Genomic DNA, 576,716 nt, shown 5'->3' with positions numbered 1-576,716 from the left:
TCCCAGATCTCACTCCCAGCCCACCCCAGCCCTGATTCCTACCGTCGCCTATGAGAGCCACCTGCAAGGAGGTAGTGATTGAAGACTCCAGGCCCTGCCTTTGACCCTGAGAGTCCCTTACGTTCATGGCCTCGAGAACTCCAGGCTGTGCGTGGTAAACCATCACTCCAAGATTTTCCTATTAGGACTGCGGAGGAGGAAGCATTAAAACTTCACCAAACAACTTAGCCAGATGATTACTTTATTCTGTTCCTTCCTTGGGCAAAGTTACTCTTTGTCTTCCTCAGAATTAGAGAACTGTATTTGCTTCATTTGGTCAGGTGTCTGGAGAAGTTACATGACTGCTCCTGAGGGTGAGTGAGAGGACCCCGTCTCCTCAGGGATCGAGCGGCAAGCTCAATGCCCCCCTCTGCCTTGCGTGACAGGATGCTCTGTGCATGCCTGATGGAATCCAGGACACCGTCCCACGCCCTCCTCTTGTAAAATATGTATTTCCAACTTGATGTATCTTTCAGCTTAAGCCTTCATCAAAGCTGTAGCCAGCATCCAGAACTCCCCCAGAGGGCCTCACTCGAACACTTCTCTCTCCCACAGAGAAAGGAACCCGCTCTCACCCCACAGCACATGCTCAACTGGCGGAGTGAATTTTTATCACATTAAAAGAAGAAAAAAAAAAACCCACTAACCATCGTTCTCCAGAAACTCTTGCAAAAAGGTCAGCTTTAATGCAAGGCTTATCAAAAGCATTTCAAGGAATCCAGGGTTTGGTTAACTTGTTCCAAAACTTTAGTTTCTTTAGGTGTTTTTTTTTTTTTTTTTGAAGTTCCCAATCCCCTTCAAATTCCAAATATTTACAGTTCCCCCAAGAGCAGGCTGTCACCCTTTGCCGCACAGTAGCCCTGAGGCGTCATTCTTGCCTGTCAGGATTCTAGAAGGAGATGAAAGAATGATAAATAGAAGCCACTGTGGGTGAGTTTGTCTAAAGGATGGGAGGTGCCTTTTGGGCTGTGGGAGAGCGATCGGTGGGCCAAGGAGCCCGGAGCCTCCAGAAAGAGGCTATCCCGCTCCCAGCTCCCCGCCGCCGCTGGGCCCTCAGCCTGCGTCCCCCCCACACCCCCAAACCAGCTCAATGGAGGGAAGACTTGCATTTCCCAGTTAGACCTCATCGTGTTCACTAATCAACAACAGCAAAACATGACGAGACGACGTGCACACGGCATGTGTAAAAACGACATAAAACTACCCGACAAATGAGAAACGTGTAAGAAAACCCAGAGCCACCAGATGAGCCACGAGCTTCACGGGCTCGCCCTGGGTCCAGCAACTTCTGAACAGATCACCCTTGAGGGACCTCTCGGGGGGCGTTGGTCAGTGTCATCTCATCAAGCTGTGCATCGGGCGCCACGCACGGGACAGGCCTCCGGCGTAAGCGAGGGAGCACGGCATGATAACACTGCGCCCTCGGCTGAGAACACCCAACGCGTTTCCTGCGGCTGCCCGTGATGCGCTCATTCTCTCAAAATAAAAATTGCAATTTAAAAACAAATTACCGAATTCCAAGATTTTAAAGAGCCGTGTGTCCTCGCAAATAGAGTGAACATTCAGAGCGGAAATTCCCCAGGAAGATAAGGGCTCACCAAGGTCTCCCATCAGCTGTAGGGCTACATCTTCGGGGGCTCAATGACCCAAATCGAGAAGAGCATTTTAGCTGTGGCTCCTTTACTGGGCAGGTCTTTTGATGTGGGGTAACTAGAAGGACTCCCCCTCAGCACCCCAGTACAACACTATACTTCCTCTGTATCTCTATGTGTACCCATGAACACACGTGTCCACATATACCTACTTACACCCATATACACATACATACATACATATACACACACACGTATCCTCTATCCAGCTCTTTACTAAAATTAATCCATCTAATTCACCCCTGGATTTCTTTTAGCTTGAAATCCCAGGATCCTGTGTTGCATTAGTCAGTATCTGGCTGAACCCGGAGGAGACAGACCCCAGGACAGGACTATGCTTTTAGAAATGGGACGTTCTGGAGCATAGGGTGCTGCTAAGGGAGGGAGCTCCAGTGGGGGACCCGCGGCAGCGACAGGACTATCAGACAGGTGGAGGACTCGGACGGGAGCTTCAGAGGAAGCAAAGTCAAAGTTGGCCACGTTTTATCCAGAGCCAGCCCTATACCTGCAAAACCGGATTTAATGGCAAACCATCTAAAAATATGCTTATTGAAAAGAGTCCACAGACCCTCGCCTCTGAAGAAATGACTGCAGGACACCAGGGGGTCAGTATTTGAGCTTTCATTGTAATGCCTAGAAAAATCTCCATTTACACAGTCCGTTTTCTCCTACCCTGGCGTTAAGCTTTTGACTTCTTTGTTAAATCTGGCCAGAAAAGGGGCGTGAGGTTAATGGGCTGGGGAACCCAGGGCTCCGTGATACAGGAACCGCACATTCCTTATCACTTGAGCTTCTACGCAGTATCAGACTGAGTAAATACAGTCACATCCCACTCGTGGGCAATCCTAGTATATATAGCAAATGCCTCAGTGGGAGCCAGGAAAGCAGAAGAGGGCCTCATGATGGCGTGGAAATTAGAGGCATCAGAAAACAATGTCTGGGGTTCACAGAAAGGGACAAATGGACAGACGGACAGACAGAGCACTGTGCAACCGTTTTTATTAACCTGCAAAGCAGGCAGCCCACCTTTTGTACCGTATATTGGAGGGAACCAAAGACTTCTAAAGAAATCAATGAATAAAACTTGCATGCTTCAAGATTTTGCTTTGAACAAGTGCACTGAGCCATGATGAGTAATGCAAGCCTGGTTTGCGGGGAAGGTAGGAAGGAGAGACTCAACACAGAAAAGAAGGGCCAGACACAGGGACATTGCAAAGAGGGGGTGTGCCCTGGAGGGCTGGGACAGGGTCTCAGCTCTTGGCTGTGAGGCCAAAATGTTATCAGCTGACCTCTAATTACAAGGAAGAGGAAATCAATGTCAACACCCAGAACTGTTTATATTCCTGTCTGAATGAGCTATCATCTTGTCTCACTGAGTCCAAGCTTTCTCGACCATCTCTGAGTGAGGAAACCTCTAGCTTTCTGGTTTACCTCTGTGTGTGCTGCATGTGACATCTGCATGTACTACACTTTATTCAAGGGAACGTCCTTGGCCTGTTATTAAGACTATTTAAGGCTAAACTGGACAGTTACAGCAAACTTGGAGTTGGGGCTTTCTAACTCACAGAAATTAGAAATGACAGAGAATTCATTTACCCAAACACAAATGCTAACATCGGCAAGAAGGGGCAGGTAATAACTATAGAAGGAAAGAAAAAAAGATAAACTCTCCAGGGCCAACCCAAGTGCCACAGAGCACAACAGACTTCACCCTCATCACAGAGCCGTCGCGACACACATTTGATGGCCGAAGTCAGCCCAAAGAAAGCACAGTTGGAATCTGTATGTTTGATTTAAAATGCTGAAAATTAAGCAAAGGGAGTTTTAAAATATTTTGTCCAAAGGGATTAAAGAAAAACAGGAATTTGATTATCTCCAGCAAGTTGTCAAGGGATGTGGACGGTTGAAGTCTCTACTGGGTTGAATAGATAAATTCTTGTCCACCCAGAATCAGGAAATACGACCTTACTTTGAAATAGTGTATTTGGTATTTGGTGAGTGGTAAGTGAAATGTACTTGGCTTTGAACTAGTCACTGAAGTTGGACAATGGGTACAGAGGCAGTGCCATACGATTCTGATTTTTTGGTAAAGTATTTTTAGTGTAAAAAGGGCATCTAAACTCTTAGTGACTTCTATAAACAGTAAAATAATCACAATTAATTTCTCTTCTATTTTTGCATTTTGCTGCCTGTTTTTCCTGGGGGGAAAAGTGCCTCCTTGGAAGAGATTATTTTATTATCTTTCATTCTGCTCTGCCCAGGACGAATATGCTGGGGTAACACTGGTCACAGTTCTGTAGAATGTGCTACCTAGGAGGAATTTAACCTAAGTTAGGAAACGGTCAGGACTTGACTTGCCTTTTTCTATTTGTAACACGATTTGGCAGAGGTCCTACACCTTAACACAGTTTAATGTTTAAGGGCACTCGATTCAGCCAATGCTAAGAAAACCATTGCACCAATTAGTAGCTGGGCCTGTCTTCTGCACAACCCTGCAGTGCATTCCATTCCATCCAAGGGGCAGAGCAGAGATGAATGGGAACTGTGTGTAAGAGGGAGGGGCTCCCTTCCTGTGCAGATGCTCTGTGATTCACAGCAGTCTGGTCATTCATCTCTGGGTCAAGCACAAATCCCATGGGGACAGGGAGGAATGGGGTGGGGAAGCCCAAGAAACAGCCACTCTTTACTTCCCTGGACAGGGTAATGGATCTACTCAGGTTTCCCATCCCACCCCTGGGGAAGACAAGAAAGTAAGAAACCTGTTGGATGTTTCCGGTCATCTCAGCCGCGAGTCCTACCTGCCTGTGAACGGAGACTGTCATGAGACGTTCATGCGCTCATTTAACAGGTATTTATTGAACACAACTATGTGTCAGGCGCTCTTTCAGGCCAGTTCAGGTACGTCGGTGAAAAAATATACTAAGACGCCTGCCCTCGTGGGTCTTACAGGAATGCAGACAATGCAGATAATCAACTATAAACATAATCAAGAAGTAAATGCTCTAGAAAAAGAAATAGAGCAGGTTGTGACTGAGGGTCTGGGGACATGACAGTTTTGCTTTTTTAAATTAATTTAATTTTTTTCAGTGTTCCTGCCGTTTTAAATTGGAGGTCAGAGGGGGGCTCCCTAAGAAAGCAACATTTAAGCAGAGTTGAGGTAGAAGAGGAGGTTGGATTGCAGCTAGTTGGAGAGACAGTGTTTCAGGCGAAGGGAAGGGGAGGGGAGGGGAGGGGAGGGGAGAGGAAGGAGGGGAAAGAAGAGCTAATTCCAATATTCTGCGGCAGGAGCACACTCCAGTTAAAGGAATGTCAAGATAGCATGGGGAGGGACGCCCGGGTGGCTCAGTTGGTTAAGTGGCTGCCTTCGGCTCAGGTCATGATCCCAGCGTCCTGGGATCGAGTCCCACATCGGGCTCCTTGCTGGGCAGGGAACCTGCTTCTCCCTCTGCCTCTGCCTGCCTCTCTGTCTGCCTGTGCTCGCTCTCTCTCTCTCTCCCTCTGTCCCTGACAAATAAATAAATAAAAATCTTTAAAAAAAAAAAAAAAAAGATAGCATGGGGAGCACGGTGAACAGGGGCTCGAGTAGCAGGAGAGGAGATCAATAGTAGGTGATGTCTGGCCTTGTAGAAACTTCCAGGTCACTGCGTGCACTTGGCCTTTCCTCTGAATGAAAGAGGAACCACTGGAGAGATCGGGCAGAAGAGTGTCAAGGTCTGAGAGCTTTTCTGGGCTTGTTCTGGCTGCTGTGTGTATTCTAGACCATTGAGGTGAGAAGATAAGCGGAGGATATTCTCCAGTGGCTGGAGAGAGTCACAGCAGTGGGGTGGTGAGAAGGGATCAGATTCGGCGTAGAACTGAAGTGACCTGTCTGAGATCACACAACGACCTGGCGGCAGAGAAAGGTGAGAACCCGTCTTTCACACATCGTGATCGAGCTCCTGCTTTTACTGCACGACTCCCCCCCCCCCTTCTCCCGGAGTCCTACCGCGCTCTACAAATGCAGGTTTTTGCTCGGGGCTGTTGATTGTCTCGGAACTATCAGTGCATTTTAGCACACATCTTGCTGTCTCCTGGGAAATGGTTTGGGGCAAGAAGGCAGTATGTCAGCTCTCTGCTCTCTGCTAGCTACTCATCTGGTGATTTCTAGATGACTGTTACAAAACTTCTGGGGCATTCTCTTCTTTGCAAAGGAATGCCTAGTAACAGGATACCAGTACGCCAACTGGAAGCACCCCATGGGGATTCCGTATGGAGACATTCTGCCATGCGGAAGATAAACATCTGCTCCTGCCCCACGGCTGCCCAAGGAAGACGCAGAGGAGCCACCACTGTAATTACAACCATGATGCCTCCCTCATACCCAGAAGGTTTCCGAGGACTTGGTGACTCTGATCTACTGCTTGGCAACATTTGCACTGAGTCAGTTCTCTTCCGATTTCCAATCCTGTCTATCTGGCCAGGAAGAATTCTCAAAGCAGATACTCTGTTTCATCTTGGCTTTTAGACTCTAAAAGGCAGACCTCAATTTAGATCTCTGACCTAAGGATTGACGCCAAGGGACCCAAAGAGTTACAAAGCCTGAACTAAACCAGACTTCAGTCTTGCCACAACCTCCTAAACGGAGCCTTTCAGCAAGACCACTAGAATGTTAGCGCCAGAAAGGGATGTTTGATTCACTGATGTGTCTCCAGCTCCTAGGACCATCCTTGACACACTGGGACTGGCAAATATTGATTGCATATAGATGGGTAAACGTCAGATTTACTCTTTGGAAATCTTTATCTCCCAGTCCTTCAGATTTCTTTTTCTTGTCCATTCTTATTTCTTGTCCTTTCTCCTTCCCCTCCTTCTCCTCCTCCTTCATCTCCTGTCTCATTTTTATATGTATACTTGAGAACTCCTCCCTCACCTCACCCCTGCCCATTTGTCATTTTCCTCCTACCATTCTAGTCATTCATTAAAAAATTGGCCCATCTGGGGGGGCGCCTGGTTGGCTCAGTTGGTTGGGCAACTGCCTTCGGCTCGGGTCGTGATCCTGGAGTCCTGGGATCGAGTCCCACATCGGACTCCCTGCTCGGCAGGGAGTCTGCTTCTCCCACTGATTTCTCTCTTCTCATGCTCTCGCTTGCTCTCTCTCTCTCTCTCTCAAATAAATAAATAAAATCATTAAAAAAAAAAAATTGGCCCATCTGAAAGACAACTTAAACCACAAGCCACGGGGCACCTAGGTGGCTCAGTCGTTAAGCGTCTGCCTTCGGCTCAGGTCATGATCCCGGGGTTCTGGGATCGAGCCCCGCATCGGGCTCCCGGCTTGGTGGGAGGCCTGCTTCTCCCTCTCTCACTCCCCCTGCTTGTGTTCCCTCTCTCGCTGTGTCTCTCTGTCAAATAAATAAATATTTAAAAAAAAAAAAAAACACAAGCCACAATCAGGAATGACCCCTGGAAGCTTCCCAACAAAGTCTTGAAGCATTTAGGAGGAGACACCAGAACCCAAACGATTCCAAATGTGCCCTTTTCATTTCCAGCTCCATATAAATTTGAGATTGACTGGAACATATGGTCACATGTATTTGTGATACCAGTGGTTTTTGTCAACACATGACAATGAAAAGTCTTTTCAGACAGAGCAAAGGTCTTTCCCTTTGCAGCAATCCTTCTCTCACCAAGTTGTTTCTAATGTCCCTAGCCCCACTGAAAACTCTAGATGGTGTTTCCTAACTCAAGTCAAGTGATCTATATTGACGTGATACACATTTGCCAAAATATGCTTAAGTGACAACCTAGTAGGTTGTCAAAGTCTAGGATAGCATGCAGATCTCCGACCTCTCAGGGATTAAGGGTCCAAATATTTCGCTGAATGGCTTCATGAGTCATCCTCACACTGAAACAACGTCTCTTTCCAGCTTCTCCAGTTCTGTCAGTGGTACTGCACTCTTGTGGAGACAAGCTCCAAACCAGGAAGAAGGGTGGCGGGGGTTCCTCCACATTGTAACTCAGGAATACCAGAAAGGTGTCTTCCCTTTTCCTTGACCTCTCCAAGCAGATTCCTCCTCGTTCGCTGACAACTGAAATTTCATAATTTATTGTCTTGACTTAAATCCAGGAGAAGGGAAAAGATGTGAATTTCTTTTCGAGAGCTGTGTGAAAGCTATGATCTTATTCATTCTCCTTATCTATCTTATGCCTCAGACCCTTTTACATACGAGGGAACTGTAGCACAGAGACGCTGAGTGATTTTTTTCAGGGTCACAAAGCAGGTAAATGGAAGAGATTATTGCTGAACCCAAGTTGGGCTGACACCAGAATCTGATTTATCTAGTATCCTAGGCTAATATCTAAGTGAGCCTAGCACTGTATTAAATATTTGTCTTATTAGATATATATTATCAGAGTCAGTAAGTTTATCAAGGTACAACCTGATAAAGGTCCCCCCCATGCTTCTGTACCAAAAAAACCCCTCACCCCAGTGCCAGTGGTCCTCAGTCAGTGACTTCCTTGCCCCTAGGGAAGGATAACCCTACACTGACTCCCAGAACTCCCCACTGGCATTAAGCTCCAGGTGTCCACAAAGAGATGTGCTCTATAATACACCTTGTATTGGCTGCCATTCTGTTCCTTTCTCAGTTCCCAATCTACCCATAGATTTTTCTTGATATCCTTTCCAAAATAAACTCCTTGCACTTGAATACTTTTCTCAGGGTTCTAAGGGTCTGCCTCTTTGGAACCCAAACTAAGGCAGTTGGTACCTGTCCTAAATAGAGATTTTTCAGGGGAAGAATGACCAGGCTTTGAGATCATCAAACATTGGCAGGAATAGAAGAACCTGTCAGCTCTCATTTGCTCCCAAATAGTCTTAATTAAATCAGCCATTTATTCCTTATCTCATGAGCTACAGCCAGGGAGATAAAGTCATGTATGTGTCCATGAACATGTATCCTTCCAGTTCTAGGGAAGAGGGATCAAGCAGGGACAAAACGCCCTGTCCTTATGGAGGTTATAGTCTAGGGGTTGCAAGGAGATTTTTAAAAAGAACCAACTAGATCCCCTGGAATTAAATAATACATATCTCAAGTATTTTTCAATGTATAGGCTCCCTCTTCTCCTACCACTTGCTTTGTTCTTTAAAATTTGTCTGTTGGAGGAGCTTTTGTCCTCCCAAATTACCTATAGCCTGGATTTTGCTGCTTAGGTCCTTGTAGTGGCAATTAATACCTCACTGTATTTTCTGAAAATTGGTGATTCCATCTAGAAGCACGATCAGAATCAGGTTCAAGTTTTGGGCAACCTGATTTCATAGAATTGTTACTTCCATCAGGAGGCATACAGTATCAGCTTGACTCTCTCTGTGTGATATCAGAAGCTATTGATAATCATTACCAAGAGTCATTATTAGCTGGGATACTTCCACGAAGTAAAATTATTCCATCAGCTATGTGGTTACTCTTAAGTAACCATGTTCATGTAAGGACAGCAAAATACACAATTTTTTTTTTCTTTGTCAGTTCTCAAAATAAGACGGTTCTTTAACAGCTTCCAACATGGCCCACGAAATTTGTTTCTTTTGAGTGTCACTGTGAATTTATGGATCCACTGGGAACCCTTCGGATTGGCTCCAAGGTCATTCTGGCATGATGCTAGCAGTATTTGGTTATTCCCTGGTTTCTGGTACAAAAATGTTCTGAACTCATCTTTACATTTCTTGTCTTCAGACATGGAATCAGCAAATTCTGCCTTTTAATTCCATTCTTAGCAGGAAATATACATTTAAAAACATTCTGTCTGCTGAGTAAATAAACCCTAGTTCAACTCCAACAAGTAATACTAGGTGTTGACCCATCACTTCCCAGGACGTAAGTTCCTGAACGCAGCCAGGTGGACTTCCTGGGTGCTCTGGTTAGGAGAGCTTTCTCCCTCCTGACTAAACGAACAAGGCAGCTGACCTCAGTTTTGGATTCTCTCTTCCCTCTGCCAAGTTCAGTAACTGAGTAACGAACAACCGGTTTTTAACTTTGGTATTCCATCCATCTAACTTTTCTTAGTCATGTGCAAGGACAGCACAGGTGACACACTTCTGAGCATCTCGGTCACCTCCTGGCCATTTATGGCAGTGTCCAACTCCCTCCTAGAGCCCTGCACCAGGCACTAGAGAGCAAAGAGGTGAACAGTAAGGAGCTCCTGTCTAGCCAGGGGACAGAGTGCGTCCTCTAAAGAGTCACAAGGTGGACAGTATGTACTAGAAATGCTAGAGGATTCTGGAGGACTATGGGAGGACCCTGATGACTATGGAGGAGGTAGTAAGGCAGCTGAAGGTTTCTGTGGTAGAGATGATGCTCTGTCTACTGTGTGCATTTCCTGGGCACCCAGGAAGGCACCCATTTCCTTACTTCCTCTGGCCACTGGAACGTATGTGTGCATGTTTCAGGTTTGGCTTTCGAGAGGGAAAATAATGACCCCCTCAAAAACGTATCTTTGTGTCCTTATCTTGTTGGTCTCCCTCCCTTCATACTCTGCCCCCTCAGAGCCCCTCCAGCCAGGCCTGTGCCTCTGGGCAGCATGCTTCTGAAGTGGGTGTCTGCAGTCACGGTTCACAAGCAGACAGACATACCTGTGACTTAGAGTTGAGTAGAATGTTCCTTGTCTCGGACACCTGACAATTCTTTCAGCCATAGAGAATTTTGGGGTTACAATGAGACACTTAGAACATTTTATCTTCTCCCATATCATATTACCAAAGATTCACCTACTAATCCTGTGAGTGTAACTTCTCAGAGAGGAAGAGAGAGTTCTGGGTAGGGATATAAACTGCTTAACCATATCCTCATCCTAGAACATGACGCAGCCTTCACAAACCTTACCTCCAGGGTGACTGTCATGGGTCACTAAGGAGCAAGGGCATGTCCAGGATCCATCCACTGACTGTATTCCCACTGGTGGCTGTGATAATTTCCTTTGAAAAATAACATTTATCATTTACTCTCGTTAGGGGGGAAAATGTTACTGCTGAAAACACTTAAAATAGATTAATAAAATATAGAAAATTAAAATCACCTATAATGCAGTAATCTGAAAATACAGTCTGGGTGTATACTTCTGGTCATTGTGACACCTCAAGGTATGTGTGCGTAGTGTTTGCTTTGTCCTCTCCAATGAGATCCTATCACACATGCTGCTCCGTAACTTGCTTTCTTCCCCAACGATATCGAGTGGTCGACCATCTGCGGATGCTGTTAACTATTTCTTTAGGGCCAGACCACTGCATCCGGAGAACAGGTGGTTTCACCAGGGAGGACGGCCACGCTGGGGTGGGCGCCCAGGGTCACGGGGAGATCTGCAGATCTGCCAAACCCAACGCAGAGGAGGGATGGAGGCGGCCTGGGGGCAGCGCTTGGCAGACGATCCCCCTCCTGGGAGCGGGAACCCCAGAAGCACCACCGGAGTCGTCCAGGAGGCCCCGCAACCCGCTCGCCGCGCGCAGCCCCCCTCCTCCCCGGCAGGGACTACTCGCTGGGCTCTGGAAAGCGGAGTTTCTCCACTTTTCTTCCATGGGGCTTCCGAGGCCGGTGGGGCTGAGGGGTGGGCGAGCCGGTGGGGGCGGAGGGGGAGCAGCCTAAGCCAAAGGGGTCCTTTCTCTTTCCGGACCGTGCCGCCTCCTGGAAAGAAAAGGTCGACTTAATACCGCTTCACCTCCTAGGTGGGCTTTGCACAGTCCTTCGAAGACTTTTTTGCGTTGTGCTTCGGGCGCGCAGCGGCGGGGGCGCGGCGGGGGGAGCTTGCTGCCGTGGGCGGCCGGTTGCGGCACCATCTTTCGGACGAAGGCGGGCGGGGGCAGCGGGAATGCGCGCCTCGCGGCCGCGGAGGCCACTGACGACCACACCTGGGCCGTGCGCGCGTGCGCGTGCGCGGGGGGGGCGCGTACGCGGCGGGCGGCAGGCGGGAGCGACTGCACCCGCGGCCCTGGGCTGCCCGCCACCTGCAGGGCGTGCGCCGCGCGGGTCCGCGAAGCGCGCGGAAACCTGCCTCCGTCGCAGCTGGGTTCCGATTTTAGAGCAGAACGGCTCATTGTCCCGAAGTCACCCAGCCTGTCTGACCACTTTGGAAGTTTCTTTCTGCTCTGCGGAACTCGGAGTCGGTCGTCCCACGGGTCACGGGATTATTAATGCATGAGCTTTACCCAGCAAAACCCCTCTGGGAAGGGGCAATCCTGGTTTAATTTTCTATGAGGCGGGGGAGGCAACGCTTGAAAAGAAGGGCTCTGCTCAGCCAGCGCGCTCCAGCTTTAACAGTAAACACTTTACTGTTTGAGAGAGGAGGAGGGATTATTAACCTGAAATTAAAATTTTGTAGTAAGAAGTTGTAAGCAAATGTGCATCGACCAAGACTGTCCTCGGACCAAACTTTCTTCCGGGTCCTCTGAGCGCTCTAGTCGGCTAGGCCTGCCCTTGGGCTTCTCAATGACCTTGAAGAATCCTGTTTGAGCAAGAAAGCTACTAAATCAGCTTAGGGGCACCCTCGGCCCTGGTATCTGATCCCCCAAGAATTCTGTGGAGTTGGTCTAGCTAGAATCCCCCCTCACCCTTACTTCTTGGCTATTTTCCCTGTATGTCCCCTTTGCCCTTGTTAGAGTCCAACCTCCTGGGGTCCAACCTCTCTCCCCTACAAAACCCCATTCCAGGAGCCTCTCTTGAATAAAGGCTGCCTTGCTGTCTTTATTTAACAAGTGTTCTCAATAACTTTTCCGCAGTTTCTGTTGGTGTGTGTGTGCATGTGTGGGTGTGTGTGGTGAGAGATCCCTCTTGTAATGATTACCTGTTTTTAAACAATTAGTATAAAATGCATTTATTAGACAACTTCATCTTCTGCTTCAGGCTCATGTGCTAATTTCCCAAGGTAATCATTTAGAACATCTATAGCGCTGATTTTAGGTGCTCCCAGGAATGTATGTCCCGTATCAGCATCAGTCTGAAGTTATCTCATTCATTTTATCCGTGCTGCTGAAGATTCCTTGTAAAACTGTATTTTTCAAAGCAGAAGCTTCAAATAGGTGAACACAGGCACGAATGTCCCTCTGTTCAGAGGAAGGCAGATTGGAGGGTGCTGGGTCTCCTTTAGAGAAGATGGAATCTGCTACCAGAAAGCCGTAAAGCTGTCACAGCGACCTGACATTCCTGTCCTCCAGCGGTTCATTTACAAGATTTTTACATAGGAATGGGGGAAAGGGGAGGACAAACCAAAACAAAACCAAACCTCTTGAAAAACATTAGAGATTAGTGAAGAGATGTGATGTAATGGAGGGTCTCCTTAGGATGCTGATTAAACTATAAAAAAACTTCTTGTCAATCAGGGGAAATTGTATACGTATTGTGTATTAGACAATCATAGGGAAATTTTGGTAATTTTTTAGATGTCATAAGGCACTGCAGTTGTTGTTTTTTTTTTTTTAAAGTCCTTTTATTTCTGGGTGAAATTATCAAAGAGAATTGAATGTACATAGCCAAGTACTGATAGGGACTAAAGCTCAGTACAAACATGGGAGTGTGTTATAATCTCTATTTTCTATATCTCTATTTTCTATATCTCTATTTTCATGGGTGTTTGGAAATTTTCATGATAAAAAAGATGAAATAAAGGGATGGCAATCAGGAGTGAAGAAAATATTGTAAATGTCCTCTGAGCACCTGGGGGTCAGGATCTCCTCCCATCAACATGAGCTATCACAGAGCTCCTCCCATCTTGTATTTAAATAATTCCATATTTCATCTTGAAGACAGAGCTGCTTTCTTCCAGTTAAATTTGGAATTTGAGATTCAGTCCTTTGCTGAGACGGTGGTTGTTGGCGATCACCCAAGATCAAACATTTTTCAAACGATACAGTCCTGCAATCTGTTGAGCATCTAAAAGCTGAAAAGAAGACAAGCTTCATCCCGGAAGTCCTGGAATTTCAACAGAAAAAGCCCTGCTCTCCAGGAGCAGGGGTGAGTTTCGTTCCTCTCCCCTCCAGTTCTCTTATCACCGAATGTGAACCTCCCAGGTAGGAAAACAAAGGCAAGCTGCCTCAACAGTTGACAGGGCTATGCTAAAAGCATTTGGCCCGCTGGGTGCTGGAAGGAGGGGATGCATTTCCATACAGGAGAAGCACAATCGTCTTATTACTGAATGAAAATAGCTCTGATATTGCTCTTAGAGCAGCCCAGGCCTCACTGCTGCTTCCTCACCTCCGCCCTATGCTCACCTCCACTGTGGTTCCTTTCTCCCTTGTACATTTAGTATTTCTTTAATCGTGGACATTTTCAGACATAGCCAAAAATAGGATGAAATGCGCCCCCCCCCCACTGCCGGGCACCCTTTTACCCACCTTTAACAATTACCAACAGTTTTCAAATCTTATTTCATCCATCTCTCTCTGACGTAGTTTGGCTCCCTCCCAACCCCAACCAGGAACATTTTAAAACAAATCCCAGACACCCATCAGCTCACCAGTCTTACGCTCACTTCCGCATTTATCACCTTGTAGTGGAGTTTGTTTCTGAGGCATTTCCCCCTGTTGGTCTGCAGGGATGGGGTGTCCCTGATGGCTTTAGCAACCAGTACAGAAACTGGCCCATGGTGGGTGGTTCGGGAAACACTTGGAATTCAATGTGTGATAAGGGCAGCAGCTTTACTGGCATAGACATGAGAACATAGGGCTTAGGACGCCTGGGTGGCTCAGTTGTTAAGCGCCTGCCCTAGGCTCAGCTCATGATCCTAGGGTCCTGGGATCCAGCCCAGAGACAGAACCCTGCTCAGCGGAGGAGCCTGCTTCTCCCTCTCCTGCTCCCCCCGCTTGTGCTGTCAAATAAAACAAAAAACCCAAACCCAAAAAACCCAACATAGGTCTTAACTCACAGAATGCACAATGCCGGTCATCAAAACCATGCTCAGCCAAAGATTCAATATTTAAGTCCAAGCGCCTGCAGTGTTAGAACAGTGGCTGTGCGGAGTGCCTTGACTTGAAGCCCAGCTCTGCCCTGACTTCCGGCGTCGCTGGGTTGAGACTTCCGGTTGAGACACTGTATGTTCCGGGACCCGCTGCAGTTCTTCCTGTCCCATAATGTTCTTCCTGTTTCCCCACCCGGAGGCAGAGTTTATGTTCCCTCTTGAATCCAGGTGGGCTTGCGGCCACAGTGGAAGTACTGTTAAGTGGTAGCCCAGGAGAGGTCTCAAAAGGCAGTGTGGTTTCCGCCCTGCTGCTTGGGACCGTCATGCCGGAGCCCCCAGGCCCCTGGAAGGGTCCTGAAACTTGCAGCTAGCAGCTAGCCCACTCCGACTTCAGCTCCTGGTTCCATTCCCACCTATTCTAACTGCGGTTATGGTCAGACCACAATCGCCCAGGCCAGAGCTTGGGACAGCCAAGCCGCTCCCGAATCCCTCACCCCCTATAACCAGGAAAAGATAATGATTGCTGTTTTAAACTGTTAACTATTGGGGTGATCTGTTCAGCAGTAAGAGAAAAACGAGACCACTGGCTCTCTGTGCCTCAGTTTACATATCTTTAAAATGTTTCCTACACATTGGGCTATCGGGGGTATTGAAGAGGTAAGAACATCACTGGCACATGATAGCATTGAATGAATGCTGGCAATCGTCATCTGGGAAACACAGAGTTTAGAAATCTTGTCCAAGCTAATAAAGATATTTGCAAGATCACATTTGCCACGCATGCAGATACCTTTCGCATATGGGTGGTTATTACATAAATGAAAAATCTACTTCGAGGTTACTAGGAGTTCTTTCAATAATTGGAGAGAAAACAGAATTTTTAAAAATGCTTTGACTTTGCTCCTATTTCCCTGTCTGGTAAAACATGCTTCAAAAAGCAAACACAGGCATGAGATTGAGTAGAAGAGAAAGTTTCTCACAAATACAATCTTTGAAGAAACCTGGAATATAACTAAACTGTGCATTTATTTTTCATGAAAACATGGGATTTTTATACTCACTGTTTAACAGGGCTCCAATGTGTCCTGAAGAATGGCACTGTTTGCTAAAATAAAAGGAAGATATTTTTGGAGTTCACTAAAGGATGGCATAAATAACCCTTGTTAAAAATGTTTCAAAACAAATCCATATGCATTAAAAAAAAAAGGCATCTGAAATGCCAGGATAATAAAATAAAATGTTTTCTTATATATCTTAATGAGCAGGACCAATGATTTTTAACTTAGCATCCATTCATAACACTTCAGTGAAAGGATTTATGGCATGAGGAAAAGGGGAGGGGATAGGAGATAGTGAGGATCTCTATCTGGTGTCACGTAATCATTTAACAAGCCCTCATCACTGATGCTGCACATCATTGCTTCTTGAAAATTATAGTCATTGCTATTTACTTACTGTACCATTAAGTAATACAACTCATCTCTAAGTATTTTCTGGAACATGTTGCTGGGACATGAGTCCTCCACATTAGGAGGGGGAGCCTAACTTTTCAACTGAAAAGCAGTCCCTCACTCATTACAGTCCCAACATGGGAATCACAACTAAGAATTCTTTTTTTTTTTTAAGATTTTATTTATTTATTTGACAGACAGAGATCACAAGTAGGCAGAGAGGCAGGCAGAGAGAGAGAGAGAGGAGGAAGCAGGTTCCCCACTGAGCAGAGAGCCCGATGTGGGGCTCGATCCCAGGACCCTGAGATCATGACCTGAGCCGAAGGCAGAGGCTTTAACCCACTGAGCCACCCAAGCGCCCCACAACTCAGAATTCTTAACAGCTATTATCAGGGACAGTATCGAATGGAAGACATTTTATATTCTGGGTGGAGGTACAATATGGACCATGAAAGGACTGAATTAAAACAGAAGTAAAGAATCCCTCCAAGTAACACGGAAAACATTTTTTTAAAAATCTGCTCTAGGAGTCACGCTCCATAACACTTTTTAAGAATTCAAGGGTAAGGAACTTAAGACTTTAATGAGGAAAATGGAGTTGAAATTGCAGATTTAACTTTAGGACCATAAAATACAAACTTAGACAAATTAAGAACTTTTTCTCCCCAGACATTATCACCATCTTCCTTGCACAATTTGACATTTGAAGAGCTCATCTCTGATTGTCAAGTGCTTGCCTTATGATACAGGAGGTCAAACTTCAGTGTATCCCTCCCAAAATTTATAATGCTGTATTTAAAAATGTATCCCTCGGGGTGCCTGGGTGGCTCAGTGGGTTAAAGCCTCTGCCTTCAGCTCAGGTCATGGTCCCGGGGTCCTGGGATCGAGCCCCACATCGGGCTGCTTGGTGGGGAGCTGCTTCCTCCTCTCTCTCCGCCTGCCTCTCTACCTACTTGTGATCTCTGTCTGTCAAATAAATAAATTTTAAAAAATCCTAAAAAAAAAAAATGTATCCCTCAGTGGTATGTAAGACTGGTAGAGAACCATATTGAGAACCAGACGGCACACAGTAAAAAACAGGAGGTAAGAGACTTTCACGTGGACGATGATGGCATCTGACGGCCCAGAGGCAGGAAGGGAAAGGCCATGAGTTGCCCCCCCACTACCCCTCCCAACCGGTAACCTGAGTTCATCAACAGCTCTGGCAATACATGACAGTTTTGACTTTTTGGACCCAGGGAAGAGGATGATCTCACGTATTTTCGAATTAAAATTTTCAATTAAAAAACAAGAAAACAGCATATATTCGCAGAATTCATGATATGGGAGAAGTCCCGGCTGAGAAAGGGTCACCCTCTTGCCAACTGTGAGGATGATGGAAGGAAAGCACGGAGCTGTTTATCTGGTGTATTTGCAGAAGCAGAGAGCTGCACAGACCACCCGGATGCCAATGCTCACAATTTTAAGGTGTATGCCGGTGATTCATTTGTTCTAACACATACTCCATGTCTGACGATGGCTGTGTGAACATGTGAGACCTTTATTACATAAGCCCCACGTCAGACTGTCTTCACATTCAAAGAACCGGTGATTTTTCAAGCTGCAGATTATATCCCATTAGTGGGTCATGAAGTCCAATTGGTAGGTTACACCAGGATATTTTGTAATGAAACAGAAGAGGATATAAAATATACGTGTATATAGAATATGAGTTCTTCCTTATATTTTTTGTTTTAGACATTTACACACATACGTCCACATGTATGTGCTCATGTATGTACTCAACTACATAAACACTGACACATTCTGATAACACAGACCCTCAAGTAGATGTAGGCACACCCTTTTCAGCCTTCCCATTTAAAAAAAATACTAATAATACAGATGTCACTGGTTGAGTACTCCTGTGGGTCAGCCACTGTTGCCAAGCTCTTCTTATGCACTATTACCATCCTCCTAAGGCTAGGAGATGGGTGTTACCATCACCTACATCTTATAGGCAAGAACACAGAGACACACAGTGCTCCGCACATCATGAGTAAGTGGCAGAGCTGGGATCTGACCCTGGACAATCTGACTTTGAAGACAAGCTCCTGCAGCCTCTGCCCAAAAGGCCAAGAAAGAAGGGAACTCACGTCCTCCTGAGACAGCCCATCCCACTGTCCGAGTCTCCCTGAAGGTTAGCAGAGCCAGTCCTAGAACACAGATCTCTCGATTCCGAATCCCAAGCTCTCCCTAGACCTCATGCAACAGTATTCTTAGTGAAAGCTGCCTCGTGAAGCTGAAATCAAACAAGCTCAAGATAAATGAAAGACACATACAAGCGCCCTTGAAAGAGAACATATTTATTTACATCACTATTTCCTTTTACAACTCCTACACATTTAAATAATAAAATTTTCCAGGAAATCCGGTAACCTTTAAATTAAGATATTTTAACGGAAGAAAATGATCATAATATGATTTTTATTTACATGAATTTCCAACAGTTTTAAATAGTTCCTTTTGAAATAGCACAATATCACTGAAAGCTCTCATTTCGAACTTGCATCTTTTCCCAAAACTTGTAGTTTAAGGAATGAAGCTTACAGTCACCTCCTTGTAGCTTGGATTCTTAGAGACGAAAACCTGTTAAGACACTTACGAACACAAACCTGCTTCGTAAATGATCCATGTTTTGGCTGCGAGCTGAACCTCTTTCACAAGTTTTGACACTAAGCAGAGTTGTTTGTTTTTGTTTTTGGGTTTTTTAAAGACACTTTACATTGCTTTGATTAAAAACTTTCTGGAAGTTTTCTGGATTAGTCACATAACCACTTAGAGGTGGGATGTATGGATTCTGAGAATTCAATTCAGTGTACAAGGATGGGCTGATCTTGGGTTCAGCCAACTCTGAAAGCGCCGCAGGGGGCTTCGAAGCATCCCTGGGTGGGGCGGGGGGAGCAGACTAGGTGTGCACTTTCCTCACCGCGGCGAGTCCCATCTGGGGGGCTCCCATTTCTCTGATATTGCACATGACAATCACTTTCTTCAAGAACCTACTGTTCATAGAACGACTTCCAGCAATAACAATGGTCTGATATCCTTCCGTGTCACACTGAGAGATTTCAAATATTTATTAGTGAAACTATAAGAGAAGATAGATTTTCCTAATATTTTAAGCATGAGTTCCTCTGAAGAGTTGGTATAACATCCATTAAAAAATAGAAAAGATTAACTTTTACCATGATCAAAGCTACAGTTAACAATGAAAAACTTCTATAGCTCCGTCCACCTTCTCTGTAAGAACAGCCAAGGGCCAGACTTGAACTTCATGCGGCGGCAATGGAGGTATCATCCACGAGCCGACCCTGTGGCTTTAAAGAGGGGAAACGAGATGGGTTTACAAGGCAGTAACAACAAACGCTCTAGTAATTGAGATTTCCAAATTCTTGGAACTGTTTCACAAAAACGGAATAAATCTGCACGAGTATCAAAACCACATTTGTTTTCTCCGTCTTTCATCCCACCTTCTCGCTTCACTTGAACCTGGGGAGGGCAAGCTGCGGGGCCGAGGTGCTGCCCACCTTCCCTCTGCCACCAGACACCGACATCGCCAGCCAACCGCGTACCTCCACCGCCTTCTGCCTTGGTCACTAATTCTGTCCACCCTGTGTCCTCACAGCTACTGATCTCGCATTGGGAACGTGGGAGTGGGAACCCAACTGCCTTCCTGCTTCAGGGACAGTTTCAGTTTCTCTCTTGCTTGGGGCCCTCCTGCATCCCAAGCTCAAAGAAGGCCACAGACCTGGGCTGACAGGCAAGTTCCTTGGGGATCTAAGGTCTCCCAACCTCCTGTTTCTAAGGAAAAGCAATTCACAATGAACTAGAGTATCTAATGATGAACACTACAAGGACAGAAGCAGCAGATAACAAAAATCTAGCTTTCCCTAAGGTCACTGGAACAAACTTAAAACGTCACATCAGAAGAGTAAAGGCTAAGAACGAATAAGAGGTACTGTGACCATATTGAGGGTAAACCTTCTGACAGATTAGCGATGCCTCAGGGAGTCATCAAGGAAATGAAAAAATGAAACTCTTGCAAACACTCTTACTCAGCAGAGGTACATGAGCAGAATTCTGTGGGAAGAGCATGAGATGGTATTCGGGACATGAAACAGAACTGTGTTATACCAGCACCACCGAAAGCCACTGACAAGGCCTGACGCAGAATGGTTCAGGGCAGGGGGCTCCCTGAGGCAGGGAAGGGAGCACTTTGTTGTCGTGTGTTTAATGCATGCATGTGCGTGTGCACATATATGTGTGTGTGTATGCACGCATATGTGTGTAAGTTAGGCCTCTGACATTCAAGGCAGGAACGGAATGAATTAAAGAAGAGGTGGCTGGTCTTTTGTATTTCACATAACTTTTAGTACTGATAGAGGATGTTCAGTTTTAGAAACGGAATAATGGGGGCACCTGGGTGGCTCAGTCGGTTAAGCAGCTGCTTTCTGCTCAGGTCATGATCTCAGGGTCCTTGGATCCAGCCCGGCATGGGCTCGCTGCTCAGTGCGGAGTCTGCTTTTCCCTCTCCCTCTGCCCCTCTCTCTGCTTGTGCTCTCTCTCAAATAAATAAAATGAAATCTTAAAAAAAAAAAAAAGGAAATGGAATAATGGCTCAATCTGGTTATATCCTTACGAAACACAGCTTTATGAACAGGGACAGAAGATTAGATCATGAATTAGAAAATTTGGAATCTTCGTTTCAAAGGAAGAAAAATATTAATCCAGCCTTGAAGTAGGGCAGCGCGATCCAAGAGAACTTTCTGTGATGATAGGAAAACTCTGGTCCGCGCTGTCCATCATGGGAGCCACCTGTCACACTGATTTACTGGGCACTTCAAGTGCGGCTAGGACAACTAATTGTTAAATTAAATTTTAATTAAATTTAATTTACATCTCGGTAGGGCCCATCATACTAGAATAGTGCAGCTCTAGAGTTCAGTGAGGGTGTGAAGGGATGGACAACTTGAGTCAGTAGGACTGTTCACTAGGAGGGAAGACAGTAAGCCTCAATCACTGTCCTCAGCATGTCAGGCGAAACTACTGCCCCTCAGATTTCCCCACCAAGAGAGCCGCCGGCTCTGAGGATCCCAGCCTACCTTTTCGGCAGCAGTCAAGTTATTAGAAGGCAGTACTTGTATTTAGAAAAAAGAGCACGGCAGTTAGAAAAAGGAGGGCCAGTTATGCTAAGACTTACAAATGTTTATTTTTCTGGAACCTTATCTGGAACCTTTATCAGGTACCCCATTCCAGATTATGTAAAGAAGAGACAGTTCCTTCAAACTGGAATGAGACAGACACCAAAGAGGCAAGTGTGAGCCATGTGACACGTCATTCCGAAAGCGAGTATGGAGTTAAAAGAGAAGGTGGCACACCGGTCGTCTGCACACAGGACGTCTCTACACCCATGTGTGCTCGAGGCACTGAGGAACCCGCAGCTCCCGGGAGGGGAGCCCTACTTTCCAGTGGTGAGAATGGCCTCGGCGGAGGTGAGCGCGCTGCTGGGTGAGCCACCTGCGCTGCCCGGGCCACCCTCTCCCACACCGACTCCCACCATTCCACACATCCCTGTACCTCAGGAACCTGAAAATGGTTCCCGTGTGAAACAGCAGAACATTCAAGCTGCGCAGTTTCCGACGCGGGATCCTTTGCAGAGAAGGCCCCAGGCGGTATCGCACAGAGGAGGAGGAACGTTCAAGATCACATTTAGGAAGTCAATCCATTTTGATGGAAAACTAGTTCCCAACTAACTACAGGATAAAACCATCCTTTACTAAGCGGAAGGGAAAACCCGTCTCAGCATCCTGCGAGGGTAAATCGTTATCCACCCAAGGGAATAAAAAACTTTGGAATTCGAGTCTGTGAAACAGCAGCAACTGTACGGAAACGACCAGCGATACCGCCAAACTGACGTCATGGCAACCAAAGCTTTCAGTCTCCAAATGCCGTCTGGGGAACCTTACGAGAAAGAGACACCTGATCTGCCTGCAAGCTGGGAGGCGTCAAGAGCAGACCACGCCTCGGCCTTACCTTTACAAAAATACTGGTAGGTATGAAACGCCTGAGCAGCTGATTGGTGAAGTGAGGAAACCTCAGCAGGTTGACGTGGAGAGACGGCAGCTGCTGGTACCCGGCCATCAGAGGGTAGAAATTATATAACATTTCCTGTTCGGTGCCAGGGAGGATCCGTAATCGAATCTACAGCATAACAAGTTGTAGAGAAAGACAATCAAATACACACGCTTACAGCGTCTCCGCACCGTCACCCCTTCCTTGGTGATGAGTGACCGGACATGCAAATCTTCCTGGGGAAAATGTCCTCTCTTGCCTATTCCATTTTCCAGACAGATTCAGAAATACAGGGCTGAATTAGGAGGACAGGAAGACTACACAGGTAACAGAAGCATTACAAAAATCGTGCGTGATTTCTCGGTTTCGACACCGAGATCTAAACGGCAACTTGTACCAGCTTAAAAGGGGGATTGTGAAAAAAAAAAGGGGGGGGAATCATGAGATGAATCCATGTTTTGTGTGTCTGAGACCAGGAAGATTTTTACAGTTACAACATGTTATGAGACAACTGCAAGAAAAGTATCTTTGTATACATTACATCAACATAAGACAAACTAGTGGTTTCTGGTGTTTTCTTTTAGGGGAACTTTGTGGTGAGGTAAATGATGTCAGGGGGAAAAAGATGGTTGGTATCGTATGTTTTTATAAATCAATATGTGAAGAAGATCAGGACACTCTAGGAAAGCTTACTTATCTGCATATGAGTACATACAGTATTGTACATGTGTCAAAGATAATATATGTGTGGGTGCCTGGGTGGCTCAGTGGGTTAAGCTGCTGCCTTCGGCTCAGGTCATGGGCTCTCTCACATTGGGCTCTCTGCTCTGCGGGGAGCCTGCTTCCCTCTCTCTCTCTCTGCCTGCCTCTCTGCCTGCTTGTGAACTCTGTCTGTCAAATAAATAAATAAAATCTTTAAAAAAAAAAGATAATATATGTGTGTACCAATATATAAAAGCTAGTGTGTGTTTTTGTTATCAACTTAAGTTCGCTAATGGACTCACAGCATACTTCATGTATAATGCTATCTTACATTTAACAACAAACACAGCACTCAGAATATGCACAGCACAGAGGACAGTCAGGGTAGACCCTACTGAGTATCAGTACGTGTTTGTTCCTCTAATTATGGTCTGGTTGATAAAAAGTATTTACTGACTATTGAGAGAGGTCTGTTAGCCACTTTGACAGAAGACAGTATTCTCCCTGAAATATGGTTTTGCTTGAAAGTGTATGTTCCATTAAAAAATGTGATTAAAAAAAAAATGTGATGAACTTTTCCACCTCTGATTTGAATGAGTGAATCAAAACACCCGAATGATTTACTTTTGTATGTAAATATAAAATTGTGTTTAAATGTGCCAAAGGTAAGTAAATTCTGTTTAAGATTAAAATCTCTAAAAAGTTTCAAAGATACTTCAGAAGAGAAACAGGCTGTTTTTTTTTTCCCCTAAGTAGGCTCCACGCCCAACGTGGGGCTTGAACTCATGACCCCAAGATCTAGAGTTGCACACTCTATCCACTGAGCCATCCAGGAACCCCCCTCCCAAGACAATCAGGCTTTTAATATGGTTAGTAAGGCCTCTAGGCCTCCAATTAAAAGACGCAAACACACACATACACACACTCAGTAGTAATAAAAGGGAAATCTAAAATTTTCAGGAATGCTGTTATTATCTAAGGACTTGTAAATTCTTGTTTTATAAAAACAACTTACATGTATGAGCTCAATGTGCAAAGGGTTACCCACTTAATCCACCTCTATACGGGTTGTACTTAATCTTTAAAAGGGAATAAAACTTTCCTATCTAAATAACAGGGACCACAATCAGCCTGATCAGTTCATTTGTAAAAGCTACATGTACAGCTCTCCATTTCCTGGCCACCCTTCCCTATCTACATAAGCAGCCCAATGAGATAGGACTGTACCTGTTTAAGACCTGAGAACATGAAGGCATCACTGGGTTCCACAGAAATTTCTACATCTTGAACTAAGTTAGTCTTATTCTGTAGGTGATATTTGACAGGTAAGGATTCTCTGACACGCCCAAACGATGGCAGATCTGCAGAGAAAGAGGATACATTTCTTTTTGTAAAAAAAAAAAAAAAAAAAAAGTTCACCGTTTATGAGTTCTTTTTGTAAAGGAATTTCACTCTGTATACATGGGGTTATTTAAATTAGTGATAACACTGCACTCTTGCTAAATAAGGAAATTCTTTGACTGGACAACAGCCCATGGGACTATGATAAAACAGGCTCAAAAGAATCAAGTCGCCTTCTAAAGTTGATTGACCTAGAAAGGGTCATGGCTATCAGGAGGTGAATTATATTTTGGGAATAATTTTTCAAGTCTATAAAACAATCCCCTAAATATCCATCACGGTTCAAGAAGGAATGATAGGCATCACGTGCCTCCTGATGGGAGCAAACACCATTAGCTATGAAGTATTCTTGCTGAACACTTGAACCTGAATCTGAGACTATAGATCTCACCACCAGCTCGCAGGGACACTTACAAATGATTCAATGCAATCAGCAAAGTCCAGACTGTGGGGAGCTCTATAGGAGACGGGCTCCACTTCTTTAAGAAATGAACAGCAGGGAAGAGGGGCGGGCTGTGGTGGTGAAGGAGGTGAGGGGAGTGGAGAGGGGGGTCTTCCCGCCCATAGATTTCAAAAGTACAAGACATCCATCAGCTGCAATGCAAGGCTTTAAGACAATCTAAAGAAGCTTCCGAGTCAACCAGGGAAATCTGTGACACTGGAATTTGGTAATATTAAGAAATTATTGCTAATTTTTAAAGTGATAATAACAGAATTGTGATTATGTTTAGAAAAATAGCTATTAATATTAAAGATGCAGACAAATATTTATAGATCAAATAATAGCTGGGATTTGCTTTAAAATGACAGGAGTCCATGGCATACGTAGAGGTACAGATGAAACAGGACTGAACATAATCTACTTTCGTAAATGCTCGGCATTTTTCGTAATAAAAAAAATTTTTTTAAACCCCAGAAGCTAAAAGAAATACTATTCCTGGATTCTTCTTCTCAAGTAACATTTGACGCCGTTACCTGCGTTCACGTGGAGAGGAATGTTTTCTACGATCACATGTGGCAGAGTGATGACAGTACTGATGACAGGGACATTTCCCATGGCTGACGTCCTGAGGCAGAAAGGGGCAGCTTTCAAATCCACATCTCATGTGAAAAGTTAAATCAAATACTGGAGACATGCACATGCACCAACTTGTTCCAAAGGAAACAAATTACTTCTACATTTTCTATAACTTCATTAATGGAAGTAGTTTTAAGAGAAGCTTCTGGAATCCTGCATGTGCTTTGGATGTTTCCAACTCACAAATGCTGTAACCCATGGCTGCTGTTTGGCGCCAGGGCTGGAGAGTAAAGCAAGCACACCAGGAGGAACACCATTTTAGGTGGTGTTTGGTAGCTCCCACTGTAGGTGGCAGCACGGTGACCCACACTGTGACAGAGACCTCCTTCTCTCCCTGCGGCTGGCTCACAGCTGAGCACAGACCACCTGCAAGCCTGCTATTACGACGACTCTAAAAGTACATAGGAGAAACCAAGAAACTAGAAATATTTTATGATCCATACACATAGTGGCATTCCAGCATTACTGAGAAAAAGTGAGTACCATCAGGAAGCGGACAAGGATTTTCCCCCCTATTCCAGTTAGAATGGGAACCACAGGAGGAAGAACTGATGCTCTGTGCAGATACCGCAGAAACAACAGGAAAAACCATCTAACCCTCATCAGAGAAATACATCTTTATGGGACTACAGGAACATGATGGGATAACTAAGCAGTGCCTTCAAACCCTATTTTAATTCCTAGAAACATAAATTGAACTAAACTCCCATACAGTAAATTCAGAAGTGGGGAAAAGAAAGTTGTTAGTTTTTCAAAAATAAATTGTTATTTTTCCTTTCTCGTTTTTTTTTCCTTTCTCATTTTTAATGTACCTTATCCACTGTTTTAAAATTTATATAAGGGTGCCTGGGTGGCTCAGTGGGTTAAAGCCTCTGCCTTCGGCTCAGGTCATGATCCCGGAGTCCTGGGATTGAGCCCCGCATTGGGCTCTCTGTTCAGCGGGGAGCCTGCTTCCTCCTCCCTCTCTCTCTGCCTGCCTCTCTGGCTACTTGTGATCTCTCTCTGTCAAATAAATAAATAAAATCTTTGAAATATGATGTGTCTACCTCCCAGCCTAAGAAAACAGAACAATATAGCTGAATCTTCCCACCTACCCCTTCCTGCTTGCGCTCCCCAGAAGTAACTACTACTCTGAATTTGGTATCTATCAACTGCTATGTATTTCTTTACACTTTTCCAAATTATGTATGTAGCCCTAAGAAGTATAGTGTAATTACCTGTTTTCCGATATTATATACACGCAATCTGTTCATATTCTGAACATCCACAGTTGCTCTGTTCACTTACTATTAAGTTACCAGGGGTACCTCTGGATAATTCTCTTTCACTGATACTGTAAGACTATGCCATAATTTACCCATCTGCCTGTTGATGGATATCTAGTGTCCAGCTTTTGACTATGATAATCAGAGACGCTATGAACATTCTTAAATAAATTCTTTGTGTGCAGGTTTAAGACTTTTTCTGTGACAATAGACTATAGATAGACAGACTATATACAGACATCTTCAGTTTCTCCTGGTACTGCTGAATAGACTTCCAAAGTAATTGTTCTATTTTATACTCCATCTCTTTTGACAAACCATGCATTCTTAAACCTTTTTATTTTTCCAAGTTAGTGAGAGCACATCTGAATCTGAGATTCCTAGTGAAGTTAAGCTTCTCCCCTTAAGTTTACTAGCCACTGGCTTCTTCTGTTTCCCTTACACCACATACTTGAGATTTTGCTCAACTTCCTATTGGGAGACTTGTTTTTCTAGGATTTGTAGAAGTTCTTGATATGAATTCTAATACTCTGTCAGTTTTACATGTTGCAAACAGCTTTTCCCAATCTGTATTTTGTCTTTTCACAAACGAACTAAGAAACTTAATTGTAACAAATCAAATTCATCAATTTTAGTGGCTTATGCTGTTATGTCTTATTTAAAGAAACTCTGCTCTATTTCAAAGTCATAAAACAATTCTATTTTCTACTAAAATCAATAAAATTTTGCTTTTCAAAATTCGAACTTTAGTATACATGGAATTGATTTTTATTTACAGTGTATAGTAGAGATCCAATTTTTTCCCAAACGTACACCCAATTGTTCACCATTGTAAAAAGAGTTCATCCTTTCCCCACTGATCTGGAGTGCTCCCTAAAATATAATTTCCATATGTATGGATCTATTTCTAGACTCACTCTTCTGTTCCACTGGCTGATGCACATATCCAAGGCAATACCACAGCAATGTGGTATAGAGTTATACTGTATAGAGTTATACTAAGTCTGCGAATTTAGAAGAGCAACTACCGTTTGCCTCGTTTTCCTTCTGAAGTATCTTATTTCTGAGTTTTTGCTTTTCCAGAGAAACTTTATAATCAAGAGTGTCAGGTCCTACAAAAATAAACTCAAATAAGCTATTGGGATTTTGAAGGAAATTGCACTGATTCTATAAAACAAACAATATTAGACCTATCCAAATCCTACCCAAGACCACTCTGTATATGCCATTTAAGAACTCCTTTAATGTGGGGCACCTGGGTGGCTCAGTGGGTTGAGGCCTCTGCCTTCGGCTCAGGTCATGATCCCAGGGTCCTGGGATCGAGCCCCACATCGGGCTCTCTGCTCTGCGGGGAGCCTGCTTCCTCCTCTCTCTCTGCCTGCCTCTCTGCCTGCTTGTGATCTCTGTCTGTCGAATAAATAAATAAAAATCTTAAAAAAAAAAAAAAAGAACTCCTTTAATGTTTTAAAGTTTTATAATTTTCCCCATAATGATAACACATGTTTTCCACTTGATATATTCTTTCTTACCTTATAATTATTGTCATCCTCTAAATGATACCTATTTTAAAAGTACAATGCTGGAGGTTTATTACTGATATAGAAAGCCAACTGGATTTTGTATATTGAATGTTATATCTAGAAACCTTGGTGGATATATCATACATATATGTGAGATATACATATCATATATATATGATATATATGTCTTATAATCTGAATAATTTGTTGATTTGCCTGGGTTTTCTATGTAGACAATCCTATCGACTGAGAATAAGAGAAGTTTCTCCTAATGTTCTTAATGGACCTGTTATAAAAATTCATTTGCCTAAAATTTCATCAGTATGTAGGTCACAAATTGTGACAAATACAAACGGACATTTGAATCTTTGTGTTTTTGACAAATAGTGATAGCACATGACTTCTAGTCTGTGCTGACCGAAGCTTTCAGGACTGACAGAAGCTTTCAAATATTAAATGACAATGGCAAATAATAAAAGTATGAGACTAGCACAGACAAGGAGAAAAAGACAGGGCTGATACAATTTACCTCTTCCAGGAGATAATATAATGCCCAGTTGCTACTCCACCTTCAACATTTCCAACAGATGGGCACCGAAGACAAAAGCATTCACTAGCACTCTCTCCAGTCTGTAAAACAACTACAAGAAATAGTCCTTATAATCCTTATGCAATGATCCTCTATGAAAGGCGAGTTTTAACTCTGATGATAGAACAAAAAAAGAATACTTTTATCAGCTATACATTGTTTATAGACTTAAAAACTAAGGCTCAGAGATGTTAAATGACTTTTTCAAGGTCACAAAGTCCCTGTCCAGGGTTTTTTCCTAATATATCAATATTCTGTTATCATACAAACAGACGAAGCAGCTGCAGGTGTGTGACAAGTTCCCATGGGAACTAATGAAAAGGGAAAGTCTGGAGTCAGGATGATACCATTTGGTGATTACCTACTCTGGCTTTCTCTGACCAACGCACATTACTGACACCATCAAAGGGAAACACATTACATGGTGCCTCATTATTGCCTAATTCGGTTATTTACCTCTTACACAAGGATGCTGTCCTCTCGCCAAGTTTAGCCCAAACTCTTGATGACAAGACAAACACTCATCTGAACCAAGGCCTCCCTGCCCCTCAGCCCTTTGCAGGCTGTGTGGTGGTGGGGGCGAGGTGGGGGGGGCGCTCCTTTAATGCAAGCCAGGAAGAGGGCCCATTGAGGGCCAAGGTTAGCATATCTGAGACTGAAACTTTCAAATGATGAGAACAAAGTCTCAACTAATCGCTTTTATGGTTCTCCAACGAAGAAGGCTGTGGTATGTTGTGGGTAAAAACTGGAAGTCGAAGGGAAAAAAGCTGAGCCAGTGTCTACTTTAATTAACTACTTTTAATGTAATTTTTAAGGTCTAGGAAATGATACTGTAGTCTGGTAAATAAAACACACATTAATTCAAACCTCTTAAGATACCTGCTTTTTAAACTGGGGACATTCATTTTCTCTCCCGCCTGCCCCACCTTGCCCCACCTTGCCCCACCAAGTCCTCCCTAATTCTCAGAAGTTAACCAAAATGATACTATCTTTATTAACAATTAACAATAGGGTCAACTTTATGACGTAGGATAAGTTGTTATTTTTAATGTGTCAAACACAAATTTTGCAATGCATGAGTTCTGGTGTTCCCAGAGGTGGTGGAAAGAGTAATGCCATGCCACCCCCTTCCCCAAAGATATCCACATCCTAATTCCCCAGAATGTGACCTCACTGGCAGAAAGGACTCTATGGATGTGATTAAGATCAAGACTGGAAAATACGAAGATCATACTGGATAATCCAGTTGGGCCCAATGTAATCACAAGGGTAATGAGGGAAAAAGGGAGGCAAGAGGGAGTCTGAGAAAAAGATATGACAATGGAAGCCAAGGCCAGGAAAAAAACATTATAAGATGCTACGCTGCTGGTTTTGAAGGCAGAGGAGGGAGCCAGGAGCCAAGGACACCACCTGGCCTCTGAAAGCCGAAAAGGGCAAAGGAAAGGATTTTCCCTAAAGCCCAGAAGGCATGCAGCCCTACCCACACCTTGATTTTAGGACCTTTGACCTCTAGAATTTTCAGGTCATAAATCTGTGTTGTTTTAAGCCACTAACTTGGTGGTAATTTCTTACAGCAGCAATAGAAAACTAGTAATGGGAAATTCAAGGTGGACATTATTCATTAATTTAATAAACATTTATTAACCAACTCCTCTGAGGCTGGCAATACAAAGAGGATGACGTCACAGCTCCAGCTCTTCAAGGGCAGACCGCCCAATGGAGGCGCCATAACTATAAACACGTAATTACGACAGAACGGGGTAAGTGTTACAGCAGATGTACGAGATACTCGGCGAGTAAAGAAGGAAGGCGACCTAGCCCTGCTTGGGGAGATCTAGAGAGTAAAGCTTACGTGAGTCCTGAAGAGCACACTAGAGTTTGACAGGTTGAAAGAAAAAGGAGAGGGTTTGGGGCAAAGGTACTAACATGTGCAAAACCAGATGGAGGCAATGGCTGCTGACGGTAAAAAGTTTGGCTTGGCTGAAGTCCGGGAAAGAGGGAGGAGAAGTAGAGAGGCTGGTGCAGAAGAAGCTGGGAAGGAAGCTGCACAGGGAAAAGTCTGGAATGTCGTGAAGTTTTTTAAGTGAGAGTAACCAGTTCAGAATAGTTTCCTGAGAAATCGAAGTCTGGCAGCAGCACGAAAGGCAGACGAGGGGAGAGAATGGCACAGAGGAAACCAGTGAAGTAGGTACTTCTGAAGGCCAGACAGAGAAGAGATGGTGACCATCTCTGGATTCAAGTCACAGGAAGAAGGCAGAATATGGTGCCGGGCTGGACGTGCACGCACATAGGGCCTCTGTCTTGTCCCCGTGGTTCCGAGCTGGAACCAAGTGCACACCAGTTCCTCCAGCGGGACTGCGGCACGCAGGCGGCCTAAGGCTGTGCAGAGGGGAAGACTTGTAGAAAAGGTTAAAGGGAGCCAAAGTGGAGATCCTGGAAATGACCAACATTGAAGGGGTAAGAAAAGGAGTCAGCAAAGAATGGACAAATAACGAGCTTGTGTTGAGCTGTTAGGAGACAAGCACTGGGCTGGGATTTTCACATAGGTTAGCTCATGCACACTATCTCATGGAGTGATCTGCTTTAACTCTGAGACGTGATCGAACACAATGAATAGTCCAGCGTAACACAAGAGCAAGCAGTAGGACCGAACTGAATCTAGTTCCAGCGTGACTCTAGATCTCATTATTATTCCAAGTTGGCACAGGGAGGAGAAAAGGAAGAAGAGGACAGAGAAACAAAGTAGAACCAGGGATAATGACTTTCAAACCCACAGGAAAAAACCAAGTTTCCAAAGACAGAAAAACAAAACTTATGAAGGCATTCTGAAAACAAAAATGGGGTTATTATTATTATTATTATTTCACAGAATGTAGGACCTATTTGTAGCATTTAAACAGAGAGGTTTAGGAACGTGTTTGACTTCACCTATCTATTTTATCTATCCTCATTTATGATGACTTCCCTAAAACGCACACAAGTGACTTCGAAGACTGCTTGCTCTTGTAGTGTCTTGAGAAGCCAGCATGGTGCATACGGTGAACTTGATAAACACCTATAGATTATTTATTGATAGATATTGAAACTTATTTTCAGGCTAGATGCAAAAATACACGGGAATTCTAAAACTACTCATCTACTTTTAATCTGTATTGCAAATCAACATAGGATTTAGTAACCCTGAGGTTCAGGAGTAGATAGATAAAGAGAGCAAATAAGTGACTCACTTACATTTGGTTTTAAGATTTTTTTGCATATAATTCCTATCAAAGTACCATCCATTTTTTTCAAAGAAATGGAACAAATAATCCTAAAATTTATATGGAACCAGAAAAGACTTCGAATAGCCAAAGGAATATTGAAAAAGAAAGCCAAAGTTGGTGGCATCACAATTCCGGACTTCAAGCTCTATTACAAAGCTGTCATCATCAAGACAGCATGGTACTGGCACAAAAACAGACACATAGATCAATGGAACAGAATAGAGAGCCCAGAAATGGACCCTCAACTCTATGGTCAACTCATCTTCGACAAAGCAGGAAAGAATGTCCAATGGAACAAAGACAGCCTCTTCAATAAATGGTGTTGGGAAAATTGGACAGCCACATGCAGAAAAATGAAATTGGATCATTTCCTTACACCACACACAAGAACAGACTCAAAATGGATGAAGGATCTCAATGTGAGAAAGGAATCCATCAAAATCCTTGAGGAGAACACAGGCAGCAACCTCTTCGACCTCAGCTGCAGCAACATCTTCCTAGGAACATCGCCAAAGGCAAGGGAAACAAGGGCAAAAATGAACTATTGGGATTTTATCAAGATCAAAAGCTTTTGCACAGCAAAGGAAACAGTTAACAAAACCAAAAGACAACTGACAGAATGGGAGAAGATATTTGCAAACGACATATCAGATAAAGGGCTAGTGTCCAAAATCTATAAAGAACTTAGCAAACTCAACACCCAAAGAACAAATAATCCAATCAAGAAATGGGCAGAGGACATGAACAGACATTTCTGCAAAGAAGACATCCAGATGGCCAACAGACACATGAAAAAGTGCTCCATATCACTCGGCATCAGGGAAATACAAATCAAAACCACAATGAGATATCACCTCATACCAGTCAGAATGGCTACAATTAACAAGTCAGGAAATGACAGATGCTGGCGAGGATGTGGAGAAAGGGGAACCCTCCTACACTGTTGGTGGGAATGCAAGCTGGTGCAACCACTCTGGAAAACAGCATGGAGGTTCCTCAAAATGTTGAAAATAGAACTACCCTATGACCCAGCAATTGCACTGCTGGGTATTTACCCTAAAGATACAAACGTAGTGATCCGAAGGGGCGCGTGCACCCGAATGTTTATAGCAGCAATGTCTACAATAGCCAAACTATGGAAAGAACCTAGATGTCCATCAACAGACGAATGGATAAAGAAGATGTGGTATATATACATAATGGAATACTATGCAGCCATCAAAAGAAATGAAATCTTGCCATTTGCGACGATGTGGATGGAACTAGAGGGTATCATGCTTAGCGAAATAAGTCAATCGGAGAAAGACAACTATCATATGATCTCCCTGATATGAAGAAGTGGAGATGCAACATGGGGGGTTAAGGGGGTAGGAGAAGAGTAAATGAAACAAGATGGGATTGGGAGGGAGACAAACCATAAGTGACTCTTAATCTCACAAAACAAACTGAGGGTTGATGGGGGGAGGGGGGTTGGGAGAGGGTGGGTGGGGTTATGGACATTGGGGAGGGTATGTGCTATGGTGAGTGCTGTGAAATGTGTAAACCTGGTGATCCACAGACCTGTACCCCTGGGGATAAAAATATATGTTTATAAAAAATAAAATTTAAAAAAATGGTAAATCACAAAATTATAATGTTGAGAAAAACATGCTATTAAATATGTCAACTATTAATAAAAAAAAAAAGATTTTTTTTGCATATGATATTTACCCTTATAATAGAGCTGAGCACAATCTTGCTTGGGTTAACATTCAAACTCGTTTTTTTCCTAACAGCTCAAGAAGCATACAAGTCCAAAGTATGATGCACCAGACAAGTGATATCTTGGGTTTAAACCTCTTCTCTCTACTGTTTTAGTTGATTTAGAAAACTCACTGTCTACTTTTTCATATTCTCCCCAAGTTTCCTTCATAAATATCTTTTACCATTTCAAGCTATACATAATAGTAAATAAACCATTACAAACGAGAAAAAACAATCTATAAAAATCCAAATATGAACAAATATTTTATTTTCAAGTACATTTTTCAATTTTTAAAGAGTAACTTCCTTATTGGAGCAAAAATCTTTATCTTTTAAAATAAGGTATACTCGGGGCACGTGGATGACTCAGTGGGTTAAAGCCTCTGCCTTCAGCTCAGATCATGATCCCAGGGTGCTGGGATTGAGCCCCGCATCAGGCTCTCTGCTCAGTGGGGAGCCTGCTTCCCTTCCTCTCTCTCTGCCTGCCTCTCTGCCTACTTGTGATCTCTGTCTGTCAAATAAATAAATAAAATCTTTTAAAAAATAAATAAATAAAATAAGGTATACTCAAGCAAATTGTAAATGATACTAATTCCACCTCAATTCTAAATGTATTTGCTTTTGTATCCATCTCAATTATCCTCCCTTAGCAAAAAAGCTAACTCTTACGCTGGTAATCCACACACGCGCGTGCGCGCACACACACACACACACACACACACACACACACACCTGCCTTCTAATTAAGTGTGACGATCCACATTCTCACCTTTGTCCACTTGGGACTCTAGCTGATCCACTGCGGTCATGGAAGGAGCAAGCTGGAGCTCACTGGATACGATGGTGAGGGCCCAAGGTGAGGCACTTAAAAGGTCGGTCATCAACAGAAAGGGGATGTCCGCATAGACCCTTTCCAGGTGCTCAAACTGTCACAAATGAAGACAAAAGGTCTGTCTGGAACTACAGTAATCCATTTTACTTTTTCTGCTAATTCTATTACTGAAATGATTTCCAAAATGCTTCACAGGGACATACCTTTGTAGACACAAATTTAACTGCGACATCGAATGGAAAGACAGTTTCTATAGTTACGGTTTCGTCCTGCAAGAAAATTTAAAGGGCACATTCAATGGCTTTTCTAACGTTAAAAACAGTTTTAAAATTAGAAGGTACAAAACACAGTCTGTAACTGATCAATAAATAATCCCGATTTATATCTTAAGGAGCTAGGATCTTTCCCTCAGACGATATTTGTAAAAACCTATGTAGAGAGACCAGACCACTGTTTCTAATAAATTATCTTACAGTTTTATACAGTTCACACTGCAAAGTGCTTTCTAACACATTATCAGGATCTAATAAAAGTGAGCAAGACAGGCATAGTCACCATTTTATAGAAGAGGAACCAGAGGTTAAAGGAAGATTAAATGATTGGCCCCAGCCCACAAAGCTAGTGCCAAGCCTAGAATCTGAGTCTTATTTTTGTCTAAGTTCTTTACCTTGACTCAGCACAAGATGACTAATAATAATGATAGTAACAGTAACAAAATATGCCAGTGCTATAATCACTATAAAGCATCACATAATGTTCGTAATAACTCAAGGAAGCAGATATCTTTATACTTGCCATTTTTTTAAAGATTTAAGATTTTAATTATTTATTTGAAAGCAAGAGAGGAAAAGAGAGCGCACGTGCATGCAGGAGGGCACACACACACACACACACACACACACACAAACACACAAGTTGTGGGAGTAGAGGAAGCAGCAGAGGGAGGAAGAGAAGCAGACTCCCTACAGAGCAGGGAGCTCTACAAAGGGCTCAATCCTAGGACCCTGAGATCATGACCTTGAGCCAAAGGTAGATGCTTAATTCACTGAGCCACCCAGACACCCCTATATTTGTCATTTTAAGATGAAGTGGTCACACGTAGCTAGTAAGTGACAAAGGTAGAACCGGACCCAGATTTGGCCTTGAAGCTTGTACTCTTAAGCAATGTGCTACATCTCCCTGAAGCTATTCACTGAACGATGGGGATACTATGGCTTTGGAACCAAACCACCCATCCCATTGGTGAGAACCCTTTAAAAATAGTCATGTTGGGGCGCCTGGGTGGCTCAGTGGGTTAATAAGCCTCTGCCTTTGGCTCAGGTCATGATCTCAGGGTCCTGGGATCGAGTCCCGCATCGGGCTCTCTGCTTGGCAGGGAGCCTGCTTTCTCCTCTCTCTCTCTCTCTCTGCCTCTCTGCCTGCTTGTGATCTCTGTCAAATAAATAAATAAAATATTTTAAAAATAGTCATGTTGATTAAAAATGGAGGCTGTAAAAATGCCAGGTAGATATGGGTTTTAATCCTGGAGGACACACATTTATTCACCGTGCGGACTTTGAGCACAGTGAGGTGACCCTGGAGAGGAGACATGGTCTCTGAGTCTCAGTTTCACAATCCTTGAAGGGCTGCTGACAATGAAGAGAGACCGCGCATATGCAGCACTAGTGGAACGCCTAACCACGTTTATTATTATTACTGCTTCAACTATTTCCTCATAATACCATCAAGCTGACTTTTTAAGAAGGTGTAGTAAGTAGGATATTAGTGGTTGAAAATGCATGCAGGGGTTCCATGATCTAAAGCCCAGGACCTCAGTGTTCCCCCACCGTGTATCTACGCAGAAATGAAGAAGCAACTCAGTGTGTAGCTTCGATGTGGCCTACTTTAAATTTCCACATGGCTTACAAAGCAGATTCACGTGCAGGTAAAAATGAGATTTAATCCAGTGAAGGGGAAGGAATTTATCTCTAGATTTCCAAAAGTGTCTTACAAATAACACTAGGCCCTGTGACACAGATATTCCATGAGAGAAGTGCTTCTTAGTAAAATAATTCTGAAAGATAATCACCACAGCCTTTTGAGCATTCTCAAATTCAATGCTGTGCTAAGCCCTGAAGTCAAAGTTAAAGCCCTTTTAACCAAACATATTTGAACAATTGGACATATTTGACTAATTCACTCTTTTGTGTAACATCTATTTCTGTCCCTCAGAATTCGTGTCCCTTAGAAGCTTATCTTGGAAATGCACTGGCTGATAGAAAAATAAACAGCTTCTCTAAAAAACCTAAAAGACAACCTACTGAATAGGGGAAAATGTCTTCAAATGACATACCCAATAAAGGGTTAGTATCCAAAATAAATAGAGTACTTAAACAACCCAACACCAAAAAAATCAGATAATCCAATAAAAAATGGGCAGATGCCTTTTTTTGTGTGTGGAAAATAGTACAGAGGTTCCTCAAAAAATTAAAAATTGTATAACCTTTGTACCCAAAGATTACGAAAACATAAATTAAAAAGGATATATGCATCCCCATGTTTACTGCAGCATTATTTACGATAGCCAAATTGGCGAAGCAAACCAAATGTCCATCAATAGATGAATGGATAAGAAAAATGAGGGATATACATACATGCCCCCCTACACCCACACAGCAGAATACTATTCAGCCATAAAAAAGAATGAAATCTTGCCATTTGCAATAACATGGATGGAACTACAAAGTGTGATATTAAGTGAAAGTCAGTCAGTCAAAAAAAGACAAATACCATATGATTTCACTCATGTGTGGCCTTTAAGAAACAAACCAAATGAAGAAAAAAAGACAAACCAAAAGACTCGAAACTATAGAGAACATACTGAAGGTTACCAGAGGGGAGGACTGTGGGGGGAATGAGGGAAATAGGGCAAGGGGATTAAAAACAAGCAGCATGTCCATCAATAATATCGAGCCTTGAGAAGAGAGCACTGTACACCACTATAGCTTGATTCCAGGATTATTAGTACATTGCAGATAATTATTTTAAAAAGGTATATTTCCAAGTCTTCTAGAAGCTTCATTAGCCAAAGCAAAAATGACATCCAAGGCTTAGGACTCTAAAGCTGCACAAAACTTTACTGTTCTTGTTTCGGAGATGAGGGCACGGAGGGAAGAAGTGCACACGGCCGGCCCGAGTGCCAGGTCAGGAGGCCAGGCGGAGACTGGCGCTCTCACCTCCTACTTCGCCATCCAGGATTCACTCCAGGGCATCAAGCTAGGGGAAACCTTTTATATACTCAGTGCCTTCCCTCCGTCCCCTCGGGAAATACTAACTCTTTCAGGACGAGGTTGCCTCCCCTGACTCACGAAACAGCCGATGGCCCAGACTGTGCTGTAACCTTCCTACAAAGGGTCAAACTGATTGGCCTTCTCCTCTGCTGGCCGAAGGCCCGGTTCCTGAGAACAGGCCAAAACAACACAGGTAAGACTAACAAGACAGTAAGTACCGTGACTTTCCCTTAGTTAAAGAAAATACAAGTAATTACAGAGAATACGGTTAAATCTAAATAAAAACATGGCTCCCCCAAATCGCTATAAATAGGAAAGAGACCAACGGAAAACACACCGAGGTGACAGCAGTTGCCCCCAAGGGGCTGACTATGACCATGGCAGCTTTCTTATCTTCACTCTCTCTGTCTGCATTTGGCAGAAACAATTTCCATAGTCTTTTTAACAGAAAAAATATTTCATGAAGGGAGACCTCCCATCCTCCAAAATCTTCAGCATATAACCAACTTACAGAGGTTGTCTAATGTGTGATTCTATAGGGAAACACATAGATTTAGAGTCTCAAAACTTATTTGCAAAAGATCCCCAACTTTTTTGACTTACGAAAAGCCATGGAAGCCAATATTCTAAAGTTTGAGCCATAGGATGTCATTCATAATAAATATAAATGACAAAGAAAAAACCCCAAGAGACGTTTAATTTAATTTGTAATTATTTTTTAAAAATTTTTGTAATAGATGATAAGCACTTAAGCTGCTTATCCTTTTACAGGTAAACTAAAAAATACAAAATAGGGAATGCTCCACATGGGATACTTCCTGAAGTAGTTATGAGAATTTATACCTTGTGACACTTGCAGACAATTTCTTTGTCTTCAATAGTTGTATTGATCAGGTAAGAAACATACACGAGAAACATTCTTGAACCTACTGTTCCACAGCGAACGTATAACATTTTTTCCAGCTGTAACAAAATAAAAGTACTTTCATTTACTAATTCAGAAATTTCTTCCTGCCACATATTCTAGGATAATGTGCCCCTACCTTTTAAGAGCTTACTGTACAAGCTGACTAAATTCTTGAACACTTTTTACAGGCTGTTCCTGCCTCAGTGTGAGAGCGGGATCATTACTATTCTACCTTCTCCTATCCTCATTCTCAACTTCTCAACAATTGTTGGGTTTACTTTGGAAACAAAAGCTGCCTGAGAAGTTATTTCATTAAGTTACACGTTTAATGTTATTTAGTTATTTTATCAGGGCAACTAGTCCTCCATATTTTAGGATCATTTGTTCTAAAATCACTTGTAAGAAATAAAAAATTAAATTAAAATAAAATCACTTGTATGAAAACTGCTTACAACACTTTACACATTTAAATATGTAAAGTGTGTATAAAATGTGCATTTGTTAAATCCCATTTTTAGTCTCAGGATACACTGTTAAAATGTTCTAGAACTATCTAAGACTCCCTACGTATTTAAAACTGCTATCTAGTTGATCTCTTTTTCCTTCGTAGTTGACCAAGGCTCACCTGTTCCCCTGGATTTAAGTCTCCCACAGGAATGTCAGTGAGTAAAGCTGGGTAGGACTCGTCACATAGTTCTGTTCCATGAAGAGACACGTGCGTTTTCTGAGTTAAGTTGGCATCCTGTCCTAAAAGTGTTAATACTGGTGTTTTAAAACACGGAGAATTCAAACATTATCCTAACAATTCATACTGCACAGATCATGTCATAACTACTTCATAACCACATCTGAAATAAACTACCTGCAGTTGTCACCACAGACATTTATTTTCTGTTGAAGGAACACTGGCCAATTTTTAAGGAGGCCCGCTTACCGGGTTTTAAACCAGCGGTGAGCTTCACGTCTCTGATCTGGGTCTTCTCGTGGGACTCCACATTCACAACCAAACAATACATTTCATTAGTCAGGGCGGGAGGGTCATGTCGCAGACGCACGGAAATGTTTGGAACTCTGGAGATGATCCTTTGTGGGGGAAAAAAAAAAAAACACCTGAGCTGAGTAACCGATTTTTAAGAAAACAAGTTACTCAAACACAGTATTCTGAAGGAACAAGATTGTGGCATTCCACAATCTGCCTGGCGAGGTGGACGTACATTGTGCTTGCCTGAATGATGATGCTGTCCCAGTGAAGCTCACTGTCGGGGAGCTTAGGCCGTCTTTTGAAAGAACGCGAGGCCTGCAAGGCTTCTTGGGAGGAAGCAGCGTCCCCTCCTCCTCCTTGCCAATTTAAAACCACACATCTTCCCGTCTCGTGGCCCAGAACCAGATCTACCGAAGTAATCTGGAAGATGGGAGGGCTGTCAGAAATGCCACCTCATACTTGTCACCATCCCCTCGTGACAAAGGACATAGTGACTGCTGGTCCATCACGTTCCTCTAGAGACCACAGGTTGATGGGGTCAGAACACCGGCTGTGACAGCTGTCCTGGTCACGTAGGAGCTGTGACACTGACTACGTTCGCCTTCACACAGAGATAATCACCTGACTTCACAGATGCTCAGTTAGTGGTTTCTGAGTGAAATACATGAATGTTTTGATGGCCCTGAGCATACTCAGAACCTAATTCCTAATCCTAATAAAACATATTTTCCCCCCAAACAGCTATACTATTCTTAACTTTATAAACGTTCCTTTCAACTAAATCCACTAACAAAATGTTCTCAAAGTAGTGTTATTAATTATGATTACCATCTGGTAGGCTTCCTTAGGTACCTTATAAAAAATAAAATATGTAATTAGGGATTTAGTCAAAATCATAAAGAATTTTTTTTTTTTTAAGCGAATTAGCAAAAAACCCTGGATTTTGATTAACAATAAAATCGACAGGTTCACAGAAAGTGTTCTGGGAACACTGGTACTATGGTCTTGTGTTTCTATGTTATAAATGGCCCTAAGTTTAGATTAGCCAACCATCACCGTGGTTTTCAAGCCACGGAAAACAAGCACTTAATGAGAGCTCACTACGTACTAGTCATTATTCCAAGCAATTTACATTAACTAACTGATTTAGTCCTCGGGAAACACTAACAGGTAGGTATCATTATTATCCCCACTCCACAGATGAGTAAACTGAGATAAAGAGACATCAAGTAGCTGCCCGGGGCCACACGCCAGTAAGCTGGAGAGGTGGAATTTAAACCCATAGAGTTTGGTTCCGGAGTTTATGCTCAATAAAAATACTTTCATCATGTATTTCTTTTTTTTTTTTTTTAAGATTTTATTTATTTATTTGACAGAGAGAGATCACAAGTAGATGGAGAGGCAGGCAGAGAGAGAGAGAGGGAAGCAGGATCTCTGCCGAGCAGAGAACCCGATGCGGGACTCGATCCCAGGACCCTGAGATCATGACCTGAGCCGAAGGCAGCGGCTTAACCCACTGAGCCACCCAGGCGCCCTCATCATGTATTTCTAAAAGGCATTTTAATCATGCACATTAAACAAATCCTTTAAAATAAAGAGAAAAATATAATCAGAAATGTTTAAACATCAAAATGATATAGATCTCTAGCCTGAATTATGTCACAGAATACAAAATATAATTGCTACAGTATTTCATATATGTATTTATAAATATATATATATGTGTATATATATATATATGTGTGTGTATATATATATATGTGTATATATATATATGTGTATATATATATATATATATGTATATATAGTTTTAAAGCCTTTAACTGATTATGTAGCCATTAAAAATGAGGTTGGGGGGCGCCTGGGTGGCTCAGTGGGTTAAGCCGCTGCCTTCGGCTCAGGTCATGATCTCAGGGTCCTGAGATCGAGCCCCGCATCGGGCTCTCTGCTCAGCCGGGAGCCTGCTTCCTCCTCTCTCTCTGCCTGCTTCTCTGTCTACTCGTGATCTCTGTCTGCCAAATAAATAAATAAAATCTTAAAAAAAAAAAAATAAAATAAAATAAAATAAATAAATAAATAAAAATGAGGTTGGTCTTATGTACTAAGAGGAAATGATGCCTAATATACACAGGGTAAGTGAAAAAAGCCAACAATGGAATAGTGTATATAGTAGTCTCAATAAAAGAAAACCCACCAAACCATGAATGACTGCCCTTGAAAAGTCCAAGGGGAATAGGTTCATTTTTCACTTAATAAATCTGTATACTATTTGAAATTTTTTCTGACATACTCATACTACTTTTGTCACTTAAAGTATGTGTTAAACAAATTTCATAACTAACCTCAATTTTCTTCCCCACGTCTTCAGTTTTCGCAACAAATTTAAATAAAAATTTCCTTGTTTTACCAGGAACTAGACACATCTTTCCCTGAGTCAAATTTTCTAAAACTTCACTTGCTTTGGTTGCTTCTTCAATTACACAGAACTGGTTATATTCCTGTAAGAGAGGTTAGGAAGGGTCACAGTTTATCAACATCAAATGTCAGTATGTTTTGCTGACACTAAACACCAAATGATTTGAAGCTAGGTAGGCTGAACCACTTGAAAACTACAGCATCATGAAGGGTGATTAATGAGAAATAGTTTATGCCCAGTGGAAGCACTCATCCTCTCATCCTCAACGTGCTGCCACAAGGTAAAGACAGTTCACAGACGCAAGCTGATCTCTGCAAACATTTACACAGCCCTTTCCTGGAGAAAAACAAAAATCTATTCTTTGTTTCACTGGACACTCCTATCTATCATCCCCTTAGCTTTCTTTTTACTTGGCGTCTGTGACCCTATAATATCATCCTTCTTAACCACTTCCTGTTTTTCCCTCATAGGTTTTTTTTGTCTTCTCATCCCCTTAATACAGAGGCCCCACGGGCTTCATTCCTTGGCTGGCTTTCAGTTCTTTTCCCTTTATGTTCCTTTCAATGCGAAGTTTACCCATTTCTACATATTCTGCACTTCTTTGCTAGTATTTCCCACATTAGAAACGAACTCTGTCCTATTTCCTTGGCCGTAAGTTCATATCCACAACTGCCCAGAGGAGAATTCTACCACTCAGATTCAACGTGTCCCAAACCCGAAATACATCTAGTATCCCAGAAGGGCACACTCCTTACAGACGAATAAAGGGAGACAGCCTTCCTGTGGTAGGTCTACAGAACCACCATTCTCATCCATTCAGTGAATTTTAAAAACTTTCCAAAAGCCACCTGCCACCCTAGCAAACAAATTATCATCACAGAAAATTCTAAGTAGTTAAGTTTAATACTTTCCCTCTAATTTTTATTTCTATTCCATGCTTCTGAAACCCAAGCACTACTTTTTTCCTTATTTGGATCTTGGATTTCAAGTAACACATATTCAGAATATAACCTAACTTGAAAAACTAATTGCTTTACATTTTATATTAACATTTTAAATTAGTTTTTAATTATAGAAGTTGTTAAGAAAAGGGGGGGAAATGGGATAGTAGGATATAACAGGAAAAGTAAAATAAGAATCTATTTATTCTGTAAGTCCAGATTTAGAATAGTTCAAAAAACAATATCCTAGTCGAGCAAAAAAAAAAAAAAAAAGGTAAGGAAAGCTTATATTTTAATAAAGAAAACAATTTACCAAATAATCATACAGACAGAAGTGAAAGCACAGCTGTGATTAGTACTATAGAGGGATGTGGCTAAGAAAATCCATCAGAAAGGCAAGGGAGGTGTCCCTGAGGAAGTAAGGTTTTTAAGGGCATAAAACAGGAGAAGGAATTCTAAGAAGAGGGACAACCAATCCAAAAAAGAAGTAACACTACGTACAAAATCCCATCATACTACTGATCTCACTTACATGTGGAATCTGCGACTCAGAGAAACAGTAAAATGGTGGATGCAAAGGGCTGAGGGAAATGGGAGATGCTGAGCCAAGGGAACAAACTTCCCGTTATGAGATGAACAGGTTCTAGGGATCTACTGTGCAGCACAGTGACTACACTCAATCAAACCGTATTATATTCACGCAAGTTGCCAAGAGAGTAGAACCTACATGTTCTTACCACACCAAAAAAGGTAATGATGTGAGGCGACTGATACTAAGGATACTAATGCAGTCACCATTTACAATAGATGTTTCAAATCATCATGTTGTAGGTACACTTTAACTATAAAAGAAACAAATAGTTCTTGGTGGGGGGAGGGAGGGCTGTCTTTTATTCACCTTATCCCCCTTCTTTATCTCTGACAACAAACACTCAGCAATCCAGACTCCTCTATCTGTATATGCCTCTCGTAGCCCTTTCTTTCCATTGCCACCACTAACACCCTCATGCAAGTCCTCACACCTTAGGACTTGGGTTCATATAATAAGGCTCCGGTTGGTTTTCATAAGATCATTTCCTTCTATTTCATCACTGAAACAAAGTTTCTTAAATTCTAAGTATCCTGCTCTTGCTTTATTTATTTATTTTTTAATTTTAAGATTTTTTATTTATTTATTTGAAAGACAGATCACAAGTAGGCAGAGAGGAAGGCAGAGAGAGAGAGAGGAGGAAGCAGGCTCCCCGCCCAGCAGAGAGCCTGATGCGGGGCTCGATCCCAGAACCCCGGGATCATGACCTGAGCCGAAGGCAGAGGCCCCAACCCACTGAGCCACCCAGGCGCCCCTCATGCTCTTGCTTTAAAACTCTCACACTAGGGATGTCTGGGTGGCTTGGTTGGTTAAGATGCTGCCTTCAGCTCAGGTCATGATCCCAGAGTCCAAGGATCGAGTCCCACTGAGGGTCCTTTTCCATCAGGGAACCTGCTTCTCTCTCTGCCTCTGCCTGCCACTCTGCCTGCTTGTGCTCTCTCTCTCTGACACATAAATAAATAAAATCTTAAAAAAACAAAAAACTCTCACACTAATCAGAAGGAATCGTTGGGCAATGGTTCAAGTTGAATAAAACACACTGATCTTCAGGGGACCCCAGTTCACTGAACCAATCCTATTCCAGGACTAGTTCAAAGTTGCAAAGAGTCAAAAAAATACAAAACAATATATTAAGATAGGTAAAGCTCTTTCCAATAAATATAACCCGAATAAATGAATGAACAAATAAATCTTCAAATATTTCTCTTACTAGCTAACCCCTGCTGAATTCTTCAAGCTCCTTCAAGTCACATGGCCTCACATCCCGCTGGCCCGGCTCACAGCCCCTCTGCTCGTGCAAGGCTGGGGTCCCTGCCACCCACAAACCCAGACATACACTCCTGCTTCCATTCAGCGTTGCCTTTTGCCAACCATGTTCCTCCTTCTCACTTTATAGTATCCTCATTTCATCTTTATCCTTGAAACTTCCTCCCTTTTCTTTGACATGCCATCCTACTATAAAGTCTAATTTAATGCAAGCTACAACTGTATTTCTAGCCTACACCATGTAACTGAGTCTTTATTACCTGCTAGGGTAATCTGTGAGTCAGTCCTGGCCTCTGCCCCCAGAATGCTTCCATTTCAAAGGGGCTGACATATACTAAATGCTTTGAGGTTCGCCACAATGCTGAGAATACTTGCTGGTTAAATGCTTGCTGGTTCACAGCTCAGTATACTTTCTGGGTAACCAGAAATAATTACCTCTGAATCAAGCTTGGAACTGAAATATGTGAAATGTACTCAAGTACCTGACAATACTCTAATATGCTACAGAAATGTGCAAATGTATATAATCCCAGTTCTGCAGAAAGGAAAAGCTGCTTCTGTGTGCATACCCAGAAAACACCTCGACTATTCAGGAAGTTAACAGGGACGACTTCCAGGGAATGGGACCGGAGGGCACGTGCTTACTTTTCACTTTACATCCATCCATTCCACTTCAATTTCTTTAACATCACACATTTAACAGTTTTATAATAAAAAACGAATACCAGAGTTAGAATGTAAAATAAATGATTTTGACAATTAGATTATATTTGATAGACCTCACTTGAAATTCAAGTTATGTATTAAAAAAATTAACTTCCTACATTCATAAGGATGGAATAAAAGCAAAACTTAGAGACGGAAAAGTGTAACACTTGAAAGGCTAATACGGAGAACTATAAATGTAGTTATTTTCAAATAGACCTTACTAAAGTTTATTTGTTACTATACAGCCAGTAAGACCTAAAATTTCTCTAAGCTGGTTTCATCTAATTTAATGCAAGCTACAATAAGATACACAGATGGTAAAAATATAATAAGAAGTATTGGGGCGCCTGGGTGGCTCAGTGGGTTAAGCCGCTGCTTTCGGCTCAGGTCATGATCCCAGGTCCTGGGTTCGAGCCCCACATCGGGCTTTCTGCTCAGCAGGGAGCCTGCTTCCTCCTCTCTCACTGCCTGCCTCTCTGCTTACTTGTGATTTCTCTCTGTCAAATAAATAAATAAAATCTTTAAAAAAAAAAAAAAAAAGAAGTATTGTTACCTGATTATTAAAGCTGACACAGAGCCTGGAAAATCGAATGGGATGTGGACAGTCAGCCTTCAGATAGATATCAAACCGCACAGGAACATCAACATGAAAACTTGGGGCGTGAAACTTGGCTTTGCATTGTACTAGAAATAAAATAAAATAGAGTTACACACCACAGGACCGTCGAGACACACACCCATGATTCTCTGAACCACAGTTACCTTTCAGGAAGGAAACATCGACCCTTGATATTCTTTCTGAATTCTGCTCTTAAGCCATTTCAACAGACATAAATGTAGTTCATTTTTTAAAAAACAAAACACATTTAAAGAAAGTATACCTTCAAAACCACCTTTAATTCTAAAAACATACCTGCTGCTGAAACATAACTAACACAGGAGTTTAAAAGGGAAAAAAAACATTTTGTTATTTTTAACTTATTTCAAAATACCCATCTAGGTATTATAGGATAAGCTTTTTAAAGGACTGTCTTCTCAAATGCATTTCAAATCACTCTTACACAAACGAACAAAGTGAATTTTAATATATAAGCTAAGTACTTAAAATGTTGAAAATCTTTATGTCAATGGGGAGAAAGAAAAAAAAAATCACAATTTCATCTATAGGATAACATATTTAGAACCTTCTTCCTCTGACTGTTATACTTCTGGTTCTGCAGCTATTCACTTTGTAGCAATAAGGAGGATTCCTCTGAAATAGCACCGCAGGTGCTGGGGACCCACCGAACGGCACGAAGTCCTGCACCCCTATTGTGAAGACATTGCTACCGGCCAGGGAGATGCGGTCCGACCACAGCTTCTGAGCTGTTTTCACAGCTAAGACATCACAGTCGGGTTCTGGATCGGGACTCTCATTCTGCACCAACAGAATACAATTTTCGGTCAGCTAGCGATAAAAATACACAGATACGGGTCTAGGTCTACGTATGCCCAAAGCTTTTTTTATAGAAAGAATTCCGACTTACCATCAGAACATTTATGAGGTTCTTTTCGATCCGAGATTTCTGGTCATCTTTCAGAGTTGAAGCTAACATGAAATGGAAGTAGGAAAGAAACTCTAACTGTAAGACAGGCAAGTAAAAGCCAACACCCCCACGGAAGGTATTAAAATACTATAGGATAAATAAGTCTTCTGACATGGCTAAGCGCAATTCCAGACAATGTACAACAACACAGCTTCCTATGGGAGCCCCAACACTCTAGATACTTGCATTTGAACTCGATGGGAAAAATCATTTCATGACATATTTTTAAAAAAAGAAAAAAGGAAGAAGAATTTTGTTCTTCTCAACTATCATGAGACCTCGACTCTAGTAAGTTCCATGAAACTATGAGTCCCTTCCTTTGGCAAACTGATCTACATAGGGTGAAAGTACGGTCAAAGACTTGAGAGAGTTATTCTTTTCATTTTAAGAAGCTTAAAGATGCTACATAACTTTAAAGATTCAGAATCTTACTGAGAGAACACCAAGTTACCTCTTCCAAGGAGTTCTAGGGAGTAAGTTATGTAATCTTTTAATTGGGCCATGAGGTAGGAGCACTTCAGAGCTGTAGTCAGTATGGACGTGAGCAAGGTCCACCACCCTTCACTCCGGTAATCACACATCACGTAATCCAGCAACCTGACAGAAGGCAAGACGTCAGACACGCTGAAACAGCTTCACAAGAAAGGCCTTGAAGACTTCTTGGAGGAAATAACATGCCTTGACTCATTCTATATACACATCAGAAACTCTTACTGAAATAGTTTAACTGGTAATTTCACGTTTAGATGAACCTGGTTTCCCAAGACATTGAGAATGATGGTACCAGCAGATAGCACTTAAAAAAATATAACAGAAATGGAGTTTCATAGATACAGAAATAGATATGGAAACTATAAATCCTTTAAAACTCATTTCTATTCTCATTTTGCTGTAAGGTAATCAGATTACTTATAAAAATAAATGGGGACTAAGACTCACTTCAAAGCTTTGGTATAATCCTTCGCATAAAAATACTCCTCTCCCATTTGAACCACTGTAAAGGGAAAAAGATTTTATGTACATAATTCTAAATTATTCCAAGTTGCATGAAACCGTGGCATCTTAGGAATACATACTTAGATGACTTTTCATCCTTGGACACTTATACTTCTTAAATTGTGCAACAGCATTGCTCAGAAGAGTTATTATTATTTCCTACCAGAAGAGAGAAAGTGGGAAACATTCCAATAAAAATAATGTCATGTATTGTTTGCATACAGCAAAAAAAAAAAAAAAAGTTTCTATTGGGGGAAAAACCCAACAAACTCACCGAGTGAACAACACTTCCCTCCTTCAGCTGAATGGCAAGAACCCCCACCTTCTCTTTTTCAGGATCAGAAAGATCAAAACCTGTGTAAGATAAGACACAACCCATTTTAGCTCATTTAACATAAATCCTTCACATGAACATTGCATGTGTACACTCCTTGAATCCTTTACTTATATATAATGTTTTCAAGATTCTTAACCATTCTAGAATCATAAAGATTCCAAGAGACTGCTTTATTAGCCTGGCAACTACTCTGTGATCTCTGCTCTGAAGAGAACATTATTGAACTCAGCATTCTCTTGCCCTAGTGGAGTCAGCCACCTAAAGAATAAGATCAACGTCATCCTCAATAGAGAATACACTTTCTGGAGATTAAAGTAGATAATTCCTTAACAATTAAGGTTTGATTGCCATAGACACTGATCAAATTAAGTGTGTATCAAACCCAAAAAAGATGCAGAGAAATTTAAGGTAATACAACTTAATACTGTTTTAAAAGATCAAATGTAATAAATCACCAAAGTTAACTGGAATTAAAATAGACCTAAGTGGCTTATTGGGTCAGTTAAGACAAGAGATGTCCCAATGTTTTAATCACACTCATGTTTGATTAGAAGTTATTCTAAGATGTAGTGATACAAACAAAACATCCTGAAAACGAAAGAACTGAAAAATCTTTAAAAGGATGTTTAAAAAACACACATTTTTACCTCTACATAATTTATTACAGCCTATGGAGCCAATGGAAAAACTGCGATAGTGATCTGTGCCATTTGAGGCTGAGAGAAAAGGGAAGAGGGAAAATTATTTACTTAGTATTCCTTGTCGCCATGATCTTTGTCCATAAAAGTCAAGAACGCCTGTTTGTGTTTCTAATGGATCAGGATTGGGATACATTACTGAAGCCTGTAAAGTAAAACACAGCCCTAAATAAGACTTTATGAACCTGTCACAAACCAACTCATCTTCAATCTCTGACAGAATAAAAACATTTTCATAAATAAAAATAACCAAACATATGTCTCAATATCAAACTTGTATTTTAACACACATTAAATCTTCACAAAAATGAAAAGAAACATTCCATTTAATACCTAGGCAGTCTCATAAAAATTAAATTTTTTTTTTTTAAAGATTTTATTTATTTATTTGACAGAGATCACAAGTAGGCAGAGAAGCAGGCAGAGAGAGAGAGAAAGAGAGAGGAAGCAGGCTCCAGAGAGCCTGATGCGGGGCTCGATCCCAGGACCCTGAGATCATGACCTGAGCTGAAGGCAGAAGCTTAACCCACTGAGCCACCCAGGCGCCCTAAAAATTAAATTTAATAAATCAACCTGATTCTGACAAATGATTTCATAGTAACTAACTCCTTAATTTTCTTTTCATCTTTGCTATGATAATCCAGTAAAAATTTTGCCAATTATGTTTGATGTTTATTCCATATGTATAAGTGCTTTTTGTGCAATTAAAACAATGTGGGTGCCTGGGTAGCTCAGTGGGTTAAAGCCTCTACCTTTGGCTCAGGTCATGATCCCAGAGTCCTGGGATGGAGCCCCACTCGGGCTCTCTGCTCAGCAGGGAGCCTGCTTCTCCCTCTCTCTGCCTGCCTCTCTGCCTACTTGTGATCTCTGTCTGTCAAATAAATTAAAAAAAAAAAAAATCTTTAAAAAAAATGTGATAAGGAGTTTTAAAAAGAAGACATTATTTTCCTTTTTTATCACTTGTGTATTAAGTCCTGATATTGGTTGGGGAGGGCTATTTTTGGTGCCAGAATTTACAAATTTACACTGCTTTATTTTTCTTTCTTGTAACTTTTTCCCTCTGAAACCAAAATATAATGCAAGTACATTGTTGAGAAATACAGAAAACATCCAAAAGGAAGAGGATAAAAATTTAAATCACCTATAAACCTATTACCACTATTAACAGTGTTTACATTAGTCTTCCAGATTTTGTATGCAAACATTTATTTGTTATCAAATGGAATGATACTTCAACCTACTTTTCTCACTTAAATATATTCATTGTAAATTTCACATCATTAACTATTCTTCTAAAACATTATTTGCTATGGCTGCATGCTGTTCCATATTTTAACAAATTCCCTATGTCGTTCATCTTGTTATTTATTTTTTACATTATAATTAGTAAGTCTGCCCAAAGAACTTGATAAGTAAATCTCAGTACTTATCTCTTAGGATCTCCTATCTTCCTTAGACTTGCTGAAAATAGATTTCTGGGTCAAAAGAGATGCATGATTTTGAGGCTTTTCAAATTATTATTTGACAGAAATATTACTTTACATTCCAACTAAGGATATCTGTTAATCCCATCTCCTTGTACCCTTATAAAACATAGTTTTAATCACCTTTTAAAATACTATGCTCAAATCTTAAAGCCTAATTTTTAAATATAAAATACACCATAAAGATATAAATCATATGCAAATAACAGGGTAGCAAACAGTGTAGTTATATCATGACTTAAGGGGAAAAAAAAATCCAACAGTTTAAGTACTAAGGTGCAAACTGTTTTTGGAACTGTTTAAGTAGCACTATCGATAATATCCACCTATCTTCGGAGAAGAAAACTGCAGATTTTCAAGGAAAATAAACTGACAAAAGCATGTGAATGTAAATATATTTATACATATACATACCATGTTCTTATTTTAAAGGTGCTTATGGGGACGCTGGTATCTAACTATAACCACCCACAAGGCAGGCAGAATGAAATGTCAAGTTAAGAAATTGCAATCAGGGGCACCTGGGTGGCTCAGTTGGTTAAGCAACTGCCTTCAGCTCAGGTCATGATCCCGGAGTCCCGGAATCAAGTCCCATATTGGGCGCCCAGCTCCGCGAGGAGTCTGCTTCTCCCTCTGACCTTCTCCCCTCTCGTGCTCTCTCTCACTCTCTCTCTTTCTCTCAAATAAATAAATAAAATACTAAAAAAAAAAAAAAAGGGAAAAGAAACTGCAATTAATATTATGCCTCGAGGGGCGCCTGAGTGGCCTAGTCGTTAAGCGGCTGCCTTTGGCTCAGGTCATGATTCCAGGGTCCTGAGATCAAGCCCCCCATCAGGCTCCTTGCTTAATGGGAAGCCTGCTTCTCCCTCTCCCACTCCCCCTGCTTGTGTTCCCTCTCTCCCTGTGTCTCTTTCTGTCAGATAAATAAATAAAATCTAAAAACAAACGAACATTATGCCTCGAACAGATTCTTAAGAATTTTCCAGAAGAAAGCCCAAGGAAGAGAAAGAAGTCCAAAGAGATCCTCTCTGGTGGGTCAAAACAAAGCATATTCCTCCAAAGTCCTTCAAACTCCTACAGCAGTGATCAAAGGGAGTTAGAGCATGGCTCAGACCACACCATGACTTTTATTTTAAAGTAATCTGCCCTTGTCTACATCAATAACTTATTACCAGTCATAAGTCAGTTCCTGACAGAAAAACTTGTGTTAATCCACAGGTGGAAATGGGAGTACTCAGGCTAAAAGTGAAAATAACCATAATTCCTGAAAATATAGAAGATATTTTTACCTTATCAGAAGAAAACTGATTCTGTTCAAAGGCTTGGGAAAAGATTATAAACATCCATTAGTCTTATCCACTTTCGAGAGATGATTAATACATTTCCTAAGTGCCAGATGACACGGGAGTCGGTCACTTACCTCGTGGTTACAGAGGGTTTTTGAGAGCTGTTTCCTCTCCTGGGCGTAATATGCTGCCTGCTGGTAATAGAAGCCAGGATTCTGAGTTTGAATAGCTGTCAGCCCTAACTTAATAGCTTCATCAAATAAGTCGCCAAAGGCCTGGAATCTTAAAGAAAAAAAAAAATCAAGAAATAAAAAAATGATGACAAAGATAAAGGGAAGATAAAGAAGCTTACTTCTAATAATTATTCATCCTGACTACATAACCTCAGCAGAGTATGTTAAAATAATGCTTCTGATAAACTGTAAACTGTTGGGGTTTCTTGGTAAATACTGACACACACTAATTATAGGTTACAGATAACTTCTACATTGAAGCCTACTCTTCTGTACTGACAAAGCGCTACAAATACACCATCGCAGCGCACGTCAACACAGTTCCCACCACTCAAACACATCCACGCTTCTGGAAACAATTTCATTTTAGAATTTTTAAACATCAGTCTCAAATAGCAAGCTCCGTGCCAGCAGGGATTTTGTTTTGCTCCTGACTGCATTCTCAGTACCTAAGCACATGGTGGAAACTCCCTAAATATACGCTGAATAAAAAAGACGGTACCATGAATTAAGTGATTTTCATTAAGGAACTCCATGAATCATTACCTACCGCTACTGGAAACATACCTACACTAGCTAGATCTCTAAAAGCCTACTTACTGACAAGAAAAGCTTAGTTCAACTGACAACCAAAGTCCATGCTAATTCCGCTCCTCCAAAGCCCAAGTACGTAAAGAAAAAAATTTCTAAAAGTACAATTTAAAACATACTGTTTAGACATCCACGCAGCATGCTCAAAAGACAACTCTGCACTTCCGATTTTTTTCTTACACAAGTCAATGTGTTTTCGGAACTGAGCGATCGCATCCAATGGGGTGTTGTGCTGAAAACACAGCCTGCAGATCTGCAAGATGGAAAATCAACGCCCAAATAAAGAACATACAGTCAAAAGGCATATTCAATTAAAAACACGTAAAATGTGAGACTAACTTCAAAAAGACTATAACATTTCCTCTCCTAAGTTTTTGGCAACAGAATTAATTTTCTCTATTAGAATGGCTATGCTAAAACTGGCGCTTATGTCCCCTCGATAAAAGAAAAAAAATTATTCCCTATTTGTACTGAATCTACTCTACACCTTAGAAAAGCGTATTAAAGTAAGCTAGAATACAAAAAATTTTACCCAATGAAGAACATACAGGCGGGCAAAAATAAAACACTATCTACCACCCCTAGGACAGATTAACTTTCAGTTTTAGAATTGGAAGAAAGTAAAGATTTTCTGTACCACCATTAGAGCATAGTGGCCTCCGTATCAAACAAGGATTACAGAAATTCTTGAAAACTTTTTATCTGAAATGCTATCTCAAGACAGTAATGATCTGTATCTACGTAAGGTAAAAAGAAAAACACAAAAAACGACGCCTAAATTATTTTCCATATGCTTATCATTAGTTTTATATTTTAGGTACAAGGAATACATGAAAAGTTAAGTCTCTCATCCCTGTCCCTCAGCCATCCAATTTCCTGTTCCAGAGGCAACCAGCTCCCAGAATATTCCATGATAACAGTCTACGCACGGACAAGTATATGTGTATTTATGTATCAACTACACTTTTTAAACAAAGAGCATCACACTAAATATGCTGTTTTGTACCTTACTTTTTTCACCTAATATTCCATATCAGTAAGTGGAGCTGTCTCATTCTTATGAGTTGTAGAATATTCCATTGTCTCAGTCATACTTTATATGAACCAGTCACTTATTGCTGGGTTGTTTCCAATCTTCTCCTATTACAAGACGCAATAAATATCCTTATGTATGTGATTTGCAAGGCTTGGCCCATGTGTCAGGTAAATTTCCTGAAATGGAATTGGTAGTTCAAAGGGAACACCCACTCAAAGTGTGTATAAGGAGTTGCAAAAATAATCTCTACAGACCTTGTACCAATTTATGTTTATACAGTCAATTCCAGCATCTAAGTCCTCTCAGGCCACCATCTCAGGGCCAGCCATCTTTAAAAGTTGAGTGTGGAAAGATTAAAAGCAAAACGAAAAGTCCCACCTGCCTTCTGGGGGTATCTATTTCTACCACGTACAATCTTCAAATGCGTAAGTGACAGATACAAAAGTTTCCTCTCAGGTGATCAGCTATACCTTTTGTATCATGTCGCCATTAAACCAAGGAAGGCCTACGTAGTTCTGATTTGTTGCGTCTTATAAAATTCAGTCATAGAAGTAGCTTTCTTCTCACTTTCTCCTGCTCCCACTTAAAATCAGAAGACCCTCCTAAAGGAGTTTTACAGAAGTAAAACTGCTCTAAGAGAGAACTCTGAGCCCCACAAACTCAAAACCAAGCATTGCAATTAGGCTGCTAATTACTAGGGAGCTCTATGAAATAAGGGGCATAAAAGAGAAGAACATAATTAATCAAATACTCTTCAGAGCAATTAACTAACTCTGGTTTTCAATTTCAAAAAGATAACCTAATATTTAAAGATGAGTTTCCTTTCTTTGAAGTAGAACCTTCAATTTACCTTGTAGTTTATAAATCCTGCCATAGTCTTTATTTCCAGAATGTTAGTTTCATGGGCTCGCAACTCATGTACGAGGTTATAGGCGGTCCTGTAATTCCTAATATAAACACGTGCAACACAGTTAATTATTAATTTTAAGAAAGGATTCCCAAGAACACATTACTAGAAATAGGAGACAATATTTACTCAACATTTCTTAGCACTCAACAGTTCAGGAATAACTTATACATATCCATCTCTGATTTCCTGAAAATTGATCTGATTAATAATATGTGGGGGGAATCAATGATTTTTCACTAAGAACAGAAACATCACATGTACATTGTTCTGTTATTAACATCTGTCAATAACGAACAGAAAATAAGTTGGAAATGAGAGTGGACAATTGTCCAGAATTAGGTTAAAAAGTTAGCATTCTGTTTTAAAAAATAATCAGATTTATTTTAAAAGCACCATTACGAGCTTCTCCAACAAAAAGAAATTTTATTAGCAAAGAAGGGACTATCAATAGCTTTTAAACACCAGAATCTCCAAAGTTCAGAGCACGCTGCTGATCTCAGGCACAGGCTGGAGAAGGGGAAGTGCAGTGGGAAAGGAGAGTCTGCTAGAAGGACGCTACCCAGAAAAGGGAAGGCAATGGGGCATCTCAGTTTCCTCCAAACATCACTCTTTGCTCCTAACTTCCTCAGGTCAAATCTTCCTTTCCAGAATTACTTCTGATCAGAACAAGAAGGGAATGTTTTTAACTCACACCAAGGGTAAGGAATGAACTACATTAGCGCCACTTAGAATCACACCGAGTTTCTGAGATTTAGAGAGATAGTTTGGAGTTCTCTACCTCCACAGTAACAAGAAAGGAAGATGTTTCTGCAATATTCCTCCAGACAAAAGATTTATTTTTCTTTTTTTCTCTTACTTTTCTGCCCTGTATGCTTAGCCTCTCTTTAGTTTTAGGATGGATAGCTGTTTCTTATCTCTATGTTGCACTGCCACTGTCAATCTTCAAAAAATAGAGCAAAAGCTAGAAAAAAATGTTCAATTAAGTTGTACTCTTAAGTAAAAGCAAAGGAATTAAAACGTGTGACCACTGCCAACACATACACAACTACTCTCCAAAGCTTCAAAGCAGAGCCTTCGTATTAAAAAGGAGGCTGAGCGGTGTTATAAACTTAAAAAAATATTTTAATTAAAAATAAAATCATAGTTGAATTAAATAAATGCACCATTGGGGCGCCTGGGTGGCTCAGTGGGTTAAGCCTCTGCCTTCAGCTCGGGTCATGATCCCGGGGTCCCGGGATCGAGCCCCGCATCGGGCTCTCTGCTCAGCGGGAAGCCTGCTTCTCCCTCTCTCTCTCTCTGCCTGCCTCTCTGCCTACTTGTGATCTCGTCTGTAAAATAAATAAATAAAATCTTTTAATAAATAAATAAATAAATGCACCATGCATATTAAGAAATTCACAGCATTAGATAATGTCTAATATATATTTAATTGTGGAAATGAGTCAACACAAAAATTTTACTGAATAGACAAATAAGCAGTCAATGGGATAGGAAGAATTTTAATGTTTCTTTCAATCATGAAATTAGACTAGACCAGAAAGCTTTATGATACTATGAAATTTACTTCTGATAATAAAATGAAATATTTTTTAAAGATTTTATTTATTTATTTGAGAGAGAGACAGTGAGAGAGAGCGTGAGTGAGGAGAAGGTCAGAGGGAGAAGCAGACTCCCCATGGAGCTGGGAGCCCGATGTGGGACTCGATCCCAGGACTCTGGGATCATGACCTGAGCCGAAGGCAGTCGTCCAACCAACCGAGCCACCCAGGCGTCCCTGAAATATTTTTTAAATCTCAAAATATTATATTCCATTCATCTCTGAACAAATTAAATATTACATACCTGAATCTAAACAACATAAGCATTTTAAAATGAATTAAAGTTTGGTTGAGATTCACAAGTTGCCATTAATATGTTACTGTTAACATAAAAGTAAGAAAAATTTAGTTTGACAACTGCTAAAAACTTACTTCAGAGCATTTTGTGTATCCTGTTTCAATTCACTGAAGAAAGCTATTTTAAATTGATGTCTGACAAATAAAAGCTGAAAAGAATAGAAAAAAGATATCATTATTACACACACTCTCTTAAAATGTAAAAAGTACACTAACATGAAGAGGAGACATCAAAGTAGAAAGGAAAATACTCAGATCAAGAATAATTCCAACAAGCATTATTAAGGAAGCTATAAAAATCTCTAAGAACTTTAAGGCCAAAAAGGAGAGAAGACAAACTTGTTTTTAAAAGCTTAAAAAAAAAACTTTAAAAGCACAAAAGCCAATTAAAAACATCAAAGCATTACAGATATTTAATAATCTCTTCAAAAATAATCAATGATAATAATCTGCTCTTGGAATGCTTCTATTATTTCCTTCTTTAGGAAAAATAATGTACCTGGTGTGTTGTTTTATTCAAAAATTCCTTATGAGATTTCACTCTTCTGATCTCAGTGTAGTAGTAAGTCTGTGCATGTTCATAAAAGGCATTTTCTAATCTGTTTTAAAAAAAAAATCAACATTCAAACACTAAAGTTAGTTTAAACCAAACTGTTCTCAAGTATCAGATTTATAAGACTTGAAAGTAAAATCCTGACAGAGACGATGTCTACTTTATTTCATGATAAAGACAAAAAGTAAAGCAAAATACATGAAATTTCTAAATAATAAATGTAAAGATTAGACCCCCCCAAAAGCCATTTAGAATTATTTACGGTCCAAGAAACAACTGATAAAAATAACTTTTTTATAATTTGTAGAAATCACATAATCTCTAAGATTACTTCCACCCCCTTTCATTTTATAAGAAGTGTGAAAGAAAGAGATTTCCAATATTCACTTAATTTGACTATTTTTCATGCTTTTAATATTTAAGGTTAGAGTAAGAAAACTAATGGAAAAAGCACCAAAAATGAAAACTGGCAAATGAGGGGCATCTGGGTGGCTCAGATGGTGAAGCGTCTGCCTTCAGCTCAGGTCATGATCCCCAGGTCCTAGAATCAAGTCCCAAGTGGGGCTCCATGCTCAGTGGGGAGCCTGCTTCTCCCTCTCCCACTCCCCCTGCTTGTGCTCTCTCTCTCACTTTCTCTGTGTCAAGGAAATAAATAAAATCTTAAAAAGAAAAAAATGCTGGCAAGTGAGGGGAAAGTAACATTCATAGGATTCAAATCCTATTTCACTCCCTAAGTTTGAGATAACACAGGAACAAAGAAAATTTGACCACAGACAGACAACTCAAAGTTCCTTTTGTGAAAGTATGTGTGTATTACAAGTATCTGCCCAGGGCATGAAAGAAAGCTAAATTCATAGCTAGATAAAGCTGGACTTCAAGGTTTTTCCTCCTCAGAATAAAACATAATTTTAAAGCTATATTCAAAGAGTTTAGACACATCCTTAAGGAAAATACACTAAGAAAAAAAATGGATAAGCCAAAACTTTCAATATTCAATATACTTCCTAAGGTAAGATTTTCTATTTCTTTTTTCTAAAGATTCCATTTATTTATTTGAGGAAGAGAGTGAGAGTGAGAGAGAGCATGAGCAGGGGAGAGGGAGAGGGAGAAGCAGGCTCCCCACTGAGCAGGGAGCCCAAAGCAGGATTCGATCCCAGGACCCTGAGATCATGACCTGAGCTGAAGGCAAATGCTTAACCAACTGAGCCACCCAGGCACCCCTAGATTTTCTATTTTTAAAACTGCAGTTTTTAAAACGTCAAAACATAAAAATAATTCATATTAGGTTCAAACTTTGAACCATACACTATTTAAAAGAACATATTAACGTCAGCTGAACTATGAAGTTTTATAAATGGGTAACCTTTGTTTTGAAAGGCGAAATAGGACACTAAAAAAAAGTCTAAGCAACCCATTTTTCAGTGCCTCTGATAATCCAGGATCTAAAAAAGTTTAAGATCTTTATTTACCTTATAATGTAACCCACCAAGTGATCAGTGTGGGGTAGGACAAACAGAGATTTTCCCGAGAGTTCACACGCGTTACATAAAGCTGCGGCTCTTTCTGACGCAGTGACATCTTCTCCTATTGACAGATCCCATAAAGATGAAGAGAGAAAGAAAATGATTCACGTATTTTTTTAAACAAATAGGTCCCCAAATCTAAACAAGGTAATCAGGAAGAAAAACCAAACCCCCTTTCGCCATGCCAGAAGGCCTCCTGAGAGCTCTTAGGGGGCGGTTCTCAGAAGTCATGCCATACATATCTGTTAGGAAAACCCTGCGGAATTTTCTACTAAGCCAAGTTAGGCCAAGTAACACCAAAAGATATGCCACATATCTTTTTCAAGATTGTTTCAAAACCTTTAACTAAAACTGGAAGCAATAATCCATGAAGGTGGTTTCTAAAACTCAGATGCCAGAAGTTTGAAAAGAGAAACAAAAAACATTTTGGCCTCTCAAAGTCTTAGAATACAGAAAAAACAAGCATCTGAAGCTAAGACATTTTCTTATAAAAAAGCAGAAATCTTATACCATTTTTCTTTGTCCGATTGCACATTAAGAATAAAAAGTCACAGTAGGAATGTAATTTCAAACTGACCTCAGAGAGGTAAATAACTAAGAGGTAAATAAATAAGAGGTTCTTTTTAAAAAAAAAAAAAAAAAAACAAGTGAATAATATTCCTTTAAAAAATCAGTTTTGTTGGGGTGCCTGGGTGTCTCAGTGGGTTAAGCTTCTGCCTTTGACTCAGGTCATGATCTCAGGGTCCTGGGATCGAGTCCCGCATTGGGCTCTCTGCTCAGCAGGGAGCCTGTTCCCCCCTTCTCTCTCTGCCTGCCTCTCTGCCTACTTGTGATCTCTCTCTCTCTCTCTCTCTCTATGTCAAATAAATAAATAAAATCTTAAAAAAAATTTTTTTTTTTAAATCGGTTTTGTTAACTGATGTATACTTACACAGTGAGTTAAGTGGAACTGGGGGGGAGTAGAAGAATATTTTAATATTCTTTATTAAATTTTTTAATATTTTAATTTTAGCATTTTATTTTTTACACTAGGCATTTATGCATTATTAGTACTTTTCAAAGTGAACACACCATCTTTCCTATAACTGAATGCATAGATTTTAACATCAAAAACTATACCTCCTGATAATAAGAATGGGAAGTATAAAGCAATTAATTGATTATTAATTAACCTTTTGATACCTGGGGGCAAAGGAGTTTTCTTCTGAATCAGAACCACTGCAACTTTTGTGTTTCTCCCTTGTAAACTTTGCCTGCAATGGAAAAATAATAAAATTAATTAAACATAATTAAATTGTTTTGACTTTTAAAAAATATATTCAAGACTTTACACAGGGGCATCTGGCTGGTTGAGTCAGTTATGCATCTACCTTCAGCTCAAGTCATGATATCGGGATCTTGTGATCGAGCCCCACATCAGGCTTCCTGCTCAGTGGGGAGTCTGCTTCTCCTTCTCCCTCTACCCCTCCACCCCCCCTCATGCTAACAGATGAATAAAATCTTTAAAAGAAAAAAAAGACTTACATAAAGTACAAGCTTGATGATTCAATTTTAAAAAGATGAATTTCAACTAAAACCGTCCAAGATTAGAGGAAATCTTTCCCCACATACAAAGAAACTTCTATGCTACAGTGACTTCGTTTTAAAAGTCTACTCTCGGAGTGCCTGGGTGGCTCAGTGGGTTGAAGCCTCTGCCTTCAGCTCAGGTCATGATCTCAGGGTCCTGGGATCGAGCCCCGCATCGGGCTCTCTGCTCAGCGGGGAGCCTGCTTCTCCCTCCCTCTCTGCCTGCCTCTCTGCCTACTTGTGATCTCTGTCTGTCAAATAAATAAAATTAAAAAAAAAAAAAGTCTACTCTCATACCAAGCTTCTAATCCTGACAAAAATCTGCTTTCAAAAATCTGCCAAGTTTACTATATACTTTCATGTAAAAGTTATAACATAACTTACTTCTTGATGCTGATACGTTACAGACTGGTCATCCAAAAGAATTATTTTGAAACCGGAATGGGGATAGAACAAATGTCTTGTGAGACTAAAAAGCAAACTACTATACTTCCTCCCCAGATAGTAAAACGCAAGAAAAAAGCATTTGGAAATTCAGACTAACGTGTCATCCACATTTCTTCACACACCTTCGCATTGCAGAAGTTAAGCATTCACGTTAAGCTACCTGTCAGGGACTGACTAAGTGTCCCTGGAGGTCGGCAAGTGAGTGCTGGTTCTCAGCTGCCTTGAGTAAATGCTGGGAAATGGTACCACCTCCCTCACCCCGTCAGATCCGCAAGGAAGACGCACCTGACGATCTCCACTCTGGTGGCGCACTCGGACTGCTTTTCTTTCCACTGGGGCTCATCCCAGTCCAGCTCGTAGAACACAACCACCAGGGCCGGCACCAGGTTCAGGTGTTTGTTCATCCAGCCGGTCTTTAGGATCCCCTTAGGAATGTACCATTCATAGGAAGTTCTCTGTGGACATTGGCAAAAGCTGAAGACACTTACTGGATAACAACAGCAGAAGCCACCTGTCCCTGAGTGGCACGCACTTCCTGTGTGTTCCCGTCATTCCACATACACATGACACATTGTTAACATTTTATTTATTGAGGTCTACAGAGATCATGTGGGTGCTAACAAGTACTGGAGGTAGAATCCCAACCATGGGTCTGTTACAGTTTCCGCTGGAAGAATAACTGGGGTGCCTGGGTGGCTCAGTGGGTTAAGCATCTGCCTTCGGCTCAAGTCATGGTCCCAGGGTCCTGGGATCGAGCCGTACATCAGGCTCTCTGCTCAGTGGGGAGTCTGCTTCTCCCTCTCTCTCTACCTGTCTCCCTGCTTGTGCTCTGTCTCTCTCTCAAATGAATAAATAAAATCTTTAAAAAAAAAAGAAAAGAAAAGAAAGAAAGAATAACCAAAGCCAGGGCACTTCTAATAACGTCAAGGATCTCAAATATCCTGGAAGTCATTAGCCTCTTTCCAGGTAAATCCTATTCCTCATTCCAGTTTCCAATCTTGCCAAAGCAGCTCAAATAAAATACAATCTAAAACCTAACATGGCTTCATTTCTTTCAAAGACATGTTGCATTTTACTTTACTTGTGGATGGAGGGAAAAATGAAAGACAACTCTTAAATACAGAAGCACGACAGCAGTCACTCGGGGGTCACACTAAGTGCCACATCGGCAGAGACAGAGATGTTGGTGTGAGCGTTAGCCCTGAAGAAACTCACTGAAACCTCAAATTGCTTCCAGAGTGCTGGCCCCGACTCAGACTACCCCCAACAGCCTCTTCAAGGGAGGAAAGACAATAAAGTGTCATTATTATCCAGCGAAGGAATCGGAAACAAAAAACTTAGGGACTCAGGGAAGAACAAGGAATGGGCACATGAAAAGTTCCCGCGAGGGAGAATGGATCCAGGACAAAAGGAGGAGAGCTGTGCTGGGCACTGGCCCTCCTGGGCACAAACTCCACACTAAGGACAAACAACTAGGAGCTGGGGTGCTGTCCCCTGCACAATGCCAGAAAAACCATGCAGCTTTGACAGCCGGGGATAGGAAACCACATGTGGTCTGCGAAGGATCGGCCGGCCACCAAATCCACAGGCCCTACCCTTCCAGAGTTTCACGAAGGGGGCCTCGCACTTACATTTTTCATAAACATCACCAGTGATGATGATATCCTTGGTCCAAAGACCAGTCTGTCAGGAACATTGTTCCAGAGCAAGGTTTATTAAAAATAATAATAAAAAAGAGCAGGTGGTTTATTTTGATCAATGTGTCTTGTCAACTGACTTTCAAACCAGCTCTTAAGATTATGATAAACAGGGCGCCTGGGTGGCTCAGTGGGTTAAGCCTCTGCCTTTGACTCAGGTCATGATCCCAGGGTCCTGGAATCAAGCCCCACATCGGGCTCTCTGCTCAGCGGGGAGTCAGCTTCCTCCTCTCTCTCTGCCTGCCTCTCTGCCTACTTGTGATCTCTCTCTGTCAAATAAATAAATAAAATCTTAAAAAAAATTATGATAAACAGCAAATCAATTATACACAATTTTCTTGAAAAAGTAAACTGGCCTTGTAAGCACTTTCCACGTATTAGCTGCTATTCTTAACATCATTCTCTGACTTTTCCAGGTAAGTTAGAAGCTCTAGTATTATGTTCAACCTAAAATTCAGTTTTGAATGTAATACCTTTCCATACTCCTCACTAAATAAACTGTTTTAGTTTATGTAGAACTCTCCAGAGACAGAGAGCTGGTCTTATTTAAATTTCTATCACCAGCCTAATGCATGGTTCCTAGAACCCAACACAAAGTAAGTGCTCAAAAGGTGTGTGAAACTGAACCAAACGGCAAAGACTGCAGATTCTACCAATGATACTGGTAATGATAAATGGGGAACGTGAGACCTTCCTTTTAGAGAAGGCTTTATAAAGACTGGGAGGGGTTTTAAGCAAATACAAAAAAAAAAAAAAAAAAAAAAAAAAGAAAGAAATAAAGAAAGAAAGAGAAAGAAAACCCAGGATAGAAAGCTTAGTAATTATAGAGTAATTATCCCTCTGGGGTTAAAAGAAAGAAAGAAAGAAAAAAAGAAAGAAAGAAAGAAAGAGAGAGAAAACCCAGGATAGAAAGCTTAGTAATTATAGAGTATTCCTCTGGGGTTAAAAAAAACTAGTTATCATTAAACGTAACTATAGTGCATTACATACATGAAAAAGCCCTGGGTTTTCTTAATGCATCACTACAACCATGGCTTTGATAAACTCAGGGATTTTCAACACAGACGTTAGGAACAAAAAAGGTATATACCTCACATACAGAGGAAGAGAGGGAGAGAAGGAAAAGCCCCCATGAAATCATGCCATTACCTTAGGTCTACATTTGGGATACTCATGGTCACCTGGGAGCACCTTGAAAGAAATCGGTACCCGATCAGCCCTTCGATTGGCACAGAAAGCATCCCAGACAGCTCGATGGACAGCATTATAAACTACATCCAGGCCCGTAAGGGTAACAAAAGCCATTGGCCGGCAACATAATTCCACAGGGAAGTCCCACTGTGTGGGGCTCATGTTCAAGATGTCAGGAAAAAATCTGAAATAGAAATGTAAATACATTCAAAATGTTTTAAAAGCCCATATCCATATCTAATCTACCTGCCTCCACTATTTATAAAACATTACAAAAAGGCAACAGACGGAGTCTTTTCGAGTGTCCGCAGAGAGGTGATTAAATTAAAATAGGTCTCATGACCCATTTTTGATATAAAGAAAAATAACCGTTGACTTACATATAATAAATGCAACTATCTAACTTCTCTATAATGGCTAACATCTAATTTCTGAATTCCCAGAAAATTATTTTTAAAATGTGCTAGTTATTTAAATAGCTATGTTTTCTCATCTCTCCATAATTAATGTGAAATGTATATTTAAATTAAATCTGGAAGAGAAATACTAACAATGAATGAAAACGTCTAAGAGGGACATGTTTCCACTGTGTTCTTCAGCTGAGAATCAGTCCATAATAAATCCTACCACACACTAACTATAGAAAAGCAATTATATAAAAATGTGTTTATTCCAAACAAAATTGCCATTATATTTTAAAGACCATTTCTCATTCCTAAATCATGTATCAAGAGTCCCTTTTCGGGGCACCTGGGTGGCTCAGACTTTAAGCATCTGCCTTCAGCTCAGGTCATGATCCTGGAGTCCTGGGATCTAGCCCTGTGTCCAGGTCCCTGCTCAGCAGAAAGCCTGCTTCTCCCTCTCCCATTCCCACTGCTTGTGTTCCCTCTCTTGCTGTCGCTCTCTGTGCATCAAACAAATAAATAAAATCTTAAAATTTAAAAAAAAAAAGAGTTCCTTTTCAAAGGTGATCTTCACCAGTATATCATACAGAACTCAAATGCAATTTTTGCGAAAGTGAAAAGCACTGTGCCACCACTCAATAACCAAATATTTTTAACTGAAAAGTTAATTTTAAAAAGATCATTAGGCGTCTTACATTTAAGTACTGAGGAATAATGGGTATTGAATAAATGATTTGGAAAGTTCATCACAAATGATACATTTCTACAAGACACAGAGGTTTAAAATTATTTAAGCAGATATTTTCCAGACAGGATTAAGCTATGAGGGCAAAGGCTCACAAGTTCAGAGAAAGAAAAACTCTAGTTCTAGGGAATTTGGGGGTGAAAATTAAGAAGAGATGGTCAAAACACATTAAACAGGGGCCTTTGCTTTACACCAGGGAATCTAGATTAGAGCCCTAAAGTCCATTTCTTCATTTAAAACCACCAGAGGCTCAAGAGAATTAGCTGTGGTCTTTGAAAATGGGAGTGGAAATAAGGGGACCTAGAAACAATTTACAAAGCTCTAAATCAGTGCTATCCAAAAGAAGTATTACTATGAGCCACATAAATAATTTTAAATTTTCTAGTCATATTAAAATATTTTTTAAAGCGGCATTAATTTTAATAATATTCTATTTAACCAATATCCCTAAAATATTAACACTCCCACATTAATGTAAGTTATTAATGAGATACTTCACTTTTCTGTACCAAGTCTTCATTATCTGATGTGCACTGTACACTCCCAGCACATGTCAATTCAGGCTAGCCAATTTCACATGCTCAATAGCCACATAGGGCTACTGGCTATCATAATGGACAGCCCATCTTAAATTACGGTAATTCTGACCCCAAAAATTACTGTACGGAAACTGATCAGAAATTCTTGCCACATACTATTTAAAAACTTTTGGCACTTGAGACGGTACTGCTTATTCCACAGCAAAGGGATGGGATTGGGAAAAACACTGGCAAAGGACAGATGCTGAGGTTGTGTGGCTCTTAAGGACAGTCTGTAGACATTCCCAGCTCTCCTAGAAGAAGCCAATGAGGCAACTAACAAAGTATGACACGGAAGGAGGTGCAAAAGTCGTGAATGAACACACTGGATGGGAGACCGTGTCACGCAAGAGCAAGGAATCTGGAAGCTGGCGTGGAAAATAGGAAGTTTCTTGAAATGGATGACATACAGCAAAGAAAGGCGACCTAATCAAGTGGCAGGTTAAAAAAAATAAAAAACAATGTGGTCACTATTTTTTAATTAACGGAGGTTCAGGGTGTAGTACACAAGGCCAGCAAGGACTACAAGACGACTCGGACAGGAATGACAATTTGGGGCCAGGCTGGAGCGGGGGTGGGGGGCAGAGAGATGTTGAAAACGTGAAGCAACCACCTTAGAAAGATACCATCCCCGGGGTCTCAGCATTCCGCCCTGGGAATCCAATGAGGGAAGGGAGAAATAACGCCGCAGCCCTCCAGGCAGACGCTCTCTTCCCCGTCTCCTCCCCTTTAAACCCGAAGGCCCTAGATACAGGTGCGTCTTTTCTTTAGGGGCTGGAAGAGAAATGCCAGGACTGCCCCCGCAGACGCCAAAGGAAAACGCAGGGCCGCCCCAAACCGGCATTGTCTCGGCGATCTCGCCTGCTCTCGCGGGTCTCCGGGGCCGGACTCACCCAGGCCGCACGCCCCGGGCCCGCTGCAGCTGTGGCCGGTCGCCGCAAGCCGGGGTAAGACGAAGGGAAGCAAGCAGGTGGCCTGCAGAACGCCAGGGCCCGTCCCCACCGCCACCGCCCCGGAGCCGGTGCCCGCCAGCGAGACTTCCCGGTACCCGCCCGCGCCGGCACAGGAAGCACTTTCTGCATCTGAGTGACAGCGCTCTACACCAACCGCTGTCCCGAAACTTAACGCCGCTCCACAAAACATAGGAAGACGCCCGACTCCTACGGGGGTAGGAAATAGGGGTGGGGAGAGAAGGAGCCAATAGGAGGAGCAGGAAGGAGAAGGAGGCGGAGCCTCTGCGGTACCGCCCCGCAGCGTCTCCCCGGCGGTCCCGGCGCCCCACCCTCAGCGGCCTCGGGCTCCCCGCCCACACACCCCCCCGCGGGCTGCTTCGCGCTGCCCGAAGGCCGGGGTTGCGCGTGACTCTCGTCTGCGGTGCCAGGGGTGTGCCTCCCGCAGCCCAGGCTTGGAAGGGGGACGCCCCGGGCGCGGGGCCACTGCTCTCGCTTTCTCGTGGTCGCAGACGCCCTCCCGGGGGGCGTCCCGCGGCCGGCGCGATGAGTGCCAACGAGGACCAGGAGGTGAGTCCCCCTGGCTGGACGCCCCTTTCCCCGTGCCGGCGCGGCGCCTCGGCTCCAAGGGAGGCGGCTGAGCCCCCGAGGGCGTGCTGGGACCGGGGGCCGGGACGAGCGGCCCAGCACGTGCCTTCGCCCCTAGAGCGGACAGAGCCTGGCTGGGGTGCCCCAAGTTTCCGGGCGCCCTGCGAGGAGAGGCCAGGCACGCGGCAACGGGAAGGGTCCGCCTCTGCCTCCGCTCCTCCCTGGAGTTTTCAGTTTTGCAAGCCCGGGGGTGGCCCCACGCCACCTTAATAACAAGGATGCGTGTCCTTGGAAGGCGACCCAGTGCTCTTGCCTCGCCTTCAATCCCCAGTGTTCCTGTTCAGCCCTCCTGTACGGAGTTCAGCCTCTTGCAATCTGATCACCTTAAAATTTTTAAAATCTCCTGGCTGGTAGGGAGAGACTGAGCTGAGTTAGTTAAATTTCCAGTGGAGGAAAATCATGACACTAAGTGTCACCGATTTCTGGCCTTTTTGTTTGGTGGAATCAGTTATCCACCTGGTAGAGGTCCGGTGGAAATGAAGGCTGTTTTGAGCGAACATGTACCGCCTGACTCCTATAGTTTATGCTCAGCGATTTTCTCATGAAATGCCACTTTGACATTGAATCATGTGATCGGGGAATGATACAGGTCATCTCTAGGGGAGCCACCTAATGGTGTAATGCGTCCAGATGAGGGGAAGAGTTTTGCAAAGGTAAAGTGGGTGCCCTGGGGGCTGCCAGTGAGCATGGGGTAGAATCAGAACTAGAATGCGAGTCTCCTAGCCAAGTAACTCACTCTTCATTTAGAATGTGTTTGTTCAAAGTTAGCACTTTTACGAGATAGATGTGATAGAATCCCTGGAATGGAAGTTACCATTGGAAGGACCCAAAGGGCAGCAAGCTGGTTGATACCTGAAATCGCTTCTGAGCTGTTCTTGCCAGGTTACTTTGTAAGTCGAGGCGTGTGGAGTGTATCATGTCATGTTTCTTAAAGTTTGGCCCATGGAACACTGCCTTAGACTCATCCGGGTGGTTGTTAGAAAAACAAGTGCCTGTACTGTACCTCAGATTTACTGGATTGAAGTTCCTGGGGGGCCCAGGGATTTTAACAACAGAATTCCATTCTTCCACACGATTGATTTTCAGAGTTTTGAAATCTGTTTCCTGCCCCGTTTTTTCCGATGCCCTCTGCTCATACTAAATGATTCCTTTTCACTTTTTCTCCATATGTCCATTCTTTTTGTTCCTTGTCTTGGAATTGTGTATTTGTGGACAGATTATAAATTTATTTATGTCCTGTTTTTAAATTGTGGCATCACCGTTTTCTAGTTAGTTTCTGTCAATTACAGCCCTTTAAGTGCTCTGTGCAAAACAATTTGTCTTTCGTCCTCTACTGTGTTTAGGTATCCAAAGACACGTTCTTCCACTTACCCTATAAAATTTCATCTTGTTAGATGGTTTTTCTAGGACACTTTGAATTCTTATTCAGCCACCAGCATGATTCACTATTCCATCAAATTGTCATTCATCAGTTTCATAAGCCTGCCTTCAATTTTTGTTCCTGTCCTACTCACTAGTTAAAATACAAGAAAGGATTAAGGGTAGGAGGAGTAACCCAATATTTTGAGTAAGTTGACTCTTTCTAATCTCATCTTGGTTCTTGAATCCAGTTGAACTCCTGTATTTTTTTCACGTGAAGGTAGCAAGAGAAACCCAGGTAGACCTGGGTTCTGTGCCTTTCCTCAACGTACCAATCAAGTTATCCTCTCTAACATTTTTGTTTACATTTATCTTGTTTTTCATATGCTTGCCAAGGCTTAGGGACTACTACTCTTTATTCTTCTCGGCCCCCACAAATTATTTCTTTAATGATCTATTCTAAAATTTTGTCTCCCTTTAGTTTGTAGCATTCACGATGTGCATCTTTTTGAAAACTAAAGGATGTATCAAAGTACTGTCTTTCTTTGCTTCTCTTCTTCAGGTGCTCTTCGGTAATCACAGCAGTCTTTGAGTCTTCTCATTTGTCAGTCCACAGTGTTCTAAGAAATATTTCCAGGCAAGGATTATTAGTTAACATTTTCTCTTTAAGTCCTTTTTATCCCATCTTGGGTAGATTCTCGTCAAACCTCTTTTGACCATCATTTTAAGTTCTTTTTGTGATCTGCAGGTGTTTTTTTCAAGTTTCATATCATTCTGTGGGAAGGATTTCAAACATAAATAATACATGTAAATAGTGGGGAAATACTGTGTTTTGTATTTCCCATTTCCAAGTGTAACGCTCTTTCTATCCTAGCCTAGGACACATGATCTAAATTTACTTTAAACTGACTTATTTTCCTCCCGGGTAGAAAGGAGAAGATAAGATATTCTTTACAGGATTGAAGTGAGAATGAGTGAGACAGTGCACTGTAAAATGCTCAGGGGTGCCTGGCACATAACTTTGAAGGAAGTATTAGTATTCACATTGTGTTACTATTTGCACATATATACATTTATTATAAACATCAAAGGCCATAAAAGTAACTAAATTTTACATAGTTGAGTGGGCTTGAATCAGAAACTAAACACCCTCTATGTCAATCCATTTATACCACTAAACAAAACTCATTTGATACATTTATTTTTTTCCAGATGGAACTGGAAGCTCTGCGTTCCATTTATGAAGGAGACGAAAGTTTCCGGGAGTTAAGTCCAGTTTCCTTTCAATATCGGGTAAGACATGACATGACTAGGAGCCCTTGCTACTTTGCTAGAAAAGATTGAAGGTTGCTGAAAGTGCTTTTATTTTTTTAAATTTAACGGTTTAAATCAATTACCTCTTTGGATTTTCTGAAGCATTTGAATGAAAGCTCATCACCGTGACATCAATTATTTTTAACTTTGGGGAACAATTCAGAAACTTTTTAAAAACTAAGAGAAACTTGTTTTTATTGTGACAGAATGATCAAATGTTAGAAATGGAAGAAACCTTAGAAGTTACATGGTCCTGGGGCGCCTGGGTGGCTCAGTGGGTTAAGCCTCTACCTTCAGCTCAGGTTATGATCCCAGGGTCCAGGGATCGAGCCCCGCATCGGGCTCTCTGCTCAGTGGGGAGCCTGCCTCCACCTCTCTCTGCCTACCTCTCTGCCTACTTGTGATCTCTGTCTGTCAAATAAATAAATAAAATCTTTAAAAAAAAAAAAAAAAGGAAGTTACATGGTCTTGCCTTCTAACCTTAAAGATCGTGTCTCTCAGTCATAACTTCCCAAGCTTTCCCAGCTGATGCTGATAAATACTAGAATTAAAATCCTGGTTTCTATTCCAAGTCTAGTATTATTTTCCCCACCCTATGATATAGTCAAGAAAAGTTGATACTTTCCTAATTCTGTATTAACAATATGTGTGAATATTTTTTACATATTCTTTAAAAGGGAGTTTGCCCACAACTATTCTCAACATGAAACATCACCAGTATCTTGTTTTGTAAGTAAATAACAGAAACCAGCTCTCCAGATGGTTATAAGCAGTAGTGGTGTGAGAAAGCTTTTTGGTCTAAGACTTAGTTATTCACATCATCATTTCAAATAAATTATGTGATAAGGGATTCTTATATGTCATTATTACAGACTGTTACAGAAGATAAATTCTTTATCATTACTTTCTTTAGAGACTCTCCCGTCTGCTTGGCTCCTTTCAAGCTCAACAGTCCTTACACCACTCCATGGGTAAAACAACAAAAAAACTTAATGGCCAAGGTTAACACTGGGATCAAGTGCTAGGCCCTTCCATATGAATCCAGCTGCCTCCCCAGAGGTCCCCAAGCACCCACTTTCCCCTTAGCAAATGGGAGATTGAGAACTGCCCCATACTTCCCTAAACATCTGTATTAACAAGTGTGGTCACTTGTTGACACAGTATAGGGAACGTAGTAGGACATGTGTGTGTCCTACAGGATGGATTCTCCGCTGTGACCGCAGGATGGATCGCAAGGGAATAAAACATGAAGCTTGAAAACCTTGTATATGTTGAGAGCCAGAGGACAAGGGTACAGGTCTGGCTGGGTCCTGGTCAGGCCCCCTCAGTTCCTGTTTAGCGGACTGGTTCGGTAACCTCCTAGACCATTCTCCCCTTTCAGTTTGGTCTGAAGCTTCCCTCCACACCACCAGTAGTCCTGCAGATGACTAGGTAACTCTCGGAAACACATTAGTTACCCCATTCCTTCGTTGTGAAGGGTTTCCGCATGGGTTTCTCCTACCTATAGAATAGGAATTAAATTCCTCAGCTTGACACTCAGGGCCCTTCTGTTTGGTTCACACTGCCTCTCCAGACTTTCCCCGCCACTACCGTCCATTGGACCCAGTAGCCTGTGGACCATTTCCCTGCATTTTTTTTTTTTTAAAGATTTTTATTTATTTATTTGACAGAGAGAGATCACAAGCAGGCAGAGAGGCAGGTAGAGAGAGAGGAGGAAGCAGGCTCCTCGCCGAGCAGAGAGCCCGATGCGGGGCTCGATCCCAAGACCCCGAGATCATGACCTGAGCCGAAGGCAGCGGCTTAACCCACTGAGCCACCCAGGCGCCCCTCCCTGCATTTTTTAATATTGTGCCCGTGGGCACATCTTTTGCTCTTCCCCTCACCTCACGTCCCTCATCCAACCTACTTCTTCTTTAATGCCTAACTCAGGCTCCTCTGTGATGTATTTGGGCCTCCCTCTTCTAGCTCTCCCTTGACTTCAAAGCAGAATTGGCCACTCCCCATTTCTTCGTACTTTGTTCTGTGTCTTTTTTAAACTTTTAATCATGCTGCAGTTCCGTGAGTTACCTAAATCTCTGCTCCCCTTGAAGACAGGAATGGTCTTATTTCTATTTTTGTATTTTCTGTACCTTGCACTGTAGGGGGCACAGGACCCCCCGCTTCTACACACACCTTGAGTAAGGACTTAGTAGACTGCATAGAGCAAGTAACTTTTGTCACTTTTTCATTATGTCTGTATTTGAAACACAAGCATAAACCGATGAGGTCATCAACTTACATAGCTATAGATCAACAGGTCCCTAAGATTATTTGACATAATTTCTAAGCCTCACCTTATATTGGTGTGTCTTGTGGTTGATGCTGAAGGGAAGGGAATAAAAATTAGCCGTCAGAGAGTAAAGGGCAAGTGACAGTTTGGGGTGAAAAATTTTTTAATCTGTTACTATTGTCTAAAAATAAATAGAAAAAGCAGCACATATACTAAAAATATTACAGAGGAGATTGGCATAGCACTTTGCAAGGATGAGATGCTGACTCATGAATCATTCCATAATTTTATTAGAAAAATCACCATTTTGCAACCACCAACCTGATGATCATTTCAGGCAAGGCTCATTAATGGATATTAAAACCTTCGAAAAGTTGTGGGGAAAGCAAAAGAAATAGAAAAGACATCTTTAAGTTATTCAGGTGAAGGGGGTCAAAAGTTACAAAACTTCTAGCTATAAAAAAAATGAGGGATTCATGGTGACTGTAGTTAGTAACATCGTATCGCATATTTGAAGGTTGCACAGAGAGTAGATCTTGAAAGTTCTCACCTAGCCTAAGGCACTCCTGAACCTTATCTCTTTACCTTTCCCTTTTTTTCTCTAAATTTTACATTTCCTTTTCTGGTCTTGGGATTGTGCTAAAGTATATCAATCCCTCATTCTTAAGGCCTCGTCTGATTTGGCAATTGGAAAACGTAGGGCGGAGATTAGGCCTTTCAAGTTTGTGGATTGTTATTTTTGTCCATTCTCTTCCTTTACCCCACAATTGATATGTTATCTTTGTCCTCAGAAAGCTTTGATGGAAACAAAAATTTATATTAGACAGTCTTGATACTGGAAAAAGCCAGAGGGCTGGTTCGAGAGAAAGGTTGTGGACATCAAGTCACGTTATGACTATGGCCCTCAACTCCTGGCAGGCCTTAGCCCGTACCCCTGAACTTTCCAGAATACAGTGTTTCTGATCTTATTATAAGCATCGGCAGCAATTCATCATTTTCAAAGTCATAATTAAATAAATATTCTGTCTTTGTGTCACTTTCTACAAGCCTAAGATTTCCCTTTTCTTCAGATAGGTGAAAATGGTGATCCCAAAGCCTTCTTAATAGAGATTTCCTGGACAGAAACATATCCCCAAACACCTCCAATTATATCTATGAACGCTTTTTTTAACAACACCATGTGAGTAGTGTTCCGTTTTCATTGCTTTTTGTAACACTGTCGCTTACTTTTCTCTCAGCCATGTATTTCTTGTGCATTATAGATCGTCAGCTGTAAAGCAGAGCATATTAGCCAAGTTACAGGAAGCCGTGGAGGTCAATCTTGGGACCGCCATGACCTACACGTTGTTTGAATATGCCAAGGACAATAAAGACCAGTTCATGGAGAATCACCAGCCTGTGAATTCTACGGTGAGCTCGTGCTTCGTTTTGTTCACTCTCTTACTAATTCGTCCTTACTAGTTAGTAGTTTTTTTTTTTTAATTGAAAGATTTCGTGTTAGACTGAAAATGAGTTAGGGGCACCTTGGTGGCTCAGTCGGGGTTAAGTGTCTGCTTTCAGTTTAGGTCATGTCCCAGAGTCCTGGGATAGAGCCCTACATCGGGCTCTCTGCTCAGCAGGGAGCCTGCTTCCTGCTCTCCCTCTGCCTCTCCCCAGCTCATGCTTTCTCTCACTCTCTCAAATAAATAAATAAAATCTTTAAAAATAAATAAATAAAACAAGTTACATCTGAGTTAAGTAAGAATAGTGAATTTAAGGTTTCTCAGTGCCTATTTAACTTTAAAAATGAAATCATATCCATAGATCTTACCCTTCCTGTGAGACTAGAATACTTCCTTTGCCCACCACAACTAAGGTGCTGTTGAACCAAATATTTGTTTAAATGTATTAACCATATTTGACGTCTCCATAAAGCTCAGATGGAGGATTTCGTACGTGGTGCCCAAATACGTTGGAAATTGCTTTCTTCAGGAGCCTTCTTTAGCTGGGAATAGTCTTGTCCCAGTTCACTCTGAACGTGCAAGCTTCAAGAGACTCCATGAATAGGAAAACAGTTCTTTTATTTCTAGAAGGATTTTAGGAAATCATCACCTTTTATGCCACAGGCATCTCTTTTTAGAACCCTTTGCATCCAGTCCTGTCCCGAGAGACTTTCCAAGGCCAGAGTCCGTTGAGTTCTGTGAAGCAGGCCGGCGGCTTCCTGACAGCGAAGGCTCTGGGTCTTCTACCTGAGCAGCTCTGGCTGCCGCATTCCTGACGCCACAGAAGAGTCCTGAGGGCAGCTCTCGGGCGGGAGAAAGTGGTAGCAGAGCCAGGGAACTGCAGGCCTCACCAGGCGGCCCTGAAAACCCTCACTGCTCCTCGCTGCACCACTGACCGTGAGACTTTGTTTTGGTCAGGGCAGGGGCCGCTGTCTTACCCTCACTGTGCTCAGTTTCTTCTTCTGTCCAGCGGGGATTATGGTAGCTTCTGCCTCGTAAGAGTCTAGTAAGGGTCAGACAAGGGTGTACAACATTTACAGCAATGCTTGGCACCTAGTAAGAATTTCAAATTTTGCCTATCACACTTTGATTACGTGAATCCAAATTAAAATATTTTTCTTTTTCTTTTTTTTAAAGATTTTGTTTATTTATTGGGTGGGGAGGAGCAGAGGGAAGGGGAGAGATAATCTCAAGCAGACTCTGCTGTAAGCATGGAGCCCGACGCAGGGCTCAGTCTCACAACCCTGAGATCGTGACCTGAGCCAAAATCAGCGGTCAGACACTGAACCAACTGAGCCACCCAGGCGCCCCCAAAATATTTTTCTTCATTCATGAAGATTTTCTTCATTTCTTCAGAGAATCAGGGTTTTCTAGGTAGGCACATGTGATTTTTCTAAAGACATACTTAAATTTCCAAATAAAGCAAATTAACTGAATTATAAAATTACCTTAGAACTTCAGAGCTTCAACATAATGCTGGTATCGGGTCTTATTTCTCAGAGGCTTGGTTATAACAATGGAACTAACATCATGTAACAGTGGAACTAACATCAAGTCCCTCTATGGGAACGTTTAGAAGAATGAAAGCAATGTACAAATGGCACCTGATCTAATAAATGAATATTATAATGCAGGATTATTTTACTTTACAGATCTAATTCAGTAAGTTTTAAGGCATTAGTACAGGAATTATTTGTTTTTTTCTAGATACCCATAAGCAGTATCATCTCCGTTGAAACTCCTAATACAGCCCCATCAAGTAAGAAAAAAGAGAAAAAAGAACAGCTTTCAAAAGCCCAGAAACGTAAGCTGGCAGATAAAACAGGTTTGTGTTTATTTTTTTTTTTTTAATAACACACAGAAATGTGTTGCTTTTTAGTGTGATGTGAGTGCTTAATAAGTATATTTCGATTTCGAGGAGTAGTTCTCTGTTCTTCATTCTTGGAACACTTGGATCAGACACTGTCTTAGGTCACAGATGTATATGGAAAATATTTACCACTACTTCACTGCAAGAGCTCACCATTTGAGGAGAAGGTAAGTGAGTGGCAGTATAGCTATAAATGAGTCTCGAGGGTGAGAAACAGAATAGCATACAAAAGTGTGCCCTACCTTCTATCGTTTCTGTCATGTCTGGGACTTTCCTGTTCGGTTACCTCTCTGGCAGATATGTGCATTACTAAAAATTCTTTGAACTGTAGCTTTCATTTGAAATGAAATCTGCTATACCATCAGGTCTTAGCACAATAAATAATATACTGTTTTTGTCTGTTGATTTATTTAAATAATTTGCATAAGATTTAAGAATAGAATTTCTGTGTTCTAAACCAGAGACATTTTGTGGACCTTTAGAAGAGAATTATAAATTCCACCTCATATCACCAATAATATTTGATCTCTTTGTTTTTGCAAATTGGTATCGGTCTGTCAACTTTTTTTTCCAATTGAGGAAATGTATATATTTATATACTTATACACAAGTGTGTCCATGTATACTGTTGTCTGTACCTCTGTGTGTGTGTGTGTGTGTATTCTTGGTATAAGGTTACAAGTTGCCCTTTATTGAAAAGAACTCTTTTACTTTGGTGAGGAAGTTTAAAATAATGCCCTTTTATAAAGTGATGGCGGGTTTTTTGTTTTTGTTTTGTTTAACATCCTGTGTGGCAGAACAAAAAGATAGCAACCTTTGTTGGCCCTCAGAACACACTTTTGAAGTCATAATGGTTTGTGAAATAACAAATCTGGGGCTCTGTTATACCTAACATTAAAGCATGAACAACCAAAGCTCTGAATTGTTAGTCATTGCAATCTCTTTTCTAGGATGTTGGTTAATTTCTCTGTTAATGCTGTAGCATTTCTGTCCATTAGTTCATTACCTGTCGCTTTCATACATAATGACCTATGATTATTCCCTTTCATTACTGTTTCCGCACCTCCATCTCTTTTGAAGATGCCCACCTGAAAGGCATTATCTTTCTGTAGTTATGATACAGGAGTTAGTGACTTGGAACTTGCATTTTATTTTTTATTTTTTTTAAGATTTTATTTATTTATTTGACAGACAGAGATCACAAGTAGGCAGAGAGGCAGGCAGAGAGAGAGGAAGGGAAGCAGGCTCCCGGCTGAGCAGAGAGCCGGATGCGGGGCTCGATCCCAGGACCCCGGGATCATGACCTGAGCTGAAGGCAGAGGCTTTAACCCACTGAGCCACCCAGGTGCCCCGGAACTTGCATTTTAAATAAAACTTAGCATGGTTAAGTTTTCATTAATAAAATTGGTGATCTGCCCCCATACCCCTTACAACCAATAAACAGTCGGATAAGATTCTTACAGGCATAAAGGACAAGAGAGCCATTAGCATCTAAGATTGAGGTCCAGTAATACTGCTTCTGTCCTGTAAGAAATCAGGAGGTTAGTTTCTGTTTCCCTTGTGTAAAACTAATCTATTTGTTTTGAATGCAAATTTTGATGATTTCATAAAATGAGACGTATATAGCCATATCAAGCATAAAGGAAGTCACGTCTTTTTAAACTGAAACACTTAATATTTATTAAACTATTCTTTAAGTTTGAATATTCTATTACAAGAACAAAATCACTTTGTAAACTATGAATTTTTTATGTAAAGTTTCAGCTTGTTTTTAAGCACTCCCAGCAGATTAAAGACCTGTCAGATTAAACAATGTTAAGTTAAATAATGAATTTTTTATCAGACTACCTAAGTTAATAAATAAGTTGACTAGGCCTCCTCTTCGTCTGGAAGGCAGACATTGGTTTATAAGGACTCTTGTCTTGAGCCTAGCTTCGGAGTTTAAAAACCCTCACGAAGCAGTCGAGTAACACGACTCACTTAAATCAGCCGTGACCTTATAAAAAGGGTAGCATTGTACAAGTTCATGAAACTAGTAAATTGATTAGCTCCTCTTCCTGGCATTTCCAACTCACCTCCATGTTTTTATCTTAATATCACAGTTTTGTCTTGAACGGAAATGGGATAAATGTGAGAAGGGAGTACATCTAAATTATTTTGCAGATATCCTGAGAATGGTGCTTTCAGTTCACAATGATGATAAACTAGTTTTCCAGCTTAATAATACGTGATTTAAAATTTTAGTCTATTGTGTAGAGTGATGTATAAAAGCTTATCTGTTAGAGTATTCATTGCTTTAAAAATTACTGCCTGGTCTTAGAAATAAAGTTACTATTTCTGTCCTGTAGATCACAAAGGAGAACTTCCTCGAGGATGGAACTGGGTTGATGTGGTGAAGGTATATAATACTTACATTCTGGGCTTTGAAACATTGTTATTGGTCTACCATCAAATAATGAAATTTGTATCTTCCATTTTTTTTCTCCCCCTCCCCCCCCCCCCGCAACCTTTGAATTTTACTGGAATGGCTGTTTCCATTTTTGCTTTAGCATGTAAGTATTTTTGAAGTATCTTTCACGTTCTTTTCTTTCCTACACCTTCAGTTTTAGATTTTCTTTTTTTATTTTTTAAAAGATTTTATTTATTTATTTGACAGAGATCACAAGTAGCCAGAGAGGCAGGCAGAGAGAGCTAGAGGGGGAAGCAGTCTCCCTGCTGAGCAGAGAGCCCGATGCGGGGCTCGATCCCAGGACCCCGGGACCATGACCTGAGCCGAAGGCAGAGGCTTTAACCCATTCAGCCACCCAGGCGCCCCCATATTTTTTTTTTAAGGGCAAACCCTAGATGGAGCTTCCCATCATCATCAAGAAGGATTTTCTGTTTTTCCTATTTAGAATTGTTTCTGTTTCACGTTGAAGTTTTTTTTGCCGACTTCTCTTAGTATTTTTCTTTTCCAGTATATTAAAGTGATGTTCAGTTAATCCTCATTGTAGGACTTCATGAGATGAGTTTTGCATGCCAACTAGTGCCACTACTGCTGTGAGAAGATGTGATCCAAGGGTAGTTAAAGATTAGGATTTTAGTGGGGACCGAGAAATATGGGTAATAATAAGCAGTATATTCTCAGAGTTCATTTGAAAGTCAGCTGTTAGGGTCATGGGGGTACCTTTGCTGTAGAAACTGCTTAAAATAATCTTTGTGTCTAGTACAAAAATATTAACTGGGAATAGGGTGGGGTGAGCTGCGTTCAGAATAAAGAAGCAGTATTTCTGGTCCTCCTCCTGGGCAAGGGGCTGAGCGCACACGAGATGTCTGTGTGGGTGCAGCTTCTCCCTCCGTCTCATTTACCCAGGCCCCGCCTCCATGGATGCCTGATGGACACTTCATGTTGTCCAGGCTGTGCTTGTATTGACCTCACCAGCCAAGTCGTTTCACTCCTTAAAATGCTTCAGGCTTCAGGGACGCCTGCATGGCTTAGTCCTTAAGCATCTGCCTTCTGCTTAGGCTGTGATCCCATGGTCCTGGGATCGAGCCCTGCATCAGGCTCCCCGCTCAGCGGGAAGACCTCTTCTTCCTTTCCCACTCACCCTGCTTCTGTTCCCTCTCTTGACATGTCTTTCTCTGTCAAGTAAATAAATAAAATCTTAAAAAAAAAGAACGCTTCAAACTTAAGAATGAGAGTGCATCCTTTCCATGAAGTAGCCTGCAGCAGAAATTGGGCTCAAAAATATTCTGATTAATCCACAGGTGTTAGTGCTCCTCCTTCCCTAGCTCCAGAAATTTAGTTTCTCATTTGTTTTTCATAGAGTCTTTGTTAATATAAATTAGAATCTCAAGAAATATAAATGAAATAAAGATTTAAATAATCCAGTAATCTCGAGAAATAGACAAAGATATTTTTAAGAGGGAAGTTATCACGTAGATGTGGTCTGGACTCAGAGTCTGTTACCCTAAACTAGTAGTTTCCAAGTGTGATCTTGGGATCCCTGGGAGGTCCTGGGGCCCTCTGGGTGTCAACAAGGTCAAAACTATTTACATCACAATGTTAAGATATTGTTGACCTTTTTTTCCTCATTCTCACAAGTGGATTGTGGTATTTACCAGAGGCCCCATGAAAAGTGATGACGCCATCACTAATACTCTTCTCTTAGAGCATTAATAGAATGTGTGCCTTTATATTGTGTTTTCCAGAATTTTCTAAGATAATGAGTAGGTTTAGAATCTAAGTATGTGCATTTTTATATTAACTCTGTTTGTTCTTAGTACTGGTACTGTTTTTGTTTGCTGTTTCCTATTATACTTGCCTTACTATAGAAGCAGATTTGTGAAAACCCAGCGGTCTCCTGTTGAGCTCAGTAACAAAGAAGTTTGCAAAAATGTAAAACAATACTATTCTTCGCATTAAGTCCTATTAGTTTGTTTTAGAAAACACAGCTTTTCGTTTAAGAAATGTTCGGTGATTACAGAATGGGTTTACTGTTATTTTTATTCTCACATGAATTAAATTCTTCAATTTTAATTTCAAGCACTGCAGTTATAACATACACTTAAAAGAAAGCTCTTTAAGATCCTCAAAGTGAGGTGCGCCTGGATGGCTCAGTGGGTTAAGCCGCTGCCTTCGACTCAGGTCATGATCTCAGGGTCCTGGGATCGAGTCCCACATCGGGCTCTCTGCTCAGCAGGGAACCTGCTTCCCTCTCTCTCTCTCTCTGCCTGCCTCTCTGTCTACTTGTGATCTCTCTCTCTCTCTCTCTGTCAAATAAATAAATAAAATCTTTAAAAAAAAAAATAAAAATCCTCAAAGTGAGAAGAGGAGCTGAGGCCACAATGTTAGAACTGCTAGAAACTTCGCAGTTTCTACTTTTCACAGCTTCCCACATTCTCTGGGGTTCTCAGGGCTTGGGTTCAATGGGGATTTCTTGGTGGCTCAGTCTTTATTCTGGTCAGAATTGTCTGTGTATTCTTTGGGAACTCTCCTCGCCCCATTTGCTAAATTCTGTAGATTTTTATCAGAAAAGACTTGCAATTTAAGATTTTTATCGCATTTTTTAAACTGTATTTAATTTATGTGGGTTTTTTAACCACAATTTTCAAAAATTTTGAAGACTTTATTTGTGAAAATAATAGAAGAATGTCATTCATTTTGTAAATGGCATCTTTTGTCTATTCTTGGTTCCAATTTATTTCTTGGAAAGCTTTGAGGGATTTTTTTCCCCTCCTTGTTCTATTGAGGTTGTGCGTTTTTTTTGTTTTGGTTTTTTTTGTTGTTGTTGTTAAGATTTTATTTATTTATTTGACAGACAGAGATCACAAGTAGGCAGAGAGGCAGGCAGAGAGAGAGAGAGGAGGAAGCAGGATCCCTGCTGAGCAGAGAGCCCGATGTGGGGCTCCATCCCAGGACCCTGAGATTATGACCTGAGCCGAAGGCAGAGGCTTTACCCACTGAGCTACCCAGGCGCCTCAAGGTTGTGTTTTTAAAGAATTCTTTTTAAAGTAACTGAGCCTAAAGTTGACAAGTAGTTAAATATGCTGAATGCAGTAAATGGTGTTAGGTTACACAAACCTTGTTGCCTGTCGCTCTATCAACTGTAAGTATTTATTTGTCATAGTAAGTGAAAACAGTGAATTCAAATAACATGATAGCTTAATCTTGTTGATGATGTCTTTTTTCTCTTTTTTATAGTTAAGCAAAACTGGCTCTAAAGAAGACGAATAATTTTTGGAATTGAAGACAAGGGAAGAACATCCTTTAAGAAGGAAACTGGGTTCAAAATCCTTCATTATTACTCTTTTCTGGTATTGAGGTGGCTTTTTATAAAACAATTTTTTTGTATGTTTCTTATGTAAAAAAAAAACGTTTTAAGCTGAAAGTTCATGAAAAGATCTGGTTGTATTAAATTATTTTCACAAACTTGCCTTAATAAAAGGTGAAATGTTACCATTTAGTATACTTTATGAAGATGGTTGATCTTTGTAAATGGACAAAATGGGAAATAATAAATAATCAATGTGAATTTATATGATCTTATTCCAGTGGATGTGCTATTTTTTAAAGGAGTAGGAAGCCCTTATGAAACTCTCATCCCAGTGGATCAGAATACTGAGTAAACAGTTGCTCTGTGGCGTGATCCATTTTAATGGACTTCTCATCTTAATCAAGTCTTCATCTCTCCTTTCTCTTAATTACTGAAGCATAAATTGCTCCAGAGAAATTTAAATACTAATATTTGAACTTATTACATAATATTCTTTGTAGTTCCTTTTTATTTTTCAAGGGTGAACCGCTTCTTTCTTTTTAGTAAGTGAGTATCTGTTCATACTCTTCTCTTCCTTTGGGTCATGATGTTTGACCATGAGAGTTTTCGGCCGTATGCGGAATAGGGGAATATAAAATAAATCTGCCAAATACATTCAGAAGCATTTGAGTAGAAGCGCTGGTTCCCACCGAAAACATTTCTCTTTGCTGCATATACCAAGATGGGAGTAAAAGATGCCTTAATATTTAATTTTTGTATTGTTGGGAGACAGTGGTTTTAATAAATTCCTGTTTCTCTGCCACTGTGTGTTTTTGGTTCTCCCGCAACAGGTCTTCTAAATGGTTTAACATAAAACCACCTTTCAGGTCTTGTTTCTTTTCAAGTAGCCATGTGGATTTCTCAGGCTGAACATCTGTTTTCATAGTAATAAACGTAGACGTGTTTCAAATGCTGAATCATAGTACAAGCTTGATTATATTTTTAATCACGAGTAGGGTAACTGTTAGTGACATGTAATCAGGAAGTCACTGATGTGTTGTGTGACTTACAGTGACTGCATTTGCTTCCTGGCTGGAGAACCCTGAGAACTGCTGCTGGTTCTAGAAGGGTAGACTGTTGGTTCCTCCAGTTACAAGTGTGCAGCTCGGGTCTGACTTTTCAAAGAATAATGAACTTCTAAAGACATGTTCTTAACATTAGAGCAGTTTAAATTGTATGCGTGGCTTTTACTGGGCTAATATTAGGCTCAGTTAAATGGTTGGAATTACAAAGTAAATACAATTATGGTAAAGAAGTGTAATCTGGTTTTCAAAAGCTAAATTACATTTTATATCTTGAACTAATAGAAGCATTACAACTCAAGACCACCGGAATACGCCAACTTTCGTTTTTGGGGTTGTGTACGTGGTTTTTGTTGTGTTGATTTGTTTGCTGGTTTTTAAAGAAACTGAAACTACAGATCTGCTCGTGGAACAAATTGTGTTTTGCTCTGAAGATTCTGAAGTTGTTCAGGCTTACTGTGGTTCAAAGATGACAAAGGATAATGCTAGTTAAATGCCAATGAACTTTTTTTACTCTTTTTTATATGAAATGTACAAATTTGGGGGGTGATGGTGGCAGCGGGGCCTCTGACCACCTTCTATAAAACACTGGAACATTCTCATCTGTTTTATCACCGTCTATTCAACACTCCCAGGATATTTTCTCCGAGTCTGTCTACCTAAAATTGTATGGAATGGCATAAATAATGAGCAATAAAACCAGAATTATATACAGTGGCTTCTCTGTGTTTTATTTCAAATTGATAGAGAATTGTTGATTTTACAAATTTGCACAGACTTATGGTGTAAGGTGCACCCTCCTACTAGAAACTGTTCAAAATGTTGGATTGAGAAAGAATTGTTTCATGAGTTGACAAGAAGCTAAGGGATACCCAGTCTTAAAAACATTTTTTTGGAATATTTTTTTGGATTGATTTATTTGAGAGAGAGCATGAGCACAAGCTTGGGGAAGCAGAGGGAGAAGCAGACTCCCCACCGAGTAGGGAGCCCCATGTGGGACTCCATCCTAAGACCCTGGGATCAGGACCTGAGCCGAAGGCAGACGCTCAACTGACCCAGCCACCCAGGCGCCCCAACCTTGGAATCTTTCTGCATTATTTCTTCACAGGCCCCACCATTTCAGGTCGGCTGGATGATCTGAGTTTTCCAGAAGTTCTGCTTGATAACTGCCCGCGTGCCTTCCCAGACCTTGTTTCAGAAGAGACCAGTTAGGACAAAGATGTGGCCAGTGTTCCAGAGGGTAATCTGAGATCGCTTTAAAAAGAATAAATTTAGAAATCATGCTACATAATAACAGATTTGTTTTGTCATTGGTTAGTACGCAGAATAAAAACATAACAAGAGGTATTATCTGGTAGGGATTATCTGGTAATCTGGGATTCTAAATTCAGTGTTTCCAATTATGTGACAAAATAATAAGGAATTGGTCAATGATCTGAAGATTTTTTGTGTGTGGGATCCATTAGTGAAGAAACTCACTGAGGGTCTTTTTTTTTTTCTAAGATTTTATTTATTTGACAGAGGGAGAGAGAGAGAGAGAGGGAACACAAGCTAGAGGGAGTGGGAGAGGGAGAAGCAGGCTTTGCGCCAAGCAGTGAACCTAATGTGGGGCTCGTTCCCAGGACCTGCGATCATGACCTGAGCCGAAGCCAGATGCTTCACGACTGAGCCACCCAGGTACCCCTCACTGAGGGTCTTTAACAGAAATTTTCCTGATGGAATGGAAGAGAACAAAACAAAATACCAGTGCATATCACATGTCGTAAGGGTCTTTGCGTGCATGTGACCGTTGTTTTTGGTTTGGGGTATGTATGTGCAGTACTGTATAAAATTTATTTCTTAAAGATACTCATGGTGAAAAGGTATGAAAAGCACTGATCAGAGCATATGCCTTCGGCTCAGGTCATGATCCCGGGGTCCTTGGATCAAGCCCCACATGGGGCTCCCTGCTCCGTGGGGAGTCTACTGTCTCCCTCTCACTCCCCCTCTGTGTTCTCCCACTCTCTTTCTCTCTCTCTCTCTCAAATAAAATGTTTTTAAAAATCTTGAGGAAATTTTTAATAATTTTTTAAAACTTTGCATCTAGTGACACACAATGTGACATTCTTTTCAAGCGTACAGCGTGGCAATCATCGTGTGCGCTGTGCGGGCTTTACCGTCCACATGACAGCCTTAGAACAAGGAACCGCAAGGGCTAACGCCTCAATCAGTAACAACTACAACAGCTTTAACTTCTGACCGATAGAACCAATCATAAGAAAATACATCCTATTCTCCCATTCCTCGAGAATCATTTTCTTCCTGGGCTTCCCGTATAAATCTAGTCTCTAAAAAATAAATTGTTGTCAGCAGCTGATGGTGAGAAAACAGGAAATGCCTCCCGTCGCCTGTTCCTCCCCATTTGTGGCTGCGGGCGCCTGGGAAGTTGGATGTACTCTCACGGGTCTCCCTGCGGCCTTCTGGAGCATTCCTTTTCCGTGGCCCCCACAGAGCTTTGGCCTGTTGGGACACTATTTTTGGTATTTTAGGCAATAAGCCATCTCCGTGTCCCATTTAGCCCTTTCCTTAACAAAGGAGATTATAATTTAGAAAAGGAAACTTCACACAGGGGGAAAAACACACATGAAAACGTTTCTTGCTTCACAGTTGAGGGGCTGGAAATGAACCTTGAACATTGTCCCGTGATGACACTTTTTCAAGCACAGAATGGTGAGGAGAAAGGTTTGCATTTAATGCCTGAAATTGCAGGAAGACCGGTCTGACCATGCAGATTTCCCCCCCGGGTGCTCCCACACTGCGTTTCTCCTGCTTCCATGCAAGGGGAGACTCTGTCCTTCTCCCAAGGGCAGTGCTCTTCTGAGTCACCTGACGACCCACCTTCTTTGTAAAGGCACGTCTTCAAGCTTGGACTCGGGGTCCTGCAGCATGTGAATCCCGCTGAGGTTTCGGTGGAAGCGAACACTTTGTCAATTCCTACATTCGTTTCACGATATGTTTTCTGTTCTTAAAAATCACACTTGGGGCCCCCGGGTGGTTCAGTGGTTATTAAGCATCTACCTTCTGCTCAGGTCATGATCCCAGGGTCCTGAGATCAAGTCCTGCATCCAGCTGTCTGCTGGGCGGGGAGCCTGCTTCACCCTCTCCCTCTGCTGTTCCTTCTGCTTCTGCTCTCTTGCTCACAATCTCTCTCTCTCAAAAAAGTAAATAAAATCTTAAAAAAAAAATCACACTTGTTTCCAATTCTACCTAATGATTTTTTTAAACATGAAAGTGCAAGAAATGAAATGCTATTGAAACCTTTCTCTCCTTTCTCATCTCTGTGTCTCTGAAGATCACAAAATCTAGACTTTGTCAGTTTGCTGTTTCACTGGCTGAATGCTGAATACACAGAACTAAATATCCCTTACCTTCCAGGCACTGCTCAAAGATAAAAATTTAAATCAATGGGTGTTATTTAGAATCACGATAACTGAGAAATCACGGAGTTTGGTTATAAGAATGTCCATCCATCTGCTAAAAGAAAAGCATAATTCCCACTACATGCTGACAAAAGCCATCTGTTAAGATTTTCCCTTCATTTCTATATTTTTCCTTTGGATGTCAGTGGTTTAAAATTCTTGATTAATTTTTCATTTTTATCAAAGTCGTACATATACTTTGAGAAGTCAGATAGTTCCACAAGGCTTTCAATGTAAAAGGTAATCCTCCCTTACCACACCCCTGCTATCCCAATTCCCACTCTGTGTAAGTAACTGCTTTCAACAATTTTTAGCTCACACTGGCCCATGGGACCCAGGTCTGTGGTCTCCTCCTGTCTGTAACTGTAGCTCCAAGACTGGCAGCCATGTTCCTTGCCTTCGAGGCTCTCCTCTGGCTCTTGCCTCTGCCTGGGACTCTCTCCTTCAAATAATCACATGGTCAGCTCATTCACCTTCAGATCTGTGCTCCAAGTCTGTTTTTTGGCTTTGAGCAAAGTAGGAAGCCTCTAGAAGTCCCCGTGTCCCAACCTGCCCCAGCTTTATTGAGATATAATTGGCCTACAACATGGTGGAAGTTTTAAGGCACAACACGATGATCTGAGACACTTATCTATTGCAAAACGATTACCTCATATAGTCACTTAACACCTCCACCAACACACATCATTATGTGTGTGTGTGTTTGGTGAGAACATTTAGGATCAATTCACTTAGCAACTTTCAAGTACAACATGCAGTATTGTTAACCATAATTAACCAGGCTGTACCTCAGATCCTCAGAACCTGCTCATCTTGTAGCCAGAAGTTTGTACACTTTGGCCAATACCCCTGCATCCCCTCAAACCCCACCCCCGGGCCCCAGCAACCACCAATCTACTTCCTGTTTCTGTGAGGTCAGCTTTCTCAGATTCTGTGTACAAGTGAGATCATAAAGTACTTGCTTTTCTTTTTCCGACTTCCCTCACTTAGCATAATGCCCTCCGGGTCAATCCATGTTGTCCCAAATGGCAGGATTTCCTTTTTTGTGGCTGAATAGTATTCCATTGTGCAGAAGGTTTGGAACAGAGGAGTGGGGTGATCTGACTTATGTTTGAATGGTTTGTTCTAGCTTCTGGGTTGAGAATAGACTGAAGCAAGAGGAAAGGCAGGGAGACCAGTTTGGAAACTATCACAGAAATGTGGGTGGGAAATGGTGGTGGCATGAATGGGGGGCGGGTGAGAAGTGGTAAGTTTCTGGATAGATATTGAAGGAACTGCTGCTAGGATTTGCTGATAGATCGATGAAGGATATAGAAGAGACAGTTGTGCATCAAACATGAGTCCTCTAAGTTTCTGGCCTAAGTAACTGCAAAACAATCCATTGGTACAGATATTAATTCTCCTTATATTATTCTGCAAATTTAAGATGATCTCAGTGATATCTCAACTGATTTTTAAAAGAAAGAAACACATTTATTTGGAAGTCCTTATGGAAAACTAACATTCTAGAATAGCCAGAAGAAATACTGAAAAAGAAGGATAATAAGGTGAGATTAGTTCTACCAGTTTGCAGAACATCTTTCAAGCAACAAGAATTAAAGTGGTAAGGAGTTGGTATCTGCTCCTCTCAGTGACATAAAACAGACTCCAGACATAGACCTACGTGTGTAGAAGAATTGAATATATGATAGGTCTGTAGAAAATGTAATTTCTTCAGTAGATGGCATGAGGACAACTGGACAACCAACAAACAGGGAAGAAAAGGAAAAGCATTCCTATCTCACATGTCACATCTTAGTAACTTCCAGATACACCAAGAGGAAAGAAAATGTTGGAGATTCTTGAATGTATCATTTCAGGATGAGATGACCTTCCTTAATTAAGTAGGACACAAAACTCCAAATTCATAAGGAAATGCCAAGTGTGATAACATAAAAGTGAAAATATTCTGCATGGAAAAGTTCCCATAAATAGATAACTAACTTTGGGGCACCTGGGTGGCTCAGTCGGTTAAGTATCTGCTTTTGGCTCAGGTCATGATCCCAGGGTCCTGTGATCGAGCCCCACATTGGGTTCCCTGCTCATTGAGGAGCCTGTTTCTCCCTCTCCCTCTGCCCGCAGTCCCCCTGCTTGTGCTCTCTCTGTCAAATAAATAAATAAAATAGTTTTTTACAAAAAGAAGATAACCTTTCTTTTGAAAGAAAGTTTAATTTTCGAAAGAGATCTTACTTGCAATACACATCCATATGTACCAAAAACTATTAGAAGTTATCAAGAAGAAAAATAATAGAAAAATGAGCAAAGAATGTGACAGTTCGAGAAAAGGAAATATCAGTGACTGTGAAAAAGACGTGAACTCTAGAATAAGAGACATGAAAACTACAGTAAGAGTCTACTCTTCTGTGAGGTTGTCAGAGACCAAAAAGTTCAGTAACACTGTTTCTGAAGGTGTGAGGAAACAGTTTCTCTTTTCCAACGTTTTTTGAGTAAATTGATACAATCTTTAGGAAGACAACTAGCAATATCTATCAAAATCACAAAAGCCTTTGGTCCAGAAATTCCACTTCTGAAACATATTCTTTTTTTTTTTTTTTTTTTTGACAGAGAGAGAGAGAGATCACAAGTAGGCAGAGAGGCAGGCAGAGAGAGGAGGAAGCAGGCTCACTGCTGAGCAGAGAGCCCGATGCGGGGCTCGATCCCAGAACCCTGGGATCATGACCTGAGCCGAAGGCAGAGGCTTAACCCACTGAGCCACCCAGGTGCCCCCAGAAATTCCACTTCTACAAATTGTTCCCACTTTTAGACTTCTCTGTGTGCAAAAGGACCCGTGTGCAGGGATAATGTCCTGTATTATTACTGGCCCCCAGTCAGGATCAGTAGCTTTAGAGGTACCTGGAGAATGAGGCAGTGGGTCTGGGTTCAGTTAGAGGCTGTGTGGGAGAGGGAAAACAGCATCTGTATCAGAATTGGGCAAATGTGTTAGAATGTACACCCTTCTGCATTTGCGTGAATTTAAGAAAAGTCAAAACTTAAACCCTGTTGTGCACCCAGAGGAGGACTCCTGCTGTGAAGGGTGCTGAGGCCGTGGCCCGGGGTTCATCAGCGACTACACAAGCCAGCATGCGCTCAGCGGCTGTCCAGCCCATGCCATGAGATGGGGGCTCTGGCCCATTTCCCTCCGCCTTCCTTACTTCCTGCAACATTAGAGGCCGGCAGGTTGACTAACCCTCTAGTGCGGTCACCTCTTAACAGGGCGTTGTTACTTCCCACCATCCTCTGGGAGCTTGGGGCTCTTCCCTTGACAAGGACAACAATACCTCGAGGGGCTCCTAGGTGGCTCAGTCAATGAAGCATCTGTGACTATTGATTTCAGCTCAGGTCATGATCTCAGGGTTGTGAGATCGAGCCCCATGTTGAGGTTCAGCACTCAGAGCGGAGTCGGCTTGAGATTCTCTCCCTCTGCTTCTGTCCCTCCCCGCACTGCACTCGCTCTTTCTCTAAATAAATAAATATATATATATATATTTTAAAGACTAATAGTACCTCAAATCACCAGGTTGTTAGGAAAATGGGAGGATGGGTTGCGAAGAGCCTGATGCGATAATGGCTAGAGAGCAGGAAGTAAGTGATAGTGACTATTTTTTTTAAAATAAATATCTTTGTCACCTTTGTTCTTCAAATCAGATATCCCTGAATATGAAGGAGCAAATGGTTTTTGGCTTATAATCCCGGCTATCTATCATTCCACTATAAATCACTGAAGTCGACAAAAATACATTTTCCAAACCTGTGTTTTTCAAACTGGTTCATAACCTATTAATGGATATCAATTCGATTTAGTGGGCTTTTAGCAGCATTTTTTTAAAAACTGAACAGAGTAGAATAAAAGAGATCAGAATACAATATAAGCTCCAGAGTAGATATCATCCTGTGAAAAGTCTCGAGCTTGTTTGTTAGAACCACTGTGTTTACATATGCAGGTGAGGTATCAAACGGACTATGTGCTCTACTTGTTAGAAAATTGAAAACCCTTTTCTCAATTCTAAATTGCTGCTTGGCTAAGAACATTTGAGAGGGTTTCCATGGAATCAGAACAAATGATCTTGTATTTAACCAGAACAAGCCATTCGAAGGGATGAGAAATGGCAGAAAGTCAGTAGGCGTGAATTCTAAAACCCCACCCACTGGCGAGAGCCCAGACCCTGTTATTCCTGACACCGAGCGATCTAACAGAGCCCTCCGGAGTTCATTTGGAAGGATTGCAAGAAAAAAAAGCTACACATTTTATTGTCAGCCAACGGATCCTTGCTTTAAAATTTTAGTTTATTCGAATTTAGAGTAAAATCATGCATTTTCCTTAAACCTCCCATTTTTTTTATAAGCCACAGAACTAATTTATTTCCCACCTGAGCTGTACCTGTGAGTCATGCTAACGCATCATGCTTTAAACCAGGACTTCTGCTTTACTACTGTGCTGAGTCAGTGATTTAAATCGGGGAAATACTCCAGGTTTGACACCCACGTTGTGATTCTTCTGGCACAAGGAGAATATTCTTCTGGAGTGACTGGCCATCAGCTTAAAAGTTCTTTCTCCATGTTTCTCCATTTCATCCTTACGTAAGTTCCCTGTTCCATATTCAGTGATTTTATTTATTATTGGAAGAAATGACGAGTGACAGTGTCTGAGGAGGAAAGACCTGTCAGGCATCTCCACGCAGATGGTGGGCCCAGGTCTGGTCGGAGAGTAAACACTTGAACCTGTGTCAGCATCGGCCCCCACAGACTTCTGTGCCTCCCCCCCCAGGCCATTGGGCCAAGGCACCTTCCCTAGCAATTTCTTTACTGCTCTCCTTGGTGAGTCCTCTACCTTTTTTTTTTTCTTCTTAAAAAATTATTCAAGCTATAAAAAATGTTTATTGAGATGTAATTGACATAGAACACGGAGCAGGTTTTGAAGTGTTGTTGATTCGACAAATTTATAAATGGGAATGATTACCACCATGGTGTCAGCTAATCCCTCCATCATGCCGTGCAATTATCATTTCTCTCTCTCTTTTTAAGATTTTATTTACTTGAGAGAGAGAGACAGAGCCAGAGAGCACAAACAGGGGGAGCAGCAGAGGGAGAAGCAGGCTCCCCACTGAGCAAACAGCCCGTCTCGGGACCTGATCCCAGGATCCCGGGATCATGACCTGAGCCGAAGGCAGACGCTTAACCGACAGAGCCACTTGTTTTTGTGGTGAGAACAACTAAAGTCTAGTCTCTTAGCAGTTTTGAAGTATGGAAGGCAGTATTGTTGACTATAACCACTGTGCCGTTTGTTAGATTTCCAAGACGCATTTATTTTATAGTTTCAAGTTTACAACTTTAACAGCATCTCCCCATTTCCCCAGCCCCTGGTAACCACGTTTCTACTCTGTTTCTACCAGTTTGGCTTTTTTAGACTCCGCATGTAAGGAATACCATACGCTATTTGTTTTTCTCTGTCTGGCTTATCTCACTAAGCCTGATGTCCTTAATATCCATCCATGTTGTCACAATGGCAGGATCGATCTCCCCCTTTCTCATGGCTGACTAATACTCGTCTTCATATATATATATAAACATACACACATGCACGCACACACACACACTGACGCACACCATCTTCTTCATCCACTCACCCACTGACAGACATTTACCTTGTTTCTATGTCCTGGCTATTGTGAAAAATGCTACAATAGACATGGGAGAACAGGTGTTCTACTTTTGATATCCTATTTTAATTTCCTTTGGTTATATACCCAGAAGCAGGATTGCTGGATCTTCTGGTAGTGTAATTTTTTAATTTCTTAGGAGCCTTTGTACCGTTTCCCACAGGAGCACCATCAATTGACATACTTGCCCATAGTTGCACAGGCTTCCCTTTCCCACACGTTCCATGACTCTTACCTCTTGTCACCTTGATGAATAGCCATGCTCCCAGGGTGAGGGGATAGGCAGCTCCTTATGGTTTTAACTTGCATTTCCCTGATAATGAGCAATCTTCAGCACCTTTTCATGAACCTGTTGGCCATCTGGATGTCTTCTTAGGAGTACTACACTTTTTGGATTTTCATCAATTGACTTGAGAGAATTTGGTAGCTGCAAGGATTTCTAATTTCTATCCTGAAGAGGCAATCTGCTGGCATTTAGGCAAAAGATTCTGGTGAACCTTCATTAGCTGAAAACGTAGAGCACTGCCGTGGGCAGCCCAAGTGAGGCCACCAAAGTGAGAACAGAATTTCCCCCCTCTCTGCTGGAGGTCGCCTCTCCTTATCCCCTCTCTTCCGTTCCACAGCCACGGAGTCCATATGCGTCGTGAAATCCCAAAGTGGCCACTTCCTGGCCACCATTCTCTTCCCCAGTGGCCCACTCGATCACATCCAAATTCCACGTCCCCAGTCCCTGTGAAAATTCATGCTCATGCCTCTGATTAAATGCCTCTCTTCAGGGGCGCCTGGGTGGCTCAGTCGGTTCAGCATCCACCTTTGGCTCAGGTCATGATCTCAGGGTCCTGGGATGGAGCCCTGTGTTGGGCTCCTTGCTCAGTGGGAAGCCTCTCTCGCCAGAGGCACTGAGAAAATCCTCTTTTGCCTTCAGGCCCACCTCTCCCCTGGGGTTCTAAGTCCCATTGCCTCCAAGGGTCTCAAGGACTCTGCGGTGACCCCTCCCTGTCGTGCCATCAGTGACTGTCTCCTTCAGCCTCCCCTTCAGCCACCCAATAGGCTCTCGTATCTCCTGTCAAACGAGAGGAACATAAACTTCTCCTTGATCTCCCCGCAACGGCAATGATCTCCCCCCATCCTCTCTGCACACCTGCACATCACGGCTTCTCCCCAGTAACTGAGCTTCGCTGAGTGCTCTGTGAGCGCCGGCTCAGTCCACCTCTGCCCAGGATAGGAACCTTCATCCATCCCACTTCACAGTGGATCTGTCTGTTCCAGGTTTCCTCTCACTGCGCCCGGCCAGCATGTCTTCCAGCATTGCAAACGGGTGCCATCGTGGTACCTCTGAAGGCCTACCCTCTGTGCACAGTGCTCCCAAGCAGAGGGCTTCTTCCATTCACAAGAGACCCATGAGCGGACATGGTAGGGCCAGTGTGCCCCTGACTAGACAGCTGGGCTCCACTGGGATGGTCGGAATAGCGTGGAGGAGCCCTGCCCTCCCCGGCTTCTGCGAGCTCACCGAAGCCCAAGGGGCGCCATAGCCCCAGCAGGGTCAAAGTCAGATCTTCCTTCTCTGCAATAAGTTCATTTTTTGTTTTCTATTCCTCAAGAGATCCCCACAACTTGGCATTCAGCCTCTAGGACAGATGGCCTTTCTTCCCGCAAGTGTTTCTGGCTGATGGCTTAGAAAAGAGGCACATCACAAATAGCTCGGGCTCTATAGAAAGGGGGAGAAAGACAAAGCCATGGGGTGCCTGGGTGGCTCAGTGGGTTAAACCTCTGTTTTCGGCTCGGGTCATGATCTCGGGGTCCTGGGATTGAGTCCCACATCAGGCTCTCTGCTCAGCAGGGAGTCTGCTTCCCCTCCACCCCTGCCTGTCTCTCTGCCTACTTGTGATCTCTTTGTCAAATAAATATATAAAATATTTTTTAAAAAGAAAGAAAAGAAAGATGAAACCAGAGAAGTCAAGGCATGTTTCGGCAGGTCCTTCTCCCTCCTCCCCATAGTTCATTCTCCCTCGTCCCATCCCCCCATCTGCAGTTTCCATCCAGCTCCCCCAAATGTTTGCTTACCTTCCCCCAAAATACAACACGAGAACAATGCCCTCCCAGAAGCCTCACCCTCCCCCAAATCTAAACCCAACATAAATCTGTCATCTTTCCTTCAAACCACCATAACCCTGAAGATACGAAAAATGGGAGATGGCAGATAAATGGTGGCCCAGATAGATGGCATTCACATGGGCCTCCGAGGACACAACAGGAGGTAGTGAGATCCGGTCAGGCTCTGAAAGCTGCTCTCCCTTTTCTGCTTCAAGCCAAGAGGCTGCTAGGGGTGAGCTTTCCCACTCCGTGTCCCCCTGTCATCAAAGTACAGACAAACTGTGGGAGGAACTGGGTGCTTACAAGCCTACAGGCTTCGGTAGTCCCCAAAGCGAGTCAAGCAGGTGGGGTTTAGGGAAAACCACACAGAGCGTGAAGGAAGGACAAGTTCTGCCGCAGCCTCAGAGTCCAGGATTATTGGGGTGATGGGGAACGCAGAGGTCCGCGGAGAGCCAAGCTAGCCACACCACGGGACTCCAGCCCATTGCCATAGAAGGAGGAAGGTGGGATAGAAGCTGCAAAGAAAGGCCAAAGCCTGTATTTTTATGTAGACTCCCTGAATTTTAAACATTAGTAATTTAAAAATAAAATCTTTAAAATATATTTTTTAGGGTTCGGGATATTTATTAGAGAGAGAGAGCAGGGGGTAAGGGCAGAGACCTTGACCTGAGCTGGAAGCAGACGCTTAACCAACTGAGCCACCCAGGCACCCCAAGAAAACATTTTTAAAACAGGCTAAATATGGGACACCAGCTCAGGTCATGATCCCAGGGTCCTGGGATCGAGTCCCACATCAGGCTCTCTGCTCAGCAGGAAGCCTGCTTCTCCCTCTGCCTGCCTCTCCCCCTGCTTGAGCTCGCTCTCTCTTTCTCTCTCTCAATCTAATAGATAAATAAAATCTTTTTTTTAAATAAATAAAATCTTAAAAAACAATAAACAAGGCCAAATAACCCTAGCCGTGGACTAGGCCCCTAGGTCATGAGTTTGTGATCTCAGCAAAGTAGGGCCATCATGTGTGTTTGCGCCTTGCATAGGGTCCTCGAATGTAGACTAAAATCCGCATCACGCACGAATCCCCAAGCTGCACACCCAGCCTGGAGACCGCCTCAGGGGAAGAAGGCAAACCCTTTCCTGCTTAGTCTGCCTAAAGGAAGGGCGCCCAGCAGGGGACGAGTGGCAGAGATGACCAGCGTCTTGGTAAAGCCACCACAGGGCCTCCCGGCGCCTGACCTTCTATGATAGAACCGGAACATTCACACGTTCATGGCCTTCTAAGTGACAGTGCCCAGGCTCTGCTCATGGTGTTATTTTCTGGGGTTCTGAGCATAACTTTGTTTACATCTGTGCAACTTTTACATTGAAAGGTACATAGAAGTACTTTTACAGTAAATCTTATGAAGGGGGAAAAAAACAGGGTTTTATGAGATAGGTTGACCGTGGAGGACCCACTCGTCTTTGGCGACAAGGGTGGGGAAACTGCATTCCAGGAAGAGAGAACCAGGTGCCTTAGGCGGCCCTCGACCCATGCATCCATGCTCTGGGAAGCCACCTTCTTCCCTAGGCTAGCCTGGGGCTAGTAAACACATCTGCTTTTTCAGTTATCATTGGTAGGTACAAATGGTTGGCCCAAAGACCACACTTCTCTCCTTTGCCTCTCACCTTACAGACGGATAGTTCTAAGTCACTAGTCTTCTCTCCCCGCACCCCAAACAACAGTAAGGGCTAAAAGTTTCAGACTGCATTCTCCCATGGTGACGTGTGTTGTCATATATGTGACTCTCTAACAACTTTTTCTAGCCTTCTAGGTCTTCTCCAACATCCTACAGGAAAGTATTATCAATGAATGTAATTGGTTTAAACTATTTATATAAACATTTCAGGGGAGGGGCGTCTGGGTGGTTCATTCGGTTAAGTGTCTGCCTTTGCCTCAGGTCATGATCTCAGGGTCCTGGGATCCAGCCCCATATGGGTCTCCCTGCTCAGTGGGGAGCCACTGCTTCTCCCTCTCCCTCAGCGCCAACCCCCCATTCACTTGTGCTTTCTCTCTCTCCCTCTGTCAAATAAATAAATAAAATCTTAAAAAAAATTTTAAGGGAAATATCCTTTATTTTGCTGAATTAAAATTCTCCCTTTCTTATTATATATTTCTACATGTGAATTAATCCCCTTTCAGATTTTAACATTTTTCTCAAATGTACTTTAAAGCAAAAACAAAACAAAACAAAAAACGAAAACCTTTTTTCTCTTCCAGGATCCAGTCTAGAATTACGGTTGCACTTTTTTTTTTTAATCATATCTCTTTGCTCTTTAACCTGGAACACTTCTGTAGCCTTTTTTTTTTTTTTTTTTCCTTTCAAGACGTTGACAGATATTTGTACCGTGTCCCTCAATTTGGGGTTGTCCGGTGTTTCCTCATGATTAGCCTCAGGTCACGTGTTTTTAGCAAGAATGTCTCAGAAGTTATATAGTGTCCTCAGTGTGTCCCGTCAGGAGGCACATGATAGCGGCTCATCCCGTGCCTGGTGACGTCAACTGTGAACACTAGGCAAAGGTAGTGTCTGCCAGGTTTCTCCACTGTGAGGTTATGACTTTTTACCTTTATAATTCACAAATATTTTGTAAGGAGATACTTTGGTATTATGCAAGTGTTTTGTTCCATATCCAGCTTTTACCCATAGATCCCACTGCTGATCCTTGGTTGGCCCAGCTGCCAGGGGGGAGGGCGCAGTGGCGATGGTCTAGTTCTATCAAGCCTTCTGCGTTTCTGTGTTGGATTCTAACAGCCCAGTGCTCTCCTCCACACAGTAACTCACGTCAGCACGGACACATTTCCATGCTGGATTTATTCTGTAACCCATTTTATCGTTATTTATGGTGTCGCTCAATTACTCTCAGATTTGGCCATGGAACAGCCCACCAAACTTGCACCAGTATCCTTTTGACGGGTCCCCACTATTACCCAGCAATTTCTCATTTTCTGGCACAGCAATATGCACGAGGTTATTTCTTAATGAGTTCTTGGACAAAATCCCGAGATGTGGTTCAATGAAAGCAGGTCTGTAGAGAGCCACAGTACTGGGATCCAAAAACACTCTTGATGGTCTTGCTTGATTCAAGGCTAAAACTCAAAGAAACCACAGGAATGGGCACTCCTTCACTGATGTCCTAGAAATACTGCTTCTAAATGGACTTTTGATAAGACTCAGACATCAGATAATCCAAGATTTTGGTTCCTGGCAAAGGTTAGTAGCCCTGTCCAGTATAACTTTCTGCAATGATGGAAATGTCCCATATCTGCATTATCCAAGAAGGTAACCACTAGCCATGTGTGGCTATTGAGCACTAGAAATGTGGCTAGTGGGACCGAGAAGCTAAATTCTCCATTTAAATCTGTTCATTGTGTGTCCATAATAGCCAAACTATGGAAAGAACCTGGATGTCCATCGACAGATGAATGGATAAAGAAGATGTGGTATCTATATACAATGGAATACTACGCAGCCATCAAAAATGACATCTTACTATTTGCAATGATGGATGGAACTAGAGAGTATTATGCTAGCAAAGTAAGTCAATCAGAGAAAGACAATTATCATATGAGCTCACCCATATGTGGAATTTAAGAAACAAAACAGAGGATCATAGGGGAAGAGAGGGAAAAAAAAGATGAAATCAGAGAGAGAGAGAGACATAAGAGACTCTTAATCATAGGAAAAAAACTGAGGGTTGCTGGAGGGAGGGGAGTGGGAGGATGGGGTAACTGGGTGATGGACTTTAAGGAGGGCACGTGATGGAATGAGCACTGGGTATTATATAAGACTGATGAATCAATGATCTCTACCTCTGAAACCAATAACACATTATATGTTAATTGATCTTAAAGAAAAAAAAATTAAAAAATAAAGTACACATAACATAAAAAAATAAAATAAATTAAAAAGTAAAATAAATGAATCTTTTAAAATAAAAAAATCAGTTCATTGTAATTTTATTTAACCACATGTGGCTAGTGGCTGCCATACTGGACACAAGTCTAGAGGGAAGGTTTCCTACGGCATTGATAGAGGATGGATTTAAATATACTAGAGGAGAGGGGTGCCCAGGTGGCTCAGTCAGTTAAGGTCTGTCTGCCTTCGGCTCAGGTCAGGATCCTGGAGTCCAGAGATCTAGCCCTGCTTCTCTGTTCAGTGGGGAGTCTGCTTCTGCCTCTGCCCCTGCTCCTCTCCCCCCTTCTCCCCTGTCCCCGCTCATGCTTGCACTCTCTGTCTTTGCCTCAAATAAATAAGTAAAATCTTTAAACTACACACACACACATACACACACACACACACACACACACACATATACCAGAGGAGAATGATAAAAACACAGCCTTAAATGATTAAACAATTAAAAAATTTTCTGGCGATATTGAACTCAGACCTTGAGAACAGTCGTACTTACGCCTTATTTAAATTGTAGATTGTAAAATCACTGCACTCCACTGAGGCAACTCCTAATTTGTGACAAATCATCAAAACATCAGCCTATGGGACATTTGTCCCTGTGTTTTTTCATATAGGGAGCATGTATGCACATCCTCAAACAGTTATTTCAAATCAGCAATATCTGGGGGGTAGTGATGGAAGGAGGGAGGCAAAAAAAAAAAAAGTCTTATGTTTCCTCCACGATCTAAATTTCCCTGAAGTATGCTTTGTTTAAGAATTGCTTATATACTTTGTGGAAAGACAAACAGGGTTGTCTGACCCTGAAGACTTCAGTTGCCTGGCAACAATCTGATGAGCCCAGAGCCTCCCCTCTCCCAGCAGGAGGGGCTGTGCCCAAATGCAACTTCCTGCAAGGCCAACAGGTGCTAGCAACAGGCGCTCCCGGCAAGTGACGCCCGGCACAGCTGTCTCCCAACCTCAGACTGCCCGCTGCCCAAGCAGACATCATGTCCCAGTTGGCAAGGCCACTGTCATGCTTACGCTTTAAAAAGGGAAAGCAACTGAGTGGGGGTGGGGGACTTGAGTCCTTCTGGAGTTCAGATCCGCATGAGCCCCAGCTGCCTCCCACCGAGCGTCCATCCACACGGTGCTGAGATCAGACACCATGCGTCTTTTCAGCCTCTGCTCTTCGGTACTGGCCTGCCCTGGCTCTCAGCGTTGTTTGCTCAAGCCCTTCAAATGACACAGTTTTCATAAAAACAATCTCTATCTTTTCCCAAATAGCTGACATCAAGGAAAATCATCCATGAGAACTCAATAAATTATCATAAAAAAGAATGCACTTTTGAGCTCTGTGGATTACATGGTAAGATTTCATTGTTAATTTCCTGATTTTGATGGTGCTCGTTTGGCTTAGGCAGGAGAACGTCCTCGTGTGTAGAAATTACAAACTAAAGAGTTCAGGGATGATGTAGCGTTATGTCAGCAACTTACTCTCAAATGGTTCAGGACAGTTTCTTCTACTCATCTTGAAATGTTACCATATGTTTGAAATTATTTCAAAATCAACAACAAAATAAGTATGTCAAATAAGAGGGCAATGGACCCCCTTCCCTGGAGATAACACTTTCGCTGGTTACAGACCTACAGGAGCCATGTTTCTGCCATGTTCGTTTCCCTCTCTCCTTCCCAACAGGACCCAGGCTGTGTTTACATAGCCCAGGCTCCTTCGCAGCGGGGGGACTTGGTTCTGGGCAACGAGATTGAAGCTGAGGGTTTGTGGGAAAGTTTTTGTGTTCTTTCCTCCAACTGTTACCTTTACCTTTCTTCCAGCCCGAGAGGTGGAAATGAGGTTGGTACAGTAGCCTTCATCTTGTGATGTTAAGGCAACACGAATAAGGATGAAAGCGAACACTCCAAAAGCCACAAAGGAGAGAGCTATGGGTCCCTTCGCGTTGGCCCCACTGGACTGCCCCACCAGCTCTGGGCCACCTGCCTCTGTGCACTTGCTGCGTGAGCACTGAAAGTCCCTTTCTGTTTCAGCCTTGGTGGCCACGTTTCTAGTTATCTGCAGGCAAAGCATTCCTATGCATTTATATATGTTTTGTATACACACGTGGGTTTTAAAAATATAAATGGACCAGAGTATGCATATTGGTCTGCATATTGCTTTTTAATTTTTTTAAAAAGATTTTATTTATTTATTTGACAGACAGAAATTACAAGTAGGCAGAGAGGTAGGCAGAGAGAGAGAGAGGAGAAAGCAGGCTCCCTGCTGAGCGGAGAGCCTGATGCGGTGCTTGATCCCAGGACCCTGGGATCATGACCTGAGCTGAAGGCAGAAGCTTTAACCCACTGAGCCACCCAGGCATCCCTGCATATTGCTTTTTTAAAGTTTTATTTAATAATCTATCTTAAGGATCTTTCCATGTCGGTTCTGGTAAACACAGATCTCAGATTATGAATAACCACGACTGATCCGCTTCCCTATTGATCGTTTCTCATTATTAGCCCTGGCCAGTGATACTGTCTGGTATAATCTCATAGTATGTCTTCCCGTGTGTGTCAGTATTTCCATAAGAGAGCCCTAGAAGAGGAGTTGCTGTGCTCTGTGTGTGTGTGGCAGGGGGGGCATTTTGTTAGATGCTGACAAATTGCTATCCCAAGACGGTACCTTCCAAGTCCTTCCAACAGAGTTCAGAGCCCATTCACCCACACACTTACATAAGCAGAATAGGGTCAGCTTTTAAATGAGTAATTTTACATGAGTCTGCATTTTCCAGATTCCTGGTGAATTTAACACCTCTCGTGTACATCAAGGCCATTTGTATTTCTTTTGACTACTAGTATCCTTTGCACGTATTTTTACTTGATTTTGTATCCTCTTCCTATTGATATGCAAGAGGTATTTTTTTTTTTAAGATTTTATTTACTTATGTATTTGAGAGAGACCATGAACAGGGGGGAGGGGCAAAGGGAGAGGGAGAATCAGGCTCCCCGATGAGCAGGGAGCCTGGCATGGGCCTCGCTCACAGGACCCTGGGATCCTGACCTGAGCCGAAGGCAGACACTTAACTGACTGGGCCACCCAGGTGCCCCTGTGTAGGAGGTTTTATGTGTTAAGCGGCAGAGAGACAGTCTTTCTAAACTGCAAACAGTCTTTAAGCTAAGGTCTGCCTTTGCTACCATGGATCCAAGGCTTGGAGTTTCTCTGAGGCTCCCTTTCAAGAATGGCTTCCTTGCCAACAGTCCTCTCATCCTCCTGCATTGAGTGGTGTATCTCTGCCTTATTCTTAAATCTGACGTCCTTTGCTTTCAATATTCCAGAATCTGCCACCCACTACTAAAAATTCTGATTCATGGATAACACCTTTCTTCTTTTCCAGCTCAGTTATAGATTTATTCTTTTAAGAAATATATTGTGTATCATTTTAGTTGGATTTTAGGATATAGGGAGGGGAGATAAAGACAAGTAGTAACTGTGTCCTCTGCAGAGGAAGCTCATCCTGCATTTCCCACCAGTCTCTGGGGTCATTGTCAAGGGTAAGCTTTCAAATCGAGGAGTAAAAGAATAGAACATCCTCTACCCTCTACCCACCTGCCACCCCTGCCACCAAAGGAAAGTAGTTCAAATACCAAAAGCTAATGAAAATTTGTGGATTTTTCAGAAAAGAGGGAAGATAAAAGTCATTTATTCCTGAAGGCTAGAGCTCCTCTATGCTTCAGTGGCTAATAATAGACTAATAAGTTATTAAAGAAATGTCTTCCCCAGTCGTTTTTAATTAAATGCGAACATCCCTGGGCTGCTGATAGAGGATTCACTGCTTAAATATACAAATGATGTTGAATTTGACATCAGGATTAGAATATCAAAAATTAAAACGAAGGCACACGCTTGAAAGTCTGTGCAGGTGTTCAGGAGATGATTGGAGGTGAATTTATACAATGGAGTCTTCATTTCTGCATCTTAGGGAATTTATTTGAATATATAAATGCACTATTTTTTTTCCAAAAAGATCTTTCCGATACCTCTGAAAGCAATTAGAAACAACAGCTTCCCCTAGAAATGTTTCCAAAGCCCTGGAAGAGGAGACAGGAACCCTGCTGGGGCTATGGTGCCAAAGTCCCTAGAAGACTAGAGTAAGTCAGCACTGCTGGGTGGTGCTCAGGACAAGGGACACGGGTCCAGGGACAGAGCATGTCAGAGCAGAGGACAGAGAGACATGTGAGAGTGACCGGTATGTCCTGCAGGCCCAGCCTACATGGGGATGGAGAAGCGGTGTGGGCTCCATGCATCTGTGGGGATGGGGTGGGGAAGGGAGAAACCAAAGCAGAAGCAGCCATGAATGACAGGGTGGGGGAGGGGCCAGGAGAATGTGTGCAAGCGCCTGCAGTAGGAAACCGAGGCCACCCAACTCTCACTGCATTAGTCAGGCTTTCCAGAGAAACAGAACCAAGGGCATGAGCATAGAGATACATACAAAGAGATTTACTTCAAGGACTTGATTCACCCTATCGTGGAGACTGGCAGGTCCAAGCCTGCAGAGTAGGCCAGCAGTCTGGAGACCCAGAGTAGAGCTGACGTCACAGCTCCAGTCCAGAGGTAGGTAGTCTGTTGGTAGAATTCTTTCTTCTTCAAGGGATCTCATTCTGTTTACACTTAAAGCCTTCAACTGATTGGACGTGGCCCACCACCTCATGTGCTTTACTCAAAATCTACTGAATTAAATGTTTTTTTGTTTTGTTTGCTTTTAAGTAGGAGCCACACCCAGTGTGGAGCTCAGTGCATGCTCTCGAGACCCTGGGATCAAGACCTGAACTGAGATCAAGAGTTGGGCACTTAACCAACTGAACCACTCAGAAGCCCCTACTGAGTTAAATGTTAATGTCATCTAAATGTCTCACCTGCACAGTAACATCTAGACTACTGTTTGACCGAAAATCTGGATACCGTGGCCTACCAAAGTTGACACATAGAGCCAACCATCACATCCAGCTTTCTTCTGAGTTCTTCCTCAACTGGTCAGGAGGTCTGCGATGATGGGGAGGGCTGGATTTCCTTTGGTTCCAAAGGCAGTGAAGAAATGCCGTTTGGTTTCAGTCGTTACTGCTTGAGTCTGAGGAAAACTTCCATTAGAATAAGCACTGGGAACCCATCAGATTGTGAAAAAATTAGAATTAGTACCTCATGCCATATACCATGAATATGCCTGGTAGGGCAGTCTACTACTCAGACGCTGTTTGGATTCCTGACAAATCCCTCTGTCGCCCTCAAACCTCAGTTCTCACACTTTCAAAGGAGAAAGGGACCATTCTTTATTTTGTTGTTGTTGTTCTTATTATAAGAAGAGAAGAGGGGAGCCTGGGTGGCTCAGTCAGTTAAGCATCTGACTTTTGATTTCAGTTCAGGTCATGGTCTCAGGGTCGTGAGCTCGAACCCCGCATTAGGTTTTGTGCTCAGCAGGGAGTCTGCTTGAGATTCTCTCTCCCCCTCTCCCTCTGCCCCTCCCCCTGCTCTCTCTCTCTCAAATAAATAAATCTTTTTCAAAAAAGAAGAACAACAACGCTTTCTATTTTCCCTTTTTCCTAGGAGAGAGCAAAGATTGATCTCTCCAACAACTTCTGAGCTTTACGTTTCTTCTGAATACATACCCATGGGGAAGAAAAAAAGAAAAAAAATGGACTTGTAAGCTTCAAAGTGTGTGATAGAGAGCATCCCAGCAGAAAAGAAATTCTATATCATGGAAAGGCTGGTTGAAACGAAGGTGTATTGTTTGCCAGAGCACTGTCCTAGCTTTCAAGAGAACACCAGAACTGGGCCTTAAAATAAGTAAAGAAACCACTGGATCTGGATTTTAATTCTGGTTCTCCCACTAACTGATCATGTGACCTCAGGCAAATTGCTTCAACATTCTGTCCCTCAGTTTTCCAAATCCTCGGGACAGAGTTAATAATACTTGCCTACCTCCCACAGTGACTATGCTTATTGATTTTGATAATATATATAAATGTGCAAAGCACCATGTAAATGTGAGTAACTATCATTTCTTTGCATAGAGACAGTTTTTTATGAATAAAATAATATTGCACTTGGGAAACTAAGGTTTACAACTCCTACCTGATAATTTTTATCTCAAATTAATAGGTAGTGGAAACTCTAAGTAAAACTTGCTAAGCCTCTGGAAAGGGATAGCCCTTTGGAGTCACTTGGCTATAAATTTTATGAACCGTGGAAATGTTGGTTTTAATATATTTTTTTCAAATCTGGAACCAGAAAGAATAGTAGTGATGTTGAGAGGTTGGAGTTACATGAGGTTGGAGTTACATGACAGATATGCGATCTATCCAGCATTTCTCCCAGTCGGGACCTTTCCTTCCATTGCAAGTGTGTGGACTCCACCCGAGTGTGAGGCTGTCAGTCACGTGGACCCTCTTTCTCCAGTACAGGCAGGTGTGTGGCCCAGGAGGGCCAATCAGAATGCCCACTTTCCTTGACCCAGTGGCTTGCCCAGGAGAGGTCACATGACCTGAGCTGACTCCTGAGCATTTCTATGGTGCTGACATAAATGCTAAGAAAGAGAGGTCCTCTCTCTTCTTTGGGACTGTGAGCATATTGTTGTTTGCTTCTTAGCAAATGAGTGTGTTGTGAGTTGAATGGTGTCCCCTTCACCCCCAAATTCATGTCCCCCAGAACTTCAGAATGCAACTTTGATTGGAAATAGGGTCTTTGAAGGTATAACTAGTTAAAAATCTTGAAATTAAAATCCCCTTGGATTTAAGAACCTCCCTAAATCCAAGGGGCCCTAAATCCAGTGGCCAGTGTCCTAATAGGAAGAGAAGACACAGAGACATGGAGAAGAAGGCAGTGTCAAGATGGAGGCAGACATCGGAGAGACACACCTATGTGCCAGGGAGCACCAGGGATAGCTGGCAGCCACCAGAAGCGAGGAGACGTGGGGATGGTTTCTCTCTCAGAGCCTCCAGATGACACCAACCCTGCTGACACCTGATTTCGACTTCTGGATTTCAGAACTCAGAGAATAGATTTCTCTTGTTTGAAGCCTCCCAGTTGGTGGTGGTTTGTGGTGGCAGTCCCAGGAAACTAACACAGTGTTCTGCACAATTCAAGAAGTTGAATGAACACTGGAGGTCTCAGGAAAGGTGGGAACTAGGGACGCCTCAGGTACCCGGCTGCAAATTTGTAGACCTTTGGTGTCCTGCTCCTCTGTGTCCTGTAGCCTCATCTCTGGCAGTTGCAGTGTCTCTCAGTTGAAATAAAGTGAGAGAAAAACTATCAGGCCAGTTGATGCCAGATGCCTTCCCTTTTTCAAATCACCATGGCCTAGGAGGAAGTCCGGCACTGTCCGGACCCACCCCTTGTGGGGAGGGGGTACGTTCTCAGAAAAGGGCAGTCTCGGGGAGCCTGGATATTCCAAACCTCATCTACTGCACTTCAGTCAAGTAGCAGATCATTGAGATAGACCCATGGCTTCTAATTCTGTCTGATCACCATAATCCCCTAGGAAATGTATAAAATTGCAAATTGCTGGGTCCCACCCCAAATTTACCTGATTGGAATCTCAACAGTTATGGTCTGGGGATTTTTTTTTTCCCAAAAAGAGTCATTAGGTGATTATGGTGATGAGCCAGTAGGAATAGTGAGACCATGCTAAATAAAGTTGTTGGAGAAGATTTGTCATAGGTGTGACTGGAACTGGGTCTTGGAGGAAACAGGATTATGTTGGCTCAAAAGAGTGAATTCCAAGCTGATTTTTCAAGATTCTATGAGTCCTCATAGATTAAACTGCAGTGTGTACCCAGAAATAGCTGCAAAGGAAAGATAAATAGTGAGAAATTTGTCTTTGCAACCTGACTTTGCCTTATGGGTTTGTCATCGAGTTTATTGTATGCTGTCATTTTATGATTGGTTTAGTGAATCAATTCATTTCATTTATGTTTCGATGAAAATTGTGTAATATCCCTGGGATAAATCAGGACATTGTGCACCCTTGAATTCAAAGGTTTTAATGCAACACAGTGAATGCCACCCTGTAGTTTATAATGGAAATAACTGACATTCTGTCATAATTTTAAAAAAAATATCTTAGCCAAAAATCACTCCTCACTTTCTGCTTTGGAAAGACATTTTGGCTTCATTCTTATCAAGAGCAACGGTTTGAAACTTAGCTGATATGTGTAAATATTTTTCTAAATATTTGCATTCCAGGAGGTGGAGTTCTCTAAATGTCACTCATGTACTTGCATAAACACACACACACACACACACCCCCAGAGCCAACACTTCCCCAATGTCCCCATTTAGAATAAAGGACACTGCTAACCAAACTCACTGCTGTCTAACACTTACTAAATTATGTGCTGTGAATAATATGGCACTGATGGTTTTATAGAAGAGGTTGCCTTGAATGTCCTTTGGAATCTAACCTGTACGTAACAGAGGACTTAGAATTTGATCTTACCATAAGGTGAGCCTGGGAATGAATAGTGGTTGAACACTTTCAGATTGCTTCCTGGACATCAGCTACTGTTCTAAGTGCTTTTGCTAATTCATTTAAACCTCACAACGAATCCACGAGCAAGGTCCTATTATGAGTATCCTCATAGAACAGATGAACAAAGTGGAGTATGTGGAGATTACTTAATGTCTCCAAGTCAAAAAGCTCACAAATCATGGTGCCTGGGTTCAACCCAGGCAGTCTGGCTCTGAAGATGTGGTGTCATAAGAAATATATTTGGCCTTTGTCCCTGGTTCCTGGCACAGAGCTCCTAAAACCCTTGGAATTTCCTGAGTGATAGGGATGCCTTTTGTTATTTATCATGATCCCCTTTTGACCACATGAGTTTATGCTAATGAGGCAACTTTGGGTAGAGCCCCTACAGAGCCTTAGGTGGGCTGATCATCAGAACAACCAACATAAGAGAAAGTTGGTACTTTGGGTCCCCTCCACCAATCTCTCCAGGAAGGGAAGGGTGGCTAGAGATTAAGCTCTATAAAAACTCATAAATAACAAGGTTTGCTATACTTCCTGGTTGGTACTGGAAGGTGGCCTGGAAGATGGTGGCCCAGAGGGCCCCCAACCCCCACACCTTGCCTTCTGCATGTCTTTCATCTGCTGTTCTGAGTTGTATCCCTTATAATAAAGCAGTAGACCTAAGTAAAGTGTTTTTCTGAGTTCTGTGGACTGTTGTAACAAATTGTTGATCCCAAAAAGGTGGTCATAGGAACCCCTGGTTTATAGTGGTTGGTCAGAAGTATGGGTAGCCAGGAGCTATGACTGGCAACTGAGATGAGAGCAGTCTTGTGGGACAAAATCCTTAAATCTGTGGAATCTGATGCTAACTCCAGGTAGTTAGTGTCCAGCTTGAATTGAATTGTTGGACCCCCCTGTTGGTGTCTAGAGAATGGGTTGTTGGTGCTCTCAGCTTCTGTTACCCGTCTTCCGGCGGCCATGGCTGATCCTGGGAAAATGGCTGACATCTCCCAAGGAAGCGATAGAGAAAGAAGAAGAGAAGTTAGTCGAGTACAGAACTTTGAAGAATCTCCATACTTGGGACCAACAAAGGGTGAAGGAGACAGAGAAAAGGTCAGAGAGATTGGAGAAATCTGTGCCACAGGGTCAGAAAAATCACGGGAAAAACACACAGCAGGGGCCAGATGCCTCCAAGACTTCAAGAAAGAGAAGCTCCATGGAAACTTTTTACTGGACTCCGGGGATATTAGCGACTTTCAGAAGTACAAACTCCTGAGGAGAACCAGAGTCGGTCAAGATCCACAAAGCAGAGGATTCGGGTGTGACCAGCAGTGACGGAACAGAGACAGCGATGAGGCAATGATGGGAAGACTTGTCCTTCGGACGTTCGTTGTTGAAAAGAATGAGAAAAGAATATAGTGTTAAAAGGTAGAAGAGGGTCAGCAGGAAAGTATCCTCCAAATTGAGAAGGTATTTTGAGACCAAAAAACAAAGCCGGACCTTAGTCCACAGATTTTATGGAGTGAGGGGATGAGCAGAGGTCACTGTGGTGAGGACAGAGGGTTTAATATTTAACAGACCTCCTGGCGCCATGGGTGCCCCAGGGGGGAGGGGGGAGGAAATGGTGTCATCTCTATTCGTTATCGAAACAACTTTAGGAAAGATCAGAACAGGCCTTCCCGCAGTTGGGGCACGCATTAACTCCCAAGGGACATGCAACATACAGCAGCCTTGAGGGGCATCCTCCTGTAGACAAGAACACGATGGCCAGCCAAAGATGGAATCAGTATTGCCAGCACTCCTACAGGATGGAAACGGTAAGTTATTAGCAAAGTATAAAACATTCATGTTTATGTTTGCTCATAGGGAAAGCAAAGACACGGTTGGTGCCCAGGTAATTCTCACACAAATGGAAACAATAGCTCACATTTATTTTGTGTCTTCTATACAGCAGGCACAATGCTAAGCACTTTATGTGTATGGAATCATTTATTATTTCCAATAATCCTATTTGAAGTGGTGTTCTTCTTCTCATCATCTCAATTATACTGGGGGGGGAAACTGAGGCACAGAAAGTTTAAGTCCCTTGCCTGAAACTGGGCTCTTAAGCTGCTCACTACTGCCCATAATGATGGGTTTGAAGATCAGATGGTGACAAGACTTTTAAACAAGAGTTTTAATTTTAAAACTAAATCTGTGGTAAATGACATTAATATTCATTAATGAATCCCTGTATTATCTAGGGAATAGGTATGAAAATGAGAGGCATTAGGAACAAAGCCTTGAAGATTTAGAAGATAAAAGAGCATGATACAAACAACTCTATTCCTCACCACTATATCCTCAGGAGCCAGCACCCCATGGCTAAAGGGAATTCCAGTGATATTTGTCGAAGAATAAATTACTGCAAGCCACAGATTATGATGATCAAATTGGCAATATTGATTGCTAACACAATTTTTAGTCTTGATGAAAAGGAAGAAGTAGTGAGAGAAAAAAGTAGCTATTTTTAAAAAGTACATTCTGTAACTTCTTGTTTACTTTTTCATATGAAGATTGCTTCTTTATAAAAATCTAAATATGGGCGCCTGGGTGGCTCAGTTGGTTAAGCATCTGCCTTCAGTTCAGGTCATGATCCTGGAGTCCCGGGATAGAGTCCCACATCCGGCTCCCTGCTCAGCAGGGAGTCTGCTTCTCCCTCTGACCCTCTCCCCTCTCATGCTCTCTCTCTCTCTGTCTCTCAAGTAAATAAATAAAATCTTTTAAAAAATTTAAAAAAAATCTAAATATAGGGGATGTTCCTTACCATCCCTGTCTTCTTCTGTCTGGATGGCTATTAAAAAAAAATCCAGTAGGGTGAGGGGCTTATAGACAATGGAAATTTACTTTCTCATAGTTCTGGGGGCTAGAAGTCCAAGATCATGCTTCTGGCCATTCTAGGCATCTGGTGAGTTCTTAGGTTTTTGTGTATGCATGCACGTGTGTGTGTGTGTGTGTGTGTGTGTATTTGTTTTTGTTTTCTTTTTTTTTTAATGATTTATGTTGCTGAAACAGCAGAGGGAGCTAAAATGAACAAACTGAGATTGATGCTACAGTCCAATGCTTCCAAGGCACAAAATATGTGAAAACCAATCATGTCAATTTTCCATTCCACCAGAAACAGGGAGCAGGAGAGTCACAGTAGTTAAAACAAGGTGCTGGGGCTAAAACTTTGCTTTTGTGTGTTGAGAGAGCCTAACTCATACAACAGCACATTCTGGAAAGGACTTGCAGGAGCAGCACTCTGACCCTTCCTACTGCATCTCATCCTGGGGGAGACAAGTGGGCTGGAGAGCTCTGTGCATGCCTCCAACATTTGCAGGTCTCCTTGGAAGTGGTCAGGTGAGGAAGGGAGTTCCAGGCCACCTGGATTTCCTTTCACTACAATATAGAGTCCATTTATGGGCGATGTAATTCCTGATACACTGGGGGTTAAATCTACTTTTCTATTTGTCCCATCTGTTTCACATATTTTTGTGACGGTTAATTTTATGTGTCAATTGACTTGGCCATGGGGTACCCATTGGGTCAAACATTATTCTGGGTGTTTCTGCAAGGGTATTTCCAGATGAGAGTAACATTTTGATTGGTAGAATAAAGCAGATTGCCCTCTGCAATGGGGGTGGGCCTCATCTAATCACTTGAAGACCTGAATAGAACAAAAAGATCAACTCTCTCCTGAGTAAAAGAGAATTATCCAGCAAACTGCTTTCAGATTTCACCTGAACCATAAGCCTTCCTGGGATTTCCTTAAAAATTGATACAATCAACATTTCAGAACTTAAAGAAATAAATTTCAGTTATTTGGAAAAGTATGTGTATACTATCTCATTCCCTGATTATAGTGCTGAATATAACAAGCTGTTACTATCTCCTTATTATTAGTCTTACTGTTCCCCTTATTAATTCAAAACCCTCTCTCATTCCAAAAGGAACATAGCCAGTCACACAGAAAATCTTTGGGGAGTAGAGGTCATTGCCTCAATTTTTTGATTTTCCATTTCCTGATCCAGACACTAAGTTAATTAAAGATGGTACATGAGCCTTTTCCCCTGTTGTATCTGAGAGTTCTCCACAGTCTTTTTCTTTTCTTTTCTTTCTTTCTTTCTTTCTTTTTTTTTTTTTTTTAAGTAGGTTCCATGCCCAGCATGAAGCCCAGTGCGGGCCCTGAACTCATGACCTTGAGATCAAGACCTGAGTTGAGACTGAGTCAGATGCTTAACCAACGGAGCCAGCCAGGTCCCCTTCTGCATTCCTCATCAATGCTGTACCTGCGAATACAGAAGGGGGATAGTGCATTGCACTTATTAATATGCTGAAAATATTTGCTCCTGACATCTGTCATTTTGCATAACTATGAATACAAACCGCAGACACCATCTGGGATGTCAGAGCAAAGGGGAATGTGCCTGTTTCAAATTCTCATCCAATTTAATTTCACAGTTTTCAGAAGTCTTGTTTTTCTTCCATGATAATCACAGGGAAAATAATTAACAATTATCCTCAGAGTGATAAAATTACTACAAATTAAGAAGCAGTTATGACTATAATTTACAAATAATTACGTGACAGGAAGGAGCATGAACAGTGCAGAACTAATGAAACAAAATTAATTAAAGCTGCTGAGAGATCATTTTGCTCTTTTATTGATTTGTTTTGGTCCCTTAAAAGACAGACTACTGTCCCCAAGATGCTTTACAGCCCTTAGAACTCTGATTCTGAAAGAAACCCGAAGAGCTTGCTCACAGATGCGTGTGGCAAGTGTGGCAAGTGTGCTGAGCTGCTTGCCAGAGCCACAGGGCTCAAGGTCTCATCGGAAACTTCTGGAAAGCAGAACGGTCTTCATGCAAAATGTTAAAACCATTGACATGAACATCATATTCATCAACATCATCAACATCTAAATCATAAATATGATTTAGACATAGAATATGATGATGTCTAAAGCACTGCTTCTTTATTGGGGGTCAACCTCAGAAAAACAACAAAGTGAGCCCTCTGAAAATGATTTCTTTTATAAAAGCAATGAGACAATTAGTGGAAATTGTCAGAATATCTTTCAACAAACAGTGAGGGAACAAGGAGACATCCACACGCCAAAAAGCGATTCCAGACACAGACCTTCCTCCTGCCACAAAAATGAATTCAATATGGAGCGCAGAGCTCCATGTGAACCTTACAACTGTAAAACTTCTAGAAGATACTATGAGAGAAAACCTAGAGGACCACGGGTGACTCTGAATGATTAGGAATAAAGCTGCAAAGACATCCGAGGGCAAATCTGTGGGTGGACGGACGTCTTCAGGTCCTTGGAGTATATCCCAAGGAAACTGACCACTGGATCCTGGGGTAAGAGAGTGCTGGGTCTACGAGAAACCGCCAGACTGTCTCTGGAATGGCTAAGTCATTCGGCACCCGAACCAGCATCCTGGTGCCCCATGTCCCCGCTGGCCTCTGGTTTTGCCAGGGTTCTGGGCTGTCACCGTTCTGAACAGCGTGCGCTGGCCTCTCACCGCCGTTTTATTCTGCATCTCCCTGATGAGGCAGGTTCCCTAATGGGGAATATCTTTTCACAGGCTTATTTGCCATCTGTAGGTCTTCTGTGCAGCGTTCAGATCGTTTGCCCATTTTTCCCTCTTCTATTTTTTTTAAAGATTATTTTATTTATTTATTATAGAGGGAGAATGAGCCGGGGGCAGGGACAGAGGGAGAGGGAGAAGCAGGCCCCCCCCGCAGATCAGGGAGCCCGATGCGGGGCTCGATCCTAGGACCCTGAGATCATGACCTGAGCCGAAGGCAGAGGCTTCACCCACTGAACCACCCAGGCGCCACTTCCCATTTCCCCCTCTTTATTTTTTAGGCAGTTTCAGGTTCACAGGATGTATGCAGCCTTTCAGATCGGCCTCTTTCACTTAGTAAATACGCATTTAAGTTTCCTCCACGTCATTTCATGGCTTAATGGCTCATTTATTTTCGGTGCTAAATAACATCGCCTTATCTGATGTAATTTTATGTAATATGCCAAACCTTGACTTACCGTAAGATTTTTCTTGCTTGCTGTTCTGTGTATCCTCTGATTGAATCATTAGAAATTATACTTCTAGCAATTTTATTTCCAGTCAATATAATCAAAAAGCAGCATCAGGTGCTCTTGGCAAACGCAAGATCAGAAATAATTTTTGGTAATTTCTAATTTTAAGAACTCTTTTTTTTTTCTTCAAAGATTTTTATTTATTTATTTGTCAGAGAGAGAGAGAGAGAGAGAGAGAACGAGCAGGCAGAGAAGCAGGCAGAGGCAGAGAGAGAAGCAGGCTCCCTGCTGAGCAAGGAGCCCAATGTGGGACACGATCCCAGGACCCTGGGACAATGACCTGAGCCGAAGGCAGCAGCTCAACAGACTGAGCCACCCAGGCACCCCTTGAGAAGACTCTCATGGAACATTTTTTCTAAAAAAGACTTAACTCTTCACACAAATCAATTTCTTATAAATCTGCATTCCGTTTTAAATATTAAATTTACACACTGGCATTTAAAGGTTTTCTTTGACATTTCCTCTAACTTGTGGAGGTGTCTGAAATTGACTTCCTGATTTTTTTATACAACTTAAAACGCTTGTTTATGCATTCTTTAATTGTATCTTCAATTACAAGGAAAATTTAATTTAAAAATTTTCTTCCTCATTAATAACTGGTTCATCTGAAGCTTCTTAGGAAAGTAGTGTTCTTTTCCGTTGAAAGCAATGACCTTTAAATTTAATTTCCAAGCCTGTGGATATTTGCTCTTTTTTGTGGTGTTCCAGCAGTTTTTTAAAATGGGAGATTCGAAACTCTCTGAGAATTCTAATAACTTCCTGATAGGCTTTATTGCAACTCCCATGTTTGTGCTTTTCTTTGGTCGTAATTTACCGACATGCTTTACAGCCCGAGAACCCGCAGTTCCTGTCCTGGTCTCAGGCTGGAGAGTTAACATTTGTGCACGCATTGCAGGGATGGGCTCTGGAGACAGTGGGTGGCCTCCCACCCCAAGTCCTGGTGCCATCCACCACGGAGCCTCTCTTCTCCCATTACTTCAGCTGCTACCACGGCCTGCACCATGGCGGGCGGGGGGTGCCTATTATCACCACCAATCAAGGCCCAGGACCTGGCCCCCTCACGAGCCCCCACAGCACCCCAACTTCCCCAAGGCATACGCATGTGTGCACCTGGCCATCTTGTCAAAACGCAGCACCTGGACTCTGGCATATCAATGCTGCTCACCGGTATACTCCATCGTCCCATGGGACTTCACTGACAAGACACAAATTCACAAATAAAATTATGAAGACTTTCAAGATGGAGACAGCAGAGCGTGAAACCACCCGTGCTACATGAAAGAAACCGGTCACGGAAGACCACTTGTCATGTGATTTCATTTCTATGAAACCAAGTCACAAGCTTGGGGAGCCAACCTTAGCTTTCACTTGTCCTTGCCCATGTCCCAGTGGGGCGCCACGTCCCATCAACAGCAGCCAAGGGCCACTGGGCATGGCGCAGTCATCCTCGGCCCAGTGTACCTCCCCTTCACCCCTCACCCCGCTTGTCGCTTGGGGCAGTCACCCCCTCCTTCTCCATAGGCTTCTGCCTGATACATGTCAGGCGGACCTCCCCCCAGGTATGGCTGTGCCTCTCTCCTCCACAGGCTTTCAGAACTATGACTCTGCAATGCCAAGGGGCCCTTCCAATCCCATAGACCTTTCTGGTCAAAGTCCTCTCATGCTTCCCATCAATAGGCACCCTGTTTCACCAGATAAAGGAGTGGCATTCCGTGTATGAATTGGACCGCTCTCCTCTTCCTACCCATACCCCTCTATCCTCCCTGCTGGGGGCAGCTTCTGGAAGGTAGGGGTGCAGACAACATTCAAAGAGATCACATTCTAACGGTGCAGAAATTGCAGTCTAAAGAATGAAGAGAAGACCTGTTTGAATGATGTGTTGTTGGGTGTTTAAGTCACAACATTCCAAATAGAAAAGCAGACCCCACCAGAAAAGAAATTATTGTTCACGTTTTTCTGCATAGTCTATCTACATCAGACTCACATTTGTGGTCATCATCAAGGAAGCATGGTACCAACTTTTGAGTCACTGGAAGCCAGGGTTGGTGGGCTCGGAGAATGATCCAGCATCCTGAATAAGGATGCAGCCAGGATAGTATAAAGGACGTGGGGAACTGCAGAGACAAGAGCTACGTTGTTTCAATACATACAAGTTCTGACCGGCCCTGGCACTACAACTTTTAACATCACTGTTGCCTTTTCTTTTTTTTTTTTTTTCAAATTATTAATTAATTAATTTGACAGAGAGAGATCACAAGTAAGGAAGAGAGGCAGGCAGAGAGAGAGGGGGAAGCAGGCTCCCCACGGAGCAGAGAGCCCGATATGGGGCTCGATCCAAGGACCCTGGGATCATGACCTGAGCCGAAGGCAGGGGCCCTAACCCACTGAGCCACCCAGGCGCCCCACTGTTGCCTTTTCTCATGATGCGAGACGTCAGTGTAGTCAGTAACCTGTAGTCAGGAAGAGGGCGTCGACAATAAAGAACACAAAGAGAGGATCCCTGAGCATGAACGAGATGAGATGGTGCTTGAACACCGACTAATCTTCACATGCACTGACTGGACAGCAAACACATGCTTCAACGTCTCCTCTCTAGCCAGTATTCTAATTTTCTATTAACAGATCACTGGACCTCAGGTGGGTCCCTAAATTTTGTGAGACATTCTTTCCATCAAATTGTTTATGTAGACAAGGGACTTGCAAAAAAAACATCTGCCCACACCTCATACTTGGTAGGGGTAATGCTGAACTCCCATGAGACTAGAAGTTTCTAAAGAAAATGAATCGTGTCTGTATTGTTTTCTCTGTATCCCTAGTACCCCGCTGATTTGAACGGACCATCCTATACGTACCAACATCTAGTGACGTTCATGGGTCTCTCTACAGGATATATTGTGCCGAAATTGTTCTGTCGAAAAATTGTGCCATCAGCAAGCCTTAGACATTATTTTGTAAAATAGAGAATGCTCTACGGGTGTTCGGCATGAGCCAGATTGGACTCAGGGAGCTCTTTTCCGATCCTGTTAATGGTTTGTGGAATGCCTGCCAGATTTCAGGCGCTCTTACACACATTACTTCGGTCCGCCACGCCGACAATGCTCACTCCATCTGCATTTGCAGGGGAGTCAACAGACATGACAGCTTGCTGTCACCATGTCATTAACAGAGTGAGCAACACAGAACACTTGAGTTTCCAGGGCACGCGCTGCCCCCTCCCTTGCCTCTGTCTCCTAGGCTATTATATTTTATTCATAAGTCCCTCAAATTAGTCCAGGCAGCCTCTCCCTGCTTGGAGGGTGCTGTTCCTTTCATGCAACAGCTGATGCCATTCACCTGGGGATTAGAATAGTGGCTATTTCCTTGCTCCCGTTGCCACGACAGCCAGTAGCCTAAGTACTCATCTTCGGGCCATGAAATAGCATCATTTGTGAAAATGATTATTGGCAGGGAAGCTACGCGGCCCTGCAAAAATTGGTTGAGGTTATGTTTGCAAATGAGCCCCACAGTGTCCTTTATAGACAGTGAGTCATTGCTTCTGGAAGGGCCCAAGTCAGACCCCATGTCTCTCTGCAGCCTGAGACTCCATGCAAATCTTCCCTCATCGGTCTCAGAGCTGCACAGTCGTCCAAATGGCCTGAGTCTAGAGAATGGATTTTGTTGAGCATACTCTCGAAGTTCCTGGCCACTTAGAACACTGAGGCCCCACCAGGTAAAAATTGCTCAGACTTTGCTGAAGAATCACCAACACGCTTGTCGACGCCATGGCGATGCTCTGTAGGACAAGTTCATCCAGTGTAGAAAGTCAGACCGGAGACTGTCTGAAGTGTGGTGTGCAAACGTCAGACAGAAGGCTCTACTAATCCAGAAAGGTCTGAATAAAACACTACCCATTCTATAATTCATCCTCCATGTCATAATTCATAGCCAGGCTTCCAGGTAAATTGCACTGCCACTAGAATTTAGAAATTCTTGCAGAACACGTGTAGCAGACAACCAGGATAAATTCCCATGGATATGTAGGAGCCGTGACCTTTATCTTCTAGAAATGACCTGTATTGTGGGTCCGCCAGCTGGCAAATGCATAAACAAAATGTGTCTATTCACACAACGAAATGGTATCCATTTTGGCCATAAAGATGAATGAAATACTGATTCATGCTACAAGGTGGGTGAACCTTGGAAACATCACGTTCAGGGCAAGAAGTCAGTCACAAGAGATCACAGATTGTGTGATTCCATTTCTATGAAATGTCCAGAATGGGTAAATCTGTATAGACAGAAAATAGATTTATGGTCGCTGGGCCTTGAGTCCGGGAGTGGGGAGGGTTGGAGTGGGGGACGGGGAGCAACATCAAATGAGTACAAGCTTCCCTTTAAAAAGGACGGAAATAGGGGTGCCTGGGTGGCTCAGTGGGTTAAAGTGGGCTCTCTGCTCAGCAGGGAACCTGCTTCCCCATCTCTCTCTGCCTGCCTCTCTGCCTACTTGTGATCTCTGTCTGTCAAATAAATAAATAAAATCTTAAAAAAAAAAAAAAAAAGGACAGAAACATTCCAAAGTCAGATTATGGTGATGGTCACACAACCTGGTGAACTTATGACGTTCACGTTGAATCATAGATTTTAAATAGATGGATTGTATGATATGCGAGTCATATCAAGAAAGACAGAGAAGTTTTTTGTATTTGGGGTTTAAAGCATTCATGGCTTCTTATAGATTATAATGCATAAAGCATTATAATGTATTATATGCATATACTTATGCATATAATGCATGAAGATTATAATGCATAAAGCATTATAGGCTTCTTATAGATTATAATGTCACCCTAAAAAGTAGAAGACTCTCACTTCAGAACTGGGTCATTTAAATCAATAACTTTGGGTTAAGACCAGGCTTGCAGTACTGAACGGGACAGTTAAGAAGGGCAAGGTTATAAATAACCAGCTTCTCGTGCTCTCCTCCTGCTCTGTAACTTTAACTGCTGTGCCCCGACAAGGTGTCCAGTTCTGAAGTGGGGTTCTGAGGAAAGCTGTTAGAGCACCAGGGAAAGGCGAAGCTTGGGTGGTGGGCCGGGTGCCTGGGAACAAGCTTAGAAATCCAGCGGAAAGCTGGCAATCCACGAGATTTCTGGCTCCTGAGAAAATAACGCTAACTCAACTGTAAATTGATACAACACCAAACTGAGTGCCACCTTCTTACATAACACCGTTTAAACTGCCAGGCACAATCTTTTGGGAGAATTCATTGCAGCGTGTCAAGTTTAAATGGCGTCTCCCGTGACTTGACAGAGGCCTTTCAGAAGCTGTACAAAATGGCCTCCCGCCAGCTTGCAGGAGAGATGAGAGAGGTTCCCCAGCACGTGCCTTCAGCCAAAACAAAGGAAGAGATCTGAACAAATGAGCTCATGGAGTCCATAAGAAAAGGGTGGGAATTGGGGGCCTGAAATTTAACTTCACTGAAGCCTCTAGGACATGTACAAAGCATCATAAGCCTTTAATTATGAAATCCTGATGGGGCTTTTACATTGTTTCAGCATAATCTTAAAAGGTAACAAATTAAGAATATTGCCAGTGGGGCGTGTGGGTGGCTGGGTCGGTTGAGTCTCCGACCCTTGATGATGACAGCTCAGGCTGTCATCTCAGGGTCATGAGATTGAGCCCTGTGTCGGGCTCTACACTAAGTGGGGAGTCTGCCTCAGATTATTTCTCTCTGCCTCTCCTTCTGCCCCTCCCCTCTCTCTCTTGCTCTCTCTCTCTGAAATAAATTTTTAAAAATTTTGTTTTAAAGAATATTGCTAGTGAGTGAAAGGAAGTGGGAGATACAGGCTTCCAGTTATGGAATGAATAACTTATGGGAATAAAAGTAACAGCATAGGGAATGTAGTCAATGGTATGGTAATAGCACTGTATTAAAAAAAAAAGAATATTTTCAGTGAATGTCTTTCTCAATAGTTCTAGTTTTTTTTCTTGTGTTTCTCTAATGGAAATTCCAGCATTTGAAGCAGCTGGAGCTCCAAACCTCCTTCAGGAATCTCCATTTTCCCAGAACTGTTTGACTCCTGATCAGAGGTCAATAAGGCGAGAGCCCTCTATGTGATGAACCACTCAAGATTAGGGAAGGTCTGGGGCACCTGGGCGGCTCAGAGGGTTAAGCCTCTGCCTTCAGCTGAGGTCATGATCTCAGGGTCCTGGGATTAAGCCCAGCATGGGGGGGTCTCTGCTCAGCAGGGAGCCTGCTTCCCCTTTGTCTCTCTGCCTGCCTCCCTGCGTACTTGTGATCTGTCAAGTAAATAAATAAAATCTTAAAAAAAAAAAAAAAAAGATTAGGGAAGAGCCAACATCTTCCCCTCTTTTTTGTTTGTTTTTGGTTCACTTTTGGGATGACTTGTATTCTCTCTTTAGAATGACTCTGTGCCTCATCCTCCTACCCTGCTTCCCCTCAGGACTCTCAAGCATCACAGGAACACCAGCACTGCCTAAATCAGGAAGGGCTTTCGTGGAACCTTCTGCCTGCTTCTTTTTTCCCTCTGGATCAACAGGTGTTTTGAATAAACCTAAGGTCTATTTTTATCCATGCAATCCCTCTGCATTTTGAATTCATGACGTAGGTTTTAGTATTCAATATTCTGTATTTCAAATTCTCACCTTCTATAGTTTAAAATGTTCATGGTCCCCAGTGATCAATCACTAGATGGAGTCATTTGGTGAGACAGTCTCCCCTCTTTACATACTGCCCCCGACTAGAAATCCCAAAGAGCTGTTCCTCACAAATTTGTGTTCCTTCCACCCTGACTTAGGCATATTTTAAGGAATGTTTTCAGCCCAAGGAACACTGGATCTCCAAGATTCGAAGGACCCCAGACTTCTCTGGGTCTCTCTGGTTCCTTCTGTCCACGGCCCTTCCTTCTCATCCTCTGACTCTTTTTTCTTTTTAACTGGTCATAAAATTAAAAATATAACTCATTTTTCTATGCCCTAGGAGATTTTATGTTCTCTATTCTTAATTCAGGAAATGAGTTGATCTAACACCATTTATTCTAAACCTTGACTCATTAAACAACCTTCTAATCTAATTTTTTAATCTTTTTGGTGGATCTATTCATACCAGGTACATTTGTAGATTTATTTTTCCTTGTTAGTTAATAAATGGGCTGTCTTGTTAGTTTTAATTAAAATTTGGGAAATGGATAAAGAAGATGAGGAGGACAATAATGAGATAAAAAGACCAGATGACTAAAAAAAAAATCAATTCTGACTTGGACATTCTCTAGTTCCCTAAAATTCTATAGAGGAGGTGAGTGGAATGTTTCATGTTCTTAAAGCAACCCTTATTCGAAAGGCTGGTTTTTATTTGTTTTTTATAATAATTAAAATATATTTCATAATCCTTGTAATTCACCCATTTAAAGTATATGACTTAGTGGTTTTTCAAATATTTACAGAGTTGTACAACCATCACTAAATAATTTTTGAACATTTCATCACCCCAAAAGAAACCCCACATACATTAGCCATCATTCTCCATTCCCTATCCCCTAGGACTCCCCCACCCCCAGCTCCAGACACCAATCTACTTGGTGTCTCAATGGATTTGACTATTCTGAACATTTCACTTAAGTGGAATGATTTAATATGTGATCCTTTGTGACGGACTTCTTTCACTGAGCCTAATGTTTTCAAGGTTCATTCATGTCATAGCATGTGTCAGTACTTTATTTCTTTTTGTTCCTGAATAAGATTCTATTGTATGGACGTACCGTATTTTATTAATCCCATCACCAGACATCGGGTTGTTCAAACTTTTAGGCTATTATTGTAATGCTGCTACGAACATTTGTACGAGTCTCTCAGGTATATACAGTAGTCCCCCCTTTCCCACCCAAGATTCATTCCGAGAACCCAGTGGAGGCCTGAAACCATGGGTAGCACCAAACCCTATATATGCTCTTTCTTCCTGCACATACATACCTATGATAACGTTTACTCTATAAATTTGGCACAGTAAGAGATTCACAACAACTAATAATAAAATAGAACAATTACAGCAATATACTGTAATAAAAGTTATGTGAAGGTAGTCTCTCATGCATGCCTTCAAAATATCTTATCTTGTACTCACCCTTCTTTTTCTCGTGATGATCTGAGATGACAAAATGGGTGCGTGATAAGATGAAGAGAGGTGAATGACGTTGACGTTGTGACCTAGTGCTGGGGTAATAGTCACATACTGACGCTTGGTCAGAAGGTGGATCCTGTCCTTCTAGACCACTATTGACCTTGGGTAACCGAAACTGTGGAAAAGAGGGCACTACCGTACCTATGACCCCTTGCTGGGTCATAAGGTAACTTTCTGTTTATCCTTTGAGAACTTGCCACACTGCGTCCAGGTGGCTGTGCCATTTTCCATTCCCTCCAGTAGTTGTAGGAGGGTTCTAGTTTCTCCATCTTTTCCAGCACTTGTTACTACTTCTTTTTTTTTTTTTTAAGATTTTATTTATTTATTTGACAGAGAGATCACAAGCAGGCAGAGAGGCAGGCAGAGAGAGAGGAGGAAGCAGGCTCCCTGCTGAGCAGAGAGCCCGATTCGGGGCTCGATCCCAGGACTCTGAGATCATGACCTGAGCCGAAGGCAGCGGCTTGACCCACTGAGCCACCCAGGCGCCCACTACTTCTTTTTTATGATAGCCATCGCAGTAAGTATGAGGCGGCATCTGATTGCATCTGTTTCTAATGGATTGTTGAAAGTAAGTGGACCGTTAGTAAAAAGGAGGACTTTGCCTATTATGGTTACCTTTGTCATCATGATAGACTTGATGTTTTCTGTGCTGATTCTACTGTCTTTTAAGATGAACATTTCTCAATCTTTTTTTTTTCCCCTAACCTATGTTCCACTTGGAGAAATATTGAAAGCTCATGATATCCTGAAGTTCCATATACCTCCTGGGATGAGAATCATCTTAACCAATTATCTGAAGGTTTCTGATTTTAAAGAGCAGGAAAATACAGTTGCTAAGTTTGTATTGGCCAGTTATCAACTGCAATAAATATAATTTCATCAAATAAAGAATATTTAACCCTCAAAACAGTAGAAGACCTGTTTCAGGCTAAAAGATAGTTTTTTCCCATTTTACCTGCACACCCAACAACACACACATGTACTACGATAATTGTCCTTATTGAAAATCCTGTGAGACCGCCAGAGAGGACTTACACTGGAATAACGTTGATACTCTCACAGGCAAGTGACCTTCTCTGCCAAGCATACTCTCCTGGAGGTGTATGAATGAACAGCGCCATGGAGAAAGGGATGTTGTCCGAGTCTGAGCAAAGAATGTTCTGGTAACCACCTTTATACTTCTTCAAGTAGCTTTTCTGCAGCAACTCCAGGTCCTGTTTGTCCTCATAGCCTGAGTATATCATAATCTTTCTTTGATGAAGACCAAAACCAATAGATGAAATGTTGGCAGGAAACTTGTTAATGGAGGCATCAGCCCACCAGTGTGACACATACTGATCAATCTGGACTTTGTAAAAGCAGGACAATGAGCCATTAGGTATCACGTGATGTGATAGTACACAGCCCCGCATGGGACAGATTCCTGACCTTAAAAGTGAACCTGAGCTTGTCATTTAGATCTCTAGGTCTATCAAATTACAAGAAAGACAGATAGGCAGTTAGAAAGAAAGAGGAAGAGGAGGGAGGGAGGATGGAAGGAAGGAAGAAAGAAAAAGAAAGAAAGAAAGAAAGAATACCACAAGAACACAATCAGCAGTACAGATGTGGGAAAATCTACAGGCAATGGACTCATTTTCTTTGATATACGGTCACACGTAGAAAAGGGAGAGTTTGAGAATAAAGAATATTTAAGAGTCATGGCAACCCAAGGTGATTTGTGATACTTGTTTGGATCCTGATTCAAACAAATAACCTGCAAGAAAGACATTTTTAAGATAAAGTGTGATATTTCAAATATGCTCTGGATATTAGATTATGTTAAGGAATAGGTTTTTAATGGAGGTATAATCAGCATACAACCTTATGTAGTTTCAGGTGTGCAACACATTAACTCAATACTTGTACATATTGCGAAGTGATCAGCGCATTAAGTCTATTAACATCTGTTACCACACGTAGTTATGGAATTTTTTCCTCTCTAAGAAGTGGTTATTAATCGTCTCAAGTGATAAAGGTCAGAGTGGTTATGTTTTTAAAAAGCCCTTAATAATTATCACTCAAACATGCACACTGAAGTGTTTATGAGACATGTTATCTGAGATCTGCTTCAAAATGCTCAAGAAAAGGTAAGGAAGGAAATATATTGGGGAGATAAGTGACATAAGATCGGGATTTTTTTTTTAAAGATTTTAATTAATTAATTTATTTATTTATTTATTTATTTATTTGACAGAGAGAGATCACAAGCAGGCAGAGAGGCAGGCAGAGAGAGAGGAGGAAGCAGGCTCCCCGCCGAGCAGAGAGCCCGATGCGGGGCTCGATCCCAGGACCCTGAGATCATGACCTGAGCCGAAGGCAGCGGCTTAACCCACTGAGCCACCCAGGCGCCCCAAGATCGGGATTATTTTGACAATTGTTGAAACTGCACAATAGATAGATGTGGACTCATTATACTATTCTCCTTTCTGTTGCATATGTTTGAAATTTTTCATAATAAATAAGTTAAATAATAAAAAAAAGCTTTCTTCCTTAGAACTAGAGATAGATTAAAATTTGAAAGTACATGGCTTGTTAGGGGAAAAAAGTGAATGGGGAGGGAATAGCATAAATTTCCTTATACGTTCTTTTGCATTGCTTTGGGAGATAGTCTGAGGCTAACAGACAGATTCAATGATGATAGGAACTCATGACTCTACAAGTCACCAAAAGAATGAAGTAAAATAAAATTCCCTCTGATTAAATGGAAGGGAACATATAGGGAAACTCCCAGGTATCTAGCCAGGAAAAGAAGTCATAACTGAGATCCCAGTCTACACCAACTGCATAGCCAAATGGGGACAAGGGAAATATAATTATACCTTGGAATCAGAAAATTAAATGTTTTTAGGTGATTTTTTTTTTCCTGCTACTTCAGACAAGGACAATTTCTGCTCAAGACAGGAGTTATAATTTCAGTTGAGTAGAGTCTATGGCCTTGACCTCCGACATGCTTAGGCCCTGGAATTTAATTCCATTCCCCTGGTAGGGAGCAAATAACTTGCAGTAAGTCCAATAACCTCCTTGGAGCTGACTTCCCATGCCAGGGTAGGCTGTAATCAGAAGCCAGCCCTACTAATCCCTACTAACACCCAAATGCTTGCTTGGACACTGTTTAAGGGAGGTGGTGACGCCACGTGGAAGAACTCACACAAGTGCGGATGAGATCAAGTGTGCTAATTGAAGCAACTGGGCACAGAATTAGTGCTAAGAGACTCTAAGCCAGCCTTCTAGATCAGTGCAGTCTCATAAATATATGGGAGCCACAAATGTCATTTAAAATTTTCTAGGAGCCACATTTGAAAAAATTAAAAGAAATTAGTAAATTTATAATATTTTTTATTTAATCCAATATATCCAAAATATTATCACCGTTTCATGGAATCAATATAAAAAACCGAATCCTGGGGTATTTAACTTTTTTTTTTTAATACTAGGGTTCTTCAAAATCTGATGTATGTTTATACTTTTCGGCACATTTCCCAGTCTGGACCAGCCACATTACAACTGCTCAACAGCCCCGTGATGCTACTGGCTATACCATATTGAACAGCACAGTTCTAGAGGATGGATGGTGGAATTGTATGGATATTAACTAGAGAGCCTTCAGCGGTATGCAAGCACAAATGAAATATTTTAATTAGGAGGGGGAAATGTTCGATATTAAACTTTTATGTAAATACAAATGAATATCTTTGTCTTGTGGATAGTGAGATGAGTTGGCAGCCTTTAGAAGCAAGTGAAGGCTTCTTCTTTTTGGTCTGAGGACTGCGCCTTGAGTCTAAGTGACCTCAGGAATGATGAAACATGTTCATATGGGCTTGGAAATGGGAGTCATGGCAAATATGTGATGTGTAAGCGGAAAAAGAACTAGTAATCGCTAGACAATTGTTTTTGTTTTGTTCTCCTTAAGGTTTAGTCTTCACTTTATTAAGAAGATAGTCCAGGGGCGCCTGGGTGGCTCAGTGGGTTAAAGCCTCTGCCTTCAGCTCAGGTCATGATCCCAGGGTCCTGGGATCAAGCCTCATCTCGGGCTCTCTGCTCAGCAGGGAGCCTGCTTCCTCCTCTCTCTTTCTCTCTCTCTCTCTGCCTGCTGCTCTGACTACTTGTGATCTCAGTCTGTCAAATAAATAAATAAAAATCTTAAAAAAAAAAAAAGAATATAGTCCAGCAAAGGAAGCAGAGCCAAACCTGACAGAAAGTGACTTGACCACGTGGCCACAGAGTCAGTGACAAGGCTGACACTAGAACCCTTACCTCCTCTGCTAGCTCTACGGGAATCCCCATTTTTGTCAGAAATGGGAAGTTGGAGTATCGCTCGGGATAGGACCATCACGGACGCTGGTTTCTTGTTGTCTTTGTTCAAGTAAGCTCCCAGGATCCCGTCTCCAAATTGTCCTGTTTCCACGCTCATGGACCCCTTTCCATGGCCTGTCCCTATTCCCACACTCCTCACACACATCTCAGTGAGAACTCTAGGGCTGAGGGCTAAGGAGCCCCTTCTCTTCCTCCTCCACCCTCTGCCTCTCCACACATGCCTCTGAGGCAGCTCACACACGGCCATTGTGAAAGAGGAATCTGGGGAGAGTGCAAAGAGGCAATGCTTTCTCCAAAGACCCCGAAATGACCTTGGGTCCTCCCGGTTCTGGCTGAGAAGCTTCTGGTGGAAAGGGTGAGAGATTTAGCTCTCATCTCCAAGGTCTTCATGTTGATATCCTGGGGGTGATTTGTCTTCTTTGTACATTGGGGCTGTGGTTCACTAGTCCCGGCTGGCTTGGGGGGTGCTTTGACCTCCATGGCTGCCACTCCTCCCCAGACAGGGTCATGTTGGTGCACATGGAGCCGTTTGAGCAGCCCTCCGCTTGTCACAACCCCGAACACATGGTGCTTCAGTCTCCCTCCCCATGCAACACCCACCATTGCTTGCATAGCTCCTTCTGTGGTCTCCCAGGTCGCAGTCTGACAATTTTTAAAAGAGAACCAAACCAAAACAATTCCCCAAGTTGCACAGTTTAATAACATTACAAGGGGCTGCTGGGTTGCTCAGTTGGTTGAGCATGGGACTCTTGATCTCAGCTCAGATCTTGATCACAGGATCATGAGTTCGAGCCCCACACTGGGCTCCATGCTGGGTGTGGAGATTACTTAATAATAATAATAATGTTACAGATCCCACACTCTGGGTAAGATCCAAGCTCTACCTGGAAAGTTACAATATGCAGATGTACCCTCATAGAAGCTGGTTGATCTCTTTTAGTTATATTAAATTCACAATCCTCCCCTTCTCTTGTTGCCCACCCCCCACCACTTCTGTACCACCTATGTGTACACCATTAGTTTCCAACAATCTTGTTTCACATGCTGCATTGTGTGCCTGGATTCCCATTCACTGAGACGGAGGAAAAACATTCACCTCTCTTGCAGGAAGACTGGGGCACCACGTCAGACCATTGTCTGAGAATATGGAAAGACCCCACAATTCCAACCTGAAGTCAAGAAAGTATGTGTGCCAATTAAATTCAATCTACCCAAGCTTCTAGCAATAACACTCTGATGACCACAGCCTATGAAGATTACAGCTATGAAGACTACAGAATAATGCCACTCTCCTTCAGGAAGCTTGGGTGCTTCCATGACGTGGCTGTTGGCTTCCCCCATACCCAGGGATCCAAAAGACAGCAAGGAGAAAACCACAATGCCTTTTTAAACCTTGGTAGCCCCACATGGTCAGTTTTACCACACTCTATTCATGAGAAGTGAGTCACTAAGTCTGGCCCCATTCCACACTCAAGGAGAGGAAAATTAGACTCTACCTCTTGAAGGAAGAAGAAGTGTCAAAGAATCGAAGGATATATATATATATATATTTTTTTTTTAATTTTATTTCTTTATTTGACAGAGAGAGATCACAAGTAGGCAGAGAGGCAGGCAGCGGTGGGGGGCGGGGTGGGGGAAGCAGACTCCCCTGCTGAGCAGAGAGTCCAATGCAGAGTTCGATCCCAGGACCCTGAGATCATGACCTGAGCTGAAGGCAGAGGCTCTAACCCACTGAGCCACCCAGGTGCCCCTCGAAGGATATATTTTGAACCCAATACAACATGTGTTGGCTCTACTCCTCTTCGGGGGCTGCTCCTGACTCTCTCACATACCCACGCTCTCCTGAGAAGTTCTGCAGCATCTCCTCCAAATGGTTCCTGCCTCAAAAGTTTACTGTGATACATAAGACTGATGAATCACAGACCTGTACCCCTAAGACAAATAATAGATTATACATTAATAAAAAAAGAAAAGAAGGGACGCCTGGGTGGCTCAGTTGGTTGAGCAGCTGCCTTCGGCTCAGGTCATGATCCCAGCGTCCTGGGATCGAGTCCCACATCGGGCTCCTTGTTTGGCGGGGAGCCTGCTTCTCCCTCTGCCTCTGCCTGCTATTCTGTCTGCCTGTGCTCGCTTGCTCTCCTCTCTCTCTGACAAATAAATAAAATCTTAAAAAAAAAAAAAAAAAAGAAAAGAAAAAGAAAAAAATTTCCCTCCAGCCATATGAGGGTCTCCAGACACAACTCTTCTAACAGTTTTGAAACTTCAACTTTTGACCCATTTGGGGATCTTGGCCAGTTTTTAAAAAATAGATGAGATAAGAAAATACATACATGTATTTCACATGTCAGGGTAAGTTTCATGAAATATTTCTTTCAATTCTTTTTTTTTTTAAAGATTTTATTTATTTATTTGACAGAGAGAGATCACAAGTAGACAAAGAGGCAGGCAGAGAGGGAGAGAGGGAAGCAGGCTCCCTGCTGAGCAAAGAGCCCGATGCGGGACTCGATCCCAGGACCCTGAGATCATGACCTGAGCCGAAGGCAGCGGCTTAACCCACTGAGCCACCCAGGCGCCCATTTTTTTTTTTTTTAAAGATTTTATTCTTTCAATTCTTTCTTCACTCACCTAAATATTTATCGAAGACTTACAGTGTGTCGGGCACCATTTTGGACATTTGCGGTCCATAAGTGAACAAAAGAAAGATCCTATGTTCTAGGAGCCTACAGTCTAGTGGAAAGAGTCAGACCATAAAAATAAACATAATAAAAGCAATTATTTAGTATGTCCCAAGGTTCGATAGAAAAAGGAAAAGTGGAGTGGCATAGGAGGTTCAAGGTGGGGGGTTAATTTCAATTCTAAATAAGGGAAATAGGTATCCTTGAGGAAGTGGTGAATAAATAATACGTGTGCATATTTAAGTGCATACTTAGGCCTCCGTGTGTCTGTATGTGTGCACTAAGTCTCCTATAAAATGAATTTCTAACCATGAATCACAAAATCTAAGAAACACTGCTGCTAGCCACAGTGTGGTCCAGACACAATGGAAATGAAAAAGGCAAAGAGAAGAGGAAGAGGAACATCCTGTTTTCCCCTCAATTTAGGGGCTGGAGCTAGTACCTGTTTGGTAAAGAATGAGGATGGGATCATCTTTCAAAATCAGCCCTGAGCTGGTGTGAAGCAGCACCTCAAACTAAGAGATTCTGCACCTATTTTACCTGGCTAAACCCATACCTTTTAGTTAAAAACCTATCTCAACCTTTACCAAGCTCACTAGTAAGGTCATAAATGCAATAGCCTACAATGTAGGTCGAATAAACCCTGTCGAGTTGAAGAAGCAGGGACGGGTTCCAAATCCTGATGAGGTGGGAATTACATCAAGGCACGGATCCCGGGGGATTTTCTGGAAATAGCAGTGGGGATGACTGTACGGGGAGAAAGGATTTCAACAGAGAAAGAAAGCGTGTGCAAAGTCCCAAAAGGGAGATGTATGGGATAGAATGCAAGTACTAGGATTCTAAATTATGGGATGGTAAAATGGTGAACTCAGAGCCAGTCTGGCTTTAAAACCCATGTCAGGGAATTTGCACTTCATCTTTATACTGGGGGTACATGCCCACAAATGCTTACTGAGAGGGATGTGCAGTCCAACATATTTAGGGACCACAGATATAGAAGATGAGCTGGAAGGATCCCAGGGTGTCATTCCTCCTCAGTACCTGGTAGGTATGATCCCAGCTCTGGGGATAGAGGATCCAACCAAAGCCTTGTTTCCAGCTGAGGCCCACACCAGGAGCCACCAGGCACAATGGGCTCAATGATGCAGAGACTAAGTGAGTGGATTTCATGGCTGCTATCCCAACGCTGGCCCCAACAGAGGGCTTCCCAGGAAATGGAGGCACCCCAATGGTCCAAGATAGAAAGGACAGAAACAGGAAGTCCCAACAGGACCCACAGGTGGGAAGCCAGCAGGGCTATTTGACTAACACTCAAAGTTCAGGGAGCCTCAAACCATGGCTACTGTTCAACGACAAGTTTGTGCAGAGAAACAATGTATGGCTTCTTCACAAATGTAGAGTTTGACCTTGAACTCTATCTTTTCCTAATAGGCATAGTGCTAACCATTGTACAGGCTGTTGTCATGGTTACTCATGGTTGGGCATTCATTGTGATAATGAAGGGCTTTTGGCTGCCCAGGCCTTACTGCTGGGAGAGAGAGTTTTTTTCATGCTAAAACCACTCCTACTCACTTGATGACCTCTCTCCAAGAGGTCCTTTAAGCTCTGAAAAGAGTATTCAACGTTATGTGTTACTTGTGTTTTGTGACTGCATTGCTTGATGAGACCCCTTTGATAAAACATATTTCTTCATTTGAGGACCTGCTTTGCATTAGGTTTTCCTCCTTTGTATTAGGTTTACTGTTTACTTTTCTCTTAGTTTTAAATTAAAATAAGTAAGATAGGATTTTGCATTCATGCTTTGTTTATTGGTGCATTCCTTTTTTAACAACCTGCTCTGTGTACAATTTTCAGTCTATTTTAACCTTTTAACCTTTTACCACCCTCATCTCTGCCACTACATAATTAACTGCTGTCGATTACACAATGACTTCTTTAAATGTCAGCCTTATTCAGAATACAATTCAAGTAAAACCTAACCAATGAATAATGCAAGAATTAGGTATTGTGGTTTTATAAATATTCATTTTGCTTATAATGTAAAGTCATTAGGCACTTACTTTACTGTTATCCCATGGCTCATTATTAGATGCTGTGGAAACCCCTGACTGTTGGTACTTGTACTGGCTAAATATGAGGGTAGCAGCATAGTTTCCAGTGAAGGAGACCTCAGAAAACCTTTACATTACCCTGGTTTCACTGAAGTCCCTAGAATTAGTTTAGACTAGGGGTGCTTGAGTGGTTCAGTTGGTTAGGTATCTACCTTCAGCTCAGGTCATGATCCCAGGGTCCTGGGATCAAGCCCCGAGTGGGGCTCCCTGCTCAATGGGGAGTCTGCTTCTCCCTCTCCCTCTGTCCCCTGGCCTATGCTCTCTCTCTCTCTCTATCTCAAATAAATAAATAAAATCTTTTTTTTTTTTTTTAGATTTTATTTATTTATTTGTCAGAGAGAGAGAGGGAGAGAGAGCAAGCACAGGCAGACAGAATGGCAGGCAGAGGCAGAGGGAGAAGCAGGCTCCCTGATGAGCAAGGAGCCTGATGTGGGACTCGATCCCAGGACGCTGGGATCATGACCCGAGCCGAAGGCAGCTGCTTAACCAACTGAGCCACCCAGGCGTCCCAATAAATAAAATCTTAAAAAAAAAAAGAATTTGTTTAGACTAGCATGTGACAGTGGAGGAAAAATCAAAACCTACTTAGGAGGTTAAGTCAGCAGAATTATGTTGTATTAAATTTGGAAGATGAAGACAAGCAATAGACTGGGGTTGACACCTAGGTTCCCACTTGTGCACTGGCATGATGGCTCCAGTCAGTGAGCTAAGGAACAAAGGAACAGGGCCAGCTTTGAGCAAGAAGACAATACATTCAGTCATGGACATGTTGAGCTTGTGAAATTTTTGAGACATAAGTGAAGAAGTAAAGTAGGGAAGATCTAGAATGGAGAGGAGAAGTTTGGGGATGTCAACCTCGGAGCCATTAGTATACAGATAGTGAGAGCTGTGGGCAGAGCGGAGGTTTACCAAGGAAGGTATAGAAGAGGAACAGAGTTTAGGACAAAGCACTAAAGAATCCTGATATTTAGAGGCCAAAGGATGAAAGTTTCAAGAAGGAAATTAATTGCTATTGTGCTCAATGATCAGGTAAAACAAGCATGGAATGATCCCAAGGGCACTGGAAACCTCCCCAGATGTGCTGGGGGCAGACTGCACAATGAGAGACGAGGAAAGAGAATGCATAAATCTATGCACACGTATCAAAATTTGGTTATAAAGGGGAGAAGAGAAACATGGTGGTTGTTGGAGGGAGCGTTGGTAAAGGTGTAGTTTTTTGTCTGGTTGTGCTGTAAGATGGGTGAGCATGTCACAGAAAGAATCCAGTTGAAAGGGGGAGGTCAAAGCCACAGAAGAGCAAAGGGATCATTGGAGAAGGGGTAGGGGTGGGGTCCGCAGGTCAGGAAGGAAGCACACCTCCTAGGCAACAGAAAGTACGAGAGGCTCCCTTCGGTGCCAGGTCGTTAATTCAGAGCAAGTTGAGAGAGGTCTTGGCAGATGACTTCAATTTACTCAAAGCTGAGGTGAAGAAAGGAGGTGTAGGGATGAGAGGTTTGAGGAAAGCAGGAAATTTCAAAGCCATCCACGAGGAAGAGTTAAAGAAATGGAATCTAATTATTATTTTTGTTTCTTGACACTTAAAACTACATATACCAGAGTGGCTGAAAAGCTAATCCTTGAAGCCTGTGGAGATACTAATCTCAGAATTAGTATTTGGAATGCTGGTGAGGGGACACAGATAAAACCATAGCCTGAAAACCACAGCCTTGCAAGATGGGCTCAGTGGGGAGGGGTGGCGAGGGATGTGCAGAATTCATTAAGCCATGAGGAGTAAAGAAAGTTATTAAGATGCAATTAAGGAAACAGTATGCAAAACCAAGCTGAGTAAACTAAGTAAACCTGGAGATTTGAGTTTCCAAAAGCCAAGCAAATATGTATCCTTGAAAAAGACTGTATGAGACACATGGTAAAGGGCAATAGGAGGCCAGCCAAAGGCTGAGATGGTGAGGAAGTCAACGAAATCCTCAAGGAGAGAAGGCAGTGAATGCTGAAGGCAAACGTTCTGGGAGGGAACAGGAGTATAAAGGAACAAAGGTATATTGAAGATCTTTAATTTCTTAAATATGTTACATTTACCAATATCTTAAATTAATGAAGATCTTAAAGTATGAATGAAGACCTTAAGATATTAGGTCTAAGAAATTGGAGAAAAATCTTCCATGTACCAACACTGATTTATCATCTGGCCTCTCACTTTCAGGAAGTTTCTATCTCCTGGAGTCCAGGGGAGAGAAGCGGCAAGTACTCTTTTTCCAGGTGCTTCCATTCTGAACAGTATCATATCAGCGGCTTTCCTGTTTTTGGTGAGGCAAGTCTTACAATGGGCTGGTCATTTCCATCTTGAGCTTTGTTCCTCCCTTTGTGTTCTCTACTGGGAGATGACCCTTCTCTTCATATGTGCACATCTGTGTCCTTGTGTATTTGTTTAAGAAAAGTCCGAACAACAGACCAGCATCCAGCCCAGGGGGTTCCCTTCATGTCCACTCAGTGGTCCAGGCCAGCAGCTTGCCCAGACTCAGCTCTGCCATTTCCTTCCCCACCACCAGCCAGTACATCCACCAGCCTGCTCAGCTCTACCTCCCAAATGTCTTCCAAATCCATGTGCCTCTCCTTCCGTGTCACTGTTTCCAACCTTGGATGACCATCATTTCTTGCACAAGTGACAACAGTTGACTTCAGATTGGCTTCCCTGACTCGGTTGGTCTACTCTCACCCTTTGCTCTTCCCTAATTCACTTGCTACATGGCCAGAGATTTTTCCAAAACGTGAGTCTGCTTATGCTAGTTCACTGCTAAGGTATGCAGTGGGTCCCTGTTGCTTTACGGGTAAAGACCACACTCCTTAAACCTTGAACACAAGGCCCTTTGTCTGCCTGCTGCTTAGCCTCCTAGCATTTAAAATGCCAGCCCAACTGAACTTCTCTCTGTTGCCCTCAACTTGTCCTGCCTCTCCCCCTGGCCCCTCACTTCTTTGGCTGTCTTCTTCCCCTTCCTGCTCTGTGTGCTGCCCAAACTCCTGGTTCCGGTCTCTGTTTAGATCCTGTGTGCTCCAGAAAGCCCCCCTGAACCCAACCATTTCTTCTAGACTCAAAAGTTTTATTTTTCTAAACACTGATGGCCAAGAAACCCTTGTCATATTTTACTGTCCCTATTGGCTTAAAAGCTCTCTGACTGTCAGGATCACGTCTATTTTTTTCTCAAGCTATATTCCTAAACACAGTGCTTGGGCTATAAGAAGCTTTCAAAAATATTCAGTTGAATGAAGGAAAGATCAAATGAATTTCCAGTGCAGCCCAGTGCTCTTTGGAACTTAGACCCTAGATTTGGTCAGTGTTCCAAATTTGATCATACTTGGGTGATGAGGGGTAGGGAACTGATAAGGCATTAAATTATATTAACCAAAATTCCAATTTATTCATTTCAATAAGAAATATAACTGACAAGTGGGCCCAGAGTACACGTAGATCTTATTTCCTCTGTGGATCTGGGAAAACAAATCACAGAGTATTTTTTGATGAGCTTTGATTCTGAGGCAGGGAAAGTATGATTCCAGTGTTTAATAATGTCAGGGTTTAATTCCTGGTTCCTTCTTTTTTTTTTTTAAGATTTTATTTATTTGACAGAGAGAGATCACAAGTAGGCAGAGAGGCAGCCAGAGAGAGAGGGGGAAGCAGGCTCCTTGCTGAGCAGAGAGCCTGATATGGGGCTGGATCCCAGGACCCTGAGATCGTGACCTGAGCCGAAGTCAGAGGCTTAACCCACTGAGCCACCCAGGTGTCCCGGTTCCTTCATTTTTATAACTGATTGGTACAACTGCCAGGTCAAGACTCTGTATCTTGTCCACAGACAGCACTGCCAACACCAGCCTTTCTGACCACTGTTTTCTGGCCCTCTCTACTAAGGAAACCCCTCCCATTAAAGTGACATTTTTTTTTAAAAGATTTTATTTATTTATTTGACAGATAGAGATCACAAGGCGGCAGGCAGAGAGGCAGGCAGAGAGAGAGAGAGAGGAGGAAGCAGGTTTCCTGCTGAGCAGAGAGCCTGATGTGGGGCTCGATCCCAGGACCCTGGGATCATGACCGGAGCCGAAGGCAGAGGCCTTGACCCACTGAGCCACCCAGGCGCCCCTTAAAGTGACATATTGTTTAGATTAGTAAACAAATACATCTTTTATTGTATTATTTGAGTCTTTAACCAGCTCAAGAGTCATCAAAGAGATTTGCACATCTCTATGCCAGTTCCTTGGAAGTTTTTTCTTTTCCCCTCATTAGACATTCTTCTCATTTGTGAGTCCTGGTGACATACCCCACGTAACATACCCCACGTAACACTTTCCACTTGAGCATTCTCAAACTTTAGCAGTGATTGGTGGAGATTTGGAAGGCATTGGGTAATTTACTGGGTCATTAACTTATTTGAAATCAAGGGCTTCTTGGCAGTGATGTTTGAAAAGAGAAAAATGTTGAGTCTAGGAGTCAAAACAAACACTAAAACAACTATTGAGAGTTAAACCAACAAGGCAGCTGAGACCAAATATTAGAGAGACAGGTCGGTGGCAAAGTACCAACTCTCTGAAGCTAGAGGATGGTCATTTTGTATTTTTTTTTTAAAGATTTTATTTATTTATTTGACAGAGAGAGATCACAAGTAGACGGAGAGGCAGGCAGAGAGAGAGAGAGAGGGAAGCAGGCTCCCTGCTGAGCAGAGAGCCCGATGTGGGACTCGATTCCAGGACCCTGAGATCATGACCTGGGCTGAAGGCTGCAGCCCAACCCACTGAGCCAACCAGGTGCCCCCATTTTATATTTTTTAAGATTTATTTATTTGAGAAAGAGAGAGGGAGAGTGGCAGTGGGGGAGAGGGACAGAGGGACAGAGAGAGAGGGACAAGCAGACTCCCCGCTGAGCCAGAAGCCTGATGTGGGGCTCAATCCCAGGACCCTGAGATCATGACCTGAGCTGAAGCTGGATGCTTAACCGACTGAGCCACCCGGGCGCCTCAGAATGGTCCTTTTAAAATAATAAATGTTACGCTTTGTAAAATTTCACACGTAAATAACTTTTTTGTGCTTTTTATAATTTTTTCTTCTTATTCTTCCTTAACGTATGCAAGTTCTTCTTAGAACCACTGAACGGTTTCTTCCTGGGACTTAGGACTGACAATAACCATCTTTTCTATGTATAGGCTCATTGTATCTTCTCACGCTAAAGCGAAGGCATTAGGGAGAGACTCTTGCTTCGTTCATCTCTGCTGCTCAGCACCTAGGAGAGGATCCAACACAGCAAATGTGCTGAAGTAATTATCATCAAATGAAGGAGTGAATGCCCTGGGGAGCCAAAAAGAGATTATTTTGGCCAAGGTTAGGGTAGAGTTCAAAAGTGGAGTGGCCCATCCCTGGGGTCCATATTGGGAGACACAGAGGCAACAAGATGGCCACTGGGACATCCACTGGGACAATCCACTGGGACAGTGAAGCCTTCGAAGGAAGAACACAAGTTACGGAAACAGCATGGCCCAGACTAAGGCTCATCTTCCAGCGTCCCCGCTGGGCTGACCCTGTGTAGACAGGCTCCCCTACAAGTGCCCCAGGGGCCAAATACGTCCGAATAGACACCTAACCCATACTGGGCAGCAAACACCACAGAAATGTTTGGAATTCAAAAATTTTTAACTTATTTATAGCAACAAAATGACATAAGTAATTGACTTTTTAATCTATACATAAACCAAAATCGAACAAAGGGAAAGAAAATTCGGAAAAGTGTAGGTTACTACCTAGGATAAGGTAGGTCACGGCTCTGCTAACCTGACTTCCCAAAAACTCCATCTTCAACTACTTTCACCCCCTTTACAGCTTTAAAAAAGACCAAACCAAATAACCCACTAAGTCCCTCTTAATGACTTCCTCTTAATACGGCTATATCAGGAGGTTATATGGATTAAAGCACTTGAACTCCCTGTCAGAAGATTTCTCAGAATTATCTCGGCACATTATGTTCTTATCTCTTGACGAGAGAGGCCACCTGGTTTTGAAATTTTCATCAAAGACCCTGCCTTAACTGCTCAGGGTCCCAGAACCAGATTTTCTCGCAGTTTGATTCTGAACAGAAGTTCATCTCCTAAAGAAATGGTGCTTTTTTTTCCCAATGTCAAATAATAAAAGACACACAAATCTTCACCCCTCCTTGGCCACTGTGAAGCTCAGAGCTAAAGTTGGGCTCGAATGACATCGCCCTTAGCCCAGCCACGGGCCCAGGAATCCCTTAAGTTAGAAGTAGTCAGACCACATGTTTGTATGTCTGTAACCACCAGACTAAAATCACAGAAGTGTGTGAGCTATGAATATGATATTCATGCCATTGCCTTTGTCCCACAGTAAGCGCTAGGATGGTTCCAGTCCACAGTTGTTTTGTTTTCCAGGGTCTCTTAGGACAGGTTGTTGGTGGCCATCCCCTCTATTTATACAATTCAGCACCCAGAAGAAGGTATGTATGAGATACTGTCTTATATATATATTTAAAAATAAGCTACATCACTTATTTACCCGTATAATTAATTACACATGCTTTGCAAAGCTATGAAGAACAATGGTACTGGGTGAAAACCATCTTGGTTGGATGTCATTCTCTTATTCATATACGTAATAATTATGTTAGGCTCCAAAAGACAAAAAGGTCACATTCAGGAACGTAACCCTTCAGCAGGCTGGAGACTAAACTGTACGATTAGCTCCCTCCTTCACTACATGATTCTTATTAAATTATCTATGTTTTCATCATTCTTTATGTGGCTTGATTGCAAATTCTTGGTATCTTTTAAAGTAGGCTGGCTTTTAAAAATGCATGCATTTTAAAACAAAATTACCCCCCCAAGGAGCATATGTCAGTTTTGCAAAAGTTTATTCACAAATTTGAGTTGCAATCTTTTGATATTCAAGAAGTTTTTGTGGTAGATGACTCCATAACTTATGGATCATTACGCTAGTGATTTATTTCTGCACTTATTAAATACCTACTGTTTCCTCGAATTCTGATTAGGCTCAGGGATGAAGAAAACTTTAAAGTAATAGAATATAATTTCCTTCTCTTTGAGGAAATATAATGTGCAGTGACTGAGGAGTTGTAACCTATCTCCCTGGGGTGGGGTGAAAGTCTGTCAAAGCAAAACAAATATTAAATATATAGGTTGATGTTTGGTTAGCCTTGGAAGGTTCTGTGGACTTCAAATTTGACTTTAAAGACAGTGTCAGATTTCAAAGAAGGGAAATAAGGAAAGAATCTTTGTTGTAGGTCAAGGAAGAGCATAAAGAAAGTTTACAGAAAGGAAATCAATAGAGAGATGAGGTTATGTTTACTCTGGCAAGTGGGCAGGCTGGGAGCTGAAAATGTTCAGGGAATGACAGTGGAGCTGGGGGGTCTGGACTTAATCTCTCAATCTGATATATACTCAGGGACCATTGTAAACTCTTGATCAGAGCTGAGATCCTAGAAAGGGTGCTCTGGAAAGAATCCAGTTGTGGACAGAAGATGTTTTGTAATTACGAGATAGGAACAGGGTATGAAGGTTTTCATCAATCAGCATTAAGAGCTATTTGAGCAACAAAAAAATCTCTAACTTTATCAAAAACTGGGGCTTAGAACAGCCGAATGGAGAAGAAAAGAAAAAAAGGATTAAACGATAACTCCGAGTTCAACAGAGCATAGCTAACCAAAGACTAAAATGTCTAGTATGGCACGAGTGAGATAGTAGGGCTCAGGAAGGGTTAGTGTTGTTACCATGATCATCACTGGGAGATGATTTTGCATTATGTTTTAATAGAAACAGAAAGCAAGGAAACCTTTTTGTTGTAATTTTTTTATGTTTGAAGATGCAGGCTCAGTGTGGCTAGGAAGCACACAGCTAATAAGTGGGGGAGGCTAGATTGGAACCCGTGTCTTTCTGCCTCCAACATCCATGCTTTCTCTACTCTGTCTCTGAATTGGGAAACAGAACCCCTCCCCAAAGTCTAGAAGAGCAAATGCATAATAGAGAAACAACAAATGTTATAAACATGCCTCAAGAGAAGTGTCAGGGAGAAGGTATAGCGTTCAACCCTGTAGCGCAGAAAGAAAGGGAGTCTCGGAAGCCCACCTGGGAGTAGCTTGAGCTCTATAGAGCAGAAATATCTAGGACTCCGGCTAATAGAGAAAACCAAGTGATTTCCTTTAAACACACTAGGTGCTCTTTGCCTCATCTTCTCACATTTACCCAGAGATTGCAGATTGCATCTTTGGATTTCCAGATACCTTGTTAGAGACAAGTGCGTACTCTGTGCCCTTATTAGAGATGAGTGCGTACTCTGCGCTGAGGGGCAGAAAGGGTATTGTGCTTTATAGATGAAGACACCAGCGATCTAAAACGTGGCCCCTTGTGGACTGTATCAGCATTAGCCCTTTTCTCCATGTAGCTGATCAGTCTGCCACACTAAGATGTTTCTGCACACGTACAGCTAAGACAAGAATTTGTAAAAGAAATGCTACCAGGGAGGCTGCTGGATGACCAGCCAGACTGACTTCCGGTGGCACCTCTCCTTTGAAAGTTCCACAAGGGCGCCAGGGTGGCTCAGTTGGTTAAGTATCTGCCTTCGGCTCTGGTCATGATCCTGGAGTAGGAGGATCGAGTCTCACATCAGGCTCCTTGCTCAGCGGGGAGTCTGTTCTCTCTCTCCCTCTGCCCCTCCCCACTGCTCATGCACATGCGCTCTCTCTACCTTTCAAATAAGTAAATAAAATTAAAAAATAAATAAATAAATAAATAATAAATAAAAGTTCAACAAAGGGGAGTCCATATTACTTAGCAATTTAGATCTCTTGCTCTGTCTCCACTTCCTGATAACCTTCTCTGTTCAAATTATCCTCACTAAAGTTTCCGCTTAGAAAGGGGTATGTCAGTCCCACTCACGCTTTACTGGTCAAAGCAGTCCCCTTGCCACCTCTGATGTCAGTGGTGTGTGGAAATATAATCCTTTATAGGAAAGGCACCAAATAATTAGGAATAATAATATACCCTACTACATGGGGTATGAATATATGCTCATTTATTTATGGAATTGGAGATTCTACTCCTACCAATAATCAAAAAGAATGCTTTCCTTGTCAATAAATTCCCTGCTACTTCTATTAGGATTTGACCTAACGGCTTATATTCAAGAGTATGTTTCGATTTAAGCATTTTGATTGACTTCTGTATATAGTCAGCTTTGTTGCAATAGCAAATAGCTACAATAAAAAAATCTCAGTGTCTTACAACAGAATCTATTTTTATGTCTTTATTCATATTCCATGTGGGTCTGTACAGTCAGCTCCAGGCTGTGGCTCCATTCCTGGGCTGTGGGTCGGTGATAAGTCTGTTCCCCCTGTTTTCTCAACCTGGGTTCTTGGCTATAGGAGCAGCTCTGATCTGGAACGTGCTATCCTGTGGTGGAGAGCAGAGACAGAAGTTCGTGATGAAGCAGGCAGTCACATTTAAAGCTCCTGCTCTCGTGGTGTAAGTCACGTGTGCTCCTACATCAGTGGCCCCACCGACCTAGCAGGGTGTGGAGGACACTGCGTCCCTGCTTACGGGGCGCTCCCATGAAGTCACGTGCAACCAAGAAGAATGTCTAATCCTCTGTTATAGAAAGAAGGAGTGAGCGGTTGCAAACAGTGAAAAAATCAACCACAAAATCTTCTGGGGGTTTTCCACTGAGCTTTGTCAGGAATGTGAAGGACTGTCGCCACATGACCTAATCTACTTCTGTCATTGCAGTCTTGGATCAATCCTTAAGCACCTTTCCCAACATCGGTGTGGTCCACAGCCCCAATTTCAATAATATTGTGTCCTGGAATTTTAGATTTTTTTCCTTTCCTGTCCATTCCATTCTCTGTTCTTCTTTACCCTTTCCAGAAATGAGGGAATAAGACCAAAGACTAAACATTAAGCATTTATTTGGCAAACAGTTACTGAGCCCCTATTATATGACAAGTACCATGGCTATAATAACAAATAAAAAAAACACTACCCATTTGAATAATTGTCTATCTGGTGGAGGAAACGAATATGTACACACACGTATATACACGCACAAATATGGTCAATACCTAAGAGTGGTTGTATAAATAGAAGAGTATTTATACTACAAAGTGCTAGGGGAGATATTCAAGAAGCAAAGTCAAATTCTTTCATTTTTCTCTCCTGGGAAAGTTTCACAGAGTTGATACCGAATACAGAAGAAAGAGTGGGTCGTCAAAGATCCCCAAGCATAAGAACAGTTTATCCCAATTTGTTTTACGATGATAAACCCCAACTCTGGTACCAGCGTACGTAGGGTGGACAAGAGAGAGGCAGGGAAAGCAGCTGGTGATTGCAAATGGCCAAGAGACAAGGGATGGCGCCACGATGGCAGCAGGAAGGAAAGGGAGTGTTTAAGACATTCAAGAGGCAGAACTGACAAAACTTCACAATCGCTTATGTGTGGGGGACGAAGGTGAAATGGTGCCAAACATTTTCCCTTTAACGTCCTTCAGGACAAGCTAGACAGGGCTGGCCTTGGGTGCACATGCAAACAAGATACCTGGTGTTCTCAGTGTATGGCTAGCCCTCGTTTGCAGGAGTGAGGTTTCACGGAAAGACCCACCTTAAGCCCTCACTACCTAGGTGATGCTGGACATCATAGGCTCCCTGCACTGGTCACTGTGCGTCCTTCCTGCTCTGCAACCTTGCTCGGTGAGCACGCCCTGATCCCTGGCATAGCAAGGCATACACCTACCCAAGAGTAGCCAATCACAGTGCCGGCCTCCAGCTCCAGCTCCAGCAATTGGCCCAGGGATCAGCCACGTGACTGAAAGAGACACCCTTTCCTGTCTAGTTTCTAGGGCGGTGCTGGAAAAGGGGTGGGGCCAGCGATGGGGTGATCCTGATTCTGAAACCAGTGGAAAGCATTTCTGAGCGAATTAGCAGAGGCACAGGAGGTCCCAGTGGCGGTGTTCATCGCCTGGCTTCAGTCAGCTTATGCTTTTCGCTCAAAGGGGCATAGGGGCCGTGTCTGCTCAGTGGGTTATTAGGAAGCGCAGAGTTATTGTACATAAAGCACTTTCCATGGTAGTGCACCGAGTTCCTCCCACCTGCCCCTTCTGATCTATGGCTTCTTGTCTCGGGGTCTTGGGCCCAGCTATGACCACAGCCATCAGCTCTGCATGGGCTCCTGCCGACCTCACACTGGCACAAACATTTTCTTCCCTCTTCATCCCCACAGTGTGTCCTGGGAAGCCATTGTTCAGCGTCTCAGAAGATGGTCCCTGGCATTAAGTCTGGTATCGAGCAGTGGCCAGCTTGGACACACTGGCCCTCATAATGGCTGTCCCCTTTCCCTAGCCCCACTCCTTGACCTTGTTCCTGTTCCCTGGGGTTGTACTCCTGAGAAAGTAGCAGCACACAAGCCGAGGTGTTCTAGGCTGGATGTTTGGGAGCCAAGATCCATATGTTGAAGCCCTAACTCCAGTGTCGATGTATTGGGAGATGGGCCCTCTAAGGAAGGAAGCAAGGTTAAAGGAGGCCACAAAGGTGAGTCTCTGAGCCCACAGGATGGGTGTCCTCATAAAAGGAGACCCCAGGGAGCTTGCTTTCCCCCTCTCTGCAGAGAGCATGCCCCAGGAAAGGCTTTCTGAGACACAGCAAGATGGTGGCCGCCTACCAGCCAAGGGAAGAAACCTCAGAATGAAACCTGCTTTGCTGGCACCTGGATCTTGAACTTCTAGGCTCCAGAACTGTGAGAAATAAATTTCTACTGTTTAAACCACCCAGCCTCTGGCATTTTGTTGTGACAGCCCTAGGGGACTAATAGCAGACTATTGAATTGGCATTCAACAAGTGTCTACCATGCGCTACAGCCTTCACCTTCATCAGTCGCTTTCAGACTTCAGAATCCCTCCGATTCTGGGAGAGCCAAGGCTTGCAGTACTCATGTTCCTTTCTCCCCTCCCCTTCCCCACCTTCCTTGACTCCACTTTCTCACATTTTCCACCTTTTTTTAATATTCCCTGTATTTTAGAGCAAGTCTGCCTATTTTGCACTTTTTTTTTTTTGAGAGACCAAGAATGTGAGCTGGGGTGGGGGAGGGGCAGATGGAGAGGGAGAGAGCATCTTAAGCAGACTCCACACCCAGTGCAGAACCCAAGGTGGGGCTCTATCTCACAACCCTGAGACCATAACCTGAGCCAAAATCGAGTCAGCTGCTTAACCTACTGAGCCACCCAGGCACCCCTATTTTGCACTTTTTAATTGAATTTTGTCTTGCTAACGGAAGTCATCTCCTTCTGGTTACTTAAACCTTAGGGATCACGTAGACCCAACAAGAGAAAAGAGGGTGCATTCAAATTACTGTCAGCTGATGATGGGGTAAGAAAGAGGCAAGTTACAAAAACATGGCTGAGATGTGGGGAAGCACGAGAGCCACCACGGTGCCAGTTCTGGGCTGACTGGTTGAGGAGAGAATTTGCCAGAATAAAAAGGAGTGTGTCGCCTGGAGTCACACTGAGTAGAGTTGGGACCTGGGGCAGAGGATGAAGGGGACTGGTATGGAACAGAGTGCACGGCGGCAGTGCCTTTTCTTCCGATCTATCCATCACCAAATCATGAACACTAGACTTCAATCTTTAAATCTGTAAAAATATACAAGTTGTTCTCTTTTATAATTTTCAGAAATTACCCACTTTTAGACCTATGAAAAGAAACACATAAGGAAAAAATGGCCTCTATGCTGTGCCCACCCAGAGCACAACTATAAAGTACTCAGTACTTTATCTGCCAGAAAGTAGGGAAGATAGCTTAGCCCTTCATCCTCTAATCAAGAAGGTTAAGAAAACTAAAGTTCCTTCAAAGGAATCCCTTCTCACTGCTCCCTGCTTATGAGTTTTGATGAGAGTCTCCACTCCTGGAGTTTTGGTTCTCAGAAACCAAAACTCTAAACCAAAAACAAGCAAATTGAACAAGTCTCATTACTTTTGAGCCCATCTTAAAGCCTTCTTTCTGAAAGTGACCTGTTACAATAAACTTGTAAAAATAACATTCAAATGGAACAAAATGATTCACCATTTTGAGAAAAAAATGCACATGAACTTTTTTTATTGGAAGTTTATACATAAAGTATTGCTTAAATGTAGTGACTGATGTAACTCAGGTTTGGTATAATTATGATTTCATTTAATTATGGCTTCACATCATACTTCAAGAAAATGCCTATGTCCCTGAATGGATAGTTCATGATAAATTTGTTTTTTAATTTAAAATGAATGTAACTCAAAGAACGATGCTTGGGGCACCTGGATGGCTCAGTGGGTTAAAGCCTCTGCTTTCGGCTCAGGTCCTGATCCCAGGGTCCTGGGATTGAGCCCCGCATCAGCCTCTCTGTTCAGCGGGGAGCCTGCTTCCCCCCCTCTCTCTGCCTGCCTCTCTGCCTACTTGTGATCTCTGTCTGTCAAATAAATAAATAAAATATTAAAAAAAAAAAAAAAAAGAACGATGCTGTCCCTCTTCCAGCAGAAGAAAATCAGAGAGAAGATCCTCAGAAGCCCCACTCAGGGAGTTTGCTTATCACTCTCACGGGCTGACCAAAGTTTTGCCAGACAATATGATGACCATTGCCTTGCTCCCTGACACACTGGGAGGCTTGTAAATACTGCTAAAAGCAAGACTGATGACCATGTTAGAGGTAAAGAATGTGGGACACAGTCTAACTGAAAACTTTGTTCCAAATTCCCCTTCTACTGAGCAATAAGTTCAGCAACAGCTTCAGAGAATCCTCAACCAGGACTCTGGTTGATTATCTGTTCATCCAGCAAATATTTATTAAGCACCTACCACATGCAAAACTCTCCTCTGAGTTTTGGGGCTACAACTGTGAATGAACTTTGAAGACAAAGTTCCTGACCTAGAAAGTTTGCATGTTAGTTGGCAGGGAGAGGAAATAAATATGGTAGCTGGTGACAAATGCTATACAGAAAAGGAAGGATAGACACGTATGCCCATGTCCACAACTGTCAAAGGGGGAAGCAGCCCAAAAGTCCAGCAAGAGATGAATGAATAAACAAAATATGGTAGGTATGCACGAAAGAATATTATTCAGTCTTAAAAAGGAAGGAAAGTCTGACATGTGCTACAGTATGAATAAACCTCAAGGACATTACGCTCCGTGAAACAAGCCAGTTACAAAAGAACACACATTGCCTGATTCCACTGACATTACTTAGGTCCTAGAGGATTCAAATTCATAGAGACAAAAAACAGAATGGTGGCTGCCAGCACCTGGGCGGGGGGTAGATATGGAGTTATTGTTTAATGAGAACAGAGTTTCAGTTTGGGAACTTGAGAAAGTTCTAGAGACAGATGGTGGTGATAGTTACGCAACATAGTGAGTGTGCTTGATACCACTGAACCGTACACTTAAAAATGGTTAAGATGGTCAATTTTATGTTGTGTGTATCTTACCACAGTTGAAAATATTATTTTAAGAAATGACAGACAATATGAGGGTGGATTTTAGGTACAATTGTTAGGTAAGGGTTCTCTCAACAGTCTACGGACACCCTTACCCAAATGGCAGTAGGCCCTCCGGACACACATTTACCACAAACCTGTCAGTATTTGGAGCTGGAGCAGGATCAGTGAAAGAATGTGGGTGTTTATTTCTTCTTGGTGGAGATGGGGAGAAGATGTTATTTTTTAGTAGACCTTTTGAGTGACATAGGTGAGCCATCTCAAACAACAAAGTCATTAAGGAAACATCTGTCACGTTCACAGAATAAAACATTGTGTTTTCGTGTTGGCAGCTGAGGGAGAATGTCTGCAAGGGATAGTCACTGAACCTCGCAGGTCTTGCTCATCCTGTCAGGGGTTTCTCCCTGAATATGGTTGCTGTCCCTCACCGGCTTGAAGGAGGGAAAAGCTATCCTGTTCCTTAAGTTCTTGAAGCCATTATAGGAGTGTTACCGGAAGACCAGATGATTTTTATAAGACTACGCTCAAGGACCAGAAAAATGAAAAAAGCCCATGACAACATATAACTCAATTCTTTGGTGTCTAAAATGTGTCTTTCTCTGAGTCTTGTAGCCTGCAGGCTACTCGCAGCCTGATCTGCAGCTATGTGGTGAGTGTTTCTTGAAACTTAGAATTGAGAGAGCTCAAGACCCCATTTTGAATTACAGCTTCTTGGCCGAGAAACCTCTTCCTCTCAAGATGGCTGACATGGGGATCTGTGTCTTGACCAACTCAGGGAAAACTATTCTCTCTCCCCTCAAAGGGGAGGCTCTCTGTAGCCTCAACAGGAAAGCATTCTGAAGTCAACACAGAGAAGAGGTTGTTTCATCCAGTCTGGAGTGAAAACTGCTTTTCCCCATCACACCAATCCCACTACCGTTTCTCGGTTCTCTATTTTCTTAAACTAGAAACTAAAAGTCACTCTGGTCCTCTGTCTTTCTGCTTCCCACCTCCCCATATCCATAACCATTCAGCTCTCCTGTGACCCTATTTTCTGAATTGCCCTCAAATGTGTCCATTTCTCTTCACCCCCAATTCCACTACCTCAATTCCTGCTTTTATAATCTCTAATCAAAGTACCAGGATCATGTCTGTGGTACTCCTCCTGACCCCAGTTTCTCCCATGCTCGTCTGCTCTCCACACCGTTCACAGTGACCGTCTTAAATCCAAATCTACTTGTGTCAGTTCCCGGTTCAAACGCTGTCACCAGTCCCCATTGCCTACAAGATCAATCCAGAGACCTCAGAAATAAGTCTCAACTTACTTGTCTTATTTCTTCCATCCCCCTCAAAAAGCCCTGTCCATTACCCTTCAGAAGAACCATAGGTTTTCCAGAAAAGACTTTCCCTGCTCTCTGAACTTGCTCCAACTGTTCCCTCTGCCCGTAATGTCTTCACATTTTCCACCTGGCAAACTTCTTTGTCTCCCTTCAAAATCCAGCAAATGTTTTTGTGGAGTTTTTCTTAAATGTTACATTTCTCTGACCACCCTGGACAGTGAGCAGCTCCCCTTTCTGATTCTAAAGCACTTCGAATGGAATTCTAGTAGCTTCTTTCGTAAACCATAAATCATTTTTAATTCTGCCATTCTGCCTCTTCCGCAGACTGTAAGCTTCTGAAGAAAGAAGACGGCCATTCGTCTTTACTTAGCACAGGACGTAGACATTACAGGAGCTCCAGAAATTCGTTTGTTAAGTCATTAGAAAGAGTCATTTGGGGCGCCTGGCTGGCTCAGTGGGTAGAGTGTGCAACTCTTGACCTCAGGGTTGTACGTTCAAGCTCCACATTAGGTGTACAGATTACTTAAAAGTAAAACCTTTTTTTAAAAGATTTTATTTATTTATTTGACAGACAGAGATCACAAGTAGGCAGAGAAAGAGGGGAAAACAGGCTCCCCGCAAAGCAGAGAGCCCCATATGGGGCTCGATCCCAGGACCCTGAGATCATGACCTGAGCCGAAGGCAGAGGCTTTAACCCACTGAGCCACGCAGATGCCCTTAAAACTAAAACCTTTAAAAAAAATAATACAAATAATAAAAAATAAAAATAGTCATTTAATGTCTGCTTCTTGCCAAAGCAGGGATTAAGCTCTGGGAATGCTTCAGTGATGAAAACATAAGATGTTTGCTCTCTGGGGACTTGAATGATAAATGATTTTCCTAAATGTCCTCTGAACTTCTCTTTTCTTTAAAACCTACTTTTGGCTTTGCCCCACCTTTTCCCAAAACAAACAAACTGGTTGATACTTGTGCTACCATCTCTTTCTTAAAACACCAACCCTGCCAGGGACCGTGATACCCAGGACAAGTTAAGTATTGCTGTACTGGGGGTTCAAAGAAGTTTCGGTTCTGATGTTGGCCATCCAGAGGCGTGTAGTTGGGTTGAGGAGTAGACCTAACATACGGAACAATTAAGAAACAATATAAAAACATAGCTGAGTGCTAATGGTTTGGGACAGACTGCATATTTTCAGAAGAGGGAAAATGAAGTCAGCCATGTAATCAGTGTGTAATTCATAGCACACGCTACGCACCCCATCAGGGAATTCCACGCAGCAGCAAACACCTTTTGATGCAGAGAACAAGGCTTTGCTCCCTATCATGGTAGAGGAATCAGAGCTGTGGGAAAACTGATCCTTTGGCCTGCTCAGAAAGTGAAAGGGGTCTCTCTCATGATGATGTGCAAAAAGAAATAGAAAAAAATGCTGCCCTAAACCCACATTCCCCGAGTCCTTTCCATAAAGCGTGGAGTCTCTAAGAGTGGGAAAAAACTGGAATTCTATGTATTTATTTATTTCAAGGAAAGGAATTAGAGGACTGTTGGGATGTCTCAATGTCAAGAGCCGTAAGAAAGCACCAGCCATAGTTTGAGTATTCGTGTTCCCATATAAATATATTTTACCCTTTGAACATTCCTTTCCCAGACACCCTCATTGTCTCTGCCCCTGTTCCCTTATAAGCCAGCAAGCCCAGTCTGCAGCTTTGATAGGAACCAGTGCAGCACTGCACTGCTCTCTCTGTGCCCACCCTCCCGTGGGGCCAGCCTGGCTCTTCTCCAGAAGCCTGGGTGAGGGACAAGCAGAAGAGAGCACTGCAGTTCCTGAAGTTGTTTGCAACTAATCCAACCTCTCAGAAATCCTCTCGTTTGGGACATCCAGAGGTTTATCTTAACTAGCCCAATCTGTACCGGAGTAAATCCTCCATCCCTTCACACCAAACCTCCTACCCAGCTCGGGCTGACCTTGTGCTGCCCAAGGGAACACGGAGACCAGTTACCTAATGCGTTAACACGTGCGTTAGGTGGTTAGACTTTAGGCTAAAGGAAACAGAAAAGTTAGATGTGATTGTATGGGCAATCAATTGTATGGGTAAAGATTTTATGTTTAAACGCCTTAAAAGGTTGGGGCGCCTGGGTGGCTCAGTGGGTTAAAGCCTCTGCCTTCAGCTCAGGTCATGATCCCAGGCTCCTGGGATCGGGTCCCACATCGGGCTCTCTGCTCAACGGGGAGCCTGCTTCTGCCTCTCTGCCTACTTGTGATCTCTGTCTGTCAAATAAATAAAATATTTTTAAAAATAAATAAATAAACCTCTTAATAGGCCACTAGAAAGACCTTCCCTTATCAAGAACGCTCGCTTATGTCCATTTCCACATTACTCTAAACAACGGCAATTAAGAATTTGCAAGAAGCCGTGTTGAGACAAAAATGTTGAGTCAAAAATCTCTGAGACGGAGCAGGGCGGGTTCTTATGGTAACTCAGATCCGGTTCAACACTTAGGATTCATGTACTGACAGGTTCTGTTAGGGTCAGAAACACGACCTCAAGATTAAGTGCAATCCCGAAGACTGCAAAGATTAAACCACACAGGAATACAGCTGACATGGATGTTTTTGGGTCCCTTTCAAGGAGATGGAGTGCTCCGATTTTTAGGGCCAATGACCTGTAGCCGACAAAGGAAAAAGCCTGACTTGATTTTTATTCTTCCCTTAAATAAACCTTTTTTTCTTTACTCCCGATGGTACGATGACTCAATGGCTCAATGGGGATTTGGAAACATGATTTTTTTTTCTTCTTGTAGCACTGTAACTAGAATCTTTTTTAAAAACCTTTTTTTTCCAAAAAAAAAAAAAAGATTTCCATTTGAAGGAAACATTAATATTTTCCATATGTGTTGGCTCCTGAGGGTGGAATTAGTATTCAGATTCAGATTCAGCCCACGTGGACTGGCAAGTGCAGGCGTGTGAGTCTTAGTCGTTCAGCAAATCCACCAGCTCCCCGGGTGTGAGATTGCTGGTGGGAATCCGCGGGCAGAGCTCTGAAGCCATGCTCTCCGCTTGCCTTTGAGATGCAAGTTCACAGCCTCTATGTGAAAGGTCAGAACATACCTACTCTCGCAGTGAAATGAGTCCACAGAGACATTCATGGCTGTCCAAGCTGAAAGGAGTTACGGAGGTCCTCCCATGGGGCCCGACCTTTGACAGGCGAGGAAGTGAAATTCATAGTAGCACCAGGATCTGCTCAAGTCTGGGGGGCTCCCGTGGTGTCCATCCATTGAGGCTGGAGGGTGCCCAGCCCAGTGCTACAACGTCAAGGACCTGGCACAGATTCAACAATCTGCAAAATATTTGCCTATTTCAGGAACAAATGTTCAAAATTTGCATATGAAATGACAGTAATCATGAACAAGTAAGGTTTAATTTTTTTTCTGGCTCTTTTAAGCTGTCACTTCACAAAAATTAGTTCTACGGGAGTAGATAGTACGGAAACACCATACGAGAGTCAAAATATATAAAAGAGTGTACGGTAAAAATAAATCTCCCACTCCCGACCTTCAGACTTTTGGTCCCCTTCCCTAGAGGCAAGCAGTATGACAGTTTATTGTGTAGGTTTTTAGACAAACGTGGCAATCTTTTCTTAAGTATTTAAAATAAACGTTTGTTTTAAAAAAAATAATAAAATAAAATAAACTTTTGCTACTTTTTCCTGGTGATCAGAATAACACGTAGTTGTTGCCGGGATGACGTCTTGAAGGCTACACACTGACAACCTAGAGGGTTTGAAACTCGTTGGGGGGGCGGGGGGGCAGTTGATTGCTGCCTGCTTGCCGCATTCTCTCTGAATTTTGTCTCTAACATCTGTATTTTCCTCCTAGAGTTTCTGCATCCACAAACAAATGAACATACAAGACAAACAGCTCACAACAATGACCCACTGCCCAGATTTAGAACAACCAACAGAAAGCCAGTTATTTCTGAGGGACGGAAGTTCACAACCCTGCCTTTCGGATAATTCAGTATCTTTCAAACTTATTTATTTATTTATTTGACAGAGATCACAAGTAGGCAGAGAGGCAGGCAGAGAGAGAGGGGGAAGCAGGCTCCCCGCTGAGCAGAGAGCCCGATGCGGGGCTCGATGCCACAATCTAAGCTGAAGGCAGAGGCTTTAACCCACTGAGCCACCCAGGCGCCCCAAATTCAGTATCTTTCAGATAGTTCTTAACTGTCTGTGATTTAAAATCAAGATCCACAAAGAAATAAAGTAAGGCAGCAGTCAAGGACGAACCCTGTTGAGTCTGCGCCCCCAACCCCAACACCAACCCCACTGCTTCAGGCCAAGCCCTATTTTTTTGCTGGGACTATTACACTTGGCTCACCCCTGCTCTCCCTGCATAATCCAGTCACTGGGGCGGAATCCCAATGGGCGAGCCGGAGAGGGTCACAGGGGAAAATCAGAAGGAACAGGGCCCAGACATCATCATGAGTTTAGATATCGTGGTGGTGACACTAACAAGATGCCAGATTTGAAGCCCCAGGTTTACACATACACGCATGACACATATGAAGTCATCTGGGCTTCCGTGTGAAGAATGATGGCAGGAAGCAAGAGGCTTGCGGGAGCGGAGCAGAGCCTTGATGGATGCTGGGATGTGGCCGTAGTAGAGATGGAGAGACCTGGATGGATTCAGGGCATCTTGGAAGCAAAGGAGGGAGAACTTGCTGTTGGACTGAACGTAGGCAGAGTGGAGGAAAGAGAAATTAAAGATAACCCCTAGATATTTGGCCTCAGCGACCGGGTGGATGCAGTTCTGCCCTGAACTGGGATAGAAGACGGAATAACACAGAATTTGGGAAGGGGGGAGGGGTGGAGAAGCCGAGAGCTGTGCTTGGGCCATCTTAAACCTTAGACACCTTCTAGATGTGCTGATTTCCATCCTGCTCCCTCGCTCTGGTTCTTCCCTGTCTCTTCTCATTGGAGGGCTGCAAGCTCCATCTTTTTCTATCCAGGCTTACTCCCTTAGTGAATTCCTCCAGCAACCTATATGCTGACAGCTCCCAAATTTTAATCTCCAGGCCAGAACCTGCCCCGGAAGTCCAGGCCCATTTATCCAGCTGCCTAGTCCACACCTCTGACAGCACAAAATTCCCTCCAATCCAGGGTTACCAGATAAAGTGAGAAGAACAGCAAGTAATTTTTTAGGGTAAGCATAAACAGTCTTGCATGGGATGTACTTCAACTAAAGAAGAATCTGTTGTTTAGCTGAAATCAAATTTAGCTAGACATCTTGCATTTTCATTTGTCAAATCTGGCAACTTCGTCTGAAAACGTGTTCAACCCACTGTCTTCTCCATCCTAATCGATAGCAACTTTATCCTTCCAACAGCTCAGGCCAAAGACACTGGCATCATCCTTCGCTCTTCTCTTTCTCTCATATTCCATATCCAGTCTGTCAGCAAATCCTATTGGCTCTGCTTTCAAAATACATCCATCATCCGAAGCTTTTTACCACCTTCACTGCTGCCGCTCGGGTGCAGGACACTATTCACTACCAACAGAGCTAACATAGCCTTCCAGTTCTTCTCCCTCACTCCCTTAGAGTCTGTTCTCAACAAATCAAACAAAGGGATCTTTTATTTATTTTTTTAAAGATTTTTTATTTATTTATTTGACAGAGAGAGATCACAAGCAGGCAGAGAGGCAGGCAGAGAGAGAGAGGAGGAAGCAGGTTCTCCGCTGAGCAGAGAGCCCGATGCGGGGCTCGATCCCAGGACCCTGAGATCATGACCTGAGCCGAAGGTAGCGGCTTAACCCGCTGAGCCACCAGGCGCCCCCCAAAGGAATCTTTTAAAAAGTTAATCAAAATATGTTAGTCTTCTGCCCAACACTGCCACTAGATTTTCATTTCGGTCAGTATAACCCCCCACCGCCCAAGATCCTTACTACAGCCAACCGAGCTCCATGGGATCTGTTCCCGCTCCGTCCCCTCCATTTCTTCTCTGACCTTCTGTCCTACTGCCCTCCCCTCCTTCGCTTTGCTTCAGCTGTACTAACCTCCTTGATGGTTCTTGAACTCCACAAAGTCCCACTCCTGCCCCAGCTGCTGACCCTTGCTGAACCTTCCTCCTCAAGTGTTATTTCCCCCGGATACCCACATGGCTCACTCCTCCGCTCCTTCAAGTCTTTGCCCAGATGTTGCCTTCTCAGTAGGACATCCCTAACCATCCTCCTTAAAACTGCAACACCAGCTCCTTCATCTTGACTCTCATGATCCCTCTCCCCTGCTTTGTTTTTCTCCAAGGACTTTCCAGCTTCTGAGGTACCACCTAATTTGCTTATGTGTGTTGCTTATTGTCTCTTCACCTAGAAGAGAAGCTGGCAGAGATGGACAATCAATAAATCTTAGTAGAATCAATAAATCGATGAATCAGTGGGTTATACAAATTTGGAATTCCAGGCGTCGGGGCTAGATATGAAGATTTGGGAGGCATCAACATGTAGAGATGCTGAATGCCATGGGATTGGAGGGGGTTGCCCAGAAGAGTGTATAGAGCGAGGCATCCGAAGACGGCCCAGGGGACTGGAAGGTCATATGGAGAAGGGAGAACAAACAGAAAGAATGAAAGGTAGCATCCCCGAAGGTAGAGGGAAAACCAGCCTCGTGTCAAGAACTATGAGAGGAAATTGTTTCAAAATGGAGGGGGGTGGTGACCTGAACTGAATCCAGCTGGGAAATCAAATGAGATCAATACAAAGATGCTACCACTGAAGTCGGCAACCTGGAGGTCACCAGAAACAGTGGCAAAAGTAGTCCCTGTGGGGTTGGGAAGATGGAAGCTGGTCCAAAGTGAGATGAGGAAGTAGAGAGGAAGTGGAGGCTGCCGCAGCACATGTCTTCCGAAGGGCGTGGCTGGGAGAAAGCAGCTCAGAAATGGGACCAGAGCTGGAGGGGGCCGAGAAGAGAGGCCTGACTCATGGAGGGTAGGGGTCCCATTACTTATGAAGGGGTATGCGCTTAGAGAAAAATGCTGTGGCACAGATGGAGTGGTGAGCCAGGCATGAGAAAGGGGCACTTGAAGCCAGTCGTTAACAAGGCAAGAGATGGGACGGGACACAAGAGGAGAGGTTGGCTTACGACACACACAAACAGCTGGACAGAGAGTGTGGCTGAAGGCATGGCCAGTTGGGTGGTCTGGGTGGTGGGAAGATGAGGGTGTACCTGACTCCTTCTCCACAGATGTGTGTGTGTCCCCTGTTGGGTGATAAGCTCTGAAAAAGGCATTTTTCTCCGTGGCCCCTCTGCCTGCTCCCTCAGTACCCATATGAGGCAATCACAGAAGACTCACATGGCGAGAGAGTTTATTTAACTGAACGATGTACCCCTGAAGGGTGGCAAGTGACACCATCCCAAAATGTACCACCTTTACTATTCTTTATCCAACGTGGTATAAAAGCATGTGGTTCCAACTACTTTTTTGGGTCTTTGTTTTCCTACGGGGGTTCCCATGCCGATGTGAAATCTGTATGTTTTTCTCTTGTCGATCTGTCTTGCATTGATTTAATTCTCAAGCCCAGCTGGAGACCCTAAGAGACGACACGTAAAGTCTGGTGCCCCCTGCACTACTTTCTTCTAGCAAATGTGCCACCTAGAAGCCCTATCCAGAAACACGTTCAGTTCACACACCAAAAAATCTGGAGGAAAAAAAAGAAAAGGATGGAGGAAAGAAACCACAAGCTGTCAACGTCACTCACCTGGGGCTGCACTTAGAATGGCCAACCCATTTTTTTAACTGGAATTGGGCCGAGAGAGTGAAAACTAGCAGCCACAACCCGAGAAATGGGATGGGAGCAAAGCCAGAGGTGACTACAGAGGAACTGGACTCATGACTCTGTCCACGTGCTGAAGTCAGGTTGCTTTGCTGGAATCTCCCTCATCTCTTTGTTCCATTAGGTGCCATGCCAATAGTCTATTAATTTCCACCACAGGAAGCATTTTAGAAGGGCATCCTGTAAAAAGAACTAAGCTGTAGGCAGAACACAGTAGACTCATTAGCTCTGTCCTGTTACTGAGAACCTGCTTTCCCCAGTTATCTTCAGTCTCTAGGGGTTGCAACCTATTTGCAGCAGATCCCAAGGAGGGAAACACAAATCACAAGCCTTCTGCACAGTTCTCCTTATCGCCTTCCTCTTTTGAGGTGGGGTGTCACTGACACCAGAGCAGAAACTCATCTGTCTATTGGGAGGGCCCCTCAACGCTGTTGCAGTTAGCTCTGCTGAGGAATAGGGCAACCCTGTTCTCCAGCGGGGTACCAGCTTGGGTTCCTCATTTTTTTTTTAAAGATTTTATTTATTTATTTATTTGACGGGCAGAGATCACAAGCAGGCAGAGAAGCAGGCAGAGAGAGAGAGGGAAGCAGGCTCCCCGCTGAGCAGAGAACCAGATGCGGGACTCGATCCCAGGACCCCGAGATCATGACCTGAGCCGAAGGCAGCGGCTTAACCCACTGAGCCACCCAGGCGCCCTTGGGTTCCTCATTAAGCACGTTCTTTGACCACAGGGCTTTTCCAGTCTCGTGCCATTGCAAAGGATTCCCAGTTTCTAGATAGGCTCTGGGTCAGCATCCAGGTACCCCATAGAGAATCACACTGATGAGCTGCCTGGACCCAGCCAACAAGGATGCTAGGTGTCCAAAAACAGATGCCTTCCCCTAAATGGAAAGAGGAAGGCCTTGACCTGGCTGGTGGGGATCATCTGATATTCTCTATGGAATCAAAATGTCATTATCACATCTAAGGAAATTAATGATAATTTCATTATATCATCTAATATTCAATTAGGGTCAAATTTCCCCATTTGTTTCCAAGATGTCTTTTATAGCTGTTTTTGTTCAAGCCAAGACCCATTCAAGGTTCACAGGTTGCATCTGAGTACGTGTCTTTTTTCTCCGAGAACTACTACCCCCGTGTGCTCAACTCCCCCCCACCCTTATTCCCCCTAAAACTCTGGCTTTTTGGACTGTCTGTGCCAGTTATCTCACATTCTGGATTTTTCTGATTGTTTCCTTATGTTGTAATTTAACTTGTTCTATTCCCTCTAGATGTTAGCTCTGGAGACATTTGATTTGCTTTAGATTTAACATTTTGACAAAAATATTCATAGTTGATGTTGGGTATTTCAGACTACATCATACCAGAAGGCATGGAACAGTGAACTGTCTCACTGTTAGTAATGGGTTTGATTAAGGTACTGATAGCCAGGGGCTCCTGGGTGGCTCAGTAGGTTAAGCCTCTGCCTTTGGCTCAGGTCATGATCTCGAGGTCTTGGGATAGAGCCCCGCATCACACACTCTCTGCTCAGCAGGGAGCCTGCTTCCCCCTCTCTCTCTGCCTGCCTCTCTGCCTATTTGTGACCTCTGTCTGTCAGATAAATAAATAAATAGAATCTTTTATAAATAAATAAATAAAAGGTACTGACTGCCAGACCTTTCCACTGACCTGGTATGTTTCCCTCTGAAGGCAGTTAACAATGTGAGTGGTGATGCTTGGGCACCATGAAAATATCCTTTTCTTAGGGTGGTCCTCTTCCTCAGGTGGGGAACCATTCTAAACTCTTTCAAATTGACATATTCGATGACCCCTGGGCAGTGAGTCTTCCTGTCATTACTTCTGTGAAGACCACGTGTGGACCCCAAATTCCATCTTGAGAATTTTAAGTCCCTTGGGAACAGGGAATCGGAGAAACAGATCGGTCATCTGTTACCGGAAGGAAGCAACAAGTGGCTTCCTCCAAATTTAGGAAGAAAACGAGGGTAGGAGTGAGATGGGAAATTACAAGCTGAGGAATCTCCCACTAATCGTGAACTCCCATCAAGTCAGCCCTTTACTTTGAGGGTCTTTGAGTGTGGGCTTGGCAAGTATCAACAGCATTTTTGAGATAAAGGTGTTGGAGTCATCCTTCCTATTCCTGGGTGGGTGGTGGGTTATTGTAAGTTAACTTACGATATCCATACCTGTGGCTTGCTATCGGCCTGGTTCTGGAAATTCCAGGCTGTGTGGACAGGCCCCTGGGAGTAGATGGGCCTCTTTCAGTCAATCTCCTTTATCCTCTGGATCATGTCAGCTTTTTGGACTCCAAGGGATAGGAAAACTAAAGAAAAAGACAACTGGAAAATGAGCTGAAAGAGAAAAAGGAAACATTTCAATAACTGCCCCATACAAAGTCTCTGGGTGTTTATTAGTTTCTCCTTGGGAGAGATGAGAAGATTATGAATGTCTTGTCCAAAATGAAACTGCATTCTCAAAGGTGCTAGCTGAAAGGATGGGAGTCATCCCGGGGTCACTCCCAGCCAGATGAGGTCAAATACACTAACCGATGAGGACAAAGCAGTATTTTCCTCAAGGAAAGAGCTATCCTAATATTACCTCACCTGACCCTGGGACAAGATATGTGCAAGAAATCTGGCAAACAAACCAATGGGCTTTTTCTCTCTTACCAGAGATACTAACCCAGGCCCAGAGCTTCTCATGTGACTTTTCAGATTGAAATTCAACAGGGTCCTACGCTGGACCAAGACAAACGAAGTAGGGTGGAAAGAATTTGTACAATGGCAAAGTTCCTTAATCACTCAACAACTATTTATTGAGGATTAATTGCTAACTAAATGTGGAAGGTTTAGGAGGTGAATAAATAGCAACTTCCCTTGTTTTCCCCCACACGCGTGAACTAACAGAGAAATAAGGAGAAGGTGAAATGCCAGCCTTATTATTAACAAGCTGGTGGAGAGCATGACTCTATAGCTAAGTGATCTTGCTACATGGATTATACTCATTACATTCCCCGGTCCCAGCTGTCCCACAAGGGCAGACCCTTAGCCAGTGGCAGAGGGGACATGGGAATGCACGTTCTTGGTGGCAGGTGGGATTGACAAGAGCCTCCAGCAAGTTCCCACCTATTTTTCAACCATTTCTCACCCTATCTTTCCCTCCAAGCTGTCCTAAGGCTTTGCCACAATTCCAGAGCAATCCCAAAAGATCTGTATAAAGTGTGTTCAGATGGTCCTAAGTTCCGCTGGACCAATCAAAACCCTTCTTTCCATACCTATCTAGGTTAGAATATTAGGTCATGCTGATCATGTGGTCTTAATTCAAATGAATCTCAAATTTATTGAAACATTAGATCATGTAAGAAGAATATCCAAAGAGAAAAGTGGGACCAACACTTTAAAAAGAAGGAAAATAATATATAATGTATAAATTGTAATATCTAATATGTAAAAATACAACGTGCTATATAACATACATTTGTCTAGGGCAGGGTGACCAGCAGAGACATGTGTCTCTGTTTGAATGCTTGTTGAAAGATTGCCTTCTCCACGGTTCACAGCTTCTCCCCTTCTTTGAGCAAAGAATCCATTGGCTTTCTGGGACTTTAAGGTTAGAAGTTTGTAGGGTTTTTTTTTCTTTTTTACCTCCCATGGCACTGGCAACAAGACATCTGTAGTGGAGGGTAAGTGGATGGAAGTGACACAGGGAGAGTTTAGCTGACATGGAAATTGGGAGGGACCTGGGCCAGTCAGAGCAAAGATGGGGAGCTGCGAGCTGGTACTGTGCCATCCAAGAGGATCAACTAGCTCAATGGGACTGAGAAGGCTTGGTTTATCAGGCTAAGGGCTGGTGATGTAGATCTGCAAGGTGACGGGTGAAGCTGTAAGGACTGAGCAGGGAGGGGGGAGAGAAAGAGATGGCCATGGCTCAGCATCAGGTGACATTCCCAGTTAAGGAGACAGAGAAGGACTAATTCAGACAAGAAAAGGGTCCTAGACGTGAAAGCAAATGGAATGCGATTTCCATGAAGGCAAAATCAGACAATGGCAAGAAATGGAGATACTGTCGAGCACCACAAAGGTCAAGGACAATGTGGAGTGTTTGAAAAGCAAGTAGGAACGCTGCCAACTTCTTTAGAATGCCTCACCACCAGTATGTCTTTGGAGCCCCAACGAGGAGGGCAGATAATGACTTCGGGGAAGCCATGCACAGCCCTCCCTTTATAATTTATTGATGATGAGCCTGTTATATGTTTAGCACAGGACCTAATCTAGAAGCACTTGTCCCTGCTTTCCCAACTCAATGTAGCCCAAAAATTCCGAGGTCCTCTACTACAAACTAAGAAAGAATTTGAAAAACCCCAGTTTGGGAATCCAGCAAACAGAAAGGTACATTCTCTTTATGGATCCTGTTTAACCCAGTCTGGAATGAGTTGCTGAAATAACTTGTTTGGATCTTTTGCAAAATGATCTGTATAGAACTGTGATCAGAAAGCAGAATGCCTGCTGTAAAGAATGTCTAAAGTTCCATTAGAACTGCAAAAGCAAATAGGTTTGATCTTCAGAGCTAAAGTCAATCAACTGATGGTAGCTCCTTAAAGGTGTGTATTGAGAAGACTTTTTGAGGTCACCAGAGGTCAGCAGTAAAGAATGCCAGGAAAAACTTAGCTATGTCTGGCGTGGGTCCCTAACTCCTCCACTCTGGCCAAATATTTGCTATTTCTATACCGCTCTTTCCCCAAATGATACAAGACTGGCCAATCAGTATTTTCCTGGGATGTAGCATCTTGAACATTATTTTTCTAATCTATCTATCACCTTGTACATTTGCTGTTTCGTCTTCGACTTGTTTAGGCAGAGAACAACACCCTGAAAAAGAGAGCATTTGTATACTGACAAAGACAGAATCTGGGAAAGGTCCTCCCTGATATAAGTAATACAGTTTTGATGTCTGAATAGCAGAGGATGGTTTTCTACATTTTGACACAGGAAATCAAGGGTAATAAGTTGACCCTTCATCTTTCCCAGGGGATTAACAGCAAGCCCGATGTGTATGGCTTGATTATTACAGAATCTGACAAATTTATTTTTGCAGTCATAGTAGGTTCAAGTAAAATTCAGTGAGCTCTGTCTTCCTTTATTCAGACCCAACTGCCCAGTGCACAGTTGGTATTTTGTGATAGTGACTGTCCATGTAATGCCTTTATAACAGGCTTGTGCTATGTACTATTCCTTAAAGAATTAAGCATTATTGGGAACCTGGGTGGCTCAGTGGGTTAAGCCTCTGCCTTGGGCTCAGGTCATGATCTCAGGATCCTGGGATCGAGTCCCGCATCGGGCTCTCTGCTCAGCAGGGAGCCTGCTTCCTCTCTCTCTCTCTGCCTGCCTCTCTGCCTTCTTGTGATCTCTCTGTGTCAAATAAATAAATAAAATATTTTTTAAAAAAGAATTAGGCATTATTAAAATTAATTTCACATTTCCTCTACTCAACCTGGTATTTTATGTCTTGCTTTGGAACCAAAAGCGTTCTTGTGTTTTCCTTCCAAACATGTTTTCTCCCCAAACATGAACTAAATGCATCAGTTTTTAATATTAGAGAAAAGACACAACCTCAGTGTTCCCTTAGTGCCCTGAGAAGTAGATCCCTGCCAGATCCATTGATCAGTCAGTAATATGGACAAGTACTGGTTCCATTCATCATCTTCATTCCAAGAAAACAGGCCTATTGAAAAGGGATGATATGGTTAAAGACCAAAGACGATGGCCTAGGTTAGCAAAATTTTATGACATTCATGCAAAAACGTATTTATTAAGGACATAATAGTGTGTTTGCACTGTTCTAGGCACTGAAAATATAGCTGTGAGCAAGACATGGTCCCCGTTCCCAAGGAGCTTACATTTTGTTGGGAGAAGACAGTCAAGTAACTATATGATCTGAAGAAAAATTAAAGGGAAAGGGGGAGATAACGCATCATTGGAACACTTTTTCCTTTCATTGGTGTTCTTTTTGAATTGTGTTCGTATGCATTCTCAAATTTCCAGAAACTCAAGATTTGTTTGGATTAATATCACATTAGCAGGACTAATGATATTAAAATTCTGGCGAGAAGGCTAAGGTCAGATAATCATTCTTTTTTTATTTTTTATTTTATTTTTTAAATATTTTTATTCTTTTGGAGGCACCACTGGGATAGATAATCATTCTTTAGTTAGAATGTCATAGATTATGGTCTTTCTTCTAACCTGGATGGAGTTGGGTAAGAATTTTAGTAGAGGAACACAGGGCATTCTACAACATAAAATAGGTATTTGTGGAGTGATGGAGGGAGAAAATGAAATGGAAATTTGAGAGCAGAACACTGCAGGCCAGAGGGAAGAGTAAGTGCAAAGGCCCTGTGGTTGAAGTGATAGATATGTTCAGGGCATAGCAAGGTGGCCAATCTGATACGGCTGGAATAGAGTGAACTGAAGGAGAGTGCTAGGAGAAGTCAACACGCAGAGCCTGATGAAATGCAGCCTTTTAGGCAACTGTAGAGATTTTGGATTTTACTCTAATTTGGGCATCTACTGAAGGACGTTTAGCAGAGGAGAGACTGATTTGCTGAATCTCTTTAGCGGCTTTGTTGAAAATACACACATGGGGCACCTGGGTGGCTCAGTGGGTTAAGCCTCTGCCTTCAGCTCAGGTCATGGTTTCGGGGTCCTGGGATCAAGTCCCGCATCGGGCTCTCTGCTCAGCAGGGAGCCTGCTTCCTCCTCTCTCTCTCTCTCTCTCTCTGACTACTTGTGATCTCTCTGTCAAATAAATAAATAAAATCTTTAAAAAAAAATACACATATGGACACGGGTAGAAACAGGAAGATTGGTTGGGAAGTCATTACAACGGTTCTGGCAGAAGTGATTGATGATGGTCTATACGAGGTAAAGATCAGCAGAGCAGCAAGCTACTTAATGTATCTTGAAGGTCACACTGATGGGATTTGCAGACAGATTTGTCTGGGAGTGTAAGAGAACCAAAGGAACCAAGGATGACTCGATGGAACTGCCCTTCACTACAAAGAGAAAGACAAGACAAGAACAGGCTGGTGGCCACGTAGTGAGGGGCGGGGAGTATAAAGACTAGGGGCTAAGGTGTTTCATTTGAGATGGCCATCAGACAGGCAAAGGGCAGGAGGGCGGAGGGCTAGGCGAGCTGAGGTGCGGGCTGGGTTGCTTGTACACATTTAGGAGCCATCCAAGTACACAAGGAGTTCAAAGCCACCAGACAGGCTGAGATTCCACGGGGAACATTCATCAGTGTCCTTCAGAAGCCTCTGCCTGGGACACTCCAGCCTCGGAGGACAGGAAGAAGGGGCACATTCAGCAAAACAGGATGAGCTGGAACAACATGTGAGGTCGGCAGGGATGCGCAAGCAAGTGCACTTTGTACCCTGGAGGCCGAGTGAAAAGAGACAAAATGTTTTAAGAAAGAGTGACCATTTGTGTCCAGTGCTGGCATTTGGAAAGATAAGGACGGAGAACCAACAATTGAAATGGACAATGCGAAGCTAGTTTCCTTGGAATGCTGGAGACAAAGCTGCTCTGAAGAGAACGGAAGGGAAGAGAGTCAAGCCAAGGCAGAGCTTTTGGGAGTTTCTCCCCACAGGTGAGTGAAAATGGGACACGAGTTGGCGGAGGACATGGGGCCGCTACTGTCACTATTTTTCCCTTCTTGTTTTTAAGATGGGAAATGTTGCAACATTATATGCCAGTAGGAAGTCCGGTGGAAGGGGCAGGCGGGGGGTCATTTGGACCAGAAGGCGTAACCATGGCAGCGAAGTCCCCATGTACAGGTGGGTGGGGCTTCCAGAACAGAGAGCCATGCCCTGGAAGGCGATGGAAGGCAGGCAGGCCAAGAGAGCTCAGTTCTGTAGAAAGAGCTGCTGGAGAACTCCGATGAACCTTGTTGTTGCCAGTGAAATAAGAAGTGAATTAATCCACTTGTGAGTGTAGAGGGGCAGAAGCCACCGCATGTTTGCAGGGCAGCAAGAGCAGAACAGGGGTCCCCAGAGTGAGAAGGGAGCTACAGATTGGAGGAGGTCTGTGAGGCCGCACTAACCTCCTTCCGGCCCCCCAGGCTGCAGAAGCCAAATGGGCTGAGCTGGGTGTAGACGGGGTTGAGGGTAAAGTAGCAAAGGGGTGGAGAATGTGTGCGAGCACTGGAAGCGTGATGGGCCCTGGAGTCTGAGTCAGGTAAAGGGGCCAAAGCCAACCTGAGAAGGTGAGGGAGTGGGAAGGTTCGGCGGGATGATTTTGGAGGTCCTGGTGCTGAAGGGGAGCTCAAGTCAGAGTAGAGAAAGGAAGGAGCCAGAACGACAGGAAGTGGTGGTCAGAGGGTAGGATGCTGAAAATCAAGAACGGCCCTTTGGTAGCAGGTGAAGATTCTGGTAATCACAAAGTCTCAGGCTAAAGCGGGATGAAGTATTTGAAGCGAGAGGGTCAAGGCCAATGGACTGAATAGATTATATCTGTCAATGATTTCTGGTTTTGCTCTCACATCTACTAAATGTTTTTGGAAAAACTGTGCATCCTCTCAGACATAGAACCTGACCTCTAAAATGTTTCATCATAAGCTTACATGCGTGCAAAAAATATAAATTCTGGCATGTTATCTACATCAGCATTTTATTTATTATTTATTTATTTAGGAAGCTCTATGCTCATTGTGGGGCTGGAAATCAGGACCTCAAGTTCAACAGTCTCCCGCTGGACCGACTGAGCCAGCCAGATGCCCCATACCGCCATTTTAAAATAAAGCCATTATCATTACTCAAAGTCAATGGAATATAATAAACACTATACATGTAAAGGCATCAACACATGAGAGCTTAACACTGTTTTCTCCCTGAAATTATACATCCATTCCACTTCCCCCACAAAATAGTACCCTAATGATGCATTCTTTATTCTTAAGGATTGTTTAGCTACCCTCTTCTACTTCTTCGCAACAAAAATGTGCCTCTAAGTTAAAAACTTTCTGAACTGTATTACGATTACTAGTGCACAACTGCTTAAAACATTATAAAGTTGATAATGTATTAAAAATGAGGAAAACTGTGTAAAGCGTGACAAAGATTTGGGAGTGCGTTTTATGCACTTTGCGAAAGGTTTCCCAATGCCGGTATTTCGGATGTTCCCCATGTTCAAATATTCCCCAAAGATTCCCCAAAAACTTAAAAAATGTGAGGCAGCTAAATGAATTGCTCCCTTACCTAGCACGGCATTCAAGACTATCATGAAACAATGGGAGTAAAAACTAGTGCTTTTTCAATGTTTTAGAAGAATTTATGGTACCTCAGCAGTTTGGAAAAAACTTGACATGATGTTTCACAGCATGATGGTGGTAGGGAAAGGACTTTGCTCTTTTTTTTTTCTTTTTTCTTTTCCTTTCCTTTCCCTCTTTCCCCTTTTTCCTTCTTCCCTCCCCCCTTTCTTTTCTTCCTTTCCTTTCCTTTCCTTTTTTCTTTTCTTTTCTCTTTCTTTCTTTCTTCTTTTCTTCTTTCTTTTCTTTTTTTCTATTCTTTTCTTTTCTCTCTTTCTTTCTTTCTTCATGTAAAATGAGCATAATTGTGAAAAGGGAGCAGGGAGATTTTCCTTTTGCCCATCACCCACCCTTGAACTCAATACTTTATTCGCTTCTGAATAAACAAACTGTTCTCAAAATAGCTTTACCAAACCCATTTCTAGAGACTGACAGGAAGCCTGTTGCTTCTCAGTATATGAGGCCAGCCCATCGGTTACTGCTTTATAGGGAGTTACATCCCAGCCCCTCTTTCCTATAAGCCTCTGTATTCTTGATACCACTTGCACCACTGTTCAAAGGCCTCAGGGACAAGGCCTTGTACCTTCTTTCTGTTAGGCAGCACCCCTCAGTCAGGTGGAGGAAGGGTTTTAAGCCTTCCTAAATGAATTTGATACAACAAATAACAATATTGTTCAAGTCAGAATCGGTTCTGGTTCCAGGAACAATGTACTTACCTTATTCTTCATGGCTATTGAGCTTTCCAAAGACCCCAACTAAAAACAAGGTGAAACAAATAAAAAGATTTCCTACTCTCTCAACTCAACAGTGCTAGAAATGGTAAATTTGGAACTCTGCCAGTTACTGCCTGGAGTTGTAAGTCTTAGGCAACGGACCACCCCCTTTTCTCCAGAGGCTCTGTGCCTCGTACACAATTCAGATTTTGGTTCTATCTACAGAAAGTATTTCCGTACCCTTTCACAGAAATTTTTGACCATGACATTGGTTAAGAAATTCTGCCTTTTCAGTAAATGCATTTTACAGAAACAAATTATATTACTTTGAAATAACAATAAAAATCTCCAAGGACAACAGTTTACTTGATCTTTATAGTTTCTAAAGCCAAAGGGGTATCACGACAGTAAATCCTAATAAATGTCAGAGCCCACTGGGAGCACCAAATTTTCCCCAGAGGTCAGTTCTCCCATCACTGACTCATGTGGTAATAATAAAATATGGTTTGGGTTCATATCTTTATTATAACTTGCTCTTTATAGTTCTTGTTCTTCCCAGAAACAGGTACAAGATTATTAACAGGGGTCTCTTCTGGAATTTCTCTGATCAAACATGAAGGCTACATAGCTCCTTTGTACCTCAGAAATCTAGGTCAATTTTACCAATCAAGAAACTGAGCACAATACTTTCAAGGTTGAGTTAATAGGGCTACATAACCCAATTACACTTGACGGACAATTCTGACTTGAACAATATTGTTATTTGTTGTATCAGATTCATTTAGGAAGGCTTAAAACCCTTCCTCCACCTGACTGAGGGGTGCTGCCTAACAGACAGAAAGAAGGTACAAGGCCTTGTCCATGAGGCCTTTGAACAGTGGTACAAGCGGTATCAAGAATACAGAGGCTTATAGGAAAGAGGGGCTGGGGTGTAACTCCCTATACAGCATCCTCACCCAAAATAGGGCAGTCGTCTCAAAAAGTTGGAAAGCCTGCCTACTTCCTCAAGTACAAAGAGCCATTGTGGGCGAAATGTGGCAAGATTTCTCAGGACCTCCATCATGAATCTCTTAAGAGTAGGGGTATCACAGGCCACATACCCCAGCTTTGGGGGGGCAGAAGATCATTCCAGGACCCACTGAACACTTTAGGAAACTCTGGATTGGAATATAATGTCACCGCGAGGCAGACATGGTGGCTGGTCACCACAGGAATGTTCTAGTTCTAGGGTATGCTTTTGCGAATTACTCTTTCTGCCTACCTACATTATCCTGGAGTTGTCATATTAATGTCAAAGGTCAGGAGGAGGCAAGGCAGTGGAAAAATGGAAAAGGACGGCAAGGAAACAAATGACACATAGTTTCTGTCTGGGAATTATTTACCAATGATTGTGTAGTAACATTCTCTTTCATAGCATAATATTTGCGTTCTTGCTCCCTCAGGAGGATGGTTTTCAGTGGAGCGTGAGGAGTAAAACAAAGATTCGCGTATGTGGTAAAAAAAACAAAAACAAGCAAACTACCCCAGCAATTTCTCTACCTTAACCTCTCACATAAAGTAGTACCCGGAGCTACTATTTTGCACCTCACAGAGTTAACCACTGGTTATGTAAGCAGGTACTACCACCTCTGACCCATAAAGTGCTTCCTTACAAAAATGCTTTACCAAGATCCTAAACTCACTCTTGTTAGCTTCAAAGGCTGTCTTGTTTTCAGATTTTCAAATGACATGAAAGTAATATATAAAAGTTTTAACATCTCTCAGTCCCAGATAATTAAGCATTTGATCTACATTGGAAAGAGAAACCTAATTAATTTCAGATGCATTTTAACAAAGACTTGAAGAAAAAATAACTTACATCCTTCTATATTTTCCTCTCTTAACTAGCATGGAAAGTTTCTTTTCCACTATGTAATCAGGAAAGTTCTAGACTGTCTGTTTTACTAAACTGCATTTCACATTCAGCCAGAATGTCTCCAAAATAACACTAAACTGATGGAGATGTAGAAAACTTTCAGTGTGATACTCAAGCATCATAAATGCAAAGCCAAAGCTACTATAAACATTTTGTAGTCAAAGCTGAGTAACTTTTCAGTCACTATTTTGCTACAGTGTATATAATCTCTTTTCTTAATCTGTGAGAACTGATTTTTTTTCAAGTTGGTGAGAAATGCAAATTTATAACCAAAAAGCAAAATGCACTGTAAAGATCAGAGAGAGAAATTTCCAACAGTTGAGGGATTTACCATGTCTCAGGAAGGGCCGGAAGTGCAGTAAAAATCTGTCTTCAAGGCTTGGTAGTGCCAAGTACTACCTAATTCTACATTCCCGATAAGCCTAACAGCAGGTTCTTCTGTCTGTATCCAAACCCTGTATCCAAACCACTGAGGGCACAATCCCGTATCACGAGTCTAAACCCTGAATCTTTGGAGAGCAAACAAGATGGTTGGCCAAACACCTTTGCTTCTATGTGAGAAGTTTCTAAGATTAATGTACTATATAAACAAAGGACTCTGGTCATAGTAATTCATTTTTGCTGTTCAAAGCAAGAATGTAACAAAACACTGCCATCTGATCAGTCAGAATCAGGAGAGGAAACCCACATTTTTAAAAAACCAAAATTGGGGTGCCTGGGTGGCTCAGTGGGTTAAGCCTCTGCCTTCAGCTCAGGTCATGATCCCAGGGTTCTGGAATCGAGTCCTACATCGTGCTCTCTCTCTGCTCAGCAGGGAGCCTGCTTCCCTTCCTCTCTCTCTGCCTGTCTCTCTGTCTATTTGTGATCTCTATTTGTCAAATAAATGAATAAAATCTTAAAAAAATAAAAAACCAAAATCATACATTGCTGTTAGAGCACTGGATCCTCTCTTAGAATGTATTTATTTTTAAGCTAGACGCAAATTTGACCAAATGCTTTTCCAGGGCTAGGCAGGCAGTTTTAGAAGCAACAAAAAACGGAACTAATTAAAAGCAGCCACATTTATTTTAAAAAGAACTAGTCTGAGGCCGGTAGAGAGGTAGCAGCCCTCCACGCTGGGGCAAAATGGGAGGGCGTCCCCGTACATAAACTGGGTGCCAAGTCAAAAGATGATCTCAAATCTTCGTTTATGTCGAAAAGGATTGAAGGATGTATCCAAGAAGGCAGGACAAATTTGTATCTAATGCAATTAAAATGAGAAAGACTGCTTTAGTGCGTGTGGGCACACAAGGCCCAAAACACACTGCAGCTCCCCAAATCTCAGGCCTTCGGGGTCAGGACATGTCGGTGTTATTCATAAGGAAATTGGAATTTTTTTTTTTTAAGTGAAGATCGCCAAATCAAGAATCCACTAGCCAGTGAGCAACTGAGGAAGTTACCTAGAAAATTTTAAGGATTTTTTTTTTCCCAGGCTGGAATGCCAGGCTCAAAAGCAACTACAGACAAGGGCACCTGGGACAGCTCTCTCGGCTCACTGAGTAGCATGGGAGGAGCTGCGGGGTTTTTTTATCCTGAGATTAAGAATAAATGAGGCGACCAGAAACTTAGGGGAGTCAGGGTAACGTCAGTTACTTTAATACTGATGCAGGTAAGGCACCCAGGTAGCTCAGATGGTTGAGTGGTTAAACGTCTGCCTTCAGCTCAGGTCAACCCAGGGTCCTGGGATCGAGCCCCACGTTGGGCTGCTTGCTAAGCGGGAGCCTGCTTTCCTCTCTCTCTCTGCCTGCTGCTCCCCGCTCCCTCCCCACTTGTACTCTCTGTGTGTCAAATAAATATTTTTTTTTTATTTATTTGACAGAGAGTGATCACAAGTAGGCAGAGAGGCAGGCAGAGAGAGAGGAAGAAGCAGGCTCCCTACTGAGCAGAGAGCCCGATTCGATGCGGGGCTCGATCCCAGGACCCTGAGATCATGACCTGAGCCGAAGGCAGAGGCTTTAACCCACTGAGCCACCCAGGCGCCCCAATAAATAAAATCCTTAAAAAAAAAAAATACCGATGTGGGTAATGCTGGTCAATATCTTGGTGTTGGCGGCGGCGGGGGGGGGGGGCTGTTTACAGAAACCTTTATAACTAGGCAGAGTCTCTCTGCATACACGTAGGTACACAGATGCCTTCAAGACCGTTTTGTATTTCTGTTTTATACTGATAGTCGAGAAACAGCAGTAGTTAACCTTCTGTTGCTTAAAGTGTTTCCCAGAGAAGGGTGGTAAGGAAGTGCTTAAAATTCTCTTTAAATCCTTTTGATTCCATCACACAGAAAGACTTGACTTGGTGCTTATGTCTTTTTACCCTTACCTAATAGTATTTATTAATCACATTTTTTTAAGAGTTTATTTATTTATTTGACAGAAATCACAAGTAGGCAGAGAGGCAGGCAGAGAGAGAGAGGGAAGCAGGCTCCCTGCTGATCAGAGAGCCCAATGCGGGGCTCGATCCCAGGACCCTGGGATCATGACCTGAGCTGAAGGCAGAGGCCCAACCCACTGAGCCACCCAGGTGCCCCGGGAGAACAGTTTTGAGGCTGTTTTCACAGCAATCCTGCACAGCTAGAATTTAATAAACACTGCTCTGTTTTCATTACATTTTAAAGTAAATCCCGTCAAATCGATTATCAATTTTCCACTCACCAAAGGGATATGCTTTCTTTTCAAAATAAATCGACCTCAAAAAGTGAGTTGTTTTAAAGAGTTTTGAGTAAGTAACACTTTCAAATATAAAATTAGAATGGGGTGTGGACATGGCGAAAATCCATCAAGATCACTCTAGGGTCTGAAGTTTAAAAAACCCTATTTGGAAGTCCCGTTACCACGTACATGAACTAAACACTGTTATCTCATAAACTCAACAATTAGTAGGTTTGTGACCCAGAGAACTCTTTCCTAAGAATGCTAAGGGACGTGAATAATAATAACTATGTTTTTGGCATAACTGGATCTTAAATCACTCGTTTTACAGCTGAACAAACTGCAGGCCAAGGAGGAGGACACGCCAGCCAGCCGAGACCCCAGAGAAATCCGTGTCTCTGGAATCCTCAGACGGTACTGTACTGCCTTCACATATAGGATATGATAAAGGAGCTCTGGTCTCTGTAATTGATGTATAGTTTAGGCAACACAGTAAGGGTAATTTCAAGATAACTTACACTTTACTCAAAATAGATTTTTGATGACATCAGACTATGAGCACTTGATTCGGGAAGGGCTGAAGGATGGTCTGGCTTACTTCTTCCCCCACTGCTCCTTGAAGACAGGCTCTTCTCCACTTTGGGTGGAAGAGAATGAGGACAGATCCCTCCAAGGAAGCCACCCACTGGACATATAAAAAGGACAGGGAGCTGTTTTTTCCAGCTCCCTGCAGGGATATTTTGAAATTCTGTTATTTGGTCTCTTTGCTTGCATCCAGGCAACAAGTTATGACCAAAGACTCCAGCCGACCCACAGTTCTGACTGGACTTCCTGGTCCACTCTCCCAGGGATATTTCCAACACCCCTTCCCCTCTTCCCCATCTCAGGCCTTCATGGGGAAAGTGGCAGCTGTTAAAAGAAAATCTCATTTTGCCCAATACCAGATCTAGGGAGCTACCTGCATTCACACATATTCACTTCCAGAACCCCAGCTCCCAGGTTACAAAGATTCAGGTCTTGTCTTGATCCCTGTTTTATTCCCGAGGACCTAAAACAGTGCCTTGTAAGTAATCGGTATACAATAAATATTTCCATAAATGAGTTAAAACAGCATCTTCCTTCTTGACACAGGAACCAGGACTGTCCCTGTGCCTGAGATGAAGCCTTCACGAGTCCAAGTTCTCACTCCTTCCCACCTGCCCAGTCAGGTTTCACGTGTGCAGTAAGCCACTTCTCCTGACAGCATGTACCTGTCCCCTTGTAATGGAATATTCCAATCTGTGTATGACCATGCTGCATGGTCTCCTTGAGTTAAAATCCTCCCTTAGCTCACCCACACTCAGCTCTGTCCACACTCCACTTTACATCAAAACCTGAGTTGTCTGCAACTGCTGATTCTGCTTCTGCCCTCTTCTGCTCACAGCCCACTCCAAGTCGTTCTTCATCCCCAAACTCCAAAAACCCCCCAACCTAGTGGCTAACTCAGCCCTCATCTTATTTGATCAGCACTTGAATGGCCATTCCCCTCTTGAAAAGCGTCACTTCTGTTGTGGTGTGCCACGTTATTCTGCTTTATCTGAGAGATCTGGAAGTTTCCTTTGCTGGCTCCCCCTTCCAAATGCTGGAGGGTCCCAGGGGCCACCCCACCCTCTTCTGGAATGACAGGGTTGCGATTCAGACCGTGGGTCCCTGAGCCAGCAGCATCAGCCTGGCTGAAGAGCTTGTTAGGAATGTAGCATCTCGGGTCCCACATCAGACCTACCGAATCTGAATCTGCATCTTAGCAAAAACAGGTGACTCTTAGGCACATTAAAATTTGAGAGGCACTTATCTGTTTACAAGTGATTTCAGTCACGTGGCTTTAAACTCTTATTCATTGGCTAATTCCCAAATGTTTGGCTTCTGGCCCCTCCCTCAATTCCATGCTGCATCCCATGAGAAATCAGGTATCTCAAACCCAAAGGCAATCAGAAATCTTGAATTGTCCCCTCCAGCCTAAAAACCTAAGGTCACCCTTATCATCTCTTTGCTTTCGAATCGCTGCTGGGCCAAAATCCTCCCGCTGGCAAGATCTTGAAGACATAAGCAGAGTCCTACCACTGGCCACCATTTCCGCTGCTTCTGCCCTGGTCTAAGCTACCAAAATCTCTGGGGCAAAGACTTCTAAGAGAGTCTCCTGATACTCCTTATTTTCACCAAGACGCTCTATGACACATTTTGCATGCAGCATGATATTGTGATCTTCAAAGAAGTCTTCAATATAAACTCAAATATAAACTCTTCAATATAAACCCTTCCCAAATTTACTACCATGGATTTCAAGAGTCATTATTTTCTAGTGCCTTCCACAGCGTCAAGTTCTCTCGTCAAACCGACAAGCTTGTTTTACTCCTCCTTTCCCTTAAATCTTTGCTTTCCTCACTTCCTTATTTCCCTCTGGTACAGCTCAAAGATCACCTCCTTCGAGACTTTCTTTAATCACAATTAAGACTCACCTACCTTCCCATCCATTTTGTTACTCTCCTTTACTCCCCTCTAATAGTTACCTAATGTTACCTACTCTGACTCCCCATAAAACGTCTGGTGCGTGAGCAAGGACTTTTTCTTTTGAAACCACCACTGGTTAGAATGGTGCCCAGCACACAAGGAGCACTCAAGTGTTGAGTCTTCAAGTGTTGGCAGACCACTGGGGACAAGGGACAACTTCTTGTGCATGTTGTTCTAGGGCTAGAGAGTCGTATAAATCTGGATGTAGAGGGGACCTGGGTGGCTCAGTGGGTTAAAGCCTCTGCCTTCGGCTCAGGTCATGATCTCGGGGTCCTGGGATCAAGCCCCGCGTCGGGCTCTCTGCTCAGCGGGGAGCCTGCTTCCCTCTCTCTCCGCCTGCCTCTCTGCCTGCTTGTGATCTCTGTCAAATGAAAAAAAAAAAAAAAATCTTAAAAAAAATCTGGATGTAGAGAAGCCACCTACAGTTTTCAAGAGGCTCAAATTTTCCTAATATGGCAGTTCTAAAAAACGTTTCTGTAGATCAGAATCACCTGGGGATTTAAAAAAAAATTCTAATGTTTCAGCCACATTCCAAATGAATTAGATCACAATTGCTGGGTGTGGGACATAAGTATCTGCATTTCTTGAAGCTTTTGAGGTAATTCTAATAGGAGACAAGTTTAGGAGCCACTGGTTTATAGCATGAGTTGGTAATCACGGTATGAGATGGTATATGAAATCCAGAACACTTAACAAAGAAATCCTAGGGGCGCCTGGGTGGCTCAGTGGGTTAAGCCTCTGCCTTCAGCTCAGGTCATGATCTCGGGGTCCTGGGATCGAGCCCCGAATCAGGCTCTCTGCTCAGCAGGTAGACTGCTTCCTCCTCTCTCTCTGCCTGCCTCTCTACTCCTTGTGATCTCTTTCTCTCTGTCAAATAAGTAAATAAAATCTTAAAAAAAAGAAATCCTAGTCAAAATCTTATGCAAATTTAAGACTTCTATTTCCCATGTGATATAGAAAACAAACAAAAAAATTCATAAAAATAAAACTGTCTCAAACATTAGGTCTTAAAGAGAGCACATTTTCCAAGTTTTTCTGTATCTGTTTTCCTATCAAGCCTAATCCAAATTTGGGTACTTCTGTTACGAAGTTTTTTGTTTGTTTTGTTTTTTCCTCACATGCTGAGGGGAATTTAATGTATGAAGAAGTGTTGACTTCTACATAGTCACATGTGAAAGCTTTCGGAGACTGTGAACATACAGATATTTTTAATGGTGTCAGGTAAATAGCTCTATCCTGGTAACGAGGATGTAATCACTAAGACAAAAAGATGTATTCTCAAGAGAGAAAAACAATTTTTTTCACAACTCAACTATGTTACAATAAAATAAATTCTTCATCATGCTGTCTGATATTTCTCGCTCAAGAAGCAACATAACCAACGACGGGTTCCAGTCATCAAGCAAAACATCCTTAGGACAGAATTAATCAAATATTGTGCGTGTGCCTGTCTCAAAGGTCACCTTTAAACTGTCTTCCTGCCTCAGAATGAAGAACAAAATTAACAAGAGAGAAAAACAAGTCATTTGATTATTAAAATCCCACTGTAGTGCAAATACTATAGATCTTGAAGGAACCTTGGAGATACTTAGGCCAACCTCATGTTACAGATGAATAATCTGACCCCCAGAGGTGAAATAACGTGCCTAAAAGTCACACAGAGAGCTAGAAGAGAAAAAAAAAATTTTTTTTTTTCCAAACAAGCAGACAGAATTTTTCACATGTTAATCAAAAAGAATCAAGATCATCAGAATAGGGAGAAATGAGGAATAAAAAGTATGTTACACATGGATTTAAAGGACTAGTTAATCTGATGCCCCCTCCCCAAACCAAAAAAATTCTCCGAATAGATGTTCATATATCCATCAATATGCTTATCCTTAAAATAGCAGAATCTTGGAAAATTCAATTTACAAATACATTATTCATTGCATTGTTATCATGAAATTAGTTCATTAAACATGAAAACATCAAACAGCACCAATACCAGAAAGTTAAAGTGAATACACTATTACTTAAAATAATATATAATCACTGATTGGGACAGAAATCAACTACAGCCACTAGAAAACCATCTGAACTCGTTTGACATAAAGGCAGTATTTAAAGACTCGTGTATGCCCTTTTGCCCACTGATAGGCCTGTGGCCGGGCATCACAGCAGCGGGTCATTGGACAATGTTGTTAAATAAGATGCCTTTTTTTAATTGCTCAGCCTTGAACCATGATACTACATAACCCCGAATTTTCCACTAGAAGCCAATGGCACCATTCTTGAGATCCTAACTATGCTTACCTGTCCCAATGAGAACAAAACAAAACTCCCTTATTAAGCACTAAATGAAATGTCCCTAGGAGGCAGCAGCAAGGCATTTACAAATGGGCTACTGACAGTGTATCAAAATGCTACTAAGGAAAATACAGCAGCAAATACTCTAGTAAGAGCACAGTATTCCACATGGAATCCCAAATTACTCTTATCTCTAGCTCCTTGGACTCCTGGAAGACTAGAGATGAACATGTGTGTGTATAAATGGGGCTAGGGAGAAAGAAGCTCTACATGTAGTGTTCGTATTTTAAATTACCCAAGATAATCTCAAGGCTTCCAGAGAACTCCAACTGTACCTACATTGTTTAAAGCCTGGAGAACTAAAATGCTTGCAAAACTTTGGTGTTTACCCAAAAAACAGCACTGTAGTTTTAAACGAAAGTGAAAACAGGCCTGGTTTGTGAAGCTTTTATAATGTCCACACCACGCTCTCCCTACTCCCTGCTCCTTCCATCAGGTGATCTAAAGCCTACCTGGTTTAAAATATTTGGTAATTCAGTGCAGAAAATTAAGGTCACAGACAAAGTACAACAACTTTTAATACACCATTAATACTAATGATTAAAAATTATTGCATAGTCTTATGCATTTACCCTAAAACATTTTCCGAAAGTAAATTCTGAAAGAATTATATAAAAGACAAATAACCTTTTAAAACGTGGATGGCATTTACTACCTCGATCTTCTATCCTTTTTTGCCTTGTCAGTACTTCTGTCCATTGTTTTCTCATTATCTCCCCTGCACTTTGGGCAATACCACTTCCCCTTTGGCTTATAGGTAAGCGAAACACACGAAAAGTGAAACCATTCAATTGGACACTGTTCATTGTCACATCCGATCATTTCCCCGTAAGACACTTGGTTACATAAACAGTATGTAGGTTCATTGGGATCTATTGCAAACTCAACAGGCGATGCTTCCCTTTCCTGCTTGGCCTTGGAGCGTTTCTTTTTCTTGGCTGACTTGGATTTCTTTTCTTTAGGTGGCTGATCGTCACAGTCTTCAATCCCATTCGTCATGTGACATAAATCACGGCTTTCACTGGTTCGCTGTCTGCGGGGTCTTCTTGAAGATCTTTCCGGTTGGCTGGAATCCATCTTCGCCTTATCCGAGGCCCGTTCACCTTCAGCAGGATCTTGAAAACACTGTGAATGCAACTCCATTTGCCTGGCCCGATTTTCTACCAGTTCGAGCATCTGTGTGACAATCTGAATTTTCTCATCTCCCAATTCTTGACTATTGATTAATGCTCTCTGCAGATGCTGCTGTAGGCGTTTCTTCTGGTTTGAATCCTCTTCTTTCTTATATTTTTCATAGACATCATCAATTTCCTTTAATGTTTCTAAAAACGTAAGAGAAAAATCAGAACATTTGTGCATTAGCACATATAATATTTTTTAAGCTAGCTATCTTTCACAGAACTGGTAAAGTTGAACTCAAATCATGAAATCACACTCCTCTTGGTATATATACATTGAAAAACATTATTTCCCATAGAAAGATCATATGGCATCCAATATGAAAGTATATTTAGAAATAAACTACTAAGAATACAAAGCTTTCTAATACTCATGAGTCTGTATTAAAAAGGGTAAGAGGTGTGGCTGGCTCAGGTGGTAAAACATATGACTCTTGATCACAGGATCATGATTTCAAGCCCACACTGGGCACTGAGCTTACTTTAAAAAAAAAAAAAAAAATTTGGGGGGTGGGTGGTGTCTGCGTGGCTTAGTTGGTGGAGCATCTGCCTTGGGCTCTGGTCATGATCCCAGGGTCCTGGGATTGAGCCCCACATTGGGATCCTTGCTGGGATGGGGGGGGGGGGAGCCTACTTCTCCATTTCTCTCTGCCTGCAGCTTCCCCTGCTTGTGCTATCTCTCTCTGTCCAGTACACAGACAAAATGTTTAAAAAAATTTTTTAAAAAGGATAAGAAGAGATGTGTGTACTAATTAGTACTCAAAATATTTTACATGGACAAGAACACTGTATGCACTTTATAGTCTACCTCACAAAATCACTTATACTTCATTTGAACTTCAAAACAGCACTGTGATAAAATTGACATGCCAGACTTCAACTGTAAAACTTAAGAGAGGTTCTAAAAGCAGGCTACAGATGCCTATCCAACTGTGTTTACAGGACTTACAGTTCAATCAATGACTTGCTACATGACTCCAGAGAGACATTGCACCTTGACTTTCATATCATACCCCTGGACTCTTGAACAAAGCAGACACAAGTAACTCTTCCCACCATATTAGTCTTACTAGCTCGTTTATTTTATCATATGGGAGATTCTGAAAACCAAACTATTTCCAGGGTAGGTTTAGGTTCAGATTCTGGCATCAACTGACGAAGCTACTAACAAAATTACGGTAAGGTCAGCATTGGGTCACTCTGCTTTTGCAGAGAACTCAGCAGTTGGTTTCAAGCTTTCTGAACTGCTGATTTGGGTATTGTATAGCATGTGGGACCCATTTAAATCAGTTAAAAATGTCTGAGTCACTAGAGAGTATACAATAATCTGAAAATATAGTTCCAGATGTCACCAAAAATTAATGTAAGATCAGTTTTTTATTCAAGTCTGTTCTATTTCTTGTCATTATGAGATATAAAGCTATCTAACAGAATTGTCTTACTAAAGGTGAAGAGGCAAAAATTAACTCCAATTTATCACACCGCATGGCATATCACTGTTTTATGTTCTAATAGTACTACCAGCACGTGGTACAACATCGTTCTACCTTCCAATATTATTACTCTAACGATAACAGAAGAAATGTTAGACAAGTAAAATGCATACACTAGGGCTGTCTCCAAGAACGGTTAACACAAAGCAGGTCTTCAACACAACTCTTAGGAATTAATTCCTCCCTAGAAGTTATAAGTACTCACGTGTGATGGACAACTGCTTAACCTGGGATACAGGACAAAGTGCCAACACATTTGAGCGTACGCATACCTGCACAGCATATTTAATTAATTTTTTTTTAAAGATTTTATTTATTTATTTATTTATTTATTTGACAGTGATCACAAGCAGGCAGAGAGGCAGGCAGAGAGAGAGAGGGTTGGGGGAAGCAGGCTCCCTGCTGAGCAAAGAGCCCAATGTGGGTTTCCATCCCAGAACCCTGAGATCATGACCTGAGCTGAAGGCAGAGGCTTTACCCACTGAGCCACCCAGGCACCCTGCACAGCATATTTTAAAACAAAGTTCATATCTAGTCCATTGGCCAGCTGGGCATGTAAGTGGTTTTCTTAAGAATATAATTTTTCTCCAGGAAAAATAATTTTGTATTTTCCCCTCAGCCACAAAATTTGAGAATTAAAATATAAAGGTAAACCTCATTTTAAATATTCTGTACCTAACTATCAGGAGTTAGATGCTAGTATATCATATAGGCACACTGATACTATATATGAGAAGAATTCATATTTCTAAGACTCCTTAATTACAAAGTGAAAGAAAAAAGGAAACTAACACTTACTAAGCACTTTTATTCGATAAAGATTTTATCATTTAATCCCCAAGCAACCCCACAAGGAAGCTATCACTTCTATACGTGAAGATAATGAAGTTCAAGAGGTAACAACCCCAGACTCTGAACTCTGCCAGATAGGTATGTCTGGTTCTGCTGTTGAAGCACTTTCTACTAAGCTACATGGAAGGCACTTGAAAATAAATATTAATTTTTAGTTCAATGGTTATTTACCCAAGAGATTATGAACAAGAACATTAGAACAAAAACTGAGGTTCTCCAATAACCATATCCCATAGTAAATATTTCTTTCACTTGTGAAACTATTGTCTTCATTTCTTTAGTTTTAAAAGTTTTTAAGGTTACTTTTAGCGATTCTTCAGTAATTTCTGAAAGTGTCTCAAATAGGCAGGAGAGAAACTGTTTTGATTTCCCGTATAACTTGCATCACTAAATACTGCAGTAAGTATTAAATCCGAAAACATAAAATACTTAAGAACTAGCAAAGAAATAAAAAAGCATATGAAATCTGAACCAAGAACACATGAGTATATAAAGCTAAATTGTCCATGTGGAGCTTAGTGAGTAAGCATGGGCACAGACTGAAAACTAGATCCTTCTTTTATATTAATCTTGAAACTAACCAAGCTTAATGGAGCTGAAATTGTTTATAATCTCTCAATCTTTTAAAGCTTAATATTGTTTCTCCTGTTACTAGAGTTACTTGGGACAATTCTAGATGGTAAAAATGGCAGATTTCCCTGTAACCGATTTTCTCTCCCAAATTCAAATGAAAATAGCTTAACTACTGTAAAGGCAAATACATGTCTTTCACGAAATGTAAAACCATGCAAGCTTTACAAACTTCAGAGCTACTCTCTGGAAAACTAAAAATGTTCAATATACAGCACATATGTATCATTTTTAGGCCACAATTCATGTATGTGTTCCAGGTCTGTAGAAAATACCTTTGGAGAGATTTTACTAAATAAGTTTTTATAAAAAGTTAATAGTTAAAAAAAAAGATGTGCACATGAAGTAGCCAGGCTACTTCCCCACCTCATCAAACAAGTCAGTTAAACTCTTGCAAATTTTAACTTGTCTGTAAAATATGTTTTTACTTCATAGAATTATTGTTGAGATAATGTTCTGGACCTGGCACACAGCAACGACACACAGTAAGTAATCACTATTTAATTCTCTTTCCCTCTAACAGAGATCAGTCCTATCAACAATCCTACCATATGGGTTCGGAAGGCAGAAATAAATTACAGATTCGAAAACAAAGACACTTAAATAACATACTACAGGCCAGAAGATATCACCCCAGAAGTGGGTTCCTTTGAAACCAAATCATAAGATGAGTGACGGGTCTGGAAAAAAAGAGAATGGGATCCAAAAAGTTATCTTTTTAAAGTCCGTACGGCTGTTTCCACATTCTGTCCAAGGTCTATGCCTTGATCAGGCTTATTAAACGCAAAACCGTTACACTTAAATTTCTCTCCAGTGGCACCAGAAAGACCCACCAATAGTGGATGATAAATGAAACCCTCTGTAGGAAAGCCTGAGTCCCTGTTTTAGTTTTCTTGGGGCCGACCACAAAGTGTGGTTTTTGCCTCATCACTCAAACTTGGCGAAGGAGGGACCCATGGGTTAAAGGACGCCAGGCGGTTGCCCAGTCAACCACCCACTTCCACCTGGAGCCCGGAAGTGACGCAAGGCCCGGAACCTACGAGGTGCTAAGGTCAGCGGTGGTCCTAGTAGCTGAGCGTTTCTTCGTCCTGATTGAATGGTGGAGAAGAGGTCTAAAGACATGCCCCAAACCTCAACACTGACTCTGCTAGGCACGAACTAACGTTCCGCAAGGATCCGACGCCTTCCCCGCAGCCAACTCCGCCCAAACCCTCCGGCAACCAGCCATTTCCGAGGCGGGCGGGAGCGCGCCCGTCCGCGCCCCTCCCACGTTCTACGTCACTCCCCAGGCCCCGCCCCCGGGGACAGGAGGCCCTCCCCGCCACACACACACCCCTCTTCCTTTCCCCGCGGGGACCCCTCCCCTTTTAACCATTTGGCTGTTGGCGCTGGGGAAAGGCTGCGGCCCGGAACTTTCCCCGGGGCGGGAGAAGGGAACATACTCTGTTCCCGAGCCGGGAGCCGGAGAGCCGAGGGAGGGACCTCCCCGAGTCCGCCTTCGCGGCCCTCTCCTGCCCCCACCCCCCCGCACGTTCCAATGCATCTCCTCTCGGGGTGCGGGCCGGAGAGGAGAGTGGGGGGAAAGCCGGGCCCCGGAGACCAGCGGGAGCCCGGCTGCGGCCGGCCGCTCACTCCCTACAGCCTCCCGCCCGCTGCACGCTGCCTCGCCGGGGCAGAAGGGTCTGCGGCACGGGGCAGGCAAGCGCCGGAACAAACGCTGCTTAAAATGGCTGATTCCTCTCCACACCAGCTGCAGCCGCTGGGTCTGCAGCGGGGGCTGACGAGCGGCCCCCACCCCCACCCGTGATACCCCACAGAAGTCCTCGCCGACCGCAGCGGGGAAAGAGAGGGCCGCGAACCCGGTATCCGGTCCCTCTCCTCCGTCCCACACACCAGACCCCTCCGTGCACTCGGGGAGCCTGTCACCGGAGAAATGTAAAGTGGCACTTCCCAGGGCAGGCTCCGAGCGACAGTGCGCGGAGGCCAGCGAATCCGACTGAGGGGAGGACCCGCACGGGCAGCCTCGCGGCCCCCTACCTTGATATTTGTTGTCCAGCTCTCGAAGCACAGACACGTTCCTCTGCATGTCGTGGGGCAGCGACTCCACACACTCGAGGTAGTCCTGCACGTAGCAGGTGAGGAGCCGGCTCCGCTCCCCGGTCAGGAGCGCGGCCGACGAGTATAGTTGCTGCTGCTGCTGCCCTAACATCCTGCCGCCGCTGCTGCTCCTCGCCGCCGCCGCCGCCGCCGCCTCCGCATCCAGCAGCCACACATGCAACAGCCACGGCCGCCGCGGCTCCTCCGCTCGGCAGCCCGGCGCCGCGGGGACACCGGCAGCCGCTCAAGAGGGCACAGCCGAGTCCCCCGATCTCCACTCCCCCCAAAAGAAGCCCTCACTCCCCGCCCCCGCGGTAACAAGCCCAGGGGCGGGGCGAGATCAGGGCTCCCTCCTTTTTCCCCTCCCTCCCCAAGACTAGAGCAGCGGGGATCCCCCGGCGAACCCGGCGCCGGGGTCCCGGGCGTTGACACTTCCTGTCCCCCTCGGAGTCCCCAGATGCTACCAATGCCGTCACGTAGCACGGATCCCCATGACAAGCCCCTCGCTGCCCCCTTTCCTCCCAATCACCCTCCGTGCCTGTCGGAGAGTCTCTCACTGGACTGCCCCCGCCCCTCCGCCTGCGGCCGCCTCTGCGCCTGCGCAGGACTTACTCCTAATAAGGCCGGGGGCCCGCCCCTACCGCCCTACCGAAGGGTTCGCATTCTCCCGCCTTCCCTCCGCCACCCGGGCGATTGGTCTGTCAACTCTCGGCCCGGGGGGAGGGTGCGGAGGACGGCCAAACGGCAGGCTTCGCCCCGCCCCCTCTTAAAGGAGAAGCACTGTCAAGCCCGCCTCTTTGCTCAATGCCTGAATGGGACTTGAGAGGGAAGGTGGCTGGCTCCTTCCTTCCGTCTTTCCCACGGGGGAAGAGAACCTTGGTCCAGCTCCCTCGGCCCGGTGTTACCGACATTTTCCCCGTCAGGTGGATCTAGCGCGGCAACTCGCGGGGCTTTAAAAGAGCAGCAGGCGGCCGGCCGCTTTTCGCTACAACCCGGAGTAAGGCCGGCGGGAACTACGCGACCCAGCGTGCAGCGGGCGCGGCTCCCGGCATGCTCGGCGGCCGTGTTCCCGCCGATCCGTCGCGGCTCGCTCGGCCGCCGCCTCAGCGCTGCCGGCGGCCCCCGGCCCTCCTCCCGCGGCGGCTCTCGGCCTCCCGGAGCGCTGGGAGGGGTATGGGGTGGGTGCTGATCGCCGAGGTAGGCGGTGCTCCCGCGGCCCCCTGCATTTCCTTTCTCTTAGTCAGCTCGCCCTTTAAATCTCCCTCCTGGCTTTAGCATGTTTCCGCCCTTCCCTGTGGGCGGGAGGTCTCCCGCCGCTGGAGTACCTAGCAGGTTTTGGCCACCTTCCGGCTCTTCAGGAATCCTCCGTTTAGTTTAGTCGCCCTCTGCCCCAGAAATGTGTTTGTCCAACACACAACCTTTAAGGAGAATTTTACCCACTCCGGGTGTCAGAACGTTTAAGCATTAAACGTCGACGCGGGCTTAGAGTCAAGAGGGGCGCAGCACCCACTTTTCATCTCTTTTTTACCCTAGGACCGAAAACCGCTGGGGGTCGGGGGGTGGGAAGACGGGAAATGAGAATAAAAGCCTAATCAGTAATCAGGCCCACATCCTTATCTATGTGATCGACTTTCAGGGTTTAATTCTTGGGTAGTGTTAAATGAAACGCTCCTCAGAGGGGCTGATTTTCATGCCAGACTAACTCTCAGTATGTAATCCCATTTGTTTTTGAAAGAAATGGCTGTAAATAGAACGAATTCGCGCAGAATTTTAGTGGAATGCTTAGGAAAACGAGTCCTCTTCTGAGTAGTACCTGTGAGTTGAAAAGGAAACGTAAGTGGGTGTTTAACTTGGATTTCTCCTTCTGTCCAGTTCGTTCCTGGGGGTGGTACCCCTGTGTCGTGACCTATGTAGAGCACTTTTGAGAACAGTAGAAGTAACCATTGACGTGCAAAGAGAAGTGTAGACTTTGATCTACAGGAAATTTTAAATTGCAAGCCAAAACAAAGCCCTCCAGAAAATTCGGCATCGCGGGAACAACAAAAATATTGCACGGGACTCGGAGATTTTCTGGGAGTGTTATCCTGTGACACTTTTGTGGTTTTGACTACTGGAATATTAAATCGACCCAGACAGTAGTACGGTGTGGTGTGTTTCGGAGAACCGTGTAGGGATTTCATTGTTGTCATTCTTAACAATCTTTCAGATTAAACAGCCAGATTTTGTCCAAAAACCAGTCACTGTTAAAAATGGAATTTTGTTGGTTTTTTTACCTGACCCCCTACTGTTTTTGTTTACTAATGGGTTTGATTTCAGTAGTCATTATTGGAAGCCCAAAATAATGCAAGATTCGATTTTTACTGATTCAGGTTAGGCCCTGAATGTACCTATGGATTTTATTCACAGCCTGAGAAGTAACCTGCAGGCAGATAGGACACGTGGTTAGAACCTAGCAATAAGGGAAGCAGAGATACAGAATACTTAAGACTGTGGCCTCCAGGAACTTGGAGCAGGAAGAGAGGAAAGGAGGCTGAGTATGATAATGGAGATCTTTTATACATTATTTTCCCCTTTCATAACTGTGGAACAGGCTGAATGCAAGCAAAAAATCCAAATAGTGATTTTTCAGCTTGTGTTGGTGTACACGTATAAGAACACTGTAATATGGGTGTGTGTGTGTGTGTGTGTGTGTGAATATTTCAGATGTGCTTTTTTGGCTATACTTATAAAATTAATCAATGGCTTATACCTGCCATATTTATGAAAGCACACTGAGGTGGGGGGGGAGTACTTACATGGGGGGAAAAAAATCACCATATTCCCCAAACTCAACTCTACTGGTGGGTATTTATCGTGGTCTTTTCTTCTCAGTAACCACTTAACTGGACATTTGGAGGCTTTTCACGTTGGATTGCCTTGCCGAACCAAATGCGAAATTTTAGTCACCAGTTCTCTGCAAAGTAGAAATTACCTGGTGATATTAAATCCTCTGATAAAGCAAAAGGGCATCTTATTTATTTTTTAAAATATTTCCTACCAGGAGGTAACTCTAAAAAAAAGATAGGTGACCCCGAAATTAGTAGGTGTGTCTGGGGTTACCTGTCATTTTAAAATCAGTTTCTTTTAAGAGATCGCTGTTAGGAAGTGTTTATGCCTCTAAACCTATGTCTTGTAGCCCTTATTTATATTGTGAGGGGGAAGGGCAAATCTTCAAACTCTCAGTGAAAACAAAATAGCAGATAGTCTGAAGGATTCCTAAAGATACCACCTGAGAAAATTCAGCTATTTCTTAAGTCAGGCCAATTAAATTTGAAATGCTTTTCTTCTTTCTACTTCTTAATGTTTTATAAAATGTTTTAATTACGGAAAATTTCAAACATGCACAAGAGTAGAGGTAATAGGGATGCCTGGGTGACTCAGTGGGTTAAGCATCTGCCTTGAACTCAGGTCATGATCCCAGAGTCCTGGGATGGAGTCCCACATTGGGCTCCCTGCTGAGCAGGGAGCCTGCTTCTCCCTCTGCCTCTGCCTCTGCCTGCTGCTCCCCCTGTTCGTGCTCTCTCTCTCTCTCTTTGGCAAATAAATAAAATCTTAAAAAATCTAAAAAAAAAAAGAAGAGTAGAGGTAATAATATAATAATCCTAATGCACTGTTCACCGAGCTTGAACATATATCAATATATGGCAAACACTGGGGCACCTGGGTGGCTTAGTGGGTGAAAGCCTCTGCCTTCGGCTCAGGTCATGATCCCAGGGTCCTGGGATTGAGCCCCGCATAGGGCTCTCTGCTCGTTGGGGAACCTGCTTCCTTCTCTCTGTCTTCCTGCCTCTCTGCCTACTTGTGATCTCTCTGTCAGATAAATAAATAAAAAATATTTAAATATATGGCCAACATTATTTCACCTGTGGCCTTTCACACTTCCTTTCCCTTGCTGCATTGTTATATTTTATCTGTAAATACTTTAAATATAGAGGATAAGAGATAATTTAAAAAAAAGAAAGAAAAACCACACACCCACAATTCCATTATCCCATCAAAAAGATTATCATTTAACATTCAGACTATTAAAATTTCCAAATTTCCCTATTGTCTCATTAATATTACTTTACACTAGGTTTAACAGAATCCAAACAAGTTCCACACCTTGCATTTAGTTAGATCTTTTCTGAACCAGTAAGAGGCAGTTAATTCCCAATTTAACTCAGTGAAGCAAATAGCAGTGTTTTTCTAAGGAGGATATTGGGTAGTTTAAAAGCACTGTTAAAAGTGTAAGGAAAGTCTAGGAAAGCACTTTAAACAAAAATCCTCATATTAAAAGGTCACCAATTGATAGCCCTCAGTAGAAATATAATTGAATCTAATGCAAAAAAATAAATCAATACAAATCTAAGAGTTCGTATTAGTTTGCTGTGTAATTTGTTCTGGAAGATCCAGTGAAGCATTTTAAATTGTAGTGAAAAAAGCATAAAACTTTAAGTCAGTTCATTAATATACAATAGGCAACTAAAACAAATAGTCTGTCTCCACCAAGGTCAGTTTTCAGGTATTTTTAATTGCCTTATTGCATAAGTAGTATACACTAATTGTATTTTAAAAAACCAGAAAATAGAGCTAAAAAGCAGATGCATAAAAATCACTATGAACTGGAGATAGCTCTTTTCGGTTTCTAAGTATTTCCTCAAGATATAATTCCACTTTACTTTTTTGCTTTAAGGAAATACTTTGGCCAGAACTAAAAGAGTAAGTTAAGAAAATAACCAGATTCTTGAGGTGGAACATTAGAAATATGAGCAGTGTTGGTCTGTATGTTTAGTTCATGAGGTAGCACAGATTTCAAGTTGGGTGTGTGCAGTCAATCCCACTCTGGGTTATAGCATTTAGAATGACTACTGTCAGCAAGATCACAGCAAAAAATGGAAGGGATTGTGAATGACTGGGACTGTAGTAAAGAGAAAATTCAGTATCATGAACTATCATTCCCATAGCCAAGAAGAAAAAGCAGACACATATTATCTACTTTGGTTATCTCAGAGAGGAAAAAATAACACATATGGTATACTTTGCATATTGCTGACCAGAAAAACATTCAGTTTTCCCTAGGTGGTTACCATAGTTACATGAGCTGTTTATAACATCAAGAGGAGGAACTAGGTCACAGTATTGAAGGAGTTTGAATTATGCAATTATGTTTCCTAAAAACGGGAAAGGGTGTACATTTTAAGGAAGAGAGATTTAGACTATATGTTCAAAATTTGAAATTCTGGTCTCATTTTGCCAGTGAAACCTAAAATTTTGCCCAAAATTAAATAGTTGATACTGTAGGTAGAAATTGTTCAGTCCATCCAAATGCTGTAACAGTGTGTGCTGTAATCCAGAAGTGTGATAAGAGATGCCAATGTATTCCTTGAAGATAACCTGTTTATCTTAGTGAGGTATCTTATCTTAAAATGCTTTTGCAGGTAATGGGCAAACCCAACAATAGCCTAGAATCTTGGAGTAGCTAAATCCTGTGTAAACGGAAGCTTTGACTTCTTACCTTTGAAGTCTTGAGAATAAAATTGTTGCAATGCCCCTCTTACTTTGTCATAGAGATTTTCCCATTAATTTCATCAAATGAATAGAGAAAAGTGGTAGGGAGGGACTGTTTGGAAAGTTGTGTTAGTGGAACACCTGGTTGGCTCAGTTGGTAGAGCATGGAATTCTTTCTTTTTTTTTTTTTTTAAGATTTTATTTATTTATTTGACAGAGAGAGAGAGAGAGAGAGATCACAAGTAGGAATAGAGGCAGACAGAGAGGGGGAAGCAGGCTCCGTGCCGAGCAGAGAGACAGATGACGGGCTCCATCCCAGGACCCTAAGATCATGACATGAGCCGAAGGCAGAGTCTTAACCCACTGAGCCACCCAGGTGCCCCAGTAGAGCAAGCAATTCTTTTTTTTTTTTTTTTTAAGATTTCATTTATTTATTTGACACAGAGAGAGACATCACAAGTAGGCAGAGCAACAGACAGAGTGGGGGGGCTGTGGAGCAGGATCCACCAAGCAGAGAGCCCAATGCAGGGTCTGATCCCGGGAACCTGGGATCATGACCTGAGCCAAAGGCAGACAGATGCTTAACCCACTGAGCCACCCAGGCGCCCCGAGCAAGCAATTCTTAATCTCAAGCCCTAGATTGGGCTTGGAGCCTATAAAAAAAAAAAAAAAAAAAAAAAAAAAGAAGGAGGAAGAAGGGAAGGTAGGAAGGAAGGGATGGAGGGAGGGAGGAAGGAAAGAAAGGAAGAAAGAAAGGGAACTTGAAAGCTGTGGTAGCATAGATTAATCCTATATATGTGTATGTTTATAAATGTGTTCACATATGTACATATATACATCCTATATACACACACATATATTTTTATACACACACACATATATATATAATATTTTTTTTTTAAAGTAAGAACCTCACAAGATGATTATTTTATTCAGGAACCATGTCTATTGTATCAGAGCTTGCACAGTGCTCAATAAATAAAAGCTGGATGCAGGAAAAGAAAATGAAAAATTGCATCTCAAGGTTGCAGGAATTGTAAATGGTTATTTTTAATCTCATGATCATCAGTTTAGACTCACAGATGTTTTTAGCTAAAAGTAATCTCAGATCAATGATTTCCCCCAAAGGAAGAGAGAAAGGACAACAGGCAGCCTCACTGAGAAGCTGGGTGAATCTCTGACACTAATAGTAATTTATCATAACTACATGGCTGGCGGGCTGGGGCAAGGCTGGGGGTCCCTGTTGATAGATGACCCCTAGACCCACATGTTTTTACAGATGGTGATTTGGAGACCCAGAGAAGTTAATTAATTTGCCCAGGGTTATATAGTAATTTATGAAATAAGTGTACACCTAGAAATTGAAGAGTAAAACAGACACTTGTTAGTTTTATTATCTGCTGGTAATCATTAGAAAGGACAAAAGTACCCATAGGGAGAAAAGTTAAGAACTTGGGGCATTATAAAATTACTTTTTCTGAGAACTCCTACAGCAAATTTAACAAAATTACCTCTAAAGGTAAATTAGAATTTCCTGAACAATAATATTCAAAATAATCATAAAATCGAAAGTGCTAGAAACCCTGTTTTCTTAGACTGTTACTGTCAATGCAAATGCCTCATACCTTCAGTTCTGGCCAAAGTAAGTATGATCTTTTATAGAGAATGCTAATATTACTGGCCGGGAGCCTTTTGCTTAATCTTTTGTTCCTTTTAAATTATTCTAACTCATTGTTTTGTTTTGTTTTGTTAGGAGGATGAGATATATTTTATTTAACAGGTTTTGACCCTTATTAATTTAAATATTTTTTCATTGCTATTTCTTTCTTAATTCAAATATGCGTACAATGTTATAATAGTTTCAGGTGTACAACATACTGTTCCCACAGTAGTATCAGACACAATAGGCAATCCTTACCATGATAAGTGTAGTCCCCATCTGTCACCATACAAAATGATTTCATTATTATTGACTATATTCCCTGTGTTGTACTTTTTATCCCTGTGACTTCTTTCTTTCTTTCTTTTTTTTTTTAAGATTTTTATTTATTTGACAAACAGAGATCACAAGTAGGCAGAGAGGCAGGCAGAGCGGGGAGGGAGAAGCAGGCTCCCTGCTGAGCAGAGAGCCTGATGCTGGGCTCCATCCCAGGACCCTGAGATCATGACCTGAGCAGAAGTCAGAGGCTTTAACCCACTGAGACACAAGGCATCCTCTTGTGACTTATTTCTAATTGATTATTTAATGAGGCTCTGTTGGAGCTATTCTTACATTAATCACTCTTGTCATGGTTAATTTAATCCACCATTTTGGTAGATACTGATTTCTGAGGGTAATAAATTTTTAAAAATTGCTTAGCCAGTTTTATTTCTATAAATTGAGGTCTTCTGACTCTTTTTTTTTTTTTTAGTATTTTTTGGGGGTAGGCATTTTATTTTTTTTAGTAAAGTATAATTAATATACAATGATTTATTAGTTTCAGATGTGCAACATTGATTCGACAATCCTATACATTACTCAGCACTCACCAAATAGTCAGGATCTGTCACCCCACAATGTTATTACAATATTTTTTACTATATTCTCTGTGCTGTACTTTTCACTTCTGTGAGTTATTTATTTTATAACTGGCAGTTTGTATCTCTTAATCCCCTTTATCTATTTTCCTGATCCCCCCCATTCTCTGACTCCTTTACATATAAAAGAATATATAAACCAGTATATCTCACTTTATCCAATGTATGTGTTTCTGAAAAAATGTGCTTAAACCTTACTTTGCTATAAGTAATTTTAAACATGCCCTTCTATAAAATAGATCCAAGTTTTGAAAATATTTAAGATAAATAATTTGTCTGATTTTATTTCATTTATTAGAATGTCCTCAAGTGTTTTGTTCTTGAGAAAACTAGGTTGTATTCTTCATTATCTAATTGCAACCGAAGTATAGTTTCTTTTGCTTGTTTTAACTGTGGTATACATTCCAGATACCTTAGCATGATATGCTTTGGTTACAGAAATGTCATCTTCAGGAAGAAGACTTTGAAGAAAGTGAGAGTAGAAATGTTCTCTTCTGGTATCTGGTAAAAGTAAGTACTAGAATTAGAGGGATAAAAAATCAAAGATATAAAAGGGGGAACATTTATATGGAAAATATTAGAGGGTGCCTGGGTAGCTGAGTGGGTTAAAGCCTCTACCTTCAGCTCAGGTCATGATCCCAGGGTCCTGGGATCGAGCCCCGCATCGGGCTCTCTGCTCAGCAGGGAGCCTGCTTCCCCCTCTCTCTCTGCCTGCCTCTCTGCCTACTTGTGATCTCTGTCTGTCCAATAAATGAATAAAATCTTTAAAAAAAAAAAAAGAAAATATTAGATGCTGAATAGTTTTCTATTATGGAAAATCAGAGAAAGGAATGATTATTTAAGCCACTAAAATGGTAGTTGTACAATATTAGAATTAAAATTTAGGGACAATGATATATAAATTATATCTATGGAAACTAGTTGTGACACTTTTATGCATAATGAAAAGACAATTGTAATACAGGATTGGATTAATAGTATCTCTAACTTAATCTTTGAAAATTGACAAGTTGATTCAAATTAATTTCAAAAGAGCCTAGTGCCTTTCTTATATGGTATTATGTTAGACTATCCCTAACTTTTTGTATTCAGGTAAAATATCTCTGGAAGAATAGTCTAGCAGTATTTACTGATAGTATTTACCTCTAATTTAGGGCCTAGGGACCTACAGTTGGAAGGACACTTAGTTTTCACAAATACCATTTTGTACATTTAATTGACATGTTTTTATTTGAGTATCATTGACACAATGTTACATTAGTTTTAGGTGTACAGCACAGTGATTCAGACAAGTTTATGAATTATGCTATGCATTTAATTTTTTGCTACATGTATTACTTTAATAAAATCTAAACTTTAAATATAAAAGAAAGCTTTCTGTACATTCTGGAATAGCAAAATGCATATGTATACTTCCTACTAAGAAAGGGGCATATAATCTAAATATTTAGATTTAGTTCACTTTTGGGGGGGAAGCAGTAGAGGGAGAGGGACAGAGAGAATCTTAAGCAGGTTCCACACTGGGACTCAGTCTCTCAATTCTGAGATCATTACCTGAGCCGAAATCAAGGGCTGGACACTTAACCAGTTGAGCCACCCAGGTGGCCCCAAGATTTAGTTCACTCTTATGAGAATGTTTCTACTACTGCTGTTAAGATTGTCTCCACTTGGCATACCAGCATTGTAATCGCATATATATTATTATATAAATTAAAACCAAGAAATGCAATTGGTAAATTTGAAGCTTTTGAAGGCTTCCTACTTGAGGAACTAATCTGGGAAGTTTTGCATCAGAAACACATTTTTTGTGAAGGTTTTTTAGCAGTTTAAGAAAAGTTCCCTGTAACCTTTTTTTTAAAATTCAGTATAGCCCTCAACTTGTTAAGAGTAACCCATAGAAGCCTTAGACCCCAAAACTTTTTAAAATTTTGTGCAATCTTATTTGAGTACTTTATGTTATTAAGGTGGAATAAATTTTTTATCATTTTTATAAATTGAATGCTTGAAAATTCATATTCAGGTCAATATTACGTATTAATGCCATCTATAACTTCTGCCGACAATCTCAGACAGGACCTATGAAGTATATCTACCCAAGAAGGAGTCCTTCCCTGAAGACTCTTATTTAGCTGTGGTCTTCTCTATAGGATTGAAATTTAACAGAAGTATCTAATGAAGAGAATCTGAATGTAGCAGATGAGAAAGGGAAAAGATGGGGAGAAGAGGCCAGACATCTGTTGTATGACTCAAAGAACTCCAAGAAATTTGACTCCACCCCACTGGACATAGCTTTCAATTTAGGATAAAAATGAATTCTTTTCTGGGGGCGCTTAGGTGGCTCAGGCTTTAAGTGTCTGTCTTCAGCTCAGGTCATGATCCCAGGGTCCTGGGATTGAGCCCACATTGGGCTCCCTGCTCAGTGGGGAGTCTGCTTCTCCCTTTCACGCTTCCCCTGCTTGTGTTCCCTCTCTCGCTGTCAAATAAATAATTAAAATCTTAAAAAAAAAAGATCAATTTTTGTCTAATAAAATAGATATTAGTAGATACATAAGACACAAGAAAACAATTGAGCATAGTGACCTGAGTGGTTACAATACCTTACATAAGAGACCATCTTCAGAAAGTTATTCTTCAGTATATGGCATGTTGCTTTCTAGAAAAGAACTGGAGTGACAGCACTGCTGTAATGAGTGATGGCTGACAGGGAGAAGGAAGGGAAAGCAAGAAAGGAGCAATAAAAAGGGAAATGCAGTCATATGGAAAGAATGAGATAGATTCAGGAAACTTCTAGGAGGTAATATCACCTGATTTTAGTGACTGTATTTAGGGCATGGGAGAGAGGAGAAGTCATCTAGAATTTTGGGTTGGGCCATTAGTGGGTCATGGCAACGCTGAATGAAATAGAAACTCCAGGAGGCAAAGCAAGTTTGTGGGGGAGACACTTAAATCATACAAGGAGATAACTGTAGTTTTTACATCTTTGGGCTCTATTGGTCTTAGTCCTCCTCTGTCAAACCACAGAAACTATCGCTTCCTCTAAGTAGCTTGCTTGTTTGTGAAGTACAGCCAGCTACAGAAATTGGAGGCTGGGAATGTGTTGGGAAGAGTAGAAAGAGTGGGGAAATGATTTAGATATGCAGTGGTCTTAAAAATGTCTTTCCACACGCCAGGACTTAGCTTCCTATTATTTCTATCAGTAAGCCAGGAATTGAAATAGAAGATAGCAAGGACAATACAGACTCAATCTTATGAGGAAAAAGTTAATGTGGCGGGTATTTGATTATTCCTTGCTTGCCTCCAAGGGAACCATGATTGACCCTTGCCCAACCCTGGGAATTTGGCCCTTGGAGTGTTGTTGTTGTTTTTTTTAATATTCTATTTATTTATTTGACAGACAGAGATCACAAGGCAGAGAGGCAGGCAGAGAGAGAGAGGAGGAAGCAGGCTCCCTGCTGAGCAGAGAGACACGACCCTGAGATCATGACCTGAGCTGAAGGCAGAGGCTTTAACCCACTGAGCCACCCAGGTGCCCCCCTTGGAGTGTTTTTATGGTAATGACAATAACTTTGTTACATACACCTGGATCAATTGCTTGGGTTTTGTTGGGGTCCTGAGTATCAGTTGCCAATGGCTGATTGCACAGCAGAATGTATATACGTATTAACAGACTTCCATAGACGCCTTAGACCCCGAAACTCAGTTGGGTTTCCATGGGCAGAGGCATTCCACAGATTCCTATAGTTTGCTGCTAGAGAGAGAAAGAAGTCTATGCTGAACCTCTCTGTACTTCACCAATGGATCTTTTCCCCATTACTTTTGCTCTCTACCATTTGCTATAATAAATTTTAGTTATGTGTATAACATGCTCTTGAGTCTTGTGAGTCCTTCTGGGAGCACCAAATATACAAAATGTTGAAGAAATTTAAAACCCAATTTGTCCATCCAAGTCTTGGTAGGATTTGCTGGAAAAAAAAAAAAATTAACAGATGTAAGTATGTATCGTGTGTGTAGATTTAAACTAAATCGAGTCTTTGGCTCGTGCCCAGGAGACATTTATAGTCTCTATAGGGATATAGGACAGAGATAGAGTGTTGGGAAAATGCTTACAGGCATAAGTATAAATAAAAGCGAATTAGAAATAAATATAGAAGCAAGGCAAATTAAAAGACTAAAATTGGTTAGAGTCAGTCAAGATTTAAATATGGGGCATATTTCAGAAGAAATACTCAACCAGCTTGTCAAACCGTAGCTTTTGTCTTTTCGCCCATGTATACTTCAACAGTATATAAAAAATGTAAAAGAAAAAACATTTTTTTCTCGGTTTTATCTGTTAGGTACTGAGTCCAACTCAAGTTTGACTGAATTATTTGTGTGGAATAAAAATTTGTACAAAATTACGATGTAAGTATTGTATGTAGTGATTGAGTTCTGCAATTATTTCAGCAGTGAGTTAGTATTCTTATGTAGAATCATTCCAAAGACTCCACACCAATTCCCATTTTAGTCAACAGTATCTGGTAGTTTCTTCAGCTATTTACTTAAAGTGCTTACACCCAAGATTAAGAGTGAACTTTGAAAGCTCTGCTTCTGGTAATGGCCAAAGAGCTCCTATTAGATCACAGATATTAAAAAAACAAAAACAAAAACAAACCACTGGGGAACAAGCAAAAGAAGGCAAATTCTTGAAGGAAGTCAACACTTGGAAGAATAAGATGGCACTTCAGGAGTTTCCTAGTTCTAAGTCTTTTAGCCTGCAGCATCCAGTCATGTAGGGTGACCTAAACTTAGATTGAAACTTGCAGGCATATTGGCTTGATGAACCAGAGAATGGAGTCCAGGGCAAACATAGTGTGGTATAAGGTCTAAAATTATCATCATATACTGCCTTGACGTCTGGTAAAATCAGGAGTGTCTTAACTGACCTAAGTCCAAGTTCTCTTCCCCACGCTGCTCTTGTGGATAAGGTCCCCTAGCCAAATAACCCTCCCTGTCTTGGGGACCACAGGTCCATAAGGATTTCCTCCTTATCCCTGCAAGTTTATGGAACTATACAAACAAACAAATCACATCCTCCCATGGAAACCAGGGGCTACCTCATCCCCTTGATATTACAAAACCTTCCTCCCACAGTGCCTGGTTATTTATTCCTAAGCATAACTTCCACGTAGTCCTACATGGGATTTGGTATCCTCCACTCAGACTGTCAGTATATGAGACCAATAAACTGCTATTGATCTCTGTCCAGTGCTAGGTGCCATGTGTTAGGCCATTCCCATACACATAGGATGGGAATTCTTCCTTTCCCTTACCAATGAGATGTAGAGGCAATTAAATAGTATTGGGAAGTGAGGGAGAGAGATCCCAGCAAGGAGAGAGCCAGAGAGAGGGAGTCTTAAAGTCTACAGAAACTTGCCAAATCTCTAGCTAACTCCTAGACTACACATGTACAGGACAGTCCAAGCAGCCTTGATAAGGCTAAAATAACTGCACTGAGTTAGAATTTGAGCTTAGCCAAGGTAAATTGCCTGCTGAAACAAAAAATTAGAGAAACATAACAGAACCAAGCATCTCTAAAGTACATCATTCACTAAGTCATCGTTCACTTGGATACAGGATAGTATCCAAAATTACTAGACATATGGAGAAATAAGAAAATGTGATCCAAAATTCAGCCCATGGATATCAGCTCCAAGATGAACCAGATGTTGGAATTAGAGACAGGGATTTTATTTTTATTTTTTTTTAAAGATTTTATTTATTTATTTGAGAGAGAAAGAGAGACACCATGAGAGAGGAGAAGGTCAGAGGGAGAAGCAGACTCCACATGAAGCTGGGAGCCTGATGTGGGACTCGATCCCGGGACTCCAGGACCATGACCTGAGCTGAAGGCAGTCGCTTAACCAACTGAACCACCCAGGCGCCCAGAGACAGGGATTTTAAAGCAGCTGTTGGAACTATGCTTCAAGAACTTTAGAGAAAATACACTCAAAATGAATGAAAATATAGGAAATCTCAGAAGAAAGAAATTCAAGAAGAAGCAAAAGGTAATTCTATAACTGAAAAAGTGTATATCTGAAATAAAACTTGCACTCAATAGCCTTAAGATCAAAGTGGAAATTATAAAATATTTGTGAATTTTAACATAAATCAATAGAAAGTACTCAATCTGAAGATCTGAGAGGAAAAAAATACTGTAAAATAAATAATGAATAGTACCTCAGGGACCTTCAAGATGATACCAAAAGGTCTAACATGTAGGGTTCCAGAAGGGACACAGAGAGAGAATGGGCCATAAAAGTTTTTTGAAGAAATGTGGCTGAAATTTCCCCAAATTTGATGAAAGACATAAATCACCAGATTCAAGAAGCTATAGGCTATAATGAAAATCACATCTAGGTACAGCAGTCAAACTGCTAAAAACCAAAAGCAAAGATAAAATTTTGAAAATAGCCAGAGAAAATATTAAATGAGGGGAACAAAGATTTGAACTACTACCGACTTCCCATCAGAATCAAGAGGAATGGCATCTTTAAAGTGCTAAAAGAAAAAAGTCAACCCAGAATTGTATCAAAATATTCTTCAAGATGAAATGAAAATATCCTTCAAGAATGTAGGCAATTTAAGATGTTTTTATTTAAAAGAAAACTAAGAGAATTTGTCACCAGCAGTCCTGAGATCACACCCCACGTTGGGCTCCCTATTCAGTGGGGAGTCTGCTTCTCCCTCTGCCCCTCCCCCCACTCGTGCTCTCTCTCTTGCTCACTCTCTTTCTTTCAAATAAGTAAAATCCTTTAAAAAAATAACTGTTAAAAATGTATTTATGATCTAACTCAAAGTTGAGTACCTTTAAAATTGTTTTGTTTATCCTTCCAGTTTCTTTCATCTGTGTACCTTTTTTTACATAATTGAGCTGATAATGTATATACTCCTTTGCATTGTTTATAATGGCTAAGGAATATTTCATCATATAAAATACTATAATTACTTTATATTTTCTGTCCATTCAGGTTTTCAGCTTTTCAATCTCTTAAGATTGAGATGATCATCTATATGCTTAATTATTTTTATATATTTCAATTATTTTCTTCATAGAGACCCCTTTAAGCAGAATTAGTGCATAAAAGCTCTTGCTACATATTGATAATAGGCAGATTCTCTTTCCCTTCCCTTATCCCTTCCTTCTTCTGAATCATTCAACAATATCCACAGTCTTAAGTGCTTTCCTTCTGTGCTTTGGGATCTTGGATTTTTCTCAAATCCCTCTTTCAGTTACAAAGTCCTCCATACAAGACTGCCAACTAACAGTCTAACAGTTGGACATCTAGGTATTTTAATGGCATCCCACTCTTATCTCTATAAAAAGAATATTTATTTTAACAACAGAGATACGCATCAAAATTTAGAGGAACCAAATATTACTGAGGTTCTACTTTGTGCAAATTATTTTGCATATTTCATCTTATTTAATCCTCACAGCAATTATGTTAGGTTGGCCTTATCATCTTAGTTTTATATATGTGGAAATTGAGGTACAGCATTTAAAGATTTTTTAAAAAAAATTATTTGACAGAAAGTACAAGTGGGAGGAGCAGCAGAGGAAGAGAGAGAAGGAGGGTCCCTGTCAAGCAGGGAGTCTGAAAGCAGGGAGCCTGACGCAGGGATGGATCCCAGGACCCTGGGGATCATGACCGAAGTCCAAGGCAGATGCTTAACCAACTGAGCCACCCAAGCACCCCGAGTACACCATTTAAATAACTTATCCAAACTCATTCATCAAATAGGAGACTCAAGATTTCAATCCAGGCTAGTCCAACTTCAAAGTTCTTTTTACTATACCACTATTCCTTCTTAGTTAAAGGAAAACTGTGAGCAAATGCCTAGTGGATTCAGTTCTTAAATAATTGTGTAGGGGAGGAAAAAGTTTCCTCTACACTCTAAGGTTCATGTCTGGAGCATGAAAATTTGATTTTAAAAGATTCACAGGAGAAAAGGCATACAAATTTTATCTGATGTTAATATTTCAATTTTTTTATATGCATGGTAGCCTTCATATAAAGTGAAGCTCTGCAGCAGTAACTAAATTCAGGGGGTTTATATACTGCCTTAATCAAGTTAATGAATTTGGTAGAAGTGACAAAGTAAAAGGGGTTTGGTGAATTGTGGGAGAGTAAATATATTGGGGAAATCATCGGAAGATAGGATTATTTAGTATGGTTTTGTTTATGCAGACTCATCTCAGTGCTCTCTCCCTCTCCCATGATAAAAGGTTTTTCTCTTTCTGGTACAAGAGAAGGAGACACCTTCACAAAGGAAAATGTATGCCTTGATTTAGGCAGAATGTGGGAGAGTAAAGGGTTTTTCTTTTTTTTTAAAAAATATTTTATTTATTTATTTGACAGAGATCACAAGTAGTTAGAGAGGCAGGCAGAGAGGCAGGCGGCGGGGGGGCGGGCAGGGAAGGAGGCTCCCTGCTGAGCAGAGAGCCCAATATGGGGCTCCATCCCAGGACCCTGAGCTCATGACCTGAGCCGAAGGCAGAGGCTTTAACCCACTGAGCCATCCAGGTGCCCCTAAAGGGTTTCTCTTGTATCTGCTGTTTCTTCATTGCCATCAGTTCAAAATAATCCTTATACCAAAGGGGCATATTTTGGGATGCCATACTCTGATCCTCTTCAATTTACCACTTTAACATGATTATATAAATAACTGAAGTCCAGCCTCCCTTTATTCTTTATTTTCTTCTACTATATTTTTCTCATGTTTAGGCCACTTATTCTTTCGGTTTTTCCTTTAGCCATGGCTCCATCCCAGCAAAACTGACATTTTAATTAGGTAGCATAAAATGATTTTCTAAGAAGATTGTTGTTAATTAATAAAAAGCATTGCTGATTTAGGTATAGTTTTTAAGTTAAGAAAACTGAGCCAAATTGCATTTGTTTCTGCCATAACATTAGGCATAGTCTGATACAAAAGAACTTATGAATATTACCAAACACATAATATGTTCTTATTCATGTAATAAATGGCTCAGGCCAATGTCATCCCGATTTACCAAGATCGTTGCTTTGGAAACTGAGAGAGTAATCATATTTCCAAAGCCCATGAAAATTAGTCATGCTCACAAGAGAGACAATAGAACCATATGTGTTCATGTATAAACCTGTGGGAAATGTGTATCATTCAAGTAGAGAATTAAAAGGGGGGGAAGGAATGCTGGATTATGGTACATTTATTTGATTAGGACCTGAAAATTTTTCCTGAACAGAATACAAAAAGGCACAAATGTTAAATGGCATAGTCGTGGAGCAAATGAGTCCTAAAGTTTGGAAATAGGGTCTTGAGGGGCGCCTGGGTGGCTCAGTGGGTTAAGCCGCTGCCTTCGGGTTGGGTCATGATCTCGAAGTCCTGGGATCGAGCCCCGCATCGGGCTCTCTGCTCTCTCGGGGAGCCTGCTTCCTCCTCTCTCTCTGCCTGCCTCTCTGCCTGCTTGTGATCTCTCTGTCAAATTAAAAAAAAAAAAAAAATAGGGTTTTGAGGCCATCTTGGACGCCCTCCATCAGAATTATCTCCAGCAATTATTAGAAATGCATGCTTCTAGATCTCAACCCAGTCCTATGAAATCAGAGATCCAGAGAAGTGGGGCCCTGGAAACTGCTTTTTAAACAAGCTCCTCATGATTCTTTTACTCACTAAAGTAGAGAATCATACACTTAGTGTCTGGTTCCCTACCCAGATGCCAGTCACCTGAAGAAGTGTAGTCACCTTGTAGCCCAAGATTTTTTATTTTTTGTTTGTGGCTAAATGTTGGCAAATATTTTCCCTCAGGGTCTGCATTCTTGAAAAAAAATCAGACATTTATAAATCCTTCTAAAAGATCCAATTTAAAATTTGTTTTAGTAAGGAGTGCTTTCCATCAAATTATATGACAAAGTTACAGACATGTATCTGATACCACCACAAACAAATTTAGCAAAAAAAAAACCCCATCTTCTTGGGACGCCTGGGTAGCTCAGTCAGTTGGGCATCTTCCTTAAGCTCAGGTCATGATTCCAGGGTCCTGGGATGGGCCCCACATCAGGCTCCCTGCTCAGTGGGGATCCTGCTTCTCCCTCTGCTTATCACTCTTCCTGCTTGTGCTCTCTCTCTCGCTGTCAAATGAATAAATAAAATCTTAAAAAAAAAATCCACCTAAAACAATGTTAAGATGTCAAAACCCTTTATTTATCTTTTAGGGGAACATTTAAAATATTTATAGACAAAGTTATTTATTTCACAATATTATAGGAAGTAGGGTAGTAGATGAAGTTATAGACAAAATGTTTGGCGATGAGTGGTAGTTGTTAAGCTGAGTGATGATTGTATGGGATTTCCTGTACTATTTTATTTACTTTTATCATATGTGATATATTCCATAATAAAAAATTAAAAGGAAAAAAAAAGCTGCTTGCCCTAATGCTTTTTTAAAAAAAATATATTTATTTATCTATTTATTTGACAGAGATCACAAGTAGGCAGAGGGGCAGGCAGAGAGAGAGGAAGGGAAGCAAGCTCCCTGCTGAGCAGAGCGCCCGATACAGGGCTCGATGCGGGGCTCGATCCCAGGACCCTGGGATCATGACCTGAGCCAAAGGCAGAGGCCTTAACCCACTAAGCCACCCAGACACCCCTGCCCTAATGCTTTTGAATGGCTGTCTTATTATAAAATCTCTGGGGGCCTGTTGCTGATTATTCTCTTAGTTTTGCTAGTGGGAATTTTAGATATAAAATTAAGCATATACTAACCATACATTAATTATAATTGTAAAGTTCAGTTAAACTTAATTTAAAAGACTCAAGGAATTCTTCCTATTGCTAAGATTTTTTTTAATTAAAAATTTCCTACAGTGTTTATTAATGGATGGATGGATAAAGAAAATGTGGTTATGTACATACAAGGGAATATTATTTGGTCCTAAAAAGGAAGGAAAGTCTGACACATGCCACAGTATGCGTAAACCTTGAAGACATTATGCAAAGTGAAATAAGCCAGTTATAAAAGACACATATTGTATGATTCCCCTTATACAAGCTGCCTAGAGTAGTCAAGTTCATAGAGAATGTAGCATGGGGACTGGTGGTAGAAGGGATGGGGAGAACAAAATACTCAGCTCAATGGTAGTGATAGTTGCTCAACAATGTGAATGTCCTTAATGCCACTGAATTATATGTTTCAAAATGGTAAATTTTATGTTATGTGTATTTTATTTACCACAATAAAAAAATTGAGTGCCTACTATGTGCCAGTCACTGATAAACAAGGCAGTAAGGCGACTGGTCTCATAAAGTTTCCATTCTAGTGAAGGAAAGACACAATGAGTAAGCAAAAGAGAAATAACTGAGATAATTACAAAGGAAATGAAGAGGTTGATTTTGTGATAGAGAACAACTGGGGTAAGGAATACTCACCCTAGGCAGTGATATTTGAGATAAGACCTAAAGGATGAGAATGAACCTTTAAAGGTATTTTAGGAAAAGAATGCAGCAAGTATAAAGGTCCTGAAGAGGGGAAGATTTGATGTGTTTGAGGAAGAGGTCATGGTAATTGAAGAAGTAGAAAGAAGCCAGATCATGTACAGTCTGGAATCTTTTAAGTTTGTGCAAAGAAGAGATAATGATGGGTTAGAACGAGAGTTGGCAAACTTTTTCCATAAAGAACCAGATGATAAACAATGCAGTCTTTGCAGGCCTAGAGGGAAAAATACATACAAATAAACTCCTACAGTGGTATTGGTAGGATAAAAATCTACAATGATGCCTATAATTTTAAGAAAGGAGTGGCCAAGGGGTGCCTAGGTGGCTTCGTCCATTGGGCTCCAACTCTTGATTTTGTTTCAGGTTATGATCTCAGGGTTGTGAGATGGAGCCCACGTCTGGTTCATGCTGGGTGTGGAATGTTCTTGGGATTCTCTCTCTCCCTCTCTTCCCCTGCTCTCCCCTCCCCACCTCATAGTCAGGTGCTCTCTCCCTTAAAAAAAAAAAAAAAAAAAAAAAAGGAAAAGAAAGAAATGATCATAGCCTTACCTGAACTATCATCCATTCAAAGAAGTAGGACTAATAACAGAAAGATGGGCCTAAAGTGGGGAGAGAAAATCACAATGTTTGTTTTAAAAAGGCCAACCTGGGTATTCAAAAGAGAGAATGTTAATGACCTAAACTATAAGCAAAATTGGAAGTAGGCAACTTTGCTTTTGATACCTGTTAGCACCGTTCCATTCTTCAGTCAGTGTGAATTCCTTAGGTGTTCGGCACGTAGGATGCTGGATATATACTAGTTGAATGAGGTGTCTATCTGCCTTTTCCTTCTTTTTAGTAATTCCCTAAGAAATCAGTGCCCTCATGCTGCCCCCTGGTGGCTTAAGCATCTTGTCATTGGACATTTCTCCTAAACCTAAGTCTTCCCAGCCAATGCTCCTGGGGAGAAGGGAGCTTCTATGTTTGGTGGTTTTCCTCTACCAATAAGATGTTAAGGATGTTCCAGGATAACAGTAGTGTAGGCAGAATAAGCAAATATTTCCTTCCTTTACATTTCTACTCGATTTTTTAAAAACCTCATCCAAGTTGGCCTACAACTCTTTTTTTTTGTTTTTTTTTGTTTTTTTTTTTTTAAGATTTTATTTATTTGACAGAGAAAGAGCACAAGTAAGCAGAGCAGCAGGCAGAGGGAGAGAGAGAAGCAGGCTCTCTGCTGAGCAGGGAGCCCGATGCGGGGCTCGATCCCAGGACTCCAGGATCATGACCTGACCGAAGGCAGCTGCTTAACAGACTGAGCCACCCAGGCGTCCTTGGCCTACAACTCTTATTAAAAAAATCTCTACTATGTGAGAGGGTAATAAAGCATGTATGTGTTATATAATATGGCTATGTATAAGAGTCGTTCCCCCCATTTTAGAACTAAAAATTACTTTGTAGCCAAACATTCTTTTAAAATATAATTCAATTTAGCTTTCCTCTCTTAAGATATATCATTTTCTTTTTCATAAATGTTTATAAGTTATAAGGGAAACAACAAAATAAATAACTGACTTAAGTCAAAATTGGGATTTAATTTTTTAAAGGTAGTCTCAGTAGATTGACTTTAACTTAAGATTATAAATCGATTTTAATTGATGTTAGCATGAAAATGTATTGACAATGTCGAGTAGTAAAGCTATTAAAACCAGAACTCAGGGGCGCCTGGGTGGCTCAGTGGGTTAAAGCCTCTGCCTTCGGCTCAGGTCATGATCCTGGGGTCCTGGGATCGAGCCCCACATCGGGCTCTCTGCTCAGCGGGGAACCTGCTTCCCCATCTCTCTCTGCCTGCCTCTCTGCCTACTTGTGATCTGTCTGTCAAATAAATTAAAAAAAAAAAAAACAGAACTCAAAGCAATATTAATAAAAATAGACTCCAGAACACAGTTTTAAAATATTTTATTTATTTATCTGTCAGAGAAAGAGAGAAAGAGCTAGAGCGAACACAAGTGTGGGGAGCGGCAGGCAGAGGGAGAAGCAGGCTGCCCACTGAGAAGGGGGCCTGACACGGGACTCAATCTCAGGACCCTGGGATCATAACCTAAGCCAAAGGCAGACGTGTGTCAGACTGAGCCCCCCAGGCGTCCCTCCACTACATCATTTTATATAAGACTTTGTAAAATCATTCCTTTATTGAATAAAATGATCATATAAGACCAGCAGTCACAAAATGATTGTTTACACATGTTGGTTTTCTTAATCTCTTATAGAGCCCATTTGTGCATTAAAAAAAAAAAAACTTTAGAAACTCAAGGTAAAGACTAAATTTTGCTTCCTTAAAAGAATCCTGTGGCTTATGTTTGTACGAATACTTGATCCCAGAGTGAATTTGAAATAGGTTCCCATAGATCTCATTTTCAGTTGGAACAGGAGCATTTCTGTCCTTGTTCTTGATGCTTGTTAAGCTACAAAATCTTGCTCGTATTAGAAAGAAGTTGAACATTGTTGCCCACGAGAGGCAGTATACTTTGCTTTTGCAGAAATCCAGAACTTCTCTAGGGAAAGGTCAAGAATCTCATCCCAGGGGCGCCTGGGTGGCTCAGTGGGTTAAAGCCTCTGCCTTCGGCTCAGGTCATGATCCCAGGGTCCTGGGATCGAGCCCCGCATCGGGCTGTCTGCTCTGTGGAGAGCCTGCTTCCTCCTTTCTCTCTGCCTACCTCTCTACTTGTGATCTCTCTCTGTCAAATAAATAAATAAAATGTTAAAAAAAAAAAAAAAAAAAAGAATCTCATCCCAAGGGTTCTCCTCAGGCGATATCTTACAAAGAAAGTTCTTCCTTGTCTCTCAAAGTCAAGTCCTCCCAAGCTGATCAGAAGATTCAGAGGAAGGATCCCTCCCCCAAGGGAAAACATGGTTCCTTCTGTCCGGCAGTGAATTCTTCCAGGAGGCTTTCAACCCAACTGATCTCTTCCCTCACCCTTCAGGCCAAACAGCAGTGGAAACTGCTGTTCCAAGGTGTTCCTTATCAATGTGATTTTTCCAAAACTTCGGTTTCTCTTTAAACCCAAGAATCTTGCTGCTAAAAGTCAACACATTTTCTCCAGGGCCTGGTGGATGCTTGTCCAACTAGTTCATGTGACGAAGTGTTTGCAGACATTCTTTACCTTCAAAGCACTCAGAAAATCATCCTCACTCTTTTCTCCGACGTACTCCTGCAAGTCACCTTTGAGCTCAAAGACCAGGTTGGGAACTTTTCTTCTGCTAAGCTCCAGGATTTCTCTCCATACCAGCTTTATGGGACTTTGTCCGGGTTTTCAGTTTTGCCAAACTACTCAAGCAAACTGGGCTTTGTTTAAATGCAGTTTACTGTTTTTGTAAAATCGCTCAGAGCCTTGGGCATTTCATCTCAGTGGGTTTGGTATTTCAAGTGCCTCCTATGAAGAAAGCAGTGCCTTTCAAAGAGCTGTGATTTGTAGTTAAGTACTATTCCTTTTTTTTTTTTTTTTTTTTTTGGACCCACTGCTGTGTTTTTAAGTTGTTTGACAACACACAAAGAGGCCAACTTGGATTGCCAAAACCCATTGGTAAGTAATGTTCACTGCTCTTTTCTTCTGTATTCTCCATTTTACTAGGGTGGTGAAATGACTCAGAAAGTTGTAATAAGCCTTATATAGAATTGTCCTTTGGCGTAAACCTAGAATGTTCTTCTTCAATTCCATAGATCTTCCCCCCAAAATTGCTACATTGGACCATCGCACAAAAAAACAAATACAAAAGAGAAGGGCATAATTAAAAAAAAAAAAAAAGAGAGAGAGAGAGAGAATCACAAGCAAAAAACAAATTAATAATTCACTTCTACCCTGCACAATCTACGTTTTGCAGTTTTTTTGTTTGTTTGTTTTGGGGTTTTTTAGAGTTTATTTATTTATTTGACAGAGAGAGATCACAAGTAGGCAGAGAGGCAGGCAGAGAGTGAGAGGGAAGCAGGCTCCCCACTGAGCGGAGAGCCCAATGCAGGGCCGGATTCTAAGACCCTGAGATCATGACCTGAGCCGAAGGCAGAGGCTTTAACCCACTGAGCCACCCAGGCGCCCCCGTTTTGCAGTTTACATTAGCAAAGCAGCAGGGATGGGCGGCTGAGTCTCAGGGCATCAAAAAAAAATTCCTTCTTTAGAAAGAACATTCCGCGGCGGTGTTCTGACCAGTAGGCTTATTGGCTGCTGTCTGTCGGCGGTGTACTGGGGAGACTGGGGAGCTGATTAATGTCAGCAGCCTACCGTCTTCCCATCACCTCACTGCCCTGCAGCAGTAGTGCCATCTGATTATCAGCGGACTCCTTTATCTGGTGTCAGAAATGGAGAATGGGCTCAACTACATAAGAACCGTCCTCCTGGGCCCTGCAGTAAAGGGGCTGAAAGACCTCGAGTGAAATTAATAGGACAATCCCTCGTGAGAAGTGCTGATGTTGCCCAGCCTGCAAAGTTCAGACAGATGGGTTTCAGTCCCAGGCTCTTGAAGGACCCCTTGTGACCTCTTCTAGAACCTGGGGCTCCCTGGCGTTCCAGTTGAGAAACCACTCAAAGACAGTGCGGTTGGGCGGGAACTACTTTATTGATGGGGCCTAGGAAGGGCGCTCTGGGGAGATGCCTTATGAGCTGAGCCCTGCAGATGATGGACTCACAGGCTTTGCACTGATCAGCATACCCAATATCAACCAATCCTGGGGACTCCAGTTTCTTTCCAAGTTTGATTTTATTAATTCCCTTTGTTGTTCGGTGATACTAGAAGACATCTGAAATGAATTCAAAACCGTTTCCGGGGCGCCTGGGTGGCTCAGTGGGTTAAGCCTCTGCCTTCGGCTCAGGTCATGATCTCGGGGTCCTGGGATCCAGCCCTGCATGGGGCTCTCTGCTCAGCAGGGAGCCTGCTTCCCCCCTCTCTCCCTCTGCCTGCTGCTCTCCCTACTTGTGATCTTTCTCTGCCAAATAAATAAAATCTTAAAAAAAAAAAAAAAGATACTCGAATTCATCTTAAAAAAAAAAAAAGAAAAAAAAAAAAAACCGTTTCAGATACCCACAAGGCTGTGTTCCGCTTTGTGTATTGTTGGCCTTCTATCCAAAGATGTAGAAAAGCTCCAGTGTTTGGGAAAGATGGAAACAGTTATGTACTTGGGGTTTTTTTGCAAGGGCTTTCTTATGTGTGGGGTGAGGGGGTGGGGAGGATTGGCGCTGCATCACAGAATTTTATTGGAGTACAGCAACCTAGCAGGGAAGCCAGAGGCTGTGATTAGCCTGAGAAGGGATATGGGAATGACCAAGAATTGCTAATAGATTGGAAATTCTTCCTGTATGCTGTAGAAGAAAAAAATTAGGACACAGTTCATATTTTGTTGTCTCTGGAAAAAACCATCCAGGAGTTACTGATGAAAGTGTTAGTTTTAGGATTAAAAAAAGAAAATCCTAAATATAGCCATATCCGTAGCTCTATACCAGCGGTTAGGATAGATGCATGGGTAGATGGACCGGTGGCATTAACCACGTTGTTTCTAGTCAAGGCAATCAATGGCTAACATCATTCCATGTTGAATTAATGCATGGGATACTTATCTGAATTCCTGTCTTAGAAAAAGATTACTCATTTTCCTGTCTTTTAGTTTGGGAGTCAATCACCAGGCAAGGTTTAATAGATACCTTCCCTTTTGAGCAGGTCCATTCCTGGTCTCACCTGGATTCTTGTCTGATAATAATATCTCAGCTCCTGCTTTCTTGGGTAGTTCGCTTTTTATCATCATTTTGATAGTACTTTCTTTTTTTTTTTTTTTAAAGATTTTATTTATTTATTTGACAGAGAGAGATCACAAGTAGGCAGAGAGGCAGGCAGAGAGAGAGGAGGAAGCAGGCTCCCCAACAAGCAGAGAGCCCGATGCGGGGCTCGATCCCAGGACCCTGAGATCATGACCTGAGCCGAAGGCAGAGGCTTAACCCACTGAGCCACCCAGGCACCCCCCTTGATAGTACTTTCTATGTACAAAGCAGTGTAAGCACCCTATGCAGTACCCCATTGAATATTTTTTGCTTTTATTGATATATTTTTGCTTATCCCTTTATTTTTGAACTTTCTGCATAATTTTGTTTTAGTCATATCTCCTAAATGCCACATAGAGTTATATTTTGCTTTGTGATTAAAGCAAACAGATAAAGCTGTTTTCTTTAAAAGGGTAAATTTATTCATTTACATTTTTTATAAGCTATATTTGGAATTGGGTCTGTCCTATTTATTTTGTGCTTTCTCTTTTTCTCTCTTTCAAGATGATGCATATGATCTATTTTCTATGTTTTGTGTGTATGCGCTTCTTTTAATAAGTAATAAGACTTGGGGGTTTTCCCCAGAGTTTACTCTTACAACTTTATATATATTCCTAATCTCTTATTTCTTTAGACAGTGCTTATTAGTTCCCTACTATTATATATACATTTGTATTAGTCAAGGTTCTCCAGAGAAGCAGAACACATAGGATATATAGAGAGAGAACCAAAAGGAATATGTATGTGTGTGTGTGTGTGTATATATATATATATATATATACACATATACACACATACACATATATATATACACATATTATATATCTTTATATATTATATCTTTATGATTATATATCTTATATAAATATATAGATATATATTTATCTATATCTATATCTATCTATATCTATATATATGATATAATACATATTATATCTTTATATATTATAAAGAAATTTATTGTAAGGAATTGGCTCATGTGGCTTCGGAGGCTGAGAAGCCCTAGATCTGCAGTCAGCAAACCGGAAAGCCAGGAGAGCTACTGATACAGTTCCAGTCCCTCACTGAAGATCTGAGAACCAGGAGAGTAGGTAGTATATGCCCCAATCCAAGTCTGATTCTGAAGGCAGAAGACTGATGTCCTAGAGCTCCAACAGAGTCAGGTAGAAACAGAAAATTCTCTCTTCCTCTATCTTTTTGTTCTATTCAGTCTTTCAATAGATTGGATGAAGCCCACCCACAGTGGGAAGAACCACCTGTTTTCCCAGTCTACCAATTCAGATATTATTCTTTCTCTCTCTCTTTTTTTTTAAAGATTTTATTGATTTATTTGACAGACAGAGATCACAAGTAGGCAGAGAGGCAGGCAGAGAGAGAGGAAGGGGCAGATAGAGAGAGAGAGAGAAGCAGGCTCCCCGCTGAGCAGAGAGCCTGATGCAGGGCTCGATCCCAGGACCCTGAGACCATGACCTGAGCCGAAAGCAGAGGTTTAACCCACTGAGCCACCCAGGCACCCCCAGATATTATTCTCTTCCAGAAACACCCTCACAGAGACAGCCAGGACAGTGCTTTTTGGTTTTGTTTTAAGGGGGGGGCGGTGCTGGAAAGGGGCAGAGGTAGAGAAAGAGAGAGAGAGAGAATCTTCAGCAGGCTCCGTGCCCAGCGCAGAGCCCAGTTGGGAGCACGATCTCACAACCCTGAGATCATGACCTGAGCTGAAATCAAGAGTTCGATGCTCAACTGACTGAGCCACCCAGCCGCCCCATCTAGAACAATGTTTAACCAAGTGTCTGGGCACCCCATGGCCCAGGAAAGTTAACATAAAATTAACCATCGCGGGGCGCCTGGGTGGCTCAGCGGGTTAAGCCTCTGCCTTCGGCTCAGGTCATGATCCCACGGTCCTGGGATCGAGCCCCACATCGGGCTCCCTGCTTGGCGGTGAGCCTGCTTCCCCCTCTCACTCTCTGCCTGCCTCTCTGCCTACTTGTGATCTCTGTCTGTCAAATAAATAAAATCTTAAAAAAAAAAATTAACCATCGCACTACTTTATGTACTATTCCCAAATTTAGTTGATTGTTGAGTATGTATATCATTCCCAAATTTTATTGAATATCTTTCTTACTGTTTACCTTTGAGCACTCGAGGGAAAAAAAAAACATTATTTGATTTGCCAACTCTGAATGGTGACCTTTAATCCCATTAAAGATGTGGAAATTTGTATACTTATTACCACCTACCTTCTTACTCAGCTTCTGCCCCAACTTTTATTAATTATATCATTCTATGTTATCAAAAAATATAATATTTACTTTCTTTTCTATCACTTTAATCTTCAAGTTTGCTTTAATCTTTGTTATACTGTTAAATAGAGTCAATGATCACTGCCAACAACTATGCCCTAGCTTTCCCGGTTATCTCTTCCTGGTTAAATTTTTTGCTAGTATACTACTTATGAAAGGCTCCTAGGGACAATATTCCTTGAGTTCTTGAATGTTAAAAATTGTTTTTCTTTTTCTTTAATGTCCGAATGTTTCCTTTATTTTATTTTATTTTTAGAGAGGGAGAGGGGGTGAGAGAGGGGTAGATGGGCAGAGGGAGAGAGAGAATCTTTTTTTTTTTAATTAATTAATTAATTTATTTGACAGACAGAGATCACAAGTAGGCAAAGAGGCAGGCAGAGAGAGAGGAAGGGAAGCAGGCTCCCTGCTGCGATGCGGGGCTCGATCCCAGGACTCTGGGATCATGACCTGAGCTGAAGGCAGAGGCTTCAACCCACTGAGCCACCCAGGCGCCCCAAGAGAGAGAGAATCTTAAACAGGCACCACATCCAGAGCTGAGTCCAACATGGGGCTCGATCTCACAACCATGAGATCATGACCTGAGCCAAAATCAAGAGTCAGATGCTTAACCAGCTTTGGCCACCCTGGTCCCACAAGGTCACATTTCCTTAATGTTTTCTAGTACTGACTGCTGCTGTGAAGAAGTTTGAGGTCACTCTGAGTTTTTTCTTATAAATGACTTAATCTTTTTGGTTGGACACCCAGAGGATTCCTTTCTAAACATTTCAAGTCCCATAAGTTTACTAGGATATATCTAAATATTTAGTATATGGAACAATTTTTCCTGGAGTGTGGTGTACTCTTTTGACATGTTGATTCCAGCTTTCTTTTATCCCAACAATATTTTCTTGAATTATTATTTGTCCTGTTCAACTATTTGAAATTTCATTTTTGGATACTGCAGTTATGATGAATCTCCTTTCTCTGTTCTTCCCATCTATCACTCTCTCTAACCCTTTCTAACGCTTTGTTTCCATTTCCTTCCATCCACTTTTATACTCTCTAGTCTCTGTGTTCCTGGGCCAACTGTGTCTTTTCTCTCTGTGCTTCTCTCAGTTTTGCTTTAAAAGGGTAAATTTATTCATTTACATTTTTTTGATAAGATATATTTGGTGTTGGTTCTGTCCTATTTATTTTGTGCTTTCTCTTTTTCTATCTCTTTCAAGATGATGCATATGATCTATTTTCTATGTTTTGTATGTGTGTGTTTCTTTTAATAGGTGGCAAGATTTGGGTTTTTCTCCCAGAGTTTACCCTTTTAACTTTATAGTGTGCTCTTAATCTCTTACTTCTTTAGACAGTATTTATTAGTTCCTTCCTATTACATATACATTTGTATTAGCCAAAGTTCTCCAGAGAAGCAGGACAAATAGGATATAGAGGGAGAGAACCAGTAGTAATATATATATTGGTATATTGCTTCCATTCTGATATGATGGTTATACTTTTTTCTTCTACTTGTTCCCTGAATTCTGCCAGCTTATGTCTTATGTATTCCTATTCCTCATTCTTTCTTCCCTGAGTTATTGCATCTCTGCTTAGCTCTTGCTTCAAAGGACTAATTGTTCTTAAAGTTGTTTCTTTTAATTCATGAAGTAACACAATTCAACTGTTCTATGGAAGCACTTTTCTTTTGTGGTTATAGACTACCACTTTTTTTTTTCTGTTTCTCCTCTTCACCTTTTTTTTTTCTTGATGTATGCTTTTATAGATCCTGTATGGTTTCATTTTCTTCCTTTTTTTTTTTTTTTTCCTTACTCATCTCTGAAACAGACAATTTACTCCTGGACCAGCTATTTGGAGGACATTATGTTGGGGAGGAACCAAAACCATGTTCCTGCCCGGCTGGGATTTTTCTTACAACCCATAGTTTTGTTGGTAGGTTTGGGTTTTTTTTTTCATAATGCCAAATTTCTTTTCTCCTGTTGCTACAGAGACAGACTGTTTCCTCCGTGAGAACTTATCCCATCAGCGCATGTACCCTGTTCCCACGGTTGCAAAAAAACGATTTAACTTTTATGCTTCATGGTGCCTCCCTCACTTTGATAAATATAGTTTGCTGGCTTTATGACCCTGCAGTTGCATTTTCTCTCTATATCCTCCCCTGCTTGTAGCTGATTGATCTCCACTGCTTTTCACAGTTCCTCTACTATTTTATGATCTGGCATTTCTGCTCTCTCCTAATTTCTCTCTCTCTCTCTCTCTCTCTCTCATACACACACACACATTTTTATTTTTTGCTCATTTTCTCTTACACTTTTGGATTATTTCCTGGAAATAAGAGCAACATGCTGACTCTACACCACCAATTTCATATTCTGGAAAATTGGTCTGTATTATAACAAAACCTTATAAACGCATGATGTATAACTCATATCTGTTCCCAAGTTATGCACATTAATTTAAGTGCCAATTTCATTTAAATTTTTACCTTGGAAAGCTTTATTCTTATCCCATCTGTCCTACTCTTGAGCCATACTGTTCTATAGCTCTTCTTTGTAAATTCTATCCCAATTAACAAATTTACAATTGTGGGCTTTTCTTTTTCATTGCTTTATAGCATTTTCATTTTAAAATACAAAACAGTATTATTTATGGTGCTAGTTTTCTTAACTTCTTTGCAGAAGTGTCTTAGATTGACCTTTGTGGACTCATAATGCGATACACCAGCTGTATACCTCAGGGTTCCTCAGGCTGCTAGGTTTTAGGGACAAAAATCCCCTCTGAGAAAGGTCAAGTATTTTGGATTCCTGATGAGTATGCCTGGTGAGTATGCCTGGTGAGTATGCCTGATGTTAGGCTAAGTGCTAAGGAAACGAGTCACCCTGTGCTGAGTTGGGCTGTGCCTCATTAACATTCAAGAGTCACCTGCAAAGTATTCTCACCAGCTCCTGAAGACAGGCTATTGTGTCCAATACAAAGACTTTCTCATGGAAGGTGGAAAGCGCTAGACAGAGGGAGAAGCAGGCTCCTTGCTGAGCAAGGAGCCCAGTATGGGACTTGCTCCCATGACCCCAGCTGAAGGCTTAACCAAATGAGCCACTCAGCATCCCTCCAACCCCTCACTTTCAATCAACGGGTGTCTTTAGGTGAAACTGAGTCTCTTGTAGGTATCTGCTGCCTACATTCTTGGTGGTTCAACTTGTCCTTTGTTTCAATGAATGATCGTTCCATAATTTTCGTTTTGCCATTTTAGAGTTAATTCCTGTAGCTTGAAACAAAAGAACCTTAACTGATATAGGCATTCAAGAAATGGTAAGATAGGACAATTTTTGGGTTAAGCCAGTTGACAAATGACGGAAGAGCCCTTAAGTGGGGACTTGTGAATCATCAAAACTGATGAGTTAATTTGAGGCCTCACCTGGTAAGTGCATTTTGTATCCTAAACTCCAGGAAAAGTAAAAAATCAAATCAATCCACAAAATACAAATATTTTCTACCACTAAATCATGAAGTAATTCCAAAGAACATGCTTCTGGACCACAAGGCAATTGCAAAAGAGGTGGCCTGAAAACACTTTGAAGGTAAAAACTAATATAATACAGATATTCTTTCCAAATAAAGATTCTCTTTCTTGGAAGCCCACAAAATTTGTGTTTTGTAAATGTGCTGTTAAAAGAAATACCCACATAACTCCGATTTTAGAAGAATGCATATTATCTGGAGAAAAACATGTGCCACCATGTTCCTTATGAACACGTCCCTTTCACCTCTTTAGGATACTTACAATGTAATGTGAAATATTTGAAGTCAACCAATGTGATTTTTCAAATGCCTAGGATATATTTAACCATTATGGCTACAAAGAATGTCCAATCAGGTGTTTCCAGAGTTATATTATGCCCTTAGGCTATTTGTTCAGCTATAAGTTTAAGATGTACCTGGGATACCTGGCTGGAATGAGTGGCGTTTGCGGCTCTTGATCTCAGAGTTGTGAGTTCAAGGCTCACATTGGGTGTAGAGATTACTTAAAAATAAAATCTTAAAAAAAAAAAATTAGGATGAGAGGCGCCTGGGTGGCTCAGTTGGTTAAGCACGTGACTCTTGAATTCAGCTTAGGTCATGATCCTAGGATCCTGAGATCGAGCCCCGTGTTGGGCTCCCTACTCAGCTGGGAGTCTGCTTGTCTCCCTCTCCCTACGCCCCTTCTCTGCCCTTTCTCCCTCACGTGAGCTCCCTCTCTCTCTAAAATAAATAAGTAAATCTTTAAAAAAAGAAAAGATGTATCTTTCTCAGCAATGAGAAGCTGACATTTGACATTTGTGAGACCAGTCAGGCAGTAAGTAAGTCAAGGAAGTTAAAGCTCGGAGTGCCAACCTTACAGCTCTTATCACACCCACCAGTCTCATTATGGCAAAGAGGCAATTCTACTGGCTCCCAAAGAAGTCTTGAAAAACTGTCAAGAGTTTGTTTGCCATTATAGCTATTACTGTACTTCTATTATTTGACCCTTAAAAGAAAGTCCTTCTTATTTAAGGACACTTGGAAGAGAAAGAGGCTCCCTTATTAGACTTTGAGGATTAAATGGCAGAGAAACTAGTTGTGATCAGACACCATTTAAAATAAATATATCCGTCTTAACTACATCAATTTATTGAGCCGCACTGTGGGACTCATTTTTAAGCTGTACCACTTTCCATTCTGCGTCTTGCTCAGCAGCAAGGCAGTCAACACTTGTCATTTATGAAGTTAAAAGCCCAACGTTCCTAAGATAAGTGGTGGTGGTGAATTCAAATCTCTATGTGGTAGGCAGAACAGAGGACCCCCAGGGCGCCATGTCTTAATCCCTGGAACCTATGAATATGTTACATTACCTGAGAGAATGACGTTTGTAAATGGAATTAATGAAGTTGATCAGATGATCAGTGATCATCTGATGACGATCTTAAAATAGAGAGATTATTGTGAACCAAATGTAATCACAGGGGTCCCTCTAAGTGGGAAAGGGAGGCAGGAGAGGAAGAGTAGACAGAGATGTTAGGGACAGAAAAAAGACTTGACAGCAGGAGCAGGGCCAGGGTGATGCCATTTGAGGACTCGACCCATCATTTCTAACTTCACTCCTACAGATTTGTATTGTTTAAGCCGCCATAATTGTGGCAATTTTGTATAGCAGCAGTAGAAAATCAATATGTTGTTAATTTATTTTAGTTTGTCTGTTGCCGGTCAAGACTCAGTGGGAAAGGTTTGTTTTGATAGATGATGGCATGGATTCCCTTACAATAAGGGATAGAATTTTAAATTCTAAAAAGCTACCAAAGTCTACACAAAATCCATAGGTCCATTGGATGGGAACAGAGTTGATTGAGCTGATCTTTTGTTGTTTTCTATGTACCAGTCTTTCCCCTCCTGCTTTATAGTGACACTGAATTTTATGGGATGTCCAACTTCTGAAGCACACACTATCTTCCATGGTTTTAGAAAGTAAAACTCTTAAAACCTTCAATTTGGGTGAGCTCACCTCAGCAGAGATAATGACCGAGAGAGAATTAGTGGAGCAAAGAAACAGATCAAAGGGAAACAGGGAGGGATTGAGGGGGGTTGCATCGAATGTGTGGAAGCAAACCTGATAATTAAGGGACAGTGTCTGTCTGTAGGAGAGAACACAGAGTAGACTCTCAGTGTTAGTCCATACCTGAGCTGACATAATTCTTCATCTGCCTAATTCCTGAATTGCCCCCAAGCTTTGTGAATAGAGAAAAAAAAAATCCTTAGCATAACTCAAGTAGACTTGCTTCACCTAATATGATTTGATTTTAGGCTACTGTCTTAAAATAATTCTTCCTAGAGAAGAATGTGTTGGGCAAAGTAACTCATGACCAAGTATGTATAAATAATGCCTCTGGCATGGTCAAGTACTTTAACATATGCTACTCCTAAGAACTGTTAGAATTTGTATGCTACTCATGCTTCCTAGAACCACTCATATTTATTTCAAATTACTTTTTTAAAGTGAGATTTTTTTTTATTAAAGATTTTTAAAAATATATTTGAGAGAGAGAGCGCACGAGCGGGGGTAGGGGTGGGCGCAGAGGGAGAGGGAGAAGCAAACTCCCCGCTGAGCAGGGAATCCTGAGATGGGACTCCATTCCAGGACCCCTAGATCATGACCTGAGCCGAAGGCAGACACCTAAATGACGGAACCACCCAGGTGCCCCCTAAAGTATGATTTTATTTTATTCATTTATTTTTTTTTAAAGATTTTATTTATTTATTTGACAGACAGAGATCACAAATAGGCAGAGAGGCAGGCAGAGAGAGGAGGAAGCAGACTCCCTGCTGAGCAGAGAGCCCGATGCGGGGCTCCATCCCTGACACTGGGATCATGACCTGAGCTGAAGGCAGAGGCTTTAACCCACTGAGCCACCCAGGTGCCCCCTAAAGTATGATTTTAAAAATAAGTCTATTCATATAACAATTTCAGGGATTCCAAAAAGGACCATCTTTTAACAAAACTGAAGGGGACATCATGCACTGCATTAAATGACATCCATTGTTTTCCACGTGAATGATGACCCTGATGTTGTACAACTCGGTGTCTCTGGGTTTAAGGTCCTGATGCCTTCAGTATTTCTTACTCAATCCCTCTTCAGATCTCTTGGACCCTGCTAAGGAGCGATGCATTCTCTGATTACAGTCAGGATAAACAAGGCAGGCTCACTAAATGAATACTCTTACTCCCACCTCTACATGACTGCCAGTCGAAGTTCATGCTATAGGGCTAGAGATCAGGACCCACAGGTCTCAAATGCCTGTTTCCCTTCCTTACCCTTCTCCTCCTCAAAATCTACCAAGGCTGGAATGCATGGCTTTTACTTCCTTGCTACCCCTGGAATGGACTGCCCTGAAGTCATATCCTCCTCTTCTTCCCTCTACGAGGAATTTTGCTCTAACAGCAGAATAACTGCTAGAGAATGTGAATTACAGGGGGAAAGGAGCAAATATTTTCAAAGTAGTATCTTTATCTTACCTATATCATATTTATCTTGATTGCACTGAATACTTTGAAATGAAAAACAAGGACAGAAGGTGCTCCTACTTTACCCCATATTGGTTTCCCAACTGCGGGTTACTGAGCGTATTTGAGAACTCCCTCATTAAATATGGCCCACATGGGTAAGATCAACTAGAAATGCTTCCCTGGACCTCTATTGGTTTCTATTTCCTGAGAACCATTTTTTCTTTAGTGTACAAAAACCCCTTAATAATATGCAAATGGTGAAGGATAACGAGACAGGATACATGATTTGTTTCAACCCCTGATTACATCATTGGTTATACCATTGCCTCTGTGAATTGTCCCTTTGAGTTCTACAAATAGAATGTCTAGGAAATATTTTCCAATGATTATACTTGACCAGTTTCAAGTTTACTTCTTTAGAAGCTTCCTAGTTTAAATAGTCAAATACATTTTCTCAAATTTTCCTCAAAATCTGTTACACTTACTCTTTTCTGGAACCTAGGAAACAGCATGTCTCATTGGTGTTCACATTCACTGCCCCAAATTCGAACCAAGTCATTGCTTAGTGTTCTGTGGGAACACTGGCTTGAGTCTCTGCCTCAGCATACACTAGTTCTATGATTTGGGGAAAACAATCCAAAACAGTCCTCAGTTTTCTCATTTGTAACACAGGATCAGCAATACCAACCCACTTTATGGGGCTCAGGGAGGCTTAAGTAGGACCTAGGTAGGGGCCCCTGGCAGGCTCAGCCCGAGTGGAGCATGTGACTCTTGACCTTGGAGTTGTGAGTTCAAGCCTCACGTTGGGCAGAGAGCTTACTTAAAAAAAAAAAAAAAAGACATAGGCAAACCAACAACTTATTGTAGGCACCAAATAAATGTGGCTACCCACATGGGAGTGCTTGCCGTGCTGATATAGTTTTATTTTGTGAGCTAGGTAATGTTATATGGGCATTCAGTTAATCATTATTGGACTTTCTGCACTTTCACAATTCCATTTCACAATAAAAAGGAATGGTAGTTATTTTGAGTGTTATTTAAATGTTAATTTTCTGTGCTGGTCCCTTGGGCTTTACTGGAGTCCCTACTAATTACAGAGTCTATTTGGCAGATGACTTAAAAGGCGAGTATTTCCATTTTGTAGTAAACTGGTGACTTTCTGATACCTGTTGCAGGAGGAAGTGATCTACACCGGGCCTCATGGTTGTTAATCCGCCTTCTGCTTGGGGTCCAGAGAGGTGCTGCAGGAATGAGGAAGCTAGAAGGAATTCTCTGGGGGCCTCCCTCCTTGAACTAAGGTAGTTCTGCTTCTGTTTCATACACACGGGGCTCCCATTTTTTTAGGGCATATGGCCAAAGGGAAGTTTGAAAACCACAGATTACGTATTCAGAGCTTGAGTCTTATCATTTCAGTGTGTCCAAGCACAGGTGAACTGATTTACATGACAGCAGTCATAGGGCAAACCCTGGGTGATAACTATCCATTTGGCCTGTCTTTACATTCCTTTTCAAGTTCTATACATTCCACTTCTGCAGACTGGTTTTATAGTTCAGGGTATTTACTGTTTACGTGGAGACAGTTTGGTTGCTTCCTAAGGACCGCTAAGGTGGATTCAGACTCTATTCGTGAAAATGCCCAAATCACAAAAGGTATATTTGATTGCTTCCTGTTAAAGTCCTGGCATATGAAATCTGTTTTCAAACAAATGTCCTGTATGTCACCATTCCTTTTCAGTATTAACATTCTTCCCCTTTCCAAGTTAGTCAATTTAGTTTGGGACTTTGTCTACTATTTTTTTTTTCTTCTATAAACAGCAGAGGAACAGATGAAGAAATCTTCAAAAATTAATATTCATTTGCACGGGATAATCCTCCTTCAGTCTTTTTTCCTTTTTTTTTTTTTTTTTTTTTGGAAACAGAAAAGTAGAGACAGGTAAAGCTGGTAAAACAAAGCAAAGGAAAAACAAATGGTTTTAGCTGGATAACAACCAAAGTGCATTCAAGAAAGCCAGGGAAATGTGAAATTTTTACCAATGTCTTTCTTGTGGCATAGTGGGAAAATTAATAGCTTGACAACCCCTGCACTTTTCTATTTGTTTAAATGGGAAAAAGCTACAGAAAGCACTTCTATCCATTAATTATATTAAATATATTTTTTTAAAGTCATGGCTGAAATGGCTACCGAGATATTTGTCAGTGATGAGAGTCCATGCAGGACTTTAGCACAGTTTTTGAGCAAAAATCCTACAAATCCCCTTACACTACCACAACACGATTGTAGGACTGACCTGGTTCTTAGTCAATGCTGGCTTTGGTTACCTTCTCACTGTCATTACTCAGGGATCTGAACAGCAAGGAGAAATGTGTACCAACAAAATAGCTGCACTTGATAGGCTAAATGATGGGCCTTTCATACATAAATTGAAGCAGGCTTTTTATATGTATTTCATATATACACGTATATATGCATATATGTGTGTGTGTGTGTGTGTATAAGACACATCAAAAGCCTTGGAATTACACTTATCCTTAGGACAATCACCCTAGTCAATGGAAGCAGTGGCAGGCCCCAAAAATTTGGGTTAAAAATTCATGATGACACCAGTCTTCTACATCAAACTAACTTTACTTTTAAAAAAAAATCCCGATTTTAGCACCATCAAGAAAAATCTGTTTTAGAACATCATCTCACCTCAATTTAAGGATGAAATTCAGTATTTCCCATCTTGGTAATTTATTCACTCAGTGCCAGTGAGCGAGAGCATGAGCAGCGAGCAGGGTCAGAGGGAGAGGGAGAAGCAGACTCCAGGCGCAGGCTCCTTGCTCAGGGAGCCCAATGCAGGACACAGTCTCAGGGTCCTGGGATTATGACCTGAGCCAAATGCAGACACTTAACCGACTGAGCCATCTAGGGACCCCTATAGGGCTTTCTTTAAAAACAAAGTTCAGGAGCACCTGGGTGGCTTAGTCAGTTAAGCATCTGACTTCAGCTCAGGTCAAGATCTTTGGTCCTGGGATCGAGCCCCACATCTGAGCTCCCTACTCCTCAGGGAGCCTGCTCCTCCCCTCACTGCTACCCCTGCTTATGCTCTAATAAATAAATCTTAAAAACAATAATAATAACAAATTTCAGTTACACCCATAAGGGCTAATTCCCTAGTTGAAGATATTCAAGACACACAAGTACTAAGGAGAAGGACTAAGGAACAGGAGAGTTCCTGCTGTGACTCCTTCCAAGGAAACGAGGCTTTGGAAACATGTTTTGTCACTTAATAAAACTGATAGAAAGCTACAGTCTCGGGGGTTTTCAGAAATTTTAGCATTTAGAGAAATGAGAAAGATAAACAGTAAGAGCTTGTGCTCTGAAATCAGATATGGGTGTGAATTCATTCTTTGACCGTATAACTTGGTTTCAACTGAAAAATAAGCCACATGAGAATACTCATGAAGTTGTGAGGAAATGAGCATATATATACGAGCAATTAATGAACTATGGTATATTGCACCGTACTGGACAGTTTAAATGTATTATTTCCCTTCATCCTCATAGCTCTTCGAGACGGCCATTAGTCCCATCTTACAGGTGAAGTCTAAAGGTTAAATTCCCAAGGGGAGCCAAGATTCTATCTCAAGAACAACAGATTCCTACCCAAAGCTTGTTTACTTCTGCACTGTACTATCCTGAACTATTGTAAAATATGCATTTCTCTTTTATCAGGGAGTCTTTAAATTTTTATTGAGTATAAGCTGTATTATAAATGGAGTATAAGGCTATAGCAACTAAACATTTATAAATTAACGTTTTTACACTAAGCAACTTCCTCCAATTCTACTGTATCAAAAGGTTTCTATAATTGATTTTCACTGAACTTTACTTTCAACTGAACTTGACACAAGCCAATTTAGGAAATTACCAAACCACCTAATCAGATGCATTACAGAAATTTATCCTTTGTAGTATCTCGCTTACTTTTCTGGGAATCATTGTCCCACAAAATACACATTCCCAGACTTAGAAAGGTAGAAGTGCTTTCATAACACTCATGTCATTGCTTCTCACAATATATAAAGACCCAACCCATTTACAGAATATGGACTTTGGTATCTAACTTAGTATCCTCGAAACGTGAATCATTGAAGATTATCTGGTAAAATGAAAGCTGATCATTTCATGTATGTTAAGTATCCTTGTCTATTTCTAGAATATGAAATAGAAATAACTTCTGTGTACTTGAAACTGTGCTACTTATGTTCAATTTTCCGATTCTAATACAACTAGAATATAAAAGGTCATTTCTTGATTTTTCTCTATACACAAGTGCCACCACTTCTCAATGTGCAGCAGCTAGACAGAAGAAAGGCCATGTCTTGGGCCAGAGTTTGAAGAAAAATGAAACAGAATATATAATAGAGTAATACAGTCAGAATCACCTAACAGACACAGGATTCCATTTCATTACTGACAAGTGTAATTCAACTGAACGAGCTCATTCAAGCCGCCATGGCTCTCCATTGTTTCCAGTCTTCTTCTAGATTTGTAAATTTAAAAAACCATCTAGTTTAACTAGTTCTAGATTTGTAAACTATAACGTCTCTATCCCTAAAAAGTTGTGTATCAGCTAAGAAAAATTACCTGATTGTAATTTATAATTACTAGTAGTGGGAAGCTGGAACTGGTTGCAGGAACTGGTTGTGACTTAGAGGGGGGAAAAAAAACACAACTTCTTGAAAAGGTAAAATAGCTTAAAGCATTTAATATCTAAACAAATCAATCTGTTAATAGTAGTCACAAAATATGCTTAATATAGAAACCCACATTTATGTCTTTAAGAAAAAGTGTAAATTGTATTTTACCTCAAACATAAATTAACCCACTTAAAGAATCTGCAGCGGTCAAAATCATGGTGAATTTTAAACAACTTCAGAATAAAATAACCTTAAGTACTTTATACTGCTTTATATCTAAAAAATGCTTACAACTTCTCATAAAAATAGTCTGAGGCAACTATTTTTTCTTTTATTCTTTAACAGACATGTTCAACATTATGGGCAACATTCTTAAAACCTTAAGCTTCACAGACTTTCAGACATTCAAATACTATGGTCCCCTTTGATGTGCAGGTTTATTCAGCTAGGGAAAAAAAAAAAAAGCATGGTAGACAACTTAATACATTTTCACCAAATTGATAGTAGTACAAAAGTTTTAAGATTCTACAGAACTACACATCGTACCTAACGGATCATTAAAAATAGAAGACAGTATTTTCTTCAGCAAATAAAACAGCATACTGGTATGCTGTTAATGCATACTTTTTAGTATGTACTGTCATTCATAAATTATTTACAACTTCTACTGTGTGAAGAGAACTCGAATGTAAATTTTCTGCAAAACTGGAAAAAAGCAATACAAAATTTGTGAAAGCCTGTGTTTTATATTATACAAAAGTAAGCCAGTTTTTCTCTTCCAATACCAGACATTATATGCAGTGGTATTCTGGACGTATTATAATAACTCTTGGGGATGTTTTAATGCTGGCGGTAAGTTTACAGGCCTTGATTCTTCATCAAGGAGTACCAGATCTTCTATCTCACTGCCTCTGTATTTCCTTTTACATATCTTTACCACTACCTTCTTCTTGAGAAATAACTTTAGTGCTTCTCTTGATGCAACAGCTTTTGCATTTTCTTTGCTTTTTCCACAGCCAGTGCCCAAATACACAGACTTGCATCGCAATTCACAAACAATACTTTCTTGAGAGCTTTTATTTTGAGGCAGATCTGCTAGTTCTTTTAGTGGAACAAAAAACACATCCAGTGTTGCCTTCAGAGCTTCGATAGCTGCGTTTAGGAGCTCTCCATGATTCACATTGGGACTAAAGCCACCAACAGCTACCAACTTCCATGCCACTGTCTTATACAGTCTGTTGAAAAAAGGTTGTTTCTGCTTTACATCTTCATTGGTTAATTTGCAACAAGAGAATTTAACAGAGCTCTCACTTGACTGTGACGTACTTTTAGAAGGCAACTGTGAGGTGCTAGTCTGAGAACTACTCTTCGAAGCCAGCTGGGACACGCTGGCTAAGGAAGTGCTTTTGGAAACTAGAGATCCGCTGGTCTGGGGGCTGCTCTTGGACGCTAACAGTGAGGCAGCTACCTGCGAAGTGCTTTTGGAAGTCAGCATCGAGGTACTTGTCAATGTGCTGCTCTTGGGAGCTAGTAAGGACGTGCCTGATGAGGAACTATTTTTAGAAAGAGATGCTGAAACACTTGCCTCTGAACTAGTTTTGGAAGTTAACCCACCTGAAGCTGTCTCTGAACTAGGTTTAGAAGACAACAGTGGCAACTCTCCTTCTGAGCTTCCGGAGGAGCCCAACAGAGGCACCTCAACCTCTGAGATGCTTTGAGAAGAGGAGACCGAAGAGCCTTCCAAAGCACTCTTTTTAGGTGATCCGCTTTGTTGTCTGGAATCAGCAGACTGGGTCATATGACTATTCACACTGGATTTCAACAACGAAGAAACAATGGATGCTGAACTGTGTTTCTCTGGAGCTTCTGATTCAGAAGCTTTTCCAGACCCTGCCGCTGTTACCTGAGAGGAAATGCTGCTGCTACTTTGGCTAGAAAGAGACCGATCTCCATCACCTGTAGAGCTATTCTGACTCGAGCTGCCAGAGCTGCGACTGGAGTTCCCACCACTCTCCGACGTCGCAGATGCCCCTGTACACGCGGAGCTGTTCTCTGGCTGAGCCAACGCACGTTCTGTTTTGGCAGAAATTTTTGCGTGATCTTGCTCAACTGCAGAACTGTTTCTTCCTTCGATGATTCGTTTTTTCGCAGACTCTTCTACCCCTTCTGAAAAGAAGGAAAACCGACAAATGACTAAGTCGAGCTCATACAGATCAGCTGAAAATTTACAAGACACAGACTTGTTAAAATAAAGGCATGAGGCAAAAGTATTTCAGGACTAGCAGTTTCTTTCAAAAGTGTGGAATAACTTGAATAAGTTCTTAAAACGGGGTTGGATGACATAATTTAATTTCTAATATTAAAAAAAGTCAACAGCACAGACAACATTTGACACTTGAAAATCTAAAGCAGTCAAAGGAAACTATCAAAACCAAGGGCCTAAAACACACAGACACATAACGTAGGTTTAACATTCCAACTTGATTATTAATATTGTAAAAATTCTAGCTTATTAAAAAAAATTAGTAATAACAGTAATTCCTAATGATATCAAACTTATGTTCTAACTCCTATGTATGTTCACATCTATGATCTGCTAACCATTGCTACTCGATATCCCTCTTTTCTTCACCTTGGCAACCAGTTCGTCTCTTGTTGTATGGATTGGAGCATCTGTCACTTTGATGCCTTCAGCCATACTAAGTATTTTATCCATAACTTTTTGTGGGTACCTGAAAAAGAAAAAGACACTTTGAAAAAAGGGCTTTTTGTTTTTTTGGTTTTTTTTTTTAAGCTACTACTTCGGGAATGCAAGAACAGGCCACAGGAACTGCATTTCCTGGTTGTAATCAAGAAAGTGCGCCGACCGCCAGGAACTTTCGGTTTCCTGGAGCCCCAGAAACAAACGCTCCAGGGCCTGGGGGGCGGGGTCGCTCCTCCCCAATCCTTCAATTCTGCGTCCACCGCGAGAGCGTGGTCCGCCCACAACCCGAGCGGACGCCCCCCACCCAACGCGGGGCCGGCAGTGGATCATGTCGGCTTCGGGCGGAGACGCCCTTCTCACCCTCAGAGGGCAGCCAGTCCCGCAGATTCCCGCGCTTCCCAACTTCCCCCTCCCCGCGGAGGCTCCGGGCCCCAGTCCGGGGGCGGCCACAAAGCGCGGAGAGCGGGTCAGGGGCGCCTGCTCACTCACCGGCACCCGAGGAAGACGTGGTTCGCCCAGGCCATGGAGAAGGAGATGAGCTGCTGCAGCTGCCGATTGCGGCTCCCGCTCTCGGCGTCCGCAGCTTCCTCCGCGTTGGCGGCCGCCGCGCCGCCCGTCGGGGCCAGGTCCCCGGCGTTGCGGAGCAGAAACTCGCGGCGGTGGCGCCAGTGTTTGTCAGTCTCGCCGTCACAGCGCAGCGCCTCCACCCAGGCGGCCACCCGCGGGTTCTGGCTCAGGTACTCCGACACCTCCTGCGCCATGTTGGGCCTGCGGGTCGCGGAAGCCGCGAGCAGACGCTGCACCGGGAGAGAGGCGGGCTGCGCGGGGGCGAGCGGCCCTGTCACTGCGGCCTGCACCGGCGGCCCTCCAGAGAACGCCCCTCGGGAGGCCCAAACGCCAAACAACAGCGCCGGGAGCAGCCGAACCGCCCACTTCCGCCCGCCGCCGGCTCCTTCCCTTTATAACCTCGCCGCCGCCGAGCGCCCGCGCGTCCTTCCGGCGCGAGCCGGCTCTCCCAGGACGCTTTGCGGCGCCCGAGCGCCCGGACGCCGCGGCTGAGTCCGGCAGCGGAGGGGCGCCCTCGGGGGCGGAGGGGAGGCTGGGCGGTGAGCGCTCGCGCCTCCCGCGCCGCCGGGGCGGGGCCCGAATGAGTTCGCCCGGGGCGCCCCGGTCTCCGGCTCCAGCCCGGCGTTCCGGCTCGGCTTTGTGACGCCGCGCGCGCTCCCGTCGCCTCCCTCCCTCCCTCCCTCCGTCCGCGGGCCCGCCGCGGCGCTGTGGAGGCGGCGAGGGCCGGGTCGGCGGAGGGCAGCCGGGCGGGGGCGGGTCAACCCCTCGCGTGCCGCCGCGTCCTCGCTGAGCCCGAGGCGCGAGTCGAAGGCGAGGTGTGCGCGCCTCCGCCGCGGTCGCAGGTTTTCAGCGGGGCCGCCGTCAACAAAAGCGCGCCTCCATCTTTTGATCGTGTCAGAAAACAGCCCGCGGCGCTGCTTCGGATGTAGACGAGCGGCGGCGTCCCGGACGCCGGGCTTTCAGGACTGCTAAAGACTTGGGTCCCTGAGAGTAACACACCGTAACCCCAGCTGGGCAGATAGCCAGGAGGCAGCGTGGAAAAGTGCCTGCGTATCTCTGTCCCCCCAAACCTTCCCCCCCCTAGAGCTTTGTTTCCTTGCATTTTTTTCTACTTTATAATATCCACACTTTAGAACATTGCCGCCGGCTTGCTTATCGTTAACGATTTCAATTTCAGGTATATGTGTTTTCAAGATCAATACATTTTAGTAAGTTAAAATAAGCGCTGTGCAATAATGACCAGTTAACGAAGTAAAAGTAAATGTTGCTTCCATTAAACGTTTATGGACTTTGATTAAAAAAAGCTTGAATCAGAATAATCAAGCCCAAAAAGTCACACTGGATAAGATTTTTTTAAACGTAATTTATGGACAGACTGGAATAATCACCAGCCAACTATTACATGAAAATAATATCCACTTTCCTGTTATACTAAGTGAAACTGCGTACAAACATAGGCACAAAGGAGTTTTGAAGCTTGGGATTTTGCTTCTAATTGTGTTCTTTCCTCTTCTTTGAAAATTTCTAAAACTTGAGATGAAAGGCTTCAGAAATCTGGGAATTTAAAAGACAAACGTTACGGTTTTTGCTTTCATGAGTTCTTTGGCATGGGGGATGACGAGTAAAAATCTCTGATCACATACCTAGATCCTATGTGTGCATTTTAAGCCAAGAATTTTCTCACTTATTTACTTGTTCCCATGTAGCCTTCTACCTGTGGGTTTCATTGCCTTGAGAGGAGAATAATGCCTGAGTTCCAAAATAATTTTTAAAGTTACAATAAAAGCAATGTGGCCTGAAAGCCAGAGTACTTTTCAAGAGCCAGGGGCTTGACAGGAAGAAAAGATACATGTATTTTTCATTCTTACAAAGTTGATTTTACATATAGAGCGATTCAGGGCATAGACCATGGACCACGGAGTTAGAAGAATGGTATATTAAATGGTAAATCTAATGGTATATTAAAATTAATATGGTAAATTAATGGTAAATTGGTAAAAATTTGGTAAATTTGGTAAAAATGGTAAAATTAAATGGTAAATTTAATGGTATATTAAAAAAAGAGAAAAAGAAAATGCTTCTCACCCTGTGGAGACAAATTCCTTTTTGGGCTGTGGGAAGAATTCAGAGAAAAAAGGTAAGAGAATTTAGGAACATTAGTGAAGGTGAGGGGGAAATGTTGGCTCTGTCTGGACCTTTGGGAGAAGACAGCACATTTAGTTCCCTGAGCCACCATGGGTTGGCTTTTAGAAGAGTAGAAATGAGCACCGAAAGAGCCTTTCATTGCTCTGATAACCGACTATACCACCCGCTTCCTTCTCCCCAACACATACACACATGTCTCTCACAGATCCTAGAGGAATTCAAAAAGTTACAGGGAGAGAGAGGAATGCTCAGGTGCCTCCCAGGCAGCATGATCCAAATGAGCCTAGAGGATAGAACGGCCTGGGCTGCAAAGGAGAAAGCAGCCAGTTCTCAACAAGTCATGAGGCCCCTGAGATCCAGGTAGGGCCAATCAAGAGGGGCGAACCCCTCAAACTCCCCACCAGTGATTAATGTCACTTGTATTGGGGGATCAGACAGTTGGCTCTCAGTAGATCCTACAGGGAAGACAGTTCAGAGAGAAGACATACAGAGACAATGCTAGGATGATACGCAAGCCGCTTCCCCTACCACTGCCTGCCCCCCAGAAATCTGATCAGAGGACAGAGAGAGAATCCTAATAAACGGAAATATCCACCACTACCCCACCAAATTATGTTTTAAGCTGCAAGTGGCCGAATTCTCTTAATTTCATGAGATTAATTGTTTCGTTACAAAGAAAAGCACATTCATTAAAATTGAAGCTACATTGCTTCTCTGAAGAAATCCGGTAAAAACTCCCGTGACAAGCTGGCCTTTGTGCAGGATGGCTCCCCCACATGGAGCAACCCGAAAGGCCGGCTCCTGCCCCTGAGGGTGACTGCAGAGACAGGACTGAGGACGCATTTGGCACGAAGCGTGCACGTGGAGTGCGGCAGTCTGGGTAAAGCAAATGCTCTAGTCAATGTCACGACTGAGGTTATGGTTTGACTTGAGAAACATTCCACAGTGAAGGGAAAACTTTTACAGCAAACAATCTACGAGGTCACATGTTAGTCAAACCACAGTGAAAAGATGAAGGGTCCTGCAAGTCAAAGATGCTTCAAGAAGGCAGTGGTCCCCTGTGTCGGTAGCTGGGGAGAAGTCAAGGAAGAGGAATACTGTTAACGGAAGTGGAGGTTGGAACCATTCCGGTGAGCTTAGCAAAAGTAGTGGAGTGGTGGAGACAGACTCAACACCGGAGCGAGTTCAGGAGAGGAAAAGGAGATGTTTGACTGTGAAGGAGAGAAGAGAAAGCCGGAAAGGGTCATGGCGTCCTGACAGCTTTTAGTTAGATGGGAGTATCTTGAACACGTTCATCTGTGACTGGGAAGAGCCAGTAGAGGGAGAGTTTGGGGATCCTGAAGGAAAAAAGGGTAACAATTTCTAAAGGAGTGGGAGGGGCAGGGATCCTACATACAGGTAGAGAGAATAACCTCACGGGAGAAGGAGAAACACTTCCCCCATTTTCGAAGAAAATGTAAGTTTGGAGGTGGGAGATGGAGTCCATGTGATAGAGAATGCTGGAAATGGACATTCTAGATTGGGAGCAAGCTGCCTAGATGAATAGAGTTAAGTTCTGGCCAAGTTTTAAAAAATTATAATTACACATGCTCACAGTTATGAAACTTTTCAATGGAAATAAAAGGCATAAAATGAAGGTAAAAATCTCTCTCCCCCTCATCCCCGGTCCCCCTCCAAAAATAACAGCATTTATTTACAAATTTATGTCATCTTCTGCCTTTGTTTCTTTGGGCAGTTATTTTTGTAACCCTAAGTTATATGCTAATGTTTCTCTTTCTTGATTTTTCAACTTTAAATAGTACTTATTCCACCTTGGAATGTGAAAGATGATAAATCCATATCACTTATACTATCCCATTCTTCTCCCAATTGTTGTTAGTTGCATTTTTACTATTCTTTTGTTGGCCAGCTGTCACACATTTAAATATACTCAATCTTTAATTTCTTAGTCTCTCAATTTTAGACAATCAGCTTTTGATCCCCATGTCATGTAAGAAAATTCTAGAAGATGGGGTGCCTTGGTGGCTTGGCCGATTAAGTGTCTGCCTTAGGCTCATGCTCTTGCTCTCTTTATTCATTTGAGAGAGAGAGAGACAGAGAGAGTACAAGCAGGGGAGGAGGCAGAGGGAGAGAGAGAAGCAGGCTCCCCGCTGAGCAGGGAGCCCGACATGGGGCTTGATCTCAGGACCCAAGCACATGACCTAAGTCAAAGGCAGATGCTTAACCATCTAAGCCACCCAGGTGCCCCAATAAATAAAATCTTAAAAAAAAAAAAAAAAAGAAAAAGAAAGGAAAGAAAGAAAGAAAGAAAAAGACAGAAAGAAAAAAAATTTAGAGTATAGACCATAATGTAGATATTTGGGCATTCAAAAAGTCTGGCTTGGGATGCCTGGGTGGCTCAGTCCACATTGCATTGGAGTTCTTGCTCAGTGGGGAGCCTGCTTCTCCCTCTGCCTGCCTCTCCCCCTGTTGGTGTGCTCTCTCGCTCTGACAAATAAAAATCTTAAAAAAAAAAAAAAAAAGTCTGGCTTTCAGAGAAAATGTAATTGCTAGTGGTAACTTGGCAACAGGTGGAAAATTCCAAAATGTTCCTGTTTACCTGCAGAATTTGTGCCCTTTGTTTTTGCGTTAATCCTTAACATTAGTAAATGTCAATTTGTTAGCTGCTTTGAGAATTAAAAGACTGTGAAGTTACATCCTTCATGGGGGTTAGTTTCTAAAATCAACACGTAAATGAAAGATAGGATATGATTCCACTTTACCTTTTTCTGTGGCAAAGCAATTACCTCCATTTTAGAAAGACCCCTTGGGTATCTCCTGATGTAGAGAAGCAGAGAATTACAGACCTTCTCTACAGGCTCACAGATTCTAGTGTGATTAATTTTCAGTGCAAGTGATGAAACAAATTATGGTTTAAAATGGCTTCTGCGGGGCACCTGGGTAGCTCAGTGGGTTAAAGCCTCTGCCTTCAGCCCAGGTCATGGTCTCAGGGTCCTAGGATCGATCCCCACATCGGGCTCTCTGCTCAGCGGAGAACCTTCTTCCTCCTCTCTCTCTCTGCCTGCCTTTCTACTTGTAATCTCTATCAAATAAATAAAATCTTAAAAAAAATAAAATAAAATGGCTTCTGCTTTAACACAAAGGAGATTTATTGGCTGCGTTTTTGACAGACTGGAGAGTAAACCATGGCATCCAATATTCAAATAATATAATCAGGAAGCCTGTTGGTCTTCATTAGTATACTTTGCTTTCTCTGTGGCAGCCTCAATCTCAGGCAAGCTCTCCCTGTATAGTGGCAAGATGGTTCCTAGTAGACCATAGTGTGTACATCCTCTCTAGCTCGGTAACCTGAGAAGGTCTCTCTTTTTTTTTTTTTTTTTAAGATTTTATTTATTTAACAGAGAGAGAGAAAGATCACAAGTAGGCAGAGCAGCAGGCAGAGAGGGGTGGGAAGCAGGCTCTCTGCTGAGCAGAGAGCCCGATGCAGGGCTCGATCCCAGGACCCTGAGATCATTTCCTGAGCCGAAGGTGGAGGCTTAACCTACTGAGCCACCCAGACGCCCCAGAACATCTCTTTCTTGATAGTTCCTGCCAATGCCCTGAGGTTCTTTTGGGAATCCATTTATCCCTTAAATAAGCACTCTAGCCAAAGGTTTGAAATTCTTCAATTGCGTAGGTCTGAGTCATGTGTCTACACTGAGAATAATAAAGCCCTTGAGTAGAGTCAGTATCACGCAAGGAAAAATAACAAACTAAATAAATCAAAGAGTTAACACTCAAGGAAATGGAGGTAGCAGCCATATGAGAAGGATCACCAAATACCAGAAAATATTTTAAAGAAAGAATGGTAGTAAGCAGTTTCAAAGGACACAAGACAATTGTCCTCTGTGAGGTCTTTTTTATCAGGACGACTTCTTTCCTTCACAGCTTAGCCAAAGGGTAATATCTTTTTACAGCAATTCTTATGTTTCTTTATAGGATTATACAGAGTTTTCCTGAAAACAATGTCATCTTTAGTCTTCATGTTTCTCCTAGTGCTAACAAGATGAGGTTCTGTTATATGTAATTTCCCATCTCTATGTAACTCTTTACCTGTGCCTTATGTCAGAATGTAGGGGATTTAAATCCAGAACCAAAATACAGATAGAGATCAGAGAACAGTTCATACTTGGAGAAGGACAGTTTGAGTTCCCATAAAATAATAAACTTGATCTTGTCTCTTCACAATCATGGAAAGTTAGAGCCCGAAGGGAACTGTAAGATTGTGTTTATTTTGTAGATGAAGAAACTGAGGGTCAGAGTGGTTAAGTGATTGCCCAAGATCAAACAATTCATTAATGAAAGAGCAAGAATGGGAGACCAAGGAACATAATATATTGACTTCTGGTCTAGGACTTTGATCTGTCACATTTTGCTACTTGGTGAAGTTTAATTATTCAGCAATTTTGATGAACTCACAAGGTATAGAGGCTGGAAAAGTGAGCTAAAACTTGTTAAATCAAGGTGCTAAGATTATGACAGCAATAAACCACTTAGTTATTGGGCAGTTTGGTAACTAGGAGCAGGAAGGATATGAACTTTGTGCTTCTTTGTACCCAGGGCTCCATTATGTGAATGTGTGATTGTCTTGAAACTACAAACAGCAGGGGCAGTAGAAAGGAACATTTCTGGAGAGATCGGGAAGCCAGCAGGTGACAGTAGGTAGCTTAACTTAGCGATTAAAAATATTATCTTGGGGGGGGGGGCCGGCTGGCTCAGTCTGTAGAGCAAGCAACTCTTTTTTTAAAAAAAAATATTTTATTTATTTATTTGAGAGAGAGAAAGATAGCATGAGTGGGGCGAGCAGAGGGAGAGGGAGAAGCAGACACCCCGCTGAGCAAGGAGCCCCACACACCCAACACAGGGCTCAATCCCAGGACCCTGGGATCATGACCTGAGCTGGAGGCAGGCGCCTAACCCACTGAGTCACCCAGGCGCCCCTTGGAAGCGACTCTTGATCTTGTGGTTGTGAGCTCAAGCCCCACACTGGGTGTAGAGATTACTTAAAATAAGATCTTAAAAAAAAAAAGAATATTGATTTTGGAGTAGACATTCCTGGGTTTGAATTCTGTCTCTATTATTTATCACATGTGGCTTTGCGCAAATTGTTTAATTTCTCTTGGGGCGCCTGGCCCAGTCAGTAGAGCATGTGACACTTGATCTCAGCATTGTGAGTTCCAGCCCATTTTGGGTATAGGGTTTACTTAGAAAAAAACCTAATTTCTCTAAATTTCTGTTTCCTTAAACACAAAAAGGGGGTTCTAACACCTATGAATAGTAGGAAATATAAATGAGGTCATGTATATAAAAAGAATAGTTCAGACCTGATACATAGTTTACACTCAATAAATGTAGTTTAGAAATATCTTGTGGGTTTTGGTTGGTCCTATGCAGTAGTAATCATTGGTTTCTCTATTTATACAAATAACATCTTTGCAAATGAACCAAATTCAGGCAAGTACAAATCTCATTCCACAAACTCAAGGTCACAAAGAAATGTAACTATTTCTTTTTTAAGATTTTTATTTGTTTATTTGAAAAAGAGAGAAAGAGAGAAAGCAAGAGAGATCAAAGAGGGAAAGGGAGAAACAGATTCCCACTGAGCAGAGAGCCCGATATGGAGCTGGATTCCAGGACCCTGGGATCATGACCTGAGCCAAAGGCAGACTCTTAACCGACTGAGCCACCCAGGCGCCCCAGATATTTAATATATTTCTATGATTGCATTCATTTGGTATTTTAAGGTCCCATTTCACCAAGTAATGGAGACTTAACTTCAGTCCATTCAAGATTTTGAGTATCCATTCCAGGGAGCTTACATAGTGTGGAGGCACTGAAGCTGAAAGTGGAGGTGGGGTCAAGGTTAGGAGTTCCCCGGGCACCCCCTAAAACATTCATCTTTTTTTTTTAAATCAGTTTTTTGCCCTTGTAGATCTATGTAGGCCACTGCTTCATCCTGTTCACTCCTGTCGTAGGGTTTGTTTAAGTCAGAGGACTCTCCTTTGCTGTATTCACGCCTGTCTCAGGCATGGGGAACAGCCCATGGCTTAGGGTACCACGTTTTCTGTGAGGCTGTTTTAGGTCTACTGGCCCACACACAACGGGCAGACATTCTAGTCTACTCATCCACGCGTGCTGGGCAGAGGGGTGCTCTGGGTGTCTTCCAGCGTCCGTGGGTTCTTGAGGCATGAGTCAGCCAGCTCAAGGACCCCCAAGCCTACTGAGTTTTTCAGCATAGGCTCCCTCTGCTCCTCCCTCTGCACTCAGCCTAGGGAGGGAGGGGTGGGGGGGGTGGGGGGGCAGGACTTGGAGGCTTTCTCCAGAAACCTGCCAATAGTCATTCTCTTGGTTCAGACCTCTCCTTTCCTTCGGAGAATTTCTCATCTGAGAAGCACCTGTTCTTTCTCTAATATTCTTCTACTCTTATTACTCTTATGCTCTACCTGGCCTTGTGACCCATAAAAGTTAAGACTTGGACTATTTGCCTTCTACATTCTTCTCCATCTTGCAAAAGGCAGTGGCCACAGAACACGCCACAACTCAAGTACTAGCCAGAGGGTTATAAAAGTTAGAGCTGCTTCTGGAATTCCAGAGGAAAATGGGGACAGGGAGCATCTTTGGAAATATCTACAACCCCCCCCCCCACCGTCAACTTTCATACTAGAGACTAATTTTAATATTTTTTCTGTTCTTCCTGAATTTATTAATTTGAATTCTTATGTAAGGAAAATTTTCCCTTTCTCTTATTTATTTTTTAAATTATTTATTTATATTAGTATGGACTCGTGGCTGATTTGTTTTTGGGTTATAATCTAATACTGTAGTTATTTATTTTGTTCTCACCTTGGCCACTGAGAGCTCTTTTATTTATTTATTTATTTATTTTTTAAGATTTTATTTATTTATTTGACAGAGAGAGATCACAAGTAGGCAGAGAGGCAGGCAGAGAGAGAGAGAGAGGAAGCAGGCTCCCTGCTGAGCAGAGAGCCCGATGCGGGACTCGATCCCAGGACCCCGAGACCATGACCGGAGCCGAAGGCAGCGGCTTAACCCACTGAGCCACCCAGGCGCCCCTGAGAGCTCTTTTAGATAGGCTTACATTCCTTTTAAAGATTTATTTATTTCAGAGAGAGAGAGAGCACGAGCGGGGAATAGGGGGAAGGAGCAGAGGGAGAGGGACAAGCGGACTCTGCATGCAGCACAGAGCCCAGTGATTGTGGCCCAGTGCTGTGGGGCTGAATCCCAGGACCCTGAGATCATGACCTGATGTAGAAATCAAGAATCAGACACGCAACCCACTGAGCCACCCAGGTGCCCCAACTTATATGATCCTTTAAAATGCTCTGATCCTTGGGGCGTCTGGGTGGCTCAGTCAGTTGAGTCTCCAACTCTTGGTTTCAGCTCAGGTCATGATCTCAGGGTCCCGGGATCCATCCCGCATTGGCCTGTGCTCAGTGCGGAGTCTTCTGGAGGATTCTCTCTCTGCCCCTCCCCAGCTCCCTTCCACCCGCTCACCCTCTCTCTCAAATAAATAAATAAGTCCCTAAATGGACTAATTTTAATTTTTAAAAAGCGGTTTCTTTCATACCAACAGAAAAGCAAGCCTGTAGAAAATTTGTGAGCTAAGAAGGAACATCTGAGTCGGTAGAAATCATTCCTTCTTTCCTTCATCGTAACAAGTACCTATGAATTAATCCCTACCCGGGGTCACACCGATGACCAGTGTTATAAAATATTATGGGGGGAATAATAAAGCAGAGGAGCAGAAAAAAGTCCAGCCCGTGATCTGAACAGAAAGAGCGCACTGAAAATCTCTGATGGGCTACCAAAGGCAACATTTTAAAATCCCATCTTCTTCTCTCCTTCCCCTTCTATGCAACTGTTGGTTGAATAAGGATGAGTTTTTAAAAACCTCAATTAATTTTAAGGAAGGAAACAAAGTAAGTGTTTTTCTTCTCACCGGGGAAGGCAATTTTGATGTTAAACACCTCATTGATGGTGGTAATACTATGCAGTTAATTTTAAAGATGGGAACAAAAGAAGTGTTTTCATTCTCACTAGGGAAGGCAGTTTTAAACACCTCATTGAGGGTAGGACTGCCGGGCTCATTTGGGACTTGATAATAGCTCCTCTTGACAAGACGATTCTGAAAACACAGGGTGAAACTTAGCAGCCCTTAGACGACTTTTCACCCCCACCTACTAGCAAAGGCACATTTTCTCTGTTTCCTGGAATGAGTGTTAGTCTGCAGGGCAATCCAATTATTTTTACAATGCCAGGTCCCATGGAAATGAATTCAGGAGCTTATGCCATTGATTTCAGTGGGGCTTGGTGTGGTGAAATTGATTCCACAGAGCTTTGACAGAGTGGAGAGAGAGGGGAGTTTTTATTTACATGTATGTATTTTTCCAAGCTGAAGCTTAAGAGGATCAGATTGCTCCTTTCATCGCTGCCCCACGAAATTAGAACTAATAAATAGGAAGGGGAAATAACATAGGTACATTACCTTCATGGTCATAAATCTGCTCATTATTGCGGGGGGGGTGGAATCCGATTGCACTTTTCGGTGACCATGTAAGTGGACTCAGACGCTAGAGTTGGGGGCTTCAGCTTACAAGAGGAACTTGAAGTGCTGGGACCACCCCACTGCCCAAAGTGGGCATTGCCATTGCCTTGGTGGATCTGGGTCCTTGGATTCTGGACCTTGGTTGTCTTGAAAGACAGAGATTAGAATGTTCTAGCTATTGGTACAGAGAGAGGGGATGTAATATAGCCATTTGAAAAAAACACTGGTGGGGTGCCTGGGTGGCTCAGTGGGTTAAGCCTCTGCCTTTGGCTATGGTCATGATCTCAGGGTCCTGGGATGGATCCCCGCATCGCATCGGGCTCTCTGCTCAGCAGGGAGCCTGCTTCCTCCTCTCTCTCTGCCTGCCTCTCTGCCTACTTGTGATCTCTGTCAAATACATAAATAAAATCTTAAAAAAAAAAAAGAAAAAAGAAAAAAACACTGGAGGGGTGGCTGGCTGGCTCAGTCAGTAGAGCATGTGATTCTTGATTTCAGGGCTTGTGAGTTCGAGCCCCATATTAGATGAAGAGCTTACTTAAAAAAAAAAAAAGATAAAGATTTTTTTAAAATAGAGAATTACTTCAATTTTAAATAATTTCAATTCTCTCATAATATCAGAGATTCACGGAATACTATTACTGGCAGGCAGGTTCTGTAGGGACGGATCATTGAGGCTGTTTCCTCATTTTTAGGAAATTTAGGACCAATCAGGAAACTGAGGCTCAGAGAGGTCCTTGAGCAGGGCCTAACACTTGATTTCCAGGTCAGCATTCCTCCCACTAGCCCAGGTTTCAAGAAGGGAAGAGCTTAGCATCTAGCCACTTGGATTCCCTGAGTCAGACACAATGAAACCGTTACTTGCTGGTATAAGTTGATTTACAGTTAACCTAGTTGGGGGGGATTCATGGCACCTGAAAAGACAAGGAGAAGATGGAGTACAAACCCACACACTCCACAATGCAGGGAGTCTTGGTAACCACAGAGCAGCGCATCCTTCCGAGGCGACAGTGGTCACCTAATGGTTCCTTTCCCTGGGCCCCGCCTGAGCAATCTGGGGCAGAGAACCCCCACTGTCTTGAGATTCCAAGATGGAGCCCCCCATAAACCCAGTCGGGAGAGTGAAGTGTGGCCTGGGAACTCTGTGGTGTGTTCTCTTCCCCATGGGGGACTTTCACATTTAGAAACCGAATTTCATTCTTACCGAGACATTCTCGACTTGTTTCTGTCAGTGAGAAGTGGGTTTTGAACGTAGTAAGGGAAATTTGTAGGAAAGAAACATGGTAGAGCTAGGCGATAATGTTGGCCGAGTGCTCTGGTATGGAACTCTCCGAAAACTGAAAGCTCCTCGAGAAACAGGAAGTGTATCACCCTATTTATTTTATGCCAGAATACTTCGTAGGGTATGACACTAGCTTTTAGTACAGCGGGCCATTTTTCTCTCCAGAAGCTGTGATCTCTCTCCCAATACAGCTGGGAACAAGCTTCAGTAACTTCCCACATTCATGTAATTTCTTTCTGTGAACTCTGTCACGTCACTGACTGTAAGAATCCGCTCGTGGATGTTTCACTTTCCCTTTGGGTTAGCAGGAGACTTTCATCCCTCCTTTGTGTTGGTCTGCTCTCCAGAATCTGAGGGAGGCTGCTGATGGCTTCAGGCCTTAGTTCTTTATTAGCTTCAATCTGCTTAACACTGCACTTTGAAGATGTGTGAATTCCCGCCTGGTAGGAGCATCAGGACCCAAGCAGTGTAAAGGGGGTGGGTGGGCGAAGCAGGAGTGAACACCAGTGGAAACCTCCCTCCGAAGCAGAGTCTCACACCAGCCCTCCAGGGCTTTCTCACCATTCTACATTCAACTTGAGAAGACAGGCAGTGGGGAAGAGCTACGGATTCCTAGGGGATGGATTTCAGGTCTACTGGCCAGGTCCTGAGCCTTTCCCCAGGAAAGCCTCAAGCCTGTTCCTGGGGACTGAGAAAGCTAACCTTCCAGTCCAGACCCCCATCTGTCTTAGGATCTGAAAGTCCCTTCCTCACACCCTAGCCCTGCCCTGCTGGTACAGAAAGGTTTCCAAGACAGAGGCATCTGAACTATTTTGCTCCTCATGGAAACCCAGGGGCAACCTTCACTCCCAGCCTCAAAGCACAACAAGGGATAAGAAGGCTTTGACCACAGTTGCCTCTGGCTTCCTAGGAGAATTCTTCCTAGGACTAAAAGGCTACCAATACCCTTTTAGATTTCCTTGAGACGATCATCCTGGGGCTGCTGCGACCCTGTGCACAAGACAAGGCTTTGATGGAAAGGGACTAATCTGTAGTATCTAACACAAGGAATAGAGAAAGCATTTCCTAAATTTGAGATTATGGGCACAGTCAGTTTCAGTGAACCAGTGTGGGCTGGATTTCTGTCACTTGTCACCAAAGGATTACTGATTACCAATTTACTGATTATACATACTCTGTATAATCAGCATTTTAAAACTGGGTTTTAATCTAGAGTCAGAAAATTATGAAGAAGTTTCTGAGAAACTCTCTGGGGTATAATTTTGCAGACATATCTGTCAACGCTTATGTGTGCAAGGATGTACATACAAGGATGTCATGACAACTTCCTTCCTTCCTTCCTATAGGTGAAAACTAGAGCCAGCATTTGCTGTAGGTAGAAAATAGAGTCAGCAGTGGGAGTACCATTACCTAATTTAATTAATGTATATGTTTGATAAGAATGAGATTGTTACTTATGTATTGATAGGGAAGGATGACTATGAAAAAAATCAAGTTGCAAAACCAAATGCAAAGCATGATTCTATTTTTATAAAAACATTAAAAAAATTCTTCCCATAAGTAATATGAGCAATGGCTACGGACAGGCAGTTTGTGGAAGATGGAAAATGGAAATGGAAAATGGCTGGCAGATGTGTGCAAAGAGGCGAAACCATGATGGCAGACATTAAATACAAATGAACACACCGGTGGATGGATTCTTCTGCCCATCAGATCATCACTCTTCAAAAGTTCTTCCCATATTCATGGTAGTGAGTAGGGAAGTGGGTTTTCTCATACACCATTGGAGGGATTCAATTCAATACCTTTCCAGAAAGTATTTGGCAGTATTTATCAAAACTATTTGAATGTGTGTCCCCTCCCATAGATCAATTCTACTTCTAGAAATGTATCTGATGGAAATAAAAGCTAGTTGTCTCCTAATATCCAACCACCCTGTATTCTCAGTTCGAGGCTGAGCAGGGCACATGGCCCCAGGAATAATGGCTACATTTCCCTTCATCCTTGTCGCGATCAGCGGCCGTGCACTCCAGTTCTAGACGATAATGTATATGCAGAAGCAGCAACTTCTAGATGTCTCCTCAAAGGAAGGAGTAATACTCCTGGGGCTCTGCTTTTTTCTTCTGTCTGGAATGCTGATTGCTGGCTAGAGTTCTGGTAGCAAGCTTGGAGGCTGAGGTGTCCTGGGGAATGAGATCAGAGCCAGCAAGGTAAGAAGGAGACTGGGCCCCAGGGAGGACCACACCAGCCTCGACCTGACCACTGCCAGCCATCGTGAACGTAAAAGAGAAACTTAAATATCTACCTTGGTTCAGTCACAGTATTTCAGGTTTTATTTTACTCTCCAAACTCAATCCTCACCAGTTCAGATGTGTGAAGATATATCTCCAAGGATAGTTACCGAGGCATTGTTTGGAATACTAAGAAATGATAATCTGCTGAAGTCCACTTGCTTATTCATTTAGCAGATATTTTTAGCATCTATTCTATGTCTGACATGATTCTGGTCACTGGGCTCATAGCAGTGGACAGAAGAGACAAACTATCCCTTTCTGGTGTTTGTGTTCCAGTGAGGGAACACGCCAAGTATGGAATCCTATGAAGCTACAGAAAATGAAAAGCTATTGTATGTGTACCGCTGTTCCTAATACATCATGTGGTTTCAAAAATTAGAGATATGTTGTGTTAATTATATTTTCTTTCTTTTTAAAGACTTTATTTGAGAGAGAGAGCACGGGGAGGGGCAGAGGGAGAACCAGACCCCCAGCTGAGCAAGAAGCCTGATGTGGGGCTCGATCCCAGAACCCTGGGATCATAATTGAGCCAAAGGCAGACACTTAACTGACTGAGCTATCCAGGTGCCTTTGCTAACTGTACTTCCTAACTGTCTGTATTTGTGATTCTCTGGCCTCCAAAGCCTTGCTGATCCCGGAGAGGCTGCCTCTAGAACCTTCTATATGCAAATCAGCTAGTCCAGAGCCTCTGCTGCCCTCTTCCTCCTTGGTGGAGCTCACAGAATGAGCCACCGGCCCCCTGCCTTTACGGCCCCAAGGGCAGGGACTAGGAAACCAGGGCCAATCCCTATATCCCTTATTCAAACTAGCCAATTCTAAACCCGCCTGGCCTGCTTACCCTGCCTGCCTACTGCTTCCAGTAAAAACCACAATAAAGGCTCCTTCCCATTCCTCCTTCTGCCTCTGGCCCCCACGTAGCCCTGGGTGGTGTGGAGTCCTCCTCTTTTTGGGAACTGGGAGAAGCCAACTAGCTTTTCCATGGTGATTGTTCCCCGATCTGTTGGCTTCCCCATACCTGCATAATAACAAAACCTACACTGAAAAATATATGTATAGTGTGATCTCATTTAATCTTTAAAAATCTATAAAGGCGGGGAACCTGGGTGGCTCAGTGGGTTAAGCATCTGCCTTCAGCTCAGGTCATGATCTCCAGGGTCCTGGGATCGAGCCCTGCCTTGAGCTCCCTGCTCAGCCAGGAGTCTGCTTTTCCCTCTGCCTCTCTGCCTCTGCTCGTGCTGTCTCTCTGACTCTCTCTCTCTCTCAAATGAATGATTAAAATCTTTAAAAAAAAATTGGGGTGCCTGGGTGGCTCAGTGGGTTAAAGCCTCTGCCTTCAGGTCAGGTCATGATCACAGGGTTCTGGGATCGAGCCCTGCATTGGGCTCTCTGCTCAGCAGGGAGCCTGCTTCCTTCTCTCTCTGCCTGCTTCTCTACCTACCTGTGATCTCTGTCTGTCAAATAAACAAGTAAAATCTTTAAAAAAAATCTTTTAAAAAATCTATAAGGCACATATGTTTGTATATGTTTTTAAAAAATAAATGAAAATCCATGGATGTTACACAAACATCGTTAACAGTAATCGTATCCAGGAGGTAAGGACGTGCGATGCGTTCCAGCTACTGGAGGATGGGAGGCAAAGAACTGTTTATTTTACTTTAGGCACTTCAATTTTAATTGAATTTTACAAGGAGCATATGTTGCTCCTGTAAGAAAAAATACGTATGTCTATTTTTCATTTCACTGGTCTACCCTCTTCTCCCTTCCTCTTGTCACATCTGAACTCGGCACATCTGGAACTTCTCAAAATTCGGCCAGGCAGCCCAGCTGTCACCTGGGCCACAGCATCTCCGGGTGGCTGCTCTCCCTATGATGCGTCATACCCTCCTCACCTTCTATAAAGCCGTGGAAGCCTCTCGTCTGCGGAATGTTCCTCTCTATCCCTGTGACATTGTCCAATGAGTACTTTTTTATTCCTCATAATAATTTTAATGGGATCAGCAGGAAGAAGGGAAGATAGAATCATGCAAGTTTGGAGATCTCGCCTGGCAGGATGTCTCTGATTCAGTTCTGAGCCCTAGTCTCTTGTCACACGTCCGGGAGCGTAGTTAGATGTGGGACAGTAGCTGTGGTCCTGCAGGGTGGAGAGGAACAGGGTCTGCCCTTGACGGAGACCCTCACACTGAGGCGAGTCAGACCCTGGAAAATAGTGCCTCTTCACTTATTGGGGCCACCAGAAAAGTCAGTCCCGCAGACCGAGTGCCAACAGAGTATTTGGAGCTGTCTGCCTGACGAATGGCAAGTAGTGACTCAGTCCGTTTGGGCTGCTGTAACACAGAGACCACCGACCCTGGGGCTTGAGCAGCAGACGTTTATTTCTCCCAGTTCTGAAGGAGGGAAGTCCAAGGGCAAGGCACTGCCAGATTCAGTGGCTGCTGAGGACCGTCTTCCTGCCTCACGGATGGCTGTCTTCTGGCTGGGACTCATATGGGAGAAGGAGTGAGGGGTCTCTCTGGGATCTTTTTTCTTTTGTAAGATTTAAAAAAATATATTTAATTTATTTATTTGTCAGAGAGAGTGGGAGAGCTCAAGCAGGGGGAGCAGCAGGCAGAGCGAAAAGTTCTGGTGTGGTGTGAGGAAGGAGCACAGGCTGAAGTCAATCCCAGGACCCTGGGATCATGACCCGAGCCGAAGGCAGCTGCTTAACCGACTGAGCCACCCACGTGCCCCTCTTTTTAAGATTTTATTTGTAAATAATCTCTACACCCAACGTGGGGCTTGGACTTATAACTCTGAGATCATGAGTGACGTGCTCTACTGATTGAGCCAGCCAGGCGCCCCTCTGGGGTCTCTTTTATAAGGGTGCTAATCCCATTCTGTAGGGCTACACACTTATGACCTCATCACCCCGCAGGACCCCAACTCCAAATACCATCCCATTAGCTATTAGGTTTCAGTGTAGGAATTTGGGGGTGACACATTCATTCCATAGCACATAGGAGGCGAGCAGTCGTAGGGAAAGAGAGGGGCTTCCAGTACAACTAATGTCCCCTCAGATCATGAGGCAGAGGCAGTCGGACGTCTGGGCCAGATGGCTTCAAGAGGTCCAGTCTGCGATCAGGCAGCTTGTGTGAGGGAAGCCTGCCCCCAAGTTCAAGGACAACCCACCTCTCCCAGGCAGACATTATCTACTCACCCATGTTTAGGGAGCACCTTCCCTAAGCCTCAGCTCAGGCAGAAGCAGGCCAGGCCTCCTCGTGGTGAAGAGCTACATCGCGAGCTCTCTGTGGTGAGTGACCGAGTATGGCTCAGAGCCCAGGCATGGTTCCGTGAAATGACCGCAACGCCTCTCACCAGCTGTGTGACCTTTGGCCAGTTCCTTAACCTCTCTGAGTCTCATCATTCCTGCCTCCACAATAAAAACCACAAAGCCCAGCTCATGGGGTTGTTGAGTATTAATGACATAACGGATAAAATACTCATGATGGGGAAGCCTGCTTGGGTCTGGGGAAGTGGGCTGAGTGTCCTGCTGACCGAGTAGCTGGCTTCGCATCCGGGCTCTGAGATCTTGGGAGATTTGAATGACTCCAACTGCCTCGGGCTCGATCGAGTTCAAGTCTGCAGATTTGATTTAGAATATTGCAATATTCAGACACGGGGAAACCGAACCTGAAGTTCTTTGAAACCGATCATTTTAATCTGCTCAAATTCTCTGTGGCTCCCAAGTCCCTTCTACCTTGGCGTGTTTCTGCGCGGTGCTGAAGAAAAAGCTGAGGGGGTCTTCTGCGGGGGGAATAGTGGGTAAGTCATTGTGCTATGTGTATCAGGCCCCTCTGATCTCAGGACTTCGGAGAATGTTAGACACATACCCCGCCCACCGCAGACAGGAGTTTTCTCTATCTTCCACGTGGGAGGCCGGAGGCTCAGTCAACAGACAGTGATGGAACCAAAGATATAATCTAGTCATCTAGGTCAAGTGCTTCAGAGCTGAGAAGGGACGTCACAGATGCTTTCATGCAGCGGTCTTCAAACTTGAGTATGTGTGAAAAAAAATCACATTCCTGGATGCTACTCCAAGAGATTCTGTTTCAGAAAATCTGGAGGTGGGCTCTGGATTCTGAATCTCGAAGTAGGCTTTCAGGGGGCACCTTTATCATACTTTGAAAATAGCAGTCAAGAGGCTCCTGGGTGGCTCAGAAGGTCAAGCCTCTGCCTTTGGCTCTGGTCATGATCTCAGGATCCTGGGATGGAGCCCACATCAAGCTCTCTGCTCAGCAGGGAGCCTGCTTCCTTCTCTCTCTCTGCCTACTTGTGACCTCTCTGTGTCAAATAAATAAATAAAATCTTTTTGAAAAAGAAAATAGCAGTCTAGGGAAGAGTCAAAAGGAAGTGGGGCATTCTCTTTGGGGTTTGGCTCCTGGGTGGCCAAGAGCGCCATCTCTAGGCATTTTATCCAGAGGTAAAGTTGACATAATTTATACTACAACATTTTGCCTTCTGGTGGGAAGAGGCATGAGAGAATACAGACTCAGGTGTCCTAGGGTAACTCTTGCCCCAGTCAAGGCAACGCTGAGTCTCCTTTTGCTCTGGATAGAGGGTGAGCCATCGTACCTTCTTTCTCCTCGGAGAGGCTTCCCCACAGCTCAGCTCTCTGTCCTTCCCTGCTCCTTCTCCCCAAAGCCCTTTACGCCCTTCGCTCTCAAGGTCAAGGACAAAAGAGTCCATGGCTGCCTAGACCTCAAGGCAGAGAGGGTGTGGAGGGTGCATGGGGGGGGCTTTGGCTGGGGACTTTTTTGCACCAGTTTTCACTCTTGTTCAACACACTTTTGCTCGTATTTTATTTAGAATATGCATGTAGCATTAATGATACCGATCTTAGGTGTGTGAGTGTGCAGTGAGGTGTTTGTCCACTGTTGGTACCTGGGTGATGTTAACTTCAAGAAATGAACTGGAGAGCTTTCCTTCCTTCCCTACGAGCTCGAGCAACCCCAGAGTAATTAGTAATACGCCCTTTCGCAGGCCTCCGTGAGTTTGTGCAAACACAGCACGGAAAAGGAGCAGTCAGAAAGACTGCTTCTGGGGGGGGGGTGGTCGTGGGGACGGACAGACAGATGATTCTGCTTCCAGATACTTTCGGTATGTAAACAAATTGTGTCCTCACCTCCCCAGCTGGCTTAGAGGGTCACCTCCCCTGACCTCACAGTTCGCTTGTCTGAAGTTTGCAGAATCCTCCAGAAGAAGTGGAGCAGCATCTCTCAGTGCTAAGCTCTGGACTGTAGAGGAGCATGGGGTGGGGGTGGGGGGTGGAGCATGAGGACCGGACCCCCCCCCACCGACCTGTGGATGGTCTTACTTGCCAGGACTGAGGGGAGCGAGTGGGATGGAGGCAGGGGCGGCAGCATCTGTGGGTAGGAAGAGAAGGTCGTACTGCAGAAGTGCGCTCTCGCCGTCGGCTTTAAAATAATGTGTGCAGCTGGTCTTCCGAAAAAAGGAGAAGACAAAGGTGGGAAGACGCAAGATTAAACCGTGAATCTCGTTTTCTTTATCTTTGCAGAAGAGGTTTCATTTGAAAGGTTTTATCACTAGCAGTGGCACAGGCTGCTTGCAGTCAGGGGCTCCGTTTTGAATGAGCCTGGAAAGTCATAAAAACCTCTTCCTATTTTATGGGTGCACCTGTGTCTGCCAGCTGGGCCAGACACCATGTGCTGTGGGGCGGTGAGAAGGCATGGAGGAAAGCATAAGAGCGCCCATGTAATACACATTTATATGTATTACATATTTATATATATTATAGGCTTATAGAACATATTCATACATAATACATATGCTTATAATACATAGTTATATGTTGTATATATAATATATATTATATATATTTAAATATGAAAAATACATGAGAAAGAGAGGAAGGGTCGTAGGCAATGTTCATTTTAATATATGGACATTTTAACTAAATCACAGAAAGATTTTTCCTTCTAAATTTCACCTCAGGGTTTATGAATTAAATGGCATTCTGACATGGTTTTAAATGACCAGATGAAGATTTAAAATCCGATTGTCATGCGGCTGGAGTAGTAACGGACATAGAAATAATTGCTTTTCGACAGGTGGTCCCACAGTTTCGTGATTAGACCTACAAATTCAATGTCAGCAAGCTGTCCATACGCGCCTTCCCTGGATCTTAATGAGGAATGACCTGCTTCCCCATGACTCCACTTTCTCAGAAGCCTAGAGAGGCAATAGCTAAGGAAACTGAAAGGGGCTGGCAGCATAGAAAAATGTGGTAACCAGGAAGGCAAGGGAAGAATGTTTTTCAAGGATGAGAACTAGATCTAATGCAGATGGTGGTCCAGGGATGATGGGGCCTGAGCATTGGCCGTTGCCTTCAACAACCCCCAGGTCATGATGGACCACAAGGGGGCTGAAGTTTCAAAGCAGGCAGAAATCACGGCGTAGAAAAATGGCACACAGAGGGAGGACAGCAGAAGCCTCCCGGAGCAGGAGAGTGAGAAGCCCCCAGAAGAAGCCCAGCTGAGAAAGTGGCTGAGTCACATAGCAGATGGGGCACTGAATTTTCCAGAACTTTCCACCTGTCCCCACTCCTCACAATGACCCCTGCCCACCCCCAACCCCTATGCCTTGTCTCCATCCTTGTGAGCATGTGCACATGGGAGCTCCTCTACCAGAGCTCCCTTGAGAGCAGCGAGGAGAGCCCAACAACACAATGGCCGCCATTTTGTGAAGTCAGAGCAGGACCCAGGCAAGCTGTGGTCAGAGGCTCCTGAATTAAGACAGAAGAACAGAAACAAAATGGTGAACAGGAGCAATGCAGAAGGTATCAGGATTTATTCACAGCATGGTAACGATAAAAGGATCTCTCCAGTGGTCCAATAGGAAAGGGGTCTGTCTCTCATGGACTTCTGCTTCCTCAGCCTGACTGACCGTGGCAGGTGGTGATGGAAACCCGAGGAAGGCCAGCTCTTTGTAGCGAAGATGCTCAACAGTGGTTGCCTGGGGGAGGTCTCGGTAGGCGTCATCCTCAAACCGCAAGCACTGGGTGAGTTGGTCCCTTGGATTCCTGAGGCTCAGGCGCTGGGTAGCATGCATTTGTGAATCCCAACGTCACCAGATCTTTGACTGAGGTTGACATTCTGGTTGGTAAAATTTGCTCTTTTTCACAACAAATTCACAAAATTCAGAATTTGTTATGGTTCTGGACACCGAGGTCAAGTGCTAGCTGAATCGCCCAAGGGATCAGGAAGTCTCCCATCTAAATCATCTTGGGGAGGCTTTCCCGGCTTGCTGCATTAAGTCACCAAGGAATATATTTCTAGACCTAGTCCAGACCTGTGGATGTTGAGAAAATATTCATCAGAGTCGAGATAATTTTAGTCAGATTAACTGTAGCCTCTTTGTTTTCATTTTGTGCGGTGTTGACCAAGTTTTAGGGTTTGTTTTTTTTTTTTTTTTTTTTTTTTTTTTAACAATAACATTCACCGAACAACTACTTCAGGCCAAGTTGCATTTCAATGCTGGGAATACCAATGAGTCAACAGTAATGCTGTTCTGGTCAGGAGGGGGAGCAAAGTAACTCAGCCCTTCACCATTAGGGATGTTGGCACACTCTGCCATAAAACGACCCCAAATTATTCTGGCTTACAGTCTCTTAACTTTGCCACTTCCCTAATACAAAGAGAATTTTATTATCAACTTACCCAGCAGGTTAAATTAATATTTGCAAGACTCACGGAGGCTGAGAAGCATCGCGAAATTTCTAGACGCCTGTCCACGCCGGATCTTTTCCCAGTCATCTGTGGTCTCTCAGTTGTGACAAAAATACAGAGGCCTGACCTTCTTTTTTTTAAAGATTCAAGGGGAATGCTGATCCTCCTGGAGGATTTTGTCCTGAAGAATAGAAATGCACAACAGCCTTGAAAAAAGCCAGGAAGAAACACAGAGCCGCTTGCCTTTCTACTGCTAAGCTAGACCAGCGACCTTGGTGAGAGCCCTGACTGGGCCTTCCTGGTCTGGCCCGGCCACCTCCAAGGGCAGATACTTTCTCTCCCCCAACTGACCTGCCCTTCCCCTTCTTCGGTACATTCCTTGGGCTATGTCTCCTCTGCAGACAGCTGGTCTCCTCGGCCCGCTGCTTTCGTCTTGGGCTGGGGACATTCTCCAGAGGCAATTGGTGTGTTCTGTTCTGTCCATGCCCTGCTGCCGGGCTGGGGACCTGGGCTCTCAGGGGAGGTGGGAGGGAAACCACCAGGATGAGTCCCCTGGCATTGCAGAGACCAGGCTCCAGGGACAGAGGAGCACGGTCAAGTTCTGTGTCTTCTTAGCTGTGGGAGCTCAGCCACACACTACATGAGCCGACATACACTACATGACCTCTGTCTCCTCATCTGTAAAACAAACATTCCTACCAGTCCAGAGAAGGGACATGGCAGGGCAACACATACTGCACCTTCACTAAGTGCCAACTCTTTCCCCTTCACACCCCTGTGGGCGGAGCCCTGAGGAGGAGGGGGCCACTGGAAGGTGGCACAGAGAGCGAGCCAGGGGCAGAGAGGTACAGAGGAATGACTTTCTCCCCCCCTCCACTGCCGTCCCCCCAGCCCACGGCTGGAGGTTGGAAGAGATGGAGAGAAGGCAAGTCTGAGGGCAGAAAATTGTGCAGTGCACCTTTCTGCCCCCTGTGCCTAGGGCAGGCACGAAGCTGTTTTGTGACAAAGGCACCTTTGGGAATTGGTGTTTTTCTGACACAAGGCATTACTGCACACCAGAGAGTTGGTTTTGGAATGTAGCCACTGAATGTCTGCGACCTCTCTTGCCCCCACCCTCCCCAACCTGCTTAGTCATAGGTGAGAAACCCACCGACCGACCGTTTCCTTCAAGGCCCCAGGGAGAGGCGGAGCAGAGAGCCCCAGGGGCGCCAGAGGCCAGAGCCGGAAGGGCGGCTAAGACCAGAGGACAGTGATGGGGCCACACCCAAAGCACGAACAGCAGCGGCAATTCTGTCCCAAAGCCGGCCTCCTGCATGCCGGACACGGCCACTCATTGAACATGTGCTACTGTTTGACCCGACGAATGATGGAGACGTTAATGTATGTTTTTCCTGTTGCCATTCTCCTGGGTTCTTTCCCCTCTGACACGAAGTTTTTGATGAAGGACAGTTCGAAGAAAGGCAGGCAGGGACCGTCCCCCTCCCACTCTAAGAGGAAACCACCCTTTAAAGGATTTTACATCACCCTGGAAGGAGCCTTCCTCCCTTTCCCACATGATGGGTAGATGACAAAATCCCGTTGGGGTGACAGGTGCGGCGAGGGTTAATCAGGTTAGAACAGCCCACCGAGAAGCCCATAAAACCCCTAGACTTAGAAACTCTTGATCAGGGGCGCCTGGGTGGCTCAGTGGGTTAAGCCGATGCCTTCAGCTCAGGTCATGATCCCAGGGTCCTGGGATCGAGCCCCGCATCGGGCTCTCTGCTCAGTGGGGAGCCTGCTTCCTCCTCTCTGCCTCTCTGCCTACTTGTGATCTCTCTCTCTGTGTCAAATAAATAAAATATTAAAAAAAATAAAAAAAAGAAACTCTTGATCATAGGAAACAAAGTGAGGGTTGCTGGGGAAGTGGGTGGGGGGATGGGGTAACGGGGTGATGGGCATTAAGGAGGACACGTGATGTAGTGAGCACGGGGTGTTACACGCAATGGATGAGTCACTGAACTCTGCCTCTGAAACTAAGACACTAGATGTTAATTAATTGAATTTAAATAAAAAATGTGTAATAATAATAATAATAATAAAAGAAACTCCAGTGGCAACCCTCTTGGGTCCCCTCCCTCCTCTGTGCTGTCACTTTGCTATCACTCAATAAACCTTGCTTTGGTGTCCACCCCTGGGTCTCGTCCAAACCTTCATTCTTCGAAGCGGCCTGACAAAGAACCGTGGGCACCGAAGGAAAAGAAATCCTATAACACTTTCGTTTTCTTGCTTCATGCCGGGGAGCGTGGGAGATGTTTCTTGAGGGCACGGGACAGAGATTGAGGTCTTCGGAGGGGTGAGGTGGAAGGTGCCAGTGTGACCAGAAACTTGGAGAAGTTCCCTCAAGGCTGCCAATGGAATAGAGATTGGAGTAGATTCTGCAAGTCATAAAGACTGGCACTGACCCATCACCCCAGGCAAGACCCTCCCCACCCTCCCAAGCCCCGCCCCCTCACCCGAGCCCCGCCCCTCCCTCCCCACAACCAGCCCAGGAAGACAAGGAACTCAGAGGGGCTTGGCTGTGAGGGTTGGTGAAAGAAAGAATTTTTTTCCCTCTACCCTCTTAGACTTAGTGCCTAAGGACTGTGAATTAAGCAGATGAGACGCGTGTTAACAGGAGAAAAGGTGTGAAATTAAAAAAATATATCTTAAATGTTATGTGCACGTGGCTTCACGGGAAAGAAGTGAAAACCCCAAAGATGTGGTTAGACTTGGGGACTTACATACCATTTTAACACAGGGAGATAAGTTGTAGACAGGCGACTGGATGAAGGAAGGGGATTGGGGCTGATAAATTACGGGAGGGTGACAGAAAATCATGGAAGATGAGGTTTGTTTACGCAGACTATCTTGGTGTTGGCCCTCCGCCTCCTGTAAGTTCTCCTGAGTTGTTCTCCTCATCTTGGGATAAGAGAGGGGAATATTTCTGCCACCTTCACAGAAGCAAATTCGTGCCCTGCTTTCAGGCAATTAAGGGGAGGGCAGAGAACTCATCCTGCATTGGTTGATTGTCAACTACCTTTAGCTGCAAATAATCCTTATGCCAGACTGACATATTCTGAACCCTTCAGAGGAGTGAGTCCCTTAAGCAGGCCAGAGCCTACACTCCGGGGGCTGGTGGTGGGGAGGATAGGGGTGACAGTCCTCAGGGACCAAGTTGGCTTGGGCATGAGAGAATGTTGGCAGGGACCGTGATGGGCTAAGTTCAGAGGCCCAGACCTGGTTTTCTGGACACCACAGAGAGGCCAGTGGTTCCTGCGTGACCCTAGAGATGAGGAGGACACCCCAAACGTGACTGAGATTGGGTTTCTCACCACACACGCAGGTTGATTGAATGTAATTTGGATTCAGAATGTGGCATTTCTTATACTCATGTTTTAGGATAAAATTCATAAAATATTTTATCTCATTCAAAACCTCCAATAATCTTCTAAGTTGGCGTTGTTGTCCTGCCATTCTGCAGAGGACAGGCAGCCTTAAAGGGGGTAAGGAGCTCAGGTACTCACAGTTCGTAAGGGGGTGACTGGAACTGTCCTGCCTGGGAGGGGGGGCTGCGCTGCCCTGCAACCCCCACCTTACTTTGCATGATAATTGCTGAGGCAGTTTCATCTTGAATATTGCTAAACCCTTTCCTGAATTTTGTTGTGAGAAATTGAATTAATCATATCACCCCCACCGCAGAGATGCATTTGGTCCCCATCACTGGATGGCAGAGCTGCAGGGTGAACTGGGAAGCTCTTCCCTGCAGGTGGGCACAGGGTCTGTCACTCATCACATGCCCCCAAGCTCACTTGCTCTCAACCAGGAGGGGAAGAGAAATTCAGGCTGAGTGTCATCAAGAAACTTAAGAGAGTGAAAGGGAGAGAAAGGAAGGGAGGGAGGGAAGAAGGAAGGAAGGAAGGGAGAAAAGGAAAGAAATACTCATCTGGGGACCCCTGGGTTGCAAAAGGAAGAAAGAAAAGGAAGAACCGAAAAAAAAAAAAAAGAAAAAAAGAAAGAAGGGAAAGGAAAGAAAAGAAACACTCATCTAGGGACCCTGAGTGGCAAAAGGAAGAATGAAAAGAAAGAAAGAAGGAAAGAAAGAGTAAGAAAGAAAGAAAGAGGAAGAGAGGAAGGAAGGAAGGAAGGAAGGAAAGGAAGGAAAGAAAAGAAACACCCATCTAGAAACACCCCCCCACCGTGGGGGGTTCAGTCAGTTATGTGTCTGCCTTCACTGTGGTCATGACCCCAGGGTCCTGGGATCGAGTCCCACTTGGGGATCCTTGCTAAGCGAGGAGCCTGCTTCTCCCTCTGCCTCTCTCTGCCACTCCCCAGCTTGTGCGCGCTCTCTCTCTCTCTGACAAATCAATAATATCTTTAAAAAAATTGACTCTTTAAAAAAAAAGAAAAGAAAAGAAAAGAAAGAAACACTCATCTGAGAGTCCTTTGTAACTGTTTGGTAACCCGAACAGAAAAACCTTTGATAAAACCCCCGGGAGAGCTTAAATCTTTCTCCTCCCTCGCTCTCGGAGTATGGATGTGTGCGCGTCAACTCTGGAACAAGATGACCTATTCCGCCAGCATCAATAAAGCCCTAATCCTGGAGGAAGGAAGTGGGGTCTGGTTTCCACTGTTGCTATAAAAAAATCAGGGCTTTGTTTCCCAGGATGGCTCTCGCAGTAGCTGTGACACGCGGGCGGTTTGCTTTGGCAGGAAAAGCACCTTCTGAAGACAAAGGGTGGTTTTCCGCCCGAGCCCCTCTGCGCTCGCGTGAGGTTCCGCGCCGCTGCCACTGGGTGGCGCCGAGGAGCCGGGATCGCGGCGGAAGCCCGGGGCGTCGGGTTTCTCCGCTGGGGTCCCGCTGGGGCAAGTCAGTCACACAGGCCATGCGCGAGGGCACTCGGAGGGTAAGGGCAGTGGGGCCAGCTTCCCTCCCAAAGCCGTTGTAATGTGGACTGTCCCTCTTATATAAAGAAGGAATAAAAGCGTATTTAGACAAGATGGTTTTAGTTGGAAAACACGAATTTTTCCATCTTTTATGCATCTTCCTGCACGGACAGCGTCACACGCAGCGTCCAGGCATGTCGCCTGCGTCCGCGCTTTGCAGCTTGCTGCCCTTCAGCCCCCCTCCTGCACAGAAAGCGCTGAGAGTGAAACCACACTCACCTTTCCTTCCTAGGTAGTCCTGGCATCTCCAGTTGGGGGGGCACCACGGATGGACTTCTGCATTCCCAGCCCCGGCCCCGGCCCCTTCCACCTCCCAGGCCTTAGTGGTCATGCCCTCCCCTCCCCTGCGCTCTTGAATAACCTTGCTTGAAAATTACCATCTTAAAAACCAGACTATTAAAAACAAGGAGTACCTATTAGCCTTCTACTTTCCCTCTAGACTTGTTGCCCGTCTCTCTCTCTTTTCTGAAGATTATTTATTTGAGAGATAGGGAGAGAGAGCGAGAACGAACGAGGGCGGGGAGAGGGAGAAGCAGCGACTCGATCCCATAACTCCGGGATCCTGAACACAGCTGAGGGGAGACGCCTAACCGACTGAGCCACCCGGGCATCCTTATGGCCCACTCTTGCCTTCCCTTCTCAACAAACGCCGGGATGGACTTGCCTGTGAGCACTGCCTCGACTTCCTCCCTCTTTCTTACTCCAATCCACCTTGATTTAATTTCTGTCCCTTCGGCTCCACTAAAACTGACTTTACCCATCATCCCGAATCCAGGAGATGCTTTTTATCTTTTTTCCGTTATATTTGGTACCTATCATCCCGATCTCCTTGAACTTGGTCCGCTCTTGACTCCTGTGGCTCGCTTTCCTTGAGTTTGCTCCTGAGCCCTCCCCTCGTTGCTCTCCCCCTCATGTTGGTCCTGGAACAGCTTCCATTTTCCCTAAAGCATTGTGTGGGGGAGTGTCAAAGTCCCCACAACAACATGGGGTAAAGACTTGAGTCTGGGAAACAAGGACTGGAGTCCTTGATCCCCATGTGTTTTTACTAAGTTAGAGTGATGCTGGCTGGTGTCCCGAGTACAGGGTAGGTTCCCAAGATCAAAGGACACAGGTAGGGGATGGAAGGAGAGAGGGTTGGGATGTGTGTGAAAGCCGAGCAGTATCGTTTCCACTCTGACCAGTGTCTGGATCTGATCCCACAGACCCCACATCATCACCTGTGTGAGAGGCTGATTAGTGGCCACTTCCTGGATGGGGGCCAGGGCCAGTCAGCATTCCTCCCTGGGCATGGACATGGTCTTCTGGTTACCCATTGCTGTGTAACTAATCATCTGAGGCTTCACAGAGGAAGCCGGTGGATCCTGAAGTTTTGACAGGGATCAGGGTGTAGGAGATGGCTCCCATCCACTCCATATGGCATCAGCTGGGGCAACTCCATGGGGGTAGGGGGTGGCTGGAGGACCCGTGTACGAGATGGCTTCCTCACACAGCTAGAGATTGGAATTAGCTGTTGGCTGAGAACTTGGGCTGCGCTGAGGGCCAGGGTACTTGGCTTCTGTCCCTGTGGGCCTCTCCATGATCTGTTTGGATGTCCTTGGACAGTCTGATGGTTGGGTTCCCCAGAGCCAGGCGGGGATTATTACCAATGTCTTAGGGCTGGGGCTAGGAAACCAGCACAGAAGTTTTTTGTTTGTTGGTTGGTTGGTTGGTTGGTTGGTTTTGAGTCCACTGTATTCAACTGTTTAAACAGGTGCGGAGCTCAAGTTCACGAGAAGAAAACAGACACCCCACCTCTTGACAGGAAAATCAAAGACTCTCGGGCCATGTTTTCAAACTGCCACAGCTGGGGTGTGTTTACCTGTATTTTCTCATCCTGCTTCTTAGTTTTTGTCTCCATCTGTTTAGGTTAGGGCTATGTGGGGACAGTCACCAGAGTTGAGCCCTCCTGCCTTTCTTTCTTCATCCCAACATTAGGACTACCGCCCTTCAGCCATGGCCCAGCTTACAGATGAAAGAGAGGCTGTCCGTAGTTGGGGCCCTACATCTTCCAGGAGGACAGAGAAGAGGGTAAGCAGACCAAAGGGTAGAATTTCTGGCTCTTTATTTGGGAGCAGGAGGAATTCTCTCAGTGAAGGGAGGAGTGCTGGTGAGATTCCCGGAGCCAATAAGTCAAAGCTTCTGGGAGGCCGCAAGCTCATGGCCCTGCTCTACAAGCACAGAGCCCAATCCCTGTTATTATTCTTCCTGTTGCGGATAGATGATTGTGATTGGAATGAGTTTCAGCTTCCTTTTCTTGTCTTTCACGGAGCTTCTAAAGGGCTAGAAATGAAAGTCATGAGTCCCAGGCAGTCCAGCCAATTTCCTTTGAGGTTGGCAACAAGGAAGTGAGATGTTGAGCCAACTGAGGTGGACCTCTGTGCAGGATCTGGCTTCAACTGAAGCCACAAATTGACCTCGTAGAGGCTGCCATGTGACTCTGAGAGTACGGGTCGCCTCACCACAGACCTACACCAATTCCGAGCCCATGAGCTTGAGCTACAGGTAATCTGCAAGAGCAGGAATTATGGCAGGTCAGTGGAGTGGCTCCTTGGCTCTTACAATGATGCAGGTGACAAAGAGCATAACACTATTAAGCACCGAGGCTGGCAGGGGAGAGGGCTCTGTGCCCACAACTGTGGGGGCTTTTCTACAACCACTAGGCACAATTGGCTGATCCAGTCTCCTTCCTTTGGTAAGCGTTGAATTAATTTCCCTTCGGCATCCATACCCACCCCTTCTGTCTCCTGCAGTCCTGGAGCTCAGAGTGGCCTTTAGCCAGGAGGACTTCATAAAGCACAGGGAATAAGGTGGACGTTGATTGTAAAAGAGTTTCCACCCAACAGGATAAGAGAGTCATCAGAAATCTGCATGGGATTCGGGAATTTTTCTTGGGGAATCCGTTCCATCTTCATCAGACATCTTCATCAGATGACCTTGGAGAGTCGGTCAGAGGCTGTGGTTCAGCTTCCTCAAGGACATCTCAGCCTGGGAGGATGGGGGACTCCATGGGACTTTCAGCGGGACCCCGATGGATGGATAGCACTTACATAATCCAAGAGGAAGGAGAGGGGAGTCGCCGAGGGAAGCTGAGCAGGAAACAGGTAAGAAAGGAGTCAATGGAATGAGGTTGCCTACGGCAATGGAAAGGGACACACTTTAGGGTCCCACGGACTAAGACTCAGCTTTTGGTCCCTTTTTTAGGACCATTGGCAAGACCCTCTTTAAGTCTTTGTATTGGAACATCTAAATTTTAAATCGTTCAACACCTAAAAAGTGGGGATTAAAATAATGACCTTAATAAAGTTGTGAGAGTTGAAGGAGGTCGTGGATGCCTGGCGGCTGATTGAAGCCTGGAATCAAAGATGAGACATTCCATCGGTGGTAGTGACTGCACAGGTGTGTGCCCCTGGAGGACAGGAACTGGTCTGCTCAGAGCACAGGGCTTGTGGTGGGGAGGAGGGATCAGGGTGAAGGACAGGGTGCGATGATGAAGTCATGCAGAGGATTGGATATACCACTTTCCAGCTGAGGAATCAGAGACCCAGAGAATTGAAGTCATTTATTACATGAATGCTGAGTTCGTAATACCATCAGAGTAATTGCCCTTGTCAAAAATATAAGCTCTTTCTGGAGCCTGGCTGGCTCAGTTGGCAGAGCGTGTGACTCCTAATCTTGAGGTCGTGAGTTATCTCACAACCATGGGGTCTCTACACCCCATGGTGGTTGTAGAGATTACTAAGAAAAATAAATAAAAGCTTAAAAAAATACAAGGTCTTTGAGGGCAGAGGCTGCAACTGTTACATCTTTGCAAATCCCTACAAAATCCAGCACATCGTACTGGTGCATAATCCTACTTTTTGAATGGGGGGAGCAGGAGCTCACTAAAGAAACGTGTTGTCTGTACCAATGGTACAGTACACGGCTTACCAACTAATCAGATCAAAATGCATCTGTCTCAGAGTGTTTAGAGACACCACCTGGCTTGGGCGGATACATGAGATGGCTTCATAAACAGTTCTAGGATCTTGTCTCTGTCTTTGGCACACCAATTATGGGAGGAAACCAAAAGGGAAAGAAGTTGGAAAAATGGGTAATACCCGATGCTAGCAAAGGTGCAGTTAAACAGGCACTTGAACGTGATTCTTAGTGTTATAAACTGGCACTACCCTTTAGGAAAGCAATCTGACTCAAAGCTCTATGGCCTTTGAGCTCATTATTTCACACAGGTAGATTGATTGATTATTTTTTTACAAGTAGGTTTATTTTTAAACAATGTCTGAATTAAAGGTGGGGCCAAGGGGTGCCTGGATAGCTCAGTAAGTTAACCATCTGCCTTTGGCTCACGTCATGATCTCAGGGTCCTGGGATCGAGTCCTGCATTGGGCTCCCTGCTCAGCGGGAAACCTGCTTCTCCCTCTCCCTCTGCCGCTCCCCCTGCTTGTGCAACTTCTCTATGTCAAATAGACAAATAAAATCTTTGAAAAAAATAAATAAGGTGGGTCAAGAAGGGTAGGCATCCGGGTTGGGGTATGACCTGTGGGGAGTGCAGGGTCCAAGTTGGGGGAGGTAGGTGTCTGCATGTGTGTGGTCGGGGGCCAGGATAGAGCAGGGTGTTAGCACTCCCTAGGGGTAAAGGGACATCCCTGCAGCAGGCAGTGGAGGCATGGGCAGCCCAGAGGATCAGAGACCAGGCAGTGGTAGAGTGGAGGGAGCGGGCAGTGGGAGATTTAATACAGGCAAAGGATTGATTCAACAAGTAAGTATAATGAGGACACCGGGAGCTGGGTCTTGCAAGCAGGAGAGAGGAATTAGAACTAGAGAAAGCGGGATGCCTGGGCGGCTCAGTGTGTTAAGTGCCTGCCTTAGGCTCAGGTCATGATCCCAGAGTCCTGGGATCGAATGTCACATGGGGCTTCCTGCTCAGCAGGGAGCGTGCTTCTCCCTTTGCCTGCACTCCCCCCTGCTTGTGCTCACATGCTCTCTCTCTCTCTCTCTCTGACAAATAAGTAGGGAACCTTAGAGGCGCGTATCTGGGCTCCCCTTGTCCATCGGCCCAATGCAGCCGGCAGGGCTGCCCCAGGTGCTGAGAAGCAGCCTCCAGCTCTGCCCGGGGCGAGGCAACCCAGGAAGGCCAGGCCTGCTGGAAGGAAAGGGCGAGGCGGGCCCGGAGAAGGCGGGAGCCCCGAGCCGAGGCCGGAGGTGCGGGGGATCCAGCGCTCACTCGGGTCGCTAGGAGTCTCTGTTGCCCCTAGAATCTCGCGGTCGCCGACTTCTTCCCCAGCTGGCTAATCCTCAGAGTGAAGTCTCCCGGGTGTCCTTCCAGCCTCGTTGGGCTCTGTCGTCCCAGTGGGCAGGGTGTGCTTTTTTTAATAAAGGAAATTAAATACACACACGCACACGCACGCACACGCACGCACACACACACACTCAGTGTTTGAATAATTAACACGTCGAGGATTAAGGAGCGCGATTTCCCGGCTTTGGCTGGGTGGAAGCCAGCCGGTAGCGAAGGGCGGGCTGCTGGGTGGGCGCTGGAGGGCAGCGCCCCGCAGGTCCGTGCCCGCCTGCGAGCGGCCAGGGCGGCGCGAGTTCAAACCCCGCCCGGGCTCAGGGGCTCTGGGTGAGGGGCGAGGCCCCAGCGGAGACCACCGGCTGCCAACGGCCTGGCCGCTGGCGTTCCCGCCTCGGGCGGTGTGTACTGGGGCAGCGGCGAGGGCCGGAAGCTGCACGGCTGGGCTGGTCAGCCGGTGGTCCTCAGCCTTTCCTCCCTCCCGACAGCGACAGTTTTCCGCCACTCGGGCCGGGTTTTGTCCCGCGTTTTCTGCTGTGCTTTGCAGTCAGCGTTTCATCTTCTTTACCTTCACGGTAGGCGGCTGGTCCTGCCTCTTTCCATCTTCCCCACCTGGACTGGAGGGTAAAGCGCGCTCTCGCGGAGGCCACCCCGGCTGGAAGGCTCTGCCCTGGCCGGGGCTGTTGGGGGGGGGGGGGGGGCGCTAATTACCCTCATTCCTCATCCCCCGCTGGCTCACACTGCTGCCAGCCCACCCGTGCGGCTCCAGCCCCCTCGAAGAACCGAAACCACGTTCGGCTTCCTCCGAGCCTTTGCACCTGCCGACGTGACCCCACCTTCTCCTCTTTGCCAGCCTGCCTCCTCCCGCCGCTCACCCTCTTCATCTTCCATGAGCCGTTCTAGTCTGGCTGCTTGGCCCTGAGCACCCGCATCAACCCAGCGGCCTTCAGCCTGCCTTCGGTAGGGCTGGAAATAATCCCCCTGGTTTTATTAGATCAAGGGAGATGCCTTCTCCATGAGCCGAGTGCCCTTCCCCAGCTAGCCTTGCTGGTGCGTTCTTCTTTCCAGACCAGTTTCTTTCCAGAACTTCTTTCCAGAAGTTTCTTTAAACTTTCTTTAAGACCTTCGACTTCCACTCTTGCTTCTCTGCACTTCTGCTGAAGCCGCTGCATTTTTGCTATAGTACTGCTCTCGCAAAGTGTTGATCACCGAGTTACCTGTGGCTCTGTTTTCTAGACCCTGCGATCCTTGAAGGAAGAGCTCACCTCTTATTTATTTTATTTTAATGATGTATGTGTAGTAGCAACTTGCATATCTGTGCATTTCTAGGACCAAACACAGTACCTGACCTGGGATTCCTTTTTTTTTTTTTTAACCCCATGAATGAATCTACAATTAATTGATCAATCACTAACTCCCAGACCATGTTTCTAAAGCTCCAGAATATTTTTCTTTTTCTTTCCAGAATGTTTCTTTCACCTCTTATATCCTTTAAGCCTCCCTTACCTCACCCATCGTATTCCTAATTACCTGCTGGTGAGAAAACCAAAGTTCTTAAGGATTCACATCGGAAGTGCTGAATCCACAGTGGTTCTCCAACTATTTTGTTCGTTTGTTTCAAGGACAGAGTGACCTTGTTTAGCTCTTTAACAGGGCAATAGGAACAAATTTAGGGAGAGTAGATGGGGATGAAGGCCAGAAGCCCATTTCAGGGTCAGCCCCCCCTCCCCCAGCCCACATAGCCTGAGAACAATCCCCAAAGCCCTTACCTCCTGCCCTTGTAGGCAACGGGTGTCATCGTCTTCATACAGACAAGGACAGAAGTGGGTGAGGGTAGGGGTTCTGTGACAGAAGGAAGGCACTTCTGGGTTTGAAAATGGGGGGCATTGTTCCCTTAAGACTAATTTTAATAGTCGCCTAAGGATAATATTGTAAACAGAGTAAGAAAATGGAATAATGCATTTCAGAACAGAATATTTATATTAGCTTAGGTAGTTGAGAAGAGTGGCCTGAAGCATAGGTAGAATGAACCTAGACCAGGAGGAGAGAACGGACGCATCCAGAAGACGAACGTGAAGACACAGAAAGTGGAAATAGAAACAGGAAGGAAGTGGAAAGGGTCAGCTTCTTTAATCTAAAGCAATTTACCCAGAACGAGTCCAACCTGTGGTTCAGGCAACTCTGGGTGCTAAAATAGACTTAAATATTTATTCACAGGCTACCTGTCACTTGTCCTTGGACACCCCACCATCTCATGGCTCTGGAATATGGAATCGCAGAAAACTCCCATTCAAGAACCACACCAGCCTGCCTCATGCAACAAGTCTGATTCACAAAACGCCAAAACATCGCACACTCCCTCAGTATGTTCCATTTCTCGTGATGGTTCTCATCTGAATAAGATCTGCTTTGAGCTGTTGTGTTATTGACTTGGATACATTTGTATCTTCAAATTCAGTACCCGATGAGTAGTCTCCATTTGCCAGGAAATGCAGTGAGCATAGAAATGACCAACACCAAACCGAAACAAAATCAAATACCTGACAAATTTGTAACATTCGCTCACTGGACCCTCCAAACCCTCCAAAATTGTTTGACGCTCCAGATGGGTTTTGTTTCTTCATTGGCTTGGTTGTACAGTGTTTTGTTTTGATTTTCGCATAGTTTTCAAAATTAAAAAATTTGCAGATTTCTCCTAAAAATCAGGATTTCTGACTTATGTTGAAAAATTGGAAGATTGGGGGACTCTGGCCCCCTCATCATGAATGGTCATGCTTGGCAGACCCTGTTAGATAGGGCAGCTTATCTCCAGTTTATATGTTCCACTGGTCCTGTTTTTTAATGCATTCTGCTCATTCATTTATGTAACTGGCCTGTAGGTTATCACAAGGATATTTTATTTAGCCAGTAATTCTCTAGCTAGACAAAAATGTCCTTACGTAAATGCTTCCTTTAAGTGTGGACTGTAACAGAGGACACAGGTTAAGGAAAAATAAAGGTGAAACCAGGCTCCGCTGCAATTAAAATGAAATCTGAAACAGGAAGTCCTTCTCAAAGCCATACATCTATGAATTTTATGTATGTATGCTATATGCCGATTATCTCTCCTGTGCTTTATAATTGTGTTAATATTCTTGAACCCGAATTTTTATTGAATTAAAATATTCCTGCTTGCAATTCTGGAGGTTGGAGTTAAGAGAAGGCATTTCCAAATTTGGAAACAAAAATTGGGGCATATTCCATGTTTTTGAAAAATCTGTACTTATAGTCAGGAGCTATATTTTTATTGTCATATTGAAATGTGCCTTGGTTTAGTGAACTGGGATAAAACTTGAGTTATACTAGAGCCAAAATTCTCCATGTAATGCTTTGTCCTTCCTAAGGTGCTTTATAAAGGAGTGGGTATAATAAAGACATTTCAAAAGTCTTAGTTATTCATGGCCTTGCTTTCAAGCTAAGGATCTCAGAGACCCTCGAATTTCACACTAGCCTTTGGAACATGAACCTTAAATCCCCCTCTTACCTTGGAGAACAGTAGGTTTTCTATCTGCTGTCACTTCCAAGATAGGGCTGAGTTACGTTTAATACTACCCGAGGATTGTGGCATTTGCAAGGAGAGAAGTTTGAAGAGGACAAGGCAGAAAAATAAACATGTCAGTGTTAGGGGTAGTTTTCAATAAGATAGTGGGAAAAATACTAACAAGATTTCTTTTTTTTTTTTCATTCATTATTTAGAAGGACTTTTGTCAAATCTTTTTCATTGCTTTCCATTGGCTCCAGAGACAGGCCAAACAGGACTTTATTAGAACTTGGCGAATCAACAAGAATTAGTCCATGAAAAGATAGCAGGAAGGTGTGCCTACAATGCCTCTGAACATGAAAAATGGAGACCCAGATACCTGGGTGGCTCAGCTGGTCAAGCGTCTGCCTTTGGCTCAGATCATGATCCCAAGGTCCTGGGATCAAGCCCTGCATCAGGCTCTCTGCTCTGTGGGAAACCTGTTTCTCCCTGTCCCTCTGCTTCTGCTTGTGTTCCCTCTCTTGCTGTCCCTCTTTCTGTCAAATAAATAAAATCTCCTTCAAAATGATTTTATTTATTTATTTGTGGGAGAGAGCATGATGGGGGGCAGGCACACTTTGACATTTTATATTATTCATTTGCAAACATGACTAGTAAAAGCTAGCTCTGTTTAATCATTGTTCTTGGATTTCCCCCAAAGGCTGAAAATAATGACGAATGTGTCGCCTGCTTTCTGATGGTTGTAGAGGCCAACCTGTTGGACTCCACGACCTGGGCTCTTTACCATCACACGAAATTGCCCCCTGGATTGGGCTCTGGACCTAGAAGTAACTTAACTGTGTGATATTGGGGAAGTTACTTTGTATTTTGAAAAGGAGTGTTTCACTGGTTTCTTGGAAATGAATGATTAATGAACTGACTTGGGCCCTCAGCGTGACTCGAACTCAATCGATCCTGGGACTATCCCGAGAACTCGGCAACTTTTCAGAAGTACTATGCATCGGTGCAGTTTGGGATGGAGTAACACTTAAAAGCTTTGGCAAGCGCTACCTATGCCCATTCATCCACACCACACTAGCACCTACCCTGAGCTGCCTAAGAACCCAGTCGTATCTCAAGGATAGCTCTGGTTGAAAGCTGCATTCTCTGCTTTAAGTCCTGCAGCCCATTATATACGATCACTTCTCGTTATGACATTCTTTAGTACTTTAACTTTTGAAGCTTCATTTGTTTATTTTTAATCACGGCCTCTTACAGATATCCTTGGATCTGAGCGTGTTCTTGGACCCACTACATCTTGCTGGTTGTTCTCCATTTTACAGATGGAGAGACACAAAGACCCAACAGAAACAGACCAACACATGGAAACCCGGTGTCCTGTGCCAGCAACATAAGGCAGAAGTCTTAACTCAGAATCTAGCGTCAACCACAGAGCGCTGCTCTCCATAGCTGCCATCTTGGTGTGGTCTGGGGAGCTAATGACATGACAACACTCCAGTGTGGACAGGTGGAAAATACGGGTGTGCATACAAGCACCTTCATATCAATACCTGTTTTATGTTATTTATTTATTTATTTATATTTTTTAATACCTGTTTTATTTTATTTATTTTATTTTTTTAAAGATTTTATTTATTTATTTGACAGAGAGAGATCACAAGTAGACAGAGAGGCAGGCAGAGAGACGGAGGGAAGCAGGCTCCCTGCTGAGCAGAGAGCCCGATGTGGGACTCGATCCCAGGACCCTGAGATCATGACCTGAGCCGAAGGCAGCGGCTTAAACCACTGAGCCACCCAGGCGCCCCTTTAATACCTGTTTTAAAGAAAAAAGAAAGTACAAACTTGCTTACTCTTCTGTACGCGATTATAAAAGGGAAAACCAAATCCATCAGAAAGGGAAACGATCAATACAACAGATAAGGGTCCGGGAGATGAAACTTATCCCACTCTGATATGGCCAAATCCACGACCATTGCTGCCATTCCCCATGATAAAAGCAAAATGATTTTTGATAGTCCAACGGACACAGGCAAACAGTTATTAATGGTTCACTCTCAAATGCGGCGCATGTAAACTAGAGTGTCTCAGTGATTCATTTTGGCCCAGACTTTTACTAGGATTTATTTACTAATCAGAGGAAAAAACCAATATGGCACCACTAAACTAGAAAAGACAGAGAGGAAGGATGAAGGAAGGAAGAGAGGAGGAGAAAAGATGCACTTGTGGTATGGCAATCTTAATGAGGACGTGAGGTAAATGGGAAGAGATTTAATTTAGGTAAATGTGAGGTAATAACCCTGGGGAGAAGTAACAACTAGCAAGTACAGAAGAGAAGGCTGCTGTTGAGGAAACGGCGCTGTAGAAAACAACCAGGGAATGATACTAATTACTTGCCAAAGATATGAGTCCCTAATGTCGCTGCCACTAACCACCCCTGCTGCTGTCTTGGTGTGTGTGTGTGTGTGTCTGGAAGGATCCCTTAGGAAACGGAAGTGGCAGTAAAGTTGCTTCATCCGGCCTTTGGCAGTCATTTTCCCTATGAAATGCTACTACTGACTTGCCAAAAGGAAGGTTATAAAAAGGCCATCAATACACTATTGAATGTTGAAAGTAGAATAGCTAGAATCCTGCATATACACTGAGGTGGGCATTTCAACGGCTCAATCAGATCCCATTTTTATTTAGAGATGTCAAATCCAGCTGGGCTCCCATTCCTCCAGAGAGGGATTTAAAGCAGGCTTCGGGTTTCATATTGTTTACTCCGCTCTGTTTGTCTCCCTGTGGGAAGAGACGTGCGTCCTGCAAATGTGCGTGGTGGTATTTTCACTGGATTTGGGGCATTATTTAGATCCCCAAGAAGGGGAGTTCCTCTGAACTCAGAAAACTGGTGTTGAGTCAACAAAATGGAGGTTCTTAGCCAGAATGAAAAATAAATAAACTCAGAGTTAAATATGCAGGGAATCGACCTCCTGTTTGGGTATTCTCTTGGTCAACTGGACTCATATAGCTCAACACTATGTATAGAGAAAAATAAAACTGGAATAGCAGGGATGTGGGAGTCTGTGGAAATTAAGACATCAGCTTAGAGACAGTATGACCTTCTGCCCATTTACCAGCCATGATGCCTCAGTTTCCCATCATGAAGAGAGCAGTTCTGTGTGGTACAGAGGCCAAAGGATAACTCACCAAAATGTTGAAATGCGAAAACCTAGGTGAGGTTCCTTTACACAAATGAGTACGGTGACATCATCTAGGAGATGTAGCAAAGTCCGCTGTAGTAGATAAGAAGGCTGATCCAGGGGGTGCCTGGGTGGCTCAGTGGTTTAAAACCTCTGCCTTCGGCTCAAGTCATGATCTCAGGGTCCTGGGATCGAGCCCCGCATTGGGCTCTCTGCTTAGCAGGGAGCCTGCTTCCTCCTCTCTCTCTCTCTCTCTCTCTGCTTGCCTCTCTGCCTGCTTGTGATCTCGGTCTGTTAAATAAATAAATAATCTTAAAAAAAAAAAAAAAAAAGAAGGCTGATCCAGCAATGTTTCTCCTGTACTTTTCACATGGATGTGGCCCAGGATTTACACTGCAATTGTTCTCAAACTTCTCTGTCCATTAGCATCTTCTGAGAGCTTATTTTATTTTATTATTTTTAAAAAAGATTTTATTTATTTATTTGACACAGAGAGAGCGATCACAAGTAGGCAGAGAGGCAGGCAGAGGGAAAGGGGGAAGCAGGCTCCCAGCGGAGTAGAGAGCCCGATGTGGGGCTCGATCCCAGGACCCTGAGATCATGACCTGAGCCAAAGGCAGAGGTTTTAAACCACTGAGCCACCCAGGCGCCCCCTGAGAGCTTATTTTAAAATGCTGATTCAGGGGGGTGCCTGGCTGGCTCAGTCTGTGGAGCGTGCGACTCTTGATCTCTAGGCTGTGAGTTCGAGCCCCATGTTGAGTGTAGAGATTGCTTGAAAATAAAATCTTAAAAAAAAAAAACTAAAATGCTGAATTGGGGGCCCAGCTCCTGAGTGCTAACGGTGGATTTGGTTTTTAGCCGAACATCCATTCATCCTCCATTTCCTTTCGGAGAACAGTCCTTCCCCCGCTCACTTCGTGCCCTCCAAAGAGATTTCATCCTGCAGACCAGGGTGCCACGTGTGACCCAGACCTGGCCAGTGGGAGCATCAGATCCCTCCCCAACTCTGCCTGTCACAGTTACTGGGGATGGACATGTGACTCCAGTCTAAGCAGATTATGTCTCAAGACTTAACACAGAAGCTGGAGGGTCCGAAGAGGCTGGAGCCATCTTGCCACCATGAGGGGTGTTTCTATTTTATAAATCAAAAGATGGAAAGAGAGAAACCAAGTCTTGGCAGTATTATTTGAGTCGCAGATTGGGTCAAAACTAAAGCCAGATGGATCTACCCCTGAGTTTTCGGTTTAAATGGGGAGGGGGAGAAGAGGGGAATCCACTTTTCACCTTAAGGCAGTTTGAATGGGGTTTGCTGTCACTTGTAGCCATGACTTCTGACTGAATTGTTATTATGGCAAAGCATCTCTTTGATGATCAGATCAAATATTCTATAATCAAATAATTCTAAGAATTGAAAGAAATATATGTCAAAAATCCCTGTTTGGGAGGAACATTTTGGAGTTAAATCTTAGTTTAGATAGGAAGATGCTCTTATGGGGTATTCTTAGAAAAAGGTCAACTAACAGTAAGACCTACTGTCTGTGGACTACCTATGACATGCTGGGCATTGTGTTTTTTTTTTTTTTTAATTTAAGATTTTATTTATTTATTTGTCAGAGACAGAGGGAGAGAGAGCGAGTGAGCACAGGCAGACAGAGTGGCAGGCAGAGGCAGAGGGAGAAGCAGGCTCCCTGCTAAGCAAGGAGCCCGATGTGGGACTAGATCCCAGGACGCTGGGATCATGACCTGAGCCGAAGGCAGCCGCTTAACCAACTGAGCCACCCAGGCGTCCTGCGCGTTGAGCTTTTAATATATTATTCCTAATTTTTACAACAAACCCAGAGTGGGTAATATCTTCATTTAAGGATGAGGAAATGAGGGTTCAGAGAGGTGAAATAACTCATTTAGGGTCACATGGGAGGAAATGGTAGAACTTGGTCTCCAAGGCCATCTGCCAACATCACCAGCCTTCCTGGGAGGCTCCAAGGTCATGTGAGATTTTCCCAAGCCTTCGTGTCTCTTCCTGGCAGACCACAGTGTAACTAGAATTCACCATAACTAATTTCTGCAGCCCAGACACCAACATGAACATTTCCAATCTCTTCTTCACCAACTTTTCTGGTTTCTTTTTTTGAAATTGTGCATTAATCACGAGGAAACCTTTCTTATGAATGAATGAAGACGTCTCATCCGCCCCAAGATGCCCTCAGCGTTCCCCAGACCCAGATGTCACTCTCCAAGGTCATGTTTCTGGTCCCAAAGGGCGTGGCTCTAAATGGATTTGAATGTGGACACCTCCCCCCACCCCCACTGTGCACAGCCAGACCTGTCTTGAAGATTCGAGCAGACTCACGTACATTCCTCTTCAGCGATGCGTCATTCTTCTCTTCCATGCTCCTCCCTTGGTTACCTGCCCCTGGGTCGGCCGCTTTTTTCTTTCTTTCTTTTTTTTTTAAATTAATTAATTAGTTTTTTAAATAAACATATAATGTATTTTTATCCCCAGGGGTACAGGTCTGTGAATCACCAGGTCTACACATTTCACAGCACTCATCATAGCACATACCCTCCCCAATGTCCATATCGGCCTCTTCTTTCTATGATTTCAGGCTGCCTCTGGTTGGCCTCTTGTTCCAAGTCTGCAGGCAGCTTGGTCGGAACTTAGGGAATCTTGGTAGCCCCCAGAGCTTGGGGGGCAACGGGCGTCTGATGAGCCCTTCCCTGCAGGTCCCACGACCGTCCCTTTTATGCTTCAAGAGTTCCTCATTCCTAAATTGATCACAGTTATTAAGAAAAACTATTCTGAAAGATAGTTGTGATATAACTGTTAAATTAAAAACAGGGGCCAAATAATTCCCCGAACTTGGACTCACCTTTAACTTCTTCCCAGAAAGACGATGTAGCCACAACCAGGAAAGGCAGGCTCCTTTGGACTTGTCTGAGGCTTAATCTCAAATGCCCAAGGCGCTCAGCTTTCCAGAACTTTTGGATAACCTAGCCTTTGCCCCCTGCCCAAGTCATCGCCCTGCCAACGGCTTCCCGAAGCACGCCGGAAGGAAACCGGGGGAGGACCCCTCCGCCTTCTGGGTATTGTTATAGCTTTTGTTCTTATCAGAGTACAGGAGGGGATCTGTTGGCATTTTGAATGGAAAAGTTCTCGGTTGGAAGGACCGAAGTTGTGGGCATACAGCTGGCTGTTAGCATCCTGGGCCTGCTCTTAAATGCTAATTTGTAATAACCCAAAGCAAATGCTCCCATCCATTCTCAAACACTCCCTGGGGGGGATGGACAGCCCCCCCCCCCCCCGCCCCCCGTTAGTAAACCCTAGAGAGTTGGGAGTGCCTGGGGCAGGAGGTGAGGAAGCTAACTTCCCAGAATCCTCTATGCCCTCCACAAGCCAGACTCAGGGCTCTTGGGAGACAACCTCCAACCAGTCAGGGGTCTCACCCAGGACTAGGCAATTGCGGTATACAAGCTTCCCACAAAATGCTGAGCCTAAATGGGCACTCCATAAACAGGTGCTAATTAATTGCCATGTCTTACGTATTATTATATGCTCATTGAGATCTCACATCCCTATGTTGTGAAAAGCCCTGGGCAGACTTACTATAAGGCCATGCTACTGATAAGCACTCAGTAAATATTAATCACTATTGATGAAAGTGGTGACTACTTTAATTTAGATGCAAACAGCCAAAACCAGCTAAACACCCTTGGCTCTTTGCCTCTGTTTGCATTTGGAGAGACTGATTTCATCCGGTCTTACAATTAATTACTTGTGCTTCCATCTCAGGCCCCTAAAGCTCGGGTGCATTCAGGTCACTGAGCAGTTGTGTGGGTGGGTGACAGACTTGCTTGGGCTTCAGCCAGACAACCAGGCTATTGGCCGCAGAACTAGACTTTTAAGATACAGAAAACTTCATAAATGGGCCCAAACAGAAGACAGGTGAAAAAAATGAGGCATCCAGAGAGGCCAGGAGGCCAGGAGGGGAGGACTAGGTGGGGACCACCACGGGAGGCTGGGAGTTACTTGGAGAGAGCTGAGAGCTGGGGTAGGGTTGGAGTCTGGTGTGGTGCACCCCTTCCCAGGCCCCCACTCCCCGAAGCCCCAGTTTCGCCTGAAAATGCGATCACTATCTTGCTGAGTGCAGGCAAGATAAAATCTGTAAGGGACAGCCAGGATCCAACTTTCCATCAGTCTTTGTAAGTCAGACCGGGGACTCTTACTCCTTGCCAATGGGTGAGTCTTAAGGGTTTTATTTTCCAGGGTTGATGCTCATGGTGGGGTGTGGCGCATGTCATGCTCTGTGATTTCTATACCGAAGCATGAGAAAAAGGTCCAAGGCAGGACTAAAACTTTCAAGAGAATTAACACTGCTGGGAGTTTTAAAAAACAAAAAATAAACTCTGATTGTGATGAGCAGTCATGGGTTTCCCCATGCAAAGCGGCCTTTCTGCTGAGTAGCGGGGTGACCTGGGATCATTTGGAGATTTGCAGATTTGCACATTATACTCTCATTTTTTTTCAACTTTTCGACAGGAGACAATTACATTTGCGAATGGCTTAGACCCGCCTGGTCTGACTTTCCTCAAATATCCGGCAAGATGAAATGCATTTTGTTCTAAAAAAAAAAAGTAGAGAGAGCGGATGGTGGTGTTTTAGTATAAAACGCACCTAAAACCCAGTCCCCTTCCCCTTTTGTTTATTTCCACCTCCACTCCCCGTCCAAATGGCAATACCTTTTTAATTAGCTGGGAGTGTTAAATAACCGAAGAAAGCTATATTTTCTTCTTCCTTCCCAGGTGATCAGGATTTGGATCAGTAAACTCTGGCTGTTCTTCTTTCCCAGAGCTGGAGTGACAAGGACCCCAGACAGGACAGCCACATAGATTTTAAAGACTTTGCTAGAGGTCACTTTGGGGAAAAAGTTTCAAAGACAACCACATAGCAGTAAAAGGCCACACTAATGTTCTGTGTGATGCCCTAGGCACAGACCTTCATCTGGGAATGCGTGCAACGTGTGAATTCTTAGGAAATGTCATGACAAGGCAAGCTTGTCACTACAGAGTAGAAGGAGGGAGGGTACCTACCCTAGACAACGGTCCTGCTTCACTGACGCCTTACATCAGGGGCCCCTCTAGGTCTCCTCCTGGGAGTGTCCTCTAAGATGCAGGAACTAATCGGAGGAGTGCTCGCCTTTTTGTAGGAAAAGGAAAATGCATGTTTTTAACTCACTTTGTATTTCTTACCTGCATCACAGACCCCTCTAGACTTTGGTTTTTATGCTTCTTTCGACTTGGTTTCGCGTCTTGGCTCTGTGACTTAGCAGTTATGAGATCCTGGGAAAGTTTTTCACAAACTTGGCTTCCCCGTTTGTCATTCATAGACGGGGAGTGTGCGTACGGACCTCACTGGCTTGGGGAGGCATAAAGGATAATGCGTGTGAAGCACCCAGCAAAGGGACCCAACACAGAGCAGAGGCTCACAAGTGGCCCCAAGCTTCTTCTTTGTCTCCCGGCCACGACTTTTTTTTTTTTTTTGGTAAGATTTTATTTATTTATTTGACAGAGAGAGATCACAAATAGGCAGAGAGGCAGGCAGAGAGAGAGGGGGAAGCAGGCTCCCTGCTGAGCAGAGAGCCCGATGTGAGGCTCGATCCCAGGACCCTGAGATCATGACCTGAGCCGAAGGCAGCGGCTTAACCCACTGAGCCACCCAGGCGTGCTCCCCAACCCCAGCCATGACTTCTTACAGAAGTTGAGCTGCTGTCGCTAAGGCAGCAACAGGGACCTGGGGGAAGGAGACACTCCTAGAACGCTGTGTTGACTACGGAAGTCCTTCTCAGAAGCTCATCGTAAAAAGCTGCGGTGTAGACAGGGGCCCTGGAGAGAACAGATCCTCGAAATCTGCATAAAGCCAAAGGAACAGGGGCAGAGCGGGCCACACAGGAACTGGGTCGAAGAGCAAATGAAGAAGACAGCCAAGAAAATGACCCCCAGTAAGCCACACGACACAGTGACCCGCAATATTGGGACTCCCCCACCTTGCCCTGCGTGCCCCCGCGCCCCTGAGTTAGATGACGGGACTGTGTTTACTCTCCGCAGACTTGCTAGTGCTCCAGCAAGTCTGCATTTAATTGTAGGGAATTAATAACGATCGATGACTGATGAACTGAACAAATGACACTTTTTAGCCTCCCGAGAACCCAGATTTGCATCTTCCCAGCCTCTGAGGAAAAGTGGGCCTTCTGTAGGTTCAGAGAATCTATTTTTCAGAGAAGCTGCCTCAGAAAGCCTTTTAGCATTCCCTCTGCAGCCACAAGAGTAGGAGAGAAGGATCCAGAGAGAAGGTTTGCGGCAACAAAATGGCCTCTGCATGCCTTTTGTGGTGAAATGCAAGAATGGTTTCTCTGAGGAACAAAACGTGACTGGTAAACTTCCAGAATCTCATAAAAACCCACAAATCAACAAGAAGTCAGCTCCTCTGCCCTCTTTGGCACTTGGCACATATGTCAGCGAATGTCCCCATTCAAGCCTTTCCTTTGGACTTTATCTTTTAATTCTGTTGCTGGATGTACTAACTCACTTTGAGCCACGGTCTCAGACCACGGTTCGGTGGCTCCATCTTTGCCAACAAAGAGCCTCACTTCTTAGACTTTTCAAAAATATGAATGAAACTATAGCATCATCTGCCCAGTGAATCTGCTGGAATAAAGGACTGTCGCCACTGGTTATCTTTTAAGGGGCTGCCCAGCTTTCAAATCCTTCTTTATGACGGTACATTTATATCTTAAGGGATAATCGGACAAGCAGTTGTCAATTTTTTGAAAAATAAAAGCTCGCAGATAGGCTTCCCCCTAAAATAGCTTATTTGTAAGGACCATGTGTTGGAGCCCTCCCGGGGACAATAGTTTTCTGGCGTCCTCAACCGACGGGCGGAACGGGCCCAGCAGAAGTGTATTCTGGGAAACAGAGGAGCTTCCCAGGAAGGAACTCAGCCTGGGTCTCTGCTGGATGCTGGGGTAGTTGACCCGACAGAGTTCCTTCAGCAAAAGCCGGGAGCTTCCTGGAAAGAGACTCATCCAAGGGGAAGAAATTGTGCATGAAGATGTTCCAAATGCTGTGGGGCAGGGAGCCATTCCTCTCTCTTGTTCTTGGCCTCCTGGCTTATTCTACACGCTGATGTCTAGAGAAAGAGAACACTATACATGAGTTAAAAAATGGGAAGATCTGTTTTAATAGATTCTATAAAATATGGGGACTGAAGCAATAGTGCTTTGAGATTCCCTCCCTTGGGCACTGCTTACTGGTCCATAGGTTGGGAACCATTAGAAGTGAGGACATTGAGGGCCTTACCTGTAGGGGACAGATGCACATACTCGGGGACATGCAAGAGGAGACGTGGTTCCTGGGGGCACAGTGGCAGCCCCAGCATGAAGAGCTAGAGCTAGGGGAACACTGTCCATAGGGAGAGGTACAGAGGAGAGACTCCCCCACCCCCCAGCATGCCCAGGATTTCCCAGGCAGAATCACTGCTAGGTAACATTCCTGTGGCATGGAAAATTAGATGATTACTCTTAATAGAATCTCTTCCAAACACTGGTGAGGACTAGGAGAACTTGGGTTTTATCGTGTATTTGGTAATCATTTATACCTCAAAATAATATCGTCAGTAGTGGTTAGGTTTCCAAATGAGGAAGAATGGAAGGAACTAGGGAAGGAAGGAAGAAAGGAAATGGTGGCCAGTTTCTCCCATTATAAACTATAATTGGCTAAACACTGTACATTTGTTATTGGAAGAAGAGTAGAACTCTTTTTGTTTGTAAACCCATAAAATATATTTAAACAGAGCAAAGTGCTTTGTAAACAGATAACTGGTCTGCGGAGCCTTCCCACAATCAGCCAAGCCGTTCACACCAATCCACGTGCTTACTTAGGGCTTGGAACTCAGAATTTACTAAGGGCTATGTCCAGCGCTTGATCCCTGAAATATGCTTGTGGAACCCTGGGTGGGGGTGAGTGGGACGCGACTGAGAAGTCCCAACACCAAATGAGGAGGGGGAGAATGAGAAGCAGGCAGAGAAGAAGTAACCAGCATCTATTTGCTATGTCTTGTCTTTCCTTTCCTTTTCTTTTCTTTATTTATTTTTGGTTTCTTTTCTAACCAAATGTTCATACAAGCCTTATTATTTTTTTACAAGAAAGCATTGCAGAAAGCATTATTTATTTTTTAATACCTTTTTAAAGATTTTATTTATTTATTTGAAAGAAGGAGAGAGCATGAGCAGGGGGGAAGGACAGAGAGACAAACAGACTCCTGCTGAGTGTGGAGCTCAAGGCCATGAGGCACTCAGTCCTAGGACCCTGAGATCAGGACCTGAGTCCAGATCAGACGCTTAACTAACTGAGTCACCCAGGGGCCCCTGCATGATTCATTTTTTATTATATTTTATTTTTTTTTTAAGGTTGATTTTTTTAAAGATTTTATTTATTTATTTGACACAGAAAGAGATCACAAGTAGGCAGAGAGGAAGGCAGAAAATGAGGAGGAAGCAGGCTCCCTGCTGAGCAGAGAGCCTGATGTGGGGCTCGATCCCAGGACCCTGAGTTCATGACCTGAGCTGAAGGCAGAGGTTTTAACCCACTGAGCCACCCAGGCGCCCCGTGATTCATTTTTTAAAATACTTTATTGAGCTACGATTGACACGAAAAGCTATACAAATTTAATGCATACAACTAGATGGGTTTTGAGATAAGCACACATCTGTGCAACCATCACCCCAAACTAAACCATAAACATTGAGGCTCAGAGAGGTTTAGCAAGTTGCAGAAGTCACACAGGTAGTAAGTATCAACTCCAAGGCCCATAAAACTGGGCACAGAAGTTGGGTGGGGTCGCTGGCCTGTGGGCCAAGGTACAGTCAAGAGGAAGAGGAAGGGTGGGCACACGTGATGGCACATGGGGGTAAGGGAATGCCAACTGGTGAGAAGTCACAGGTCACCACGGGGATGGGAAAAGTCAGTGACTGCAAAGGTGGGTCCTGTGCTGGTGACGAGGAAAAGAAGCAGAAAGGCAATTGCCACAGAGCCTAGCCATTTGCAGAATGGTAGGAGGAAGACACTGGGAACTCGGAGAACTTTTTCACTGGACTTATGTGGAAAATGGTAAGCAGGAAAATAGATGGAGGAGCCGGGGTGAGGCTAGAGGGCAGGAGGTGGGGAGTGTGGAGGTTCTGTGGTGGTGGTTTTGGAGAGGCCAGTAGAGATAAGAAAGTCAGGCTCAGTCCCCACTGACATGGGAAGGACATGTAGGAAGCATGTGTCCCCATACAAGCCTTGCCTCTACTAATAATCCTGATCAAAGTTTTCACTTTTATTCCTTAAAAAAATTACCTACTGAGGGGCGCCTGGGTGGCTGAGTCAGTTAAGCCTCTGCCTTCAGCTCAGGTCATGATTCTGATTCTGGGGTCCTGGGATTGAGCCCCGCATTGGGCTCCCTGCTCAGCGGGGAGCCTGCTTTTCCCTCTCCCACTCCCCCTGCTTGTGTTGCCTCTCTCGCTGTCTCTCTCTCTGTCAAATAAATACATAAAATCTTAAAAAAAAATTACCTACTGAATGCTTAAAAACCTGGAGTTTGCAGGCCAATAGCAATTTCTGTAACTGTTCTTAAAAGATGAATTTCTAGGGTGTTTTAGTTTTTATTTTATAGGGAGTGGATTCTTTTTCTTTTCTGCTTTACAAACTATCCAACAGTGGAAACCAGCCTATTAACGACTACCCATTCCAGGAATTCCCTGGAGGGCCCTAAGTACCTGGAGTTGGTGTTAAAAAGATCATTAAGAGTAGAGCATCTCTTCATTCCCTGGAGTTTCTGGTAATTTCTGTTTAAAGACCTAGACTCTAGCAGAGTTAATATTTACAGTGAGGTAATATATTTTTTACATGGACCCCAGACACCACCACACCTATAAACTCACACATAGTTAACCTCCATCTGCTCCTTCCTTTCTTTACTTATTAAGTCAGTTCAAGACCTAGACTATTATCAGATATAAGGTTCTTTCAATAATTTCACCCACAAGCCCTTTAAAATGAAAATTAAAAAAAAAAAATGAAGGTCTTGCCAAATTCTCATTTCACATGAGGAACCTTGACGGATTTCAGAAGTGGTTCTGGGTAAGGTAAATGGTAAAAATGGGAAAGACAAATAAATTATTATCATTTGTCTCTTGGAGTTACATGCAAATTGCAGAGGAGGAAGCGGATTCCAAGGCGTGAAGCTTCCTCCAGTATATACCAAGTTTTTCCTAAGGGTTTTCATGGATAAAGGAGGATGTATATGAACAAGGCTAATCTCCAAGGCAAGTGAGGGTGCTTAACGATATGTGCATTCGTTAACATCTATCGACAAACTAGAATTGCACAAGAATTCTTTTCTTTTATTAATAGTTTTCAAGTTTATTTTTTAACATATGCACAAGCATTCTTAAGGAAGGGTTTTCAACCAAGTCATAAAATTCTGCACCTGCTGTTTCGTATGCTGCACCCTCCGCCCCACGAGACCAAGTCAGGTGACCCGCGTGTCCAGGCATTGGGGTGTCTCAAGATTTCACCTTTCCCTTAATCCAGCTCAGGCCACATGATCTGCTTACCTTTTGGGGACTGGAACTAAGAGAATCTCCTGACTTAATTACACAGCAAGGAATAACCGAAAGCTGGTGGTGATTGGGAGGGCCTCTTGGGATCAAAGTAGTAAACTGATTTAAAAGCTGCCCCATGCAAGAAATTGTGCGCAAATGTTTGTAGAGTCATTATTTATAAGGGTCAAAAACTGTTAACTCAGACTTCCCTCAGCTGATGAATGGGTAAATAAAATGTGGTATGTCCATACAAGGAAATATTATTCAGTGATAAAAATAGAAGAAGAACTGATACATGTTACAATGTAGATAAATATAAATCAGGAACATCAGGAAGGAAAGAAGATATCACTACCCATCCCACTTAACACTGAAGGAATAATAGAGACTATTATGAACAACTTCAAGTCAACAAATTGCTAACAATTTAAATGAAGTTAGACAAACTCTCTGATTAACTTATAAAAACTGATACAGGATGAAACAGGGAATTTAAATAACCTGATACCTGTTAAAGAAATTTAAATTATTATTAAAAAACCTCAGGAAGAAAATTCCAGGCCCATATTACTTCACTAGTGAATTCCATCAAATAAGAAGAAAATAATATTTTTTTGAAAACAGAGTAGGGGACAACACTTCTAATTCATTTTGTGAGACTAGCCTAGCCCTAATACCAAAACTTGGCCAAACATTATAAAAACAGAAAAGAAAGAAAGAAAATTAGAGGCCAATATCCCTCTTGATTACAGACACAAGAGTCCTCAACAAAATATTGGCAAATCAAATTCAGCAATATGTTAAAATGATAAATATCATGACCAAATACATTTCCCCCAGGAGTGCAAAATTGGTCTAACATTCATAAAAATCAGCCTGTATAGGGACCCCTGCATGGCTCAATCAGTTAAAGTAAAACGTCCGCTTCTTGGTTTCAGTTCAGTTCATGATTTCAGGGCTACGAGATCGAGCCCGCCATTGGGCTCTGTGCTGGGTGTGGAACCTGCTTAACAATTCTTTCTCTCCCTCTGTGTCTCCCTGCTTATGCACTCTCTCTCTCTAAAATAAATCTTTAAAAAAAATATGTGTAGCTTATCATATTTATGGAATGGAAGAGAGACACGATGTAATTTCAAAAGTTGAGAAAAAGTATTTGGAAAAAAATGCAATACTCATTTGTGAGAAAACAAAGAAATGGAAAAAAATAAAAATAAAAAACAATCAACCAAAGAGGAGAGAAGGGAAATCTCTCCACCTGATAAGGAATATTTACAAAAATCCTGGAGCTAACATCACACTGAATGGTGAAGGATTCAATATTTTCTTTCTAAGATCAGGAACAAAGGATGTCCAGTCTCTCCATTTCTGTTCTATTCAAGATGTTAGTTCTTTCAAAAAGGCAAGAAACAAAGATAAAAGATAAAAAGCACGAAGATCAGAAAGATAACTAAAATGGCCTCTGTTGGGGCACCTGGGTGGCTCAGTTGGTTGAGTGTCTGCCTTTGGCTCAGGTCATGATCCTGGAATCCCGGAATAGAGTTCTGTGCTGGGTTCCTTGCTCAGCGAAGAGCCTTCTTCTCCCACTGCCCCTGCTGCTCCCCCTGCTTGTGCCCGATCTCTGTCTCTCTAAAGCTCTGGCAAATAAATAAATAAACAATCTTTTTAAAAAAAAAAAAATGGCCTCTCTCTGCACATGTAAATGGCGGCTGCCATTTGGGATCCAGCAGGACAAATAATGCACAGGACCTCAAATGCAGCCTGTGGCTACCTTCACTGACATTGCTAAACTAGAGGCTAGTTGCTCCTTAGGCTTTCAAGGCTTCAATAATCATTCTGGGCAGAGGCTCTCCTATTACAGAGGGGCTGCATTTCTGTGTGCTCAGGTCTCAGGCACCATAAAACCTGCAATTTCTGTCTCTTTCCTGGTCTGGACCGATCTAATGACAGATACCATGCGGGTCTCCCTCTGTGTGGAGCCACTCACTTCCAGTGAGCTCTTCTAGCTTTCTAGCTTGGCAGGTTTAGACAGTGTTATAATTGTTTCCAAAGGTCATGTATTTCAGATACATTAAAATGGAAAGTAATTTTTAAAAAAGATGTTATTTACTTATTTGACACAGAGAGAGAGAGAGATCACAAGCAGGCAGAGAGGCAGGCAGAGAGGGAGAAGCGGGCTCTCCGCTGAGCAAGGAGCCTGATGCAGGACTTGATCCCAGGACCTTGAGATCATGACCTGAGCCGAGGGCAGAGGCTTAAATCCACTGAGCCACCCAGGCACTCCTAGAAATTAATTTTTTTAATTATTATTTTTTAAAATTTATTTTCAGCGTAACAGTATTCATTGTTTTTGCACCACACCCAGTGCTCCATGCAATCCGTGGCCTCTCCAATACCCACCACCTGGTTCCCCCAACCTCCCGCCCCCCCGCCCCTTCAAAACCCTCAGGTTGTTTTTCAGAGTCCATAGTCTCTCATGGTTCACCTCCCCTTCCAATTTCCCTCAGCTCCCTTCTCCTCTCCATCTCCTCATGTCCTCTGTGTTATTTCTTATGCTCCACAAATAAGTGAAACCATGTGATAATTGACTCTCTCTGCTTGACTTATTCCACTCAGCATAATCTCTTCCAGTCCCATCCACATTGCTACAAAAGTTGGGTATTCATCCTTTCTGATGGAGGCATCATACTCCATAGTGTATATGGACCATATCTTCCTTATCCATTCATCCGTTAAAGGGCATCTTGGTTCTTTCCACTAGAAAGTAATTTTTTATATTTAACAAGACAGTAACCATTTTTTCATTCCTTCCTGAATTTCCACATGATAAAATTGCCCATTGCCCAAGGAACTTACATTAGAATTTCTTATGGTACATGTCCCAGGACAATGATTTCCCTAAATCTTCTTTTATCCGAAGATGTCTTTGTTTTGTTTCCATTCTGTTTATTTATTTATTTATTTGAGCGAGAGAGAGAGAGAGAGAGAGAGAGAGTACATATTTTGCTTTCATTCTTGAGTGACATTTTCATTTGATACAGAATTCTGGGTGGAATATTTTTTCTGCCCTTGAAACATGTTGTTCCACTGTCCTCCAATCTCATTGTTTCCAATGAACAGTCAGTGACAACTCGAATAATTGTTTCCCCCTGTGCCATTTTTCTCAGTCGGCTTTCAAGATAGTCTGTCTACGTTTGGTTTTCAGCATTTGACAATGTTACCATACCCATGGCTTTCTCCATATTTATTCTGCTTGGGTTTCACTGGTTTTTCTCGAATCTGAAAATCCATATTTTTTGCCAGTTTTCTGTCATTATTTCTTTGAATTATGCTTGGCCCCATTTTCCTTCTCTTCTTTTGGAACTCTAATTACATATATGCATAACCTCTTTCATATTGTCCCATAGGTCTCTAAGCGTTTGTTCATTTCTTCCAACCATTTTTCTCCCTTTTCTTTTTTTCTCTTTTCTTTTCTTGAGAATTTCCTCCAAGGCAATCAATAAATATGGAATGGTTACACTGAAAAAAGAACTGCTGATTAACTTCTGTTGGTTCCTGGACATGTTCCCCTGTCGTGTGTCATCAGCATTCTGCTGTTAAGTCTGTCCAGTGGATTTTTGTTCTTTGTTTCTTTCTTTCTTTCAAATATTGCTCTCTTCTTTCTTTCTTTCTTTCTTTCTTTCTTTCTTTCTTTCTTTCTTTTTTTTTTTTTTTTAACAATTTCTGCTTGACTCCTGTCATGGCTAATTTTATGAGTCAACTTGACCGAGTCACAGGGCCTATATATTTGTTCAAACATTATTCTTGATGTTTCTGTGAGAGGGTTTTGTGGGGCTTTGAGTAAAGCAGATTACCCTTGATAATGTGGGTGGGCTGCATCCAATCAATTGAAGGCCTGAAGAGAACAAAAGGCTGACCTCCCCCTAGCCAGAGGGAATTCTGCTGCAGGCAGCCCTCACACGTCATCTGCAGTGTGGTCTCTTTTTCAATCTAAGGCAGACTTACTGTGGACTTTATCCTGTAACACCAGTTCACCCCTGGGTCTCCAGCCTGCATGGTCACCCTGCTGATTTTGGACTTGCTAACTTCTATAATCTCATTAGACAATTTCTTACTATAAATCTCTCTCTCTCTCTCTCTCTAGGTATATGTACACACACATCCTATCAGTTCTGCTCCTCATGAGAGTCTGATGAATTTAGTTTCTATTTCTCCTCTGAAACTTTCTTTCTAGTCATTGTGCATATATTCTCCTGCAGTCTGCAAGCATAGTTGTTATAGCTACTTTGAAATCTTTATGTGCTAATTCAATACCTTAAGGTGGTTATCTGAAGGTGGTTTTTTTTTTTTTTTTAAATCTTGAAAACAGGTCAAATGTTCTTGTAGTTCTGGTATGTTGGATAATATTGGATGGCATCTTGGGCATTGGGCATGTTGTATTGTGAAGATTCTGGATTCTGTTACATATCTCTGAATAGTGTCAGTTTTATTAATTCATTTATTTTGCAAGTTTTTTTTTTTAAAAGGTTTTATTTATTTATTTGAGAGAGAGAGGGAGCAAGAGGATAGAGAGAAAACAAGCAGGGAGAAGGACAGAGGGAGAGGGAAAAGCAGTCTCCCTGCAGACCAGGGAGTCCAACATGGGGCTTGATCCCAGGACCCAGGAATCATGACCTGAGCCAAAGGCAGATGCTTAACTGACAGAGCCTCCCAGGTGCCCCAATTTTATTGTTGTTTATCTAGGGAATTAGCTTGTTTAAATTCAGACTGCAAACTGTGTTTTGGGAAGCATCTGAAATCTCAGTCCAGTTCTGCAGTTCTTAGCTGGACTGCTTTCAGTCTCTCCTAGGACATATGGATAAAAAGTCAGCGAGAGATGTGGGCTGAGTCAGACACAGAGATGAGTCTCCCTTTCCCTGGCACTCTCCTGTCTTGCATTCCTCTGCTGCTGTCCAGGGGCTGTGTTTGTCCCAAAGTCTGTCTACTGTCTCTTGGGGGCAGGAAAACTAGATTTTCTGCTGGAATTTTTAGTAGCTAAGCAACTATCCTGGCTGTCCCAGAACGGAGAGTTTTGCCGGCACATGGGATTTCCAGTGCTAAGCCTCGGACAGCTCTGGAAAAACTAGGTTGGTTGGTCCCCTTGAGTTTTAGACACTCTATAGGCTATGGACTGTGTTTGAAGACATGGACACAAAGAACTCACCCTGTGCCATTTTTTTCTTCCAGAAGCTCTTTTTGGTCACTTTCTGGTACCTTCAAGTATTGGTGTTTGCTGTTATTGTTTGTTCTTTTGTATTTGGTTCAGAATTTGTAGTGTACAGCTGTCATCTGTGGGAGAGTTGGTCCACTAAGAGGTTCCTCAGTCTTTACCAGAAGCAATTGTCCTTTTAGTTTCTTCTGCCGGACATACTGCAAGCCTTATTCCGTCTCTTTTTCTCTGCCAGGTCAGGCTCTCCATTCTGCATAGGCACTCCTTTCTCTTTCTCTTCTGAGCTACCTTCCTAGTCTCCAATCTTATGCATGTGCCTCTCCCAGATGCTCCCTGAATTCTCTACCCCAAGAGGGAGGTCTAGTGTGGATTACTGGTTGGCTCTGGTCAACAGCAGGGAGCTATTAGTGGCCACAGTGCTTGGGCTCTGTTCCATTCCTGATCTCACTGATCCTTACCACAATTCTGCAATTAGGCATTTTCTTCTCCATGCTATAGATAAGACACCAAAGAGTCAATGAAGGTATTATCCAAGATCACAAAGCTGGCAGGTGGAAAAAACATAAAGCCAACCTCCTTGTGTAGCTCAGTGCTCTAGCCCTTTGTCACCCACAGGTGTCAGGACAGTGTAAATAGACTCTTCTGAATTAGCATCCTGAATTTTATCTTCATTTATACTAACTGGCTTCTCTGATTGGCCCAGTATTTCTGGTACTAATTCTTCATTTCACACATGGGGTCTCATGTCTCAGACAACATGACTGTCGCTATTCAGTGTCCTGGTCCTTCTGGGTGGTGGATCAGTGATTGCCCCTGGTGGGGATGGACATCTAGGAAACAAATACTTCCACAAAAATTCCTGACATCCACTGTGTGAACCTGTGCTAGGCAAAAGCCTTCTCTAAAAAGAATAATAATAATAACCTTCTATACATGAAGGGAAGGGAAGGTTTTTCTGGGAAGAAGTTTACCAACAAGAGTTTAAAAAGATGTTTTACTATGGAAGTCTACCTTGTGAAATGCCATGCTGGTTAATTCTACCGTTTCTTCCTTCTCAGGGGCAGGTTGAGTATATTCAGAGGGGCCTTGAGAATTTGCCCCAAGGATATGAGTAAATGTGGAACGGGATTCAGAGAAAAATGAGCTGTTCCCTCCGTAGCACAAGTCCATGGGGGGGGCACATGTGCTCACTCTGATTTCCAGATTCCCCTTTAAGATCATGCTCACTTGGTCAAGTGTGGCCCCCAACATTTCGTTATAAACAGTTTCAAGCAGAAAAGTGGAAAAGACTTTGTAATAAACACACATAGACCCACTGCCCTGACTTTATCATTAATTAACACTGTACCATCGTTTTTCGGTCACGTACCCATCCACCAATACAGACCTCGACTTATTTTGCAAACTCATCTTCATTTTTATGTAATTAAAAGTCGGAACTCCTGGACCCAGGTGCCCTTGCACTCCTGGACCCCTGCTGCCATGTGACAACCTGGACTTGTGGTTGGCATCTAAGCGGGGGGTGGTGAGGCCGTCATGTAGCTGTGAGATCTGAAGCTATCTCCAGGTGAATAGGGTTAGAACTGCGTTAAATTCTATGACGCCCAGCTGCTGTCTGAGATCGAGTCGATGGTGTGGAAACACCACCCCACTCCTGACATATATTGGAATAATCGGTGGTTAGAATCTTAGCGAGTGTCAGAACCCTCAACACACCGTGCATGTCCTACCCTCCTGCCACACACACACACACACACACACACACACACACATACGCACGACTACCAGCAGCCCCACCAGCCCCTACAAAAGTCAGGGAACCCTCAGTTGACCACAGCTGAGCAATTTTCAGTCTTGCCCCAAAGTGCTTTCTGATATTACTTCTCTCCCATCATTGGTTGGGGGAGGGAAACCATCAGAAACATTTAAAAAAATTTTTTTAAAGATTTTATTTATTCATTTGAGAGAGAGAGAGAGAGAGAGGGAGCACAGGGGCACGAGAGAGCATGCCCACACGAGTAGGGGGAGGAGCAGAGGGAGAGGGAGAAGTGAACTCGGGCTGAGCAGGGAGCCCCACACAGGACTCAATCCCAGGACCCCGGGATCACAACCGGAGCCAAAGGCTCAGTCAGTCAACGGACTGAGCCAACCAGGTGCCCCATCAGAAATATTTTATTTATCTATCTATTTATTTATTTATTTTTAAAGATTTTATTTATTCATTTCACAGACAGAGATAGGCAGAGAGAGGGGGGAAGCAGGCTCCCTGCTGAGCAGAGAGCCCTATGCAGGGCTCGATCCCAGGACACTGGGATCATGACCCGAGCCGAAGGCAGAGGCTTTAACCCACTGAGCCACCCAGGCGCCCCCAGAAATATTTTGTTAATAAAAACATTCTTCTGGTCTTATACTGAAAACATTCATCAACACCAAAATCAGAACAAAAAATCGGAAGGCACTATGAAATCTCTTTCTGTTGGGGTTGGCTAGCTGATTTTTATTTTGTATGGATTCTGTCTCATTATTCTCATTGTACTGGAGTCACGGCTTAACAGAAGAGAAGTTGAAAGTCTGCGTATTCCCGTCACACCGTCCCCTCCCTGGCTCTGACTCTATTTTTCTTTCCGATTCTTCTCTGTGGGCTTTTTAGCTCGCTCTCCTCGGGGGCCACAGATCCATCCTTTGTCCTCCAACAGTTGTTTTATTGTGTCTAACGTCTTTCTGAAATGTTCACAACTCAAGCGTCTCACATTTCTGACAATCCCCAAGGCATTCTTAACCAGTAGGCTTTCCCTTCCTCCGCTGCTCAGCCCTCCCAAGGAGCCAGGGGTCCCTTTCCCTGCACATCCTGCTCAGAGTTAAGGGTCGAGCTGAGAGTTTTCTTCCTACTGAACCAATAATCCATTTACCCAGAACTTACATTTCAGTTCTCCAAAATCCAAGCATGCCCAGCACTTTCCAAGTAGAACTCTTTGTCGGAAAGAGCCTTTTCTTTATCTCCCAGAGACATTCACCAGGGGATATTAATTTTTTAAAGGGAATATAAACAACAACCTAATAAGGAAGAAAAATCCCACTCCTCGTGGGTGTTACTCACCTTGATCTTCTCATTCACGCCCCATCGGGAAGTCTTGTTCAACCAGCCCCTTTGATTATGGGAAAATGCCAATTAACATAAAGGGCAAATATCCCCTAAATCTTCAATAATATCTAATAAGCATGTGACTTTTTTCTACTCTTGACACATGTTGATGGTTTCATGGGTTAATGGATCTTCTCATTGAATTATTGAGCAAAAGCCTTGAATAAAAACATCAAAGCATCCTTTATCTTATTCTTTCCCAGCCACAGAACAGGCCAACCTTGCAGCCCACTCCTTATCAGAATACTAACCCCAGCTGATTTAGTCCCAGTGCACACTTCTGGGAACTGCGTTCTGCCAGAGGGGCCTGGAGGCTCTTCTGCCTGCACACCGACAAGGGCCTCCCTGTGGGGCAGGGAGTCCTTTCTCTGGTCTGGAACAGAACATAGGTTTTTCTACAACTGACTTACCACATAGTATCCTGATTTTGCCAACAGAATACTAAGTTGGCTACGCAGTTCAGTCTACACACATTAGTTGGCTAACAAAAAAAGTAGATGTTTTCTAACTCTACAATTATCTTCCATAATATCTAAAAGCGTGTAACTTTATTCTACTCCCAATACCTTCTGATGGCTTTGTGGGTTGATGGATCTTCGTACTGAACTATTGAATCATTAAACCTCAAGTAAACAGTAGAAGCTTCTCTTCAGAGGTGGTAGAGGAAATGGAAGTTTGGCGACTGTTCGGTGAGGTGTGGTTGTGGAGACCACCAATCTGGAACATTCTGGATTCAGTTCTGTTCTTCCCTGGTTATTGTCCCAAGCTGGGTGATAGGGGCTAAAGCAGACTGGGGATTGAGGTGAAATTAACTTTTGAAATCCAAGTCTGCTTCATGGTATCTAACATCTGGATTGGTTTCTGAAAGGTTGTGCGTGAATTCAATTTTGGTCATTGTATAATTTTCTCATTTACTTACACTATAAATTTTAGGATGCTTTACCTTGGCATCTAATTATCTTTAAAAAGTAGTTATTTCCAACATTTCTCTTTCTGTTTTCCTACCCATAGGCTTCTGATAAGTAGCTATTACCCTCATATTGTATGCTTACAAGTGTCTTAGAAGGCACACTTGTAATAAGACAACACTTTTACAAGCCCTTAATTTATTTCTTTGAAACACAGTTCCTCATGTTGGAGTTTTCCTAAGCCGAGCACACCTGTGCTGGGCAGCCTTGGTGACCACGCTACGGGCACCGGGAAGGGCTGCCTTGGAGAGTGTCTTCTGTTCTGGGTTACCAACCTCCCCAGAACTTAGTGACTTAGGGTCCCTCCTGTAATTGCGGTCAGATGTTGGCTGGGCTGGAGACACCTGAAGCCACTTGCCTGAGCCTCCAAGAAAGCTTCTTTGGGCATCTGTTGTGTGCTGAGGCTGGGCGGCTGCAACAGCTGGGGGCTGGCTGGGTGCCCCTCGTTCCCCAAAGCCTGTCCACCTGGCCCGCCTGGGCTTCCTCACAGCAGAGTGATCTTAAGGTGTTTTATTGTTTTGTTTTTAAAAGATTTTATTTATTTATTTAGAGAAAGAGTGCGTGGGAGGGGTGCAGCCGGAGAGGGAGAGAGAGAATCTCAAGCAGACTCTGCATGGAGCTCGGGGCCCGACAGGGGACTCGATCTCAAGACGCTGAGATCACAACTTGAACCGAAATCGAGACCCAGACGCCTCAGTGACTGAGCCACCTGGGGGCCCCAAGCTCATAGATCTTCTTTCTGGTGGTGGCTTTCCCAAGAGCGTGTTGTTCAACAGAGCTCAGCACACAATGCAAGGCTTCCTCTGATATAGACGTAGAAGTCACTTAGCGAGTCGGGGACAGGCAGGGGTAGGTAGGGAGAGACAGGTGGGGGCTGTGTGAGAAGCTCACACGGGGCCTACAGGATCAGGCTGCTGAGGCATGAGGAAAACAGAGATAAAGGAACAGACCAGAGACCACCCTGACCTGGGCGTCAGAGGTGGGGTCTTTTTACCAAAGTGACTTTGTGACCAAAAAAGAATGACCAGCCTCTAAAGAAGAAGTAAACCGTGAAAGATGTTATCACCTTACTTAATGGTGCTAGCCACAGAGACGTTAGAAAGATTTAAATTCCCTCACAAGTTTTCAATAAAAGACCAACCCTAAGAGCCCTCATTGGCAACCTGGTCGGGTTCCCTCTCACTCTTGAGAGCTTTTCTGTATCTTTGCTTAATAAAGCTATTGCTTTGCTCACTCTCCTTTGTCCACGAGATTCATTCATTCTTAATGACCCTCCCACGGCATTAAGAAGATTAAATCAGATTCCAGGGGATGGGGTGAGCCAAGGCATGGACGTAAGGAGCTGTAGCCTATCCGATCCGCCTCTGGAGGTCAGGCTGTGTCCCTCTTTTTACGTCTTTAACAAATCCTCATGTTTGTAATGTGGGTTAACTAGAGTTAATGCTGCTTCTTTGACGTGTCCTTCTGGGAACACCTAATACCATAATGATAATAATAATACCCTTCAAGGAGCAATTGTGCTCTCCCTACAGGGGATAGAATGGTGCAAAAACACATTAAAAAATTCTGCACTCAGAGCTTGCATTCTAGGTGGGGAGGAACACAAGAAAATAAAATAGAACATACATAGTACATTGAATAGTGATAAATGCGGTGGAAAAAAAAAAAAGGGAGGAGGATTGGGAGGTGTGTGCTTGGAAGGAGGTTTGAAAGGCTGGTTCGAGACGGCTGCCCCCAGGAGGGAAGTCTGGAGCAGAGAGCAGAATGCGAGGGAGTAAGACATGGTCTTGGCGGAAAGAGCCTTATTGTAAAGTAAGGGGACCGTGTGGTTGGGGCTCGGCTATAGGGATGGGACAGGTATTAGGAGACAGGGTCCGAGGGGTCGGTCAGAGGCTGGGGACTGTGGGGGTCCTGTAAGATCTTTCACTTGGCTTTTACTCAGAGTGTCCACGGGAAGCCATTGGGAAGTCACTGGGAAGGGATTGGAAAGTCACTGGGAAGCCTCTGGAGCAGAGGAGTGGCTTTGTCAGGGGAACGGGAACAAGACCAGAGTGGGGGAAACCAGTGAGCTGATTACTGCAATCTCCGTGCAGGTGGATGGCGGCTTGGACCTGGGCTTGGCCGCCGAAGTGGTAGGTAGTGAGATACCCTATTATGGATATATTTTGAAGGTGGAACCAACACAGTTTGATTACAGATTGGATTCGGAGGTGGGTTCCAGAGAAAACTACTCTGGGAAGTTTTGCTGTAAGTGGGATGCAGTGGAGAATGTATGTGGGGCTTGGAGGGACAATATGGCTTTTTTGTTTTTTTATAAGATGTGAATAATTTGGGGGTGCCCGGCTGGCTCAGTCAGTGGAACATGGGAGTCTTGATCTCGGGGTTGTGAGTTTGAGTCCCATACTGGGTGTGGAGATTACTTTAAAAAATCTTAAAAAAAAGAGATGTGAATAATGTTTGTACATTGATGGGAATGGTGGGATGGTTCAACAAAAAAGGAAGAGCTATGCAGGAGAGACATGAGCTCACTGCTGGCAGGATGTCCTTGAATAGTGAGAAGAGAGCATTTAGGGTACAAATGAAGGGGGCCCCTCAGGCAGGTGCCCCAACAGCTCACCCAGAATAATGGTGGAAGGACCAAGTTTATGGTGGGGGGTGGATGTGGCATTTATGGGATTTCTCTTCTGATTGTCTCCTTGCCTCCACCAGATCCACAGAAGGGGTTTGGGGGCTCTGGAAGGGAGACTTTTTGCAAAACAGCCATCAAAATGCAGGATGAGTTCAAAGTAAGGAAGGGCAGGGAGCGGGAGGTGGGACAATGCTAGGCAGAGCCCCTGCCAGGTTAAGGAGGAAAGGGAGGAGGGGTCCTGAGTGAGTAGGGGGGACAGAGCTGAGGGGTCCTGGAACTCTGAAATAAGGCTCAGGGCTATGCAGGCAGTTCCTTATATAGGTGTGAGGGTATTTTTTAAAACTTTTCTGAATTGTCTAAAAATATCTTATGGCCTTAACAGAGAAACCAAAACACTTATGCCAAATACAGAGCCCCCAAACCAACTTACAAAACCACAGGACTTAAGGTAAGGGTTTTCCACTGTCAGGTCATCACTAACTGCCCAGCTCTCGGGGGACAGCCACCCCCACACCCCTCCCAGCTCCCCTCCCTCCTCTGGCAACCCCTCCCCCCTCCCTTGGCTCTGCCCTCCCCAATGGGCCCCTGGGGCTGGCCCCACTGCCCCAGGCTACCCTCCTCCCTCCACACCCCCAGCCGGTGTGGCCAACCTAGGACCCACTGCGGGCAAGGGCAAGGGTACAGGGGTTCTGGTCTGCTGCCAAACGCTTGCTGGCCTGGGGCCTGGGTGTTGGAAGGAGCCCAGATGAGGCAGGGATGGCCGGTCCACCCTCCACCGACCGGGACAGCAGATTCAGGTCCTGGGCCACTCAGAGTCCCAACCCCACAGTATTGGCTGGTCACTTCCCAGAATCACCAACATGGCCAAGAAAAGAAGGCCTGCATCTCTATTGTTCACAACTGTATCCACAGCACTTAAACCTCTTTCTAGCCACAGAGGGATCCAACAAAAATGGGTTGCACAAATGACGAGTCTCCCTGTCCTCCTTCCCTCTTTTGCTGGTGGAAGGGAACCGAGTCTCTCTGAGCCAGACTTGCTCAAGAGCCAGTAAGTCCCAGACGGGAACCAAACCCTCCCATTTGTGTTCCGCCCCTTCTTTACTCTCTGGTACCCTGGGTGAGGACCCCAACTCCAAGCCCTCAAAAATCAGGGAGCAAACTTGCAAGGGGAGGGGTGAGGGTTGTAGTCTCCTTTGGGTCCTACTACAGACCAAGTTTCAGTTCCAATCTGCACTGATGATGCCGGCCTCCCGCGTCCCCTGTGCACCATGACCGCTAGTGACAGAGAGCCAAGACTATGGATCTCCACTCTGGCTCCGATCTGCGGGCAAGTGGCCGTGAGATCGGCTTTAACCCACTTCTGGAGCCGGCTCTCTGGCCGGCTGTGGTCCGCTGGCCCCGGGTGTCACCCTGCTGCTACGGTCCGTGCACCCAGAGGGGTAAACGGTTTTTAAAGACTAAAAATAAAAGTAAATAAACAAAGAATGAGGATTGTCGAGCTACAGTCACCTGCACAGGATGGGCTCTTTTTTCCGAATCCCCACAATTTGTTTCCAACACCCGGAGCTGTGTCCCCTCCCCCGCCCTGGGGCTCTCAGTGCAGAACCCTTAGCAACAACCCACTCCGGGGCAATTTTATCTTTGCATTGAACTGCCCCCAGCTCGTGGTTCCTGCAGGACGATGTGAGAGTCCAAAATAACCCAATTGTCCATGAGCAATTCACTTACAAAAACACAAGGAAAATAAACAAATACAGGATTTATAGTGAGATTAATAAAAACGAGACACTGCCCTTGGGATGCCATTTAGTGGTCCAGGTCACGGGTCTGCTTAGAGCGGCCTCTCTGTTTTCTCTCTGGGCTGGATCCACTAAGGATTTCTCGTGCACTGAGACCCCAAAGTTGTACCTCTGTGAAATCAAAGGATGCTATCATTCTCCCACTGAAGTGTAAACATTCAGGAGAAGCTGAGGTCAAAAAGCAAAACACCAGAGTCAGAGGTCCCTGTGCTCACTTAGACAGTGGTTCCCTTTGGTGGCAGCGCCCCCTCCACCAGCCCCGGCACAGTGGGGGGGTGGTTTAGGGGAACCCTTAGTGATCTGCATACCTTCTAGGGGAGGCTTCAGGAGGGGTGGCCATTTCTCAGCTTCCCACTGAGGTGGGGGTAAGAGAGGAAGAGAAGGGATACCAAGGAAGAGGAGGAAGAAAAGAAGAAAAAGTGGGAAAATACCCTGATGTGGAGAAAGACGAAATCCCCCTGCAGTCCCTAGACTTTGATTCCCCTGCTGATGCCCCGGGAGAGCTCCTCCACCTCCCACCCCGTCCCCCTAAAGAAAAACCTAGCTTGAGCACATACAAAACTTTCTTTTCCTGGTGTCTATTAGTTCGGAGGAGACAAGCGGGCCTTTTTGAAAGGTCAGTGATAAAGAAAAGCCAAAAGAATACAGCCATAGAAGATACCAGTAGCATACAGCATCCGATTTCCCAAAGACCGATTTCTGATCCTCCCATGATGGGTGACATCTTAACTGTAGGGCACCCAAGAGCTGGTCTCCCTCTGGAGACTGAGGATGACCCCAGTCCCTGTGTGTTCTGTCACTCAGGGCTGGTTTTCCACGGGAGGGATTCACCCTGAAGAGAGGGATTCCCAACCCCACCCACTGGGCGATGACTTATCAGGTCTACAGATCTGCTAATGTGAGAATAACTGGAATATGCAATAATTTACAATCTTCATGTAATGACAGGGACTCATTTCTCCCTCCGACAGGAGGCTTTGCACACCCGAGGAGCTTACTAACCATGAGCTGAGCGGATAACTAAATGGGACTTTGTTTCTCAGACTGATTTACAGACCTGAAATGACTGATGGCCCAGCAAATAGTTAAATAAGCCTGTTGTGGGATTTCCCGACGTCCTCAGGCTCTTTTAGATAAGACCGTTAGGTAAATCCTTCCCCCTGTTCATTCCCTCCCTCCATCCACCCAAAGCCTTCAGCATGGATGCATTTGGGGCAGAAAGAGAAAGAAGGATGCATTCGTAAGAAGCCCTCCTTTGAGCCCCCCGTAGCAGGGATGGGTGTTATTCAGCGAAAGTAGGGTGGGGGCAGCCCTCGCATAGACACACAGATGGAAAGAAGCAGAAGGTGGCATGGGCCCGGAGCACGGTGAAGACGGGGAAGTTTGGGCCAAAGACAATCTATACAAGGGGCCGACTTCAGCTTGCGGGTGGTTTGCTGGAGGTAGGAAACTTAAGCAGACCTTTGCGAAATTGAGCAATTAGTGTTTCGAAACCGTATGCACACGAAGGGAGCATTGCTAAGTGTCTTCTTACGCACAGATAGGACAATAGAAAAGTAACCAGAAACCTGAGAATACACCGTGTTAATTGCTGTGAACCTGACAATGAGAAGCGGTTTGGCCCTTGGATTGGCAAAGATTAAGAAGGGCGTGGGTTCACAGGGGCTTGCGAGCTTGCGAGAGGGAGGACCCATTAATCCCAGGTTTCTTAGGAAGCATTGAGGCTGCACAAGAACCTTTTTTAAAAACCACATGTCCTCTGAGCCAAAATGCTCTGTACTTTCCTCATGAAAACACTCCTCACACTTTCTTTGCACTCCCTGTTTATTAAATACCTAAATTCTCTACCAGACTCACAACGCTGTGGGAGGGATGGTGTCTGTCTTGATTGTTCTATTCCTGGTGTCAAGAGAGATGTGTGTTAGTAGGTGCCCAATACCTATATTAAGGAAGCTTGGAAACTCCCCATTTCTAAGATGTATCCCCAGGAAACAGAGGAGTGTGCAAAAATGTTGGTAAAAGTCCATTTATCTCTTCATGGCTTCTACAACATCTAAAAATGAGAGACTGGCTAGATATATTAAAGCCATCTATTCAACAGAATACTATGCAACCATTAAAACCATGCTCCAGGGGTGCCTGGGTGGTTCAGTGGGTTAAGCCTCTGCCTTTGGCTCGGGTCGTGATCTCAGGGTCCTGGGATCGAACCCCGCATCGGACTCTGCTCGGCGGGGAGCCTGCTTCCTCCTCTCTCTCTCTGCCTGCCTCTCTGCCTACTTGTGATCTTTCTCTGTCAAATAGATAAATAAAATCTTAAAAAAAAAAAAGAAGCATCATGTTTAAAAAAAAACAACAAAAAACGATGCTCCAACAAATAAATAAAAATTAAAAAAAAATAAAGATAAAGGGGAAAAAAATAATGTTCCATATTTATTGACCTGGAAAGATATTCACAACACAGAGCCATGGGAAGACAAAGCTGGTGACACAGCCACGCACCATCCATTGAGGAATTTTTCTAACATCAAAAAGCCGGGAGGTCGGAAGTCAGGTGTTTTTTATTTTCCTCTTTAGATTTCTGCGTTGGCTGACTTAAACAAGTTTTCTTTAAAAAATTCCTTTTATAGTGTGAAAAGCCAATAAAAGCACTTCCATTCTGAAAACAATGTAATTGTGCGTTCCCATTTGGCCTTTCTTCATATATGGGCCAATTATGTGTTGCTCTCCTGAAAGGAGGAAAAATGGCTTCAATTAGAGAACACAAGAAACTAGCACCTCATTAATTGAAGGAATTAAAAAGAAGGAATTGTGTCTGCTAGAGGCTCTCTCCTTTGTAGCAAACAAAAGGACCCTGAAAAGCAATTTTAAAAAAGCCAAAGAAATAAAAGCCCATCACAGGCCATAAGTTGACTTGGTGCCCAATGAAGACTCAGAACAGCGAATCTGGAAGTGATGAAATGGATCCTTTTGATCCCGACACAAAATAACGCATCATTGCAGCCCAGTGTCACCTGCCTGGAAGCCTCCAGGTCCCCCAGTCTTCTGTAATCGCCCTTTTTTTTTTTTTTTTGGTAAATATCCAAACACTCACTCAAGAGCCTACGATATGTTCTGGCTATAGGATGATCATGGCCTTGACAAGATTTCTGATGACACCCCCAGGTTTAGAGACATCACAGCCCCTTCGTCCCGTCCCTCTGCCATTCCTGCCTTGCGGTCCTTCTCCGTGGCTGTCCCTTTCATTGTGTCTGTGTCTGCTGTCGTGTTTCCTCGGCCGCCTCCTCTGTTCTAGACCTTTCTCTCCCACATCAGCTCTTTTCTCCATCTTCCAAGCCCACAGAGCCGTTTTCCTCCAGAATTGCCGACATCACCCTTAATTTATGAAGCAAACGATTTCGTTCTCTCTTACTCTCTGCCCTCCCCTGCCAATCTCAACCCATACAGACAGCCCTGGGGGTTTATGCTTATCACCAAAAAGCCCACATACATGTTTTCTGAAGCATACTCACCTATGATGAGTTGTGTTTTTCTTCCTAGAATGTGAAAACATCTCGGTCAATTTTAATTTTTTTAGAGAGTAATTTCCTCTCCTCGTTTGAATATAGATAGACGTCAGGCGTCAGAGGCACCTAGCTACATGGATATTTTCTCCATTTCTGTATTTCTGTATACACGGGCTTATCCCTGTCTGCACACAATTAGATTTTCAAGTCAATAAACCCCAGAGCATTCTTTAAGAATCTGTTCCCAGGTCTGTTGCACAAGCTTTCGAGGCAGGGAAGCAAAACCAGAACGTGTGGAAAAGGTATTTTGGGGGTTTGGCACAGACATTTCGTATGAAATCCCAAAGCAGCTGTGTCTCAAGAGTGTCTTTGCAAAGTGGTCTGGAATCATGGAAGAGAAGACTTTCCATTTTGATGATGGTTTTGACGGCTACCCACGGCCTTCAGGGACGGGTCAGCCTCTGGTTCCTTGCACTTGGCCCCTTGTGAGGTTCCCCCCCAGCTGGGCTTTCTGCCTCAGAACTCAAGGGAGAGGGACCCCCAGGTCCAGGAGAGAGAGAGTACTTCAAAGTGGCCGCAGGTTGTATAGCTGTCATTTTTCCTCGATTTATTCCAAGCTGTGAATAATTTAGAGCCTCACTAGGTGCCATTGGCTATTCAACAAATCTCTGCTATTTCCCCTCTTTCTGTCTCGGATTGCCTTAAAAACATTTACTAGAGCACCTGGCGTGGAGTTTGCGTTCACGAAACACGACCCGCACTATACAAGAACATGTGTGTGCGTTGACGGGAACCAGCCTAAATAGGGTCTCAAAGTCATGTCCAGGAAGCTTGATGAACTTATTGCGGATATCCACGTTCTGGAGGGACATTTATAGCAACAGCGAAAAGGCCAGATAATGGCCCCATTTAGAACGGCCATTTCGTACCAGAAATACATTTCCTCAAATAAATCTGCTGATTATGCTCGCCCTGACTTGACAGCTCAGCCAAGCGGTTTGCCCTGAAGGCGGCAAAATGCCTCCCCGTGTGTCCATCCACATCAGGGACCTCAGATGAAGAAATACAATTGGCGGGCCCTTTTCGGAAATTATTGCACAAAACGAGAAGAGAAATGGGGAAAACATCTGGCCAGAGCATGCATTTATTATCTGGCCAGTGGCCCATTTGAAATCATACCTATTGCTTCAGGAAGACTCGACCACAATTCAAGACCCAGAAAATCATTACTAGAAATATCTTTGAGATGACAAAAGGAAAAAAAAAAAAAAACAAGTTTTCTTTTGGATATACTATAAAGATGAGGCGGATGGTGGGAGGCTGGTTCGTGAACCCTTCCGTGGGTCGGCTGGTTTAAAGTCCTTCAGAGCTTCCCCTTGGCTTTTAGGATGAAGTTTAAATTCCTTAGGATGACAGAAAAGACCCTTCATGGTTGGGTGGCACCCTCTCTGTCCCCAGGAGTTTTCCATGGTCTGCTTTCACCATTCAGAATCACCAGCAAATGTCTCTTGCTCCCTGCAGTTCTCCCCCATCTCCTTTCCACACCTGCTTCCTCTAGTAAACACTTCTGTTTTTTTATGTTTGGTGAAATTTTTTTTTTAAAGATTTTATTTGTTTGAGAGAGGGAGAGAGTGTGAGCATGAGCCGGGTGGGGGAGGGGCAGGGAGAAGCAGACTCCCCGCTGAGCAGAGAGCCTGATGTGGGGCTCGATCCCAGGACCCTGGGATCAAGACCTGAGAGGAAGGCAGCTGCTTAACCAACTGAGCCACCCAGGTGCCTCTTCCTCTAGGAAAATCTTATTTGTCATTAGGAATTCAGTAGAGAGTTCATGTCCCCCCCACCCCTGCGACCCCGCCGCAGCCTAGGGAAGTCTTCTTTGACCTTCTTCCTCGATCCCTGACTGATTTGGTCCCCCCAGCTCCGATGGCTGCGCTGGTCATCTTGTGTCTTTCTCATCTGTCTTCCAGAGCTGAGAGGAAGGGCTGAGTCCCTGGTGCTGGAACTTACTAGGTGCTTGATGAACATTTCTGAACTAATAAGTCACATTACGTACCATGTACCAGGCACTATTCTTAAGTCCTTTATGTGCCTTATCTCTGGGTTCTCCCCTAAGCCTTATGGAGCAGGGAATCTTAATAACCCCATTTTACAGAGAGATAAGTAAAGCACAGAAAGTCTGAGTGACACTGCAGGGACAGTCCTACGGCTGGTCAGCGTTGGGATCAGGATCTGAACCCAGGTGGTTAGACTCCCGAGCTCCTGTTCTTAGATACCACACTGGGCTGAGTGAATAAATGGGTGGAAAAATGCACTGGTAGGGAGACAACTTGATGTTATTTCTTGAGAGTGGAGGAGGCCAGGAGAAGCTAGAGTTCTGCTTCACGCATGCCAGAGTCCAGCCCCCGTGCTCTCAGGAGCCTGATGCTAATACTATGGCGCCTGCAGGGAGGCCGGTGAAGGGGGGCGGGGGTTGGGGCTGGAAGAGCTGCTCGTTCTCTCTGTCATCCTCTTGCTCCTTTCACTTCTTGCTAACTTGTTGCTTTCGGGGTGAATAATGATCGATCGCAGGGGTAGCCATAAATCATTTCATTTTCTTGGGCTATAAATGATCAGCCCCACTTGCCCTTATTACTGCTACGCAGACATCAGTATTTTGGGAAAAAGTGCCCTCTCTCTCTCCACGCCAGGCATTCTTCAGGCTGAAACTGCCACAGATCCCTCCCACGTGTGCTGGTGCCCCAGCCACAATGCATCAGGCTCTTCCGTTGTTCCCTTCCGGGCTCCGGTGGTCCATCGCTCAGATCCAGATGGGGAAAAGGGAGAGGTGATATAGAGGAAGGCAGGAACCAATCCAGGGGGCAGCTGGGGTGCCAGCTGGGCTCCAGCAGGGTTTTCCCAGGAGAATTGGCTACTGGACACTGCCGCTGGAAAAAGGCAGAGCGGCAGACCACGTCCTTTGGCCATTCTAGTGCCTCAGCCCCAGAACAGTGCTTGGGGCTTAGATCTTGGTGAACTTTTGTTTGTCTGTGGAAGGTAAGAGAGAAGGGAGGAAAGAAGAAAGGAAAGGAACGAGGAGGGAGAGAAGGAGGGAAGGGAGAGAGAGAGGGAGGGAGGGAGGGAGGGAGGAAGACAGGAAGGTTGGTCCAGGAAGATACACACTTGAATATTGAAGAGGGGAAGGTTTGACATGAGACGAGAAGAGCCATGGGTCGTGTTCACTCAAGGTAGACCCACATCTGAGGGTGGGGGTGGTCATTAAGGGGGTGGGTTTTATTGTCAACATCTTTTCCTTACGACTTGATCTCGTGTAGGTCTCAAGTATATGCTACGTTCCCTGAGTGCAGGACTTGGACTTGGCGGACAAACAGATTGCTGCATTGGGATTTTAAACAGCTTCCCAGGTCCCACGGTGGCTCGGAGACACACCCCCTCTATCATTTCAGGATGGGTTATGGACTCTCGGTTCACCATAGTTGCCTTCCCCAATCTCACCGCATGAAGGTCTCCTAATGAGATCCTATCCGAGCTCACTCGGTTGCTTGTTTAATTTTTTTCCTGAGTATGCCTGGAGGGATGGTGATGATGAACCTGAACTCTGATTATTTTATCACCATGAGGTTAGCCCAATGAGAGATCTCATGGCTGAGACCTGGAAAATATCATAACTCACTCAAGATAAGGTCAGAGTCGTGGAGTAAATCACCAGCTCTAAAGTCAGAACAGCCCCCCTACAACCGATGTCCATGTGCAGAAGAGCTTTTAATCAGCTCCTCCAAACAAAGCATTCTCTATTTGAAGGGTTTCAGCTTTAATCTCAGACAATAACGGTCATTCACTTTCTCAAGCCGGCAGCTGCCTTCCCCTCTCTACTAAAATTCCTTAATTGGAATCACCCTCTCATTGACCTAAACCATTCATTGCAGACTATTCCAGACAAGCTCCTGATAATTTTGTAGTAGACGGAGCTCTCTTCTTCTCTTATTTAAGATGGTTTTCCGCTCCAGGAAGCTCCGGTCACCGCTCTGAAAGCTACTTTCTTTTGTCCTCACGTTCACAACGCACAGCTCTGCTTTTGGCGGCAGATCTGGGACCATTCGATCTTGGGGTTTCATTATTCATCCAACAAGGTTGATTAGAGCTGGCTTTAGGAAATAGGTACTCTCCTCTGGCCCTAGTGGGAGTGTAAGTTGATACAAATTGCTGGAAAGCAGTTTTGGGCCATGTGTCAAGGAACTAAATCATTAATGAAGAATTAATATTAAATGCTAATCAATTATCACTAATATTAGGTAGTAATATTACATAAAGTGTCAATAACTTAAAAGTATTTCTTCAAATAAATGTCTAGAAATCGATCTCAGAGAATCATGTCTGTGTCAAAGGATTTGGCTACGAGGCTGCTCACCGAGACTTTTCTTTCTTTTTTTTTTTTTTAAGATTTTATTTATTTATTTGACAGGGATCACAAATAGGCAGAGAGGCAGGCAGAGAGAAGGGGGTGGGGGAGAAGTAGGCTCCCCGTTGAGCAGAGAGCCCGATGTGGGACTCGATCCCAGGACCCTGGGATCATGACCTGAGCCGGAGGCAGTGGCTTAACTGACTGAGCCACCCAGGTGCCCCATGACTTTTTTTTCCTAAGAGCAAAAAACTAGAGCCACCGAAATGCACAATAGTGAAGGATTCATTCAATTAATTCATGAATTATACATACATTTTTTTTATGGCAAAACCACATGAGCTAGACGGGAACCAGAGGGCCGGTGCAGGAACTCAGGACAAGCCGAGCTGGTCCCAACCTTTTTCATCCCCCAGCAGGACATGGAGGGAGGGGTGACCAGAATAGGTGGGGAGCCCTGCAGGGAACAATGAGCCATAGGCCAGAACAAGGCCAGCCCAAGGGACTTGCAGAACAGAGCCAGGAAAATAAAGACTGTCCTTTCTCTCTGCTCTCCACCTCAGGCTGCTGGTGACTCAGCTAAAACCAACAGCAAAGGTAATGGGTACCATGGGTGGTGTCCCTACAGGGAGCACGCAGATGGGAAGGGGCGGGAAGAGCAGACAGTGTGTCTGCAGGGACGTGTGGTTTCCTGTGGCCGCCATGACATGCTTCGAAGGCCAGAAGTCTAACATCCCCGTGTCCTCATGGGGCTGGTTCCTTCTGGAGGCTCCAAGGGAGAACCTGTTCCAAGCCCCTCTCCGGGCTTCTGTTGGCCACTAGCAGTGGTGTCCCTTGGCTTCTAGGCATGGCCCTCAAACGTGTGTTACTCCTTCATGTCTCTCCTCCTCTGAGAACATTAGTCTCTGGATACAGGGTGCAGCCAGCTAATCCAGGACCATGGCAAGATGCTCAGGCAGACACATGGGCATGAGGACAACAGAGCAGAAAAAACAATGTGTTCTTGTCCTTTTTTTTTTTTCCTTGGTAAGAAAACCATGTATGTGTGTACTCAGGCATAAAAAAGTAATTGTTTTTTTTTAAGGTTTTTATTTATTTATTTGACAGAGAGAGAGAGATCACAAGTAGGCAGAGAGGCAGGCAGGGGGCAGGAGCAGGCTCCCTGCCGAGCAGAGAGACCAATGCGGGGCTCAATCCCAGGACCCCAAGATCATGACTCGAGCCGAAGGCAGAGGCTTAACCCACTGAGCCACCCAGGCACCCCTAAAAAGTAATTGTGAGAGGACGCCTAGAAGTGTTCACAACAGCTCTTCATCTGTGGTAAGATTACAGATGCCTTTTCTTCATTTTCATTCATTCATTCATCCATTCATTAATAGTTTCTACATTAAAAAAAGATGATGCTATATTACTTTGTACTATGAAAAAGCAAATAACAACTAGAGTCAGGAAGAGGGAGAGAGAGAGAGAGAGAGAGAAGAAAAGGCTGATGACAGCCAGTGTTAGGATCTCCATGAAAGAATGAGTTCGCCCACATATAAATATAATAAAGGCCCAAGTGTGGTCAGGTGTGACTTGTGTGTCTCTCCGGATAACATGAAAGGAGAAGGGCATACAAGCTTCATTTTTCAAGTCCAAAAGCAATTTTACTGTTTTCTGTGGGATCTTCAACCCCGGACTTCTCTTCCATCACAACAAAGAAAAAAATGCCACATCTTGGCTTTGAGAGAATGGGTTTAACTGCATTTGCTTCCATGGCCAAAGCCAGGGCCTGGAGTCACAGTGGCCACAGGTGTCTCAAGGCTCTGACATTCCCTGCCCTAGACCATGGCAGCATGAGAGCTTTTCCTCACACTGAGTCTGCCTCCTGGCTGAAGGTTCCAGTGCTGAGTATAACTCTGGGGTTCAGTGGGGGTTCCTAGGTGCTCCGGGCATAGCCCTGCCCTTCACTTAGTGTCTCAGTAGATAATCTGTTCCTCAGACAACCTCTCGTCAAGACCTGGTCTCCTATTCCTTTTGGTGTTTCTTCAAAACTTATCAGAATATCTCCAGGGAATCCCAGGCAGAGGGAATTGCAAGTGCAAAGGCCCTGAGGTGGCCACAAGGAGAAGTACGGTAAGTCCTAGGTGTCAGAGTCTCAAGCAGTCTCAAAGTGGGAGGAAGTTGAGAAACTTCCACAGCAAGGGAGGAAATGATCTGATGATGGTGAATGTGTATCATTTCTCATGATTCTTCACTTTGAGACTGTTTCCAACAAATGACTAATTACCAATGCCGATCTTGTCTGACATGAGGGCTTCAGCTCTGCTCTGCGAGTTACTCCTCCCTTATCTCCCCTTGCCCAGGGATCCACACCAATCAGCAGTGGCTATAGGCTCACACACATCCCTTTTAACCGTCCTTGATTGGCACCGGCCTCTGGGTCAAGCCCACACAATCGTTGACAGGGAGGTGACGAACGAAGATTCTTATAGGGGTCAGACTGGTAGCATGAAGGAGTATAATGGGCCAGGTGTAAGAAAATCAATACAGATCCACTTGGCTTTCATTCTAAATGTGTAGGAATATTCTTTACACCTACAGATAAATATGGCTAACCACAGGTCTGTGGGGCTTGTGACTCTCTGCCCTGGGGCTCATCCCATCTCCTTCCTTGCCTCCCAAGAGGCAACCAGGCTAGGACCTGACCTTCAACCCTATTGGGCATGACCCACAGAGTGACGGCAGTGCCAAGAGCACCTGAGCTTAGGCTCTCCAGGAGCAGAATATCATAAAAGAAAGACCAAAACGTGAGACAACTATCCAAAACAGAACTATTGGAACAGATGGACTAAGGCTGTAAAATAGTTATTCTTTGTATTTATTTTGATAGAAAATAAAGCTACTGGCAATATAGAACAGGCATAAGAAGGCATTCCTTTATAAGACTTAAGTAAAATGATTAAGTATGAATGAAAGCTTTTCTGGCAGAAATAAAAAGCACAGTGGACAGGGTTGGAAGGGTTTGGATCAGACAAGGGGCAGCGGCAGAAAGTGTGAGAAGTTGTCCACACGTATGGATGCACAGCGGATGGCAGCCGCAGGACAGGGTAGCGCCCTGCCCCCACAAAGCCTTCTGGATCTCCAACAGAGGCCAGAAAAACAATTTTTAATATGGATTCTCTGCAATTTTGTTTTATTTTTTAAAGATTTTATGTATTTATTTGAGAGAGAGCGAAAGCAAGAAAGATCACAGAGGGAGAGGGAGAAGCAGGCTCCCTGCTGAGCGGAGAGCCAGACACAGGGCTCCATCCCAGGTCCCTGAGATCATGACCTAAGCTGAAGGCAGACGCTTTACCAACTGAGCCACCCAGGTGCCCCTAGAATGTGGATTCTCTGCAATTTAAAATGTTGTCTTGATTTTAGGGAAATACCAAGAAAGCTGAACCAAGCACGCCTTCTCAGTCTGTGGACTCCTGGTTTGCAATTCTAAGGCTCAGAGCCGTGAAGTTCTGATTGACCAGTTGATTCATGGTGTGTGAGCTGCTGATGGTCTACGTGACCCTTCTTTCTCACACTGAGGATCAATTAGGGCATGAATTAAACTGAAGGGGAAGTAGCCACACACCTAACCAGCATCGAATGCCTCGTTTGCAATAGAGGCTGTGCATACATTATTCCCTCGAATCCCTACAACAGCCCTGCAAGAGAGAGTGATGATCTCTGCGTGGCTCTAAGCTGAGGCTTAGGGGGTGCTGAGTAGAGCTGTGGCACCCCGGGTCCTGAGCCTGCATTAGAAACACCAACAGGGTTTCCAGCAGCCCTGGGGGCTACAGGTGGGACACGAGGCCTCCGATCTGAGCGGATGCCTTTTCCTATGCCAGTGTGCCATATGGATATTATAGTTTTCTAGGTCGGGCCTGAGAGAGTGAATACACAAATGGACAACAGCCAGACCATACATAAAAATAGAACGCTGAGCCCCAATCTTTAGCCACCAGCCCAGGAAGCCAATCCATTATCTATAGCAACCAGCCCCGGAAGCCAGCCTGCTCTCTAGCCATCAACGCGCCGTCTCTAGCTATCAGAGCGCCGCCTGTAGCCATCATTGCCGTCTCTAGCCACGAATGTTCATAGCAGCATTAATAATAATAGCCAAAAGGTAGAAATACCCAAATACTCAAGAACCGGTGAATGGACAGGTAAGATGTGATCTCTTCACACAATAAAATGTTATTTGGCCATGAAAAGGAAGTGAAGAACTGTTGCATGCTAGAACGTAGCTGAAAATTGAAAACATTACGCTAAGTGAAAGAAACCAGAAACTAACAACCACATACTGTATGAATCCATTTACAGGAAATATTCAGGATAGGCAATTTATAGAGACAGAATGTGTATTAGTGGTCGTCTACTAGGGGTGACTGGTTGGGGGGGAAGCTTAGGAGTGATGGCTAAAGAGCAAGAGGTCTCTTTTTGGGGTGATAACGATGTTTTAAGATTGATCGTGGTAATAATTTCACAACTCTGACTATATTAGAAACCACTGAACTGTATATTTTAAATGGGGGAATTGTAGGGTGTATGAATTATATCTTAATAAAGCTGTTGCCACAAAAGTGGTCTTTGGATTGGAATTTAACGGTAATACAATGAGAAAAAGAGAATTGATGGGGACTATTTCCTGAAAGCCCCAGTTTGCTCCAGGATTGGAGCCCATATGCTTCTTAGTTATTAGACCCTACACAGCCTACATATTGGCTTGTTGCTCATTCGCTTCCTTGTGTGTAACTTCTACATACTGTGGCACAGCAAATGCCAGCCCAGCCAGAACGATTGTCCTGGAGGACAGGAGGACGTGTTGGCATTCTAAAGTAAACTGGAAATTCTCAGCCTCCCCCTGCCAGCGCTCTGTGGAGCAGAAATGAAATCCATGGTGTGCCTGGCCCTGGGCTGTCCTATAGCCCTCGGAGAAAAGAGCTGTGTCTATTCTGTCTGAGGCAGGTATGCAAGCAGACACGCGAGTCAGAGACCACGCGGCCTCACCAACGGCAGCCTGATGATCTCACAGTGCGGTCATGGCCATGGCTGAAGGGCTCCCTTGCTCCAAAGGTGTGGATTGTTTTCCAACATCTGCCTTTTAAAAATGTGTTTTTCAGGGGGCACCTGGGTGACTCAGTTGGTTACACGTCTGCCTTCACCTCAGGTCGTGATCCGGGAGTCCTAGATCAAGCCCCGCATTGGGCTCCCTGCTCAGTGGGGAATCTGCTTCTCCCTCTCCCTCCGCCTCTCTCCCTGCTTGTGCTCTTTCTTTCTCTCTCTCTCTCAAATAAATAAATACAATCTTTAAAAAATAATAATAAAATAAAATGTTCTTTTAAATGATGAACTCAAATAACTACACAGAGAAAGAACCCAGTGAGCATTTCAGTGGAATTTATTTCTTTCTAGGTTATCTTGTAATGTCGGTAGAATACTGACGTACTTGAAAGAATTAAATTACATTCAGCATGTGCACGGGGCTTTCGCCTTCTATCATTGCTGAAATTTTCAGATCTGAATTCATGCACTGACGTAGCCCATATACTTGTTAATGGCCGCGGAGTACTTCATATCACTGTACGATTTGCTCAGTCATTTCCCTTTTTCTGTGTGTCTGGCCCCTTTCCAGTTTTACACCATATTAAATTGCAATGGCTGTGTATATATTGTACATATTAGGGGTTTTTTTTTTAAGATTTTTTTTATTCATTTATTTGACAGAGAGAGATCACAAGCAGGCAGAGAGGCAGGCAGAGAGAGAGGAGGAAGCAGGCTCCCCGCTAAGCAGAGAGCCCGATGCGGGGCTCGATCCCAGGACCCTGAGATCATGACCTGAGCCAAAGGCAGCGGCTTAACCCACTGAGCCACCCAGGCGCCCCTAGGGTTTTTTTCTTAGGCATTATTTTCTTGTAGCATTTTCCCAAAAGGGGAATTACTGGGTCAAACAGTTCCATGGCTCTTGTTACATATTGTCCAATTTTTCTCAAGGAAGAGAAGAAGCACTCTAGAGAGCCACCAGCCGGGTATGCCTGTGCTCATTTCCTTAAAGCTCTGCCAGCATTGTGCTTTATTCTATTTAAAAAAAAAAACAAAACAAAACAAAAAAAGATTGTGCCTGCTTAATAGATGGGAGATTGTTTTAAGTGACATTGGTATCATTGCTGGAGGTTGGAAATCCAGCAGCTTGGCATTGGGCCAGACGTCCAAAGGTCTGTGTAGGGATCCCAGCAGGAAAGCCCTCCCTGAGCCACAACCCAGGGGAGAACACGCAGGTCAACGAAGGAACACCCTCCCCGCAAACAGTGTCCCGCTGTGGGTCCGCTTTAACACCAGTCACTTGTAAAGAACCTTGTACCACACCTGCGAGGCATACAGTTCGCGCTCCATATTTTGGCCCTGAGTGTAGAGACTCCAAAACTTCTTTATGTTAGTCTAGATCTGCAAACTCTCCCTTAAGAGATCCTCCTTACCCACCTTTCCAGAAGGTGCTTGGGGCCCGTCTGACAGGTTTGGGTTTTATGGAAATAAAATGGAAGGGAACTGGATATCGTTTGGTCCTGGAGGGGAAGCCACGGGGCCCTGGGAGTGTGGCTCTGTGCCTGCTTCTCTCCACTTGTAAAAAGAGACAAGGCCACCCTGTTTGTGGAGGCTGAGAGCCTGTTGCAGTCAAGAATGTCTCCCCCACCCCCAGCAGCAAACAACAAAGGGACCTAGAGCCACCCTGGGGGACTGTGCCGGGAGGTCCCTGCGGATGGAGGTGGGATTTAACCTCCACAGCAAGTGTGGCTGCTTCAGTTCTGGGCGTGCTCTCTCATGCTCTCTACTATGGAGATTCTGGGGTTCAGTCCTTGATGATCCCAACTAGAGCACCACTGATACCCTGTGGGGTTTCTTACATCCCAAACTACACACCTGCTGGTTCCTTGGATAGGATGCCTTCCCCCTCACTGCTCTCGCTCATCCCTATAATGGGGATATTATTGTCTTTTCCAAGAAGCCCATTCCCGACCTCCTGTTCTGGGTTAAGAGCTGCTGTCTGTGTTCCCACAGCCTCCTGCCCTTTCTCCCTCCTTACACGGGTCCCACTAGATGATGGCAGTCACCCCATGTTCCCCCAGGGCCAGTGCAGTATCTGGGGCATGGTTCAACTTGGTGAAAGAGCCCTGGGATTTACTGCGGACACTGTGGGATACACAAGACAAGTGAGCCCGCCTGACTCTTGTGGAGGGAGCAAGGGAAGGGGTTGTCACCAGAGACTTGCTAAGGAACTCCAAAGGAGCCTTCATAACCCAGTTTCTGACCAGTTTGATTCGGTTTAGATGCAGTGCTAACCCTCCACCTGACCTCAAGATCATTAACTCTAATTGTAATAACAAAATCACACCTACCAGTGCAAGATTGGACTGTGCCCATTTAAGGGAAAAAAGAGGTGGCAGTCTGATTCTCAGAAGCCTCCTCTCCATCCCTCAAAACCCTCCTGTGTCAGCTTGCTTACCAGCCCCTTAATTACCCTTAGCTCTTTAAACCCTGACCATGAGACCTTCTTGAGAGCATGAGCTCCCCTTCTGTGTACAGTTGCCACTGAACAAATTACCACCTTGTTGCCAAATACTGTTTGGTTATCCGGCAGGTAGGGAAAGAACCTAACTCTTCTGCGACAGCGCTGGGGTCTGGCAAGCAACTAGTTCTACAGTTCTCTTTCAGCTTCAGTAAAATCAGAATCTCTTCCTCCAAACATTTTTCAGGGTATCGTCTTTGTTCTCATGACTTTAATGAAATGAGATCAGAAATAAAAAATTGACAAGAATCCATCAGTCCCGACCTTGTTTTGAGGAAGCAGCTTTCCTTTTTTTCTTTTAGGTTGATCTACAAAGACCCTACAAATGTCACACATGTACCCCATACATTCGAGGTCCGAGTCCTCTCCTGACCACAAATATTAATGAGCAAATGGAAAGTTGTAGAATCTCTGGGCGTGAGGCAGGCGTCCTTGTATGGGGTGGAGGGAGAGTGCAGAAATTCTAATCCGAGGCAACTGCAAGGAATACAAAACTGAAAAAAAAACAAATAACAAGGGATTAGAGCCGAATGCTGTGCTGAATCTGGGTCTAAGAACAAGAAAGTCAATGCCGAGGGAGTGCCAGCCAGAGCTCTCAAGAAGGTAGCCAGCAGAAAGGAGAGCAAATGGTGTGTTGGCCTAGGAGAGGTTGCACTGTCAAAGCCTTGCATCAAGTGGTCCTGGCAAAATGGTCTCAGAAGGACCAAAGGCACTAGGAGTAGAAAAAGCTTCCAGAAAGTAATCCAATATGGCCATTGCCTTCCAAGCTTTCCTCAAGCATCCAGTCAGCGGAGAAGGCAGAGAGAGAAACAGACCACTAGTCATACCCACAGGATGGACTGGGAAAAACGAATATTATTTCTCATCCACTACTTTTTACAATGGCTATAAACACATTAACAATACCTTTTTATTTGGCAGATTGGACAGAATGCACATTAGCTCTCACTTAAGCGAGGAGTTTACTTACCATGGCTTTGATATTAAAAATGGTAGCATAAACCAATCTTTTAATGTAATCTTTAAAATTTTTAACGTTCCACATACTCTGTAGGAAAGAGATAAAATTAAAGATTTTTGCAACAATGCTGTTTTGCCAAGTATTTAATCATCTTGTTCAAATTCAGGTTCTTTTTTTTTTTAACATTTAAAAAAAAGTATTTATTTATTTATTTGACAGACAGACATCACAAGTAGGCAGAGAGGCAGGCAGAGGGGGAGGGAGAAGCAGGCTCCCTGCCGAGCAGAGAGCCCGATGAGGGGCTCGATCCCAGGACCCTGGGATCATGACCTGAGCCGAAGGCAGAGGCTTAACCCACTGAGCCACCCAGGTGCCCCCAAATTCAGGTTCTTTAAAGAAGTAGTAGGTTAGGAGGGATATAAATTATAAATTTATAAATTTATAAAAATTTATAAAATTTATAAAATAAATTTATAAAATAAAAATTTATAAAAATTTATAAATATAAATTTATAAATTATAAATTTACTACTAAGTAAAACCAGACTCCCTTGATTCTACTATTCTGTCTCTACCATAAGTTGTAGCCATTTATAGTTAAAGTTTAATTTTTTTTTTTTTGGTATATCACATAATTGAAGACAAGAGGAACTACTATTTCTCAGGCAATTAGAGATCCTATTTGTTTTAATTATAATTTCCTGAAATAGAAATTCTCTCAAACTGGGAATCATAGATGCTTACACATCTGCAAGATTTTTTTTTTTTTTAAGATTTTGTTTATTAATTTTTGCAAGAGAGAAAGAGAGAGAGGGAGAAAGCACGAGCAGGGGTTGGGGGGGGGGCAGAAAGAGAAGCAACTCTCTGCTGAGCAGGGAGGCTGATGCGGGGCTCAATCCCAGGACTCGGGGATCATGACCCGAGCTGAAGGGAGATACTTAGGCGACTGAGCCACCCTGGCACCCCGGTGTGCTTTGTCTTTAATAAGTTTTTAAAACGTATCACTAAACCAAAACTACAAAATTAAAATCGTGCAGATGGGGCGCCTGGGTGGCTCAATTGGTTAAGTGTCTGCCTTTGGCTCAGGTCATGGTCCCAGGGTCCTGGGATGGAGCCCCTCATCAGGCTCCCTGCTCAGTGGGGAGTCTGCTTCCCCCTCTTTCTCTGGCCAAACTCCCCTGCTCATGCTCTCTCCCTCTCTCTCTCTCAAATAAATAAACAAAACCTTAAAAAAAGAAAAAGACGAAGCTCGCCAAGATAATTTACATTTGATATTTTCAGAAAAAGGCTTTATATTTCTTAAGTCCATGTTTTCTCAGATTGGAGGTTTGAAGGCACATGGGCTAAAACTCAGATAAGGAAGGTCTCTTCACAGTACGTGAGAGTGTGAACTGAACCTTTAATAAGGAAATATCAAGGAGGAAGACAAAGAATTCCAATCTGGAATCACTTTCTATTGGCAAGGAATAAACCATTTAAAATTAGTATTATTCAAATCCTGCCCAACTTCCTGGGCTCAGCTCAATGACCGCTTTCTTAGTGATACCTTCCCAAATCAGCCCATCGCTTCCTGCTCCATAGCTGGCCCTGGTCCCCGTGGAGACATCTCCTGTAATCTGTCCCTGGCCAAAGGGACTCCCCATCTTGACCTTCTATGTTAGTTATTGGTGTGTTTGTCTTTCCTATAAGATCATACGCCGTCTTTTAAGGAGGGGACATACCCAGAGGCTCAGAGCATTTATCACACACGAGACGTATGTCTCTGAGTCGTTAACAAGTAACTTCCTTTAGGTATTATTATTTTTTTAATCCAAAGCCTGTTTATTGGGATAGTTTCCCACTCATTTTGATTCCTTATAGAGGGAGCAGCCTTCTATAAGCTTTGCTTTTCCTCCCACAGCCTGGCAAAGGGCAGCAGGGGCAGCCAACCCACAGAACGACTGTTTGTGCTAAAGACGGTGGTGATTTTGCAGCACCCCGAGGGCTTCATGTCCGTGGAGTAGGAGGTGGGGCTCTGCCCCAGGCTCTTCCCCTTGTGCTTGCTCTACTCCTTTTCCTGGGACGGGCGGAGGCCGACCTTCTCCAGGGGTATGTTCTCATGGGGTGGTCATCACTGCCAGAAAGAACCAGTAATCTCTTAGGTGGGATATGTTGCTTGTGGGTCATACTCCGGACTCAAGGGGACCACATCCATGCATCTGTGTGTGAGGCAGAGCTGCTGCTGTGATGCCTGCCATATGGATGGTTCTCCGGAAATACTGGCAGAATGAGTGGATAAGAATGGCAGGTTCCCGCCCAAACTTGGAAAGCACCAGCCTCAGGATTCATCCAGCTCCGTCGCCTCATCTGGGCCAGACGCTGTAATGCTGCAGAAAAATCTCATCCTTCCACTCCCATCCTGCCCCCAAATCCCTTTCCAAAGTCTAAAATTCTGTGTGTGACATGAGTCATTCATTCATTCAACAAACATTCACAGGGCACCGGTGGTGCCCAGAGACTTGCCTCTGACAGGCTCCAGAGATCCAGAGGGGAAAAGACAGACTCCTGGCTGCCAGGAGTTCCCACTCTAGTAGGGAGAGAAGGACAGTGAACACCAGCAGATGTGAATCGACAGGGGCCGAGGGGGCGGGGCAGGAGGACTGAGTTAAGCAGGACCAGGTGCCTGTACACTCGGAGTCCACGAACTCCCACAAGGCGACTCTAGCAAATTGGAAAAAGGACTTTTTCTACTAACATCTAACTGAAATGTAGCACTTCCTTTAATGATGAACGTGAGTTACAAACCGATGGAAACTATAGACATTTTCGTATTATATTGCGGTTGTTACTAGATACACTGGAACTGTTAACACTCATTGCCGTCTGGAAACTATGGTCCTGGGAACCCCCTCTGCTAGACATTGTTACTTAGTGAGTTAATAAAGAAGCACATCTATTACCATTTAGAAGCGTATTTTATAACTGGATTCCCATGCAAGCAACTTCCTTTGTCAACTTATATATTTTATCTTTTTATTGTATTGTATTGTATTGTATTGTATTGTATTGTATTGTATTGTATTGTATTGTATAAAACACTATTCTGGGGGGCGCCTAAGTGGCTTAGTCGTTAAGCATCTGTCTTCAGCTCGGGTCGTGATCTTGGGGTTTTGGGATCGAGTCTCATGTGGGCTCCCTGCTTAGTGGGGAGCCTGCTTCTCCCTCTCCCTCTGCTGCTTCCTCCTGCTTGTGCGCGCTCTCTCTCTCTCTCTCTGTCAAATAATTAAATAAAATCTTAAAAAAAATATTCCGGGTATGCCTGGCTGGCTCAGTTGGTGGAGCACGTGACTCTTAATCTCAGGATTGTGAGTTCAAGCCTCCTGTTGGGTAGAGACATTACTTAAGAATAAAATCTTGGGGCACCTGGGTGGCTCAGTGAGTTAAAGCCTCTGCCTTTAGCTCAGGTCGTGATCCCAGGTCCCGGGATCGAGCCCCACAACGGGCTCTCTGCTCAGTGGGGAGCCTGCTTCTCCCTCTCCCACTGCCATGCTTGTGTTCCCTCTCTCGCTGTCTCGCTCTGTCAAATAAATAAATAAAATCTTTAAAAAAAAAAAAGAATAAAATCTTTAAGGGGCACCTGGGTGGCTCAGTGGGTTAAGCCTCTGCCTTCGGCTCGGGTCGTGATCTCGGGGTTCTGGGATCGAGCCCCGCATCGGGCTCTCTGCTCAGCAGAGAGCCTGCTTCTTCCTCTCTCTCTGCCTGCCTCTCTGCCTACTTGTGATCTCTATCTGTCAAATAAATAAATAAAATCTTAAAAAAAAAAGAATAAAATCTTTAAAACCCCTCCCAAAACAATCCCCACCCCCCGCATTATTCTGAAAGGAATTCACAGGCCTTGTGTAAATGCATAACGAAGCCCTTAACCCAGCCTTCCCCTGGTGGATGCCCTGGGCTTCCCCAGGCTGGGAATCTGCTGTGATCTCTGAACTCTGGGCCTCACACCTTCTGTCTCCATCTGCCTGGGTGCCTGTAGGTTCCCATTCGCATGGACATGAAGCATCGCCCACTCTGGGAAGCCTCCCTGACTGTGCATACGGGACCCTCAGCAAGGGTGCGGTGTCCTCTCCCTCCTTCCCAGCCCTCCCCCCACCTCTCTTGAGCTCTCTCCTCCATGCGCTCCTCCACAGCATCGCGCTGCCTCTAATCATCTCTCCTTGTCCATCTGTCTGGATGGTCCCTGAGCTGTTTCACCTCGAGGACCCCTCTTCTCCATCTCTGCCTCCCTGAGCCTTATGGGCCTGATGTGCTTGTTGTAGACCTTCAAGATGGGACCAGGTGCTGGAAGGAGCAGGTGGTTGGATGGCTGGATGGACAGACAGACTGAAGGATGGATCAATGTAAAGATTTGGGGCTGATGCAAAGTATCTCACATTTGCAATTCCTTTAATGCATTTTCCTCCTTTTCGAAATAAGATTTTTCAGTTATCTTTGTGCTGGTAATCTCTACAGCCTTGTCCCAAAGCAGGATCCCAGGGACCCCCGGCAAGAAACACGGACTCTGCAGCCAGCCTCCCGGCCTCAGCCGCAGGCCGAGCAGGTGGGGTGGGGCCACGGGAACCACAGCTGATGACCTGGGGAGTCTGATCCTTGGAATCTGTGGACAAGTGAGACGGTCGCACGAAACTGCCACAGATGCCCCCACGTGAGAGAGGAGCATCTTGAGACATCCACTCCCTGTGTCCGAGGGGAAAGAGCGTGTTTCCACGGGCAGGTGAGCCGAGCCAAGCCTGTTTGCTTGAGCTTTTCCCCATGGCAGAAGCGTCAGTTTTATTTTTTAATTTTTATTTTTAAGAAATTTTTATTTATTTAACAGAGAGGGAGACAGAGAGAGAGACAGCGAGAGAGGAAATACAAGCAGAGAGAGTGGGAGGCTGCCTGCTGAGTATGGAGCCCAGTACAGGACTGGATCCCTGGACCCTGGGATCATCACCTGAGCCCAAGGCAGATGCTTAAACCGACTGAGCTACGAAAGCACCCTGAAGCCCCAGTTGTAGGACTCCCATGACAAATGAAAATTTTAGGAAGGGACACCTGTTTTGGCCCATGCGCTGTAACAACCCCGCCGCAGAATGAAGTTGGTGTATGTCCCATCACCCTCCGAAGGTGGGTCTGAAGACAAAATAAAGAGGAAACCCAGTAACTCTCCTGTATTGAGAGCATCCCAGCGGCTCTGAGATTTGCGCAACTATCCCTGGTCCTCCTGGTCACCTTGTGAATGTTGGTGTCCCACTACCATTGTCAGTCTTATTCGCAGCTTGCAAGACAGAGGCTCCTAGATGTGACATATGTTGTCCCAGGTCCCAGGAGCGGTCTGAATCCTGGTCTTTCCATTCCAGAGCTCAGGCTCTTGCATTTCCTTTCGATAACCCTTAGTTTCATGGCAAAGTCTCAGTCTCTGTGTCGTGGTGGGTAGGAATCCACATAAAGGCTCTGAAGTCAGAGTATCAGGAGTATCAGGTGGGGCTTTTCCAAGCTGATCTGGACTGACAGTGACGTGGTGCCTCCTTTGGGAAGGGGCTGGGGTAGGGTTGGGGGTACTTTAAGGGAAATGCAGGATTTCGCTGGTTTCCAGGGGAATGGGGTCCTTGCTGCCAGCGCCCTTTGTCCCATGTCATGGAGGTGCCTGGCTCCCGAAGCAAACAGCAGAGAAGGGAGGTGGGAGGTTGGCCGCTGGGAGGAAAAAGGTTACTTAAAAGGTTACTTTCATCTCCAGCTTCTAGAAAGGCCTCGTGCAGCCAATTTCTGTTCCACTTTATGCTTTTAAGCGGTTGCAATAACAAGGAGTTTATGAAGGAAAAGGCCAGGGGTATTTCCTTTCCTTTGCAAGGGGTTCATGAGAGACCCCTCCTTCAGACTCCCTCAGCAAGAGCACTGTTTTCGGGACTGGAACATCCTGTAGCCAAAACAAAGAGCCTTGTGTTGGGAAAGCCACATGTAGCTGGCAGGGGCGGGCGTGCTTTTGTGGGGACACCGGGTCCGCGCTCCCCTCCCACCGACCCTCTGGCCAGCCTAGGCTCAGCCTCGAGGGGCGGGCTGGGGGGTTCGGGCTTGGCCCTGAGCTGGACCAACTCCGTCCTCCATCACTCCAGGCTGGCTCTCAAGTCTCCAGGATGCAACTGAATATTAAGATGGGTCCCCGGGAGGGCTCACTGCTCTGGAAAGGTCTGTCAGCTAGTGACCCGAGCTCCTGAGATTAGGGGTTCAGGCCTGATGGAAGAATTCTTCCTGCCCCGACCCCCGAAAAGCCCACCTGCCCCTAGAAGGATTTCCCTCCTTCCCCCGCCTCAGGGGATGCGCACCTTGTGGAGGCGATTTCTAGCCCCTTCCTGGTGGGGTCTGAGTGTCTCGACCCTGCCAGGCTGGGGAATCACAGATCCTGGAAGCCTAAAACCAGACACAGGTTGCTTGTTGGCACTTAACTCATTTGATTGCCTTTCCGTAGGTGGTTTCATCTAGGCACTGAGTTCGTGTTCCCGCCAAAATGGACTAGACTCTGAGCTCCCTGAGGACAGGCACCATGATGGTCTGGGGTCACTGCCGTCTACCTGGGGTCTAGCCCTGCAGGTGGTGGCAGGGGCTCAGTAAATACCTGTTGAACACGTGACTGAGAACTCTTCAGTTTTCTAGAGCCTGGTTTTTCGTTTAAAGAGAGGAAAATGGGGCACCTGGGTGGCTCAGTTGTTAAGCGTCTGCCTTCGACTCAGGTCATGAGGCATAAGCCCCCCACGGGGTTCCAAAGAGCCTGCCCCCTTCTCCTCCTTGCTTGTGCTTTCTATCTCTGTCAAATAAATAAATGAAGTCTTTAAAAAATAATAAAATAAAAAGAGGGAACAGAATTGACAGATCACTCATTCTGTGTCAATGGTGCTCCGCGGGGTCATGACCTCAGGCAGACTGGACCCAGGCAGCGATGCAAGTTCAGATCTTACCTTATATTCCCAGAAACTCCTCCTTCTGTGACTCTGGGCTATGGCTGGTGGAGGTCCTTTGGCTGATGTTTCCTTTAAAGTCATCCTGGAGCACAGGACCAGGGCCCCGTCTGATCGCAGAAGTCCAGAGCTCTGTAAGGGTAGGAAACACCGATCCCGTGGGGCCCCCCAACCTTCGTGAGCGAGTGCAGGACCTTGTCAGCCAGAGTGTACACCCAGATGTTCTGAGAGTCAGCCACAGAGTCAGAAAGGCTGGAAGTGGACCCCGAAGGCCCTGCCCAGAGTGAAGGCAATCCCAGGGATCCTACTAATCTACCCAAGGCTTCAAGTGTCCCATTACCATGTCCCCCATGGAAGCCCTCCTGCTTAGCTAGCCTCTGTGTTTCTCGCCTTCCAGCCTTTCTGTGGGGAAGCACATCCCGGCCCGGGGCTCTGACTGTTCTTCACTGCTGTCTCTCGAAAACCCATCTGCAGCCCCAGCTTCTCCCCTGAGCACGAGACCCAGAGAACCGTAGGGACGGATGACAGGCTCATTGACTCAGCTCTGCCTGTCCCCACCCTGCCACGGGGGCCACCTGCTGCCCCACCAGCTCTCATCTTGGTTAAGAATGTCTCTTTCCAGAGGAAGAGAGGAGCTCTTCCTCTCCACGTTATAGATCACGTGGGTCCAGTGACTATAGCGACCTTGACTGTCTCTTCTTGACTGTTCCTTTTCACCATTCTTGCCCTAGATTAGGCCCTTGTGGTGCTGCCTTTGCTACTGAAGAACTGTCTAATTGGTGTCCATCCTCTGGCTCATGATCAGTGTCTCGATTCAAATCATTCCTAGCTCCCCCTTCCTTGTAGGACCAAGTGCACGTGCCTTCCGGTGAAACAGAAGGTCAGGCCTTTGCCACGCAGGGGAGTCTTCTCTGTGCAGCTTTCTCTGCTGCTTGCATTAGGCAATGACACAGCATTAGGCAAGTTGGTCAGGCCACCGGCCTAGAACGTTCTCCTGTCCCAGGTCTTGAACCCCCACATTGGATTTTCCGCTGGTGCTTCTCTCCCAGTCACCTCCGCCGACTCATGCTCTAAGAGGCTGTTGCTCCTCAGAACGTCACTGGAGCCCTCCTGTCTTCCCTCACAACCCCTCAATGATGGCGTCTCGGTCACGTTTTCAAACACCATGGGAAGGCCAATGACACTCCCCAACCCCATGGGGTCTCTGGCTTCGATCTCTGAGCACATGATGCATTTCCCCAGCCACCCACCTGGCACCCCCATGTGGATGACAAGTAGAATCTCAAATATAAGACCAAAAACCCCTGATTCTTCTCCCTCCTTTCTTTTCCTCAGTTGTCTCCCATTTCAGTACATGGTGCCACCAGTCACCTGGAGGCTAGAGCCAAGATCCTGAGTCACCATCCACCCCTCGGCCCCCACTGCTCATCCTTAGCAGGTCCTGTTGACTCGATCCCCAGAGCACACACCCTGAATTCTCCCATTTCTTGCCACTCCGCCATCCTTCCCCAGCCCGAGCACCACCTTCTCTGCCCCATCCAGCTTCGCGCTCACGTTTCCTGTGCTGGGAATGGTGGCCCCAGGTCCTTGTTCGGTTGACTCCCGTGGATTCGTTCCCAGCTCACATGGCTGGGCCGCCCTCCATGACCCCCACCAGATTCTGCGCTTTGTTTCACCTGTGTCCTGTCTTCCTCCCCACCTGAAGGGCAGGACTGCGCATTTCTCTCCCCCACCTCTCCCTCTGTCTTTTATTTATTTTTTAAAGATTTTATTTAATTATTTGTCAGAGAGAGTGCGCACTAGCAGGCAGAATCGGAGAGAGAAGCAGCCTCCCTGCTGAGCAAGGAGCCCATTGTGGGACTCCATCCCAGGACCTTGGGATCATGACCCAAGCCGAAAGCTCTTTTTCCTATCTTCCCCAAATTGGTGAAAGTTTCAGGGGCATTCAAGTAAATAGATTTCCTGGCAATCATAAATCAAACCAATCAAGTAATTGATAAATGCTCTGAATTTTAACACTTTTTTTTTTTTTTAAATTGTCCATATCTTAAATGTCTTGAGGCCTGGGAGTCACAGACCTGACGCTGTCTGGGAGGAGAGTGGACCAGAAAAGCACAAGGGGGACATCCCTTGACCAGAACAGCAAACATCAAGAGGTAGGTGGGGGAAGAAGGGGGTTGGCCAAGTCCAGACCAGACCCACGGCCTTTCCAACTTGTCAGCCCTGAGGCTAAACTTCAGCGGGGACTGGGGGCTCAGCCGACAGTCTTGAGGGGTCTCAGGCCGGAGCTACTGGAGGCAGAGCCCAGGGTCCTGGTTCTCAAGTGGTAAGCGTGGGAATATTTGAGGATTCCTGCGGGAGATGGTTCGCCTGCCGAATCCTGGGACCCCCGCTGCGTGGAGAGAGATTCCGATCTGTGACGTCACCGGTGATTCACATCCCGGAAGTGCCGGAGCTATCTGCTGCTGTCCGCGAGACCCCCAGGTTCATTGTTCAGGCATTTTGGGTAGTGGGTCGTTAAACACAGCCGTCATTAAAGTCGAATTATATAAACTTAGAATTGCATTATATTGCATTATATGAAAATCAAAAGTATTTATTAAAGGATTATCATTTCCTGATGATTTTAATTCAGTTCTTACCTATGCTCTTGGGGTTATTATATCTTATTATATCTATTTGGTAACAATACCGTATCGTGATGGGCTACAGGCACCTCTTCCCAAGTCTGCCTTCCGTGACTTCACCTTGGAAGCCTGGAACTGGTCACGGCAGGAGTATTGATGCCACGGAGATTGGCAAAGGCTATAACCCAGGGTTCCCACAAACCAAGAGCCGCTGCTAAACGTCGACCAGCGCACCCCTGGGGGCGGGACCCAACAGTCGAGCTGAAATAAGCCTTTTGGGTGGCTCTGAATCCCATGGCCTTCTTGGATCAACTCTGCTCAGTCGTGTAGACTTGGGGGACCCAGCCCCAGCCTAACTCTGTGCTCCCGGAAAACAATTTAGGCAACTGCATCCAGAGCTCTGCAAATGACCTGGTGGCTGCTGGCCAGGTACTTGCCTCTGTGCTTTAGCTCCGCTGTTTATAAAATGGGTCTGCAGCTAGCGCCTCCTGCATTCAGTGCTCTGGGGACAAAATGAGCTACCCCATGTTCAAGTCCAAAGAACAGTGCCCGGGAAGTAGAAGGCACTTGGTAATGGCTGCCTATCATTATCATCTGACAAAAGAAAAAGAGTTTAGTCCAGCAGAGTCTTTTTTCCCGCTTTTATAACATTTATTTTTCCAGGCACCTGGGTGGCTCAGTGGGTCAAGTGTCTGCCTTGGGCTCATGAGGGTCATGATTGCAGGGTCCTGGGATAGAGCCCCACGTTAGGCTCCCTGCTCCCTTCTCCCCTGCTTGTGCCCTCTCTCTCTCTCTGTCAAATAAATAAATTAAATTGAATTTATATATAGAGAAGAAAAATAAATGTGATATATATATATATGATGTGATATATGTGTGATATATATGTGATATATATGTGATATAGGATATATATATATATATATCACATTTATTTTTCTTCTTTTGAGAATGCTGCACAGGTTGTAGAAAATTTAGAAAAACAACAATAATGAAAACAAGGGAAAGGAAAAATCTCCATCTTTAGGACCCAGTGAACACCTGGGTGCATCCCCAGCCCTTCTGTCATTGTCCCAAACCTACACTGTGTCCCTCTTGACGCCCTTCCGGAATAGGACACTCTTGTTTGCTAACTCCTGATGTGTGGGCAGCATTTCCTCTCACTGGTCATGCTCAGATGAATCAGGTCGGGCTGTGTTAGCAGCATTACAAAAGGCAACGGGCAGTGTGGGGCGGGCATCTGTCACCGTGCTGGATTCTGTGTTTACCTTCATTACCATTTAGAAGGACCCACCTCATTCATTATTAGACAAATATTTGTTGAACACACGGCATTGTGCTGTGGTTGCTGGGAAGACAACGGGGTGTCTTGTCTTTATCAGTGAGCTCGGTATATTCATAGGGAGAATCTCTATATAGCAGGACAGGGAAGATTTAAAAAAAATTATAGGTTTTCTTTTGATCAAAAAAAATTGTGTTTGGCAGGAGGAACTCCTTTGTCTTTACCCTTAGGTCAAAGTGTCAGGAAAGCTAAGCACCTGTTAGAAGAAGTGCTCGTTCTCCCCTTTATGAAATGCTGGAGGGCTTCCTGGGGGTGGGGTCACCAGGGAGTTTGTAGTCTGTTGGTTAGTTGTTCCTAGTGCCTTGCTGTCTTACAGCAATGCTAGTTCTTGGGGTCTTAGGGTATTTTTCCTCCAAGATGAGAAATGAAGCCAAGTACTTCCTCTGGTGCTCCCCCCACTGTTGGCCCATTGCTGTGGGGGGAGGCTGGCAGGCTCGGCCTTCTGGGAGATGGGTGTTCTCTCCAGTGCCTACGGGGTTTTTTAGGGTCATTTTGAGATCAAAAGATTTGTGTCTCTCCGTGGACTTTAGATTCTAATGTTCTCAAAAGACACCTTGCAGCTCCCTCGTCCCCCTACCCCATCTCTCCTCAGTCTCTCTGCTTGCACACCTTCCCTTGCAGCAGCCTGGCCACCTGTCTGGGGCCACCAGCTGTGGTCAGCAGTAGCCAGACTACCGTTTGGCCTCCGGTGGGCTTGCCCTTGTGGCTTCTGTGTCTTAGATGATACGGAGACGCTCGCCACCCGAGCCACCATTTTAGGTTTCATAAATGCAAAAATGATCACGTCATACCCTTGCTTAGCATCCTTCCCCCGCAGGGCGCCTGGGGGGCTCTGTCGGTTAAGCGTCTGCTTTCAGCTCAGGTCATGAGCCTGGGGTCCTGGGATCAAGCCCCACATGGGGCTCCCTGCTCAGTGGGGAGCCTGCTTCTCCCTCTGCCTGCCACTTCCCTGCTTGTGTTCCCTCTCTGCCCTCCCCTTCTAGGGGCCCCGCTGTCTGTCAGCCGCAGACCCGAGACCCTTTTGCCCACAGCAGTCTAGATTCGCTCCACAGCTGCACGAACGGGTCAATCTGATTGACTTTCGGTGACGGATTATTTTCCCCCCAAAAAGGCCTCAAAAGTACCTCCCGTCCCAAGTTTTTCCAGAACCTCCCTAGTCCTCCACCAAGGGAGAGAGGAGCAATGGAGCCTCTGTTCCTGAGAGCGCTCCCCAGATGTGTGGCTTTTGGTAACCTGGGGTTTTTGTTCTTAGATGAATGTTCTAGAGACAGAGATAACGTAGCCCTCCGTACACTGAACAGTGTATTATTATTTTTTAAAAATATAATACTTGTGTATTACACAGGAGGTGACATTTCTTTTGTGAATTTCACCCTCACCCCGGGAGCAACGAGGCTGCCAGCAGCGACTCCCCCCACTCTGCCCCCTGCTGCCCTCGGGGGCACTGGCCCATGGAGGTGGGAGTACCCTGGGGGTGGGAGGGCTTTGCACTTTCTGGTCCGGGGGAGGCTGCCCTGGGGTCTCCTCTGCCCCGAACTCACACCCTCCCGCCCCGGCTCCGGCTCCGTGCAGTCCTCTGAATTATCTTATTAGTTTCCCGGTGGCCTCCTACTGGAACGTGAGCCGTCGGGGCAGAGGCAGGGGCAGGGCCGCACACATCCTGGTCTTGATGGTGTGTTTAGCCCACAACAGTCCAGCCAGGGGGAGGTGCTTTACATGTTTTGCTAAAGGCTGAAAGAATAAATGAATTAGGGGGGTGTGGAGAGGGCGGCTGGCTGATGGACATTGGGGAGGGTATGGGCTATGGTGAGTGCTGTGAAGTATGTAAGACTGATGATCCACAGACCTGTACCCCTGAAACAAATAATACATTATATGTTAATAAAATAGAAAGAATAAATGAGTTGAGGCAGCGCTTAGAGGTTATCCAGGCCTGACCTCCACCGTGGCAGAAACCTCCCCACAGTAGCCCTGACAGGTGAGAATGAATCTTTAAAAAAAAAAAAAAAAGTTTATTTATTTTTTTACTCTGCGACCAAGGTGGGGCTCGAACTCACAGCACTGAGATTGAGAATTGCATGCTCTTCAGACTGAGCCAGCCAGGTGCCCCGAGAATTACCCCTTTTTTTTTTTTTTTTTTTTTAACAATTAAAAAAGAAAAGATTTAATTGAAAGAGAAAGAGAGAGAGAGCGAGCATGCGTGAGGCAGAGGGGCTGAAGGAGAGGGAGAAGCAGACTCCCCTCTGAGCAGGGAGCCCGATGCGGGGCTTGATTCCAGGACCCTGAGATCACGACCTGAGCCAAAGGCAGACAGACACCCCACCAACTGAGCTACCAAGGCACCCCAAGTATTATCCCAAAACAGGTTTGGGAAGGAGAGATCACTGTCTCACACGGCAACCTATTCCATTAAAAAAACAAGCAAACTTCGTTGTGATATCAAGAATCATCTCCCCGTGACTGCTAAGGGTTGGTCTCGAGAGCTTTCTGCATCCAGGCTGCCTCCCGGAAGGAAAGCTTGAGCTCACCATTGTCCCAGCGCCTGGGGATGAGGAAGCCTGGACAGATCAGCAGCCCTTTCTGGACTCTTCGGTCTTTTTGCAAACCGGAACCACCTCTTACTTTAGCACAACAAGGACAGCAGAATAACCAAGGGATTCTGAGAATTTGTAAAAGTTAAGGACTCGTCTTCTTTTTTAACCTAAAATGCTGGAAAATGCTGAAGAAAGACCCATTCACCTAATGACTCTGAGGCTTACTTTGGATATATCTGGGTCATCAGGGCTGTTTTTCTCCCATCTCCTGTCAGGCGACTTCATGAAAACTCTTCTCTGACCCTGGACTAGACTCAGGCTGGTGGTGACGGGCAGTGGTTCTGTTCCAGCGGCTTAGAACCTTCCAGGGCCCTGGCTCCTGCATGTCCTTCCCACACCAGCCTCTCAGACCCTGCCTTCCAGCTGTGGGCACAGGAGGCCCAGGACCCTGAGCAGAGTGGGGTCTGGGTTGTGGGGCCTGGCACTGCTCTGGGACTCTGGTGCGTGTGGCTTCTTATCCCAGCCAACAGGCCCTGCATTCTCTGAGGGGTTCCGTGCTGCAGGAGTATGCTCTCACGGTGTGGCCTAAATCAAAAGAGCAAACAAGATGGCGCCTCAAAGGTCAGCCCCCCTTGGGGCTCTTGTTTCCACACCCAAACCTTTCTCTTGGACCTGCCAGGAGTCTTCCGACCTGGTGTGACTTTGTCTGTGTGGATTCAATGACAGCAAAGACAGTTCAGCTGTGAACCAAAAAAACCCCTGTCAGACACTAAGAAATCATGCTTTACCCCACAGCTCCTCAACGAGGGTGGAGAAAATCTTAGAACGAAATCCAGAGCTTCCCAGGATTCTCCCCTCCTCACTTAGCACCTCTGGGCATCAGTCTTGTTTTTTTTTTTTTTTTCCATTTGAATGAACCCAGTGAACCAGCCTCCACCTTTCAAAGGAATCCGAGGAAACTTTCCTGCCAAGTCCCCACTGAGTGCCTGTGACACTCAAGAACCGGGGCCAGGCTCTTGTGTAGGTTAAGGAAGTCCGAGAAGAATAAAGATTATAGGGAAACAGTCTACCTTTCTTTACAAGGCCTTGTTCTGCATCCCTGAGATCTCAGATTCGGCTGCTACAATGAGGTCCTGTTGCAGAAAGAGCTGGCCTTTTATCACCACTTAAAATCTAATTAATCCATATTGAAGCACAAAGATTTCTGTTGTACTTTAGGGTGAGGGGTCATAGAGCCCTCTTTGTTCATCCTTAGACTTATAATCATCAAGCATTGGGGATGTAATTTTACCAAGCAAATTGGAAGGTAACAGATCAAATCCTTATCAGAAAGCCTAACTCATAGTTTTAACAGGGTCCTTCGTCCTTTACATGAAACATTATATTTGAGAAGAACAAAAACGCATTTCAGAGTTTCCCAAGAGTTAATGGCCAAAGCTTATATTCCAGGCAACATAGGACCGAGAGCATCACACTCCTGACAACTACCGAAGACGGTGGCTCCTATAGGGGGTGGCCCAAGTTGTAGGATCTGTTGGAATGGCTTTCATCTTTAGAGCAGCAGTGCAACTCATTGGACTTTTATTATCTTTGCTGGGATGGGTTTTATCCGTGATCACCACTTACTTGCCACAGTGGAAAAACCTCAATCTGGACCTAAACGAAATGGAGAACTGGACCATGGGGCTCTGGCAGGCCTGTGTCATCCAAGAGGAGCTGGGGAGACAGTGCAAGGACTTTGACTCCTTCCTGGCTTTGCCTGCCGAACTCCGGATCGCCAGGATTCTCATGTTCCTGTCCAACGGGCTGGGGCTCCTGGGCCTGCTGGTCTCCAGCTTTGGCCTGGACTGCCTGAGGATTGGAGAGACACGGCAGGGCCACAAGAAGGGGCTGCTGATCCTGGGAGGGATTCTGTTCTGGGCGGCCGGGGTTGCGGCCCTCGCTCCGGTGTCTTGGGTCGCCTACAAGACGGTCCAGGAGTTCTGGGATGAGACTGTGCCAGAGATCATGCCCAGGTGGGAGTTTGGGGACGCCCTCTTTCTGGGTTGGTTTGCTGGCTTTTCCCTCCTCCTGGGAGGGGGCCTGTTGGACTGTGCAGCCTGCTTCTCCCAGGCTGCCCCAGCTTCGGGCCACTATGCAGTGGCAGAAACACTAACTCAGAGTCCATACCTGGAAAATGGAATGGCAGACCCGAGGGTGTAAAGCTTTGACGGGACCGGAGAAACACACCTTTCCACAGCAACTGTGATGTGGGGTCTACACTAGAAAGGGGTCTTTGTTCTTCAACTAAGTCCGTGCTGCTCACATGTTATTAAATAACCACTCTTCTATTCTAGATCTCCCCTGCCCCCCAAAATCTGGAGAGGTAAGAAAGAGGCAAGTCTTGTAACTAAAGGAAAATTATCACAGTAAGCATTACCTAGGTATGGGCAAAAATAATTTCATCGAGCTGGTTATTTAAATCAAAACATGGTGGTGGTTGTCCATTGTAATCAGTATTAAGTTTTAATGTGTTAATTTTATATTAGAAAATTTTTTGGTTTTTGTTTTTGCTGGTAGCTGGAAATCATAAGAATTAGTATCTATTTCCTAAAGGAAAATCCAATCTGAAATCCTTTAAACATTCTGCATTAGCAATAGCGCATGCTCAGCCTGTCCCAAAGTGTGATTTCCACGACGACGACTTTGGTCTTCTTTGAACAGAGGTGGTTTGTGTTTAGGACATTAGCAGGCACCTGTTGTGACAGAATTTGATGAGGCTGACGGTTTTCGGTCCTTAATGATACTCTCACACTCAAAATGCTGGCCAGTCTCCTCTCTTGTCTCTTCCTTCCAAGGTTTCAAATCTAAAAAAGATGAGCAATTCCAGAAATGTCTTGTGCTAGATATCCAGATACTGACAGTTTCCACTTCCCCTAATAAAAGCTTTGCTTTCTTCCGTTAAAAATGATCAGCATGAGGATATTGACTTTAGTGGTGAACTGACAAAAGGTGTTCGTTCTGACCTACAAAGTCCTGTTCCTTTACTTTTCTACAATATAGAAAGCAAACTTAAGCAAAGAAAACAAAGCGTCCACGCACATGGGCACAGATTTGACAGAAAGGCAGGGAGGGAACTAGACCTGGTCTTTAGGGCACAGCAAGCATGTGTTATGTCCTATTGGTAGCTCAAGGGTCTTAAAAAAAAAAAAAACAGACCGTGGGGCGCCTGGGTGGCTCAGTGGGTTAAGCCGCTGCCTTTGGCTCAGGTCATGATCTCGGAGTCCTGGGATCGAGTCCCGCATCAGGCTCTCTGCTCAGCAGGGAGCCTGCTTCCTCCTGTCTCTCTGCCTGCCTCTCTGCCTGCTTGTGATCTCTGTCAAATAAATAAATAAAATCTTAAAAAAAAAAAAAAACAGACCTGATTGAAGGTCTAAAGAGATTTCTGGTCAGAAATATTTTTCTTGAACCTGCTTTTAAAAAGGGACCACATTCAGTATTACCGCGATGTACGTACAGAAATCCGAGTGATAAGGATGGCAAGGAGACAGGTGCAATTAGTAAGGTAGACAGAAAGGCTTGGAGCTGAACCCAAACTGGGCCATTTTGCATTTAGACTTAATTCTTTGACTTGTTAGAAAGGTTGGGAACAACCTGAGAGCCATCTGTACTGTTAACAATGAAAGGGGGATGAGCACTGCTTAAGATGATCTCAGAGACAAACTACGACCACGGTCAGGGTCAGCCCCTAGGACAGAATCATGGTGCTTGGCCACACCCTGGCATTGTTGCTGGTTGGTGGACTAATTTCCCTGTCCTTTCCTGAAGGTCAGTCAACACAGAATCAAACAATAGCCACTCTGGCAAGAGTCCTCTGCACATGATGAAGAAATATTTCTGAGCTCTGCGGAGATAGCATAAGGTGTCACACTTCTCTGCACGCCAGTCGAAAGGCAGGAGCTGGTTTGGCTCGGGCTCTGTGGGGCTCAGGGATGGCTTTAGTATTTCGGACTGTGGCACAATTCGCTGGGATCTCACTCTCTTTGCTGGGATGGGTGTTGTCATGTCTTACAAACTACCTGCCACAGTGGAAAAACCTCAATCTGGACCTAAACGAAATGGAGAACTGGACCATGGGGCTCTGGCAGGCCTGTGTCATCCAAGAGGAGCTGGGGAGACAGTGCAAGGACTTTGACTCCTTCCTGGCTTTGCCTGCCGAACTCCGGATCGCCAGGATTCTCATGTTCCTGTCCAACGGGCTGGGGCTCCTGGGCCTGCTGGTCTCCAGCTTTGGCCTGGACTGCCTGAGGATTGGAGAGACACGGCAGGGCCACAAGAAGGGGCTGCTGATCCTGGGAGGGATTCTGTTCTGGGCGGCCGGGGTTGCGGCCCTGGCTCCAGTGTCTTGGGTCGCCTACAAGACGGTCCAGGAGTTCTGGGATGAGACTGTGCCAGAGATCGTGCCCAGGTGGGAGTTTGGGGACGCCCTCTTTCTGGGTTGGTTTGCTGGCTTTTCCCTCCTCCTGGGAGGGGGCCTGTTGGACTGTGCAGCCTGCTTCTCCCAGGCTGCCCCAGCTCCGGGCCACCATGCAGTGGCGGAAACGAGATATCACTGTGAGGACCGGCAGATGAACAAAGCCCATCGGAAAATCTAAGCCAGAAAACATCAGTGGGGTCCATCCCTCAAAAGCAGATCCCTCCTCTCTGGATTTGGTAGGATTTCCTGCTACACAGCCACCCATTCACGGGGCTTTTAATTTTCTAAAATGCATTTCCCTGTGGCTATTCGCTTCGTAAATTATAATTTCCTTCTAAGACAGTAAAAACACTTTTATCTTTTATTCTGAGATCAAAACCACTCAAGACTTAATAGTAATCATACTCATTACTGTGGATGAGTTTTCTCCGTTTTAAAATAGATTCGGTGATTGCACAGAGCTGGTAAATAAAACATTATATTAGCACTTACGTATCTTTGAAGGTGTTATTCATAGAGATGAATCGTTTTGGCAACTGCTAATCATTTATTGCTTTCAAGTGTGTAAGATCACCTATTATCTTGCAACTCAAGTCTTGTTGCATATTTATTGAGAAAGGACATTAGATTAGACTAAAAAAATTGCTGGTTCTTTGAAAGCTTGAGAGGAGAGAGACGTGGGGTATTTCATCTCCTTTGTAATTGGAGACCTCAGGGCCTCTACGGGGGCCTTTTCCAAAAGCCAGCCACATTCCTTCATGCCTTCCTCACCAGCGCAGAAGCAGAGGGTGGCAATCTGGTGTTTGGGGAGGTTCACTTAAAATACGGGCCCCCAAGTGTGCTTTGGCTTCGGTGCCCTGTGCTCTGTGGCAGATGGCTGAGGGCCCTGGCTGCCCTGGGGTTCTGTGGAGCAGCCCCGGGGAGCGGGGGGGTACAGAAGGTCAAGGCCGGGGGGGGGGCGGGTAGGGTGGGGGTAAGCTCCTGGCTCACCTTGGGGACTCCTTCTTTTACTCGCATGATACAAATAGGCCCTCTTTTTCTATCAGCAATACCGACCGCCCAATCCAGAACCATTTCCAGCAAACTGCTGGCTTGGGAAGTTCCTCATGATGGATCTGGTATTTGCTCGGTACACGGCTCAGGTAAACTCTTGTTTGCAACAATCAGAGAAATTGAACAGTACATGACACTGAAATTAAGTATGAAGCAATATGCATCTTTGTTTAAAAAAACAAACCCACTGACCCTTTTTCCACCCACAAACAAAGGAAAAGTGCAGAAACCGAAGTTAATCTATGTGATGTATTTGCGTACTTTTACAGAGACGATTAACAGAAACAGAAACATATTCAGAATTTAACCTGATTAAATATTTAGTTCAGTCCTGAGCTTTTGATATTTAATACAATATAGATAAAGTAATAGCAAAAAAAAAGATTTTAGATTTGATTTGCATGCTACAGACAGCTAGATTTTGTTCATTTGGCTAGCAGTGTTTTTTTGTACCTGTAACTTAGATTCTGATATACAAAATTATAATATATTGATAATTCAAACTTGAGAACTAAATATTACATTCTTTTTACCCTGTGCAGAATAAATTCTACCTTTAAAAAATAGTATTTATAATATTAAAATTCATATTGTTCATATGGTTTTGTGATCAAGTTATTAAAATGTTTTGTCACTGTGAATCATTTGGGTTAGTACAAATATGACAGAATTGTTAAAAGCTGCCTAAAATACACAACACTATTGCTGATTTTTTAAAAGTGTGGAAAAGGATTATATTAAAATAAGTTCATTTCTCATGTTAGAAATGAGCAAATTTTGTAAAAGAAAACCCAAATCCTGGTCACAACTGTTGACTACCAGCCTGAGACAGATTTTATTCTTCTTTTATACTTGTCTGAAACTTTTTGAATTACAAAAAGTAAACAGCAAATCTGATGAAGACTTATAAAAGTGTAGATATTCCAATATAGCCTCTTCTATGTCAAACATTTAAAATGGCCAGAACCGAACTATATATTAAACAGAACATAAATAAGACCGTAAATAAATAAATGAAGAAAATAGAATTGTACGGTATAACTACACAAAATCCTATAAACATTTTCACGGTCAAACTAAGACGCTGCAAACAGCTGACCTTCATTTAGCTCTACATTAAATAAACCTCTGTCTTTCACATTTGACCTTGACAAGGACGAATGGTATTCTCTTTCTAGTTTTCCTTAGTCATCTGATAGAATGAACCTCACGGCCTTGAAGGACTGTGTGCAGCCAATTCACAAGGCTGGTTTATGTTCAAAGTCGTGTCACATCCGGTTATAGCTTCAGAGACATTTAGATTTAAGTGGTGGGACAACGGAGGAAAAAATAATTGAAGTTTTAGGCTCAGAAATTGCTTAATTTGAATTTTGATTCTGATAAAAGGAACTTTCCAAAATATGTATTACTTTCAAGAAACTAAAAATTTCTGCCGGGGATTCTATGTTAGAACTTAATATATATTTTTTTAAGGGGTCCATTCCTTGAAGATGATTTTTGCATTTTTTGAAAAAAAAAAAAAAAAGATTTAGTTTGTTACAGAAGACGGCTGGCCAAAAATTGCCTCTTCTACTGTAACTGGCTGGATGATAAGTAGGATTTAAATTGCATAAATACTCTTTATTCTAAAAGCCTTTATGTTGACAGAGCTATAGGGCGGCTCGCTTTCTTTTAAGCCCGTCCTTGGGCTGGGGAGGGGGAGGACACTGGCTGGATGGAGTCCGTTCCTCTGCCTACCTTAGTTCATCTAGAATTGTTTTCTGAAACAAATGCCTTGGCCCATACTTTAGATTGATAATCTCCCCAGGCACACTCTTCTCTTGGCCTCCTTACCACAAATTACAGATGGGAGCTCCTAAGAATGAGAGCTGCAAAATAATTTCTAGTGAATGTGAGAAATTGGTTTAATAAAGTTGTTAAAAAAATTTTTTTTGGCAACTTTGATTTAATCAAGATTCCTGTTTTCCTGAAGGAGTGCTTGTGCGTGTCCCCGCCACAAGGTGGGTGTTGTCTGTTCTCAGAGGGCCGGCCGCCATGGTCTTGTCATGGGCACCACCCTCAGACCTGGGACAGCAGCTCAGCAGTGCGAGCTGGAAACCCTGGCTGGAACACGGCCGCGGAGTCCAGGCGTGTTCTGGGCCGTGGGTGCTCGCTGACAAGCTGACTCAAGTGGGTTGAGGGTACCAGGCTCTCTCCTCTCCCTGCCCACCCTTAATGTGACAAATCACAAGGTCTTCCCTGTAGTTCGGAGCACTGCTCCTTTGGGTTCTGAGATTCCCACTTAGCATCTGGTTTTCTTTAGACTCCAAGAAAAGGACAAGAATGAAAGTGTTTTCAGGAAACAAGGGCTTCAACACTGGTGATGGCGTGAGCTCAACACCTGTTTCGAGCTGGACTCACTGGACTCATATTCGCCTTCAAACCAGGGGTACAAAGATACCACGTGGGCCTGTTGCCATCCTCCTGGTCTGCCCATAAGACATCGAATGAAAAGACAAGCTCGCCTTCTGCTAAACCGAGTTCTTTCTTGACAGTTGGTTCAACAGGATATACTCTGGGTGCCGCCTCTATTCCATTTGTACAAAACACGGGCTGCTGGAGATTCGTATGTACTGGACGACATTTGTGCACCAGATCATTCCATTTTGGTTACCTGATTTTGTTTTTCTTTTTTAAACATATAAGAATTACATTCAAGGTACTTTACAAATGAACATGTTGAAAATCTGATGTGATATGAAAGCTCTTTAAAGAGTGGACAGTTATGTTACGAAAAACACCCCCCCCAAAAAAAACAAAACAAATGTTCAGTCTTGTACCCTCCCTAGTTAGTGAAGAGGTGACAGAGTAATTTCTTTAGGGGGTGTGATCATACATCATCAGCCGGCAGGGAGGGGATGCTTATCTTCGCTCTGGTGAAGTAGGCAATCTTCTCCCTAGAGTCAGGGGTGAGAAATAAACTGGGTTGAACACAACGTTGAAAATACTCTGCGACCACTGAAAATAGTCCCAAGAACTCCAGTGTGGTCTCTGCAAGCCTGCACAGGTGATCTGTTCTTTGGGCAGAACCCTCTAAAATCAAGATCGTCTCCCCCTCCCCCCCTTTTTTCCCATCTTATCCCTTGATGCGAGGCTATAAAGGAGAAGGGCGGCTCCAGTTTACAGTGAATCGCCTACAGACCAACACAGGCACTTCCTTCCTGGATTTCCAGCATCAGACAGTTTCTAAACCACTAGGGGGTCAGTTATGAGTGCTTCTAAACGAGGCAGGAGAGGACGCATAAGACCAAAGTCCCAGGGACTTTGTAGGAAAGTTCTACAGGGACCTTGCAAAAAAATACATGATACTGGGAAAATTCTTTAAGATCAATACCATGCCCAGGTAGGGGACACTTGCTGAGTGACCCCATGACTCCCAAGGCGGGGGAAAGAAGGAATGTGACTGTAGCAAAGGCAGCGCTGTGCCAAATGCTGAAGCGGGGATAAGGAGAAACCACCTGAAAGGGAGAGGCCGAGAAAGATCGGGCAGAACGGTTTCAGAGGTTAGGAGAGTATTAAAAAATAATAATAATAATAATTTTGATTTTAAGATCGTATAGTTGCCAAAGACAGGAGCAGGACACCCACTTCCGTGCCAGATCTTCGCATCACACACGGCGCCCCACCAACACGTATTTCCGGGGGTGTGTGCTGTTGCGCAGGGCACGTTGGCAGCGATAAAGAATAGAACAACAACAAAACAAATAAAGCACCAGCCTTCCTTCGAGAAACTAAGAGTCCATGTAGACGGTGGAGGGAGTGTGGCGTCAAGAGCCAAGAGCTGGGGTGGAAAAGCTCTGAAGACTAAGGACAGGAGAGAGAAGAGAGGGAGCCGCCCAGAACCGCGGGACCCGGAACCAGGGCTGTCTCCGCGGTCGACGTCCTCTCAGGCGAGGGCGGGTGCTCGTGACGTCACTGCAGGCAGGAAGGAGCCCCGGAAGCGGAAGCCTGGCTGCACGCGGGGCCTCACAGCCCTGAGTCAGTGGCCATTTTTGACTCCTTGATTTCGAACTTCCTTGACGAATCAGAGGACCAGGGGACACGGGGCCCTGATTCCAGGTGAGACAAGCAGGCAGGGTGAGTGTGTGTGTGTCTCCAGTGCCGGAAGGTGCCCCAGACGCCCCCTGCTCCTGGGGAGCATCCCCGTCCCTGAACGGCGAGGGGGCCCAGGAGGGGCCCAAGAACGTCTGTTGAATGAGTGAACAACAAAAGCCCGGAAGATCTGTGCCTTTCTGTATTTACTCAGTGAGATGTGCCAACCGCTTCTCGGGGGGTGGGGGGCACCCCGAGTTCCTAGGAGCCGGGCTTGGATCGGGTCAGGGCCACTGCCGGGGGAGTCTGTAACCTTAGGAAGGAGCAAACGGAAGCATCTATGTTCACATGGTAGGAGAGGATCTGGGGACTCCTACGCTAATGCAAACTGGCGGCATAATTCAGATGGCGAGGACAAGCCTTCGGTGTCATGGGTGGGGGGTTTACCTGAAGGACTGCACCTGCCGGGGCACCTTCCGGCTCTGCTCCCGGAGCCGGCACACGTCCTTGGAGACTTGCCGCATCAATTTCTCTGCATTCAAACCTTGCTTCTGCTCTTCTTTTGACTGTTCAGCCTGGCAAAGGAAATCAAAACACAAAACCCCATAGAGCACTAATTAGAAAGCTCCAAAGACGTGCTGTTAAGGCTTGAGAGCCTGGGTCCTGAGCCCAGAGTGGAGCGTGGACAGTGATGGGGGGAGGAGGGAGGGAGGGGGAGCGGTGGTGTTTCTCTCCGCTCACCAGCGGGGTCCGCAGTCGGGTGCCCCTCTCACGCAGCTGTGGCACAGTCGCTGATTGCTGCAAGTTTATTTCGCTGAATTTCAAAGATCTTAGTACTTGAGTAATATGTGATCATTTTAGTACGTCTGGAAAACCTAAGAACCCCCCAAAAAAGAAATGAAAAACTACTTATGGCACTGTGACCAAGAAATAGGTCCTAACATTTCAAGCTCTGATTCATCTTTTCAAACTGGTTTCTATCTTAGCCTAATTTTAAAAGCAGTTTATTGATGTACAAGTTACATACCAGGTTATCCTCTTTTACTTAGTCATATAAACTTAAGATTCTTCCAGGTGTTTCCATGGCTTGATTGCTTTTTTTTTTTTTTTTTTTGTCTTTTGGTAGCACTGAATAATATTCCATTGTTTGCAAGTACCACAGTTTATTTATCCATCACTTACTGAAGGATATCGTGGCTACTCCCAAGCTTTGGCAATTATAAGGAAAGATGCCATAACATCCATATCCATAACTTTTCAACTCCTTTGGATAAATACCAACAAGTGTGACTCCTAGATCATACGGCAAGAGCGTGTGTATTTACTTTTGTAAGAAAAATGTTAACCCAACCTGCATCTTACACTTAATGCTGTCTTATATGTCAATTACAGCTCAGCACAGCCAGGGAAAAGAATTATTGAAAAAAAAAGGTCATACTGGGTCCATAGTTGCTGTACTATTGCATTCCCACCAGCAATGAAGAAGAGCTCCTGCTGTGCTACGTATTTGCCAGCATTTCGTGTTGTCAGTGAAGCATCAGTGTTTGAGTTTGGCCATTCTAACAGGTGTGTGTTGGCAGCTCACTGTTGTTTCCATTTGCAGTTCCCTAAGGACATATGATGTGTAGCGCCTCTTCATAAGCTTCTTTACCATCTGTGTATCTTTTTTGGTGAGGTGTCTGTTTAGGTGTTTGGTCTACTTTTCAGTGGGGTTGTTCATTGTCTTGTTGTTGAGCTTTCAGAGTTCTTTGTATATTTTGGATAGCAGTCTTTTATCTACAGTTCTTTACAGTTTTGTATTTAGGCCTACAATCCATTTTTAGTTCATTTTTGCTAAGTGCGTAAAGTCTGTGTCTAGATTTTTTTTTTTCTTTTGCATGTGGATGTCCAGGTGTTCCATTTTTTTGAAAAGATTCTCTTGTTCCATTGTATTGCTTTCACTCCTCTGTCAAAAGTCAGTTGACTCTATTTGTATGGGTCTGTTTCTGGGCTATGATCCTAGTGATCTATGTATTCTTTCAATACTACACTGTCTTGATTACCGTTGCTTTACAGTTAAGTCCTGATGTTGGGTAGTGTCAGTCCTCCAACTTTGTCTCCTTCAATATTGTGATGGCTATCATCTGTCTTTTGTCTCTCCATATAAACTTCAGAGCCAGTTTATCTATGTCCATGATATAATTTGCTAGGGTTTTTGAGGGATTGCATTATCTATAGGCCAATTGGGGAAGAACTAACATATTTTTTCCTTTTTTTTTTTTTTTTAAGTTGGTTCTGTGCCCAGTGGGGAGCTTGAACTCATGATCCTGAGATCAAGACCTGAGCTGAGATCAAGAGTTGGAATCTTAGCGAACCAGGCACCCTGGGAAGAACTAACATCTTGACAATATTAAGTCTTCCTATCCATGAATATGGACTGTCTCTCCATTTATTTAGTTCTTTGATTTTATCCATCAGGTTTTGTACTTTTCCTCATTTAAATCCTATACATATTTTGTTAGATATATAATTATTTCATTTTGGGGGAATGCTAATTGTGTGGTGTTTTTAATCGCAAATTCCACTTGTTCTGTAGAATACAGAAAAGCAGTTGACTTTATATATTAACCTTGTATCCTGCAACCTTGCTATTCATTTTCTTGTTTTCGATGTCATTGATTTCTATTCTAATTTTTATTTCCTTTCTTCTGATTGCTTTGGATTTACTCTTTGTTTTTTAGTTTCCTAAGGCAGAAGCTTAGATTATTGACTCTAAATCTTCCTTCCCAGTATATACATTCACTATTTATAAATTTCCCTCTAAGGACTGCTTTTGCTGCATCCCACAAAGTTTGATAAGTTGGCTTTTCATTTTCATTTAGTTCAAAATGTGTTTTCTCTTGAGATTCCTTTTTATGACCCATGTGTTATTTAAAAATGTGTTGTAAGGTCTCCAAGAACTTTGGGATTTTCCAGCTATCTCTGTTAGTGATTCCTAGTTTTATTCCATTGTGGTCTGAAAGTAGATACTACATGATTTGTATTCTTTTATATTTTTAAGTTGTATTTTATGGCATAAAACATGGTCCCTCTTGGTGAATGTTCCATGTGACCTGGAGGAGAATGAATTCTGCTGTTGTTGGATAAAGTAGTCTATGGATGTCAGTTATATCTAGTTAATTAACAGTGTGGCTGAATTCAGCTATGTCTTTGCTGATTTTCTGCTTTTGGGATCTATCCATTTTGGACCAAGGGCTGTTGAAGTCTCCAACTCTAAGAGTGGATCTACCTATTTCTCCTTGTAGATATATCAGTTTTTGCCTCATATATTTTGATGCTGTGTTAATAGGTGTGTACACATTAAGGACTGTTATCTCTTCTTGGAAAACTGATTCCTTTATCAGTAATTATGTAATGTCATTATGTAATCATTATGTAATGTCCTTCATTATATCAGACAACTTTTATGCTCAGCTGTCTGCTCTGTCTCAGATTAATATAGCTACTCCCACTTTGTTTTGATTAGTGTTAGCATGGTGTATTTTTCTCTAACCTTTTACTTTTAGTCTGTATGTGTTTTATATATAAAATGGGCTTCTTGCAGACAAACATACAGTCAGGTCTTGCCATTTATTAAACCCTGACAATCTCTTTGAATTCGCAAATTCAGATCACTAATGTTTAAAGTGATTACTGAGGGGGCACCTGGCTGGCTCAGTCAGTAGAGCATGGGACTCTTAATCTTGGGGTTGTGAGTTGGAGCCCCACATTCAGTGCAGAGATTACTTAAAGTCTTTAAAAACATAAAGTGATTACTGATATGGCTGGAATGATATCTACCATATTTATTATTGTTTTGCCATTGCTCTTATTCTGTTTCTGTTTTTGCTTTCTACTCTTGTGCTGTCTTTTGTGGTTTTAATTGAGCATCCTATATTACCATTTTCTCTCCTTTCTTAGCATATAAATTATACTTTTAAAAAACATTTTTAAGTGGTTGTCCAATATTTTGCAGTATGCAAAACACCACAGTACTTTATGGGCAGTGCAAGTACCATATAACAATAAAATATCCCTAATCTCTCCCTGTTGTCCCTTGTGTCATTGCTGTCATTTATTTCACTTACACACAAGCATATATATGTCAAATACATAGTTGCTATTATTATTCTGAATTGTTATGTTAGATTAATTAAGAATAAGAAAAATAAATGTTTTAACTTTATCATCACTAACTCCTTTAGTGCTCTCCCTTTCTTTATGTAGATCCTAGTTTCTGGCTTATACTATTTTCCTACTCTCAGAAGAGCTTCTGTTAACATTTCTTGCTAGGCAGATCTACTGACAACAAGTTCTCTCAATTTTCATTTGCCTGAGAAAGTACTTCTCCTTCAGTTCTGAGGGATAATTTTGTAGGGTACAGAATTCTCAGCTGGTGGGTTTTTTTTGTTTGTTTTTGTTTTCCCTCTCGACACCTTAAATATATCACTCCACTCTCCTTGCTTGCATGGCTTTGGAGTCAGAGGTAATTCTTCTCTTTGCTCCTGTAGAAGTTACTCTGGCCTCTTTCAAGAATTTTCCTGTATTTTTGATTTTCTGCAGTTTGAGTGTGATGTGCCCAGGTATAGGGTATTTTGGTTTGTTTGTTTTGCATTTATCCTATGTGGTAGTCTCTGAGCTTCCTGGACCTGCAGTTTCATATCTGACATTAATTTGGACAACTTCTCAATTATTATGCTTTTTTTTTTTTTTAAATATTTTATTTATTTATTTGACAGGCAGAGATCACAAGTAGGCAGAGAGACAGGCAAAGAGAGGAAGGGAAGCAGGCTCATCGCTGAGCAGAGAGCCTGATGCGGGGCTCGATCCCAGGACCCTGGGATCATGACCTGAGCGGAAGGCAGAGGCTTTAACCTGCTGAGCCACCCAGGCGCCCCCTCAATCATTATGCTTTAAATATTTCTTCCGCTTTTCTCTTTCTTGTGCTGGTGTTTCCATTATGTGTAAGTACACCTTTTGTAGTTGTTCCACAGTTCTCAGATATCCTATCCCTTTTCTCCCCCCTCAGTCTTTTCCTTGATTTTCAGTTTTGAAAGTTTCTCCTGACATTTCCTCAAGCTCAGAGATTCTTTCTTCAGTCATATCTAGTCTGTTAACAAGCCCATCAAAGGTATCCTTCATTTCCTTCAGTGCTTCTGATGTCTAGTATTTTTTTAAATTATTTCTTAGAATTTCTTTTTTCTTTCAGCTTATATTGACCACCTATTCTTGCATGTTGTCTGCTTTTCCCATTAGAGGCCTTAGTGCATGAGTCATAGTTGTTTAAATTCCTGGTCTCCTAATCCCAACATTCCTGCCATGTCTAAGTCTGGTTCTAATGTTTTTTCTGCCTCTTCTTTCAGTATGGTGATTTTATGTTGAAGGCCAAACAGACATAATGTAACAGGTGAATGGAACTCTGTAAGCAGGTCTTTAGTAACGAAGCGGAGGTGTGGGCAAACAGGAAGTCTTTTATAGTCTTACGATTAGGCCTCAGTCTTTTGGGGAGCCTGTGCCTCCAACTGAGAATTTCACAGTGTTTCTCAGTTCCCCCACACCCTATTTAGGCACAATGGCGTGGCTGGAATGGGTATTTATCTTCTCCCAAGTTGGTTATCTTCTCCCTTTGTAGGTTAGACTCTGGTAAAACAGTTGCTCCTGGGGGCAGCTCTTGTTAACAGAATGCTCTGGTGTATTTCAGCATGGTCTTTTTTTCCCCTCTCCCTGCTGGAGGCACAGGACATTTTCTTTTCTGATATTCATTAAGAGGACCTGGTAGAGCTACATGAGAATGCAAAGAAGTGTTGGGGCTTCCCATGGCCAGTCCCCGGGAGTTTTCAACTCTCAGGCTTGTCTACACGGAACCTCCAGGACTCATCAATTATAGTTTAGGTTCTCCTACCCTAGCACTGGTTCCTCCAGAGTTTCTGCTAAGGTGAATTATCATTTTCTGTGCTGCCTATTTCTCCAGTTTGGGGGGCAATGTTTTAACCTGTGATATCATTTTCCTGACAGATCTAAGAAGAGTTGTTTATTTTTCAGTTTGTTCATGTTCTTTCCTTATTTTTAGGGCAGAACACTGATTTCCTTGTAGGCCAGACCAGGCAACAGAAGTCCATAACTTTTTTTCTTTTTATGTTAAGTTAGCAAGCATACAGTATATGGTGAATTTTGATGTAGTGTTCAAGGATTCATTAGTTGCATATAGCACCCAGTGCTCATCACAACACATGCCCTCCTTAATACCCACCACCCAGCTGCCCCATTCTCACCACCCCTCTCCCCTCTGAAACCCTCAGTTTGTTTCCCAGAGTCCATAGTCTCTCATGGTTTGTCTCTAATTCCCCACCTACCTTCAGTTTTCCCTTCATTCCCCTATTGTCATCCTCCGTTCTATTCCTTATGTTCTACATATGAGTGAAGCCATATGATAATTGACTTTCTCTGCTTGACTTATTTCACTCAGCGGAATCTCCTCCAGTTCCATCCATGTTGATGCAAATGGTGGGTATTCATCCTTTCTGATGGCGGAGTAATACTCCATTGTATCTATGAACCACACCTTCTTTATCCTTCTTCTGTTGAAGGGCATATTGGTTTCTTCCACAGTTTGGCTACTGTGGACATTGCTGCTATGAACATTGGGGTGCATGTGCCCCTTCTTTTCACTACATTTGTTTCTTTAGGGTAAATACCCAGTAGTGCAATTGCTGGATTGTAGGAAACTCCATACTGTTTTCCAAAGTGGCTGTACCAGCTTGCATTCCCACCAACAGTGTGAGGGGGTTCCCTTTTCTTCACATCCTCATCAACATTTGTTGTTTTCTGCCTTGTTAATTTTTGCCATTCTACCTGGCATAAGGTGGTATCCCACTGTGGTTTTGATTTGAATTTCCCTAATGGCTAATGATGTCGAAAATTTTTTCAGTGTATCTGTTAGCCATTTGTATGTCTTCTTTGGAGAGGTGTCTGCTCATATCTTCTGTCCATTTTTTGACTTGTTTTTTGGGGGGTGTTGAGTTTGAGAAGTTCTTTATAGGTCTTGGATACCAGTATAACTTTTTAATAGCTTGATAACATCCTTTAATAGCTAGAGCATAATTATTTAATTAACTTTCTGGAATCACAACGTTAAATTATTTCCATCCTGTAATGTTCACTAAAAGTGGGAATTAGCATTTAAACATCTAGATAAATGCACATTTGGTTACATTAGATTTAGAGGGGATAAAAGCAGGCATGTCCTGTGTATTTTGCAAACTATCCACAATAAAGAGTATATCTGCAATCATTTATAGCTACATCTATGTCTGTATAGAATTCTGCCTTTGTATTACTCCACTATCAGGGAGAAAATAATCGCAATTTTGTTTAATTTGACTTAGAGCTTAAAAACACATCTAAAAGGACAGTTCCTTGGCTACATAAGTGAACTATGAATTGGAAATGAGGCTTAGGTATAAATGTGCTGTTAATGTCTTAATTAATTAATTAATGTCTTCATTCCTTCATATTTGGAAATTATGTGACTTATCCATGATGAGGAAACCGACCTCCACAAAGGCACCAACTCCCTCTTTCAGGTAAAGCTAAGAGGCTGCTTGGTTGTTAATTTAGGGTTTTGGCTCATGGTTCGCCCTGGGGTCTGAGCTGTTTACTCGGGTCCCTAAGCTTCAGAAGGGCAAGGACTGCATCTTTTTCTTGTTTGTTTTTGCGTCTGTTTAACATAATTTATAGAGGTTCAAGTGCACAACAAACATTTTTAAGCCTGTGGTTTGTTTTTGAAAACGGCCTCTATTTGCAGAAGCTGCTTGTGATGTGTTGTAACATGAATTATATGAAGTCAAAGGCCGGAGACCTCACACTACCTACGTACTTAACGAAGGGAAGTGTCATCTCGAAGCAGTCTTGTCAATGCATACTTAAAAACAGTAGTTATCCTCACCAGATGGAAACAGAAAACTAATTTAAGTTACTTTGAGTCTGGGGAAGAGTGAGATCTTATAAATATGTGAATTGGTTTCTGGCATTTGTTTGGGAAGCTGCTTTTAAAAAAAGGAATTCGAAACAGAATTTTTGGTGGTGAACCAGGGTAGCTTCCCTCTTCACCTTCCCTCCTAATCCTCCCCGGGGTGCTGGAGGAACCAAGCCAGCTAAGCTCTAGGAAGCTCCCTTTGCTGGACTGACTCCAAGTCGTTGCTCTGACTCCAAGGGAAACCACTGTCCCTTTCATCCTTCACAAGATGCACTGCGAGGGGGTTTATCCAGATCTGGGCCTGGGGCTCTTCTTGGCATGTTTACCAAGAATCAGCCATTTTCACAATGAGACCCGTGGGCAGCATGGGAAGGAAAGGTTCTTTCTAAGGCTCCCTTACCCTGCCTCCCTTTTGGAAGTGGCTTGAGGTGGGGTCTGGTCTGCCCTCCTCCGTGTCACACTCCCCAGTGGCTCCCCCTGCCAGCACCCAGTGGGAGTGCTGTGGACACAGGCTGAAAGAATGAGCATGCGTCTATGGGAAGAACAGGTTTTTAGATGACGATCTTTTTAAATTTTATTTTTATTTTTTTAAAGATTTTTATTTATTTATTTGACAGAAAGACAGTGAGAGAGGGAACACAAGCAGGGAGAGTGGGAGAGGGAGAAGCAGGCTTCCCGTCGAGCAGGGAGCCCAATGTGGGGCTGGATCCCAGGACCTTGGGTTCATGACCCGAAATGAAAGCAGACACTTAACGACTGAGCCACCCAGGTACCCCTAGATGACGATCTTTTTAAGATTAATGTGCTTCAGTAACTCTCAAAAGATTTAGAACAGCCTTGGGTTTTTTCCAATGGTGACTGACTCCCAACAAAGCTCTCCAGAAGGCCAGAAAATAAAGACTGATGGATTTAGATTTAGATTCAGAGAGCAAACATCAGAACTTCTCTCACTTGAAAGTGTTCAGAAGACAAACAATAGAGTGCACAAAACCATTTGTAACTCAAGTAAGAGATCGGTGTAGAAAGAGGCCTTTCAAAGAGAAAAATAAGACATAACAGAAACAAGGGCCCCGGGTATGAGAGGCATCTCACAGAATAAACACAAATGGCAAATAAACACATCTCCTCAAAGTGACACCACTGTCACCTACCAGACTGGGAACATTTAAGGGGAAGTGCGAGGGACAGCACATGTCCCAATGCCTGAGCCACCGGAGGGGAGAGGACTGTGCTACCGCTGCCAGGAGGAAGCATCTAGAGTCGCATTTGCCCCCCTCCCCAGGCGGGGATGATTCTGGGCGTTGGGGGAGGGGAGTTAGGGGCCAGGGAGACTCAGGTCATGTGGGAAGCCCCTACCCCGACCACTGGTCGGCCTCTCTCCTCATGGCCTCCCAAGTGCTGTGCTCCACTAACACCAGATGAAATGTAGCCCTGCTTACTGGGGGCCACTGGTCACGGTGGTGGCAGCTGGAGCTGTAAAGGAAATGGGAAAATATAGAATGTCGGTGTTTGTTGGTAGCTTAGAGCAAAGTCTAAGACAGAGATCGACTCAGGCCAGAAGTCAGCATTGGCACAAAGAGAAGGAAGAAAAAACAGCTTTGCTAGGGGTGGTCCCATGCAGCCTACAATCTAAACTGACTGGATAGTCCCATCACTGAGATCCTTCCGGACTTGAAAGAGCCAAGTCTTTCGGTTACAAACTTTGGAAGGAGAGGAGACTGGCGCCGGCAAAAAGGGATTATAGGGATCTTGTCTTCCCTTCCCTTGTCATCCCTTCCCGATGCTTCAGATTCTGCCAAGGCCAGGAAAGAACAAGGTTTTAGCCTTATAAGACGTGATAGGGACGAGACCTTTGCCCATGGTTGGTTCAAAGCCAAATCGACAGGACCAGCAACTCTACTCCGAGGCATTTACGCTTTGGAAACACTACTGAATCCAGAACGGTGTCCCAAAATGTACAGGAATGCTCATTTCCACATCGTCCAATAACTGAAAGTTTGGGGAACTGTCATTAGAATAAATAATTACGATATATCTACACAGGTGAATGCCTTAAAAATAATGAAGTACAGCAAAATTGACTACAATGGAAGGTTGTTCTTCATATAAGAACGCAGAATTAGGTGGGGGGAGAAAATCAAGTTTCGCAACAATTCATCTTCTTGACACTATTTTTGCGTAACCCTTTCAAGTAATACGCACGCACACGCGCGCGTGCACACACGGCATAAGAAAGAGCTGGAAGGACAAATGCCAAGGGGGATGGGGCTTCAAGGAGGCATCGCTGCTTTCTGCTTTATACAGTTCTGTATTATTTGGATTTGAACAATCAGCATATGTTAATCTTTTAGCTAAAGAAAATCTTTTTGAATTTTAAAATACTCTCAAAGCTCAAGTGCACTAAAGCATCGTGAATTTAAAAATAAAAATGCTGTGGCACTTTTCGGAAAGATGAGATTTTAAATTTACTTATCCAGCAGGTACTTATTTAGAATCAATCACACTCACACCACTTTATGGAAAGCCAACTATCCTGCGAAAGGGCATTCCTAGTCCTTCGCTAATCATAATCCCTTGCAGTTAACTTCTGACTTTTTTCACCATGAAGGATCCTTTTCCAGATACTTTTTACTGCCCCACTTTCCTCTACTTGTTTTGGAAGATTCTGTTTAGAAAAGCCGCCTTCAGGGGCGCCTGGGTGGCTCAGTGGGTTAGGCCTCTGCCTTCGGCTCGGGTTGTGATCCCAGGGGCCTGGGATCGAGTCCCGAATCGGGCGCTCTGCTCGGCGGGGAGCCTGCTTCTCCTCATCTCTCTCTGTCTGTCTCTCTGCCTGCTTGTGATCTGTCAAATAAATAAAATCTTTTAAAAAAAAAAGCCGCCTTTACTGGCTCCGTACTAATTCTCACTTGATTATTTTGCAATCGGTGAGACAGTTTAACCATCACTCGGAGCTTCTGGTTTGATGTACCTCGAATTTAAAGAGGACAAATGTGATCTTTTAGTTACTAGGTCAAGTCTTATCCTGAGCAAACAGATACTTTTTCATGAGGTCCCAGAGAAGGAACTACTGACTTGGTAAACAGGAACAAATGACTTCTCCCGTGATGCCACCTATTGAGTTGGTAAACGAGTAAGCAGACAGAAGTACTGTTGCTATCCTAATTCTTGGCAACATGGAATATGAAGAAACCAATCTTTTTTTTTTTTTAAATAAGTTTCTTCTTCTATTTACTTATTTATTTTTATTATTCTTATTTTTTAAGATTTTGTTTATTTGATAGAGATCTCAAGGAGGCAGAGAGGCAGGCAGAGAGAGAGAGAGAAGCAGGCTCCCTGCTGAGCAGAGAGCCCGATGTGGGGTTTGATCCCAGGACCTCGGGACCATGACCCGAGCCGAAGGCAGAGGCTTTAACCCACTGAGCCACCCAGGCACCCCTGAATAAACTAATCTTAAAACAGCCGTCTGCTTACTGACTTAAACAACAGAGATTTGGAAAGGCCAGAGAAAGAAGGTACATCCTGGATATACTTAGGTAAGAAAATCTGGGCCAGTTTCTCTGAGATGTGTTTTATCAGATGAGAATTACAACAGGCTCCCTGGGTCCTGTCCCACCTTCGGTCACCTTCTATAGAAATGCAATGGTGGGGATCTGTTTTACCCTCTGCAGAAGAGCACTAGTGAGACGGTCCCTCTAAATAAGGTGGATGGCTACTGCCTTTCCAGAATGTTTTTGGGCACTGCAAAATCACTTTGAAATCTGGCTTTGTTCTGGGCAAAATTAAGACTGACCATGGAACATCTTCCTTTATCCCCACTGAGTAAGTGACTACTTCTCTGGAAACTACATTTATCTGTGTGATTATATCTGTACCTACACATCTGTATCTTCCTCTCAAAATCTGGGTGACCAAATACATCACAAGAAAGTTTTGTCAGCTGTTAATAATCAAGAGGAGCCAACTTTCTGGCAGTTAAACCTCCCTGGTGAGTACTTCACTGTAATCAGTAAGATTTATTTTGTTGAATGAGGTGTATTGGTGTCTTTGACACATGATTTTCTTAGCATATTCTAGCTTTAAATGTTAACATCTGTATTATTTTAAGCTTTAAAAAAGGCTAGCATCGCAGAACTTTGGTGTTTTGACGGGGAAACACTCTGAGAAAGAGAAAGAAATTTCTTCTCTGGAAGCAATATGAGGCTCCTTTGGAAAAATACCAACCCTTCCTCAGCACTCGCCTCCCCTTCTCACCCGACAAGTCATGATAAGCTGCCTGGTTCACAGGATTAGAAACCACTTTTTGGGCACCCCAGATTCCAGAAGAGTGTGACTATCCTTTAGCTTATGCGATGGGTGCCTGACCTGCAGAAAGTGCCAACCTAGAGCCACGCGGAGAAGCCTAACGGAAGAAGCAACACTTATCTGGTCCGAATTCAGATCTTACGTTTCTCGCTCTGCTTTCTGAGGGGCTGTATGATACACGAAGCCACTAACTCTGATTCGGTTTTTATTCTGAGCTACAAAACCCACCTTCCACCACAAAGGAGGAAGGTTACGGAGTGTGACCCTGAGAGCCGGCCGCTTTCCAGACCAGGGAAGCAAATTCCGCGGCTGCCTTCAATTAACTGCTTCTCTGGGAGCTCTATTTTTTATGGCAATCGGCAGGCTCTTTGCTCAGTGTTAGGCACTTTACGAGCGCGCTGCTGAGAATCCCACAAAGCCCCACTGCTTCGGGGAAGTGGCGGGAATCCAAGGGCAGTGTGTGTGCATGTGTGCTGTTGTGTCCGCGTGTGTACAAAGAAGTGGATGGGACAGGAGGAGCGAGCAGAGAGAGAAGCCCATAGCGCTTAGCAGTGTTTGTGGCCATAATCAAAGGCACACCGTTGAAATCGTCTGTGTTTTCGCAGACGGGGCTGTTCCAAGCTTTAGCAGTGAGAAAGCTAAGTATGTTAAGTCCAGCAGCCTCTATATGCAGCTGGTCAACAGAGAGAGAAAAACCGGCTGTACTCGGGAATCAGACGGCTGCTTTATGATGGTAGGAATGCACTTGGCTTTGAGAGCTCCGCCCTCCCTGCCACTTGAGGCAACAGCCGCCCTTAGGCAGAAGGAAGAAAAGATGCAGGGACAGGGCACTTAGCGTAGCTCCCACATTGTGGTTCTGAGCGCTGCTCTACTGGCCTATGGAAGACCCAACCGCGGATGCTTTAGATGGAAAAGGCTCAGGGAATCTCATCCCACCTCGGACTGCAGGATTCTCCAAGCACGGCAAGTGCCCTAATGGCTTGGCTGCTGGACCACGCAGACTTCAAGTTCTGAGTATTTCTCCGCATCTTGACTTAGACCAAACAGATCTCAAACAGATCACAGATTTTGCAACTGCAAGGGATCTCGGGGGTCATCTAATCCAATCCTCTTATTTTGTAGATTAAATATGTAAAACCTTATCTGAGCATGGAAAATACCGAAGCTGCAGATGTGCCCATTTTTATGGCATTTTATAAGGCTGATTTGTCTTTGGTAGATGAGGAAGGAAGGAGCTGTGATGGGAAGGAAGAGGGAGGGCAATGAGAACAGAGCTGGCAAAGAGCATGCAGCGCCCACCCCGCCGCGCTCCCGGGCCCTCGCTGGTACCGTCACTCTCTTCCTTCACACTTACACCCTCAACTAGGACCTCCAGTGTCTCCCAAAGACTTTTTCACCAGGTATCGTCAGGCGAGGGAGAGCTCGGCCCTGTACTGTGCACACAAATACCGCATTTGGTTTATATGTGCATCGACGCTAACAAAGGTGTTCATACTGAGCTGTTAATAGCGTCCCCATATGACGTTCATGGTAACAACCCAGGAAAATGATAGCAATGGTATGGAAACTTGAATAAAATTATGAAGACAACCACCTCAGCTCTTAATGACCTTAGTTATTTAGCTACATCTTCATGTTTAGCCAATGCTGCAATTTTCTCGAGGAGAACTGGAAAACGAGATGCTCGCTCTGAATCAGACGCCCCTGACAGGTCAGCTCAGGCCCTCCCCTTTCCAGCTGCCCTTGTGGTCATCAGCTCCCTGGGGGCCGGGGGATTTCACAAGGCACACCCAGGGTCTCCCCTCGTGTCCCTTCTCTGAGCCTCCAGCCCCTGCCGTAGGTTCTGTGGAAGCCACATGTGCCGTGGGATCCCCTGGCACCGACACGTGCCCCTGGTCGCGCGATTCTTTCCTCCGGCTCCCAGAACACGCCTGTGAGATGCAGCATGCGTGGCTCCCAGGGGCCGGCCCTACGGCAACCAAGCAGCACCCAGGGGCCACCTTCTTCCTCCCCCACTCCTTGCCTCTGCTCCGCCCCTGGGGCTGCACCCTCGTAGTGACGCAGTGCGACGGGAGGGTTTATCCCACACCCCGCACGATTGCAAGCGAACCCTCCTTCAGCTCTTCTCCCTCAGTATCTTGCTGTGCAAACTGATTATGGAACCAACGAAGTGCTGGTTCATCAGAGACACAGATCAGAAAACCCCGATGAAGACATAATTAAATTTCTAAGCATAATCATCAATGCAACTTCTGTAGGGATGATTATAGTCATCAGTAGCTTATTATGGGACGAGAATCATGCATAAGTAGGTACAATTTTATGACTAAATAACTGCAAATTAATATAAAAGCAAACCACTATTTTACAGAAAAGAATGCTCAAGTGTCACTCTTCTTAGGACACTTTCCAAAGCCAGAACCAGACCTGCTTATGTCCTGCACTGGCAAGACTCCAGGGATCTGGGATCTGCAGCCACGCTGCAAACAGCAAACACCCAGGATCCTGGAAGCAGTTCTGCGCAGCCGCAGGCAGAAAGCCTCCAGTGCGGCATGCGGTGAACTCGGCTGGCCAGGCCAAGCACACGAGGCTCTGTACAGAAGTGTGTTGAGTTGTGCTGTTTGAAGAACAAAAATCCTCCCGTCCCCGCAGCAGCACTTTCAAAGAGACACTGGTTCTGGGGTAGGCCTGGGAAAACGAGAGCACCCGTGCCTGAAGGACACAGCTGTAACAGTTTTCAAAGAGGTCACTTATAAGGGAATTTAGTTCAAGTTCGTGTATCTATCCATCCAGCAGCAAGTCAAGGGACAACTGTGTATTCTAGTGGTGGGTAAGGGGCAAGCAAAACTCAGAACAGGATAAAATCATGGCTGGCAGGCAAGTTCAGCAGGCTTTAATGAGGCAGCGGAGATTTTTGCCAAGGTGGGATGGAATATCCTTCCGGAGGCACCATAACATAGAAGCAGCAAGAGGACGGCCTCGTCGCTCCCCTAGGGCGTTTACCTGGGACTTTGCTGCTAGACCAAAGGCACCCAGGAGGGCAAAGACTTGCCTTTAAGAGGTGTTTCTCTTTTACAGGGAACAGCTCTGCTCAAGTTCCCCAGGACCGCCCTCCCAGAATTTTCCGCAGCTGAGAACAGACACACACTCTTGACTGGCTTACTCAAGGACAAATCGTTACAATGAACACGTGTGCCTCAAACATCAACTTTTACTTGAAGCACAGGTTTTTAGAAACTCAGCAACGCATCAAAGTCAGCCCTGAAGATCTCCTGGGCTGCTGGCTTCTACACCCCTCCGTTTTCATCTACTTGCACCAAGGATTTCTTTCATGAAGAAGGAAAACAAGAGTCACTCTAAAAACTTGCAAACCTTGAGTCATCTATTAACAGTAGCAAAAGTCTCAGAGTGGAAGGTGACAATGAAAGATTAAAATGCCCACTTGCGAGACAGTGCATTTATGATACTCTGATCTCCGAAAAGATGCCTCAGCCTTGTTTCTTTCAAACAGGATCAGACAGCTTGGGTCCTGCCCAAGCTCCTAGCCTATATTTTGTGGAAAACGGACCGGCCAATGTCCCACACACATCTCTAGCACACCCAAAGAACCCTCCTCTCAAGAAACCTTCGGTGCCTCCCCATCATGGCATTCAAGACTCTCATCAATTCTGCTCCTTATCTCCAGGTAGGGAGGACACAGGAGAGATGTCAGAGAGGCAAAAAATAGAAACATGAAAAGATGTGCCCCGCATTTCTCACTGAGTTTTTGACTCTTATTTTTGATATGGAAGTCCTGACTCCATTTAGAATTGATTTTTGTAGGTTAGGTAGGCATCCGATGCTATCTTTTCCCATATGGATGACCTTTTTCCAAGCTTGACTGATTCAGTGGTCCCTCCTTCTGCCCCTGCCTGACCGGCTACCTCTCCCCATCCACCCACGCTCTACACACACATGCGTCTGTCTCTGGCCCTCATTTCACGCCAGTGGCTGGTCTCTTGATTCCCCCCACTGTGTCCTTATTATCTTAACAACTGATTTCCTGCAGGCCAAGTCCCTGCTCTTTGTTTTTCTTCTCCAGAAGTGTCTTGGGTATTTGTCCTTCTTCTTCCATCAATTGCATCAATTTCCATGAAGATCCATGTAGGCAATCACCTTGGAATGACATCGAATCTGCGGTACATTTTAAGGAGAATCGACTATTTCCACAACAGTGACTCTTCCTTTGTGTCAAGGGTGGCAAACTATGGTCTGTGTCTATTTTTGTGTAGTTTTCTTAGAACACAGCACAGCCAAATAGTTATGTATGTCTCGTCTGTGGCGGCTCTTGTGTTAAATGGGAGAGTTGAGAGGTGGTGAATGAGAACCCTCTGGACGAAATATTTCTTCTCCAGCCCATTACGGGGAAAGTCTGCTGACCTCTGCTCTACATGAATGTAGTATATACTTCTCCATGGATTCAGGTTTTTTTTTTTTAACACTTTCCTCTTAAGGTTATTAAAAGGTTTTCCTTTAACATAATACACATTTTTGTTGAATTTATTCCTTGATACGTGATATTCTTTGATACTGTGGTGAAAAAGTATCTTCCTAATTAAATTTTCCAGTTGTTTCTGGCTGGTGTATATTAGCAAGGCAATGGACTTTTGTAAATGATTCTTCTATTTGCCCATCTTGTTCAATTCTCTTATCCTTTGTAGGAACTTGTGGATTTCTAATGTACACAATATCGTATCAGCCAATAATGACAGGTTTAGCTCCTCCTTTCCTGTCTCTCTGCTTCTACTTTTTTCTTGCCTCCCACTGGTTAGAATGTTGAGCAGAAAAGTGTTGAATGCCTGTGTGTGATTTTAAAGAGAACAATTCCAATGTTTGTCTATTTAGGATCATATTTGCTTTTGGTGATTCTCTATGAGTTAAAGACGTCATCTCTTCCTACTTACCAAGAGTTTTAAACATGAATGAATATGGACCTTTATTAGTACTTTTCCTATATTTGTTGAGTTGACCAAAGGGTTTTTCTCCTTAATCTGTTCAGGGGATTCATCATATTAATAGATTTTTCTAATAATAAAGAATCCTTGCAAAATTCAACATGGTTAAAATGTATATTGTTGGATTATATTTACTTACATTTCATTCAGGATTTTTGCATCTATACTTATGCATGAAACTGGCCTGTGATTCTTCCTCTTGGTAATATCTTTGTCTAGTTTTGGTATTAGGGACATTGGTCACGTAGAATGAGTTGTGAAGTGTTCTTTTTCTGGTGTCTGGAAGAGTTTATGTAAAATTGAGATAATCTTTGAAAGTTTGGTGGACCTTAGCTACAGAACATCTAGACCTATACTTTCATTGTGGGTACATTTTAAATCACTGCTTTCATTTCTTTGAGAGAGGATTTTCAATTGTTTTTCACCCTTCATCCATTCTAGTATGTTCCATTTTCCTAGATATTTGTCTGAATTGTGGGCCTATATTTTTTATATTATTCACTTATGTTTTACATTTCAAAGTTATCCATAATTCTATCTCTTTACTTTTATAATTTTCTGTGTGTGTATCTTCTCTTCATTGGTCCCGCCAGAGCTATGTCTATTTTTGTTTGTTTTTTTTTTTTAGTTTTTTTCAAATAACTAACTTTTTGCTTTACTGAGCTTCTCTCTATACACTGGAGATTAGATAGCTGTCAAAACAAACTAGAATTCTAAGCAGTTCATGGATGAATTTAGCAGTATGACTTAGGGTAAAAAAAAAAAAAAGGCCCAAAAGTTTTTATAATTACTGATGCCCAAGGATCTGGAATTTCACATCATGACAAATCAAAAACAAACAAACAAGAAAAAACCCTCAAAGATGTAGCGTTCTATTTAAATCAATAGTTGTAAAATGCTAATCCAGCTTTGAAAGCCTTGGACCCATGGAGGTAAAAAAATTGTGATGCTTCTCCATGATATTAATCAAGCCAAGAGTTTGAAATGATTGTTAATGTCGATGTTAATTCAAAGACTCAAGAAAATAAAAGCAATGGTTATTATCAAGGTAACAAACGTAAGAGCTGATGATTTCAGCTTTTAACCCAACCTTCCATCGTGCAGGGACAGCCACACTGTGGCACTGCTCTGCTGGGGGCTCACGTCTATGGACCCTTCACTGCCGAGAGCTGCCCTGGACCTGGACTGTTGTGCTTCCTGCACCTGCTCGCCTCTCCCCCACGGTGGACAAAGTCCCACTACCTGCCATCAAGACCACTTTGCTACTTCCTCCACGAAACATCTCCTGATCTTACTAGAAAGTGATTTCTCTTGAGGACCTGGTGTGTCTGGCTCATCTCCTTTGCCAATCCGTAAGCTCTGAGAGCGCACGACAGCGTCTAATTATCCTTGTAGTCTCTGTAGGACGAAACATAAGGCCTACAATTCAACTCTCCACTGAATGGAGATACTTAATGATGTTCTACTGTATGCCAAGGTCTCTTCTATCAGGTGGGACATAATACAGCTATGGGATATATATATATATATATATTTTTTTTTTTCAGATTTTATTTATTTGACAGAGAGAGACCCAGTGAGAGAGGGAACTCAAGCAGGCGGAGAGGGAGAAGCAGGCTTTCCGCCAAGCAGGGAGCCTGATCCCAGGACCCTGGGATCATGACCTAAGCCGAAGGCAGACGCTTAATGACTGAGCCACCTAGGTGCCCCGATATGTGATATGTTTTGTTGCTTAAACTTTCTCTACAAATTACTGGGATCAGTCAGATCCCTAAAATTCCTTCATGAAGCTTCTGAGTTCCATCTAGGATTAGTAGTGCTAGCAAATAAACGACTCAGCTTCGCTATAGTACCACACACTAGCAACTAAACAGTAACTATGGGCCAAAAAGGGAAGTTTATATTACGGACAAGATTTTCTATTAGTTTAAGAAAGTGTATGATCTATTTCAGATTTTCATCCAAAATGGTTGAAAGAGAATAATGTTTCAGCTACGCGGGAAATTCTATTTGTCTATTACATACGGATGTGGATATACTCTTATACCCAAATCGGAATTCTAAACTTAGAGAATAAGCCAACTGGATAAATATGCAGGTTCTGGAAATTTTGGTTGTAGGCAGGTGGCAGAACAATAGGAATATTCCCTTAAATTACCCTATCTTTTTTTTTCTTTTTAGATTTTTAAAAAATCTTATTTTGAGAGAGAGAGAAAGAGAGTGCAAGCATCGAGGCAGGGGAGAGAGAGAGAAGCAGACTCCCCGCTGAGCAGGGAGCCTGACGCAGGGCTCTATCCTGGTACTCCGAGATCATGACCTGAGCTGAAGGCAGACACTTAACCAACTGAGCCACCCAGGCGCCCCCAAAATACCCTAGTTTTTAAATCAGTGATTTTTACCTTATTTTGTACAGTAACCTGTATGGTGAAAGAAAGGCAGAGGAGAACGGCATTATGTGGAGTGTGATCTTTTTTGAAGGAAAGGAAGAATGTGAAAATTTAGAAACATTAAAATGAATAACATATTAATAACTGAGGTGCATCATGAACCTTAAAGAGCTACTCAGAAAATTCAAATGAGATTTATCATTTGTAGTAAAAATTAAATTGTATTTATTTGCCAAGTCTCATGTTGAGACGGAGACAACCGCTGAGCAGAAACAGACCACTCTCTCTGGTGGCCACGCTCCTTGCTACCAGGTGGCCGGTAAGCGGGGGGTGATGTGGTGGGGGGATCTCCTATCTGTACCCTAGTGGATGGCAGTTCCACACTCTGAGCAATAGCCTAGGTTAACAAAAAAAAAAAAAAAAAAATGCCTACAACAATGGGGAAAAGTGTTCTGTGTTCCAGCAAAAGGACCCGTGGCCTTGCTGAAACCCAGGTGTAGGCTGGGGACCTTCCACTGGGCTGGCTTTAGTACCCGCTGTTTTCCCACCCCTCAGGGACAGTGGAGACACCGAGATCTGTACCTGCTTCTCAGCTTCTTTCAGGAGCTTCTGGAACCTCTCGTCTTCCAGGACACCCAGCGGAAGGTCAGTCTCTCCCTGAGCTTTTAGCTCCTCCAGCTTTTGCCTCAAGCCCCTGAGGGCCTGCAGCTCATCGTTGAGCCGGCTCTGACGGGTTAGAGACGCCTGGAGGTCCAGTTCGAGGTCTAGAGATGTGCGCCCTGGGTGTTCTTGAGCTGTTCTTCTCAGCACTGGCTGGCAAACCGTCTGCAGGGTTAGAAAACAACATGACACCCTTACTATTGTGGGCACTCATTATTCTGCCCTTCCTCCTCCCCGGCACACGAGAGCACACACTTGCTGGCTCCCTTGAAGGGAGGCACCGCTGGCCAGGTGACCTACTCTGGCCAGTGAAAGGGGAGTGGCAGTGATGTGTACCACCTCCAGCAAAGCCTTTCCAGGCCAGTGTGAGATGGGTGCATTCCTGTCCCCTGCTAGGAGGACAGCAAAGATTTGGAGGTGGAGGTCCCATCAGTGTGGGTCCTGAGTGAAGACAAAATGAGCACAGCATTTAGCCAACCTGCAGTGAACAACGAGGTAAGTGAGAAATGTTTATTTTAAACGCAGAGATTTTTTTTAAGTTAGTATTTTATTTTATTTTTTTAAAGATTTATTTTTTTATTTTTTTCAGCATAACAATATTCATTATTTTTGCACCACACCCAGTGCTCCATGCAATCCGTGCCCTCTACAATACCCACCACCTGGTGCCCCCAACCTCCCACCCTCCACCCCTTCAAAATTCTCAGATCGTTTTTCAGAGTCCATAGTCTCTCATGGTTCACCTCCCCTTCCAATTTCCCTCAACTCCCTTCTCTCCATCTCCCCTTGTCCTCCATGATATTTGTTATGCTCCACAAATAAGTGAAACCATATGATAATTGACTCTCTCTGCTTGACTTATTTCACTCAGCATAATCTCTTCCACTCCCGCCCATGTTGCTACAAAACTTGGGTATTCATCCTTTCTTTTTTCTTTTTTTTTTTTTTTACAGCTTTATAAACATATATTTTTATCCCCAGGGGTACAGGTCTGTGAATCGCCAGGTTTACACACTTCACAACACTCACCATAGCACATACCCTCCCCAATATCCATAACCCCACCCCCTCTCCCAACCCCCTCCCCCCATCAACCCTCAGTTTGTTTTGTGAGATTAAGAGTCACTTATGGTTTGTCTCCCTCCCAATCCCATCTTGTTTCATTTACTCTTCTCCTACCCCCTCAACCCCCCATGTTGCATCTCCTCTCCCTCATATCAGGGAGATCATATGATAGTTGTCTTTCTCCGATTGACTTATTTCGCTAAGCATGATACCCTCTAGTTCCATCCATGTCGTCGCAAATGGCAAGATTTCATTTCTTTTGATGGCTGCATAGTATTCCATTGTGTGTATATACCACATCTTCTTTATCCATTCGTCTGTAGATGGACATCTAGGTTCTTTCCATAGTTTGGCTATTGTAGACATTGCTGCTATAAACATTCGGGTGCACGTGCCCCTTAGGATCACTACGTTTGTATCTTTAGGGTAAATACCCAGCAGTGCAATTGCAGGGTCATAGGGTAGTTCTATTTTCAACATTTTGAGGAACCTCCATGCTGTTTTCCAGAGTGGTTGCACCAGCTTGCATTCCCACCAACAGTGTAGGAGGGTTCCCCTTTCTCCGCATCCTCGCCAGCATCTGTCATTTCCTGACTTGTTAATTTTAGCCATTCTGACTGGTGTGAGGTGATATCTCATGGTGGTTTTGATTTGTATTTCCCTGATGCCGAGTGATATGGAGCACTTTTTCATGTGTCTGTTGGCCATCTGGATGTCTTCTTTGCAGAAATGTCTGTTCATGTCCTCTGCCCATTTCTTGATTGGATTATTTGTTCTTTGGGTGTTGAGTTTGCTAAGTTCTTTATAGATTTTGGACACTAGCCCTTTATCTGATATGTCATTTGCAAATATCTTCTCCCATTCTGTCAGTTGTCTTTTGGTTTTGTTAACGGTTTCCTTTGCTGTGCAAAAGCTTTTGATCTTGATAAAATCCCAAAAGTTCATTTTTGCCCTTGCTTCCCTTGCCTTTGGTGATGTTCCTAGGAAGATGTTGCTGTAAACGCAGAGATTTTTTAAGTTGTTACCCTAATACAGCCTCTCCTAGCCTGGCCAATTTAGAACACAGAGCAGCCCCCTGTGAAACAGACATACGAGAAACTGACACTTCATACATTTCAGGACCAGGGACTATTAATGACCCCCAACCCCTGCCCCTCGCTTTAGCCATGATTTCTGGAGGTGCCCACCAGAATGCAGCTGGTCACTCTGATTCTGAGCCCCTGCTCTCATCCATATGGTTAAATCCCAGCTCCTTCCTCGATTTCCCTTCGTCTAACATCCACTTTCACCTGTGAATCACTGGTGCTCCTCCTGGGTCAATCTTACCCATTTAGCGAGAAATCATTATTGTGTTATGTGTGACTGAATGTCTGCCGGGGTGGGGCAGGGGGTGGCAGACCAAACCCCGGAAAGAAAAGCCCTACTCATTAACCTTCAAAACTTGGGAGCCGTGAGTCATGCCACAGGAAGTCAGGGAAAGGAGAGATCGCTCAGGGCCAGTCACGCCTCCTTACGGAAAGGAAGTCAAAGAAGGCTGGGTAAGATTGCATCAGCGGAGGGGAACAAGGAGGGTATTTTTTGCCCAGATGGTTGGCAGTGGGAATGGAAAATGAGGTTACTAATAAAAACAGGTACTTTGGGATACAAGAGGAGGGACTCGAATTTGAGAAGTACTTGGGCTTGAAGATCTGGAATGACGGTGGTGCTCATGACAGATGGTGGGGTTGGGTGGGAGGGTTTGCTGTCCTATTCCCTGTTCCAGAGCCCTCGCCCAGGGCTGAAGAGCTTCTACTGGCTGCTCCTTGTCCCACACATACCGCTGTAACATTGTCTAACATTCTTACTAGGTTCCCTCTGTTCAACCTCTGCTCTAACAAACATTACACAGCAGGATCACGGAAACACACACTCTCTTTGACTGTATTACTTGTTTTTCAGAATGAGAAATCCTTCCTAGTGGCTATGTAGTCCTTTCTAAGGACTGCACCGATGTGCAGCAGTGTGCTGGCCAACGTTTAACAAGTGGCTCTAAGGGTGCATGGGTGGGAAAAGAAGCATGGGTTGTAGGGTCTGCTGATTTCTATGGTGTAAACACTCCCTCGGTAACTGTTTCCGTGCAGTCAACCGGCTGAGCCCAAGCAAGGAGCCCGGCCTCCTTCCTTTCACCCACCGCACATTCCACAGTCCTGCGTGCTCCCTGAGTGCTTCCTGCAGACTGGGGCTTCCGGCAGGCGGCCCACACAGGGCTTTGTGCTTATTTAAACAACACATCTCTGCCCAACAGCTTAGTCAATTACTAGGACACAAATCAGTAGTAAGCAAATAACTTTCATTAGCATTTCAGCTATAAGGAAGCAAGAATTGTTGAACTACTTCAACAGTCCAACCTTTTAATTTGTTTAAATATTCTCTCCGACTTATCTTTTAAGGCTCATTCAGAGACCTACGTCTTCCAGGTAAACTGGAGCGTTCCCAAAAGTGTCTGTCTGTTAAGCAAAGAGCTAATACTGTGTACTCCTTTATTGGAATATCCACCCCTCCGAACAGGTCCTGGGTGTTACGCTCTTGCTGGAGAGCCCGAGATGGTGTGGGGACACAGCACCATCAAACCCACTCAGACAGCCCCTCTTGCATCGCTACCGCAAAGTGAATTTCCTGGCTTCATTTTCACAGGATCGAAACCAGTGCCGAATGGCTGCTCTCAGGCACCCTCTGCCCCCAGTCTCCACACGAGATCTGTGTCTCTCTGGAATAATGGTGGCTTCACTCAGTGGCCCACGTTGAGCAACAACGCTCAACTGTTCTGGTATTTATGCTTCCCAATCTGTGACTCTGGATTGGGCCGAGATAGGGAGATGCTGCCGGGGAATACATACCCTTTTGACCCTCAAACTGCGCCGCTCAGTGGAGTTTCTCACAAACAGGGATTTTTTAGCCAAGGTTGAGCTGTCACTGTCACTTCGATTCAACTGGCAACAAAGGATTAAAAAAAAAAAAAAAAGAAAGAAAATCACTGCATAACAGAGCGCTAGTGGTTTACACGTGAGAAGTTCACCAGGTGAACGCAGGCAGTGAGGAGTTTGTTTCTTTAAGAAAATCCTCCCCAGACAAGCTTTTCTCTGTTCTATGCTTTTTCTTAAACAACTAAGTTTTTCTTACATAATTTCAACAATTGCCTTTTGGTGGTAGTTATCAGAACTCCTGCATTAAGATAATTATACATACTTGGAAATACAATTATCCTTTGATTTTTTAGCTAATTTGCAATTCTCATTTTTAAAAAGGAAGGTCTGGATAACATAGAGGCTTATAACCAGGTCAGAGCTGAACCGCAGTTTAGAACCAACTAGGACATCCTTGGCCCAGCCAGCCTGTCCTCACCCCTTCACCTGCTTCAGGTCTCCGCTGAAATGGCACCTTCTCAATGACGTTTACTCTGAACCCTGCTTAAACCAGAGACCCTTGTTTTCACCATGCCCCATCCCCCTTAACTTGCTCGACTGTTTTCTAGAGACTCTGTCCCCACCCAAGACATTTCATAACTTCACGTTTACTGGCTCAACTCACAAGGACGTGAGCTCTGCAAGGGCAGGGCTCTGGGGCTCTTCTGTTCACAGAGGAGTTCCAACCAAGTGTCTAGAAACATGCTTAGCAGCAAGTGTTCATAAAAGCATCGCCTGAACTGAATGAATAAATTTATAAATCTGAAAGTATTTTCTTAACCATTTTATAATTATTAATCTATCTTACTGTAAGTCATAACTACTTCTGGAAGTACAACTTGGCAAACTGATGCAAATCCCACCATATTCTCTACAGAACTCTGAATCTGATTCCGGGTCTAGAGGCATTATTAAAAGACAATTTGTGTTCGAAAACCCAAAGCACAATTTTGGTTCTGTGGGATTAACGTGCTTGGATGAGTATGGCAGAAATACAAAAATATTCAAGTCTCAAGCCATCTGAAGTTTCTAGATACAGACTGAGGTATAAATATACTCAGAAGCCAGGTCCTTAATTTCATGTTTGCCGAATAAACGACTTTGAGTTCATGAGCCATCAAATTTAGGAAAAGGAAAAACACACCCACATTGAGAAGCCCCCTATGAGTGTGGTATTTCGGGTCTATTTCATAGCAGTTCTAGCCACGTGTGTCTGCAGTCCGGAGTCTTTAGACTGCCATACACGGTCTCTCGTCCGGGGTAGGGACACTCGCTGGCGCGAGGGCAGGACCCCGGCCCCCTTACCCGGCAGATGTACTGGTTGCGCTCTCCCGGGGAGAAGGTCTGCGAGCGCACGATCACGCTGCTGCGCACGAACGGCCGCTGCCGAGCGCTCAGGCCGCTGCGGTCTTTAGGGCGAACCGCCACCCCGGAGTCACCGGCCTCCTCCGTATTGGTCTCTTTATCGACCTGAAACCGAAGTCAGAAATTTGTCAGGAGCGGACGTGCGTGGATATCGGTGTGCTCCTTTCTTCTAAGTACAAAAAGGAATATCCAATCTACAACGCAGCCTTGGCCAGCACTGGGGCTACTGGGGAGAGCAAGGCTTGGTGTTACTCCGGATGGGAGCCTGGGCAGAGGGCTCTCCACGGAGTTAGGAAATGACCTGCTGAGGGGAGGACAGGGTCACACGTAAATGGAAGAGCCGCCTTTAACCCATCAGACCCCCACCAGGAAAGCTGAGCTTTACAGAGGGTAAATGTGGTTCTGCAGAAAACCTTGTCTAAGAATAGTTCATCATTAAACACTGTTCAACATCCCATTAGGTTTTTTCCCCCAGAATAATAAGTAATTACATATAAGAAAATGAAAATATACTACAAGTAACAGTTTTCCATAGAATATGCAAGAATATATATTTGAAAATAGCAACACTGTTGAAGCTGAGTTTGGATTTTAAGCATCTCTTTGGAAATGTAACAAAAAATAAAATGTAAGTAAAAACAGAAGTTTCTCAAAATACAACTTCTACAGGCATTAACAGAGGTTTACTGTTGATCTTATTGCATAAAAGGATTCCTACCTGTCTCGCGCTGGTTTATTAAAGGAAGTCTCTGGTCAGGGTACAATACTACTTCCCCCAGGAATAAAGAACTGGAATTTCCTAGACCCTATTACCAACATCCCAAGTCTGCCAGCATCCTCCAACCTGAAAATGTTTCCTCCCTGTCCGGACGTGATCTTCAACATGCGTCTCTGTCAAGGAGTAAAGTTACTGCTGCCTAACTTGGCCGAGCCACCTGCGGCATTCCAGAGCAGACCCACCTCACCTCAACCAGAACCCCACCTCACCAAGAGGAACTTTAAACCTTTACTTCAGGTTTGAAATGGAAATAAAACTCACATTTACAAAACTTAATACAATTAACTAGTTATCCTGGAATTTGGTAGTCATTCTGGAAATGCTTTTTAGTAAGTATGCTAAATGCTAGTTAGTAAATATTCACAGGACATTTATAGAGATCTAAATAGCACTATTCATCTTTTTTTTTTTAAGATTTTATTTATTTATTTGTCAGAGAGAGAAGGAGAACGAGCGAGCACAGGCCAACAGAGTGGCAGGCAGAGGGAGAAGCAGGCTCCCTGCTGAGTAAGGAGCCCGATGCGGGAGTGGATCATGACCTGACCTCAGCAGAAGGCAGCCACCCAGCCAACTGAGCCACCCAGGTGTCCCAGCACTATTCATCTTATATAAAATTTAAGTGAGGAATGAATATTTGGGCCCACTGGAGAGTTTTACAGCCTGGTCACTGCCTATTTCCACAAATGTGTCTGACGACCAGCTTTGCACAAAATCCTAAGGCGGGATCACAGCCGAGACAGACAGAGATGGGCGCTGGGAGCGCGCGGCTGCAGGTCCTTACCAGGGTGCGTGGCCCAGCAGATGGCTGATACCCTCGGGCCTCAGCACAGCTGCGGTCTCTCCCACCCGTGTCCTCCTCCACCTCGGGTGCGCTCGGACATGAGCACAAGTCTCCCGTATGGCTACTGTCTTCTGGCAACTTCACTTTGGCCTTTTCTTCAGCTGCGATTTCATCAGAAGCCTCTTGCAGCATGGCTAACCTGCGGCGAGACAAGACAGGTGCCAACAGGCCCCTGGTCAGGCGGGTGTGCGCGCCCAAGGTGAACGGGGCTCACGCACGGTGACTCGAGCCGCGGCTGGGGCGTGAATGGCTGCTGAAACGCTCATGAAAGATACAATCGCCAGCTGCCTCTCCAGCATCAGGCGGCAAAATCACCACACTTCCGGTACTGGAAAGTTAAATGAATGAAATTCGACCTAGTTCCTACATATTAAAATAGAAATAGTCTGAAAATCACATCTAAAATTTAACCCAGCCATTTAAGAAAACCGACAAGGTACTATAATGTACGTACATTGATATCAGCTGTTTATTTATTATAAAGTTAATCATACAAGAGGCTGGAGTGACTCTGCTAGAAGTGAATAAAGACCTAAGCACCGAAAATCTCCATTATCTGGGTGCCTGACTGGCTCACTGAGAAGAGCCTGGGACTCTTGATCTTGGGGTTTTAAGTTTGAGCCCCACATTGGGTGTACAAATTACTTAAAAATAAAATCTTAAAAAAATATATCCATTGTCAACTGTGCTTACAGACTAGCAGGGGTAAAACCCTGTGTAAAGGGAGTTTTACTACGGACATAAGAATCCTAATGCCATACGATCGTGTCTTTAACAGCCATGGTGTGGGCTGGGGCGGTATGGTAACTGGGGCTCTGGAATGTACACAGGGCTTAGAGTCCTTATAACCTGTATGGACAGGAGCTCAACAGTACCGGCATGGCTTAGAATACCTCATGCTTTGTTGAGTTACATGTCCTTAGAACGGAAACACTTCTTCCACTGATAACTCAAAGCTGAGCTATAATTGTGATCGGTGACATTCTGACAACTTGGCACATGCCAGGAATTAAACACAGAGTCACACAGTGAGCACGGGGCAGCTAGCAATGAATTCTGTGAGCTATAAATTCCTCTATGCTACATACCGAGTGTATTTTTTGAAATGTAAATGAAACGAATTGTATTTTACATACACCAAGAAGGCTTGCTATTTAAAAATACCATGATGAACCTTATAATCACTCTCGTATTTATTATTTTTGCAGTACTGATTCATAACCATTGTAAATTGTAAAGGGCTTCTAATAACAACAAAGATTATCTGCACTTTTTGCATCACTGTAGTAAGCTGTTTCTTCCAAATATCCAAGAGTTTGTTACTTATGACATATCTTGTCATTGTTGGCTTATAACAAATTTTATGCACATGCATGCTATACATAGGTTAACAGTAGTTCAAACATATCAGCAAAAGCAACTACATGTACATTAAAATCAATCCAAATAATTTTATGTATGCAATAATAATTTATTATTATATTTAATAATCATATATTATATATAATTATATATGTTATATATATAATAATTTTATGTATGTACTTTAAAAACTGACGTATTCACTAAAATTTGTTTTTAGAGAAAACGGCAACAAGAACTTTTCTTTTTTTTTTAATTATTGTTTTGTTTTCTTTTTTTTAAAGATTTTATTTATTTGACAGAGAGAGATCACAAGTAGGCAGAGAGGCAGGTAGAGAGAGAGAGAGGGAAGCAGGCTCTCTGCTAAGCAGAGAGCCCGATGCGGGACTCGATCCCAGGACCCTGAGATCATGACCTGAGCTGAAGGCAGTGGCTTAACCCACTGGGCCACCCAGGAGCCCCCCTTTTTTTTTGAATTAACATATAATGTATTATTTGTTTCAGGGGTACAGGTCTGTGAGTCATCATCTTACACAATTCATAGCACTCACCATAGCACATTCCCTCACCAATGTCCATCACCCAGCCACCCCATCCTGCCCACCACGTCCCCTCCAGCAACCCTGTTTGTTTCCTGAGATTAAGAGTCTCTTATGGCTTATCTCCCTCCCTGGTTTCATCTTGTTTCATTTTCCCCTCCCTTCCCCTATCCTATGATCCTCTGCCTTATTTCTCAAATTCCTCATATCAGAGAGATCATATGGTAATTGTCTTTCTCTGACTGATCTATTTTGCTTAGCATAATACCCTCTAGTTCCAACTACATCATTGCAAATGGCAAGATTTCAGGTTTCTTAATGGCTGCATTGTATTCCATGGTATATATATACCACATCTTCTTTATCCATTCATCTGTTGATGGACATCTAGGCTCTTTCCATAGTTTAGCTATTGTGGACATTGCTGCTATAAACATTCGGGTGCACGTGCCCCTTTGGATCACTACATTTGTATCTTTAGGGTAAATACACAGTAGTGCAATTGCTGGGTCATAGGGTAGCTCTATTTTCAACTTATTGAGGAACCTCCATGCTGTTTTCCAGAGTGGTGCACCAGGCTGCATTCCCACCAACAGTGTAGGAGGGTTCCCCTTTCTCCACATCCTTGCCAAAACCTGTTATTTCCTGACTTGTTAATTTTAGCAGTTCTGACAGGTGTGAGGTGGTATCTCATTATGGTTTTGATTTGCATTTCCCTGATGCCAAGTGATGTTGAGCACTTTTTCATGTGTCTGTTGGCCATTTAGATGTCTTCTCTGCAGAAATAAAGTTCATGTCTTATGACCATTTCTTGATTAGATTATTTATTCTTTGGGTGTTGAGTTTGGTAAGTTCTTTATAGATTTTGGATACTAGCCCTTTATCAGATAGGTCATTTGCAAATATCTTCTCCCATTTCTGGGCTCTCTATTCTGTTCCAGTGATCTATGTGTCTGTTTTTGTGCCAGTACCATACTGTCTTATTAATTACAGCTTTGTAATAGAGCTTGAAGTCTGGAATTGTGATGCCACCAGCTTTGGTTTTCTTTTTCAACATTCCTCTGGCTATTCAGGGTCTTTTCTGGTTCCATATAAATTTTAGGATTATTTGTTCCATTTCTTTGAGAAAAGTTGACAGTATTTTGATACGGATCACATTAAATGTGTAGATTGCTCTAGGTAGCATAGACATTTTCACAATATTTGTTCTTCCAATCCATGAGCATGGAACATTTTTCCATTTCTTTGTGTCTTCCTCAATTTCTTTCATGAGTATTCTATACTTTTCTGAGTATAGATTCTTTGCCTCTTTGGTTAGATTTATTCCTAGATATCTTACAGTTTTGGGTGTAGTTTTAAATGGGATTGACTCCGTAATTTCTCTTTGTTCAGTCTTATTGTTGGTGTATAGAAACACAACTGATTTCTGTGCACTGATTTTATATCCTGACACTTTACTGAATTCCTGTATGAGTTCTAGCAATTTTGGGGTGGAGTCTTTTGGTTTTCCACATAAAGTATAAGATCATCTGCAAAGAGTGAGTATGACTTCTTTGCCGATTTGGATGCCTTTTCTTTCTTTTTGTTGTCTGATTGCTGAGGTTAGGACTTATACTACTATGTTGAATTGCAGTGGTGTGAGTGGACATCCTTGCCATGTTCCTGACCTTAGGGGAAAAGCTTTCAGTTTTTCCCCACTGAGAATGATATTCGCTATGGGTTTTCATAAATGGCTTTATGATATTGAGGTATATACCCTCTATCCCTACACTGTGAAGAGTTTCATCAAGAATGGATGCTGTACTTCATCAAATGCTTTTTCTCCATCTACTGAGAAGATCATATCCTCTTACACTGTGTTGATTTGCAGATGTTGAACCAGCTTTGCAGCCCCAGAATAAATCCGATTCGGTCAGGTTAATAATCCTTTAATGTACTATTGGTTCCTATTGGCTAGTATCTTGGTGAAAATTTTAGCATCCATGTTCATCAGGGATATTGGTCTGTAATTCTCCTTTATGATGGGGTCTTTGTCTGGTTTGGGGATCAAGGTAATGCTGGCCTATGCATAAAATGAGTTTGGAAGTTTCCTTCCATTTCTATTTTCTGGAACAGTTTCAGAAGAATAGGTATTAACTCTTCTTTAAGTGTTTGGCAGAGGGATGCCTGGGTGGCTCAGTCAGTTAAAGCTGCTGCATTCAGCTCAGGTCATGATCCCAGGCTCCTGGGAACGAGTCCTGCATTGGGCTCCTTCCTCAGTGAGGAGCCTGATTCTTTCTCTGTCTCTGCCTGCTTGTGCGCCTCTCTCTCTTTCTCTCTCTCAAATAAATAAATAAAATCTTTAAAAAAAGAGAGAGAAAAAAAACGTTTGGTAGAATTCCTCTGGGAAGCTGTCTGGCCCTGGGCTCTTGTTTGTTGGGAGATTTTTAATGACTGCTTCAATCTCCTTACTGGTTATGGGTCTGTTCAGGTTTTTTATTTCTTCCTGGTTCAGTTTTTGTAGTTTATATGTCTTAAGGAATGCATCCATTTCTTCCACATTGTCTAATTTGTTGGTGTAGAGTTGCTCATAATATGCTCTTATAATTGTAATTGTTTGGTGTTGGTTGTGATCTCTCCTCTTTCATTCATGATTTTATTAATTTGGGTCCTTTCTCTTTTCTTTTTGGTAAGTCTGGCCAGGGGGTTATCAATCTTATTAATTCTTTCAAAGAACCACCTTCTACTTTTGTTGATTTGTTTTGTTCTTTTGGTTTCTATTTCACTGATTTCTGCTCTGATCTTTATTATTTCTCTTCTCCTTCTGGGCTTAGGCTTTCTTTGCTGTTCTTTCTCCAGCTCCTTTAGGTGTAGGGTTAGGTTGTGTATTTGAGACCTCTCTTGTTTCTTGAGAAAGGCTTGTATTGCTATATACTTCCCTCGTAGGACTGCCTTTACTGCATCCCACAGATTGTGAAGAGCTGTGTTTTTTTCATTTGTTTCCATGCATTTTAAAATTCTTCTTTTAATTTCCTGGTTGGCCCATTCATTCCTTAGTAGGATGCTCTTTAGCCTCCATGTATTTGAGTTCTTTCCAACTTTCTTCTTGTGGTTGAGTTCTGGTCTTAAAGTATTGTGGTCTGAAAATATGCAGGGAATGATCCCAATCTTTTGGTACCATCTGAGGACCCAATTTGTGACCCAGGATGTGATCTATTCTGGAGGACGTTCCATGTGCACTAGAAAGAATGTGTATTCTGTTGCTTTGGGATGGAATGTTATGAGTATATCTGTGATGTCCATCTGGTCCAGTGTGTCATTTTAAAGCCTTTATTTCCTTGTTGATCTTTGCTTAGATGATCTGTCCAGTTCAGTGAGGAGGGTGTTAATTCCCCTACTATTATTGTATTACTGTCAAAATGTTTCTTTGATTTCTTTATTAATTGGTTTATATAATTGGCTGCTCCCATCTTAGGGGCATAGATATTAAAATTGTTAGATCTTCTTGTTCAACAGACACCTTGAGTATGATATAGTGTCCTTCCTCAGCTCTTATTATGGTCTTTGGCTTAAAATCTAATTTGTCTGATATAAGGATTAGCACCCCATTTTTCTTTTGATGTCCGTTAGCATGGTAAATTGTTTTCTACCCCCCAGCTTTAAATCTGGAGGTGTCCTTCGGGTCTAAAATGAGTCTCTTACGACAGCATATTCGATGGCTCCTTGCTTTTTAATCCATTCTGATACCCTGTGCCTTTTGATTGGGGCATTTAGCGCCATTACAATCAGGGTAACTATTGAAAGATATGAATTAGTGCCATTGTATTGCCCTGTGAGGTGATCTGTTACTGTATATTGTCTCTGTTTCTTTCTGGTCTATGTTACTTTTAGGCTTTCTCTTTGCTTAGAAGACCCCTTTCAACATTCCCTGTAAGGCTGGTTTGGTGTTTGCAAATTCTTTTAGTTTTTGTTTCTCCTGGAAGCTTTTTATCTCTCCTTCTATTTTCAGTGAAAGCCTAGCTGGATATAGTATTCTTGGCTGCATATTTTTCTCGCTTAGTGCTCTGAATATATCATGCCAGTCCTTTCTGCCCTGCCAGGTTGCTGTGGATAGGTCTGCTGCCAATCCAATATTTCTACCGTTGTAGGTTATAAACCTCTTCTGAGCTGCTTTCAGGATTTTCTCTTTGTCTCGGAGACTTGTAAGATTCACTATTAGATGACGGGGTATGGACCTATTTTTACTGATTTTGAGGGGTGTTCTCTGTCCTTCCTGGATTTTGATGATTGTTTCCTTTCCCCAAATTAGGGAAGTTCTCCACTTATATAATTTGCTCCAATATACCTTCTGCCCCCTCTCTCTTTCTTCTTCTTCTGGGATCCCAATTATTCTAATATTGTTTCATCTTATGGTATCACTTATCTCTTGAATTCTCCCCTCGTGATCCAGTAGTTGTTTATTTCTCTTTTTCTCAGCTTTTTCATTCTCCATCATTTGGTCTTCTGTATCACTAATTTTCTCTTCTGCCTCATTTATCCTAGCAGTAAGAGCCTCCATTTTCGATTGCACCTTATTCATGGCTTTTTAAATTTCAACTTGGTTAGATTTTAGTTCCTTTATTTCTCCAGAAAGGGATTCTCTAGTATCTTCTATCCTTTCTTTAAGTCCAGCCATCATCTTTATAATCGTCATTCTGAACTCTAGTTCTGACATCTCACTAACGTCTGTTTTGATTAGGTGTCTAGTAGTTGGTACTGCCTCTTGTTCTTTTTTTTGAGGTGAGTTTTTCCACTTTGTCATTTTGTCCAGACAAGAATAGATGAATGAGAGAACAAAAATGCCAAGAGGGTAACAATGACCCCAGAAAAATATACACTCAACAAATCAGAAGAGACCTGAAACCAGGGGGGACAAGAAAGGAAAAAAAAAAAAATCAGGCTGGTGAATAGAACAGAGCCACACACTTGATTTTTGGTGTATTTTGGTCTGTTAGAAGAAACAGGGTCCCAAAATTTTAAAGAAAGAGAAATATGTATATATTTATATATATGTATATATTTATACATATTTCTCTTTCTCTCTCTCTCTCTCTATATGTGTGAATACAATGAATGGATAGGTTATGACTATAAAGATGAAAATTAAGATTTTAAAAAAGGAGTTGATAAGATACGAAGCTGGAAAGGTATTGATAAGATCAGATGTTGGTTAAAATAGGAAAGAGGAAAAATTAAAAAGAAAGAAAAAGAAAATTAAAAAAAATTAACTTTGAGAGACTAAAGAATCAGGGGAAAATAGACATGAATTCTATGTGCTGTATTCCCCTACTGCTGGAGTTGTGCAGTTCTCATTGATCAGTAAACTTGGTCTTGGCTGGATGTTCTTGCTGATCTTCTGGGGGAGGGGCCTGTTGCAGTGATTCTCAAATGTCTTTGCCTGAGGTGGAATTGCACTGCCCTTGCTAGTGCCGGGGTAACTAATCTGCGCAGGTTCACTCTCGGAGCTTTTGTTCCCTGAACGCTTTCCATAGAGCTTTGGAGGACGGGAACAAAGATGGCGGCCACCCAATCTCCGGCCAGAGGAGTGGAAAGCTCAGAGCCCCATTCCTCAGTGCGCCCTCAAAGAAAAGCAGTCAATCCCTCCTGTTTCCCTGGTCTCTAGTCGTGCTCTGTGCTCACCCGGCCTGTGAGCAAATGTTTCTATCTCTGGCACACGGCCCCGTTTGGAGTCTCCAAACCCAGCAGATTCCTACAGAGCGCTCCTGTGCTGTTCCTCCCAGAGGAGGAAGGAGTGGGGGGTCTCTCCGGATCTGCCACTTTTTGGGGTCCCTGCTAAAGAGCAGTGGCCTGAATGTGCTTTGGATCATGGTTTATGGAAACCCTGAGCTGAGAGCCAACCTCCTTGACTCTGTCTATGCAGCCATCCTCCCCGATCCAATACCTGGGAGCTCTGCTGCACTGGGGTACCCCTGGTTGTTCTGTGACCCCGAGGGTCCTGAGACCACACTGTCCCCACCGCTGATAGAGGCTCCCTCTCCGCTGAGGTCTATTTTCCTGTATATTGCCTCAGATTCACTTCTCCACACGTCCTACCTTCCAGAAAGTGGTTGCTTTTCCTGCTCATAGAATTGCTGCTCTTCTTCTCTTCGATCTGTTGAGTTTCTAGGTGTTCAGAATGGTTTGAACTATCTAGCTGAATGCCTGGGACCAGATGAAATTTAGGTCTCCTACTTCTCCACCATCTTGCTCACGACAGTTCTGTATATGTATGTAAATCTAGACAAAAACTATAGTAACATTTGTTTTTTAAGAGGCGTGGTGTAGATAATGAAAGGGAGCAGGAAAAGAAGATGGACATGGAAACAAATAGGGAGTGATCACTCCTGAAGCTGTTTTCTAGGATGTGTGCTCTGACTTGCCCAAACCTAAATGCTACATGGTACTTCTGGTAGCTTAAGGAAAAAGAAGTAAGTTTTAAAATTTATGTATGAGTGGACAATACACTACCACAACCTTTTGAAACAGGTCGTTTTAGACTTGAGATTTAAACAGCTCTGGAAGAGTGTCAGAACTTAAGGAGGCAGGAACAAAGAACCTCCTTCCTCTGTTCACTCCGATGCCATCCCCAGTGTCACTGTTGCCCTCTTTGACTGCTCTAATGACCGAAGAGGGTCTTTCCTTCAGTGGCGGCTCCCTGCCATGGCGCCGCTTTCCAAATTCCAGGGTTAAGATCTGAACCTACAAAAGCCCCTGAAAGTTTCTTAAAAGAAACGAAACACATCCTTTGAGTGTCCGGAGAGCAAAAGGAAACAACTTGCGTTTACCAGTCTCCATCTGGACCGCGGTGCTCTTCTTCCTGCCCTGGTTCTTCTTCTTCTTCTTCCCGTGCTAACTGCCGTTCCACAGCCAGGAGCTCGGCTGATGTTCTTGCAAGTAAGGCGGACACGGCGTCCTGGGGAGTAGAAAGCATATGGTAATGAACATGATCTACAATGAGAAATTATTTAAAAACTCATCAGGTTGGACGTAAGCTTCCAGTGTGAAAAAGAAGGTAGTACAGGACCTAATCCTCCTGCTGAGAACAAATACAGAAGCTGATAAAATAAAATAAAAAGCAACAAATAAACAAACCTCCAGCTGTTTTAAAGCAATGGAAGAACATCATAGGCAATCAGGACTAGAGGCCAAGATCCCAGGGAGGAAGTGCAAAGAGGTGAAGTGGACGTCAATTGCCACTCTTCTCCCTTGGGGCCATGCGTCAGCTCTAGCAGTGGGGCGTACAGGCTAAACTTGTGGCTGTTCAGAAGACTGGCAGTATCGATAGGATGCAAAGATGGAAACCGAGCTAAACCACCATGGCGGGCAGTGCGCAATGGGCCAGAGAGAGGAACCGCAGTGGGTCCAGTATTTGTACAATATTCTTGGTGTGCTATTTGCCATTCCTAAGTGGCGTATGTGAAAGCAAGTGGTGAGAAACCAAACAAACCCAGCTGTGAGGAGGCTAACACAGGAAGCAGATGCTTCAGTTTCTTTATGGTCTCAGGTCTTTTTTTCCCTGGGGAGAGGAAAATTGGAACCTAGGTCCTCCAAGTGATCCAGGTGATCTGTAACCTGCCTTCTGGAAGAACATTAAATCCTCTCCGGAGCAAGGTATCAGCCAGAGCCTCTACCATTCTTCATACATAATATCCAGCATCCACCAGAAACAGGACCCAGTGAATGACTGAAGGCCAAGAAGAGCAACAGATGAGACGAAGGAGGCAGGTCTACAGGTGATCCATATACTGTAGGTATTCAGAGAAAGAATTTAAGTTTTACAATTAGTATGGTTCACGAAAACTGATGACATGATGAAGAATTTCACTAGTGTATACAGAAAGGACACCACATTAACACATCTGAGTGAAACTGCTGAAAACCAAAGAAAGAGAGAAAATCTTGAGAACAGTGAAAAAAAGATGCATTAACTTTTGAAGGATCAGGCTGTTCTCCAGCAGTTCAACAGAACCAATGGGACACCAGATGACAACAAAATGGTATCTTCAATGTGTTCAGAGAATTAACTGCCCACCTACAATTCTGAATATGCAGAAAGAAAGTCCTTCACAAGTGGAAAGGAAGACACTGACAGATCTTCACTGGAAGAAATACCAGAGGGAGTTCTTCAGGTGGAAGGAAAATGCCCAAATGCAAGCACACTAATGCTGAAAGAAATGAAATACACCACGAAGGGTAAAGATGTGGGGAAATCTAAAAGAGTACGACTGTCAATAAAACACTAATACTTGTAGGATTTAAAATATACGTACCTAAAATACATGACCAATAATTTCACGGAAGGAGAAAGGGAATAATATAAAGTCTTTTAACACTCTTACACTGCGTGGGAAAAAGTAAAAGCATGTAATTTAAGGTAGCTTCTAATAATGCCAGGATACATGCTGTATCACTAGGGATACAGCAAAAATAAAAAAACTGTATTACTAATGATCTAATAGGAAGGAAAATGAAATGTAAAAATAAATGACTAATCCAAAAGAAGGAAAATGAGGAACAAAGAAATGTAAAAATGAAGAAAATGAATGTAAAAAATAATGCCTAATCCAAAAGAAGGAAAACAAGGAACAAAGGATAGCACTGAAAGAAAACAAACACAAGAAAATAGGCTCAAACCCAAATATATCACTAATAGCATTAACTGTAAATGAACAAGTATTCCATTAAATGGTAAAGATTTTAAGACGGACAATAAACCAAAACCACTCTATACTGCTTACAAGTGAAACACTTTAAATCAAAGAATTCAGAAGTGTTGAAAGTAAAAGGATGGAAAAAGATAGAACCATGAAAACACTAACCAAAAAAAGGGGCTGAGATAGCTTTATGAACACCAGACAGAATTTTTAAAAATTAGAACAAATAAAGAGGGACATTTTATAACAATAAAAGGGCCAGTTGAACAGAAAGCTAAAACAATGCTAAATTTATATTTATCAAAGAATATAGACACAAAAGTCAGAAAGCAAAGACTAACAAACTAAAAGGAGAAACAGATGTCTATAATCACAAGTTGGGAGATTTTAATATATCTCTTAACAACCGGTAAAATAAGAGAACTGAAAAACCAGTAAATGTGGAAGATTTGAAGGACAAAATGAACAAACCTGACCTGCAGAATGCATTCTTTTCAACAACACACAGAACTTTTACCAAAATTGACCACATTCTAAGCCATAAAGCAGGGTTAATATTCTGTATGATTGAAGAGTATGTACTCTAGTCCCTGAAAACAGTGAAATACATCTAGAAACCAATAATAAAAAGATAACTAGAAAACCCCACTGTTTGGGAATTAAGTAAACATACTTCTAAAAAATCCTTATAGACCAAAAAAGAAATTACAATGGAAATTATAAACTATTTAAAATTCAGGAATGGTAGCATATTTTAATAATCTCATATTATCGAATGTGGAAAAACAGCCAAAGCTATGCTCAAAAAGAATTTTTTAGCCCTAAATGCATATATGGGTAAAGAAGGTTGTTAAACAGTGGTCTAACTCAAGAAGGAAAAAAATACAGCATATTAAACCTAAAGAAAGTAGAAGCAAGGAAATAATAAAAGAGCAGAATTAACAAAGTAGAAAAACACACACATAAATAGAAAAAAAAAAAATCATAGAGCCAAACGTGTTTCTTTGAATAAAATAAAACACCTGACAAGTCCCTGGCAAGAGGGAGAAAAAATAGAAATGGTAAGAATTACCCATGTCAGAAACAAAACAGAGAACATAGCAAAGTCCTTGCATATATAAAAATAAGAAGGTATCATGAATAACTTTGCCAAATTTTTGGTAATATAGATAAAACAGACAAATCCTATAGAAAATACTACTTTTACCAAAATGAATGTAAGTACAGAAACCTGGAATAGTCCTATATGTAATAAAGAAATTGAATCTGTAATTAAAAAACATTTCACCAGCCCTTTTCAACTGGGATTCTGTGAGAATTAAGCCTAATGACCTCTAGTATCCATTATATTAAAGCAAAACAAAACAACACTTAGAATGCCATAAGTTACATGTCATCCTTGGGACAAATAAGAAAGTAGTCACTGAAAACATTTTTTATAGTGCTTACTTCCTTTGCAGAGCCTTAGTTGAGAAAGGTTGCTTCTCAAAAGAAAATTACAGGCTGGGCTGGTGAATTTTCTTGGGAATTCTGAATATTAAGGAAGATAGGACACCATCTCACAAAAACCTTCTGTGGAGAGTAAAAAGGAATGCTTTCTAACTTAATTATGAAGCCTGTAAAACCTTGATATCAAAAAATGACATTACAAAAAAAGAAAACTAAAGATTAATTTCCCGCATGAACGTAAAGAAAACTCAAACACAAAATCAAGAAATCTAATCCAGCAACGTATATAAAAACATATACACCACAATGAAATCTGTCCTATCCTAGGAATCCAAGGGTGGTTTAACATTCAAAAGTCAATCAATGTATAATTCACTACATTAAGAGAATAAAAGAGAAACAATGATGTAATCATTTAAGAGTAAACAGTAAAAATGTTTGATAAAATTCAATATCCATGTATAATAGAAAGCCTCAGCAAACTAGAAAGAGTAAGAAACTTCTTTAATCTGAGAGCAATTATCTATAAATAGCTTCAAAAATCATTCTAAATGGTGAATAATTGCTAGGCCTCGCTTTGAAAAAAGTATAGTATTTTCTACAGAGGTAGACAACTACGCCAACAGAATAGAACAGGATACCCATGAACAGACCCCCCCCCCCCCCATGGCAGGTCACTGGACTCATGACAAAGATGACACTGTCATGCAGCTGGGAAAGAAAATCTTTCTACAAATGATGCTGGGTCAATCAGCTATGACGTGGATAAAAAGGAATCTTGACCCCTACCTCACACTTTATACAAAAAGTAATTTCAGTTGAATTTAGATCTAAATGTGAACAGCAAGGCAATAAAGCTTTTATAAGACAAAGCTTTTATAAACCATCTTCATGATCCTGGGGTGGTGAATAGTTCTTAAATAGCAAAGGAAATACTGAGCATACAGGGAAAAACTGATTAGTAAGACTACGTTAAGCCTGAGTCCTTCTTCTATTCACCAAAAGGCAACATTAAGAAAATGAAAAGGCAAGTCACAAAATAGTAAAAGATATTTGGAAAAAAACAAAACCTATTAGACAAAACACTCAAGTCTAAAATTAAGAACTGCTACCAACCTATTTAAAAAAAGAGAATCCAATAGAAAAAATAGAAAAAAATCTTGAACAGACATTTCACAAAAGATGACATCCATCTGGCCATTAAACATTATAATCAGGGGAATGGAAAAACAGGAGAGTACTATCTATCTATCTATCTATCACAACGGCTAAAATAAAGAAGATAAATAAAGACATGTAGGAGATGCTAATAGCAACACTACTCATAACAGCCCCCGAATCAGAAACTCAAATGTCCATTGAGAGCAGAATGGATAAAGAAAGTGATATAATTGTACAATGACCTCTCACGCAGCACGGAGCATGGATGAACTACAATTACACAAAACAACACAGGTGACCTCCACAAACATATTGCTGAACAGGAGATGCCAGACACGAAAGAACATGCACTGAATGACTCCATTATATCAAGTTCAAAGACAGAAGTCAGGATGGAGATGATCTTTAGGGGAGAGTGGTAATGACTAAATGGGGCACAAGGGAGGATTCTGGGGGTCCCGGGAATGCACTATACCCTGGGTGGTAGCTACATAGGTGTGTTGACTTTGTGGAAATTCCCTGGAAAATTCACATTCACACTACCTGTGGACACTTCGTTAAAATCTCTCCATCACTCCTCTCCACAAACGAAGCGAGTTAAAGTGAGATTAGAATAAGATGACAACACTGTGAACCTAAGAAACACCTATAGAATACTCATGCAGTAAAGCAGAGCACACACTTTCCCACGGGCACAGAGAACATTCCCCAGACGGCAGCGTATGCGACAAGCCGCAGGGAACTAGAAGGACTGAAATCCTACAAAGTGTGTTCGACGACCACACTGTAATGACATAAAAAATCAGTAATACAAGGAAATCATAAGACGTAACAAAGATGTGGAAATTCACACATTCTTAAATATCCATGAGTCAAAGAAGTCACAAGGAAAAATCAGAAAACACGTAGAGATGAATGAACATGAAGACCTATCAGAGCTGGTAAGACACTGCCTCCACCGCACTCAGCAAGACATTTATAGCTGGGAGTGCCTGTGTCAAAGCAGAAGAAAGATCTCAAATCTATAACCTAAACTTCTACCTTAGGAAATGGAAAAAGAGTAAACCTAAAGTAATCAGAAGGAAGGAAATAATAGAGACTACTGTCTCTCTCTCTCTAAAAAAAAAACAAAACCAAAACAAAAAAACAACAAAAAACAGGATTGTCAGATGGAGTCCTGTGTCGGGCTTCAACTGAGCCTGGAGCCTGCTTAAGATTTTCTCTTTCCCTCTCCCTCTGCCCCTCCTCCCTGCCCCTCTCTAATAATAATAATCATAATAATGACAGAGTAGAAATTTATGAAATAGCAGATAGAGAAATATTAGAGATCAGTGAAACCAAAAGGTGATTCTTCGAAAAGATTCAAAAAAGCAAAAACTTTTAGCTAAATTAACCAAGAAAAATAGAGAAAAAGTTCAAATTACTGAAACTAGGAGACAAAGAGGGGATATCACCGTCAAATCCACAGAAAAAAAATGAATTATAAGGGTTACTACAAACAACTGTTTGCCCACAAGTCAGACAACCTAGATAAATGAACACATTCTAGAAAGACACAAAACTACTCAAAGTAACATTATAACAAAGTTCTGAGTAGACTTATAATAAGTAAGAGACTGAATTAGTAAACAAAAACTTTCCCAAGGTTCAAATCCAGAGGGTTTCACTGCCAAGTTCTACCAAACATTTTAAGAAGAATAATACCAATTCTTCTCAAACTCTTCCAAAAGACCGTTTACGAGGGAATACTTCCTAAACTCATTCCGAGGCCAAAATTACTCTGATGTTGAAACCAAAGACATCAGGAGAAAACTATGAATACAGAAAAAAAAAAAAAAAACTCAACGAACTACGAGGAAACTAAATTAATAACATAAAAAGGATTATACACTATGACTAAGTGGGATTTATCCCAGGAATGCGATGTTGGTTTGACATCTGAAAATCAATAAACCATATGAACAGAATAAAGGATAAAAACCACATGTCATCTCAAAAGAGCCAGAAAAGCACCAGTTAAATCCACAGCTTTTACAATAAAACACTCAACAAACTAGGAAATGGATTTCCCTCCACTCGATGAAGGGCAGCTACAACAAACCACAGCAGAAATCATACGTAACATGAAAAACTGAAAATTTGCCCCTAAGATCCCATCCATGACAAGGATGTCTGCTCTCACCACTTCTTACGATATCAAAATGGAAGTTCTAGCCAGGGCGAAGGGGCAAGAAAACAAAATAAAAGGCAACTGGAAAGAAAGAAGTAAAACCAACTCTATTTGCGGAAGATCGAATCTTACCTATAGGAAATCCTAGGGAATCCACAAAGGAACTATTTGACCTAATAAACCTGGTCAGTGAGGTTGCAAGATACAAGACAAGTAGTCAAATCAACTGTGCAATGGGTAATCTGAAATGAAATTACGAAAACAGTTCTATTTACAATAACATCAAAAAGAATAAGTTAACCAAAGATGTAAGATTTTGGGCTCTGAAGAGGGCAAACCATTTTTTGAAAGAAGTTAATGAAGACCCAAATAAATGGGAAGATATCCTGTATTCATGATCAGAAGACTTAAAACTGATAAGATGACAATACCCTCCAAACTGATCTACAAGCTCAAAGCAATCTATATAAAAATCCTACCTGCTTTTTTCTTTTCTTTTTTTTTTTTTTTCAGAAGTTGACAAACCGATACTGAAATTCATATGGAAATTCAAGAGACCCCAAATAACCCAAACTATCTTAAAAAAGAAAAACAAAGCTGAATAACTCATGTGTTCCTATTTCAAAATAACTACAAAGCTACAGTCATCGTGATACTGTGATGTTGGCACAAATAGACATACAGATTAACAGAACAGAATTTAGAGTTCAGAAGTATAAAGGATCGTATTTGCGGTAACGTGGCTTTCAGCAAGGGTACCAAGTGGGGAAAGATTAGTGTTTTCAATTAAGCGGTACTGCGAGCAACTGCATACCTACCTACAAGAAAATGGAATTGGACCTACTCCTCACATCACACAGAAAGAAAAACTCAAAAGGATCAGAGACCTAAAAGTAACACGGAACTTTCAAACTCTCAGAAGAAAACACAGGACTAAATCTTTATGATGTTCGGCTGGGCAAAGTCTTCCTAGATAGGACACCCATAGCACAAGCAATGCAAGGAAAAAAAACAAACAAACAAACAAAAAAAACAGGCAATCTGGACTTTGATCAAAATTTACAATTTTGTATTGCAAACAAAACCACCAGGAAGTGAAAAGAACCCACCGAATGAGAGAAAATATCTGCAAGTCATTTATGGATAAGGGACTTGTATCAGAATATATGAGGAACTTTATAACTTAATAATAAAATAATAAATAAAGAGATAATAATCAAGTGAAATAGTAAAAAGATGAAGTCATCTAAAACACAAAGGATCCAACTAGGCAGCTCTCAAAAAAAAATTAAAAATATGCCAATGGCCCATAAGTCCATGAAATGTGCTCAGTATCAGGAGTCATTAGGGAACTATACATCAAAACCACAATGAGTGCCTCACACCGCCTGGCCAAAATCAGAAAGACAAGTAATAACGTGCGGCAAAGCTGGGCTGGCAGGAGCCTGCGCACATTGGTGAGGGTGGAACGGTGCCCCACTGTGGAAGACAGCTTGTCAGCTCCTCGAGACGTTAAAACACAGAGCTATGACCCAGCAGGTCCACCCCTAGGTACGGACGCCAAAGAGGAATGGAAACGTATGTCCTAACAAACCCTTGTACAGATGTTCACAGCAGCGGTGTTAATAGTCAAAAAGTGGAAACAGCCCAAATGCCCATGTACTGATGAACAGATAAACTAGTACATCCACATAATAGAGCATTCTTCGGAACGATAAGGGAATGGGGTACGAATACACGCTAGCGTACGGAGGTACTCTGAAAACGTGACGCTAAGTCGAAGAAGTATTATTCCATGTATATGAAATGTCCACGGTAAGCAAATTTACGGAGGCAGAAGGATGAGTGGTTGCCTCGGGGGAAAGGCCTTAGGGAGGACGGGGAGCCACTGCTCATGAGTAGGGAACCTTTCTGGGATGATGACAATGTTGGAAGACTACGTCGTGGTGACGGTGACCCAGCTCCGTGAATACACTAAAAACCACTGAACGGTGTGGGTCGGATGGGTGGACTGTGCGTTTTCCATGGAGGAACCACGTGGTATGTCAATTACACTGCATCAAGCTGTTCAAACAATTTACCACACTGGACCAATGGGACCATCCCATCGGCGCTCTCCAAGGTCCAAGTCCGATTTCATCATCTCGTGTGCCTCCCTTAGCGTCGACCACAAACCGGGGCGCGTGACACAACCTTGACCCACACTCTTGCTTCCCTTTCACCACCCACCATGACGTCCACGGTCGTTCCTTGCACCCAAGAGATGATCAGTGATTATCTGACTTCTGCTCAGTAAACTCCTTCCTCAGAGATAACCGAACATGCACTTGAACTTGGTAACGACGTTCACAGACGCCAAGTCAGTGATGAATGGCTTCCCAGAATGTCCCCTCTGTAAATTTTTAGAAGTGCTGAATGTGGATGGCCTGTTGGTTTATAACAAACTCAACAGAAAATATTTATCGCTTTACTGATGTAACAAATAGTGACTAAGACAATCTTTAGCCTTAGTCATTTAATGGCTGCAAATGATCCGAGTTCCGAATGTATAACCTGAGCACAACATATAAAAGTATAAATTTAGGGACGCTTGAGTGGCTCAGTGGGTTAAGCCTCTGTCTTCGGCTCAGGTCATGATCTCAGGGTCCTGGGATCAAGCTCCGCATCGGGCTCTCTGCTCAGCGGGGAGCCTGCTTCCCCTCTCTCTCTGCCTGCCTCTCTGCCTGCTTGTGATCTCTATCTCTCTGTCAAATAAATAAATAAAAGCTTAAAAAAATAATAGATAAATAAATAAAAGTATAAATTTAAAGCGAAAGGTTTTCCAGAGTCACCTAACCCCGCTATGACTCCACATCAGTTTATTCTGATGGAAGGAAGTGTGAGCAGAGGCGAGTGGTTCTTTATAAACTATACCTGAAACGAAGCTGGAAATTTTCTTTCTTTCTGGTTTAGAGTTGTTGGGAAGCTGCGAGGAAGGGGCAAGCTGGGGGAGGAAGGGTAGTGAAGGTGATTGGGAACAGGCCGGTACCACGGCATTCCACATTCCACATTATTTCCTTTAGTCATGCCTTTGTACTCCAATTTGGACTCACCAAGTCTATCGCATCTATTAATGACTGAGTTGTTTGAAATACAGAGTCTTCATTTCCTTCATCGTTCTTTTTGCAAGACATTTGCTTGGAAGGAAGCAGGTTATACCACAGAGTGAAAATCTCGCTGGAAAATGGTAAATCAGCCAGACTGATCTGAGTTCCAGCCTGCGTGAAACAAAAGGGGTGGGGGGAGAAAAGAAGAGAAAATAAAATGTTTAAATTCATATTTGCTTCCTCTCATGTAATTATTAAAGATTATTGGGCTAGCCTGTTTTAGGGTTTAAAAAAATGCAATAGTCATGATATAAAGAATTGGTGGATTTTGTTTTAAACCTGAAGGTGTGACGAAGTAAGAAATAACCCCAATCTAAAAGCTAACCCTAGGATTATTTGTGAGATACTGTTTTGCTAAAACCTAATGATTTAAGGATGCAACTTTCGGTATTTTTTAATGAAAAAGTCAAAAAATAAAAATAAACTAAGCATAAATCATAATACCTCTCACAATACCTGAGCACAACATATAAAAGTATAAATTTGTCTTTTGATCATTACTCACAAAAACCCATTATCCAGAGGCGCCTGGGTGGCTCAGTGGGTTAGGCCTCTGCCTTCGGCTCAGGTCATGATCTCAGGGTCCTGGATCGAGCCCCGCATCGGGCTCTCTGCTCAGCGGGGAGCCTGCTTCCCCCTCTCCCTCTGCCTGCCTCTCTGCCTACTTGTGATCTCTCTCTCTCTCTCTCTGTGTCAAATAAATAAATAAAATCTTAAAAAAAAAAAAAACCATTATCCAGTATAAAATTCAAAAACCAGGGGCACCTAGGTGGTTCAGTTGTTTAAGCATCTGCCTTCGGCTCAGGTCATGATCACAGGGTCGCGGGATCAAGCCCCATGTTGGGCTTCTTGCTCAGTGGAAACCTGCTTCTCCCTCTCCTCCCCACCCATGCTCTCTGTTACTATTTCTGTCTCTCTCTCAAACAAATAAATAAAATCTTAAAACAAAACAAAACAAAACAAAAACAAATAAAAATCTTACTGTGGTTCTTAAATGAGAGACCAGATAGCAAAATTTTTCTTTCAATTTGCAGAATGTCAAGAAAAGTTTTCATATTCCAGCAAATGACATATATGAGCCAGAATCTAATGAAATGGTACCATTTTTTTAAAGGCTGGTTAATTAACATAGTCACTAACTTAAGGAGCTTCTGACACACATATCTACTGTAGCAATCTGCTAGCCTAATGAGTCTGCCATCTTTGCTTCTTTTTATTGCCACGTAATATTATCAAATTTTTTTTCATACCAAGAAAAGGAAATACTAATAAATCTATCACCCTTATGAACTTTGTTCATCAAGAAGCGTACTTTTGTGTTTTTGATTGTACCGCAGAGAAAAGTTCAACCCGAAACCCATGCTACTGTTTGGACACACGGGCAGCCCCTCGCTGCCTGCATTTGACCATCCTGGGTACCTTTTCTGGTGTGTAATGGTTTTCTGGTTGTTATGTACAAGGGCATGTTAAACTCACCGTTAGTTATAGGTGACGTCTGCTGCATTATTAGCACTGAAACATCACATTCCTCTAAAAAGCAACATTTAAGCCTTCCTAGAAGCTATAATACCAGGGCTAGGGAGAATATAATAAAGGGACCGGACACTCAGTCTCCTGCTTAATTTAAACTTACAACAATGAATTATGTGTGGGATGTCTTTTTGCTATCCGGCTCCATTGTTCATCAGCTCTGTGACCCTAGACTTACTACCTCTTCTGAAAAGAGGGATAGTCATACCTCTTCCCTGAGACCATCATGAGGATTAAATGAGATAATGTGCACAAAACGCCCAGCACAAGAGTCATGTTGGGAGTAGTGAGCATGCTTCAGAGTGATCATCATGACAGAGGTCACAGGGCAGAACGGGAGACAGATTTTACAGAAAATCACAATTAATAAGCAGAACTGAGAGGTCTTGAATAAGAGAATGAAAACCAGCAATCCCCGCTTCAAATGAAAAAAAATTAGCGCACCACTGCTGTGCCCGAGGTCCTGGGCGGATCTGTGGGGTGTCAGGGCCAGCGCACGGGCGTCTAGAGAGCTCTTCTCAGCATACACCCCACCCAGGGCCTTCTGTGGTGACGGGGCCTGGGAAATCACCTACCAGGCACTCTTCATTCCGGTGTCTACTAACAGAGCAAAGGTCCACTCTCAGCGTCTTCTGCTGTAAGGCTGTTTGGGAAATGGCCACTCTGAACACGTCGTTGAATAAGATGCATTCTGTGGCCAGATGGACCTTTGTGCGAAACAGACAGCTGACGTCCGCTGAGGAGGGCAGCAGAGCAACCCTGAAGTAGCTGCAAAGAGCAAGAGTCAAAGGATTTCACTGGAACTTGGACGACACCATAGCCGGTCCGACCGCGCCCCGTGGCAGAGAGAAGGCTCCGTCCTCCGCCCACCCGAGCCCACGGTGCCCCGCGCCTGCTACTCAGCCCAAGGCTGCAGCAAAGACAAAATCCATGGAGCGGATGAATGTAACATCCCACCTGCCCGGGGACAGCCAATTCCGAAGTAAAGTTTTCTGAGTCTGGGACGATGGGATCGTGCAAAGCCAATTTGTCCCAAAGAGTCTTCACCCCCGAGAGTTAAACAGGGGTGCTGGTCATCATTTCCCAGGACTGGACTACACTACCCTACGAGCGAAAAAGAACTGCAAAGTAGCCTATGTGAAGCAAACCTACAAATCTACTGTCAAGCATCACAAAAGTTTCGATAACGAAACTTCGTAAAATTTCAAAGGGAGAGTTGTAAAAGTTTGTAAGCTTTGTAAAAATTCAAAGGGAGAGTTACGGAAAACCAGTGACTTCTCATACTACGTGCAGGTGATTTTTCTAAGCACATGTTACACGCGGGTTCACAATTCCTAGAAATGGCCCGAGGTATTTTCTTTTAAATCCCAGAAAGAAAAAGCCCATTAAATCTGCCCCCGACCCCGATTCTGGGCTGATCTAATTCCTATTTTAAAAGACGCCTTTCTCCAATTATGAAAACTGTAAATTCACAGGCAGGACTGAGGGATGTCTTACTATTTCTGTATTTTTACATCAGAATAGAAAACTGATGACACAATATATACAATTATGGAATTATCAGAATATAAAAACCGACTATGGAGAGTCAGCCTGAGGGGAATGCGGGGCCTTGCTTGGCTGCTGTTAAGGCTGGAGATGGGGCAGAAGAAATCTGTTCCCGAAAGCCAGGAGGGGAAGTACGGCTGCAGAGCTAGAATGGAGGGAAGCCATTTTCTGCCCCTCCAGACCTCCGTTTCCCTCTGTGCCAGTGGCCTAACCGCTTCCGCGACCCCAAAACGTTTCCACCAGAGGCAGCAGGGGAAGAAGGTCGGGACGCTCTTCCGTGCATCCTGCTGTAGGTGGGGTCTCTCCACAGAAGAGCAGGAGCCCACCAGCTGGAGGGTAGCTCTGCCTGGTGTAATTAATAATCAGAAAGTAAAATTTGAAATTGGGGGTGGGAGTGTCCATACATCCCTGGACCACTTTACGATACTTCCCTTTAGGCAGCGTCCTTATTTAGACCGAAGTTTTCATGTAGGGGCTTACGAACATGGCCCTAGACCTCTCAGGAAGGCGCAGACCAGTCAGATGAGTAACTGCCCGCGAGCCGGGCGCATCAGAGCTGCACTCACTGCCTGAGGACAGTCACGGGTCCTGAACTGTGCTGGCTGTCACCCTACCCTAGGGGTACTTTGTTTGACTTCCCAGGAGGAAAGTGAGAGTGACCGCGATTGGCTCGGCAGTGGCACATCTGGGGACGCCTGCCCTTAACAGCACGAGGTTAAAGAAGATGCGGGTTCTCTTTGGGGACTTCGGTAGTTTTCTCCCGACTGGTGGGATGGTTCTCCCTGTTCGTAGGTTTGACCTGGTGGTGTGGTCTTCTCCCAGGTGATGCCTCGCTGAAATGAAAAAGGCTGCTGACACCCCAGTATTTCAGCCTACTTGCTGGTAGGGAGAAGTCACAGATAATATCGTCAAGCCAGTCTTCCTTAAATACTACTGAGCGGCCTTCCTAATCTCAGTTCCAGGAAGCAGGCTCTCTGCGGTGATGCAGACAGACACTCCCCAGGAAGCCTTCCCTCCTTCGGGTCTCCCTATTAACACGGACCACCCCACCACCACCCCCGCACACACACCTTGATTTCAGGAGACCCTGCAGCCCACTCCCCTCCTGGAAGTCTACTCCCCTGCAGCTCTGATGACCGCCAATACACAGAAGCCACTCGCTCTGTTCTACTGTCTCCAGAACAATCTCACCTCGCTCTGTTTTTACTTAGACCCGGTTTCTTTTCTCTGACAAATCTTAGGAGTATTTGGATGTGAATTGAAAAGTAAACCCACAGGGAAAACATCCAGAACTCTTATATTTACTCTATGAAATGTCCTTCTCATTGAGGAATATACTCTCATCACTAAGGAGAGCATCCACCTGGCTGGGTCCAGAGTCTTGGGAGACACCCATCAATAGCTCTTTCTTATTTCCAAGTCCTTTTCTTTTTTTTTTTTTTTAAGTTTTATTTGTTTATCTGACAGACAGAGATCACAAGTAGGCAGAGAGGCAGGCGGGGGGTGGGGAGGAAGCAGGCTCCCCACCAAGCAGAGAGCCTGACGTGGGGCTCGATCCCAGGACCCTGAGATCATGACCCCAGCTGAAGGCAGAGGCTTTAACCCACTGAGCCACCCAGGCACCCATTTCCAAGTCCTTATACTGACAGACTGAGCAAAGTGTGAAGTGCAGAGCTACACGGAGATTCTGGATTTGAAGTCAGAGGTGCTGAGTTGAAATCTGGCTTCTTCCTGGGGTTCTCTGGCCATGGGCCTTTAGGAGAGCCCCTGAAAGGCTGGCTCCAGAGAGTGTCAACAGTGACGAAAGATCCCAGAGACACATGTCAGGAGAGACTCCCCAGGCAACAGGCCACATAGCATTATTACATCACTTAAGGTGAAATAACTTTAAGGAATTACTGTCACAGGGAGGCAAATGCTAGATGCTAAGGAATGACGCGCTTAAGTGTAGCATGATACGGCCTCTGGCCAAGGTGTATCGACAAGTGAAATTTGTTCACTACATTTTCATGTAAAAGATCAGAAAATTACATTAAACCAACAGCAGGTATAATTAGGCAACAACAAACATTTAATTAAATTAAAATAAAAGACTTAGGCCCAGCATAGCATAATACAGTTTCTGGTTGTAAAGAAACTCTTGGTTCCTAACCTAACCATGAATGGGTTGGATAAGGATCAAAATCTAGTACGCCTTTTGCACATTCTCCTTTTCTTTTCGTTTTATCCACTGTGGACTGAGGGCTTGGTCCTCCCTGTATGTTTTTTCCCCACGTTCATCTGGGCGAACTGCTCAATCACAACGTACAATTTATCACGTGTGAACAATACGCAGCTCTTCAATTTGTTCTTTGATTTTACTTACACTTTGAAGTATGAGGTATCAAGAAGGCATGAAGATTTCGGAGGCTGTGCTAAAATCACCATGAAGCTTGACCTTTTGGCGTCGTATCTGTCAGAAGAGAAGCCGATGAAACCAGGAAAGGGCACAGGCCAGTTTGTCCCTGCACCGAATTCTAGAACCGCCCTCCTCCACGTGCCTTCCCTTACCTGAGGCTGATCTGCACCTGGGCCGTCTCGACGATGGTGACATCCCCATCAACTGTAGGGAACATCTTCAGCTTCACTAGGCCTAGGGACAGGCAACAGGGGGGTGCAGGTGAACCGCTTATGAACACGGGTATTGACTGTCTCGGTTACTGTTTGCCATTTGCTGATTCTGAATGAAAACCTGAATTAACAGCACTCCTCAGCCTCCAGGGTACCTGACCCCAGGGAAAACTCACTCTTCTAGATCTTTCTTCACCTTTTCGAGAGGAGTCTGCCTCTGAGCCATTCAGGGAAAGACTTCCTGATGCCTGACTTTTCTGAGCCTGCCCGGGGGAGAGGGGTGTCCCTCCAATACCCCGAGATACATTCCAGGCTTTTAGAAATAGACACGAGAAGGTTCATGTTCCAAACGGGGAGTGGCCAGCAACTCCAACATTCTCCTTAAAATTGAGTTTTAAGTCTCCAAGCGGGTCAGATGGGAGGTTTCTATACACTGGAATTTTCAGGCCCATCATTTCTTTAATGCCCACCGCCCTTCCACAGCAGAGCGGACCACCAGGCTAGAGCCCACACACATGGCTAGGAGGAGGTAACCGTGTAACGCACAAGTGCTCCTACGAGTCCTTACTGTTTCACGAAAGCTTCGTAGACCCCGCTGTCTCCAGCCACAGACTCATCAGACACGGCAGCTGACACGCAGGCCGTCTTCTCCCCGAGCAGGTGGCTGGCTCTTCTTTTGGTAATGATTTTTCCACATCTAGGGAGGGGAGAGCGAGCGTGCTAATTAGGATTTATTATTAGGAAAAGTTAAATGTAAAAATACACACATGGCTTGGTTAGGAGCAATCCCAAGGACTTTGCATCTGGGACTCGAGGACGTCACTACTGGAGTGGACAGATGTGGCCGCTTCGAGGCATCCCGATGTTACAGAGGTCCCTGGGATGCCAGTTATTTTGATCATTGTTTGAGAAAGAATACAGTTTCTCTCCGCCCGGAAACACTTGAAGGGAAGGGATAAATGACACACAAGGCTGTCGGTCCCTTGCTTCTCTCTGTTAGGGATTCACTGCAGTCACCATCCGCTCGGTGGCAAGGAGCGAGCTGCATCCCTCAACTCTTAAAAGATATTTCTGGAACAGAGAGCATCTAGCTACTCGACAGCAAGAAAGGTTTCTGCCTCTTCGGCTCCCCCCTTCCCCCCCACACACCATAGTCTACATCTTGCGGGCTACCACGCTAACAGAAGCTAAAGAAAAAAAAAGTCTTTGACTTATAGAATTCCTCACCAGCTAATACCATCAGGGGGAAAAAAAAAACAACTTTGTGCTACTGAATCTTCAGCACCAACTCCCACTTAACTTTATCTCTAACTCATATTCACACACTGTGTCCTGCGGTGAGCAAGGAGCGCTCGTTGAAAGCCACGTTCCTATGGAGTGAGCCGCGAGCCCGCGCGCTCTTTCATCCGCCGGAGTGAGTGGGGATCAGGATTGCTATGCATCTCGCCCCGCTTCTGAGTCGTGACTTTACATCTTGTTAAGATGTTTAAGTTTTAACGCTTCAGATTACAGAATTGATTGCTACATTTCCCTTTTATTTCTGGCAGTGGGAATGCTTTCTCCTTGATGATCAAGTGCTGCTCTCCGCCCACCCCCCTTCGTGAGGGGTGAAGGTGATGACATGATTTATTGATTACCCCTGGGAATATCCGCGGCAGCTGAAACTGACTTTGACCATGACAGAGACTGAATGGAAGGACTTCGAAGTCATTCCAACGTGGTCTCTGTCCTCCAGCGGGGACTGGCACTGGGGAGTGGGATGTGCATAAGGGAAGTCGGCTTGACCTGCAGAAGATTCCAGAGTGCTGAGGGAGAGCGAGCGGCGTCACGACCCTGGGCTACCTGCCCCCCTCACACAGAGGTCAGACGCCCCCGAATGGACCGAGTGCTGGTGATCTGACCTCTAGAGGATGAGTCTTTATGGTTAAATATATGCTTTTAGCTGTTTTCACGCATGGCTCTCGACACGCTTTCCAAAGAAAGCTCTCGGATATCCTTCCTTTAGGGTGACTGCTTTCTAAGGTAGCAGCTTTCTAATACAAGATGCGTTTGAAAGGTAAGAGCTCTCTCCTGGAAGCTTTGGCGATGCTGCGTTCTCGGAGCAGACCCAGAGGCAGGAGCAAGGCTAGAGTCGGGCAAAGAGGCCCATGGACCCAGGTGGGGTCAGACCCTGGGCGGTTCTCTGGCAGCCAGCCTCACGGACCAGCCCCTCCAAACTGAGTGTTGAGAATGGGTCGCTGGGGAACATTCCAAATACACAAAGAGTGAAAACAGCTTTGACATGCTCAAGAACCTTCAAGTCCAAAGCACAGAAGCGTGGCACAGAAAACACGCCACTTTCTTCTCTTGCTTCCTCTTGTGCACTTTCATGTCAGCAGCCTGTGGTAGGAACCGGGCTCAGCACTGTCCGTACTGTTTAACCACACGCGGTAGCACTAATTACATGAACAGAGTACTCAGGAACAGAATGCTGAGTGCCAGGCCCCGTCAGAGGCTGTCGCTGTGCTCTGGCATCCATTCTCCCAGTCCCTTTCGGGGAAGGGCCTCTATCATCCCCACTCTGCAGGTGAGAAACAACAAAGCAGAGGGCCTGGGTAACGTGCTTGTGCTCGCTAGAACCAGAGGATGCAGGCACGGCTGGCTCCAGGGGCGGAAAGCACCGCCTGGCCCCCCACACCGCATCCTTCCTGGAGGGCAGAATGGAGGCCCCACTGCTGGCTTCCACTCGCCTGGAATCACTAAGAAAGCCACCCGTCTGCTCATTTTCTCTGACGTCAATGAGGTCGTTGACACATCACTTGCAGCTGTGGCCACTTCCAGGCAGTGCCACACAAACCACACAGATGTCCCCTGTGCCCTCCAAGCCGCCGGCAGGAGGGATTTCGGCCTCCAGGATCGGAAATCACACACACGTGCTGGGTTTGTCTCTCTCTTTAAACACTGAAACTGGCCAATGAGTTAAGACTTAGAATTCTCCAGACCAGAGATAGAAAATAAGGAGGCTTCTCAAAGCAGCAGAGAAGTACTTCTGAAGAGGCCTGGCCCCTTCTGTGTCATGGACACAGTGATGTGCATAGATCTGAACGGGGCTCTTGGGGACCCGAACTGGGGCTTTTAGCTCATGCTGCGTTTCAGGCTGGCTCCAGGGCAGACCACGGTCCTCGGGCCACAACGGTGGTTATCAGCCAACAAGGGTACCATCCTGTTCTTTACAACCATCTCTAATATATTGAGAGCTTCCGCCTTGCAAAGCGAAACAGATATTGAAGCAAAACAAAACTAAACAAAGACCGAAAAATGAAAACTTGCCCTCCGTTTCTGTCTCTGCACACGAAGGCAGTGGCGAGGGCATGATAGGCGGCACGCTTTCCTGGGCTGCAACTAGCAGAGCGGCCAGCAGATGGCAGGCTAACACTACCACATCGGAACCCGCTTCCCCCCCTCCCCAATTCACTTCGGGAAGAAAGGGAGAGAGGGGCATGAAACAAAAATTGTATTTATACAGAATTCCCTGAGCAATCTAAACATTGAACCCCGATAGTAATTAGCTGCTATGCTAATTGCCTTGGTTTTAATCTGTTTTAGGCCGACTTTTAAAAGAAAGCCCCCTTCTTTCGCCTTGCTATTTCAGAGCCCCAATCTATTTGGTGGTGTGAAGTGTGTTCACAAGACGTGTCCCCAGCCAGCTGCCACCGTACAAAGGGTTTCTGGACAATAGGACAGACACTTCGTGATTAAATCTATTAAGCAGGGAAGGCGACTTTTATTTGATAAAGAAAAAGTGTCTAGTCTAGGTATATCAGTAAAAACGCCTTCTCAAATGAAGCCGAGAGAGAGAGAGAAAGAAAGAGAGAGAGAGAGAGAGAAGGGTGGCGGGTGGTGGGGGGGGGGGAACCACAATTTGTTTCCATGGAAAAAGCAGCCCTCCCACCATTCTTCTTAAAATAATTAAGGGGGAGGAGCCAGAAGCAAAGGTCTCTGCTCACCTGCAGTTCCTTCATACAAGGGCTCCCGGGCACATTCCCCGAGGTCCTTATCCTCCGCCAGAGGCTGGGACACTCCTCCTGGATGAGAATCCAGCAAGATCTGACTTTCGCCGAGGCTGAGGTCTGCAAAATGGCCCCTCAATTCACAGTCTTCAAAGTCAGCAGTGAACCGATGGAGAGGGACATCGTGAGCAGACATGGGGAACGTGCCTTCTAGGACCAAGGGAGAGCCGGGAGGGGACAGGGAGGAGAGGGAGGACCGTGAGGACAGGGACGTCACAGACTTGGGGGCCTCAGTCCGTGGGGGTGTGTGGCCTGCGGCCGCGGCTGCCGCCCCACAGGGACCGCTCTGGCCAGGCTGGCTGGGGGACCTGACCACTTCGTTTTCATGGATGGTGGTGATGGGTCCGGAAGGAATGTAGCCGCCTTTCTCCTGCAGAAGGAGGTCCAGTTTGCACTGATAATCCGTGTCTGTCTGGTCGCTCTGACTGGTGTAATAGAGCTCTCCGGAACTGAGGGAGCTGAGCGAGCCCCTGCTGGAGGTGTTCAGAGACCCCCGGCTGGAGGCCAGGGAGCCCAGGCTGCTCCCAGACGACATGGACAGGGTGCTGGCCGAGAGGCTGAGGAGAGAGGGGCCCTCGCTGTGAAAACTGGTATGACACAGAAACCCAAGCGCGATGCCCACCGCCTCCTCCACATCCCAGAAGGAAGGAACCCAGTGGCGCCAAACAGCATAACGACGAGGGGGAGGGGCGGAAAAATAACCCGTTATTATGATATTACCTATTGCCACGCTGACTCATGAACACTTTCAACCTGGCTCTCTATACAGCAACTCTGTTCTGACTAAAGATCGAGTCCCTTTTGCAAAAACCAAAGCCAAGAAAGTAATGAACACCTACCAACAAATCTACCTGCACAGAGAGCCGGCAGCAAGTAGGCGATGTAATAATAGGGAAGGGGAAAGCAGTGCATATGGTACTGAGTGCTAGTGCAATTATTTTGGTTAAAGAATAAAGCTTTGAAACTTGACAGAGAACAAAGGCAAGCTGATGAAGACAGGTTTCACACAGGCCCCTGTCTCCCTCAGGGTGTGTGTGCTGAAGGAGTGAACACGTAGCTATTTTAAGGCAAATCTTTCCTTCCCCTCCCTTTTTAAAAGAAAGGGTGATCTGAAGAAATGTGCCATTTCCTAAGTATGTCTTCACAGCTAAAATATATAAACTATATCTTCTTCCCACAATATCTTCTGCCTATGACTTTGGGGTTTGTGGGGGGGAAAAAAAATCTATGCAACTTTAAATCTGATCATCCAAGTTTTAATTTTATTAGCATAATTATTTTATTTACTTTTTAAAAAAATATTTTATTTATTTATTTGAGAGAGATAAAGACTGAGAGATCACAGAGGCAGAGGGAGAAGCAGACATCCCGTCAAGCAGGGAGCCCAATGTGGGACTCGATCCCGGGGCCCTGGGACCATGACCTGAGCTGGAGGCAGAGGCATAACTGACTGAGCCACCCAGGTGTCCCAATTTTATTCACTTTCTAATAGTTGAACATAAAGGGAAAAGTAACCCAGAATGAACCACAACATGCCTGAATGTAGTCAAGAAAATGTAGTCAAGAAAAACCTTTCCCTCAAGAACCAAGCAGGCTTACCTTTTAAGTTGTGAATGCAAACAAGTAGTTAATTTAGTACTTTCTTCAAGTTTCTGTAGGAGCTCTTTCCTTCGCTCTTCCAATTTCAATCTAGAAAAAAGAAACAGAAATGAATTTATTTCCACGTAATTACAATAAAACAGAAACTAAAGGAAAAGATTCTTATTATACAAACATCATGTACCGTGAGGGGGAAACCCAAATGAATGGACAGGAGAGAAAACAGAGCCACGGACAAGAGGCAAAGTGGGCCAACCGTCCACAGCCACGCTTAGCAAAGAGGGAGATCTATTCCGACTCAACGTTACTGAGAATCTAAAAAATTCCAGTATTCTAAAATCTTCTTAAACGTTTTTTTTTTTTAAATTATGTTATGTCAGTCACCATATAGTACATGTTCTGTGATTCACAGCTTGTGTATAACACCTAAAGACTGTGCTCTCATGAGGCATGCAAAGACAGCCAGGAGGAAAATCACAAAAAAAAAAGAAAGATCACAGAATCCTTCCACAGGCCTGCGATTTGGCCTAAAGTTACTAAAACACTTGACAGGAGTAACAGAGAACCATGAAAGACTGTCCTGAAGTGCTGGAATTAACAAGGACCGTTCCCAACTGATAGTGACAAAAATTCTAATCTTACTTTGATGAGAATTTCAGCAATTAAGAAACAAATGAGTCCATATTGCCAGTGTGAACTCATTTGGGCTTAACGGTTTCAACAAGGAAAAGACACAAAAGTGATTTCCCTTCCTACCCTATAGCACATCTCATTGTCTGCACCGATGATCACGAAATTTCATCCACATTCAACCGACCAAGGTTTTAAAAAATGTGGAGTGTTGGGGAACTGTGTATTTGAGTAAATCATTTAAAAATATATCAAGCATACAGTCTATGTCACCCGTCTTTGGACATCCCTGGAATGAGCCTGTCCAGAGCGGTCAAGGACCACAGAACGGGACCAAGAAGACCACTGTGGTTTCTGGATCTCCTGCTACTAATTGTGTGTCCTTAAACGAGTCACTTAGTCAAGGGGTCCCAGCTTTCTCATCTGCAAATTGGCGATTAAAATCCTACTGTGTCTGTCTGCTAAGGCTGTTACAGGGATCAAATGAAGTGATGTATGTAAAAGTGCTCTACAGACATCAAAACAAACCTTCCTCGTTCAAAGCCTCAGCATGCCTTGCAAGGTGGGCATATAAAAATTAGCTACTTTTTTTTGGAGAAAAATAAAATTTCCCTAATTCCTAACCCCTTTGAAATGTATGTTTTAGGCAGTAAGGAAACATGCCCATATTTTATTTACAGCTACCTACCCTTTGAAGTGTCACCAACACAATTTCATTATATGTTAAAATTTAAAAAAAAAAAAGCAATTCTTGTCATTTTGTTTAGTATTTCAAAGCATGATAAATTCTTAATTCCCAGTTTTCAAAGGTGTATTTTGGAAAGGAGTAGACGGTCCCTATTTTTTTAATCTCTTAAATATAAACAAAGACTCAACATGGAAAAAAATTAATACAACTGAGATGAACTAAATTAGAAGGTAAAGGTCTGGAGAAAGGCCCCAAATCCACTAAAATCCATGTCTTCTGAAACAGAAGAAACATTTTTGAAGTGAGTTCTAAAACGGAATACTGCACTAACAAATGAAGGCTTTTCTGGTGTGTTAAGGAGGCTTCAATAAGACATTAGTGTGTTTCATGCTGAAATTTAAAATCCAAAGCTTTCCCTGTCTTCGTCCCAAGTGATGGTCCCCATTCTGGCCTCCTCAGGCCCACTGCTAAGGCCCTCTATGGCTTTGAGCTGCAGAGCCTGCCTTCATGTTCTTGTTGGTATGCTCCCCAGTCAGACCTGAAGCTCCTGGAAAGCACCAGCTCTTTCTCCCTCTTCTGCCGGGGCTGCCTGAAGAGCCTGGAGCCCCTCCCAGCACACCCCCAGGGCCAGTGGTCGGTGTTTCCAGATAACACCTGCCTTGGGAGAAGCACAATGAAGGCACTCAGGAGCCCTCCAGTGGGGTGGCCATCTTCGATCGGGTGCCCCACTTCCATCTCTGACAGAATCACGAAAGCCGGAAGTCTTCCTCAGATTCTGGGTGTCCTTTGTAGGAAGCATCCTGCCCTCACCAACGTCCCCCTGACCAGGGATTACAAGAAACTGCTGATATCAGCCCCTTTGAGAGGGTACATCCCTGTCTCTCCAAGCCCTTCTCCACAGTGACAAAGGATCTTCTCAACCTGGCCCCTAGAAGATTCCTTTCCTCTTGGTCCTCCTGACCCACACTATCCATTCATCTGCACTTCGCAAGACAAGGGCAGCATCTTCACACTGTCCTCTCTCTGCCCTTGTGCCCTGAGAGAAGCACCTGCCTGGTCTCTCCCGAGGAAGACCACCCAGAACGTTCTACCTAGGGAAAATGTCATGTCATCTACAGAAGTAAGAAGTGCCTTTTCCATTAAAAAAAATGACACTCCTATCCCCACCCTACTTGCTTTAAAATTTTTTCAGAATCAGAGACAGAAACATTCACATAATTAAGAAACAATTAAGACATGCTGGCAAGAAGACAAAGCTCTCAAGAAAGAGAATATGGAGCTGAGAGAATATGAATCTGAGAAAATACAGAGCAACGTTACGATCTTATCAGCTACAGTGTTCTGCAGCAAAGAGGTTTCAGAATTTCAATGGCTGTATGGCAAGGACACGGAAGATGTGTAAAAGGTCCCACACAGCAGATATTTTTAATTTGAGAGCGACTCGTGCTTGCTGGTGGTCCCTCATGGTGAGCAATTCCCTCTCCCAAAGCACTTTATGACCCAGGGTGGGGGCTTCGTCACCGCATTTGAGCGCTTGGCCCGGGTGCAGGGCGGTGCTGGCGGCACACACGACTGGGGGCATCTGGGGTCAGGTGAGCTCGGCCCCGCAGAGACCACCTTGCGGCGCTGACTCAGACTCTTGCCCGAGGCCACCCCTGGAATCAAGAGAAGCCTGCCACGTCAACGGCAAATGGGACCCATTTGGGAGGATGCAGAAGTGCTCTGTCTGGCAGCTGGGTAGGGAGCCAAGAGGAAACGTAAGGTTTTAGAACTGGCAAAGCACGATTTGTTTTATGATGAAACGAGGCTTTACACGGTGAATCGTATTTCCCAGAAGCCTCTCCCGACACCACCTGCTTTAGCCCGGGACGCAGGCTGTGTACAGAGGCACTCACTTGTCTTCTGAGCACCCCATTTCAGTTCACTAGTAACAATAAATGGAAGAGAAGCACTGTATGTGCACGAGGGGGGAGGAAATAATGATCAAGAAAAGGTAAGAGAGTACGGGGGGCAGAGGGCAAAGTCAAACCACCGACAACAGCCACCCAGCCCAAAGCCACGCCGGCCGTGTACACCCAGCAAATACAGGACACGGTGCTCCCTTCGGCCGGCGGCTCTGCTTCTGGATGCGTGAGATGCTGGGCCGTCCTGCACCCACGGAGAGCAGCGAGAAAATCCAGTTGCTCAAGCAAGAAAGCATTCGTCCCCTCAAGCTTGTACGACGACATAACGACGGGATTTGGCTTCCGGCCACCAACCAACACATGACAGATATAAAACACAACTGTACACACGTCCCTTTCTGCCAACAGCCAATTGTGGGAGACAGGGCCATGCAGGTATCAGAAGTCAGAGTGACTTTCAAACTGCTTCCTTATTCCCCATCTGACACAAACCCCACGGTTTGTCTGGATCTCACTAAGTATACAATTATTTTATGTAAGTATTTCACAGCTCCTCTTCCCGAAGGGCTCAAACGCACTCTTTCTGCTGGAATTTGGACAGTTATTACATGTACTATGCACAAGCCAAGGTATAAAACCCAGAACCTAGGCACTTAGGAACAAACTGTATTTTTAACGTTACTTCACCAGTCATTTTCAAAGCTCTAGCCCTAATCAAAAAGACAAACAGGACATCACGCCCATAAAAGCTGGTTAAAACGAACACACACAGGGTGTCTGGGTGGCTCAGTGGGTTAAAGCCTCTGCCTTCGGCTCAGGTCAAGATCCCAGGGTCCTAGGATCGAGCCCCGCATTGGGCTCTCTGCTCAGCAAGGAGCCTTCTTCCCCCCCTCCCTCTGCTCCCTTCTCTGCCTACTTGTGATCTCTGTCTGTCAAATAAATAAACAAAACCTTTAAAAAACAAAACAAAACAAAAAAAAACGAACACACACTTGTCTTCTCACTCCCGGAACAAATCTAAAGGCTGCTTCCAGGCCCTTCCCAGGTTCACACACCACAGAGAACGGCAGAGAAGTGCTCAGCGCGTTCCACACATCTGATGGGAACACTTAGTGTGACACTGGACGCTAATGCCCTTGCTGCTTCATACGTGGGCCACAAAAAAGCTACTCGTTTCGTCCTATTTACTGGCGATTAGCAAACTTTCATCCTACAAACTGAAGATCTATAATCACAGACAGGACATCGAGGTAACTCAGGAAAGCAATAGAATTCTGCCCTCTCTCCCTTACTTTTTGCTCCTCTGGTCTCTGTGGGGTGGATCGTCCCCCGCCAGCCTCGCTCACACCTGCTATGAGGGTGAACCTTCAGTCGGCACCACCAGAAACGACCAGCACCATCCGAGGTCTCTCCTCCTACTGCTCCCCCCACCACACTTCCAAGATTCTGCTATCATGTAGACACACAGCCCTCCACATTCACAGAGGACATGGAATTGGAAGGCCAGAAGCCAAAAAGTTAAAAAAAAAAAAATCAATTGGATTATGGGTGGTGGGTGTTTTAAATTTACTTCCAGGTCATCTGAAATGATACGGATATGACCTTCCTTCCTGTCCTCCTGGGACAGGCAGTGCACCTGGATTGCTGGCCGATAGAACAGAAGGCTGTGCGGGGGTCTGAGCGGCCTCACGGGCTGTGGCTGGAACAGGGGCCGGGCCATACCCGCCAGTGAGGCTGGGACCCGGGGCTCCCTCGCCCATGCCTCCGCAGCAACACCCACATGTTCCCCTGCCTGACCCTGCAGCTGATCCGCTTATAGAACCGGATTTTCTCAGATTCCGTGATCCTTTCGCACCTTTCCCGGGAAAGATCAGAAAACCATGACAGGTGTTTCCCTTTACATTTTCACCTGCTTCGCAGGAGGGGCTCAACTGACAAACACAATCCCAGTAAACATTCTGTGGCCTGTTAAGATATCAAAGGGAGCAAGCTGTCTTTCCCTTGTGAAACGAAAAGCAATAAACTTTTGCATTCTTGTGAGTCATAAACCCCCTAGTAGGAAGCTGCCACCGCTGTAACAGTCCAGATAATGTTTCTTATCAGAGTGCGATAGTTTATAGCCATTGTTATCAGACTCTGTCCGTGATGGACTGCATTCCTGGTTTTATGTCAACATTCCTTACTTGTTCAACATCTGTCACGGGCATTTTCGCGTTCCTAACCAACAGAAGAACTGGGACCGCAGCCCGGACCGGGGGGCAGGGAGCCTTACTGCCCTATGGAGAGAAAGTCCCTTGGGGTCGGAGCTCCATCCACCGAGAAGAGATGCGATGGACGTTTCCAGAGACCCGGGGCACCGGGCATCCAGGCCCAGCCCAGGTGCGCGCACACGGTCTGCTGCGTCCTTGTCCCCAGGGAGGAGAACAAACCTCTCGGCCAGGGCCCGGCTCGGGGGACCCCGCACGGACAGCAGCTCCTCCTCCAGCCGCTGCCTCTCGGCCTCCAGGCGCTCCAGCTCGTCGCGGGAGCGCTTCTGCGGGGTGACGAACTGCAGCTCCTTCAGAAGCTCCTCCTTCTCGTGGATCAGCATCAGCTTCTCCTTCTCGATGTCCAGCGCCCCGGGCCACGTCTCACTGTCCAGTTTCGACAGTTCGATTTTCAGGTTGGCCATACTAAAAATAAAGCGGTGAGAGGGGGGGGGCGCAGGCTTAGAACTCTCCAGAAAGGGAGAACACAAAGCAGGCTAAGTTGGGGGGCGGAGCTGGAGGCTTGCTGTCCTGACTCTCCACGGAGGCCGGGGAAGACGAGCAACCCTGTCCGTCCTCCAGGCCCTGGGCCTTACTCGACACCTGGCTCTCGGCGGCTGCCTTTTCCTCACCTTTCCCACAGCTGCAAGCACCGGCCTATCTGAGAAAAGAGTGAAGGTCAACGTACACTGAAGCTTAAAAGCCAGGGAGCTCTGGGAGCTGCGGGTGCCGCCCGGATGTGTTACCACCTGTGCAGGGTGACAGGAGGGACATCTGGAGGGCTTCCGTTAAAAAAAAAAAAAAAAAAGAAGGTAAATTCTGTCTGAAGGGACATTATTACAGATTTTTGTTCCTCTGGGTAAAGACGCTGTCCCCCAGTAAAATGGTAGTCCCGGGGTGGGATGGGCAGCAACTGGGATATCAGCCAATCAGGGAAGGATGAGGGGAGATGAGACAGCAGTGGCTCGGCCAACCAGTATTAAACCAAGTCAATCCAGCAGGTTCCACGTGGCCAAGGAAAAGGGAGCAGCCCCACTCTCCCTGACCTCCCCCACCCAAACCCTCCTTCAGCGAGCTGTGCGGTGTGAAATCAGTGTCTACACTGCTTACTGAGTGCTCACTGACCAGCCCCGTAGACGTGACTACACGGAACGGGGCGTCTTCCATCCGGCACTCGGTGCACCCTCCCCAGCGTGGACGGGCAGCTAAGGCAGCCCCAGCGGAGTGATGGCCAGTGCTGGAGCTCGGGGGACAGGGATGGGAGGAGGAGAAGGAAAATCCAACGGAGGCGAACATCACCGGTTTCGTAGTTTTGCCTGACCTCGGATTACACCATGCCTCAAGCTAAGCGGTCAAGTTAGCTTCTGACAGAATGAGAACGTTCTGACATCCCCAAGATCAACCGACTTGCTCTGGGGGCACCGTGAAGACTATCGGGAGGGGTCACAAGGCAAATCATGAACACAGCTGATGTTGGCACAGGGAATCTAGATGCCTACATAAAAAAAAAAAAAAAAGTTGAATGATCCCTGCGGATACTGTTACAGCACATACCAGAATACGAAAAACAGAAAGAGGGCATTTTATTTTTCTTTTTAATGGAAGAAGTTGTAGAAGGGAGGAAAAAGGTAAGCAAAATAATGTCATCAGGACAAAGATGGAAGTATATCTACGTTCTTGCGCCATAGTTTCTCGTTTGAGTTAAAGAAAAAAGACCGTCCTCTCTCACCGGCACTGCATGTACAATGTGCTTCTGATGTCCACCCCAGCGCCCGCTCTCATGGCAGAGGTAACATCAGCCGTTCTTCAGCCAGAACCACAAAACTACACACAACTGTCTCAATGTGCTAGAAAATTAATCATCAAAATGCTAAATAAGCATGATATTATTAGCTTCGTTAAGCACATAAAATGAAGGCTGGGGGAGAAAACAAGTTTCAGGGAAACACAGCCCGCCTCTTAGAACTGAGGAAGAAAAGCATTTGCAACACATGCATGAACGCCTGAGGTTCCCCTTCTCATCCGCATTGCTAGTAGCTTTAAATAAAACCCCAAATGAGAACGGGACAGCAAAGCAACCAAATGGGAAAGAACCCATGAACCCATGTCTTGAGTTTTGATGCGACTGCATTAAGAACTGAACCCGGAGCGACAACATAATGAAGGGAACAGAGGTATCTATCACTTGTGGGATCGGGCGTTAGGTGGGTCTTGGGTTTTATTTGGAAAGGGTATACCAGATCTGGGGACCAAAATATGATGAAGATTCCCAGGTGCACCTAGGAAGAGAAACGCTGTGTAAGCTCCAGATGGAAAAAGCCGTTCACAGCCAGACGAAAGCAAAAGCTCCAGCTGGTCCTAGATGGTCCAAGGGAGGTCAAGTTGAGCCCCAAAGAACAAAGAACCCAGGGGCACGAGGCCTGGTTCTCCAAAATTAACTGAGTTCTGGCCATTCTCCTTCAAAATGCCAGGCAGAGATGCTGGGCTTTGTTTACAGCAGGACCCAGGAGCTGTGGCTGCGGCTGGTTGGTAGCTCACAGACAGAGGGCCACAAAGAGTACCCACCAGAGGTTTCCACATCACTGGGCCACAAAACCACAAGGAATCCTCCATCCTTGGTGGTGGGCAAGGCATTAGCTAGGGCTCTGAGAAGCAGCCAATACAGTATACACAATTCTTGCATAATCTACCTAGGAAAACTTATAGGCATTGAAATTAGCTGAGTGAAATCCTCTTCAGAGAAACCAAGTGACTTGCTCAAGCACACGTGGTTAGTAATTTGTAGAACAAAGCTTACGGGTTTTGTTCTTTTTTTCAGTCATCAAAGAACCAAGTAATATTAGTAAGAAAGCTACAAAGAGGCAAATATCGTATTTAGGCAAATCAAATAATTGCTTTGTTAAAGCCAGATAACCTCCAAGAACTTCAGCTAATTACTTTTAAATAATCCACATCACCAATGACAATGGATAGTACTTCATTATCTATCTGATGGTCCTGTGATAGCAAACTGTGACCTTCTAGCAGGTTCTCAGCTGAGCCTTCCGTGCTCTCAAGGAGGAACATGGTAACCTTCTCTGTCGCCTATAGGGTGGTAGTACAGTTTTTTCCCCTAAATAACAGATCATTTTTTTCTTCCTAAATAATAAATCAAAGCATTTTTAAACTCTAAAAAGGAAAATAATGAAATCAAACAGAATAGCATGACCCTCTCCTCAAAATGAGCAAGGTGTCCATATTATGAAAACAAGTTGAGCCTGTCTGCTGGATGAGGAGGGAGAAGTCTCCTGAGCCTTCCCCAAGCAGAGTTACAAGGTGAGAAGAAGAAAGCACAGGGTTCCAAGGCTCTAGAGGATAAACGAGGGACACAGGAATCTCTCCCCCTTTGCCCTGAAGTCAGTTGCCAGAACAGATATCTCAGAATCTTCAAGGAGGTTGGCGGGAACTCTTCCCTCAAAGCAAAGGAATTACAGCTATTTACCTAGAGGTCCTCGGCCACTGTCAAGTCCTGTACCCGAGCCACTGTGCCACGATTCTACCTGAGAAACCGATCTTCCCACTTCTACTTAGGAATAAGTACTGGACAAGCTCTAAGCTTCTTTCTTCCAGAAGAGAGGGGGCAACGTCATGTGCACGCTTCTCACTAATTCTCCCTGTCCTTCAGCTGTGGGGGGAAACAGAGAGCAGAGAGGGTGGTCTGCAACCCTTACATCTAAAAACCCTCAAGAGTAACCTTGGTAAGAAGGCATTGGGGAACACCCAGCAGATGTCACTGTAGGAATAAAGATTAATTCTGGGAAAGAAAACACTGTTTTTGCCTGCTGACCACTGAACACGTAAGAGCTCCCCTTTTGTTACCTTCTTTTGGCTTCTTCATACTGTAGGCTCAGCCTGACCTTTTCAGCTAAATTTGATCTACTTCTCACTCCGATCTGGTAAATAAACAAAAGGGAAAAAAGTCAATTAACTCTGCTAATGAATGAAGGTAAACTGCTTTTGTTTCTAGAAGGCACAAGTAATTGGAAAACTAAAGAAGATGGTCTTGAAATTGGGAACACCAGTTTTAAAAGGCACTTACTTTCTGGTCTCAGTAGGGGCAAAACATTTCTTTTTAATTCAAGCTTGTCTGTTTTTCAAAGACCCTTTGAACATCATTTTCTCCACACATTCAATTCAAGATAAAAAGTGTTATGTCAATGTTTCTGGTATCTCAGAGTTTACGAAGGGTGTACAGGTCAATAAACTATATGAACTGAAATTAATTTCCTTGCCTCCGTGAGCTCAAATTCCATCATCTAACTTCTAAATGCAAAAACCATAAACTAAATAACTTCAAAAACTCATTTTTCAAACAGGTAAGTCTTATTGTTGATCTCTACCTGTTTCATTTTCACAGCAGAGAATTCAAGGAAGTAAAAGAGAACACAAAAATAGCAGTGAATGAACTAGAAAAGTAAGTATCCGATGAATGGCATCCCAAAGAGAATGCAAAAACAGTGAACAGGAGTCAAGCCACGGCAAGTATCTTCAAACCCTGGGCATAAACCGCAATTTAAAGTTTTAATATAAATAACCTTTGATCTACAAAAAAATTTTTCTAAGGCGTATTTTTTTTTGTTTCTCATTAGCCTCAGTGTTTAATTGAAAAGATCTAAATTTTGAAGACCTTAAATGTAATAGGAAAAACTTAAATTCTCATGCATCTCTACCCTTTCAACAACATCTCCGAATAAATACAGTCTGAGAAAATTTGAACCAAGCCGTTCACATGGACAGATCCTGATACGCTTGGCACCCAGACAGAAAAGGTAAGTAAGACTCTGGGTTTTTAAAAGCAATCTAGGAGGCAGAAATATTGAATCCACACAGTTGTGAGGCAAACTACCTCGCTAGCTCCTGTCCCACTTGCTATCCATCCAGTACTTCAGGCTCATCAAAGACAGTGCTAGGGCCAACCCTTCCCCGAGGATAACTTACGTCTCCGGAAATGCTTGTCTGTGACCCGGCGTCAAGGGTCTGTCTGGAGAGAGATAAATTTGAGTTCACGGGACTGGATCTCAGGTCTGGCTCGGATGTGCCAATGCTCTGATCCAAGTGGAACCGCTCCTGCAGCTTAGCCAGACTCTGTTCAGGAAACACAAAGTCCAACCTAGAGCTTAACACTTAAGATGCAGAACCTGGCCAGTGGGTCAACTCAAATCAAGAGACGCAATCTCAATAGAAAAAAAAAGACTTTATTTTAACAGGTACTTATCACTTTAAATTATTGAATAAATAAGATGAGACTCTCATTTTGCACAAATACATGTGTGACTCTGGAAGTATGTGAGATAATCATAAACAAGTTATCTTACCTTCCCCAAGACAGCCCGGGAATTATTCCTGCTGCGCGTAATGGCATCTTTATACGTGATACATGCATTTCTTGTTTTTAAAATTTCATTGAAAAGAGATCTATTTTAAAAAGACTCATTTTCACTTCTCATTTCATACAGCAGGAATTATGGAAACACGGACTACCTACAATGCAATCTCATTGCAGATACAGCAAGAAAACTTCCTCTGCAGCAGACTCCTGGAATGATGCCTTTTGTACATCTGGATGGAACCCAAGGGATTATTGGCTCCCACTACCGTCAGAGATGAGGAGACTGAGGGCCAGGAGTCCCAGTCCTGGTGGCTGATCCAAGCTTGCTGTTACACCCACACTTAGTAAACTGAGCTTACTTTAACTAGAGGACGTGAGCAAAGGACAGTGTTAAGAAGGAGAAAAATCTTAGCTATGCTGCTACCAACCCAGATTCCCCCTCATAAAACACTAATAAAAATGGTAAGAAACTCATTATTACTAACTTTAAGAAAAAACAGGATTTAATCCTGACATTTACAATTCTTATAATAAAAAATGAGAAATATTCCCCCAAATTAGAAATTTCAGAGATCTGATATGTGCTTTTTACCTAAACTTCTTTATTTTCTTTCAGAGGACTATTTAGGCAAAATGCTTGTATGAGAGGGATAAAACTCAAGCAGTCCCATCAAATAATATACTACAGAAAAGAACAAAGAAACCTTTTAGTGACTCTGGGCAAGTCTTTTCCATTTTTTCATCAGTACAGTGAAAAGAAGAGTATTTTTTTAATCTGTCCGTGTTGACATGCTCCTCATCAAATTAGTAGGTCAGGACTAGCATGTTTTTTGATGAAAAAGAAGAGACTAGAAAGTCAATTCAGACCACGTTGCTAGTATTGAGAGTATTAAGAAATAAGTATTAAGAAATATGGTGTCGGGGCACCTGGGTGGCTCAGTGGGTTAAAGCCTCTGCCTTCGGCTCAGGTCATGATCCCAGGGTCCTGGGATCGAGCCCTGCGTCAGGCTCTCTGCTCAGTGGGGAGCCTGCTTCCTGCTCTCTCTCTCTGCCTGCCTCTCCGCCTACTGTGATCTCTGTCTGTCAAATAAATAAATAAAATCTTAAAAAAAAAAAAAAGATGGGGCGCCTGGGTGGCTCAGTGGGTTAGGCCACTGCCTTCGGCTCAGGTCATGATCTCAGAGTCCTGGGATCGAGCCCCACATCGGGCTCTCTGCTCGGCAGGGAGCCTGCTTCCTCCTCTCTCTCTGCCTGCCTCTCTGCCTGCTTGTGATCTGTCAAATAAATAAATAAAATCTTTAAAAAAAAAAAAAAGAAAAAGAAATACGGTGTGTGGGGGCGCCTGAATGACTCAGTTGTTAAGCGTCTGCCTTCGGCTCCAGTCGTGATTCCAGGGTCCTGGGATCAAGCCCCATATTGGGCTCCCTGCTCAGCGGGAAGCCTGCTTCTCCCTTTCCCTCTCCCTCTGTTTGTGTTCCCTTTCTCACTGTGTCTCTCTCTGTAAAATAAATAAATAGAATCTTAAAAAAAAAAAAGAAAGAAAGAAAGAAATATGGCGTGTGGGTGTGTGTGTGTCCCAACATAAAGACACTGGTGTGTGCCTGGGCTGTCATTAGAATATATCTCTTACAGTAGTTCATGGTCAAAGAGCTCCGAAAGTCAGAGAAGCTCCCACTTAATGTCCCTCTCAGCTCTAATACTGATTGTCCTACCTACTAATTGTTTTTTATACTTTAGGTAATTGAAAAGGAATCTAATCTTTTAATTTATCTGGTCTGTGTATAAATCCAAATTTCTTCTTTATGGGAACAATCAAAGATAACCTCCAATTGCTGAATTATAAAGTTCCAATGTAAATTTGCTCAAAGTTCTTAACTTTTTCCAAAGGACCTGTGATGTGCATTTTAGGAATTACTCATTTAATCACCAGGATTATTGTGGAACAAAACAAAAATACCTCCAAATAAATTTTTCTATGTTTCATATATATATTTAAAACCACATATTCTAGAAGCAAGTCTGCCTAGGTTTAAACCACAGTCCTACCACTTCTGAGCTGTGTGACTTGAAGTTACTTAATTTTTTTTGTACTGCAATTTCCTGTCTGTAGGTAAGGATAATATGAGCCCATCTTCAGGGTTGCCGTCAGAATTAAATGCACTACTTTCATGAGAGACAGGGAGAAGACTGGCCCAACACACAGTCAGTGCTCAGAAGGATTTGCTATTAATACTATTATCTTTTCTATTTGATCTTTTCTTGCAAGTTATTTCAAAATTCCCTAAAGGCAAAATTATAGGTGTTTAAGAATATGTACCTATGTTCAGTTAACATTTTGAAAACTGACATGAACTAGCTGACTATAGTATTTAAAAGTAGCGTTTCTACTAAGAATGCGAACATTGCCGCTGGCTCTAACATTTTTCCTAAATCACAGACGAAATCCTTACTCAGAGCTCCAAATATCTGAAATACAAAGAATTCTCAGGCCTTTGATAAGTATGGGATGGAGGGAAGGTAAGAAGAGGAAGAGACACACTCTTTGGAAAAAAGGAAAAAAAAAAAAAACCAACCCGACTAAACTTACTGAAAATAGGTATTTAAAATGCAGGATACTGACCACTGAATGGTTGTTTCTTTTGCACACAAGGCAGGATCAGCATATAGGAACCTAGGAACCCACCAATTTACCTCCAATGCCACCTGTGGCCTCAATGCCTAGGCCAAAGTCTGTCTGAATGAGGCAGCGTGAGCAAGGGCCATCCAGACTCTGATGGAGAACTTCTGCCTCAAGGAGAGTTTCTGGGGCCCCAGAGGGTAGGTGTCTGACTTAAAAAATGTTTTGCAACATACCTGCATCAGATCTTGCTTTTCTTTTTCTCCTGAACTAATAGCCTTTCTGATAGATTTCAGTTCAGTTAGAATGGCTTTGGCTTCACTAAGTTCATAGCCACTCTGGCCTCCGGACATTTTTTTATCTATTCTGTTGAGAAAAAAAAGAAAAGAGGAAAAAAAGTCAAGGAGGGTTGACAGAGTACAAGTTAAGCTAACAGTCTAGGAACCCGGTTTTCGGGTTGTTGCAGCTGGCTCATGATTCTGCTACTTGCCTCCCACATACCAGAACCACGCTCTCGAGCGGATTGTTCCTCCTGCTTTCCTTTCCAACCACTTCCAGCACTCTCCCACCGCCCACCTCATGCCCCTTCTGTTTCTCATCATTTTCAGGCTCAGTCATTTTGTCTTCAATTGTTTTGGATGACCCCACCATGGGCCAACCTCCTAAGCCCAACCTCCACCCTGAGGAGGGTTAAGGCCTTAGGGAAAGGATCTAGCAAGACAGAAGTAACGATAAACTGGAAAGCTACAGGAAGTACAGGATTCCTCCCGGTTGCCTAATTTTACATAAGCCGTAATGTCTGTGCCAAATCAAGCACAGCGCCTACGGGCTGGCAGGCCTTTTCGCAGTGCAAGTGATTATTATTTATACTAGTGCGTAGCCTAGAATATTTGGATCGTGTGGTTAGTTTCTTCTTTTAAAATATATGAAAAGTACTTGTTCTGTTTTTATGACCGTTAGGAGTCGAGATAAAACTGCTTGCCTTGTTGACGAGTTCAAATCTAGGAATAAGGCAAAAGGCAGACATGTTCATTTGACAATTAATGTTGAATAAAAAGCTCTTCAAGGATTTCATTTATCACGTCCCCCAGATCTGCTCACCAAACGTCCTTACAGTTTGCATGGCACCCTACATACATCAGAGGATTTCAAGTCTAATTCTTTGTGTGTAGAAGGACCCAACCGAATTACCTAGGTGATTTTTGTTTTTTTTTAATGGTTTAACAGTGTCCTCATTCTCACTCTCTTGGTTCTCTCCGACCACCGACGCTGTCCAGGATTCATTCTGAATACAACTTGGGGTTCCCCTGAAGAGCATATGGCTATGCCTCTGCCCCAACAGCCAATGACTCTCATTCTTGGACATAGTCTTAGTCTTATCCACAGAAATATGGCACTCATTATGCCATGGAGAACTGGCTCTGAGCTCATTTAGTTTAAAACATTTAATGATTTATATTTATTTCTATGATGTGAAAACAAAAAAAAAAAACCACCACCAACAATGCCATCTTACTCACTCTTCCAAAGTTTACTCAAGCAAGTACAGTTGGCAGATAACATATTTCCCCGTGTACTATTTTAGTAAGTATTTTATTGTTGCCAAAGTCTTAGCCTAAGAAAATAAAAGGAATTTCATCGTAAGGTTATTTGATAATAAAAGTAAGTACAACTAATGAAGTCAGTGAATTAAACAGTGGTGTGCTACAGCCAGTGCTTAGGGCTGGAAGGGACCCTAAAGATCTACTCATCACGCTTCCTCTAAGTGAAAAAATAAGACCGGAAGACTTAGGCACTTTAGCCCCTAAATTGCATAAACATTTCATTAGTAGGGAGGATAGTCCTCAAAATGACATATTCAGGCTCAGGGCTCTTACGCTATCACACTTTGAATATTTGATAAAAAGCACAGGTAGTACTTCAAATATTGATTTAATTCCATTTACTTGGGAAGGGATTTATCAGTGAAATTGTTGACTCCCTTAAGTATTATGTCTACTCACCTAGTTGAGGCAAAAGTCTTATTTTATTTTATTATTTTTTTAAAGTCTTATTTTAATAAAAAAAAAAAAATCTGTGAGATTTCATGAAATAGCCATGAACACAAGACTCTCGGACTTTGTCAAAGTGAATTTCTAAAGCCCAAATGATTTCTTCCTATTTGTGCAAAACCTTCGGAATCTGAGAATTAAAACAAATCTTTAAGTCAGAAATCAACTTTAGTACTTAAAAACAAAGGCAGGACTACTTCAAGACTGCTCATTTTCATTTCAGAGAGCTTTAAAACTAGATTAAAATGTCCTGGCTAACCACTGCTCAGTCTGGGGCTAACCACAAACAAGGACAAGTCAGGTCAACTCAGCACCTGCCCCCACGTCTCCCCACCCCCACCGGGGAGTCCTCCAGTCTTCCTCTCAGACTCCTTTCGGCCTCCCCTGAGCACCTCTGTTTTCCTCTAACTAGTGTTTTTCCCTTTAGCTCCACGTTTCTCCTTTTCTCCTCAATTCTACATCTTCCACATTTTCTCTTTTTTGACCCTGACCATAAAATAAAGTCAAACAAAATATTAGCGTTATTTGCTGATTTTTAAAACAAAGTACTGTGTTTTTCTGTTTTTAATTTGAGAAATACAATTTTATAGTCCTCCCTAAAAAAAATTTTTTTAAGGTTTTTTTGTTTGTTTGTTTGTTTTGCAGGGGGGAGGTTCTGAGTACTGTATTATTAATTTCCTCTCTATCTTAGTCTCTTCCAAAAGAGAGGAGATTCCCATTTGCATGCCTTCCCTGGAGAATATGTGCCCCACCCTGAGCCAGATTTTCACAGGCCAGGTATACACTTTTGGCTGGCTGAGTGTTTCACTTCTCATTTTCCACTTCTGAGTGAATGCCGAAGGTGACAAAGCAGAAACGTCTTGGTCGTATCTGTCTACATATACGCTATGCTACGGTCTAGGCCAAAGTCAACTCCGGAACCACAGACAGAAATGAATAATGCGGAGAATAAAACTCCATTCATTCATCCAGAATAAACTCTTGTACTTCGTAAAATGAAAGCTGGAGTTCAAATTACATTATAGCTCCAGATTTGGCAAAAATAGCCCATCCCATTGTTAATAAATGAAAAGTTACAAAAGCCTGCAGCAGGATTCTATTTAAATCCTTTCAGAAATATATTTTCTGTCAAAACCCCAAGGAAAAGTCTCTTTATAGTATCAGGAATGTAGTTTCTTGAAAAGTATGGTCTCTGGGTTCAATCAATTACTAGTCAATGTTCTCGTAGTATGGTGGTTAACATTTGAATGAAAACAGCTTTATTTTGTCTATAGTTAGGATCAACAGGAGAGGTCTCTGATGTTAGATATCATATCTTTCCAATCTCGGTTCAAGGGATTAGAATCATTGCAAGAGAATGCCTGAATTTCTACAACAAATGTCTATTGTTTTCTTGTGGAATGTTATTGACAGATTCTTAAACATGCCTTGGATTCCTATAAAAATGGCTTGCAAGCAAACTGCTTTAGAACAATACAGCATTGTTATATCAATATAACAAAACAGCAAGTTTGGCTAACCTTTAATCCCGGGTGGTGACATGAGTTACAATTTCATGTGCCTTAAAAATGTTTACCGTATAGCTAAACACTTCGTAGGGCTCTTCAGAGTTTGCTTTCTCTCTCCATTCCCACCACAAAGCCCTCCTTTATGTGACATGCAATTACCAAGTATCACACTGATGTCATTCTAGGTCCGCTCAGTTCTTCAGGGGAGCTCTGAAGCTGGCTGAGGTTCTTAGAACACAGCCATACCCGAGAACGACCTACAGATCGCTCAAAGTATATACCTAGACGGAGACCAGAAACAGGTATTTTTTTAAAAAGCTCCTCAGATGATTCTAATGTGCAGTCAGGTCTGAGAAGCACTAGGACAGGAGCATCTGAAAGAATAAAATGCTGATGACTACATGAGGTGAGCGGCAAAAAGGAAGACTGAGCCGTAAGACCTTGTCTGAAACCAGTCATGTGATGCTGGTCAAGAGTCGGGACTGGTCCGGAGCTGTAACCTGTCGTGCAAACACACAGAACCACCAGCTTATGTCTGTCTGGCCAACAAACACGGGGTCTTGAAAAGGGATAATGCCCTGTTGCCTTGGACTGCCGCAGAGGGAGAGGGGGGGACGCACAGGCCATCGGCAATGCTCTATAAACACTGCCCCACAGCTGGCATGGAGCCCCGCGCACAGAGGAGGGAAGTAAAACAACAGCAACAAAACCCCAGCTGAATGCCTTCTGAGGGATAATGCCTTCCATCCTCTCAGCGGTCATGCGGCTGGGAAAACCATCAGCTTCTTGTCTCACACCAGAGACCCTGGGGTGGGGGGCGCGAGCTTTGGAAAGCCCAGGGAGCCTGTCAGGGTTTAGCGGGGCAGCGCCTTGTCAGCTGGGAGAACAGGGGCTTCCGGGGGCTGGGGAGAGGGCAGAAGATTCCAGAATCCACTACCCTCTGACTGTCTGTATCTTCCGTAGCCTGTCCCAGTGTAGAGTCAGGCCAGTGGCTCGTCAGACTTGACTAGAGAACTGGAAAGGAGAGAAGGAATGCGGCAAGCGAGGAACCCACTCGAGCTTCCCTGCTGACCCCGATTTGCTCCCTGAGATCAGCCCCGGTTAGGGGGTGCCTGGGGCTGACAAAGAGGCAGAGAGATGCCTCCCACCCAGGGCTCCAGGCAGCAGAGGCTCAAGCTGTCCAGCTGCGAGAGCCCAACATGGCGGTGCTGACCTCAACCTGCGAGGCGGCCGGCGGGCGCCCACACACAATGTGAGGCTTCTCACTGCTTTCTTTGACTCTTGATGATGCATAAAACATTAGACCTTTTCACAGTATATAGATTTTTCCAAGGTTTTTGTTGGTTGGTTGACCACTTTTTTTGTTTTTTTTGGTGTACAGTTCGGAGTTTTTTACTTTATGTTTCTTTGAGACATCTCTTAGGTAGAACGGGTACTTCTATTTTCTTCGTAGGAGTTAGGGGGCTTTAAGCTATTCTCAATTTCAGTATTTTCATACTCACTGTTGCAATGTTTCAAAGCCTTGTTCTTTGTAGAGCAATTCTTGCTTCATTTGGGAGAGTTCTCTCTTCAGCTTTTTAACCTTTGGTGAGAAATCAATGTAGATAAGAACGTAAACAATCAGCAACGCTGTTTTAAAAGATAGTCTAACGGTAAACTATTAAACACGCAGACACAGCTTAACATTTACTCTACTGGCTTCCCCGAACATATATTCGGTGGAAGGCAGGTTAATTATGTTTAAATTATCAGTGATGTTCATTATCACCTATATCTACCCTCATGATCATAGTTAGCAACCTTCCTGCGAGCTGGCATCATGACTTTCTCCATACTGTGATAAATAGCTAGGAAGGGGGGAGTCAGAAATCCCGATTTCTGGAAATCCAACACCGCGTGCTCCTCCTTCCCTCCTTCGCTACACTCTAGGACCGTCGGCCACCCGTTTCTCGAATGTGTCAGAAAATACCCGCTCTGCTCCTGCAACACGCTGGAAGACTTTCCCTCAGACCTTCCAGAACGGACTCCTGGCACTCAAGTCTCCACTCACACGTTGCCTTTTGGAATACGACTTCTCTACCCCAATCATTACTGTTCTATGTCGTGCACGGTACTTCTCAGGACCTGAAATTTTCTGTGTAGTTGTTTACTGTCTGCCCCCCATGGGAAAGTGAGCTGCATCACACCAGCTGTACCCCGAAGTTCTAGAAGAGTACCAGGCACTATGAGGAATAAAAAGGACAAGGACAAGCACTGTGTGATCAATAAACATCTGTCAATCTGATTAAAAATATATATATATATATATTTATATGACAGATATTTATATATATATATATATATATATATATATATATATATATATACTTTTCTTTCCCCTGTTGCCAAATACATTCTTGGTGAAGACAATGCTAAAATGTGATAGGTCAAAAGACTAGCAGAAGCCCGGTTTAGTCACAAACTAAAGGTTTTCCGTGGGTGTCAGCAATTTACTTCCATATTATAGCCTTAAGTTTGAAGCACATTCTGACAGGCGGCATTTCAACGTGCTTTTGAGCTTTTATTTCCTATTTAGTCTATCCATTCCACAAATATTTACTGACTTTCCACTACGTGTCTGTCAGGTCCTGGGTCTCAAGTGTGAATAAAGTAGACATGATCTTTGCCCTCACAGGCCCTTCAGAACAAGGGGGGAGCCAGACCTTGAGCAAATAATCATCCAACGAAACAAATCTTACCAATTACCATGGGGGATAGAAAGGAAAGGTTTGGGATACTTCAGGATGAAAAGGGGGGATGGGACCTGATTTGGTGTGAGGAGCTGGACAAAGCCTGTCTGTGGAAAAGGTATTTAAGCAGAGTGGGTCAGTGGGGCTTCGCTCGGTAAAAGGAGGTCCTCAAAAGGCAGACCACAAACCCTAAACCATGGGAAGAGGAAACTCAAGTCTCTGGGATTTGGGGGCACCTGAGTGGCTCAGTTGGTTAGGCATCTGCCTTCAGTTCCAGGCATGATGTCAGGGTCCTGGGATGGAGCCCCTTGTTGGGCTCTGAGCAGGAAGCCCGCTTCTCCCTCTCCCTCTGCCTCCCACTCATGTTCTTTCTCTGTAATAAATAAATAAAATCTCTGGGATTTAGAGTATGCTACCATTTGCTGGATTACAGAGGTGGTTTGCAGCATGAAATGCAACTAGAAAAGAAGGCCTTATATAGAGTTTTGAAGCCATGTGGAAGATTTCTTTCTTTTTAAATTTATATATATATATATAATTTTATATATATAAAATATATATATAAATATATATAAATTTATATATAAAATTATATATATATAAATTTATATATAAAATATATATAAATATATATAAAAAATATATATATATATATTTTTTTTTAAACTTGACAGAGAGAGAGAGAGACAATGAGAGAGGGAACACAAGCAAGGGGAGAGGGAGAGGGAGAAGTAGGCCTCCTGCTCTACTGAGCAGGGAGGCCGACGTGGGGCTCGATCCCAGGACCCCAGGATCATGACCTGGGCTGAAGGCAGATGCATAACGACTGAGCCACCCAGGTGCCCCAGATTTCTAAATCTTAAGAACAAGGAGAACTGGGGAGAAATTTTAAAGCATGATCTGCTTTATGATTTTTAAAAGCCACTGTGATGACTGTGGTGATTGGACCAGAGGGGCCAAAAGGGGTCATTCCACCTGCACTGCGGGCTGGCGTGCAGGCTGCGTCTAGAGAGTAGAGCCAGAGGAAGAATATATTTGGGAGGCAGAGTCAACAGGCCTTGGTGATGGGCTCAAGGTGCAGTGTGAAGGAGATGATGTGTCAAGGATCACTGCCAGGATTTTGGCTTGCCAGGCGGAGGCAGGTACACCTGGAGGGTGGGACCAGATCTGGGGGTAAGATCAAGGGTATTCTTTGAGACATTTACTTCTCTGATACTCAGGAAACTTCAAAGGCCATTGCAATATGGAGGCTTGATGTTCAGAAGTTTCTGGACCAGAGTTATAAAACTGAGAGTCACTGACACAAAGATAGTATTTTAAATGCATGAGAATAAATGAGATCACATACACAGTGTGTACTGAAAACAGAAGAGAGTCGAGAACACGCCTCGGATATCCTCATCATTCAGAAATCTACTAGAGAAAGGGACAAAACGCACTGCAAAGCGGTGACAAGAGAAATCGGAGGGAAAACAGAGCATCCTGGAAAATGACAGCAAGTCAAGAGGGAGCATAGGCACCACACAGAATAAAGTGACAAGGACAGGCCGTGTAGTACTCATGCTCGCACACCTAAGGCACAATACTTAGGTAGTATAGATATTCAATCATTTATCTGTTGATGAATCATCTGTTGAGTTTATCTGAATGTTTAAAGGTTTGTGCCCTAAGGCACTTATGTTTGATGAGGGAAAAGAAAACACAAATCATGATGTTGCAAGGCCCTCTTTATAACTACAAAGACAGGTATAAACAATGCTACTGGAATCCACAGGCACACGGGTGCACTTCTGGCTGGCCTCACGGAGGAGGGGCCATCCGAGCCGGATTGTGAAAGTGCTTTAACATTCACGAAGAACAGTGAGCTCGTTTGCAGTGGATCATAAAGACATTTCAGCTGTAGGATTCGATTATTATCACGTCAAAAGAGCCATCAGTAATCAATAGCTCATTCCACACGCACTTTTACTTCTGACAGCACCTCTAAAGAGCTGTTTACCAAAGACTGTAACATTTTTATTTTAAAACAACAACCACATTTAATCCAAAAATCAATACCAACTCAAACAGCTGGCCTGAAGCCTGTCTTTACCTCTGAAAACACAGTTGATAGAAACAATGGCGATACTGAGCCCACTTAGAACAATTAAATTAAAACAATGAGCGTGTCTCACTGACATAAAAGAGCCTTCTACTTAAAAATCATTTGGACTACGATGACACATCAATTTAAATTTTTTCCGAAAGTTATCATTTAAAATCTAAAATTAACTTTTGAACATTCAGGCTCTTGTCTGTTTAAGTGATGGGAGGGAGATTTTATTGTGCATTGAGTGACAAAGATGGAGGAAGCTAATCTGTGCTTGCTTTCATTCCACATTATTTATTCTACCTAACGTTGGCTGTAAACTACTGTAGGCAACTGCTTCCTTCTTGGGGAGTCTTCATAGTGGATTACCTGAATAAACTTTACCTCCAAGTATCAGTGTTGCATTTTATGATGCGGACTCTGAAAAAGTCTGATTTCCATTATAATGACAAGTGAAAATGGGTATTATTTCCAATCAAAGAGCATTTGCAAATTGTATTCGGTTTCAAGAGTATGGTCTGAACTAGTTCAACTACCTTTCTTCTCCCAGGACCATGTGACATTGTTAGTTATTTGAGGATCACTGTTACTACTCTTTAATTCTCCATCCCACCCTCTAATGCAAGCCACAGAACGCAAAAACCAACGTCCTTAGATCACAGCTAAAGGATTAAGCTAATCCTCGCTTGCAAAAGTAGCACAATGTATACTCCACCAGGAAGCAATAATGACAGTTAAAATTCATGAGGACCTTATGTATTCCCGGCATTGTGCTAAATATAAACGCCTATTTTCAATCCTCACAGCTACTCTATAAATAGTTTTAATTCTTATTTTATAGGTGAGGAACCTCAAACCAAAAAAGAGTAAGTAAGTACTGTGCTGTCGCTCATACTGTTAACAATCCAGAACCCAGGACAAGGTTTTAAAAACTATAATCAAAAGTTGTAGTTATTAATGGCATGATAGTACAAACATATAAGATCAGAGATAAACTAGAATTTTGGAAAATGACCCAAATAAAATCCAAGGTCCTTATTTTACCTTAGAAACTTCGTTATTCTTACAGCCCAACCAAGTTGAACACACGAATAGCCCCACAAACCCTAGAGTTTATGCTTTTTGTCTCCTACATACTCAACGTTCTGCCACAGCCAACCATCTAATTATAGACTTACTTCCAAGGAATCAAATCTCACAACCCAGAGTATCAAATTGGAGGCAAAAGACCCATGGCTTTTGCACATTTCCCGCATTCTATTTTGACTACACCAAGGCAACTGACATTTTAAATTGATTTTAAAGTTATTTCTGAAAACCAGGAAGATGCTGTGATTAAATGTGATGAGTATGACTGGAAATCACGGACCCTCTTCCCATTTCCGACAATCCCGGTGTAATAAGTTTTATTTTAAAAGGAGGAGGAAGAAGAAGACAATAAGAGAAAAGTAAATTCCAGAAATCTGTGGACCTTGGAAGGATCACAAGACAGGGAGGTTTCAGAAGTTTGCCCCAAAAGTGAACCCTGCAACATTAGAGCTATAATGAGCAAAATGGCATTTTACTAATGACTACCTTCCCTTTTCACCACTTTCTCTACTGTCTTGCCGATACTGTCGTCTTAGGCAAGCCAACAAAGGGCAACTGTCAACTTGCTCCTTCTAGGAATCCTTCTCCTCACTACCACTTCCACCTCCCTGAAAATCCTTCACCACATCTCATCTCATCTCAACGGTCACCTTTAAAGAAAAGGAGAAATCAGCTCCAGATAGATAAAGGATCAATAATAAAACAACTTTGCACTTTACTAAAGAACTTTAGTTCTTTAGTTCTTTAGTTCTTTCCTCTGGGAAAACAGAACCCCACATGCTGTTGGAACAATTTATTATAGCTAATAAATGGATTCTGTCGTCAGAAACAAGATGACTGAATACAACGTGTGTGTGTGTGTGTATACATACATATATATATATATATATTTTAAACCCAAAGTTTAACAACAATAGGAAGAAAACAAAGCAAAAGCCACTGGAAAAAAATTGTAAGAAATATTTATGAAATATACTTCCTGTAGATACACATAATAAATAAAAATACAGACGATCCTATGCTAAATGCCCAAAAGTAACTAAAATAAGCCAGTAAATTGCCATATGACCCAACACATTCCACTTGCCCAAGAAAACTGAAAACATATGCCCACATAAACTCTTGTGCAGGAATGTTCACATATTCCATAGTAGCCAAGAAGTGGAAACAATCTAAATAAACACCAACTAATAGAGAAGAGATGAAATGTGGTAGGTCCGTACGATGGAACATTATTCCTCAATAAAAAGGAATCAAGTGCTGACACCTGCTACCGCATGAATGAACCTTAAAAACACTGTGCTAAGTGTAAGAAGCCAATCACAAGACCACATATTATAGGATTCCATTGATACGAAATGCCCAAGAATGGGCAAATCTAGAGACAGGAAAAAAATCAGTTGTTGCTTGGGGCTTGCGGGCAGAAAGACGTGTAGGGAACGGGTAGGAACTGCTAATGAGCACAGAGTTCCTTTTGCGGGAGACAAAAACTTTCTAAAATTAGATTGTGACCATGGGCATACAACTGTATAAATACAGGTAAACTGTATGGTATGTGAATTATTTCTCAATAAAACTGTTGAATAAAAAGTACATAAATAAATCAGCAAATGGAAATAGAAAAGGTAGACCATCACGTATGTATACACATACACACATAAAATAAATCACCTCCTAACAAAGCTAAAACTGAAACCCCTGGTATCATTGTATACCAATTAAACCAGCAGAATATAAATATAAATCATCAGAACTTGGTCAAGTGGCTGCCTCTTTCAGATTAACATCCCCGGTCTTTAGAGTGGTCTACAAGGCTCACGTGTTCTGTCTTCACTCCATTGCCACAATCAACACTCTCAACTCTTGTCCCTCCAGTGAAGATCCCAGAACTTCTCTGATATCAGGACCTTCACATCGATGCAATGTGTTAATGCAAGGGTTAGGGGAACTGACCCCCTGGACAGCTGAAAATCTGCATTTCAAACTTCTGACTCCCCCCGAAAATAGCCTACTGTTGACCAAAAGCCTTACAACAACATGAACAGTCAATCAGCATTATGTTTTGTACAGGTATTGTACTGTATTTTTATAGTAAAGTAAGCTAGAGAAAAGAAAGCATTACTTAGATAATCATAAGGAAGATAAAATATTTTTACAGTACCATACTGTATTTATAAAAAAAAAAAAATCAATGTATAAGTGAACGGGTAGTTCAAGCCCGTAGTGCTCAAGGGTCAACTATAAATGGAGATATGCAATCAGTAGACTTTCAAGGCTAGCTTCTTTTCCTTATCATATTGCTTTTGAAATTCGTCCTTTTTGTGAGTATCGGTAGCTTGTTTTCATGGGTAAACCATAAACTGCATTTTGGGGATAAACCACAATTTGTTTATCCATTAATTCACTGATAGACATTTAGGTGATTCCCAGGCTTGGACTAGTAAGAATAAGGATTCTGTGAGTATCTACACTCAAGTCTGTGTGTGGGTACATAGATGTTTTCATTTCTTCGGGCACATACCTATAAATGGGATTGCTGGTAACAGTTTAAGTGTATATTTAACTTTATAGGAAACCACCAAGCTATTTGCCAAAGTGGTTGTACTACTTTGCATTCTGCATTAATGTGTGAGAGTTCCTTCTTCCAATGACCTCCCTCTGAGCACTGTTTTAGCTACATCCCATAAATTTTTATGTATTTCCATTTTCATTTAGTTCAAAATATTAAAAAAAGATTCTTTGCTTTCTTCTTTGACCAATGAATTATTAAGAAATATGCTAATAGGGACACCTGAGTGGCTCAGTTGGTTAAGCAACCACCTTCGGCTCAGGTCATGATCCTGGAGTCCCAGGATCGATTCCCACATCAGGCTCCCTGCTCAGCAGGGAGTCTGCGTCTCCCTCTGACCCTCCCTCTCCTGTCTCTCTCTCTCATTTTCTGTCTTTCAAATAAATAAAATTATATATATATATAAACTTCAAAAAATATATATATATAAACTTCAAGTAAGTTCTCCTTGGTGAATATGCCTACACTTGAAAACAACATTGTTTTGCTCTTTTTAGATGACATGTTCTACAAATGTTAATTAGATCAGGTTGGTTGATAGTATTGTTCAAAACTTCGACAATTGTGCTGATTTTCTGTCTATATATTCCATTAATTACTGAGAAAGGAGTATTGATATATCCAACTATAATTGTGCTTTGTCATTCTACTTTCAGTTTCATTGGTCTTTACTTCAGGTATCTGAAGTTCTGTTTTTATGTGTGTACATCTTTAGGGTTATGTACATACATCTTTATGCCCTTCTTTAAAAAGATTTAATTCTATTTTCTATTAACATATAATGTATTATTTGTTTCAGGGGTCCAAGTCTGTGACTCATCAGTCTTACAACAACACCCAGAGCTCATCACAACACATAACCTCCCCAATGTCCATCACCGAGCCACCCCATCCCCCCACCCTCCTTCCCTCCAGCAACCCTCACTTTGTTTCCTGAGATTAAGAATCTATTATGGTTTGTCTCCCTCTCTGGTTTTGTCATTTCATTTTTTTCCTCTCTTCCCCTATGATCCTCTGTCTTTACGTCCTTTGATGAACTGATTTATTTACTGGTATAAAACACTGGCAAAAATAGCCTTGTTCTGAAGTTTACTTTGATATTAATAATGGAAACTGCAACTTTCTTTGCATTTGTATTTTCATGGTAGATATTTTTCACTTCTTTAATTTTTAACCTGTCCAGACAGGGCTTCACATTTAAAATAGCTCTTTTGCAGCCATCATAAAGCTGAGTCTTATTTCAACCATTATGATAATTTCCACCTTTTTACTGGAGCATGTACACCATTTACATTTAGTGTAATTATGTATACTTGGGTTTAAATTCATTATCTTTATATTTGTTTTCTAATTGTCACATAAATGCTTTTTTCCTTTCTACCTCTATTCCTGCCCTTTGTATTTTTATTCCATTTTTTAATGATTCTATTTTATTCCCATTATTTAGTAATACCTCTAATACCTCTATATTTTCTCAGTGGTTTCTCAGGGCAGAGATCAGCAGATGTCAGCTTGGGGGCCAAACATCCCTTGTGCCCTTATTTTTTATGGCTCATGAGTTAAGAATGATTTTTATGTTTTTAATAATTTTCCCTGAAGCTGAAAAGAAAAATCTATGGCAGAGATTTTCCACAGTGGTTGTTGGATTTTCTATCCCCACCAGCAATGCATGAGATAAAAACAAAAACAAAAACTTCCTAATGGGTGTGAGATAATATCCCATTGTGGCTTTGATTGCACAATCCCATTGTGCATTTCCCTACTGACCAGTGATATCTGTCATCTCTTCATATGCTTATGGGACAGCTGCACATCTTCTTTGGAGAAATGTCTATTAAAGTCCCTTACCCATTTTTGAAGTGGTTGTTTTTGCCTTCAGTTTTAAAAGATATTTTCATTAGGTATAAACAATTTAGTTGACGTTGTTGTTGTTGTTGTTGTTGGGTACTCTTTTAACATATCACTCCACTGCCTTGCAAGTTGCATAGCTTCTGATAAATCTGTTGTAATTATTATCTTTGTTCCACTGTAATTGTCTAATTTATATGGCTGCTTTTAAGATTTCCTTTAATCACTGATTTTCAGTAATTTAATTATGATATATCTTTGTGTGATCTCTGCTTTCTTCTGCTTTGGAGTACCTTCCTGTTCTTATGAATTTATAGTTTTAATTTCTTTAAATAATTTTTTTCTTCAAAAAAAATTTTTTTTGTGATTTCCTCTCCTTGCTCTTTTGTGGGGACTCTAACATAGACATTAGATCATTTAATACTGTGCTAGAGGACAATGATGTGCTGTTAAATTTTTTCAGGCTTTTTCATCTGTGTAATTCATTTTGGACAGTTTCTATTCCTATGTCTTCAAATTCACTGATCTTTTTACTCAGCATTTAGATTGTTCTCAACAGTGTATTTTTCATTTCTTATATTATATATTTAATCCATAAAACTTCCATTTTGATCTTTTTTTGTATCTTTATTTTCTCTCGTCATGTTTTCTTCTACATTACTGAGCATGTGTGTAATAATTTTTAATACGTTTGCCTGTTAATTAAATAATAGTTGTAACTTCTTGTTTTTGTTACACATCGTACTTTCTTGCTTCTTTGAATCCTTGGCAATTTTTAACAGCTTAATTGGTGTAAAACTGGCATGTAATAAAGTAAGCATGCTTAAACTATACACTTGATAAGGGTTGATATATGTATATACCCACAAAACCATGAACATCAAGATATAGAATATATCCACATTCCCCTGAAAGCTTCCTCGTGTCCCCTGGGGATCCCTTCCTTCTGCCTCTCCTGGACTTTCTTCTAGCACACAGTTAAATTATTTTTAAATAAATGTGATCCATTCAAGGTTTGCTTGTAATTTTTTGTTGCAGCAGTTCCAGAGCAGCCTTTAGCCTTAGACTAACATGGTCCCACTAATGAGGTCTTCTATTGCCCCAAAACTTAGGAGGTCTCTCCATTCTGGCTTGTAGATGGAAACTATTCCTAGTCCTATGAGCTCTAAGAATTGCTTGTCCTACTGCTTTCTTTCCCCGTCCTTGTAGTATTTTATACCATGATTACGCAGCCAAAGATTTGAGGAGATTGCACGAGAAATCGCCACAACTTTCTCTTACTCCTTCTCTCTCTGTAGCTGTCTCCTCTCCAGGATTGCCACAAATTCCAGATACTTCTGCTTCACTGAATTTTACTCTTCTGACTCTTCAGCTTCAGTAGACTACGTTTGAATCCTTCTTCCTACACTGGAGATAGTGTGATCTCAGGGCTCACTGCTTCTGTTTTCCTTTGGTAAGGGATTACAATGTTCAACTGCCTCTCATCCAATGTGTGAAAGCAGTTGTTTTTATAGATTTTGTCAATTTCTTTGTCTGTTGTTGGGAGACGATTCCTATAGCAGCTAGGAAGATATTTATGTGATTCCAACAGCCTGCATTTTAGGCAAAATATCTCCCAGATTGATAAAAATATTTTATCAATCTTCCTTTGTCTCTCTAAAGGCACAAGATCTGAGTCTGGGATCCAATTGGCTAATCTCAATCATACAATTCTCTTTCTCTGTATCTTGAAGGAGCTCTCTGAGATTCTGGTTCTCTGACAAAGTAGAAGCTGATAGTACCATGTCTCCCAACCTCAACTCTAGAAATTAATGTGCCTGAAAATGCTGAAGATCACAAAATGCATATAATATAGCTATTTTTTTCACTGCCTCATTGTTATGGCCTCATGAGACTGATTCTTTCAAAATTTAATACAAACATATTAGGTCAATGTATTTGTTATGTATGTATCAAGGGAAAGTATCAGAATATAAGTATTGGTTTGTATACATTCATTACAACATCTTTACCACATATAGTTCCACAAAGCTTAACTCCTATGGCCTTTCAAAAATGAGAGAGTGAGTTTTTCAGGCTTTACAGAATCATTTAAAACTGATCATTTATGAAATATCATTTTCCTGTCTGCTTTAGACTGTAGAGTTTCCCATAAAAGAAGTTAATTGCATTTAATTTTATAAATTGCCATCAGCATTATGGATATAAGAATGTTTATGAATGAAAATGGAGAAGACTGAAAATCATGGCCAGAGAAACTGATATGGTAGTTTATCTAGGTGAGGAGAAGCTAAACATCCCCTCTCCAACCACACAGTGTCAATGAAGGATTTCTTTCCAAGTACATATTATTTAGCTTGCAGGATGGTGGAAAAGGCGACCAAAATCATTAACAAGAAAGAAAGAAAGAAAATATCATGAAATCAGTAAATGTGCTTAAGTGTTACAGAATCACTTTACTCAAATTCTGAATATGGTTTTTGAAAAAAAGCACTTCTGTGCTGTGAATTTTAATTATTTCAAGTTACCAGCACATCAAGAAGGAGATAACTCCAGTTCTTGCTCTAAATAGAGTACTTCCCTCTTCTTTTTCTCTCAGTCTTGCTCACACTCTCTCTCTTTCTTTTTCTTTTTCTTTTTTTTTTAGCAAGTATGAGTCAAAGTCACACCATTCTTCATTTCACTCAAGATTCAGTAAAACTGGTGTACTGTTTCCTAACCCAACACCAACTATAATAATACAAATTTATTTCTGAACATCCTAAAGGAGTAACAGCCTTATCTAATATACAGTTTGGTGCTGTGGGTTAGAACTGCTCTATCTCCTTCAGCATGCTGACATCAGGTAAGTCACAGATGGAAGAACTTAGGATATAAACTAAATTTTTAATGTAGTGTGAGTATACAGACACCTCTCACATCAAGTCATGAGACAAGCCTGACTGGCAACAATTTATAGTCTCAGAAGGCATAGTTCTTTTCTTTGAAGCACATTGTTAGGATTTTTGTGTTTGTGACATCATTGGCTAAAGTGTCATAATTTGATGTGCACGTGAGTTAACTCTATTCACAGTGACAAACTAAACCTTAATTGAACTGCCTTTCTTTTAAATCTATGCACAAGATTGCAAATAGGTAAGATTACAGTTGACTTTTCCAAGTCCATCACCACTGCTAAAAATAATTCAAAGTGAATTCGTATTAACAATGTACAAGCAAATATATTTGAAAGCAAAGATAATACATTGTTTTTAATAGCAATGCTCACCAACCAGCCATGTGTTTGGAGTACAAATAATTTAAACAAAGGGGTCTCATTCTTTCTTTTTTTTTTTTTAATTTTTTTTTTTAAGATTTTATTTATTTGAGAGAGAATGAGTGAGAGAGAGCATGAGAGAGGAGAAGGTCAGAGGGAGAAGCAGACTCCCCAAGGAGCTGGGAGCCCAATGCGGGACTCAATCCTCGAAGTCCGGGATCATGACCTGAGCCGAAGGCAGTCGCTCAACCAACTGAGCCACCCAGGGGCCCTCATTATTTCTTTTTTTTTTAACAAAATTAAAAGTTGGATCACAGCGTATGCCATAGTGCTCAATAAATTTCCCAAATGCATATGTATTTCTAAGGATTTTCTTTTACACTTCCAACATCTTACTTCCCTTTAATAAACAACAGTAATAATTTAAAATTCACCAACTATTTTCTCCACCAAATCTTACCTACATGTAATTTGGAGCACAGATTTAAAAAAAAAAAACATTTTTATGGTTAAATTTTGTTTATTATTATTATTATTTTGAATTCCAGTTTAGTTAACATACAGTGAATAATTTTATTACTTTGATTGAAAAGTTCCTTATCAGTGCTCATCAAGATACGTGGATTCTAATCCCCCTTCACCCATTTCACTCCTTCTCCACTGACCTCATCCCCCTTCACCCATTTCACTCCTTCTCCACTGACCTCATCCCCCTTCACCCATTTCACTCCTTCTCCGCTGACCTCCTCTCGGGTAACCCTCAGTTTGTTCTCTGTAGTTAAGACTGTTTCATTGTTACTCTTTTTCTTTGTTCAAGTCTTTCTTAAATTCCACCCATGAGTGAAATACTATGGTATTTGTCTTTGTCTGAATGGCTCATTTTGCTTAGCATAAGGCTCTCTGGATCCACTCATGTTGTTCCAATGGCAAGATTTTGTTTTTATGGCTAAATGATATTCCTGTGTGTGTGTGTACACACCACACCTTCTTCATCCATTCATTAACTGATGGACACTTAGGCTCCTTCCAAATATTAGCTATTGTAAATAGTGCTGCAGTAAAATAGGAATACGTCTATCTCTTCAACTTACTGTTTTCATATTCTTTTCATACATACCCAGTAGTGTAATTCCTGGATTGTAGATTAGATATTTATTTATCTATTGCTTTGAGGCATCTTACTATATAAAAAGCTGGCACTTGCATACATGAACAACAACCTAAAATTCATCCCATATTTTCTTCATTTATTAGCTTGACCTTCTGGTCAAGTCTTTAGCTTCACTGACGTTGGCTGCTTTGTACAGAGATCCCTCCTTGTCTGGGTGATTTAAAAGCATAACTCATAGATGAGCATCTCTTCTGTTTCCTCTACTGGCAGTAGGCCTTATGCCTGGTATTAATGCTACTTCTCATTTTGGCATTTTGGATCCCTCCTCACCTCTGTCAGAGCCACCACAGAAAGCAGGTTTTGGTAGACTGTGAAAAACCTGTTGAGGCTCCCTATGCTTCATGGCCTGCAAAACATGACAGCTTGCAAATCCTGCAGCAGCGAAGGTCAGTCCAACTGTGACCACTATACTGGCCTTGGCTCTGGCTCAGCTCGCCAGCCTCTGCCCAGACTGCAGTTCATCCCAGCCCAGAGGCCACATCCGCCAGTGCCACACCTCCACCCCACAGTGATATGGTCACCACTAGTAGGCACAGAACCTATTTGTAATTTTTTGAGGAACCTCCACAGCGTCTTCCCCAGTGGCTGCACCAGTTTGCTTTCCCACCAACAGCGCATGAGGGTTCCTTTTTCTCCACATCCTCGCCAACACTGATGTTCCTTGAGTTTTTTATTTTAGCCGTTCTGACAGGTGTAAGGTGCTCTCTCATTGTAGTTTTGATTTGCATTTCCCTGATGATCTGTGATGTTGAGTCTCTTTTCCTATGTCTGCTGGCCCATCTGTATGTCTTCTTTGGAGAAATGTTTGCTCATGTCTTCTGTCCATTTTTTAATTGGACTGTTTGGTTTTTAGTGTTGAGTTGCATTTTTTTTTTTTTTTTAATTTGAGAGAGAGAGAGGGAGAGCATGCATGTGAGTGGGGGGAGAGGAAGAGGGAGAAAGGGAAAGAAGCAGACTACCCACTGAGCTGGAGCCTGACATGGGGCTTGATCATAACCTGAGTCAAAATCAAGAGCGGAATGCTCAACTGAGCTACCCAGGCAACCCAGGTTGTATAAGTTCTTTGTATATTTTGGATACTAATCCTTTATCAGATATGTCATTTGCAAGTATCTTCTCCCACTCAGTAGGTTGTCTTTTTAGTTTCCTTGTCTGTTTCCTTTGCTGTGCAGAAACTTTTTATTCTGATCAAGTCCCAGTGTTTATTTTTGCTTTTGTTTCCCTTGCCCCAAGAGGCATGTCTACAGCTGGTGTCAAAGAAGTTACTGCCTATGTTCTCTTCTAGGATTTTTATGGTTTCAAGTCTCACATTCATATCTAATTCATTTCGAGTTTATTTTTATGTATGCTGTAAGAAAATGGTCCAGTTTTCCCAAAATCGCTTGTTGAAGAGACTGTCTTTTTCCCATTGCATGGTCTTGCCTCTTTAATTGTAGATTAATTGACTGCATAACTGTGGGTTTATTTCTGGGCTTTCTATTCTGTTCCATTGATCTGTGTGTCCATTTTTGTGCCAGTGCCATACTGTTTTATCATAGCTTTGTAACATAACTTGAAGTCTGGAATTGTGATACTTCTAGTTCCATTTTTCTTTTTCAAGATTGCTTTGGCAATTTGGAGTCTCTTGTGGTTCCATATAAATTTTAGGATTGTTTCTGCTAGTTCTGTGAAAAAAGCTGATGGTATTTTGATAGGGATTGAATTAAATGGGTAGACTGCTTTGGGTAGTATAGACACTTTAACAGTATTTCTTCTTTCCAATCCATGAACATGGAATGTCTTTCCATATCTTTCTGTTGTCTTCAATTTATTTCATCATGTTTTACAGTTTTCAAAATACAGGTCTTTTACCTCTTTGGTTAAGTTTATTCCTAGGTATTTTAATTATTTTTGGTGCAATAGTAAATGGGATTGATTCCTTAATTTCTCTTTTGATGCTTCATTATCAGTGTACAGAAATGCAATAGGTTTCTGCATGAATTCACTTCTGAGTTTGAGCAGTTTATTGGTAGAGTCTTTAGGGTTTTCTATACATAGTATTATGTGATCTGCAAATAGTGAAAGTTTGACTTCTTCCTTACCAGTTTGGATGACTTTTATTTCTTCTTGTTGTCTAACTGCTCCGGTTAGGACTTCCAGTACTATGTTGAATAAAAGTGGTAAGAGTGGATATCCTTGTCTTGTTCCTGACCTTAGGCGAAAGCTCTCAGTTTTTCACCACTGAGTATGATGCTAAGCTGTGGGTTTTCCACATACGGCCTTTATTGTGTTGAGGTGTGTTTCCTCTAAACCCACTTTGTTGAGAGTTTTTATCATGAATGTTTGTATGGAGTATGAATTTTTTAAAATATCAGCTGAATTTAAGTTTTAGTTTGTATGAGACATTCTATTCCCTATCTATGGTCTAAGTACCTATTATGAATAAATGAAATAGTTTTTCCCCCAGTTTACTGAGAAATAATGGACTTCGCTGTAGAAATAATAAAGTTTACAGTAAAAAAGCTTTTACATTCTTCTTCCTAAGGAACATTTTCTCATGAAATTAAATGCCACCGCTAAAAGTTATGAGTATATTAATAAAGAGCATTGGCTTATTTATTTCACCATTTCAAAAATGAGAAATAAGCTGTCAAGAAGTACTATTATCCAGGGGCGCCTGGGTGGCTCAGTGGGTTAAAGCCTCTGCCTTCGGCTCAGGTCATGATCCCAGGGTCCTGGGATCGAGCCCTGCATCGGGCTCTCTGCTCCGTAGGGAGTCTGCTTCCTCCTCTGTCTCTCTGCCTGCCTCTCTGCCTACTTGTGATCTCTGTCTGTCAAATAAATAAATAAAATCTTTAAAAAAAAAAAAAAAAGAAGAAGTACTATTATCCACTGTGACGAAGGAAAAGAAAACCCAATTATCACCAATACCTATGACGACACTATAAAACAGATGCTTTAGACAGATGTTCCTAAATACCTAGTTCCTTAATACTTGACCAACTAGCTCTAATTCAGTAAAACAAATGAAGGACATCTATGAATATTGTGACATCAAAATAATGAAGATGAAGTTAGTGTTTGTGCCTGAAAAATTCTTAGTGACCAAAAATGCAGGTACGTACTCAAGACACCAAAGCAATGAAGAGTTATTAGTTCAATCGTGAGTTATTATTTCTGTGGCATTAATGTGTGAAATGGACTGGCCAACACAGGGATTTTGACAGGGTAGGCAAGCCAAGAAAGATCAGGTTAGCAAAATCTATGAGACTCTGACAAGTTACCCATCCACTTCTGAATGGCTGGGGTGTTCTGAAAGTGTTACCTGGCCAAAATGTGCACAAACAGCAGAGTGAAGGCACCATCTGCTCCAGTGTTCAAAACACGACAACAGCAACATAGACCATGAGGGCCACTTTGCTATGGGAGCATTTTTAAAAAGGCATTTACCCTGACAGGAAGTGTTAAATAAGCACCTATTCACTAATGAAAGAGACAAAAAGAGTGTCACTTGTGATCTTCCATTACAGCTAACTAGGACTCTCTTAGAGCCTCCTCTGGAGGGAAGGACTTTCTTGTTTCTGGTGGAATGACACAGAACGCTTCTACTAATGTTTTCATAAATTAAACCAAGAAATCCAAAGAGAGGTTTAGCTTTCAAAACTACACACTTATCTCATGCTCTTCCTCTGAGAGCAAACAGAGAAGTTGTGCAAAAGAATATAAAACAAAACATCTATAGGAAGACGCTGGAGAACTACTACGGCAGCAAGAACTTGTGTCAAAAACCCAAAAGGTAAGGAAAGCCCATATTCAGGATCCAGACTTGGTGTTCTTTTTCCTTGGAGGCATTCAAGTGTACAACAGAGAAGCTGACAAGTTGGGAGAACACAGTGACTGAAACCACAGGTACAGAGAGCTAGCTACTGGCGGTCTCACAAAGCTGAGAGGTTCAGGGGAGAGATTTGGAATTTGGCTTCCATGGAGCAGGAAGCTCTCAAAAAATATCCCCAAAGTTCTGGTGGGATTTTGAAGACCTCTGCCCTAAGAGAAAAGGTAAACTGGAAAGAAACCTACTCTTTGAAAAGGAATGAAGCCCAGATTTCAGCTTGAACCATGACCGAATCACGGTTACCTGCCTCTGGCCTAACTGCCCTTAAGAAGCAACACTAAATCCTCCCAGAAGGATGACAAGATCATCCCAAACCTCAAATTACCCTTACACGTCTTCATATAGAACATAGGGCTCTTAATAAAAAGCAAGCAGCTCTAAGAGGCTTGACCAAAGGTCACGAAAGAAAAAAAACAGACCAAATTGAAGAAACCAACAGAAAGGAGATCAAGACACTGCATTGATAAAGACATGGAATTTACAGCTAACTGTGATTATTTTATTCAAAAAATTACAAATCCATGCGCAGAATTGGGCAAGGAAGCAGAGATAAAAAATAATCCAATAGAAGTTTTAGAACTGAGAAATACACAGTGGGAAATTCTGCTGAAATCCTGAAAAAAAAAAAAAAGATAAGAAAATTCCCAACTGTTTAAAAATTAAAACCTTTATATGAGAAATCATAAAGAGCTAAAAAATATTTTGAACTGATAACAAAAATACAAAATTCAAAACCTGTGGGATGAAGACAAAAGCTATCTGTAGAAAGTAACGTAGGCTTTAAGGGTAGATATTAGGAAGTCAGAGACCCAAAGCCCTCTCTCAGCCTCTGCTAACAGTGAAGCATGTCTATTTCCCAACACGGCATTCCCACTCCTGGTTTCATAACAAAGGAAAATGTGTGCCTATGTGCACCGAAAATATATATCACAGAAATGTATATTAAGGCATATTTTTAAAAAAATTTTATTCATTTATTTGACAGAGAGAGAAAGATCACAAGTAGGCAGAGAGAGGAGGGGAAGCAGGCTCCCCGCTGAGCAGAGAGCCCGATGTGGGAGTCAATCCCAGAACCCTGAGATCATGACCTGAGCCAAAGGTAGAGGCTTAACCCACCGAGCCATCCAGGTGCCCCAAGATACATGTTTTAGTGACCAGAAAGTGAAATAAACCCTAATTTACATCAATAGTAGAAGAGATAAAGAATTTACGGTACATATACCAAAGTGGAACACTTGCCATAATGAAGGCAAATGTGGATGAATCTCGACGTGTTCAAAAGAGGCCAGGAAAGAATACATACGGCAGCATTCCAGTTTTAGAAAATTCAAAAGAGGCAAGCAAAAAATTCATCTACAGTGTTGCCCGAGGCCAGTGTTACCTTTAAGGAGAAGGGCAGTGACTGACGCAGTCATGGGAAAAACATATTTCACGATTGGGATACAGGCTGCACGAATGTATTTTCTTGATGACAGTCTGTAAGACTCCAAAAATCAAGGATAAAGCAGCTCTGGTCTTAGCAGCAGTGCGGTAAAAAAGATTTAGGGTAAAGATCAGGAATCAATCCATGAGAAAGTGTGACGAACCTGTAAAGTTTTAGCTTCGAGAAGGAATGATGTGGGAACAGGATTTGTGGACACCCGTAAGTACTGGGCTGTCCTGGGGGAAAGCAACTACACCGAACCCTGGCACATTTTAGCACGATAAGGGAAGTTCCTGAGACTTGAACGTTGATTTAATATACTCAGTATATGCTAAGTATATTGTAAATGTCATATTAATATTATGTTAAATAAGTATATTTAACATACGAGGTATATAGAATACGCTTAACCTACTGTAGATAACACAGCTGCCCAGTAACGGGACACATGCCTCTGTAACGACATTCTCCATCACTGAACATGTGGTCACCAAGGTAGGACCGCCACCCTCGGGGTGGAGGCGGGAGTGGATGGAGGAGGTTCCCGCACCAAATGGAGAGGACGGCTGGGCACTAAAGTCGCTCCCACCACCTTCAGACTCTATGCATGTGTTAAACAGAGAACCACGATTAAAAAATATATACCTTACCCTTAAGCGTGTAGTGGAGATCTCCGCTTTTAAAATATCGGGATCATATTTAGTACTGGATGAAGAGCCTGAGAATACTTTTCGGAGAGAAAAAAGAAAAGAAAAAAAAGTAACTTTTCCAAGTTGCAGAACTTGTTCTCGGCTTGGAATTTACAAACTCTAAAAACGAGATTTACATGCTTCCGTGGATACTTACTTTAGAATTCCTTTATTGTCATTCATCAGACACCTAGATATAAAAAGTAATCTTCAAACCTTTATCATTTTTTTTCATAAAAACTCAAGAAAGAGGAATGTCATAAAGACCACGGAGCTTACTGCTCTCCAGAGTTCATGCCTTCATCTAAACTCTTAGAGGACCCTACAGTACATGCAGCTTGACAGAGCTGTGCGTTCCCCAGAAACTTCTAGAACTTCTGAGCCCATCCATACTGCTTCTTTAGATAAACCAGCTCCAGATGATCAGTTTCTGAGATGTGAGAGAGTGACCAACAGAAACTTCATCCCAGCCAACAGTTCCAGCACCTCCCGCTAAAAATCGTACAAGGGTAGCAAAGGGGGCCAAATTATTTGCCTGGATCCTAACAGGTGAAAATGAACTCATAAATAAGTAAAAGACAATCACGCAGAGGAAGGAGCAAAAAGTAGAAGGGATTCATTATCAGCAAATTGGGGGGAGGGATGGGGACTTCAGTCTGGAATGGAGTCGAGGGGTTCAGCTGTGAAGTCTGCGGGGTGCCCTCACCCCCTTTCATGGCTTCTGCCCACAAAGGAGGACTCAAGATGAAATTCCACTGAAACCCAACTGGCCTTCCCTTAGCTACACTTCAGTCCCCATTTCCAGAGTCTGAGCAGTCACACTGTACTTACAGCTGGTGTGAGAACTTGACTTTTCCTTGTAGGCATCGTTTAATCGTACATATTCATCGAGGGCCAAGGCAAGTCTCTGTTCCTTCACGTGGTACAGCTCCTTCTGGGTCCTGAGAGTGTCCTGAGCCACTGAGAGATAGTCCTTGAGCATCTTCTCCTGCTCCCCCCTCCACTGTTTTCGTGGATCTTCAATCTGTGTGGTTTCTGAAAATACATTAGGTGGGTTATATTTTAGAATTTAATGATTTTTTTTTGGATCATTTAAGCTTTATTTAAAAAAAGAAGTTGCTAGCTTTAATTCTTATCTCCTCCAAGCAGTTCCTTAGTATTTATGAAGTGACCTCGCCAGAAATCGGATAGAGTTCTTGCTTTGATTTTACCCAGTGGCTCACCACACCATCCACCCCATTTCAGATCCTTGTTAACAATTTATCCTCACTGTGAAGCCATCGTACACAACGCTGCCAAAGGAAGCTTCCTTCACCGGGGTCCCGCCATTCCTCTCAAGAATTTCCTGGCTCCCCAATACCTACAGAATAAAAGCCAAATGATTGATGCCGGCATTCAAGGTCCTGAGTGATCTGAACCCAATCTACGTCCCATGGCACACGTTTCCCTTTACTTAATACAGGACACTCTTGCCACGTTGCCCTTGACATCGGCGCCCCTCAACGTCTCTGCTGGCTGACCCCAGATCCTGAACTCTGTTACACGTCCAACACAATCAGTGGAGAAATCATGAGAAAACACTTTGAAATGTTTATGGCAATTCAATACAGTTATTGTATATTGTTGACTCTACTAGTGTTCGGGCTTGCATTTTATCCGTTTTTCCCATTTTCCAAATAATTCATTTTTATTGTATTTTACAAAAGTATCAGTCAGTCCGTAGTGGATTTGAAAACTAAAAACAAACCAAAACCAAAAACAAAAACAAAGCCAAAAAACCAAAACAAAAAGAAAAAAAATGAACCAAACCCTGGTCCTGCTTGGAGAATAAGCTAAGGCACCGTTCTTGGTTCTGTCTGTTGGATACTAGAATCACCCAGGGAGCTCTTAAAGGGGAAAAAAAATTTCCCAGCCCAGTGAGAGTTTCTGTGGAAGAACCCATGCAACGGTAGGTTTAAAAGTTGCATAGAAATTGCAAGGAGTGCAAAGAGCCCTCCTCTGCAATGGCTCACGAGCTGCCTTCTCCATGAAATTATTCAGAGTACCAGCCCTGAGCTTGCTCAGACTTGCCCACTTTGCCTGGCCCATTCCTCCAACAAAGGCTCTGGCCTGTGCCCTCGCTTTCACTCCTGCCTCCGGACGGACCCAGGAGCTTCCCACTGTGGCCCCAAGAGGGTGGCCCGCCCCGTCCCTTGGGAACTATGAGTAATACAAGTTGTTTTGATGGCGCTGACCGCTTCGCTTCGTGCTGCCGTTCGGTCACCTCTATGAACTAAATCACTTACTATCCAAAAGGTTGGGTCATATGGGTTGGGCACTGTACGAATATGAGAACCTACTCCTGACGAAGTAGGATAGGGAAATTAATTTATCAATTTGCTGTAATGTCCAGGTACATATCCTGTGTTTAAAATGTTTTTGCGTGGGAGTCTCAGTCTTAATGTACCCCAAGCTCTGTGTTTCTGGTTGGCCCCAAAGGCCGCAGTAAGTCAACACCCAGACAATGATCTGAGGTGATCTGATGTGGACACGAGAATCTCTAGGGCCCAGGCTGGTTCTGGAGATGTCTAACTACCCTGGTCTCTAAGGATAAGGGATAACACTAAACTGAAGGGGTTCAGCTGGGAAGCCTGGGTCCCTTAGGGCTTAGAACGGTTCTGAGTGATTAACCAAATGGCCTGGGTTGGTCAGACACTGCAACCACCGCCTCGGGCCTGGGATCTTCACTCCACAGCCACTGGGAACAAAAGCTGAGCTTCTTCTAACGTAGTATTTTGAACACTCATATTTAAAGATGTAAGTATTTCAGCACACAGAAGAGGCCTATCTCATGTAATCAGGAGAAGAAAAAAAAAGGCTTGGCCTCAATGTCTAGAGATGCAGGAGGGAACAATCCTGATCGGACGGTCTCTCCAGCCCTGACAGACATCATCACGGTGGGGCAGCTTTGCTTTCTGGAAAATAAGGGGAAAGGGCAGATACCAGCCAATAAGAGCCTAAACTTCTCAGTTTAAGAAATTTGTTATAACTCAGGTCTCTGGCAATCCAAATGTGTAATATTTATATTGCTTCCAACATCTAACTGCAAGTCGACTCAAAGTACAGAATTCATCCTCTACCAAATGGAAATTTATGGTCTTACAAAAGTTTTCCTAACTGTGACTGACCAGTAATAATCCTCCCCTCCTCATGTTCTTGTCTCTTCAGTATGGGCTAGACCTTGTGATCTGCTTCCAATGAATACAAGGGAGAGGACGTGACGGGTAGGACCTGGGACCAGATCACCAAGGGCTGCGACTGCCAACTGGTGCGTCCCTCCCTCCCTGGTGCTTCGTGGCTTTCCTGCTGAAGCCAAGCATGATGCTGTAAGCTGACCTAGGGAGAGGCCCATATTCAAGGAACGAGGGGGGGCCACTGGCCCTCAGCCAACAGGGAACCGAGTCCTGCCAACAACCACGTGAGTGAGCATGAAAGCAGATCCTTCTCCAGTTGAGTCTGGCTACCACCTTGAGGACCGCCAGCCTGTGAGACCGTGAGCTAGAGGATTCCGCTGAGCCTTGCTTGGATTCATGATGCACAAGAACCATGAGATAATAAATGTATTTGGAGCCACTAAGTTTCGAGATCATGTGTTATAACGAGAGATGTAAGTAAGAAGCCGGACAGCTCAAGGGATAACACGAATTCCAACTGCGTATGACAACTGTGGACAGTTATAATAGTTAAAGTATGCACTCCTGGTTCCCTCTCAACACCTTCGGGTTTCATCCAAACGTCTTTTCCCTACATATTGGGGAACGGGCATACTTTCCACAAGATACCTGTTCAGCACTTAAATTGCCACAAAACACTGAAAGTAACACGGACTGACACTGAAATGAATAAATAATAATAATGATAATAATGATAAATGATCCGCATTGGGGCGCCTGGGTGGCTCAGTCAGTTAAGTGCCTGCATTCGGCTCAGATCATGATCTTGGGGTCCTGCGATCAAACCCTGTGTCAGGCTCCCAGCTCAGTGGGGAGTCTGCTTTTCCCTCTGTCTCTCCTCCTTGCTCATGCTCTCGCTCTCTCAAAGAAATGAATTTTTAAAAAAATCTTAAAAAAAAACCCAAACGATCAGCATTTATTTGGCTAGATCAGCAGAAACACTCTGTTAGGCTGGTTTAGATACTGTATGTTACAAGAGCTTTATGGGAACATTTACATTTCTCAAATGCTGTACAATGCAAACGTGAGCTACAAAAGAGGGTTCCCAGATGCACCTAAGAAGAAGGTTTCAGAAAGCAGGATTGTGCTTCACCTCCTCTGGCTACATGTGCTGAATGGATTTGTAAAGAATATTTATTAAGTGCAAATGCTAAAAAAAAAAAAAGTATTATGAAAATGTGATATTTTTGAATTAAGACCTGGTAACCTTGGGAAATCACCGTATTAGGACATAATAATTTGCATGATGTCTGCGGAAATGTCCCGTACCTCAAGGGAATTCACACTCCATTGGTTTCAGGTGTGGAACTTTATACACAGAGAACAGGTTGTGAGTTACAAGAGCTTATCGTGGAAGATGACATTATTCTTAAAAGGAGTGTGATCCCTGTCTGTCATGCCTATTTCCGTTCTTTCTGCTGTCCTTGGGAAGAATGGGTGACACAAATTGGAGGAACTGTCCTTTTCCTTCTTCTTGGAAATTACCCGCTGAGCTTATTATCCCCTGTTACTTCTACAGACAGGTACCAACCATCTACTACAGGCAATATAGGGGAAATGAGATGTTCGGATGTGAGGCCCTCCTTTCAAGGAACCTACAAAATAGAGAGGAAAATGTGACCCATGAGTTAAAAAAACAAAAAACACGAGTTTGTCCAGTCAAAAGTGCTAAAACCCTTGAGAGGAGGAAGGCTAAGAGCCAGGGCAGTTTAGACACTGGGTTTTCTCTGGCTAAAAAAGGAAGGCTCCACGGAAAGGCAGTGATGGAACAGGGCTCTAGAAGGTTCCAGACAATGGCCCCTCAGGACCCAGTGCTTTACTTTTCCAGACACCCCCCTCCCAGACCTCCACAATACACACAGCAGCCTTCAGCGGCACCGAATTTCTTTCAACAACCCCTGCGTTCTGTGGCCTCTCCAGACCTTTGCCTTGAACACATGGTCTCTCTTCTTCCAGGAAGGTGGCCTTTTCCCAACCCCCAAGCCCAACCCCAGCCCCTTCTTCTCCAGGCCTGGTTAACTCAGTCATTCTTTGGGTATCAGCTCGAAGCACTGTCTCTAGCAGCCATGGCTACACCCTTCAGAACGGAGAGGACACTTGCTCTTGTTCTCGATTGTTCTGCTGGCCCAGCAGTGGTTCTTCCCACACTCTGCTATATTGTCTCATTTCTTCCCCACTACTCCGACAGGGACGGGCCTGCGGTTTCTTGAACACCAGGTTAATAAACATGAACTCATTTTGCAAGTGATGGTGTGCCGCGAAGGTTCTAGGCAAGGCCGAGAAAGGATCTTAGGTGTATTTGAGGAACATTATCTGACAGAAATGTGAGGTTCTACTGTCTCTACATAACTCTACTAACTCTACAGAAGAGTCAATATGATTGTGCAGAAAGTTTTTTGATAACAGATTAAATGTTAAGTCAAAAAAGTTTATAAAATCATATATATACTATAATCCCACTTGAGATGTAAAAATGTATTTAAAACTCTGAGTGTGTGTCTGTATGTATCAATATGAAAAAGTCTGGAAGAGGTTTAGAATACTTCGTTCTCTTTGGGCTGTGTGAATACAGATAATATTTTTCCTTCCTTTTATTTATCTACATTTTCTACTTTTTTCCTACACACATGCATTACTTTCATAGTGTTTTGTTTTTTTTTTAAGGGAAAGAAACAAAAGACACGAGGTAATGAGGGTCTGAATTAGGAAAATGATAGCAGACAAGTGGCTAAAGGAGCAAATCTGATATTACGGTATAGATAAAACAATCTGTAAGACCTGACAAAATGATTCTACATTTTTCGATGTAGGAGTCATGAGGACCATAACATATCAAAAAATAATAAAGTCAAAGGGAAAACAGAAGAACCCCATTTTGTAATGGCAAAGTGGAATAGTGCTGTAGATGGAGGGCAGTGTGCTGGGGGATGAGGGTGAGGTCCTGTCTTTGAGAATGACAAGATGTGGGGACTGTAGATATAGCAAATGAGGGGAGAGAGAAGGAGCAGTCTACAGGAAGGAAGGAAGGTTCCAGGCACAAGAAGAAAAGCACTATTATCTTCGTCCCCTTCCATCTAGGTGGAAGAAAGGGACAACTGGGACTGGGACTAGACCTCTGAAGTGACAACTATATGAAACATGTAGATCATTACACAGATTCATGATACTGACAACTGTCAGTTACACTCACTAGTGAGTGTCAGTTACACTCACTAAAAATCAGTATCATTAACGCCGTCATAGGTTTTACTCAGATATTTTACATGTTTAAAAACTGTCTTTATATTTTCATAGTTTATCCTCGTAGGTAAATATAAAGGATGAAATAAGACAGAGATGAAGTAGGAGGGCCCCAAATTTATGTCCCTTCTTCTAAAGGAAACGGCTCCATGTGAAATATTACACACACTTGAGAAATTTTCATCAAATTTAAACACAAAGTGAGGTGCTTCAAAACTAATGCAGAGGAGGGGCGCCTGGGTGGCTCAGTGGGTTAAAGCCGCTGCCTTCGGCTCAGGTCATGATCCCAGGTCCTGGGATCGAGCCCCGCATCGGGCTCTCTGCTCAGCAGGGAGCCTGCTTCCCTTCCTCTCTCTGCCTGCCTCTCTGCCTACCTGTGATCTCTGTCTGTCAAATAAATAAATAAAATCTTTAAAAAAAAAAAAAAAAAAAAAAAAAAAAAAAAAACTAATGCAGAGGAGTGCAGAGTGGGTAATATGGAGTAAGCGTACGATACCCAATCTCTCCCACTGATTACAGATAAAAACCAAGGACAGCAAAGAGAAACAGAACCACCACCACCACCAAGGACAGCGCACATAAAACAATCAAAGGAAGACACTGCACAGTTAAGGTAGAGCAAGGACGACTATGGAAGGAAGTTGGGGACTCACAGAACAACCGTACGGCAGTAAGTCCTAGCTCATTGTTGTGTCACACCTCCCTTATCTCTTATATTTCCCATATCCATGGGTACTGCAAATGGGTGCAATGAAAAAAACTCCAAGACAAAACCCACTCTCTCTTGTCAGAGGACTGAGGGGGCACCTGCAACCATCCCAGAGAAGCCCGGGAATGAGCCGCAGCCCCATGGCGGGCAACAACGGTGGGAGGTTGGTGGAGCTGCGGCAGCCCACACGGCAGCCTCCTGAGCTCTCAGCTCCGCCTGAGACACAGGCAGTCCCGAGGAGCATTCGATGGTGTGCGGCGAGGCTAAAGCCACATCGTACTTGCTAGAATACTAGGAAGAGGCTCCAGGGGAGCCAGAGATCAGGGGGCAAGACGACAGAGAAGAAAGCTGAGGAAGTCTCTAAGGTGGTTGACCCTTTTTAAATTGGGTTGTTTGTCTTCTTAATGTTGATTTTCAGGAGTTCTTTATATGATGTGGATACGGGTTCTTTGTCAAGCTCAAGGTACTATGAATACTCATCCACGATGCGGTATCGGCAGGCTGTTCCTTTAAAAATAAGCCGAGTGAAAGATTCCATCCACAGAATTGAATGTACTCAGTTTATACAAAGTTCTAGAACAGGCAAAACGAAGCCACTGTGACAAATGAGAACTATAGCAGTGGGGGAGGTGGGACTAGAAGGGGACAGGAAAGAACTTACTGGGGGGATGAGATTATTCTGCCTCTTGACCAGAGGGGCAGTTACAGAAGATTTTTACATTTGCCACAATTCACTGAACTGCATACTTAAAAGCTATGCATTTTCTTTTACATAAATGAGACCTCCATTACCAAAAGAAAGAAGGAAAAATTAAGGTAGAACTCTAGAGCTACCCAAAAAGTGATTAATTTCTGCTTATGGTGATAAGATCAAAACTTTACAAACAATACTTCATAATTAACTTTTAGTTACAAATATCCCCCCCCATTCTCTACACCCCCACTAAAGAATTCTATCATAAAACACTTAAGGTGGAAAATACTCATTGTCAAGGTCAAAGTGACAACTATATGACTTATATTATACTTCTAGGTATTTAATAGTGTTACACAGAAATGGTATTAAACGGCCAAACAGGCTTGCCTTCTTTCTTTCTTTCTTTCTTTTTTGGTAAATAAAGATAAAATAATGCTGAAACTATACAATGTCAAGACAACATATGTGGAGACCAGCTGTTATGAGAAGATAATACCATTTGTTCCCCAAAACTACTTCACAGGAATGTCTTTAAGATTAATGAGATAATGGACCAGATCCTTCTTAGTGGGAAAACTACTTGATGTGGGGAATTTGGGCACTTTAGGGCACAGTAAATCCATCAGGCCACTGGGATACCATTATTGCAGTAAAGCAAAATGGGAGACTTAAAAACCTGTATTCTAAATAATTAAGTTTTTAAATATTCAGAAGGGTATGCTCTGAAGCATAATTTATACTTGAACTTTACTGAGAAAGTGGGGCTTATAATAAAGAAGTTCACTGTATAAAGCATTTATGTTTTTGTCAGACTCGAGATCTGGGGAGGGGATCACTTTTATAAAAAAGAGAAACTTACTGTTGACGTGATCGATGTAGTAGACGCCAATCTGTGGGTCAAAGCCTGCTTCCCAGCCCCACGGCAGCTCATCCCCAACACAGTCCGCGAATGACAAGGGCTTCGTTAACCTACGACGGACCAGAATAAATGCATGGGTGATTATTTCCATCGAGCCACATTAGGTCAAAATTCAGTACCGTAACCACAAAGAAGATGAGTCTAGGTAGTATTTCCCTTTTGTTCTTGTGTCTAGAGTCTGTGCTGCTGTGTATAAAACCTTAATGGAAAAAAACAAGGATCGAATACAAAGATGAATATTCAAAAAAATAACAGTAAGTCCTAATACCCTTTGCAAAGTTCTAAGGTCATTTTAAATCAGAGACAAGTCCAAGCCAACAGTAAGGAGGCCTGGCACCCCACGCTAGCTCTCCAGCTAAATGGCTCTCCCACGACCAGGAAGAATTCGTCCCTGGATTCAAATCCTGGCCTCATGGAAATTCTCACACCAGCAAGTCTAAGATGAGATCCGTATCAGGCTACGCTTATTCCGGATTTAGACGCTCTTGTACAAATGAACTGAACACTCACTTGACCATGAGGTCCACTATGACCAGTGGGACAAGTACGTTTTATTTTTGTAGGTATCTTATACGTACCCGTTACTTGACACAATTTTTCATGGAACCAGACACACAGACTACTGATGTATCAAGGTGCTGTGACCTTTTGAAGCTGCCTCAGGCTTTCTCTTTAAGCCTTAAAATGATTGGGGGAGACTACAGTTTCCTAAGCAGAGTACGGGTTTCAAACTCAATGTTGAATTGATGTTTTTTCTCTCTCCCTTTCTTCATTTTTGATTCTGAGGTTCTCCGTGGCTCTCGGAGCAGCCACGAGCAGGCTAACAGTACAGGTTAGAGAACACCCCTGCTGCTGGGTGGCCGGAGTCAGTGGACACACCTTCCCATTCAGCACACGGGCCCCACTGCCAACAGGGCTCCTACGTACAGAACCATCTGGAATCCTGTTTTTCCATGCTAATGAGTATCCACAGTGTCAGAATTCAACTGAAATACAGCTCATTTCCAGAATCTCATCCTTCCTCAGAATGACCAACTATGTCACCCGCCCTTCAGAATGCTGGGAGGACAACATGAAAAGGAGGGAGAAACCCTTTCCTCCCAGGCCTCGCCTTCAACAGCCCCCTCCAAGGACATAAAACACAGTGGGTGAAAAGAAAGGAGCGTCTCCTTTTCTCTCAATATTCCCAGAGCCTGAAATCTGTTTCTGCCGATAGCTCCAGGGACACTGGCCTTGGAAACCAGTTCGGCTGATGGAAGTCAGCGTGAGGAGAAGCAGCTCTGACCCCAAGGCACTAGGACACCGCCTCACTGGGAGCCTCTGTCTACGCCACTTGGCAGTGGTGATCACATCCCCTTACCCTTTCCTTGCGATTTAACTGTCTCCTAAGATTAATGTGAGATTAAAGAGGAATTAACTTAGAACAGTGTCAAGGACGTGGTAACTAGTCAACAGATGTCAGAGATTATCAATACGAGCACAACCCCTGAATTCTCTTATTTGTTCTCCAGAGGAGGGAGTCAGGTAGTAGTTCTCAACGTATGGTCCTCATGACCAGCAGCATCAATATCCAGGCTGGTTAGAAATAACAATTCCTGGGCCCTCGCAGGGGCCTACAGAATCTGAAATTCAAAGGCCCAGCAATGCATGATGAATCTAGCTCTCTGGGTAATTACAGAGAATTTGGGAACCAGTGGCTCAGAAGGTAAGAGCTTGCAATCTGCCATCAGAGACCTGGGTTCCATCCCTTGTCCCTTGTCTACCATTCTCCTGCTGTCCAGCCTAGAACAGGTTGTTATTCGCCTTAAAAACCCATTTCCCGGGTGCCTGGGTGGCTCAGTGGGTTGAGCCCCTGCCTTGGGCTCAGGTGATGGTCTCAGGGGTCCTGGGATCGAGTCCCACATTGGGCTCTCTGCTTGGCGGGGAGCCTGCTTCCCTCTCTCTCTCTCACTCTGCCTGCCTCTCTGCCTACTTGCGATCTCTCTCTGTCAAATAAATAAAATCTTAAAAAAAAAAAAACACATTTCCCGATCTATTTGGGGGGAGGGGTTGCCGATTGTGAAATTTACGTGAGAATAAGACAGGATCACGCTCGGTGAATGGTCGGGCTTCAGTATAGGTCAGGTGAGTGAAATGAGCCTCAGACACATTACGCAATGCACCCACTAACCAGCAACTTATCAGATTTACTTTCACAAACCTGGAGTCAATTTGAACCCAATCCAAGTCCTAAAACATGCTCTCAGTTGTGCTTAAATCCCATCTTAAATCATAAACTGCCCAGGAAAACTGACAAAGGAATTAGATACTGTATCAAAAACTCCCCTTACCATAGGAAGCGGCCTTGTCTTTACACACTGTCTAGAAGACTGACCTCTGACCCCGCTGAAAAAGCTGATTATTAGACAAAGCCCCTGCGCCAGGTTACCTTGCATTGTATTCTGTTCTCTTTCCCTCACTCCTTTATCAGTGCTGTCTAAAATGCACGTGCATCCTGAAGAAATGAGTAAGATTTGTAAGTTTAAGTGATCAAAGAGTGGTATTACACAAGTGTTATCCTGGGACCAAATCAGCATGCTTCAGCCTGAGTATGACAGGAATACATTTATTACTCTAAGAATGAGAAGTCACAAAAGCTTCAGAACATGGGTTATGACTGCAAATTATGGTAATTTGACTACACTTGGAAATAATCCAGTTTTCCTAATAATTGCTCAACAGATGATAAGCATTTTATTAACTGTCACTGTTCTAAGACTAGAATTACATGTATAGGCATACATGTAATTATGAACTCAGTTTAAAAAATTCAGACGTTTCCATTCCTGGAAATTTTCATGCAAAAATTTCTTTGCAGTGTTACTTCAAAAATCAATTAGATGCTTTGTTTTCTGTACCTGGATAAGTACCTATCTTTTCTCCGCACTCCATCAAAAAGTAAAACCATTAAATACATATGTATAAATTTCTAAATGTTAGAATTTAATTCTGGTCCAAATTACAAGATATAAATAGAATAACAGTCTCGGATACCAAACAGAATTAACCACTCAATTCTGCTGCTATCCTGATAACGGGAACATATTACGATGACATACTAAGAACTAACATAAAACAAAAAGAAGTTAACAGATGCACTCCAAAATTAGCAACAGTATGACTTAGAATAAATACAGTAAGCAGAAATGTTGATTAGTTTCTAATTTCTTCCTCTTGCTTTCCACAAGGAATCTCTGAAACAGTCCATCTTCCTTTGACGTTGAGGAAGTGAATATGGATGGAGTTTGCTTTCTGTTGGTTCCTCACAAAGGAGCAACATCATGCAAAAAGCCTGAAACTTTGCTTTAAAAACCGCCTTCTTTTGCACCGTGACTAATGTGAAGAAAATGCGAATTTACTACAGCGCTTTGCCAATGCTCACACACAAAATCTGAACTTGGCACAGTGTCTCCTCTCTGAGGGCACTGCATCATCCCTCCACACGATGTCATTTAGGGCTTACTGTCGATCCCGGATACCTGTGCTGTGACACGAGACACCTGCCACACACAGACAGATTTACTCTTCGCAGTTATGTGACAGTGGATGCCGTATGTGCGCACACAAACCCCCAAGCACTGAGTTTGTACTAATTGCAATGAAAGAAAAGGCTCTTCACAGAAAAAGTCATTCTCGGGTTAATAAAACTCTTGCCACAGTTCAAGTCCCCCAAATGTATAGTTTACCGTGAAAGTGAAAGGTCTTCCCAGTTATTTTATTTTTTTTAATTTTTTTATTAACATATAATGTATTATTAGCCCCAGGGGTACAGGTCTGTGAATCGCCAGGTTTATATACTTCACAGCACTCACCATAGCACATACCCTCCCCCAATGTCCATAACCCCACCCTCCTCTCCCTACCCCCCTCCCCCCAGCAACCCTCAGTTTGTTTTGTGAGATTAAGAATCTCTTATGGTTTGTCTCCCTCCCGATCCCATCTTGTTTCATTTATTCTTTTTCTACCCCCCAAGCCCCCGACATTGCATCTCATTTGCTTTGTGGCACCTGCCGCTGTCACTGTCGGGCTAAGTCAAAGCAGAGTCCACCCTGCGAGCTGTCCGGGATTACTACAGGATCTGCCCACACGGACACCGCTGAACTTGCTCTGCAACAGGAAGGAAGGAGGCGTTTCACAATCTAAAGTTTAAAAGGAGGGTAAAACACCAGGAATCTTTCTAGAGGCCTGACAGAATAGTAATTTGTAATGATGTTAATTAGGCCCCTCAGCACATCTATCTGTTTCTATCGCTACAGAGTCAGGGCAAGCAGCAAAGGGACAGAAAGGGGGAAATCCCAGAAAAGGGTGAGTGGTGGCAGCAAGAAGAAAACAGCTCTTAGGAGAAGTACAGACCACTTCAGAGGAGGATGATGAGGTTAACTTCGTATCTTTGAGGAAATTAGCTTAAATTCTTCAAAACGAGCCATATTAGACAGGAGGACCTCCAGACAGGGACGGTCCTGAGCCCAGTACACCCGGTCAAGGAGGAGCCTGGATGCCATGATGTAAATGGTTCACCCAGTGTGTCGCAGCTGCGGAGCCTGACCATTTCTCTAGGCCAAGTTCATGTCATCTTTGTACCTGCTTGGGCTCTCAGACAGCTCTTTTCTGTGGTGGCCAGAGATCTGGTCTCCCTCGAACTTTTACCCACTGGTGCTCGTTTCCTCCCTAGGTGGCAAAGAGAACTAGCGCAATCTTTCTTCTGCATGATGGGTTTTCAAATATTTGAACACAACGGTCTTGTTTCCCAAACCTGCTCTCCTTGAACCCAAATGCCTGGTTGCCCTCACTGTTGCTCATACCCTTTCTCTGCTCAAAAGCCTGCCAATCTCCTGTCTGTAATCCCACCCAATTCTCCCTGCTTTGCAATCACATCCCATCAGTTAGTGTCAAGTATGAACATCCTCTTGTATCGTTCATTTTTTTCCCTCAGCCTATAAATCTACTCAATCCCTCCACCCTAAAAAAAATATATTAAAAACTTTCCTCAAATCTTCTCCCTTCTCTTGAATGTTCATTCCCAAACCATTTCTTCATTCTAACCTAGAGATCTTAAATCTGGAGGGCTTCAAGAAGACCCCGTCAAAATCTCCCTTACGCCACCTAACCCATCCTAGAGCTACTTCACGAATATACACCTGAGAAGGCAATATTTGTGCGTGACTCACCTTTGAAAGACCACACTGCTTATGCTGTTCATTTGGGGACGCAACTGTATTATTTGCAAAAATGTCAATGCTTACACTCTTCTAGAAGTCAACTTTTACATGTAGTAATTATACTAAAAATACAAAACATTCCCTGTTTACCATATATAAATGTGTGCTTTACGTCCTCATAAACCTCTGCGAAGTACATACAAGTATTACTGCCATTTGAACAGCCCATGCAGGACAGAAACTTAAACTCTAATCCGGTAAGCACAGGACTGGGTAACACGTACCTCTTTCTAGTCACCATCTGTACTTTCCAGCCACTCGGCTGATGATCCCGGGTGAGCCTGGCATTGTTCTCTAAAGTGTGCGTTTGGCTCCTGATAAAGATGTGACTCACCACCAGTTTCTGGAAGATGCAGCAAGAAAGGGGCCCTTTCAAAAGTTCTGGAGGGAGAAGGGAGGGGTCATGATGCTGAGGCAGCATTGCTGGGCACAGGGGTATGCTGGGGCCGTCTATATGGCCCGAGGGGCTCCTGTGGCCAGCAAAGGCCACACGCCTCATGACACAGGCCTTCACGCTGCCCACCTTCGCAACAGAGGTTCCTAAGGAGTAGGACATCAAGTACAATCACAGAGAGAGGGAAAGAGACATATCAGGGACACACGACTCCTGCGTTCTTTGACGATTTGACCAACGAGCAAAAGTTGCTTTTTAAAAACACTTATCTTTTTGATAGGATTTGTAGACCGAATTGCAATTCCTAAGTAATATTATATACACGCAATTCTGAAACAGGACGTTATAAAATGATTCGACTTAATTGTTTATATTGTTTGCCTATTTTAACTAAAAAAAAAAAAAAAAAAAGTTGGTATCTGTAAGGCCAAAATTGTGCACTGAATTTCCCACAGGAGCTCTTTAATGTGAGTATCAGCTTAGAAATGCTGGTTTCGAGTGTGGCTCCCAAACCTAGATGTACATACAACTCATCTAAAAGGCTTATTAAAACAGATCCCTGGGGGGCACCTGGGTGGCTCAGTTGGTTAAGGGGCTGCCTTCAGCTCTGGTCATGATCCCAGGACCGAGCCCTGCATTGGGATCTCTGCTCAGAGGGGAACCTGGTTATCCCTCTGCCCCATGCTCGTGCGCTATCACTATCTCTGCCCCCAAAATAAATAAAATCCTAAAAAACCAAAAGAACAAAACAAAACAAAAAAAACTATTGCTGAGCCCATCCCCAGTTTCTGCCCCAGTAGATCAAGGTGGGGAACCTGTATTTCTAACAGATCCCAAGTGATGCGGGCACTGTGGGCCCCTCGACCATACTCTGAGAACCCCTAGTTAAACCACTAATCACAGCCCTAATCCACCCAGGCGATGGAGAAGTGAAAACAAACTCAATTTAAAAATGAAACTGGAGGGGGTGCCTGGGTGGCTCAGTGGGTTAAAGCCTCTGCCTTCGGCTCAGGTCATGATCCCAGGGTCCTGGGATCGAACCCCACATCAGGCTCTCTGCTCTGCAGGGAGCCTGCTTCCTCCTCTCTCTCTCTGCCTGCCTCTCTGCTTACTTGTGATCTCTGTCTGTCAAATAAATAAATAAAATCTTTAAAAAAAAAAATGAAACTGGAGGCAGAAGCCTTGGCTTCAGAAATACCTATATGATGAAAACTATGTTTATGTAATGTTTGGACAAAATTAATGGCTTAATAATTCTTACTGAAGTCGTTTCATATAATTTTAAGTAAACTTTTTTTCCCCTCAAAAAACACTTACAAATTTTTTAAATAAGTTCTTGAAAAGCAAGGTTTTCTTTTTCTTTCTTATTCTCACCCACATACAGAATAGTAATAAATACTCAACATCATTAGTCAACAGGAAAATGCAAGTAAAGAGCATAATGAGGTCCCAGTTCATACCCACCAGGATGGCTATAATTAGACTACCAGCACCCCCAATATGAAAAGTAACAAGTGTTGACACAGATGTGGAAAAAGGGGAAGCCTGTACGTTGTCCGTGGGAAGGTGAAATGGCACAGCCTCTGTAGGAAACAGTTTGGCAGGTCCTCAAAAGTTAAACACAGAATTACTGTATGACCCCATACTCCTGCTCCTGGGTCTATGCCCCAAAGAACTGGAAACATGTACCCAAGCCACCGCACGCCCATTCATGGTCACAGCAGCACTGTCTACAGGAGCCAAAAAGTGAGGCACCTCAAATGTCCACCTATGAATGAATGGACAGAGCGCGTGTGACATCTACACGCAATGCAGTATCAGCCAGCCACGGAAAGGAATAGTGTGGCTACAGCGCTACAATGCGAGGGCCTTCCAAACATTAGGCTAAGTAAAGCCAGATCCCGCAGATCACACAGGGTGTGATACCTCCCATATGAAATATCCAGTATAAATAAACCCAGAAAGATGGAGAGTTAGAGGGGTGGCTGTCAGGAGCTAGGGAAGGGGGTGAATGGGGGAAGCTGCTGGAGGAGGATTTTGGAAGGAGAGAAATGGTTCAGAACCAGACAGAGACAGTGCTTGCCCAACAGTGTGAGGGCAGGAAATGCTACTTTAAAGTGGTTCGTTCCGCGGTATGTGAATTTCACCTCAATAAACAATTCTGCGCGGTATGTGAATTTCACCTCAATAAACAATTCTGAAAAAACAGAAACGAGTCCTCACAGTGCCAAGACTCCAAGTGAGTAAGATCTCTTCACAAGAGGAAGTTAAATAACAAAAATATGTGAAAATGTGCAACTTCACTAATAAAAAAGAAATGCCAAATAAAACAATAATGAGGCTTAATTTTAAGCCTGTTAGGATATCAAGTTTTTGTTTTGTCTTGTTTTCCTTTGTTTTCCTAATGAAACTCAGTTCCGGTGAGGATGTGGAGAATCAGTTACTTTCCTTTGTTATTCATAATTCTGTAACTTGATACAATTCTTTTAAGAAACAATTGGACAGTATTAGAAAACCATTAAAAAGTTGATTCCATTTAACCTAGGAATGCTATTCTTACCCGGTATTCCCTGAATCCTGTCCCCCAGGACCACCCCTCCAAAGACTGGGTGGCTACCTAAGGCCTCTTACTAGCCACTGTCTCCCCCATAGCCTCCCAGCTTCTCCAAGGCAGGGCCCATTCTACTCTCTCCAACCCTAGCAAAATACCTACTTCGTCAGGTCAGAATCCGCGTCAACTGAACGGACGCAGATTAGAAACAAAGACAGTAGTGAAAACAATTATGGAAGGACTGCTACTATTTTTTAAATTTTCAATTTACATAAATGTAATAGTAAATGCATTTATTAAAAGAATCGGATGAAGGTTAATATTTAGGTGATCACTGATAAATATATTAATGAATCGTTGATAATAAAGACTGTGGGACAAGAAAGGAGAAAAATCTCTTGATACTACACCAAAATGTCTGGTCCTATAACTTACTTTGGTGTATTATAATTACATTATGTATCATAAAATGAATAGCTAAACAGAAAACAGATTCTTAGTTACAGAGAGGTGAAAGAATTTATCGCAGGTGTTACAATAATTCACCCATTTTTTTAAAGTATTTTCCCCCACAGACTAAAACAGAGTGGTCAGCAAACACTTTAACCTGAACCTCTTTTCTCTCCTAAGTGCCAAGAAATGTTTGCCCATTAGATTATTTGGTTTTGGAAAAGAGTTTGAAAATTTAAGTAGATATGCCAGTAAAGAAGAGAGGAATGCTGGTGAGAGGAAGAGGGCTTAACAGATTATTATCCAAACAAACAAACCCACCAAGACTGCCTCATCCTCCTACCTACAACTTGAAGAGCACGAGCATTATGGCCGCCATCACAGGTAAGAGCTATTCAAGGACCAGGACTGGAAGATGCTGGGGGGATTCGCTCAGGAGACAGTGCTCCAGCCAGAATAACAAAGAACTAACCTACAGCACACCCCTCTGGACAGCTACAACCTTACTGTATTCAAGCTCTTTCTTAAAGAGGCTGACTCAATGATTAAAATGATCCTGTACTACTTTTGCAAAAATCTAAGGAACTGGGAAGATATTTTTTAATCCCTATAGCCCTTATTACATAGGGAAAAACCCTAGTTCACGGTGTGGTTCACTCCAGGCTACGTTTTTCTTAAATAAACATATATACCCGTATACTGAAGCACATATAATATTATGCACATTTTTATAAGATCGGAATATTAAATTAAATTAACTATACACTATATTTTTGAGCCTTGCCTTCAAAAACACAAGTAATACATTCTCATTACAAAAAATATATAAAATAGAATAAACTATTTGTAAAGTCCTGCCTTCATTTCCCTATAGAAAGATATATATTCCCACACTTTGGTATCTTTTCAGTCTATCTAAAAATTCACATGCTATGGCAAAACATATGATTAGGCTCATGCTATGTGCATTTTCTATGACTTTATTTAGTTTGCAATACAAGTTAGAAATATTCCAATGAGCATAACTACACGTTTACAAGTTAGAAATATTCCAATGAGCATAACTACACGTTTACTTCAATATTTTAATATCTACATACATGGAATGGATTACAGCCCATTATTTGACAAATCATCAATTAACAGACATTAGTTTCATCTTCCTTCAAGAGAAATGTTTCCGTGTACATGCTTGCAAATATTTTCAGCAGTGTAATTATTTTTTAGAATGAATTCCTGGCAGTGAGTCAAAGGATATACATATTTTTAAAACTTCAAAACATCAATATATATTAGAGCTCTTAAAAGACATATTAGCATTTAAAATTTTTAAGATTTTATTTATTTATTTGACAGAGAGAGAGAGAGTAGGCAGAGAGGCAGGCAGAGAGCGAGGGGGAAGCAGGCTCCCAGCTGAGCAGAGAGCCTGATGCGGGGCTTGAGCCCAGGACCCTGAGATCATGATCCAAGCTGAAGGCAGAGGCCCAACCTACTGAGCCACCCTGGTGCCCCAGCATTTAAATTTTTCAAATATAAATTTAAATTTAAAAATTTTTAAATACTCTCCTCTACAATGGTAATGAGCGCCCAATACCCACGTTCTACCACACCTGATACAGTCCTGGGGAGAGGGGAAATCTAACAATTACTACATAAGGTGTGTAACTTTTCCGTATGTTTACTTGCTTCCTTTTGTCCTTTTTAAAAGTGTGCTGTCTGCCCTCCATACTGATTTGTAGCAACTTGTAATACATGTTGGCATTAATCCTTTGTCAGGATGCAAATATTTTCTTTTCCGAGGATATTGCTAGTCCATGAACTTTGTTTAGGGTAAGAAAAAGAATTGATTATTTAAACGTAGTGGGAGGGGGCATCTGGGTGGCTCAGTCGGTTACATGTCCAACTCTTGATTCTGGCTCAGGTCATGATCTCGGGGTTGTGAGACTGAACCCCAAGACAGGCTGCATGCTCAGCAGGGAAACTGCTTGGGGTTCTCTGTTGCCCTCTTTTCTCTGCCCCTCCCACCTCTCTAAAAAATAATAAGAGAAGAAGAAAAGTCTTGCAAAACTGGATTGACAGGGGAAAAAAGCTAGCTCCTATATCTTCCTTCCAACTGTATTAATTCCAGGTAAGTCAAAGAATTACATGTGATAAGTGAAGCTAAAGTATGAAACCCACAGAAGATACACAAGAATTCTTTATGACTTCTGGGTTCCATTCCTATATCCAGTGTTTCAAACTACAGTCCTTTAACTCTTGCCACTGAAAAATAAATACAAATAAAACAAGATCATGGGATATATTTCAGAGAATTCCTCACACAGATGTGAAGCTTACAGCTGGCTCTGTTAAAAAGACAACTAAGTATTAGAAAGGTGTTAAAGACATACCAGCACCAGAGTGACTCTCTCCTTACAACAGAAAAGTTAACAGGACTAAAATGTACTTAATGTGATGTCCCCATTCTAGGACACCCTCCTTGGGAAATCCGGTCCTAGGCCAATGGAAGACCCCAGCAAGGAGAACCATCATCGGGAAAGTTTTAATTGAGGAAGGTGAACCTAACAGCAGGGAACAGAACAGACTAAACCAGCAGCTGTCAGGGTCGACTAGTAACTTACTAGAAATGCAAGTTACCAACTTCCTCCCCTCAAACCACTAAATGAGAGCCTCAGGGTAGGGCTCCGCCCTTGGCCCACCTCCCCGCTGCCTGCCCCAGGGGGAGAGCCGCTGGTATGGAGAGGGGCTGAAACTGCTCGGTTTTCCATTTTACCATCCAGTAATAAGCAACGACCAGGGAGAGAGGAAAGCAATGCGGCGGCAGCAGACAGGATGCCGTGAGGGAAATAATAGCATCTGAGGACGCCAGGGAAGAGAAAAGGCTCCTATAAATGTGGGGTTAAAGGCAGGAGTTCTTGAAAGTCAAAGCTGGATCCTGAAAGGCTGGGGGTGTTCTTGAAGCAATGCACTCACTCAACAGGACAGCAGTAACAGAGGAAGTCTCCGGTTCTGTGGTTTGAGCATGGTCACTGCAGCATGGGTAAGCAAAATTATCAGGAATTAATTACCTTTAAAAGATGTGGCGTGTGAAGTGCTAGAGGGACACGCAGGTGAAATACAGACTGAAATTTCCACAGGGACATCAGATAATGGATGAGATGAGTGTGCCAGGCAAGGCGTTGGGATGTACCCACATTTAATGGGACAAAAGCAGAAAACAGAAAGAAGGGCTCTGACAACGGACTTCAACTGGAAGAGGGGAAACCCCACTGCACTCTCTTCTTTTCACTTCTGCCTACAAGAAGTCATAACAAAACTACCAATAAAGGAACATTTCATTCATGCATTCACCAGACCACCAAATCTCTACTAATGGCCTCTGTCCCCCAGTGGGATACACAGGATGGGGGAAAGCACGGTTCTGGTCCCCCAGCAGTTCTTCCACAAATAACCAGGGATGGGCCATCTGTCCTCTGGATGTAAGCGCAGCACGAAAGTGTTCCCCAGGGAGAGCGAAATGTTTGCTTTGAAAACCAATGAACTTTGAGTATATCTGCTTTTTGTACCATCAGAAAACGACTGACTTCACACCAGTGAGGTCGTTCCGTTGAATACCAAGTAATCCTCCTGAGGGCACTACGCGAGCCTCTCCAGGGACCGGAGCACCCAGTTCTCGAGCTGATGTCTCAGGGACAACATACTGGTCAAAAGGGAAGGAATCCTCTGGCCAGGAAACGCACTTGGCAGAGTCAACACAGGAACGGCCTCTTCCCCACCACACCAAATGCCGTCACGATGGTTGCTCTCCCGCCACCCTGACCACGGGAAGCAGTCACGGCTCAGGCTGGAATTTTATAACCTTAAGCCTCGTTCTTGCTGTTGAACAGCATTACTGAAGTCTAACTTCTATACCATAAAAATTCCCCATGGTTTAAGTGTGCAAATCAGAAATTTTAAGTAAATGTGTAGAGTTAAAACCACCATGCAATCTCAGTTTAGCACATTCCTACCAACCCGAAAAGATCCCCCGTGCCTAGACGCAGTCACCCCTCATCCCTACTGCCTGCCCCAGGCAACCACTCATTTACGTTCTATCTCTACAGATGTGCCTCTTCTGGAATGTCAGAACAATGGAGTCATAAAACTTGTGGTTTCTGATGTCTGGCTTTTTATACAGCATAATGTTATTTTGCGGTACATCCATATTGTTGTGTGTGTCAAGAATTTGTTCCTTTTATTGCAAAATAGTGTCCTATTGTATGGATATATCACATTTTGCTTAGCCATTCACCTCTTTATAGACCTTGGGATTGTTTCCGCTGGTGTGAATAAGGCTGCTGTGCCCATCTGCAAACAAACGTTAGCTTTTGGGAGAGAAACAATGATCCGACTTCAAGCTCAGTGTGAAGGGCCAAGTTTCGCGACATGGTTGGCACAAGTTATTGGCAGAGTGGTCTACAAATACTGAAATAGAGAAGAAAGAAAAACCAGCTCAGACCAACAAGGTATTAGCTTATTAACCTCATTAACACCAGAAAATCCTAATGTTTGTCAGCTGGCAAAGGGGGGCAATCCTACACGACTTCACTGCCCAGAGGCAGGACATCTGTACTTCCGATGTCTACTCTACCCACTGCTAAAAACCTAACCGAGTCCATGCAAAGTAAAGGAAAAACCAGTCAGCCCGATGCACAGGGAGCAGAAACAGGCTTTTATCGCTGCAGCTCCCTGTGCCTGGACACCCTCCTTCCCTCCACTCGTCCACCACTCTCTCCCAGCTCAGTTTTACCTTACAGCTGTCTTGGAGATTTAGCTTCCTTAAAAGAGCCTTTGGAATGTGCTGTCTTGCCAGGCCAGCCATCCTGCCCCTAAGTTTTACGAGTTAAGAGCATCGTATGGAGCTCGATACGAGCTCTGGCTTGGGAAGTATTTTTTCCTGCCCCAATTGGTCATTTTTCATACTATTCACATTTTTTTTCAGTTGACTTGTCTATTCTATTCACTGAGTCCCTCCTGGTTTTTCTCTAGGCACGTAGCACGGCCCTTGGTGCTCAACAGATGTTGGAGAAAACAAGTGAATGATCGCTAAGTCACACTTCTGTGTGGAGACCCAGTGTACACCCAGCCAACATCTACCTGATAATTGTTTGTGTGTGTGTGTGTGCTGGGGTTATGCGGGGGGGGGGGGGGGGGGGGGGCGCTCATAAACCACATCGAATGTTGAACTCACACAAAACCTAACCCTTGCACCCATCCGCCCCCCACCCTTCCCCTAACACCACTCCTCCAGATTACACATCTTGGAAAATGCCATGATCCCCAACCCAGAGGCTTGATCTGTCCCTCTCCCTCACCCCCAGAACCCCTACTCAATCCATCATAAATCCTTCAGGCTCAATCCCCAGATACCACCTCAACCCACAGAGCTTGCTTCCTCCACCTCCCCTCCTTTGAAGGTCCCCTCTCCTCCCCACCCCCGCACCCCTCTCTTTGGGGGTCCCCACAATTACCAACGTAGTGTGTATCCTTCAGACCTGACTCTGCAAATAGCTAGGAAAACGGTCTCTGCAGTGTTAACATAATACGCTGCATGTATCATTCTGCAGTTTCCCTCATTCATCCAAAGACAGAAATTGGGACCTTTCGTGTTGCTCTATCATTTTTTATAGAAGGTTTAGACCACGGTTTATTTAGCCTTTCTGGTACCTCTGGTACCGATAGGCAGCTGAACTGTATCTAAAAGCAACTCTGTACTGAGCCTTCCTGAGTGAGCCCTCAGGCAGACACTGACAAGAATTCTGCTCAGGAACAGGTGCCCAAAGCTGGCCTCAGAAGGTGCTGCCCACCACACATCTACACATACGCACACAGGATGGTGGCTCCCGAGGGGACAGCGAGCGACCCCAGCGACTGCCTGCCCTGGGCAGTTCCCGGGTTTGCAGCCCTGCAGCTAGGGGCACGGAACGGAGTGCTTAGCTGCCCGGCTGGGTTCCAGCTACTATGCCAAGGGTCGCAAAGTTTCCAGGCTGGAGATTTTTAAGAAGTAAGCCTTGGTGACTTGCGGGGAAGTATCTGGGGCTTCACTTCTATCCTCTGGTTTTTTACTTTTTCATGATCTATGCCTACAGATAGCATTACATTTAGAGACAAAGCAAATTAACATCACACTGTTCATCAAGGGAAGCTTGTGTTGTTTCCCTGGATCCCTGGCAAGCCTGCCTGGGTAAATGTTCCAAGAAAAGTAGGTTGTTCTGGCTGTGGCCACTGCATTCCTGATAGATTGCACTGAACAAATTTCTGATGCTAGGGCGATGCTATTAGCAGACCCTAACCTGGCATTAAGACGTCTCATTATGACTGACCCGAAAGTACCAGTCTTCAAGAATGGGAAGACCCTGGGCACATCTGATCACACTGCCACAAATGAAACCATGTCTGACGCCTGCAAAGAAAGCTTTGAGGTCCAGGAGTCCATCACCTTCTGTGTACCCACTCTTTTTCTTGATGAAGAAAAAGCACATGTTGAAAAGTGTGCTTCATGTTTCAAAGATGACTATTATATACACCTGCAAAAGATCTATGTCTGCACCCATATATGTACTTTGGAAATTTGGAAGTAACATTGGTAGTCAGTTCTATACAGTGTCTATTCACATATCTTATATATAATGTGTCCATTAAGAGGATGAACCATCCATTCGCATGTTTTAAGTATAAAGTCTCATTACAAAGAGGGAAACATCTTTCTATTATTTAGCCTTTCCTGAACTGTTACACTGAAGGAGTATAACAAAACATTTAAAGCTTCTGGCCAAAGTCCTACAATTTACTTCTTCGACTTCTTTGTATTAAACTGTTTTCTATTAAATGTATTAACTGTTTTTATTTCTATTGAAGAGTATAATTTTAAGTTATTAACATCAGAATCCAATTCCCCTCTTGGTGATATGACTGGACCGAGACAAATCTGAATTTCTTAAAGTCCATTTTTAGTGACCAAGTTATCGATCATGCGTAATCCCCATTCCTTGGATTTATAGTTTAGGTGACTATTTTACTTCTTATTTTTTAGTTGACTTGACACAGCATGAACAAGAAGCAGAAACTGTATAAAAGCCACTGAGATTTTGTAGGTGCTTGTTAACTTGGCAAAACTGACGAATACACACGTCTATCTAAAATAATCATTACCCATCATATGACTCAGTTGATTTCCTCAAAGCTGCTGTCATGTCTGATCTGTCTTGTTTGTTGATAGAGTCTTTCTTCCTACCTCCCCACGACTTGCCTTGTCCACCACTGCCAGTCCTTGGTGCCTAGAGCAATGCTGATGTGCATTCAAACGCGTTCAATAAATGTTCTTTCTGCCAATCACTGCATCTGTGCTGACGACCCCGTCAACCAAACACTGAACTGCTCTCCGGATGCAAGACTTCTGCATTGCAAAGCCCCTCATCTTGGCCCCGAGTGCAACTAACACACCAAACCAAAGAATCACAGAAACTTTTTTAAAGCTCCAGGGTTGGAATTTCAAGAATCAAATAACCGAAAACTAAGAAATGTTCATAAGCAGCCTAAGGAATGGCACTAACACGCTACAAATCAATGCCATACCCGGCATTTGCTTTGCTAAACACAGGATTGAATTTTTATAACTTATCCGAAGAGTTTCTCTGGCGCTATTTATTTCCTTGGGCTCTCACCCTCTACTTACCTCTGGCATAGCACCAGGTCCTCGAAGCACTAAAAATTAGACATATGGAATGTCAGGAATGTCTGATAGCTATACTAACTTCAGAGATCAGCCCTCAGTCATAAACAAAAATGCACGCCCTTTGAGCTTTGACTCAAATTCAGTCCGAAGTACACAGAAGTCAGGAGTTTGAATGCTGGCAAAGTGTACAAGGTTAAGTGGGCTGGGCAGAGCTCTAAATATAGCTCTTCTCGCACAAAGATAAATATTGCTTCTTTATCTACAGCGGTTGTGAATTGAATGTGCAAAGCACACTGCTTGGTAAATTTTTAGATTAGTAACCCCTGATTTAGAAAAACAAGCCATTAAGATTGTTTATGAAATAACACTTCAGCCGACTCCCAGATACTGGACCTAATATCTCCTTGTCGGGGCCTCGATTTCGGTTATAATCCAGTTCTACAGGTGTTGGTACTTACGGTTCAAGATTAAGTAAAAAAAAAATGCAAAATACAAGAAGCTTGAAGAATTGGCTTTGGGCCCAAAAGAGAACCAACCAATTGTCTCATGTTTATCTCAATTAGGTCCCATTTTTAAGGGGGAATAAAAGGTTATAAAAGGATTCTTGGAACAACAAAGGTAATTTAAATACACTAGATGTAAGGTGATATTACGGAACTTTTTTTTTAATTTCCATAGTTGTGATAATTGGTATTATGGTGTGTAAGAGAATATTCTCGTTCTGGGAAGATGTATACTAAACTACTTAGTAGTGAAGGGGCATAATATCTTAACTTCCAATGTTTCAGCAAAAAAGGTAAATATAGATACAAATATAACATATACATATATGTAAAGAGAGGAACGGAAGGTAAAGCAAATATGGCAATAAGTTATTTATCAGATCTAAGCAGAAAATATACATGTGTTCATTGTTTTCACTTTTTTGTATGTTTGAAATTTTTTATAATAAAATGTTGGGGGGGCTTTTTTCTTTCTGCCCGTGGACGCCGCCGAGTAAGCATCGTTAAAGTCTCCCCTCCCACCGCCGTCATGTCTAAGTCAGAGTCTCCCAAAGAGCCTGAACAGCTGCGGAAGCTCTTCATCGGAGGTCTGAGCTTTGAAACTACCGATGAGAGTCTGAGGAGCCATTTTGAGCAATGGGGAACACTTAGGGACTGTGTGGTAACGAGAGACCCAAACACCAAGCGCTCCAGAGGCTTTGGGTTTGTCACATATGCCACTGTGGAGGAGGTGGATGCAGCCATGAATGCAAGGCCACACAAGGTGGATGGAAGAGTTGTGGAACCAAAGAGGGCTGTCTCAAGAGAAGATTCTCAAAGACCTGGTGCCCACTTAACTGTGAAAAAGATTTTTGTTGGTGGCATTAAAGAAGACACTGAAGAACATCATCTAAGAGATTATTTCGAACAGTATGGGAAAATCGAAGTGATTGAGATCATGACTGACCGAGGCAGTGGCAAAAAGAGGGGTTTTGCTTTTGTAACATTTGATGACCATGATTCTGTAGACAAGATTGTCATTCAAAAATACCATACTGTGAATGGCCACAACTGTGAAGTAAGGAAAGCGCTCTCTAAGCAAGAGATGGCTAGTGCTTCATCCAGCCAAAGAGGTCGAAGTGGTTCTGGAAACTTTGGTGGTGGTCGTGGAGGTGGTTTTGGTGGGAATGACAACTTTGGTCGCGGAGGAAACTTCAGTGGTCGAGGTGGCTTTGGTGGCAGTCGAGGTGGTGGTGGATATGGTGGCAGTGGGGATAGCTATAACGGATTTGGTAATGATGGAAGCAACTTTGGAGGTGGCGGAAGCTATAATGATTTTGGCAATTACAACAATCAATCCTCAAATTTTGGACCCATGAAAGGAGGCAATTTTGGAGGCAGAAGCTCTGGCCCTTATGGTGGTGGAGGCCAATACTTCGCCAAACCACGAAACCAAGGTGGCTATGGTGGTTCCAGCAGCAGCAGCAGCTACGGCAGTGGCAGAAGGTTTTAATTACTGCCAGGAAACAAAGCTTAGCAGGAGAGGAGAGCCAGAGAAGTGACAGGGAAGCTACAGGTTACAACAGATTTGTGAACTCAGCCAAGCACAGTGGTGGCAGGGCCTAGCTGCTACAAAGAAGACATGTTTTAGACAATACTCATGTGTATGGGCAAAAAAACTCAAGGACTGTATTTGTGACTAATTGTATAACAGGTTATTTTAGTTTCTGTTCTGTGGAAAGTGTAAAGCATTCCAACAAAGGGTTTTAATGTAGATTTTTTTTTTTTTGCACCCATGCTGTTGATTGCTAAATGTAATAGTCTGATCATGACGCTGAATAAATGTGTCTTTTAAAAAAAAAAAAAATGTTGAGGGGAATCCCTCATTAAGGAAATTCCAGTAAACACAATAGACTCAATACACGTGTTGACATACACACCCTCTAGAACACAGCAGCCAGGGGATAAAAAAAAAGGCATACACACAAAAAGAAACAGGGTGGGTCAATGGACAAGTGCAACAAAATTTGAGGTGGTAGAAAGCAAATGGCAGAGTAGTAATTGACTTAGCAGACGTGAGAAATAGACAACCTAAATCAGCAAGCAAGCAAGCTTAGAAGCTGATCGATTCATACCGCAGACCCCTAACCCGGCTCTGGAATTCTGGTGTCAAGGACTCAGACTCAGACATGGAAGTCTGTTAAGTGGTAATCAGAGCTGCAGCCTGCTTCTGCACACCCTGGTCAGAAAGAGACGGTTCCTCTCCAAACAGTTCACAGACAGGAACTGTGGACTCCCTCCTGGGCAGCTGCTATAGCTGAAAGAGGGAAGACATCGTTGACAACAGGAGGATTAAGGGGCAGTCTACATACCGTTCCCTTTCCCTCCTCAGCTTGCAGAATCTTGGCAATCAGGCTTATATTTACCAAGCAGGGGATGGTGGGGAATTTCCCAAGAAAACTAATAAGAACAGGAAAAGAGATCTGTTGACATTTGTGTCTGGGAATACCATAACAGAGAGGCTGGGCTAGATCACTACACAACGAAGCCCTACCCACAAATACAGAGCTTCCAAAGAGCGTTTTATGACTCGTTCTTAAATATGTCTGGGGGCTGTATCAGTCAGGACAAGCCAGGTGATGCCGCAACGAAAAACAATGCCAATCTCAGTGGCTAAAGACAACAATCCCCTATTTCCCACTGAAGCCAAGTTCGAAGAGAGTCTGGATGACTCCCCCAGGCAGCTGGTCCCTAGAGCCTGGCTCAGCATTCCAGAACACATGTTGGGTGACTGTGGCACCTCCATCCCAAAATGACATGTATCCTGTGGGCAAGGAAGACGCACACACCACTTCTGTTCACAGACCACTGGCCAAAACAAGTCACATAAAAGCAGGGAAGTTAATCCTCTCACATGCCAGAGGGAGTTAAGAACCAGGATGGCAGGCATTAGTTATGTCTAACATAGAAATAAGAACACTACCTGTAAAAAAAAAAGCAGAATCTAAAACAAACACACTGAAATCATAAAACAGGGCAGTGAATAGGAGAAAATTTCAATTTTGTTTAGAGAAGTTTCAATTAGCACCTTCAAGGAGTTAGAACAAAACACTAAAAAGGAAATATTTGGAGAAAGAATTTTAAAACTCTTGGAAATAAACAACACGAGAACAGAAATGAACCCATCTATTGAAGTGTTAAGATCAAGAGAAGAAAATGTCCCAGACAGTAAGACAGATAGAAAGGAAAAGAGAGGGAAACTGGAGGACCAGCCCAGAAGGTCTAGTATCCAAGCAGCTGGAGTTTCTGAGAAAATGACGTACATGTGAAGGGGAAGATACTCTCAAAGATGTAGTGCAAGACAACTTCTCTGAACAAAATGACATAGGTTTCCAGATTGTATATGGCCCACTCAGAACAATGGTCAAAAAAGGACCTAAATCAAAGCAGAACAATGTAAATTTTTACAACATGGAGGCAACAAGAGTGTAAAAGCTTCAAAGAAGAACCAGGTCACCAAAATACACACACACACACACACACACACACACACACACCAAACAAATTAAGAGTAAGACAGGCTTTCCACTAACAACAAAATTTCCGAAAAAGAAATTTTAAAAATGGATCCCATTTACAGTAACATCAAAGACAATAAAATATTCAGGAATAAATTTAACCAAAGAGATGAAAGAGCTCTACTGTGAAAATTTTAAGACACTGGTGAAAGAAATCAAAGGTACAAATAAACAGAAAGGTATCTTGTGCTGATAGAATTGGAAAAATTAATTGTTAAAATGTCACTATTGCCAAAGGCCATCTATAGATTCAATGCAATCCCTGTCAAGATTCCAATGGCGCTTTATCATACAAGTAGAAAAAATACTCCTAAAATTTATATGGAACCACAAGAGAGCCCAAAGAGCCGAAGAAATCCTGAGGAAGAAGAAAAAGCAGGAGGCATCATACATCCTGATTTCAAGCTCTAGCATCAAAACACTATGATACTGGCATAAAAACAATAAACGAATGGAACAGAATTGAGAATCCAGAAATAAATCCAATCATATAAAGGCAGCTAATATTGACAAGGAACCAAAATACCCAATGGAAAAAAGACAGTCTCTTTATAAATGGTGCTGAAATAATTGGATATTCACATGTACAGAATGAAAACTGGACCATCTTAAACCCCTCACAAAAATTAACTTGAAATGTATTAACATTTAAATGTAAGCCCCCAAGCCATGAAACTCCTAGAAGAAAACATAGGAATAAAGCTCCTTGACATGGGTCTTGGTGATGAATTTTTGGATATGATGCCTAAAATAAGCAACAAAATAAAAAATAAACAAGGATTTCATCAAACTAGGAAGCTTCTGCACATCGAAAGAAACAGTCACAAAGTAAAAAGACAACTTACAAATGCAAAAAAAATCTGCAAACCATATACCTGATAAGGAGTTAATATCCAAAATATACAGAGAATTCATGCAACTCCGTAACAAAAATAACCACAGTAGCCCAATTAAAAAACAGGCAGAGACCTGGATAGACATTTTTCCCAAAGAAGATATATGAAAGGTCAACAATTACATCAGAAAAAAAACTCAACATCACTCAGTATCACTGGGGAAATGCAAATTAAGACCACAATGAGATATTAACAGCATCATCAAAAAGACAAGAAATAACAAATGCTGGTGAGGATGTGAAGAAATCTTTGTGCACTGTTGGTGGGAATACAAAATGGTACAGCCATTATGGAGTACCTCAAAAAAATTACAATTAAAACTACCATATGACCGAGAAATTCCACTCTAGGAATATACACAAAGGAAATGAAAATACTAACTCCAAAAGATATTTGCACACCCATGTTCACTAGTAGCATTCTTTACAACAGCCAAGGACATCAAACACTTAAGTGACCATCGATAGATGAATGATAAAGCTGTGTATATACGTAAAATGGAATATTATTCGGCTTTAAAAATTGAGGAAACCCACCATTTGCAACATGGATGACATTGTATTATACTAAGTGAAATAAATCAGAGAGAGAAGAACAAATACTGTATGATTTCACTTACATGTGGAATCTTACAAAACAAACAAATTCATAGAGAAAGATCAGACCCGTGGTTACCAAAGGCTAAAGGGCATGGGTAAGGGAGAACTGGAGGAACGGGGTCAAAAGGTAAAAACTCCCAGTTATAACGTAAATAAGTACTAGGGATGGAATGTACAATACGGCGATTATAACTAGCACTTCTGCATGACATACGGGAAAGCTGTTAAAGGAGTAAATACTAAGCATTTCATCAAAGGGGAATTTTTTTCTTTTTCTTTTTCTTTTAATTATATCTAAATCAGATAATGGATGTTAGTTGAAACTCCTACATTTATGCCACAGTATATATAAATCGAACCATCATGCTGTATACCTTAAGCTTACACAATGATGAATGTCAATTACTTCTCAATAAAACTGGAAAAAAAGAATCAGAAAGTCATCACACTTCTCAAACACAAGACTGAAAGCTATAAGTCAGTGGAGCAGTATCACCAGATTTTGAGTGCGGATTATTCCTTTTTTTTTTTTTTAAGATTTATTTATTTATTTGACAGAGGAAGAGCACAATAGGAGTGGCAGGCAGAGGGAGAGGGAAAAGCAGGCTCCTGCAGTGCAGGGAGCCAGAGATGCAAATTATTTCCAACCTGGAATTATATCCCCAGCTAAAATATCAATCAGGTATGAAAGTAGAAAAATGTGGCATATTCTGAAATGAAAAGTTCTAACAAATTCATCTCCTATGTCCCCTTTCTAATGCAACTCTGCCAAAATGACAGAAGAAACCAAGAAAACTAGAAGACTGGGATCTAAAAATTAAGGTATTCAACACAGGTAAAAGACAAATCTACAAGATGACAGCACATGGAGATCCCATAAACATATGACACGTGTAGCAGTTATAGTGAATAACCCGTTGGAAGCGGAGACCAAGGACAGAAGGAGCAGGAGGTCTGAAACCAAGAGAACACCTGCTGTGTTTAAGGAGATTTAAGTTCCGGCAGCAAATAGGCGACAGGGACATAGAAAATTAAACCAATGAAAAACAAGAGATAATTATTAACCACAGAAAAAACAAAGGAAATTCAATTATAGTACACTAGATTGATCATCCAGAAACAGTATTTACATAGTCATAAAAATGTAAACACTGAATACTGATTTCTTCACAAGGGGACAGAATACCCCAAGATGATGAATGAGGGGGAAGGGGGTGTGGGGGGCACCCAAGAGAGCCAAATCCTCATCCAGAACAAGAAGTCGATTCTCAAAATCTAAAACTAAAAAATTGAGACATATAAATATGTTATTTAAAAACACAGAGGAGTGGTGCCTGGGTGGCTAAGTCATTAAGCATCTGCCTTCGGCTCAGGTCCTGATCCCAGGGTCCTGGGATCGAGCCCCACATCAGGCTCCCTGCTCAGCAGAGTCTGCTTCTCCCTCTCCCACTCCCCCTGCTTGTGTTCCCTCTCTCGCTGTGTGTCTCTCTGTCAAATAAATAAAATCTTAAAAAAAAAAAAACCTTAAAAAAATAAATAAAAACACAGAGGTAAACCCCCCAAAAAACCATTACATAGGTAGGTTGACTCTGGGGAGAGAGAATCAGGTGTGGCTCAGAGGAAGTGGGTCAGGAGACCACCGCTTTGCCTCAGGAACTAATTTTGTTTGTCCATCACTTACAGATAGAACTTTGAAACAAAGTTGTAAATCTCCCTTAAGTTTCCAATTTTAATTTCAAAAGTCTCAAACCTTTCTCTACTGTCTCTACTGATTTTAAATTTACCCCTAATAAAGCTCATATAAATTGTTAACATTACATTTGCTCAGAGCTTATGTGAAGTAGATTTTTGTGGTACTCTAAAGCACATGACCTAAACATTTGAAAATCTCACCAATGTTGTCTTTTAGTATAAACCACATTTTAGTGAGTCTTGAATAAAACTGAAAATATACATAATCTTGTTCTAGCTTTTAATTCGAAGCTTCTATTACATTCAGTACACTGTTAAGAGATCCCAAATAATATACCTGAAAAGCATTCCACAAAGTGTTAAACCCTAACATTAATGCCTTTGTTTTCATTTCTGAACCCTTGACTCTGCTCTCCAAGAGGCTACAGTCTAACTGGCAAGATAAGGCACATTCAGAAATAACCTACCATAAGGCCATCTGTGCTAAGTACCATGTGAATGGTACAAAGAAGAAATGAAGATGGTTGAATAAAGCAAGTTTGCATCCACATGCATCTGAAATGGTGGTTGTCATGCAAGCTCTCATCAGCTACCTACTCTCCTCCTTTTATAAAGCAGAAAAACAAAATTAATTTGAGGAAATTCCTCTTCTTAGATGTCATAATATGCTGACTCTCTCTGTCCTATTATTTCCACTGCGCTCTCAAAAAAAAATAGTCTAAGAAAATCAATATAAATGAAAAACTATGTCCAGAAAGTACGTTTCAACATCGGATGCTCCAGCACTCCCCCAGCAGGACTGGCTCTGAGTTCTGTACCCGCCCCTTTGCAGCACCCCACCAGTTCCCCCGATCTGGCAAACAAGCTTTCCTCCTCTGCCTTCTCCCCACACCCACACATTCTTCCAAATGACAACAACTCCAGGACCTCAGAGCTGCAAAGTTTGCCGGTGGAAGCCCTGCAGCTGTTGTCAGAGAGCTGAAGATCACAGTCACAGAAGGTTTCTGAATGTTTTATTCCTCCCCTCTCTGAGCCTCGGGCTGTCCTGGTGAGTTCTCCCCTCTTGTGGACTCCGTGTCTGCCCCCTGAATCTGACATTTGAAGACAGATGATAGATCAAAGAAGACCCACTATTTTCTAGAGTGGAAATCATTCGCTGGCCAAGAACATAGCAACTGCTAACCTAATATTTTTGTCTTTTGCAGGTTTACAAGAACTATCTGGAATTCTGGAATAAACCTCTCACCCTTATGTCTGCTGTGGCTTTATGCTGGTTTTGTCCAGTGAACCTACTATTCTCTAAGGAACCTGAAAACCTAGATCCCAAAGAAAATAAAGTCATCATTTTGAAGTATGCTGTTCTTTTGAAGCTCAAACTGGGGTCCATGGGAAGCCACTGATTTTATAGCAATTTCTCCACTTAGGTAAAATATCTACCTGATTATTTATATGAAGTTAGAGTCAGGTTCCAAAGGTGTTCCTGGGATGAAAACATAATTTTACATGATGTGTTTATTTGATGATACAACATCACAAGATAAATGGCTTATGAGAGGAAGTTGTAGCATTTCATCTAATCTTCCTTTCTTTACACCAGGTCTTGAATCTCCAAAATTGTTTCCATATCATAAATACTATGTGATGTAAACTGCGTTTTTATGCATGAAAATATTCACCCCACAATTTGGGTACATCATGGTCACCCCGAAATTGTATTTTCTCAGGATTTCTCCAATGGACATCCAAAAATATAATGATTAAAACAAATTAAGTTAACTTCCCATAAAGTATAAAAAATACACAAAACCTGCTTTCAGTCCTTTCTCAGACTTCAACAGTTTTATCGTAACACGTTTAATTTCAATGAGTATCAAAAACAATTATGGATAATTAGAACAAAATAAAGTTCTCACATGCCAAGAATTTGTAAGCTTGTACTTACAAATTGAGCAATTTTGCTAATTTTAATATTTCCAAATGTTTTTAAAAGTACAAAGATCTAGACTATCAAAAGATGACATTTCATAATTAAAGACTTTTTTTCTTTAGAAATTCCTGCATTTCTACATAAGCCATAATTTATTTTTTAAGATTTACTTATTTTAGAGAGAGAGAGTGAGTGAGTAGGGAGGGGAAAATGGAGAAAGGGAGAGCGAAACTCAAGCAGACTCCACTCTAAGCAGGGGGTCCGTCTCAGGGCTTCATCTCATGACTCAGATCATGACATGAGCAGAAACCAAGAGGTGGATACTTAACCGACTGAGCCACCCAGGTGTCCTGTACACAAGCCATTTGTGTACAGGACACATAAAATCCTATTTCAGTGTGTGAAAATGGTACCTACTGTCCTTGCTTTTAATTTTTGTCCTTAATGGTTTCGACCATCATTAACACGTGCTCTGACACTCAGGGACAGACATGGAGTGATCAACTAGTTTGACAGTCTCCCTTCTTAATGTCTGCTTTCTTCTATGGATTTCTAGGCACTAGACATTTTTAAAAAGTAAGCGTCAACATTCTTAAAGTAGAAGAGATGTCTTTACCTTATCACAACTAAGCCATGGTACAGAGCCACTGGCGGGCTGGAAGTCATCGCAAAGTCCCGAAAATACTACTCTGTGGTGAAGTGAGATACCCACTACACAAGAAATCAGGGCGCCTGGGGTCAGTGTCTGCCAACAGCTTGCTGGGAGAGCTTAAACAGTTAACAATCTCTTTGATTGTTAGTTTTCTTCATCTGTAAAACCACAGGGCTTGACTCAAAGTCAATGAATGCTCTAAAGCTTAATGATTTTTTAGATTTTTGCAATAATACCTCACTATAGACTGTAATTCATATCTTATTTTCCTACTGACTTCTATAGAAATCTAAATGATCCTTAATTGGCAGGGGCTCCTGTGCCCCCAGAAAGCCCTTTACTATATCTGGAAGGAAATACAAAGATCTTTATAAATCTTAAAAACAAAAAAGTTCACTGACTTCCATTGCCAATTGCCTAAAATCCAAGGTATGTATGTGGTTTGGCATTCAGGATACCCCCAAATCCGACCTCAACCATCCATCTCAACTTTTGTCTCCAATGATTCCCTTTCCTGTTCCCAAAGTTACAAACTTTCTGAACATGTCTTTCCTAAGTATTCCAAAGCCTTCCCATCACCCGTGTTTTTTGTTCACAGTACTGTCCTTAACTACTCTGTTCTCTATCTCCACAAAGTCAAGTTTTATCTAATCCTCAAAGCTGGAGGGACCACATAACTTACCACTCAAACTAGGATGATTTGACAGTGAAAGGGGATGTTAGTTGAGTGGGACACCATGACGCTAGGAGTAAGCTGGGGCTCACCCAAGCAGACAGAGTCATGGGATCACTCTACACAAAGCCCAACCCAAGTGCACATCTACTGGGAATAATCTCTCCCTCTCCTAAAAGTCCACTGCGCTTTAAATTTGTATCTCTTTTCAATGATCATTTCTGCTGTACATCTGAGCTACACGTGTAATAAGCTTTATCTCCCTTACCAGTCTGAGTCATGAAATGATTCAGCATTATACTCCCCACAATGCCTAGCATATACAGTAAAGGTTCAGTAAATACCTGAAATGAAGGAGCTCCTAGGTATGTCTAACTCTGGTATATTGCATTAGGTTCTTTCAAGTTGGTTACGTACCTTTCAAATCAACATCATGGTTCATGCAGAAAAGAACCACACTGCTCAGCCACGCCAAAGAGTCATCTCCCTCAGAGATGGGCCATGTTCACACACTGTAATGGTTTGTCCTAGTAACGCAACTTCCTTCATTTATCTGCCAAATTCACAATGACGCCATATATATTGGGACAGAAACCCTATCACCCACCACTTGGTGCCTCAGTAACAGCTACGTGTCTAAGCCCCGATAACAAGATCTATAGAATCGCTTCCAATCTGTGAGATGTTTCATGAAGAGCAGCGTTCTCTCTTGGCAAGAGCCTTAGATCTCAGGATAAAGAGCTAAGAGGTTACTTATCATCCAACAGGCTTCTGACTGCCCTTAATCCCAAAGTATTTCATCTATGCCTTTCTTAGGCTATTGACAACTTTCTAGTACACATTCTGGACACCTTGGGGTCCAGATCTGTACTCTGGAGTGCACTGAATAAAATACATAGTACTCAACGAATACAGACTTAATTAATCTTAAATCGATGAGTAAGTGACTTGAGGTTCATCAACAGCCTTACTTACTTATGCAGAAAGGAAGAATTTCCATGGCCCTGCCAAAACATAAGATATACACTGAGTCAGGCCCGCTTTCTCCACGTATCCCAACTCCTTCATGTACAAAAGCCCCATGAGACAGATGTGATGAGTCCTTATTTTGCAAACTACTGTACGGTTCAGAGAAACAGAGAGCACTATCCGGAAAGGGCAGCTAAGTGGTGATGGAGCGGGGTCTTCAATCTCGACCTTCTGACCATAGGCCTACCTTGGTTCACCTGGACACACTGCAGTGAACTTGACAGATGGCATGTATATAACACAAAGCATTACAGGTCGCTAGCTTCTCTCATCCCTGAGAGCCACAGGCTACACCAGACAACTGCCCCCATGTCTTATGTAGTTCTATTAATTTTCTGAAACCAAAGGGGGAAAGCTTTCATTGTCTGCTCCCCAACACAGATAGACCTGGCTATGTCAGCGTGGGAGGAAAGGAGAGCGACAAACCACAGATGAGAGAAATAAAGGGTTCAGGAGGAGAGAAGCGCAGAGTGCCACAGTATCGGCGCACCACTGTGTTCTGTGCAGGCGCACATTACAATGCTGCTATACAAGTGCATCAAGTGATTTGGGGGACACAATAAATGAGGCACCTTATCACGCTCAATGGGCTCTTTTACTAAAACAGAACGTCTTACAGATTAAACAAAAGCACTTCTAAAAACTCTGACATGTTTATTTTGGGTCCAAGTGTATTTCACTACATCATATTTAAATGCCATATATACAGGGTTTGGATGAAAAAGTAAAACTCATACTTTGTGCCAGTTTTTAGAGTTCCTTCATTACCTATACAGTTTCTACATTCTTTCTTTGTAAGTGTAATTAAATTTAAGCCTCAATGGGCTTCATTCCCATTTGCTAGAAGGTTGAAGGCATGAGAAGTATGTAGCATTTATATAACAGGAAATATCTAAAAGCATTCTGCTGAGATTTCCTTCCCCCACGCCCCCCTCCACACCCATTCCTTAAACTGCCTTCGAAAGGCTTACTGTGTTCTTCAAACTTTAAACCCGAGTCACTAATGGGAACAGGGTACCTTTTCTTTGGTTTGTTGAGACACCACATCTCCACCAAGGTTGTATTTCACCCGGTTTCAACAGCTACTCCAGCCCGGCCCCTGACCCTTAATGCTCAAATATTTTCATGCCATGTAGGTCAAATATGCTTTTCTGTTGTTATCAGGGTGGAATTTAGGAGGAAAAGAAGAAAGCTTACCAACTCGGCTTTCCATTCTCCACATACCAAACCCTAATCAAGAGGCCCTTCCAACGTCTGACATGAATTATGGCTCCGACTCCCCAGTCAGGAGAGGCCCTTCCAGCCCCTTCCACCGCTAACCCTTGCTCCCTCACCCACCTCCTATCAGCTTCGCCCAGCCTTGGTCTGAGTTCCCATGGGCCTTTACCCAGAGCAAGGAAGACGCTGCGACAGATGGAATGTGTGCAGCTCCGGGCTCTGGAATGTCTTTCTGATATACCAGAGGTACGGACTGTCAGGACAGTGTTTAAATGAGTCTGACAGTTATCAGCTATCAGTACCCTCTGTCACAGCTAGTAGTACTTCTGGTTTATTAAATGTCCTAAGTGTGCCTTTCCGACAGGAGACCACTGGTCAAGAAAAAATCCTTAAGGTAATGGGAATGTGGGTCACCACACTGGAGGGGTCACACAGCACTGGCGCCCTGCCAGCCATAATCTTGCCTGGCCTTGAACAATCCATCTGTGTCCCCAGAAGCCAGTGAATGTCAAGAACACTCAGTGAGGTCTGGCTCACTGAGGGACATCTTCATGATAGGTGGGGCAAGCTGGCCTAAACCCAATCTATTCCAGGACCCGTACCCACAAGAAAGGAATTCCCTCTCTGCCTGCTCCAAAGTCCCACAAAACTTCTCTCCAACAGTGGAGACTGGCTTCAGAGTTTCCCAAAATATTCCTGCTTTTTAAAAAAGCAAGCATCTCTTAGTTTTAAGTTTCTCCATCTTTGAAAGACCAAGTCCCAATCTCTTCTTTCTGTTCCTACTTCTGTCGGACCCTTTAAAAAAGGTCAAGTCACATAACGCAGAGGACACAGAACTGCATTAAGTCCTAACATTTTCCAAGTAAAGTAATAGGCAATTTAAGATTATGAAACGTTACTAAATGAAATTTAGAGCAGAAAGTGAATTTCTTATATGGACCTTTTAATTGCTGCTCACAGAAATTATTTTGCCCAAACTGCAAAAGAGAATTTTAATTTCTGTTCCATTTTCTCATTACCCTCAAAGACTCTAAAAGTACCATTTTGTTAAATTGAGTCAGTCCCAACTGAATAGAGTAATTCGATAAGTTGGCTCAATTGTCCATAGGAACACTAATTTCATTTTAACTAAAATTAATACAACCTGCAACATTAAAGCAAACCACTCCCTCTACTCCTGCCACCTTATTTTATGATTCAATTCTATGTATAATTATATTATAAAATTATAAGACACCCAATAGCTCTATCACTAATCACTTTGGCATTATGACCTGGGAAATATCCAACATCTCTTCACAAAATTGAAAGCATCTACAATACGTCCTTGTTTAGACTGGAGTTAGGTTCCGAGAGCTCCTTTGCAAGCCAGCTGGTTGGTGCACAGGTTACTCACCTGGTTAGGCCCCCAAACCAGCTGGCAGAAGTCTTACCCTCACAGTTTACCCATATAAACGTGTCCGTGTCCTCCCTACCATCTGCCAAGCTTTTCCACTGCAAGAAGGTTTGTCATTCTGTTCTTTTTTTTTTTAAGATTTTATTTATTTATTTGACAGAGAGAGAGAGAGACACAGAGAGAGAAGAAACACAAGTAGGGGAAGTAGGAGAGGGAGAAGCAGGCTTCTTGCCAAGCAGGGAGCCCAATGCAGGGGCTCGATCCCAGGACCCCGGGATCATGATCTGAGCTAAAAGGCAGATGCTTGACGACTGAGCCACCCACGCGCCCCTGTCATTCTGTTCTTACTCTCATCGGCGGACTCGGGACCTCTCTTCTAGCTGCAGCCCAGGGCCAGGTGTGGACCAGAGTGGGGGCTCCACTAGCTGTTAGGGTAACCCTGTGCACACTTCCCATGAAATTTCCTCTAATGTCTCTGTGGCCAATGGAAGGGTCTGCCTGGTACCACTTTTCTTTACCATCCAGTTTGTCTGTCCTTTACAGTTCTCCCGGGAAATAGTCTGAACAGATTTGCCTCTATCCTCTTTCGTGCCTGATGCGAATCACTGGGGTGTCCTACGGCTTTTCATTACTGGTCACTCAGGGACGAGAGCTGCTCTTCCTTGGAGTCCTGTCGTCTCACCGATGGGCTACAGAGAATAACAAAAATTGAACGCTGGGAATAAGGAGGCATCTTGGAGCACAGACGAAAGAGGAATATGTTTGAAAAGGTAAAGGCCCCGATGAGACGTTGGGATCGTGGCTGAGACTCTAAGCACATGACGAAGAAAGCAAAGATAATCACAGAAAGACCTGGACATGACGGGGGTAAGATAGCAACGCTCCCGGGAAAGGTGGGGAGGGGCCTGCGTGTGGGGTCGGGGGTGGGCAGCAAGAGGAAGAGTTGACACAGGCACGGAGTACGTTCTTGTGAGTCAGACAACCTACAAGTCCCACAGAAAAGAACTGTGCCAAGTCTGCGGACCAGAACAAGGACGAGGAAGACAGGGCAATCTCAAACCAGGGGCAGTAATGCCTTGTTAACAGGAATTCAGACCCTAACAAAACAGCTAGGTACAGACAATAAAACTGCTGACAATGGCTGCAGAAGGCAAAGGAAGGCAAAAACTTCCATCTTGAGTGTAAGCGATCCTCTCGTTACCTGGGACTGCAGCACCATAAAAAAGAAGGGACCAGCCGAAATCATGCCACGTCTTCCTAATCAACGGGAAGAAGCTAAAACGGTTCCATGACCTTTGAAAATTTTATCCAAAATATTAAAGGCTCTCTATTCATGTCAAGAAATAAAAAAAAATAGTAAAACAAATGTTTACTTAGCACACTGCAATTTAAAACATCAGAAACTGGGAATTAAAGTGTGTATTTCTTTGTAAAAAAATATTAAAAAAAACAAAAATCAAAGAAAAAAATTATCAAGAGTAGTTTGAACAGGGCTTGCCTACTTTAGGTTGTATAACTTAAGATATAAAGGGAGACTCTTTTCTGTACTTTAACAAACTGCCACACTCTAACTTTGGATTGGCTGTCAACATCTTACTCTTTGGGCTTTCAGGAATGCTGAGAGCTCCTTTAATATGAAGATACTTGTATCTTCACTTCCATCAGTCACTTGCCTCATTTAGGCTGAAAAACTCACCTTCACCAAATTCCTAGAGCTACATAGCTCCAGTCTCTTCACTGGAGGCAGTGTCAACATTCCGTTGGTCAGCTATGTCTTCTGTAACTCTGTGTATGTTCGACTCCAATCCTGCAAGGTTATTTGCACAGTGGGGTCAAAGCTCCCACCATCCTGCACATACCGCTCACCGGTACTTCCTGCCGTGATGCTTGGAGATTTTCTAAGGCATGGTGCATGTTGTATTTCTTCCAAAATTCAGCTACAGAAAATGTATGATCTCCAACTGTAGCACCAACAACCTGTCTGAAAGTCCGTGTAAGGTAAGAGGCTTTAAAAGCTGAAATAACTCCTTGTTTCATGGGCTTCATTCATGAAGTTGTGTTTGCTAGTAAAAGCCAAATTTTCCCATTCATTCAAGTCCCCAGGAGAATCAGGGTGACCTGGAGCATTATCTAACAATAGCAATTGTGCTTTAAAAATTATCTTGGCTACCTCTGGACAAAAACACAACCGAAACAGGTTTTGAAACAATGATACTGTAACCCACCAATCTTTTATTTGTATGCCAAGGGACTGACTGGTCAGATGCCTTTTTATGACTTTTTAATGTGCTGGGATTCTCAGACTGATAGATAAACACAGGTTTTAGTTTAAAGTTGCCCTTTGTATTGCCTCCTAATAGAAAAGTTACTCTGTGACCAACTCCTTCATAGCCACTTCCAAGAGCTGACATCTTCTGTGCCCCAAGTTGCTTTCCAACATGTCTCATCGACACTAAATAGTGGATACTGATGATCTTCAACTGCTTTACCTAACCCTTGGCATCTGGATGCAAATTTCTCAGCAGCATCCTGACCTATGCTACTGCGTCACCTGATGGTTTCACGTTAATCGATCCATGCTGACTTCTGCACGATGAAGCCACTCTTTCCTCTTTAATATCCATGTAATAACTATTCTCTTTCAATGTGTCAACTAACTTCAATGAGAAGTTGAACTGATTAAGCCTGAATGACAGTTACACTGATTGGGATTTTTTTTTTTAATGACAGTCTTTGAACCAAAAGAGAAGTAAACATTCCGTTTTAACTATAAGCCACTTTCTGCTACTGGTACAGTTTAAATAAAAGATCCTGCAGTGGCTTTCCCTGGTTTTCAAACTCAGAGGACTTCTGCATCACTTTTTCATTTCATCCCATAGTTTTGCACAAGCCGAGATCTCAGCCCATCTTGGCTTTGCTGTCAAAGCTTTCAAATCTCCAGATATTTCCAATTTCACTTCTAACATTATAGCTTTTCATTTCTTTGCTGCACCTTCATTGTTTTTTTTTTTTAAGATTTTATTTATTTATTTGACAGAGAGAAAGACAAAGCGAGAGCAGGAATACAAGCAGGGGGAGTGGGAGAGGGAAAGCAAGCTTCCCGCCAAGCAGGGAGCCCGATGCGGGGCTTGATCCCAGGACCCTGGGATCATGACCTGAGCCGAAGGCAGACACTTAATGACTGAGCCGCCCAGTCGCCCCTGCCCCTTCACTGTTGTTGGCCAGGTCCCCCTTCCAGTTCTTCATCTTTGTACGATGCTATATGATTTATCACTGGGAGACAGAGGCAACACGGCTACATGCTTTGCTGTCTGTGTGTGAACAGAGCGACAGACACACAGTGCCTTGCTGCTGAGGCTGGAAAAGGCACTGTGCTTTGTCACTGACCATGGTGCACACCTGTTACTTGGGCCGCGATTTGTGGACTGAGCAGAGTCTATACCGTATGCAGGCAGAGCCGACACACTGGGGTGAAGCACGGTAACACAGTATGTGTGTGCACATCGGAATTGTGCAGAGTGAAGACTGCCTAATTTCATTCCAAACCCTGCTTAACGATTACGCAGACCAGTGAGGCTGAAGATTTAAAAATGTGATTGAAACAATGAAACTTAGGGAAAAGTAAAAAGAACCCTAAGCTCTGACCAAACAGGTCACAGAAGGCATACAGAAACAAAAGAGAGGAAAAGAAGGGATCATAATAAAATTTCACTATCAAGTACATTAATTGACTTATTGTGACTGAAGTATTTTACGAAGAGGAAATCCGCACGGAGGGACCTGAACGGCAGTGATGAGGACAGCTGTGTAATTCCAAATCTCCCAACAATCCTCCAAAATACAAAAAGACCATTTTAAAAGGCAGGAACAGCTAAAACGGCATGTCCCATGCCTTTGGGATAACCAGAAGACTAGAGCAACTTCAAATTACCTTTAAGTAAAAAAATACCATATCCCAGTGAGTCACTGTGAGTTTTGCTGTAACACTTTCTTGAAAATGCAAAATCTGGTGTTCAAATATGATGGATATGTTAGGGAACAATTAGAATATAATGAGAATTTTTTTTAAAAAAGAACATAACGAGAATTTTGAGTTTGCTTCTGAGCATCTTCATCTCCAAGGAAAAGTAGGTAAATGCGGAAAATTGCACCCAGCTGAACCAAACCAGTAGAAATGAATATGAAACACACAAAAAACCCTCAAAAATCTACCTGCTACCTTGGTCCACCACTGGAGATTATGAGCTGCAGCAGTCCAGGTCTGGAATCATAGCTTTCCAGCCCATAAAATAACTCACAGGGGCGCCTGGGTGGCTCAGTGGGTTAAAGCCTCTGCCTTCGGCTCAGGTCATGATCTCAGGGTCCTGGGATGGAGTCCCGCATCCAGATCTCTGCTCGGCAGGGAGCCTGTTTCCTTCTCTCTCTCTCTGTCTGCCTCTCTGCCTACTTGTAATCTCTCTCTCTGTCAAACAAATAAATAAAATCTTTAAAATAAATAAATAAATAAAATGACTCACAAACTGCAATCCTTTCCATGGCCATTCCCACAAGCAAACTTCAGGTCTCTCTCTAAAGCACCATATTTATTGGAGTATTTTTATATTTCTAATGACTTAACATGTGTAAAATGATGCTACAGTTTTTATTAGGTTCCTATCCTTTTTTAAAAATGTGCTTGTTTGGGGCACCTGGGTGGCTCAGTCGTTAGGCGTCTGCCTTCAGCTCAGGTCATGATCCCGGGGTTCTGGGATCGGGCCCCGCATCGGGCTCCCGGCTTGGTGGGAAGCCTGCTTCTCCCTCTCTCACTCCCCCTGCTTGTGTTCCCTCTCTCGCTGTGTCTCTCTGTCAAATAAATAAATATTAAAAAAAAAAAAATGTGCTTGTTTGGTGTTTTTTGAGTGTTGTGCCCTGTTATGGGCTAAACTGTGTGTCCCCTCTGCCCAAAGTTTATAAGTTTAAGTCTTAATCCCCAGGACCTCAAAATATGACTGTCTTTGGAGACTGGCCCTTTAAAAAGGTATCTAAGGTAAAAGGAAGTCATCCAGGTGGGCCCTAATCCAACAAGGCTGATGTTCTTATCAGAAGACATTAGGACAGAGACACACAGAGGGAAGACCATGAAACAGGCGTCAGAAGAAACCAAGCCCGCTGACCTTGATCTCTGACTTCTGGCCTCCAGAAGTGTAAGAACATACATCTCTGTTGTTCAAGCCATCCAGCCCGTGGAACTTCGTTATGGCAGCCTAGCAAACACACATAGGCCCCCAAACCCATTTTCTCCACAAGCCCTGTGGTTTTTATTGTGCAATTTGGCACAGCATGACTTTTTAGGAATGCCTATGTTGCATTATAGCAGAACTGAGTGTATCCCTCATGTCCCTGCTGTAAGTGGTCATCGGAACTAGGAGATTCCAGAAAGACCAAGTGGAAGAAAGAAGGGAGTGATGGCTGTGGTCTTCAAGACCAATCTAATGTCCCTGCCTCTGAGAAAAAGTCCACCCTAAACTAAGGGGGGGTTAGAGAGACAACTACTAGAAAGAGGAGAATTAAAAGTACATCCCAGACACCAGGAGGCAGTCTTAGAAAGGCAACTATCTGGGGGAAAATAAAACAAAAAAGAGAGTTGCTCTTTGGGAAATGCATGGTAATGTTTAAAAAAAGGGGAGAGATGGAAATTTAGAAACCTGCAAGAGAAAATAACTTTCCACCACTAGGGGACACATAAATCTTCCCCATGTCCCTCCAGCCATCCAGTAAAGCTGCCACACTGGACGACACGGTCAGGACCCTGGCAGTCACCCCGGCATGTGAGAGCCCAAGGTGAACCTTACCGGCAACGGGACAGACAGGCAGCACGCACTCTCTGACACGATGCACTGGAGAAGGGAACCGGCTCACTTCCGAACTATCTGCAGCAAAAACGCGTAATGTGAATCTAATCACAATTAAATATCGGAAAAACACAAACTGAGGGGCGTTTATTATAGCAAACAAATGATCTATACTCTTCAGAAATGTTAAATTCGGGAAAGACAATTACTGAGAAACAATCCGGATTAAGGGAGAATAAAGAGACATTACAACTAAGTGAAGGAGAGGAGACTGAACTGCAGAGTGGCCTGGGCGGGGCGGGGGGATGTCCTATAAAGGACAGTAAGGGGACAGTCCAGCACAATTTGAATGAAGTCCATGAAATAGATCACTGTCTTGTGACTATAGAAGTTTTTAGGAAATGCAGACTGAGGTGTTGAGGGCTGAAGGGCATCATGTCTGCAACTTAGTCTCAAATGGCTCAGAACAACAATTACTATGTCTAAAGGAATGAGTAGGGCAGGGATGAAAAGGGGAGGAAGGAGGCAATGATAAAGCGGACACCTGAGGAATCCCAGGGCAGGGTGCAACTATTTGAGTTCTATGGGCAACTATTCAGTGTGTATGAAATGATTTCAAATTAGAAGTCAGGGAAAAAGATGGATGCTGCCCAGCCTTCCAATGTGTAGTTTTGGCCATGTCCTTAATTCATTCCCTGGGAACAAAAAGGCCATGACAATGTAGATGGGAGTATAATTAAAGAACAAAGAACAAAAGAGAAATGGAAATTCACAAATACCACTAGCACGCCCTCTTAGAATCTGAATTCAGAAATCAAATAAACAAACAAACAACCATGTAAAGTGATCAGAGGCGCCACAGCACAGGTTGGAAAGTTCTGACTGACATCACCAACCTTGCCAGGTGGCCTCGAATGAATTCCTTCAGCCTCTCCTTGGGTGTGTTCGTACAACGTCTATAAGCAGATTCTATATTTGCAGCAGGCACTCATGTAGAGAAGAACCAAACAAAAAGTTTGCATTATAGGACATTTTTTTAAAGTACATGTTATTACTTGCAAGGGCATATGATCCAACAGACTGCCGACAGAAGAAAGCGTAATGGCGTAACTCTTACATAACTCCACTCCCATACCAGCACGAGACCCAGGAGCCCAATTCATCTGTCGCTCATTATAACATTATCTCAACTAGTCTCCCTCCTGCCAATCACTCTCCCTTTCAATCTCTCTAGCTACGCTCTTCCAGACTCCGCATTCTAAAAGACATTTTCCATGCCATCACTCTTTGATCAAAACTCTTCAAAAGACATTTATAAACAATGAGGCTCAAACATCTTCCCCCAGATATCCAGGGTCTCCTACTATCTAGTCTTCAGCTTCTCCTCCAGCCTGGTTCTCCAATCTCCCTTCAGCCAAGACAAGCCACCCTGTCTATGCCCCCTAACACTTGCCCCAATGATCCTCAAAGGCCACCTGGGGGCCCATGGACTCCATGGAGGGAGGAAGAAAGAACAGAGAAGCCCTAAAGAATTCTGATTTTTTAAATTACCAATTATCTAATTCCTGCCCATCATTCACCCTTCTTTTCAGTCTCTTAACTGTTAACTTTTAACTGTTCCAGCTTTGCAAGTCCCTTGGCACATGCTGATTATGTAATACAAGGGGCTAGAGCAGCTCTGAAAACACAGAGGTACGGAAGGAATGACAGTTCTCAAAGAGCCACAAAACCCAAAAAGTAGCCCAGGAAGAACTGGTGTTTACAGTCTGAAAGAAGGGGTCAGACTGTAGGGAAGGCAGCACTGGGGGGGGGCGGTGCGGGGCACAGTACTCCGGACACACTGCCACTGACAGTACAAAGCAGCCCACCCGGGGAAGGGCTGATGGTGAGTCAGTAAATACCGCCACTACAGACAGAAGGGTGAAACCCTATCTCATCCAGTTCAAATTACCAAAAAAACTGTTTAATTAGATACATGTAAATTAATGAAACCCTGCTACATTTTCAGAGTGCAGCAATAACAAAGGGGACATCTCTACTGAACACATATCCATTTGTTACAGAAATGGAGATCCTGCTGGCAAGTCCAGAAATCCAGCACTGGGGAAAACTGAAAGGTTGGACGTGACCTCTCTTTCCTCTTCATTCAGGACAAAGGCTTCAAGAACATTTCAAGACACTCTCTAGGGGCAACTGTACAGTGACGGATGTTAACTAGACTTCTTGTGGTGATCATTTTGCGATACACACAAATACTGAATCATTACTTCGTATGCCTGAAACTAACATCATGATACAATCACTTCTAAATTTTAAAAGTAAGTTAATTTTTTTTAAAAAAGAAAGAAATTTTTCAATTTATTTATTTGTTTGTTTGTTTTAAGTAGGCTACACACGCAGCATGGAACCCAGCGTGGGGCTTGAACTCACAATCCTGAGATCAAGACTGAGCTGAGATCAAAAGTTGGATGCTTCAGTGACTGAGTCACCCAGGTGCCCCTAAAAAAGAAATTCTTGTCATTGCAGTTCAGTTCCACAAAACTAAGAGCCCAGCTCGAATGAGAAAAATTTTTAAATGTGTTTCCTCTTTTAGTTTCCTCTAAAATAAAAAGAGAGAAAAGTAGTGAAAAGATGACATCTACAACCCTCCAAACGTCTCCAAGGATCAAATTCACCCCAAACCAAGAGAACTACTCCATTTATTCCCTGTAACGTGTTTCCACATTTGAAAATCACCCATTCTCTCCCCACTGGACTAATAAGCTCTTTGCCAGTGAACTGTGTAATTTTTTTGCTGTATCAGCAGCTCCCAGCCCAATTCACAGGCTCTTATATATGTTTATAAGAATCAATATTTAGGGGCGCCTGGGTGGCTCAGTGGGTTAAAGCCTCTTCCTTCGGCTCAGGTCATGGTCTCAGGTCAGGTCTCAAGCCCTGCATCGGGCTCTCTGCTCAGCAGGGAGCCTGCTTCCTCCTCTCTCTCTCTCTCTCTCTCTCTCTGCCTGCATCTCTGCCTACTTGTGATCTCTCTCTGTCAAATAAATAAATAAAATCTTTTAAAAAAAATCAATATTTAGCCAAAAACCATTTCAGAAGCCAGTGACCATTTCAGTCTAAAATGTTTCATCTAAAAAAAAAAAAAAAAAAAAAATTCCCTGGGGACCAAGATCTTCAGGAATGGCATGTGTGCCAGTCTTTCCAATTCAAGGTAATTGCAGTCAGCTAACCTATTTTGAGCAGGTATCTAATCAGAGTCCTACTGACAAACCTTTGAGCTAGGTCCTCTTATAACTTCACAGAGGAAGAACCACCTGAGGCCCAAGAGAGGTTAAGTAAGTTGCTCCAAATCACCGGCGGGGGGGGGGGGGCTGCTGCAGGGGGATGGGGCAAGGGACAGAGCCAGAATTCAAACAGATGGGTCTCTAAAGTCCACACTTTTTATGCAAATACAAATGCAGCAAAAAAGATCAAATGAAAGTACTCTAAGAATTAACCACCAAGTATAATATTTTCATTGCATACTTTATGGTTAATACTTACAATGCAGTCTAATTTAAACACCATTAAATGATGATTTGGATTTTTTAAATGTATTTATTATTCTGTGTTTAAAAGCCTACCTTAAATTACCATTAACAGAGCGAGCCCATTAATCATGATTACTTGTCGGGCAATAATAATAACTAAAAACTGACTTTTCAATTATAAGTTTAATCAAAATAACATTAATATAGGATGTATCTTTTCCTTTAATAATAATAATCATTTTTAAGTGGTCGTGCATTTTAAATGTTTCATTATTTTAGTTATAAATAGAATTATACTGTCTCTTAAAACCAAAAGGAAATAAACACACACAAATAGAACATTTTCGCTGGGTTACCATGAAAAAGTATCGGGTCAGTCTTCATAATTCCTTTTCCTGAGAAGAGGTGAAGCACAGAGGGCTCCGCCCAGGCCTGACGCTGGGTTTGGATCCCAGCCAGTCCATTCTCCATCCCTGTGACCTCCAGCAAGGGATTTAACCTCTCTGAGCTTTGTAAATAACACCAACAGTCTGAAGTTATTTTGAAGATAAAAAATATATAATATACACAAAACAACAGACCTAAAGGAAATACAGGCTAAATCCTTTTCTTTCTTAGAAGAGAAACAAGAACAATAATTTCCATCTGTGTATCAGTAAGTCCAAACTACACTGATACTTCCCAGAGTCCAAGAGAGATACAGTGTTTCTCCATCCCCAATGTCATCTGTGAAACTTTGAGGAAAGTAACTGAATTAATATATCCCAATTCTAGATTCCAGTTTATATGGGTGGCTTATATGCAAATATTTACTTTAAGATTTAATTTTGAGATTACCGTCTTAAAAACCTTTTTATTTTTTTAATTGACAACTTTGGCCTCTGTGATGACTTTAAACTCTGTAAGATGGAGTTCCCTTCACCTAACCTACTAAGGCAAGAGACAGGACCAGATGATATTTAATGGTTTCAGACAGCAAAGTAAGGCCTTAGATCTGCCAACAAACAGAAACAGATTAAAAAACAAAAACAAAACAAAGCAAAAACGCATGGAGGTTTAAACAAAAAGAAAGAGTCCAGTCTTCTGAAAAAAGGATTCACCAGTAGCAACAAGGTAACAACTGACAACTTATAGACCAGGACCACTGGGTCCTTGTCCAAGCCAAGAACAAAGATATGCGTCTATCAAATAGCTGGGAGAATCCTGTAACTAATAGGTCCCAGCACCCAAGAAGCCTGCCATGACCTCTGTACTACTTCATGACCAAGGAGCAGGAGAAGGGAAATTCTTCTTTCTAGAAATAGTGCAGCTAACAAGTACATTAGGATGACTGAGTGAGATCATCATTTTTTACAACACCCAATCCACAGATCTCAACACTGAGCATCAATGGCTCAAATACCAATTGCTTTCTCAATCTCAGTGAGAAACATCTCAAATGTTCTGTGCTTTCCCCCACCAAAATATCCACATGTATGCATGGGGGGGCCTATAGATAGATAGATACACACACACATATATATATATCCTGAATTTGAATAAATCTCTACCAATTTACAAGAAATATGGAATTGTACAATGAGGATGCTATCAGGGAAAAAAAGGATGAAGAGAAAAGTATGTTTGAGACTGTGGCTGTCCTGCGGTGCTATTAATACCAAGAAGGCATTTTTTCAAAAAAGGATTAAAAAATACCAAGAGGGCATTTTTTCAAAAAAGAATCAGTCATGGTGTTTGTAGCTTCATTGCAGTAACCGGTTTTATGGGAAAGGGATATCGAAGGTTTCTGGGGTGACTGGCAAAGTTCTAGCATCGTGGGTGGTCTCTTTACAACAATTCATTGAGATAGGTTTGTTTTACGTGGGGGGGGGTGTATTTCTTTTAACAATAAAAATGTTTAAAAATAGCAGAGTGAGATCTTTTTTTTTTTTAAGATTTCATTTTATTTGAGAGAGAGAGAGCACAAGCAGGAGGAGGGGCAGAGAGAGAAGGAGAAGCAGAATCCTCACCCAGCAGGGAGCCCAATGTGGGACTCAATCCCAGGACCCCAGGATCATGACCTGCACCGAAGGCAGATGCTTAACCGACTGAGCCACCCAGGTGCCCCAAAAAGTGAGATTCTAAAGGTATTTCCAGAATCGCCATTAGGCAGACTACGTAGGTGCTGGGGTGCTTAGTAGGTCAGTAACACAGTCCCTTTCTCTGGCCTCTATCCCAAATGAATCCTGGGGGCAGGTCTGTTCATTTGTATTAAACAATACTCTTCAGTAGAACCTTATATGAAAACAGTAACAGCAACACACAATTTTGCCTGGACAGGTATTTTTACCAGACGGGGGAAACGTGCACCCCATAGCGCTGCAGGACAGCCACAGTCTCAAACACGCCATGGAGCTTTTGTACCCCACGAGGTAAACTCAAGTTTAAGGGCGGTTTTGGTAAGATCAACTAACGGCAGCACTATAATTTCACAGAGTTCTCAAATTTCTTATAACCTACTTTTATTTTTTTGAACTACTCAAAACAAAAGGATTATTCAGAACAATCATTCTAAGTATTCACTTTATAAAGGCTGTTCCCATTCATATTGAACAATAAAACAGAATGAGACTCATTAGCATGGGCAAATACATATTTCGCCACTGAAAAAATACGCTTCACCTTATTGTTCTTATACTTGCCTTGATAGGCTTTTATGTTGGTCTTTACAAAGTTTCAGAAAACAGAACTTAAATAATGTGGACAACTCTTTAACATCACCCCAAACCTCTCAGAACCAGGTTTAACTGAAATCCTAAATAGAGCATGCCAGAAATTCCTGTTTTCAGCTTGACCCTAAACTTTCAAAATTTCGTTATTCTTTAATATCATCCCTTTACAGCATTTTTTTTCAAAGATTTTATTTATTTATTTGACAGACAGAGGTCACAAGTAGGCAGAGAGTCAGGCAGAGAGAGAGAGAGAAGGGGAAGCAGGCTCCCCGCTGCCCAGAGAGCCCGATGCGGGGCTCGATCCCAGAACCCTGGGACCATGACCTGAGCTGAAGGCAGAGGCTTTAACCCACTGAGCCACCCAGGTGCCCCCCTTTACAGCATTTTTAAGCAAAAAGTTGAAGACATTTTACCAACTATAAATCTCTGAAATTCCCCAGTACAACTACCATATTTTTTTAAGTCTCGGTGAATGGAGAATCTAGAACATCAGAGTAATCTGAGTGTTCCTTATCACAGGTGGGAAGGCTCCCTCCACTGCCCCAAATTCCATCCTGTTGTGCAGTTATATATACGGGAAATAATATGAGCTACAATGGGATTTGGCATTAACTCTGAAAACCAGTCATAACACAGACCAGCAGTGTGGCTCTGGGCAAATTACTTGGTCTTTCTGAGCCTTCACAGCCTCACAGAAAACAGAGATAATACAACTTTCTGTAAGTGAAAATTAAGTGATGGTATACATATTTCTAAGCATCTGGACAGACTAAGAACTCGAAAGTTCCTTTTCCTTTCTCTTCTCTTCAGAAACACTGAGATTGGAGGGATAAGAAAAGCTCGCCTGGGGTACCAAGTAGACAGAGTATAGTGGTTCTTCCAGCGTGGTTCAAGGACCAGCAGCACCGATAGTAACAGGGAGCCTGTTGGAAATGCCAGTCCATGGTGGCAGCCCCAGCTCAACTTAGCAAATCAGAATCTTTGGGGCAAGTCCAGGAAGCTGTTTTTTTTTTTTTTTTTTTAAGATTTTATTTATTTATTTGACAGAGAGAGATCACAAGTAGGCAGAGAGGCAGGCAGAGAGAGAGAGAGAGGGAAGCAGGCTCCCTGCTGAGCAGAGAGCCCGATACGGGACTCGATCCCAGGACCCTGAGATCATGACCCGAGCCAAAGGCAGCGGCTTAACCCACTGAGCCACCCAGTTGCCCCCAGGAAGCTGTTTTAATAGGCTTTCCAGGTGTCTCTTGAGAACATTCAAGTTTGAAACTACAGACCTAGAACTATAGCATCGTCTCATCGTTCCTGATCCTGTTTTCTGATCCTTGCTTCCCTCTCCTTGCCGGTTTGTCACTGCAGCTCCTTCAACTGCCCAGCTGTGCAGACTCAGCTGGCCCACTTCCCAGACCACAGCTGGTTGCTTCCCATCCCAGCAGTCCTCTCCTGCTGACAACATACCAACTGTCACATCACCACCCCCAGAACCACTGCGCTACACAGTTAGACATCTAGAAGGGCCTGGTACCCACCCAGGCTGTATGATGCCTCACGGGCCGGTTGGCCGGTGTACACTCAGACCCAAAGTGAGCCTTCCCCATTCTGCCCCAGAGAGGGCACCACTCCGCCAATCCATGGTACTTGGGGCACAGAAGAATGCCCAAGGACGCTGGATCTCCTGGATCTCACTTTTAAGGCTTCTCCCGGAATTGCCAAGTCAACTGAAGAAGGTGTGACAACATCAGCCATTCTGGCCACCACAGCGGAGTCCACCCCTGCGTCCACCTGTCCCCACCCTAACTACAGAAAGCGAGCATCCCGAACCCACTGTGGGCAGATTGCCAGCGTTCTGTTCTGGGGGAAACTCGTTATACTTGGGTGTCTTCTGAGCAGTCCGTCTCAAACCAGGACCATGGGTGCAACAGTCCTGCAAAGAAAAATGGTGGACACTTGACCGAGGTGTTCAAACTAGTAGTTATGGGCCTGGGCTGAGAGCGCTTAGCCAGTTAGGGAAGACACTCCATCATCTATGATTTCCAGGTCCTAGTAATCCACATCCCACTCCCTCTTACTCTCTGGAATGGCGTCCCTCTAAGTCGAGTTCTACCAACACCCAACACTGACAATCAGAAGGAAATTATGGCCCAATTCGTTAGGGGTACGAGAGACTAGCTCTCTACCAGTATACACTCACCAGTACCATCAGAACACAGTCCGTGCGAGACCCCAGACAGAGGGGGGAACAGAAGATAGAGACAGTCACCCTGGCAGTAAATTGTTCAGGGGCCTCTAAAAGATAAGCCACTTCAGCTTCTGCCTTGACCGAGTCTGGAGTAGACACAAACCAGAGCTGGTACCAAGCCCTTCCTGCCATCAGTGAAATACCCAGCTAAGGAGTTTATCCCTACGTGTACCATGACAAATCCTGAAAGTCCTTAAACCAAAACTTCAAAACCTGTGGAACTGTGTGTGTCCCTGACAGCGAAGTCAGAGACAGGCACTCACCAGTGATAAGAGATGAAGGCAGGCATGACAATCCGAGGCCACACACGCAAACACCCACACACAAACACCCACATTATAATTGTGGCAGTTTATTGCCTTTTACAAATCTGAGGTTATATTTTTAGTGAAGTTCAGATCAGAAAATTGTTCTTTTTCCACACCACTTGTTTCAGAAATAATCTACCAATTTACAGTCTCACTCCTGCTAGGCGCTTTTATTTCCCTGGATTATGTCCAGCCCTGGGTGTAATGATGGTTTTAAGGCTTTGTCAATTTCAAAAGGGAAAACTGGTTTTACTCCTCATGTAGTTTTGATTGCTAAAAAAATTAAACATTTTTTCATTTTAAAAAAAATTGGACACATGCAATTTCTTCCTTTTAGAAGTCATTTCTTTAAGCAAACTGTGACAGGGCAAGTTTGATAAACATACTTTTGACCTGTTCTGTTCACGCTGCTACAAACTATATAGGATGAGGGGAGGGAACAGCAAAACTCACAGGTTAAGCTCACAATTTAAACTCACAAAATAAGCATTATGTCAAAACAAAAACACGAAAAAGCAGTTCTATAGCTTTGAGCAGGATAAATTTAGGAGTGGAAAAAAGAACAACAGCTGATCTGACACCTTATTTTACCTAGACCTAGAAAGCTTGCCCAAGGTCACTCAGCTCACACCAGTGGACAAGCCGGCACTTCCCCTGGGCCTTCAGTCCAACGCTCTTGCTAACACATCATTCTCTCAGCTCAAATCCCTGATGGAGACAGTCTTTGCAATACTGGGTAAATGGCTGTCACTGACACCATGATTCTACCTGTTTAGGAAACATGTACTTCTGGACAAGAAAGACCACTCACAGAGTAGGAGAAAGCCCACTGTTCAACAGAGTGTACTTCTGTTTCTTCAGCTTCTTAACAACCCCCACGCCCCGCCCACCAATGTGGCTGTGTTTACAACCACTATGCCCAACCCACTCCTGAGCAAGCATGTGACCAGGACGGGTCAATCATATTCAGTTGCCTGCAGTGATTACTATATATGTCATATTTTCAATAATATAAAATTTGCATACAAATAAATAATAATTAGAAGATAATATGCAAACATTATTTTTAAAAACTGCTTATATGGATAATTATTTTTTATGATTTTTTAAACATTTATTTAAATTCATTAAACATACAGTATGTTATTAGTTTCAGAGGTAGAGTTCAGTGACTCATTAGTCTTATAAAACACCCAGTGCTCATTACATCACGTGTCCTCCTTAATGCCCATCACCCAGTTACCCCATCCTCTCACTCCACCCCAGCAACGCTCAATATATTTCCTACGATTAAGGGTTTCTCTCTCTCTCACTCTCTCTTTTTTTTTTAAGATTTTATTTCTTTGTCAGAAAGAGAGCAGGAGAGCACAAGCAGAGGGAGAAGCAGGCTTCCCTCTGTGCAAGGAGCCCGATTCAGGACTCGATCCCAGGACTCTGGGATCATGACCAGAGCTGAAGGCAGACATTTAATCGACTGAGCCACAGAGGCATCCCTGATTAAGAGTCTCTTATGGTTTACCTCCCTCTCTGATTTTGTCTTATTTTTCCCTCTCTTCCCCTATGTTCCTCTGTTTTTCTTAAATTCCACATATGAACGAAATCATAGAACTCTTTCTCTAATTGACTTAGTTTGCTTAGCATAACATCCTCTAGTTCCACCCACGTCATTGCAAATGGCAGGGTTTCATTTTTGATGGCACAGTAATATTCCATTGGCTACCTATACCACATCTTCTTTTTTTTTTTTTTTAAAGATTTTATTTATTTATTTGACAGAGATCACAAGTAGGCAGAGAGGCAGGCAGAGAGAGAGAGAGAGGAGAAAGCAGGCTCCCCGCGGAGCAGAGAGCCCGATGTGGGGCTCGATCCCAGGACCCTGGGATCATGACCTGAGCCGAAGGCAGAGGCTTTAACCCACTGAGCCACCCAGGCACCCCAATATACCACATCTTCTTTATAGGATAATTATTTTAAAATTCTTCTTTAACATTGCCTATCATCTTTTCAACAACAAGAAAAGGGAAATATTTGTCAGGTATATTTTCAAAAGAGCTTACAAATAACTATTGCCTGGGGGGTGCCTGGGTGACTCAGCTGAGCCTCCGATTCTTGGTTTCGCCTCAGCTCGTGATCTCAGGGTGGTGAGACTGGCCCGAGGAGGGCTCTGCGCTCAGTGCAGAGTCAGCATGAGTTTCTCTCTCCCTGTCTCTCTGCTCCTCCCTACCAGGCTTGCTCTCAATCTCTCTCAAATCAATAAATAAATCTTAAAAACACAAATAAATAAATAAATATTGCATGGAATTTTTTATTTTTTAATTTTTTTTTTTTAAAGATTTTATTTATTTGTCAGAGAGAGAGGAGAGCGAGCGAGCACAGGCAGACAGAATGGCAGGCAGAGGGAGAAGCAGGCTCCCCGCCAAACAAGGAGCCCGATGTGGGACTCGATCCCAGGACGCTGGGATCATGACCTGAGCCGAAGGCAGCTGCTTAACCAACTGAGCCACCCAGGCGTCCCTGCATGGAATTTTTTAATTTATTTAAAAGTCACTTATATTCACAGACTATGAGGCAATGGTGATCCTAAATGTTTTATTAACAACACACATTTAATCCCTGGAACAAGCCTATGAGGGCACAGGCAGAGAAATCTGCCATGGGGCTAGTCTGTAATGTACCCACAGCACCAGGGTTAGAACCAAAGTCAACTACCACGGTTCTGCTTCTCGACTATGGGCTAAATTCATTAAACCTTCTCTCCATTGACAGACACCAAACTCTAAAGAAGCAGAAAAAATTCTATGAGTGCACTGTCTTGCCTATGGCCATATTCCTTATGTTGGGATTTTTTTGGGGTCTAACTTCATCAGCCAAATAAACCAAATGTAACCAGTACTTACAAATACAAGAAGTACAGTGGCTTTAAGAATGCCCTACATGTTAGTGAGATGACACTTTCTCCAATTCAGAAATAATAATGTTTGTTGGTAATTATCTTCTAATTACAACGCAGTATGTATATACAATGAATAGCATTTCATGTACAATAAACATCATTAGACAAATCTTGTCCTGTTATAAACGGTATGAAAACAACTGGAACCAGAATAATCTCTTATTAGTAAGACATATCATGAATGAGTAATGACATCTGGGATCATACATTTTCTCTCTACAAAAATTTCAATTAGTCTTGGCAGCCACGGCCTTAATTATTACTTCCAAATATTAATTTTAACCTTCAAAGAATGATTTAGCAATGCTCTGAAATTATGAAATTAATGCTACGGAGTTTTCTTTGCCCAAGTATGTTTCAGTACTAATCTCCTAATAAAATCCTCCCTAAATTTATAAATTTTTTCCAACTTGCAATTGAAACGCGAAAATAGGAGACCAAATTAAACACAAAAGTTTCACAGGAAACAGTTATTACTTATTCAAGTCGAAATGGTCACATTTCCTCAGATCAGTATCTCACACTATTCTCTCTGCAACCACTTCGACACATACACCCACATCAGAGGGAAAGGTCCCTGATTCAGACTAGTGAAGTACCTAAAACCCAAAGGAATAGACCAACTATTTAATAGAAACTTATAGAAACTCAACTTTGTTACTTTCAAATATTAGGTAACTCAAACTAGGGAAACAAATTATTTAGAATTTCTGATGATATGCCCATCCATCGTCCCCATGTACACAGGCTTCTGAAATTCAGGTCAGTTTATTAGGATTTCCTTCTTTATGTCTCTGCGTCTGAAATCTTAATTTCATGTGGCCTTCCTGTTAATAAAGAGTTCATGCTGGAGCACCTGGGTGGCTCAGTGCGTTAAGCGTCCAACTTTCAGTTTTGGCTCAGGTCACAATCTCAGGATCTTGGGATCAAGCCCCACTTCGGGCTCTGTGCTCAGTGAAGTGGGGGGATCTGCTTCAGGATTCTCTCCCTCCCTCTCTCTCTCTCTCTCTGCTCCCCCCACCCCGTTCATTCTCAATAAATCTTCAAAAAAAAAAAAAAAAAGTTCATGCTAAGAACGTCCACCCCATTCAAAATCATGACTGTGCACCATTTTCAATTTTGTTCAAAACTTTCAATATATTTCATTTAGTTTTCTGGAAGTAGAACATAATTCTTGCCTAAAAATGGTTTTATATTATTAACAGTCTATACAACTAAAAGAATGATAACCAGAGTCCACTACGTTATAGCTGGTTCCCAATTACGCAAAGAAGTCCCTGTACGCTTAACAGAGTTAGCAAATGAGTTTCGTCTCTAGGGCAACTCTAATTAATTAGTGATGACTTCCTGGAGTGTGGTGGGGAGGATTCTGAGCAGCAGAGGGGCAGGCCCGGGATGCAGGTGAAGGGAGGAGCAGCACCTGCGCATGCCCGAGTCACCTACACCCACCATTAACCAATACTCAGTGGCGGCCAAGTTCATTCTAATACGAATTCAATAAAACATAATTTCAAAAGAAAACTTGCCTGTCAAAGCAAGTGTCACCTTATGAATTCCAAAATCAAATACAAGTGATTCGGGGGAAAGGTTTGTTGCTGGACCGTCTACCTGGTGATTCAATTCTGGTAGTGATGGGATGAGTCATGGGATGACCTTCACAGTTCATTCTTGACGGCTGTTTGGACGTCCTTATGCCCTGCTTTCTATTGCTCATTCTGGGGGAAGAAAAAAAACTGCATTTTCTTGGCTTCTACTTTATATATAATTTATGGAAGGAAGTTGGACATTCTTCTGTTTCGCTTTACAGGATACTGAGCAGTAAAACCACCCAGCCCACACCCTAATACCCTCGGGTAACATTAGCCTCCTGCTGAACCTAAGCCAGAATATACGCCACATGGCTCTGTTCCAGGGCCTTTCATACTGGTGTAGACCAGGCATGGACCTGGGGCAAGGGTATCAAAGCCACAAAACAGACGTGACATTTAAGACATTATTTAAATAATAAAATAAGCACAAATATATTATTTAGAAGAACATAAAACTGGCATGCATCTTTAGAAGAAAACAAGAGATTACAAAAAAAATGTTCCCTTTAGGGAAAGGTCAGAAAACACACACACACACACACACACTCATGTACACACACCTTTTGGGTTCAATCTTTTTTGCAGTAAGAATACTTCGGTGGAAAATTTAGAGAAACATGGGTTTGCTCTATTAGTGTGCATAAAGTAAGGAGAGACTCGGAAAAAAATAAGTTATCTTGATTTTCAGAGGAGAGATGGGAGGCAAGCTGATCCCTATAACAATGTAGCTTCCAACAAGAGTACATTTGGGCAAAAAAAAAAAAAAAAAAAAGTTTTGCTTACTGCAAAGTTTTGCTTACTACTGGACTATAATGACTACAGAAACAGCAATAGTTAACATTTACTGAGCATTTCCAAGCATTGGGAACCCAGAACCCACGGGTATCACCCTTACACTAGTTGCCAAGAATATCCTAACTAGTGGGCCTTTGTATTTTGTATTTCACCCCTTCTGTCCAAAATGTTTGCCTCTGAGATCATTCCTGGGTTCACGTTCATTCTTTCTTTCCTATCATTTTTCTAAATTTTTCTCCAAGACTGCTAACCTCCGTCACCTCACCTGTTTTCTTCACAGCACACAGACATTTGCTATGCTACTCTATTTACTTCTGAAGCACGTGTCCCTCCTACTATAGTATATACTCGTAGTTACATAAAGGCAGGACCTTGTTCTGTTACGCTTCTCGCTCTATTATCAAGGCCCATCTACAGTACTTGGCATAAAGCAGGATAATTACATATCTGTTAAGTGAATGACTACTAGACTATATCTACCTATTCAAGAATGTAGACTAGGAGACATGAAAATACCAGATTTGTACACCTGCATGAGTGCACAGACCTCCCAGTACACAGAAAGACATGATCGGCGGTCTGCACAACAGTGCCACAGTCTGCCTTATTTTAGCAAAATAATACCACCTCTCTGTCTACAGAAATGCCAAATACTCTGGAATAAGCCTCTCGGTGATGCAAATATGAACCTAACCACTCTGGTGATAACTTTCAAAAAAAAAAAAAAAAAACCCAAAAACCTGACACTCACTAGAAAGCAGTAGAGAACACATTTAGTTTTAGAAGATGCTATATTTGTTCCTTGGCGGGGGGGAATGCTATAGACTAAACTGTGTTCCCCCAAAATTCATATGTGAAAGCCCTCCCCCTCAATGTGGCAGATATCCCCCTAAATATTTGGAGAGGGGATCTTTATGAGTTGATTAAGGTTAAGTGAGGTCATAAGGGTGAGGCCCTAATCAGACGGGGCTTGTGGCTTTACAAGGAAGAGGGAGAGGGGTGCCTGGCTGGCTCAGTAGTTAAGCGTCTGCCTTAGGCTCAGGTCATGATCCCAGGGTCCTAGGATTGAGCCTTGAATCGGGCGCTCTGCTCAGTGGGAGGCCTGCTTCTCCCTCTCTCACTCCCCCGCCTGTGTTCCCTCTCTCGCTGTCTCTGTCAAATAAATAAATAAACTCTTAAAAAAAAAAGAAGAAGAGGAGGGAGAAATTTCTCTCTCTCTCCATGTGCACCTGCAGAGGAAGGCCATGTCAGGAAACAGTGAGAATGTGGCCATCTCTTTCCCTGGCCATCAGCCAGGAAGAGACCCCTCACCGAAAACCAAACTGGCCATCACCTCGATCTTCAGCTCGAGCTTCCAGAACTGTGAGAAAATAAATGTCTGTTATTTAAGCCACCTCTTCTGTGATATTTTGTTATAGCAGTCCAAGCTGGCTAATATATAAGGGATGGAAATCAAATGATCTTTTTTTAAGATTTTATTTATTTGTCAGAGAGGGAAAGAGCACACAAGCATGGGAGAGGAACAGGCAGAGGGAGAAGCAGGCTCCCCGCTGAGCAGGGGGCCCAATGTGGGACTCAATCCTAGGACCTTGGGATCATGACCTGAGCTGAGGGGAAATGCTTAACTAACGGAGCCACCCAGGTGTCCCTCAAATGATCTTTAAGGGCCTTGAAATCCCTCAGAAACCCATTCCTCTTCCTCTGTTAAATGCTCCCAATTTGGTTCCCCACAAACTGTCATCTTCATAGAGGAGCTCTTGGGGTGAGGACCCCCCCACTTCAGTAACACAAGTCAGCAGTTCTGGAAAGAGGTCACTGCCATCCCGATGCCTGCCTTTCTCTAAGGCTCCCTAAACCTAAAAATCCGCCCCATAGGGTTGTTGTGAGGATGTAATTAACGGATGGGAAAGGTTTAGAGCCGTGTGTAGCAGAGTAAATGTTATATACTATCGGCTGCTGTTTTTAGGAGCCCAATTAACAAACTTTACTCCCAAAATAACCCTTGGCAGTGGGTACAATCAGTATCCTCGATTCAGGAGACTGAGGCACAGAAAAGTCACAGCTATTAAGCAGAGGAGGTCAAGACTGGAAATCAGGCAGTCCGACTCTGGGTACCAGGCTCTTAATTCAATGACTGGTCCACAATGAAAACTGTAAAGGTTGGTGCTTTTATTACTAAGGTCATACTATAATATTAGTAAAAAAAAACCAAAGTGGACACAACCCAAGAAAGCAATTTATTTTTTCCCTCCAGTGCTCTTCCTATAAGGGCTCTTCGGTCATTTTATCTAATAGTAAAACTATAATTCTGCTTATTAAAGAAGGATGTTTCTATATGCACACTAAAAAGAGTGGTCATCTCAATATATTCTGGAAAGCACTGAAAAGTTCCGAGTTAATCGCTCCTATTTATGATCCCATGTGAACCAGTATCTTCCCACTAATAACAAGGAAGGCAATTGGCCTTTGTCTTTCTCTCCTGCCAGCACTGGAGCCATGTCCCTCTTAGGCAGTGGTATCAAGTCTTCATCTCGATAACTGCTTGTAGGATACAGGTTATTTTCAAGCTTACATGTAATGTTCACTAAAATGATAATATAACAGGCCATAAACTGACTTTCAATACAGTCAAAACACTGGCACTACACATACACTTTTTCTGACAACGATTCAATTGAATCAGACGTTAAAATCAATAACAAATCTGAGTTGTTTGAAAATTCAGAGTGATACTGGTAAACAGCTACGAGTAAAAGAAAAAACAGCTAAAAATTGCAAAATCCATAAGATAATAGTAAAGAAAACCCTGCATGTAAAAATATTCAAGATTTAAGTAAAGCACATGTAGTTAGGTTTATGATCTAGTAAGTGCAATTTTTAAGAAGAAAAGACCAGAATTTCTAAACATCCCTTTTCAGAAATTTTAAAAAGTCAGTAAAATCAACCCAAAGTAGAAGTCTGGAAATAATGGGTATAGAAAGCAATAGAGAGGGGCGCCTGGGTGGCTCAGTGGGTTAAGCCGCTGCCTTCGGCTCAGGTCATGATCTCAGGGTCCTGGGATCGAGTCCCGCATCGGGCTCTCTGCTCAGCAGGGAGCCTGCTTCCCTCTCTCTCTCTGCCTGCCTCTCTGTCTGCTTGTGATCTCTCTCTGTCAAAAAAAAAAAAAAAAAAAAAAAAAAAAAAAAAAAGAAAGCAATAGAGAGCAAGTGACAAAGAGAATGGACAATGTTGGGATCAAAACTCGTCTCTTTGAAAAAATAATGAAACTGACTAACCTCTAACAAAGACAGATAAAAAGAAAAAGATGAAACACAGACAACAGCACAAATGAAGAGGATACAACTGTAGATGCCACACAGATGAAACACATACTGCAAATTTATTGTGAACTACTTGTGCTAACAAATTTGGACATATGGATGAACTAAAAATTCCTAAAAAGCAAACTCAAAAGAACTGAATCAAAAATAAACAGAGGGGTGGCTGGCTGGCTCAGTCAGAAGAGCATGTGACTCTTGATCTCAGGGTCATGAGTTCGAGCCTCATGTTGGGTGTAGACATTATTTCAATAAACTTCAGAAAAAAAAAAAAAAGAAAACCTGAATCATTTCAGAAGCATTAAAGAAACTATATCAGCAGTTAAAATGCTACACCTGTATAATTTTGTAGGCTTGTTCAACCAAAAAGTCAAGAATAAAATAAAGACAATATTCACCAACTATTCAAGATAGACAAATAAGCACATTACTCAACTCATGCTGCACAGCCTTAATACCTAATTTTGATGAAAACAATCAGGAAGGACAACTGTAGGCCAAGTTCATTTAAGAACACAAATATAAAACACAAAACAACACAACACTTAGTTGACATTAGGATATAACTTTTCAACTATTTTAATATCTCTCAAACCACAATACATTTTACAATCTATAATCATCATTAGCAATTAAAAAAAATATATATATATATAAATATAATAACATCCCTGAAATAGGAATGCATTTTACATAAACAGCATTTTTTTTAAGATTTTATTTATTTATTTATTTGACAGACAGAGATCACAAGTAGGCAGAGAGGCAGACAGATAGAGAGAGAGGTGGAAGCAGGCTCCCTGCAGAGCAGAGAGCCCGATGTGGGGCTCGATCCCAGGACACTGGGACCATGACCCGAGCCGAAGGCAGAGGCTTTAACCCACTGAGCCACCCAGGTGTCCCCATAAACAGCATTTTAAAGTTGAAAAAAAAAAAATTTATCAGCAAACTAAACTGAGTAATAACAACCTTGGATTTTATCCCAGGAATGCAAGGTTGGCTTAACATTAAAATATCAACTAAAGCATTTAATGAAATTTGTGCCATTCACAGAAAAAAAAAAATCACTTGATTATCTCAAAAAGAACAGAAAACCTTTTGATAAAACTCAACATCATTTAAAAAAAACAAAACACTCTTAGCTTGCTAGGAATAGAAGGGAACTTCCTTAACCTGATAAAGGTGTCTCCAAAATACCTATTTACATTGAAAGCATTTCCTGTAGGATTTAGAGTAAAACAAAGATGCCCATTATTACTAGTTCAATTCAACAGTGTGCTGCAAGTCCAAGCTGGTTCTGTAAGGCAGGAAAAGGGGAAAAAAAGGATTAGGGATAAAGCAAGGAAGAACAAAAGTGTCATTATTTGCAATGTAATCCCTGTCTCCGTGTAAATAAGCAAGGAGACCTTCCCTACCAAATACTGAAATTTGTTATAAAACTATTTAAGGCAATGTGATAATGACAAAAGGACTGAATAAAGAGCCGAAAGGAACTGAACATCAGCACAAAACTAGACCCACACACTGAACGACACGATGTATGGAGACACACAGACTGACATGATGTACGGAGGCTGACAGGAAACTCCTCAGTGGGAAAAGTGAGGTATCTGGACGGACGGAGCTGTGGTGACAAGCTGACCCACAGGGGGAAAAATGAAACACGGCCCACACTCAAAAGCCAAGTCCCAGGTTTTTGAAGACCCAAATGCGAAAGGCAAACCTCTAATGTTTTACAAAAATAATACAGTAGAATACTTTATGACTTCAGGATACAAGACACAGGCTTCCTGAACAAGAAACAAATGCACAATCATGAAGGAGAAGAGGGATGGATCGGACTATATTAAGAACCACCATCCACCAGAAACTCCGTAAAGGGACTAAAGCCACAAACCAGAAGATCCTCACAACACCTGTAACTCACAAGGATTTGTTACTAAAGTATATAAGGAACTCTTAAGAATCAACAAAACACTACAAAAAAAAAAAAAAAGAATCAGCAAAAACAAAACAAATTCACCCCAAAATCTCTAAGGGAAACAAATGCTTCTAAACATAAACTATGTTCAACCACAGTGAGACCCCAGGTGGACCCCAGCCAATGAAAAAACTTCCGAAGTCCGACAAATTTGAGCGTTGCCAAGAATGTATACAACTGGGAAACCTCATTGACTGCTAAGAGAGTGGAAACTGCTTTACAGAGAAATCTTTCTCTGGAAAAGTTGGCTCTACCTAGTAAATGTGCATGTGCAACAGTACAACCCCACAAATCCACTCCTACGTCGATTCTCAGCGCAGCACCGTTCCCAGTAGAGGGAAACTGGACGCAGATTGAAATGGCCCCTGACCGTGTAGACATGATGTGAGGGTACAGAGCAGTAACCCCACATGAGCAACAGTCAACAACGCTGAGAAATACACAGTTTTGGGGCGCCTGGGTTGCTCAGCGGGTTAAAGCCTCTGCCTTTGGCTCGGGTGGTGATCTCAGGCTCCTGGGATCAAGTTCCGCATCAGGGTCTCTGCTCAGCAGGGAGCCTGATCCCCCCTCTCTCTCTGCCTGCCTCTCTGCCTCCTTGTGATCTCTCTCTCTCTGTGTCAAATAAATAAGTAAAATCTTAAAAAAAAAAAAAAAAAGAAATACACAGTTTTAATGGTGCGTTGACCTTAACATGTTCTATTACGAGCTATCTACTCATTGACAGACAAGGAAACAGCTATCGTGGGCAGCATACAGTCTGTGAACTTGAACAAACGTATTGATTGGAGTTGCCACCCTCACAATGAGAAGGCAGAACAATTCCATCACAGCCCAAAACCTCCTTGGTGTGACCTCTCTGTAGGTACCGGTCCTCTGCCCCACTCCCCCACCCTGCCAACCCGGGCAAACACTGCTTAGTTCCCAGCGCTGTGAATGCATCTTTCTGAGAGCGTCCCGTCAATGGAACCATGCGATGCATGACCTTTTGGGACAGAAGTCTTGCACTCAGTGCAACGCCTGTGAGATTCAGCCAACCTGCTGCCTCCGTTTTTATGGGTGAGCGGGGTTCAACGGGAGGTATGTGCCATCGTCACACACCCACTGAGGGACGTCTGGATGACTTCTAGGGAGGGGGCCTTATGACCACAGCTGCATGCACATCCAGGTATTGGTTAAGTATTCTAGAAAACATACCGAGAACTGGAAGCGTGGGGTTGTATGTTAGGTCTGCACATAACTTCATAACAAAGTGGCCAACGTTTCTGCCGCAATAGCTGTACCGTTTCCCAACCCATCAGCGACTACGAGAGCCCCAGTCCCCCACACCTTCATCAGCACCTGCTGTTGTCACCAGTTCTCCCTTTCAGCCTTCTGCCCAGGCGGGCCATGGCATCTCCCTGTGGTTTTGATCCTCAAGTCCCTAAAAGCTAACGATGCGGCACATCTTTTCCTTTGCTTATCCTCTTCAGTGGTACATCTAGTCAAATCTTTTGGGAATTTTCTAAAAGTTTTTATGTCAACTCCAGTTAGTTAACACACAGTGTAATATTAGTTTCCGGAGTACAATATGGCCATTTGACACTTTGATACGAAACCCAGAGCTCGTCACAAGCGCACTCCTTCATCCCCATCACTTACTTCACTAGTTCCGACCCCCCCACCTCCTCTCTGGTTGCCATCAGTTTGTTCTCTGTAGTTAAGAGCCTGTTTGTTACTTGGTTTGCCTCTCCTTTTTTCCCCCTTTGCTCATTTATTTTGTTTCTTAAATTCCACGTATGAGTGAAATCATATGGTATTTGTCTTTCTGTGACTGACTTATTTCACTTAGCATGATACTCTCTGGGTCCATCCATGTCACTGTAAATGGCAAGATTTCATTCTTTTTTATGATCGACTAATATTCCATTTAACACCCACACACACACCTCTTTATGCATTCACCAGTCAATGGACTCGGGGTCTTTCCACAATTTAGATACTGCAGATAATGCTGCTATAAATAGCGGAGTGCATGTATCCCTTTGAATTATCAGTATTTCTGTATCCTTTGGGTGAACACAGAACAAACAGTACAATTGTTAGGTCCCAGGGTAGGTCTATTTTTACTTTTTTTTTTTTTAAGTAGGCTCCACGCTTATGGAGCCCAATGCCGGGCCTGAACTCACCACCCTGAGATCCAGACTTGAGCTGAGATTATTTTTAACTTTTTGAGGATCACCATACTGTTTTCCACAGTGGTAGCACCAGTTTACATCCCCACCAACAGTGCACAAGGGTTCCCCTGTCTCTACATTCTCGCCAACACCTGTTGTTTCTTATTTTTGATTTGAGCCATTCTCTCACTGTGGTTTGATTTGCATTTCTCAGGTGATCTGTGATGTTGAGTATCTTTTCATGTATCTGCTAACCATCTGTACATCTTCACTGGAAAAATGCCTATTCACATCTTCTGCCCACCTTTTAATTGGATTATTTGTTTTGGGGTGTTAAGTTTTATTCATTTTGGGGGTGTTAAGTTTTAGAAGTTCTTTATTTATTTTGGATACTAACCCTTTATCTGATATGTCATTTGCAAATATCTTCTCCCATTCCATTGTTGTCTTTTAGTTTTGTTAAGATTGCTTCCTTCGCTGTACAGAAGCTTTCCATTTAGATGAAGTCCCAATAGTTTATTTTTGCTTTTATTTCCCTTGCCTCAAGAGATATATCTAGAAAGAAGCTGCTATGGCCAATGACAAAGACCTGTGTTCTCTTCTAGGATATTCATGGTTTCAGATCTCATACTTTGTGCTTTCATCCACTGTGAGTTTATTTTTGTGTACGGTATAAGAAACTAGTCCAGTTTCATTCTATTGCACGCTGCTGTCCAGTTTTCCCAGCACCATTTGTGAAAGAGACTTTTTCCCACTGGATATTCCTTCTTGCTTTGTTGAAGATTAATTCGCCATATAGTTGTAGTTCCGTATCTGGGTTTTCTATTCTGTTCTGTTCATCTATGTGTCTATTTTTTGTGCCAGTACCATACTGTTTTGATTACTACAGCCTTTTAATAGAACTTGAAGTCCAGAATTGTGATGCCTCTGGCTCTGCTTTGTAGTTCAAGGTTGCACTGGCTTTTTGGGGTCTTTTGTGGTTCCATATAAAATTTTAGGATTGCTTGTTCTACTTTTGTGAAAACTGCTGTTGGTATTTTGATAGACTGCTTTGGGAGTATAGACATTTTAACAGTATTTGTTCCTCCAGTACATGACCATGGAATGTCTTTCCATTTCTTTGTGTCATTTTCAATTTCGTTCATCAGTGTTTTATAGTTTCCAGAGTACAGGTCTTTCACCTCTTCAATTAGATTTATTCCTAGGTATCTTGCTGGTTTTAGTGTTAACCGTAAGTGGGATTGACTCCTTAATTTCTCTTTCTGCAACTTCATTATTGGTAAATAGAAATGCAACAGATGCCTGTACATTGACTTTGTATCCTGTGACTTTACTGAAATTGTTTATCAGCTGTCGCAGTTTTTTGGTGGAATCCTTCGGGTTTTCTGTATAGAGTATCATGTCCTCTGCAAATAGCGGAAGTTCTACTTGTTCCTTGCCAATTTGGATGCTTTTTATTTCTTTTGTTTTGTTTCGAGTTTTTTGTCTGTTTGTTCAAGTAGGCTCCGTGTCCAGTGTGGAGCCCAACATGGGGCTTCCACTCACAACCCTGAGATCAAGACCTGAGCTGAGATCAAGAGTCAGACACTTAACTGACAGCCACCCAGAAGCCACGCCTTTTATTTCTTTTTGTCTAACTGCTGTGGCTAGGACTTCCAGTGCTACGTTAAGTAACCATGGTGAGAGTGGACATCCCTGTCTTGTTCCTGACCAGAAAGGAAAAGCTCTTCGTTTTTCTGCACCAAGGATATCATGACCTGTGGGTTTTCATCTATGGCCCTCTTTTGCCCATTTTTTAAATTGGATTTTATGCTTCCAATTTATACAGAATATAGTCAGATTTGCAATGATTTGCAAATATTTTTCCCCAATCTATAGGTTGGGTTTTCTTTTGTTTCTTTTAAAGACTTTAAGTAATCTCAACACCCAACATGGGGCTTGAACCTACAACCAAGATCAAGAGTCACATGGTCCACCAAACAAGCCAGCGAAGTGCTCCTGAAACTTGGTTTTCATTGTCTTAACAACATCCTTCACAAAGTGTTCAATTTTGTTGAAGTCTAGGGGCACCTGAGTGGCTCAGTCAGTTAAGCGTCTGCCTTTGGCTCAGATTATGATCCCAGGGTCTTAGGATGGAGCCCTACATCAGGCTCCTTGCTCAGAGGGAAGCCTGCTTCTCCCTCTCTCTCTGCCCTCCTCCTCACTCACGCTTTCTCTCTCTCAAATAAATAAATAAAAATCTTTTAAAAAAATTTTAATGAAGTCTAAGTGGTCGTTCTTTTCTGCGAATAATGCATTTGACGTCATGTCTAAGAACTCTTTGCTTAATAGAAGGCCATGAAATTTTTCTGTGATGTTTTCTCTAAAATTTTCACAATTTTATATTTTACATTTACTCTATGATCTATTTTGAGTTTATTTCCGTAAAGAATGTTAAGTTTACACAGGTTTCTTTTGTTGCACAGATGATCAATTGGTTTTTTCTTATCTTTTTTTTTTTTTTTTTTTTTTTTTTTTGGAGAGAGAGAGAATGCAAGCGTTGGTGGTACCCAAATATTTGGTCAAACCTCAGTCTAGGGGCAAAGGGAGAGGGCAAGAGAGAATCGTAAGTAGGCTCCACGCCCAGTGCGGAGCCAGATGCAGAGCTTGATCTCACAAACCTTAGACCATGACCTGAGCAGAAACCAAGAGTCGGTTGCTTAACTGACTGAGCCCCCCAGGTGCCCTGCTGTTGTTTTAATACCATTTGTCGAAAAAAGTGTCCTTTCTTCATTAGGTTGTATTTGAGTCATTTTTAAAAATCAATTGCTCATATTTGTGTAAGTTTATCTATTATGTTCCACTGAACTGCACGTCTACCCTTCACAAATACCACACTGTCTTAACTACTGGTGGTTAATTTTATGCGTCAACTTGACTAGGCCACAGTACCCAAATATTTGGTCAAACCTCAGTCTAGATGTCACTATGGAGGTACTTTCTGGAAGAAATTAACATCAAATGTTAAGGTCTTATGAGGAAAAAAAAAAAAAAAACTGATCCCAAAGGAAAAGGGAATTCTGTCTGCAAACTCCCCTCAGACTCAAGCAACCACATCAACTCTTCCATGGGTCTCCAGCCCACTGGTCTGCCCTATCTTTGGGCTTACCAGCTTCTACAACTGTGTGGGCCAATTTCTTTTTTTTTTTTTTTTTAAGATTTTATTTATTTATTTGACAGACAGAGATCACAAGTAGGCTGAGAGGCAGGCAGAGAGAGAGAGAAGGAAGCAGGCTCCCCGCTGAGCAGAGAGCCCGATTCGGGGCTCGATCCCAGGACCCTGGGATTATGACCTGAGCCGAAGGCAGAAGGCTTTAACCCACTGAGCCACCCAGGCGCCCCGTGGGCCAATTTTTTAAACATATCTCCTATCAGTTGTTTCTCTGGTGAACCCTGCTTAATAAAGTTACTAAAGCTTCAGGGTAAGTATTATAATTGGGTAGTGTGATTATGCCAAGTTTACTCTTCTTTCACAAATTCTTTTCTCTTTTCTAGCTCCTTTACCTCTTCATATAAATTTTAGAATCAGCCTGTGGATATCCAGAAAAAAAAAAAAATACCTGTAGAGATTTTTACTGGAATTGAGTTTACTCAATTTGAGAAGAACTGACATCCCTACTATTTCATATTCCAATTCAAGAGTATGTCTCCCCATTCGCTTAGGCATTCCTTGATTTCTTCCACTGGCATTATAGGTGCTTTAAAGATGATAGTTTTGTATTCATTAGGTTTTGTAATTATACCATTTTAATTTTGGTTTCAAATTTTCTATCGCCATCTTACAAAAGCAGTATAGTATAAAACATTAATTTATGTTCCTACTGCACGTTCGAGGAGGTAGAGCGTAAATCCCTGCTCCCTAAGTGGGGGCTACACATAGTGATTTCATTCCCAACAGGACAGCACAGGCTGGGGGAAAGAAAAGGTAATTTTATAGTAAAAAGGCCGGAGAGACACTACCTCAGCCAAATCACGGTCAACATCAGCCATGATCCATCTTCCAGAAGACCTGCGGTAATGGCGGTAGATGACAGGTTACGGGCCAATGATCCATGAGGCCAGCTGGAAGTGTGATTTAAGTTGAAGACCGCCTCTCTCCAGTTTCATCTGTATTCCCTGTGTTCCTAGAAAAAGTGCTTCCAACCCCAGAAGGCATGCTGTAAATATCAACTAACCGGTAATGACCAGACGCCGGTCTCTCTGGGGTCAATGCAGTCAGTAATATCTTCTTCATGACTTTCCGATATCCTAAGATACAGCACGTAGGTTATGTCCTCAATATCCACAGTCATTAACAACCTCATTACAACCCCTGTACCTCTACTACTGCAGGAGGAAGCCCAAGAAGCAGAATTTTCCTTAAACCACCGTCCGGGAAAATTCCCAAAATGTGTGACAGTACAGTAAAAGGGCTTTCAAAAGAAGGAGGAAAAAAAAAAAAAAAAAAAAAGCTCACTTGTTACCAGAGCATTTAAAAATATAACACTTTGGCTCCGGATCAGATGCATACAATGATTACACCTAAGAACCTGAATGGAAGAGGAAACTCCATTCCTTGGTGACATGCGCAAATTCAAAAACCTTTGTTGAAGGTATTCCCAAAGCAAAACCTGTATTTCCACCACCTCTGCTTCTGCAGGCTCCTCTTGATACCCAATGATAATATACACCTCAGTGGGAGACTGCAGTAAGGGGAAAAAGTCTCAGATTCAACTATGAAAAAAGCAAATGCAGGGCCGCCCGGCTGGCTTAGTCAGTAGAATTCACAACTCTTAATCTCAGGGTCCTGAGCTCAAGCACTGGACAGAGAGCTTACTTATACACACACACACACACACACACACACACACTCACACACACAAAAGTATATTAAATAAAAGCAAATAGAGAGGGGCGCCTGGGTGGCTCAGTGGGTTGGGCCGCTGCCTTCGGCTCAGGTCATGATCTCAGGGTCCTGGGATCGAGTCCCGCATCGGGCTCTCTGTTCAGCAGGGAGCCTGCTTCCCTCTCTCTCTCTCTCTCTGCCTGCCTTTCTGTCTACTTGTGATCTCTCTCTGTCAAATAAATAAATAAAATCTTTAAAAAAAAAAAAAAAAGCAAATAGAGAGTAAGAACTTGTCCCCACTGGATGCCACAGCAACTGGGGAACTTTTACCCAAAGTCAGACTGACAAACAATAAGCCAGCTTCCACCAAGAAACAGAAGGCAGCTTTTCTTCTGTTCTCTTTTTGCAAATTAAACCTCAACTTGGTTTTAGCACTTGGTTTTCTCAGGGAAAAACTAGGACTTTGATTAGCCTCTGTCCTCTAGAGACTGGGTCATCAAACCCTCAAAGACTCCCTAGACAACCTCCACTTACACTGTTCTTTCAATGCCCCTTGGGTTTCCCTTTGTGTGTGTATGTGTACGTGTACCCATCTGTGCGTTTCCAGGAAGTTTTATGGGTTATTTATGATTTCATATTGAATCTCTCATCATACGGACCATACTTTGTGATGACAGATTCCAAAACAATTGGCCTTTTATGCTTCCAATCATCTTACTTCCCAAAACCCTTCCAGGTTTAACCCAGGATACCATGTTTGGGGAAGGCAGTCTTATTAAGGTTGTAAATACCTTAGTATTTATCCTTTTGGGGTACAATCCAGTAATTCTGACAAATGCATGTTACAGTACAACTATCACCATGATCAAGGAACGGAACACATCCATCACCTCCTAAAGTTCCCTCATACTCTTATACGACCCCTCCTACCCTGGTAACCACGGGCGTTTCTTGTGATTTGATAGTTTTTCCTTTTCAAGAATGGCATATAAATCCTCGAGTTTGGCTTCCTTCCCTTAGCCCATGAATTTTCAACAGGGAAGTGAGGGCGATACTGTCCCCTGAGAGGTAAAAACTGGTTCTTGGCAGGTGCAAACACCTTAGATACTACACTGGTCTGGGTTCTCCAAAAGGCCCCAATACAACAGACAACATATCTTGGCATTATAATCTCATGAAGGAAATGGGCAGTTAGGGGGAAGAAGTCTAAAAAAGGCTGGAGGAGGTGTAGTAATCTTTTTTAAAAGATTTTATTTATTCATTTGACAGAGAGAGACACAGCAAGAGAGGGAACACAAACAGGGGGAGTGGGAGAGGGAGAAGCAGGCTTCCCGCCAAGCAGGGAGCCTGAGGCTCGATCCCAGGACCCTGGGATCATGACCTGAGCCGAAGGCAAATGCTTAACTGACTGAGCCACCCAGGCGCCCCGGAGGTGTAGTCATTTTTAAGAGGTTGACAGACTCCAACTTAGCAGAATGCATTCGAGGTTCACCCATGCTGTTTCCCAGATTAACAGCTTGTTACTTTTCACTACTGAGTAGAATCTTGGTGTAGAAGTACCCGTTTGTTTCTCAAGGACACATGCTTGCACTGCTCTCGAACACAAACCTAGCAGTGGGGTTCCAGGATTGAGTGGCAAAGGTAGCTTAAATCGTTCATCAAAGTGTGTGCACCTTGCTCCTTCCCCCCAGCAATGCAGGCGAGGCCCATCGGCCACACATCGTCAGCAGTGCTGGGGGTCAGCGACCACTTGCTGCCTGCTTGCCTTAGCCATGCCACTGGGTGTGCGGTGATACCTCACTGGGGTTTTAATTCACAGTTTCATGACAAAGGATACTTTCACGCATTTCTTTTTTCATCAGTGTAACTTCTTTGCTCAAGAGACTGTCCAAATCTTTTGCTTGACCCTTATTAGGTTGTCGGTTTTCTTATTACTGGGTGGTAAGAAATAGTTCAGTTTTAATGGGGTCAAAACGGTTTTTCAGAAAGACTCTCAAAAGAGGGAATGTATCTATCAAATATTAAGCTTTGCCATTCTACCACTCTATTTTCCTTACAAAACCATTGTACTTTAACTAGCAGAATACTCAGAGTTCCTACGTAGCTATATAATGGATTTTTGTTTTTTTATAATGGTTTCAATTTCTAAAAATTGTTGGTTTGGTTTCTTGCTAGAGTAAGGACAAAGCATATGTTTGTGTGTACACATACACACACACACATATGCATATGTATGTATATATAATATATATTAATTTTATATCTAATATCTAATATATGATATATATATAATTTTTATATATAATATACATTTCTCATATATATATGTATATAACTTTTTTTTTTTAATTTATTCATTTGACAGATAGAGATCACAAGTAGGTAGAGAGACAGGCAGAGAGGGAGGAGGAAGCAGGCTCCCCGCTGAGCAGAGAGCCCGATGCAGGGCTCGATCCCAGGACCCTGGGATCATGACCTGAGCCGAAGGCAGAGGCTTTAACCCACTGAGCCACCCAGGTGCCCCTGTATATAACTTTTTAAAGTTACCGCTTAGGTCAGAGTTGATAGCCATTACACTAGGCCAACAGCTCTGATGGTTCTTTGACTAAGGTAACCACCTTAAAGGAGCTAAATTCCTCACAAGCCACCTCCACCACCTACCATTTCTACTCTTCCTTGGAAAAAGAGCTCAGGACTAAGACACTTGTGGCTATATAAGAAAAATCTGGGAGGACTATTATATTACTTCCCTATTTAGCAATAAGCACATATATGAGTTCGGATTTTAACCACAATTCATATGGGTCTGAAATTTTGTTATTAGAAAATATGGGCAAAAAATACTATTGCTGGAAACATGCTTTGCTACATTTGGTTAAAATAACTCAGAGAAAAAAATAAAAAAATAACTCAGAGAACTTGGTTGAAGATAATGACACTCAGGTAACTGAACTTAGTGATTACAAAGCGAAAGAAGCAATGCAAACAATGACTACCTCCAGAGAACACTAAATGGAAACGTCCTTCCAGAACAAGGTAGGAACTCAACACATGTTACATGACTAAATGCAGGGTAGGAAAAAACCCTGCAAAATTCCAAGTGTTATGCATTTGTGAGAAATACACTTTGTCAAGCTATGTGACAGTCAACTTCTTGGGAGCACACGGAGTTAAACTCCTCAACAAACTCCTCAACAAACTCTAATTCATGCACTGTTATCCAACAACAAACTGTAACCGTCTCTACAAACTCATTCAGGAGATTTTAATAACAACCTTACAGAACTGGGTACAGCTGACCCTTGAAGAACCGGGGGTTAGGGGCACTGAGCCCCACACAATCGAAAATTTGTGCATACCTTGACTCCCAGAAACTTAAGTACTAATAAATAGTCTGCTGACCAGAAGCCTTAGCAGTAACATAAACCGTTGATTAACACACAGTATGTTTTATATGCAGAGAGTTAGTTCTATATACAGAGAGTTATATACAGATTATATACTATATTCTTACAATAAAATAACCTAGAGAAAAAATGTTACGAAAATCGTTAAGAGAAACACATTGACAGTAACATACTGTAAAAATTCTACGTGTAAGCGGACCCATGCAGTTCAAACCCATGTTGTCCTGAGTCAATAGTGTATTCATTATCTTAAAGTCTAAAAAGACATGCTTTTTTAAGCAGCACTTTCCACCACATCAACATTTTAACCAGGTCACTGATCGGGGCGATCTCAAGCACTCCCAAAATGTGAATTACCATTGTTGTAACTGTGCGTCACTATACAGTAATAGCTCCCAAATTTACATCCTAGGACTAATCCTCTCTTCTGAGCTCTAGACTCCAACAGTCAAATGACAACTTCGCATCTCCATCTGCATGTGTCACAAATTCCTTATATTCAACAGGTGTGCAATTGAACTCAACCTTGCCTTTACTTTCATGTTAACCAACTTGTAAACTGACATCACTGTCCTCCCAAGTGCTCGAGCCTGAAAGGCTGGAAGACATCCCTGGGTTTCATCCCTAATATGCCATCAACCAACAGGTCTGCTTGTTGCTTAACACTAAATCTCTCCAACATACAGACTCTTGAGGTCTGCCTCCACCACCACTATTTCCTTTCACATTTTAACAAAATTTTTGATGTAGAGTTGACATAAAACATTCTAATTAGTTTCAGGTGTTTGACATAGTGATTTAACAACTGTACACATTACTCTGTGCTCACCACAATAAGCAGAATTGCCATCTGTTACTATACAAGGTCTTTATAATATTAACTATATTCCTTATGCTGTACTTCCCATCTCTATGACTTATTTATTTTATAACTGGAACCCTGTACCTCTTAAGCCCCTCCATCTATTTCACTCTTATCCCCACCTACTTCCCCTCTGGCAACCACCAATTTGTTCTCTGTATTTAAGTTTGTTTTCTGTTTGTTTTTTTTTTAATCTGTTCATCTGCTTTGTTTTTTAGATTCCACATATAAGTAAAATTATATAGTATTTGTCCCTCCTCTATCTGACTTATGTCACTTAATACCCTCTAGGTCCTTCTATGTTGTCACAAGTGGCAAAATTTTGTTCTCTTTTATAGCTGAATAAAATTCCACTGGGGGTGTGTACACACACACACACACACACACACACACACACACATCTTTATCCATTCATCTCTGACTACTCTAAATAATGCTGCAATAAATACAGCACTGAATATGTATTTTCAAAGTGTTTTCATTTTCTTCGGGTAAATACTCAGTAGCGAGGGACACCTGAGTGACTCAGTCGTTAAGTGTCTGCCTTCAGTTCAGGTCATGATCTCAGGGTCCTGGGATCAAGCCCCAAGTCAGGCTCCCTGCTCAGTGGGGAGCCTGCTTCTCCCTCTCCTCCCTGCTCACATTCTCTCTCACTATCTCAGTCTCTCTCAAATAAATAAAGCATCTTTAAGAAAAAAAAAATACCCAGTAGTGAAATTACCGGATCTTATGGTAGTTCTATATTTATTTTTTTGAGGAACCTCCATACTGTTTCTAGAGTGGTTGCACCAATTTACAGTCCCACCAAGAGTGCACCAGGGTTCCTTTTTCTCCATATCCTCACCAACATTAGTTGTTTCTTGTCTTTTTGACACTAGTCAGTCTGACAGATGTGAGGTGGTATCTCATTGTGGTTTTTTGATTTGCGTTTTCCCAATGATGAATGATGCTGAGGATCTTTTCATGTGTCTGTTGGCCATCTGTATATCTTCTTTGGAAAAATGTCTATTTAGGTCCTCTCCCTATTTTTTAATCAGATTCTTTGGGATTTTTAGTGTTGAGTATAAGTTCTTTATATATTTTGGATACAGATCCCTTATCGGATACATCACTTGCAAATACCTTCTCCCATTCAGTAGGTTGCCTTTCGTTCTGTTGATAGCTTCCTTTGCTGTTAAAAAGCTCTTTACTGTGGTTTAGTCTCAATAATTTATTTTTGCTTTTGTTTCCCTTGCCTACAAAGACATATCCATAAATATGTCTTACTAAGGCTGATGTCTAAGTGATTACTGCCTTTGTTTCATTTCAGGTCTCACATTTAGGTCTTTAATCCAATCCATTCTGAACTTTTTTCTGTCTATCTGTAAGATAGCGGCCCAGTTTCATTCTTTTGCATGGAGCTGTCCAGTTTTCCCAAAACTATTTAATGGAAAGACTGTTTTGTCCCCATTGTATATTCCTGCCTCCTTTGTTGTAGATCAACTGATCACATAAGCTCTACCCCCGCTATCTGAACCCAAAGCAACATCACCTCCTGTCTGAAATACTATTGGCTTACTAGTTATTTTCCACCTCTGCAATACTGCCCCTCCCCATCAATCTGTTTTCTACTTCTCATAGACTGGTTAGATATATTGGAGTATATATTTGCAACAGAGCACCATGCAGCCATACAAAAGAATGAAACTATGTGGACAGAGTTCATCAAAAAGACATAACCACCAAGTGATGCATGAACTGGACCTGAGCCATCAGAGGCTCCTCACCTCCTCCCCATCCTTACAAAGCAGGTTCTGCTTGCCTTTCTTGCTCCCAGAGGCTGCCTATCACAAGGACAGAGCCTTGTGATAGCAATGTGGTGTTGAGAACATCTGCACCGTAGACATGACTGAACCCAGGTGAGGCCTCTATATAAATTCATAAGGTTTGGTGGGCAGGGGCAGAGATCCATTCATTTTGCTGCTGCCCAAGTAAGCCTTATATAGAAGTTCCCTTTGCTCAAGACAATTGCCACCTACCAGCCTGCCACTTTACTGGATCTCTCCATGCCTTCCAGAAATGGAGGCCAGTTTCAGATTATTCCCAGGAAGATCCTGAGGGCTACAATCCAACAAAGTAGGTCTTTCTTTACTGCCAGGGAACAAGCTCTAAAATCTGTTAACTGAAAAAAGTAACATATGTAGAACAGTCTACATAGTATCTTGCTGTTTGTGTAAAAAAAAGGGTGAGGAAAAGGAAACCACTGTGTTATTTGCCTGTATGTGTACAGAGCATCTCTGGGAGGTCACACAGGAAGTGAACCCACAGGTGTCTCCAGGGGAAGGAACTGGAAGATGAGAGACAAGAGGTGGGAAGGAGACGACACTGCCATACCCTCTGCTGTCTTTTGAAAATCCAATTACATAACTATTTTACCTATTCAAAAAACACATGCAATTAAAAGAAAAAAGTGCCTTGCTCTCAGGATAAACTACCAAGACTTTGATCTAACCCCTGCCTAGCCCGCGAGTCTCCTATCAAGCCACCTTCTCTCTCTCTCATGCATGAACACGTGTGTGTACATACACACACACACACACACACACACACACACACACACACACACAAACACAGATTCTTTCTGAACCTCCCAGGCATCAAGGTTCTCCCTGCCCAGAGACTTTGCACATGCACTTTCCTCTGTCCCCCAAAACAGTCTCATCCCACTCCTTTCTAGCTAACTCCTATTACCCTTCAGGTTTCCATGTAAACGTCACTTCCTCGGCTACCCTGGAAAGCTCCCGACTTCCAGAGTAAGTCAAGTGCCACCCAGCACACTGCCATTACACTTTACTTTTCTTAATATCACAATATGTAAAAGAAAACTCCTATTCCCTATCTGTTTACTCAGCTAGACTCCAAACATGGGGACAGTGGCTGGGTCTGTCTTACTGACCAAGCAGGAGGAAATCTGGCACCCCGAAGGTACAGAAGAGTGCCCCCAGATATGTGGTTTGGGAAGAAGGGAAGGAAACTTGATGAATCTGGGGAAGAAGAAGGCCGGCACGACACAGGCACTCACACGTTGGTCAAATAAATAAATACGTGGACAAAGGAAGAGACCTGGGCTTGGATCCAGCTTGCACGCCCACTGGCTGGGTCACCTCCAGCAGAGATTAACCTTTCTAAACCTCACGTGTACAATGGAAACAGGGCACCTGGGTGTCTTAGTCAATAGAGCATGTGACTCTTGATCTTGGGGTTGTGGGTTCAAGCCCCATGTGGGGTATAGAGATTACTTAAATAAAACCTTAGAAAAAAATAAAAAAGAAAATGAAATGTAATGGAAACAGTGGCATCTGCCTCTTAAGAGTTGTTGTGAAGGACATCACAAGGTAGCAGGGAAATCAAGCACATCCTCAGTGCCCTGCAGAACCCAAGGAATGACCACGGCACCCACAGGAAGAAACAGACAGATCCAAAGTTTTGGGCACCTTAAAGTTTAAGAGATGGCTCTGCCACGAGGAAGAGAAGCTACATCTTCTAGTTAGCACAAAAACCAAGACTCACAGAAATAAGACATTTAAAAGAAAGGTATTTAGGGTCAGAGATGAACAAGTTGAACAAGGCAACAGCAGTAGAGGCGGAAGCCACATTTACTTAGACCTGCCCCCCACCCAGGAAACAGAAGAGCTGAAAGTGGGGGGAAAGGCCAGAGACAGAAGGCATGACAGCCCTACGCTCCAGTAAATGGGCAGGAGGGGTGATGCCCTACTACAGAATGGCCAGATTCTGCAGCAGGAGAAGAGATCCCGCAACCGTGGAATGAGGTCTACCATAACGGCCCTCAGAGACAGGGATCTGAACCTTATGCAGGGAAAGGCAGCGTGCACGAGTATAGAGATGGTTAAGCTAATAAGTGCAATGAGGAAATGGACATCTGCTTAGCACCTGGAAGGAGTACGTCCACAAATATTTGATGCGTCAGTACGAACGGATTCATCTCAGCTGTGTATTTCAAGATTTAGAAAGGGAAGCCATACAAATTTGGGGGGTCCACAGTGATGAGAAACACACCATCTTGTAAAGTAGCCTGTCCCATTCCCTAACAAAGAATCAGAACTAGACTGTGGTTCATTATAAGAAGAAAGACGCGTGCCTTCTTGTAGTTGTGTGTACTGGCCCACTCTCCCACAGATGAGGTCTAATCTTCCCTTCACATGAGAGACTTTCAAATATTTGAAATTATTATAAATAGGCGACCACAGGTTTCCACTTGCCCTGGATAGTTTATGCCCATCACCTCAGCAAAATTATTAATACTGACCTCTATCACTCTCAAAAAGTCCTACTCTGGACAGTAAATCATACGATCACCCAGTTATGAGACAAATCCCTGCCCCCTGAAATATTCTCTTCTTTGGGCTAAGTATTTGCCTTCTCACAAACCATCCCTCCTATAATGTAATATCCAGTCACCATCCCTTATGCCCTTAGCTCTGAATGAGCTCCAGGGGACTGGCATTCCTAAACCAGATATAATATTCTAAATATAATTTCTCAGAGGAAAAATCAGACCTTACTCTTGTGATCATATAAGGGCACCTTAACATTTTCAGAAATAAGATCACACTCTTATGTTAAACCCAAATATCAATTAAAACTTTTAACTCATTTCCCCTTACATTTCTACCAGGCAATACTGTACTTACACAAATAGGCTTTTAGGTCCTAGACCTTTCAGGTCCAAGACCTTTCATTATTGCATTAAATTTCATTTAGTTCATTACTTCATCCAAATGCACAACTCATTGTAATCTGTCCCGTACTTGATCTATCCCCACTTTATCCTCTCTGCTAATCTGATAAACATTCCTCTAAGGTACTAATAAAAAAGACTGGACACAGATTTGTCAAAATCCTAGAACAGGCCCAAAGAAACCTTCTCCAGGCTCCATGGATCCTTCCCTCCCTCACAGACACCTCCTGGGGATGGCCACTCAATTATTAATATGCCTAACGAAAAGGTTACTCCATACTTCAACATGATCTTCAGGAGAATGTTATGAAAAATCCTGCTTAAATATTCTGTGTCTACTGCATGAGGCTATTTTGGGACATTTTATTTTGGAAGTAGTATATGAAGGTCAGTGTGGAAGTACGGAGGAAAAGAGAGAACAAGGACAGAAGAACATTCACCCACTGATACCTAGTCATTCAATAAGTTCAACTTCTCTGTGTGCCAAGCATCCTGGCTGTCTCAAGTGACACAATGGTAACAAGCTACATGGCCACCACTTACACAGAACTTTGAAACACACTCATATTTAAAGAGTTAAAAGAGACCCCATAAAAAAACAGAGGGGGGGGTCAAAGATTAAGGCGAAGAACAAGGGGGATGTCTTTGGGCAAGAGCCAAGGATAGAGGCTTTTGGTGAGAGAAGAGTCAAAGGAGACCCCTTGCCTGTGTGGTGTTAATTAGAATATTACAGACATCACTGGGAGGTATAATTGGTTTGCAAAGGAAGGGGGAGCAGTTTGACCTTAAACACATGAATAATGGGAAAATAATTCCTGATGACTTGAAGATTAAATGTATAAAATAATTTCTTTTAAAAAAAGACTAGAAGGGCACACTAGGTGGTTCAGTTGGTTAAGTGTCTGCCTTCGGATGTGGTATGTATATACAATGGAATACTATGCAGCCATCAAAAGAAATGAAATTTTGCCATTTGCAACGACGGGGATGGAACTAGAGGGTATTATGCTTAGCGAAATAAGTCAATCAGAGAAAGACGATTATCATATGATCTCACTGAAAGGAGGAATTTGAGAGGCAGGGCGAGGGGTTGTAGGGGGCAGGGTAGGGAGAAATGAAACAACATCGGGAGGGAGAGAAACCATAAGATACTCCTTTTTTTTTTTTTAAAGATTTTATTCATTTATATGACAGACATATCACAAGTAAGCAGAGAGGCAGGCAGAGAGAGAGAAGAGCAAGCAGGTTCCCGCTGAGCAGAGAGCCCGAAGCGGGGCTCGATCCCAGGACCCCGGGATCATGACCTGAGCCGAAGGCAGAGGCTTTAACCCACTGAGCCACCCAGGAGTCCCCATAAGAGACTCTTGATCTCACAAAACAAACTGAGGATTGCTGGGGGCTGGGGGGCTAAGGAGAGGGTGGTTAAGTTATGGACATTGGGGAGGATATGTGCTAAGTTAAGTGCTGTGAAATGTGTAAGCCGTACGATTCACAGACCTGTACCCCTGGGGCAAATAACACATTATATGTTAATAAAAATAATTAATTTTTAAAAAAAGTGTCTGCCTTCGGCTTGGGTCATAATCCTGGGGTCCTGGGATGGAGCCCCACATCAGGCTCCCTGCTAGGCGGAGAGCCTGCTTCTCCCTCTCCCTCTGCCTCTTCCCCCTGCTTGTGTTCTCTCCCTAATAAATAAATAAAATCTTTATGGGGCACCTGGGTGGCTCAGTGGGTTAAGCTTCTGCCTTCGGCTCAGGTCATGGTCTCAGGGTCCTGGGATCGAGCCCCACATCGGGCTCTCTACTCAGCAGGGAGCCTGCTTCCCCCTCCCCCTCTGTCTGCCTCTCTGCCTACTTGTGACTTCTCTCTCTCTGTCAAATAAATAAATAAAATCTTTAAAAAAAAAAAAATCTTTGAAAAAAATAAAAATGACTAGGAAAAAATAGAAGGATATTTTCCTAATCTTCGTGCAGAGAAGGCCTTGCTAGGTGTTTGACAAAACCCAGAAGCATAAGAGAAAAGTCTGGGAAATTTCATTAAATAAAAATTCACAACATTAAACACGATAAAACTCCATAAAATCTATATGGAAAAAATATGTATACAGTACACTTGCAAATGACTAACTGCTCTAATTATTTAAAGAAGCGCTTTTACAGATCATAAGAGACACCGAGAAGAACTCCCCCGAGTGACATGACTGATAAAACACGTGGAGAAGCAGGACAACACCTCGACTGAGTGATCAAAAACAGCATGATCAAGGCGGAGGAGGATACAACGTGCCCCTGCTGCGACACAGGAAAAGGACACGACATAACAGGGCGTCAGTGGGCGGCCCATCCGCCCAGGATGGAGAGCCCATGGTCTGATATCGGTGTAGTGCCCAACAAGCCCAAGCCGAGGGACATGCTACAGAACAGCTGTTCTGTACTCTTCCGAAATACCAGGGTCTTAAAAGACTGATGATCCATGTTCCAGATTAATGGAAACGGAAGATATGTGACAACTAAACACACTACTGAGCTTGGAACTTCCCACGGGATCAAGAGAAGGACATCACGGGGGCAAATGCCCAAGGGCCACATTGACAAGCCACACATCGGTTCTGCGTGCAGGAACCCTGCTGCAGCTGGAGAAGAAGACAACTTTCTTCTCGAATATGCACACTGAAGTAGTGTGGGGCAAGGGGACAGAAGGTCTGCAACTGTCACATGGTCCAGAAAGCAAAGTTAGAGATAAATTTTCGAAAGAGAACAAAAGAGAAAATGATAAAGCAAATGCAGCAAAAATGTTCAAAATATTTGGTGAGCCTGGATAAAAGGATAAGGCAGAGTTCTCTGTACCATTTTGCCGTTTTTCTGTAAGATTAAAATAATTTCAAATAAAAGATTTTAATTTAAAAAGCGCACTAAGTTGTACACATAAGGACAGTCACTGGGATATCATCCCAAGAGCAAAAAACCAGGAACAATCCCAATGCCTATGAGAGAAGAAACAAAAATACTCTCAGTAAATACTCTAAGAAACTTCCATCTGATGCTGTTAATTTAAAGAGTGCATTAAAGCTACATGAATAGGGAAAGATATTTAAGATAATAAGTGAAGGAGTGCCTTCACAGGCTTTAAAGCCTGTGGGTTAAAGCCTCTGCCTTCAGCTCAGGTCATGATCTCAGGGTCCTGGGATCGAGCCCCACATTGGGCTCTCTGCTCAGCAGTGAACCTGCTTCCTCCTCTCTCCCTCTCTGCCTGCCTCTCTGCCTACTTGTGATCTCTGTCAAATAAAAAAAATCTTTTTAAAAATTTTAAAGAATAAATAAAAAGATATTAAGTGAAAAGTTCAAGCTATAAATGATAGACGTCTAATATTATCACGTTTGGTTTACAAAAAATAAATATGACACTACCTGCATTTAAAAAAAGGGGGGGAATAGATCCATAACATCCGATTAACAATGTAACCTCTTTTGAGTTGAAACTGCAAGAGACTTTCATTGTCTACCTAATATATTAAGTAAGGGAAGAAGCTGCTAAGAGAATGACTAGAATTACAAGGGAACTGATTGTCTACATATTTCAAGATTTATTTATTTGACAGAGAGAGATCACAAGCAGGCAGAGAGGCAGGCAGAGAGAGAGGAGGAAGCAGGCTCCCTGCCGAGCAGAGAGCCCGATGCGGGGCTCGATCCCAGGACCCTGAGATCATGACCTGAGCCGAAGGCAGCGGCTTAACCCACTGAGCCACCCAGGCACCCCATTGTCTACATATTTCAAATGGGGAGGCATGCCAACACAAAGGAATGACCACTGCAGTGAGGGCACCCAGAGTCCCAAAAGGAGAGAACACGAAAAGAAAGAAAAGAAATATCAAGGCATTTCAAAGGCTCGTAGATCTCTTTTAGCCACGGACCCTAAGACCAAAAACAGCCATGATCTCCTTGAACACCACCTTGACAGTGCTGTACTAAGTCTTCAATATATTTAGAAATAAAAGGCAATTGTATATTACAACCCTACATCATTAATTAGCAAATCAGATTCTATTCTCACCAAAAAATGCTTATCCATTTTTCATAAAAACCTAAAAAAGAGAAAACCAGGCTCCAAAAGCATTTGTTAACTTACTTAAGACAGACAGAATGATAACCCTTCCGTACTTATGGGTAATACCAATACAGCGAAGTTATATGGTATAGCACTGTACTGGGGCCAGGGGCAGGGAGGAGACTGTCACAAGAGTAAAACAATGGATTCAAACAGAGAAACGTTTACCGGGCTGTTCCAACAACATATATTGTAAAGTACCCCTACAAGGTTTCACTGTACCTGTGCCATGACCTTCTTATGCAGAGGGCGGCCGGAATGGAATGTCCATTGTTCTCCTATGCTGTCCTGAGAGAAAGTTTAATGTAATGCCTAAGAATAAGCCAGAAGTCAGAAATTCAGACTCGAATTCAGATTCGGTTGTCTCTCAGGAAGCAAAAAAAGTTATTGACAAATGTATGAGATGGCGGCACTGTAATTCTTTCCATGTCTCACTGAGAAGCTGACAAGTAAAGGAAATCTTTCTAAAGAATTTTTTTTAGTTCCTCTGATAGAAAGTGCTATGTAAGGCAAATGGAAATTTCAGAAGTGATCCATAAAATAAATTCTCTTCAATCTATTAATCTGGCCCCCAAAACTGGTAACAATGGGCTACTGTACAAAATTTTCAATTCCTACGAAAATGTTGAGCATCAATTAAAGTGGCCAACTGTTCCAAAGTTCTTGAAAAACACTTCTTAATATGGCAAGTATTTAATTTTTAATGAATTTCAAATGCCTACCACTGAACCAGGTAGTAAAGAGAATTGAAAAGGGTGAGATTTGCTCCCTACTGTCAAGGAACATGAAAGCCAATGTCCCTGGGGAGACCAGAAACCTTAGTGAAGCAGTTAAACAGCATGCGTGATGAGGGACTATATGCCTAAGCACTGTAATTAACAGAATCAGAGAAATTATCCATTGAGTCATTCATGAGTCAGCAAATACTTAGGAAGAGCTTAAACCAGGCCAGACACTACAGTGAAGTGGGGAGCACAGAGTAGGGAATAACAGCAGCAGGAATAATAAAACAGTAGCAGCTACTTATTGACGATGTCTGTGTAACATACCCTGCGCTAAAGTGCTCTAAAATTATCTCATTTAATCCCCCAACCACCCTAGGAGGTCGGCATTATAGAGTAGCTCCATGTTTCAGATTTAACAATGAGGCTCTGAAAGCTGGGTCAAATGAATCTGGTTTTATTTCAGGCCCTACTCACAAGCTCACTTAATTCTGGACCTCAGTTTCCTTAATCTATGAAATGATTATAGCAGAAGGATTAAATGGCATAATTATGTGGGCACCAGAACAGTTAAGAGTCCATCGGATCCCAAATCCTACATTCTAGAACTGCAATACTACACAGAGGGCCATGGGCGAGGTTACAAGTTCTCTGCTGCAAATGGGAGATTTGGGAACGAAGCTGGTTCCAACACAGAAATCTTTTATTCTGCCTAACGCTAGGATAGTGGAGATTCCAACCGACTGCTTCAGTGGCTTAACAATGTCAAGGACGTCGCCTCTTCCCGTCTTACACCCAGGGGCAGCAAGATGGAGGCCGTAGGTCCAGGCCAAACAACACAAGAAGAAAAAGACAAACTGTCTTTTCTTCTAGCTTTTCCCATGGACTCAGGCCAACTTCCCCTGACCTCTCACTGGCCGGAACTGGCCACGTACCCATTCTTGACCTGGTCCTCAACGAAAGGGGTGTCCCTTCCACACCCGGCATACACCAAGTATCTAAGACAGCATGAAGAATTAGAAGAGGTATTTACAGAGACTGAAAAGTTAAGGCCCCTCCTAATGAAGCCACAGGATACGGGTCACAACCAAGAGGAAAAGAAGAATTCCATGTGGGGAGAGTGGAGAGCCTAAAACACAGAAGTGTACACTGGACAGCAGAAACTCCGCAATGGATGGCGGAAACTTCACTCAGACTAGAGAAATGGGGGTCACGCTCATGTGTGACCAACATGAAGTCCACTGTGAGGCGTGTCACACAACTACTTGTACCACTCAAGGAAGCACCCACTGAGCCATCAAATTTAGAGACTGCTTGTAACGCAGCAATACAGAACTGATATCATGAATACGTACACACGTTCATCCCTGTACCTCGTTCAAAGTGCAACTAGTCTCAGAAGGTGGTAAATAAGAGAGCTGGGGACAGCAAACTGCTCCCTTTTTAAATTCTTTCCCCATTCTCACACACAAGTAAAAATAAACTAGTGTGAGCATTCACAGGCCTTAGAGACTTTCCAAATTATTCTTCATATTCATTCAACCAGGTTTGATGTAAAAGCTAATCTATCCTTAGCCTGAAAATACAATGGTATGTAAATCCTGGAAAGTTCTGAGGAAACTGCTTCCATTTCATTGACAACAGCTTCTTTGCAACTCTCAAGAAACCTCTAGTTTGAATGACGAGTGGGCAGAAAGAACATCGCATGTGCACCACCAAGTCATATGCTGAGAAGCACCATGATCCTGCTGGAGAACGAGGGTCACCGCACCTGCCAGCCTTCTCTGTCCTGACGGGATCGTGGAGGACTAAATTTAGAAACAAGTGACCAGGAGCAGGTCTTCACCACAGAGATGGAGCCCTGAAGAGCAACACTGACATTGTCTCTCCACCAACCCATAACAGTAAGTGGTTCTCGCCCAGTTCTGGTCAGCACCGGGCAAAAGTCATCTGGACACTGGGATGGACAAGTGGGTGGCTTTTCAGTTACCATGGGGACAAAAGAGCTCACAGAGACAGTCTCTGCAGAAGTAGGAAACCCGGACAGGTAGAGGAACTGGATAGGGCTGGGACTTGCACGAGGCAAGCCAAGGTCCCAGGGCACAAAATTTGAGAGGGTGCTGTCTCCCAGGGCCATGCCATGCAGCTGCCTACACCAAACCTGCACAAGGGCAAGAGTGAGTCCTGCGTCCACCAAGGCCTCATCTTGTGAGGCACTGGCCCCCACCCTGGTCCAGCCCTGGAAGTGAACGGTGACAGCACGTCTCCTCTCACCAGCCGTAAGCATTCGTTACACCGTCTCAAAGGCCTTCCGACTGGGTACAGTTGGGAACATGGGAGGTTACTCTGCTCCTCTAATCTGGAGGGAAGAACTTGAGAATGAGCACAAATTCTGCTGGAACACCGAAGACACCTACAGACTGGAGTAAATTCAAACAAGAAGTGTACAGAATCTTCTACTCTGATATTTAACAAATTCCCAAAAGAGCATATGAAGAGTTGTCCATAGGCCTAACGTGATGTGGGGGCAGGAGGGAGCAAGGAAGTAGACAGTATTATATGATGCAAAACCAACATAAATACCTTTAATTTTAATTTTCTTTCACAGCTGAACACAGAGACAACTCCCTTCAATGAAATGCTTCTTTGACCAAATGCATATTTGATTAAAGGGAAGGAGTCATCACATTTTTCATCAATATTAGCATTTTCAATTTTTTTAGCATTCATTTTTTTATAACAATAAACTTAATTATGAAAATAGTATGATGGCTACAGTACCACAAAAGAACAGTTGTCGGGGAGCACCCACATAGAGCTGCAACTAGCCGTCAGATAATCTGAATTCAGCATCCGAAGGCAGATCCCATGGTGCAGATCCTACGTTGCTCTTCAATGTGAGTCACCTGAAAGAGAACTAGCAGAATCGAGCATGCCCGGGCACCTTCATCCCAAGGAAAATACCTTGTTTTATGTAAGAGCTTCCAGCCCTGAGCCATCAGTGGAATGAAGGCAATTGGAAGGAAAGACTATAATTCTAGACCAGCCTTGCCCCCTCCCCAGTGCCCCCCACACATTAAAAGCAGCTCTTAAGAGCCCCATGTCGTCTCCAAACACCATGGCAAGGATGCCACACTGGGGACATTTCCGGCACTTGGGATCATTTCTTTGGCTCCACGATGTATCAGAAAAATTTAGTGTATTAGCCATCTCTATGCTTTTCAGGAGAAAGCCTGAGTTACCAGAGATTCTAAATTCTGACATAAAGAGGAATTCAAAACTGAGCATTGATGAAGAAGTAGAAGGTAATGATGAAATCACAACCTCTCAGAAGCTCTGATACAGCTCAAGGAGGAAAAAGTGTTCTTTGACTCTCTTAAGATCCCTGGCTGGGTCTAAAAATTAAACTGACAAAGATTAACAGAAGAAAAGCATACAGATTTATTTAGTAAGTTTTACGTGACATGGAAGCCTTCATAAGGAAATGGAAGACCCAAAGAAGCAATCAGACCTGTGTATTTTCATTCTGGTTTGATGAAGAGTGGGCAATGGTTGAGGAATATAGTAGATTCAGGTGTGTGCCATGTTTTGGGCTGGTCCATCCTGAACCCCATCGACCCAAGGGATATTCATAGCTTTTACTGCTAATACTAATAAGCAATAAGGAAAATAAAGTAAGCAATCTCAAGAAGTTACCAAAAAATGAAAAGCAAAGCGTAAGGAAGGAATGAATAAAGATAAAAGCAAAAAGTACCAAATTAGAAAAAGAGTAGTTCATAAGGATAAAGTCAACAGCTGGTCACTTTAAGAAAGGACCCATATTACTGAGCAATTAGCTGACCTGAACTAGAAAAAAAAAATGAAAAAGCACAAATACACTAATAAATGAGAACAGGAAAACCACCACAAATGTAGTAGAAAGGAGAAGAATATTAAGGGATTATCTTGTCCCAATAAATTTGAAATGCTGGTGATTTTCCAGGAAAATACAAATACCAAACTGATCCCTGAAGACAGGGACCAAAACCTAATCATGAGAAAAGCCATACAGATACCAGAACAGTTATCCAAGAACTAACCCTTCAGGCAAAGTAGGAGATCAAATTTACATACAGTAAGTTATAAACATGAACTCCACCAAGTTGCAAGGAACACGCGATTCTGAAACACACTATTTCAACTGCTCTGAATTCTTAGGAACTCAGCGTAACACCAAAACCAGAATCTAATAAAGGGAACGTCAAAAGAGAAGACAAAAATGAGACAACTCTCATGAATATTGTCTAAAGTAAAGTAAAGTAAAAAAATAAAGTAAAAATGCTAAATGAAGTATTAGAAAACAGAATCCAACAATACACCTTTTAAATGAGTCAGTGGGCTTCATACCAAAATTCAAATTAATAAAATTCATTAAATTATGAATAAAACGCATTATTAGTTTAAAGCACAAATTATCTCTACATAGTGAAAAGGCATGTGGAAAAACTCAAAATGTGTATTCAAAAGTATATCCAAAAAATACAGAGATGGGGCGCCTGGGTGGCTCAGTGGGTTGGGGCCTCTGCCTTCGGCTCGGGTCATGGTCCTGGGGTCCTGGGATAGAGCCCCGCATGGGGGGGGGGGGGTGTCTCTGCTCAGCGGGGAGCCTGCTTCCCCCCGCCCCCGCCTGCCTCTCTGCCTACTTGTGATCTCCGTCTGTCAGGTAAATAAATGAAATCTTTAAAAAAAAAAAAAAATACAGAGACAAATCAAGATCCATGTGTACAACACAGAGATTCAAGGCATGGTATGTTGCCATTCTTACCTTCAGGTTTAAAAACATAGAGAATACTGGTCTCTCTGAGGACAGACCCCCCTCACCCCCTTCCCTCCTCAGAGGCAATTACCATCCTGATGTCAGGTTGGATCACTCCTGTTTTAAATCTTGACCACATATAAATGTATCCACAAAAATCTTGACCACATATAAATGTATCCACAAAAGTATCCATTACTCCAGTTTTGTGGGTTTTTAAAAAAATTTACATGAGTGATAGATTGCATATATACTTCTGAAACTTGCTTTGTGACTCTAAACACTGTCATCAAGATTTATCTATGTTGATATATGTAAGAAGATTCTAGCTCGTTTATTTTAACTGTGGTATAGCATTCTATTATACAACAAAACCCCAAAAGTTGTTTATCACAATCCCCTAGTGATGGACATTAGGATTGTTGCCAATTTTCTGCTTTTTCAATTTAGGCTACAAGGAACTTGGTCGTCCGTACGTGCAACAATCGCGCTAGGACACACACACAGAGCCCCCGACTCATGCTCAGGAATACAGATGTTTCACCTGACATACATTGCCAACTGCTCCCCTTAGTAATATTGTCGGCCCACGTTTCTATCATCACCGACAGAAGCTCCCACATCCAGCATCCTCTCCATACTTGATGTTAGCAGGCTTACTAATTTTAGTGAATCTGATAAAAAATGAGATGGTATTTCGTTGGCATTTTACCCTGTGTTTCCCTTTCTGCTTACTAGTGAAATCAAGACCTCTCCATACATTCACTGATGACGCTGTCTCCTTTTTCTGAGCTCGTCTGTTACTTTTTACCCTTTTTCTTCTGGATTCTCATCTACTTACTGAATAACAGATCTGTATTCAATAGGGATACTAACTTTCTATGGTTCTATGCAACACTGCCCCCCACTTCTTTTGTCTAATTTGTGCCTTTTGCATGTCAAATTTTTTCTGTCTTCAAACGTATGAATCTTGGGGCACCTGGGTGGCTCAGTGGGTTAAGCCGCGGCCTTCGGCTCAGGTCATGATCCCAGGTCCTGGGTTCAGGCCCCACATCGGGCTTTCTGCTCAGCAGGGAGCCTGCTTCCTCCTCTCTCTCTGCCTGCCTCTCTGCCTACTTGTGATTTCTCTCTGTCAAATAAATAAATAAAATCTTTAAAAAAAAAAAAAAAAAAAAAAAAAAAAAACAACGTATGAATCTTTTCCTCAACAGTCTGGACTTCTTAGCCCAGACTACTGTGTGACACAGATACCTACCTACCTACCTATAATTTTCTAGTAGCTTAAAATCTGCTTTTCCATGTTGATTTTCCACATTAATCAATGTACAAGTTCTTGTGGAAGGGAAAGCACAGGAATCCAAATTGTATTTTTTAATACAGATGGCCTATTGAGCTGGCAGCATTCCTTAAATAATCCATTTCTGCCCTCACTGATTTTATACTTTGCCTAATACAAAGTCTACAAACCAGTTGTAAAAGTAACAATGATCCGACAAAAAAAAAAAAAAAAAAGAAAGAAGAATATGAGATTGGGAATCTGGCTGGCTCTGTTAGTGAAGGGCGCGGCTCTCAATCTTGAGGTTGTAAGTTGGAGCCCGACATTGGGTATAGAAGCTACTTAAAAATAAAAACTTTTTTTAAAATGGGACGACTCAGTTCACAGAAGAGGAAAAATAAATGTTTGATTCCACTCATAAGAGGTTATTGCACTGTCGTTTTAATACGCATCTCTCTTATCAATAAAAAATATCAAATGTTTTGACACGCAATGTATGGCAAAGGTGTGGGGGAAAGGCACTAATTCGAAAGTTGCCAGGAACAGAAACAGGTACGATGTCCATGGATGGTAGGCTAAACCAACCAATCAAAACTGTAAACGTACATCCAATGACCCAGCCTTTTCATGCCTAGGAATTTACCTGTACTAAAGAAGGTGACGGGGAGGAACTTAAATGACCATCAGTGAAGAAATGGTTCAAAAAGATTCAGTACGCTCACAGAACAGAATATTAAAAGGCAGGTTATACGCAACAGAATGGAACAATCTCTAACACTAAGAGGAAAACAAGGTGCTAAATGGTATTACAATCGTGTCAAAAAATACAAAGCCAAGATATATGTAGACCAGTACATGTGCATATATAGTCTTGCTTATGTAAAGAGTATCTCTGGAACACTATACAAGAGCCTGATGATAGAGGTCTCTCCTTTTGGGGAGAGAAATGGGGGGCACCAAGAGGCATGGGGAGGAGGATGACTTTTTACTCTTTTTGTTCTTGCATTTTGTAACACATAATTAGTCAAAAACTGGGAAACTTTTTAAAATAAAGGGAAAAAATTGCTAACTGATCCTGACTTGCTAAAATAATGGGGCATTTTCCCCATTGGGGAAGGAGGACTTCATTTAGCCCCTAAAGACTGAAGACCATAGTAACAATGGAATTGCAGAGCCCAGGAAAGAGAGCAAAAATAGGGCAGGTGGTAGAATTTTTCATATAAATGAATAAACAAAGAAATGAAGTTAAGAGGCTAACATTATAGAATATGAACATATCTGCCTCAAGGCATTTTAGTAAGGATTACATAAAATAAGGCATGTGAAAAGCCTAGGAGAGCCCCTGGTTCATAGTAAACACGATGAATGTAAGATCATTATTCCATAATCTGGGTCACACTCCTACAGGGTATACCAACCTCTAGTTATCCATCAGGTGATATACATAGTGCTGGGAAATGTACCCAAAAAATATCATTCCAACTTTCAGTGAGTTTATAATTTAGCAGGAGACACAGGAAACATACCTATATACTTCTTTACACATAGTCATTCATAAAAGTGAAACACATTCCATCTTCAGACATTTCTTGTTTTGGATAAGTACTAATGACCTTTTGATTTCTGAAAAGTGACGAACTAGGTTAGCATACTGTGTAAACTGAAAGCCTGCAGTTAAATTTGGGCTCCCTACCTTCTAGTTAAACCTCAGTTTTCTTGGGGCACCTGGGTGGCTCAGTCGACTAAGCATCTGCCTTCAGCTCAGGTCATGATCTCAGGGTCCTGGGATCGAGCCCCGCTTCGGGCTCCCTGCTCAGTATCCTTCCATCTTTATCAATTCACAGTATTTCATTTCTATGTACCATGATTATTCAACATGAATAAGGCATTTTTCAATAAAACGTATACACACACACACACACAGAGCTTCAGAGAGCTGACCTTGTAACCTTGAAAATTCTAAAATAACTCATTTTCCAAATGATTCTTCATTTTCCTCTTCAAGGCCAGAAAACCAGAATCCAAGAGTAAAGACAGATCTTGGAGCCAGAATTGACATCAGTGGAAAGGAAATGAACTTTGTATACAAGAGGCATGGGTTAAATGAACATCCTTCTCAAACCCTTACAGACTCATTTTCAGTTCTGACTCTTATCCCAGAATACAGCATAGAATTACATTCTAACACTCTGTGCTTTTAAAACTGGTAGCTTAACCAAAAATAAAAAATAAAATAAAAATCCAATTTAAATTTTCAGAATTAAAAAACAAGACTTTGGTTTAAAAAAGAAACCACTGTCTTCAGATGTACAAAGTGCACAGCTACAGAGATGTTAGCGTGAGGAGGGGCCGCGTGGAGAACTCCGCAGGGGGTACTGAAATCTTGAAGGAGAAAGTTCTGTTTTCTTCCTGCAAACCGAATAAAGGACTGGCGTTCTGGGGTTCATTCTCAAGAGCGGGCTGGGGCAGAGGCAAGAAAGTGGGAGGAGGACAAAGGGCATCTCTTCCATGAGTACTGGATTCTCAGAGGGAGAATTAATTACATTATCACTTTAAATCCCTAAGCCGGCCCTTCCCAGCTCTCCTGACTCTTCCAGGTCTGGCCAAATTCTTAGCACCCTCCTGGAGCATGAGCTCAGGGAAATCCATCCGGCAGGCTCTCCACGGGGACAGGGCAACTTGCTCTCTCAATTTTCATTCAAATGGGCCAACCGGAGTCCTTTGCTGCCACCTCTAATTTAGGTAAACACCGCTAGTTTAAACAGCACAAAGGAGTGTAATCAAAAATCACACAACAGAATCAAACAGCAAGTCTAAGCAATCACCAGGAGTCAATGACGTTGAGACTCAAGTAGGGGGGCCGAGCAAGGCAACAGATACTATCAAGACAAAAGAAGTCTTTAAGAATGAGATAAAGTGTGGTGTGGGGAGACTGCGAGGCAAGACTTTTAAAAAAAGAAGAAGAAAGAAAGAAAAGAAAAAAAGTTGGGAAATTTTCGATAAGTCATGGTTTTTCTGTGCAAGCCACTACACACAGCCTCTTTTCAGCCTCCACAGCAAACACAGTCAGACGGCCACCACCGACTAAAAGGCCACCACCGACTAAAAGGACTCAACGCTTGGCTACTCGGCTGCAGCCCCGTAAAGTCTTTCCTCATTTGAATAGTATTTTAGGAATGTTTTGTCCATGTGTCGGATGATTATTCACTTCTACTGCATTCTTCCCTTCTCTGTGATAACCACAGGCATAGTAACAATTCATTTCATAAACAGACCATTTGCAACACTAAAATGATGCCCTTTTTTTAACCTGTTAAAATTCATATTTGTCCACGTTTCTTTAAAGAGGGGAAGGTTAACTTTAACAACTGTTGCTCATAGCAACACAGGAACAAAAGATTTTTCCCATGCATAAAGCTAAGCATTCAATTAAAATTCACAAACTTGGATCTCAAACCAAGTCAAAAGTAGAAATGTAAGAATACTAGATTTCCAGGCAGAAGCAGATACACAATACATTGTTTAGCTCTCACAAAAACAAACAGAAGTGCAGCAACTTGTGACAGGGAGAAAGAATGCGAAAGAAATGTCACATGATTCCTCTACAACCAGGGTGTTAGTGAGGGCGTGTTTTCTTCCAGGTAAGTTTCGTGGCATGAGTAAATCAAACAAAAACACACCACACTCCCTCTTAGCTTCTATCACTTCTCATTTACGAAGGCCGGCCCTTGAATCCAAATCTGAGCAGTGGAAAGCAAAATATAACATGGCAATTTACAGAAAGAGATGACTGTTTCCCCCAAGACTTACGCTCCACTGCAACAGTTAAAGTAAAAAATAATTCCAATCAAGTTCTGTAATTTACACACTTGTGGTAAAACCACAGGATTTTCAGACAATGGATTAACCACTGGGGTTTAAAATCCATGAAAAAGAGAGCGCTCTAGGATCTGGAAAGAGCTGGGACTCAGCTTTATGCTTTGAAAATTCTCCATTCTTAATAATCAGTTCACCTGGAGGAGTGCAGATGTGCAGGGCACATTTGGGAAGGTGGCACTCCCACAGAAGGTACACTAGGAGAAGACGGTGGTACAAGGTCAAAGTGTTTTTAGAACCAAAAGACAAGGGTAAAGAGGATTTATACCATGTGGGATCTCAGCCTCTGAAGGAACTTAAAGCACTGGAATAAGGCAGAAGTGATAGAATCAACTCAGCTTTGAGTACCAAACACGCCTAAGATACTGGGTTGGGTGTCCTCTGAGGGGAACGAGTAAGTAACAGAATGCATGACTTAACCAAATGGAGCCTACCAACTTGTCCGGGAAAATAAAAAGTAAATTCTGAAAAAGTCACAGCTTGATTTCAAGCGTGAAAACCCAGTACATGTACAGGATTAAGGATTAAGGCACTGGCAGATTACCTGTGGCTAAATTGTTAAGGGAAGCTCCATGTGCTGGAAACTTCACTGTGTGCCGGCTAGGACTTCCAACCCCTAAAGGACAGCTCAGGGCCCTTCCCAGCAGTTGTCAGAGTCAGTACCGCGTTACAGGCGCAGCTCTGAAGTGAGAGCGACACGGTCGAGTTCTGCTGCCACTGCCTCACAGCTCTGTGGCCGGCACAAGTCACTTAATGCATTAAGCCTCAGTTTCCTAAAATGGTGGCAATAATGGTACCTTATGAAAGGTTTCACTGATTCAACAAATACTCATTAAGAGTTCCCACGGAACTAGACACTGAAATACAACAGTGGACAACACAGACCGCGCACGCTCTCGCGGGGCCTGATGGGCCATATGAACAAGGCTCCATATGTGGTAGTCCTACCACCATTAACATCATCTCCGTCACACATTCGTCATCTGCAGCACACTCCAATGTGTAACATATGTTCCAAGGAGAATAAGGAAACCATCTTCGCTGGAACAAGGTTTCACTAACCAAAAAATAAGTGTATGGAACCTCAGCCCTGTACTTCACCCTGGGACCTCTTCTTTTCCTTCTCTCCCAGGGATCTTATCCCATCCCACCATTTAAACATACTATCTACATACACCCAAATTTACTATCTTGAGCTCTGAGCTCTCTTCCAAACTCCAGACTCTACATCTGGCCACCTGTTGGGTATCTCCATGTGTATGCTGTAACAGGCATCTTAGACCTCAACTCTAGATTACTGATCCAACTGCCTGCCGACCAACCACAGTCCTCCCTTGGTCCTTCCCCATCTGTTTATCAGTAAATCCTTCATTCCTCTCTTTTCCTCATGCCTCACACAGCCAAAGCACGAGTAAGTTCTTTCCCTTTTACCTAAAAAACATCCCAATCCATTCACTGCTCTCCGTTGCCAAACCCATCACTCTAGTTCAAGACCAAATGGTTTCTCGCCTAGATTATCTCATCGCCATGGCTCTAACACTCCTTCTCCACAGAGTAGTAATGGCTTGTTAAATGGGTAAGGTCTTACAAAGAAATGTTCCCTTTGTGGAAATATAGCAGGAGCACGCACACGCACACGCACACACATGAGCACATACACCTCCCTTCCTCCATTCAACTTAAAACTCGTCTGGTGGCTCCCAAATGCCTTAAATGTTGATGGTCTACAAGGCATACCTGGTCAGACCCTTTCCATGTCTCTGCCTCATCTCCTAAGACCCTCGTCCCACTGTGTCTCTACACTGTGGTCACTCGGGCTGCCTTTCAGCTCCTTGAACATTCCCAACCTCTTTAGCACTTTAGGACAGTGGGGTCCGGGAGAACTTTCAGCACGGATGGAAGTGTTCTACACCTGCACATGTGGCTCCTGAACCCTTAGCTGGTGACTAACAAGACTGAGAAAGGAAATTTTTAACTTTATTTAATTTTGATTAATTTAAATAGCCACATACTCCTAGCCGCTATCACCACCAGACAGAGCAGGACTAGGGCTTCTGCCTAGCCTTTTCCTCTGCATGGACCGTCCCAGCCTTCATGCAGATGGCTCTTCCTTACCCTGACAGCACAGTTAAAAGTCAGCTCCTCAAAAAGGCCTTTCCTTGGGGCGCCTGGGTGGCTCAGTGGGTTAAGCCGCTGCCTTCGGCTCAGGTCATGATCTCAGGGTCCTGGGATCAAGTCCCACATCGGGCTCTCTGCTCAGCAGGGAGCCTGCTTCTCTCTCTCTCTCTCTGCCTGCCTCTCTGTCTACTCGTGATCTCTCTCTGTCAAGTAAATAAACAAAATCTTTAAAAAAAAAAAAAAGGCCTTTCCTTACTGCCGTACCCAAACTAGCTCCCGCCGACACTCTTTATTATGTCATCTTGTTTATTTCTTCCAAACACACTCACTACTGCCTTTATAATTTGTCATCCCTAAACAAGAACATAAAATCCATGGAAGTAGGGATCTTGCCCATTCCGTTCAATGCCACGTCCCTCACGATGTATGTTAGGCAGACAGTGTTGTCAATAAATCTTCAATGAAGGGCTGAACAAGTAAATGAATGAGTGACTGGGGGGGGGGGGTCAAGTCAGTAAGAGTAGGCTGGGGACAGATTATGGAGGCTGCTGGAAGAAGCCAAAGGTCCTTCAAATACTTACATTTCATTTATATGGGTGTGGGGGTCTGCAGTGTTCTCAAGTGCCCCGTGGGGACAGGCAGTCCAAGCAGACAGCACAGAAGAATGGTGCACATGCAAAGCAGGTCTCCCTCCTTAACAGACTTGAAATCAATTTTATGAGAACATTAGCGATGCAGACACACAGATGCTCCTACATATGAGACATGAGGAAATCTCTCAAGAATGCATCTATATACAACTAAAGGCATACCTTTCGGGGGGAAGCTGAAAGCGATATTAGACAACCGAGTCAGCCTATAGCCTTCGGATCTGCAACAGCAAACCAGGGCATTCATGTTCAGCCAAGTTAAATACCAGTTCATAGTTACGTGGTCCTAAGAGAAATGTCATGAGCTGCACCACTTAGCAGAAAGGGGGGAAGGGAGGAATGAGGGGAGAAAGTAAACCTCTACCAAGTTCAAACACCCAGACGACCAGCGAAAAGGGCAAGAACACATAGTGTGGACAGAACTACCGACCAGCCAGAAATAAACACACCTAAGCTCTATAAGTGGACAAAACAGACAACCCAGGGATATCGTGTATAATACAGATTCCACACATTCATTCACTGTCACAATTTCAAAGGAAAAAAAAAAAGATTGGCATTTAAATGTATCTCTAAGAAAAACTGTAACACTAAGGAAAACTGGAGAATAGGGTTTTGCGCTGTGTGAAACAGTGCGCTCTTGCTCTTTTGCTGTAAAAGCTATGTCTCCCGTGCTTTGAACTTGACTGAGTATCAGCTCCACTTAATAAAATTACCTTCTCATAAAATGGACCAATGTCAGTAAAGTACACAACACATTCCACAGTCTAGCACCAAGACAGAATCTTAATCAGGACTGCATTGCACAGATCGCTGTCTCTCAATACTTCCTATCCCTGTCGGCACTCATACTCAGGGTCAGAGTTGGTGACACAACGGCCACAGCCATGCTGGAAAAGCAGCACATGCAGAAGCAGCACCAGTTGCACCAAAGGAAAGCCTCTCTGCCCGCCCAGTCCCAACACACTCCTTTTTACAGGAATACCAGGGACACTCTTTAGCTAAGAGTCAGTGGCTATTTTCATAATCAAGGTAATGTCTACATGACTTTCCATTCCCTACCCCTGCCGCCACAGAGACCAAAGTAAGTTAAATGTACACCTCTCGTCCAATTCTCTGTCCGGACCACCTCGACACCTCCAGTGTCACAGGAATGAAAGCAGGCTCCCCCAAAATGAGCTCTTTTACCCCGCCATGTCCCACTCCCTACGGGCCCCGTTTTAGATGCTGCTTGCCACTGGCCTCTCAGAACCATGAGTTCTTTCCTTTTTGTTTTCATTTTTTAAAAGTTGTATCCATTTACTTTGAGGGAAAGAGAGAGCACGAGGGGAGGGACTGAGGGAAAGAGAGAACCTCACGCAGACTCCCTGCTGAGCCGACCCAGGCCTCCATCCCAGGACCCCAAGGCCACGATCCAAGCCAAAACCAAGAGTCCAATACTCAAGGGACTGAGCCATCCAGGCACCCCACAACTATGATCTCTCTCCTGGCATCAGGGCAAACAATATAGGAAAAATTATTCACAGAGTAAAACCATCTTCGCCTTTCCCAGCATCTTTGGAACACTCCTGGCTGTGACGGGCACCCGCTGTATAAAGATAATACACAGACTCATTTTCTACTTGATCACCATCACCAACTTTGTGATTTTATAAACACCATCGATCTGTCATAGGAAAATCAGTGTTTCCGACCATCAGAATCAATTACTATATTCAGACCTCCAATGGTAAACTGGTCCAGACGTTCATCTTTCCCTGGTTTCTCAGGTCCCTCATCTGATCCCAGCTATGTCGGAGAAGCGTGGGTTTGGAGACCTTTCTGCGGCATGCTGCATTTCACTAAAAGCAGTAAGTTAAGCAAGGCAACCCCTTGAACTCAGCATCAGCGTTGGACCCGTCATTATACCACATGATGTCTACAGCCCAAAGTTATTTGTGAAAAAAATGATCCATGATGACTGATAAACATACCATTTTATCATATAAGATCACTCTTTCTTTTAAATGTTTATATAAAATATTGTTAAAGACTATCATCTGACTTTCTATCAGAGGTTGGCAAAATTTTTCGGTAAAGGGTCGGAGTAAATATTTTAAGCTTTGTGGGCTACATACACTCTCTGTCACATATTCCTTTTTGTCTTTGTTTGCTTACAACCCTTTAATGATGTAAAAGCCATTCTTAGCTGGAGAGTTGTACAAAAACAAGGCTGCAGGCTGGCCCCTGGGCCGTAGTTTGCCCACCCCTGCTTTTCAAGTATACCAAAAAACCCAAAATTATATAGTGCAGTCACATTTTGACTAAAGAAAAACACTTCCAACTGTTTTGTGTATTTTTTGGTAACCTTTTTCAAATCAACTATTTCTGGGGAACAGTTTTAGATTTACAGGAAAAAAAATGTACTTAGCACAGAGTTTCCATACGGCCCACATTCAGTTTCCCCTATCAGGATATGTTTATTAAAATGAATGAACCAGGAACGATGTATTAACTGCAATCTATACTTTTTTCAGATTTCCTTAGTTTGTACCTAAAGTCCTTCTTCTGTCCCAGGATCCTATCCAGGATACCACATGGCACTAGTCCTCATTGTCTCCCTGGGCTCCTCTTAGCCATGACTGTTTCTCAGACTTTCCTTGTTTCTGAGAATCACGACAGTTTTAAAGAGTACAGGTCAGATATTTTGTAGAAAGTCCCTCTACCAAGATCTGGTGGGTGAACATTCTTCTCATGATTAGACTGGGGTTATGATAGTTTGGGGGGAGGAAGACCACAAAGACAGTGTCACTGCCATCGCCTTGCACCAAGAGGACATCCACACGAGTTATCACCACTGTTATTCACCTTGGTAACCTGGCCAAGACCGTGTCTGCCCGCTTTCCTCCAACTTGTTGGTTTGTTGTTTTTTTTTTTTTAACAATTAATAAAAATGAACTTGATCCTTACCATATATTACCAAACTAAAAACGTTAAAACATCAAATGTTTAATAAGCTGGTTATATACCTATACACACATACTATAATGCCTTACTTCCATGATTTACATCTGGGCCTCTTAAAATATATCATTTGGGATGAAGACAAAAATGAGTATGTTTTTTGGCACTGTCTCCTACTTTTAATTCCTCTGGCTGCTCCTCCTCACCCTTAGGCTGAATTAAAGGGGTATCTAAGGAAAATGTAATAGACGCTATCCAAATTTTCTTTCACTTTTTAAATGGTGATTATGCAAACTAAATTGTAACCAACCTGAGCTGGGGCGGAATCCTGTTCCTCCTGGGGCCTCCCAGAGCCCAGGGCGCTAGGCTGGCAGGCACGGTAAACACTGGGGAAGAGCCTATATCCTCCACTTGGGTGTTACATTGATTCAAAGCGGTGAGAAAAGGAAGAGGGATGTGAGGCTAAACAGAACCGATGTCTCTTAGCTAACTTTTTCCTGGTCGGGTACTAAGCCAGAGGAGACAAAAAACGTGGGGACAGCGGGAAGAGCTAAGAGGCTAGAATAAAGGCGCAAGCTTGGGTCACAGTAAGGCTAGCAAAACACTCTGCAGAGGGAAAGGCAAATCCAAACCGCAGTCAGATACCACCTCGTGGCCAGAAGAAATGCTTAAAACGAAACAAAACAAAACAAACGGAAAACAACAACTGCTGGTGAGGATGTGGAGAAACTAGAAACTTCAGACACTCCCAGTGGGAATGGTAAATGGCTTGGCAGAGCCTCAAAAAGTTGAACATAGAAGTCCCATGTGACGTAGCAGTTCTACTTCCAGGGATCTACCCAAGAGAGTATAGTTATACAAAAATTATGCATGAATGCTCACAGCAGCATTATTCCTAATAGCCAAAAGATGGAAGCAACCCAAACACCCATCAACTGAAGGAGAAACAAAGTGTATATGGTATAGCCATACAACAGAATATTATTCAGTCATAAAAAGGAACGAAGTTCTGTCACCTGCTACAACATGGATGAAATCTGAAAACATTGTGCTAAGTGAAAGAAGCCAGACACAAAGGACACAGACTGTATGATTCCATTTACAGGAAGTGTCCAGAAATGGGACAACCATGAAGACAGAAAGTAGATTAGTGGTTGCCAAAGGCAGCATGGGTGGGGAAGGAACGGAAGAGGAGCTCTTCGTGGGCACAGTGTTTGTTTTGGAGGTGACAAAAGTGTTCAGGCATGTTTTGTTCAGGTTATGGCCGCACGACATTGTGAATACACTAAGAACCACTGAATAGTACTTTGCAATGGTTCAAATGGTGAATTTTTGGTGCCTTCTTTTATCTCAATCAAAAATCAAATGATAACTGGGAAAAAAGCCACTGAAGAGAATGGACCTGTATATCATTTTTAATGATAAATCATTTTTAATCCATAACTTACATAGACGCCAGGTCTTTAAAAAACCCCTTTCCTAGTCTATGTCCATGATAATTTTTCCAGTAACAGGAGCTTCAGAAACAAAAAAATTAGTCCAGAATTCTGCTAAGAAATCAGGTCAACCAATTTTAATCAAGTTCATAGCCTTGAACTTGACAGCCTACACAGACTGCAGACTCAGGCCCCGTTCCCTATCACTTCAAGAACTCCCACAGCCGCAAAAGGAAGCTGGCCACGCCCCTCTTTCATGGCAGCATCTTTCTCCCACTGACCATTTCCTCAAGAAAAGCAAGCCCGTGCCATTTACAAGGCAACATCTCCCAGTCCCACAGTCAGATCTCCTCAGGCACTTCCCAGCGCACTGCAGCTTCCCTACAGGAGACTTAAATACTAGCCTGCTGCAAGGCCGCAGCCGTAAGTGTTGACTAGGTAACTCGCAATTCAGTGATTTGCAGCTATAAAAAAAAAAAATTATTTATTTATAAATAATAGTCTTTCCTAAAAAAGCAAGTGGTGCCCTAAGTCTTCCAACAAATTACACTGCTAACTAAGGACTATTAAAGTCATGGAAGAAATCTCAGTCATATACTAAGCAACCATTGCTCCCTCCTGCAAACACTATGGCAAACTGTGTTGAAAACATGAAATACTTCTTTGGGAATTTTTTGGAAGACAGCACAGTTGAGTTTAAATTAGTGCTTCCCAGAGTGATTTAAAAAACAAAACAAAACAAAACCAAAAAACCCTTTCTTTAGCAAGCTCTCCATACCTCAAAAACCGTAATCACTCAAATAATTCACAGTAAATAACCACTTGGCACCCAAACTCAGCCGGCAGGAGAGGAAAGGATTTCCGGCAAACTATGACAATGACAGTTGTGATTAAGACTATGAGGGCTGACTTTTGTTTTCTTTGCTCTCATATAATTCCCATCTTTATACTATTAGTCAAAATGTAGCAGCTTAATTCTCTCATTATTTTTAATTTAACTGGAAAATCAATTGTCTCTGGTTGGTGGTGGTTATGGGCATATTTTTCGAAAGCCTTAACAATAAGGAACTGGAAGAGAGTAGCTCAACAAGCATTCTTTCATTAATTTAACAACTTTCTTCATTAATGGACCTAAGCGACATTCACTTAACATCTACTATCTACAAAGGACGCAGAAAGCAGTAATAAGCAATTAGTTCTCTTGAGGAATTTACACTCTAGCAGTAGGTTTAGCAAAATTACTTGCTTTGACTTTGAAGGAAAGACAATACAGAGATCCTCAGATCCTAATCACGTGCCATAAAAAGAGCCAAGAGTTAGCTCAGCCATCAAGGATAGCCAACTAACATCCTCTTCCTCCTGTCACCATCCCCACCCCACCCCCAGAACGTCTGCCCTTCAATCAGAAAGCACACGGGTCACTCAATATCTAATGCTAGCCATAAACCAAAGATTAGGTCTATCGGCAAGTTTTTGTGTGGTGGTAAATCTTTTACATTCACCTAAACAAAATTATTGTATCTCAGGATAACATTCAATCCAAGGACAGAAAATGAGCAAAATTCTACTGAGAATTTGTACAACTACTCACCCAGGCTCTGAGGCCTGCCCACCTTAGCCCCTTATTCCTGAGGCAATGAATCCAAACCCACCTTTTTGTCCTATGTTGAATGGAGGGGGTGTTTTTTAAGCACCACACCATTTGGCCATGATCTATGGGCCACCATAAACACCAGCTGGTGTGGTCAAAGGCTGTCCATGGTGGGCAAAGGAAGAGGTGAGGGAGGGAGCGGACCCCCAGAATAACAGTTAACCCACCCAGGTCGGGGAGAATAGGAGACAAGGAATCATAGACGGGGAGATGTCCTCAGAACTGGTAAGGGGGGAGGAGGAGGGCAAAGTCGAGCCCATCATAGTAAAACTGTAATCTACTCAGGAACGAGACAGAGCCCTTAACTCTTCTCCAAAGAGAACTTCCAATGTGCCCAAGAGTACACTGGATTTCCAAGTTCTACCTGGCATGCGCTGTCGTTCTGTGGGGTCAACCTGGTGGGCCTCCATCCCTACTCCCAAGGCATTCAAGACCCAGACCCTACGTGTGGCTAACTGCGGGATCTAAGAATCACAAAAAGTTAACAGGAACCTTTGAAGAACAATAAAGACCGGTCAATCGGCTTGAAAAATCAACACCAGGCAAAGAGGTTCTGCTCCATCCAAATACCCCCAAGCATGTCCAGGTGTTCCAGCGGTCTACAGGAATGACACAGGAGTCTAGAGTCAAACTATCTGACTTCAAATCTTGGCCAACTTTTAACAGCAATGGCAATGTCTCTGTGACTCCATTTCCTCATCTGTAACTGGAAGATAATAATAGCACCAAGTCAGAAGACTAATGAGGGAAGAGAATGAGATTACAGGTAAGAAGCTTATTAGCGCAATGACTGCCACACGGTAAACACCACATAAAGAGGTGCCAGTACGTCCACCACTTCCAAGGGTCACCCGAACTACCTCTCAGTTCCTGCAGTGGAATGACACCATCACCACTACTATTTGGCTCGGCCCTCATTGTGGACCCCTAACCATGCCTATGAAGTACGTGGTATTAGCTTTATCTCAGAGTTGAAAATGAAGGTTTAGAGGGACTCAAAAACTCAGAAAAGCTTACTCAGTTAATAAGTGGTGGGGCGTGAAAAGCTTTAATCACGTCCCAGCGAACTTTGCATTATTTCATCTACCTCCAAAAGCTCAGAAATAGGTTAACACTTCAGTATTCTAAAACCACTACTTATTGAACAAAATTATGTTCTTGTAAAAGCCTCCAGCCTTCCCTCACCCTGCCACTAAAACTGCGTGTGTATCTATATAGTCAGAAATACTCCACCAATTCTGACAGACTTCCAGGATTTTTCTTAACATAGTGGGGAAATCATCATGACCATTTTAATTAATTGACGTTAAAAGTTCGAAAGTACTGCATTCAGTACTTATATCAAGTTTATCAAGACACACTTCTCCTCCAGGATTCGTAACCTGATCCTGTAGAAGAATGGGCACACTCCAACTGGCCTGTGTAACATACTCTTTTTCCATATGGTTGGTAAGTGTCTACCAAAATTGACTAGAGTTCATAATTGCTCCAAATATCCTCTCACATAATTTAGCAAGACTTATAGTCACTTTACTCCCCTGGAAGAAAACACAATCAAATTTAAACTAAGTATGTCAGCAATGACCCTGGATCTCACAGAATTTTTTAAAACTCATAGTGAGATCCAGAAATGCGTATAACCGAATATCTATTTCCAAATACTTAAAGATCTAACCGCTTCAAAAGAAAACTGGAATAATAACAAGTCATCTTAGTCAAAACTGTTTATCCAAATAAATGAATTGGTTACCCAGTTTCCTGAAAACAGAGTTCATGATAATTGTTAATCCATTAACAGTTTAAAATAAAAGGCATGCTTAACTTGTTTAATTAGTAGTGCTATGGACAAGCCAAGTCCTATCTCACTTTCTATTTGCTTTACCCAGGCATTACATATTCTTATAATCCTTGTTGGTAAATACAAATGCGACGATATAATTGAACATGCAAAATGAAGAGAATCTGAAATGTCTAAAAATTTCAAGAATTCACCGCAATTTCAAGAACCTGAAACTCCAAGTATGAGAGAGCAGAATTACCACATAACTGTAAAAGTCAAATATTTATACAGGTGCCTTAGAAGTCACTGCTGGGTGCACACCATCATCACTGACATTTAGTATCTGTTAAACAGTTTCAAGTGCAAGGGCATAAGTCAAATAACTGACCCGGAGCGTGAAGTTTATGACAACAAGTAATGTGTCTGGAGAAACTGTGAAGGTGTGATGCTTGTGATAACTTTCATCAGGCCAGCAACAGGCAGCCAGGCTGTGGTGAGAGAACCTCAGCCCAGGTGCCTTTTCTCATTTCAAAAAGGAAACCTAAACTGATACCTTCATGGATAATTTAATAAGGATTGTTCCATAAATTTATAATGTCATTTATGACTTTCTTAGAATTACTCTTTAATAGCTTTCAAAAAACAATATCCTTAAGATGAAAGTTAACTGAGAACACAAAGTACAAAACTATTTCAACTTCAAATTAAGAAAAGGGGTAAAAGCAGCACCTAAAAGCTTGTAAACCCCTAATTTACGATTAGGAACACCTCCTTAACGGCCACTTTACAAATTTACAATTAGGACTATCTCCTATTATTCTTACAATAAGTCCAACTTTCAGAAGTTTTCCTTTTAAGGGTAACGAGACCGATGGGCTAGAGGACCAACATTTGTGAACATTCAGGAAAATTCAGCCCCTCCACTTCTTAAATGATGACTTGATCTCCGAGCAGGACTAGAAAGTGTGTGTTGAAAACTCCAAGAAACCACGCTAAGCTCATGTCTGTTTCCACGTTCACGGCACTTCTTTCTTCAAAACAGAATTTGCCTTTCCAAGATCTAGGACTCAGTTCAAGTTTTCAGGTGAAGGCTTACAATAAGCAGCAAACCAAACCTCCCCCCCCCCACCTCCCACCCAAGAAAAGTGTTTCTAAACCCTGAGGGGCAAATCTAACAACATCCACAGCTAAGGCCCAGCGAGGAAGGGTGCCTGGAACACCCCCCTCCGTGCCCAGGACCTCCCGCCTGACCCGGAGCGCGCCCCGTCAAGAACTTGTAGTCAAGGCTGGCACCCAAGGACGATCAGAGAGAGAGAGACATGCCACAGGTGGCCGGGGTCGGCCGGTTCCCCACCTTACACTTAGGCCTTCTCCCGAAGGCTCCCGGCCCGTCCCCGCCTCCCAAAGGCCGAAGCAACCCGCCAGCTCCAGTTTGGCCCACTTTAGGCGGAGACGAGCTCGCGGCAGGGCTCAGGTGGCTCCTCGGGGTCCGTTAACGGGGCACGAAGTGCCAGCCCGGGGCGCCAATTCCACCCTTCCCTCCGGGCCGGGAGTGTCTGAAGGTCCCAGGGGGCGTCGGGAAGGGAGCGGGCAAAGAGGCCCTGGAAGGGGCGGCTCCAACCGAGCCCCTCCGGGGCTCCTCACCGGCTGATGGTCCCGAACCTCCTTCCCGAGACCCCTCCCGGCACCCCGGGGTCGGCGACGCCCCACGCCCCACGCCCCCCGCGCCGCGGGCGCCGCCGATCGGCCGAATCTCCCGGACAACAGCCGCCGCCGCGCTTCTGAGGCGGGTCCCCGCGCCCACCCGCGGCCCGGCCGCCCACCTGTCCCGGGGGTCGATCCAGCTGGTCCTCCTGGTGTTGTGGTCGATGTAGAAGACCTTGCCGTCGTAGTCCCTGGCCTCCTCCCAGCCCCGGGGTAGCGGCAGCTGCCCGCTCCCGGCCCTCCTAGGCATGGTCGGCGGCCTCGCCGGCGAGCGGCGCCTCCATAGGGACCGGGCGCGGGACGCGGCGGGAACGCGACTGCCCGGCCCGGCCGCCGCACCCGACGCGGGCGCCGGCGAGGGGCTGCGGGGCGCGGGGCGCGGCGGGGCCACGCGCGGGGGGCGCCTCAGGAAACCCTGCTCTCGGCCCCGCCGGGGATCAGTCCACCATGTCTGCGTCGGAGCTGGCGAGCGAAACCTCCTCCACCTCCTCCTCCTCCTCCTCGCGGCTACAGCCGCTGCCTCCGCCTCTTCCTCCTCCTCCTCCCCGTCCCCCTGTGGCCGCCGAGGGTCGCGGCGCCCAGGCTGCCCGAGCCGCCGCCGTCTGGGCTCGGATCCGGGAAGCTCGGCGGAGCGGCGGCCGCGGCGGCGACGGGCCTCCTCATTTGCGTGCGATTAGCATGCGCCCCGCCCCGGGCCCGCCCCCGCCCGCCCCTCCCCTCGCTGGGCTCATCTGCATGCACATTCCTCGCCGCCACATTCCAGGGCTTAACCCTGCAGCTCCCGGGTCCCGCTGCCTGAGCAGGGGCGCAGAGCCGAGCCCGAGCCCCGGCCCGGGGCGGGGGCGGAGGAGGGGAGCTGAGGGACCAGGTGGGTGGGAGGAGGGCGAAGGAATGCACCGTGGGCTCCCTCCCCTTGACCCCAAATAGCTCCCTGCGGCCGAAAGCCTCGGGTTTTTTAGAGTTTCGGGACGGGAAGGAGCTAGAGAGCGCTCCGCAACCTTCCCAACTTCTTGCCGACTTCTAGGGAAACCACAAGACTTTCGAGAGGAAAGGGGTGGGGGAAGCTCTCTCTTCGGAAGAAAAAGTCCCAGCAAACAGCGAGGGCACAAAGGCTCCCCCAAGCCGCGCCCTGGGCTACTTGGGAACCCGAGGGCGGTTCGGAGAGGTGGGAAAGTGTGAAAAGCACGGAAAGCGCTTAGAAGCGTGTCCGTGGCGTGTCCAGGGCGGTGTCGCCCCCGGGGCCTCTGCAGAGCGCCCGGCCCTCCATGACCTCAGCCCAGAGGCCACGGGCCTCGCGGCGGAAAGCGAAGGCGGGTCCAGCGGTCCCAGAGCGCGGAGACACGCCTGCCCCAGTCGCCTGCGGGGGAAACTCCAGCCTGACCCTGGGCAGCTACTGCTCCCCCTCCACCCTAGCTCCGCCCGCCACGCGGGCCACGGACTAGAAGGCACCCGAGCCTCCAGCCCGGTCTGGAGCCCCAGCCCCGCGCCCCCCGGGGGGCCCAAGCCAGCCACCGGGGACCTTCTGCCGCTGGCCTCCGTTGTAGGGGTTTAGGACATCTGGACGTGGACTAATCCTGAAACCAGTCCCTTCCGCCCAGCGCCCGCCGCGGGAAGTTCCCCCACCCCGAACCCTGCTGTGGCCAAGAAGGTGTGGGCGACCACGCTGGAGGGACCCCCTCTTAACCTTAAATGGATGTGGATCTTCCCTTAGCCCACAAGCATTTCTTTATTCATCCCCAAGTGCTTCCTGGTGGGCACTGAGGAGGGGCTGGCAGTGCTGGACGCGGACCATTCAGTGCCCCCAGCCCCTTGTCTGGGAGGGCGCCTCCTAGTCCCAAAACCCCTCTCCAGCCTGGTCTACACCGTCCCCCATCCATATTCTTCTGGGTTACTAACAGCTTCTTTTAAAGTAAAATGCCGGCCGAAGCTCCCCAGCTAAGCCATTCACCTTTTGGTTAATCTTGCGGGCTAATGCATAATGACTTCCCCACCTTGTGCAGGACACAGCGTTGGACAGGGGCTTTCAGAGGGTTTGGAACAAAGTCGTTTCTCTGCCTGGATTCACAGACCCGCATTTGATACCCAGGCCATCAGGGCATCTGTGGTCAATCTCAAAGCTGGAGTGGGGAGGGCTTGGCTTGGAACAGCTTCATGGCAGGGACCGGACTTGCCTTCTTGGGTGAGAGTCTTAGAAGTTGTATTTGCACTTAGAGTAGTCTGCTCCAAGGCAGAAACTTCAACCAGAAACTCTGGGGAGTTCAGTCCTCCAGAGGAACAAACCAGAGGGAGCAGGAGGTGGGGAAGGGACTCACCCAAGGAATTCATTTACTTTGTCCTCTGGGTCTTCGACTCCCATCCACCCCCCCAGCTAAGCTTGCCCTTAGCAAAGAGCATTCTCCATCTCCTGGTCCCTTGTTCTGCCCCACTCCATTCATCAAGAGGTAATCACACAAGGCAACCTTCTCCAGTTCCCAGGGAGATGTGACATATGACATTCTAGTGGGTAATCTTAAGGTTGGACTACTGAATGCTGTGAAAAAAACTAATCTCTCACACCAGTAAGGTGAGAAGGTGAAGGTTTGTTTTGAACTGCTTTAAACTGTCTCACTTGCATGGCCAAAATTTATATCACAGTGAACTAATAACATCATTCAGGGACGCCTGGGGAACTCGGTTGGTTAAGAGGCTACCTTGGGTTCAGGTCATGATCCCAAAGTCCTGGGATCCAGCCCTGCTCAGTGGGGAGTCTGCTTGTCCCTCTCCCTCTCCCTCTGCCACTTCCCGGGCTTGTGCTCTCTCTCTCTCTCACTCCCCTTCTCTCTCTTTCAAATAAATAAATAAATAAATAAAATTTAAAAACAAAACAAAAGCCCCATCATTCTGCAAAGTAGCCAAAACATCCTGGTTTCAGGCCTCCTTCCAGGCTCCCTACCCACCCATTAGAAAACATAAGAAAATGTCTGTGTCCTACTATTAAAACAAACAAACAAACAAACAAACAAGCAAACACTAACTTTGCTGTTGCCATAATTTAATTTGTTTCACTGGGTTGAATTACTGCAAAATACTTCTTGGTACAATTTCAAAGTTGATAAGCTTTCGGGTAAATATTTTTACCCAAACTCCTAACACCGATGGGGGGTCCAACATAGCGCACACAGCAGTAAATGGCATTTATTGTTCCATAAATCCTGGAACTTCAAAAAGGGATGCTGAACAGATAAACAAAACTCTAAAGCCATGAAGAGACAAACTCGCTTCTTCTCTCCCACTGGTTGGCACAGGAAACATTTGGCCACACAAAAGCAGTTAAGATGACAAGCCAGTCACTGCTTTACAGATTCTGTGTCTTGATCGGGTTTGAACTCTGCTGTTCTGAGTTCACGCACTTATGCAGCACCATCTTTCCAGAGAATTCCTAGTGGTTAAGACAATGAAATTTTATCTGATCGATATTCACATCCATAAAAATAATAGAAGTGTAAAGATTATCGCTATTTGGTAAATGGATACATTTAGATTTCATTTAGCTCTAGTTGATTATTGGCAAAGAAAGACGGTGTGGTCTGCTGCCCTGGATTTCCCCAGCTGAAGGAGCCGGGCCCTAGCCACTGAAGGGTCTGTTCTCTGGAATTCATTTCCCCTTTCTCCTGGCTTTACATTCTTTCTGGTACTAATAGTCTAAGGGGATGAAACTGGCCTTAAGCAAAACCCTGACTGTCAATGTCCGAATACGGGGGGCGGGGGGGGAGGTAAATTAGTGATATGTAAAATGGAAGTATAGAGGGTGCAAATTATTTCAAAAGATAATTACTTCCGTCAACCCAAATTGAAAATATATATGCGGGGCGCCTATGTGGCTCCGTTGTTAAGCCTTCGGCTCAGGTCATGATCCCCGGGTCCTGGGATCAAGCCCCGCATCAGACACTCTGCTCAGCGGGGAGCCCGCTTCTCCCTCTCCCACTCCCCCTGCTTCTGTTCCCACTCTTGCTGTGTCTCACTCTGTCAAATAAGTAAAATCTTAAAAAAAAAAATGCTTTCTTTAAAAAAAAAAGAAAAAAGAAAATATATATGCTTTTATTCCAGCAATCCCAGTGCTGCAATTTTACCTACGAAGCTTTTCGGCTCAAGATAAGCAAAGATGTTCATTGCAGCATGTTTGACGATAACGAAACTGGGGAAGCCACCAGTGTCCATGATTAGGGGACTGATTAAATGAGTTACCAAACACCCATACTCAGTAGGCATTTAAAAGGCTGACTCGGGAGGTGGAGCGTGGACTATCAGTCTTAGAGTCATGAGTTCAAGTCCCATGCATGGGCATGGAGCCTACCTACAAATAAATAAAGAGCATTAGAAAACATATATGTGCTGATTTAAAAAACAACAACAAAGACAAGATGTCCAGGATACATTAAGTGAAAAAAGCAAGGTGCAGGACGACACAGTACCCTTACACTTCCTTAGTGTTAGAGGAAGAACTTTCTGAGTTCTCAGTAAAGTAAGGGAGTTTTTAGAGAGAATGGGGGCTGCCTTGCGGGGAGGGGGGGTGGGTAGGGGGTCCCATCAAAGAAGTACACATGAGGAAAATGATCATCAAAGAAACAGGATGAGGGGTGCCTGGGTGGCTCAGGGGGTTAAAGCCTCTGCCTTCAGCTCAGGTCATGATCCTGGGGTCCTGGGATGGAGCCCTGCATCGGGCTCTCTGCTCAGCGGGGAGCCTGCTTCCCGCCCCCCCCGCCTGCCTCTCTGCCTGTTTGTGATATCTCTCTCTCTCTCTGTCAAATAAATAAATAAAATCTTAAAAAAAAATTTCTACTAAAAAAATGAAATGGGATAGGGTAGAAAGGAGCGCCGACACAACGCCAGAACGGTCCTGCAGGGCAAGGCCTGCTTGTGCAAAGAAACAAACGTGCAAGGCTCCAAAACGAATCTGGTGGGAAAGAGCCCAGGACTGTCTGGAGCCATGGAGTTAGGAGGCCGGTGTGATAGTATAGGTATGAGAGAGATAAAGGTCTGCATTAGAAATACAGCGAGGGGGTGGATGAAAAGAAATGATCTAGCAAGAATTTGCTGCTGATTAGATTAAGAAGGGCACAGAGACTAGACCAGAAGGAGGAGTCTGGTATGAGTCCAAGATTTTAAGCCGTTAAGAGAGACTCAAGTAGAGAAATAAACGAGGAAGTCCAAAGGGGGATCTGATAGGGGTTTGTTTCTGGAAATTAGAGATACTCAACGGAAAGTGAAAGGTCAGGACTCAAGCTCAGACAAGAGGCCCCGACTGCAAATGTATTTGGGGAGTCCTCCCCCTGAAAGTCTGTGGAGGGCGGGGGATTCAGGACTGAATTTTGGAAGGGAAACGTCCGTAAGATTTAAGTCACCCGTCTCTAATCCTATTCTTGGCCTCTCGCTCCTCAGTAATCTGATATGATTTAGTTTATCTCTTTGTAAAACGTGGTCTCCATTTTCCGGATGTGTGTAAGCATTAGTTACTAGCGTGTAAATCATCTCTGAGAGAATTCTTGTCATAACCTTCATCGTTACGCCAGTCAATCAACTCACGTATGGGACAAGAGGAACAGGTTTTCAACATTTTAATACCCCTTGTTTCCTCAAGGAGATCGGGGATTATATAAGCCGGAACTTTTTAATAAATAAAGAGAATGTTCCTTTTCTTCTGATTTAAACCAGTAGGGTGGTTTTTTGCTGTTGTTGTTTGGTTGGTTGGTTTGATTCAGCTACTCTGCCACTAAACTGATTGAAATAAATAACATCCCTATGACTGTGACTAGGTAACGCTAATCCACAATTCCTAAAATATATTGTCTAGACTGTTCTTAAGAAGACAGGCATGTGATCTTTAAGAATTGCCAGTGATGGGGTGCCTGGGTGGCTCAGTGAGTTAAAGCCGCTGCCTTCGGCTCAGGTCATGATCCCAGGGTCCTGGGATTGAGCCCCGCATCAGGCTCTCTGCTCAGCGGGGAGCCTGCTTCCCCCACTCTCTCTCTCTGCCTACCTCTCTGCCTACTTGTGATCTCTGCCTGTCAAATAAATAAAAATAAAATCTTTTAAAAAAAAATTCCCAGTGCTGGGCCAAACCAGAAACCTGGATTACCATAACCACTTTCCCCTACAGCTAATTATATAACAACATCTTATTTCAACAACCATCACTCCAGTTCAATAGTAAGCAACATCAACCAGATTAAATTTTACCATGTTCACTGCAGATAGAAGCTCACACTGAGCAAATTCTACAGTTGCTAAAAAGATATTGAAGGTAGGGAATCTCCATCTTATAATGGAAAGGAACAAAAGCCTAAATGCCACATGTCTATGAATGAGGCCCTCAGAGGGTACCTCTTGCATACACTGTGGGGTAGACCCCTAGAATGGGTTTTCATTTACATTCTTCCTTATATAATGAAATAAGATTCTATTTCCCTTTTATCACCTTTAAATTGTTTTTTTTTTCCATCCAACTTTACAGTCAATGGAAAACAGCTTCTTTAAAAGGATAGATGTATGTATCCTCTCATATGGAGAGAATTTTACATCTCCCTTCCAACCCCTCTGAATTTTCCATCAAAATTTTTATTTCTGTACTAAATCAAGACCACAATGAGATGGTCACACTGGTCAGAATGGCTAAAATGAACAAATCAGGAAATGACAGGTGTTGGTGAGGATACAGAGAAAGGGGAACCCTCCGACACTGTTGGTGGGAATGCAAGCTGGTGCAGCCACTCTGGAAAAAGTACGGAGATTCCTCAAAGTTGAAAATAGAACTATCCAACAACCCAGCAATGGCGCTACTAGGTATTTACCCTAAAAATACAAATGTAGTGATCGAAAGGGGCACGTACACCCCAATATTTGTAGCGGCAATGTCCACAATAGCCAAATTGTGGAAAGAGCCCAGATGTCCATCAACAGATGAATGGATAAAGAAGATGTGGTGTATATATACAATGGAATAATACTCAGCCATCAAAAAATGAAATTTTGCCATTTGCGAGGATGTGGATGGAACTAGAGGGTATAATGGTAAGTGAAATACGTCAATCAGAAAAAGAAAATTATCATATGATCTCACTCATAGGTAGAATTTAAGAAACAAAACAGAGGATCGTAGGGGAAGGAAGGAAAAAATAGAGCAAGATGAAATCAGAGAGGGAGACAAACCATAAGAGACTTTTACATATAGGAAACAAACTGAGTGTTGCTGGTGTTGGGGGTGGAGGGATGGGGTAACTAGGGGACAGGCATTAAGGAGGGCACTGGAATGAGCACTGGGTATCATGTGCAACTGATGAATCACTGACCTCTATCTCTGAAACTAATAACACATTATATGTTAATTAATTTAAATTTAATTTAAAAAGAAAACAATTTTTATTTCTAATTATTATTTATCAGCCTGTCTCCCTCCTCATTCATTCTCTCTCTTCTTGGTACTCTGATGTTGACCTCGAGGCTGTGAATTTGATTTTAAGAAATTTAGCTAAAATTGGGGTGCCTGGGGCGCCTGCGTAGCTCAGTAGGTTGAGCCTCTGCCTTCAGCTCAGGTTGTGATCTCAGGGTCCTGGGATTGAGCCCTACATTGGGCTCTCTGCTCAGGGGGAGCCTGCTTCCCTCTTTTTCTCTGCCCGCCTCTCTGCCTGCTTGTGATCTCTCTCTCTCTGTCAAATAAATAAACAAAAATCTTTAAAATTGGGGTGCCTTGGGGCTCCTGGGTGGCTCAGTGGGTTAAAGCCTCTGCCTTCGGCTCAGGTCATGGTCTCAGGGTCCTGGGATCGAGCCCCACATCGGGCTCTCTGCTCAGCAGGAAGCCTGCTTCCCCCTCTCTCTCTGCCTGCATCTCTGCCTACTTACGATCTCTCTCTCTGTCAAATAAATAAATAAAATCTTTTTTAAAAGTTCACAAAAAAAACAAAGAAAACCAGGCTGTATTGGTTAGAGATGTACACAAAGAGATAAAGTAAATGATTAACACAAAGGTCAAGATAGTGCTTACTTCTAAAGAGAAGAATGACGTTGAACTTGGGGAGGAGGATATGGGGAGGGGAATTTGAAAGATGTTCTGTTTTTTCACTTGTTTGCTTTATATTTACTTCTTACATTACATGTGCTTTTTTTTTTTCTTAAAGATTTTATTTATTTATTTGACAGACAGAGATCACAAGTACGCAGAAAAACAGGCAGAGAGAGGAGGAAGCAGGCTCCCTGCTGAGCAGAAAGCCCGATGCAGGGCTCGATCCCAGGACCCTGGGATCATGACCTGAGCCGAAGGCAGAGGCTTTAACCCACTGAGCCACCCAGGCGCCCATACATGTGCATGTTTTATGCACTTCTCTGTATGTTCAGTGTTTCTCTTTTTGTCTTTCTCTCTCTCTCTCACACTCACGCATTTACTCACACAGAAATACCAGAGTTTGAAGAGTGAGGAATACCTACCACCTGCCCGACACCTGGGAAACATGCTTTAATGAACAGGTGACAAAGCTACTTATAATTAGCACATTTAGTGTGTGGATGCAAATGCTACCCTAAGGTTTATTCTTTCTAAAACAGACTAAGAGTTCCATTGTTTGTTTTTTCACAGATCTTGGGGACATACATACAAAGAAGATCCAATTACCATAACTCCATAAAACGAAACTATGTCTTTCATATTACTATCATGCGCCAGAACTTTTAAAAACTGTAATAAATTATGCACAACAGTAACTCTACACAAAGAATGCTTTCTCCACTTGCTAAACGCTTTTGTTTTAAAACAGCATCAGTCAGTGAAGCATCTGCCTTCAGCTCAGGTCATGATCCCAGGATTCTGGGAGCAAAACTTCAGGGCGCCTGTGTGGCTCAGTGGGTTAAGCGTCTGCCTTTAGCTCAGGTCATAATCCCAGGCTCCTGGGATCCAGGCCCACATCAGGCTCCCTGGCTCTTGGGATCAAGCCCTGCATTTGGCTCCATGCTCAGCGGGGAGTCTGCTTCTCCCTCTCCTACTACCCCTGCTTGTGCTCTCTCTCTCTTTTTCTTCTGTCAAATAAATAAATAAAATCTTAAAAATAAATAAATAAATATAAAATAGCATCTTATGGAGGTCAGGTGGGGACGTCTGGCAAGGCCAGCACCTCCCCGCCGCCACATCGACATTGTGCCCATCAGCTTTTGTTGTCTTACCTTTCAGTTCACCTCTCCTCTTTCTGCATAAAACATCCAAATCTCCTTTTCATGGAGTTGCCCAAAACATCTAGTTGCAGAATAAAACAAATGCTTCCCTCACCCGTTGAATGTTTAAGCACTCGCTATGAACCAGGCATTGAAGAATAAAAGGTGGGTAAGTGCCAGATCCCTGCGGGACTGCAACGCTGATCCTCATAATTTGTATATTTCCATAGATTGCCCTGTCTATATGTCTTTCAACATCTATCATTTTGGCAGTGTCATGCAGTTATTGTAGTGTTTTTTTTTTAAGATTTTATTTATTTATTTATTTATTTATTTATTTGTCAGAGAGAGCAAGCACACAAGCAGGAAAAGTGGCAGGCAGAGACGGAGACAGAAGCAGGCTCCCTGCTGAGCAAGGAGCCCGATGCAGGACTCGATCCCAGAACCCTGGGATCATAACCTGAGCTGAAGGCAGCGGCCTAACTCACTGTGCCACCCAGGCATCCCAGTGTAGTGTTTTTAAAATAAGAAATCCCAAACCATTTATTTCTTGAGACATACCTGAGAGAGTTAGACTTTACTTTTAGTTTTGAAATATGGAAAAACTGCAGAAAAATGGAAAGACTAAAGAGCATCTCTTCTGGATTCGATGGGAAATACGAACATTTTGCCACATCGTTTTTATTTGTCTATAGATGGAGATACAGACTTTCTTACTCAACATTTTGAAAGTAAATTACAAATAGGATGCTCGGTTCCTAAATATCTCAGTACGTATCTCCTAAAAAAAAAAAAAAAAAGGATGTTCTCCCATGTGACCACAATATTGTTATCAAACCTAAAAGATTAAAATTAACATAATAAATTTTATCTAATATACAGTCAGTATTCAAATTCAAAGCCCTGTTGCTCCAAGAGGGCCTCTCTAGCTGTTTATTATTGGCTTCTTTTGTTTAAAACAGGACGTGGTCAAGGACAACACATTGTGCTTAATTGTTCTGGCTGCTTAGTCTCCTTTAATCTCAAACGTCCCCTTGCTTCTTTTTTTTTAATCTTTCATGACAAGGACAGAGAGCCTAAGCCAGCAGTTTTGCAAAACGTCTCACAATCTGGTTTTAGCTGAGCTTCCCGGGATTAGTTTCAGCTTAAAATTCGTGTCAAGACAGCTTCAGGGGGAGGTTTCGAAGTTCCCACTCCGTCACGTGAGGAGGCACGTGTCTCTGGTTTTGTGCTGCCGTTGGTGGTACCCGCGGGCTCACTGAAAGCGGTAACTGACAGGTGCATCTGAGGCCGTCTGAAAGTCATCTTTTCTCCTCCGTAGTTAACAGCTATGTGTGGGGCCATTCTTTGAGATTGCCGGAATATCCTTTTTCCAAAGGATCCAAAAAGATCGTGCTTCCATACATCAATTATTACATTGATGGTTTTCCAAAATGATGGTTTTTTTTTCCCCAACATGTAGCAGCCAGCATTTTTTTGTGAAGCGCTTTCCTTATCTCTTTTGGCCATTATTATTATTATTACTATCAGCATCATTATTATTATTTTAATAATCATTAGGAACCCATGGGATTGTTTTTTATTCAGTGTGTTATACTCCATTATCATTTTTTATTGTGGTAAAATTTACCTAGCATAAAATTTATTACAGTGACCATTTTTTAAAAAGATTTTACTTATTAGACAGAGAGATCACAAGTCGGCAGAGAGGCAGGCAGAGAGAGAGGGGGAAGCAGGCTCCTTGCTGAGCAGAGAGCCCGATGTAGTTCTTGATCCCAGGACTCTGAGATCATGACCTGAACTGAAGGCAGAAGCTTAACCCACTGAGCCACCCAGGGCGCCCTTACATTTACCATTTTTAAAAATACAGTGACATGAAACACATTCACACTGTTGTGCAACCATCACCAACATCCATCTCCAGAACTTTCTTATTTTCCACAAATGAACTATGTACACATTAGACATTAACTCCCCATTCTCCCCTTCCCCGAATTTCTGGTCAATGGTCATTCCCTCAGTCTGGCTCCCATGTCCTCTCATATATCCCCATTATTCTTTCAATGCTTCCAATGCTTTTTATCTTTCTTTCTTTCTTTTTCTTTTCCCTTTTTTTTTTTTTGAGAGAGAGAAAGAGAGAACATGTGCATGTGAGTGAAGGGGAAGGGGCAGAGGGAAAGAGAGAATCTTAAGCAGGCTCCCTGCCTAGCACAGAGCCCCACCTGGGACTCAGTCTCATGACCCGGAGATCATGACCTCAGCTGAAACCATGAGTAGGATGCTTAACCCCTTGAGCCACCCAGGTGGCCCCGAACACTTGTTTTCTGACAGAAGAAGACAATCCAAGCTTCTTTTCGGCTCTCCCTCTCCCTGAGCCAAGATCAGCTCTTTCTCCAAGGGTCCCAGTTGTCTTTAATGGGGAGGTATTTAGAAACTGACACGTGGGGGAAGTCACTGCTATTGGAGCATCACCCCAGCCCTCTTAGCAGACACGTGCACATGCCCATCAAGAACTATACGTTTACTCGAATTCCTTCAATTCTCAAGCAATATTACTGGCTTCATTCCCATTTCGTTTCCTTTCCATGATTGTAACTCCCTTCTTCAACAGGGAGAAAGCGGACTCTCCTTATCCTTAAAGACACTATATTTTATTTTAAAAAAGGATTTTATTTATTTGACAGACAGAGATCACAAGTAGGCAGAGAGGCAGGCAGAGAGAGAGAGAAGAAGGGAAGCAGGCTCCCCGCTGAGCAGAGAGCCCAACTCAGGGCTCAATCCCAGGACCCCAGGATCATGACCTGAGCCGAAGGCAGAGGCTTTAACCCACTGAGCCACCCAGGTGCCCCTGACTCTCCTTATCCTTAATGTAGCCATGTATTTAACCAACACCACTGAAGCTAACCAACCCAAAAGGCTGCCACTGTGCCTTCCCCAGGGAGACGCACACCCCATGACTGACCCACCCCTTTCCAGGATCTTCCTTATCTGCTGTGGACTCCCATACCCCACACCGAGGCACCCTGATCCCCCAAAAGATGATCCTCTCATCTGCCTGGACTGGGCAGCCCCTCCACGGGGACACTGTGTTCACCCCGTTTGTTTTACTCCCGACCCATGCACACACTCTTCTTACCCCTCTTGGGCCCCAATACCCCACACCGTGCTGCCCCTCTGTGTGGATGCCCTCCTCACCCCGCTAAGGCTCTGGGCAGCATTTCTTAAACCTAAGAATTTCTTGATGACCTTGTTAAAAATGCAGATTACCAGCTCCCGCTCCCAGAGACTCTGATTCAACCCGTTGAAATGAGACCGAAATCTACATCCTCTGCAGCAGGCCCCTCAGTTTCCTACTATAAAATCAGGGTCTTCCATTAAATCAGTGTTTCCAACCTTGCCTGATGGGGAGAATCACCTGGAACACTTGATAAACATTCAGATGTGGCATCAGACTCTTTAGGGGAAGAAGGAAATGGAATCTGTGTGTTTAATAGAACCTGCTTCTCTGGAATAAGTTCCGCGTTACCCCTTTGATTAAGTGAGTTTTGTAAATATTGCCCCAAACTACTCTGAATAATCTCTCTGGTTCTATAATATTTTGATTCTGCCTAATACCAAGTCCTTATTTAATTAGGAACCAATAGCCATGAACTTTAAAGGAAAAAGTGCGGACCGTAGACAGAGCAGCTGTAATTCTCCAAGGGGACATATATGAATGATAGATTCAGAACTTATCTCTTATATCTTTGTCAAGGCTAAATATTTCAGATATTTTTACATTTTTAAAGAAACTGCCACTGCAAAGATTTAAGAGATTCCTTAAATGTCAAGGTTGCATGCTAATACTTCTCTGCTGCTTTCTCGCTGGGGATATTAAAGTTATGGAACACTACATAATAAAATAAAAACTCTAGACCCAAAGGAAGATCAGCCTTCAGGTTAAAAAAAAAAGTGCCAACTTTCTCAGCAAAAAAGGAAATAAGTCCAGTCGAAAACAATAATAGTGACAAAAAGGGACTGAAAGTGGATCTTACGCCACCGCACTAAAAGAATGATGTGTAATTTGGAGAAGTTATGGTTAAAGAGTCTGCCGCAGAGGAAGGCACTGATTCATACGGTGTGAATATTAAACTATCGAAGATTTTCCATACCAAAATGATTTTTCTCTGTGTATTGTACTGCTTTATGAACCCTATTTGCCAACAGTTGTAAAGTTTAAAATCACCAGGTCACTGTTGGCTTTTGGATGTTTTGGTCAAATAAATCTTCTGCTGTAGATTTTCTGGAAAAGTGAACAATGATTGAGCCCTCCCGTGGGCCAGGCCTTAGCCCAGAGGGCTCCCCTGGCACAAACTCACCTAATCCTTCCATCGGCCCTGTGGAATGTGTTCTAGCAGGACCCCTCTTGGAGAGGTGAGGAAACTGAGCACAGATCACTTTCTTGGATTGCAGTCTTGAGGCTTTGTGAGGAAGCTGGGACTGAGAGGCAGGGAAACGGGCTCTGGCGACCAAACTCCTGGTGGTGTCCCAGGAGAGTAGGGGGGCTGGTCACTGTGGACAGTGATGAGGAGGACACTGCCTCTTTACTTTCTGTCCTCATTCAAAATTGAGTCATTACTAGGGCACCTGGGTGGCTCAGTCAGTTAAGCATCTGCCTTCGGCTCAGGTCTTATCCCAGGGTCCTGGGATTGGGTCCCCCATCGGGCTCCCTGCTCATGGGGGAGCCTGCTTCTCCTGCTCCCTCTGCTGCTCCCCCTGCATGTGCTCTCTCTCTCTTTGTCAAATAAATAAAATATTTTTTTAAAATCAAGTCATTATTATTAGCAAAGATTTAGGTAGACCTGAGCTAGGTTTCTCCCTGTCAAAACAAACAAACAAACAAACAAAAAACACAAAAACAAACAGAAAAAACTACAAATAAACAAGGGGAAGTCTAGAATGAACCCTAGATTACTGTTGGAAACGTCACTATGAACTCGTGCAAGTTTAATACAGGCAAATAGGCAGAGAGATAAACTAGAACTTGGATGTACCCATGGGTCTGTATGCACACATATATTTCATAGCTTGTCTCATTACAGCACCTAGAAACAATGACACCACAGCAGCAAGGACCAGACCCAGCAGCAGGTCTTGGTTTCCAATACCATTCTCCAATAAAAGAACCAGGAATCCTTGGAGAAATGGCCGATCCTAGGGCAAGAGAAGGAAAAGGATAGGATGATCCTGGAGCATCTTGTAGTGCTAGAAAGTAATGAAATAATCAAAGAATAAAACAATGGGGATATATACACAGACAAAAGCCTATTGTTGTAATTGTGTTCCTTGATCCTGTGTTTGTCTACTTGGCATCATGGGGCCACACGAATGGCCAAAATTGTTTCTAGCTCCCCTGTAATCCAGTTTTTGTGTGTGTTTCAAAATCATATTACAAACCCTCTAAGCAATTCCCAGTCCATATCCCCAACCATCTCCTACACTGATTCACATACACTAAGAAGTCACTCTTCCCCAGTTCTGTACCAACCCACGGCCAAGTCCCAGACAACGAAGACAGTCCCTAGGGCTCAAAGCCTGCCTGAATTATTCAGACGAATCTGAAAGGGTTTGCCTTGCTTGGTCTTGCCTTCCCCTCTCTCCTGCGTTCACCTCCTGACCGAACCCGGTGCTTCCCCCACGGCCCTGTATGGGGTGGTATGCCCCTTCCTCTCAGGAACTCTAAGTAACACATTCTTCTTTCCATGTCATTAACCTCTCCATGTTGTCACTCGGTCCCCCCTGGAAATGACAGTCTCAGTGGTACATTTTAACACGCCAGCCTGGAAGAGCCTACAATGGCCAAAGCTGGAACAATTTGAGCAACCAAATCAGTAGCACGGTTTTGGATTACAGCCCCAAATAAAATAAAATACATGAGTCCAATAATAAGTAAATGGTCTAATAAATAAATGTGAGAAAGGAACCCATTTTCTTCCCAGAAGAATTCCGAATAATTTACACAGCAACTTCTCCCTCCAGGAGATGAAGCCCATTCTCCCCTCCCCCGCTCAAATATGAGCTGGAGTCAGTGACTCGTTTTAAAAAACAGAGGAGGGGATAATGTTAACTTCCTAGTGGAGAAAGCTGGCAACACGAAGTGATCAAGGTTAGTATATTACTAGTGATGTGATGTCATATTGATAACATGTACCCTAATATGACGTCATAAGAAGGGCATTTCACACTGCATTATGCTTTCCCCAAACCCCTAACCCCAGTCTAACCGCGGGAAAGACATCAGAAAGGCCAAGATTGCGAGGCATTCTCTGAAACACGTCATGGAAGACAAGAAAAGATTGAGAAACAATCACAGTCCAGAGTGGACTAAGGAGATAGGATGACTAAAATGTATCTCAGGGCGCCTGGGTGGCTCAGTGGATTATGTCTCTGCCTTCGGCTCAGGTCATGGTCTCAGGGTCCTAGGATCGAGCCCTGCATCAGGCTCTCTGCTCAGTGGGGAGCCTGCTTCCCCTCTCTCTCTCTGCCTGCCTCTCTGCCTACTTGTGATCTCTCTCCCTCTGTAAAAAAAAAAAAAAAAAAAGTAAATCTTTAAAAAAAAAAAAGTATCTCGTTGGATTCTGGAATAGGAAAGTCATTGATGAAATCAGAACACAGTCGGGAGTTTAGTGAACAGTAATGCTCCAGTGTTCATTTCATAGCTTGACCATGGTTTGATAAGATTTTCCATATCAGGGGAGACTGGGCCAAGTGTGGATGTGAGGATTCTGTACTACAAGTTTTCTATATGGAAACCTAAAATCATTCCAAAGTGGAGAGCTGACAGAAAGAAAATTAGCTCAGATAAACCTAAGACAGCTTTTCTGTGAGATCATATACTGTCCTGGGACAAGAAATCAGGCTATACGGATTTACAAGTTTTGTTGGTTTTTATTTTTATAATCTCTATACCCAGCGTGGGGCTCGGACTCACAGCCCTGAGATCCAGAAACACATACTCTACTGACTGAGCCAGCAAGAGCCCTGAGATGTCTTTAAATGTGCAAATATAATCATTGCCTTTTACGGCAGGTAGGTGGATCTACCTGCATGAAAGGAGACTACACCATTTGTATCTCGAAATTTCTTCCAAGTCTATGATTCTAGCTTGATAACAATTTAATTTAATTTAATTCTTGCAATGTTGACTAGTAATCTATGAATGCCAAGAAATACCTGTCTTATGATCTATTTTGAAATATTATATATTGTGTATATGACAATTTTTATTGTATTACACAATCAAACCTCATGAAATAACATTTTGGGGGGACAAAAGAGAATAACTAAAAATTTTTAAAACTCACAGACAAAAATCCTGAAATCATATTAATACTAAATAATTTTTCTTTAGAAAGATTCCAGTTTATGTCGATGACTAATGCCTTTCGAAAACCCAATATTCTTGAGTGGCCGTTTCGTGTAAGGCACCGTTCAGTACACATGGTGAGCTGGTGATAGTCACAGGTGAAAGGCTCAAAAAATATAATTCTAAGACATCATACACTACATTATTCAAAGTATAAAAGGGAGGCGCGTATGAAAACCTATTTAAATATGTAATGCTACCCATCTGTGCACAATCTTTAGCTATGAATTTTTGTTTGTTCTTTAAAGTTCAGTGTAGGTCCTGGGGCGCCTGGGTGGCTCAGTGGGTTAAGCCTCTGCCTTCAGCTCAGGTCATGATCCCAGAGTCCTGGGATGGAGCCCCGCATAGGGCTCTCTGCTCAGCAGGGACCCTGCTTCCTCCTCTCTCTCTCTGCCTGCTTCCCTGCCTACTTGTGGTCTCTGTCTGTCAAATAAGTAAATAAAATCTTTAAAAAAAAAAAGTTCAGTGTAATATAGAGGAAATAAAGTCCAGCCATTCGAACAGCCAGATAACAGATGAAACAGATGGATTCTGAATTGCCAGAAAGGCCAGAAAATTCTCCTATTTTGGCGTGTCTATTGTAACTGGCATATCCACTTTGGGGACGCCTGGGTGGCTCCGTTGGTTAAGCATCTGCCTTAAGCCCAGGTCATGATCCTGGAGTCCTGGGATCGAGTCCCATGTGGGGCTCCTGGCTCAGCAGGAGCCTGCTACTCCCCCTGCTTGTGCGCGCTCTCTCTTTCTGACAAATAAATAAAATCTTAAAAAAGAGAGAGAAAGGAAAAAAAGGTCTGTTCTTCCATCATTGTGGTTGTACACTGTATAACCTTATGATTTTTCATTCTTATATACTGACCCATCAAAATTTACATCATGGATCATAGAATAATAATTTATAAAGCACGTGTTAAAAATAAATATGGGAGATTGAGCACCATAAAACTAATTTGGGCTCAATGGCCAGAGAAATTGCATATTGAGATGTTCTTGACTTAAATACATTGGCTGGAGCCACGTATGAACTAACCTTACTCTGGGCGGATTTCTGTCTCACTCTGTAAAGACGGGGCCTGTATTGATTTACTGCAGAAAGGTCGTCCATACCCACAGTAATTTTGTACACAAATACGTACAAGGCAAGATACACGTTGTGCTTGCAAACACACAGTGAAAAGTCACGGCCAGTCAGATCCATGCCGGCTTGGGAACCATCTGGCTGTTCCTTGTTTTTTGAGTGAAATAGCTACAAAGTTCACTCCTATGTTTTGCTTTGGTTTCTCAAAGAAAAAAAAAAGTGTTGACAACAGGGGCTTTTAGCAGAGAGCTATGGGCCCCCTTTTGAAAAGTCCAAGGTGCAAGCTGGAAGACTCCCTACAAAGGGGTGAGGCAACCTCCCATCGATTGTCCAAGTCTATCTAGCTTTGGGCTCCATTCAAGGGTTCCCGAAGGGTCAATGCCTTTGCTACCCTGGCTTCCTTGAGAATGGGTAACTCGCCGGCTGGAAGGGTCTGTGAGCGCCCAGGACCGGAAGCAGGGCGACGCAGGAGCAGGTGTAAGGAGCTGCTGAGGAACTCTGAAGAACCGACCAGCCCCGAGGAGGAGGGACGCTCTCAAGTCCCACCCCCCACCCCTTGCAGAGATGCACCTGCAGAGTCTGACCACTGTTTCAGAATCCGCCAAGTTTCTCCTCTTCCTCCTTCTTTTCCTTTCAGTAAATGTGGAACGGACGTGTGCCCGACTGCGGAGAGATGCGCGTGTACTCCTTTTCCTCACTCTTTGTCGGACTGTATCCTTTTTGCGTACCGATGTCCAGCAACTTTTCTTAGGAGCACGAGATGAAGCAGTAGTGGCCCAGGAGGAAAGCCTAGACTTTGGGAGCCAGAAAGGTGGCTGGCTGGCTGCACCGCATACTAGCAGGGTGACCCTAACAGTCACTTAACTTCGAGCTCTAAGGCCCCTGTTCCTTCTTCACGCAGCTGGAGTGAGCAGGGAGCTCCAGTGCCTAAATGCGTCTCACATGGGATTGTGCCGCGGGAATCGGTTCACCTGCTCTCCTCTTCCTTTCTTTTCCAGCCTCTAACAGGCTCGTCCGTCTTTGCCCTCCCTCTCTCTGTCTTTAGCTCCTTACTCCGACAGGCAATTCGCATTATCTTGGAAGGACATTTTAAAATATTTAGTCCTTACTGAATAAGTTTAATTTCTTTACGTTTCTAATGTAGAAACGTAAACGATTTCAAGCCTTGCCCTCTCTCTGACTACAGCTGTTTAAAAATTGTACTGGACTTTCTTTTTTCCCAACATCTAAATCCTCTTCCTAAATTTGGGTATGCCCAGATGTGGGAGATTTGATGGAAGGCAGGGAATTCTTCCCGATAGATCAGGTTAGGTCAATTTAGCCCAGCCAATCAGATGCTCCCGATGTGGTACTGCATTGGGCTCAGCCAATCAGATGCTCTGGTTGTGATACTGGATGGGGCTCTGCCAATCAGATGCTCCTATTGAGATGTGACGTTCATCTCCCGTTGAGATGAACGAGTCGAAGAACCGAGAGAGCGCAAACAGCTGCAGCACTGCAGTCTGCAGGTAGTCGAGGTCTGGAGCTGTGGGTCTCTTGTGCCTGTGGTGGGCCAGGCGTTCATCAGTGGCCAGAGCCCGAGCCACAGATCCCCTCTCAGTTTTCATGGAAGAGTCCCTTTTCACCCTCAAGCAGTTAATTTCCTCCAGTTTCTTGCGGCTTCTGGTTCCAGACTGCACTTCTGGAGAGAGACCTCCAGAGTGAAGCATTCCAAAACCTTTCTAGAGCCGTTCTCCAGGTTTTGGTGCCATTGTCTGGGAATCTGTCTCCTACATCAAAGTGACAGGCTACCACACTTCTCTCAGGAACCCTCACTGAGCACTGCTGCTTGAAATTTCATTTTAGTCCCCTGACTTTTTTTCCTTTCTTCTCACGTTTTTATTTCTGCATGTGCTTGTTGAGTGTGTGTGCGCGTGTGTTCTTGCACATCCCCCGTGTGCCTGTCTTACTGTTTCTATCTCATCAGTCTTCTCACGGTGAGGTCTGACTTGGAGCCGAAGGTCACACCGTCATCTCTGCTTAAAAAACCAGTAAAGCCAACATCAACAGAAAACACAGAATTAAAAGATACTTGTAGATCCTATAAATTTTAAAAAATATTTTAAGCAGATAAACGCAGTGTTGACTACGTCCTCACTGCATTTTCTCCAACTTTCTGGGACGACATTTCCAAAGGTTAGAAGTAACGAATTTAATAAATGCACAGTCATAGTAGGTGTGATAAGTTTGAAGTCATAACAGGGGGCTTCCTTTGTATTTTTCGATCTGGGGCATTGTAACCGTCTATTAGTTACAGTTTCTTTTCCTCTCTTCTCAGATTGCTGCTTCTGAATTCACCTCCCTCCCCAGAGAAAGCTGCGGTCAATGCTAGCTCAGAGGAAAAGGCTTCTGCTGCACTTAGGGTTCAACAACATCTCTTCCTCTTCAGGTCTCTGCTGCTGCGAGCAAACTAAGACGTTTACTGACCAAAATTCAACGCGTAGAAGCTAAGCTCATGGAATCCGACAAGCCGTGTGACCTTGGCACCTCTATTTCTTTCTCTGGAAAAAGAAATGATCGTAATAGTGCCTACTTCGCTGTGTTGTTCAGATCAGTATAAACTGAATTAAAACATGTGAAGCGGTCAGACTCGGTCCACATACAGTTCGTACTCAGTAAGGGTTAGCTGTGGTCATGGTAATGCATGTCCCTTAGTTCACCAGTGAGGAATTTTCAAATCTCACAGCTGGCTATGGGTTGAATTGGGTCCCCCCCAAATTCATATGTGGGAGTCCTAACCCCCGGTATCTCAAAATGTGACTGTATTTGCAGAAAAAGGTAATTAAGGTAAAGTGAGGTCATGTGGACAGGCCCTAATTCAGTGTGACGGGTGTCCTGAAGGGAAGAGGAGATCGTCAGGACACACACACACACACACACACACACACACACGGAGGAAAGGCCACGTGAAGAAGACACAGGGAGAAGATGGCCATCTACAAGCCAAGGAGAAAGGCCTTCAGAAGAAACCAACACTGCCAACATCATGATCTTGGACTTCAAGATTTCAGAAAATAAATTTCTTTTATTTTTTTTTTTAAAAGATTATTTATTTATTTGAAAGAGAACGAGCACAGAGGGAAAGTGAGAGGGAGAAGCAGACTCTCTGCTGAGCAGGGAGCTTGATGTGGGGCTGGATCCCAGGACTCTGAGATCATGATCTGAGCCAAAGGCAGTGGCTTAACCAACTGAGCCACCCAGGAGCCCAGGATATAAATTTCTGCCTTAAAGTCATGTGGTCTGTGGGACTGATGTTTTGGTGCTTTCCTATGGTGTCCTTACCAAACGAATACACACCCACCGCTATCTCAAGTTCAAGCCTTGAAACTGGTTCCCACTCTGGATCCCCTGCCCTTGAACCCTGCTGATGGTCCCATTTCTGGGTGTTCAGGTCTTCCCCCTGTTTCTTCAGCCACTCCTTTTGCCCCCCGGAACGTAAATGCTTTCCAGATTCTTTCTCAGCCCTCTGGTTCTTCATTCTATATGTTTTCTTCATATTTCCTTTCTGTTACCATGTCTGTGGCCCCAGTTGTGGCTTTTGTGCTGAAGAATTCTAAATCTAGGGACGCCTGGGTGGCTCAGTTGGTTGGACGACTGCCTTCGGCCCGGGTCATGATCCTGGATTCCCGGGATCGAGTCCCGCATCGGGCTCCCAGCTCCACGGGGAGTCTGCTTCTCCCTCTGACCTTCTCCTCGCTCATGCTCTCTCTCACTGTCTCTCTCTCAAATAAATAAATAAAATCTTAAAAAAAAAAAAAGAATTCTAAATCTAGAACCCTAGTTTCACTCCCCACCGTGAGGTCTATGCAGACTTTCCAAATGCCAGGAAAACATCTTCACAGCTCTATCTTGCTAGCAACTCCCTCAACCAGTCCATTGTCTTTTCATCCATACTTTTTCCTCCTGTTTTCCCTTCCTCCCTTAACGCTTATTACCTTAAACTATGAAGTCACTCAACCATCGTGAATTTCCTTCCTTCCTCATGCCTTGTCCCCAAGCCACAAAACCCATTGCCTACAGAGTTTCACTTACTTTTCACCTTCTCATTCCCAGTCACTATGCAAAGTCAGGACTCACCAGCCCGCGGTCCGATATTCTGCATTACTTCCAAACTATTTTCCCTACCTTCAGCTACGGATATTCATTCTCCAAGGAACTCTTTTTCTAAAACACAAATGATATAATTTTTTCTCTCAAAATATCTTAGTGGTTTTCTGTTGCTTAACTTAACAGATAAAGCCAGTATTACTTCCAATGGCATTCACGATTTCCTAGGATCTATGAAACACCGTTTTTAACTTTAAGGGATATTTTTTTTAAATGTTCACAAAATGGCCCAATATACTTTACGCAGCCTCTATATCAGACTATTTAGGAATCGGTATAGATTGTCAATCTTGCAAATAGCCGTCATTTAAATGCTGCAAATATATTGCTCTTTTCTTCTGCATATTATATAACTTCCCTTCAAAGTAGGTTCCATATAGTAAGTAAAATAAAGGAGAATTCTGATATCTTTTGTAAGTGTTTACTTTTAGCTTCATGGACACTCATCCCACCTTTATTTTTTTCCTAGTTTTATGGAGATTTAATTGACATACAGCCCTGTATAAGTTTAAGATGTGACATTACAGTGTGTCTTGTATATATTGTGAATGACCAGTACAATAAGTTTGGCATCCATCATCTCATAGGTACAAAAAAAATAAAAAAATAAAAAAATATTTCTTCTTATGATGAGAACTCTTAGGATTTATTATATCTTAAGAGTCTTCCTATATATTATACAGTGTGTTAGCTACAATGATCATGTTGTACATTTATCCCTAGCACTTACTTATCTTATAACCTGAAGTTTGTACCTTTTTTAAAAAAAAAGAGTTTATTTATTTGAGAGAGAGAGAGAGCAAGAGTGAGAATGAGAAAGAGAGAGAGAGAGAGCGCACAAACAGGGGGGAGGGACAGATGGTGAGGAAAAAACAGGCTCCCTGCTAAGCAGGGAGCCTGACAAGGACTCGATCTCAGGACCCTGAGATCATGACCCGAGCTGAAGGCAGATGCTTAACTGACTAAGCCATCCAGGCGCCCTGGTTTGTACCTTTTTACCCATTTTGCCAGTACCCTCTCCTTCTTACCCCTGGTAACCACAAATCTGATCTCTTCGATTAGTTTTTTTGTTTGATTGCTTGGATTCCACATATAAAGTGAGATCATACACATACATCCGCTCCTTTTCCCATTTATCCTTTGGTGACTACTCAGGCCGTTCTCATGTTTTGGCCGTTGGAAACATTCATTGCCGCCGTGAGTGTGAGGGTACAGATACTCTCCGACACAGAGTTTTCATTTCCTTCGGTTATATCCCCAGAAGTGGAGTTGTTGGATCATACAGTAGTTTCATTTTTAATTTTTTAAAATTAAAAAAATAAAAAATTAAAAATAAAAAACACTGTTTTCCACAGCGGCTGCACCAATTTACATTCCCACCAACAGTGCCCAAGAGTTCTCTTCTTTCCACCCTTCCTCAATACTGGTCATCTCTTGTCTTTTTGAAGATGGCCATTCTCACAGGAGTGAGGTCATATCTCATTGTGGTTTTGACCCCACATTATCCACATTAATTTGTAGAACTGAGCATAATAATTGGGGTGCTTGCATCCCTCATTCATCTTAGGCATATTTATAAAACTTCAAGAATACCATGGTCCTGTGTTCACTATCACAACGGTCACGGCCTAGTGTCACTCCTTAGAAAGGGCCAGGAGTACAAGACTCAAGTCCATTGCAACCAAAAGCATTTCCAGTGAGGCTAATGACTTGTGCATAAAAATTAGAATGATTGTGGGAAATCCCACACGGTAATGAAAAGGAAATGGCACCTCACTTCTATCTTGTTCTTGGGCGCTCCAAGACCCATGGGTTCCCCACGGCAGGTGTTCAGCAGACAGAGAACTAATTCTTGGTGGAGAAGGATGGATCTGCGTGAAGAGGGAAAATTTTGACGTTTTCGCCACCTGGAGATAAATAGGTGTCCTGACGGACACCCTGTCAGCCACCGAGGCAGGAGAAGAAGGTTCTGGATCTTCAGTGCACAGACCGCCCAAGGTGAATGGCCCAAGTGGTCCCAATCTGGCAACCAGCACTTAGATAAACCAGAGATGAAAGACAAGAAAAGCTTATCTCTCAGTTGTCTCCTGTCCTCTTAAGGGTTTATTCAAACCTTCGTCAACACATTCTAAGACCACTTTGTTTTACTTTCCTAACTTTATTTGCTTTAAACTTTCAAACTATTCTGCTATCATTCTCTAGCATGGGCAGAGAGGGTTTTTTCTTTTTCTTTTTTTTTCTTAAGGGTTTCTTTGGGGAGCATTAAATATAGTTTTTAATCTGTTTCAATTGATTTTTATTTTAGTCATACCCACAGGAATATTCATGTATGAACCAGCCTGAAATAATGAAACTTGAATAATTGTATTTTTTGGAAATAGGTCAGTTCACAGCTACCATTAGAAAGGTAACATCTTGAAGCAATCGTTCTTTCCTGAACGTCGGTTATCAAAACTGTTGCTATGTTACCCATTCCGTGTGTGTGTTGTAAGATTTTATTTTATTTTTTTAAGTTATCTCTACACCCAACATGGGGCTTCAACTCACAACGCCGAGATCAAGAGTCACACGCTCCACGGACAGAGCCAGCCAGGCGCCCCATTCCATGTGTTTTTAACGTGACAATAGTTTTTAGAAATGTAGAAATGAAGTTTTGGGGGGACAATTTTTGAAGAACAATGACTTCAGGTTAAAATATGTGCGAAGTTTGGGACCAAAGTTCCATCTATAAGATTACTGCCAATGTACTTCACTTGATTTGAGTGTCCATATGGGTTCTTCCCCAATTATGAACACTTGACTAATGAGCATCCATATACAAAATTTCTATATTTGTAGCCGGGCTCTTCCCGCCTGTGGGAGGGGGGCGGTTTACCTGGGACACCTGAGGGGTCATGAGATGATGCTGCCACCTGGCGGTCAATAGGGGTAACTTGCATTTACCCCCAAACTCTTTTCTCCAGGGCCGCCTACACCCAATTCCGACCAGTTTTGCTCGGTTTCATTAATATTTATTGAGTTTCCGCTAGAACCAGGCATTGTGATGATTATCAGGTGCAGGCCTGTCCCTATATCCTTTACTTTTGCTTTTTACCTTTTGCAATTCAGTTCATTTAACTCATACAATTGCTTTCTTAGGAACAGTCTAATTTTTACTCTCGGCCCTTCTTCCCTCCCTCAGTTCTCTCCTGGTTACCTGAGAAAGGGTTATTTACCTTCTTCTTTCTCAGGTTCCATTTGTTTACCAGCAAAACACTAATCATGACTTCAAGCAAAATTGTTACGCTGTTAGACATTGTTGCAGGAGAAAAGGAAATCACAAATTCTATGATTTTTTTCCATGAAACTCTCAAGCCCTCAAAGGGGCCCAGAGTTCCACAAAAGTCTCTTTTTGTCTTCTCACCTAATTGTGTTTGCATCACTTTTACCCACTGTTCCTGAGGCGCCAACATTGAAGAAAAAGATTTATAATTCTTCTCGTCCATTCTCGATTTTCTAGCAATAGTATATGCTGCTTTTCTTTATTTTTCATTGTAAGGATGGATCATTTCAGCTTGTTGTGGGTTAAATCTGTTTTCTTAAGATCGTTTCTAAGCATAGTCACCATTAATAAAACTATTTTTAGGGAAAATTCATTTTGAATTTAAACAAGTAAGTAAACCTTTAGAAAGGTAGAGCACTTCAACACGAGAATTCTCAACAATTAAAAAGCAGAAATTATGGACTATTTTGTTTATGATGTAAAAAAATTGTTATTTAATAGATTAAGGTCTCACGGAATGTCTAAATGACACGATTACCTGGATGCATTTAAATTGTGATTGAATTGTAAAACATCTAGAAATCTAAGTAGTTATAAATCCAATGAGGGTGAATACAAAGTCAGTAAGGACCAAAGAATTTGTGAGAATTACACAATTTCAGAATTCTGAGAATTTTCTTAGTTCCACTGAGTGTACAATGGGTGTGAAATATCCTTTTTTGTAGTTAAAACAATGGCAAAGACTAATTATAAGAAATATGTGAGCTTCAGATAAATTCCTAGAATTCCCAGTGGAATTGTTTAATCCAAGAGTGTGTACATTTGTAATTTTGAGAGGTATTGCAAATTTCCCTCCGCAGAGATTATTCCAGTTAGGTTTCTATCATTTTTTTAAAAAGATTTTATTTATTTACTTATTTGAGAAAGAAAGAGTATGATAGGGGCACAGGGAGAGGGAGAAGCAGGCTCCCCACTGAGCAGGGAACCTGATGAAGGGCTCCATCTCAGGACCCTGGGATCATGACTCGAGCCTAAGGCAGATGCTTTACCAACTGAGCCACACAGGTGCCCCTATTTTTTTTTTTTAAGATTTTATTTATTTATGTGACACAGAGAGAGAGAGAGAGAGCACAACTGGAGGGCTGAGAAAGAGGAAGAGGCAGGTTTCCCAGTGATCAGGGACTCCAGTGCAGCCTTCCAAACCAGGACCCTGGGATCATGACTTGAGCTAAAGGCAGCCGCTTAACTGACTGAGCCACCCAGAGGTCCCTTACTTATTGGTTTTATCCTCATTTTCTAGACATTTTCCTCATTTTCTAGACTCTCACTGAATATACTGATATATGATAATATACACTGAATAGTTGACCTTATTCTGCCTTCTGCATCTTTTATTCTTTTTCTGGATTTTTTTTGTCTTCTGTGCTGCATTCTAGACAACTTCTTCTTACTAACACCCAGTTTAGTAATTTTCTCTTTAGATATGTCTAGACCGCTATCAAACTATATTTGAGTAATCAATTTCAGCTATGGAGTTTTTCAATTTTAGTTCTGTTTTTGTTGTTAATGTAGTGTTTATAGTTTGGGGTTCCCCGGAGATATTTTCAAGCTCCTCCCCACCCCCAGTTTTTCCTTCTGAATACCTAAAAGTACTTGTTCCATAGTCTGTGCTTGAGAATCGTAACACCTGCGCTGTCCGCGGTGAAAATGCGCTCCGACCTCTGGGTGGGGACCGGAAATGGTTGATGGCGCCTGCTGCTGTACTCTGATACTGGTCGGCACATTCACGCAGAGCACACGCTTCCCATAGGTTGCTCCCAGCTTGTGACCGAGCACAGCAAGAGCCCTGAGTGAATCCTGTTTCTGGGAGACACAGGACTCCTGGGACGGGTGACTCTGGCTTAAAGACCGCCCCTCCCCCCCAACAGCCTTACTGACCTTCCTTAGAACTTCATTGTGGCTTAAGACTCTTTTCCCCTCTCTTCTCCCCTCTTCCTCCTTCCTGGAGGCCAGAACTGCATTGTGGAATACCCCTCTACTCCTGTTCCTTTTCCTTCACAGGCATTTCCCCTAAGACGTTCTTGTCTTGGTCTTTGCTTTCTGGAGGACCTGGGCTAACACAAGTGGTACCAGGAATACTCCAAGACAATAGATGATGAATGGGAATTTGAGATCGTTCTGCAGGCAGTCAGGTGGGCCAGGAGGACATGAGGACACTGTCCTCATGGGTAGGCGGGGCCCAAGTAGTCCCTGGCACAAAATGGGGGCTTAGTTGCTAAAGATTTCACCAGTGGTGATCTGAAACACTGTCCTGGTGAAGGGACTGCGGCAGGGATGAAGGGATTTGAGCAACATGGGGGGAGCTGTGCCCACCAAAACAGTTGGCTGTTTACTGATAAACTGTACTGACGTCCTACAGAGGGATAATGAGAAACTAAGAGCCATTAACAAGCAGTTAATGGCTAAGTGTGAGCACTCAGTGGTAGCTTACAAAGGGGCCCTTCTCTCCTGCAGTGGGAGAGCAGGAAGTGAAGTACTGGGCTGAAGACAGAGCTGCTGGACATGTTTGCATCTTCAGCCAAGGCGGACACAAAGGTCAGGGCCCTGTTGGGGAAAACCTGGGACTCTGAAACGTGGGACGGAGACATCTGAATGGATGCCTGCAGCTGTTGGCTCTGGAACATTCTCCAGGCTGGCAGAGGTGGCCCACTCTCCTCTAGGAAGAGGTAGCACTTCTGAGATATTGGAAGACACTGCAAAGGACTTTTCCCCCACGAGACAACCTCTGTCCCACCTGGGGAGCATCCTGCCACCTCTCCTGGTTGCCCGGATAAGAGCTAGGGTTAAACCTCAGAGTAACTCAGCTGAAGACACACTGGGCATGATAAAGAATGAAAGAGACCATAGGCTACCAGGATGACAAGAATTCACCAGCATCGAATCCTGGAAGTGAATTTTAAAGGTGATCAATCAATACTAGTGCAATGGTGGGGTGCCTGGGTGGCTCAGTCAGTTAAGCATCCAAGTCCTGTTCTCAACTCATGTCTTGATCTCAGGATAGGGAGTTCAAACCCCACATCGGGCATCATCCTGGGCATGGAGTCTACTTAAAAAAAAAAAAAAAAAGACCGTGCCAGGTCATCCTGGATAAAGAATTTCTTTGGAGGTAAGATTTAATACCCTGGCAAGGACCCCAGGCAATGGGGCAAACTCCTTGCTGGGATGGCTCTTGGAAGCCTGGAGAAGGGGTTGACAAAGACACAGCTGAGTGGAAATGCCTGGGTCGCCCTGGCAATGGTAGAATCTAAGACATGTAAGTATGCTGGGATGGCCAGGTTATGTGAGGCAAGAAACCACTAGTGGGTTATGTTCTACAAGAGAGCCTTCACTGAAGCCATTGAGATGAGCTCCAGAGAGGGGCTGGTAGGAAGTTCCACAGTGGCTCTCCTCTACAGGCTGGGGCTGATGGGAGGAGCTGAGCTCATTAACAGCCACGGAATGATTAATATCCCCCGCAGTAATGGAGGCTAGGCAACAGCCCTTACATACCAGATGCCAAAGGGACACAATCACAGTGATCACTGAAAGGTTAGAGAGGAAAGTCAGAGGAGCAGCCCCCTCCACAAGAATGTGGCAAGATGGCCGGTAAACTAAGCTGTCTGTGGTGCAAAAGAAGTGGGTAGACAATACACAGGAGGAAGGGTGATAATCAAACATTTCTAGGATTACTGGACACAGGATCTGAGTTGACACTGATAACCCGAAGACTCAAAGGACCAACATGTTCCTCCCTGACTGTTAGAGTGTGGGTTGATAGGTGCCAGGTGATAAATGGTGTCCTAGTTAAGGTCAAGTCCACAGTGATCTTGGGTCCATGAAACTTTCCAGGAGTCATTTCCCCAGTCCCTGAATGTATAATTGGAATCAACATACTTGGCAGTTGAAGTAAACTCCACTTTGGGTCCCTGGCCTGTGGGGCAGCAGTTATCAGAGTGGAGAAGGCTAAGTGGAAACCTCTGGAATGACCCCTCTCTCTGATCAAGGTAGAGAATAAAAACATCTCATATAATATCACAAAGATGCATTGCACTCGTCAGTAATTTCGATGAGATAGGATGAACAAGAGGTCTCAGTAAGATACGTGTGATCTAGAGGGTGGGAAATGAACCCTATCTGTGCCCAAATTTTCTCCTTTTATAAGGATACAAGTCATATTGGATTACAGCCCACCCTACCACCCTACATGCTTCATATTACCTTAATTATCTCTTTAAAAACCCCATCTCTGAAACAGGGTGCTACTGGCATTAAGACAGACATTTAGAACAATGGTATAGAATAGGAAACCCAGAAATAAATCCTTACATATTTAGTCAAATGATTTTTTTGACAAGTGTGCCAAGATCATTCAATGAGAAAATCTCTCATTCAATGAGAGTGTTTTCAGCAAACGATGTTGGGCAAACTGGATCTCCACACACAACAATGTCAAACGGATCCTTACCTCACACTGTATACAAAAATTAACTCAAAATGGACCAAAGACCTAAACTTAAGACCCAAAACTATAAAACTCATAGAAGAAGACAGGGGAAGAGTTCTTGACATTGGATTTGGCAATGACTTCTCAGATATGGCAGCAAAAATACAGACCAAAAAAGGAAAAGCTAGATGAACTAGATTACATCAGAATTAAAAGTTTCTGTGCATAAAGGACACAGTTAACAGAGAGAAAGGCAACCTACAGAATGGGAGAAATATTTGCATGTCAGATGTCTGGCTGAGGGGTTGATATCCAGAATATTTAAAGAACTCCTACAACACAACAACAAAAACCAAACAAGCCAATTAGGACATAGAGGAAGAGCTTGAACAGATATTTCTCCAAAGAAGACACTCAAGTGGTCAATAAGCACTTGAAAAGATGCTCAACATCACTGATCATTGGGGAAATGCAAATCAAAACCCAGTGAGATCCTACCTCATGCCCATCAAGGTGTCTCCTATAAAAAATGAAAAAACACACGTGTTAGCAAGGATGTGGAAAGATTGGAATGTTTGTGCAGTGTTGGTGGGAATGTCATATAGAGCAGCTGCTATGGGAAACAGTATGGCAGGGCCTCAAACACTTAGGACCATGTATGATGCAGCAACTCTGCTCTTGTGCCTGTACCCAAAATAGCAAAAGCAGGGCCGTGAAGAGATACTCACACACCCATGTTCACCGCGGTATTATTCACAATTGCCCAAAGATGGAGGCCGCCGGAAGGTCCAACAGGGGATGAATATGTAAACAGAATGTGGGCTATCCACACAATGGGATATCATTTTGTCTTAAAAACTCATGACCTTCTGACACCTGCTGTGACCCGAGGGAACCCTGTGGACATCACGCTGAGTGAAATGAGCCTGTTACAGAAGGACAAATACTGTATGATTCCATTTATTTGTGATACCTCGAGTGGTCAAATTCACAGAGACAGAAGTCAAATGGTGGTTGTCAGGGACCTGGAGGAGAGGGGAATGAAGAATTATTATGTAATCGGTACAGCATTTCTGTTTTGCAAGATAAAAAGGGTTCTGTAGGTGACTGGTGGTGATTCTGGCATAATAATGGGGCTACACTTGATGCCACTGGACTGTACTCCTAAAAATTGTTAAGATGGTACAGTCCATGTTAGGTGACTTGTTCCACAATTTAAAAAGAAGAAGCAGATCCCAAAATAATAACTACAGTAAACTTCCACTCATATAAAAAAAATAAAACTATGCTTTTGTAGATGGTATAACTGCAAAGAAAAGTAAGGACGTGATTCTTTTTTGTTTTTTTTTTCCTAATTTTTATTGGGCGCCTGGGTGGCTCAGTGGGTTAAAGCCTCTGCCTTCAGCTCAGGTCATGATCCCAGGGTCCTGGGATTGAGTCCCGCATTGGGTTCTCTGCCCAGCAGGGAGCCTGCTTCCTCTTCTCTCTCTCTCTCTCTCTCTGCCTGCCTCTCTGCCTACTTGTGATCTCTGTCTGTCAAATAAATAAATAAAATCTTTTTTTTTTAATTTTTAAAATGATTTTATTTATTTATTTATTTATTTATTTATTTGAGAGAGAGAGAGAGCATGAGAGGAGAGAGAGATCAGCGGGAGAAGCAGTCCGATGTGGGACTCCATCCCAGGACTCCAGGATGATGACCTGAGCCGAAGGCAGTTGCTTAACCAACTGAGCCACCCAGGCCCCCCAAATAAATAAAATCTTTAAAAAAAAAAATTTCTATTTATTTATTTATTTATTTGAGGGAAAGAGTGTGCAAGCGGGCAAGCGGGGAGAAAGGCAGAGAGGGAGAGAATCTCAGGCAGACTCAGCACCGAGCGCAGAGCCCCACGCTGGGCTAAATACCAGGACCCCAAGATCATGACCTGAGCTGAAACCAACAATTGGACCCCCAACCGACTGAGCCACCCAGGCACCCAGGAGATGATTCTTTAAAAGGTTAATAAGATAAATGCTTCTTGTTTTCACACCAGGGATAGAAAGTGATGAGGGAGGGACTTTGGGGGGGGTGCTGCCTGTGTTTATTTCTTGGTTCAGGTTGTTACATGGATATTTGCTTTATTACTGTCTTTAATGGCAGGGGAAGAACTTGACTGCTCTAGATTATTCTATAAGGCAGTAGTGTGGAAAAAGCAACTGATGGTTTGCTGGAAACCTCACAGTCTTCCACCAAAACAGCTCTGGGATTTCTCCTTTCCATTCTGCCTGATGGGTTTCAGCCTGCCTCATGCAAACTTGGCCAGCCAGACCCTGGGGGAGGAGGTAGGAGAAGCCACCAGCCCTCTATCATGCTTGTCTTCGAACTGACCTGGGGCTTGATTTCTATCTCCTACCTCTTCACAATACGACTACATTTATAATTTTTCAGTTTTATTAAAAACATCAGGTGAGTTTTGGAGCCTTAATTCAGTTCGGTGTGGAAAAGAAAGATGTGCTTAAAAATATCCAACTCACAACTCTGCTGTCAAAAGTTTCTGGTGACCCATCAGACATCATCCATATTACTGCTCCCAAGAATTTGATGACCACTCATTATGAGCCTTATCTAAGAGGAGCACGGTGACGGTGGGTGAGAAGGCATGACATGATGCATTAGTAACCAAGCACCTCTTGCATCCAAGAACTTCAAGTAGAAATAACTTCAGGTTCTCTTGAGTATGACAGACAAAAGTAACGGTGCCTGGGTGGCTCAGTTGGTTAAGCAACTGCCTTCTGCTCAGGTCATGATTCGAGAGTCCCAGGATCTAGTCCCACATTGGGCTCCCTGCTCAGTGGGGGGTCTGCTTCTCTCTCTCTGACCTCTCCCCTCTCATGCTCTCTCCTCTATCTCTCAAATAAATAGATCAAATCTTAAAAAAAAAAAAAAAGACAAAAGTAATATACAATGTGTCTAAAGTGTTTCAGGGCTAGATGTTCACCCCTGGGTAAGGAGTTGGGAGACAGTCAGGAAAATCAAGGTAAGCATTGAAGACTTGGAGGAAGTTATTGTCATAAAATATGGTGGAACAACAAAAGAATAAGCAAATAAATCATGCTATTCTTGCTGGGCAATTCCTATTGAATGATGACAGCTACACAGATTTTTAACACATCACTGTCTATAATTGAGATCAAGGAAATAAGAGTTAGGAAAAGAGATATGAGGTTTTAATAACACAACAAGCATGATCTAGTGGCTATATAAAAATCCATCAAAATACTAGAGGAGAACACAGGCAGTAACCTCTTTGACATCAGGGGTAGCAACTTCTTTCTAGATACGTCTCCTGAGGGAAGGGAAACAAAAGCAAAAACAAACTATTGGGACTACATCAAGATAAAAACCTCCTGCACAGTGAAGGAAACAATTGACAAGACTAAAAGGCAACCTATGGGATGGGAGAAGATATTTGCAAATGACACATTTGATAAAGGGTATCCAAAATATATAAAGAAATTCTAAAACTTAACTCTCCAAAACAAATAATTCAGTTAAAAAATAGGCAGAAAAGATGAATAGGCATTTTTCCAAAGAAGACATACAGATGGGCAACAGACACATGAAAAGATGTTCAGTATCTCTCATCACTAGGAAGTGAAAGTCTATTTTTTTTTTAAAGATTTTTATTTATTTGACCGAGAAAGAGAGAGAACAAGCAGGGGGGAGCAGCAGCCAGAGGGAGAAGCAGGGAGAAGCAGCTTAGCAGGGAGCCCATTGTGGGCCTCCATCCCAGGACTCAGAGATCATGACCTAAGCCAAAGGCAGACGCTTAACTGACTGAGCCACCCAGGTGCCCCAGGGAAATAGAAATCTAAACTATAATTAGGTGTTACCTCACACCTGTCAGAATGGCTAAAATTAACAACATTAGAAACAATAGCTGTTGGCGAGGATGTGGAGAAACACTGATGGTGGGAATGCAAGCTGGTGCAGCCACTGGGGAAAACAGTGTGGAGGTTCCTCAGAAAGTTAAAAATAGAACTACCCTATGACCCAGCAATTGCACTAGTAGGTATTTACCCAAAGGATACAAAACCACAGATTTGAAGGGGCACCGGGACCCCATTGTTTATAACATTATCAACAATAGCCGAACTATGGAGAGAGCCCAAATGTTCATCGACTGATGAATAGATAAAAAGGATGTGATATAGATCTCATAAATGTGATATTTATCACATAAATATATATCACCTTATATAAAGGTACACACACATAGGAATATTACTCACCCATCAAAAGGAATGAAATCTTGCCATTTGCAACAATGTAAACTAGAGGGTATAATGCTAAGTGAAGTAAGTCAGTCAGAAAAGACAAATACCATATGATTTCCCTCACATGTGGAATTTTTTTTTTCTTTTTTTTTTTTTTTTTTTTAAAGATTTTATTTATTTATTTGACAGAGAGAAATCACAAGTAAGCAGAGAGGCAGGCAGAGAGAGAGGAGGAAGCAGGCTCCCTGCCGAGCAGAGAGCCCGATGCGGGGCTCGAACCCAGGACCTGGGATCATGACCTGAGCCGAAGGCAGCGGCTTAACCCACTGAGCCACCCAGGCGCCCCCTCACATGTGGAATTTAAGAAGCAAAACAGATGAACATATGGGAAATGAAAAAAAAAAGGGGCAGACCAGAAAACAGACTCTTAGCTCTGGGGAACAAACTGATTTGTTGCTGGGTTGCTGGAGGGAGCTAGGAGGGGTGATGGGCTGGATGGGGGATGGGCAATAAAGGAGGACACTGGCCGTGATGAGCTCCTGGTGTGCTGTGTCTGCAATGAGTCTCTAATTGGAAGTGTAAACTGATGAAACAGACAACAAACCACCGAGAAGATTATAAAACCCGAAACTAGCGAAACGGTAAAGTGTGCAAGTGAGATGGAGCTGGAAAAAATGAGATAAAACACCCACACAACACACAGGGACTAAAACAGAGACACTGCTTCAGAGGAAAAAGAGATTCTGAAAGCCAGAAGAGAAGGCTTGTCACAACTTGATGGCAATAAATAGGAAAACGGATAAAATGATTCCCAAAGTAAGTATAACTTATCGAAAGGGACTCAAAAAGCAATAGAGCCTGAATATATCAAGAATCCTGGAAGAATTTTATCAGTGGTTAAAAAAAATCAACCAGTCAACCCTCCCAGAAGTGCTCAGCGTATAACAAAGGATTGCCTGGACGATATGAAAACTCTTATACTTTCTAATTTTATTTTATTTTAAAAAAAATTTGTTTATTTGAGAGAGAGAGTGAGTGAGGGAGAGCGCAAGCAGGGGCAGGGGCAAAGAAAGAGGGAGAAGCAGACTCCCCACTGTGAGTAGAAGGGGGGGCAAAGGAGGGAGTGGGGTGTCTCGGGGTCTTGGTCCCAGGACCCCAGGATTATGATCGGGGCTGAAGGCATACACTTAACTGACTGAGCCACCCAGGTGCTCCTAAAGAGTTTTTAAAAGAGACAAAGAAAGAATCCTCCCAATGAATACAGTCTTGACCAGAACAGCACAAGAAAGGAAAGTTATAAAGAACCTCATTTGCGAACACAGTCACAAAAACCCTAAAAAAATTTTGGCAAACTGAGCACCAGCAATATATATATATAAAGGAATTTATCATGAACAATTGGATTTATTGCAGAGTGCAAAGAGAGCTTAAAATTAGAAAATTGTGTTTCTGTTCTTTGTCACATTGGCAGATTAAAAGGGAAAAGGATGAGAGCATCTTGGAAAACACCGAAATAGCATTTGATAAAATTCAGTGTCAATTCATGATAACATCTTGTTTTTACTAAAATAAGAATAGAAAAGAATTTCCTTAAGCTATTTTTCATTTTCCAAGGAAATAAAAAATCTGAAGTAAATTTGGCAAAATGTCAAGTAAATCAGAGCCCTGGGCCCGTAGGTGACCGCACTGTAATTTCCTCAGCTTGGTTTTTTGTCTGTTTTGGTTTAGGATCATTTGGATGTTAAGTGGAAAAACAATTGAAATAATAAAGGAAGTGAGGATGTAGAAGATTCACAGAATTGAGGCTGATAAAAGAACAGGTAATGAATAATCCCTAAGAAAATTTAAATAAGTGAGACCAAGACAACCTTTTAAAAAATTATTTACTTATTTATTTGTGAGAGAGAGAGATTGAGAGAATGAGTGGAGAGGCAGAAGGAGAAGCAGACTCCCCACAGAGCAGGGATCCCGATGTGGGACTCGATCCCTGGGCCTTGGGATCAGGGCCTGAGCTGAAGGCAGAAAGATGCTTACCTGACTGAGCCACCCAGGCGCTCCCAACACAATTATTTTTGTTACCACACTTTAGGTGGTGTCTTGGTCTTTGTAGGCCACTGTAATAACATATCATGGACTGAGTGGCTTATAGACAACAGAAATTCTGAGGGCTGGAACTGGAGGTCCAGACACCGGCCGATTTGATGTCTGATAAAAACCTGCTTTCTGATTCATAGCCGGCCATCTTTTCACTGAGCCCTCACAAGGTGGAAGAGGGCAAGGGGCATTTGTGAGATCTCTTTTCTTTTCTTTTAATTTTAAAAAAGATTTTACTTATGTATTTGAGGGAGAAAGAGAGACAGATATTGACAGAGAGCACAAGCAGAGAGGAGAAGGAGAAGCGACTTTCCAGCTGATCAGGGAGCCCAGCGCAGGGGTCCATCCTTGGACCCCCGAGATCGTGACCTGAGCCAAAGGCAGCTGCTTAACCGACTGAGCCACCCAGGCGCCCCTGTGGGGTCTCTTTTATAAGGGTGTTAATGCCACTCACGAGGGGTTCAGCATCTCCCATAAGCCCCACCTTTGATACCATAATATCAGACATGGGTTTAAGCATTGAGTTTAGGCTTGAATATGAATTTCAGGGATACATAAGCAGTCAGTATGCTGCAAAGGCTAGAGAATAAAAGGGTTCAAAGAACTGGCAGACAGAAAAGAAGAGGTGGAAACCTAGAAAAAAACAGAAAAAAATAAGAAATAGGACAAAATAAGGCAATCTAGAGAAAAAGTAGAATAAAACAAAAGAGCAATTTGAATCCAGTCAAATAGATTTGTGGGAACAAGGAGTGTTACTTTTAAAAAGAATAAGAGTGGGGGAAAACCCATCAAGCTTGTTAATAGATTGAGCCAAACATTCCCCTTTGCGCCTCAGCTGCAGCGGAGAATTACCTGCTGTGCTCACACCCCGGGTCCTTGGCCGTGACCTTGTGGTGAAGCCCAGAGCTATTAGTCAGGCAACATTGCCAAAGGTGGGGAGGGCGGGTTGCAGGCAGCTACCTGCTGGTTATAATTCAGGGGTTAAAGAACAGATGCACTGACCCCCACAATATCATGTGCATGGCACAGCATCGCAAAGTAATGGTTTAAGAAAACGGTTCATAAAAAAGTGCTTATTAGAAGGATTTGTAGATTTTAACAGGGTATTTCAGTGGCACTACCATTATTGCAGGTAAGGTAACACGTGTCGTAAGAACAAGCCAAGCGTCCGTTTTGCAATTACACTCTAGTAGGAGCTAGTACATACTAGTGCCTGTATTTATTCCTTCAACCCCAAATCTTTCCTGAGAGCCTGCTGGAGATGAAGGAGACGCAGTTTCTGCTCTTCTGGGGCTTGCCATGTTTTAGGGGAGATGGGGCGCTTGTCTACACTACCAGGCAGACAGGGTTGAGCACCGTGAGCAGGCACTGCATTATATGGGGTGGACCTTGGAGGGCTCTGAGGACAAAGTGACATAGCCCAGTTCCCTTGAAGGGAACACTTGCATATGAAAAGATGGAGAGAGGGTTCAGACCAACCAAAAAAAAAAAAAAAAAAAAAAGACTATCCGAATGTTTTTTCCACTTCACAGTTGGATGATTTGCCGGTCATCCATCCCTGGCTTGAGGAAAATGGACATGGGTCAGATGCATTGGATTCGGAAAGAGGTGGCAAAAGTCTGACTGGAGAAGCCCTTGGGGAGCCCGGGACACTTAGGGTGAGCTGGAGAATCAAGGAGTCAGTACGCAGGTTCCAGTGAAACACCTGAGCTGGCCAGGGGTGGTCCTGGGGTTCCAGGATGCCCACAACTTTCCCTTCTCCTCTGGCTGCTGGCAATGTGTAAGCAGTAAATGAGAAGGGAGCTAGTCCAGCCCCTGGGCTCCAGGCACAGGGGAAAGGAGTGTGCCATCTCCCATGTTCCAAGGAACTAATCTAGTCATATAGACTATCTCCATAGTCAAAAGCCACTTCACTTATTTATGAGTAATTGGAAAGGGCTAGTAGTAATCTTTTCCTGGGCAACTTCAGGATCTCCCATAATACAGAACCTCCTGTATTGAAATCACCAGCATTCCTAACAGTCTTCCCTGTTCACACTTGCCGTTGACCATTTTGAAAGTTCTGTTTCCTAGTGAGCTGGGATCTCGAGGTCTCCCCATTGGGGCTACACGGTCAGTGATAGCCAGGAATTTGCTCTGCTCCTGGGCTCCTAGAGAGTTCCACTGAGACGTTCCCTGCTCTCAAGAACAAATGTGCCTAAAGCAATCAGGGCTCAAAGACTGACAACAGATTATGAACGTGTCTTTAAAGTTGCTCATGAAATTTTTGACAAACCAAGCTATATGAAGACGTTGGTCGTTAGAAGACATTTTCAAGGTCTTTGGTGGCCCATGATCCAGAACTTGTCGCTTAAAGTCCTTGGGCTGATTTGTGATGACGTGGATGGAACTAGAGGGTATCAGGCTTAGTGAAATAAGTCAATCGGAGAAAGACAACTATCATATGATCTCCCTGACATGAGGAAGTGGAGATGCAACATGGGGGGTTTGGGGGTAGGAAAAGAATAAATGAGACAAGATGGGATCAGGAGGAAGATAAACCATAAGAGACTCTCAATCTCACAAAACAAACTGAGGGTTGTCCGGAGGTTGGGGGGAAGTGGGGGAGGAAGAGGGTGGTAGGGTGGTGGACATTGGGGAGGGTATGTGCTATGGTCAGTGCTGTGAAGTGTGTAAACCTGGCGATTCACAGACCTGTACCCCTCAGGCTAATAATACATTATATGTTTAAATAAATAAATAAATAAATAAATAAATAAATAAATAAATATCTATCCTTGGGCTGGCAGAATAACATCTCTCTGCCGAAAAGGGAACTTGAGCCCCACCCTAGACCCAGATTTCCAGGCCATTTGTACACTCATTAAAGTCTGAGGAGCCTGGTTTAGATCAAATTACAAGGGAGACATAAATCACTCTCCAAACTCCCAGTAAGATTCCCTAGTAGAAGGAAAGCCAAACATTACTCTTTTGTTGACTCTAATATTAATGTTGATACCAAACAGTCAAACAATATTCTAATTATTTTCCATCAATATACAAGATTCTCCTAGTTCCCTGGTTTTTCTTCAGTCCTCAGAAAAATTATTGAGGAAATTGAGCCTGTGTAGATTCAAATTAAGCTCTGGTTTGCAATATCCATGCTATGAAAGTGTATCAAAAGTCAATAAAATACTTCTGATTGTATGATTATGAAAAGTAAAATAGTACCCTAAAAAGGCCTTAGCTTTCCACATCTCATTTTCCTCATTAAATGACTGGATATTTGTGAATAAGTATCATTCTTATTTTTATGATCCAAAGACAGATGATTAATGAACCTACTGATAACTATGGAATTTTAATAGTTATAGACATCTGTCACTTTACATTTTAAGATGGTCTTACCATATGTGCTGCTTTCTTTTAATTCCACTAATTAAAGTTTATGAACATATACTGTGAAAATGTAGCTGTGACATTGTGAAGTTGATTATCTGGAAGCTTTCTTACTGATAAACTCTCTATTTTTTAACAGGGGAATTTTTACAAAGATGAAGCTTGTCTTAGAATCTCCTTCCTTTTTTGTAAAAAAAAAAAACTGGTGTACACTTTTCAAGTCCCTTCAGCCTAAAAATATTCTCTATGGCCCTGGGTAGGTGGCTGCACTTAGATTTTACCTATGCTGGGTGTATTACTTACTATGTGAAATGTACCAGTAATTCTCCAGAACTTTTGCCTAATAAGGAAAGCTCATCAATCCTAATCTTCAGTAACTTTTTAGCTCCTACTTCCACTCTGAAGACCCCTACCCTACACAGGTTGAGAAATGCCCTTCCAGCTGATTTTGTTGACTACCAAACCCAGCATCCAATTCATTACTGTCTGGTTTATGTGGGTAGAGTTGTTTTTCTCTTTTTGAGCTTGTCTTAAATATTACCGCAGATTGAATTTGAGTCTCCAAATCCAGATTGGATTTGAATCAACCCTTAAGCATTGAAAACAGTAGACACATTTCTATTTAAGCTTTAGCCACACAGACAACAATTTCTAACTATTCTTTTCTTTTTTAAAATTTTTAGCGATTTCCAACTATTCTTGAAAAGTCTGTCTTTTGATGTAGGTGAGAGAAAGAACTCAATTGGTAGACTAAATGTACAAACGGACGATGGCCAGACCATATGTGAAGATAAAATTGACTCACAGCCAGCAGCAAGTAGCCCAGGAATCCAGCCCCACCATAGGTGAGACTCATAGGAAGTCAGACTACTATCTCTAGTAAAGTGCAGGAACTCTGTACCAATTGGTCTCAAATGGCCAAGACTTCCTAACCTACAGCTTCCCCAATTCTTGTTCCTGCTTCCAACTTGAGACCAACCAAAGAAAGGCCAACCAAATATGACCCCTACCAAACACACCAAATGCCCTGCTTCTGGTCAACCCACCTCCAACAGCCCCATGCCAAGCCTGAAACTTTCCATTCTTTCCACTATCAGGCTTTCCCAATCTTCCGCCTGCGCATGAGTCTGCCAAAACTCAAGTGATGATGGCTGCCCCCCTTGATATGGTCGGTTTGGAATAAATCACCTTCACTTGTTCTCCTTTGGTCTTTATTTCTGCACAATCAATACAGTAAGTATATATTGAGTGTCCTCTATAGAGTATATATATATATTTTAAGATTTTATTTATTTTATTTATTTTATTATTTTATTATTTTATTTATTACCCCTAGAGTATATTCTAAGAGTAAATTCTAAGAGTCCTTTAAGAGTATATTCTGCTGGAGAAGACCTAAGATCTAGACTCAGCAGAGCAGACAATCTTGTCGGGAAGCTAATATAGCCAAATGATAATATGTAAAACTGAACAGTTTTTTTAAAAAACATTTTTTATTTAAATTCAATTAATTAACATATATTATTCATTTCAGAGGTAAAGGTCAGTGATTCATCAGTCTTATATAACACTCAGTGCTCATTATATCCTGTGCCCTCCTTAATGTCCATCACCCAGTTACCCCACACCCCACCATTCTCCCCTCCAGCAACCCTCAGTGTGTTTCCTATGGCTAAAAGACTCTTATGGTTTGTCTCCCTCTCTGGTTTCATCTTGTTTCATTTTTTCCTCTCTTCCTCTATGATCCTCTGTTTTGTTTCTTAAATTCCACGTATGAGTGAGATCATATGATAACTGTCTTTCTCTGAATGATGTATTTCACTTAGCATAATACCCTCTAGTTCCATCCATGTCCTTGCAAATGGCAAGATGTCATTTTTTTGATGGCCAACATTCCACTGTATATATACACCACATCTTCTTTTTTTTTTTTTTTAATTTTTTTTTTATTTTTTTTCAGCATAACAGTATACACCACATCTTCTTTATCCATTCATCTGTCAATGGACATCTAGGTTCTTTCCACAGTTTGGCTATTGTGGACATTGCTGCTATAAACATTGGGGTGCAAGTGCCCCTTCGGATCACTATATTTGTATCTTTAGGGTAAATCTCCAGTAGTGCAATTAATGGGTCATAGGGTAACTCTATTTTCAACTTCTTGAGGAACCTCCATACTATCTTCCAGAGTGGCTGCATCAGCTTGCATTCCCACCAACAGTGTAGGAGGGTTCTCCTTTCTCTATATCCTCGCCAATACCTGTCATTTCCTGACTTGTTAATTTTAGCCATTCTGACCACGTGAGGTGGTATCTCATTGTTCAAAGCTGAACAGTTTTTGAGATAATAGTATAAAATCATGAGGCTGATTATCATAAACCACAAGTGATTTTTGCTATACCATGAACTCCTTTAGGGAGGACACCACAAGTTTATCATTTAACAAAATTCCCAGATTGGCTTAAGCAGAAACAGGAAGTTACTATTTTCCATAGCTAAGATGCCCAGTAGGGTATGGCTTCCAATGGACCTGACTGACAGAAGGAATGGTGTGGCAGTCTTCTCCTTTCTCCAGTTCTCCCCCTAGTTGGTTCCTTTCTCAGGTGTTTATAGTGCGAACTCCTGATCCTAGTTCCCCAAAGCTCTGGCTTTCACAACCCCAAGCTTGCAAGATGCTGCAAGCCTTCCATCTTTGGAGCCCAAATTCAATAAAGAGTGCAAGCCTCTCTTTCCAGAAGCTTCAGCCAAGTATCTTCCTGTCCTTTTGGATCCTCTAGGGTTAAATCTCCAACCCTGAAGCAATCATGGGTCACATGGGGCAGGTGAGTGGAAAATGGCAATTGCCTTGAGCCTATGTGATCTCACTCTTGTCGTCAGAGGTGGGATCAGCCTCATGCAAAGTCCATAAACAGACTGCAGCAGAAGTGGTTTTTCAAAGGATGCTGAAGTCGTATTTCCAGAATCAGAGAACACGGAGATGGGAAAATAAAGACTTGCGCTCCTTTACTCAACAATTGTACATACTTGTGCTGTTCAGACAGGGTGCCGTGCTTTGGGGATTCAGAGATACGCTGTTCCCACCACAGAGGAACCCGTAATAATAGGGTGGAGGCAGAAAGAGAAGTATACAGATACAAGAGTGTCGTAAGCTCTTGTGCAGGGGGTGTGCAGAGGGCTCTCTGGGAGCACAGTGAAGTCATCTCTTCTAGGGCAGCTGTGAGAAGGAAGAGGAAGAAAAAGATGGGGGTGAGAAGGGGCGAGAGATGAAGAAAAGCTCTCAAAAAGAGGTGTTGCCTGAGCTGAGTGTTGTCTGCCTGGAGTTGTTAGCCTGGCATGTGTGGAGCAAAGGCATTCTAAGGGGTGAGAGTGTCCTCGAATGCACCCAAACCTGAGGAATGGGTGGCCCATTGGGGAATGTAAGTAGGTCAACGTGACTATAGAGTGTGGCGAAGGAAGGGGGCGTTTTGAAACCTAAATGAGTGACCAGGACCCTTGCCATGGAAGGCCTTTCATACCCAGGGAGGAAGACTGGATTTTATTCCAATGGTAGAACAAAGACACTGAAGGCTTTCTAGCAAGTTTATGTTTTAGAAAAATTACTCTGCCAAATAGACGGGGGGTGTGCTTTTGGGAAGTGGGGGGTGGGAAGGAAAGGAAGCAAAAGATGGGTAGAATCTGTTGTGGTCAGACAAGATGAGAACATGAAATAGGTGAGTACCAAGGCAGACAGTGAGGAAGGGATAAATATAAGAAATAATAAAGAAGAAGGAACAACAGGAGAGTTCAGGGTATCTATGGCTTTGTATGGACCCATCCCAAAATGTTGTTGCCAAAATCAACAAACTGATTTTTGTTGTTGTTCAGTTTTGGTAGTTTGGGAAGTGGCTGGAGGACACAGATCACCTCTGTTCTACTTGGCCTCAGCTACAGTTCCTTGACTGAGGGCTGGAGAACCCACTTCCAAGGGGGCTCGCACCCATGGCTGATGGGTTAGTATGGGCTATCAGTTGGGTTGAGAGGTTGAATGTAAGACCAAGGAACCAACTTTTCTAGCTTGAGATGAAGTCGAGATGACACAGTCTTTGGTTCTGTTCTTTCTGTGTTGGCACTCATGCTATTTCCTCCTACTCTAAGCACCATGTTCTGGTGCATCCTTTGACCCTATGGAATGGAGCATCTCCAAGGTAGGGTTCACTCTGTCCTCAGTTGGAATGTCCAGAATCTGAAACCAACCTGATTCCTGGCAGTTTAGTTCCAGCCTGTTTAGATGGTCTAATATCTTCAATTCTTTTTATTGATCCATCCACCCATTCCAAAAAATACTTCTACTTGCCTTCATTTTGCCTAGTAATATATTTGGTAAGACCTTGCTGTGCTGACTTTTAACTTGATTCAGTAATTGATTTTTTTTTTTAAGATTTTATTTATTTATTTGACAGACAGAGATCACAAGTAGGCAGAGAGGCAGGCAGAGAGAGAGAGGAGGAAGCAGGCTCCCCGCCGAGCAGAGAGCCCGACGCGGGGCTCGATCCCAGGACCCTGGGAGCATGACCCGAGCCGAAGGCAGAGGCTTTAACCCACTGAGCCACCCAGGTGCCCCAGTAATTGATTCTTATATCTTAGGCCCAAGGTTAACCTTGAATGCTACTCATACCCAGATTTCTAGTTTCAAAGTTCCTTTTTCTTCTTCGACCCAGGATCCCAGTTCCCCTGAAATCTAGGCTTTGCTTGTTCTTATCAATTGGGGATGGAGGAGAGTTCAAGTCCTCTTTCTTAAGCTCATGGGGTCTCAATTACGTCACATGATCTTTAAGGTCCTCATGGTATTTAAGCTTCTGTGAATCACTGACCACATGCTTTTCTTCAAACTTTTGGCCTCTGCCCAGTTCTCCTGATGTTTGGCTGTCCCGGCTGCTTCCTAGATCTGTCTGCTCTGATAAAATTTACTTCAGTTCTCAGAAACTTGTGGTTTGGCCCACTTCCTTGGCTTATCCTGGATTCACATATGTTGGAGCTGTGGACACCTCTAGTTAGAAATGCTTCTTGCCTTTCCGCATAAGGAAGTTATTCCAGCCCCCAAGTGGGGCCAAGTGGATGTGGGGAGATGCATCATAAAGACAGTTCCCGCTCTTGAGGCTTGTTTGACATAGGGACAGAAACAGAAAGCACAACCCTAGTTAACATGCTGGGTAGAAAGAGCAAGGAGAGCCATGTCTCAGGAGCATGGGAGAGGGTTTCAAGGACATCAAGGAGGGCCAGCTAAAGCGATGGGGGACTTCTTTACCTCTTGTTGGGAACAGACAGCTCTGTTTCAGTGACTTGTCTTCTAGAGTTTGTTTTCTTTCTTTCCTTCTTTCTTTCTTTTTTTTTTTTTAAGATTTCATTTATTTATTTGAGAGAGAGCAAGAGTGAGAGACCACAAGCCGGGGGAGCAGCAGAGGGAGCAGGAGAAGCAGCCTCCCCGCTGTGCAGGGAGCCTGATGTGGGGCTAGACCCCAAGACCCTGGGATCATGACCTGAGTAGGAGGCAGAGGCCCAACTGCCTGAGCCACCCGGGCATCCCCTGGAGTTTGTTTTCATCTTTCCTCACTCTTCTTTTTCCAGTGTTTCTTCTCTCTTGTCTGGGATGTCTTCCCTGTTCCTAGCTTACTGGTCAAACACAGACAAAGGTGCTCTGAGCTCAGAAATGAAGAGTTGCCAGCTTTTCCACAACACTGGTGTGTCTCTGAGTTCATAGGCTCACACAGCTCAGCCAGGAAGCCAGGATTTAAGCTGGGACAGCCTTGGGGGGACAGTTTCAACAAGAAGGGGTCTTGCTGGAGGCAACCAAGGTGGTTCCATGCTAAGTGAGCTGGGTGTGCAAATCTAAGGGGTGAGGAGAAGACAAAAACGACCAAAAAGGTAGGTTTGGGCAAAGGAGGAGAGCTAGCTTTTCAGAGACACAATGAATGGAGAATATGTCCTAGACCCTCATTTTATGCTGGCTCACTGTGGAGAGAGCTCCCCTCGTGGAGTGATTCATGGACACTTCCATGTGTGCGTCAGGGACTGGGGCAGTGACTTCAAGAGCTTTGACTTAAAGAGTGATCCCTCTGTATTTATGCTTTTGATGTACATTTCTGCTTTCCATCACACCCTGAAAGCCCATGGAGGAAGGCACCAGTCCTCTCTCTTTGTGTTCCAACATTTAACCCAATGCTCTCAACAGACAGTTCTTTTCTGTGATGTGAAAGAAAAGAACCAAGAAAAGTTGATTTGGTAGGAAAATAAATTCAGGGCTTCCCTAGGGAAGGAACAGGACCTTAAGGCTTATGATGGGGTATCTAGATAGACGTGCTGGAAAACTTTAAACAGTGATAGTCCCCTGAAAGCTGCAGGACAGCAGAAGGAACACGCCTCCCCCTCCATTGTCTGGTTGGAAGACAGTGGGTCCCCTTTGCCTGAAGACTATGTGATAAGACAGTGCCTTCTCGGAAAGAGAGCTTGTCTTCCTCAGGATCTGCCACTTTTGCTCCTGACCACAAAATCCATAATTAGGGCCAAAAATTAGTGTGACTTGGGGTGAGCTAACCCTTATAAGGGGAGACAGGGATATTAGAGCAAAGCAGGTGTAGATCCTGGCTGACGCATCTAGGCAGGAACCATGATTCTGCCTGGGAGTGAACTGTGAGGGGCTGGGATCATGGTGGGGAGTGGGAAGCTGGCTAATGGGGAGTTTGTCAGTGTGGGAGCTCTCTCCCATCACTCAGGATTTAACTCCTTGGCAAGAGCCCCAGGAGTCGGGTCTACTACCCTGCTTGAATAACTCTTAGCAACTTGGAGAAAACATTGGCCTCTGTACAATGAGCAAAGATGGTGGGACTGCCTGGGCCAACTCTGGAGGAAAGAATCAAAGACTGAGAGTAGTGGGTGTGCTGGAAAGGTCTCTTCTATAAGATCAGCTGACTGGGTTTCTTGGGAGGACACTTCATTTCTGGAGGGGGTAAGGAATGCAGTGGTGAGAGGCACCAGCACCAGCATCACTAACAGACTCAGCGGTGGCTCCTTCCGCAGGGCAGGGCTGACAGCTGGAGATGCAGTTACAGAGCTGCTCTCTCTGGTTGCAGTAAGGGTAATGGAATCTTCACAGTAGCAGAGGCAGAACTTAATTGTCAGGAGCTAGATGGCATGTTTGCTGTAAGGACAGTAAGTGTGTAATGACAGCTGGAGTGGAGGGCTCCCAAGAGGGTAGTCTGTAATGGGGTCTGTGGCAGAGTCTGTAGGGGACTCTAGAGTGGCTAATAGAATGTGGTGTATCTAGGGGCAAGATAAGTGGGTCTTGCTTAATATACTTAAAGTCTTTGTACATTTTTAAGTAAAAAGAGATCAAGATCGGATGATCAGGAGGTCAAAGTCAGCCATCTCCCATGGAAAGTTACAACCTCTTGCCCAATTTCAAGATCTAAGCTGGTTCTTAACCCAGAGCTCACTGTCTGAAGTAGAGGCCAGGTCCCTGGCAGGAAGGCCCTGTGTCTACGATATATCCTGCATGTGTTGTATGGTACTGATTCCTTCCATGCTTCCCTTGGAAACTAGGGCCAACTATACACTAGAACCATACACTAGAAAAAGGGGGATATCTGGGTCTTTCCAGGGCTCCTGAGAATAGCACTCGAGTTGACACTGATAGCCAGGGAGCCAAAGGTCACTGTAGCTTCCCTGTTAGAGTCGAGAAATGTGGGGGTCAGAAAATAAAGTCCTTGATGAAGTCTGTCTCAATACATTGAGTCCATGTGTCCTGCCCACCTGCTCACCTCCACCTCCCACCGTGCAATTGTTGTTTCCTTGGTTCCAGGGTCCATAATCAGGTTAACCACAATTGGCAGCTGGTAGAATCTTCAGGATAGTTCCTTGACTATGGAATAAGAACTATCATAGAAGGAAAGACCAAGTGGAAGCCCTTCTGGCCACGAAAGTAAATACATCATTTCAGAGGGATAGCAGAGATTAGTGGCACCCTCAATGATTCCCATAACTCAAAGTCTGACCAGACAATTCAAAATGGTGTCCTTCTTAGAACCCCACTTAACCCACCAGTCTAACCCCTGCGAAATCAGGATGGATCATAGCAGATGATAGTGGATTATCACAAACTTAACATGTAATACCCCAATTGTAGCTGCCATTCTGGATGTGGTATCTCTATGAAAGCAGATGAACTCAGACTGGGAATATGGTGTGCAGCTCCTGACCTGAAAAGAATATTCTTTCACTACCTGTCAGGAAGGAGGGCCAGTTCTCATTTCATGGGAACCAGAGTACGCTCTCCCTGTCTTGCCCCCAGACTATGCTACGCTCCCACTCTAGTTTATTCTGATGAGATTTCAGTTTTTCAGGAATCGCAGTGAATATTTGAAGGTTGGTCAGCTAGTTCTGCATATTAAGATAGGATCAAGACCTAAAAAATAGGACAAGTTTTTTAGCTGGTCTATGTTCTCTGTTCTGTGGGATGCAATCTCAAGAGGCTGTCACGGTCGAAACCCTCAGACTGAGACTTTCAACTTGGGAGGTGGTAGTAAATCTATTTCGATGAGTGGGGGAAAGCCCTCCTCCGGAAATCACGTGTTTCTCGAGTCTGCTCAAGGAAGTACTGTTGTTTGTAGCTGGCGTGATGGCTTCGAGGTTACTTCAGGGAGTTGGAACACTGGCCATGCAGGTTCTCAAGGCCCACGGTCCCAGTGGAGTCGCTGCGGTGCACACCATAGCATCTGGAGGTGGTGTTCTTACTAATGACCAGGCGACTGGGCTGGAGAGGGAGGTCATGATGGCTGCCAGGAAGGACTGGACCCATGCAATATGCTAGCCCCAAAGGCAGCTGCAGGCACCAAGGAAGACCCTAATTTAGTCCCATCCATCACCAACAAGCAAATGACTGCATCTGCGAAGAGGACAATAGTACCATCATCAGGTTCTAGCTGCACAAAGGCAAGGTTCAGCAATGCCCTAGTTGTGAAGCCCATTACACGTTGGTGCCCCACCAGTTGACCCACTGAGCCTCAAAATGTGCTGTGAGGTTTCTTCTTTCCAATAACGACTGCCCATTGCATTGGCTCCTTCTCCCGTATGAAATTATATATGAAATATATATATATATTTCTTTGAAATTGCTGGTAATGAGTCACGGGAAATTATAAAATGGTTGCTCACCGTATTAATGAACTTAGGGAAATTGTCTAGAGACTTTGAAATCTTGTGTAATCTTCTTTCCTTAAATCACCTGTGTACCCCAGTGTGGAAAGGCGGTGTATGCTCACTGTCATTTTATTCATACGGTGTATGCTTTGTGCTGGCAATTTGAAGATATCTACATATTTCACTATTTCCTTCAACACTTAACTAAGGTAAAATGCATCTGTCCAGCAACTGTTTCCCAGAAATAAGATAAGCAGTGGACAAAAACTAGCTAAATTGTCATTTAATTGGTTAAATCATCGTTAAAGAAACAAGAAAATGCCATTTTATGTGGTGTGGATTTTCAGAGATAAAGAGAATCAAAAGCCACAAAGAAGGAGTTTCCCGTGGTTGGACCGTGCATCTACCAGGAGCAGATTCGTGCTCTGTTCCTCAGAGCTCTTGTCCAATGGGAAAGAAAGAAATGTCTGCAAGCAGACAGACCTGGCAGGAATAACTCTCTCACTTTGTCTGTCATCCATCTTGTAGGATGTCCCCCAGTGGCCTCTGAACAAGGCATTTTGCCAAGAATTTTCCCCTTCCCCCGTAAGCATAACATCGACCATTAACTTGGAGGCTGGTTTTACGTTTCTTAATGGTCGTGTCCCTGACACCTGGGACTGTCACGGCCTCTTCTTTGCCTTTAGGGATAAAACTAAACAGCTCCATACTTAGAAAGCAATATTTTGCTTTTCTTCCAGAAAACCTTGTATGGGTGCTTCGAAAGGTCACTGGCTTCTTTGAAAATGATACAGAAGATTTGATAGCTTTGTGTTGTGCGACAAAATTTCAATGTAGACAGTGCACTAGGGACAAAGAACGAACAGATTACTAGTGGAACGAGTATTCAATTTTCAGATCTCATAATCCTAAGTTTTATTCACCCTTTTCTTTTTTCAAGGCTTGTGTGAAATCATGACCTTCACAGATCCACCTGTCCCACCATGCACAATTTCACATTCTATGTTCGCCCTGGAATCTTGTGCTATCTCTGTAGGGACAATGTTGTTCTGAGTCGTCGTTTGTACGTTACTATTTCATTATGGTTTTTCTACTTCAATAAAACATTCTGAGTCACTAATCCACTTTTGTGCAGTAGAGCTAAAATGCAACATGTGGGTAAAAACACAAAGGCATGTTTAATTAACCGAACGGTACCATGTCAATGATTTGGAAGCCCTTAAACCGGAAGGTGGTATTTCCTACTGACCGGGTGGTGTTCCCTCCGAAATGATCAACACAGTTTGTAGCACATGGGCAACCTCTAAACTCATAATATTTTTAGTACTTTATTGGCATTTCTGTGAAAATCCTAGTTAGCTTACATTTAAAATTTATGGCATGTATATGAACAAAATTGGTTTATAACTTTTCCTCTGAGGGCTGCTTGATAGACTGCTAAGGATGACCTGTGGTCTGTGAGCCACACGGCTCTGTGGTTTCTGCCTTTTCCATCCCAGAAATTATATCAGGACCTGCCTGTATTTTTAAAAGATTACTTTTCGTAGTTGCCTCTTTTACATTTAATTC

At 43.2% G+C, this 576,716-nt stretch overlaps 7 protein-coding genes, 2 long non-coding RNA genes and 2 pseudogenes across 14 annotated transcripts; 6 read left to right on the top strand and 5 right to left on the bottom strand.

Annotated features, from left to right (window-relative positions):
- Positions 1–18,809: 18,809 nt before the first annotated feature.
- Positions 18,810–66,459, bottom strand: TRAPPC11 (trafficking protein particle complex subunit 11). Of its 2 annotated transcripts, none has more exons than XM_047714578.1 (30): positions 66,289–66,459; positions 63,627–63,852; positions 61,066–61,235; positions 59,950–60,020; positions 58,714–58,828; positions 57,191–57,290; positions 56,767–56,840; positions 54,737–54,833; positions 52,970–53,103; positions 52,161–52,308; positions 49,308–49,401; positions 48,496–48,575; positions 48,302–48,380; positions 48,165–48,219; positions 47,677–47,822; positions 47,166–47,227; positions 46,924–47,056; positions 46,193–46,323; positions 42,062–42,217; positions 39,952–40,139; positions 39,672–39,820; positions 39,363–39,484; positions 38,674–38,793; positions 34,765–34,830; positions 34,499–34,655; positions 28,664–28,775; positions 25,247–25,338; positions 24,098–24,231; positions 22,130–22,297; positions 18,810–19,413 (listed from the first exon to the last, which is right to left on the bottom strand). In XM_047714578.1, exons 2-30 carry the CDS (start codon positions 63,828–63,830, stop codon positions 19,369–19,371), a joined length of 3,402 nt encoding a protein of 1,133 aa, XP_047570534.1. In that variant the 5' UTR covers positions 63,831–63,852; positions 66,289–66,459; the 3' UTR covers positions 18,810–19,368. The 2 variants fall into 2 exon arrangements, with proteins under 2 accessions (XP_047570534.1, XP_047570542.1); XM_047714586.1 differs by lacking the exon at positions 66,289–66,459 and adding an exon at positions 65,513–65,647.
- Positions 66,460–66,728: 269 nt separating this feature from the next.
- Positions 66,729–82,820, top strand: RWDD4 (RWD domain containing 4). 2 transcript variants are annotated; one of them, XM_047714594.1, is made up of 8 exons: positions 66,729–66,915; positions 69,565–69,645; positions 73,006–73,115; positions 73,198–73,345; positions 75,124–75,241; positions 77,635–77,684; positions 77,836–77,838; positions 80,970–82,820. In XM_047714594.1, the coding sequence occupies exons 1-8, from the start codon at positions 66,892–66,894 to the stop codon at positions 81,000–81,002; spliced, it is 567 nt and encodes a 188-aa protein (XP_047570550.1). In that variant the 5' UTR covers positions 66,729–66,891; the 3' UTR covers positions 81,003–82,820. The 2 variants fall into 2 exon arrangements, with proteins under 2 accessions (XP_047570550.1, XP_047570558.1); XM_047714602.1 differs by having other exon boundaries at positions 66,730–66,915; positions 73,010–73,115.
- An 88,387-nt stretch (positions 82,821–171,207) lies between these two features.
- On the bottom strand, positions 171,208–178,734 carry ING2 (inhibitor of growth family member 2). Of its 3 annotated transcripts, none has more exons than XM_047714543.1 (2): positions 178,563–178,734; positions 171,208–173,694 (listed from the first exon to the last, which is right to left on the bottom strand). In XM_047714543.1, exons 1-2 carry the CDS (start codon positions 178,732–178,734, stop codon positions 173,024–173,026), a joined length of 843 nt encoding a protein of 280 aa, XP_047570499.1. In that variant the 3' UTR covers positions 171,208–173,023. The 3 variants fall into 3 exon arrangements, with proteins under 3 accessions (XP_047570499.1, XP_047570512.1, XP_047570507.1); XM_047714556.1 differs by lacking the exon at positions 178,563–178,734 and adding an exon at positions 177,714–177,792; XM_047714551.1 differs by lacking the exon at positions 178,563–178,734 and adding an exon at positions 177,566–177,706.
- Positions 178,735–180,226: 1,492 nt separating this feature from the next.
- Positions 180,227–188,933, top strand: LOC125091124 (uncharacterized). The gene is made up of 3 exons (XR_007124588.1): positions 180,227–180,455; positions 187,167–187,238; positions 188,798–188,933. It is a non-coding gene; the product is annotated as an uncharacterized LOC125091124 (long non-coding RNA).
- Positions 188,934–218,044: 29,111 nt separating this feature from the next.
- Positions 218,045–221,676, bottom strand: CDKN2AIP (CDKN2A interacting protein). Of its 2 annotated transcripts, none has more exons than XM_047714524.1 (3): positions 221,199–221,675; positions 220,607–220,737; positions 218,045–220,171 (listed from the first exon to the last, which is right to left on the bottom strand). In XM_047714524.1, the coding sequence occupies exons 1-3, from the start codon at positions 221,468–221,470 to the stop codon at positions 218,823–218,825; spliced, it is 1,752 nt and encodes a 583-aa protein (XP_047570480.1). In that variant the 5' UTR covers positions 221,471–221,675; the 3' UTR covers positions 218,045–218,822. The 2 variants fall into 2 exon arrangements, with proteins under 2 accessions (XP_047570480.1, XP_047570489.1); XM_047714533.1 differs by having other exon boundaries at positions 220,087–220,171; positions 220,638–220,737; positions 221,199–221,676.
- Positions 221,677–316,140: 94,464 nt separating this feature from the next.
- On the top strand, positions 316,141–316,803 carry LOC125094262 (putative claudin-24). Its single transcript, XM_047719920.1, has one exon. It carries the CDS (start codon positions 316,141–316,143, stop codon positions 316,801–316,803), a length of 663 nt encoding a protein of 220 aa, XP_047575876.1.
- A 1,743-nt stretch (positions 316,804–318,546) lies between these two features.
- LOC125091068 (claudin-22-like) lies at positions 318,547–319,552 on the top strand. Its single transcript, XM_047714479.1, has one exon. The coding sequence runs from the start codon at positions 318,573–318,575 to the stop codon at positions 319,233–319,235; it is 663 nt and encodes a 220-aa protein (XP_047570435.1). The 5' UTR covers positions 318,547–318,572; the 3' UTR covers positions 319,236–319,552.
- Positions 319,553–320,344: 792 nt separating this feature from the next.
- Positions 320,345–527,348, bottom strand: WWC2 (WW and C2 domain containing 2). Its single transcript, XM_047714505.1, is given in 26 exon segments — positions 320,345–323,046; positions 324,629–324,756; positions 344,440–344,682; positions 348,459–348,551; positions 349,830–349,994; positions 351,449–351,647; positions 360,213–360,340; positions 369,954–370,118; positions 372,113–372,305; positions 375,447–375,493; positions 375,495–375,537; positions 375,636–375,685; positions 375,687–375,717; positions 376,264–376,372; positions 376,375–376,392; positions 379,682–380,301; positions 381,344–381,433; positions 386,995–387,237; positions 390,670–390,743; positions 391,789–391,935; positions 395,033–395,162; positions 399,858–399,937; positions 419,051–419,127; positions 419,921–420,124; positions 427,807–427,916; positions 526,822–527,348. Coding segments are annotated over 26 exon segments (3,585 nt in total). The 5' UTR covers positions 526,953–527,348; the 3' UTR covers positions 320,345–322,979.
- Positions 411,736–431,199, top strand: LOC125091084 (uncharacterized). The gene is made up of 3 exons (XR_007124580.1): positions 411,736–411,814; positions 426,061–426,211; positions 431,094–431,199. It is a non-coding gene; the product is annotated as an uncharacterized LOC125091084 (long non-coding RNA).
- LOC125091076 (mitochondrial import inner membrane translocase subunit TIM14-like) lies at positions 413,176–413,655 on the bottom strand (annotated as a pseudogene).
- A 47,278-nt stretch (positions 527,349–574,626) lies between the features above and the next one.
- Positions 574,627–575,008, top strand: LOC125093971 (cytochrome c oxidase subunit 5B, mitochondrial-like; annotated as a pseudogene).
- The last annotated feature ends 1,708 nt before the right edge of the window (positions 575,009–576,716 follow it).

This window comes from Lutra lutra, chromosome 2 (assembly GCF_902655055.1).
Source record: "Lutra lutra chromosome 2, mLutLut1.2, whole genome shotgun sequence".
NCBI lineage: Eukaryota > Metazoa > Chordata > Mammalia > Carnivora > Mustelidae > Lutra > Lutra lutra.
The sequence above is the reverse complement of the archived record's forward strand: the minus strand, read 5'-3'. Positions and strand labels throughout refer to the sequence as shown.

Bases quoted from the DNA above. Each gene is read 5' to 3' on its own strand.
- RWDD4 (XM_047714594.1), top strand. From the start codon at position 66,892: ATGAGTGCCAACGAGGACCAGGAG. The intron at 73,116-73,197 runs GTGAGTAGTGTT...TGTGCATTATAG, and splicing joins GCTTTTTTTAACAACACCAT to ATCGTCAGCTGTAAAGCAGA. The intron at 73,346-75,123 runs GTGAGCTCGTGC...GTTTTTTTCTAG, and splicing joins ACCAGCCTGTGAATTCTACG to ATACCCATAAGCAGTATCAT.
- CDKN2AIP (XM_047714524.1), bottom strand. From the start codon at position 221,470: ATGGCGCAGGAGGTGTCGGAGTACCTGAGCCAGAACCCGCGGGTGGCC. The intron at 220,738-221,198 runs GTGAGTGAGCAG...TTTCTTTTTCAG, and splicing joins CACGTCTTCCTCGGGTGCCG to GTACCCACAAAAAGTTATGG. The intron at 220,172-220,606 runs GTTAGCAGATCA...CCTTCTTTTCAG, and splicing joins AGGGATATCGAGTAGCAATG to AAGGGGTAGAAGAGTCTGCG.
- LOC125094262 (XM_047719920.1), top strand. From the start codon at position 316,141: ATGGCTTTCATCTTTAGAGCAGCAGTGCAACTCATTGGACTTTTATTA.
- LOC125091068 (XM_047714479.1), top strand. From the start codon at position 318,573: ATGGCTTTAGTATTTCGGACTGTGGCACAATTCGCTGGGATCTCACTC.
- ING2 (XM_047714543.1), bottom strand. From the start codon at position 178,734: ATGTTAGGGCAGCAGCAGCAGCAACTATACTCGTCGGCCGCGCTCCTG. The intron at 173,695-178,562 runs GTAGGGGGCCGC...TTACGTTTTTAG, and splicing joins GCTGGACAACAAATATCAAG to AAACATTAAAGGAAATTGAT.
- TRAPPC11 (XM_047714578.1), bottom strand. From the start codon at position 63,830: ATGAGCCCCACACAGTGGGACTTCCCTGTGGAATTATGTTGCCGGCCA. The intron at 57,291-58,713 runs GTAAATAAAGAT...TTTTTAAAACAG, and splicing joins TTGGTGGGTTACATTATAAG to ATTAGAAAATGCCTTTTATG. The intron at 40,140-42,061 runs GTTAGTTATGAA...CCCATCTTCCAG, and splicing joins ACGTGGGGAAGAAAATTGAG to ATTACTTCGGTAGATCTGGT.